Source organism: Peromyscus eremicus, unplaced genomic scaffold, assembly GCF_949786415.1.
Source record: "Peromyscus eremicus unplaced genomic scaffold, PerEre_H2_v1 PerEre#2#unplaced_120, whole genome shotgun sequence".
Lineage (NCBI taxonomy): Eukaryota > Metazoa > Chordata > Mammalia > Rodentia > Cricetidae > Peromyscus > Peromyscus eremicus.
Window position 1 is genome coordinate 26,301 of NW_026734359.1, and position 574,748 is coordinate 601,048.

At 39.5% G+C, this 574,748-nt stretch overlaps 6 protein-coding genes and 4 long non-coding RNA genes across 19 annotated transcripts; 6 read left to right on the forward strand and 4 right to left on the reverse strand.

Annotated features, from left to right (window-relative positions):
• Positions 1-198,223: 198,223 nt before the first annotated feature.
• On the reverse strand, positions 198,224-468,268 carry LOC131901605 (uncharacterized). 9 transcript variants are annotated; one of them, XR_009376800.1, is made up of 6 exons: positions 467,998-468,049; positions 465,940-466,017; positions 465,350-465,620; positions 455,860-456,130; positions 449,057-449,135; positions 448,629-448,736 (listed from the first exon to the last, which is right to left on the reverse strand). XR_009376800.1 is itself a non-coding variant. In XM_059252708.1 (4 exons), the coding sequence occupies exons 1-4, from the start codon at positions 468,032-468,034 to the stop codon at positions 458,504-458,506; spliced, it is 612 nt and encodes a 203-aa protein (XP_059108691.1). In that variant the 5' UTR covers positions 468,035-468,049; the 3' UTR covers positions 457,682-458,503. The 9 variants fall into 9 exon arrangements, 2 of the variants coding, with proteins under 2 accessions (XP_059108691.1, XP_059108693.1); XR_009376803.1 differs by lacking the exons at positions 448,629-448,736; positions 467,998-468,049 and adding exons at positions 452,127-452,393; positions 456,446-456,527 and having other exon boundaries at positions 449,076-449,135; positions 465,936-466,060; XR_009376802.1 differs by lacking the exons at positions 448,629-448,736; positions 449,057-449,135 and adding an exon at positions 198,224-198,310.
• Positions 245,236-245,813, reverse strand: LOC131901606 (nucleoside diphosphate kinase B-like). The gene has a single exon (XM_059252711.1). The coding sequence runs from the start codon at positions 245,777-245,779 to the stop codon at positions 245,321-245,323; it is 459 nt and encodes a 152-aa protein (XP_059108694.1). The 5' UTR covers positions 245,780-245,813; the 3' UTR covers positions 245,236-245,320.
• Positions 274,509-309,170, forward strand: LOC131901608 (KRAB domain-containing protein 5-like). 2 transcript variants are annotated; one of them, XM_059252713.1, is made up of 6 exons: positions 274,509-275,048; positions 275,244-275,304; positions 289,672-290,251; positions 290,775-290,901; positions 297,761-297,856; positions 309,025-309,170. In XM_059252713.1, the coding sequence occupies exons 3-6, from the start codon at positions 290,237-290,239 to the stop codon at positions 309,069-309,071; spliced, it is 285 nt and encodes a 94-aa protein (XP_059108696.1). In that variant the 5' UTR covers positions 274,509-275,048; positions 275,244-275,304; positions 289,672-290,236; the 3' UTR covers positions 309,072-309,170. The 2 variants fall into 2 exon arrangements, with proteins under 2 accessions (XP_059108696.1, XP_059108697.1); XM_059252714.1 differs by having other exon boundaries at positions 274,509-275,304.
• LOC131901607 (non-histone chromosomal protein HMG-14-like) lies at positions 317,606-318,444 on the forward strand. Its single transcript, XM_059252712.1, has one exon. The coding sequence runs from the start codon at positions 317,606-317,608 to the stop codon at positions 317,897-317,899; it is 294 nt and encodes a 97-aa protein (XP_059108695.1). The 3' UTR covers positions 317,900-318,444.
• LOC131901611 (uncharacterized) lies at positions 395,122-395,955 on the forward strand. Its single transcript, XR_009376805.1, has 2 exons — positions 395,122-395,249; positions 395,685-395,955. It is a non-coding gene; the product is annotated as an uncharacterized LOC131901611 (long non-coding RNA).
• Positions 401,987-438,904, reverse strand: LOC131901615 (uncharacterized). Its single transcript, XM_059252717.1, has 6 exons — positions 438,801-438,904; positions 437,599-438,017; positions 425,296-425,490; positions 417,272-417,355; positions 402,546-402,624; positions 401,987-402,225 (listed from the first exon to the last, which is right to left on the reverse strand). Exons 1-5 carry the CDS (start codon positions 438,902-438,904, stop codon positions 402,584-402,586), a joined length of 843 nt encoding a protein of 280 aa, XP_059108700.1. The 3' UTR covers positions 401,987-402,225; positions 402,546-402,583.
• On the forward strand, positions 409,791-410,945 carry LOC131901612 (uncharacterized). The gene is made up of 2 exons (XR_009376806.1): positions 409,791-409,960; positions 410,391-410,945. It is a non-coding gene; the product is annotated as an uncharacterized LOC131901612 (long non-coding RNA).
• LOC131901609 (uncharacterized) lies at positions 413,450-414,862 on the forward strand. The gene is made up of 2 exons (XR_009376804.1): positions 413,450-413,659; positions 414,092-414,862. It is a non-coding gene; the product is annotated as an uncharacterized LOC131901609 (long non-coding RNA).
• Positions 468,269-473,162: 4,894 nt separating the features above from the next.
• LOC131901614 (uncharacterized) lies at positions 473,163-475,680 on the reverse strand. Its single transcript, XR_009376807.1, has 2 exons — positions 475,570-475,680; positions 473,163-473,436 (listed from the first exon to the last, which is right to left on the reverse strand). It is a non-coding gene; the product is annotated as an uncharacterized LOC131901614 (long non-coding RNA).
• A 97,251-nt stretch (positions 475,681-572,931) lies between these two features.
• Positions 572,932-573,333, forward strand: LOC131901613 (small ribosomal subunit protein eS17-like; the record flags this gene model as incomplete). Its single annotated transcript, XM_059252715.1, has 1 exon — positions 572,932-573,333. A coding segment is annotated over exon 1 (402 nt), but the record flags the coding sequence as incomplete, so codon positions are not given.
• Positions 573,334-574,748: the final 1,415 nt, after the last annotated feature.

A 574,748-nucleotide genomic window follows, 5' to 3' on the forward strand; every position in this document is an offset into this window, starting at 1 on the left:
TTTCTTTACCTGATTTCTTGTGTTCTGTATGTATATTTTGGATATGAGACCTTTATCAGAAGAAAATTTTTGTTTTATTTTATTTCTTGTGTTCTTTAATTATATTTTTGATATTTGAGCTTTATCACATGAAAATTTTGTTTTCTTTTTCTGTTCTATATGTATATTTTGGATACTAGAAAATTATCAGATGATAATTTTTGTTTTATTTATCTAATTATATTTGGTATGTATATTTTGGAAATTAGACCCTAATCAGGTGAGAATTTTTGATTTATTTATCTGATTTCTTTGGTTCAATGTGTATATTTAGGATTTTAGGCCTTTATCAGATATGAATTTTTGTTTCATTTATCTGATTTCTTGTGTTCAACATGTATATTTTAGATATGACTTATGTCAGATGAGAATTTTTTATATATAGATGATGTCTTGTGTTCAATATTTATAGTTTAGATATTAAACCTTTATCACATGAGAATTTTTGTTTTATTTAACTAATTATGTTCAATATGTATATTTTGGATATTAGACTATTGTCAGATGAGAGATTTTGTTTTATTTTTCTGATTTCTTGTGTTCTATAAGTATATTTTTGATAGTAGAACTTTACCGGTGAGAATGTTTGTTTTATCTAATTTCTTGTGTTCCATATGTATATTTCTTTTCTTTATTAAGAAATTTTCTCCGGGCGGTGGTGGCGCATGCCTTTAATCCCAGCACTCGGGAGGCAGAGCCAGGTGGATCTCTGTGAGTTCGAGGCCAGCCTGGACTACCAAGTGAGTTCCAGGAAAGGCGCAAAACTACACAGAGAAACCCTGTCTCGAAAAACCAAAAAAAAAAAAAAAAAAAAAAAAGAAATTTTCTACTCACTCTATATGCCACCCACAGTCCCATCGCCTCCCTCCTCCTGTCTCCCAAATCTCCAGCCTAAGCCACTCCATATCTGCACTTCCCTCAAATCAAGGTCTCCCATGGGGAGTCAGCAGAGCCCTGCACACTGAGCCTAGACAGGTCCAAGTCCTTTCCCACTGTACCAAGGCTGCGCAGGGCACCACACTACAGGCACTGGATACCTAAAGCCCTGCCCATGCAGCAGGAATGGATTCTGATCCCCCTGCCTGGATGTTCCCCAAACAGTTTGAGCCAAACAACCGTCTTCCATATCCAGAGGGCCTAGTCCAGTCCCATTGGGGCTCCACAGCCACCAGTCCACACAGTCCACAGTTCATGGGCTTCCACTAGTGTGGCCGGTCATCTCTGCACGTCCTCCCATCATGATCTTGACGGCCCTTGTCTGCAGTATCTCTCCTCTCTCTCATCAATTGGATTCCCAGAGCTCAGCCTGGTGCCTTGCCGTGAATCTGTGTATCTGTCTCTGTCAGTCACTGGACAAAGGCTCTATGATGACAGCTAGGTTATTCACTAGACTGGTCACCAGAGTAGACTGGCCCAGGCACCCTCTGGACCACTGCCAGCAGACCAAGGTGGGATCAACCTTGTGGATTTCTGAAAGCCTCCCCAGCACCCTGCCTTTTCCTATTCCCATGATGTCCTCATCTATCATGGTATCTTCCTCCCTGCCCTCACACTCTGTCCCTGTTCCAGCTTGAGCCTCCCATTTCCCTATGTTCTCATCCCCCACTCCTCACCCTATGCCACCCCCCCCACACCCAGTCCACTCATGTAGATCTCATCCACTTCTCCTTCACAAGATCATCCATGTGTCCCTCCTAGGGTCTTTTCCTGTTAGCTAGCCTCTCTGGAGTTGTGGGTTGCAGTCTGGCCATCCTTTCTCTCACATCTGGTATCTACTTATCAGATAGGAATTTATTTATTTGATTTCATGTGTTTAATATGTATATTTTTGATATTAGACATTTATCAGGTGAGAATTTTTGCTTATTTATCTAGTATCTTGTATTCAAAATGCAGATTTTTGATATGAGACCTTTATCAGATGAGAATTTTCATTTTATTTATCTAATTTCCAGTGTACAATATGTATATTTTGGATATTAGATCTTTAACACATGAAAGTATTTGCTTTATTTATCAGATATCTTGTGTTCAATATGAATGTTTTGGATATTAGACCTTGATCAGATAAGGATTTTTGTTTTATGTATTTGATTTCTTGTATTCAGCATGCATATTTTCAATATTAGTTCTTTATCATGTGAGAATTTTTGTTTTATTTATTTCTTGTGTTCAATATGTATATATTTGATATTGGACCTCTATCAGATGACAATTTTTATTTATCTAATTTCTTGTGTTGGATACACATATTTTTGATATTAGACCTTTATCATGTGAGAATTTTTGTTTTTTTTATCTGGTATGCTGTGTTTACTATGTATGTTTTGGATGTTAGACCTTTGTCAGGTGAGAATTTTTGTTTTATTTATCTAATTATGTTCAATATGTATATTTTGGATATTAGACATTTATCAGGTGAGAATTTTTGTTTTATGTATATATTGATTTCTTGTGTTCAGTATGCATATTTTTTATATTAGTTCGTTATGAGATCAAAATTTTTGTTTTTTTAATTTCTTGTGTTCAGTAAGTATATTTTGAATATTAGACTTTTATCAGATGAGAATTTTTGTTTTATAAATTTGATTTTTTGTGTTCATATGTATATATTCAATATTACTTCTTTATCAGGTGAGAATTTTTTTAATTTCTTGTGTTCAATATGTATATTTTTGATATTAGACCTTTATGAGATGAGAATTTTCTTATTATTTATCAGATATCCTATGTTCTGTATGTATATTTTGGTAATGGGACCTTTAAAAGATGAGAATTTTTCTTTTATTGAGTTATGTTCAATATGTTTCTTTTTGATATTAGACTTGTATCAGAAGAGAATTTTGGTTTTATTTATCTGATTTCTTCTGTTCAATGTTCATATTTTGGATATTAGACCTACCGCTGATAATTTTTTAATTTCATTCAATATGTATATTTTGGATATTATACTTTTATCAGAGGAGAATTTTTTTGTTTATCTGATTTCTTGTGTTCAATATGTATATTTTGATTATTAAACCTTTATCAGATGTGAATTTTTATTTTGTTTATGTGATTTCTAATGTTCAATATGTATATTGTTGATATTAGACCTACTGCCAATATATTTTTTCTTATTTATTGTGTTCAATATGTATATTGTGGATATTATACTTTTTTTTTTTCGATTTTTCGAGACAGGGTTTCTCTGTGTAGCTTTGCGCCTTTCCTGGAACTCACTTGGTAGCCCAGGCTGGCCTCGAACTCATAGAGATCCTCCTGGCTCTGCCTCCTGAGGGATATTATACTCTTATCATATGACAAGTTTTTTTTATTTATTCAATTTCTTGTGTTCAACATGTGTATTTTTGATATTGGATCTTTATCAGATGAGAAATTTTGTTTTATTTATCTAATTTCTTGTGTTTAATGTGCATATTTTTGATATTAGTCCTTTATCAGATGTGAATTATTTCATTTATCTGGTATCCCGTGTTTAATATATACATATATATATATATATATTTGATATTTGAATTTTTTATCAGATTGGAATTTTAGTTTTATTTATCTGATTTCTTGTGTTCAGTATGTATATTTTGTTATTGGACATTTATCAGATGGAATTTCCCTCTTCTATATCTGGTATCTTGAGTTGAATATCTATATTTTGGACATTAGACCTTTATTAAATATGAATTTTTGTTTTTTAAAGCGATTATCTTGTGTTCTTTATGTCTATTTTGGATATTAGACCTTTATCAGATCAGAAATTTTGTTTTCTTTATCTGATTTCTGGTGTACAATATGTATATTTTTGATATTAGATCTTTAGCTGATGACATTTTTTATTATTTGTCTGATTTCTTGTGTTCAGTATGTATACTTTGGATATTTAACTTTTATCAGATGAGAATTTTTGTTTTATTAATCTAATTATGTGCAATATGTATATTTTGAATTTTAGACCTTCATCAGATGAGAATTTTTGTTTCATTTATCCAGTTACATTCAATATGTATATACTTGATATTAGACATTTATCAGATCAGAATTTTTGTATCATTTATCTGATTTCTAGTTTTCAATATGTATATTTTGGATAATGACTTTAATCAGTTGATAATTTTGTTTTATTTAATTTCTAGTGTTCAATATGAATATGTTTGATGTTAGACTTTTATCAGATGAGAATTTTGTTGTATTTATCTGTTATCCTGTGTTCAATATTTATATTTTGAATATTAGATCTTTATCAGATGAGAATTTTTGTTTTATTTATTTAAATCTTGTGTTTGATATGCATATTTTTTATATTAGACCTTTATCAGATGAGAATTTTCATTTTATTTATCTGATTTCTTGTGTTCAATATGTATAATTTGGATATTACACCTTTAACCAGTGAGAACTTTTCTATTCTATTATTTATCTGATTTCTAGTTTTCAATACGTATATTTTGGATAATGACTTTATGAGATGAGAATTTTTGTTTTATTTAATTTCTTGTGTTCGATATGTATATATTGGATATTAGACCATCATATGAGAATTTTTGTTTTATTTAATTTCATTTATCTGATTTTTAGTCTTCAATATGTTTATTTTGGATAATGACATTTATCAGGTTAGAATTTTTGATTTATTTAATTTCTTTTTTTTAATGTTTTTTATTTTTATATTGCAATACAATTAAGTTCTACATATCAGCCACAGATTCCCTTGTTCTCCCCCCTCCAGCCCCCCTCACCTTCCCCCTAGCCCGCCCCCCATTCCAATCTCAAGGGCAAAGCCTTCCCCACAGACTGAGATCAACCTGGTGTACTCAGTCCAGGTAGGTCCAGTCCCCTCCTCCCAGGCCGAGCCAAGGGACCCTGCATAGGCCCCAGGTTTCAAACAGCCGACTCATGCAATGAGCACAGGACCCGGTGCCACTGCCTGGATGCCTCCCAAACAGATCAGGACAATCAACTGTCTCACCCACTCAGAGGGCCTGATCCAGTTGGTGACCCCTCAGCCATTGGTTCATATTTCATGTGTTTCCGTTTGTTTGGCTATTTGTCTCTGTGCTTTATCCGACCATGGTCTCAACAATTCTCTCTCATAAACCCTCCTCATTCTCGCTAATTGGACTCCCAGAGATCCACCTGGGGCCTAATCATGGATCTCTGCATCCAGATCCCTCAGTAGTTGGATGAGGTTTCTAGCACGACAATTAGGGTGTTTGGCCATCCCATCACCAGAGTAGGTCAGTTCGGACTGTCTCTCGACCATTGCCAGCAGTCTGTTGTGGGGGTATCTTTGTGGATTTCTGTGGGCCTCTCTAGCACTTTGTTTCTTCCTATTCTCATGTGGTCTTCATTTACCATGGTCTCCTATTCCTTGTTCTCCCTCTCTGTTGTTGATCCAGCTGGGATCTCCCACTCACCCAAGCTCTCTTTCCCTCGACCCTCGCCCTTCACTACCCCCACTCATGTCCAGGCTGTTCATGTAGATCTCATTCCATTTCTCTGTCACTGGGCTATCCCTGTGTCTTTCTTGGGGTCCTGTTTTCCAGGTAGCCTGTCTGGTGTTGTGAGTAGCAGTCCAGTCATCCTTGTTCCACATCTAGTATCCTGTTATGAGTGAGTACATACCATGTTTGTCTTTCTGAGTCTGGGATACCTCACTCAGGATGATTTTTTCTAGATCCATCCATTTGTCTGCAAACCTCATGATGTCATTGTTTTTCTCTGCTGAGTAGTATTCCATTGTGTATATGTACCACATTTTGTTTATCCATTCTTCAGTTGAAGGGCATCTAGGTTGTTTCCATGTTCTGGCTATTACAAACAATGCTGATATGAACATAGCTGAACAAGTGCTCTTGTGGTGTGGTTGAACATTCCTTGGGTATATGCCCAAGAGTGGTATAGCTGGATCTTGAGGGAGATGGATTCCCAATTTTCTAAGAAATCGCCATATTGATTTCCAAAGTGGTTGTACAAGCTTGCATTCCCACCAGCAGTGGAGGAGAGGTCCCCTAGCTCCACATCCTCTCCAGCATAAGGTGTCTTCAGTGTTTTTGATCTTAGCCATTCTGACAGGCGTAAGGTGGTATCTCAGAGTTGTTTTGATTTGCATTTCCCTGATGATTAGGGTTGTTGAGCAATTCCTTAAGTGACTTTCAGCCATTTGAGTTTCTTCTGTTGAGAATTCTCTGTTTAGTTCTATAGCCCATTTCTTAATTGGACTGTTGGGCATTTTGATGTCTAATTTCTTGAGTTCCTTATATATTCTGGATATCAGTCCTCTGTCAGATGTGGGATTGGTGAAGATCTTTTCCCATTCTGTAGGCTGTCGCTTTGCTTTGTTGACCGTATTCTTTGCCCTACAAAAGCTTCTCAGTTTCAAGAGGTCCCATTGATTGATTGTTTCTCTCAGTATCTGTGCTACTGGTGTTCTATTTAGAAAGTGGTCTCCTATGCCAATGTGTTCAAGACTACTTCCTACTTTCTCTTCTAGCAGGTTCAGAGTAGCTGGATTTATGTTGAGGTCCTTGATCCACTTGGACTTAAGTTTTGTTCACGGTGATAGATATGGATCTATTTGCAGCCTTCTACATGTTGATATCCAGTTTTGCCAGCACCATTTGTTGAAGATGCTTTCTTTTTTCCATTGTGCACTTTTGGCTTCTTTGTCAAAAATTATTTGTTCATAGGTTTGCGGATTAATGTCAGGGTCTTCAATTCGATTCCATTGGTCCACATGTCGGTTTTTATGCCAGTACCAAGCTGTTTTTATTACTGTAGCTCTATAGTACAGCTTGAAGTCAGGGATCGTGATGCCTCCAGAGGTTGTTTTATTGTACAGGATTCTTTTGGCTATCCTGGGTTTTTTGTTTTTCCATATGAAGTTGAGTATTATTCTTTCCAGGTCTGTGAAGAATTGTGTTGGTATTTTGATGGGGATTGCATTGAATCTGTAGATTGCTTTTGGTAAGATTGCCATTTTTACTATGTTAGTTCTGCCTATCCATGAGCATGGGAGATCTTTCCATTTTCTGACATCTTCTTCAATTTCTTTTTTCAGGGACTTAAAGTTCTTGTCATATAGGTCCTTCACTTGCTTGGTTAGTGTTACCCCAAGGTATTTTATGTCATTTGTGGCTATAGTAAAGGGTGATGTATCTCTGATTTCCTTCTCCGCTTTTTTGTCCATTGTATATAGGAGGGCTACTGATTTTTTTGAGTTGATCTTGTATCCTGCTATGTTGCTGAAGGTGTTTATAAGTTGTATCAGTTCCTTGGTGGAATCTTTGGGGTTGCTCAAGTATACTATCATGTCATCTGCAAATAGGGAAAGCTTGACTTCTTCCTTTCCAATTTGTATCCCCTTAATCTCCTTATGTTGTCTTATTGCTCTGGCTAGAACTTCAAGTACTATATTGAATAAGTATGGGGAGAGCGGACAGCCTTGCCTCATTCCTGATTTTAGTGGAATTGCTTTGAGTTTCTCTCCATTTAATTTGATGTTGGCTGTTGGCTTGCTGTAAATTGCCTTTATTATGTTTAGGTATGTTCCCTGTATTCCTGATCGCTCCAAGACCTTTATCATGAAGGGGTGTTGGATTTTGTCAAATGCCTTTTCAGCATCTAGTGAGGTGATCATGTAGTTTTTTTCTTTGAGTTTGTTATATGGTGTATCACATTGACAGACTTTCGTATGTTGAACCATCCTTGCATCCCTGGAATGAATCCTACTTGATCATGGTGGATAATTGTTTTGATGTGTTCTTGGAGTCTGTTTGCCAGTATTTTATTGAGTATTTTTGCATCAATGTTCATGAGGGAGATCGGTCTGTAGTTCTCTTTCTCTGTTGTATCCTTGTTTGGTTTGGGAATCAGGGTAATTGTAGCCTCATAGAAGGAGTTTGGTAATGTTCCTTCTGTTTCTATTGTATGGAACAATTTAGAGAGTATTGGTATTAACTCTTCTTTGAAGATCTGGTAGAATTCTGCACTGAAACCATCTGGTCCTGGGCTTTTTTTGGTTGGGAGACTTTTAATGACTGTTTCTATTTCGTTAGGGGTTATTGGACTATTTAAATAGTTTATCTGGTCTTGATTTAATTTAGGTATGTGGTACCTATCCAGAAAATTATCCATTTCTTTTAGGTTTTCCAGTTTTGTGGAATAGAGGTTTTTGAAGTATGACCTGATGATTCTCTGGATTTCCTCAATGTCTGTTGTTATGTCCTCCTTTTCATTTCTGATTTTGTTGATTTGGATGCTCTCTCTCTCTGTCTTTTGGTTAGTTTGGATAAGGGCTTGTCTATCTTGTTGATTTTCTCAAAGAACCAACTCTTTGTTTCATTAATTTTTTGTATTGTTCTCTTTGTTTCTATTTTATTGATTTCAGCTCTCACTTTGATAATTTCCTGGCATCTATTTTTCCTGGGAGACTTTGCTTCTTCCTGTTCTAGAACTTTCAGGTGTGCTGTTAAGTCACTAGTGTGAGATTTCTCCAGCTTATTTATGTGGGCATTTAGTGCTATGAATTTCCCTCTTAGTACTGCTTTCATAGTGTCCCATAGATTTGGATATGTGGTGTCTTCATTTTCGTTGATCTCTAGGAAGTCTTTAATTTCTTTCTTTATTTCTTCCTTAACCCATTGGTGATTCAGTTGGGTATTGTTCAGTTTCCATGAGATTGTAGGTTTTCTGTAGTTTTTGTTGTTGTTGAAATCCAACTTTAGACCATGGTGGTCTGATAGAACACAGGAGGTTATTCCAATTGTTTTGTATCTGTTTAGATTTGTTTTGTGACCAAGTATGTGGTCGATGTTAGAGAAGGTTCCATGGGGTGCTGAGAAGAAGGTATATTCTTTTTTCTTAGGATGGAATGTTCTGTAGATGTCGATTAAGTCCATTTGAGTCATGACATCAGTTAAGTCCTTTATTTCTCTGTTAAGTTTCGATTTGGGGGATCTGTCCAGTGGTGAAAGTGGGGTGTTGAGGTCTCCCACTATTAATGTGTGGGGTCTTATATGTGATTTAAGCTTTAATAATGTTTCTTTTACATATGTGGGTGCCCTTGTGTTTGGGGCATAAATGTTCAGAATTGAGACTTCATCTTGGTGGATATTTCCTGTGATGAGTATGTAATGCCCTTCTTGATCTCTTTTGATTGATTTTAGTTTGAAGTCTATTTTGCTGGATATCAGCATGGCTACACCCGCATGTTTCTTAAGACCGTTTGATTGGAAAGTCTTTTCCCAGCCTTTTATTTTTAGGTAGTGTCTATCTTTGAATTTGAGATGTGTTTCTTGTATGCAGCAGAAAGATGGGTCCTGCTTTCGTATCCATTCTGTAAGCCTATGTCTTTTTATAGGTGATTTAAGTCCATTGATATTGAGGGATATTAATGTCCAGTGATTGTTCATTCCTGTTATTTTTTGGTGGTGATCTGTGTGTACTTTTCTTCATTGGGGTTTACTGCTGTGGCTTTATCTATTGCCTGTGTTTTCGAGGGTGTATCTGACTTCCTTAGGTTGGAATTTTCCTTCTAGTGCTTTCTGTAGGACTGGGTTTGTGGATAAATATTGTTTAAATCTGGCTTTGTCATGGAATATCTTGTTCACTCCATCTATGATGATTGAAAGTTTTGCTGGGTATATTAGTCTAGGCTGACATCCATGGTCTCTTAGTGTCTGCATTACATCTGTCCAGGACCTTCTGGCTTTCAACGTCTCCATTGAGAAATTGGGTGTTATTCTGATAGGTTTGCCTTTATATGTCACTTGGCCTTTTTCCTTTGCTGCTCTTAATATTCTTTCTTTATTCTGTACGTTTAATTGTTTAATTATTATGTGGCGAGGGGACTTTTTTTGGGGGTCTAGTCTGTTTGGTGTTCTATAGGCTTCCTGTATCTTCATAGGCATTTCCTTCTTTAAGTTGGGAAAGTTTTCTTCTATGATTTTGTTGAATATATTTTCTGTGCCCTTGAGTTAGTATTCTTCTCCTTCTTCTACCCCTATTATTCGTAGGTTTGGTCTTTTCATGGTGTCCCAAATTTCTTGGACATTTTGGTTCATGACTTCGTTGACTTTAGTGTTTTCTTTGACTGATGAATCTATTTCTTCTATTGTATCTTCAACACTAGAGATTCTCTCTTCTATCTCTTGCATTCTGTTGATTATACTTGCATCTGAAGTTCCCAATCGTTTTCTCAGATTTTCTATTTCCAGCATTCCCTCTGTTTGTGTCTTCTTCATTTTTTTCTATTTCCCTTTTCAGGTCTTGGACTGTTTCCTTCATTTGTTTCATTGATTTTTCTTCATTTTCTTTCAGTATTTTATTGTTCTCTTCCAGGACTTTATTGATTTCTTCTAATTTGTTTGCCCTTTCCTCTAGTTGTTTACAGCGTTCTTCACATTTTTTTGTCTTTTCCTCTACACGAGCCTCTAGCTTCTTCATGATGACATTCATAAGGCTATTTTCTTCTGCTTCTTCCAATTTCTGATGTTCAGGTCTAGGTGTTGGAGGAGGGCTAGGGCCTGGTGATGGTGTATTGCTATTCATTTTGTTGTATGTGTTTCTGCCTTGATGTCTGCCCATCTCCTTGTGGTTCGTTCTTGGCCTTATCCGCACACTTGGTTCAGACACAGCTGACAGATTCAGGAAGTCTCTCTCTCTTGTCCAGATGGGAGCTCTCTTGTCCAAATTGGAAGTCCAGGGCAGGATGGGAGCTCTTGTTCAGAAGGGAAGTCCGGGGGAGGATGGGTGCTCTCCTCTCTCTCTCTCTCTCTCTCTCTCTCTCTCTCTCTCTCTCTCTCTTTCCTCCAGATGGGAAATCCGGGGCAAGATGGGAGCTGGGAGCTGGGGGCTGGCCTCTAAGTCTCAGGAAGAGGCTTGGGGCTCAGGTGGATGGGGGTGGGGGCAGGGCGTGGAAACTGCAGGGTCTGCCAGGGGTCTTGGAGAAGGGGATCCTTCCCGGTGGGGCTGTGCTTCAGAAGGGAAGTCCGGGGCAAGATGGGAGCTGGGGGCCGGCCTCTAAGTCTCAGGAAGAGGCTTGGGGCTCAGGCAGATGGGCGTGGGGGCAGGGCGTGGAGACTGCAGGGTCTGCCAGGGGTCTTGGAGAAGGGGATTCTTCCCGGTGGGGCTAGAAGGGAACCTGCCCTGTGACCAGAACCTGGGGCCAAGTTGGGCAGGTCTTCCCCGGAGTGGCTGGTGCACAGGGATGGGGTTAGGGACAAGTTAGGGGACTCACCTGTGCTTCAGAAGGGAAGTCCGGGGCAAGATGGGAGCTGGGAGCTCTTCCACTATGAATTTAAATAACAATGTAGTATTTTTAGATTTTGTACTCCTCTTTAATTAAATGAAATAACTAATACATGTGTCAAACATGATGTATTTTTATTAGTTCCTTTCCTGTTCTTTTTATATAATGTCTATGTTCACTAATAATGAATTTTATTTGGCCCCAGAGGGAGACAGTATCACCGTATTAGTGGCACGGCAACAATTATCAGACATAGCAGCTAAATTGAGAGCTCACATACTTAGCCTGCAACATGAAGCAGTGAGTGAGAACTGAAAATGATGTGTGGATGTAACTGATCAAAGCATACCCCCAGTGGCATATTTCCTCAGCAGAACAGCATTTCCTAAACTTTCACAAATTATACTGCCAACTGAAAAGGATTTCTCTGACTTCAAGCACACATGCTTGCTTTTTGTTATATGAACCAATTCACAAAGAAGAAAATCTCTGTAAGCCTTTAAATGTCTCAATACCTGTATTATAGGAATGCATGCTTACAAATGAAAAAGTTTCATCAGTGAAAAATTGTTTTTTAAAGAGTTGTTTCAGTTTTAATAATGTGATGTCAGTATATGTTTTTGGGATATGTGAATTTGCATGGTAGTTTCTGAAAATGTTAGGCTCTTGAATCTTCTTGTAGCAAGAACTAAAGGAAGTTGTCAAAATCAAGTCTTATTCCTGGGAATGAACTTTCCTTAACTGCCCAACCATGTCTGTAGCCATGAAAATATTTTAAAGCCTATTTATATCATGTTAAAATCAGGAAATAGGGACAAACTCATACACAAGAAAAATTTTATTCATATAAACAATTTGGTACAGATTTAAGACATCACAGTTGTCTTCAGATTAAAGAAAAAGATCTTACTTCATTTTCTTTTCATGATAGAATTGAAGAAAGTAAACTAGTTACTATTTTTAGTCAAGATAGATGGGGGAGATTAATGCATTTTCATTTCTAGTTTGAAACATTTGAGGTAGATACCAAAGTGTGCTATATGTGTGGCAAATTCATTTTAGTTAAATTTACTTTTGTGGTCTTTATATTCCTTCTATGTCTTTTGTTCATCTTCCATTGTGTTTTTACTTAGTGATATATAGATATTTCTGCTATAATACATAAAATGGAAAATCCATCATCTTACTAGTCTAAGGTTTATTTAAGTATCAGGCAGTGTATGGTCATACTTTCTGAGTAAGATGTTCTGTGAAAAGGGTGGTGGGTTGTGGTTTTGGGTTTTGATTACATGCTTTCACAAGTTCCCTTGAGATAGTGTTGTGTATATTAAACCTGGCAAAGATTTCAGTATGATTCAAGGATACATTTGAACTCATGATCCTCATGTGTCTATCTCCAGTGTACAAGTCCAAGAGTAGATAATCTAATCCCAATGTGTGCTGTTTTGTAAACACAACAATGTTAATTTTAAAATGCTTAATAGAAAAGAATATAAGAAACATTAAAAAATTTATGTGTATATTCAAAGAGATATTTTCATGTGTCTGGTAGAAATGTAATAAAGTAGGATAATTAGCAATCAGTAGTTTATCTTATATCATTGTTTCATTGTATATATATGTGTGTATATATATGTATACACACACACACACACACACATATATATATATATATATATATATATATATATATATATATATATATATATATATATAAAATTTGAAGCTCTGTGCATCTTCCTTTCCCCATCAGTTATTCATTTGGCACATCATATTGAAGTATTACCCTGTAAGGGAATTTTCCAATGATGCCAGATAATGTAATGGCACTAAGATTTTTTCTTTTCTTTTCTTTATTATTGAGAGATTTTCTATTCATTTTAGATACCAACCACAGATTTCCCTGTCCTTGGTTCTCCCACCTCCCAGCCTTTATCCCAAACCAACCCCATTCCTACCTCCTCCAAGGCAAGGTATCCCATGGGCAGTCAGCAGAGCCTGGTACATTCAGTTGAAGCAGGTCCAAGCCCCTCCTCCCTGCACCAAGGCTTCTCAAAGTGTGGCACAGTAGGAACTAGGCTCCAAAAAGCTGGCTAATGCACTAGGGACAGGTCCTGATCCCACTGCCTGGGTGCCCCCTAAACAATTCAAGCTAAACAACTGTCTCACCTATCCAGAGTGCCTAGTCCAGTACCATGGGGTCTCCTCAGCTATTGATCCACAGTTCATGCATTTCCACTATTTTGTCTAGTTGTCTCTGTACTTTTTTCCATCATGGTCATAGAATTCCTTGTCTCTCTCATCAATTGGACACCTGGAACTTGGCCTGGCACCTGGCTGTGGATCTGTTCATCTGCTTCCATGAGTCACTGGATGAAAGTACTATGATGATTGTTAGAGTATTGAACCATCCTATCACTGAGTAGGCCAGCTCAGGCACCCTCTTGACTATTGCCAGTACTCTAAGGTGAGGTCATCCTTGTGGGTTCCTGAGAACTTTCCTAGCACCCTGTTTCTCCATATTCCCATGATGTCTTCATTTATCATAGTATCTCTTTCCTTGCTCTCCCACTCTGTCCCTTTCCAGCTTGACCATCACATTCCCCTGTGTTCTCATTCCCCATTCCTTGCCCTCCATTACCCCCATTAATACCAGTTTGCTCATGTAGATCTCATCTATTTCTTCTTTGCAGGACTATCTATGTGTCTCTCTTAGGGTCCTTCTTAGCTAGCTTCTCTGGAGCTGTGGGTTGTACTCTGGTTATCCTTTGCTGTACATCATGACTAGAGACATGAGGTCCTCCGTCTTTACTAAACTAGGTCTTAGAATCCCTTTTGTTGCTGACAAATCTTCTTTATTCATGAGGGCAAGCTGTAAGGTATAAAAAGCAGCTTGTTATATAATGCAAATCTCTGAGAATCTAATTTCAACATTTTGAGCCAACAGTCTTACCTCTTCTCTCAAAAGAATAAATAATTACCCTGAGAAAGGTTGGTATGTCTCTTTTCTCATCACTGGACTATGGCCTGCTATACATTCAGCTACTCTTGAACCTTGTGGTTTTATGTGGCTTTCACCAAAACCCCAATTTTGTTAATATTTTAAACTTGGATAATGCTAACAGTAGATATGGTATCCTATACCTACTACATACAAAAATCACTCTGTGATGTCTTCTGAATCTTTTGAAGTTTGGATTCATCTCTAGAGTATATAGAATGTTTTCTTCTTTGCCAATTCATGGGCTCTCTGAGTTCAAACCAATCTTAGATTATAAGTAGGCTTTATGCTCCTCATTATTGCACTTGCGATCATACAATATATTAAATAGACGGTATCTCTATGTATGGATGTGAGACTTTTTAAATTTTGACCCTGAAAGACCTGTATGGGATTTTTAGCATGTTGGTGTATAATGCCATCAAAGTTAAAAAGAATCAATCATTTCAAGGTGCATCTTTGCTGGTAAGGCACAAAGGCAATGGGAAGTGGACAAAGGAAGCTATTCTTATTTCACTGGTTTGAAACAACATTCCATTATAGCATAGGTGTCTCCTACTAATGTTCACCCAGAGAAAAGACACTGCCTTCTGTTCATTGATACTACAAATCCACTAAAAACCAGATGCCTGCAAGCAAAGCAAGCTACAGGTTTTCCACCATCTTCTATTTATAATGAGTATGAGGTTCACTTGTAATTTTTTCTGTCATGAGATTAGTCTGTGAACTAAATCTTCAGCTCGTGTAAAGAAGGACATTTCATTGAAGAAAAATGAAAGAAAGGAAGAAAAGAGGTTTGGAAAAATGAAAGAATAAAGGAAGGAAGGAGGAAATAAAGTAAAAAGAAAGGAAAATAAATTGAATATGAGTATAGTGAATAATAATAAAAGATAAAGGATGAAAAGTGGATGAGGATAAGTAGGTAGGAAAAATCAAGGAAGGAGAAAGGAAAGGCAGCAAGAACAGATAGCTGACAAGATAATATTTGTGATATTAGAAATGTAAGTGCATATAAATGATTTAGATTTTATAAAAAAACTACTGATAAAAGAAGCCTTGAATGTGTAAATAAAGGAATATATGTGGTATTGTTCACATATAGAAAAAGGATTTTAATATAGTACAATGCAATCTAAAAAAAGAACTATATCAGGTGACATATTGTCCTATTCCATTGGGAAGACAATTTCTCCCATGCCCAACATCCCTTAGTTTCTGCTAAATTGTTACGTAGGATTGCAACCTCCTGGGTTTTTTATCATGCATATTGGCACAGCAATTGTTGGATTATTTAGCTCCTGTTTGGGTATTCATATTATTAAAATTTTATCAAATGGATAGAATATAAAACATAAATGGGATGTTTGTGAGTCCACAAATCAAGGGGAAATAACATAATCATATTATAATCTCAATGGCCAAACAAAAACAAACACTAGGAGAAATATCAGTATTCTTTCAACTTCATGGGAAGAGAGAAGAACAACCTGGATATGTCGGGTTCTCTGGAAATGTGGAATGGTTTATTTTAAAGAACCAAAGAACAGCTAGGGACACTGACTGTGGCTCTGTAGAATTTGTATCTCCATTTTCTATCAAGTGTGAAGAAGGAAAGCCCAGGCGACTTCTCTTCTTACCTAAGCTCCATGTATAGACTCCTGGGGTGATAATTTTTTGTTTTCCTGATAAATACAACAATTATTGTAACTGTAAGACTGTTTTTCTCTTTCTGTTTGGCCAAGAATTCAAGAGCCCTGTATGCTTTGGGAATGTACACTGTCCACCAGGTCCACAGATCTTAAATCACCTTGGATGTCCTGGAGAATGCAGACTTCATTACTTGCAATCTCTCACATGAAACCAAAGGAAAAACTGAGTGTATCACTAAGACAATTCAGTTTCAGCATAGAATTTCTATAGAATAAACATAGGTTTACTCACTTGATGCCAAGACCAGAGTCACTCTCCTAGTGTCAATGGCACCTCCACAATTTACAGGGTCCAGAAGCATCAGAATAAATATTATCAACACTTGGCCAAAAGCCAGAGGCTGAGACTTCTCAATAAGTAACAATAACATCCTAGCTTGAATAATGTGGCAGGAACCTCACCTATCTTCAGACCCCAAGTTCAAAAGTGACACACAATGCCTTCAATTTTCATAGGTGCTACTGTGCTCATTGACTTAGTGTTTTAGAGTACATCAGATATGTTAAGTTGGGCATCTGTCTCAGAGAAAAGCAACTCTTACTACATCCTCAATCTAGTATAAGAAATGGCTTAAAACCTGGCAGAAAGAAGGTAACAATAGAATAACTGTTACCCTGGAAGATAACTCTGAGGCTTTTATTTCTTATTCCATAGCTTACTTCTCAGTTAATAGGACATCCACCCAGAAAAGGCTCTGAATATCTTTTGCTCAGGAAGTATCCAGTGAGATCAGGGACCCTTTATTAAGTAATAGTGCCAGGTGCAAGAGTAATGTCCAAAGATTTTGCCAGGGACTGATTGGAATCACCTCCCACTTTGTGCAAAATAAAGTTTGTATTGTACACTTATTTTGGATAATAAAATGTCCTAAGAAAACACTGCATCTCAGCTGCTCCCCATTTGTTGGTCCCATGATGTGGGTAGAGAGAATTCCACTTGGGTTGCCAGGCAACAACAATGATCTCACAGTCTGTCACAATAGCCCCATGGCAAATCAACCCCACCCATTCACTTTATATCCTCATTTTTCTACTCCTGAAAACACAAGTCTCTCAGTGAGCTGTGATTATTTTTCCTTCTACCTCACAAGTACTTAATATGGCTGTAGTAAACCAAACATTATTGAATGCATCATTTTTTATCCCAGTAGACTGTTGAACATTAAGACATGGTCCGTATAATCTACTTCTAATATCAGGAGAATGGAAACAACCCCACACTTGTGCCCATTATTTACTCAGGCCCTTGTTACTTTACCCCTTATAAATGTTACAGTACTATCAAAAGGCTTTGCAGAATATGGACACAACTATAATTTTACAAGCCTGGATAAGGCAGCTTAAATTTTTTAACACCCTTCTGTTTTGCCTATCATAGCCTACAATGATGACATTTTTCTCCTTGGGTGAAATTGAGTACTGCTATCTTGAAAACTCTATTTATTAAAAAATTTTGTAATGAATAATAGAAAAGAAACCTTTCATTCAGAATGTATTCATCTTTGGTGCATTTAATGTAGCTAAAGGCAAAGATTGCAATGAATCCTGAAATGTATCCTATAAAAACAGACAAAAATAATAAGTTAGAAGAAAACATTCCCAAAACCAAAGCAACAAGAAGAGAACTGGGAATGTTGAGTATAAATGTATGTGAGAGAGTCCAAATACATCATTAGACTAAAAATATTTAAGTAAAAACTATCTTGAAAAATTAAAACATGTAGTAAAGGAGATATAATAAAATGATAGTAATTATTTTATAACTTGAGATAATTCTGACTTTTAAGTGTCTTACATTCCAATCAGAAGAAATAGCCTGACAGAATAGACTACGTAAGTGAAAGAGAGCTGTTTTTGGAGGTTATTGCTCTTTTGATGGACATCCATCAAGCTACTAAGTAAATCATACATCTAGGCTTATTCTTACTTATGAGTGCCCAGCCCTTAATTTGGCTTAATTTCCAGGCAGCTTATCTTAAATTAACCCTTTTATCTTTTGTCTCTGGCTTTTCTTATTCTCTAAATTCTGTAAATCTTACTCTTACTCTGTGGCTTCCTGTGTAGCAGGGTGGCTGGTTCCTGGAGCCCTCCTCATTCTCTGACTCCTTGATTTTAGAGCTTTCTACCCAGTTTTCTCCTTCTTTATATATACTGTAAGCCTGCCAGCCCACCTATCCTTTCTCCTTTTTTGCTGTTAGCCAGTTCTTTATTAAATCATCAGGTGTTTTACACAGGCACAGTAATATAGCTTCACAAAGTGAAACAAATTCAACATAAACAAAAGCAGTACACCTTAAAATAATATTCTATTACATAGAGCTATTTGGTACCAGCAACGAATGAACTTCAGTGACAAAGTAGTAGGTAGAAAATCACATGTGGAAACAAACAAGTCTAACCATACTGATAGTCCACCATGTACACTTTAAAGTTAAATTAGTGAATGAGAAAATGAAGGTCACTATATATTGATAAAGTGAGAAATTCAACAAGAATCCATAAACACATGTTCTTGTGACATTGATGTTCCCAATTTTATAAACCACACACTACTAAATATGAGATAACAGATAGAACTCAACATTATTTTGGGCAAGTTTAATACTGATTATATCAGTTATCAAAACAAAAGGAAAGCAATGAACATCTGATATACAAATAAATGAACTGATTTAACACTTACAGAACTTTCCAAGGAGCAGTAGCAGAATTCATTTTTATCAGCAGCCTGAGCAATTACTTTTCAAAATGGTTTTATGTGAAGCAAATCTTCTCAAAAACAAGGTAATTGAAATAACCTTTATTTTTATAAGATCACAGTATAAAAATACAAAATGAACAAAAATAAACTATAGAAAATATACAGACACATGGAGGCTAGAAAATAAAACACTGAACAATCAGTGAGATGCAAAAGAAACTGGGAGAGGGTTCCAAAGTTCTTAGACACAAATGGTGGTAAGAAGAAAGCATAACATACTTGACATGTACAAAAATAACAAAACATTAGAATCTAACAAAAAAATGGTGTTGCAAGAGGGAAGTTGAAGTCTATTGGTATAAAGGTATACATTTAAAAAATTAGGGACTAGTAGATGGTTCAACAAGTGAAAGTACATGTCAATAAGTCTGAATTCAATTCCTGGGAAATATGGTATAATAAAGGCATTGAACTCTAATAAACTATTCCCATCCACCATTGAAATGTGAGTTACAGTGTGTGCACAACTGAGTGAACGCTGTGTGTGTGAGTTCATTCACAGTAACTATGTGTTAAAAGCATAAAAATGAAATATCATTAGTCAGAAAGAAACAACAAAGATCAGAACTCATGTCAATGAGTTCTGAATCTTAACTCATACAGCACAAGAGAATAATAAAGCCAATAATAATAAAATCAAACCTGAACAAACCATACAAAAGAACCAATGAAACACTCAGTTCTATAAAAGGATCACCATGTATGACACACTCCTCTAGTAAGAATGATACCACTTCAAGTTAAGAGAACACACAAATGGAAGGATGAATGGAACCCCACAATTAGCTGGGACAGGGTCCAGAAGCCTCAGAAACAAAAATCACTGATGTTGAGTCAGGGGGCAGAGCTCAAGACTTCTCAGCATGGCACAGCTACAAACTGACCAGGAGAGTACTACAGTCCCTCCCCTATGATATGGGCATCACATTCAAAATTGACAATATATTAAGTCTTTCCCTAGTGCTATTGATACTATGGTTCCAACATTTTGGAGAGTATCAGATAGGGAATTTTGTCAACTACTATGGGAGAGGACAAAAGAAAAGAGAACAGAACACACAGTAAACACTGGTGCCCACCTCTCACTGAGGTCTCTATAAGTGTGAACCAACAGCTTGTCAAAGTCAAGAGACCACCTTGGCATGCAGAGGATGGGAGGAAGAAGGCCACACGCCACCCAATGAGGTGACAAAGAGAATGACTCACTTGACTTTTACAGGGGCCTCTCCTGCTTGCAAGCTGCTATCCCCACTGTGATCATATGTAAACCATGAAAAGCAAATGAGCAAAAAGTAAATGGTGCTGGACTTTGAACTTACTCCCTCAAGGCTGTTCATAGCACCTCTCTCCCCATAATGGCATGTAGGTGTGTGATGTGTGACTGATCCATCTGCATCACTGGACTGCAGCTTCAGGCAGAGAAGCAGGGATTGATTGCCAAATGATTCTCATAAAAGACTCACTTCCCAGAAATACTGGTGCATGGAGAAAAAAATAAACAATTGACTGTCATGAAAGTGGTGATGGAGTTGAATGTGTGTGGGGAGGTATGTGTGTATGAGTAAACTAATGAATTAAACACAAGTGGGTTGAATGTTAAACAGGCTAATGTTACAAGAGGAAATGGTGCTGGACCTAACCTTGACCCAGCTGCTTGTTCTTTCCTGCTCTTTCTGTGTCTGGGGGGTCTCTGACATTTTCCTCTTGGCCAAAAGTAGAGAAAAAGGACTTCCAGAAAGAATCATACTATTTCTGAAAACACCAACAACAAAAGAAATACAAGAAGATGTAGTAAGCAAACAGATTCCTCATCTGCCCTTCTCTGACCATGTAAATGGGGGAAACATCAGCAAGTAAAGGACAAATCCCATCTGAATGAGGGTAGGAGACACTAGTGGTGTAGCAATCCTATGGCATTAGACTCTTGCCGAAGACCATACATGATCCATCTTGTTTTGCAAACTGGACTTCTAAGTGTCATGACTCATTTGGTGATGGAATGACCCTTTCAAAGGGGAGGCATCTCAGATACCCTGCATAACAGATATTTACATTATGATTGATCACAGTAGTGATTACAGTTATGACATAGCAAGAAAAATAATTTTATGGTGGAATGTACATGAAGGATTGTACTTCAATGGTCATGGCATTAGGAAGGTTAAAAATAGTAGTTCTGGAGGCTATTAAGTATGACAATATGGGGTTGTGAGTAGCTAACAGTCTCTTTCACTATTGGCATTGCTGAGAATGAGAAGCATAAGACAAAGCACTACTTGCTAAGGAAGCTTGCTAAGTGGCAGAAAGGCTGGAGCCAGAGCTTCAGACTCTGCAGTACAGCAACAAGGAAAGCCAGAGATGGCCATTGCACAATGTTGTGATCCCCTGAACAACAGGCACTTAACAATGGAAGACTGACTTCTCGGACAAACCAATTAATTTCTCTGAGGCTTTGGTGTTCTCGTTCTTTAAGCTCTGCATGTGTGACATGACCTGCTCATGCTCCATCTTGAGCTTTTCATAGAAAAGATTTGGCTGGTGGTAGGACCTGGACCTAGAGGTTAAGGAACTCCATGAATATAGGCCTCAAGTATCACAGGCATTCAGAGTGTGTTCTAGACTACTGTATGTCATGGAATACCACATCCTGTCTCGTAAGTACTGGGAACTTCTGGTATCTATTAAACTTGCTATTGTAGAAACAAGGGGCTGGCTAAAGAAATCTACCCTGACCCTTGAGCCCAGAACTAGGGAAGAAAGACCCAGATTGAGGCAGAAAGAAACACACCATTTGGCTCAGTCAGATCAGAGCCATCTCTGCCCCTGGCCAACTGACTTGAGAAACGAACCAATCACAGAGTAGGACAGTAGAATCCTGGGCCCCAAGTCAACCCCTGGTTATCTCCACCCCCAATATATCCTGTTTAAACTGCCTTGCTTGGTCAGTTTAAAAAAAAAGGGCTGTTCCATCGATCTTGGTAGAGGCAGCTACTCTCCTGGACTCCTCCCTCACAAATAAATTTGTTTCTCAAAAGAGTTTTGGGAGTGATAATCTTCATTCACTGGCATAGAGAAGATCCATGTTGAGATGTCCCTCAGTGGACAGAGAAAGAAGAAGCTGAAAGAGCAGAGCAAGGAGGAGCTGAACAGAAGATAGTTGCTGAGACATCTCTGAGTGGACAGAGCCATAAAGAGCTAAAAAGTGACACTTTTCTCCAGTGCCAGAGGATATTGCTACATTTCTCCAGGGGTTTCCCTTTTTGTAGAGTGAAGTAAAAAAAGCCACAGCATAGGCAAGAGAAGCAGAGCTCAGCTCAGAAGCCCCCTTACGAGGGGACTGAGCAAAGCTCAGCTGTAGCAGCTCTCCAGGAGAAGAGCAGGATTTTTGTATCCTGCAGGGAGATCATCCCCAATCAGTTCCAGGCCTGAATTTCTCAAAAATTCAGAAAATTGTCCTTTCCATGGTCGGGCTGCTTCTTTGCAGTTCCAGCCATCAGAGCTGTGCACAACAGCTCCAGGTCTCTGGGACACCTTCAGGGAAGAGCTGTTGTGAGCAGCTTGAGGTGTCCAGGATACCTCACTCTCCAGGGCTGAACGGTCCCTTGCAGTTTCAGCAATCAGAGGTGTGCTAAACAACTTCAGGTGTCCAGGACACCTTCAGGGCAGAGCTGCTGTTCTGAGCAGCTCAAGTTGTGTGGAATACCTCGTCCTCCAGGGCTAAACTGTCTCCTTGAAATTCCAGCCATCAGGGCTGTCCTAAGCATATCAAGGTGTTGCCTGACTTCTCAGGTAGTCAGGACACCTTTCCCCATAGTTGTTGCAACAAATTTACTTATATTGTTAGTACCAAAACCCGGGACCAACCCACAGATTTGAAAACAATTCACTTAGACCTATTCCGGCCCTACACCTGTAGAGGCAGGCTGTTTAGATGATGGGAGGTGGAGTTGCATGAGCTCTCTCAGGAGGCTTGCCAAAATAGCTGTCTAAGAATTTCCCTGGTGTCTACTCCACAGGTGTGTACCCTCCAGAGTATGTGAGGATGTTTCTCCTGTCTTCAAAAACAAATTGTCTATGATGGGACCTGTCACAATGGAGACCAAAATAACACCATGAACAGTTTTGAGGATGGGACACAACATCATGACAGATTTATAAACTCCCCAAGGGAATATCTATGTGTCACTAAAGAAAGTACACTGGCGGAACTATAATACTCAAAGTGGTGCTCCCAATTTTCACCAAGGTATCACCTGAGAACTGTGAGATAGAGAACTGCTCATGCCCAACCACAGATCCCTGATTGCATTGACTAGAGGGAGATACATGCACAAACACATAGAAAAATACACAACATATACACATGTATGTGAGAGACAGAGAGACAGAGAAAGAGATACTTAGAGAGACAGAGAAAGAGAGACTGAGTGAAAGTGGGAGAACTCCATCAATTGGATGCTGAACAAATGTACGCAGGCGTGTCCTCTCAGAGGGGAACAAAAGGAGCAGGGATCAGTCTCAGTTCCTGTATCCACACATTTAGATGTGTGACCAGGCCTCTCCAAGTGCTTCTTGGAGAATCAAATGCACAAGGCCTTTTTAAGCAAGTAACAAAAAATTAACTCAAACTCACAGCAACTAACATCTCACACTAGACAGCACTTGATAGATTCTCTTCAAATGCATACTGGGAACTCACATACTACTGCCTCAGTCCATGAGTACTATGACTCATGCCACAGGCTCTGTTTTTGTTTCTTTTTAGAAGAAGCAAAATAGTCTATGTCCTCATGACTTTCCTGTCCACATTTGAGGTTCTGCCTTTGGGAGCAATTCAGAGATATGATTTTGGCCAAGGCATACCCTGACGATGCAGCCTACCAGAAACACAGACCTTATATAAAATCAATTAATGATGACAGAGTGGACCTGAGATTGAAATTACAGGGTTTGAAAGAATGAATACCTATTCTTCATGCTCTCTTCTGTGATAAAGATCAGGCGATCTCACTGCTAATTTCTTTCAATAGTCATTTGCTGTAGCTGACCCGTTAGTCTCTGGACCTTCTGCTTCACCTGCATCTTGGTGAGGAAGGTTTGGTGGGATGGTGGCTCCCTGGTGCTCCTTGTGAGTAGATGAAGATAAATTAACTTGCAATATGACAAGGCAAAGAGGATGGACAGACCCCCGTGAGTCCTAATCAAATGTTTGAGAAAGTTTGTTTACCAACGACTCGGTGACACCCCAAATTATTTTGTTCCATGCTTCAAATGCCCCCTCTGGGGAACTCAGCTGTCTCCCCTATTTGAAGGGAAGGGGTTATCTCAGCTCTCTGGTTCTCTCTGCCCTCATAACACATGCTCCAAGTAACCAAGTAGATAGCCTCTTCAGGCTTATTCACAGCTGCAGACTCAGAATTTATCTTGGCTGCAGAGTCCGCAATCCTGTGGGTTTACAAGTTAGCAGGAAATTGCAATAGTTCATAATCACCCCAGTAATTTAGAGTTTCCCCAAATATCTTGAGAGGTCACTAACTATATATCTATTGATGGAGAAGACATATAAGGGCAGAACATGGTCACCAGACTCAACAAGTCACCTCACTGACAACTCAGGAACACAGAGAAGCTTGGAAGTACCTAAAGCTAGCCATGTTCTGCCTTGAAATGGGCACACCTCATTAATCTCTCCTTCTTTAATGTTGGTCTCATGTTCACTCACCAATGCCTATCCTCCAAAAGGAATGAAAGCCAAGAGTTCCCAGCATAAAGCTTTGATCTTATCATTTCCTGACTTCTGAGGCAAAACAATTAATATCCTGGAATCCTTGAATTTCAAGAGCCATGACAAGCAGGGAAGTTCTGTTGGTTTCCAGAGACTCCAACTTTCTATTCCCCATTACTGGAAGATTCAGCTCAAGCCCACTTCCTCCAGGAAGCTTCCCTTTTCCTGCACAGAACTCACTGCACCATTCTCTCGACCATTTCTTCCTTGATGTTTTACATGGAGGCTGAAGATCAGCTTTCTTCCGTCACTCTCTGTTCTCTCTACCCTCTCCATTCTCTTTCCAATTTAGACTCTTCAGTATGCCATCATGTTCATCAGTAAATGGTGAAGGCACTGAATATACTTCCCAAGGACAGTGGGTGTTGCCACAACATAGTGACATCACAGAGGATGCCAGGGCTCTCCAGGATACAATAGAATGTCTAGGGAAGAGCTGCAGATGTCATGGGAACTGACATTGCTTCCCTGCTAATGAGCTTTCCTTACACTAGAAGTCAAGTTGACCTTTGCAGGAGCCTCTGCTGGGATACAAGGGAAGCTCTTCAGCATCCCCTTCATCCAAAGCCAGAGATCTCTCCCTCATTGATTGAACATCCTCCAGTTCTTTCCCTGTGTAGAACTGAATCTTTATCTCCTACTGAAATTTTATGTACACAAGATAATAATATCATAGAAATTTATATATGCTAAAGTTCATCATAAGTACCTGCAACTGAGGTGCCTGGCCACACTAGTGGAAGCCCATGAACTGTGGACTGGTGGCTGTGGAGCCCCCATGAGACTGGACTAGGTCCTCTGGATACAGAAGATGGTTGTTTGGCTCGAACTGTTTGAGAGGCACCCAGGCAGGGTATAGGGATGTATCCCTGGTCAATGGGCAGGCTTCTGGAACCCAGTGCCTGTGGTGTGACACCTTGAACAGCCTTGGTTTAGTGTGGAGGGTATTGCACCTGCCTAGGCTCAGTGTGCTGGGCTCTGCTGACTGCCCATGGGAGACCTCAATTTGGGGGATATGAGAATGTGGAGTGGCTTGGGAGAGATGGATGGGGGTGGGTAGAGGGAGGAGGGGGCTCTGTGGACAGTATGTGGGGTGAGGAGAAAATTTCTTAACAATGAAAAATGAAGAAAACAAAACGAAACAAAAAAGATGTAAAATAAAAAAAAAGGACCTACATCTCCTTATGTCCTTAGCCACAAGACATTATAGACTTAATGATGACTGAGAAGGACACTTGTTAAACAACTTCCTGGTAAAGAGTCTACAGGAAACAGCTAGGCAGAGTTATGCTAGAGGAAGAGGCTGGTACAGCCTAGGAACAAGTACCCATAGGAGCGCAATATGGTCATGGAGCCCAATGTGACTAAAATCTGTGTCATTGGCATGTGTGTAGTGGGTTTTGTCCTCTCTGTTCAGTAGCTTAAAGTGGTCTGCTATTACTGGGTAGTAAAGATGGCCAGATAGCTAGAGTCTTCCACACAGAACATGAGTTTCCCTTAGAGCAAAGGACATTCAGGAAAATCCTTTGCAAGCCCCTTCATAGTTAGCAACATAGACACTTGGGTTCCACTGGACACTCTAGATCAATGGTTATTTTTTTCCAATTCTTTGACCCTTTAAATCTTTAAATAGCATGAACAGTAGTTCCTCGTGTTGTGGTGAGCCCTAAACATAACTGTTTCATTGTTTCTCAACTTTACTTTTGCTACTGTTTTTTTAAAAGATTTATTTATTTATTATGTATACAGTATTCTGTCTGCACATATCCCTGCAGGCCAGAAGAGGGCACCGGATATCATTACAGATGGTTGTGAGCCACCATGTAGTTGCTGGGAATAGAACTCAGGATCTTTGGAAGAGCAAGCAGTGCTTTTATCCTCTGAGCCATCTCTCTAGTCCTAATTTTGCTACTGTTATGAATTGTAATTCAAATATTTGATGTGCAGTATATCTGATATGCGACCCCCAATGGGGTGGTGACCCACACAGGTTGAGAACCACAGCTCTGAATGCAGGCAGAAATCTCCTCAAATCCTTTCAGTGATGCTGGGGCTATGTAATTCTTAGTTTTGAGACATGCTTTCTCTGTGTAGCTGTGGAGCCATTCCTGGAATTCACTTTGGAGACCAGGCTGGCCTTGAACTCACAGAGATCCATCTACATCTGCCTCCCAAGTGCTGGGATTAAAGGTGTGCACCACCACCTCCTGGCGATTCTTAGTTTTTATTATCACACTGAATCAAACTAGTAACCAGGGAAGAGGGACCCTCAATGTGGAATTATACAGATCAGATTTACTTTGAGCAGGTCTCTGTGAGATTTTATTGTTAATTGAGATAAGAGTCCCTAAAATGGGCAGAATCATTTCATTGTCTGCAACCTGTACTGTGTACATATGAAAAAGCTAGAGCATAAGCATAAGCAAACAGGCAGCATGGGTACATTTGTTTATCTCTGCTCTTGTCTGTAGATGTGATATGATTAGCTGAGTTCCTATCTTGATTTTCCAAAAATGGATCTATTACCTGGAATTGTGGGCTATGATCAATTCTTCCCATTCTAAGTTGCTGTACCTGATAACTAAGTGTAATAAAGATGTTAAGAAAGTACTCTATGACAGTGGGGTTTTCACAAGTCAGTGAGATGTGTGTTTCATGAAATGCTCAACAGCACCATATCTGTTTCAGAAGAAGAGATCCTAATTCCTCCTGAACCCAACCTGTGTTTCCCTGTCACAGTTTTACAAAGACACAGAGACACCCATAGACTCACAAACCACTTCACCCTGTCAACAAATGTCCCCTGATATTGTCTTCCCATATTAAGTACCATGCTAAATTCTTCTAATGTGTTATATACAAGCTTCACTTCAATGAATGTATTTTTCTTTGAATTTCCTGACCATTAAATTTTTCAGATATGGGAAATTGTGTTTGAATTCACAGCCTTGACTATGAATTTCAATATTATGCTATGTCCTTCCTTAAAGGTCAGAAGAAGCTCCATAAACCTGAGAGCAAAGTAGCACCTTAAATTCCAGGTATGTGGGGGTGTAAGTAGTGACAGGCAATGTGTCCAGTAGTTACCTTCGGTTGGAGATGGATGACACAGCCTAGGCCTGATGTATACACATCCCTGTGAAAACTTCTCAGTATCCCTCTAACTACTGTGCCTCTTCATTAAGGTTTCTGCAAACAGATCTTTGACAAATTTCCTCCTTCAAAGGTAAATAGACCTTATCAGATGTGAAAAGTCACTTTGATTTTGTCCTTCTCCTCCTAGGGCCTGTAACAGGCCCTTTTGAGCTACATCAAAGGCTATCCAACAAGTATAAGGTCTGAAATAACCACAGGTACAGGTTTAGAATGCAGGTCTGAGGAATAGAGTGCAAAACAAGGGCAGGACAGCAGGCACACCCAGGAAATTCTTGGTTATGTCTTTGGCAGTTTAGCCTCTCTGCATGTCAGTTTCTTCTACCTAGAGAAAGATGGGTTGGGATACACCATGGAGATGATTGCTGTCTCAAGGCATGACTTATAAAATCACTTCCTTCATAAGTGGGACTTGGTTTGTTTGTTTGTTTGCATGTTTTTTGGGGGATGGGGGTGATAAGCTAGCATTTATATGAGCTAAGCTGCTTATCTCTTTCTAGTGAACATCTTTTTCTGGGAACAGAATAATCAGATCTTAAACTTACAAAAATGCAGAAAATGATGCTTTAGAGCAGGGACTCACTTGACTTGGCTGAAAAAAATTACCACTTCACTTCATGACTGTTACCAAATATTGTGTGTGGCTCCTGTCCTTTGTCATTTGGAAAGAGTCACAAGCTAGCTATTCTATATTGATTAAGCACTTTTCAGATGCTAAAAGCAAAGAATATGGAGAGCGAAGTTAGAAAGAAACATGTTTGATCCTAAATATAGTGCTGTGTTTGCCTGTTCCAATCTCAGAATTCTAATCCTTATCTGGCTAATCTAACAACAAATAAATGACACCTGTGTCCATTGGTGTATTTTAATAGAAGCACATAAATGATTTTGATGACTTATTAGAACTCTTGTAGTATATATGAAGTCCAGCGATTAATATTTTCTTCTCTCTGCTATTCTTATTTAGAAGGTTTGTTTGTTTGAGTGAAAGTGAACCACCCCAATTTAAATGGGGGGAATTTTTTTAAATAAACTACTGTAACAGAATATGTTTGAGAGTTGTAAAAGTTTCTTCACTGAAAAAAATCAGAATTTAAGAAGATCCTGTTACATGCTGGAGGCAAATGTCAGAGTAAGCAAATCTTGCAAAAACAATTTTTTTTCTTTTAGCACTTTGATGGGAGAAGCACTTCATTTTTTAATATTATAATTAATTTAATTTTACATATCAGCCATGTATTCCCCTGTCCTCCCTCCTCCGGGTCCCCCCCTCGCACTCCCCCCTATCAACTCCCCATTCCCATCTCCTCCAAGGCAAGGACTCCCCTGGGGATTCAGCTCAGCCTGGTAGATTCAATTGAGGCAGGTCCAGTCCCCTCCTCCCTTCATCTAGGCTGAGCAAAGTGTCCCAGCATAGGCCCCAGGTTCCAAAAAACCCAGCTCATGCACTAAGGACAGGTTCCAGTCCCAATGCCTGGGGGCCTCCTAAATAGTTCAAGCTAATCAACTGTCTCACTTATCCAGAGGGCCTGATCCAGTTGGGGGCTCCTCAGCAATTGGTTCATAGCTCATGTGTTTCCATTAGTTTGTCTATTTGTCCCTGTGCTTTTTCCAATCATGGTCTTAATATCTCTCGCTCACATAATCCCTCTTCTCTCTCACTGATTGGACTTTTGGAGCTCCATCTGGGGCCTGGCCAAGGATCTCTGTATCTGCTTCCATCAATGATTGGAGGAGAGTTCTAGCATGACAGTTAGGGTGTTTTGCCATCGTATCACCAGAGCAGGTCAGTTTGGGCTTCTCTTGACCATTGCTAGTAGACTATTGTTGAGGTATCTTTGAGGATTTCTGGGGACCTCTCTACCACTTTGGTTCTTCCTATTCCCATGGGGTCATCATTTATTATGGTCTCTTTTTCCTTGTTCTCCCTCTCTGGTCCTGATCCAGCTGGGACCTCTTGCTTCCTTAGCTCTTTTTTCCCCGACACTTGTCCTTCATTACCCCCCCTCACTGCCAGTTTGCTCATGTAGACCTCATCCATTTCTCTGTTGTTGGATGATCCCTGTGTCTTTCTTAGGGTCCTGTTTTCTAGGTAGCCTCCCTGGAGTTGTTAGTAGCAGTCTAGTCATCCTTCGTTTTACATCTATTATCCTCCTATGAGTGAGTACATAACATGTTTGTCTTTCTGAGTCTGGGTTACCTCACTCAGGATGATTTTTTTCTAGATCCATCCATTTGCGTGCAAACCTCATGATGTCATAGTTTTTCTCTGCTGAGTAGTACTCCACTGTGTATATATACCACATTTTATTTATCCATTCTTCAGTTGAAGGGCATCTAGGTTGTTTCCAGGTTCTGGCTATTATAAACAATACTGTTATGAACATAGCTGAGCATGTGCCCTAGGGGTATGATTGAACATTCCTTGGGTGTATGCCAAAAAGTGGTATAGCTGTGTTTTAGGCGAGGTTGATTCTTAATTTTCTAAGAAACCGTCTTATTGATTTCCAAAGTGGAAAAGTACAATATTGCATTCCCACCAACAGTGGAGGAGAGTTTCCCTTGCTCCACATCCTCTCCAGCATAAGCGGTTTTCAATGATTTTGATCTTAGCCATTCTGACAGGTGTAAGGTGGTATCTCACAGTCCTTTTGATTTGCATTCCCCTGATGATTAGGGATGTGAGCAAATCCTTAAATGTGCTTCAGCCATTTGAGTTTCCTCTGTTGAGAATTCTCTGTTTATCTCTATAGACCATTTCTTAATTAGACTGTTGGGCATTTTGATGTCTAATTATTTGAGTTCCTTATATAATCTGGATATCAGCCCTCTGTCAGATGTGGGGTTGGTGAAGATCTTTTCCCATTCTGTAGGTTGTTGCTTTGTCATGTTGACTGTGTCCTTTGCTCTACAAAAGCTTCTCTGGTTTAAGAGGTCCCATTGATTGATTGTTTCTCTCAGTGACAGTGATACTGGTGTTATATTTAGGAAGTGATCTCTTATGCCAATGTGTTCAAGACTACTTCCTACTTTCTCTTCTATCAGGTTCAGAGTAACTGGATTTATGTTCAGTTACATAGATAGATAGATAGATAGATAGATAGATAGATAGATAGATAGATTGATTGATTGATATAAAATGCATACATTAAAGAAAGTTTAGAGAATCAAAACATAACCAAAATATTATGAGAACTTTGATAATAAAATCATCCCTTAATTTTGGCTTTCTTCTGTCCCATATCAGTTGATTCTTCTGACATGATACAGAGATTTTGCATTTTCTTTTTAACAACATGCTTGGCTTTAAAGAAGGAGAGAGTCATTCTCTAACTCCAAAGCCAGCTTTAATTTTTAATTGAATTAGGCCTACATAAACAGCATTTGTGATAATAGAATGTAGGGAAGAGCAGATACAACATTTAGGAAGACATGAATTTTATGTGTGATGAAATACCAATAGGCCAAGTTAATTTAAATGGGATGGTCATGCTGGTTGAGGAATTATCACCTCTTCTAATTAAGAGGTCTGTCTTGCTCAAATCAAACCTTTATCAATTTTGATGGTATTTATAGCTTATCTTCTCTTATAGAAACAAAAGTAAAACCTCATCCCCAATGTAACACATATCCAGGTTTCCATTCTGAGGTCAGCACATCCTTAAAATTTATAGGCTGATTTAACTCTGTAGTTTTTTTCTATTGTCCAATATATCTCCACAGCTATTGTTCTTTTCTCATTATCCCTGAAAAAATACAAAGTTAATAAAGCATTATGTAATCTATTTCTGGGTGGGTTGTTGCTTCTTTTTGTTTATTTGGCATACCCTTTAGAGTTCAATTTGTTATTCCTATGACTGCTTCTCCTGCAGGATTGTATGGTATACATGTAATATGTTTTATATTGTAATAAGCAAAAAACTATTTCATTTTACCAGAGACATAGGCTAGATCATTGTCAGGTATAACTTCCAGTAATTTCTTGATTGAAGAATCAGCCTTTTTGAAACTCAGAGCAGTTGCCCATGGAAATGCTGAGTAGGTATCAATGGTGTGGTGCACATGTTTCAATTTTCAAAATTCTACAAAATAAAACACATTCAGCTGCCAGATTTCATTCCTCTGAGTACCCTTTTGGTTACATCCTGCAGGTAGTAGATTCTGATTGTAAAATGAACAAGTAGGACATTTCCATATAATTTTGTTGCCTTGTTTCCAGGTTATTTAAAAAATCCTTATTTAAAGCCTTACTATTGAAATGATTTTTTTCCGAAACTCTGAGGCCTCCTGTACATTTCCTATCAATAGTTGATCAATCTCCATGTTTTTTTTGTGCTAAAGGGCCTGACAGACTCATATGGTATTAGATGTGAGTTATGTATAAGGGATACTTCCTGTTTCTGATTCTTTCTTGTAAATGAATAAATAACAAAGTTAATTCTGACTCATCCGGGATAAATTCTGCTGTTCAATATGTAGGACCACTTTTTCTGCATACTGAGAGTCAGTAACTATGTTGAGAGGTTCTGAAGAGAGGAAGTAATAAGGCAGGGTGCAGAGGGGAGCCAACTCTCTCTTTTGGCAGAGGATTTCATAGAGCTAAGATGTAGTAGCTTGCTCTCTACGTCTCTAATCTTTCAGTTTTTACCCCAATATCTGGCTCTAGGTTTTTTATTAATAAGACCTTTTAAGATCTGTGTTGTAGGGAAGTGGCTTAACTGTTCCTTGAACCCAAAGAACCTCCAGATAAAGAAGTCTGTAACAATGTTGTATTCTTTGATGATGCTCCCTTGTCTATTGCTTGGCTGTACATAAGCAATGGGCAGAGTGAATACAACAGTATTCAGTGACAGTCCTCCCAAATCTATCCTATGTCTTTTTCTTTCTTGTATGTCTCTGTTTTTTCTATCTGTCTTTTCTTAATCCACACTCCCCTATTCAGGCATTGTTTGACAGGATGGGTGGCACTGACAAGGATCTGAGAAATGTAAAGGTCTGATGACATAAAGGCTTGCATTATATGGGTCTAAAAGTTCCAAATAAGGTCATAAATTTTAACTTCTGTTCCTAGTTTATATCTGTCCCCACAGGTTTGCACTTTGCTGACAGACACATCCAAGCATCAATTGTTAATGACAACCTGCTCCATATGAGTATGAGCCCTGAACTTCATGAAAGCTGATATAAACTAATCCAACTGATGCAAATGCTGTTTCTTCAGCTGCTCAATGAACCAGAGGGTTCTAAATTGCCTCCTTACCTTTGACTAACATTCTAACTTTCCAAGGCCCTGACAATAATGTGCCAATGTCAGCAGGAAGTAACTATAGAAGCCAATACATCACCCTTGTTCAACCTCTCCCCTTGGAAAGTTACATCTAAAGGTAATTTCTTGTCATATGGAACCTGAGATAAAGTAATTACTGATGGTCACCTTTAATCACTCAGGAGGCAGAGCCAGGCAGATTTCTGTGAGTTCAAGGACAGCTTGATACAGAGCAATATTCAAGACAGGTACAAAAACTAAAAAAGAAAAACCCTGTCTTGAAAAATCAATAATAATAATAATAATAATAATAATAATAATAATAATAACTGATGCTCATTCTTATTTCCAAGTTCCTTCTCGATAAGGAAGTCTGTCAGCCATCAAAGGCTTTTGGCCCTTTTGCTTCTGTTAATTGCTGTTGGCTCTTGCATCACTGATGCCTTAACTCAATAATAATTCCTGTCTGGGTACCACTAAACTGATGATGCTAAAGTCCCAATGTCAGCCCTTGGACCAAACCTATGACAAACTTGCAGATCACCACAACCAAATAAAGGGAGGCTCACTTTGTCACTGGTAATGGGAAAATGGTCTCTGTTTAGAACAATGTCTGCATGGCTATTCCCAACTCTGCAACTTCACTTAGACACCAATGGAATCCAGCTTTCTGATCCCACTAGAAGATACCTGATGAGCTATATTTCTGGCTTAAAACCCCTATGTTAATGTTAAGATTTTAAACCACACAAAAGACTCTTGCATCCTGGTCCAAAGAGTCTCCATGATAGTCTCCTACCCTGATGAATAAGTTTTTTTTAACCAATTAGAAACATCTCCAAGATTTGAGATCATGCACTACTCAAGGGGAGAATCAGAGGAGCAAGAAGATGCTATAACAGGCTGATCAATCTTCTCTCAGAGATCAGACCTCAATTTCAGTTTCCTAAGACCTGGCAGGCAGTTTCTGAGGAGAAGCCATGAACAAAGGACAATTAATTACTAGTGTCTCTGACCACAATGACAAGGGAGATAGGACACACCAGGTCTGGGACACTGAGCTAGCCCCTATGGTCAATGCACTAGGCCAGCCATCTTTGACAGAAGATCATTGAAAAAGCCTAGAACTTGTCCAGGCCTGTACCAAATAGGAAAACTATAGCCTGATCAACAAATAACTAGCCCTGGCAAATTAAAAGTTACTATCATGATTGCCACTAGCATAAGTCAATCATATCTAAGATGAGCTGAATTCCTTGGACACTCACCTTCAGCTGTTATTAAAAGGAGTAGACACATCTCTCTCACATTCTTTGCCATCTTGCCTTTGCATAGGATGGCAGGCCCCTGCATCCTGGAAACATTCTTGAGATAATAAGCATTCTTGTTGATTGCATATGTGGATGGTGGTCTTATATGGGACTTCTCCAGGATGCTAACAGAGCTACATCCTCAGCAGATATTTGTTTACTGTGATGGCAGGGATGGAAGTAGGCCCTTAACATGTCCAGTGAGCACCATACCATTGAGTGATGCCAGCCTGACATTCTTCTTTGTAACCTCTGACATTTATGCAAGCTGCCTGATTTGCTTAACACAGCCATGTCCTCAGGGTGACAGTGTCTTCATGGAGTCCTCACTGTTACACAAAGTCCAAGATGGCTGGACACTCAGAATGTTGGTGTCCCGACTGTTGGAAATAGCAAGAAGATCAGGTATGTGTCTTTAATCAAACCTATTTTTTAGCCAGCATGGTGGCACATATCTGTCATCCAAGCACTTGGGAGGCACTAGAATCTTCTGGCCAGCTCAGGAAACACAGTCAGCCGCTGCATCCATGTCCAGCTGCAGCCATAAATCATGCATGCAGACATCCCAAGCCATGGTAGGAAAGCCATATGGCACACCAGAAACCCAGAGAGACACAGGCTGCTCTGATGGGGCATTTGAGCCTGAAGAGACAGGGCAAGGAAGGCAGCAGAAGGTACTGGTTTGCATTGAGGGGTTGGACCCAGGAGTGTTCAGAGGCATGAAGGGTTAGGGTTTGAAAGACCCAGCAGCAAACCAGTGTGACTCAGCCTGGAGTGACCATTAAAGGAGGAAGTAGCTCTGAGTGCAGGGCACAAAGCTGCCAGTGGCCCCATGATCTATGCTGGTGGTGGCTGCTGGATTCAGGATCAGTGCCATGGTGGGTTCTACTATAATCAGAAAGTTCAACACAGTATCTGAAGCACAGCAAATTACCATAGGAGAACAGGCAATGAGAGCAGAGATCTTACAGTGCTTATATGAAGCACAGCTGGGAAATAGTGTGCAGGTGAAAGGGAGCAGCAAGCAGTGTCTGTGGAGCTGGGGCAGCCCAAGAGTTCCTGGAGCCCAGGGGCCATGCAGGGGTTAAGCATAATGGGGCTGTAGAGTCTCCCTGGGCAGGGAGTCCTGTTTTCAAAGACAGGCTCCATTCTGATGAAGACAAAAGGGCTGATCCTATGAGATTAGGGAAAATAGGAATGAGGGAGGGACTGCAGAGTTGGGGGAAGAATGCAACCATGAATGAAGCAGGGCCATCCAAGGGCCATGGGTGAGGCTGTGCTATTGTTGGGTCTTGCTGGCCTCATGTTGGGCCAGACCAGATGGTGACAGGAAGGGATCTTTTTTTTCTCTCCTGATTTAAAGAATAAGATGTCAGGAAATTCAAGATCTCAGCAGTCAGCCAAGATTTTTTAGGGATACACTAGCTGGTTTTATGTCAAGTTGACAAAAGCTAGAGTCACCACCGAAGAAGCAAGCCAGTACGCAGTACCCCTCTATGGACTCTGGATCAGCTCCTGCTTCCTTACCTCTTTGAGTTCCTGTCCTAACTTCCTTCAAGGATAAACAGTGATATAGATGTATAGGCCAAAAACATTTTGCTCCCAAACTTGCTTTTTTCGCTCATTGTGTTTCATCAATGTGATGTGATGGGGAGATACCATGGAATCATATGTGAAAGTCAGAGTATAGCTCTTGGGAGTTGTTTCTCTCCTTCCACTTGCATCCTAGGAATTGAACTGAAGATGTTAGGTTTGATCACAGGTCCTCTACCCAAGAAGCCATACTAATCAAGCCCTCTACCCACTGAGCCATCCCAGTGGCCCTAGCTTTCACTTTCTAGGATATTTCTATCTTTTACTTGATGTTTGCTCCTTTTCCAAGCACCTGCATACAAGAGGCATTCTATCAATGTCTTGTAAACACTAAGTATCCTTTAAAGGTTACTACATGAAATAGCTGCCCTGTGCATACCTGGGGAGATTGAAGGAGCCAGTCTGCAGGTAACAGAAGGGTTGATGCTTTTCCTGTCATTGAGCATGAAGAGCCAGTGGCCCTAGCTCTCCATTGTGTGGTCCTGGTCATGTTCTGTGTTATCATGGTGCAGTATGCATGTTCTAGGGCAAACACTGTGTTGAGTCCAGATTCCGGCAACACGAGAGGAAAACAAAGAACATAATGGAGTCCTTTACTCCTGATGGAACTGTGAGTGAGTGGGGGTAGAGGGTACATGGACAGACACAGCAACATCCAGAAGGACACCATTTGGACCTTTACCAAGTACCTGTGTCCTCCAGGTTTGGGCATAGTCATGAGTCTCAGCATTAGGCAGTCTCCATTATGTGTGCTGGCATCTCATTGGTGAGCCCTTTGGTTTTGGGGGCCTCTATTCTGTTAAGTCTGTCCTCCAGCACCATCCCTTCTGTAACTCAAGAGGCTCCTTAGTGATGAGCACTGAGAGTGGGCATTTGGTGGAGGTCACAAGCACATCTGGCATGGGAGATTTTGCTATCCCAACCAGAATGGTGTAAAATGTACACCTTTGGTGGTGTTCATTTCTGGAACTTCCTGTATGATATTTTCAGCTGCAATGCTTAGAAAGAATAGGGAACACATATTCAGGTTAGAGAGTGTCCTGGAGAGACCAGTCAGCTGCAAGTGTATTCCTGTGGTGACACCTCACCCCTGGAGCATAGGCTTTCTTGTTGTATGGCAAAGTTAGGGCTCACTGCTGAGCACAGGCAAGATCATCCCCTGCTCAAATCTTGGTTTATGATAATCCAAATGTTATGTTTGCCTCTGCCTAGACTGTGCCTTGGGGAGGGTGGTGTTGTGACTGGATGTCCGCCTTGAGGAAAAACATTTTCACATCACTCAGCAGACAGCTTCCCAAAGGTGATTATCTTTGATTCTATTCATGTTGCTGATGCTGCCTTGAAGGCTTGGCTGGCAGGAGTTTTGGGTCTGGTGCATCAACAAAACCCTGCAGCTGAGTTTCATCCAGGCCCCAGCTGGTGGACCCTAGATCTGACTGGATTCTTGAGTGTCTATGTTGTCATGATAACGCCTGCAGCTTTCTCCTGAGTCTGAATGGATTTCAGATGGTGTGGCCCAGGGAGGTGCCCTCTGACTGGTTGAGGATTCTTGGAGGATCTGATCTATCTCCATATCCTGAGTGAGTAAAGTCACTTCCAGTTGAGCAGCATTTCCGATAATGAGGCACTGAGCACCTGGATCTGAAATTCAGTGTTCTCAAACTCCAGATTTCAGGTTTTGGATTAAGGGTGCTGAGCCTGTAATGTGTTTCCATTTCTCCCAGAAGCTGCCTCATAGGGACCCATGTTTTGCTGCAACCAAACCTACCTAGTGGTTATTCAAACTGTCACACCATTTCCCATTTCCCTCAGGCACACTGGGGCAGTCCTCTTGGTCAGGTGCTCCAGTTTCTCCTCTAATTTCAATTGCCACATCAGTTGATTGTGGCCATTGCCCTCTACTCATTGCTTGTCTTGTGTGTGTGTGTGTGTGTGTGTGTTTGTGTGTGTGTGTGTGTGTGTTTGATACACAGGCGTGACCATGCCAGATTGTATAACTCTATGTGCAAATGTGGATACCAGAGAGAAATAACATGTATCTTCATTTCGTGACAGGGTTTCACTGAACTACATGCTCTCAGCATACTTTTATGTCCTTCATCTCTTCCTGGGGTTAGAGGCTTCCATGACATTCTGCCCCGCCTGCAGGGCTTCACCGGGTTCTTGTCCACCCTAAGGATGGAATGTAGAGACAGAAGATACAAGGAAATACACCAAGTCTAGATTCTGATCAAGGTGCAACTTTATTTTTCTCCAAGAGGGTTTATATAGTTTCTGCAGGGTGGGGGGAGCAAGAAGCTGTCATCTGCATAAGGTGGGGCAAGATAACAGGATGTTTGTATAGGATGTTTACAGGGTGAAAGGGTCAAGGGCTCTGCCTCAATGTTCTGTTGCTAGGAAACCTGACTGTAAGATGATCTAGTTCCCTGTCTTATGGGGGTCTGTATTTTTCTACTAACTAGAGATTCTATCCTTGTCCTTGACATCTCCCCCTTCTTAGTAATAAATCTAAGTGTCAACATAAACCAGGTTCAAATGGTCTAAAAGGAGGGCTCTGAAAGAGGCTTTGCATGGAGGATTACAGAGGCCCTATCCCTCTAAAGGTTGTGAAAAAAGGTCCGAGAGGCAATGTCTTTCCAGACTCAAGCACCACAGGCATCCCCATAGTGCAGGAATCAATGGACCGTGCAGTTTTTTGAGGGAGCGGAAATGGGTAAGTGCAAGGCTGTTACTGCACAACCGCTATGCAACAGGACATATAATCCAGGCTCTCGGGATTTTGGGGTACCATGGTCCCCAGCCTGTGCAGTCTCACCTGCACTCCAATCATGCCTTGAGCAAGCCTTTTTCCCACACACAGGTGCAGCCTCCCCCGAGTGAAGGGGTCTGTGTGGGGCATCTCTCATCAGGGGAAATTTCAACCCTGGAGTCCTGCATATCAAAGCAGTGGTAATGAACCTGGATCTGCCTGGCCAGCAGATCTGTTATTTGGCTTGGGATGAACCGAGTGAGCCAGGAAAGTGCTCATGGCCCAAAGGCAAGGACCAGGAGCAGGCCTACAACAGGTCCTAGGAGGGAGGAAAGAAGGGTTGTTAGCTAAGGGAAGTTGGAAAACCAATTCTGAAACCATCCAAGCTCTTATTCTCCTTTTCTTTTTCTCTTTTTCTAGTCCTTTTCTAACCTACCATACTGACTACCCCGATGTGGTCTGTAAAGAAGCAACATTCCTCTCTGAGCCCAGTACAAAGGCCACCCTGTTGTAGAAAGAGGAGATCCAGGCCTCTCCTGTTCTGTAAAACTACCTCAGCTAGGGAGGAAAGGGATGACTCAAGGGCAGAAATTCCCTCTTCAAATTTGGGCAATATCCTTGTCTATGGACAGTCAAAGCTCAGATTAATGTTGGTTGGACAGGACCAGAGAGGCAATTCCTGTGCCTGTTCCCGTTGCTCCAACCCCCAGAAGGACTGCTAAGGTGATGGCAGTAACAGGCTCCCGTCAAGGCAGTCGTCTCAGCGTGGCTGCTCTTACTAGAGATCTAGGAATTGATCTGAGGAATAATAGGATTGTCTAGGTGGAAGGGACCTAAGTGCCCTGAGTGGCATCTCTGGTGCTACCCTGTTTGCTGTGCTACCTGCCAGCCACAGGCTGTGTCAAGCTGGCCCAACATGGCTATGACCTCCTGTGACACCAAGGCCAGCAAGTCCGACAAGCCTTTCTGACACCTTGGATGAAAATTCAGCACTGCCCTTGGAAACATGACCCCTGCTATCAGACTGGATTTGTGACAAGCAGTGTCCCTACTCAGCCCAGAACGTGATTGACTATGGGACTTGTATACTGTGTGAAAGGTCTCAAACACAGTTTGCTGTAAAGTTCCCACTGTCCCCCCCCCCAGGAACTCTGAGCAGAGTGATAACAGAGCTAAAGGGCTGGTGGGTGTTGCTGTGGGTGAGGACAACAGCCTGGAGGGCTTGCCAGAGGGACAACATTTGAAACAGAATTAGTTTCCTCAGGAGAGGGGCTATCTCTCCTGGGCAGATCAGGTATATTTACAGCTCTAACCAGGCATTCTGATAACCATCTGGGAGCAGAGTGTATCTGGTCAAGAATGCAGGCCGAACCTCATCCCCAAATAAGGACCAGGTCGGGGCCCTTCCAATGCCCCGTGAGGGGATCTTGCCACATGGCTAGTGGCCGGGTGGCATCTGAAGAAGGGTGCCAGTGCCTGTCAGCGGCAGAGTGCCCTGCAGCATCTAAGGTGAGGAAGTTGAGAACAAACAGAGCATGGCTCAATTGATCTCTGGGGGAGGTAAAATGAAGGTTAGAAGACTTGAGGCGAGCCAACCAGGTCTTTAGGGTCTGGTGGGCTCGTTCTATTATGCCCTGTCCCTGGGGATTGTAAGGTATCACTGTGGTATGAATAATTTGTAGACTATCACAAAATTTTTTGAAGCCTGTGCTGGTATAAGCAGGGCCATTGTCTGTCTTTATCTTAGCTGGTTTTCCCAAGACAGAAAAGGCAAGAATCAGGTGAGAAAGAACATCCTTTGTGGCTTCCCCAGCATGAGGAGAGGCAAAGATAAAGCCACTAAAGGTATCTATAGAGACATGAATAAATTTTTGTTCGCCGAATTCAGGGCAATGAGTAACATCTGTCTGCCAGATTTGGTTGGGAAGGAGGCCTCGAGGGTTGACTCCCAAGTGTGGGGCAGGGTGAGAAACAACACAAGAGGGACATTGTTTGACAATTTCTCGGGCCTGTTGTTTATAGATCTTAAAAAGAAGACAGAGGGTCTGAGAATTTAAATGGTGGATCTTATGGGCAGTTTGGGCCTGTAGGACTGAGCCAACCATGACAGGGAAAGTTAGCCTGGTGGCGGCATCTGCCTGTGCATTGCCATCAGTTAACGGTCCAGGAAGATCACTATGGGCTCTAATATGGCCTATAAAAAGTGGGTGTTGGCAAGTCAGGACAAGCTGTTGAATCTGGGAGAAAAGTGGGGTGGCATTAGAGGTAGGCCTTATGACTGGAGAGTTTTCTAACAAGGGGATGGAAAAGGCAATATAGGCACTATCTGTATAGATATTAATAGGTTGATCAGAATAGGTCTGAAAAACCTTTAAAATTGCTGAAAGTTCAACCAACTGCGCTGACCGCAAAGGCGTTAGGAAGGAGGTAGGGTGGCCTTGGGCCACAAAGGCTGCAACACCATTAGCGGAACCATAAAAGGAGTGACAGTCCCTTGGTTTCCTTCCTCGTCCTTCCAGGAAAGTGTCCTCGAACTAATTAAAGGATTATTAGACTGACAGATTCCTTTTAAATCAGTGTGGGATGGAACCAGTGGCCAAGCGGACGGCCAGTGAGACTGAGAAATGACTGGGGTGTCTGCCCCTGTATCCAAGATACTCTGAAACTTCTTTCCCTCTATAGTAAGGGTGAGAGTAGGCTGATCCTGAGTAACAGGATGGACCCAGTAGGCATCCGAGGAGCCCAATCCAGCTGACCCCCGAGGGGTGTTTGTAATTGAGGGATTATCACAGTCAGAGGAGGGTAGAGGAACTAGCTGTGCCAAGCGCGTACCTTGAGGAATCGTGACCATGCCGTTTACAGCAGTGGCCAGAATCTTAATTTCACCTGTGAAATCACTATCTATTATGCCAGGGTAGACCTGGACCCCACGGAGGGCCACAGAAGCACGGCCAAGGACAAGCGCACAAACATTAGGAGGTAAGGGCCCTGTCACCTCTGTAGGGATGACCTGATCTCCTTCAAGGGAGTTTAATACTGTTTCGGTGGCGGCGGCAGCACACAAGTCCAATCTGGCACTGCCTGGAGTTGCTCTCTGGAAGGAGGAGAATGGAACTGAGGCGGGAGAATTTGTTGAGGCTGGGGAAGCAGGAGGTGAGCAGACCTCAAGGCCCCAGGGTGTGCTCTTGGAGGCACTGGGGCCAGGGGCTGGCCCCTTTGGAAGTTTCCTGGCACCTGCAGAGGAAGGGGCTGACCTAGATAATTGACTTTTGACCTGCATTCTGTAGCCCAATGACGGCCCTTGTTGCAGCAGGAGCAGAGAGTGGAAGGCAGGGCCCTCATAGAGGCGGCCTCCTGAGCCAGCTGGGCTAAGGGCGGGAGGCTGTGACCTTTCTGGGGACATTCCCTAGTGAAATGTCCTGGTTGTTTACAGAAATAACAGGTGCGGGCTCCAGGCTGTTGTGAAGCCCTGAGGGCAGCACCTAAAGCTAATCCCATGGCATGGGCGGCGCCAACACCTGAACAGAGTCTCACATATTCAGACAGGTCCGCTCTGTTTTTATGAGGGCAGAGGACTTCCTGGCAGGCAGGGTTTGCAATTTCAAAGGCCAAGTGTTTAACAAAGGTGCTTTCGTGTTTCTTCCACCCAAAAAGTCTCTCAGCTGCATCATTTAAGCAAGAGACAAATTCACTAAAAGGTTCATCAGGGCCCTGAGGAGTCTTTGCTAATGAGGTGGTAGCTGTGCCCTTTTGGGGCAGGTGTTTCCAGGCCAGGACCCCTGCGTTTTGAATCTGGGCCAGGAGGCCAGGAGAAAATTTTGCCTGTGCTGCGTTTGTATCGTAAGGGGGGTTGCTGAGGAGTTTCTTTAACGTCCAAGTTTTTGAGGACGGCTGTTCAATATTTTTTTGAGCAACTTCTTGACAATTTTCTGTGAATTCTATTTTCCAGAGGACAAAGTCACCCCCAGAAAGAGCCACATGGGTAAGAAAATACCAGTCATCAGGGGTCAACCAATGTTCACTCTGGTTTTCCACTAAGGCTAATGTAAAAGGAGCGGTAGGACCATACTGAGCACAGGCGGATATCAGCTTTTCAAAAGGCGGAAATTTAATTTGTGATAAATCTGTCCTGGCGGGGGGGTGTCCTCTGGTGAAGGCTTCTTCTCCTCCTCCTTCCCCTACTCCCCCTCCTCATTTTGATCTTCCAAACCCCGAGGGGCTGCTCTGGGCGGCCGCCTCGGATGAGTCCCCAGATGTCTGGCTTCTGGTAACAGAAAATGCCAGGACAGGCTGAGGCTTACTCTTCTATTTACTAGAATTTTGAGATGGTTTTAGCAGATACAAGGAACTAGGGTAAAGAAAAAAGACCTTAAAGCATTTGTTGATTATTAATGACATTCTCAGTGTCTATAAATATTACCCTGACATACAAAAGCTTATTAATATAGGAGAAAAAATCTCCAAAGAAGCCTTTCGCTCTCCCTCTACCTGCCCTAAGACCACCGAGTGCTTTCTGGCCCGCCATCAGTCTGTCTCTTAGTTCATGACCTGAGCTCTATGGAAGAGGGGATGCTCACAACTTTTATACCTAGAAATCCCCAGGAGTCCGCTCCTGCCCATCCTCATCCCTCTGTTAATTTGACCTCTATCTCCCCTCTAGACCCCACCAAGGAGGCTTCCCTAGAGAAAGGGGTGGCCCGTTACCATAATCCAGACTGGCCCCCCTGCAAAAATCTCCCCTTAACACAGGAGTCCTTGGGCCTTTTTATACCACCTCAAAAATCTCCAGCAGTTCCCCCTTCTGCAATGGCCCCTCCCTATGTTTCTGTGTCTTCCCATTTTTGCGGGCCTATTCTTGATGAGTTGGCTCCCCCTGTCCCAGATCTCGGCTCACTGGGACAGGCCCTCCAGGCTTGTAGGGAACATGTTGAGCTTTTAAGGGAATTGAAAACTCTTGACAAAGAATTTAAAGATCTTGCCCAAGAATATGAGGAGATTGATCAACTATTGATAAGAAATATACAGGAGGCCTCAGAGTTTCATAAAAAAATCATGTCAATAATGAGGTTTTAAAAAAGGATTTTTCCATAACCTGGAAACAAGCTAAGGAAATTATATGGAAATATCCTACTTGTTCATTTTACAGTCAGACTCCACTACCCAAAGGATGCAACCCAAAGGGCACTCAGAGGAATTAAATCTGGCAGATGGATGCATTTCATTTTGTAGAATTTGGAAAATTGAAACATGTACATCACTCCAGTGATACCTACTCAAGATTTCCATGAGCAACTGCTCTGAGTTTCAAAAAGGTTGATTCTGTAATCTAGAAATTGCTAGAAGTTATGGCCATCATGGGTATACCTATATATGTTAAACCTAACAATATCTAGCCTATGTCTCTGGTAAAATGAAACAGTTTTTTGCTTATTACAATATAAAACATATTACAGGAATACCACACAATGCTACAGGAGAAACAGTCATAGAAACATGAAATTGAACTCTAAAGAGTATGCTAAATAAACAAAAAGGAGAAACAAAATCCCATAGAAATAGATTACATAATGTTTTATTTATTTTTTATTTATTTATTTATTTTTATTTTTTGAGACAGGGTTTATCTGTGTAGCTTTGTGCCTTTTCCTGCATCTCGCTCTGTAGACCAGGCTGTCCTTGAACTCACAAATATCCACCTGCCTCTGCCTCCCCAGTGCTGGGATTAAAGGTGTGCGCCACCACCACCCAGCCACATAATGCTTATTAACTTTGTATTTTCTCAATGCTATTGAGAAAGGAACAATAGCTGTGGAGAGACTTTGGATAATAGAAATAAAACTACAGAGTTAAATCAGCCTGTATATTTTAAGGATGTGCTGACCTCAGAATGCAAACCAGGATATGTGTTACATTAGGGAAGAGGTTTTGCTTTTGTTCCTATCAGAGAAGGTAAGCTATAAATACCATCAAAATTGATAAAGGGCTGGGCGGTGGTGGCGGCGCATGCCTTTAATCCCAGCACTCGGGAGGCAGAGCCAGGCAGATCTTTGTGAGTTCAAGGCCAGCCAGGTCTACAGAGCGAGATTCAGGAAAGGCACAAAACTAAACAGAGAAACCTGTCTTGAAAAAAAAAACAACAACAAAAAAAAACTATGGGCTTGGGGATTTAACTCAGTGGTAGAGTGCTTGCCTAGCATGCACAATTCCCTGGCTTTGATCATCAGCTCCAGAAAAAAAAATTGATAAAAGTCTGATTTGAACAAGACAGACCTCTTAATTAGAAGAAGTAATAGTTCCTCAACCAGCATGACCATCCAATTTAAAGTAAATTGGCCTGTTGGTATTACATCACACATTAACTTCATAAGTCTTCCTAAATGTTTGTTTTTGCTCTTCTCTACAAACACTTATCACAAATGGTGTTTATGTAGTCCCAGATCAATTAAAAATTAAAGCTGGCTTTGGAGTTGGATAATGACTCTCTCCTTCTTTAAAGCCAAGGATGTTGTTAAAAAGAAAATGCATAATCTCTGTATCATGTCAGAAGAATCAACTGATATGGGGCAGAAGAAAGCCAAAATTAAGGGATGATTCTATTGCCACTGTTCTCATAATACTTTGATGCTATTTTGATTCTTTAAACTTTCCTTAAAGTGTGAATTTTATATCAAAATTTATATATATATAAATTTGTAACTCAACATAAATCCAGTTACTCTGATCCTGATAGAAGAGAAAGTAGGAGGTAGTCTTGAACGCATTTGCATATGAGATCACATCCTAAATATAACACCAGTATCACAGTCACTGAGAGAAATAATCAATCAATGGGACCTCTTATACCAGAGAAGCTTTTGTAGAGAAAAAGACACAGTCAACAAGACAAAGTGACAGCCTACAGAATGGGAAAAGATCTACCAACCCCACATCTGACAGAGGGCTGATATCCAGAATATATAAGGAACTCAAGAAATTAGACATCAAAATATCCAACAGTCCAATTAAGAAATGGGCTATAGAGCTAAACAGAGAATTCTCAACAGAGGAAGCTCAAATGGCTGAAAGACATTTAAGGAATTGCTCAACCTCCCTAATCACCAGGGAAATGCAAATCAAAAGGACTGTGAGATACCACCTTACACCCATCAGAATGGCTAAGATCAAAAACACTGGAGAGGATGTGGAGCAAGGGAAACACTCCTACATTGTTGGTGGAAATGCAAGCTTGTACTTTTCCACTTTGGAAATGAATATGGCGATTTCTTAGAAAATTGGGAATCAATCTCCCCCAAACACAGCTATATCACTCTTGGGCATATACCCAAGGAATGCTCAATCATACCACAAGGGCACATGCTCAGCTATGTTCATAGCATTATTATTTGTAATAGCCAGAACCTGGAAACAACCTAGATGCCCTTCAACTGAAGAATGGATAAATAAAATGTGGTACATATACACAATGGAGTACTACTCAACAGAGAAAAACAATGACATCATGAGGTTTGCAGGCAAATGGATGGATTTAGAAAAAAAATCACCCTGAGTGAGGTAACCCATACTCAGAAAGACAAACTTGGTATGTATTCACTCATAGAAGGACAATAGATGTAAAACGAAGGATGACTAGAGTGCTACTCACAACTCCAGGGAGGCTAGCTAGAAAACAGGACCCTAAGAAAGACACAAGGATCACCCAACAACAGAGAAATGAATGAGGTCTACATGAGCAAACTGAACATGAGGGGAGTTTATGAAGGGCAAGTGTCATGAGAAAGAAAGCTTAGGGGAGCAGGAGGTCCCAGCTTGATCAGGAACAGAGAGGGAGAACAAGGAAAAAGAGACCAAGATAAATGAAGACCCCATGGGAATAGGAAGAAGAAAAGTGCTAGAGAAGTCCCCAGAAATCAACAAGGATACCTCCACAATAGACTATTGGCAATGGTCAAGAGAAAGCCCAAACTGACCTTCTCTGGTGATCAGATGGGTAAACACCCTAACTGTCATGCTAGAACTCTCCTCCAATGACTGATGGAGGCAGATGCAGAGATCCACGGCCAGACCCCAGGTGGAGCTCCAGGATTCCAATTAGTGAGAGAGAAGAGGGATTGTATGAGCAAGAGATATTGAGAACATCATTGGAAAAAGCACAGGGACAAATAGCCAAACTAGTGGAAACACATGAGCTATGAACCAATAGCTGAGGAGCCCCCAACTGGATTGGGCCCTCTGGATAAGTGAGGCAGTTGATTAGCTTGAACTATTTAGGAGGCCCCCAGGCAGTGGGACCAGAACCTGTCCTTAGTGCATGAAATGGATTTTTGGAGCCCAGAGATTTGCTCAGCATGGGTGAAGGGAGGAGGGGACTGGACCTGCCTCCATTGAATCTACCAGGCTGAGCTGAATCCTCAGGGGAGTCCTTGAACTGGAGCAGATGGGAATTGGGGGTGGATTAGGGCAAGAGCGGGGGGGGGGACCCATAGAAGGGAGGACAGGGGAATACATGGCTGATACATAAAATTAAATTAATTATAAAATTAAAGAAAATGAAGTGCTTCTTCCATCAAAGTGCTAAAAGAAAAAAAATCTGTTTTTGCAAGCTTTGCTGACTCTGATGTCTGCCCCCAGCATGTAACAGGATCCTCTTAAATTCTGATTTTTTTCAGTGGAAAAACTTTTACAACTCCCAAACATATTCTGTTACAGTAGTTTACTTAAAAATTTTTCTCCAATTTAAATTGGGGCGGTTCACTTCCACTCAAACTAACAAATGTTCCAAATAAGAATAGCAAGACAAAGAAGAAATTATTAATAGCTGGACTCAACACATACTACATGAGTTATAGTAAGTCGCCAAAATCATTTATGTACTTTTATTAAAATACAACAATGGGCACAGGTGGCATTTATTTGTTATTAGATTAGCCAGATAAGGATTAGAATTCTGAGATTGGAACAGGCAAACACAACTCCATATTTAGGATCAAACACGTTGATTTCTACCTTCCCTCTCCATCTTTTTTACTTTTAGCATCTGAAAGTGGCTAATCAATAAAGAATAGCTAGCTGGTGAGTCTTTCCAAATGGCAAAGGACAGGAGCCACGCACAATATTTGGTAATGGTCATGAAGAGAAGTGTCAATTTTTTTCAACCAATTGAAGTGATTCTCTGCTCTAAAGCATAATTTTCAGCATTTTTGTAAGTTTAGTATCTGATTCCTTTGTTCCCAGAAAGAGATGTTCTCCAGAAACAGATGTGCAGCTTAGGTTATATAAATGCTAGCTTGTAACCCCACACACAAAAAGAAACAAGAAAAAAAAACAAAGTCTCTCTTATGAAGGAAGTGATTTTGTAAGTCATGCCTTGTGACAGCACTCATCTCCATGGTGTATCCCAACCCATCTTTCTCCAGGTAGAAGAAACTGACATGCAGAGAGGCTAAACTGCCAAAGACATAACCAAGAATTTCCTGGGTGTGCCTGCTGTCCTGTTCTTGTTTTGCACCCTGTTCCTCAGACCTGCATTCTAAGCTTTACCTGTGGCTATTTCAGACCTTATTCTCCTTGGATAACCTTTCATGTAGCTCAAAAGGGCCTGTTTCATGTCCTAGGAGGAGAAGGAAAAAAAAATCAAAGTGACTTTTCACATCTGATCAGGTCTACTTACTTATGAAGGAGGAAATTTTTCAAATATTTGTTTACCAAAACCTTGATGAAGAGGCACAGCAGTTAGAGGGATACCGAGAAGTTTTCACAGGGATCTATGTACAGCCCTAGAGTTAATCTCCAACCTAAGTTATCTAGTGGACACAATCCAAGTCATTACTTATACCCCCTCATACCGGGAATTTAAGGAGATACTTTGCTCTTAGCTTTAAGAAGCTTCTTCTGACTTCCAAAGAAGCACATAGCACAAGATTGAAATTCACAGTCAAGGCAGTGAATTCAGACCCAATTCCCCAAATCTGAAAAGTTTAATGGTCAGGAAATTCAAAGAAAATTACATTCATTGAAGTGAAACTTCTTGTATATAACTCATTAGAAAAATTTAGCATGGTACTTGATATGGCAAGACTATCAAAGGACATTTGTTGACAGGATGAAGTGGTTTGTGAGTCTATGGATGTCTCTGTGTCTTTGTAAAACTGTGACAGGAAAACACAGGTCGGGTTCAGGAGGAAGTAGGATCTCTTCTTCTGAGATAGATATGGTGCTGTTGAGCATTTCATGAAATACAATTCTCACTGACTTGTGTAAACCCCTCTGTTATAGAGTGGTTTCTTAACATCTTTATTACACTGAGTAATCAGGCACAGCAATTTAGAATGGGAAAAACTGATCATAGCCCACAATTCCAGGTAATAGTTCCATTTTTGGGAAATCAAGGTAGGAACTCAGCTAATCATATCATATCCACAGTCAAGAGCAGAGATAAACAAATGTACCCATGCTGCCTGTTTGCTTATACATATGCTCTAGCTTTTTCATACTTACACAGTACAGGTTGCAGACAATAAAATAATTCTGCCCATTTTAAGGAGTCTTATCTCAATTAACAATAAATAAAATTCAACACAGACATCCTCAAAGTAAATCTGATCTATACAATTCCTCATTGAGGGTCCCTCTTCCCAGGTGACTAGTTTGATTCAGTCTGATAATAAAAACTAAGGATAACACTGCCCCAGCATCACTGCCAGGATTTGAGGAGATTTCTGCCTGCATTCAGAACTGTGGTCCTCAACCTGTGGGTCACCACCCCATTAGGGATTGCATATCAGATATCCTGGATTTCAAATACTTGAATTATGATTCATAACAGTAGCAAAATTAAAGTTAAGAAACAATGAAACAATTATGTTTAGGGTTCACCACAACATGAGGAACTACTGTTAGTACTATTTAAAGGGTCAGAGAATTGGAAAAAATTAAGAAACATTGATCTAGAGTGTCCAGTGGAACCCTAGTGTCTATGTGTCTGAATATGAATAAGCTTGCAAAGGATTTTCCTGAATATCCTTTGGTCTACAGAAAACTCATATTCTGTGTGGAAGACTCCAGTTGTCTGGCCACCTTTACTAGCCAGTAACAGCAGACCAGTTTGAGCTACTCAAGTGAGAGTATAACACCCACTACACACATGCTTATGACCAGATTTTAGTCACATGGAGTTCCATGACAATATCACACTCCTAGGGTTACTTATTGCTAGGCTGTGTCAGCCTCCTCCTCTAGCATAAACCTGCCCAGATGTTTCCTGTAGACTCTTTACCAGGAAATTATTTAACAAGTGTCCTTCTCAATCAGCATTAAGTCTGTAATGTCTTGTTGCTTAGGAGATAAGGAGATGCAGGAACTTATGAAGAAGTATAGCATATATAAATTTCTATGATACTATTACCTTCTGTACACAAAATTTCAGTAGGAGATAAACATTCAGTTCCACACATGGAAAGAACTAAAGGATGTCCAAACAATTGGGGAGAGATCTCTGGCTTTGGATGAAGGGGGTGCTGAAGGGCTTCCCTTGTATCCCACCAGAGGCTCCTGCAAAGGTCAGCTTGACTTCTAGTGTATGATGAGGAAAGCTCATTAGCAGGGAAGCAATGTCAGTTCCCATGACATCTGCAGCTCTTCCCTGGACATTCTATTGTATCCTGGAGAGGCCTGGCATCCTCTGTGATGTCACCTATGTTGTGGCAACACCAACTGCCCTTGGGAAGCTTATTCAATGTCTTCACCATTTACTGATGAACATGATGGCATACTGAAGAGTCTAATTCAGAAAGAGAATGGAGAGGGTAGAGAAACCAGAGAGTGACAGAAGAAAGCTGACCTTCAGCCTCAGTGTAAAACATCAAGAAAGAAATGGTCGAGAGAATGGTATAATGAGTTCTGTGCAGGAAAAGGGAAGCTTCCTGGAGGAAGTGGGCTTGAGCTGAATCTTTAGTAATGGGGAACAGAAAGCTGGAGTCTCTGGGAACCAACAGAACTTCCCTGCTTGTCATGCCTCTTGAAATTCAAGGATTACAGGGTATAAATTGTTCTGGCTCAGAAGTCGGGAACTGGTAAGGCCAATGCTTTATGTTGGGAACTCTTGGCTTTCATTCCTTTTGGAGGATAGGCATTGGTGAGTGAACATGGGACCAACATTAAAGAGGGAGGGATTAATGAGATGTGCCCATTTCAAGGCAGGACATCAGTCTAGTTCAACCACACTGGCTAACTTTAGGTACTTCCCAGCTGCTCTGTGTTCCTGAGTTGTCAGTGAGGTGACTTGTTGAGTCTGGTGACCATGTTCTGCCCTTATATGTCTTCCCCATCCATAGTTATATGATTACAGTGACCTGTCAAGATATTTGGGGAACCTCCAAATGACTGGGGTGATTGTGAACTATGGCAATTTTCTCCTGACTTGTAAACCCACAGGCTTGTGGAATCTGCAGCCAAGTTAAATTCTGAGTCTGCAGCTGTGAATGAGCCTGAAGAGGCTATCTCCTTGGTTACTTGGAGCATGTGCTATGAGGGCAGAGAGAACAAGATACCTGAGATAACCACTACACTTCAAATAGAGGAGACAGCTGAGTTCTCCAGAGGGGGAATCTGAAGCAGGGGACAAAATAATTTGGGGTGTCACTGAGTCATTGGTAAACAAGCTTTCTCAAACATTTGATTAGGACTTAGGGTGGTCTGTCCGTCCTCTTTGCCTTGTCATACTGCAAGTTAATTTGGGTTCATCTACCCACAAGGAGCACCAGGGAGCCACCATCCCACCAAACGTTTCTCACCAAGATGCAGGTGAAGCAGAACGTTCAGAGACTGACCAGTCAGCTACTTCAAATGACTATTGAAAAAAATTAGCATTGAGATCGCCTGATCTTTATCATAGAAGAGAGCATGAAGAATATGTGTACATTCTGTCAAACCCTGTGGTTTCAATCCCAGGTCTACTCTGTCATCATTAATTCATTTTATATAAGGTCTGTGTTTCTGGTAGGCTGCATCTTCAGGGTATGCCTTCGCCCCAAATCATGTCTCTTAACTCCTCCCAAAGGCAGAACCTCAAATGTGGAAAGGAATGACATGAGGACAAAGACTATTCTGCTTTCTCTAAAAAGAAACAAAAACAGAGCCTGTGGCATGAATAATAGTACTCATGGACTGAGGCAGTAGTATGTGAGTTCCCAGCATGCATTTGAAGAGATTCTATCAAGTGCTGGCTAGTGTGAGATGTTAGTTGCTGTGAATTTGAGTTGATTGTTTTGTAACTTGCTTGGAAACGCCTTGTGTGTTTTATTCTCCAAGCAGCAGTTGGAGAGGCCTAGTCACACATCTAAATGTGAGGATATGTGGACTGAGACTGATTCCTGCTCCTTTTGTTCCCCTCTGAGAGGACACACCTGCATGCATTTATTCAACATCCAATTGATAGAGTTCTCCTGCTCTCACACAGTCTCTCCTTCTCTGTCTCTCTAAGTATGTCGTTGTCTGTCTCTTGGTCTCTCACACACATATCCATGTGTTATGTATTTTTTGATGTGTTTGTGCATGTATATCTCAATAGTCCCTGCAATCATGGATCTGTAGTTGGGCATGAGCAGTTCCCTATCTCATAGTTCCCAGGTGATACCTTGGTGAAAATTGGGAGCACCACTTTGAGCATTATAGTTCTGCCAGTGTACTTACTTTAATGACATACAGATGTATCCTTGGGGAGTTTATAAATGTCATGATGTTTAGTCCCATCCTCAAAACTGTTCATGATGTTATTTTCATCTCCATTGTGACAGGTACAGAAATGGAGAATTTGTTTTTGTATACAGGAGAAACATCTTTACAGATTCTGGAGGGTACACACCTGTGGAGTAGATGCTAAGTAAATTCTTAGATAGCTATTTCAGCAAACTTGCTGAGAGAGCTCATGTACCTTCACCTCCCATCATTTAAATAGCCTGCCTCTGCTGGCCTAGGGTCAGAATGGCTGTAAGTAAATTGTGTGCAACTCTGTGGGTTTGGTCCCAGGTTTCGGCAACAACAATGTAAGTAAATTTGTTGCAACAATTCTGCGAAAAGGTGTCTTGACTACCTGGGGAGTCAGGTAACACCTTGATCTGCTTAGGACAGCTCTGGTGGCTGGAACTGCAAGGAGACTGTTTAGCCCTGGAGCACAAGGTATCCCACACACCTTGAGCTTCTCAGAACAGCAGCTCTGCCCTGAAGGTGTCCTGGACACCTGGAGCTGTTTAGCACAGCTCTGATGGTTGGAATTGCAAGGGGACAGTTCAGCCCTGGAGGGTGAGGTATCCTGGACACCTCAAGCTGCTCACATCTCTGCCCTGATGATATAAGATAAACAAATGATTGCTGATTATTCTACTTTATTACATTTCTACCAGATACATGAAAATATGGCTTTGAATATACCCATAAAGTATTTAATGTTTCTCATATTCTTTTTTAGTAAGCATTTTAAAATTAACATTGTTGTCTTGACAAAACAGCACACATTGGGAGTAGATTATCTACACTTGGACTACTCTGGAGGTAGAAACATGAGGACCATGAGTTCAAATGTATACATGATTCCTTACTGAAATCAAAGCCAGGCTTAATATAAACTACACAATCTCAATTGGTGCAATTGTAAAGAGGAATCAGTTCTTAAGATTTCATCATTGTTTTTACACCCATGTTTTATTTAAACAGTCCTAGTACTCATAGGGCTTCTCTGTAGTGGGATTTTGTTAATATATTAACAATGAAGATAGAAAATCAATTACTTGTATACTTTAATCAAATTCAACAAGTATACTCAATGTGGAGACTGCTACATATCTTCTGATTTTATAAGAATGAGGTATGTTATGTCTTCCATATTCCTATGCTCATATGGCTTGTTTCCAGAAGGACATGTGATATAGCTGGTAAAGGAAGAATAACAGATATTAGATTTCCCCATTAAATTCTGTTTGACTTTCTGTCCTCATAGACTTGTGGTATAGGGATTAAGGTTTCTCTTCCACAACATCCCTTGACTTTTGACTCTAACTGCCCCACTCACTAAACAGCACAGTCACAACAAATATATGTGTTACACTAGCTTTACTATGGTCTATTTGCTTAATAGAAAGCTTTGACAATATACTCATCACCTCTTCACTGTGTGTAACTTTTGTAATATGAATATTATGAAATAAAAAGATTGACAGTTCTACAGCATAGCTCTCATGGTGTTATGATTTTAATGGTGATATCTTTTGAGGCATTGTTTGTTTGACATTGTTCTTAAAAGTATGCCCTGCTAATGCAATTCACCAACCTGAAATTGAGATTTATGTTTTTGTGAGAATTTAATAATCATCAATGCACTTTAAGTGGTACTTATTTACACTGTTCCTTTTGTTTAAAATTTCCAGGATACAATATAATTTCTTCACAGGCATTTTTATCAGCTTGCACAATAAAATTACCTTACATGTCTTCTAGAATTTTGAAAATGTTCTTCAGTATTATGATTTTCCCAACTGTATCCTAAAATAGAGTACCAGAATATTTATATTATTGAAAACATTGTAAAATTTATGTTACTATGTTCAGTGAATCTTAGAAACATGCCTGATTTATTCACCTCACTCTTCTTTCTCAATCAAATTACACAGGAACATCCAAAACCAAGAAACAGTTGTCCATTTATTTTAAAACATGAAGGAAAATACACTGTGTTACCTAAAATAGTGAGGTTCCTGTAGGTCTCAATCATCACCTCTTTGTAGAGATTCTTCTGGGAAGGATCCAGGAAAATCCACTCTTCCCAAGTGAAGTTGACATGCACATCATCATAGGTCACTGCATTCTAAAACAATCCATACATGTGAACAACAGAAAGCATGATACTGACAACATTGTAAATGTATAATTCTTTGACAGTATATTCATAAAATTCTGGTGCTCACTATCTTATTCCATTACATACTTGTTATAATGTAATCACCAAGTCACTTTAGAAGAAAACTGAAGAGGGTGTTCATGTCTGTCAATTCAGTACCCTTTGAAAGGGGTATCACCTTGCAAGGAAAATGACAATTAACAAACATACACAGACAAGTAAACAAAACAACAGTACAAAGTACACATGAGAGAAATTGTATGAACTAACTACAAATAAGAAAAATAATAGACAAGCTATTGACTAACGACTTTAATCCCAACACTCCAAAGCCCGGTGTAGGTATATCTGCCTCTGAGTTGAATGCCAGAATAGTTTATGTAATCAGGTCCAAGACAGATAGAACCTACATGAGCAATAGTCCTTGTGGTAAGATGGAAGAGTAACATTGGGAATATGCACAAAAGTGATATAGCTGGATCTTTAGGTAGATTGATTCCCAATTATCTGAGGATATCATATTGATTTCCACAGTGCCTGTATAAATTTGAACCTGTGACAGCAATGAATTCCCTTGTTCCATATCCTTTCCAACATTAGCTGTCACTTATATTTTTGAACTTAGCCATTCTTAAAAGTGTAAGATGAAAGCTCAAAGTAGTTTCAATATACATTTGCCTGATGGCTAAGAATGTTGACCATTTTTTCAAGTGTTTCTCAGCCACTTTAGATTCTTCTACTAAGAATTCTATTTAGAGGTATACCCCATTATAATTGCATTATTTGGTTTGTTGTTTAGTTTCTAGAGTTCTTTATTATCTTTTGTGAGAAAACCCAGAAGCACATAGACAAACATGTTGTACTCATTGATACATGAAAATAGCTGTTAAGTAAAGTACAATCTCAATAAAAATAGTTAATCACAGTACAATCCACAGATGCATAGAGGCTAAATAAGAAGAGCAGCTCTAGGGTATATGCATGAATCTCACTGGGAGAAGTATATCGAATAGATTTTGTGGGTGCACTGGAGGCATTTGGAGATGGGAAAAGGATTGGTCAGGTGAGTAAGGAAGGGACAGAGGAGAAGACAGGGAGAAATAACTGGATTAGGGGAGATTTTAGCAGGAGACATGGACACAGTGAAATGAAAACTTCATGGAACCTAAGAGGGTGACCCTAGTGAGGAGTCCTACTTATCAAGAATTCAGAGGCTGGCTGGGTAGTGATAGCACATACCTTTAATCCCAGTACTCAGAAGGCAGAGGCAGGCATATCTCTGTGAGTTTGAGGCCAGCTTTCTCTAAAAAGTGAGTCCTAGGACAGGCTCCAAAAGCTACACAGAGAAAAAATAAACAAACAAACAAAAAGAATACAGAGGCTGAACCAACCATCGTCTCTACCCACACAACACTCCCAGTGGTAGGATTGGGACACCAAGCTAGTCACAAAATACTCAGCTAACACTTGTCCTGCCTGAAAGATATGCTGGAGCAATCATGGCTCAGAGTGTATAACCAATGAATGACTAGTCTAAATTGATGCCCAAGCTATGAAAGGAGGCTCATGCCTTACAAAGCCTAGATGGATAGGAGCTGCAATAGGATGGTCCAGAAAACTAGGAAAGGACCAAGTACAACTGGCCATGGAAAATACAATGAGATGATCTATAACTATATTCTGTTATAATCAAAGATTTGTGCCTAGCCTAATTGTCATCAGAGAGGCTTCTTTCAGTAGATGATGGGAACACATGCAGAGATCCCTACCCAAACATGAGTATGAGCTCTAAGAATCCTGTGGAAGGAGAGAATGAATATTGTAGCATACAGAAGGGTTGTGAAAACAAGGAAATCTTGGCTCATAGAACCAATAAAGCAGGGTGCATAGGGTTTCAGAGAAATTGAAGTGGCAGTCATGAAGCCTGTATGGTTCTGTGCCAGTTCATCTGCATACATACTATGGTTGTTTAGCTTGGTGTGTTTGTGGGACTTATAACTGTAGGAGTCCTGGTAGGATTGGCTCTTTTGCTTGCTCTTGGGACCCCTTTCCTCCTATTGGGTTACTTGTCCAGCCTTGATATGAGGGTTTGTTCCTAGCCTTACTGCACCTTGTTATGTGTTTGGTTGATATCCCTGGGAGGCCTACTATTTCCTGAAGGAAAACAGGGTAGCAGTGGATTTGGAGGAATGAGGATTTCAGGGTGGTGACTAGAAGGAGTGGAGAAAGGGGAAGGAAGCTGCAAGTTAGGATGTATTGTATGAGAGAAGAATAAATACCAAGAGAAAAAGAAAAAGGGAAATGCATTTAATCTTAGTACAATGATCCTCATAGTCTGTAACAGCCACAAACAGCTCAAATGTTCAGTTTCTTTTGACACTCAAAATAATCTCTTGCCTGTCACATCTTGTACAAATCAAGAGACAAGGATTTCCTACAAATAATGGCACAGTATATATTCCCATTCAGAAAAAAGAAATGTGACTCTGTTCCTGGACTCAACACATGAAGATATCCCCAGCTCATGTGCATGTCACACCAGCCAGAAGGTTAGGTAGCCAGGCCACCAGCCCATGAAACTCCCACCATCCCCACATACCTACAGACACAATCCTCCACCAAACATACAACTGCCACTCGCAAGTCCATGTCCCCACCCCAAATTGGATGGATATCCTCTGCTCAAAGGCAAGCCACACCAGCCAGAAGAACAGGTAGACAACCTGAGGTAGAGATTCTCTGCTGGACCAGAGGCAATGCCAGCCACCAGAAATCCATGTAACCTGCTCACTTTTGGACATCCTGCAGTCTTTCAATAATCCCCTAACAATATCCTCAATCCCACTTCTCTCTTCATCTCTGTGTTGTTGTCTCAAAATTGGGTTGAATCCTTTCGCTAACAAAGGACACACAATCTGCCAGATGTCTATGCAGGCCACCTGCCCATAGACCTCCCCTACTTTCTCAATGCCACCTCAACCGTATCCCCAAACTTCCTCTTCTGTTCCCTTTGGTCATCCTGAAACTTGGGCAGATACTCTCTGCTGGAACAAAGGTAACAATGCAAGATTTCAAGGCCACAACTTGGGATGAGAACCCCTGTTCAATAATAGACCACAAAGAAGAGAAGAACAAAGAACAAATAGAAACCAGGGAATAAAAATCCCATCCAAAAAAGACAAACTGAGAAATCAGCACCCAGAGCCACAATCATCTCAAATCCAGACACCTGGACACCAGAATAAGAACATAATCAACAACAGCTGGAGCAATATTTCACTACCAGATTCCTTATAGCCTACTACAGCAAGCCCTGGATATTCCATCACAGGTGAAGGACAATTAAGACAAACTTTATAAGGAGTTTTTAAGGAGGAAATGAATGAATATGTTTAAAGACAGCCGAGAAAGGATAAATTTAATATTGGAAAAAATTAACAAATCCCTTAAAGAAAACCAAAGACAAACAAACAGTTGATGGTAATGAATGACCTCTTCAAAAACTGATAATGGAAATAGAAGCAATTAAAAAATGCAAACTGAAGAAATTCTAGAAAGGAAAATCTAGGTATTCAAACAGGAACTACAGAGGCAAGCTTCACCAAAGGAATACAAGACATAGAATAGAGAATTACAGGCTTTAAAATTATGACAGAAAATATGGCTATATTGATGAACTAAAATGTTAAATTGAAAGATTTCCTGAAACATAAGATCCAGGAAATCTGCAACACTATTAAAAGACCAAACCTAAGAATAATAGAAATAGAAGGAGGAAAATCTCAGCTCAAATCCCAGAAAGGATTAAAAAAAATTCTTAAATAAAAGAACAGAAGAGAACATAGCCCAGATAATCTACTAAGCAGAGCTCACAGGGGCTCACAGGGGCTCACAGGGGCTCACAGAGACTGAAACAGCATTTACTACATGGGTCCACACCAGTTCCTCTACATATGTGTTACTTTTGTAAAGCTTGGTGTTTTTGTGCAACTGCTCACAGTAGAAGTGGGTAGTGTGTCTCTGACATCTTTGCCTGCTCTTGAAATCCTTTAACTCCTACTAGCTTGTTTCATCCAGCTTTGATATGAGGGTTCCTGCCTAGTCTTTTTGTCACTTGTTATGCAGGGTTTGATTGATAACACTGGGATATCTGCTCTATTCTGAAGGGAAAAGGAGGAGGAGTGGATCTGGTGAAAAAGGAAGAAATGGAGAGGATGCAGAGGAGTAGAGGGAGGGAAAACTGCAGTTCGGGTGTATTGAATGACAAAAGAATAAAAAAAAATAAAAAGTAAAGATTGAAATGTGGACACAGTGTGGAAAATCAACAAATCCTGTAGCTCTGTTTCAGACAGGTGTGGCTTCATTCTCAAAGGGCTTAGATAGTTCTGTCCATGAAATGTTTCTTACATGTCTCTGGCTTGCTACTTCTACTCCTTTTGGTATTAAAAAAAGAAGAGACAGAGACAGAGAGGCAGAGAGAAGAGAGAGAAACACAGAAAAAGAGAGGAGCTCCCAAAAAACTCACTGAACTGGAACTCACAATGTCCCCAAAATTGTAACAAGGCTCTGTATTAATTAAGTGTAGCTCTCCCTCACAAAATGACACTTTCCCACAGTCCCTACTTCCTACCAATATCTGTGTTAAATACATATAAAAAGTCTCTTTTTTTTCCAAGTCTGGACACATGAAGCAGAAACTGGTGGATTTCTTCAAGTTCCAGGCCTAGCCTATCTACTACTTAGTGAGTTCAAGGCAAGACAGGGTTAGAATGTCAGACCATGTCTCAAAACACACGCATTCAAAAATTTCTACTCAATAAACTTCAGGGCTGTTAAAAAGGTTTGACAAATAAAGTACTCACCTTGCAACTATTCCTTTACTTCTGTCTTTTAAAAACAGTTGCCACAATGCATGCTTCTAATCCAGTAATTTTAAGGCAAGATAAAAGGCAGACAGAAGAAATCTTGCAAGGTTATTTACATGTGATAGTAAACAAAGGACACTGTCTCAAACATGCTAAAGGGAAAAGACCAACAAGCAAAATGTTCTCTATTATAACTAAACCACAAAACACATGAATACCTATCCCCATATAAATTAGGACACAGATAAAAACAGTCATAAGCAAATAAATAATAAAATTACAATTGGATGATGTGGCACATGGCTTTTATTCCAATACTTGGGCAGCAGAGGTAGGCAGAGTTATGAGAGTTTGGTGCCAATCTCATCTATATTCTGAGTTCACGGACAGCTAGAGATACACGTAGAAACCCTGTCTCAAAATAAAATTTCAATTCTGATTTGTATTGTCTCATCCTGAAATCATTTTCCAAAATGAATTGAAATGTCCCATCTTAACCTCTGCAGAGGTCTCATGGTTCAGGACAATATCTCTTAAAATCCTTTCAGGTGTCAGCCACTGGTCCCTGTCAAATCATTCTCAGAAATAAATATAGCTTAGTATGGTAGCAGAGCCAAGCAGTTCTCCATGAATTCAAGACATTTTGGTCTATGAAGGGAATATGATAGTAAGACATTCCTCAATAAACACAGACACAGACACAGACACACATACACTCAGACACACACACACACACACACACACACACACACACACACACACAAATATAGTTTAATATATTTTGCTTTGCTATTTGAGACAAGGTCTCATTAGAAAGCTTCAACTAGAATAATCCTCACACTGTATAGTTTAATGGATAATATCTATTGAATATTTTTAAACAAATCCCAGAAAACATTTCATTCTATACCATTGGCCCATTATTCAAAGAATGACAGTTTTCTGAACAGGAGGGATCATTCAAACAATGGTCTTTATATTTCCTTAAACTTCAGAAGATCTGTAAGTGGGAGAAAATTTATACTGTTTACATTCCTAGGTTGTTTCCCCTCCATCCAATCATTCTATGAAATTAATAGCCATCTTTCCTTGAACTTCTTCTAATTTAGAAACATTTTAAGTAATTTATTTGTAAATTGAGGTATTTCCAGATTTTGTTTTAATGCTAAGACTCCAACTGTGGAAGCTGAAACAATACCTATAAAAGTAAATATCCAGCTACCAGTAACCCAATGAATTCTTAAGAATATTTTTCTAAAATAGCTGGAAATTTTCCAAGTATTGTATTGAAATTTTTGGAATATCCCTCTATTTTTAATTTTACTAGAATCAAAATACAAGGAGATTATTGATAAACAATTTTACTATTATTTAGTAGGCTATCAACACTTTGAGTTAAATACCTATTGTTATATGCAAGGTGAAATAAAGAATGACTATAGTGGATTACTAGGATTTCAATTAATAAAACATGAAAAGAAATCACATAAGCTTATAGATAATATGATTCTATCAAAAAAGAAAAATTAGCAGTGTTTCTCAAAAGTATTTCCTCCCTAAAGACTAATGAATCAAGTACTGCCTAAGTTAGGGTTTCTATTGTTGTGAAGAGGCACCATGAACATGGCAACTCTTACAAAGGAAAAATATTTAATTGGCATGGCTTACATTTTTAGAGGTTTAATCCATTATCATCATGGTGAACATAGCAGCATGTAGGCAGACATGGTGCTGGAAAAGGAGCTGGGCATTTACACCATGACCTACAGGTAATCTGGGAGACTGGACATAGTTTAAACATATATGAGATCTCAAAGCCCACCTCCACAGTGACACACTTCCTCCAATAAAGCCGCACCTTCTATAGTGCCAACCCCTATGAGCTTATGGAGGAAAATTTCATCCAAACTACCACAGGTACTAAATATTAAAGTTCACAAAGTAATAAATTGTAACCACCAACCAGTAAATTCAAAGGTTACATACCCTCACCCAATTAAAAGAGAACAGAGATAAAAATAAACCAATCCGAGTTGCACCCGTGCAAAACTCCCCCAACACCCCTGAAGGGCTTGTGGATTTTGCCTTTAAAAAGCTAGCCACACAAAGAAAAAGCAAGTTCCTCCTGGCCTTACGACTACAAGTGAGTGCTTTGGATCGAGCTTCCCAGCCTGCGGCTTGTAAACAAACAGAAATAAAGCATGCTATTGCATTCTGTACCTAAGGTCTGTGGTGAAGTCTTTGGGGGTCCCAATCTGGGCACAACATTTGGTGGATTGGCCGGGAAACCCCAGAGACCCCACCAGGACCCTCAAGTGTCCAGAGGTTTTTTGACATCTACCAGTAAGAGCGCTCTCTGTCCTGTCTGTGTCTGTCATGTTACTTTTGTTTTGTACCAGTCCATCGATTTGTACTTTGCAGGCTCGATTTGTACTTTGCAGGCTCTCACTGGGACAGACTTGTCCAGACAGTGATCCTGGGAGGGAAAGACAGACGTCTCATTCCCTGATTTGGGCAAGAGACCTCTTGGTCCCGAGCCATTTGAGGCCACCTCCGAGGTGACCATTTGGTTTAGGAGCATCTTTGGGTATCTTCCCCCACGGTGGTGAGAGGAAGTGCCACTTTGTATTTTGTCCCGGGAATTTGTCAGAGCCATTTTGTGGGTTTTTTTTTTTTTGTATATTTTGTTGTGATCATTGTTACTTACTCTCTCCTTCTCTTCCAAGAAAAAAAGGTGCATGTCTGACAGGGATGTGGAAGCCCCTGATGTCTGTTTGATCAAGGACAGAGATCCTCGAGTCTGGATTGCTTTTGGTGTGATTGAGCCTGGAGGGTTAACCCCCCAGGCCCCCCCATCCCCCGCAGAGCACATGAGGCTGTCATTGTTCTTGGAGCTTTGTTGGTTGTCTCCTTGGGGCAAAGTTTTTTTTCCGTGTGCCCTTGGTCTTATGTATAATATGTTAATTGTTCTCATTGTTGACTTGACTGTGACAGACGCTATGGGACAGTTCCCTTCTTCTCCACTATACCTTTGCCTAGCCCACTGAAAGGATGTGTGAGCTACAATAGAGGGAACTGGGTCCCCCACCCCCACTCTCCAACTGAACTGAGATAAACAGGTAGCTCCTGCCAGGTGGGGCTTGCATACTGTAAGAGGGGCTCACTAGCTGTGAATGAGGCCATAGTCTCAGTGCTGATGTACCAGTACTTGGATTGTCTGTGTAAATGTTATTTGTTTCTGTCTACTAAGCTCCCTTATTTTCCTAGAGGAAGAGGAGGAGAGACAGCCATAGCAAAGGCCACTTCCCTCCCTCCATAGCTCTCTTGCTATCAGGACTGCAGCCAGCTGGCTGCTCTCAGGAGGGTGGGGGTTCATGCTCTCGGTACAGGCGGGCAAAGATGGGAGCTTTGGACAGGGCAATGGGGACTGCCTGCAATTGACAAAAACTGTGTGAACACTAAAGAGAGAATCTGACCCTCCCTTCCTTTACTGTGATAACTTCAAGGTCTCTTCTGCCGGCCAGCAGCTTCTCTTGTTAACCCTTCTCTGTCCTGATATTGCTTAAAAAGAAATGTTAAATTACCAGTTCAAGATACTGGGAAAATTATGCTTTTGTTTCCACAGGAAAAATAAAAATTTACATGGTGTGAAACCTCAATAACCCCCCTTCCTTTATCCCCTACAGACAAAGAGGAGCCTAAACAAGGATTCCTAAGTGTAGATAAGAAATTAGACCCCTTTTTTCTCAGGTGGCTTTATCAGCTACAGAAACTTAGAAAAACACAGAGTCAGAATATAGGACCATCTGGCAGAGGCTAAGTGGTCATAAAACATCCCAAACTTCTCGAACCCCAGAGACAGCTCGTAAAACTCCTAGACACGGTTGTTTAACAAACAAGAAATAAAGATAACATGAAAAATTACTGATGTGAACCAGAAAGAAGGGAGGCAGGCTGTTAGAGATGAATTATGTGGTCTGTGTCTTTAAGAACTAGCCTCACAAAGAAAGGGCATGCTCCTTCCAATCTCCCTGCTGTGCGTGAGAGATTTGGAACGAGCCCCCTGCCGAGGCTTGTAAACTTTGACTTCATCTGAATAAACCTTGCTTTTTGCATTCTGTACCTAAGTCTCCCAATGGCTTCTTTGGGGGCAATCTGGGCATAACAATGGGTTTTGGTCATTTGAGTTCAGTGGGTTACAAATACTTGCCATCATTTAAGAGAATTGGTTTCAAATTATTGTTGGTTAAGATAAAATATACCCTGCTGGGCGGTGGTGGCGCACGCCTTTAATCCCAGCACTCGGGAGGCAGAAGCAGGCAGATCTCTGTGAGTTTGAGGCCAGCCTGGGCTACCAAGTGAGTTCCAGGAAAGGCGCAAAGCTACACAGAGAAACCCTGTCTCGAAAAACAAACAAAAAAAAGATAAAATATAATGTTTTTATAAAAATGTTTCAGATTTCTTTGTCTTGCTATTCTGCTGCTACATTGAGACTCCAAAGGGTCATAGTTGTAAAAATGTCTGTCTACTCTACAGGTATGAATGAAAAATGTGGTCACATGTATGTTTGGTTTTGAATGTCTGAGTTTGCATGTCCTTTGTGTAAAGGAATACAAGTTAATACTAGTCATCTGGCTATTCAGATACTAGTTTAAAGCATAAACTGTTCTATTTAAATAAAAAAAACTAAGCGGTATATTTGACTAATATATTGATAGGAGAACAAATTGGCCTGATTATTGTTACCAAACTTAGAGATATTTTGAAGATTAGGCCTAGATTTGTTTGGCTCAGATACATTTAATAGATAATGGTCCTCAAACCTGTCAAAGATCTGATGACTATGGCATTTACATTATTTGATAAAAAGCTTACTATAGCAAACAGAGACTTCGAGCTCCCCAGCTCCTAGCAATGACTCCCAAGGTCTCTAAAGAAGATATGAAACAATGACAAGAAGATGCCACCTGAATTGTGGACAACATTGACCACTGGGCAAGACGCTGTGACTCAACACCTGCTGCCAGGGATCTGGCCTATGAGACACTGACAAGATAAGGTCAGTCTTTCTCCTCCACAGGGAGAATTTCACATTATGGGCCCAGCAGCCAAGACTGATGCTATCCTGACACCTGTCCTGCCAACACTATGAAGACTATAGGAGCCTGGGATGATGGCAGTCTGAGTAATGGATAGTCTCTGTTGTTTTTAAATAGATTTAAAAGTCTGCACTCAGGTAAAGTTTATCCTTCTCAGATCTTTGATGACATTTATGACTGGACTAGCTACAGCTTTCTCAGCTTAGTAATTGATTGATCAATGGATTAATTATTTAAAGCTAATAAGTCTCTTTAAAAAAGATAAACAGGTTCTAAATATAGACTTACAGATGCTTTTCATTGGGCCAAGGAACTTTCAGTCCAATCTATACTTGGTTCTCTAGATAGAAAAGACACTATGGATTTCAGGGCAAATTGATAATACTACAATTACTAAGACTATGGGTCTAAAAGTTCCAAATAAGTTCATTAGTTTTAACTCCTGTTCCTAGTTTATATCTATCTCAACAGGTCTCCACTTGGCTGACAGATACATCCAAGCATCATTTGCTGGTGACAACCTACTGCAAATGACTATGAGGCCTGAACTTGCTGAAAGCTGATATGGACCAATTCAGCCGATATGTATACCATCTCTTCAGCTGGTCAATAAAACGTTCCCTCTTGTTTTTGACTAACATTCTTGCTTTCCAGAGCCTTGACAACAACGTCCCAATGTCAGCAGGAAGTAATTACAGAAGAGAAAACATCACCCTTGTTTCCCCCCCACCCTGGAATGTTAGATCAAAAGGGAATTTCTTGTCATAGGGAACCTGAGATAAAGTTCCAAGTTCCTTGAGGATAAGGAACTCTGTCAGCCATCATAAGGCTTTTGGTCCTTGTGCTTCTGCTAATTACTGTTGGCTCTTATATCACTGATGTCTTAACTAAATGATGATTCATGTCTGGGTACCACTAAACTGAGGATGCTAGAATTCAAATATCCACCTCTGAACCCATGACACACTTGCAGATGGCAAAAACTAAATAAGGGGAAGCCTGCTTTGCCATTGATAATGGAAAAACTCTTATGTTCTGGTCCAATTAGTCTCCGATATGGAATTCTTTGAGCAGAGAGGCAGATACACTCGAGAACCTGTGTCTATGACTATTGCCCTCTTGTTAGGTATTGGGGGCATCACTGCAGGAATTGGTATAGGAACTACTGCCCTCATGCAGAGCAACCACCTTATGCAGTTACAAATGGCTATGACTACTGACCTAGAGGCCATAGAAAGATCCACTTCTGCTCTGGAGAAATGTTTAACCTCGCTCTCTGAGGTTGTATTACAAAACATAAGAGGTCTGGATTTACTATTTTTAAAGGAGGGGGGATTAAGTGCAGCCTTGAAGGAAAAATGCTCCTTTTATGCCGACCATACTGGTATTGTCAGGGAATTGATGGAAAAATTAAGGGAAAGGCTGGCTCAAAAAAAAAGGGAATTTGAAGATCAGCACAGGTGGTTTGAAAATTGGCTGCAAGGGTCCCCTTGGATCTCCACCTTGCTACCTACCATTTTAGCACACTTAATTGTTTTTCTCCTTCTCATTACCTTTGGTCCCTGGGCCTTTCAGTGGTTGACTCAGTTTATCAAAAATCAGATTGATTTGGTTTTACCAAGACACGTCTCGATTCATTATCACAGAGTAGATTCCGAGGAGGCAGGCCAGGAGCCCCATCAAGGACTCAGATTCAGTGTCCTAAGACCCTAGCGTCCCCACGGTCCTGCTAGAGGGTACTCAATGCCGGGAATAGTACAGGGCCCACGCAGGAGACAACAGTGTACAGAGGTCGTCAAGACTGGTTCAACATGGCACGCTGCCGAGTGTGGGAAGCCCCCTGTATAGCCTAAGACAGGGGCTCTCTCGGACCCTGGCCACCCCAATCACAGTGGACTTGGTCCATTTTTGAGAAAAGAGGGGGAACTGTTGGGGACCGACTCTGGACAGCTGTGTCCCGAACTTTGTCAAGCCTTGACAGGAGGTTCCTGGCTAAACTGCAGGATATACGATTAGATAAACTTTCTGGAGCCTGTCGGCCAGCTGCAGGGGGCCTGGGACCAAAGCAACCTCACCTGCCCTTAGGAATTTTGCATTTTTCTCTCTGTGCTTCCTCTGCTTCCCCTCCCTGCCTGAAGCCCTGAAGCCTCAACACCCAGTCAATAAATGAGACCTCGAAGCAACTCAGACTGACTTTTTCTTCCTTTACGAGCCTGGTCTCCTTTCTCTTTCGCCCCCATTGATCTTACAGGAGGTGCCTCCTCGGGTCTCATCAAATAATCTGGCCCGCAGGACGGGTCGACAGTGTATTGGATTGAAGAGTTATTGTCACTTTCCTAAGAGAGTTGAACTAATAGGGCCCATGTGTGTAGGAAGCACAGTACTTTTGCTCTGAGTAAGCTCACTGTTCTAGCCCTTATAGGAAACACAGTAGAGTAGAAGAGTGCTCTGTTCTCAAATCAGAGAGTCTTTCTTTTAAGGAGAGCTAGTGTTTGTTTCCCATTCATGAACGGACTTGAATCACATGCAGTTTCTGGTCCTATGAGCAAGAGAAGTTTTTTGGTAGAGAAAGTCACTATTGCGCTCCCTTTGACATACACAGTGCAAATAGCCCTTGCGTCTCTTCCCAGCAAGTACAGTGTATTGGACTGAAGAGAAGCTACTGTTCATGTCAGCTTCCTAAGCAGAGTTGAACTAGATATGGCCCGTGTGTGTAGGAAGTACAGTTTTTGTGCTGAGAAAGCTCAATGTTCTGGCCATATTGGAAACACAGAAGAGTGCTCTTTTCTCAAAAGCAGAGTATGTTTCTTGTAAGGCGAGCTAGTGTTTGTTTCCCATTCATAAACGGAGTTGAATCACATGCAGTTTCTGGTCCTATGAGCAAGAGTTGTTTTCTCATAAGGAAAGTCACTATTGCGTTCCCATTACCATACACAGTGCAAACAGCACTTGTGTCTGTTACAAGCAAGTACAGTGTATTGGACTGAAGAGAAGCTACTATTTTTGTCAGTTTCCTAAACAGAGTTGAACTAGATATGGCCCGAGTGTGTAGGAAGCACAGTTCTTTTGTTCTGAGCAAGCTCACTCTTCTGGCCCTATAGGAAACAAAGCAGAGTAGAAGAGTGCTCTTTTCTCAAAAGCAGAGTGTATTTCTTGGAAGGCGAGCTAGTTTTTGCTTCCAATTCAAAAATGGAGTTGAATCAGATGCAGTTTCTGGTCCTACGAGCAAGAGTAGTTTTCTGGTAAGGAAAGTCATTATTGTGCTACCATTGCCATACACAGTGCAAATAGCACTCGCATCTGTTCCCAGCAAGTAGAGTGTATTAAATTGAAGAGAAGCTACTGTTCTGGTCAGATTCCTAAGCAGAGTTGAACTAGATATGGCCCATGTGTGTAGGAAGTACAGTTCTTTTGTTCTGAGCAAGCTCACTCTTCTGGCCCTATATTAAACACAGTAGAGCAGAAGAGTGCTCTTTTCTCAAAAGTAGAGTGTGTTTCTTGTAAGGTGAGCAAGTTTTTGCTTCCCATTCATAAACGGAGTTGAATCACATGCAGTTTCTGGTCCTACGAGTATAAGATGTTTTCTGGTAAGGAAAGTCACTATTGTGCTCCCATTGCCTTACACAGTGCAAATAGCACTTGCTTCTGTTCCAAGAAAGTAGAGTGTATTGGATTGAAGAGAAGCTACTGTCCTGGTCAGATCACTAAGAGGAATTGAACTAGATATGGCCTGTGTGTGTAGGAAACACAGATCTTTTGTTCTGAGCAACATCACTCTTCTGGCCCTATAGGAAACACAGTAGAGTAGAAGAGTGCTCTTTTCTCAAAAGCAGAGTGTGTTTCTTGTAGGGTGAGCTAGTGTTTGTTTCCCAGTCATAAATGGAGTGGAATCACATGCAGTTTCTGGTCCTACGAGCAAGAGTTGTTTTTTGGTAAGGAAAGTCACTATTGCGCTCCCTTTGCCATACACAGTTCAAATAACACTTGTGTCTTTTTCCAGCAACTACATTGTATTGGAGAGAAGAGAAGCTACTGTTCTTGTCAGTTTCCTATGCACAGTTGAACAAAATATGGCCCGTGTGTAGGAAGCACAGTTCTTTTGTTCTGAGCAAGCTCACTGTTCTGGCCCTGTAGGAAACCCAGTAGAGTAGAAGAGTGCTCTTTTCTCAAAAGCAGAGTGTGTTTCTTGTAAGGTGATCTAGTATTTGTATGCCATTAATAAACGGAGTTGAATCACATGCAGTTTATGGTCCTACGAACAAGAGTTATTTTCTTTTAAGAAAAGACACTATTGTGTTCCCATTGCCACACACAGTGCATATAGCACTCGCATCTGTTCGCAGCAAGTACAGTTTATTGGACTGAAGACAAGATACTGCTATTGTCATTTTTTCTAAGAAGAGCTGAACTAATATGGCCTGTGTGTTTAGGAAGCACAATTCTATTGTTCTGAGCAAGCTCACTCTTCTGTCCCTATAGGAAACACAGTAGAGTAGAAGAGTGCTCGTTTCTCAAAAGCAGAGTGTTTTTCTTGTAAGGAGAGCTAGTGTTGTTTTTCCATTCATAAACGGAGTTGAATCACATGCAGTTTCTGGTCCTATGAGCAAGAGAAGTTTTTTGGTAAGGAAAGTCAGTATTGCGCTCCCATTGCATACACAGTGCAAAAAGCCCTCGCGTCTCTTCCAAGCAAGTACAGTGTATTGGGCTGAAGATAAGATGCTGTTCTTGTTAGTTTCCTAAGAAGAGTTTCATTAGATATGGCCCGTGTAAGTAGGAAGCACAGTTCTTTTGTTCTCAGCAAGCTCATTCTTCTGGCCCTATAGGAAACACTGTAGAGTAGAAGGGGGCTTTTTTCTCTAAAGCAGAGTGTGTTTCTTGTAAGGTGAGCTAGTGTTTGTTTCCCTTTCATAAACGGAGTTTAGTCACATGCAGTTTCTGGTCCTACTAGCAAGTGTTGTTTTCTGGTAAGGAAAGTAACTATTACGCTCCCATTGCCATACACAGTACAAATAGCCTTCGCGTCTGTTCCCAGCAAGTACACTGTATTGGACTGAAGAGAAGATACTGTTCTTGTCAGTTTCCTAACCAGAGTTAAGAAGATATGGCCCCTGTGTGTAGGAAGCACAGTTCTTTTGTTCTGAGCTAACTCACTCTTCTGGCCCTATAGGAAACACAACAGAGAGGAAGAGTGCTCTTTTCTCTAAAGCAGAGTATGTTTCTTGTAAGGCGAGCTAGTGTTTGTTTCCCATTCATAAACTGAGTTGAATCACATGCAGTTTCTGGTCCTACGAGGAAGAGTTGTTTTCTGGTAAGGAAAGTCACTATTGTGCTCCCTTTACCATAGACAGTGCAAATAACACTCGCGTCTTTTTCCAGCAAGTACAGTGTATTGGAAAGAAGAGACGCTACTGTTCTTGTCAGTTTCCTATGCAGAGTTGAACTAGATATGGCCCGTGTTTAGGAAGCACAGTTCTTTTGTTCTGAGCAAGCTCACTCTTCTGGCCCTATAGGAAACACAGTAGAGTAGAAGTGTGCTCGTTTCTCAATAGCAGAGTGTGTTTCTTGTAAGGAGAGCTGGTGTTTTTTTCCCAGTCAGAAATGGTGTTGAATCACATGCAGTTTCTGGTCCTATGAGCAAGAGAAGTTTTTTGGTAAAGAAAGTCAGTACTGTGCTCCCATTGCATACACAGTGCAAAAAGCCCTCACGTCTCTTCCAAGCAAGTACAGTGTATTGGGCTGAAGATAAGATACTGTTCTTGTCAGTTTCCTAAGAAGAGTTTTACTAGATATGGCCCGTGTGAGTAGGAAGCACAGTTCTTTTGTTCTGAGCAAGCTCACTCTTCGTGAACTATAGGAAACACATTAGAGAAGAAGAGTGCTCTTTTCTCAAAAGCAGAGTGAGTTTCTTGTAAGGCAGGCTAGTGATTGTTTCCCAGTCTTAAAGGAAGTTGAATCACATGCAGTGTCTTGTCCTACGAGCAAGTGTTGTTTTCTGGTAAGGAAAGTCACTATTGCACTCCCTTTGCCATACACAGTGCAAATAGCCCTCGCGTCTGTTTCCAGCATGTACAGTGTATTGGACTGATGAGAAGCTGCTGTTCTCGTCAGTTTCCTAAGCAGAGTTGAACTAGATATGGCCCATGTGTCTAAGAAGCACAGTACTTTTATACTGAGCATGCTCACTCTTCTGGCCCTATAAGAAACACAGTAGTATAGAATTGTGCTCTTTTCTCAAAAGCAAAGTTTGATTCTTGTAAGGCCACCTACTGTTTGATTCACATTCTTAAACTGAGTTGAATCTCATGCAGTTTCTGGTCCCATGAGCAAGAGTTGTTTTCTGGTTAAAAAAAAAAGTCACCATTGTGCTCCCATTGCCATATACTGTGCAAACAGCACACGCGTCTGTACCTAGCAAGTACAGAGTATTTATCTGAAGAGAAGCTACTGATCTTGCCAATTTTCTAAGCAGAGTTGAAGTAGATATAGTTCGTGTGTGTAGGAAGCACAGTTCTTTTGTTCTGAGCAAGCTCAGTCTTCTGGCTCTATAGGAAAAACAGCAGAGTAGAAGACTGCTCTTTTCTCAAAAGCAGAGTGTGTTTCTTGTAAGGCGAGCTAGTGTTTGTTTCCCATTCATAAACGGAGTTCAGTCACATGCAGTTTCTGGTCGTACTAGCAAGTGTTGTTTTTTGGTAAGGAAAGTAACTGTTACGCTCCCATTGCCATAAACAGTACAAAAAGCCCTCGTGTCTGTTCCCAGCAAGTACACTGTAATGGACTGAAGAGAACCTCCTGTTCTTGTCAGTTTCCTAAGCAGAGTTAACTAGATATGGCCCATGTGTGTGGGAAGCACAGTTCTTTTGTTCTGAGCAAACTCACTCTTCTGGCCCAATAGGAAACACAGTAAAGTAGAAGAGTGCTCTTTTCTCTAAAGCAGAGTGTGTTTCTTTTAAGGCGAGCTAGTGTTTGTTTCCCATTCATGAATAGTTGAATCACATGCAGTTTCTGGTCCTACGAGCAAGAGTTGTTTTCTGGTAAGGAAATTAACTATTATGCTCTTTTTGCCATACCACTTGCGTCTGTTTCCAGCAAGTATAGTATATTGGACTGAAAAGAAGATACTGTTCTTGTCAGTTTCCTAAGAAGAGTGTTACTAGATATGGCCCGTGTGAGTAGGAAGCACAGTTCTGAGCAAGCTCACTCTTTGGGAACTATAGGAAACACAGTAGAGAAGAGGAGTGCTCTTTTCTCAAAAGCAGAGTGTGTTTCTTGTAAGGCGGGCTAGTGATTGTTTCCCATTCATAAAGGAAGTTGAATCACATGCAGTTTCTTGTCCTACGAGCAAGAGTTGTTTTCTGGTAAAGAAAGTCACTATTACACTCTCATTGCCATACACAGTGCAAATAGCCCTCGCGTCTGTTCCCACCAAGTACAGTGTATTAGACTGAAGAGAAGATACTGTTCTTGTCATTTTCCTAAGCAGAGTTGAACTAGATATGGCCCGTGTATGTGGGAAGCAGTTCTTTTGTTCTGACCAAGCTCACTGTTCTGGCCCTATAGGAAACACAGTAGAGTAGAAGAGTGCTCTTTACTCAAAAGCAGAGTGTGTTTCTTATGAGATGATCTAGTGTTTGTTTCCCATTCATAAACAGAGTTGAATCAATGCAGTTACTGGTCCTATGAGCAAGAGTTGTTTTCTGGTAAGGAAAGTAACTATTACGCTCCCATTGCCATACACAGTGCAAATAGCCCTCACGTATGTTCCCAGCAAGTACAGTGTATTGGACTGAATAAAAGCTACTGTTCTTGTCAGTTTCCTAAGCAGAGTCTTACTATATAATGCCCATGTGAGTAGGAATCACAGTTCTTTTGTTCTAAGCAAGCTCATTCTTCTGGCCCTATAGGAAACTCAGTAGATAAGAAGAGTGCTCTTTTCTCAAAAGCAGAGTGTCTTTCTTCTAAGATGAGCTAGTGTTTGTTTCCTATTCATTAAGAGAGTGGAATCAATGCAGTTTCTCGTCGTACGAGCAAGAGTTTTTTTCTGGTAAGGAAAGTCACTATTGCGCTCCCATTGTCATACAGAGAGCAAACAACACACACGTCTGTTATCAGCAAGTACAGAGTATTGGACTGAAGAGAAGCTACTGATCTTTTCAGTTTCCTAAGCAGAGTTGAACTAGATATGATACGAGCGTGTGGGTAGCACAGTTCTTTTGTTCTGAGCAAGCTCATTCTTCTGGCCCTATAGGATACACAGTAGAGAAGAAAAGTGCTCTTTTCTTAAAAGCAGAGTGTGTTTCTTGTAAGGGGAGCTAGTATTTGTTTCCCATTCATAAAGAGAGTTGAATCACATCCAGTTTCTGGTCCTAAGAGCAAGAGTTGTTTTCTGGTAAGGAAACTCACTATTGCGCTCCCATTTCCATACACAGTGCAAACAGCACTTGCGTCTCTTCCCAGCAATTACAGACTATTGGACTGAAGAGAAGATACAGTTCTTGTCAGTTTTCTAAGCAGAGTTGAGCTAGATATGGTCTGTGGGTGCAGGAACACAGTTCTTTTGTTCTGAGCAAGCTCAATCTTCTGGCCCTACAGGTCACAGTAGAGTAGAAGAGTGCGCTTTTCTTCGAAAGCAGAGTGTGTTTCTTGTAAGGCAAGCTAGTATTTGCTTCCCATTTATAAAGAGAGTTGAATCACATCCAGTTTCTGGTCCTACGAACAAGAGGTGTTTTCTGTTAAGTAAAGTCACTATTGTGCTCCCATTGCCATACACAGTGCAAATAGCACTCACATCTGTTCCTAGCAAATATAGTGTATGGACTGAGGAGATGCTACTGTTCTTAACAGTTTCCTAAGTAGAACTGAATTAGATATGGACTGTGTGTGTCGGAAGCACAGTTCATTTGTTCTGAGCAAGCTCACTGTTCTAGCACTATAGGAAACACAGTAGAGTAGAAAAGAGCGCTCTTTTCTCAAAAGCAGAGTGTGCTTCTTGTAAGGCGAGCAAGTGTTTGTTTCCCATTCATAAATTTAGTTGAATCACATGCAGTTTCTGATCTTACGATTAAGAGTTGTTTTCTGGTAAAAAAAAGTCACTATTACACTCCCATTGACATACATAGTGTAAATAGCTCTCACCTCTGTTCCCAGCAAGTACAGTGTATTGGACTGTAGAGAAGATACTGTCTTGTCAGTTTCCTAAGCAGATTTGAACTAAATATGTCTCCTGTGTGGGAAGCACAGCTCTTTTGTTCTGAGCAAGCTCACTGTTCTGGCACTACAGGAGACACAGTAGAGTAGAAGAATGCTCTTTTCTCAAAAGCAGAGTGTGTTTCTTGGAAGGCAAGCTAGTTTTTGCTGCTCATTCATAAATGGAGTTGAATCACGTGCAGTTTCTGGTCCTACGAGGAAGAGTTGTTTTCTGGTAAGGAAAGTCACTATTGCACTCCCATTGCCATACACAGTGCAGATAGCACTCGCGTCTGTTCCCTGCATGAACAGTATATTGGACTAAAGAGATGCTACTGTTCTTGTCAGTGTCCTAAGCAGAGTTGAACTAGATATTGCGTGTGTGTAGGAAGCCCAGTTCTTTGTTCTGAGAAAGCTAACTCTTGTGGCCTATAAAAAACACATTAGAGAAAAGAGTGCTCTTTTCTCAAAAGCAGAGTGTATTTCTTGTAAGGCGAGCTAGTGTTTGTTTCCCCTTCATAAACGGAGTTGAATCAAATGTAGTTTCTGTATCTACGAGCAAGATAATTTTTTTGGTAAGGAAAGTCAGTATTGTGCTCCCATTGCCATACACAGTGCAAATACCAGTCGCATCTGTTCCCAGCAAGTAGAGTGTATTGGACTGAAGAAAAGATACTGTTATTGTCACTTTCCTAAGAAGAGTTGAAGTAATATGGCCTTTGTGTTTAGGAAGCAAACTTATTTTGTTCTGAGCAAGCTCACTCTTCTGGCCTTACAGGAAAAACAGTAGAGTAGAAAAGTGCTCTTTTCTCAAAAGCAGAGTGTGTTTCTTGTAAGGCGATCTGGTGTTTATTTCCCATTCATAAACGGAGTTGAATCACAAGCAGATTGTGGTCCTATGAGCAAGAGTGGTTTTCCGCTAAAGAAAGTCACTATTGTGCTGTCAGTTCCATAGAGAATGCAAATAGCACTTGCGTCTGTTCCCAGTAAGTACAGTGTATTGGACTGAAGAGAAGCTACTGTTCTTGTCAGTTTCCAAAGCAGAGCTGAACTAGATATTGCTCATGTGTGTAGGAAGTACAGTTCTTTTGTTCTGAGCTAGATCACTGTTCTGGCCCAATAGGAAACACAGTAGAGTAGAAGAGGGCTCCTTTCTCAAAAGCAGAGTGTTTTTTTTTTAAATCGAGATAGAGTTAGTTTCCAATACATAAATGAAGTTGAATCACATGCAGTTTCTGGACCTAGGAGCAAGAGTTGTTTTCTGGTAAGAAAAGTCACTATTACTGTCCCATTGCTATACACAGTGCAAATAACACTTGCATCTGTTCCAGCATGGACAGTGTATTGGATTGAAGAGAAGCTACTGTTCTTGTGAGCTTCCTAAGCAGAATCGAACTACCTGTGGCCTGTGTGTGTAGGAAGCACAGTTCTTTTTTTCTGAGCATACTCACTCTTCTGGCCCTATGGAAACACAGTAGAGTAGAAGATGGCTCTTTTCTCAAAAGCAGAGTGTGTTTCTTGTAAGACAAACTAGTGTTTGTTTCCCATTCATAAACGGAGTTGAATCACATGCAGTTTCTGGTCCTACGTGCAAGAGTCATTTTCTGGTAAGGAAAGTCAATATTGGGCTCCCATTGCCATACACATGACAAATAGCACTCGGGTCTGTCCCCAGCAAGTACAGTGTATTGGACTGAAGAGAAGCTACTGCTCTTGTCATTTTCCTAAGCAGAGTTGGACTAGATATGGCCCATGTGTGTATGAAGCACAGTTTTTTTGTTCTGTGCAAGCTTACTGTTCTGGACTATAGGAAACAGAGTAGAGTAGATGAGTGCTTTATTCTCCAAAGGAGAGGGTGTTTCTTCTAAGGCGAGCTAGTGTTTGTTTCCCAGTCATAAACGGAGTTGAAATCACATGCAGTTTCTGGTCCTATGAGCAAGAGTAGTTTTATGGTAAGGAAAGTCACTATTGTGTTCCCCTTGTCGTACACAATACAAATAGCACTCACATCTGGTCGCAGCAAATGCAGTGTATGGAGTGAAGAAAAGCTACTGTTCTTGTCATTTTCCTAAGCAGAGTTGAACTAGATATGGCCCATGTGTGTAGCAATCACAGTTCTTTTGTTCTGAGGAAGCTCACTCTTCTGGCCCTATATGAAACACAGTACAGTAGAAGAGTGCTCTTTTCTCAAAAGCAGAGTGAGTCTTGGAAGGCGAGCTAGTGTTAATTTCCTATTCATAAATGGATTTGAGTCACATGTATTTTCTGGTCTTACGAGCAAGAGTTGTTTTCTGGTAAGGAGAGTCACTATTGTGTTCCCATTGCCATACACATTGCAAGTAGCACTTGCAACTGTTCCCAGCAAATACAGTGTATTGGACTGAAGAAAAACTACTGTTCTTGTCATTTTCATAAGCAGAGTTGAACTAGATATGGCCCGTGTGTGTAGGAAGCACAGTTCTTTCTTTCTGAGATAGCTCACTGTTCTGGCCCTATAAGAAACTCAGTAGAGAAGAAGTGTGTGCTTTTCTCAAAAGTAGAGTGTGTTTCCTGTTAGGCGAGCTAGTGTTTGATTCCCATTCATAAAGGGAGTTGAATCACTTGCAGTTTCTTGTCCTATGATCAAGAGTTGTTTTCTGGTAAGGAAAGTCACCATAGCACTCTCAATTACTTACAGAGTGCAAATAGCACTCATGTCTGTTCCCAGGAAGTACAGTGTATTGGACTGAAGAGAAGCTACTGTTCTTGTCATTTTCCTAACCAGAGTTGAACCAGATATGACCTGTGTGTGTAGGAAGCACAGTTTTTTTTTCTGAGCAAGCTCACTCTTCTGGCACTACAGGAAACACAATAGAGTAGAAGAGTGTTCTTTTCTCAAAAGCAGAGTGTTTCTTGCAAGGCGAGCTAGTGTTTGTTTAACATTCATAAACGGAGTTGAATCACATGCAGATTCTGGTCCTATGAGCAAGAGTTGTTTTCTGGTAAGGAAAGTCACTATTGTGCTCCCTTTGTCATATTCAGTGCAAAGAGCACTTGTCTCTGTTCAAAGCAAGTACCGTGTATTGGACTAAAGAGAAGCTACTGTTCACGTCAGTTTCCTAAGCAAAGTTGAACTAGACATGATCTGTGTGTGTAGGAAGCACAGTTCTTTGTTCGCAGCAAGCTCACTCTTCTGGCCCTATAGGAAACAGAGTAGAAGAGTGCTCTTTTCTAAAAAGCAGAGTGTGTCTTGGAAGGTGAGCTAGTGTTAGTTTCCCACTCATAAACAGAGATGAATCACATGCAATTTCTTGTCCTATGATCAAATTTGTTTTTTGGTAAGGAAAGATTCTATTGTGCTCCCAATAGTCATACACAGTGCAAATAGCACTCGCGTCTGTACCCAGCAAGTACAGTGTATGGACTGAAGTGAAGCTACTGTTCTTATTAGTATCTTAAGCAGAGTTGAGTTAGATATGGCCTGTGAGTGTAGGAAGCACAGTTCTTTTGTTCTGAGCAAGCTTACTCTTCTGGCCAAATAGGAAACACAGTAGAGTAGAAGAGTGCTCTTTTCTCAAAAGCTGAGTGTGTTTCTTGTAAAGTGAGCTAGTGTTTGTTTCCCATTCATAAACGGAGTTGAATCACATGCAGTTTCTGGTCCTATGAGCAAGAGTTGTTTTCTGGTGTGGAAAGTGAGTATTGCGCTCCCAGTTTCATACAGAGTACAAATAGCACTCGCGTCTGTTCCCAGCAAGTACAGTGTATTGGACTGATGAGAAGCTACTGTTCTTGTCACTTTCCTAAGCAGAGTTGAACTAGATATGGCCCGTGTGTGTATGAAGCACAGTTCTATTTTTCTGAGCAAGCTTAATGTTCTGGCCCTATAGGAAACACAGTAAATTAGAAGAGTGCTCTTTTCTCAAAAGCAAAGTGTGTTTCTTGTTAGGCAAGCTAGTGTTTGTTTAACATTCATAAACGGAGTTGAATCAGATGCAGTTTCTGGTCCTACTAGCAAGAGTTGTTTTCTGGTAGGAAAGCCACTATTGTGCTCCACTTGTCATACACAGTGTAAAGAGTACTCGTGTCTGTTCCCAGCACTTAAAGTGTATTGTGCTGAAGAGAAGTTACTGTTCTTGTCAGTTTCCTAAGCAGAGTTGAACTAGATATGGCCGGTGCGTGTACGAAGCCCAGTTCTTTTGTTAGCAGCAAGCTCACTCTTCTGGCCATGTAGGAAACAGAGTAGAGTAGAAGAGTGCTCTTTTCTCAACAGAAGAGTTTGTTTCTTGTAAGGCGAGTTAGTGTTTGTTTCCCATTCATAAAGAGAGTTGAATCACATGCTGTCTCTGGTCCTATGACCAAGAGTTGTTTTCTGTTAAGGAAAGTCACTATTGCGATCCCATTGCCCTACACAGTGCAAATAGCACTCACGTCTATTCCCAGCAAGTACAGTGTATTGGACTGAAGAGGAGCTACTGTTCTTGTCAGTTTTCTAAGCAGAGTTGAAGTAGATATGGCCCGTGTGTGTAGGAAGCACAGTTCTTTTGTTAGCAGCAAGATTACTCTTCTGGCCATGTAGGAAAAACAGTAGATTAGAAGAGTGCTCTTTTCTCAAAAGCAGAGTTTGTTTCTTGTAAGGCGAGCTAGTGTTTGTTTCCCATTCATACAGTTTTTTTTTTTTTTTTGTTTTGAGCTAGCTCACTCTTTTGGCCTATAGGAAACCCAGTAGTGTAGAAGAGTGCTCTTTCACCCAAAGCAGAATATGTTTCTCATAAGGTGAGCTAGTGTTTGTTTCCCATTCATAAACGGAGTTGAATCACATGCAGTTTCTGGTCCTTCTAGCAAGAGTTGTTTTCTGGTAAGGAAAGTCACTATTGTGCTCCAATTGCCATACACAGTGCAAATAGCACTCGCGTCTTTTCCCAGCATGTACAGTGTATTGGACTGAAGAGAATCTACTGTTCTTGTTCCTTTCCTATTCAGAGTGAATTAGATATGGCCTGTGTGTGAAGGAAGCACAATTCCTTTGTTCTGAACAGGCTGACTGTTCTTGACCTATGGAAACACAGTAAAGTAGAAGAGAGCTCTTTACTCAAAAGCAGAGTGTGTTTCTTGTAAGGCGAGCTAGTGTTTGTTTCCCATTCATAAACGGTGTTGAATCACATACAGTTTCTAATCCTATGAGCAAGAATTGTTTTCTGGTGTGGAAAGTCACTATTGTGCTCCCAATTCCATACACAGTGCAAAGAGCACTCACTCTGTTCCCAGCAAGTACAATGTAAGGACTGAAGAGAAGCTACTGTTCTTGTCAGTTTCCTAAGCATTGTTGAACTTGATATGGCCTGTGTGTGTACGAAGTACAGTTCTTTTGTTCTGAGCTAGCTCACTGTTCTGTCACTATAGCAAACACATTAGAGTACAAGAGTGCTCTTTTATCAAAAGGTGACTGTTGTTTTTGTAAGGGGAGCTAGTGTTTGATTCCCATTCATAAACGGTGTTGAATCACATGCAGTTTCTGGTCCTACGAGCCAGAGTTGTTTTCTGGTAAGAAAAGTCACTATTGTGCTCCCAGTTCCAAACAGAATGCAAATAGCCCTCACGTCTGTTCCCAGCAAGCACAGTGTATTGGACTGAAGAGAAGCTACTGTTCGGTCATTTTCCTAAGCACACTTGAACTATATATGACCCATGTGTTTGGGAAGCACAGTTTTTTTGTTCTGAGCTAGGTCACTCTTCTGGCCCTATAGGAAACCAGTAAAGTAGAAGAGTGCTGGTTTCACAAAAGCATAGTGTGTTTCTTGTTAGGCGAGCTAGTGTTTGTTTCCCATTCATAAACAAAGTTGAATCTCATGCAGTTTCTGGTCCTACGAGCAAGAGTTGTTTTCTGGTAATGAAAGTCACTATTGCAGTTCCAGTTTCATACAGAGTGCAAATAGTACTCGTGGCTATTCCCAGCAAGTACAGTGTATGTGACTGAAGAGAAGCTACTGTTCTTGTCAGTTTCCTAAGCAGAGTGGAACTAGATATGGCCCATGTGTGTAGGAAGCACAGTTCTTTTGTTCTGAGCAAGCTGACTCTTCTGGTCCTATTAGAAGCACTGTAGAGTAGAAGAAGGCTCTTTTTTTCAAAAGCAGAGTGTGTTTCTTGAAAGGCGAGCTAGTGTTTGTTTCCCATTAATAAATGGAGTTGAATCACATTCAGTTTGTGGTCCTACGAGCAAGAGTTTTTTTCTGGTTAGGAAAGTCACTATTGCACTCCCATTGCCAAACACAGTGCTAATAGCACTCACGTCTGTTCTGAGCAAGTACAGTGTATTGGACTAAAGAGAAGCTACTGTTCTTGTCAATTTCCTAAGCAGAGTTGAACTAGATATGGCCCGTGTGTGCAGGAAGCACAGTTCTTTTGTTCTGAGCAAGCTCAGTTTTCTGGCCGTATAGAAAACACAGAAGTGTAGAAGAGTGCTCTTTTCTCAAAAGAGGATTGTGTTTCTTTTAAGGCGAGTTTTGTTTGTTTCCCATTCAGAATTGGAGTTGAATCACATGCAGTTTCTGGTCCTACAAGCAAGAGTTGTTTCTGGTAAGGAAAGTCACTTTTGCACTCCCATTGCCATACACAGTGCAAAGAGCACTCGCGTCTCTTCTCAGCAAGTACAGTGTATTGGACTGAAGAGGAGCTACTGTTCTTGTCAGTTTCCTAAGAAGAGTTGGAATAGATATGGCCCATGTGTGTAGGAAGCACAGTTTTTTGTTCTGAGTAAGCTCACTCTTCTGGCCCTATAGAAAACAATATAGAGTAGAAAGTGCCCTTTTCTCAAAAGCACAGTGGGTTTCATGTAAGGCTAGCTAGTGTTACTTTCCCACTCATAAACAGCGATGAATCACATGCAGTTTCTGGTCCTATGAGCAAAAGTTGTTTTCTGGTAAGGAAAGTCACTATCGCACTCCCATTGCCATACACAGTACAAATAGCACTCGCGTCTGTTCCCAGCCATACAGTGTATTGGACTGAAGAGAAGCTAGTGTTCTTTTCAGTATCCTAAGGAGAGTTGACCTAGATATGGCCCGTGTGCAAAAAGCACAGTTCTTTTGTTCTGAGCAAGCTCACTTATCTGGCCCTATAAGAAACACAGAAGAGTAGAAGGGAGCACTTTTCTCAAAAGCAGATTGTGTTTCTTGTAAGGTGAGCTAGTGTTTGTTTCTCATTCATAAACGGAGTTGAATCACATACAGATTCTAGTCTTACAAGCAAGAGTTGTTTTCTGGTAAGGAAAGTCACTACTGCACTCCCATTGCCATACACAGTGCAAATACCACTCGTGTCTGTTCCCAGCAAGTACAGTGTATTGGATTAATAAGTAGGTACTCTTGTTGTCTGTTTCCTAAGCAGAGTTGAACTAGATATAACCCGTGTTTGTAGGAAGCACAGTTCTTTTATTCTGAACAAGCTCATTGTTCTGGCCCTATAGGAAACACAGAAGAGTAGAAGAGTGCACTTTTCTCAAAAGCAGATTGTGCTTTTGTAAGGCAAGCTAGTGTTAGTTTCCCATTCATAAACAGAGTTGAATCACATGCAGTTTCTGGTACTGTAAGCAAGACTTGTTTTCTGGTAAGGAGAGTCACTATTGCACTCCCATTGCCATACTCTTTGCAAATTGCACTCGTGTATATTCCCAGCAAGTACAGGATATTGGACTGAAGAGAAGCTACTGTTCCTGTCAGTTTCGAAGCAGAGTTGACCTAGATATGGCACATGTGTGTAGGAAACAAGTTCTTTTGTTCTGAGCAAGCTTATTCTTCTGGCCCTATAGGAAAACATAGTAGAGTAGAAGAGTGCTCTTTTCTCAAAAGTAGAGTGTGTTTCTTGTAAGGCGAGCTAGTGTTAGTTTCCCATTCATAAACGGAGTTGAATCACATGCAGTTTCTGGTCCTATGAGCAAGAGTTTTTTTCTGGTAAGGAAAGTCAGTATTGTGCTCCCATTGCCATACACAGTGTAAATAGCACTCACGTCTGTTCCCAGCAAGTACAGTGTATTGGACTAAAGAGAAGCTACTGTTCTTGTTAGTTTCCTGAGCAGAGTTGAACAAGATATGGCTCGTGTGTGTATGAAGCACAGTTCTTTTGTTCTGAGCAAGCTCACTGTTCTGGCTCTATGGGAAACACAGTAGAGTAGAAAAGTGCTCTTATCTCAAAAGCCAAGTGTGTTTCTTGTAAAGCGAGCTTGTGTTAGTATCCCATTCATAAACAAAGTTGAATCACAAGAAGTTTCTAGTCCTATGAGCAAGAATTGTTTTCTGGTAAAAAAAAAAAAAAGTCACTATTGCGCTCCCCTTGAAATACACAGTGCAAATAGCACTCGCTTGTGTTCCCAACAAGCACAGTGTATTGGACTGAAGAGAAGCTATTGTTCTCTTCAGTTTCCTAAGCAGAGTTGAACTAGATATGGCCCATGTGTGTAGGAAGCACAGTTCTTTTGTTCTGAGCAAGCTCACTGTTCAGGCCCTATAGGAAACACAGTAGAGTAGAAGAGTGCTCTTTTTTCAAAAGCGGAGTGTGTTTCATGTAAAGAGAGCTAGTGTTTGTTTTTCATTCATAATTGGAGTTGAATAACATGCAGTTTCTGGTCCTACGAGCAAGAGTTGTTTTCTGGTAAGGAAATTCACTATTACACTCTTTTTGCAATACACAGTGCAAATAGCATTTGCGTCTGTTCCTAGCAATACAGTGTATTGGACTGAATACAAGATACTGTTCCTGTCATTTTCCTAAGCAGAGTTGAAATAGATATGGCCTGTGTGTAGGAAGCATAGTTTTTTTCTCTGAACAAGCTCACTGTTCTGGCCCCATAGGAAACACAACAGAGAGGAAGAGTGCTCTTTTCTCAAAAGCAGAGTGTGTTTCTTGTAAGGCTGGCTAGTGTTTGTTTCCCATACATAAACGGAATTGAATCACATGCATTTCCTGGTCCTACAAGCAAGAGTTGTTTTCTGGTAAGGAAAGTCACTATTGTGCTCCCATTGCCATACACAGTGTATGTAGCACTCTCGTCTGGTCGCAGCAAGTACAGTGTATTTGACTGAAGAAAATCTACTGTTCTTGTCAGTTTCCTAAGCAGAGTTGAACTAGATATGGCTTGTGTGTGTATGAAGCACAGTTCTTTTGTTCTGAGCAAGCTCACTGGTCTGGCCCTATGGAAACACAGTAGAGTAGAAGGGTGCTTTTTCTCAGAAGCAGAGTGTGTTTCTTGTAAGGCGAGCTAGTGTTTGTTTCCCATTCATAAACGGAATTGATTCACATGCAGGTTCTGGTCCTACGAGCAAGAGTTGTTTTCTGGTAAGGAAAGTCACTTTTGCGCTCCCTTTGCCATACACAGTGCAAAGAGCACTCGAGTATGTTCCCAGAAAGTACAGTGTATTGGACGGAAGAGAAGCTAGTGTTCCTGTCAGTTTCCTAAGCAGAGTTGAACTAGATATGGCCCGTGTGTGGATGAAGCACAGTTCTTTTGCTCTGAGCAAGCTCACTCTTCTGGCCCTATAGAAAACACAGTAGAGAAGAAGAGTGCTCTTTTCTCAAAAGCAGAGTGTGTTTCTTGTAAGGCGAGCTAGTGTTTGTTTCCCATTCATAAAATGAGTTGAATCACATGCAGGTTCTGGTCTTACGAGCAAGAGTGGTTTTCTGGTAAGGAAAGTCACTAATGCGCTCCCATTGCCATACACAGTGCAAAAACACACACGTCCTTTACCAGCAAGTACTGAGTATTGGACTTAAGAGAAGCTAATGTTCTTATCACTTACCTAAGCAGAGTTGAACTAGATATAGCTTGTGTGTGTAGGAAGCACAGTTCTTTTGTTCTGACCAAGTTCGCTGCTCTGGCCCTATAGGAAACACAGTAGAGTAGAAGAGTGCTCTTTTCTCAAAAGCAGAGTGTGATTCTTGTTTGGTGATCCAGTGATTGTTTCCCATTAATCAACGGATTTGAATCACATGTAGTTTCTTGGTCCTACGAGCAAGTTTTTTTTTTTTTTTTTTCTGGTAAGGAAAGTCATTATTAAGCTCCCTTTGAAATACACAGTGCAAATAGCACTCGCTTCTGTTCCCAGCAATTACAGTGTATTGGACTGAAGAGAAGCTACTGTTCTTGTCAGTTTCCTAAGCAGAGTTGAACTAGACATGGCCCGTGTGTGTAGGAAGCACAGTTTTTTTGTTCTGAGCAAGCTCACTGTTCTGGGCCTATAGGAAACACAGTAGAGTAGAAAAGTGCTCCTTTATTAAAAGCAGAGTGTGTTTCTTGTAAGGCTAGCTAGCGTTTGTTTCCCATTCATAAACAGAGGTGAATCACATGCAGTTTCTGGTCCTATGAGGAAGAGTTGTTTTCTGGTAAGAAAAGTCACTATTGCTCTCTCATTGCCATACACAGTGCAAATAGCACTCGCATGTTTTCAGCAAGTACAGTGTATTGGACGGAAGTGAAGATACTGTTCTTGTCAGTTTCTTAAGCTGACTTTTACTAGATATGGCCTGTGTGAGTAGGATGCACAGTTCTTTTGTTCTGAGCAAGCTTACTCTTCTGGCCCTATAGGAAACAAAGTAGAGAAGAATAGTGCTCTTTTCTCAAAAGCAGAGTGTTTCTTGTAAGGATATCTAGTGTAAGGAAAATAACTATTGTGCTCCCATTGCCATACACAGAGCAAATAGCACTCGAGTCTTCTCCCAGCAAGTACAGTGTATTGGACTGAAGAGAAGCTACTGTTCTTGTCAATTTTCAGACATAGTTCAAATAGATATGGCCCATGTGCGTAGGAAGCACAGTTCTTTTGTTCTGAGCAAGCTCACTGATCTGGCCCTATTGAAAACACTGTAGAGTAGAAGAGTGCTCTTTTCCCAAAAACAGAGTGTGTTTATTGTAAGTCGCTCTAGTGTTTGTTTCCCATTCATAAAGGGTGTTGAATCACACGCAGTTTCTGGTCCTAGGAGCAAGAGTTGTTTTATGGTAAGGAAAGTCACTATAGCGCTCCCTTTGCCATACACAGCGCATATAGCACTCGCGTCTTTTCCCAGAAAGTACAGTGTTTTAGACAGAAGAGAAGCTACTGTTCTTGACATTTAACAAATCCGAGTTGAACTAGATATGGCTCATGTGTGTAGGAAGCACAGTTTTTTTCATCTGAGCAAGCTCACTGTTCTGGCCCTTTAGGAAACACAGTAGAGTAGAAGAGTGCTCTATTCCCCAAAGCAGAGAGTGTTTCTTGTAAGGCGAGCTAGTGTTTGTTTCCCATTCATAAAGGGTGTTGAATCACATGAAGTTTCTGATTTTATGAGCAAGAGTTGATTTCTGGTAAGGATAGTGACTATTGCGCTCCGATTTCCATATACAGTGCAAATCGACCTCGCGTCTGTTCTCTTGCAAGTAGAGTGTTTTGGACTGAAGAGAAGCTACTGTTCTTGTCAGTTTCCTATGCAGAGATGAACTAGATATGGCTCGTGTGTGTAGGAAACACAGTTCTTTTGTTCTGAGCAAGCTCACTCTTCTGGCCTTATAAGAAACACGGTAGAGTAGAAGAGTGCTCTTTTCTCAAAAGCCGAGTGTGTTTCCTGTAAGGCGAGCTAGTGTTTATTTCCCATTCATAAACAGAGTTGAAATACATAAAGTTTCTGGTTCTACGATCAAGAGTGGTTTTCTGATAGGGAAAGACACTATTGAGCTCCCCTTGTCATACACAGTGCAAATTGCACTCGCGTCTGTTCCCAGCAAGTACAGTGTATGGCCTAGAGAAACTAATGTTCTTGTCATTTTCCTAAGCAGAGTTGAACTAGATAGGGCCGGTATGTGGAGGAAGCACAGTTCTTTTGTTCTGAGCAAGCTCATTGTTCTGGCCCTATAAGAAACACAGTTGAGTAGAAGAGTGCTCTTTTCTCAATAGAAGAGTGTGTTTCTTGTAAGGCCAGCTACTCTTTGTTTCCCATTCATGATTGGAGTTGAATCACATGTAGTTTCTGGACCTATGAACAAGAATTGTTTTCTGGTAAAAAAAGTCACTATTGCGCTCCCATTGCCATACACAGTACAAATAGCACTTTCGTCTTTTCCCAGCAATTACAGTGTATTTCACTGAAGAGAAGGATACTGTTCTTGTCAGTTTACTAAGCAGAGTTTTACTAGATATGGCCCGTGTGAGTAGGAAGCACAGTTCTTTTGTTCTGAGCAAGCTCACTCCTCTGGCCTTATAGGAAACAGAGTAGAGAAGAGGAGTGCTCTTTTCTCAAAAGCAGAGTTTGTTTCTTGAAAGGCGAGCTAGTTTTTGTTTCCCATTCATAAAGGGAGTTGAATCACATGCAGTTCCTGGTCCTACGAGGAAAAGTTGTTTTCTGGTAAGGAAAGTCACTACTGTGCTCCCGTTGCCATACACAGTGCAAATAGCACTGGCATCTGTTCCCAACAAGTACAGTGTATTGGACTGAAGAGAAGATATTGTTCCTGTCAGTTTCCGAAGCAGAGTTTTACTAGATATGGCCCGTGTGAGTAGAAAGCACAGTTCTGTTTTTCTGAGCAAGCTCACTGTTCTGGCCCTATAGAAAACACAGTAGAGTAGAAGAGTGCTCATTTCTCCAAAGCTGACTGTGTTTCTTGTAAGGCGAGCAAGTGTTTGTTTCCTGTTCATAAAAGGAGTGGAGTCCCATGCAGTTTCTGGTCCTACAAGCAAGAGTTGTTTTATCGTAAGGAAAGTCACTACTCTGCTACCTTAGACATTCACAGTACAAATAGCCTTCATGTCTGTTTCCAGCAAGTACAGTGTATTAGACTGAAGAGAAGCTACTGTTCTTGTCAGTTTCCTAAGAGAAGTTTTACTAGATATGGCCCGTGTGAGTAGGAAGCACAGTTCTTTTGTTCTGAGCAAGCTCACTGTTCTGGCACTATAGGAAACACAGTAGAGAAGAAGAGTGCTCTTTTCTGAAAAGCAGAGTGTTTTTCTCATAAGGCGAGTTAGTGTTTGTTTCCCATTAATAAACGGAGTTTAATCACATGCAGTTTGTGGTCCTACTAGCAAGAGTTGTTTTCTGGTAAGTAAAGTCATTATAGCGCTCCCATTGCCATACACAGTACAAATAGCATACCTTTTTGATCAGAGCAAGTACAGTGTATTGGACTGAAGATATGCTACTGTTTTTGTCAGTTTCACAAGCAGAGTTAACAGTGTTGCCCCTGTGGTAGGGAGCACAGTTCTTCTGTTCTGAGCTAACTCACTGCTCTGGCCCTATGGAAACACAGTAGAGTAGAAGAGTGCTCTTTTCTCAAAAGAAGAGTGTGGTTATTGATAGGCTAGCAAGTGTTTGTTTCCCATTCATGAATAGTTGAGTCACATGCAGTTTCTGGTCCTACGAGCAAGAGTTGTTTTCTGCTAAGAAGAGTCACTATTGCGCTCCCATTGCCATACACAGTGCAAATAGCACTCGCGTCTGTTCCCAGCAAGTACAGTGTATTGGACTGAAGAGAAGGTAGTGTTCTTGTCAAATTACTAAGCACAGTTGAACAGAATTTGACCTGTGTCTATAGAAAGCACAGTTCATTTTTTCTGAGCAAGCTAAATCTTCTGGCCCTATACGAAATATAGTAGAAGAGTGCCCTTTTCTCAAAAGCAGAGTGTGTTTCTTTTAACGTGAGGTAGCATTTGTTTCGCATTCACAAACAGAGTTAAATCACATGTAGTTTCTGGTCCTACGAGCAAGAAATGGTTTCCTGTAAGGAAAGTCACTATTGTGCTCCCTTTGTAATACACAGTGCAAATAGCACTCGTGTCTGTTCCCAGCAAGTACAGGGTATTGGACTGAAGGGAAGCTACTGTTCTTGTCAGTTTCCTAAGCAAAATTGAATTAGATATAGCCAGTGTGTGTAGGAAGCACAGATCTTTTGTTCTGAGCAAGCTCACTCTTCTGGCTCTATAGGAAACACAGTAGAGTGGAAGAGTGCTCTTTTCTCAAAAGCAGAGTGTGTTTCTTGTCAGGAGAGCTTGTGTTTGTTTCCCAGTCATAAATGGAGTTGAATCACATAGAGTTTCTGGTCCTAAGAGCAAGAGTTGTTTTCTGCTAAGAAGAGTCAGTATTGCACTCCCATTGCCATACACAGTGCAAATAGCACTCACGTCTGTTCCCAGCAAGTACAGTGTTTGGACTGAAGAGATGCTACTGTTCTTGTCAGTTTCCTAAGCAGAGTTGAACTAGATATGGCGCGTGTTCTTTTGTTCTGAGCAAGCTCACTTATCTGGCCCTTTAAAAAAACACAGTAGAGTAGAAGAGTGCTCTTTTCTCAAAAGCAGAGTGTGTTTCTTGTAAGGAGAGCTAGTTTTTGTTTCCCATTCATAAATGGAGTTGAATCACATTCAGTATCTGGTCCTACGAGCAAGAGAATTTTTTTGGTAAGGAAAGTCAGTATTGCGCTCCCATTGCCATACACTGTACAAATGCACTCGTGGCTGTTCCCAGCAAGTGCAGTGTATTGGATTGAAGAGAAGATACTCTTATTGTCACTTTCCTAAGCAGAGTTGAACTAATATGGCCCATGTGTGTAGGAAGCACAGTTCTTTTGCTCTGAGCAAGCTCACTGTTCTGGCCCTATAGTGCTCTTTTCTCAAAAGCAGAGTATGTTTCTTGTAAGGAGAGCAAGTGTTTGTTTCCCATTCATAAACGGAGTTGAAACACAAGCAGTTATTTGTCCTATGAGCTAGAGTTGATATATGGTAAGGAAATTCACTATTGTGCTCCCATTGCCTTACTCTGTGCAAATAGCACTCGCGTCTGTTCCCAGCAAGTACAGTGTATTGGACTGAAGAGAAGCTACTGTTCTTGTCAGTTTCCTAAGCAGAGTTGAACTAGATATGGCCCGTGTGTGTAGGAAGCACAGTTCTTTTGTTCTGAGTAAGCTCACTGTTCTGGCCATATAGGAAACACAGTAGAGTAAATGAGTGCTCTTTTCTCAAAAGCAGAGTGTGTTTCTTGTAAGACGAGCTAATGTTCGTTTCCCAGTTATAAATGCAGTTGAATCACATGCAGTTTCTGGTACTATGAGCAAGAGTTGTTTTCTGGTAAGGAAAGTCACTATTGTGCTCCATTTCCATAAAGAGTGCAAATAACACTCGGGTTTGTTTGCAGCAAGTACAGTATATTGGACAGAAGAGAAGCTACTGTTCTTGTCATATTTCCTAAGCAGATTTGAACTTGATATGGCCCGTGTGTGTAGGAAGCACAGTTCTTTTGTCTGAGCTAGCTCACTGTTCTGGCCCTTTAGCAAACACAGTAGAGTAGAAGAGTGTTCTTTTCACAAAAGCAGAGTGTGTTTCTTATTAGGTGAGGTATTGTTTGTTTCCCATTCATAAACAGAGTTGAATCACATGCAGTATCTGGTCCTTGGACAATAGTTGTTTTCTGGTAAGAAAAGTCACTATTGGGCTCCCAATTCCATACAGAGTGCAAATAGCACTCGCGTCTGTTCCCAGCAAGTACTTTGTATTGGACTGAAGAGAAGCTACTGTTCTTGTCAGTTTCCTAAGCAGAGTTGAACTAGATATGGCTGATGTGTGCCGGAAGCATAGTTCTTTGTCTGAGCTAGCTCACTCTTCTGGCCCTATAAGAAAAACAGTAAAGTAGAAGAGTGCTCTTTATTCAAAGGCAGAGTGTGTTTCTTGTCAGGCGAGCTAGTGTTTGTTTCCCATTCATAAATGGAGTTGAATAACATGCAGTTTCTGGTGCTAGGAGCAAGAGTTGTTTTCAGGTAAGGAAAGTCACTATGGAGCTCCCAGTTCCATACAGAGTGGAAATAGCACTCGCGTCTGTTCCCAGCAATTACAGTGTATTGGACTGAAGAGAAGCTACTGTTCTTGTCAGTTTCCTAAGCAGAGTTGAAATTGATATGGCCCGTGTGTGTTGGAAGCACAGTTCTTTTGTTCTGAGCTAGCTCATTCTTCTGGCCCTATAGGAAAAACAGTAGAGTAGAAGAGTGCTCTTTATTCAAAAGCAGAGTGTGTTTCTTGTCAGATGAGATAGTGTTTGTTTCCTATTCATAAATGGAGTTGAATCACATGCAGTTTCTGGTCCTAGGAGCAAGAGTTTTTTTCAGGTATGGAAAGTCACTATGGAGCTTCCAGTTCCATACAGAGTGCAAATAGCAGTTGCGTCTGTTCCCAGCAATTACATTGTAGTGGACTGAAGAGAAGCTACTGTTCTTGTCATTTTCCTAAGCAGAGTTGAACGAGGAATAACCCGTGTGTGTAGGAAGCACAATTCTTTTGATCTGAGCCGGCTCACTTTTCTGGCCCATTAGGAAACACAGTAAAGTAGAAGAGTGCTCTTTTGTCAAAAGCAGAGTGTGTTTCTTGTAAGGGAGCTAGTGTTTGTTTCCCAAACATAAACAGTCTTGATTCACATTCAGTTTCTGGTTCTATGAACAAGAGTTGTTTAATGGTAAGGAAAGTCACTATTGCGTTCCCATTGATATACACAGTGCAAAGAGCACTAGCATTTGTTCCTAGCAAGTACAGTGTATAAAAGTGAAGAGAAACTACTGTTCTTGTCAGTTTCCTAAGCAGAGTTGAACTAGGTGTGGCCCTTGTGTGTAGGAAACACAGTTCCTTTTTTCTGAGCAAGCTCACTGTTCTTGCCCTATAGGAAACACAGTAGAGTAGAAAAGTGTTCTTTTCTGAAAAGCAGAATGTGTTTCATGTAAGGCAAGCTAGTGTTTGTTATCCATTCATAAACGGAGTTGAATCACATGCAGTTTCTGGTCCTACCAGCGCTCCCATTGACACATACTGTGAAATAGCACTCACGTCTGTTCAGAGCAAGTACAGTGTATCAGAATGAAGTGAAGCTACTGTTCTTGTGAGTTTCCTAAGCTGAGTTGAACAAGATGTGGCCCTTGTGTGTAGGACGCACATTTCTTTTGTTCTGAGTAAGCTCACTCTTCTGGCCCTGTAGGAAACAGAATAGAGTAGAAGAATGCTCTTTTCTCAAAAGCAGAGTGTGTTTATTTAAGGAGAGCTAGTGTTTGTTTCCCATTCATAAACGGAGTTGAATCACATGCAGTTTCTGGTCCTACAAGCAAGAGTTGTTTTCTGGTAAGGAAAGTCACTATTGCATCCCAGTGCAAATAGCACTCACGTCTATTCCCAGCAATTTCAGTGTATTGGACTGACGAGAACCTACTGTTCTTGTCATTTTCCTAAGCAGAGTGGAACTAGATATGGCCCGTGTGTGTAAGGAAGCACAGTTCTTTTGTTCTGGGCAAGCTGACTCTTCTGGCCCTATAGAAAACACAGTAGAGTAGAAGAGTGCTCTTTTCTCAAGAGCAGAGTGTGTTTCATGTAAGGCGAGCTAGTGTTTGTTTCCCATTCATAAACCGAGTTGAATTACATGCAGTTTCTGGTATTAGTAGCAAGAGTTGTTTTCTTAAAGGAAGGTCACTATTGTGCTCCCATTGTAATATACAGTGCAAATAGCACTTGCTTCTGTTCCCAGTAAGTAGGGTGTATTAGACTGAAGAGAAGCTACTGTTCTTGTCAGTTTCTTGAGCAGAGTTGAACTAGATATGACCCGTGTGTGTAGGAAGCACAGTTCTTTTGTTCTGAGCAAGCACACTGTTCTGACCTTTTAGGAAACATAGTACTCTTTTCTCAAAAGCAGAGTGTGTTTCTTGTTAGGCAAGCTAGTGTTTGTTTCCCATTCACAAAGGGAGTTGAATCACATGCAGTTTCTGGTCCTACAAGCATAAGTTGTTTTCTGTAAAGGAAAGTCACGATAGTATCCCATTGCCATAAACAGAGCAAATACCACTCGAGTCTGTTCCCAGCATGTACAGTGTATTGGACTGAAGAGAAGCTACAGTTCTTATCAATTTCAAAAGCAGTGTTGAACTAGATAGATATGGCTGATGTGTGCAGGAAGCATAGTTCTTTGTCTGAGCTAGCTCAATGTTCTGGCCCTATAGGAAACACAGTAGAGAAGAAGAGGGCTCTTTTCTCAAAAGCAGAGTGTGTTTCTTGTTAGGCAAGCTAGTGTTTTTTTTCCATTCATAAATGGAGTTGAATCACATGCATTTCTGGTCCTTTGTGCAATAGTTGTTTTCTGGTAATGAAAGTCACTATTGTGCTTCCATTGCCATACACAGTGCAAATAGCACTCGAGTCTGTTCCCAGCAATTACAGTGTATTGAACTGAAGAGAAGCTACGGTTTTTGTAATTTTCCTAAGTAGAGTTGAACTAGATATAACCAGTGTGTGTAGGAAGCACAGCACTTTTGTTCTGAGTAAGCTCACTCTTCTGGCTTTATAGGAAACAGAGCAGAGTAGAAGAATGCTCATTTCTCAAGAGCAGAGTGTGTTTCTTGTAAAGAGAGCTAGTGTTTGTTTCCCATTCATAAACGGAATTGAATCTCATGCAGTATGTGGTCCTACGAGCAAGAGTTGTTTTCTGGTAAGGAAAGTCACTATTACGCTCCCATTGACAAGTACTGTGCAAATAGCACTTTAGTCTGTTATCAGTAAGTACAGTGTAATAGACTGAAGAGAAGCTACTGTTCTTGTCAGTTTTTTAAGCAGAGTTGAAAGAGATATGGTCCGTGTGTATAGGAAGCACAGTTCTTTTTTTTGCGCAAGCTCACTTTTCTGACCTTATCGAAAACACATTAGAGTAGAAGAGAGGTCTTTTCTCAAAAGCAGAGTGTTTTTCTTGTAAGGAGAGCTAGTGTTTGTTTCCCATTCATAAACGAAATTGAATCACATGCAGTATCTTGTCCTACGTGCAAGAGTTGTTTTCTGGTAAGGAAATTCACTATTATGTTCCCCTTGTCATACACAATGTAAAAAGCACTCGCGTCTGTTCCCAGCAAGTACTTTGTATTGGACTGAAGAGAAGCTACTGTTCCTGTCAGTTTAGAAGCAGAGTTGACCTAGATATTACCCGTGTGTATAGGAAGCACAGTTCTTTTGTTCTGAGCAAGCTCATTGTTCTGGAAATATAGGAAACACAGTAGAGTAGAAGAGTGCTCTTTTCTCAAAAGAAGAGTGTGGTTATTGATAGGCTAGCAAGTGTTTGTTTCCCATTCATGAATAGTTGAGTCACATGCAGTTTCTGGTCCTACGAGCAAGAGTTGTTTTCTGCTAAGAAGAGTCACTATTGCGCTCCCATTGCCATACACAGTGCAAATAGCACTCGCGTCTGTTCCCAGCAAGTACAGTGTATTGGACTGAAGAGAAGGTAGTGTTCTTGTCAAATTACTAAGCACAGTTGAACAGAATTTGACCTGTGTCTATAGAAAGCACAGTTCATTTTTTCTGAGCAAGCTAAATCTTCTGGCCCTATACGAAATATAGTAGAAGAGTGCCCTTTTCTCAAAAGCAGAGTGTGTTTCTTTTAACGTGAGGTAGCATTTGTTTCGCATTCACAAACAGAGTTAAATCACATGTAGTTTCTGGTCCTACGAGCAAGAAATGGTTTCCTGTAAGGAAAGTCACTATTGTGCTCCCTTTGTAATACACAGTGCAAATAGCACTCGTGTCTGTTCCCAGCAAGTACAGGGTATTGGACTGAAGGGAAGCTACTGTTCTTGTCAGTTTCCTAAGCAAAATTGAATTAGATATAGCCAGTGTGTGTAGGAAGCACAGATCTTTTGTTCTGAGCAAGCTCACTCTTCTGGCTCTATAGGAAACACAGTAGAGTGGAAGAGTGCTCTTTTCTCAAAAGCAGAGTGTGTTTCTTGTCAGGAGAGCTTGTGTTTGTTTCCCAGTCATAAATGGAGTTGAATCACATAGAGTTTCTGGTCCTAAGAGCAAGAGTTGTTTTCTGCTAAGAAGAGTCAGTATTGCACTCCCATTGCCATACACAGTGCAAATAGCACTCACGTCTGTTCCCAGCAAGTACAGTGTTTGGACTGAAGAGATGCTACTGTTCTTGTCAGTTTCCTAAGCAGAGTTGAACTAGATATGGCGCGTGTTCTTTTGTTCTGAGCAAGCTCACTTATCTGGCCCTTTAAAAAAACACAGTAGAGTAGAAGAGTGCTCTTTTCTCAAAAGCAGAGTGTGTTTCTTGTAAGGAGAGCTAGTTTTTGTTTCCCATTCATAAATGGAGTTGAATCACATTCAGTATCTGGTCCTACGAGCAAGAGAATTTTTTTGGTAAGGAAAGTCAGTATTGCGCTCCCATTGCCATACACTGTACAAATGCACTCGTGGCTGTTCCCAGCAAGTGCAGTGTATTGGATTGAAGAGAAGATACTCTTATTGTCACTTTCCTAAGCAGAGTTGAACTAATATGGCCCATGTGTGTAGGAAGCACAGTTCTTTTGCTCTGAGCAAGCTCACTGTTCTGGCCCTATAGTGCTCTTTTCTCAAAAGCAGAGTATGTTTCTTGTAAGGAGAGCAAGTGTTTGTTTCCCATTCATAAACGGAGTTGAAACACAAGCAGTTATTTGTCCTATGAGCTAGAGTTGATATATGGTAAGGAAATTCACTATTGTGCTCCCATTGCCTTACTCTGTGCAAATAGCACTCGCGTCTGTTCCCAGCAAGTACAGTGTATTGGACTGAAGAGAAGCTACTGTTCTTGTCAGTTTCCTAAGCAGAGTTGAACTAGATATGGCCCGTGTGTGTAGGAAGCACAGTTCTTTTGTTCTGAGTAAGCTCACTGTTCTGGCCATATAGGAAACACAGTAGAGTAAATGAGTGCTCTTTTCTCAAAAGCAGAGTGTGTTTCTTGTAAGACGAGCTAATGTTCGTTTCCCAGTTATAAATGCAGTTGAATCACATGCAGTTTCTGGTACTATGAGCAAGAGTTGTTTTCTGGTAAGGAAAGTCACTATTGTGCTCCATTTCCATAAAGAGTGCAAATAACACTCGGGTTTGTTTGCAGCAAGTACAGTATATTGGACAGAAGAGAAGCTACTGTTCTTGTCATATTTCCTAAGCAGATTTGAACTTGATATGGCCCGTGTGTGTAGGAAGCACAGTTCTTTTGTCTGAGCTAGCTCACTGTTCTGGCCCTTTAGCAAACACAGTAGAGTAGAAGAGTGTTCTTTTCACAAAAGCAGAGTGTGTTTCTTATTAGGTGAGGTATTGTTTGTTTCCCATTCATAAACAGAGTTGAATCACATGCAGTATCTGGTCCTTGGACAATAGTTGTTTTCTGGTAAGAAAAGTCACTATTGGGCTCCCAATTCCATACAGAGTGCAAATAGCACTCGCGTCTGTTCCCAGCAAGTACTTTGTATTGGACTGAAGAGAAGCTACTGTTCTTGTCAGTTTCCTAAGCAGAGTTGAACTAGATATGGCTGATGTGTGCCGGAAGCATAGTTCTTTGTCTGAGCTAGCTCACTCTTCTGGCCCTATAAGAAAAACAGTAAAGTAGAAGAGTGCTCTTTATTCAAAGGCAGAGTGTGTTTCTTGTCAGGCGAGCTAGTGTTTGTTTCCCATTCATAAATGGAGTTGAATAACATGCAGTTTCTGGTGCTAGGAGCAAGAGTTGTTTTCAGGTAAGGAAAGTCACTATGGAGCTCCCAGTTCCATACAGAGTGGAAATAGCACTCGCGTCTGTTCCCAGCAATTACAGTGTATTGGACTGAAGAGAAGCTACTGTTCTTGTCAGTTTCCTAAGCAGAGTTGAAATTGATATGGCCCGTGTGTGTTGGAAGCACAGTTCTTTTGTTCTGAGCTAGCTCATTCTTCTGGCCCTATAGGAAAAACAGTAGAGTAGAAGAGTGCTCTTTATTCAAAAGCAGAGTGTGTTTCTTGTCAGATGAGATAGTGTTTGTTTCCTATTCATAAATGGAGTTGAATCACATGCAGTTTCTGGTCCTAGGAGCAAGAGTTTTTTTCAGGTATGGAAAGTCACTATGGAGCTTCCAGTTCCATACAGAGTGCAAATAGCAGTTGCGTCTGTTCCCAGCAATTACATTGTAGTGGACTGAAGAGAAGCTACTGTTCTTGTCATTTTCCTAAGCAGAGTTGAACGAGGAATAACCCGTGTGTGTAGGAAGCACAATTCTTTTGATCTGAGCCGGCTCACTTTTCTGGCCCATTAGGAAACACAGTAAAGTAGAAGAGTGCTCTTTTGTCAAAAGCAGAGTGTGTTTCTTGTAAGGGAGCTAGTGTTTGTTTCCCAAACATAAACAGTCTTGATTCACATTCAGTTTCTGGTTCTATGAACAAGAGTTGTTTAATGGTAAGGAAAGTCACTATTGCGTTCCCATTGATATACACAGTGCAAAGAGCACTAGCATTTGTTCCTAGCAAGTACAGTGTATAAAAGTGAAGAGAAACTACTGTTCTTGTCAGTTTCCTAAGCAGAGTTGAACTAGGTGTGGCCCTTGTGTGTAGGAAACACAGTTCCTTTTTTCTGAGCAAGCTCACTGTTCTTGCCCTATAGGAAACACAGTAGAGTAGAAAAGTGTTCTTTTCTGAAAAGCAGAATGTGTTTCATGTAAGGCAAGCTAGTGTTTGTTATCCATTCATAAACGGAGTTGAATCACATGCAGTTTCTGGTCCTACCAGCGCTCCCATTGACACATACTGTGAAATAGCACTCACGTCTGTTCAGAGCAAGTACAGTGTATCAGAATGAAGTGAAGCTACTGTTCTTGTGAGTTTCCTAAGCTGAGTTGAACAAGATGTGGCCCTTGTGTGTAGGACGCACATTTCTTTTGTTCTGAGTAAGCTCACTCTTCTGGCCCTGTAGGAAACAGAATAGAGTAGAAGAATGCTCTTTTCTCAAAAGCAGAGTGTGTTTATTTAAGGAGAGCTAGTGTTTGTTTCCCATTCATAAACGGAGTTGAATCACATGCAGTTTCTGGTCCTACAAGCAAGAGTTGTTTTCTGGTAAGGAAAGTCACTATTGCATCCCAGTGCAAATAGCACTCACGTCTATTCCCAGCAATTTCAGTGTATTGGACTGACGAGAACCTACTGTTCTTGTCATTTTCCTAAGCAGAGTGGAACTAGATATGGCCCGTGTGTGTAAGGAAGCACAGTTCTTTTGTTCTGGGCAAGCTGACTCTTCTGGCCCTATAGAAAACACAGTAGAGTAGAAGAGTGCTCTTTTCTCAAGAGCAGAGTGTGTTTCATGTAAGGCGAGCTAGTGTTTGTTTCCCATTCATAAACCGAGTTGAATTACATGCAGTTTCTGGTATTAGTAGCAAGAGTTGTTTTCTTAAAGGAAGGTCACTATTGTGCTCCCATTGTAATATACAGTGCAAATAGCACTTGCTTCTGTTCCCAGTAAGTAGGGTGTATTAGACTGAAGAGAAGCTACTGTTCTTGTCAGTTTCTTGAGCAGAGTTGAACTAGATATGACCCGTGTGTGTAGGAAGCACAGTTCTTTTGTTCTGAGCAAGCACACTGTTCTGACCTTTTAGGAAACATAGTACTCTTTTCTCAAAAGCAGAGTGTGTTTCTTGTTAGGCAAGCTAGTGTTTGTTTCCCATTCACAAAGGGAGTTGAATCACATGCAGTTTCTGGTCCTACAAGCATAAGTTGTTTTCTGTAAAGGAAAGTCACGATAGTATCCCATTGCCATAAACAGAGCAAATACCACTCGAGTCTGTTCCCAGCATGTACAGTGTATTGGACTGAAGAGAAGCTACAGTTCTTATCAATTTCAAAAGCAGTGTTGAACTAGATAGATATGGCTGATGTGTGCAGGAAGCATAGTTCTTTGTCTGAGCTAGCTCAATGTTCTGGCCCTATAGGAAACACAGTAGAGAAGAAGAGGGCTCTTTTCTCAAAAGCAGAGTGTGTTTCTTGTTAGGCAAGCTAGTGTTTTTTTCCCATTCATAAATGGAGTTGAATCACATGCATTTCTGGTCCTTTGTGCAATAGTTGTTTTCTGGTAATGAAAGTCACTATTGTGCTTCCATTGCCATACACAGTGCAAATAGCACTCGAGTCTGTTCCCAGCAATTACAGTGTATTGAACTGAAGAGAAGCTACGGTTTTTGTAATTTTCCTAAGTAGAGTTGAACTAGATATAACCAGTGTGTGTAGGAAGCACAGCACTTTTGTTCTGAGTAAGCTCACTCTTCTGGCTTTATAGGAAACAGAGCAGAGTAGAAGAATGCTCATTTCTCAAGAGCAGAGTGTGTTTCTTGTAAAGAGAGCTAGTGTTTGTTTCCCATTCATAAACGGAATTGAATCTCATGCAGTATGTGGTCCTACGAGCAAGAGTTGTTTTCTGGTAAGGAAAGTCACTATTACGCTCCCATTGACAAGTACTGTGCAAATAGCACTTTAGTCTGTTATCAGTAAGTACAGTGTAATAGACTGAAGAGAAGCTACTGTTCTTGTCAGTTTTTTAAGCAGAGTTGAAAGAGATATGGTCCGTGTGTATAGGAAGCACAGTTCTTTTTTTTGCGCAAGCTCACTTTTCTGACCTTATCGAAAACACATTAGAGTAGAAGAGAGGTCTTTTCTCAAAAGCAGAGTGTTTTTCTTGTAAGGAGAGCTAGTGTTTGTTTCCCATTCATAAACGAAATTGAATCACATGCAGTATCTTGTCCTACGTGCAAGAGTTGTTTTCTGGTAAGGAAATTCACTATTATGTTCCCCTTGTCATACACAATGTAAAAAGCACTCGCGTCTGTTCCCAGCAAGTACTTTGTATTGGACTGAAGAGAAGCTACTGTTCCTGTCAGTTTAGAAGCAGAGTTGACCTAGATATTACCCGTGTGTATAGGAAGCACAGTTCTTTTGTTCTGAGCAAGCTCATTGTTCTGGAAATACAGGAAACACAGTAGAGTAGAAGAGTGCTCTTTTCTCAAAAGTAGAGTGTGTTTCTTGTAAGGTGAGCTAGTGTTTGTTTCCCATTCATAAACCGAGTTGAATCACATGCAGTTTCTGGTATTAGTAGCAAGAGTTGTTTTCTTAAAGGAAGGTCACTATTGTGCTCCCATTGTAATATACAGTGCGCATAGCACTCGCATCTGTTCTGAGCAAGTAGAGTGTATTAGACTGAAGAGAAGTTACTGTTCTTGTCTGTTCCCTAAGCAGAGTTGAACTAGATATGACCCGTGTGTGTAGGAAGCACAGTTCTTTGTTCTGAGCAAGCTCACTGTTCTGGCCCTCTAGAAAACACAGTAGAATAGAAAGAAGAGTGCTCTTTTCTCCAAAGCAGAGTCTGTTTCTTGAAAGGCGAGCTAGTGTTTGTTTCCCATTCACAAAGAAAGTTGAATCACATGCAGTTTTTGGTCCTACAAGCAAGAGCTGTTTTCTAGTAAGAAAAGTCACTATTGCATCCCATTGCCATAAACAGTGCAAATAGCACTCGCGTCTGTTCCCAGCATGTACAGTGTATTGGACTGAAGAGAAGCTACTGTTCTTGTCAGTTTCCTAAGCAGAGTTGAAATTGATATGGCCCGTGTGTGTAGGAAGCACAGCTCTTTTGTTCTGAGCAAGCTCACTCTTCTGGCCCTATAGGAAAAACAGTAGGGAAGAAGAGTGCTCTTTTCTCAAAAGCATAGTGTGTTTCTTGTAAGACGAGCTAGTGTTTGTTTTCCATTCATAAACGGAGTTGAATCACATGCATTTCTGGTCCTTTGAGCAATAGTTGTTTTCTGGTAATGAAAGTCACTATTGTGCTTCCATTGCCCTACACAGTGCAAATAGCACTCGAGTCTGTTCCCAGTAAGTACAGTGTATTGGACTGAAGAGAAGCTACTCTTCTTGTGAGTTTTCTAAGCAGAGTTGAACAAGATATGACCCGTGTCTGTAGGAAGCACAGCTCTTTTGTTCTGAGTAAGCTCACTCTTCTGGTCCTATAGGAAACAGAACAGAGTAGAAGAATGCTCATTTCTCAAGAGAAGAGTGGCCGGGCAGTGGTGGCGCACGCCTTTAATCCCAGCACTCGGGAGGCAGAGCCAGGCGGATCTCTGTGAGTTCGAGGCCAGCCTGGGCTACCAAGTGAGTCCCAGGAAAAGCGCAAAGCTACACAGAGGAAACCTGTCTCGAAAAACAAAAACAAAAACAACAACAAAAAAAAAAGAGAAGAGTGTGTTTCTTGTAAGGAGAGCTAGTGTTTGTTTCCCATTCACAAACGGAATTGAATCTCATGCAGTATCTGGTCCTACGAGCAAGAGTTGTTTTCTGGTAAGTAAAGTCACTATTATGCTCCCATTGACATGTACTGTGCAAATAGCACTTTCGTCTGTTATCAGTAAGTACAGTGTAATAGACTGAAGAGAAGCTACTGTTCTTGTCAGTTTTTTAAGCAGAGTTGAAAGAGATATGGCCCATGTATGTAGAAAGCACAGATCTTTTGTTTGCGCAAGCTCATTTTTCTGACCCTATAGACAACACATTAGAGTAGAATAGAGCTCTTTTCTCAAAAGTAGAGTGTGTTTCTTGTAAGGAGAGCTAGTGTTTGTTTCCCATTCATAAACAAAATTGAATCACATGCAGTATCTTGTCCTACATGCAAGAGTTGTTTTCTGGTAAGGAAATTCACTATTGTGTTCCCCTTGTCATACACAATGTAAAAAGCACTCGTGTCTGTTCCCAGCAAGTACTTTGTATTGGACTGAATAGAAGCTACTGTTCCTGTCAGTTTAGAAGCAGAGTTGACCTAGATATTACCCGTGTGTGTAGGAAGCACAGTTCTTTTGTTCTGAGCAAGCTCATTGTTCTGGAAATATAGGAAACACAGTAGAGAAGAAGAGTGCTCTTTTCTCAAGAGCAGAGTGTGTTTCTTGTAAGGCGAGCTAGTGTTTGTTTCCCATTCATAAACCGAGTTGAATAACACGCAGTTTCTGGCCCTTCAAGCAAGAGTTTTTTTTCTGGTAAGGAAAGTCACTAATGTGCTCCTATTGCCATACATACTGCAAATAGCACTCATGGCTATTCCAAGCAAGTACAGTGTATTGGACTGAAGAGAAGCTACTGTTCTGTTTCCTAACCTTAGTTGAACAAGATATGGCTCATGTGTGTAGGAAGCACAGTTCTTTTGTTCTGAGCAAGCTCGCTCTAGCAGAGTGTGTATCTTATTAGGTGAGCTATTGTTTGTTTCCCATTCATAAACGGAGTTGAATCACATGCAGTTTCTGGTCCTAGGACAAGAGTTGTTTCCGGTAAAAAAAAAAAAAAAAGTCACTATTGTGCTCCCAATTCCATACAGAGTGCAAATAGCAGTTGCGTCTGTTCCCAGCATGTACAGTGTATTGGACTGAAGAGAAGCTACTTTTCTTGTCATTTTCCTAAGCAGAGTTGAAGGAGATATAACCCGTGTGTGTAGGAAGCACAATTCTTTTGATCTGAGCCGGCTCACTTTTCTGGCCCATTAGGAAACACAGTAAAGTAGAAGAGTGCTCTTTTGTCAGAAGCAGAGTGTGTTTCTTATAAGGGAGTTAGTGTTTGTTTCCCATTTATAAACAGTCTTGATTCACATTCAGTTTCTGGTTCTATGAACAAGAGTTGTTTAATGGTAAGGAAAGTCACTATTGCGCTCCCATTGATATACACAGTGCAAAGAATACGAGCATCTGTTCCCAGCAAGTACAGTGTATTGGACTGAAGAGAAGCTACTGTTCTTGTCAGTTTCCTAAGCAGAGTTGACCTAGATATGGCCCGTGTGTAGGAAACACAGTTCTTTTTTTCTGAGCAATCTCACTGTTCTCGCCCTATAGGAAACACAGTAGAGTAGAAGAGTGTTCTTTTCTAAAAAGCAGAGTGTGATTCATGTAAGGCAAGCTAGTGTTTGTTACCCATTCATAAACGGAGTTGAATCACATGAAGTTTCTGGTCCTACCAGCAAGAGTTCTTTTTTGGTAAGGAAAGTCACTATTGCGCTCCCATTGACAGGTACTGTGCATATAGCACTCATGTCTGTTCAGAGCAAGGACAGTGTATCAGAATGAAGTGAAGCTACTGTTCTTGTGAGTTTCCTAAGCAGAGTTGAACAAGATATGGCCCTTGTGTGTAGGACGCACATTTCTTTTGTTCTGAGAAAGCTCACTCTTCTGGCCCAATAGGAAACAGAATAGAGTAGAAGAATGCTCTTTTCTGAAAAGCAGAGTGTGTTTCTTGTAAGGCCAGCTAGTGTTTCCTTCCCACTCATAAACGGAGTTGAATCATATTCAGCTTCTGGTCCTACAAGCAAGAGTTGTTTTCTAATAAGGAATGTCACTATTGTGCTCCCAAAACCATACACAGTGCAAATAGCACTCGCGTCTGTTCCCAGCAAGTACAGTGTATTGGACTGAAGAGAAGCTACTGTTCTTGTCAGTTTCCTAAGCAGAGTTGAACTAGATATGACCCGTGTGTGTAGGAAGAACAGTTTTTTTGTTCTGAGCAAGCTCACTGTTCTAGTCCTGTAAGAAAAGAGTAGAGTAAAAGAGTGCTCTAATGTCAAAAGCAGAGTGTGTTTCTCGTAAGGCGAGCTAGTGTTAGTTTCCCATTCATAAACGAAGTTGAATCACATGCAGTTTCTGGTCCTGTGAGCAAGAGTTTTTTTTCTGGTAAGTAAAGTCACTATTGTTCTCCCATTGACATACACAGTGCAAATAGCACTCGCGTCTGTTCCCAGCAATACAGTGTATTAGACTGGAGAGAAGCTACTATTCTTGTCAGTTTCATAAGCAGAGCTGAACTAGATATGGCCCGTGTGTGTAGGAAGCACAGTTCTTTTGTTCTGAGGAATCTCACTGTTCTGGCCCTACACAAAACAGATAAGAGTAGAATAGTGCTCTTTTCTGAAAAGTAGAGTGTGCTTCTCATAAGGAGAGCTAGTGTTTGCTTCCCATTCAAAAACGGAGTTGAATCACATGCAGTTTCTGGTCCTAAAAGCAAGAGTAGTTTTCTAGTAAGCAAAGTTATTATTGTGCTCCCATTGACATACAGAGTGCAAATAAGCACTCGTGTCTGTTCCCAGCAAGTACATTGTATTGGATAAAAAAGAAGCTACTGTTCTTGTCAGTTTCCTAAGCAGAGTTGAACTAGATATGGCCCGTGTGTGTAGGAAGCACAGTTCTTTTGTTCTGACCAAGCTCACTGTTCTGGTGCTATAGGAATCACAGTAGAGTAGAACAGTGCTCTTTTCTCAAAAGCAGAGTGTGTTTCTTGTAAGGTGAGCTCTTGTTTGTTTGCCATTCATAAATGGAGTTGAATCACATGCAGTTTCTGGTCCTACAAGCAAGAGTTGTTTTCTGGTAAGAAGAATCACTATTGTGATCCCATTGCCAAACAGTGCAAATAGCACTCACGTATGTTCCCAGTAAGTACAGTGTATTGGACTGTGGAAAAGCTCCTGTTCTTGTCAGTTTCCTAAGCAGATTTAAACTAGGTATGGCTCGTGTGTGTAGGAAGTACAGTTCTTTTGTTCTGTGGAAGCTCACTGTTCTGGCACTACACGAAACACAGAAGAGTAGAAGAGTGCTCTTTTCTGAAAAGTAGAGTGTGTTTCTTGTAAGGCCGGCTAGTGTTTGCTTTCCATTCATAATCAGAGTTGATTCACATTCAGTTTCTGGTCCTACAAGCAAGAGTTGTTTTCTGGTAAGGAAAGTCACTATTGCGCTCCCATTGCCGTACACAGTGCAAATAGCACTCGCGTCTGTTCTCAGCAAGTACAGTGTATTGGACTTAAGAGAAGCTACTGTTCTTGTCAGTTTCCAAAGAAGAGTTAGAATAGATATGGCCCATGTGTGTAGGAAGCACAATTTTTTTGTTCTGAGCAACTGACTGTTCTGGTTCTATAGGAAACACAGAAGTGTAGAAGAGGGTTCTTTTCACAAAAGAAGAGTATGTTTATTGTAATGCAAGCTAGTGTTTGTTTCTCATTCATAATCGGAGTTGAATCACATGCAATTCCTGGTCCTACAAGCAAGAATTGTTTTCTCGTAAGGAAAGTCACTATTGCGCTCCCATTGCCATACACAGTGCAAATAGCACTGGTGTCTGTTTCCAGCAAGCACAGTTTATTGGACTGTAGAGAAGCTACTGTTCTTGTCATTTTACAAAGTAGAGTTGATCTAGTTATGGCCTGGGTGTGTAGGAAGTACAGTTCTTTTGTTCTGTGGAAGCTCACTGTTCTGGCAGTACATGAAACACAGAAGAGTAGAAGAGTGCTCTCTTCTCAAAAGTAGATTGTGTTTCTTGTAAGTCCGGCTAGTGTTTGCTTTCCATTCATATTCGGAGTTGAATCACATGCAGTTTCTGGTCCTACAAGCAAGAGTTGTTTTCTGGTAAGGAAAGTCACTATTGCGCTCCCATTGCCATACACAGTGCAAATAGCACTTACGTCTGGTCCCAGCATGTCCAGTGTATTGGACTGAAGAGAAGCTACTATTCTTGTCAGTTTCCTAAACAGAGTTGAACTAGATGTGGCCCGTGTGTGTAGTAAGCACAGTTTTTTTGTTCTGAGCAATTTCACTCTTCTGGCCCTATCGGAAACACAGGAGTGTAGAACAGTGCTCTTTTCTCAAAAGCAGAGGGTGTTTCTCATAAGGTGAGCTAGTGTTTGTTTCCCATTCATAAACGGATTTGAATCACATGCAGATTCTGGTCCTACAAGCAAGAGTTGTTTTCTGTTAAGAAAAGTCGCAATTGTGCTCAAATTGCCATACAGAGTGCAAATAGCACTCACGTCTCTTCCCAGCAAATACAGTATATTGAACTGAAGAGAAGCTACAGTTCTTTTTCACTTTCCTAAGCAGAGTTGAACTAGATATGGCCCGTGTTTGTAGGAAGCACAGTTTTTCTGTTCTGAGCAAGCTCACTGTTCTGGTCCTATAGAAAAGACAGTAGAGTAGAAGAATGCTCTTTTCTCAAAAGCAGACTGTGGTGGTATTTTACTTGTACTTAAATGTGATTTTAATTGTATGTTAATAAATAAAGTTGCCTGGGGGTTCGAGTTTTAGAGCCATAGCAAGTGCGTGGCCGTGGTGGCGCACGCCTTTAAGGACCTGGAGGGCTGTACATACAGGCAGTGACAAGGCTGTCACATGTTTAGGTTTACAACCAATGAGAAGGCAGAACAGCTAGACTATATAAAGACATACACACAGGAAGTAGGCCCCTTTTGCGAAGAGCTCTCTTGGCTGAAGCAGGATAGCTGAAGCAGGAAGGGTAAGGCTCTTAGTTCTGACCTCTTGGCTTTCTTCTCTGAATCGGCTCTGTGTTTCTTATTTAATTACACTGTTGGTTACATCTACATTTGGCGCCCAACGTGACAAGAATCCATTAAAAACCACTTAACCTGGCTTGGCAGCAGGTCCGGTTTCCCACCAGGGTGGCCGGCAGGTCCTGTTTCCCTCCAGGGCGGCCGGCTCCCTAGCCCGGGTCCAGGTCGGCTTGGCCTCAGGCCGGACCAACCTTGAGCTACTTGCTTAAAGCCAGTGCTACAAACAACTCAGGCCTGCCTGCCAAACAGGGCCACTGCCTGTAAAGCCAACGCACGTGGTTGGAGCTTAAGGTAGCCAGAGCCAAGGCTTGACTAGGCTCAAGCGGGAACACGTGACAGGATTCAAGCTCTTAGGCAGAACTTGCGGCTATGGTTCTTGCGTGCTCTCTCCTCTCTCTCTCTCTCTCTCTCTCTCTCTCTCTCTCTCTCTCTCTCTTTCTCTTTGGTCTCACACCTCAGACACTAGGTGGCTGTTTTGAAATTCCCTCGGATTGGTACTGTTCTATGAGGACTTGGCAAGTCACTTAACATATCAGATATTTTAATGGAAACTATTTAAAAGAAAAATTTTTTTCCACATTAAAAAAAAAATGGGTTTTCTGTGTACATTGGAAGAAAATTGGGCTTTGTTTGCAATTTTAGACAGTCTGACAATGGAACAGCTATATGAGAAGATTAATGTTGATCGAATTATGCATTTTATTACTATGCTTATCCTCATTTTACTATTTAAAAAGTCAATTTAAGTGCCAGGGTGACAGCTTTAGAAAAACCTGTTAAACCTGTAAAAACTCAGACAGAAGAAACTAACAGTGAAGTTGCTTCAAGATTGGATCATAGGGTTACAGAAAGAAAGCCTGTTTTCACACAGTCACCCTTAGTCTGTCCAGTAACCATACAGCAGTCGCCTGATCAAATGACTACACAAAATATTTGGGCTCCAATTGAAATGTTAGATTTACGAAGGTTTAAGGAGGCAATATTATCTTATGGCATGCATTCCCCATATGTAAAGCAAATGTTAAACTCTTGGTCAACATATAATAGGATTGTACCACAGGACTGGCAGGAGCTGGCACAAGCTGTTCTTGAACCCAGTCAAAGGCTTCAGTGGCTAACTTGGTTCAAGGACGAAGCTAAAAACATAGAAAAGCAGTGGAGGGATAAAGGTATACAAGTCTACCAGGATCAGCTTATTGGAGAAGGTCAATATGCTTCAGCACAAACACAATGTTTATATGATGTCCAAACCCCAATTTTTTGTCGAACAGCAGCCTTGAATGCATGGGACAGAGTTGAGGAACCAGGAAAAAAAACTGAGTCATTTACAAAGGTTGTACAAGGCCCAAAAGAATCTTTCACAGATTTTTTACAAAGACTGGCTTCAGCAGTAAAGAGAATGGTCCCGGATTCAGAAGCTAGCAAGATAATAATTGAATCTTTGGCCTTTGAGAATGCGAATGCAGCATGCAAAACAATAATCAGGCCGTTAAAGGCAAGACCTGCACCTTTGGAAGATTGGATTAGAGATACGGTTAATGTTGAAGCTCATGAGCAAGATGATACATGGGTAGGAGAAGCAATTTCAAAAGGTTTGAGGAATGTTAGATGTTTTGGATGTGGAAAGCAAGGACATTTGAAAAGGGACTGTAAACAGGTCATTCCTAGAAACAATGTTTCTTCAAGGAACAATGGCAACAGAATGCCCCTTCTGTATGCAGAAGGTGTGGTAAGGGAAAACACTGGACCAACGAATGTAGATCAACAAGGGACAGACAGGGTAATCCTTTGCCTTAGTCTTTGGGAAACTCCCAGAGGGGCCTCATGCAGGCCCCAGTAGCAAATCCAGTTCAAACCTTTCCTGCAGTCGTAGAGGAAACCCCTACCCAGAGCAATTAAATAACCAAATGCCTATTGGAATAATTCATGCTGGTCAGGATGATGAAACAGAGAGAATAGAAAATTCAGGAGCAAATATAAAGAAAATTTTTTGGCAAACTTTTATTAATGAACAAAGACCAAAATTATCGATAAAAATAAATGGTGTTTTGTTGTCTGGTCTGGTAGACACAGGTGCGGACATTACCATAATTGCACCAGAATTTTGGCATCCAACTTGGCCTCTTCAGGAGGTAAATGTTCAACTGTTAGGAATTGGGACATTATCTCAGGTAAAACAGAGTGCAAGATGGCTCGAGTGTATAGGTCCAGAAGGACAGAGGGGAAAATTGAAACCATATGTAGCTAACATAGCTATGAACTTGTGGGGTCAAGACTTGTTGCAACAATGGAATACTCAGATTCACATCCCTCCAATCTCAGAAACAAATCATAAATTAGCACATGTTTCTGAGAGAAATATTAGAAGGCATTATTCTGAGTGGTCACCAGCCATCCATATTATACAAGAACAGGGCACAACAACTGATGATCTTCCAAAGACACCAACAGCTCTACCTTTAAAATGGTTAACAGACATGCCTGTATGGGTCCAGCAATGGCCTTTAACAACAGAGAAACTCCAGGCTTTAGAAGAGCTGGTAGAAGAACAGTTAAATGCTCAGCATATTGAGGAATCAACCAGCCCTTGGAATTCTCCTGTATTTGTTATTAAAAAGAAATCTGGTAAATGGAGAATGGTAACAGACATTAGAGCAATTAACAAAGTAATTCAGCCAATGGGCTCTCTACAATCTGGAATTCCTCTGCCTACTCTGTTACCAAAAGGATGGCCTCATAGTTATTGATTTAAAAGACTGTTTCTTTTCAATACCATTACAAGAAAAAGACAGAGAAAGATTTGCTTTCACAGTGCCTACTTATAATAATTCTCAACCGGTTAAAAGATTTCAGTGGAGGGTCCTCCCACAGGGAATGTTGAATAGCCAATATTTTATACAACAGCCTTTGGAAGTGATACGTAAAAAATTTCCTAAATCTATAATTTATCATTATATGGATGATATTTTACTAGCTGATTCAAATGCAGATACTTTAGAAAGAATGTTTGAAGAAGTAAAGAAAATTTTGCCTTGCTGGGGATTACAAATTGCTCCTGAAAAGATACAAAGAGGAGATTCTATTAATTATTTAGGATATAAAATAGAGCTACAAAAAATTAGACCCCAAAAGGTGCAAATTAGGAGAGATAGACTACAGACTCTTAATGACTTTCAAAGATTATTTGGAAATATTTCTCATCTATGAACTATTGTTGGGGTAAAAAATGATGAACTGCATAATTTGTTCAAAACCTTAGAAGGTGACAAGGACTTAAATAGTCCAAGAGAATTATCACCTGAAGCTGAAAAAGAATTGGCCTTGGTAGAAAAGAAAGTACATGAAGGGCATGTGGATCGTATTGATCCAAAGCTGGATTGCATTTTGGTTATTTTACCTTCTAGGCATTCTCCTACAGGAATATTAATGCAGAGGGAAGATATTATATTAGAATGGATATTTTTACCAAATAAACAAAACAAAAAATTAAAAACTTATGTGGAAAAAATCTCTGACTTGATTTGGAAAGGAAAATTGAGACTTTGTCAATTAGCAGGAATAGACCCAGCAGAAATTGTCATACCTTTAACTAAGGAGGACATTGAAAAATTAGGGACAGAAAGTGAACCTTGGCAAAGAGCTTGCAGTAATTTTTTGGCAGAAATTAACAGCAAATATCCCAAAATCGATAGAATTGATCTTATAAAGAGAGATGATTGGATCTTGCCTCGAATTGTACGGGAAAAGCCCATATCTGGAGTTCGTACATTTTATACAGATGCCAACAAACAAGGAAAGGCAGGTTACAAATCAGAAAATTTAAGTAAAGTGGTTCAAAGTCCTTATAATTCAGTTCAAAAATCAGAATTATATGCTATTCTGTTGGTATTAATGGATTTTTCAGAACCTCTCAACATAGTAACTGACTCTCAGTATGCTGAAAGAGTAGTATTACATATTGAAACTGCAGAATTTATCCCTGATGCTTCAGAATTAACTTCACTATTTATTCAATTACAAGACACAATCTGGAAAAGGAGTCATCCTTTATATATAACTCACATTCGATCCCATACTGGTCTGCCAGGCCCTCTAGCACAAGGCAATGATGAGATTGATAAGTTATTAATAGGAAATGTGCTGGAGGCCTCAGAATGTCATAAAAAACATCATGTCAATAGTAAAGGTTTAAAAAAGGATTTTTCCATAACCTGGCAACAAGCCAAAGAAATAGTAAAGAAATGTCCTACTTGTTCCTTCTACAATCAAACGCCATTACCAGCAGGATGTAACCCAAAGGGTACTCAAAGGAATGAAATCTGGCAGATGGACGTGTTTCACTTTGCAGAATTTGGAAAACTGAAATATGTACACCACACTATCAATACTTATTCAGGATTTCAGTGGGCAACTGCTTTGTGTTCTGAAAAGGCTTATTCTGTAATCACTCATTTGCTAGAAGTTATGGCCATCATGGGTATACCTGCACAAATCAAAACTGACAATGCTCCATCATATGTCTCTGTTAAAATGAAACAGTTTTTTGCTTATTACAATATAAAGCATATTACAGGCATACCACATAATCCTACAGGTCAAGCAGTTATAGAAAGATCAAACAGAACTCTAAAGGATATTGTAAATAAACAGAAAGGGGTAACAAAAACCCCCAGAAACAGACTGCATAATGCTCTATTAACTTTGAATTTTCTTAATGCCAGTGAGAAAGGAACAACAGCTGCAGAGAGACATTGGATAATAGAAAAAACTACAGAATTAAATCAGCCTATATACTTTAAGGATGTGCTGACCTCAGAATGGAAACCAGGGTATGTGTTACATTGGGGACGAGGTTTTGCTTTTGTTTCTACAGGAGAAGATAAGTTGTGGGTACCATCAAAATTGATAAAGGTTTGATTTGAACAAGAGAAACCTCTTAATTAGAGGAGGTGATAGCTCATCAACCAACGTGAACATCCAATTTAAACTAACTTAAACCAGTAACACATGTCTTTTCATTTAATCAGATAATAACTTGCCAAAAAGGAACATCCCCAAAATTAGTCTTGGGGAAAGGTTTTTGTTTTTGTCTTTTAGGAGAATGAAGGTTAAGGAATATGAAGAACACTGGACAAATAAGACAACTGAAGAAAAGGGACAAATCATCTATTCCAGGAAGCAGAGTGAAATGGCGTATGGGTATATATTATCTAAAATATTTTATGTCTTCCTAAATGTTTGTTTCTGCTTTTCTCTAAAGATTTAACACTATTGGTCTTCTAATAGTCCCAGTCCAATTAAAATTTAAAGCTGACTTTGGAGTTGGAGAATGGCTCTCTCCTTCTTTAAACTCAAGCATGTTGTTAAAAGGAAAATGCAAACTCCCTGTATCATGCCAGAATAAAAGAGCCATCTTCTGCTATGAGACAGGAGAAAAGCCAAATTAATTAAGGGACTATTCTATTACTAATCTCAACTCTTTGACTCTATTCTGATTCTTTAAACTTTTCTTAAAGTATAAATTTTATATCAAAACTTACAAGATTAATATATATAAATATATATATATATATATATATATATATATATATACATTTTAAACTTTGCTAAGATATGAATGGTCATATAGAGTACTAATTAATTCTAGAAAAAAGGCTTCAATTAGCTGCATATATATCTTTGTGTTCGAGTCTCTTATCAGTTTTCTGCAGGAATTCACGGCCAGGCCTAACATCAACTGAAGTCTCCAGGAAGAAGTTGGGGCCCCACAACAACAACAATTCCACGTGGACAATAATAACATCACTAAGCTGACAAACATCATCTACAGATCAGCTTTGAACTACAAGGTGCTCAGAGCAATTTTGAGATGACTAGCTGAGATGATCCAGTCTCAAAGACTACTTGAATAAGGACTTGAGATAAACCCTGAACTTTGGCATTATACACAGACTGGGTAATAAAGGATATAGTTACCTTTCCTAGAACTTGACAATTAACCTAAAATTTTTCTTTCAGGATAAAGATAACTTTGCCCATACCCAGCAGGAAGCAATTTTAAGAATACGACGCCCATATTCCCAAAGAGGTGGTGTGGGGCAGGTGGTTTTTTGGCCTTTTTAATGGGTTTTGGGTCTGGGATAATTTTCATTGTTTAGGGGGGTTGGTTACAAGTTGTTGTCAAGGGTTAGGAAAAAGACCAAGCAGATTAGATTTAAGGTTCTTATTTAAAAAAAAGAGAGAAAGAAAGAAGAAAAAGACAATTACTAGTTTTAAATACTTTACATTGGATTAGATTGTTTTATATTGTATACAAATTATATATATTGAAATTGATATTGTTAGAAAATGCTATATGTATATTTCTAATTGTACTTATATCGTTCATTTAACAATGCAATTTTCTGATCCTTGAATGTTATTATTACCATTAGGATATAAAGAAATGATAGTTAGTAGTTAGACATTACAATAGAACTTGTAGTCATATTAGATATGTTTTAAAAATTGAGCAGATATATTTTAGATAGGCCATCTTCAAACCCTTCAGAGAACTACAGAATATGGCATTTAAAATGTTTTAATAACTTAGAAAATTTTTCTTTTTTGTTATGATTATGAGACATGTCGGCTCCTGGCAGTACCAATCTACTTCAGAGAAAATATGGGCATTGAAGAAACTGCGTATGGAGTTAGCTTTCATTGTGGCAAAAGTTAGGCACTGGACAACAAAGTATCCTCGAATCAACTGCTGACAAAATGGACAGATAGGACATGAAACAAAGGACTTCTGATTCTTGCCTAAACAAGCGTGGTTATGGCTTTATCAAAAGGCATCTTCTGAGGCCAGGACAATATGGCACCATCCCTGACGTGGCCTTCGCAACTCGGAAAAGGTACAGTGCCCTTTTCTTCGAAGGCAGCTGAACAGGAAGTGGGCCAATGGCTTCTGATGTGCAATGGAACAGCAGCTGAAACAGTTATTCTTGAAGAGTAACTAAGCTCACTCCTCTCAATAGTAAACTGGCATTTGATAGAGGGCTGTGGAGAAGAACGGGATGCTGAGATGAAGCCATATGTACACAGCCAAGAAGAATAGACAGCTGAATTAAAAAACCATCAATAATTTCCAGAATTTAAAATCCTGAATCATGACATGACACTAGTGGAATTCAGGTGTTTCTGGTACATGGACTGCTCTCACCCAATGTGAGGTTGAACTGTTGACCTTGTACATCCTACTTCACAAATGAGTCTGTCAGATATGCTAAGCCTATAGACTGAAGATGATGCCCCAGCATTGCGGAGAAACCTCAGGTGACTGTCCAGGCAGCTGGCTGTTTCTGTCAACTCACAAATTTTTTGGAAGTTGCTTGCATGCACTTTCTGTTTTTATTTTTGTTAGCTAATAATATTTCCTTCTTGGGTCTCTGAGGGAGTTGAAGATTAGTTAGTTATAGTTGAAGGTTAGTTAGTTATAGTTGAAGGGTAATTAGGATAGAAAGTGAATTAGATACATTTTGGACTGAACAAAATAGGATAATAGAATTATATCTCTGAATTTGTCAAATACAAATGAACTAGACATTGTTTAGACATTTATTATTTGTATATATTGTATATAGTTATTGTACTTTTGTATATAGTTTTTCTTTTGTTAGTTATAACCTTTTTCTTTTTTTTCCTTTTTATTAAAATAGAAAAGGGGAAATGTGGTGGTATTTTACTTGTACTGAAATGTGATTTTAATTGTATGTTAATAAATAAAGTTGCCTGGGGGTCAGAGTTTTAGAGCCATAGCAAGTGCGTAGCGGTGGTGGCGCACGCCTTTAAGGACCTGGAGGGCGGTACATACAGGCAGTGACAAGGTAGTCACGTGTTTAGGTTTACAACCAATGAGAAGGCAGAACAGCTAGACTATATAAAGACATACACACAGGAAGTAGGCCCCTTTTGCGAAGAGCTCTCTTGGCTGAAGCAGGATCGCTGAAGCAGGAAGGGTAAGGCTCTTAGTTCTGACCTCTTGGCTTTCTTCTCTGAATCAGCTCTGTGTTTCTTATTTAATAAGACGGTTGGTTACATCTACATAACAGTGCTTGTAAACATATTTTCTTAGCTCCATTATGCTTTAAATATTCAACTTTCCTTGAAGCCTGCCCTTTATTATTATTCATTTGCCAAAAGTGTGCTCTGATTTTCAGGAACAAAAATCCTAAAGCAATGAAGCCCTTTCTGATGGGAGAAAGACCTATTATCTTGTTTGTGTTCTACTTCCTGCATTTCGTTCCTGGTTGTATGAAGTCCCTGTGACAACTAGGTAAAAAGTGGGTTCAGTTCACCTGACCTCAACTTGAAGTCACAAAACAAACATCTCCTTTACTGTCTTTAAATCTCTCTTTAGTTGTTAATATTCTGGGCACCCTTCCACCTATGTGATATGGAATCACTCCACCCCACATAGTATAGTGGGCTGTACATGCTAGCCACACTGTGTCCAGGATGAAGAAGGGGAAGTACCTAAGGAGAGCAGAAAGACAGCAGGGTCTGTTATTGGAGCTATTGAAATGCAAATGTTTAGAAAAGCTCTGTGTCTGTGGTGGAAGGCAGGATCAGGAACCATTGTGCTGTGACTTTAAGCACAGTGTAACCCTATGGGAGGTGCTCTGGTCACTCAGGCCTCACTAGCCAATCAGGCCCTCCAGGTGACCTGCCAGTCAGAAGTGGTACAGGGTTCTTTCAGCAGCTAACTTCAAGTTTGACTTTGAAGAGAAACTGGCAGCAGCAGTTTTGTGTTGTGTGCTGTGCTGTGTGTGCTGGTGCAGAGAGCTGAGCAGAGAACCTGGGTTAGCTGGAAAACCACAGCATTGTGAGTGAAGTGCAGGAGCCAGAGTGGTGGGTCCTTCTCAGATCTGGGGGGAAACTTCAGCCAGAATCCCTGTACTGTGAGGTCCCATATGGTCCTTGAAACTTCCTATTCCCAGGGCAGGCCTCTGGAAAACTTTGCTCTGTGGGACAAATCTGTTCACAGAATTGGGAATAGGGAGGTGTGTATAGAAACATCTTTGTAGGGAACTTGAACATGCTTTTGGTGCACTCATTGAAAGCAGGCCTAGTTTGTCCAGTACCTTCTAGAGGTTCAGGACTTTGTATTTAACTTTCATGTGTAAGATCCATTTATAGTTAATTTTGTGGAGGTTGTAAAAGGCATCTCATGTGTTGCATTGCACTCTACAACTAAGGTGTGAGAGAGAAGAGTTGAAATGGTGATATAAAGGATTTATTAATTCTTAGGAGATAGTAAGTCTCACAAAATAGAATTTAACTGAGGGAGTACTGCCTGAAAAAAAACCCTGCCAGGCAGTGGTTGCACACACCTTAAATGCCAGGACTCGGGAGGCAGAGACAGGCAGATCTCTGTGAGTTTTAGACCAGCCTGGTCTGCATAGCAAGATCCAGGAGAGGCTCCAAAACTACATGGAGAAACCCTGTGTTAAAGAAAAGAAAGAAAGAAAAGAAAACCACTGAAAGTTAAGAGTATGGTAGCCAGGCCTGTTAGAGATTAGGATAATAGGATACACATATGTTCACCAGGATTGTCCAGAATTTTGGCTGCAACCAAACGATTACAAAGGAGCCACCCCTGATTTACAACAAGCCACCAGGCCTAACACTGTATTAAAGAATGGGACTCTAACAAACTGCTCATTGAGGAATTACAGGGTCATAACAAACCTTAAGTCCTCGTATGCCAAAAAATTCCACTTTTCTTCTTAAAAAAAACCTAGGTCTGCCATATGAGCAATATGACACCAGGTGACAACTATTTGAAAAGTAAAACACCAGCAGTTCAGTGGTGGTGCATGACTTTGCCTAGCTCTCAATCAAGAGGCAGAGTCAGGTTCATCTCTGTGAGTTTGGGGCCAGTCCAGTCTGAAGAGTTATGTCCAGGACAGGCTCCAAAGCTACACAGTGTAAACCTGTCTCAATGAAAAAAAAAAGTAAGAAAGGAAAGTAGAACACTCTTACATTTCTTTAGGCCTTCAGGCAGGGATTAGGAAAATTCTTGGGAGAGCTAGTAACAGCCTGGGGCCTAGGCCTTGGGAGCTTTCCCTAAAGGCATAACATATTGACAATAAAATAGAGCTCCTTCCCTAAAACCAGGAATATACTTTGAAAAGCAGGCAAAGGTTTTGAATCAGGGCCTTTGTGGTGGGGTTGCTTCAGATCCCAAGAATCCAACTCTTTCACCAAATATGGCTATGGTTATCCATCCACAGATCACTGTGGGCTTAGTAATATGCTTGAGATAACCTTTTTCCTTTTGTGCAGCGTGGTTTGATTAGCCTCCTCTCTGAGTCTATCCTGTTGTATGATACTTTCTGCTGACTTACTAGAAGTTACCCATTTCCTTCCATTTTGCCCCTAGAAGTAGTATAAAGGTGCTATTCTTCTTAAGAAGCATAGTTGACATGAGACATACCTTTTGCGAGACCTCCCCACCCCAGCTTTTATCTTTTCTACCTTATATTTTGCTTTCTTTCTCATCCCTTGTGATCTTCACCTCAGGACCCTGTCACTGAAGAATGTCCTGCTGTTTCACATCACTGGGTACTTAAGTAATAATTTTGGAAATGTCTTTACTGTGTAAGTTTCCCAAGTGTACAAGGGGGTAGACTTGCAGTCTTCTGCCCCTATTTAAGTTGTTCAATGTGCAACTTGTAGCCTGAACCTCTACGTCACAAGGTTGATAGAATATGTGGAATGCAAAATTTAATCACAGCAGGAAAAGAGCAAGTTAGAACAAAAAATGGAACACCAAAGGTGATTTTGTTGGTAGGTAGAACCTGAGAATGTTGTCTTTTGAAAGAATGTGGATGATATCAGGACTTTAGGTGTCAAAAATCATAGAAAGTTCCACAGAAAACTTTACTGACCTGTCTTGATGACCAGGAAGATTCAAATGTTAAGAATAATAGCAGAAAGTAGAGATTGAGAGTGTAGAATTTCAGTAGGAAATAGACTCAATAAAAATTAAGCAGCCAGGCAGTGATGTCCTTTAATCACAGTGCTTGGGAGGCAGAGGCAGGTGGATCTGTGTGAGTCTGAGACCAGCCTGCGCTACAGCGTGAGTTCCAGGATAGGCTCAGAAGCTACACAGAGAAACCCTGTCTAAAAAACAAAAAAAAACCCATAAATTATTAAGCCTGGCTGTGGTGTTGCACACCTTTAATCCCAGCACTTATGAGGCAGAACCAGATGGATCTCTGTGAGTTTGAGGTCAGCCTGGGCTACCTGGTGAGCTCCAAGAAAGGCGCAAAGCTACACAACAAAACCCTGTCCCCAAAAAACCAAAAAAAATGAATGAATAAATAAATAAATAAAATAAAATAAGCTAGAGGCCATTTGTATGATATTTTGACTACAAAATTTTATTTGGCTTTAAGTCATGGAACGATTAAACAAGGTAATTCCTACTCCAAGAAAGAAATTTCATACAAAACCTGCTGTACCTGTGGTCCAAGCATGTCAGTGTCCATCTGAATTAAGAAGTCAAGCTTTGCAGGATCACCCATCATCTGCTGGTCCTGGAAACAAGAAAGAATCAATATTTAACATCATGGATTCTTAGTCTGGGGTTCAGTTCAGCATTGTTGCAGAATTCTATGTTTAAGAGTCAGAAACCTAGTGTGGAGACTGTGAGAGTCCATTGCATGAAGTTGTGAGGATGAAGCCTGGTGTTACTGGTTTTTGTTTTTTAACTCTTCACTCTTTTCGGGAACTGCCACTCAGCTCTCAAATAAATCACACACAGGGAGGCTTATTCTTTTTTATAAGTGCCTGCCTTAGTTTGGCTTGTATCTAGGCAGCTTTTTCTAACTTAAGTTCTCTCATGTACCTTACATGCCTGGGCTGTTATCTTTCTCTATTCTGTATACCTTTCTTTACTTTTACTCCATGGTTTATTGTGTAGCAGGGTGGCTAACCCCTGGTGTCCTCTCTTTTTCTTGCTCCTTCCTTTTTTCAGGCTTCTCTTCCAATTTGTTCTCTCTGCCAGACAACCCTGCCTAACTTTTTCTGCCAAGCTACTGGCTGTTAGACCAGTTGGTATTTTAGACAGGCAAAGTATCACAGACTCACAGAGTTAAACATATGCAACATAAAAGAATGCAAGATACTTTTGTATCTTAAAATAATTGTTCCACAGCATAGACAAATATTACATATCTTAAAATAATATTTCACAACAGCCTGGATGACATTTTGTGACCACATGATTTTGGGATACCTAAGGTCTGGGACATCTCCCATGGAGCACTAGCTGCATATAGGGAGATGAAGTAAAGAGAGAATTATATGAGAAGTTGCATGAATAGGGCCATCTGAGCCTGTTGATAATGAATCCTCATGCATCTGAGATAGAGATAGAGAATTTGATGTCTGTCTTGCTCTATTTCAGTATTGTCTTTGCCTAATCTTCCCTTGATATGTCTCCAATTCTCTATGTTATACTTTAAATGGTTTTCTGTGCCATTGTATTTTGGAAAGTTATAATCCATTTTCTGATTTCACAAATGTCACCATGAGTAGACCATCTTACATGTCAGAAGAGGCTTTGAACATTTAAAATAGTGTAGGGTATGTTGCAAACTATGAGGATCATTGAAGTGACTAAATGCCTTTTCTTCTTATATGATCATGAGCCTATAGGTACCTGGTTTAGAACATCTTTGATTGAATGAAAAACCTCTCAGACATAATGATATATGTGAACATGTGTCTCTCCTTGGTGACTTTCTTTTGCTTGCAACTTTAGTAGAAGGAGATTTGGGAAGAAAATTCTTCACTAATTGTGTAATATGCATCTCTGTAGTCTCAACTTATTTCCTTTTCTTTGTGTGTACTGAATTGTTATTGAAATGAATCAGCCAGCTTCCGTGTATTGTTATGCCTTCACCACCATTGGAGATTTTATCTCTATATCACATAGGGTAGAGCAGAAGCATTTGCTATTTAGTGCTAAGGCAGTTTCTTAACCTGGTCTTTTAATATTGTTGGTATTTTTTGGATAAAAGATTTGTTTGTGTAGCCCTGAGTGTCCTGAAAGGAGTTCTGTACACCAGGCTGGCCTGGAACTTACAAATCCCCCTGATTCTGGTTCCCAAGTCCACACCTTAATGTGGGTGAACATTCCTGGCTTTTTTGTTTTTATATTATTGAATGATGGGCCTAGGATGTAGGTTTTTGTAAGTGTCAAGCATATGCTGTTGTACTGAGCTCCACATATAACTTGAATTTTAAAATTTGACACACGTTATCATTCTATTTCTCTATGTGACATGTATTCATGATATTAACATTCTTGAGCCTTCTGAGTCATTGCATTGCAGATGCATGAACTTTCTCTTGTCTGTTACATTTATTTTGATTTTGAAATGAATATGAGTATTTATCTGAATGCATGGATATGCACCATGTGTGTACCTGATCCTCACAGTGATCAAAAGATGGTCTCAGTAACCCTGAACTTGGAATAATGGATAGATATGTTTCCTCATGTAAGTACTGGCAATTGAGCCCACCTCTATGCAAGACCAGCAAGAGCTCTTTACTAGCTTGGCATCTCTCTTGCATAATCTGTGTTGATTATTTATGGTCAACATTTATATGGCTAATGGTTTCATCTTTCCCTTTATAACTATTTAAACATGCACTACTTTTAGTAAATTTTTACTTATGTTATAGTTTGAATTGTGGCACTTCAGCATTCTTGAGAAATACAGAAGTAAAGTAAATGCATAACTCTTTGTAGGAACTTCAGTAAAAACTTAGTTCTTTCTTTCTTGTTCTGCTGACTTTTGCTTGGGAGACAGGGTCTTAACATGTACTATAGGCTTTTCTAGACCTGATTGCATAGACTAGGCTGGTGTTCAACTCAGACACAGATATACCTGCCTCTGCCTTTTGAGTCCTGCTGTTAAAGGCATGAGCCAATACACCCAGTTTGTCAATCTTATATTTCTTTATATTTAGTAATTGTTGATACAATTTCTCTCGTGTGTACTCTGTACTGTTGATCTGTTTAATTCTCTCTATATATTTGTTAATAAGCATTTCTCTTGCAAGGTGATATCCCATTCAAAGGGTAGAGAAATGACAGAAGTGATCCTCCTATTCAGCTTCCTTCTAAAGGGACTTGTTGATTACATATAATTTGTATGTCATGAAGTAAGTGTGGGGAACATCAGAATTATATGACTATACTCTCAAAGATATATACATTTACAATTGTGTAAGTATTATGGTTTCTCTTGTACACGTGTATGGAATATTTTAGAATGCAGTGACCTATGATGATGTTCATGTCGACTTCACTTGGGAAGGGTGGACTTTACTGGATCCTTCCCAGAAGAATCTCTACAAAGATGTGATGCTGGAAACCTACAGGAAACTCATTATTATAGGTAAGATAGATATTTCTTCACATATTATAAGGAGAGGACAACTGTTATTAGGTTTTGGATGCTTCTGTATAATTTGATTGAGAAAGAATATTAGGTGAATAAATCAGTCATATTCTAAGTTTCATTGAAGATAGTAACACAAATTTGGACAGTTTTAAAGAAAATAACATATTTTCTGGTACTTTATCTTAGGATACAATTGGGAAGACCATAATGCTGAAGAGCATCTTCATAGTTCTAGAAGAGATGAAAGGTAATTTTCTTGTGCAAGCTGATACAAATTTGCCTCTGAAGAAATTAAAATGTGTCCTGGAAGTTTTAACCAAAAGCAACAGTGTAAATAAACACAGATTAAAGTATAGCAATGATTATTAAATTTTCAGAAAACTATATATCGCTACTTTAAGTTATTGAAATAAATTTACAAGGCGTTCTTAAAAAAAAGACAAGGGAACAATGCCTTAGCAGATATCTCAATTTGAATCATAGCACCATGGGAAATATGCTATAGAACTGGTAATTAATTCATTTCATACTACTCATATTATAAAATTATACATAGTGAAGAGGTGATAATTATATTTTTAAAGCTTTTTAATAAGCAAATAGTGAATAGTAATGGTAATCTAGTTTGTATACTTGTTGTGATTGTGCTGCTAAGAGAGGAGGCAGTTAGAGTCAAGAGTCTTCTGTCAGTTATTGTGAAGAAACCTTAATGCCTATACCACAGTATAGGAAAATTTATTAATGCAATGCAGATGTTGAAGCTCAGTCACTTTCCAGTTTTCTTCAAATATATGAATAACCTCATATATAAAAATATTCTGTATATGTGAACCATGTAATAAAGGATCTTACCAACACAAGTATCTTCACAGATGAAATCCAACTCTTAATAAAGTGGAATAAGATGAGTGTGAACAATGATAAAACCTTAATATCTCATTCTTCTTTACAACTGAACCAAATTGTAAAATTAATTCATACAGATATAAAGATTAAACAGTGTATTAGATGTGATAATGTTTTTACATGTCCCATAATTTTTGCAGTCATGAACAAAATCAAACTGGTAAGAAACATACTATATACACTCAATGTGTTAAAGATCTTTCATATCCCAGTACTCTTCAAATGTATGAAAAAGAACATACTGGAGAGAAACCCTATGAATGTAATAAATGTGGTAAAGCTTTTGAATTTCAAAGCCATCTTCAAGAAAATAAAAGAAAGAATACTGGAGAGAAACCCTATGAAGGAAATCATGGTGGTAAAGCCTTTTCATGTCAAAGTAGTCTTCAAATGCATAAAAAAACTCATATTGGAGAGAAACCCTGTGAATGTAATCTGTGTAGTAAAGCCTTTACACAATTCAGTAGTCTTCAAAAGCATAGAAGAACCCATTCTGGAGTGAAACCCTGTGAATGTAATTTGTGTGGTAAAGCCTTTACACAATTCAGTTATCTTCACAGGCATATAAGAACCCATTCTGGAGAGAAACCCTGTCAATGCAATTTATGTGGTAAAGACTTGGCATGATTCAGTTATCTTCAAAGGCATACAAGAACACATACTGGAGAGAAGGCCAATGAATGTAAAGAATGTGGTAAAGCCTTTGCATATCACAATCATCTTCAGAGGCATAAAAGAACACATACTGGAGAAAAACCCTATGAATGTAATCAGTGTGGTAAAGCCTTTACAAGTCATAACCATCTTAATACACATAAAAGAACACATACTGGAGAGAAACCATATGTTTGCAATCAAGTGGTAAGACCTTTGCCCTTCACAGTCATCTTCAGAGGCATAAAAGGCCACCTCCTGGAGATAAACCATATGAATGTAATCAATGTGGTAAAAACCTTTGCATGTCACAAAGTTTTTCAAACACATAAAAGAAAACATACTGGAGAGAACCACTATGAATGTGATCAGTGTGGTAAAGCCTTTGGACTTCAAAGTCATCTTAAAGACCATAAAAGAAAGCATACTGGAGAGAAACCCTATGAATGTAATCACTGTGGTAAAGCCTTTGCATTTCATCGTAATCTTCAAATGCATAAAAGAACACATACTGGAGAGAAGCCCTATGAATGTAAAGAATGTGGTAAAGCCTTTGCATATCACAATCATCTTCAGAGGCATAAAAGAACACATACTGGAGAGAAACCCTATGAATGTAATCAGTGTGGTAAAACCTTTGCACATCAGAGATATCTTCAAAGGCATAAAAGAACACATAATAGAAACAAACCCTATTAATGTAATTAGTGTGGGAAAGCCTTGGCATGTCATTACAATCTGCAAATACATAAAAGAACACATACTGGAGAGAAAACATATGAATGTAATTAGTGTGGTAGAAACTCTGTACAACTCAATTGTCTTCAACATGAAATTTCAATATGCACCTATATGAAAAAGTTACGGAGGCCATGTGCTTATAAAGTATTTGTTAAGACTTTAGGCAAACCACATATAATCAGTTACAGAAGAGTATGTCTTCAATAGAAAAGTATTTGACAGTGTCAAAAAATGTTCAGGCATTATGGTGTCTGCTTTTATATTGTTTACAACAAAACATTCATGGAAAATTTCATGAAATTATGAAGCCTTTTGTATAGGCTAAATGAGGCAGTCACTTAAACAAACACTGACCCTGAAAATAGGGCCAGTGAATGAGACACCTTTTGGCCCTGAAATCAGAGTGAAAAACATCCTGACATTGAAATCAGAGTCAAAGAAAGACACTTTGTTCCTGAATCCAGAACCAGTTATAACAAATTGAGTTGTAGCTGAGAAGAAACTGACATCTCTGTTAGAAATTCTAATAAAGCAGAACAGAAAATAAATTGACAGCTCTGCTGAGAAACTCCCTCAGGTGAGTGCAGAACAGCAGCAATGGACATTTCTCTTGGGAAACTCTCTTAGCAGTGTGGAGCTGAGTTCAACTGTAAGGGCTCCCTGTTGGAGACGAGCAGGATTAATACTTTTGCATGGAGACAATTTTCCACTGAAGCACAGCATCAGGTGTAGTCTGACTTCTCAATATTCAGGTTACCTTCCCTCACAATAGGAAGTATCCAGGATATCTTCCCTTCATAGCTCTAGTTAATGGCTGACTTCTGACAGTTAGGGTATCTTTCCTTTCAGAAGTGTAAAAACTTGCACTATTTTTTATTTTTTTGCTTTTTCGAGACAGCGTTTCTCTCTGTAGTTTTGGAAATTGAACTACAGATTTAAATGATAATGTAACCATTTTAGATATTGTCCTTCTCTTAAATTTCATTAAATAACTAATTCAGATATAAAAATTTATGTATTTGTATTATTTTCCTTTCTGTTGTGATATAATGTCCGGATTAACTTATAAACCAGTATAATTTGGCCATTAGTTTCAACAGGATACAAGATCAGCATGAAAGTGTAAGGCAATAATTGTCAGACATGGCAGCTAAAGCAGGAGGCTATGAACTCACATCCTTAAACTGCAGCCTGAAGCAGAGAGTGGGACCTGGAAATGATGTGTGGATATAATTTCTTAAAGCCTAACCGCACTCACATGTTTACTCCAGCAGGGCAGCATTTTCTAAAAAAATTGAAATGTTACCACCACCTTAGAAGGATTGATTTCTTTGGCTTCAAGCCTACATGCTAGATTTCTGTTACATAGACCGATTCATGATAAAACTTTGAAAGCCGTTAGATGCTTCAACACCTGTTATAGTAATTAATGCTTACAAGAGAAAAAAATCCCTTCATTTAAAGTTGTTTCTTTAAACAGTTGTTGTACCTGTAATTATGTGATGTGTCTGTGTTTGTTTGGGTATGTGATCATGTGAACTGGTTCCTGAAAATGTTAGATCATTGGATCTTGGAGATGAATGACAGGAAGTTGTCAAAAATCAGACCTTGGTCTTGGGAATGAACATTTCTTAACTGTCCAGTCCTATCTCTAGTGCTGTCAATTTTTTAAAGTCTATTTATATCTTTTTGAAGTATGGAAATGAGGACAAACTCATACAAGAGAAAAACACTATTCATGTAAACAATTTGGTAAAGATGTCACAGTTTTCTTCAGCTTCAAGAAAAAAAAGTCATGTTTCATTTATTTTTCATCACACAGTTGAAGGAAATATATTAGTTACCATGTTCACTTAGGACTAATGGTGGAGATCACTGCATTGTGATTTCTATCTTGAAACTTTTGAGGTTGATACTAAAGTGTGCTGCATGTGTGAAAAGTACATTTAGTGATGTTTATTTTGTTGACTTTGTATTTCTCCTATGCCTTTTTTTCATTTTCTATTGTACGTTTCTTAGTGATAGGTATTTTTCTGCTGTAATGTATAGAATGGTATACCCATAATCTAAGTGGTCCACTGTTTACTTAAATATCAAGCAGTGTGTGATCATACTTTTCAAGTAAGGTTGTCTGTAAAATGGTGGTGTTTTTTTGTTGTTGGCTTTGTTTTTCATATGTTCACAAATTCCCTTGAGATGTGTGCTTGTAATTCTGTTTGGTTTGGATGTTAGTAATGATTCAGGGATACATTTGAACTCATTATCCTTATGTGTCCACCTTCTGAGTACAAGTCCAAAGCTAGATGATGTACTGCCATTATGTATGCTTTTTTCAACCCAATTTAACAATGTTAATGTTAAAAAGCTTAATGGAATAGAATATAAGAAACATTAAATACCTCATTTGTGTAATCAAAGCAGTATTTTCATCCATCTGATAAAGATGTAATAAAGTAGGATAATCAGTAATCCACTATGCACCTCATACCATAGCTTGCTATGTTATATATGAATATTTATATAATTTAATGTTTCATGATTGTCCCATCCACATGAGTTAACCATTTGGCATTTCATCTTCAAGTACTTCCTTCATGAGAATTATCCAGAGATGCCAGGTAATGTAATATCACTAAGATTTCTCTTGTATGAAATATTTATTGGCGTGTGAAATGATTATGGGTCGTAGGCTCATGGCAGATATGTGAAGACCAGAAGACAGCTTTGTGGTCCTCTTAATAGGGTGATCATAGTCTAGTTTCCAACACTGTACATCAAAGACTTTACCAATGAGCCATCTCACAGGTGCTCAAATAAGATTTGTAGAAATATTTCAACATTAAATTATTTTCGTATTTTCAGATTGTCAACTTAATTTCATAGAGGGATAGAAGAACAAAGAACAATTTGAATAATAAATCTTTGCATATTAAAATATTTTTGCAACCATATATTTTTCAAAATTTATTATGGGGACTAAGCATTTGTTTATAGCATTATCTCAGAACCACAATTGAATGCCAGAAGATTGTCTCAATTTGTAAAACTGTTTCTGCTAAGCCTGAGGACATGAGTTCTACCTCTGGGTGATCCATACTACTCTTAGAACTTTTTTTTCTTATTTCTATACTTGGGCATTGACATATGCAAACTCCTACATCAGGACATATATAAATTATTTTTAAAACTGAATAAGTGCCATTGAGGTCATTTGCATCTAAATGGCTTCATAAGTTTCATCACTAGATCTCACATAGGGGAAGTAGATAAAAGACAAATGTAAGTTGTCCTCCCAGTGCTACATATATTTCCTTGCACAGGTGTAGACACACAAATGCAGTTCACATATTTTTAAGTGGATGAAAATACCAGTAAAGAAAATAACACAATTATTGAGAACATATAAAATGATTTGCCCATTTAAATTATAGAATTTAAAAAATAATTCTATTCCTCAAAACATTTATTGTTCCTTTTTAAATATATGTTATCCTTTCACTTTCTGATTCCATTGTAGGTCACTTAGAAACCCATATTTCTGGACTTAGAGGTGCATGGATGTAACTCCAGCCCAAGGAGAATATGTTGGGCCAATCTCTGTGAGTTTGAGGCCAGCTTGGTCCCCATGGTAAATTCAAGGACAGCCTATTTGGACACATCCTGTCTCAAAAAATTCCAAAAGGAAAAGCATATCTCAAATTATGGGATTTTTGATAATATAATCTGGCTGGACTATGACAGGTTTCAACAAAAGCTTTTGTTATCTTTACTCACATCAAGAGAAATGTGTTAACAATGAAAGAAACAATATAGAGAGTCCATTCATAGAGGTGTAGAAATCCATTGAATCCTTTGACAACCATCTAGAGGAGACTTCCTTCACCTTCAAGTCACAGGAGACAGAAAGAGCAGTAGGACGTCTTTATCACCACAATTATGACATATTTGTGACCTGAAGATTTGGCTTAGTAGTAGTGGTCCTATTGGGTACCCAAGTTTGATTCCTAGCACCTACATCAGATTTGTCACATCTACCTGTATTTCCATGGACATGAGTGCATTCACCTTGCCTCTTAGAAAACCAGATATGCAAATGGTAAAAAGACAGATATGTATGTGATTCCATATTGTAAGAAAGTCTTTATTTATGTGCCAGTTATCTTAGGAAAGACTGAAATTTAATTTAAATGCATAAGTTTTGCAAGTTAGTATACCATGTTCATAGTAGGTAATAATGATGACCAGAATATGGTGTCTGATCCCCTGTGACTGGAGGTATTGTCAGTTGTCAGCTGTCTTGTGAGTTCAGCGAATGAGAGTCAGGCCCTGTGTATGAACAGGTAGTGTTCTCAGTGCTGAACCTTCTATCCAAGCCAATGAACATGCCATTAATATAGTAAGGTGTGGATGGCTGATCTAAGTTCATCTTTACCTCAGCACAGGTTACCCAGAAGAAATATAAGATTGATAGCACCCAAAACTACTTAAGACTTGGTGCTCCAAGAATTTGTTTTTACTCTTCCCCAAATGAGATTTTATTGGTTGAGGAGCAGATTACACAGACATTTCAATTCTTGAAACATACTCAAACTCTTAAGAGTCATACATTGTGTTCATGTATCCAAAAGAGCCATGTGTTGTTTTTCTTTGAACTTATTCTAGTGATGGTCCATCCTAAACTTGGCAAGTTTTCCCTAAGCCTTCTCATAACAATCAAATGCTTGCAATTATCAATTCCATTGACTCAGTTTTATGCCACATAGAGATCAAATTCAAAATTTCTCATAGCACATTTTCACAAAAGGTAGAAAAATGGACAGCATGAACAGAGACAGTTCTGACGAGGAAAGGACCAAGAAGTGGTTTTTTAGGAAACATTTCTACTAGAAATATGAGAGCAGATATAACTAAGAATATTCTGGATACAAATGCATGACCAAGAGACATCAAATTTCATTAAGAATCCTTTGTGTTGTACAATATAAAACTAGCCCCCTATACTGAATGTTATGGTGACCCCTGAGACAGTCACATCCTCTCCTGATTCACTATCCTGATATTTTCTGATTGTATTAAAAAAACAAAAACTGTCAATTGTTTTAACTTCATAAAAAATCATTTAACTTAAAATATGGAATGAAATGAGATTTCCACCCCACCATTTAAAAATGTTTCTAGAGCAACTAAAAAACACATTTATAAAATAGTTGGTTAAAATATTCCTCTGGATTTTACAAATAGCGAGGCAGGGATGATGACAGACATGATGGATGGTTAGTCAGACTTGGCTTCTTTATCTTCTACTTCAGAGACTGGACTCTGTTTTTCAGTGTCTCCACTTTCTGGTGGCAGATCTGTAGTTGTTGGTCAGCCACTTTAGCCTGTTGCCTTTTGCTTTCCTCTTCCCTTTTTTTGCACTCTGCTGTGTGATCATTTATCCTTTCCCATGGCCCTTTCCAGTGTTGCATCCACCATGGCAGAGTCAGGTTTGGATAAGAGTCTCATGGAGCATCACTTGGGCTCTGATTTCACCACTCCTTCCTCTTGGGCAATAATTGTGATGTCACTGGATAGGAGGAATGTGTGATGTTGAACCTGTCATGGTGCTACACTGCCTTAGCAATATTTGGTAATGATCATGAAAATAAGTGTTTTTTTTTCAACCAAGTGAAGTGATTCTTTGCTCTAAAGCACAATTTTCAGCATTTTTGTAAGTTTAATATTTGATTCCTTTGTTTCCAGAAAGAGATGTTCTCCAGAAATAGATGTGCAAAATAGCTCATATAAATGCTAGCTTGTAACCCCACACACAAAAAAAAACATGAAAAAAAAACAAAGTCCCACTTATGAAGGAAGTGATTTTGTAACTCATGCCTTGTGACAACACCCATCTCCATGGTGTATCCCAACCCATCTTTCTCTAAGTAGAAGAAACTGGCATGCAGAGAGACTAAACTACCAAAGACATAACCAAGAATTTCCTGGGTGTGCCTGCTGTCCTGCCCTTGTTTTGCACTCTGTTCCTCAGACCTGCATTCTAAAGCTTTACCTGTGGCTATTTCAGAACTTATTCTCCTTGGATAACCTTTCATGTAGCTCAAAAGGGCCTGTTTCATGTCCTAGGAGGAGAAGGAAAAAAATCAAAGTGACTTTTCACATCTGATAAGGTCTATTTACTTTCAAAGGAGGAAATTTGTCAAAGATTTGTTCACAGAAACCTTGTTGAAGAGGCACAGAAATTAGAGTGATATAGACAAGTTTTCACAGGGATCTACGTACATCAGCCCTGGTGTTAATCTCCAACGGAAGGTAACTAGTGGACACATTGCCAGTCATTACTTACACAGCCACAAACCTGGAATTTATGGTGCTACATTGCTCTCAGCTTTAAGAAGTCTCTTCTGACCTTCAAGGAAGGACATAGCATGAGATTGAAATTCATTGTCAAGGCAGTGAATTCAGACCCAGTTCCCCATATCTGAAAATTCCAATGGTCAGGAAATTCAAGGAAAAATACATTCATTAAAGTGAAGCTTGTATATAACACATTAGAAGAATTTAGCATGGTACTTGTTATGGCAAGACAATTTCAGGGGACACTTATTGACAGAGTCAAGTGGTTTGTGAGTCTTTGGGTGTGTCTGGGTCTTTGTAAAACTGTGACAGGGAAACACAGGTTGGGTTAAGGAGGAAGTAGAATCTCTTCTTCTGAGACAGATAAGGTGCTGTTGGGCATTTCATGAAACACACAGCTCACTGACTTGTGAAAACCCCTCTGTCATATAGTGCTTTCTTAAATATCTTTATTGCACTGAATTATCATGCACAGCTACTCAGAATGGGAAAAATTGACCATAGCCCACAATTCCAGGTAATAGTTCCATTTTGGGAAAATCAGGATAGGAACTCAGCTAATCATATCACATCCACAGCCAAGAGCAGAGATAAACAAATGTACTCATGCTACCTGTTTTCTTATGCTTATGCTCTAGCTTCTTCATACTTACACAGTACAGGTTGCAGACAATGAAATGATTCTGTCCCTTTAAGGGAGTCTTACCTCAATTAACAATAAATAAAATCCCACAGAGACAAGTTCAAAGAAAAATCTGATGTATATAATTCCTCATTGAGGATCAGTCTTCCCAGGTGACTAGTTTGATTCAGTCTGATAATAAAAACTAAGAATCACACTGCCCCACCATCACTGCCAGGATTTGAGGAGATTTCTGCCTGCATTTAGAGCTGTGGTACTCAACCTGTGTGGGTCAACACCCCATTTGGGGTCACATATCAGATATACTGCACATCAAATATTTGAATTACAATTCATAACAGTAGCAAAATTAGGGCTGGAGAGATGGCTCAGAGGTTAAAAGCACTGCTCACTCTTCCAAAGATCCTGAGTTCAATTCCCAGCAACCACATGGTGGCTCCCAACCATCTGTAATGAGATCTGGTGCCCTCTTCTGGCCTGCAGGGATATGTGTATACAGAATACTGTGTACATAATAAATAAATAAAACTTTAAAAAAAGGTAGCAAAATTAAAGTTAAGAAACAACGAAAGAGTTATGTTTAGGGCTCACCATAATTCGAGGAACTAATGTTCATGCTACTTAAAGATTAAAAGGGTCAGAAAATTGGAAAAAAAATAACCATTGATCTAGAGTGTCCAGTGGAACCCAAGTGTCTATGTTGCTAACTATGAAGGGGCTTGCAAAGGATTTTCCTGAATATCCTTTGCTCGACGGGAAACTCATGTTCTGTGTGGAAGACTCCAGCTATCTGGCAATCTTTAGTACCCAGTAATAGCAGACCACTTTGAGCTACTGAACAGAGGGTACAACACCCACTACACACTTGCTGATAACACAGATTTTAGTTACACTGGGCTCCATGACCAAATCACGCTCCTATGAGTGCTTGTTCCTGGACGGTATCAGCCTCTTCCTCTAGCATAACTCTGCCTAGCTGTTTCCTGTAGACTCTTTACCAGGAAGTTGTTCAACAAGTGTCCTTCTCAGTCAGCATTAAGTCTATAATGTCTTGTGGCTAAGGAGATAAAGAGATGTAGGTACTTTTTTTTGATTTTACATCTTTTTAGTATTGTTTTTTTTTTTTTCATTTTTCATTATTAAGAAATTTTCTCCTCTCCCCACATACTGTCCACAAAGCCCCCTTCCTCCCTCTACCCACCCCCATCCCTCTCTCCCAAGCCACTCCACATTCCCACATCCCCCAAATTGAGGTCTCCCATGGGCAGTCAGCAAAGCCCAGCAAACTGAGCCTAGGCAGGTCCAACCCCCTCCACACTAAACCAAGACTGTTCAAGGTGTCACACCACAGGCACTGGGTTCCAAAAGCCTGCCCATTGACCATGGATAGATCCCTATCTCCTGCCTAGGTGTCTCTCTAACAGTTCGAGCAAAACAACCATCTTCTGTATCCAGAGGACCTAGTCCAGTCTCATGGGGGCTCCACAGCCACCAGTCCACAGTTCATGGGCTTCCACTAGTGCAGCCAGTCACCTCAGTAGCAGGTACTTATGATGAACTTCAGCATATATTAATTTCTGTGATATTATTACCTTGTGTACATAAAATTTCAGTAGGAGATAAATATTCAGTTCTACACAGAGAAAGAACTGGAGGATGTTCAATCAATCAGGGAGGGATCTCTGGCTTTGGATCAAGGGGGTGCTGAAGGGCTTCTCTTGTATCCCAGCAGAGGCTCCTGCAAAGGTCAACTTGACTTTTAGTGTAAGGAAAGATCATTAGCAGGGAAGTAATGTCAGTTCCCATGACATCTGAAGCTCTTCCCTAGACATTCTATTGTATCCTGGAGAGCCCTGGCATCCTCTGTGATGTCACTATGTTGTGACAACACCCACTGTCCTTGGGAAGTTTATTCAGTGCCTTCACCATTTACTGATGAACATGATGGCATACTGAAGAGTTTAAATTGGAAAGAAAATGGAGAGGGTAGAGAGAACGAGAGTGACAGAAGAAAGCTGACCTTCAGCCTCAGTGTAAAACATCAAGGAAGAAATGATCAAGAGAATGGTGCAATGAGTTCTGTACAGGAAAAGGGAAGCTTCCTGGAGGAAGTGGGCTTGAGCTGAATCTTCCAGTAATGGGGAAAAGAAAGTTGGAGTCTCTGGAAACCAACAGAACTTCCCTGCTTGTCATGGCTCTTGAAATTGCAGGATTCCAGGATATAAATTGTTTTGCTTCAGAAGTCAGGAACTGTTAAGATCAGAGCTTTATGCTGGGAACTCTTGGCGTTCATTCCTTTTGGAGGATAGGCATTGGTGAGTAAACATGAGACCAACATTAAAGAGGGAGGGATAATGAGGTGTGCCCATTTCAAGGCAGGACATCACTCTACTTCAACCACACTGGCTAACTTTAAGTACTTCCCAGCTGCTCTGTGTTCCTGAGTTGTCAGTGAGGAGACTTGTTGAGTTTGGTGACCATGTTCTGCCCTTATATGTCTTCTCCATAAATAGTTATATGGTTAGAGTGACCTGTCAAGATATTTGGGGAACCTCTAAATGACTGGGGTGATTATGAACTATGGCAATTTTTTCCTGACTTGTAAACCCACAGGCTTGTGGACTCTGCAGCCAAGTTGAATTCTGAGTCTACAGCTGTGAATGAGCCTGAAGAGGCTATCTCCTAGGTTACTTGGAGCATGTGCTATGAGGGCAGAGAAAACCAGATAGCTGGGGTAACCACTTCCCTTCAAATAGAGGAGACAGCTGAGTTCCTCAGAGGGGTCATCTGAAGCAAAGGACAAAATAATTTGGGGTGTCACCGAGTCACTGGTAAACAAGCTTTCTTAAACATTTGATTAGGACTCAGTGTGGTCTGTCCATTATCTTTGCCTTGTGATACTGCAAGTTCATTTATGTTCATCTACCCACAAGGAGCACCAGAGTGCCACCATCCCACCAAACCTTCCTCACCAAGATACAGGTGAAGCCGAAGGTGCAGACTGACCACTCAACTACAGGAAATGACCATTGAAAGAACGTAACAGTGAGATCGTCTGATCTTTATCACAGAAGAGAGCATGAAGAATAGGTATTCATTCTTTCAAACCGTGTTTTCAATCTCAGGTTCATTCTGTCATCATTACTTAGTTTTATATAAGGTTTGTGTTTCTGGTGGGCTGCATCTTCAGGGTATGCCTTCAGGGTATGCCAAAATCATGTCTCTGAACTTCTCCCAAAGGCAGAACCTCAAATGTGGACAGGAATGACATGAGGACAAAGACTATTCTGCTTCCTCTAAAAAGAAACAAAAACAGAGCCTGTGGCATGAGTCATAGTACTCACGGACTGAGGCAGTAGTATGAATTCCCAGCATGACTTTGAAAAGATTCTATCAAGTGCTGTCTAGTATGAGATGTTAGTTGCTGTGAGTTTGAGTTAATTTTTTTGTTACTTACTTTAAAAGGCCTTGTGCATTTGATTCTCCAAGCAGCAGTTGGAGAGGCCTGGTCACACATCTAAATGTGTCCAAAGAGGGACTCAGGCTGATCCCTGCTCCTTTTGTTCCCCTCTGAGAGGACACACCTGCATTCATTTGTTCACCATCCAATTGATAGAGTTCTCCCACTCTCACTCAGTCTCTCTTTCTCTGCAACCAGAATTAAAGATGACTGTGTGCTTTTATGTGTATGCTGGAAATCAAATTCTTGCCTAGGTCCTCTTTACTAGCTAGCCTCTCTGGAGCTGAGTTGCAATCTGGTTACCCTTTGCTTTACATCTAGTATCCACCTATGAGTGAGGACATACTGTAGATTAACCAACCATCTTATTAAATAAGAAACACAGAGCCAATACAGAGATGAAGCCAAGAGGTCAGAGCAATAGCTAAGAGCTAAAAACCTTACCCTTCACTGTTGCTGTTGTTTTACCTCTCTGAAAAAGAGACCTACTTCCTGTGTCTGTCTTTTTTATAGAGTTTCTGTTCTGCCTTCTCCTTGGTTGTAAACCCAAGAACATGACCACCTAGTCACTGCCTGTCTATGCAGACCTCCAGGTCTTCTATGGTTGGTATTGAGATTAAAGGCATGTGTCTCCAATACTGGCTGTATCTTTGAACACACAGAGATCTTCCTAGCTCTACCTACCACGTGCTGGGATTAAAGGCGTGTACCACCACCGCCCAGCTCTCGCTATGGCTTGCTAATACCTCTGAGCCCCGGGTAACTTTATTAACATACAAATCACATTTCAGCACAAATAAAATATCGTTATAACATACCATGTTTGTCTTTCTGAGTCTGGGTTACCTCACTCAGGATAATATTTTCTAGTTCCATCCATTTGCCTGTAAACTTCATGATGTCATTGTTTTTCTCTGATGAATAGTACTCCATTATGTATATGTACCACATTTTCTTCATCCATTCTTCAGTTGAGGGGCATCTAGACTGTTTCTAGGTTCTGGCTATTACAAATAATGCTGCTCTGTTCAAACATGTGTCCTTGTGGTATGATTGAGCATTCCTTGGGTATATGCCCAAGAGTTGTAGAGCTGGGTCTTTAGGGAGATTGATTTCCAATTTTCTGAGAAAGCACCATACTGATTTCCAAAGCGGCTCTACAAGTTTGCACTCCCACCAACAGTATAGGAGTGTTCCCCTTGTTCCACATCCTCTCCAACATAATCTGTCTTCAGTGTTTTTTTTTTTTTTTTGGAGACAGAGTTTCTCTGTGTAGCTTTGCGCCTTTCCTGGGACTCACTTGGTAGCCCAGGCTGGCCTCGAACTCACAGAGATCCACCTGCCTCTGCCTCCCAAGTGCTGGGATTAAAGGCGTGCACCACCACCGCCCGGCTCAGTGTTTTTGATCTTAGCCATATTTATTTTTGAAAATGATTCTATGGGACCAGTGGCAGACACTTGAAATGACTTTAAGAGGTATTGTATAATTCTAATTCTCCAGTGCTCATTTCTTTTCTTTTTTTTAAATTATTAATTTATTTATTATGTATACAGTGTTCTGTCTACATGGCCAGAAGAGGGCACCAGATCTCATTACAGATGGTTGTGAACCACCATGTGGTTGCTGGGAACTGAACTCAGAATCTCTGGAAGAACAGCCAGTGCTCTTAACCTCTGAGCCACCTCTCCAGCCCCGCTCCTTTTCTTGTATGTAATTCAGTTTTCTTCTTTTTGTGTGTGTATGTGTGAGTATGTGTGTATGTGCGTGTATGTGTGTGTGTGCATGTGTTTGTGCAGACTGTGGCATAGGCTTTAAAATTCGCAGTGATCTTCCTTCCTCTGAGTCCAGTTTGCTGGCATTATAAGAATGCACTGCCACTTCCAGCTCGAAAAATATTTTTTATGATCTAAGTCTCCTTTTCTTATGGTGGACAGGGAGGCAAGGAGATGGTGTCAGGACCCCTGATACTGGCGTTGCAGATATTAGTGACCATCTAAATGTACTGGGAATGGAAGCTGGATGCTCTGAATGAATCTTCAGTGTTCTTAACTGGTCATTCATTTTCCTACCTATGTTTTCTATTCTTGATTATGTTTCCTATCCAAGGTAACCTAGTCAGGGTTAGGTACCAGATGCTGATGAAAGTGTGGAATTCTCCAGAGAGAATTAACCTCAGGCAAAGATGAGATCCCTAATTGTTTATCCAGTACAACATGGTCAGCCCATTCTCTCTCGCTCTCTTTCTCATATATATATATATATATATATATATATATATATATATATGATATATGGATATATATGGTTATATATATATATATATATGTATCCAACAACATGGATGCAGCAGGTTGTATTAATGTATTTCAGCTTACTAATTCACCTAACTTAATGAGTGAGAAGTTGAAAAGGATTTGGGAAGTGATAAATGAAGAGATAAAAGGGGAAAGTGATGTAATTGCTCTTGTGTATCAATTTACAGAAAGAAATTTTAAATTAAAAAGGGGCTAGGTTGACCACTCATCAATTGAGAGAACTGACTGTTTTTATAGAGGACCCAGGTTCCATTCCAGAACCCACTTGGTAGCTAACCATTTATTATAATTTTAGTCCGAGGTAAATCCTTCCTTCTTCTGGTCTTGTTAGACACTACATACAGACACATGCAGGCAAAACATTGTATACATAATTTTTTTAAAAGATAGAAAAAGGAAAGAATATATTTTTTTACAGTGATGTCATAGCCCTTAGCCATAAAATAAGCCAGGGCTCATTCAAATGAACTCCTGCTGTGTACCATGGAAGCAGCTGTGACCCCCTGCTATGTCAGCCTGCTCAGAAGGAAAAACAGTTTTGATCTAAGGTTGATAGAGATCATTATAATCATCTATCAAGGAGCAAAGTAAACAGTGCTCTTAGGTGACATTTCCTTGAAGATATCTGTATTTGTGTTCTCTATCTTTTGTATCTGTGAGAATTGTGGCAATGGTACAGTTACCTTTTAGATCAAACATCAAGATTGACTGGTCACATAGGCCCCAAAGCAATCTACTTTTTACTGGGTCATTTCCTTCATTTTCATCTAAGACCTTGTGGTACAAGATGAACATGCCAGAGACATTTCTTTCCATCATTTATGTATGTTCCTGCACAACTTTGAGGTACGAATATCCATAAATGTCTCTGCTTTTATATTGTGATCATGATCAGAAGAGGATTTGTTAACTTAGCAAGCTTAAGAATATGCAGAGTGCTACAGGAATGTGTCCAGACTTCCTAATCAAAATCCACATGCTTCCTTTGTTAAGGAAAAGCATTGTTTTGGAAATAACTCCCATGCTCTCTTTGCTTCCTGAAGTTAAGAAATCTTTCTCATTTTATCTGTCTTGTCTGGAGTGATCGCTATTCTTAATAGTCAAGCTGACTACCTCTTAAATTAATTAAAACCCAAAATATTTGTGTAAACATGTGAGGAATTTTTCTTAAAGATTTTGAAGTTAAAGACACTTCTTTAATTTGGATCATTTTAGGTGATAGGATCCACTTTTAGCTGCTTGGTGGCAGTGCACACTTTTAACCCCAGGAAGCAGAAGCATTTGGATTTTCTGAGTTTGAGGCCAGCCTGCTCAACAGAATGAGTTTCAGGGATACAATGATAAAGCCTTTCTTGAAATCACCAAAAAACTAATCAACAAAGAATAAGATCCAACTTTAATCTGGGTAGCAACACTTGGTGTCAGCCTACATATATAAAAGATATTGAAGAAGGAAGTTCTCTCTTCACCTGCTTGCCCTAGCTCTGGTTACCAATTTTTTTACTTTACTAGCAGTAGAGCTTACTTCCTTAAAATTGTGGTGTATACTCAAGACCAGCCCAGCTGAGATGTCCAGCCTCATGTACTGAATAACTACTGGACTTTTCAAATTTCCATTGGTAGACAGCCATTGTTAGACTAGCTCTACCACAGCTTGTGAGACATTCTAATAAATCCACTTTGTACACACATGGAGAGATTCATTCTACCAGTCCAGTTTGTTAATATTCTGATCCTGGCCCTTGTCGGCATTCAATGACATAAAAGCTTATTCTTAAGGGAAATTTCCACCCACTATCCTCTCTCTCTCTCTTGCTTTCCTCCCAGGAAGTGTGCAGACCCTTGCACTCCTCCCTCTCTTTCTCCCCTCACCCTTTTTTCCTCTTTCTCTTCCCCTTCTCTCTTCCTCCACTAAATAGACCTCTTCACTCAGTGCTGTCTGAATGTCATCTTTGTCTGTCACCAGCAGCAGGGCACCTTGGCTCTCTACCTGCCATAGCCTTCTTTATACTATTCATAACACTGTTCATGTACAGAAGCTTGAATAATGCAGTGGTTTTTTGTTTTGTTTTTTCACCTGCCCTAGGAATAAGATACGCTGACTATTAACAGTGCTTGCAAGCATATTCTTCCTAGCTCCATTATGCTTTAAATATTCAACTTTCTTTGAAGCCTACCCTTTATTATAATTCATTTGCCAACAGTGTGCTCTGATTTTCAGGAATAAAAATCCTAAAGCAATGAAGCCATTTCTGATGAGAGAAAAACCTGTTATCTTGTTTGTGATCTACTTCCTGCATTTCTCTCCTGGTTGTATGAAGTCCCTGTGACAACTAGGTAAAAAGTGGGTTCAGTTCACCTGACCTCAACTTGAAGTTACAAAACAAACATCTCCTTTTCTGTCTTTTAATCTCTCTTTGGTTGTTAATATTCTGGGCACCCTTCCACCTGTGTGACGTGGAATCACTCCACCCGACATAGTATAGTGGGCTGTACATGCTAGCCACACTGTGTCCAAGATGAAGAAGGGGAAGTGCCTACCAAGAGCAGAAAGATAGGAGGGTCTGCTATTGGAGCCAGGGGCAAGTGCTATTGAAATGAAAATGTTTAGAAAAGGTCTGGGTCTGTGGTGGAAGGCAGGATCAGGAACCATTGTGCTGTGACTTTAAGCACAGTGTAACCCTATGGGAGGTGCTCTTGTCACTCAGGCCTCAGTAGCCAATCAAGCCCTCCTGGTGACCTGCCAATCAGAAGTGGTACAGGGTTCTTCCAGCTGCTAGCTTCAAGCTTGACTTTGAAGAGAAACTGACAGCAGCAGTTTTGTGTTGTGTGCTGTGCTGTGTGTGCTGGTGCATAGAACTGAGCAGAGAACCTGGGTGAGCTGGGAAACCACAGCATTATGAGTAAGGTTCAGGAGCCAGAGTGGTGGGTCCTTCTCAGATCTGGGTGGGAAACTTCAGCCAGAATCCCTGTCTTGTGAGGTCCCATATGGTCCTTAAAACTTCCTATTCCCAGGGCAGACCTCTGGATATCTTTGCCCTGTGGGCTGAATCTGTTCACAGAATTGGGAGTAGTGACGTGTATATAGAAACATCTTTGTAGTCAACTTCAACATGCTTTTGGTGCACTCATTGAAAGCAGGCCTACTTTGTCCAGTACCTTCTAGAGGTTCAGCACTTTGTATTTAACTTTCAAGTGTAAGATCCATTTATAGTTAATTTTGTGGAGGTTGTAAAAGGCATCTCATGTGTTGGGTAGCACTCCACAACTAAGGTGTGAGAGAGAGGAGTTGAAATAATGATATAAAGCATTTACTAATTCTTAAGACATACTAAGTCTCACAAAATAGAATTTAACTGAGGGAGTACTGCCTGGAAAAAAAAACCTGCCAAGCAGTGGTTGCATACACCTTAAATGCCAGGACTCAGGAGGCAGAGCCAGGCAGATCTCTGTGAGTTTTAGACCAACCTGGTCCAGCAAAATCCAAGACAGGCTCCAAAACTACATGGAGAAACCTTTTCTTAACAAAGGAAAGAAAACAACAACATGGAAAGATTTGTATTGTAGTCAGGCCTGTTAGAGATTAGGACAATAGGATACACATTTGTTCACCAGGATTGTCCAGTCATTTGGCTGTAAACCATGACATAGGAGCCACCTCTGATTTTTACAACAAGCCATTAGGCCTAACACTATATCAAAGAATGGGAATCTAACAAGCTGCTCATTGAGGAATTACATGGTCATAACAACCTTAAGTCCTGGCATGTCATAAAGTTCCAGTTTTCTTCTTGAGAAAATCCTAGTTCTGACAGATGGGCAGACACCAGGTGACAACTTTTTGAAAAGTAAAACACTAGCAGTTCAGTGGTGGTGATGTTGGACTTTGCTCAGCACTCACTCAAGAGGTAGAGTCAGGTTCATCTCTGTGAGTTTGGGGCCAGCCTGGTCTACAGAGTTATGTCCAGGAACGGATTCAAAACTACACAGTGAAAACCTCTCTCAATGAAAAAAAAAAGAAATAAAAAAAGAAAAAAGAAAAGTAGAACACTCTCACATTTCTTTAGGCCCCCAGGCAGGGATGAGGAAAATTCTTGGGAGAGTTAGTAACAGCCCAGGGCCTAGGCATTGGGAGCTTTCCCTAAAGGTATAACATAGTGACAATAAAATAGAGCTCCTTCCCTAAAACCAGGAATATGCTTTGAAGAGCAGGCAATGGTCTTGAATCAGGGCCTTTGTGGTGGGGTTGCTTCAGATCCCAAGAATCCAACTCTTTCACCAAATATGGCTATGGTTATCCATCCACAGATCACTGTGGGCTTAGTCAGTAATATGCTTGAGATATCCTTTTTCCCCTTGTGCAGCATGGTTTGATTAGCCTCTTCTCTGAGTCTATCCTATTGTATGGTACTTTCTGCTGACTTCCTAGAAGTTCCCCATTTCCTTCCATTTTGCCCCTAGAAGTAGTATAAAGGTGCTATTCTTCTTAAGAAGCATAGTTGACTTGAGACATACCTAGTGCAAGACCTCCCTACACCAGCTTTTATCTTTTCTACATTATATTTTGCTTTATTCCTCATCCCTGGTGATCTTCACCTCAGGACCCTGTCACTGAAGAGGTCCTGCTGTTTCACATCACTGGGGTACTTAAGTAATAATTTTGGAAATGTCTTTACTGTATAAGTTTCCCGTCTGTCCAAGGGGGTAGACTTGCAGTCTTCTGTCCCTATTTAAGTTGTTCAATGTGCAACCTGGAGCCTGAACCTCTATGTCTCAAGGTTGATAGAATATGTGGAATGCAAAATTTAATCACAGCAGGATAAAAGTAAGTTAGAACAAAAAATGGAACACCAAATGTGATTTTGTTGGTAGGTAGAACCTGAGAATGTTGTCTTTTGAAAGAATGTGGATGATATCAGGACTTTAGGTGGCAAAAATCATAGAAAGTTTCACAGTGAACTTTACTGACCTATCTTGATGACCAGGAAGATACAAATGTTAAGAATAATAGCAGAAAGTGGAGATTGAGAGTATATAATTTCAGTAGGAAATAGACTCAATAAAGTGATGGCCCATGCCTTTAATCACAGTGCTTGGGAGGCAGAGGCACATGGATCTGTGTGAGTCTGAGGCCAGGCTGGGCTACAGAGTGAGTTCCAGGATAGGCTCAGAAGCTACACAGAGAAAAAAAACAAAAAACCCATAAATTATTAAGCCTGTCTGTGGTGTTGCACACCTTTAATCCCAGCACTTATGAGGCAGAGCCAGGTGGACCTCTGTGAGTTTGAGGTCAGCCTGGGCTACCTGGTGAGCTCCAAGAAAGGCACAATGCTATACAATGAAATCCTGTCTCCAAAAAACCAAAAAAAAGAATGAATAAATAAATAAATAATAAATAAAATAAAATAAAATAAGTTAGAGGCCATTTGTATGATATTTTGACTACAAAATTTTATTTGGCTTTAGGTCATGGAAGGATTAAACAAGGTAATTCCTACTCTAGAAAGCAACTTCATACAAAACCTGTTGCACCTGTGGTCCAAGCATGTCAGTGTCCATCTGAATTAAGAAGTCAAGCTTTGCAGGATCACCCATCATCTACTGGTCCTGAAAACAAGAAAGAATCGATATTTAAGGTCATGGATTCTTAGTCTGGAGGTTCAGTTCAGCATTGTTGCAGAATTCTATCTTTAAGAGTCAGAAACCCAGTGAGGAGACTGTGAGAGTCCATCGCATGAAGTTGTGAGGTTGAAGCCTGGTGTTGCTGGTTTTTGTTTTTTAACTCTTTACTCTTTTGGGGGCCTGCCACTCAGCTCTCAAATAAATCCCACACAGGGAAGCTTATTCTTTATCAGTGCCTGGCCTTGGTTTGGCTTGTATGTAGGCAGCTTTTCCTTACTTAAGTTCTCTCATGTACCTTACAACTCTGGGCTTTTATCTTTCTCTATTCTGTATATCTTTCTTTACTTTTTACTCCATGGTTTGCTGTGTAGCAGGGTGGCTACCCCCTGGTGTCCTCTCTTTTTCTTGCTCCTTCTTTTTTTCTTTTCAGTTTTCTCTTCCAATTTGTTCTCTCTGCCAGACAGTCCTGCCTAACTTTTTCTGCCAAGCTACTGGCTGTTAGACCAGTTGGTATTTTAAAAAGGCAAAGTATCACAGGCTCACAGAGTTAAACATATGCAACATAAAAGAATACAAGTTACTTTTGTATCTTAAAATAATTGTTCCACAGCATAGACAAATATAACACATCTTAAAATAATATTTTGCAACAGCCTGGACTACATTTTGTGACCCCATGAAGTTGGGATACCTAAGGTATGTGACATCACCCATGGAGCACTAGCTGCATATATGGAGATGAAGTAAAGAGAGAATTATATGAGAAGTTGGATGAATAGGGCCATGTGAGCCTGTTGATAATGAATCCTCATGCATCTGAGATAAAGATAGAGAATTTGATGTCTGTCCTGCTCTATTTCAGTATTGTCTTTGCCTAATCTTTCCTTGGTATGTCTCCATTTCTCTATGTTATACTTTAAATGATTTTCTGAGCCATTGTATTTTGGAAAGTTATAATACATTTTCTGATTTCACAAATGTCACCATGAGTAGACCATCTTACATGTCAGAAGAGGCTTTGAACATTTGAAATAATGTAGGGGATGTTGCAAACTATGAGGATCATTGAAGTGACTAAATGCATTTTCTTCCTAGATGATCATGAGCCTATAGGTACCTGGTTTAGAACATCTTTGATTGAATGAAAAAGCTCTCAGACACAATGATATATGTGAACATGTGTCTCTCCTTGGTGACTTTCTTTTGATTGCATCTTTAGTAGGAGGAGTCTTTTGGAAGAAAATTCTTCACTAGTTGTGTGATAAGCATATCTATAGCTTCAACTGATTTCCTGTTCTTTGTGTGTACTGAGTTGTGGTTGAAACTATTCAGCCAGCTTTTTATATTGTCATGCCTTCACCACCATTAGAGATTCTATCTCTATATCACATAGGGTAGAGTAGAAGCAATTGCTATTTAGTGCTAAGGCAGTTTGTTAACCTGGTCTTTTAATATTGTTGTTGCTTTTTGAATATAAGATTTGTCTGTGTAGCCCTGAGTGTCCTGAAAGGAATCTGTACACCAGGCTGTCATGGAACTCACAAATCCCCCTGATTCTGGCTCCCAAGTCCACTGATTAATATGGGTAATTAACATTCCTGGCTGTTTTATTTTTGTATTATTGAATGATGGGCTTGGGATGTAGACTTTTATAAATGTCAAGCATATGCTGTTGTACTGAGCTCCACATATATCTTGAATTTTTAAATTTGACACAGGTTATCATTCTATTTCTCTATTTGGCATGTATTCATGATGTAACATTCTTGAGCCTTCTGAGTCATTGCATTGCAGGTGCATGAACTTCCTCCTGCCTGTTACATTTGTTTTGAATTTTGAAGTGCATATGAGTATTTTATCTGAATGCATGGATATGCACCATGTGGGTACTTGATCCTCACAGTGATCAAAAGATGGTCTCAGTAACCCTGAACTTGGAATAAAGGATAGTTGTGTTCCCTTTTAGAAGTATTGGCAATTGAGCCCACCTCTATGCAAAACCAGCAAGAGCTCTTTACTAGCTTGCCTTCTCTCTTGCATAATCTGTGTTGATTATTTATGGTCAACATTTATATGGCTAATGCTTTCATCTTTCCCTTTATAACTATTTAAACATGCACTACTTTTTAGTAAATTTTTACTTATGTTATAGTTTGAATTGTGGCACTTCAGCATTTTTGAGGAATACAGAACTAAAGTAAATGCATAACTCTTTGTAGGAACTTCAGTTAAAAACTTCTTAGTTCTTTCTTTCTTGTTCTGCTGAATTTTGCTTGGGAGACAGGTTCTCAACATGTACTATAGGATTTCCTAGACCTGATTGCATAGACTAGGCTGGGATTCAACTCAGATGCAGATATACATACCTCTGCCTTCTGAGTCCTGCCGTTAAAGGAATGAGCCAATATACCCAGTTTGTCCATCTAATTTTTCCTTATAGTTAGTAATTGTTGATACAATTTCTCTGATGTGTACTCTATACTGTTGATCTGTTTAATTGTCTCTCTATATTTGTTAATAAGCATTTCTCTTGCAAGGTGATATCCCATTCAAAGGGTACAGAAATGACAGAAGTGATCCTCCTATTCAGCTTCCTTCAAAAGGGACTTATTGATTACATATAATTTGTATGTCATGAAGTAAGTGTGGGGAGCATCAGAATTATATGACTATACTCTCAAAGAAGTATACATTTACAATAATGTAAGTATTATGGTTTCTCTTTTACTCATGTATGGGATATTTTAGAATGCAGTGACCTATGATGATGTGCATGTCGACTTCACTTGGGAAGAGTGGACTTTACTGGATCCTTCCCAGAAGAATCTCTACAAAGATGTGATGCTAGAAACCTACAGGAACCTCACTATTATAGGTAAGATAGATTTTTCTTCACACATTAAAATGAGAGGACAGCTGTTCTTAGATTTTGGATGTTTCTGTGTAATTTGATTGAGAAAGAATATTAGGTGAAGAAATCAGTAATATTCTAAGTTTCATTGAAGATAGTAACATAAATTTTGGACAGTTTTAAAGAAAATAACATATTTTCTGGTACTTTATCTTAGGATACAATTGGGAAGATCATAATACTGCAGAGCATCTTCAAAGTTCTAGAGGAGATGAAAGGTAATTTTCTTGTGCAAGTTGATACAAATGTGTCTCTCAAGAAATTAAAATGTGTCCTGGAAGTTTTAACCAAAAACAACAGTGTAAATGAGCACTTATTAAAGTATAGCAATGGTTATTAAATTTTCAGAAAACCATATATCTCTACTTTAAATTATTGAAATAAATTTATAAGGCATTCTTAAAAAAAAAGACAAGAGAACAATGCCTTAGCAGATATCTCAATTTGAATCATAGAACCATGGGAAATATGCTCTAGAACTGGCAATTCATTCATTTCATACTTACCCATATTATAAAATTATACATAGTGAAGAGGTGATAATTATATTTTTAAAGCTTTTTAATAAGCAAATAGTGAATAGTAATGGTAATGTAGTTTGTACACTTGTTGTGATTTTGCTGCTAAGAGAGGGGGCAGTTAGAGTCAAGAGTCTACAGTCAGTTATTGTGAAGAAACCTTAATGCGTATACCACACTATAGGAAAATTTATTAATGCAATGCAGATGTTGAAGCCCTGTCACTTTCCAGTTTTCTTCAAATATATGAATAACTTCATATACAAAAATATTCTGTATATGTGAATCATGTAATAAAGGATCTTACCAACACAAGTATCTTCACAGATGCAAACCAACTCTTAATAAAGTGGAATAAGATGAGTGTGAACAATGATAAAACCTTAATATCTCATTCTTCTTTACAACTGAACCAAATTGTAAAATTAATTCATACAGATATAAAGATTAAACAGTGAATTAGATGTGATAATATTTTTACATGTCCCATAATTTTTGCAGTCATGAACAAAATCAAACTGGTAAGAAACATACTATATACACTCAACATGTTAAAGATCTTTCATATCCCAGTACTCTTCAAATGTATGAAAAAGAACATACTGGAGAGAAACCCTATGAATATAATCAATGTGGTAAAGCTTTTGAATTTCAAAGCCATCTTCAAGAACATAAAAGAAAGCATACTGGAGAGAAACTCTATGAAGGAAATAATGGTGGTAAAGCCTTTTCATGTCAAAGTAGTCTTCAAATGCATAAAAAAACTCATATTGGAGAGAAACCCTGTGAATGTAATCCGTGTAGTAAAGCCTTTACACAATTCAGTAGTCTTCAAAAGCATACAAGAACCCATTCTGGAGAGAAACCCTATGAATGTAATTTGTGTGGTAAAGCCTTTGCACAATTCAGTTATCTTCAAAGGCATACAGGAACCCATTCTGGAGAGAAACCCTATGAATGTAAAGAATGTGGTAAAGCCTTTGCATATCACAATCATCTTCAGAGGCATAAAACAACACATACTGGAGAGAAACCCTATGAATGTAATCAGTGTGGTACAGCCTTTACAAGTCATAACCATCTTAATAGCCATAAAAGAACACATACTGGAGAGAAACCATATGTTTGCAATCAGTGTGGTAAGGCCTTTGCCCTTCACAGTCATCTTCAAAGGCATAAAAGGCCACCTCCTGGAGATAAACCATTTGAATGTAATCAATGTGGTAAAACCTTTGCATGTCACAAAGTTTTTCAAACACATAAAAGAAAACATACTGGAGAGAACCACTATGAATGTGATCAGTGTGGTAAAGCCTTTGGACGTCAAAGTCATCTTAAAGAACATAAAAGAAAGCATACTGGAGAGAAACCCTATGAATGTAAGCACTGTGGTAAAGCCTTTTCATGGCACAGTACTTTTCAAATGCATGAAAGAACGTACACTGTAATCAGTGTGGTAAAGCCTTTGCATTTCATCGTAATCTTCAAATGCATAAAAGAACACATACTGGAGAGAAGCCCTATGAATGCAAAGAATGTGGTAAAGCCTTTGCATATCACAATCATCTTCAAATGCATAAAATAACACATACTGGAGAGAAACCCTATGAATGTAATCAGTGTGGTAAAACCTTTGCACATCACAGATATCTTCAAAGGCATAAAAGAACACATACTAGAGACAAACCCTATTAATGTAATTAGTGTGGTAAAGCCTTGGCATGTCATTACAATCTGCAAATACATAAAAGAACACATACTGGAGAGAAAACATATGAATGTAATTAGTGTGGTAGAACCTCTGCACAACTCAATTGTCTTCAATATGAAATTTCAGTATGCACCTATATGAAAAAGTTACATAGCCCATCTGCTTATAAAGTATTTGTGAAGACTTTAGGCAACACACATATAATCAGTTACAGAAGAGTATGTCTTCAATAGAAAAGTATTTGACAGTGTCAAAAAATGTTCAGGCATTATGGTGTCTGCTTTTATATTGTTTACAGCAAAACATTCATGGAAAATTTTATGAATTTATGAAGCCTTTTGTATAGGGTAAATGAGGCAGCCACTTAAACAAACACTGACCCTGAAAATAGGGCCAGTGAATGGCACACCTTCTGGCCCTGAAATCAGAGTAAAAAAATCCTGACATTGAAATCAGAGTCAAAGAAACACACTTTGTTCCTGAATCCAGAACCAGTTATAACAAATTGAGTTGTAGCTGAGAAGAAACGGACATCTCTGTTAGAAATTCTAATAAAGCAGAACAGAAAATGAATTGACAGCTCTGCTGAGAAACTCTCTCAGGTGAGTGGAGAACAGCAGCAATGGACATCTCTCTTGGGAAACTCTCTTAGCAGTGTGGAGCTGAGTTCAACTGTAAGGGCTCCCTGTTCGAGAGGAGCAGGATTAATACCTTTTGCATGGAGACTATTTTTCACTGAAGCACAGCATCAGGTGTAGTCTGACTTCTCAATATTCAGGTTACCTTTTCCCTCACAATAGGAGGTATCCAGGATATCTTCCCTTCATGGCTCTAGTTTATGGCTGACTTCTGACAGTTAGGGTATCTTTCCTTTCAGAAGTTTAAAAACTTGCACTTTTTTTTTTTGATTTTTCAAGACAGTGTTTCTCTGTGTAGCTTTGGAACTTGAACTACAGATTTAAATGATAATGTAACCATTTTAGATATTGTCCTTCTCTTAAATTGCATTAAATAACTAATTCAGGTATAAAAATTCATGTATTTGTATTATTTCCTTTTCTGTGGTAATATAATATCCGGATTAACTTATAAACCAGTATAATTTGGCCATTAGCTTCAATGGGATACAGTATCAGCATGAAATTGTATGACAATAATTGTCAGACATGGCAGCTAAAGCAGGAGGCTATGAACTCACATCCTTAAACTGCAGCCTGAAACAATGAATGGGACCTGGAAATGATGTGTGGATATAATTTCTTAAAGCCTAACCACACTCACATGTTTACTCCAGCAGGGCAGCATTTTCTAAAAAAATTGAAATGTTACCACCAGCTAAGAAGGATTGATTTCTTTGGCTTCAAGCCTACATGCTAGATTTCTGTTACATAGGCTGATTCATGATAAAGAAAACTTTGAAAGCCCTTAAATGCTTCAACACCTGTTATAGTAATTAATGCTTACAAGAGAAAAAAAACCCTTCATTTAAAATTGTTTCTTTAAACAGTTGTTGTACCTGTAATTATGTGATATGTCTGTGTTTGTTTTGTATGTGATCATGTGAACTGGTTCCTGAAAATGTTAGATCATTGGATCTTGGAGGAATGACAGGAAGTTGTCAAAAATCAGACCTTAGTCCTGGGAATGAACATTTCTTAACTGTCCAGTCCTATCTCTAGTGTTGTCAATTTTTTAAAGTCTATTTATATCTTTTTGAAGTATGGAAATGAGGACAAACTCATACAAGAGAAAAACCCTATTCATGTAAACAATTTGGTAAAGATGTCACAGTTTTCTTCAGCTTCAAGAAAAAAAAGTCATGTTTCATTTATTTTTCATCACACAGTTGAAGGAAATAAATTAGTTACCATGTTCACTTAGGACTAATGGTGAATATCACTGCATTGTGATTTCTATCTTGAAACTTTTGAGGTTGATACTAAAGTGTGCTATATGTGTGAAAAGTACATTTAGTGATGCTTATTTTGTTGCCTTTGTATTTCTCCTATGCCTTTTTTTCCATTTTCTATTGTATGTTTCTTAGTGATAGGTATTTTTCTGCTGTAATGTATAGAATGGTATACCCATAATCTAAGTGGTCCACTGTTTACTTAAATATCAAGCAGTGTGTGATCATACTTTTCAAGTAAGGTTGTCTGTAAAATGGTGGTGGGTTTTTGTTGTTGGCTTTGTTTTTCATATGTTTACAAATTCCCTTGAGATATGTGCTTGTAATTCTGTTTGGCTTGAATGTGAGTAATGATTCAGGGATACATTTGAACTCATGATCCTTATGTGTCTACCTTCTGAGTACAAGTCCAAAGCTAGATGATGTACTCCCATCATGTATGCTTTTCTCATCCCAGTTTAACAATGTTAATGTTAAAATGCTTAATGGAAGAGAATATAAGAAACATTAATACCTCATTTGTGTATTCAAAGCAGTATTTTCATCTACCTGATAAAGATGTAATAAAGTAGGATAATCAGCAATCCACCATGCACCTCATACCATAGCTTGCTATGTTATATATGAATATTTATATAGTTTGGTGTTTCATGATTGTCCCATCCACATGAGTTAACCATTTGGCATTTCATCTTCAAGTACTTCCTTCATGAGAATTATCCAGAGATGTCAGGTAATTTTATATCACTAAGATTTCTCTTGTACGAAACATTTAATGGCGTGTGAAATGATTATGAGTCGTAGGCTCATGGCAGATATGTGAAGACCAGAAGACAGCTTTGTGGTCCTCTTAATAGGGTGATCATAGTCTAGGTTCCAGCACTGCACATCAAAGACTTTACCAATGAGCCATCTCACAGGTGCTCAAATAAGATTTGTAGAAATACTTCAACATTAAATTATTGTCATATTTTCAGATTGTTAACTTAATTTCATAGAGGAATAGAAGAACAAAGAACAATATGAATAATAAATCTTCTTTGCATATTAAAATATTTTTGCGACCATGTATTTTTCAAAATTTATCATGGGGACTAAGCATTTGTTTATAACATTATCTCAGAACCACAATTGAATGCCAGAGGACTGTCTCAATTTGTAAAACTGTTTCTGCTAAGCCTGAGGATGTGAGTTCCACCTCTGGGTGATCCATACTACTCCTAGAACTTTTTTTTCTTATTTATATACTTGGGCATTGACATATGCACACTCCTACATCAGGACATATATAAATTATTTTTAAACCTGAATAAGTGTCATTGAGGTCATTTGCAACTAAATGGCTTCATAAGTTTTATCACTACATCTCACATAGGGGAAGTAGATAAAAGACAATTGTAAGTTGTCCTCTCAGTGCTACATACATTTCCTCGCACAGGTGTAGATACACAAATGCAGTTCAAACATTTTTAATTGGATGAAAATACCAGTAAAGAAAATAACCCAGCTTTTGAGAACATGTAAAATGATTTGCCCATTTAAATTATAGAATTTAAAAAATAATTCTTTTCTTCAAAATATTTATTGTTCCTTTTTAAATATGTGTTATCCTTTCACTGTCTGATTCCATTGTAGATCACTTAGAAACCCATATTTCTGGACTTAGAGGTGAATGGATGTAATTCCAGCCCAGGGAGAATATGTTGGGCCTATCTCTGTGAGTTTGAGGCCAGCTTGGTCCCCATGGTAAATTCAAGGGCAGCCCATTTGGACACATCCTGTCTCAAAAAAATTCCAAAAGGAAAAGCATATCTCAAATTATGGGATTTTTCATAATATAATCAGGCTGGACTTTGACAGGTTTCAACAAAAGTTTTTGTTATCTTTACTAACATCAAAAGAAATGTGTTAACAATGAAAAAACAATATAGAGAGTCCATTCATAGAGGTGTAGAATCCATTGACTTTTTGACAACCATCTAGAGGGGACTTCCTTCACCTTCAAGTCACAGGAGACAGAAAGAGCAATAGGACATCTTCATCACCACAATTATGACATATTTGCGACCTGAAGAGTTGGCTCAGTAGTACTGGTCCTATTGGGTACCCAAGTTGGATTCCCAGCACCTACATCAGATTTGTCACAGCTCTCTGTATTTCCATGTCCTTGAGTACATTTGCCTTGCCTCTAGGAAACCAGATATGCAAATGGTAAAAAGACAGATATGTATGTGATTCCATATTGTAAGAAAGTCTTTATTTATGTGCCTGTTATCTTAGAAAAGAGTGAAATTTAATTTAAGTGCATAAGTTTTGCAAGTTAGTATACCATGTTCATACTAGGTAACAATGATGACCAGAATACAGTGTCTGATCCCCTGTGACTGGAGGTATTGTCAGTTGTCAGCTGTCTTGTGAGTGCAGGGAATGAGAGTCAGGCCCTGTGTATGAACCGGTAATGTTCTCAGTGCTGAGACTTCTATCCAAGCCAATGAACATGTCATTAATATGGTAAGGTGTGGATGGCTGATCTAAGTTCATCTTTACCTCAGCACAGGTTACCCAGAAGAAATATATGTTTGATAGCACCCAAAACTACTCAAGATTTGGTACTCCAAGAATTTGTTTTTACTCTTCCTCAAATGAGATTTTATTGGTTGAGGAGCAGAGTACACAGACATTTCAATTCTTGAAACATACTCAAACTCTTAAGAGTCATACATTGTGTACATGTATCCAAAAGAGCCATGTGTTGTTTTTCTTTGAACTTATTCTAGTGATGGTCCATCCTAAACTTGGCAAGTTTTCCCTAAGACTTCACATAACAATCAAATGCTTGCAATTATCAATTCCATTGACTCAGTTTTATGCCACATAGAGTTCAAATTCAAAATTTCTCATAGCACATTTTCACAAAAGGTAGAAAAATGGACAGCATGAACAGAGACAGTTCTGACGAGGCAAGGACCAAGGAGTGTATTTTTAGGAAACATTTCTACTAGAAATATGAGAGCAAATATAACTAAGAATATTCTGGATACAAATGCATAACCAAGAGACTTCAAATTTCATTAAGAATTCTTTGTGTTGTACGATATAAAACTAGCCCCCTAAACCAAATATTATGGTGATCCCTGAGACTGTCACATCCTCTCCTGATTCACTATCTTGATATTTTCTGATTGTATTAAAAAAACAAAAACTGTCAAGTGTTTTAACTTCATAAAAAATCATTTATACTGAAAATATGGGATGAAATGGGATTCCCCCCCCACGATTTAAAAATGTTTCTAGAGCTACTAAAAACACATTTAAAATAGTTGGTTAAATTATTCCTCTGGATTTTACAGGTAGCGAGGCAGGGATACAGACAGACATGATGGATGGTTAGTCAGACTTGGCTTCTTTCTCTTCTACTTCAGAGACTGGACTCTGTTTTTCAGTGTCTCCACTTTCTGCTGGCAGATCTGTAGTTGTTGGTCAGCTACTTTAGCCTGTTGCCTTTTCCTTTCCTCTTCCCTTTTTTTGCACTCTGCTGTGTGATCATTTATCCTTTCCCATCACCTTTTCCAGTGTTGCATTCACCTTGGCAGAGGCAGGCTTGGATAACAATCTCACCGAGCATCACTTGGGCTCTGACTTCACCACTTCTTCCTCTTGGGCAATGATTGTGGTGTCACTGGGTAGGAGGAACGTGTGATGTTGAACCTGTCATGGTGCTGCACTGCCTTAGCTGCCACCACATGAACTGCAGGTGCAGTGGGAGAACTGATCCAAGAGTTTTCTAAACCCAAATCTCCACAAAATGAGGGGAAAATACAAAGAATACAGAGAGGAGAGGAACTGACACTAAAAGTCTTTAAAAGATGGTTGACCATTTAATTCAAGCCACAAAAGTGAGTTTATCTCCAATGTGGTAAATAGGCAGCAATTGGAGCCCAGAATCTCACATGTCAGGTGTTCCCCTTTTTGAGTTTATACCTTCTATAAGGAGAGAAAAGGAACTTGCAGGTGTAAAGTCTGACTTCTCTGAATGTGATCACTTTCTGCTTCCCTGATGCCTGCAAAACATTCAGTTTGGAGCTCTGAATGGTGGTGACTCTGGAAGACATCCGGGTTATGAGAAGATCCTGAGACTGGAACTGAAGTCTGTTTAAGGCTAAGGCAATCAGGCATCTACAAAGAGCTGTGGAGTTTTGAAGAATTTTTAGGGATGGACCTTTGGGTGTGAAAGCCCAAAGTTCAAATGCCAGAGCAATTTCTGAGGTGTACCTGAGGACAAGCTGGCATGAATTGTACTCAACAATCACTCATCTATGGGAGTGAGCTACCTCTATGTGCTGGAAACCATGGTTGCTTATAACTCCAGTTGCAAGGGCTCTGATTCCATCTTCTGGTCTTTGTAGGTACTACACACAGACACAAGCAGGTAAATACCCATATACTTAAAACAAAGTTTAAAAATGAAATTCTTGCTGGAAGGTGGTGATGCACACCTTTAATCCCAGAAATTGGAAGGCAGAGCACTGTGAGATCAAGGCCAGCATGGTCTACAAAATGAGTTCTAGGACAGCCAAGGCTACACAGAGAAACTTTTAGTTTGAAAAACTAAAAAAAAAAAAAATGTAATTCTTAAAATCCAGTTTCTGGTAGTGAAGGCTCTTAATCCCAGCACCCAAGAGGCAAAGGCAGGTGAATCTCTGAGCTCAAGGCAAGCCTGGTCAACAAAGTGTGTTCCAGGAGGGCCACTGGAGCTACAGAAAAACCAAAAGAAAAATGATATTCTCTACAGTAATGGCACAGCCTTGAGTTGGGCAGCAGTCAGGGCTTAGTTAAAATGAACTTGTTCTGGTCCTTCATAGAAGCATTTGTGGTCTTCTGAGCCAGCTTACTTGTAGGCAAAAGAAGCCTTACTCTCAGGTTAGAATAGCTCAGAATAGCTGTTCATTTGAGACCTCCATTCACAGTATGAATAGGTGACTTTCCCATGCTGGTTTTTGTATTTGTGTTCTATGTCCTTTGTGTGAGAATTGTGGCATTGATACATTCTTTAGATATATTTTTTACGTTATACATTATTTTCTACTTCTCTTTTAAGTCATGCATCATGATATATTTGTATTTAGATCATACTGCATAATCTAAAAGATAGTTTTGCTCTATACATCTCCATCTGCCTAAGTGGCTAAACTTGCATTCTCCTGTCCCTATTTAAATTGTTAAATGGGCTACCTCAGGCCAGACTTAAGAGAGACTTAAAGATGATAGCACAAGTGGCATGCAAAATCTGTGCCAGACTGGCTTCTCTTTTGACATTAACCACCACTTGATGCATGTTGTTATTTAAGATATTTTTGTTCATTAAACTTTTAGGTGTGTGGAAAAATTTATCCCTGGGGAGGCATATTCTCTAAGAGCAGTACATCCAGCCTTGTAGAAATTTTTTTCTGAGACAAACTTTCTTATGCTTGATCAGGTAGCCATGAGCACAGTCAATTTCACTGTCCTTGTGATTGAACCAACTACAATTTTAGATTGAAGAACTCAAATACCACAGAGTTTTAAACTTTAAAATTTGGGTTATGTAGTCAACTGTCCATTTCAGTAACAGGAAAAGGATTTTGTGTGCCTGGAGACAAGAATATTTACTGTGTACACTGCTGGGGGAAACAGGGGAGGCATAATGCTGCTTAAGTCACCTTTATGAAATGGACCTGATTATGGCAGGATCAGTGATTTGGTAACTTCGCAGCACGTATTGATACATGTCATGTGAGTGAAGGCAGGCTAGATTTTGGGTGTACCATTTGAGTAAGTTAGCTTGAGCCCATGAGTATTGAATTTTGAACAAAAATTATCCTATGCAGATATTTTCAATCCTGCTTGTGATGGTTATTTCCATTAGCTTTAGCTGTGTGTGCCAGGTCACAGGTCTCAGCAGCTAATATTGCACGTAGGGGCATGGTGATATGATATCTTATTAATACCATTCCCTCTACCTGTGAACGGTTTTCTTTTTTTCAAAGTCAATAGAGCTATGTGTTTAATTATATTTATTTTTTTAACAAGACAATTATTTGTTTCACTGTTAAAATTTGATTTTTTTAAATGCATCTCTGCTCTAATCTCTTGTTTGTTTCTGTTCCCCATTGTTTTCAGGTCATTAAGAATTTCTTTCCATTTTTCTCAAGTGAGTTGATTATTTCTGTTTAGAGCAGTGTCTCCTGTTGCTTAGGCTTGCTTCATATTATGCAGTTGAGAATTGCTTTGAACATCTAATATTTCTTCTGCTGCCCAGTGTGGGAAAGAAAGTTCTGCAAACTTCTTCAAGACTGGACCTTAACTGGTCATTGTGAAGTAAAAATGGACTGGTAAATGAGTGTCCTCTAACTTCGCTTGATTTTATTGCAAACTTACAAATGAAGAGGGACCTGTGTAAGAATTGAGTTCACTGGCCAACTATAAAGCAGGTGTACTCCCATTACAGAAAGGGATGGGCAAGAAGAAACATGAAAGCTCTCTTCCTTGGACTGTAGCTCACATTAGAAATAAGTAGTGAGGTGATCAATTTTATGTATTTTAGATGATTATTAATTGTTCTGACTGGACACTTGTATCCACAGATCAGGGAATCAAGAATCTGGATAAAGAACTGAACTTATCACAAAACCAAACTACAGTAGTTACACTAGTTTGACCCAAATAGAACTGGATAAAATGGTGTAGCCCTGCCTAAAAGAACTATTATTTTATAGGTTTAAGATGAACAACCTGAGAGAAAATGTGTGACTAATACTTGGTGTGCTCTAACACAAACCCCTAGTCTCTGAAGCACATGGCCATGAAGCCTGTTTAATTGCTTTTTAATTTAATTTTATTTTACAATACAATTCAGTTCTACATATCAGCCACAGATTCTTTTGTTCTCACCCTTCCCGCCCCCTTTTCCTTCCCCCCAGGCTACCCTGCTGTGGGATGGTCTGTATGTCAAATGTGTTGCTGATTGGTCAATAAATAAATCACTGATTGGCCAGTGGCCAGGCAGGAAGTATAGGCGGTACTAGCAGAGAGGAGAATTGAGAGAACAGGAAGCTGGGTGAGGGAGACACTGCCAGCCGCCACCATGACAAGCCGCATGTGAAGATCCCGGTAAGCCATGAGCCATGTGGCAAGGTATAGATTTATAGAAATGGATTAATTTAAGATGTAAGAACAGTTAGCAAGAAGCCTGCCACGTCCATACAGTTTGTAAGCAATATAAGTCTCTGTTTATTTGGTTGGGTCTGAGTGGCTATGGGACTGGCGGGTGAGAGAGATTTGTCCTGACTGTGGGCCAGGCAGGAAAACTCTAGCTACACTACCCCCTATTCCCACCTCCTTCAGGGCAAAACCTCCCCTGAAGACTGAGATCAACCTGGTAGACTCAGTCCAGGCAGGTCCAGTCCCCTCCTCCCAGGCTGAGCCAAGCGACCCTGCATAAGCTCCAGGTTTCAAACAGCCAACTCATGCAATGAGCACAGGACCCGGTCCCACTGCCAGGATGCCTCCCAAAAAGATCAAGCCAATGGACTATCTCACCCATTCAAAGGGCCTGATCCAGCGAGGGGCCCCTCAGCCATTGGTTCATAGTTAATGTGTTTCCACTTGTTTGGCTATTTTTCCCTGTGCTTTATCCAACCTTGATCTCAACAATTCTTGCTCATATAAACCCTCTTCTTTCTCGCTATTTTTTTCAAATAGTTTTGGTAATTATATTACATTTCCATTGTTGCTTTTTTTTTTTTTTTTTTTGGTTTTTCGAGACAGGGTTTCTCTGTGTAGCTTTGCGCCTCTCCTGGAACTCACTTGGTAGTCCAGGCTGGCCTCGAACTCACAGAGATCCGCCTGGCTCTGCCCCATTGTTTCTACTTCTAAGCCTTTCCAAAGACACTTCATTGTTTTCTAATTCATAGTCTCCCTTTCCTTTAACAGCAGTTACTGTTTTATGTGACTTAAGTTTGGCTGCAGGATTTCTGAGCTATGAAGGAAATGGTAGGCTGCACTGGCCGGTGACTGTGTAATGGAATACACACTTCTTGGAAGAGGAACAGAAAGTGCTCTGAGAGCCTGGAATAGTTTCTACTAAAATATATATTTCCCAGACCAAAGCCCCATATGGCTCTAGGGTGGAATCCAGAGCTGTGAAGGCCTGTGCTGCCTTAGTCATTTGATCTCTGCTTACCTAGTAGAGGAGCTGCTACTGTCCTGAGGCCCTGTTGGAGACAAGCTATTGAGAAACTTTGGGCAAGCCTAACAATCAGGAGCACCAGTGGGAGGTAGATTATGAGTTTTTTCAAGGGTTCTCCTCTAATTAAGATATATGGAACCATGAGGTAGACCATCAGCAATGCCATGGGGAGTAGAGGTACTTTGCCTTTCATGCAGGAGGAGCAGAATGGCTGAGCTGTCAGATCTGCTGGGAGTTCAATGGATCATGTGACAGACAGCTTCTGTTGGAGAAGCAAAGAAAGAAAGGAAACTGTCACCATGAGGCAGTCTCAAAAAAATGGAGGGTAGGCTGAATGAGAGCTTTCCTAGCATGTGTGCATCCTATATTCAACTTTATCGTGAAAAAGTCAAAACAAAAATTTGGGCTAGTGAGATGGCTCAGTGTGTGGGTAAAGGTGCTTGGCCAATAATCCTGCATCTGCAGGGCCAGTGTGGTGGAGGGTGAGAACCAATTTCCATAAGTTGTCCTCTGACAGCTCTATGGACATATTGTCTTGAACCCTGACCCTAATAAAATAAAAATGTCATGTGTTAAAATGTCACCACAAAACTCAATATTTGCACAATCAATGCTAATCAAAATGTTTCAGCCAGGTGATGGTGGCCCATGCCTTTAATTCCAGATCAGGAGGCAGAGGCAGACAGATCTCTGAGTTTGCGGCCTGGTCTATAGTCCAAGTACCAGGACAGTCAGGGATACATACAGATACTCTGTCTTTAAAAAAACTAAACCAAACTAAAAATTAAATACATAAAAATAAATGTTTCCAAAGCATATCTTTAATAATTTCAGAGTGAGAATGCCATGTTTTGTAACCAGATAAAACCCCTAAATATCATTCATGAAGCCCTTTAGGAAATTGGAGAATAGCCACATGGTAAGGCAGGACATGGTGTTCAGGGCCTTGATGACCCTCAACATCAGCACACCCTTGACACTGACTCATGATTCCACAAAGTCAAACCATGGGAAGATTCTGAACTCCCACCTGGAATACGAAAAACCTGGGTTACATCTCCACAGGCCTGTGAACACACATGACCAACAAGAGGCTGTATCACCCTCTTCCTCTAGCATAACTCTGCCTAGCTGTTTCCTGTAGACTCTTTACCAGGAAGTTGTTTAACAAGTGTCCTTCTCACTCAGCATTAAGTCTATAATGTCTTGTGGCTAAGGATATAAGGAGATGTAGGTACTTTTTTTTTATTTTACACCTTTTTTGTATTGGTTTTTTTTTCATTTTTTATTATTAAGAAATTTTCTCCTCACCCCACATACTGTCTACAGAGCCCCCCCTCCTCCCTCTACCCACCTCCATCCCTCTCTCCCAAGCCACTCCACATTCCCACATCCCCCAAATTGAGGTCTCCCATGGGCAGTCAGCTGAGCCCAGCACACTGAGCCTAGGCAGGTCCAACACCCTCCACACTAAACCAACAATGTTCAAGGTGTCACACCATGGGCACTAGGTTCCAGAAGCCTGCCCATTGACCAGGGATAGATCCCTTTCCCCTGCCTGGATGCCTCTCAAACAGTTCAAGCCAAACAACCATCTTCTGTATCCAGAGGACCTAGTCCAGTCTCATGGGGGCTCCACAGCCACCAGTCCACAGTTCATGGACTTCCACTAGTGTGGCCAGTCACCTCAGTTGCAGGTACTTATGATGAACTTAAGCATAAATAAATTTCTATGATATTATTACCTTGTGTACATAAAATTTCAGTAGGAGATAAAGATTCAGTTCTACACAGGGAAAGAACTGGAGGATGTTCAATCAATCAGGGAGAGATCTCTGGCTTTGGATGAAGGGGGTGCTGAAGGGCTTCCCTTGTATCCCAGCAGAGGCTCCTTCAAAGGTCAACTTGACTTCTAGTGTAAGGAAAGCTCATTAGGAGGGAAGCAATGTCAGTTCCCATGACATCTGCAGCTCTTCCCTAGACATTCTATTGTATCCTGGAGAGACCTGGCATCCTCTGTGATGTCACTATTTTGTGGCAACACCCACTGTCCTTGGGAAGTATATTCAGTGCCTTCACCATTTACTGATGAACATGATGGCATACTGAAGAGTCTAAATTGGAAAGAGAATGGAGAGGGTAGAGAGAACTGAGAGTGACGGAAGAAAGCTGATCTTCAGTCTCCGTGTAAAACATCAAGGAAGAAATGATCGAAAGAATGGTGCGATGAATTCTGTGCAGGAAAAGGGAAGCTTCCTGGAGGAAGTGGGCTTGAGCTGAATCTTCCAGTAATGGGGAATAGAAAATTGTAGTCTCTGGAAATGAACAGAACTTCCCTGCTTGTCATGGCTCTTGAAATTCAAGGATTCCAGGATATAAATTGTTTTGCCTCAGAAGTCAGGAACTGGTAAGATCAAAGCTTTATGCTGGGAACTCTTGGCTTTCATTCCTTTTGGAGGATAGGCATTGGTGAGTGAACGTGAGACCAACATTAAAGAGGGAGGGAATAATGAGGTGTGCCCATTTCAAGGCAGAACATCACTGTACTTCAACCACGCGGGCTAACTTTAGGTACTTCGCAGCTGCTCTGTGTTCCTGAGTTGTCAGTGAGGTGACTTGTTGAGTCTGGTGACCATGTTCTGCCCTTATATGTCTTCTCCATCAATAGATATGTGGTTAGTGACCTCTCAAGATATTTGGGAAAACTCTAAATTACTGGGGTGATTATGAACTATTGCAATTTTCTGCAGACTTGTAAACCCACAGGTTTGTGGACTCTGTAGCCAAGATAAATTCTGAGTCTGCAGCTGTGAATGCGCCTGAAGAGGCTATCTCCTTGGTTACATAGAGCATGTGTTATGAGGGCAGAGAGAACCAGAGAGCTGAGATAACCACTTCCCTTCAAATAGAGGAGACAGCTGAGTTCCGCAGAGGGAGCATCTGAAGCATGGAACAAAATAATTTGGGGTGTCACCGAGTCATTGGTAAACAAACTTTCTCAAACATTTGATTAGGACTCAGGGTGGTCTGTCTATCCTCTTTGCCTTGTCATACTGCAAGTTAATTTGTGTTCATCTACCCACAAGGAGCACCAGGGAGCCACCATCCGACCAAACCTTCCTCACCAAGATGCAGGTGAAGCAGAAAGTCCAGAGACTAACCGGTCAGCTACAACAAATGACAATTGAAAGAAATTAGCAGTAAGATCGCCTGATCTTTATCACAGAAGACAGCATGAAAAATACGTATTCATTCTTTCAAACCATGAGGTTTCAATCTCAGGTCCACTCTGTCATCATTACTTCATTTTATATAAGGTTGTGTTTCTGGTAGGCTGCATCTTCAGGGTATGCCTTTGCCCAAAATCATGTCTCTGAATTGTTCCCAAAGGCAGAACCTCAAATGTGGACAGGAAAGTCATGAGGACATAGACTATTCTGCTTCCTCTAAAAAGAAACAAAAACAGAGCCTGTGGCATGAGTCAAAGTACTCATGGACTGAGGCAGTAGTATGTGAGTTCCCAGTATGCATTTGAAGAGATTCTATCAAGTGCTGGCTAGTGTGAGATGTTAGTTGTTGTGAGTTTGAGTTAATTTTTTGTTACTTGCTTAAAAAGGCCTTGTGCATTTGATTCTCCAAGCAGCACTTGGAGAGGCCTGGACACACATCTAAATGTGTGGATACAGGAACTGAGACTGATCCCTGCTCCTTTTGTTCCCCTCTGAGAGGACACGCCTGCATGTATTTGTTCAGCATCCAACTGATGGAGTTCTCCCACTTTCACTCAATCTCTCTTTCTCTGTCTCTCTAAGTATCTCTTTCTCTGTCACTCTGTCTCTCACATACATGTGTATATGTTGTGTATTTTTCTATGTATTTGTGCATGTATCTCTCTCTAGTCTTTGCAATCAGGGATCTGAGGTTGGGCATGACCAGTTCCCTATCTCACAGTTCCCAGGTAATACCTTGGTGAAAATTGGGAGCACCACTTTGAGTATTATAGTTCCACCAGTGTACTTTCTTTAGTGACACATAGGTATTCCCTTGGGGAGTCTAGAAATGTGTCATGATGTTGAGTCCCATCGTCAAAACTGTTCATGATGTTATTTTGGTCTCCATTGTGACAGGTCCTGTCACTGAGAATTTCTTTTTGAAGATAGGAGAAACAACTTCACAGACTCCGGAGGGTACACACCTGTGGAGTAGACACCAGGGAAATTCTTAGACAGCTATTTCGGCAAGTCTCCTGAGAGAGCTCATGCAGCTCCACCTCCCATCATCTAAACAGCCTGCCTCTACCGTTGTAGGGTCAGCATAGGTGTAAGTAAATTGTTTTCAAATCTGTGGGTTTGTCCCGGGTTTGGGTACCAACAATATAAGTAAATTTGTTGCAACAACTCTGGGGAAAGGTGTTCTGACTACCTGGGAAGTCAGGCAACACCTTGATCTGCTTAGGACAGCTCTGATGGCTGAAACTGCAAGGAGACAGTTTAGCCCTGGAGGACGAGGTATCCCACACACCTGCTCAGAACAGCAGCTCTGCCCTGAATGTGTCCTGGACACCTAAAGTTGTTTAGCACAGCTCTGATGGCTGAAACTGCAAGGGACCGTTTAGCCCTGGAGGATGAGGTATCCTGGACACCTCAAGCTGCTCACAACAGCTCTGCCCTGAAGGTGTCCCAGAGACCTGGAGCTGTTGTGCACAGCTCTGATGGCTGGAACTGCAAAGAAGCAGCCCGACCATGGAAAGGACAATTTTGTGAATTTTTGGGAAATTCAAGCCTGGAACTGATGGGGGATGATCTCCCTGCAGGATACAACAATCCTGCTTTTCTCCTGGAGAGCTGCTACAGCTGAGCCTTGCTCAGTACCCTCTTAAGGGGGCTTCTTAGCTGAGCTCTGCTTCTCTTGCCTATGCTGTGGCTATTTTTACTTCACTCTGCAAAAGGGGAAACCCCTTGAGAAATGTCGCAATATCCTCTGGCACTGGAGAAAAGTGTCACTTTTTAGCTCTTTATGGCACTGTCCACTCAGAGATATCTCAGCAAAGATCTTCTGTTCAGATCCTCCTTGCTCTGCTCATTCAGCTTCCTCTTTCTCTGTCCACTGGGGGACATCTCAACATGGATCTTCTCTATGCCAGTGAATGAAGATTATCACACCCAAAACTCTTTTGAGAAACAAATTAATTTGTGAAAGAGGAGTCCAGGAGAGTAGCTGCCTCTACCAAGGTGGATGGAACAGCCTTTTTTTAAACTGACCAAGCAAGGCAGTTTACACAGGATACATTGGGGTGGAGATAACCAGGGGTTGACGTGGGGCCCAGGGTTCTACTGTCCTGCTCTGTGATTGGTTTGTTTCTCAAGTCAGTTGGGAAGGGGCAGAGATGGCTCTGATCTGATTGAGCCAAAGGATGTGTTTCTTTCTGCCCCGATCTGGGGCTTTCTTCCCTAGTTCTGGGCTCAAGGGTCAGGGTGGGTTTCTTTAGCCATCCCCTTGTTTCTACAATAGCAAGTTTAATAGATGCCAGAAGTTCCCAGTACTTAGGAGACAGGATGTGGTATCCCATGACATCCAGTAGTCTAGAACACAACCTGAATGCCTGTGATACTTGAGGCCTATGTTCATGGAGTTCCTTAACCTCTAGGTCCAGGTCCTACCACCAGCCAAATCCTTTATATGAAAAGCTCAAGATGGGGTATGAGCAGGTCATGTCACACACGCAGAGACTAAAGAATGAAAACACCAAGGCCTCAGAGAAATTAAATGGTCTGGCCGAGGAGTCAGTCTTCCATTATTAAGTACCTGCATTTCAGGGGACCACAACATTGTGCAATGGCCATCTCTGGCTTTCCTTGTTGCTGTACTGCAGAGTCTGAAGCTCTGACTCCAGCCTTTCTGCCACTTAGCAAGCTTCCTTAGCAAGTAGTGCTTTGTCTTATGCTTCTCATTCTCAGCATTGCCAATAGTGAAAGAGATTGTTAGCTACTCACAACATCAAATTGTCATACTTAATAGCCTCCAGAACTACTATTTTAACCTTCCTAATGCCCTGACCATTGAAGTACAATCCTTCATGTTGTGACATTCCACCATAAAATTATTTTTCTTGCTATGTCATAACTGTAATCACTACTGTGATCAATCATAATATAAATATCTGTTATGTAGGGTATCTGAGATGCTTCCCCTTTGAAAGGGTCATTCCATTAACAAATGAGTCATGACACTTAGAAGTCTAGTTTGAAACACGAGATGGATATCATGTATGGTTGTGTGCAGGAGTCTAATGCCATAGGACTGCTACAGCACTAGTGTCTCCTACCCTCACTCAGAGAGGATTTGTCCTTTACTTGCTGATGTTTCCTCATTTACATGGTCAGAGAAGGGCAGATGAGGAATCTGTTTTCTTACTACAGGTTCTTGGATTTCTTTTGTTGTTGGAGTTTTCAGAAATAGTATGATTCTTTCTGGAATTCCTTTTTCTCTACTTTTGGCCAAGAGGAAAATGTCAGAGACCCCCCAGACACAGAAAGAGCAGGAAAAAACAAGCAGCTGGGTCAAGGTTAGGTCCAGCACCATTTTCTCTTGTAACATTAGCCTGTTTAACCTTCAACCCACTTGTGTTTAATTCATTAGTTTACTCATACACACATACCTCCCCACACACACATTCAACCCATCACCACTTTCATGACAGTCAATTGTTTATTTTTTGTCCATGCACCAGTATTTCTGGGAAGTGAGTCTTTTGTGAGAATCATTTGGCAATCAATCCCTGCTTCTCTGCCTGAAGCTGCAGTCCAATGATGGAGTCCAGTGATGGAGATGGATCAGTCACACATCACACACCTTCATGCCATTATGGGGAGAGAGGTGCTATGAACAGCCTTGAGGGAGTGAGTTCAAAGTCCAGCACCATTTGCTTTTTGCACATTTGCTTTCCAGGGTTTATGTATGATCACAGTGGGGATAGCAGCTTGCAAGTAGAAGAGCCCTCTGCAAAGGTCAAGTGAGTCATTCTCGTTGTCACCTCATTGGGTGGCACATGGCCTTCTTCCTCCCATTCTCTGCATGCCAAGGTGGTCTCTTCACTTTGACAAGCTGTTGGTTCACACTTATAGAGACCTCAGTGGGAGTTAGGCAGCAGTGTTTACTGTGTGTTCTGTTCTCTTTTCTTTTGTCCTCTCCCATCATTGTTGACCAAATTCCCTATCTGATACTCTCCAAAATGTTGGAACCACAGTGTCAATAACACTAGGGAAGACTGAATGTATTGTCACTTTTGAAAGTGATGCCCATATCACCGCTGAGGGACTGTTTTACTCTCCATGTCAGTATGTAGCTCTGCCATGCTGAGAGGTCTTGAGCTCTGCCCCCTGACCCAGCATCAGTGATTTTTGTTTCTGAAGCTCCTGGGCCCTGACCCAGCTAATTGTGGGGTTCCGTTCATCCTTCCATTTGTGTTGTCTTTTAACTTGAAGTGGTGTCATTCTTATTAGAGGAGTGTGTTATATACGGCAATCCTTTTATAGAACTGAGTGTTTTACTGGTTCTTTTGTATGACTTGTCAGGTTTGATTTTATTAGTATTGGCTGAGTATTCTCTTGTGCTCTATGGGTTGAGATTCAGAACTCATTGACTTGAGTTCTGATCCTTCTTGTTTCTTTCTGACTAATGATATTTCATTTTTACACTTTCAACACATAGTTATTTGTGAATGAACTCACACACATAGCATTCACTCACTTGTGCACACACTATAACTCACATGTAGATGGTGGATGGGAATAGGTTACTAGTGTTCAATGCCTTTATTCTACCATGTTTCCCAGGAATTGAATTCAGACTTGTTGGCATGTACCTTTACTTGCTGAACCATCTACTAGTCCCTAACTTTTAAATGTATACCTTTATATCAAATAGACTTCGACTTCCCTCTTGCAACACTTTATTTTTTGTAGATTCCAATGCTCTGTTATTTTCATACATTTCAAGAATGTTATGCTCTATTCCTACCACCATTTGTGTCTAAGAACTTTGGAATCCACTCCCAATTTCTTTAGCATCTCACTGATTGTTCAGTGTTTTGTTTTTCTGGCCTCCATGTGTTTATATATTTTCTATAGTTCATTTTTGTTCTATTTTGTATTTTTTATACTGTGATCTTATAAAAATAAAAATTATTTCAATTACCTTGTTTTTGAGAAGATTTGCTTTGCATAAAACCATTTTGAAAAGTAACTGCTCAGGCTGCTGATAAAAATGAATTCTGCTACTGTTCCGTAGAAAGTTCTGTAAATGTTAAATCATTCCATTTATTTGTATATCAGTTGTTCATTGCTTTCCTTTTGTTTTGATAACTGATATAATCATGTATTAAAATCACCCCAAATAATGATGAATTCTATCTGTTATCTCATATTTTGTAGTGAGTGCTTTATAATTGGGAACATCAATGCCACAAGAACATGTGTTTATGGACTCTTGTTGAATTTCTCACTTTATCAATATGTAGTGACCTTCATTTTCTCATTCACTAATTTAACTTTAAAGGGTAAATTGTGGACTATGAGTATGGTCATACCTGTTTGTTTCCACATGTGATTTTCTGCCTATTACTTTGGCACTGAAGTTCATTTGTTGTAGGTACCAAGTAACTCTATGTGATAGAATATTATTTTAAGGTGTACTGCTTTTGTTCATGTTGAATTTGTTTAACTCTGTGAAGCTATGTTACTGTGCTTGTGTAAAACAACTGATGACTTAATAAAGAACTGGCCAATAGCAAGAAAGGAGAAAGGATAGGTGGGACTTGCAGGCTCAGAGTATATATAGGAGAAAACTGGGTAGAAAGCTCTAAAATCAAGGAGTCAGAGAAGGAGGAGGAGGAGGGCTGCAGGAGCCAGCCAACCAGCTACACAGCAAGCCACAGAGTAAGAGTAAGAATTACAGAATTTAGAGAATAAGAAAAGCCAAAGGCAAAAGATAAAAGGGTTAATTTAAGAAAAGCTGGCTGGAAATTAAGCCAAACTAATGGCTGAGTACTCATAAGTAAGAATAAGCCTAGATGTATGATTTACTTAGGAGCTGGATGGAGGACCATCAAAAGAGCAATAACCTCCAAAACCAGCTCTCTTTCACTTATATAGACTATTCTGTCAGGCTATTTCTTCTAATTGGAATGTAAGACACTTAAAAGTCAGAATTATCTCAAGTTATAAAATAATTACTATCAGTTTATTATATCTCCTTTATGCTGTGGATATCGCTCTATATAAATAAAGCACGGATTGGCCAGTGACCAGGCAGGAAGTATAGATGGGACAAGGAGAAAGGAGAATGGAGGAAGGAGGAAGGAAAGAGAGACCAGCTGGAACCACTGCCAAGACAAGAAAGATGTAAAGTACCGGTAAGCCACGAGCCACGTGGCAAAGTAAAGATTAATAGAAATGGGCTGAACATAAGAGTGAGAGCTAGACAATGATAAGCCTGAGATAATGGCCAAGCAGTTTAAATAATGTAAGAGTCTGTGTGTTTATTTTATAAGTGGGCTCTGGGACTGGCGGGACTTGGTGGTGGGAGCTGGAGAAAAATTCTCCAGCTACAAATGGCGCCCAATGGCTCGAGTTTCCACCTTAAACCTAACAATATTTAATAACTAATTCTAAACAGAGCCAAAACCAGGTTCCTGCTTCATGTCTCATATGGGCAGCTAGACGCTGCAAAACGCGGGTTTGAGCTATTGGCAGGTTCCTGGCATGTGCACTTGACCTGCAGTATAGCGGGAATGAGACGTGTGCCAGTGGCACATTACGCTGTGTGGTAGATTTAGTCTTTACTAGTATTTAAAAAAAAGAGAGAGAGCATTCTGGGCTACACACTGCTTTGATAAAAGCATAGACCCACTATTTCTGAGACTTGATGGCTCCCAGAGCTGGCAGAACCGCCATGTTGGGAAGCTAAAGTGGGTGGAGCCAATAGCCACAGTGCCATAGGCTTCAAAAAGAGATAAAAAGGAATATATACAGTTATATAAACAAATAGTTTTTAAAAGTAAACTCTTTAAAGAAACAATAAAGGTAATAAGCCACGTAAAGATGGCTATCACACAGAGAATCTAGATTATGTTGTCTTTGATATTTGTAACTGAAGAAAAACATTTAATTGTAAAAGCTGTTCAGTTATGCCAAAATGTAAATTTTAAAGGTACCTTGACTTCAAAATTTAGATATAAGGATATGTTACTTTGGAAAAGAGGTTCTGCTTTTGTTTCCACACAAAGCCAAGGAATGCTCAATCATACCACAAGGGCACTTGCTCAGCTATGTTCATATCAGCATTGTTTGTAATAGCCAGAACCTGGAAACAACCTAGATGCCCTTCAACGGAAGAAGGGATAAATAAAACGTGGTATATATACACAATGGAGTACTACTCAGCAGAAGAAAACAATGATGTCGTGAGGTTTGCAGGCAAATGGATGGATCTAGAGAAAATCATCCTGAGTGAAGTAACCCAGACTCAGAAACACAAACATGGTATGTACTCACCCATAGGAGGATACTAGATGTAAAACAAAGGAAGACTAGACTGCTACTCCCAACTCCAGGGAGGCTACCTAGAAAACAGGACCCTAAGAAAGACACAGAGATTGCCCAATGACAGAGAAATAGATGAGATCTATATGAACAACCTGGACGTGAGTGGGGTTATTGAAGGCAAGGGTTGAAGGAAAGAGAGCTTAGGGGAGCAGGAGATCCCAGCTGGATCAAGAACAGAGAGGGAGAACAAGGAATAAAAGACCAAGAAAAATGAAGACCACATGAGAATAGGAAAAAGCAAAATACTAGAGAGGTCCCCAGTAATCTACAAAGATACCTCCACAATAGATTACTGGCAATGGTCAAGAGAAAGCATGAACTGACCTACTCTGGTAGAGCATGGCCAAACACCCTAACTGTTGTGCTAGAAATCTCATCCAATGACTGAGGGAAGTGGATGCAAAGATCTACAGCCAAGCCGCAGGTGGAGCTCCAGGAGTCCAATTGGCGAGAAAGAGGAGGGATTGTATGAGCAAGAATTATTGAGACCAAGATTGGAAAAAGCACAGGGACAAATAGCCAAACTAATGGAAACACATGAACTATGAACCAATAGCTGAGGAGCCCCCAACTGGATCAGGCCCTCTGGATAAGTGAGAGAGTTGATTTGCTTCATCTGTTTGAGAGGCATCTAGGCAGTGGGACCAGAACCTGCCCTTAGTGCATGAGCTTGCGGTATGGAACCTGGGACTTATGCAGAGACACTTCTCTCAGGCTGGGAGATGGGGACTGGACCTGCCTGGACAGAATCTACCAGGTTGGGCTGAATGCCCATGGGAGTCTTTGCCCTGGAGGAGGTGGGAATGGGTGATGGGCTGGGAGGAAGTTGGGGGTGGGAGGGGAGAGGACAGGGAAATTAAATCAAATTATAAAATAAAAAAATATATACATATAGAACATACTTAGGTAAATGAAAAAAAATTCTCCTCTGATATAAGTCTAATAACTATAAAATATATCGAACACAGAGGATTAAATAAAATAGAAATTTTTATCTGATAAATGTCTATTATCCAAAATATACATATTAAACACAAAAATTTCAATAAAACAAAAATTCTCGTCTGATAAAAGTCTAATAACTAAAATAAATATACTTGTTGAACACAAGAAATTAAATTAAATAAAAATTCTCATCTGATATTGGTCAAATATAAAAATATACATTGAACACAAAAATTCAGATAAACAAAACAAAAATTCTCATCTGAAAAAAGTCTAATATCCAAAATGTACATATTGAACACAGGAAATCATAAACAGGACAAAATTCTCATGTGATAAAAGTCAAATATCAAAAATATACTTATCGAACACAAAAATTAAATAAAAGAAAAATTCTCTGCAGGTAAAGTTCTAATATCCAAAATATACACATTGATGACAAGAAAACAGATAAATAAAACAAAAATTCTCAAATGTTAACAGTCTAATAACCGAAAAAACACACTGAACACCAAAAATCAGATAAATAAAATGAAAATTCTCATCTGATAAAGTTCAAATATTAAAAATGTATTTATATTACACAAGAAACTATATAAAACAAAATTTTTTCACTGAGAAAATTCTAATATCCAAAATAAACATATTGAACACAAGAAATTCAATAAAACAAAAATTCTCATCTTGTAGAGGTTGAATATCAAAAATATACACATTGGACACAAGAAATTAGATAAATAAAACAAAAATTCTTATCTGATAAAGGTCTAATATCAACAATATCATTATTGAGCACAAAACTAAAGAAAAGAAGAATTCTAATCTAATAAAAGTTTAATACTAAAATTATACATATTAAACATAAGTAAATAAAGCAAAAATTGTCATCTGATAAAGGTGTAATATCAACAATATACATATTAAACTCAAGAAATCATAAAAAGAAGACAAAATTCTCATATGATAAATGTCAAATATCAGACATATAGTTATTGAACACAAGAAATTAAATAAAACAAAACTTCTCAACTTATAAAAGTCTAATATCAAAGTTATACATATTTGTATATTTCTAACTGTATTTATACCATTCATTTAACAATGTAATACAATTTTCTGATCCTTGAATGTTATTATTACCAACTATTAGGATATAAAGAAATGAAAGTTAGTAGTAAGACATTATAATAAAACTTGTAGTCAAATTTGGTATGTTTTCAAGATTGAGCAGATATATTTTAGATAGACAGGTCCTCTTCAAACCCTTCAGAAATCTACAGAATATGGCATTTAAAATGTTTTAATAACTTAGAAAATTTTTCTTTTTTGTTATGACTATGAGACATGTCAGCTCCTGGCAGTACCAATCTACTTCAGAGAAAATTTGGGCATTGAAAAAACTGCAATTAGGGTTAACTTTCATTGTGGCAAAAGGTAGACACTGGACAACAAAGTATCCCCGAATCAATTGCTGACAAACAGGATAGACAGGACACGAAACAAAGGACTACTGATTCTTGCCAAATCAAGTGTGGTTATGGCTTTATCAAAAGGCATTTTCTGAGGCCAGGATAATATGGCACCATCTCTGAAGTGGCCTTCGCAATCCAGAAAAGGTACAGTGCCCTTTTCTTCGAAGGCAGCTGAACAGGCAGTGGGCCGATGGCTTCTGATGTGCAATGGAACAGCAGCTGAAACAGTTATTCTTGAAGAGTAATTAAGCTTATGCCTCTCAATAGTAGAATGGCATTTAAGAGAGGGATGTGGAGAAGAACAGGATGCTGAGATGAAGCCACATAGACACATAGCCAAGAAGAATGGACAGCTGAATTCAAAAAGCATCAACAATTTCCAGAATTTATAATCCTGAATCATGACATGACACTAGTGGAATTCAGGTGTTTCTGGTACATGGACTGCTCTCATCCAATGTGATGTTGAACTGTTGACCTTGTGTACATCCTACTTCACAAATGAGTCTGTCAGATATGCTAAGCCTATAGGCTGAAGATGATGCCCCAACACTGCGGAGAAACCTCAGATGACTGTCCAAGAAGCTGGCTGTTTCTGTCAACTCACAATTTTTTGGAAGTTGCTTGCATGTACTTCCTGTTTTTATTTTTGTTAGCTAATATTATTTCCTTCTTGGGTCTCTGAGGGAGTTGAAGATTAGTTAATCATAGTTGAAGATTAATTAAGATAGAAAGTGAATTAGATACATTTTGGACTTAACAAAATAGGATAGATAATGGAATTATTTTCTCTGAATTTGTCAAATACAAATGGACTAGACATTTTTTAGGTATTTATTACTTGTATATATTGTATATAGTTATTGTACTTTTGTATATAGTTTTTCTTATGTTAGTTATAAGGTTTTTCCTTTTTTTCTTTTTATTAAAATAGAAAAGGGGAAATATGGTAATATTTTATTTTGTACTAAAATGTTATTTGTATGTTAATAAATAAAGTTGTCTGGGGGGTCAGAGCTATTAGCAAGCCATAGAAAAGGTGGGCAGTGGTGGTGTATGCTTGTAATCCCAGCACTTGGTAGGCAGAACTAGGTAAGTCTCTGTGTGTTCAGGAATACAGCCAGCATTGGATACACATGCCTTTAATCTCAATACCAACCATAGAAGACCTGGAGCTCTATACAGACAGGCAGTGAGGAGGTAGTCATGTGGTTGGGATTACAACCAATGAAAAGCAGAACAGAAAGTCTATATAAAGACTTTAACATAGGAAGTAGCTTTGTTTCGGAGAGGTAAGACCACCGCAAGAAGAAGGGTAAGGTTTTAGCTCTTAGCTCTGACCTCTTGGCTTTCTTCTTTACATTGCTTCTGTGTTTCTTATTTAATAAGATGGTTGGTTACATCTACACCTTATAAAGAACTAATATCAAAAATATTCATACTGAACACATGAAATCAAATATTTAAACAAAAATTCTCATCTGATAAGGTCTAATATCCAAAATATACAAATTGAACATAAATAGATAAATAAAACAAAATTTCTCATCTGTTAAAGGTCTAATATTCCAAAATATACATACTGAACACAAGAAATTAAATAAAAGAAAATTCTCACCTGATAAAGGTCTAATATTCTAAATATGCACATGGCATTCTAAATATGCACATGGCATATAATTAGATAAATAAAACAAAAATTCTGATCTGATGAACATCTAATATCCAAAATACACATATTGAACATAATTAGAAAAGCAACACAAAAGTTTCTTATCTGAAAGTATTCTAATATCCAAAATATACATATTGAACACAAGAAACTAAATGAAACAAATATTCTCACCTGATAATCGTCATTATCCAAAATATACAAAATTGAAAACTAGAAATCACATAAATAATACAAAAATTCTGTTGTGATGTAGGTATAATATCAAAAATATATATATTGAACATAATCAGATAAATAAAACAAAAATTTCCATCTGATATAGGTCTATTATCCAAAAATATACATAAGGAACATAATTGGATAAGTAAAACAAAAATTCTATTCTGATAAATTTCTCATATCCAAAACATACATATTGAAAACCAGAAATTAAATAAAACAAAAATTTTCCTTTGATAAACCTCTAATATAAAAAAAAACATATTGGAAAAAAAAGAAATCAGATAAATAAGTCAAAAACTCTGGTCTGATAAAGGCCTAATATCCAAAATATACATACTAAAAAAGTTAAATAAAAAATTATCAACTGATAAAGGTCTAATTTCCACAATATGCTTACTGAACACAAGAAATTAAATAAAACAAAAATTCTCACCTGAAAAAGAAATTATATCCAAAATATGCATACTGAACACAGGAAATCAGATAAATAAAACAAAAATTCTCATTTGTAAAAGGTCTAATATCCAAAATCAATACACTGAACAGAAGAAATCACATAAATAAAATAAAAATTCTCATCAGATTAAGGTCTATTATCCAAAATATATACATTGAACACAAGATATCATACAAATAAATCAAAACTTCTTATCTGATAAAGGTCTAATTTTTAAAATATATATATTGAACATAAATAAATAAATAAAACAAAAATTCTGATCTGATTAAGGTCTATTATCCAAAATATATATATTGAAAACAAGAAATAGGATAAATAAAAATGAGTCTCATCTGATAAAGACCTAATTTCAAAAAATACATATTGAACATAATTAGATATATAAAACAAAAAATTATATCGGTTAAAAGTCTAATATCAAAAACGTATTTATTGAAAACAAGAAATTAAATAAAACAAAACTTCTCACCTAATAAAGGTCTAATAACCACATTATACATACTGAACACAAGATATCTGATGAAGGAAACAAAAATTCTAACATGATAAAGGTCTAATATCCAAAATATACATATTAAACACAAGAAATTAGAAAAAAACAGCAAAAATTATCAGCAGTAAGTCTAATATACTAAATATAAATATTGAACACAAGAATTCAGATAATTAAAAAAAATTCTCATCTGATAGAGGTCTAACATCAAAAATATAAAGATTGAATACAAGAAATAAAAAAAATTCTCATGTGATAAAGGTCAAATTACAAAAAATTATCTTATTGAACACAAGAAAATAAATAAAAAAAAATTCTCATCTAATTAATGTCTAATATTGAAAATGAACATATTCAACATAATTACATAAATACAATGAAAATTCTCATCTGATAAAGGTCTAAGGTCAAAAATATACATATTGAACACAAGAAATCAAATATATAAATCAAAAATCCTCATCTGATAAAGGTCTAATATCCAAAATATACATACTGAACACAAGAAATTAAAAAAAACCAGAAGCTCTCACTTGATAAAGTTTTATATCCTAAATATACATATTGAAAATAAGACATTAGATAAACAAAACAAAAATTCTCATCTTACACATGCCTTATATCCAAAATATACATATTAAAAACAGGATGTGAAATACACAAAACAAAAATTCTCAACTGATGAAGGTCTAATACAAAAATATACATATTGAACACAAGAAGTCACATCAATAAAACAAAAATCTCACCTGATGAAGGTCTAGTACTCAAAATGTAAATACAAAACACAAGAAATCAGAAAAAAAAATCTCATGTGATAAAGAACTAATATGAAAAATATACATATTGAACACAAGAAATTAAATGAACCAAAAATACTGATCTGATAAAGGTCTAGTATCCTAAATACACATATTGAATACAAGAAAACTGATAAATAAAACAAAAATTCTCTCCTGATAAGGGTCTAATATCCAAAATATACATATTGAACACAAGATATCAGGTAAATAAAACAAAATTCTCATTTCATAAAAGTATAATAATTTAAATATACATTTTGAACACATTAATTGAGAAAAAAACAAAAATTATCAGTGTTAGGTCTAATATTCACAATATACATATTGAACACAGGAAATCAGATAATTAAAAAAATTATGATCTGATAAATCTCTAATACCAGAATATACATATTGAACACAAGAAATTAAATAATCTAAAAATTCTAACCTGACAAAGGTCATCTTCCAAAATATATATATTGAAAATTAGAAATCAGATAAATAAAACAAATATTCTGATTTGATAAAGGTCCTAAATCTAAAACAGACACACTGAACATTACTAGATAAATAAAACAAAAATTTTCATCTCATGAAGGTCTAATATCCAAAATATACACACTGAACATGAGAAATTAAATAAAACAAAAATCCACCTGATAACGAACTAATCTCCAAAATATGCATACTATACACAAGAAATCAAATATATAAAATAAAAATACTCATCTTCTAAAGGTGTAATATCAAAAAATGGACACATTTAACATAATTAGATAAATAAAATGCAAATTCTCATCTGATGAAGGTCTAATATCCAAAATATATGTACTGAACACAAGAAATTAAATAAAACAGAAATTCTCATCTGATAAATGTCTAATACCCAAAATATACACATTGAACACAAGAATTTAGACAAATAAAACAAAAATTCTGATCTGATAAAGGTCTAATACCAAAAATATTCATATCAAACACAAGAGGTCAGATAAATAAAACAAAAATTCTCCTCCAGTAAACATCTAATATCTAAAATCTACATATTGAACACAATAAATTAGAAAAGAAAATTATCAGTGGTAAGTTTAAAATTAAAATATTACACTCAGGAGGCTGAGACAGGCGGATCTCTGAGAGTTCGAGGCCAGCCTGGGCTACCAAGTGAGTTCCATGAGAGGCGCAAAGCTACACAGACAAACCCTGTCTCGAAAAAACAAAACAAACAAAACAAAAAAATATATATAAAAATTGAACATAAGAAATCAGCCGGGCGGTGGTGGCGCACGCCTTTAATCCCAACACTCAGGAGGCAGAGGCAGGCGGATCTCTGTGAGTTCAAGGCCAGCCTGGGCTACCAAGTGAGTTCCAGGAAAGGCACAAAGCTACACAGAGAAACCCTGTCTCAAAAAAAAAAAAAAGAATTCAGATAAATATAACTAAAATTCTGAACTGAGAATGGTCTTATATCAAATATGCACATATTGAGCATAATTAGATAAACAAAACAATAATTCATCTGATAAAAGTAACATCAAAAATATTCACACTGAACAAAAGAAATTAAATGAAACAAAAATTCTCACCTGATAAAGGTCTAACATTCAAAATATACAGATAGAACACAAGAAATCAAAAAAAGCAAAACAAAATTCTAATGCGTTGAAGGACTAATAAGAAAAATATTCATATTGATTGTAATTAGATAAATAAAACAGAAATTATCTGCTGATAAAAATCAAATGTCCAAAATATACATATTAAACACAAGAAATCACAAAAATAAAAAAAAATTCTCATCTAATAAAGATCTAATATCCAAAATATAAATATTGAACACAAGAAATCAGATAAATAAAATAAATTCTCATCCGGTAAATGTATAATATCCAAAATATACATGTTGAACACAATGAATAAAAAAAACCAAAAATTGTCAGCAGTAGGTCTAATATCCAAAATATACATATTGAACACATGAAATCAGATAAATAAAATAAAAATTCTGATCTGATAAAGGTCTAATATTCAAAACAGACATATTGAACATTATTTAAATAAAAGAAAAATTCTTCTCTGATAAATGTCTAATACCCAAAATATACACATTGAACATAATCAAATACATAAAACAAAAATTCGCTCCAGATAAAGATATAAAATACAAAATATACATATCAACACAAAAAATTAGATAAGTAAAACAAAAATTCTCATCTCATAAATGTCTAATATCCAAAATATACATATTAAAAACAGGATACCAGAGAAATAAAATGAAAAATCTCATCTGATGCAGGTCTAATACCCAAAATATGCATGTAGAACACAAGAAATTAGAAAATAAAATAAAAATTTTTATCTGATATAAACCTAATATCAAAAGTATACATATTAAAAATGAGAAATCAGATAAGAAACTGTCATTTGATAAAAGTATAATATCCAAAATATACATACTGAACCCAATAAATAAGAAAAAAACAAAAATTCTCACCTATTGGTCTAACATCCACAATATACATATTGAACACAAGAAATCAGATAAATACAACAAAATTGTGATCTGATAAAGGTCTATTATCTAAAACAGACACATTGAACATAATTCGATAAATAAAACAAAAATTCTCATCTGATAAAGATCTAATATCCAAAATATACATACTGAACACAAGAAATCAGATATATAAACACAGACTCTCATCTGATAAAGGTCTCCTATTCAAAATATACATATAGAACACAAGAATTCAGAAAAACAAAATAAAATTTTCATGTGATAAAGGACTAATATAAAAATATACATATTGAAAACAAGAAATTAAGTAAACAAAAATTCTGATTTGAAATAAATGTCTATTTTCCTAAATATAAATTTTGAACACAAGAAATCAGGTGTATAAAAGGAAAATTCTCATCTGATAAACCTCTAAGATCCAAAATATACATATTGAACACCATTATATAGAAAAAAACAGAATTTATCAGCAGTATATCTAATATCCACAACATACAAATTGAACACAAGAAATCAGATAATTGAAACATAAATTCTCACCATATAGGTCCAATACCAAAACGTATATATTGAACACAAGAAATTAAGTAAATCAAAAATTCTAACCTGAAAAATGTCATTATCCAAAATAAACATATTGAAGACTAAAAATCAGATAAATGAAATTAAATAAAACAAAAATTCTCATATGATGAAGGTCTAATATCCAATATATACATATCGAACACAAGAAATTAAATAAAACAAAAATTCTCATCTCATAAAGTCATTATCCAAAATATACGTATTGAAAACTAGAAATCAGATAAATAATAGAATAGAAAAGTTCTCACTGGTTAAAGGTGTAATATCCAAATTATACATATTGAACACAAGAAATCAGATAAATGAAATGAAAATTCTCATCTGATAAAGGTCTAATATAAAAAATATGCATATCAAACACAAGATTTAAATAAATAAAACAAAAATTCTCATCTGATAAAGATCTAATATTCAAAATATAAATATTGAACACAGGATAACAGATAAATACAACAAAAATTCTCATCTGGTAAAAGTCTAACATCAAACATATTCATATTGAACACTAGAAATTAAATAAAACAAAATTATCAACTGATTAAAGTCATTATCCAAAATATACATATTGAAAACTAGAAATCAGATAAATAATACAAAAATTCTGATCTGATAAATGTCTAATATCAAGTATATACATATTGAATGTAACTGGATAAATGAAACAAAAATTCTCATGTGATGAAGGTCTAAAATCCAAAATATACATATTGCACATAATTAGATTAATAAAACAAAAATTCTCATCTGATAAAAGTTAAATATCCAAAGTATACATACTGAACACAAGAAATCAGACAAATAATAAAAAATGTCATCGGCTAAAGATCTAATATCAAAAATATACATATGGTACACCAGAAATCAGATAAAGAAAACAAAATTTCTGATCTGATAAAGGTCTAATATCCAAAATAGACATAAAGAACACAAGATAATCGCTTTAAAAAACAAAAATTCATATTTAATAAAGGTCTAAAGTCCAAAATATAGATATTCAACTCAAGATACCAGATATAGAAGAGGGAAATTCCATCTGATAAATGTCCAATAACAAAATATACATACTGAACACAAGAAATCAGATAAATAAAACTAAAATTCCAATCTGATAAAAAATTCAAATATCAAATATATATATATATATATATATTTATATATATTAAACACAGAATACCAGATAAATGAAATAATTCACATCTGATAAAGGACTAATATCAAAAATATGCACATTAAACACAAGAAATTAGATAAATAAAACAAAATTTCTCATCTGATAAAGATCTAATATCAAAAATATACATGTTGAACACAAGAAATCAAATAAAAGAAAAATTCTCATGTGATAAAGATCTAATATCAAAAATATACATATTGATCACATGAAATCAGATAAATAAAAAATTTTCATCTGATAAAGGTCTAATATTGAAAATATACATATTGATCACAAGATTTAAAAAAAACAAAAAATTATCATGTGTCAAAGGTCAAATTACAAAAATATTACTATGAAACACCAGAAATTAAATAAAACAAAAATTCTCATCTGATAATGTTCTAAAATAAACAATACACCTATTGAACACAAGAAATTGGACAAATAAAACAAAAATTCCCATCTCATAAAGATCTAATATCCAAAATATACAGGAAATTCTCATCCAATAATGGTCTAATATCAAAAATATGCATACGGAGCACAAGAAACTAGATAAATAAAACAAAAATTCTCATCTGATAAATGTCTAATATCCAAAATATACATATTAAACACAGAATACAATATTAGAAAAAACAAAAATTCTCATCTGATAACAGTCTAATATCAAAAATATATATATATTGAACAAAAGAAATCAGATAAATAGCACAATTCCCATCTGATAAAAATCTAATATCTAAAATATACATATTGAATACAATAATTAAAAAAAACAAAAATTATCAGTGATAGTTCTAATATTCACAACATACATATTGAACTCAAGAAATCAGAAAAATAAAACATAAATTCTGATCTGATAAATGTCAAATATCCAAATCAGACATACTGAAGATAATAAGATAAATAAAACAAAAATTGTCACCTGATAAATATCTAGTATCCAAAATATGCACATTGAACACAAGAAATCAGATAAATAAAACAAAAAATCTCATCTGATGTAGATCTAATATGGAAAATATAAATATTGAATAAAAGAAATCAGATAAAGAAAATGAATATTCACATCAGATAAAGGTGTATTATCCAAAACAGATGTATTGAACATAAGTAGTTAAATTAAAGGAAAATTCTCATCTAATAAAAGTCTAATATCCAAAATAAACATACAGAACACAAGAAATCAGATAAATAAAATGAAATTTCTCATCTGATAAAGGTGTATTGTCAAAAATATACATATTGAACACAGAAATTAAATAAAACAAAAATCCTCACCTGAGAAAAACTGTATCCAAAATACACATATGAACACAAGAAATCAAATATGTAAAACAAAAATTCTCACCTGATCAAGGTAGAATATACAAAATATACATATTGAACACAATAGAATCAGATAAATAAACCAAAGTTCTCACCAGATAAAGGTCTAATATTAAAAATATACATATGGAACACATGAAATTAGAAAAACAAAACAAAATTCTCATCTGATAATGGTTTAATATCCAAAATATAAATATTGAGTACAATTACTAAAAAAAAATTGTTAGTGGTAGATCTAATATCCAAAATATACATATTAAACACAAGAAATCAGATAAATAAAACAAAAATTCTGAGCTGAAAAAGTCAAATATCCAAAACAGACATATTCAATATAATTAAATAAATAAAACAAAAATTCTCACCTGATAAATGTTTAATATCTAATATATATATATATATAAAACACAAGAAATCAGATAAATAAAACAAAGATTCTCATCTGATAAAGGTCTAATATCAAAAATATACATATTGAACCCAGGAAATCAGATAAGTAAAATGAAAATTCTCTAATAAAGATCTGATATCCAAAATATACATATTGAATACACAAATCATAGAAATGAAACAAAAATTCTCATCTGATAAAGATATAATATCCAAAGAATATATGTTGAACACAAGAAATTAGATAAATAAAAAATTTTTATCTGATCAATGCCTAATATACAAAATATACATATTGAAAACAATAAACAAGAAAAAATAATTGTCAGGGTAGGTCTAATATCCAGAATATACATATTGAACACAAGAAATCAAATAAAAGAAAAATTCTCACCTAATAAAGATCTAATATGCAAAACAGACATAATAAACATAATTATATGAATAAAACAAAAATTCTCACCTGATAAATATATCATATCCAAAATATACATATTGAACACAAGAATTAAGACAAATAAAACAAATATTCTTATCTGATAAAGATCTAATATCAAAACTATACATGTTGAACACAAGAAATCGGATAAATATAACTAAATTTCTTACCTTATAAAGGTCTAATATTCAAAATGTGTATATAAAACACAAGAAATCAGATAAACAAAACAAAATTCTCACTGAGTAAGGTCTAATATCCAAAACATACATATTGAACACAATAAATTAGAAAAAAATAAAAAATTATTAGCTGTAGTTCTAATACCCAAAATATGCATATTGACCACAAGAAATCAGATAAATACGAAAACATTCTGATCTGATAATGCTCTGACATTGCAAAAGGACATATTGAACATAATTAGATAAATAAAATGAAAATTCTCATCTGATAAAGGTCTAATATCCAAATATACATATTAAAGACAGGATATGAGATAAATAAAACAAAAATTCTCATCTGATGAAGGTCTGATATCAAATATGTACATATTGAACACAAGAAATTAAATAAAACAAAAATTCTCACCTGAGAAGTCTAACATTCAAAATATACAGATAGAACACAAGAAATCAAAAAAAGCAAAACAAAATTCTAATGCGTTGAAGGACTAATAAGAAAAATATTCATATTGATTGTAATTAGATAAATAAAACAGAAATTATCTGCTGATAAAAATCAAATGTCCAAAATATACATATTAAACACAAGAAATCACAAAAATAAAAAAAAATTCTCATCTAATAAAGATCTAATATCCAAAATATAAATATTGAACACAAGAAATCAGATAAATAAAATAAATTCTCATCCGGTAAATGTATAATATCCAAAATATACATGTTGAACACAATGAATAAAAAAAACCAAAAATTGTCAGCAGTAGGTCTAATATCCAAAATATACATATTGAACACATGAAATCAGATAAATAAAATAAAAATTCTGATCTGATAAAGGTCTAATATTCAAAACAGACATATTGAACATTATTTAAATAAAAGAAAAATTCTTCTCTGATAAATGTCTAATACCCAAAATATACACATTGAACATAATCAAATACATAAAACAAAAATTCGCTCCAGATAAAGATATAAAATACAAAATATACATATCAACACAAAAAATTAGATAAGTAAAACAAAAATTCTCATCTCATAAATGTCTAATATCCAAAATATACATATTAAAAACAGGATACCAGAGAAATAAAATGAAAAATCTCATCTGATGCAGGTCTAATACCCAAAATATGCATGTAGAACACAAGAAATTAGAAAATAAAATAAAAATTTTTATCTGATATAAACCTAATATCAAAAGTATACATATTAAAAATGAGAAATCAGATAAGAAACTGTCATTTGATAAAAGTATAATATCCAAAATATACATACTGAACCCAATAAATAAGAAAAAAACAAAAATTCTCACCTATTGGTCTAACATCCACAATATACATATTGAACACAAGAAATCAGATAAATACAACAAAATTGTGATCTGATAAAGGTCTATTATCTAAAACAGACACATTGAACATAATTCGATAAATAAAACAAAAATTCTCATCTGATAAAGATCTAATATCCAAAATATACATACTGAACACAAGAAATCAGATATATAAACACAGACTCTCATCTGATAAAGGTCTCCTATTCAAAATATACATATAGAACACAAGAATTCAGAAAAACAAAATAAAATTTTCATGTGATAAAGGACTAATATAAAAATATACATATTGAAAACAAGAAATTAAGTAAACAAAAATTCTGATTTGAAATAAATGTCTATTTTCCTAAATATAAATTTTGAACACAAGAAATCAGGTGTATAAAAGGAAAATTCTCATCTGATAAACCTCTAAGATCCAAAATATACATATTGAACACCATTATATAGAAAAAAACAGAATTTATCAGCAGTATATCTAATATCCACAACATACAAATTGAACACAAGAAATCAGATAATTGAAACATAAATTCTCACCATATAGGTCCAATACCAAAACGTATATATTGAACACAAGAAATTAAGTAAATCAAAAATTCTAACCTGAAAAATGTCATTATCCAAAATAAACATATTGAAGACTAAAAATCAGATAAATGAAATTAAATAAAACAAAAATTCTCATATGATGAAGGTCTAATATCCAATATATACATATCGAACACAAGAAATTAAATAAAACAAAAATTCTCATCTCATAAAGTCATTATCCAAAATATACGTATTGAAAACTAGAAATCAGATAAATAATAGAATAGAAAAGTTCTCACTGGTTAAAGGTGTAATATCCAAATTATACATATTGAACACAAGAAATCAGATAAATGAAATGAAAATTCTCATCTGATAAAGGTCTAATATAAAAAATATGCATATCAAACACAAGATTTAAATAAATAAAACAAAAATTCTCATCTGATAAAGATCTAATATTCAAAATATAAATATTGAACACAGGATAACAGATAAATACAACAAAAATTCTCATCTGGTAAAAGTCTAACATCAAACATATTCATATTGAACACTAGAAATTAAATAAAACAAAATTATCAACTGATTAAAGTCATTATCCAAAATATACATATTGAAAACTAGAAATCAGATAAATAATACAAAAATTCTGATCTGATAAATGTCTAATATCAAGTATATACATATTGAATGTAACTGGATAAATGAAACAAAAATTCTCATGTGATGAAGGTCTAAAATCCAAAATATACATATTGCACATAATTAGATTAATAAAACAAAAATTCTCATCTGATAAAAGTTAAATATCCAAAGTATACATACTGAACACAAGAAATCAGACAAATAATAAAAAATGTCATCGGCTAAAGATCTAATATCAAAAATATACATATGGTACACCAGAAATCAGATAAAGAAAACAAAATTTCTGATCTGATAAAGGTCTAATATCCAAAATAGACATAAAGAACACAAGATAATCGCTTTAAAAAACAAAAATTCATATTTAATAAAGGTCTAAAGTCCAAAATATAGATATTCAACTCAAGATACCAGATATAGAAGAGGGAAATTCCATCTGATAAATGTCCAATAACAAAATATACATACTGAACACAAGAAATCAGATAAATAAAACTAAAATTCCAATCTGATAAAAAATTCAAATATCAAATATATATATATATATATATATTTATATATATTAAACACAGAATACCAGATAAATGAAATAATTCACATCTGATAAAGGACTAATATCAAAAATATGCACATTAAACACAAGAAATTAGATAAATAAAACAAAATTTCTCATCTGATAAAGATCTAATATCAAAAATATACATGTTGAACACAAGAAATCAAATAAAAGAAAAATTCTCATGTGATAAAGATCTAATATCAAAAATATACATATTGATCACATGAAATCAGATAAATAAAAAATTTTCATCTGATAAAGGTCTAATATTGAAAATATACATATTGATCACAAGATTTAAAAAAAACAAAAAATTATCATGTGTCAAAGGTCAAATTACAAAAATATTACTATGAAACACCAGAAATTAAATAAAACAAAAATTCTCATCTGATAATGTTCTAAAATAAACAATACACCTATTGAACACAAGAAATTGGACAAATAAAACAAAAATTCCCATCTCATAAAGATCTAATATCCAAAATATACAGGAAATTCTCATCCAATAATGGTCTAATATCAAAAATATGCATACGGAGCACAAGAAACTAGATAAATAAAACAAAAATTCTCATCTGATAAATGTCTAATATCCAAAATATACATATTAAACACAGAATACAATATTAGAAAAAACAAAAATTCTCATCTGATAACAGTCTAATATCAAAAATATATATATATTGAACAAAAGAAATCAGATAAATAGCACAATTCCCATCTGATAAAAATCTAATATCTAAAATATACATATTGAATACAATAATTAAAAAAAACAAAAATTATCAGTGATAGTTCTAATATTCACAACATACATATTGAACTCAAGAAATCAGAAAAATAAAACATAAATTCTGATCTGATAAATGTCAAATATCCAAATCAGACATACTGAAGATAATAAGATAAATAAAACAAAAATTGTCACCTGATAAATATCTAGTATCCAAAATATGCACATTGAACACAAGAAATCAGATAAATAAAACAAAAAATCTCATCTGATGTAGATCTAATATGGAAAATATAAATATTGAATAAAAGAAATCAGATAAAGAAAATGAATATTCACATCAGATAAAGGTGTATTATCCAAAACAGATGTATTGAACATAAGTAGTTAAATTAAAGGAAAATTCTCATCTAATAAAAGTCTAATATCCAAAATAAACATACAGAACACAAGAAATCAGATAAATAAAATGAAATTTCTCATCTGATAAAGGTGTATTGTCAAAAATATACATATTGAACACAGAAATTAAATAAAACAAAAATCCTCACCTGAGAAAAACTGTATCCAAAATACACATATGAACACAAGAAATCAAATATGTAAAACAAAAATTCTCACCTGATCAAGGTAGAATATACAAAATATACATATTGAACACAATAAATCAGATAAATAAACCAAAGTTCTCACCAGATAAAGGTCTAATATTAAAAATATACATATGGAACACATGAAATTAGAAAAACAAAACAAAATTCTCATCTGATAATGGTTTAATATCCAAAATATAAATATTGAGTACAATTACTAAAAAAAAATTGTTAGTGGTAGATCTAATATCCAAAATATACATATTAAACACAAGAAATCAGATAAATAAAACAAAAATTCTGAGCTGAAAAAGTCAAATATCCAAAACAGACATATTCAATATAATTAAATAAATAAAACAAAAATTCTCACCTGATAAATGTTTAATATCTAATATATATATATATATAAAACACAAGAAATCAGATAAATAAAACAAAGATTCTCATCTGATAAAGGTCTAATATCAAAAATATACATATTGAACCCAGGAAATCAGATAAGTAAAATGAAAATTCTCTAATAAAGATCTGATATCCAAAATATACATATTGAATACACAAATCATAGAAATGAAACAAAAATTCTCATCTGATAAAGATATAATATCCAAAGAATATATGTTGAACACAAGAAATTAGATAAATAAAAAATTTTTATCTGATCAATGCCTAATATACAAAATATACATATTGAAAACAATAAACAAGAAAAAATAATTGTCAGCGGTAGGTCTAATATCCAGAATATACATATTGAACACAAGAAATCAAATAAAAGAAAAATTCTCACCTAATAAAGATCTAATATGCAAAACAGACATAATAAACATAATTATATGAATAAAACAAAAATTCTCACCTGATAAATATATCATATCCAAAATATACATATTGAACACAAGAATTAAGACAAATAAAACAAATATTCTTATCTGATAAAGATCTAATATCAAAACTATACATGTTGAACACAAGAAATCGGATAAATATAACTAAATTTCTTACCTTATAAAGGTCTAATATTCAAAATGTGTATATAAAACACAAGAAATCAGATAAACAAAACAAAATTCTCACTGAGTAAGGTCTAATATCCAAAACATACATATTGAACACAATAAATTAGAAAAAAATCAAAAATTATTAGCTGTAGTTCTAATACCCAAAATATGCATATTGACCACAAGAAATCAGATAAATACGAAAACATTCTGATCTGATAATGCTCTGACATTGCAAAAGGACATATTGAACATAATTAGATAAATAAAATGAAAATTCTCATCTGATAAAGGTCTAATATCCAAAATATACATATTAAAGACAGGATATGAGATAAATAAAACAAAAATTCTCATCTGATGAAGGTCTGATATCAAATATGTACATATTGAACACAAGAAATTAAATAAAACAAAAATTCTCACCTGAGAAAGGTCTAACATTCAAAATATACAGATAGAACACAAGAAATCAAAAACAGCAAAACAAAATTCTAATGCGTTGAAGGACTAATAAGAAAAATATTCATATTGATTGTAATTAGATAAATAAAACAGAAATTATCTGCTGATAAAAATCAAATGTCCAAAATATACATATTAAACACAAGAAATCAGAAAAATAAAAAAAAATTCTCATCTAATAAAGATCTAATATCCAAAATATAAATATTGAACACAAGAAATCAGATAAATAAAATAAATTCTCATCCGGTAAATGTATAATATCCAAAATATACACGTTGAACACAATGAATAAAAAAAACCAAAAATTATCAGCAGTAGGTCTAATATCCCAAATATACATATTGAACACATGAAATCAGATAAATAAAATAAAAATTCTGATCTGATAAAGGCCTAATATTCAAAACAGACATATTGAACATTATTTAAATAAAAGAAAAATTCTTCTCTGATAAATGTCTAATACCCAAAATATACACATTGAACATAATTAAATACATAAAACAAAAATTCGCTCCAGATAAAGATATAATATACAAAATATACATATCAACACAAAAAATTAGATAAGTAAAACAAAAATTCTCATCTCATAAATGTCTAATATCCAAAATATACATATTAAAAACAGGATACCAGAGAAATAAAATGAAAAATCTCATCTGATGCAGGTCTAATACCCAAAATATGCTTGTAGAACACAAGAAATTAGAAAATAAAATAAAAATTCTTATCTGATATAAACCTAATATCAAAAGTATACATATTAAAAATGAGAAATCAGATAAGAAACTGTCCTTTGATAAAAGTATAATATCCAAAATATACATACTGAACCCAATAAATAAGAAAAAAACAAAAATTCTCACCTATTGGTCTAACATCCACAATATACATATTGAACACAAGAAATCAGATAAATACAACAAAATTGTGATCTGATAAAGGTCTATTATCTAAAACAGACATATTGAACATAATTCGATAAATAAAACAAAAATTCTCATCTGATAAAGATCTAATATCCAAAATATACATACTGAACACAAGAAATCAGATATATAAACACAGACTCTCATCTGATAAAGGTCTCCTATTCAAAATATACATATAGAACACAAGAATTCAGAAAAACAAAATAAAATTTTCATGTGATAAAGGACTAATATAAAAATATACATATTGAAAACAAGAAATTAAGTAAACAAAAATTCTGATTTGAAATAAATGTCTATTTTCCTAAATATAAATTTTGAACACAAGAAATCAGGTGTATAAAAGGAAAATTCTCATCTGATAAACCTCTAAGATCCAAAATATACATATTGAACACCATTATATAGAAAAAAACAGAATTTATCAGCAGTATATCTAATATCCACAACATACAAATTGAACACAAGAAATCAGATAATTGAAATATAAATTCTCACCATATAGGTCCAATACCAAAACGTATATATTGAACACAAGAAATTAAATAAATCAAAAAATCTAACCTGAAAAATGTCATTATCCAAAATAAACATATTGAAGACTAAAAATCAGATAAATGAAATTAAATAAAACAAAAATTCTCATATGATGAAGGTCTAATATCCAATATATACATATCGAACACAAGAAATTAAATAAAACAAAAATTCACATCTCATAAAGTCATTATCCAAAATATACGTATTGAAAACTAGAAATCAGATAAATAATAGAATAGAAAAGTTCTCACTGGTTAAAGGTGTAATATCCAAATTATACATATTGAACACAAGAAATCAGATAAATGAAATGAAAATTCTCATCTGATAAAGGTCTAATATAAAAAATATGCATATCAAACACAAGATTTAAATAAATAAAACAAAAATTCTCATCTGATAAAGATCTAATATTCAAAATATAAATATTGAACACAGGATAACAGATAAATACAACAAAAATTCTCATCTGATAAAAGTCTAACATCAAACATATTCATATTGAACACTAGAAATTAAATAAAACAAAATTATCAACTGATTAAAGTCATTATCCAAAATATACATATTGAAAACTAGAAATCAGATAAATAATACAAAAATTCTGATCTGATAAATGTCTAATATCAAGTATATACACATTGAATGTAACTGGATAAATGAAACAAAAATTCTCATGTGATGAAGGTCTAAAATCCAAAATATACATATTGCACATAATTAGATTAATAAAACAAAAATTCTCATCTGATAAAAGTTAAATATCCAAAGTATACATACTGAACACAAGAAATCAGACAAATAATAAAAAATGTCATCGGCTAAAGATCTAATATCAAAAATATACATATGGTACACCAGAAATCAGATAAAGAAAACAAAATTTCTGATCTGATAAAGGTCTAATATCCAAAATAGACATAAAGAACACAAGATAATCGCTTTAAAAAACAAAAATTCATATTTAATAAAGGTCTAATGTCCAAAATATAGATATTCAACTCAAGATACCAGATATAGAAGAGGGAAATTCCATCTGATAAATGTCCAATAACAAAATATACATACTGAACACAAGAAATCAGATAAATAAAACTAAAATTCCAATCTGATAAAAAATTCAAATATCAAATATATATATATATACATATATTTATATATATTAAACACAGGATACCAGATAAATGAAATAATTCACATCTGATAAAGGACTAATATCAAAAATATGCACATTAAACACAAGAAATTAGATAAATAAAACAAAATTTCTCATCTGATAAAGATCTAATATCAAAAATATACATGTTGAACACAAGAAATCAAATAAAAGAAAAATTCTCATGTGATAAAGATCTAATATCAAAAATATACATATTGATCACATGAAATCAGATAAATAAAATATTTTCATCTGATAAAGGTCTAATATTGAAAATATACATATTGATCACAGGATTTAAAAAAAACAAAAAATTATCATGTGTCAAAGGTCAAATTACAAAAATATTACTATGAAACACCAGAAATTAAATAAAACAAAAATTCTCATCTGATAATGTTCTAAAATAAACAATACACCTATTGAACACAAGAAATTGGACAAATAAAACAAAAATTCCCATCTCATAAAGATCTAATATCCAAAATATACAGGAAATTCTCATCCAATAATGGTCTAATATCAAAAATATGCATACGGAGCACAAGAAACTAGATAAATAAAACAAAAATTCTCATCTGATAAATGTCTAATATCCAAAATATACATATTAAACACAGAATACAATATTAGAAAAAACAAAAATTCTCATCTGATAACAGTCTAATATCAAAAATATATATATATTGAACAAAAGAAATCAGATAAATAGCACAATTCCCATCTGATAAAAATCTAATATCTAAAATATACATATTGAATACAATAATTAAAAAAAACAAAAATTATCAGTGATAGTTCTAATATTCACAACATACATATTGAACTCAAGAAATCAGAAAAATAAAACATAAATTCTGATCTGATAAATGTCAAATATCCAAATCAGACATACTGAAGATAATAAGATAAATAAAACAAAAATTGTCACCTGATAAATATCTAGTATCCAAAATATGCACATTGAACACAAGAAATCAGATAAATAAAACAAAAAATCTCATCTGATGTAGATCTAATATGGAAAATATAAATATTGAATAAAAGAAATCAGATAAAGAAAATGAATATTCACATCAGATAAAGGTGTATTATCCAAACAGATGTATTGAACATAAGTAGTTAAATTAAAGGAAAATTCTCATCTAATAAAAGTCTAATATCCAAAATAAACATACAGAACACAAGAAATCAGATAAATAAAATGAAATTTCTCATCTGATAAAGGTGTATTGTCAAAAATATACATATTGAACACAGAAATTAAATAAAACAAAAATCCTCACCTGAGAAAAACTGTATCCAAAATACACATATGAACACAAGAAATCAAATATATAAAACAAAAATTCTCACCTGATCAAGGTCGAATATACAAAATATACATATTGAACACAATAAATCAGATAAATAAACCAAAGTTCTCACCAGATAAAGGTCTAATATTAAAAATATACATATGGAACACATGAAATTAGAAAAACAAAACAAAATTCTCATCTGATAATGGTTTAATATCCAAAATATAAATATTGAGTACAATTACTAAAAAAAAATTGTTAGTGGTAGATCTAATATCCAAAATATACATATTAAACACAAGAAATCAGATAAATAAAACAAAAATTCTGAGCTGAAAAAGTCAAATATCCAAAACAGACATATTCAATATAATTAAATAAATAAAACAAAAATTCTCACCTGATAAATGTTTAATATCTAAAATATATATATTTATATATATATATATATAAAACACAAGAAATCAGATAAATAAAACAAAAATTCTCATCTGATAAAGGTCTAATATCAAAAATATACATATTGAACCCAGGAAATCAGATAAGTAAAATGAAAATTCTCTAATAAAGATCTGATATCCAAAATATACATATTGAATACACAAATCATAGAAATGAAACAAAAATTCTCATCTGATAAAGATATAATATCCAAAGAATATATGTTGAACACAAGAAATTAGATAAATAAGAAATTTTTATCTGATCAATGCCTAATATACAAAATATACATATTGAAAACAATAAACAAGAAAAAATAATTGTCAGCGGTAGGTCTAATATCCAGAATATACATATTGAACACAAGAAATCAAATAAAAGAAAAATTCTCACCTAATAAAGATCTAATATGCAAAACAGACATAATAAACATAATTATATGAATAAAACAAAAATTCTCACCTGATAAATATATCATATCCAAAATATACATATTGAACACAAGAATTAAGACAAATAAAACAAATATTCTTATCTGATAAAGATCTAATATCAAAACTATACATGTTGAAAACAAGAAATCGGATAAATATAACTAAATTTCTTACCTTATAAAGGTCTAATATTCAAAATGTATATATAAAACACAAGAAATCAGATAAACAAAACAAAATTCTCACTGAGTAAGGTCTAATATCCAAAATATACATATTGAACACAATAAATGAGAAAAAATAAAAAATTATTAGCTGTAGTTCTAATACCCAAAATATGCATATTGACCACTAGAAATCAGATAAATATGAAAACATTCTGATCTGATAATGCTCTAATATTGCAAAAGGACATATTGAACATAATTAGATAAATAAAATGAAAATTCTCATCTGATAAAGGTCTAATATCCAAAATATACATATTAAAGACAGGATATGAGATAAATAAAACAAAAATTCTCTTCTGATGAAGGTCTGATATCAAATATGTACATATTGAACACAAGAAATTAAATAAAACAAAAATTCTCACCTGAGAAAGGTCTAACATTCAAAATATACAGATAGAACACAAGAAATCAAAAACAGCAAAACAAAATTCTAATGCGTTGAAGGACTAATAAGAAAAATATTCATATTGATTGTAATTAGATAAATAAAACAGAAATTATCTGCTGATAAAAATCAAATGTCCAAAATATACATATTAAACACAAGAAATCAGAAAAATAAAAAAAAATTCTCATCTAATAAAGATCTAATATCCAAAATATAAATATTGAACACAAGAAATCAGATAAATAAAATAAATTCTCATCCGGTAAATGTACAATATCCAAAATATACATGTTGAACACATGAAATCAGATAAATAAAATAAAAATTCTGATCTGATAAAGGCCTAATATTCAAAACAGACATATTGAACATTATTTAAATAAAAGAAAAATTCTTCTCTGATAAATGTCTAATACCCAAAATATACACATTGAACATAATTAAATACATAAAACAAAAATTCACTCCAGATAAAGATATAATATACAAAATATACATATCAACACAAAAAATTAGATAAGTAAAACAAAAATTCTCATCTCATAAATGTCTAATATCCAAAATATACATATTAAAAACAGGATACCAGAGAAATAAAATGAAAAATCTCATCTGATGCAGGTCTAATACCCAAAATATGCATGTAGAACACAAGAAATTAGAAAATAAAATAAAAATTCTTATCCGATATAAACCTAATATCAAAAGTATACATATTAAAAATGAGAAATCAGATAAAAAACTGTCATTTGATAAAAGTATAATATCCAAAATAAACATACTGAACCCAATAAATAAGAAAAAAACAAAAATTCTCACCTATTGGTCTAACATCCACAATATACATATTGAACACAAGAAATCAGATAAATACAACAAAATTGTGATCTGATAAAGGTCTAATATCTAAAACAGACATATTGAACATAATTCAATAAATAAAACAAAAATTCTCATCTGATAAAGATCTAATATCCAAAATATACATACTGAACACAAGAAATCAGATATATAAACACAGACTCTCATCTGATAAAGGTCTCCTATTCAAAATATACATATAGAACACAAGAATTCAGAAAAACAAAATAAAACTTTCAAAGTGATAAAGGACTAATATAAAAATATACATATTGAAAACAAGAAGTTAAATAAACAAAAATTCTGATTTGAAATAAATATCTATTTTCCTAAATATAAATTTTGAACACAAGAAATCAGGTGTATAAAATGAAAATTCTCATCTGATAAACCTCTAAGATCCAAAATATACATATTGAACACCATTATATAGAAAAAAACAGAATTTATCAGCAGTATATCTAATATCCACAATATACAAATTGAACACAAGAAATCAGATAATTGAAACATAAATTCTCACCATATAGGTCCAATACCAAAACGTATATATTGAACACAAGAAATTAAATAAATCAAAAATTCTAACCTGATAAATGTCATTATCCAAAATAAACATATTGAAGACTAAAAATCAGATAAATGAAATTAAATAAAACAAAAATTCTCATATGATGAAGGTCTAATATCCAATATATACATATCGAACACAAGAAATTAAATAAAACAAAAATTCACATCTCATAAAGTCATTATCCAAAATATACGTATTGAAAACTAGAAATCAGATAAATAATAGAATAGAAAAGTTCTCACTGGTTAAAGGTGTAATATCCAAATTATACATATTGAACACAAGAAATCAGATAAATAAAATGAAAATTCTCATCTGATAAAGGTCTAATATAAAAAATATGCATATCAAACACAAGATTTAAATAAATAAAACAAAAATTCTCATCTGATAAAGATCTAATATTCAAAATATAAATATTGAACACAGGATAACAGATAAATACAACAAAAATTCTCATCTGGTAAAAGTCTAACATCAAACATATTCATATTGAACACTAAAAATTAAATAAAACAAAATTATCAACTGATTAAAGTCATTATCCAAAATATACATATTGAAAACTAGAAATCAGAGAAATAATACAAAAATTCTGATCTGATAAATGTCTAATATCAAGTATATACATATTGAATGTAACTGGATAAATGAAACAAAAATTCTCATGTGATGAAGGTCTAAAATCCAAAATATACATATTGCACATAATTAGATTAATAAAACAAAAATTCTCATCTGATAAAAGTTAAATATCCAAAGTATACATACTGAACACAAGAAATCAGACAAATAATAAAAAATGTCACCGGCTAAAGATCTAATATCAAAAATATACATATTGTACACCAGAAATCAGATAAAGAAAACAAAATTTCTGATCTGATAAAGGTCTAATATCCAAAATAGACATAAAGAACACAAGATAATCGCTTTAAAAAACAAAAATTCATATTTAATAAAGGTCTAATGTCCAAAATATAGATATTCAACTCAAGATACCAGATATAGAAGAGGGAAATTCCATCTGATAAATGTCCAATAACAAAATATACATACTGAACACAAGAAATCAGATAAATAAAACTAAAATTCCAATCTGATAAAAAATTCAAATATCAAATATATATATATATATACATATATATATTAAATACAGGATACCAGATAAATGAAATAATTCACATCTAATAAAGGACTAATATCAAAAATATGCACATTAAACACAAGAAATTATATAAATAAAACAAAATTTCTCATCTGATAAAGATCTAATATCAAAAATATACATGTTGAACACAAGAAATCGAATAAATAAAAAAAACTTGTCATATGATAAGAGTATAATATCCCTCGGGAGGCAGAGACAGGAGTATCTCTATGAGTTCGAGACCAGCCTGGGCTACCAAGTGAGTTCCAGGAAAGGCGCAAAGCTACACAAAGAAACCCTGTCTCGAAAAACCGAAAAAAAAAAAAAGTATAATATCCACAATATACATATTGAACACAATAAATAAGAAAAAATATATTGGCAGTAGGTCTAATATCAACAATATACATATTGAAAATTAGAAATCACATAAACAAAATAAAAATTTACATCTGATAAAGGTCTAATAACCAAAATATACATATTGAACACAAGAAATCAGATAAACAAAAAAATTCTCCTCTGATATAAGTATAATATCCAAAATATACATATTGAATGAAATTAAAAAATTATCAGCGGTAGGTCTAATATCCAAAATATGAACATTGAACAGAAGAAATCAGATAAATAAAACCAAAATTCTCTTCTGATACAAGTCTAATATCAAAAAGAAACATATTGAACATAACTCAATAAAAGAAAAATTCTCATCTTTTAAAGGTCCCATTACCAAAATATACATACAGAACATAGGATAAATAATAAGAAAATTCTCATCTCATAAAGGTCTAATATCAAAAATATACATATTGAACACAAGGAATTAAAAAAATTCTCACCTGATAAAGAAGTAATATTGAAAATATACATATGAACACAAGAAATCAAATTTATAAAACAAAAATTCTCATCTGATAAAAGTCTAATATTCAAAATATACTTACTAAACACAAGAAATTAAAAAAACAAAAATTTGGATCTCATAATGAACTAATATAAAAAATATGCATACTGAACACAGGAAATCAATATATACATAAAACAAAAATTCTCATCTGATAAATGTCTAATATCCAAAATATACATATTGAACATAATTAGATAAATAAAACAAAAATTCTCACCTGACAAAGGTCTAACATCCAAAACATACATAGTAAACACAGCATACCAGATAAAAAAACAAAAATTCTCACATGATAAAGGTCTAATATCAAAAATATGTGTATCCAACACAAGAAATTAGATAAATAAAAATTGTCATCTGATAGAGGTCCAATATCAAATATATACATATTGAACACAAAAAATAAATAAAACAAAAATTCTCACATGATAAAGAACTAATATTGAAAATATGCATGCTGAATACAAGAAATCAAATACATAAAACAAAAATTCTCATCTGATCAAGGTCTAATATCCAAAACATTCATATTGAACACAAGATATCTGATAAATAAAGCAAATACTTTCATGTGTTAAAGATCTAATATCCAAAATATACATATTGTACACTGGAAATTAGATAAATAAAATGAAAATTCTCATCTGATAAAGGTCTCATATCAAAAATCTGCATTTGGAACAAAAGATACTAGATAAATAAGCAAAAATTCTCAACTGATAAATGTCTAATATCAAAAATATACATATTAAACACATGAAATCAGATAAATAAAAAATTCCTATCTGATAAAAGTCTAATATCTAAAATATACATATTGAATACTATTTTTAGAAAATAAGAAAAATCAGCGGTAGGCCCCTCAACTGAAGAATGGATAAAGAAAATGTGGCACATATATACAATGGTAAATATAAATGGTAAATAATATATACCCTAGTAAATAATATATACAGCAGTAAAAAACAATGATATCATGAAATTTGCAGGCAAATGGATGGAACTAGAAAATATCATCTTGAGTGAAGTAACCCAGACTCAGAAGGACAAACATAGTATGTACTCACTCATAAGTAGATACCAGATGTTAGGGAAAGGATGGCCAGACTGCAACCCACAACTCCAGAGAGGCTAGCTAACAGGAAAAGACCCTAGGAGGGACACATGGATGATCTTGTGAAGGAGAAGTGGATGAGATCTACATGAGTGGACTGGGTGTGTGTGGGGGGGTGGCAGAGGGTGAGGAGTGGGGGATGAGAACATAGGGAAATGGGAGGGTCAAGCTGGAACAGGGACAGAATGGGAGGGCAGGGAGGAAGATACCATGATAGATGAGGACATCATGGGAATAGGAAAAGGCAGGATGCTGGGGAGGCTTTCAGGAATCCACAAGGTTGATCCCACCTTGGTCTGCTGGCAGTGGTCCAGAGGGTGCCTGGACCAGTCTACTCTGGTGACCAGTCTAGTGAATAACCTAGCTGTCATCATAGAGCCTTTGTCCAGTGACTGATAGAGACAGATACTTAGATTCACGGCCAGGCACCAGGCTGAGCTCTGGGAATCCAATTGATGAGAGAGAGGAGAGATACTGCAGACAAGGGACGTCGAGATCATGATGGGAGGATGTGCAGAGATTACCGGCCACACTAATGGGAGTCCATGAGCTATGGACTGTGTGGACTGGTGGCTGTGGAGCCCCAATGGGACTGGACTAGGCCTTCTGGATATGGAAGATGGTTGTTTGGCTCAAACTGTTTGGGGAACACCCAGGCAGGGGGATCAGAATCCATTCCTGCTACATGGGCAGGGCTTTAGGTATCCGGTGCCTATAGTGTGGTGCCCTGCACAGCCTTGGTACAGTGGGAAAGGGCTTGGACCTGTCTAGGCTCAGTGTGCAGGGCTCTACTGACTCCACATGGAAGACCTTGATTTGAGGGATGTGCAGATATGGAGTGGCTTGGGCTGTAGGTTTGGGAGACGGGAAGAGGGAGGAGATGGGACTCTGGGTGGTATATAGAGTGAGTAGAAAATTTCTTAATAAAGAAAAGAAATATACATATGGAACACAAAAAATTAGATAAAACAAACATTCTCACCAGTAAAGTTCTACTATCTAAAATATACTTATAGAACACAAGAAATCAGAAAAATAAAACAAAATCTCTCATCTGACAATAGTCTAATATCCAAAATATACATATTGAACATAATTAGTTAAATAAAACAAAAATTCTCATGTGATAAAGGTCTAATACCTAAACTATACATATTGAACACAAGACATCATCTATATATAAAAAATTCTCATCTGATATAAGTCTTATATCCAAAATATACATGTTGAACACAAGAAATCAGATAAATCAAACAAAAATTCATATCTGATAAAGGTCTAAAATCCTAAATATACACATTGAACCAAAGAAATCAGATAAATTAATCAAAAATTCTCACTTGATTAGGGTCTAATTTCCAAAATATACATACCAAATATAATTAGATAAATAAAACAAAAATTATCATCTGATAATTTTCTAATATCCAAAATATACATATAGAACAGAAAAAATCAGAAATAGAAAACAAAATTTTCATGTGATAAAGCTCAAATATCAAAAATATAATTAAAGAACACAAGAAATAAAATAAAACTAAATTCTCTTCTGATAAAGGTCTCATATCCAAAATATACATACAGAACACAAGAAATCAGGTAAAGAAAACAAAAACTCTCATCTGATAAAGTACTGATTTCTAAAATATTTATAATCAAATCCAAGAAACCAAGGAAATAAAACAAAAATTCTTAACTAATAAAGATCTAATATCAAAAATATACATACTCAACACAAGAAATCACATAAAAATACAAAAATTCTCATCTGATAAAGGTCTAAAACCAAAAATATACATATTGAACACAATATCTAAAATATACATATTGAACACAAGAAATCAGGTAAATAAAACAGATATTGTCATCAGATAAAGGTTTAATATCCAAAATATACATATAGAACTCAAGAAATCAAATAAATAAAACAAAAAATCTCATCTGATAAAGGTCTAATACCATAACATACAGAATGAAGACAAGAAATCAGACAAATAAAACAAAAAATCTCATCTGATAAAAGTCTAATATCCAAAATATTTTCATTTAACACAATAAATTAAATAAAACAAAAATTCTCATCTTTTAGAGGTCTAATATCAAAAATATACACATTGAACACTGGAAATCAGATAAATAAAAGAAAAATTCTCATCTGATAAAAGTCTAAAATCAAAAATATACACATTGATCCTAAGAAGTCAGATAAATTAAAAAAAAATCATTTGATAATGTTCTAATACCCAAAGTATACACATTGAACATGATAACATAAATAAAACAAAAAATTATCACACGATAAATTTCTAGTATCCAAAATATACATACAGAACACAAGAAATTAATTAAAACAAAATTTCTCAAGTAATAAAGGTCTAATATCCAAAATATACATATTGAACACAATAAATAATATAAATAAAATGAAAATTCTCATCTGATAGAGGTCTACTATCCATAATATACAATTTGAACACAGATATTAAATGAAACAAAAATTCTCATATGATAAAGGTCTACTATCCCAAATATACACATCAAACATAATTAGATAAATAAAAATATTCTCACCTAATAAAGGTCTAATATCAGAAATATACATATTGTATACTAGACGTCAGATAAATAAAACAAAAATTTTCATCTGATAAAGTTCTAATATCCAAAATATACATAGTGAACACAAGAAATCAGATAAATAAAACAAAACTTCTCATCTGATAAAGGACTAAGCCAAAATATAAATACTGAACACTAGAAATCAGATAAATAAAACAGAAATCCTCATCTGATAAATGTAACATAATTAGATAAATTAAACAAAAATCCTAATCTGATAAACTTCTAATGTTGAAAATTACATATTGAACTCAAGAAATTAAATAAAACAATTAATCTGATAAAGATCTAGTATCATATATATATATATATATATATATTAAACACAAGAAATCATATACACAACACAAAAATTCTCATCTGATAAAGGTTTAATAACCAAAATATGCATATTGAATGCAAGAAATTAAATAAAACAAAAATTCTCATCTAATAAATGTCTACATGCAAAAATATACATATGGAAAATGAGAAATCAGATTTCAAATCTTGAGCTGTTTCCCTCAAATATTTAATTGCTTTTTTTTGGCTTTCAAGGGATTTACTGATTGCTTCACATTTTTTGTTTGATTTTTTCCTCTAACTCTTTAAGGGAATTTTTCATTTCCTCTTTAAAGATTTCTACCATCTTCTTAAGGTCATTTTTAAGGTCGATTTCTTCTGTTTTCTCTGTGTTGAGATGTTCAGGTCTTGCTGGTGTAGGTTCTGATGGAACCATGGTGTGTTTTTTGTTGTTGACTGTACTTTTGCATTGGCCTCTATCCATCTCTTTCTCCACTTGGTGCAAGCGGTGTCTGTTTCTGAGGGAGGCTCTCTCAGTCGGATCAATACTCTTGGTGCAGTGGGAGCTCTTGGTCTATTGGGTTCTGATGGACTGTTTGTCTCAGGGAGAAGCTCTTAGTCCAATTGGCCCTTGTGGGCTCTGTCTCAGGGAGTAGTTGTAATCTTGGCACACAGGTGGGTTGGGAGGTGTGGGACTTGTGAGTTACAAGGTCTGGTGGGGGATGGTGGTAGTCTGAACTGCCTGCAGTAGGTCTGCCTGTCAACTGGCCCGAAACTGGGACTGCAATGGGTAGTGGTGTAGTGGTGCAGGGTTGTGCCCCTGGGCCCAAAGCCTAGGGGCTGTGGTGTTCAGGATTGAGGATAAATACTCACCTCTTAGTCCAATCGGGTCTTGGCCATCTCTGTCTCAGGGAACAGTTGCAGTCTCGAAGGATGGGTGGGATGGGGGGAGGTGGGGCTTTGTTACAGGGTCTCATGGGGGATGGTGGTAGTCTGATCTGTCTGCAGGAGGTCTGCTGCCCGACTGAAATGGAGACAAAGAAGACACAAATTGAGGAAATGCTGGAAGTGTAAATCTGAATAAATGAACAGGAACTACAGATGCAAGCATAACCAACAGAGTGCAAGAGATGGAAGAGCAGATCTCTGGTGTTGAAGATACGGTAGAGGAAATAGATTCATCAGTCAAAGAAAACCCTAAAGCCAACAAAGTCATGACCCAAAATGTCAAGAAATTTGGGACACCATAAAAAGACCAAACCTAAGAATAATAGGGATAGAAGAACAAAAAGAATACCAACTCAAAGGCATAGAAAATATATTCAACAAAATCATAGAAGAAAACTTTCACAACCTAAAGAAGGAAATGCCTATAAAGATACCTTTATCAGATGAGAATTCTTCTTTTGTCTGATTTCTTGTGTTCAATAGGTATATTTTTATATTAGACCATTATCAGAACAGAAGTTTTGTTTTGTTTAATTTCTTGTGTTCAATAAATACATTTTTCATGTTAAACCTTTATCACATGAGAATTTTGTTTTGATTTTCTGATTTCTTGTGTTTTTTTGTATATTTTGAATATTAGACCTTTATCAGGTCAGAATTCTTGATTTATTTATCTGATACCATGTGTTCAGCATGCATATTTTGGATATTAGTTCTTTCTATGGTGAGAATTTTTGTTTTATTTAATCTCTTGTGTTTAATACATATATTTTGGATATTAGACTTTTATCAGATGAGAATTTTTGTTTTATTTATCTGATTTCTTGTGTTCAATATATATACTTGTCATTAGATCTTGATCAGATGAGAAATTTTGTTTTATTTATCTGGTATCCTGTTTTCAATATCTATGTTTTGGATATTAGACTTTTTTTATTTTTATTTTTTTTTCGAAACAGGGTTTCCCTGTGTAGCTTTGCGCCTTTCCTGGAACTCACTTTGTAGACCAGGCTGGCCTCGAACTCACAGAGATCCGCCTGGCTCTGCCTCCCGAGTGCTGGGATTAAAGGCGTGCGGCACCACTGCACGGCTTGGATATTAAACTTTTATCCAATGAGAATTTTTGTTTTCATTTATCTAAATATGTTCAATATGTATATTTGAATATTAGACCTACCTCTAATAATTGTTGTTTTTTTCTCATTTATTTTGTTCAATATGTGTATTTTGGATATTAAAATTTTATCACATGAAAATTTTTCTTTTATTTATCTGATTTCCTTTGTTCAAACTGTATATTTGGATATTAGACCTCTATTAAATGAGAATTTTTTTTAATATATTTGATTTCTTGTGTTCAGTATGCATATTTTGGATATTAGTTTTTTCTCAGGTGAGAACTACTGTTTTATTTAATTTATTGTGTTCAGTAAATATATTGTGGATATTAGACTTTTATCAGATAAGAATTTTTGTTTATTTATCTAATTATGTTCAATATGTATATATTGGATATGAGACATCTCTCAAATGAGATTTTTTGTTTTATATATTTGATTCTTGTGTTCAGTATGCATAATTTTGGATATTACACCTTTATCAGACAAGAATTTTCACTTAAATTATCTGATTTCTTGTGTTCCGTATGTATATTTTTGATATTATACCTTAATAAGATGAGAATTTTTCTTTTATTTATCCAATTATGTTCAATATGTCTGTTTTGGATATTAGACCTTTATCAGATCAGAATTTTTGTTTTATTTGTCTGTTTTCTTGTGTTCAATATGTATATTTTGGATATTAGACTTACTGCTGATAATTTTTGTTTTTTTCTTTTTTTTTTTTTTAATTTTTATTTTGCAATACAATTCAGTTCTACATATCAGCCACAGATTCTCTTGTTCTCCCCCCTCCCGCCCCCCTCACCTTCCCCCCAGCCCGCCCCCCATTCCAATCTCCTCCAGGGCAAAGCCTTCCCCACAGACTGAGATCAACCTGGTGGACTCAGTCCAGGTAGGTCCAGTCCCCTCCTCCCATGCCGAGCCAAGGGACCCTGCATAGGCCCCAGGTTTCAAACAGCCAACTCATGCAATGAGCACAGGACCCGGTCCCACTGCCTGGATGCCTCCCAAACAGATCAGGCCAATCAACTGTCTCACCCACTCAGAGGGCCTGATCCAGTTGGTGACCCCTCAGCCATTGGTTCATATTTCATGTGTTTCCGTTTGTTTGGCTATTTGTCTCTGTTTTTTTCTTATTTATTGTGTTCAATTTATATTTTGGATATTATACATTTATCAGATGAGAATTTTTTTATTTATCTGAATTCTTGTGTTCAATATGTATATTTTTGGATATTAGACCTTTATCTGAAGATTTTTTGTTTTATTTATCTAATTATGTTCAGTATGTATATTTTGGATGTTAGACCTTTATCACTTGGGAATTTTTGTTTTATTTAATTTCTTGTGTTCAGTATGTATATTGTGGATATTAGACCTTTATCAAGTAAGAATTTTGATTTTATTTAATTTCTAGTGTTCATCATGGATATTTTGGATATTTGACCTATATCAGATCAGAATTTTTGTTTTATTTATCTGATTTCTTGTGTACAGTATGTATATTTTTTAATTAGATCCTTATCAGATGAAAATATTTGTTTCATTTATCTATTGTCTTCTGTTCAATATGTATATTTTGTATAATAGACTTTTATAAGATGAGAATTTTCATTTTATTTATGTGATTCCTTGTGTTAAATATGTTTATTTTGGATATCAGTCCTCTATCATGTGAGAATATTTGTTTTGTTTAATTTCTTGTGTTCAATAAGTATACTTTTGATATTAGTCTTTTATCAAATGAGAATTTTCTTTTATTTACCTGATTTCTAGTTTTCAATTTTGTATATTTTGGATAATGACAATTATCAGGTGATAATTTTTGTTTTATTTAATTTCTTGTGTTCCGTGTGTATATTTTGGTTATTAGACTTCTTTCAAATGAAAATTTTTGTTTTAATTTTCTAATTATATTCTATAGGTATATTTTGCATATTAGACTTTCATAAAGTGAGATTATTTTGTTTTATATATTTGATATCCTTATTCAGTATATAAATTTGGTTATTAGTTTTCTTCAGGTGAGAATTTTTGTTTTATTTAATTTCTATGTTCAGTATGTATATTTTTGATATTAGACCTTTATCAGAGGATAATTTTCATTTTATTTATCTGATTTCTTGTGTTGAATGTATGTATTTTGGATATTAGACCTCTATCAAATGAGAATTTTCCTTTTATTTATCTGATTTCTTGTGTTCACTATGTATATTTTTGATATTAGACCTTTATGAGATGAGAATTTTTGTTTTATTTATCTAATTATGTTCAATATGTATATTTTGGATATAAGACCAATTTCAGAGGAGAATTTTTGTTTTATTTGTATGATTTCTTTTATTCAATACATATATTTGGGATATTAGGCCTTTATCAGATGAGAATTTTTGTTTTATTTAATTTCTTGTGCTTAGTATGTATATTTTGGACATTATACCATTAACAGATGAGAATTTTTATTTTATTTATCTTATTATGTTCAATATGTATATTTTGGTTATTAGACCTTTTTCAGATGAGAATTTTTTGTTTTATTTAATTTCTTGTGTTCAGTATGTATATTTTGAATATTAGACATTTATCAGATGAGAATTTTTGTTGTATTTATCTAATTTCTTCTGTGCAATATGCATTTTTTGATATTAGACCTTTATCAATTTAGAATTTTCATTTGTTTCGTTGGAATTTTTTGTGTTCAATATGTATATTTTGGATATTAGACCCTTAACAGATGAGGTTTTTGTTTTATTCATGTGATTTCTTGTGTTCACTATGTACATTTTTTATATTAGACCTTTATCAGATCAGAATTTTTGTTTTATTTCATTTCTTGTGTTAAGTATGTATATTTTGGACATTAAATGTTTAAAAGATGATAATTTTTGTTTTATTTATCTTATTAAGTTCAATATGTATATTTTGGATATTAGACCTTTATCAGATGAGAATTTTTGTTTTATATATTTGATTTCTTGTGTCCAGCATGCATATTTTTGGTATTAATACTTTATCAGGTGAGAATTTTTGTTTTATTTATATGGTATACTGCATTCTATATGTATACATTGGATATTAGACATTTGTCTAATTTTTGTTATATTGTCTGATATCTTGTATTCAACATGTATATTTTGGATATTAGACCTGTATCTGATGAAAGTTTTTGTTTTATTGATCGCGTTTCTTCAGTTCAATATGTATATTTTGGATATTAGACCTTTATCAGGTGACAATTATTGTTTCATTTCTTGCATTCAATATGTATATTTTGGATGTAGACCTTTATCAGATGTGATTTTTTTGGTGTTATTTATCTAATTAAATTCAATATGTATATTTTCAATATAAGACATTTATCAGATGAGAATTTTTTTTTATTTAGCTAGCTATGTTCGATATGTATATTTTGGATATTGCACCTTTATCAGGTGAGAATTTTTAATTGATTAATGATATCTTGTGTTCAATATGTATATTTTTTATATTCGACATTTCTATGATGAAAATTGTTATTTTATTTATCTGATTTCTTCTGTTCAACAGGTTTAATTTAGATATTAGACCTTCATCAGATGAGAATATTTGTTTTATTATTTGATTTCTAGTGTTTAATATAATATTTTTGATATTGGACTTTTATCAGATGACAATATTTTTATTTAATTTCTAGTGTTCAGTAAATAATATGGATATTAGACATTTATCAGATGAGAAATTTTGTTTATTTATTTGATTTCTTTATTTGAATATATGTACTTTAGATATAAGTTCTTTATCAGGTGAGAATTATTGTGTCATTTAATTTCTTGAGGTCAATATGTATACTTTGGATATTAGATTTTCATGAGTTGCTAATTTTTTTAATTTAATTTAATTTAATTTTACAGTACAATTCAGTTCTACATATCAGCTATGGATTCCTTTGTTCTCCTTCCTCCCACCTGCCTCCCCTTCCCCCCAGCCTACCCACTATTTCTACCTCCTCCAGGACAAGCCTTCCCCGAGGCAGTCCAGGCAGGTCCAGTCCCCTCCTCCCAGCCCGAGCCAAGCAACCCTGTATAAGCCCCAGGTTTCAAACAGCCAACTCATGCAATGAGCACAGGACCCGGTCCCACTGCCTGGATGCCTCCCAAACACATCAAGCCAATCGACTATCTCACCCATTCAGAGGGCCTGATCCACTTGAGGGCCCCTCAGTCATTGGTTCATAGTTCATGTGTTTCCATTTGTTTGGCTATTTGTCCCTGTGCTTTATCTAACATTGATCTCAACAATTCTTGCTCATATAAACCCTCTGCTTTCTCACTAATTGGACTCCCAGAGCTCCTCCCGGGGCCAAGCCATGGATCTCTGCATCCAGTTCCCTCAGTCTTTGGATGGGGTTTCTAGCATGACAATTAGGGTGTTTGGCCATCCCATCACGAGTAGGTCAGTTTGGGCTGTCTCTCGACCATTGCCAGCAGTCTATTTTGGGGGTATCTTTGTGGATTTCTGTGGGCCTCTCTAGCACTTTGCTTCTTCCTATTCTCATGTGGTCTTCATTTACCATGGTCTCTTATTCCTTGTTCTCCCTCTCTGTTGTTGATCCAGCTGGGATCTCCCACTCCCCCAAACTTTCTTTCCCTCAACCCTCACCCTTCATTACCCCCACTCATGTCCAGATTGTTCATGTAGATCTTATCCATTTCTCTGTCATTGGGTGATCCCTGTGTCTTTCTTGGGGTCCTGTTTTCCAGGTAGCCTCCCTGGTGATGTGAGCAGCAGTCCAGTCATCGTTGTTCCACATCTGGTATCCTCCTATGAGTGAGTACATACCATGTTTGTCTTTCTGAGTCTGGGTTACCTCACTCAGGATGATTTTTTTCTAGATCCATCCATTTTCCTGCAAACCTCATGATGTCATTGTTTTTCTCTGCTGAGTAGTATTCCATTGTGTATATGTACCACATTTTATTTATCCATTCTTCAGTTGAAGGGCATCTAGGTTGTTTCCAGGTTCTGGCTATTGCAAATAGTGCTGATATGAACATAGCTGAGCAAGTGCTCTATGCCCAAGAGTGGTATAGCTGGATCTTGGGGGAGATTGATTCCCAATTTTCTAAGAAAGTACCATATTGATTTCCAAAGTGGTTGTAAAAGTTTGCATTCTCACTAGCAGTGGAAGAGAGTTCCCCTAGCTCCACATCCTCTCCTGCATAAGGTGTCTTCCTTGTTTTTGATCTTAGCCATCCTGACAGGTGTAAGGTGGTATCTCAGAGTCATTGGGAAGGCCTCCCTTCTCCAAGACCCCCGGCAGACCCTTCAATGTCCTCGAGTTGTTAATTTTTATTAGATGAGAATTTCAATATCATTTAACTGATTTCTAGTATTCAATATGTATATTTTGAATTTTAGACTGCTATCAGGTGAGAATTTTTATTTTTTTTGTCTGATTTTTTGTGTTCATTATACATATTTTTGATATTAAACCTCTATCAGGTGAGAATTTTTGTTTTGTTTATATGATTTCTTGTATTCAATATGTATATTTTGGATATGAGACCTTTATCATGCAGGAATTTTTGTTTTAGTCATGTGATTTCTTGTGTTCAATTGGTATATTTTTTATATTAGTCCTTTATCAGAACAGAATTTTTGTTTTAGTTTTTTTCTTATATTCAATAAGTATATTTTTTCATATTAGACCTTTATCTCATGAGGATTTTGTTTCCTTTTTCTGATTTCTTTTTCTCAGTATGTGTATTTTGGATACTAGACTTTTATCAGATGAGAATTTTCCTTTTATTTATCTGATATCTTATATTCAATATGTATATTTTGAATATTACACCTTTATGAGATGAGAATTTTTGTTTTATTTACTCTTGTGTTCAGTATGTATGTTTTGGATATTAGACTTTCATGAGATAATAATTTTCATTTTAATTAATTTAATGTGTTCAGTATGTTTTTTATAAAAGACCTTTACTAGATGAGAATTTTTGTTTTATTTATCTGATTTCTTATGTTCAATATATATATTTTGGATATTAGACTTTTATCAGATGAGAAATTTTGTTTTAAATATACATATTGAACACAATAAATCATATAAATATAACAAAAATTCTCATCTGATAGAGGTTTAATATCAAAAATATGCATAATTAACACAAAAAATCAGACAAATAAAATGAAAATTCTCATCTGAAAAATTTCTAATATCAAAAATATACATACTGAACACAAGAAATTAATTAAAACAAAAATGATCATCTAATAATTTTTTGTGTTTTCTATATGTATATTTTGGATATTAGACATTTGTTAGGTGAGAATTTTTGTTTTATTTACTTTCCTGTGTTTACTATGTATATTTTCAATATTAGACTTTTATCAGATGAGAATTTTTGTTTTATTTATCTAATAATATCAATATGTATATTTTGGATATAAGACCTTTATCAGGTGAGAACTTTTGTTTTATTGATCTGATTTTGTCTGTTCAACATCGATATTTTGGATATTAAAACTTTAACAGATGAGAATTGTCACTTTATTTACCTGATTTCTTGTTTTCAATTGATATATTTTTTATATAAGAACTTTATCAGAACAGAATTTTTGTTTTATTTTATTTCTTGTGTTCAATAAGTATATTTTTCATATTAGACCTTGATCACTCAATAATTTTGTTTTGTTTTTCTGATTTCTTGTGTTCTATATGTATATTTTGTATGTTAAACCTTTATGAGGTGAAAAGTTTTGTTTTATTGATCTGATTTCTTGTTTCAATATGTATATTTGCATAATAGACCTTTAGCAGATGAGACTTTTTGTTTGTTTATATGATTTCTTGCATTCCATAGGTATATTTGTGATATTTGACCTTTATCAGATCAGAATTTTTGTTTTATTTATCTAATTATGTTCCACATGCATTTTTTTAATATTAGACCTTTGTCAGATGAGAATTTTTCTTTTATTTATTTTCTTGTGTACAGTATGTGTATTTTATTTATTAGACCTTTATCAGGTGAGAATTTTTGTTTTATTTATGTGATTTCTAGCGTTTTTTACATATATTTTGGATATTAGACTTTTGTCATGTGAGAGTTTTTTTTGTTTTAATTTCTTGTGTTCAGTATGTATATTTTGGAATATTAGACCATTAACAGTTGAGAAAATTTATTTTTCTAAATATTTTCAATATGTATATTTTGGATATTAGACCTTATGAGATGAGAATTTTTGTTTTCTTTTATGATTTCTTGTGTTCAATATGTATATTTTTGATATTAGAGCTTAATAATATCTGATTTTCTGTTTTATTTAATTTCTTGTGTTAAGTATGTATATTTTAGAAATCACCACATCATCAGGTGAGAACTTTTGTTTTATTTAACTTCTTGTGTTCATTATGTATTATTTTTGATATTAGAACTTTATCAGATGAGACTTTTTGTTTTGTATATTTGATTTCTTACATTCATTTTGCATATTTTGGATATTAGTTATTTATTAAGTGAGAATTTTTGTTTTATTTAATTTCTTTTGTTGAATGTGAATATTTTTGATATTAGACCCTAATCAGGTGAGAATTTTTGTTTTATTTATCTAGTGTCCTGTGTTTAAAATGTATATTTTAAATATTAGACATTTATCAAATGAGAATTTTTTATTTGTCTAATTACTTGTGTTCAATATGCATATTGTGCATATTAGACCTTTATTAGAGGAGAAATTTTGTTTAATTCATTTAATATTTTATGGTCAATATATATATATATAATATTAGACCTTTATCAGGGAAGAATTTTAGTTCTTTGTCAGTTGAGAATTTTTATTTAATTAATTTATTGTGTTCAGGATGCATATTTTGGATATTAGATTTTAATCAGATGAGAATTTTTGTTTTATTTATTTAAATATGTTCAATACGTATATTTTTGATATTAGAAATTTATTAGGTGATAATTTTTGTTATAGTAGTCTGATACCTTATGCTCATCATATATATTTAGATATTAGACATTTATCTGATGAGACTTTTTGTTTTATTTTTCTGATTTCTTGGGATAAAATGTATATTTGGATGTTAGACCTTTATCAGAATAAAATTTTTGATTTATTTTTTTTATTTCTTATGTTCATTATGTATATTTTGGATAGTCGAAATCTATCAGATGAGAGATTTTGTTATATTTATTTGGTTTCTTAGGTTCAATATGTAAATTTTGGATATAGACCTTTTTTAGATGAAAATGTTTCTTTTATTTATTTTGTTCAATATGTGTAGATATAACCAACTGTATTTTTAAATAAGAAACACAGAACCAATGCAAAGAAAGCCAAGAGGTCAGAGCTAAGAGCTAAAACCTTACCCTTCCTCCTGCAGAGGTCCTACCTCTCTGAAACAGAGCTACTTCCTGTGCTAAACCCTTTATATAGACTTTCTGTTCTGCCTTCTCATTGGTTGTAGACCCAACCACATGACCGCCTTGTCACTGCCTGTCTGTATAGACCTCCAGGTCTTCTATGGTTGGTATTGAGATTAAAGGCATGTGTATCTAATGCTGGCTATATTCCTGAACACACAGAGACTTACCTAGTTCTGCCTACCAAGTGCTGGGATTAAAGGCGTGCACCACCACCACCTGGCTTTCCTGTGGCTTGCTAATAGCTCTGACCACTGGGCAACTTTATTTATTAACATACAAATAATATTTTAGTACAAAATAAAATATCACCATATTTCCTCTTTTCTATTTTAATAAAAAGAAAAAAGGAAAAAGCTTATAACTAACATAAGAAAAACTATATACAAAAGTACAATAACTATATACAATACATACAAGTAATAAATACCTAGACAATGTCTAGTCCATTTGTATTTGACAAATTCAGAGAAAATAATTCCATTATCTATCCTATTGTGTCTAATTCACTTTCTATCCTAATTAACCCTTAACTGTAACTAACTAATCTTCAACTCCCTCAGAGACCCAAGAAGGAAATAATATTAGCTAACAAAAATAAAAACAGGAAGTACATGCAAGCAACTTCCAAAAAATTGTGAGTTGACAGTCACCTGAGGTTTCCCCGCAGTGTTGGAGCATCATCTTCAGCCTATAGGCTTAGCATATCTGACAGAATCATTTGTGAAGTAGGATGTACACAAGGTCAACAGTTCAACATCACATTGGGTGAGAGCAGTCTATATACCAGAAACACCTGAATTCCACTAGTGTCATGTCATGATTCAGGATTTTAAATTCTGGAAATTGTTGATGTTTTTTGAATTCAGGTATCCATTCTTCTTGGCTATGTGTGTATTTGGCTTCATCTCAGCATCCCATTCTCCACATCCCTCTACTAAATGCCATTCTACTACTAAGAGGCGTGAGCTTACTCTTCAAGAATAACTGTTTCAGCTGCTATTCCATTGCACATCAGAAGCCATCGGCCCATTGCCTGTTAAGCTGCCTTTGAAGAAAAGGGCACTGTACCTTTTCTGGATTGTGAAGGCCACTACAGGGATGGTGCCATATTATCCTGTCCTCAGAAGATGCCTTTTGATAAAGTCATAACCACACTTGATTTGGCAAAATCAGTACTCCTTTGTTTCGTGTCCTGTCTGTCCTGTTTGTCAGCAATTGATTCGGGGATACTTTGTCGTTCAGTGGCTAACTTTTGCCACAATGAAAGTTATCCTTAATTGTAGTTTTTTTCAATGCCCATATTTTCTCTGAAGTAGATTGGTATTGCCAGGAGCCTACATGTCTCATAGTCATACCAAAAAAGAAAAATTTTCTAAGTTATTAAAATATTTTAAATGCCATATTCTTTAGATCTCTGAAGTATTTGAAGATGACCTGTCTATCTAAAATATATCTGCTCAATCTTGAAAACATACCAAATTTGACTACAAGTTCTATTATAATGTCTAACTACTAACTTTCATGTCTTTATATCCTAATAGTTGATAATAACATTCAAGGATCAGAAAATTGTATTACATTGTTAAATGAACGTTATAAATACAGTAAAAAATATACAAATATGTATATTTTTAATATTAGACTTTTATAAGTTGAATTTTATTTATTTAATTTCTTGTGTTCAATAACTATATGTTTGACATTTGACATTTATCACATGAGAATTTTGTCTTTTATGATTTCTTGTGTTCAATATGTATATTTTTGATATTACACCTTTATCAGATGAGAATTTTTGCTTTATTTACTTATGTTTAATATGTATAATTTTAGTATTAAACATTTATTAGATTAGAATTCTTTTCTTTAGTTTTTTGTGCTCAATAATAATATTGTTGATATTAGACCTTTATCAGATGAGAATTTTTGTTTTATTTATCTAATTTCTTATGTTCAATGTGTATATTTTTGATATTTGACCTCTACAAGATAAGAATTTTTGTTTTATTGAACTTCTTGTGTTCAATATGTTTATTTTGGATATTAGAATTTTCTCAGTAAAAAATTTTTGTTTTATTTATTTTCTCGTGTAATATAAATACATTTGTAATATTTGACCTTTACCAGATGAGAATTTTCATTTTATTTATCTGATTTTTGATGTTCAGTATGTTTTTTTTGTTATTAGACTGTTAATATTTGAGAATTTTTGTTTCATTTTCTTGTCATCAATGTATATATTTTGGATATTAGAACTTTACCTACAGAGATTTTTTTAATTTAATTTTTATGTTTGATAAGTATATTTTTGATATTTGACTTTATTCACATGAGAATTTTTTCCTGTTTATGATTTCCTGTGTTCAATATGTACATTTTGGATATTAGACCTTTTTCAGATGAGAATTTTTGTTTTGTTCATCTGAATTTTTGTGTTCAATGTATATTTTTATATTTGACCTATATCAGATGAGAATTTTTATTTAATTTCTGTGTTCAACAAGAATATTTTAGTTATTAGACATTTATCAGATGAGAATTTTTGTTTTATTGGAATTTTTGTGTTTAATATGTATATTTTGGATAATAGATTTTATTAGATAAAAATTTCTATTTTATTTAATCTCCTATGTTCAATATATGTTATAGTTATTAGACTTTTATCAGAGGAGAATTTTTTTCATTTACCTAATTATGTTCTATACGTATATATATTTTTATTTTATAATTTATTTTAATTTTGCATATCAGCCATGGATTTCCCTGTCCTCCCCTTCCCTCCCCCACCTTCCCTCCAGCCCATCCCCCATTCCCATCTCCTCAAGGGCAAAGCCTCCCCTGAGGACTAAGATCAACCTGGTAGACTCAATCCAGGCAGGTCTAGTCCCCTCCTCCCAGCCCAAGCCAAGCGACCCTGCATAGGCCCCAGGTTTCAAACAGCCAACTCATGCAATGAGCACAGGACCCGGTCCCACTGCCTGGATGCCTCCCAAACAGATCAAGCCAATCAACTATCTCACCCATTCAGAGGGCCTGATCCAGTTGGGGACCACTCAGCCATTGGTTCATAGTTCATGTGTTTCCGTTAGTTTGGCTATTCATCCCTGTGCTTTTTTCAATTTTGGTCTCAATAATTCTTGCTCATACAATCCCTCCTCTTTCTCGCCAATTGGACTCCTGGAGCTCCACCTGCGGCCTGGCTGTAGATCTTTACATCCACTTCCCTCAGTCATTGGATGAGATTTCTAGCACAACAGTTAGGGTGTTTGGCCATTCTATACCAGAGTAGGTCAGTTCAGGCTTTCTCTTGACCATTGCCAGTAATCTATTGTGGAGGTATCTTTGTGGATTTCTGGGGACCTCTCTAGTATTTTGCTTCTTCCTATTCTCATGTGGTCTTCATTTATCTGGGTCCTTTATTCCTTGTTCTCCCTCTCTGTTCTTGATCCAGCTGGGATCTCCTGCTCCCCTAAGCTCTCTTTCCTTCAACCCTTGCCTTCAATAACCCCACTCATGTCCAGGTTGTTCATATAGATCTCATCCATTTCTCTGTCATTGGGCAATCTCTGTGTCTTTCTTAGGGTCCTGTTTTCTAGGTAGCCTCCCTGGAGTTGGGAGTAGCAGTCTAGTCTTCCTTTGTTTTACATCTAGTATCCTCCTATGGGTGAGTACATACCATGTTTGTGTTTCTGAGTCTGGGTTACTTCACTCAGGATGATTTTCTCTAGATCCATCCATTTGCCTGCAAACCTCACGACGTCATTGTTTTCTTCTGCTGAGTAGTACTCCATTGTGTATATATACCACATTTTATTTATCCATTCTTCTGTTGAAGGGTATCTAGGTTGTTTCCAGGTTCTGGCTATTACAAACAATGCTGATATGAACATAGCTGAGCAAGTGCCCTTGTGGTATGATTGAGCATTCCTTGGCTTTCTGTGGAAACAAAAGCAGAACCTCTTTTCCAAAGTAACATATCCTTATATCCAAATTTTGAAGTCAAGGTACCTTTAAAATTTACATTTTGGAATAACTGAACAGCTTTTACAATTAAATGCTTTTCTTCAGTTACAAATATCAGACAACATAATCTAGATTCTCTGTGTGATAGCCATCTTTACGTGGCTTATTACCTTTATTGTTTCTTTAAAGACTTTACTTTAAAAACTATTTGTTTATATAACTGTATATATTCCTTTTTATCTCTTTTTGAAGCCTACGGCACTGTGGCTGTTGGCTCTGCCCACTTTAGCTTCCCAACATGGCGGTTCTGCCAGCTCTGGGAGCCATCAAGTCTCAGAAATAGTGGGTCTACGCATTTATCAAAGCAGTGTGAAGCCCTGAAAGCTCTCTCTCTCTCTTTTTTTTAAATACTAGTAAAGACTAAATCTACCACACAGCGTAATGTGCCGCTGGCACACGTCTCATTCCCGCCATACTGCAGGTCAAGTGCACATGCCAGGAACCTGCCAGTAGCTCAAACCCATGTTTTGCAGCTTCTCGCTGCCCATATGAGACATGAAGCAGGAACCTGGTTTTGGCTCTGTTTAGAATTGGTTATTAAATATTGTTAGGTTTAAGGTGGAAACTCCAGCTGTTGGGCACCATTTGTAGCTGGAGAATTTTTCTCCATCTCCCACCACCAAGTCCCGCCAGTCCCGGAGCCCACTTATAAAATAAACACACAGACTCTTACATTATTTAAACTGCTTGGCCATTAGCTCATTCTTATCGTTGTCTAGCTCTCACTCTTATATTCAGCCCATTTCTATTAATCTTTGTTTTGCCACGTGGCTCGTGGCTTACCGGTACTTTACATCTTCCTTGTCTTGGCAGTGGCTCCAGCTGGTCTCTCTTTTCTTCCTCCTTCCTCCATTCTCCTCTCTCCTTGTCCCACCTATACTTCCTGCCTGGTCACTGGCCAATCAGTGCTTTATTTATATAGAGCGATATCCACAGCATAAAGGAAATATAACAAACTGATAGTAATTATTTTATAACTTGAGATAATTCTGACTTTTAAGTGTCTTACATTCCAATTAGAAGAAATAGCCTGACAGAATAGTCTATATAAGTGAAAGAGAGATGTTTTTGGAGGTTATTGCTCTTTTGATGGTCCTCCATCCAGCTCCTAAGTTAATCATACATCTAGGCTTATTCTTACTTATGAGTACTCAGCCATTAGTTTGGCTTAATTTCCAGCCAGCTTTTCTTAAATTAACCCTTTTATCTTTTGCCTTTGGCTTTTCTTGTTCTCTAAATTCTGTAATTCTTACTCTTACTCTGTGGCTTGCTGTGTAGCTGGGTGGCTGGCTCCTGGAGCCCTCCTCCTCCTCCTCCTCCTCTGACTCCTTGATTTTAGAGCTTTCTACCCAGTTTTCTCCTATATATACTCTGAGCCTGCAAGTCCCACCTATCCTTTCTCCTTTCTTGCTATTGGCCAGTTCTTTATTAAATCATCAGTTGTTTTACACAGGCACAGTAACATAGCTTCACAGAGTTAAACAAATTCAACATGAACAAAAGCAGTACACCTTAAAATAATATTCTATTACATAGAGTTACTTGGTACCTACAACAAATGAACTTTAGTGCCAAAGTAATAGGCAGAAAATCACATGTGGAAACAAACAGGTATAACCATACTGATAGTCCACAATTTACCCTTTAAAGTTAAATTAGTGAATGAGAAAATGAAGGTCACTACATATTGATAAAGTGAGAAATTCAACAAGAGTCCATAAACACATGTTCTTGTGACATTGATGTTCCCAATTTTATAAAGCACTCACTACAAAATACGAGATAACAGATAGAATTCATCATTATTTGGGGTGATTTTAATACATGATTATATCAGTTATCAAAACAAAAGGAAAGCAATGAACAACTGATATACAAATAAATGGACTGATTTAACATTTACAGAACTTTCCATGGAACAGTAGCAGAATTCATTTTTATCAGCAGCCTGAGCAGTTACTTTTCAAGATGGTTTTATGCAAAGCAAATCTTCTCAAAAACAAGGTAATTGAAATAATTTTTATTTTTATAAGATCACAGTATAAAAAGTACAAAAAAGAACAAAAATGAACTATAGGAAAAATATAAACACATGGAGGCTAGAAAATAAAACACTGAACAATCAGTGAGATGCTAAAGAAATTGGGAGTGGATTCCAAAGTTCTTAGACACAAATGGTGGTAGGAATAGAGCATAACATTCTTAAAATGTATGAAAATAACAGAACATTGGAATCTACAAAAAATAAAGTGTTGCAAGAGGGAAGTCAAAATCTATTTGATATAAAGGTATACATTTAAAAATTAGGGACTAGTAGATGGTTCAGCAAGTAAAGGTACATGCCAACAAGTCTGAATTCAAATCCTGAAAAACATGGTAGAATAAAGGCATTGAACACTAGTAAATTATTCCCATCCACCATTTACGTGTGAGTTATAGTGTGTGCACAACTGAGTGAATGCTATGTGTGTGAGTTCATTCACAAATAACTATGTGTTGAAAACGTAAAAATGAAATATCATTAGTCACAAAGAAACAACAAGGATCAGAACTCAAGTTAATGAGTTTTGAATCTCAACCCATACAGCACAAGAGAATACTCAGCCTATACTAATAAAATCAAACCTGACAAATCATACAAAAGAACCAGTAAAACACTCAGTTCTATAAAAGGATCGCTGTATATAACACACTCCTCTAATAAGAATGACACCACTTCAAGTTAAAAGACCACACAAATGGAAGGATGAATGGAACCCCACAATTAGCTGGGTCAGGGCCCAGAAGCTTCAGAAACAAAAATCACTGATGCTGGGTCAGGGGGCAGAGCTCAAGACCTCTCAGCATGGCAGAGCTACATACTGACATGGAGAGTAAAACAGTCCCTTAGCTATGATATGGGCATCACGTTCAAAAGTGACAGTACATTCAGTCTTCCCTAGTGTTATTGACACCATGGTTACAACATTTTGGAGAGTATCAGATAGGGAATTTGGTCAACAACGATGGGAGAGGACCAAAGAAAAGAGAACAGAACATACAGTAAACACTGCTGTCTAACTCCCACTGAGGTCTCTATAAGTGTGAACCAACAGCTTGTCAAAGTGAAGAGACCACCTTGGCATGCAGAGAATGGGAGGAAGAAGGCCACATGCCACCCATCAAGGTGACAAAGAGAGTGACTCACTTGACCTTTGCAGGGGGCTCTCCTACTTGCAAGCTGCTATCCCCACTGTGATCATATATAAACCCTGGAAAGCAAATGTGCAAAAAGCAAATGGTGCTGGACTTTGAACTTACTCCCTCAAGGCTGTTCATAGCACCTCTCTCCTCATAATGACATGAAGGTGTGTGATGTGTGACTGATCCATTTCCATCATTGGATTTCAGCTTCAGGCAGAGAAGCAGGGATTGATTGTCAAATGATTCTCACAAAAGACTCACTTCCCAGAAATAATGGTGCATGGACAAAAAATAAACAATTGACTGTCATGAAAGTGGTGATGGAGTTGAATGTGGGTGGAGAGGTATGTGTGTATGAGTAAACTAATGAATTAAACATAAGTAGGTTGAAGGTTAAACTGGCTAATATTACAAAAGGAAATGGTGCTGGAGTTAACCTTGACCCAGCTGCTTGTTCTTTTCTGCTCTTTCTGTGTTGGGGGGGTGTTCTCTGACATTTTCCTCTTGGCCAAAAGTAGAGAAAAAGGAATTCCAGAAAGAATCATACTATTTCTGAAAACTTCAACAACAAAAGAAATCCAAGAACCTGTAGTAAGAAAACAGATTCCTCATCTGCCTTTCTCTGACCATGTAAATGGGGAAACATCAGCAAGTAAAGGACAAATCCCCTCTGAGTGAGGGTAGGAGACACTAGTGGTGTAGCAGTCCTATGGCAATAGACCCCTGCACAAAACCATACATGATATCCATCTCGTGTTGCAAATTGGACTTCTAAGCATCATGACTCATTTGGTGATGGAATTACTCTTTCAAAGGGGAGGCATCTCAGATACTCTTCATAACAGATATTTACATTATGATTGATAACAGTTGTGATTACAGTTATGACATAGCAAGAAAAATAATTTTATAGTGAAATGTCAAAACATGAGGAATTATACTTCAATGTTCACATGATTAGGAAGGTTAAAAATAGTAGTTCTGGAGGCTATTAAATATGACATTATGGGGTTGTGAGTAGCTAACAGTCTCTTTCACTATTGGCAATGCTGAGAATGAGAAGCATAAGACAAAGCACTACTTGCTAAGGAAGCTTGCTAAGAGGCAGAAAGGCTGGAGCCAGAGCTTCAGACTCTGCAGTACAGCAACAAGGAAAGCCAGAGATGGCCATTGCACAATGTTGTGGTCCCCTGAAATGCAGGTACTTAATATTGGAAGACTGACTCCTCGGAAAGACCATTTAATTTCTCTGAGGACTTGGTGTTCTCATTCTTTAAACTCTGCATGTGTGACATGACCTGCTCATGCCCCATCTTGACCTTTTCATAGAAAGTGTTTGGCAAGTAGTAGGTCCTGGACCTAGAGGTAATGAACTCCATGAACATAGGCCTCAAGTATCACAGGAATTCAGGGTGTGTTCTAGACTACTGGATGTCATGGGCTGCCACATCCTGTCTCCTAAGTAATGGGAACTTCTGGTATTTATTAAACTTGCTGTTGTATGGACAAGGGGCTGGCTAAAGAAATCCACCCTGAACCTGGAGCCCAGAACTTGGGAAGAAATACACAGATCAGGGCAGAAGGAAATACAGTTTGGCTCATTCAGATCAGAGCCATCTCTGCCCCTGGCCAACTGCCTTGTGAAATCAACCAATCACAGAGCAGAACAGTAGAACCTTGGGCCCCAAGTCAACCCGAGGTTGACTCCACCTCCAAAACATCCAGTGTAAACCTCCCTGTCTTGTCAGTATTTAAAAAAAGGCTGTTCTGTCCACCCTGGTAGAGGCAGCTACTCTCCTGGACTCCTCCTTCCCAAATAAATCTCTTTCTCAAAAGAATTTTGGGTGTGATGATCTTCATTCACTGGCATATAGAAGATCCTTGTTGAGATGTCCCCCAGTGGACAGAGCAAGAGGGGACTGAAAGAGCAGAGCAAGGAGGAGCTGAACAGAAGAACTTTGCTTAGTCATCCCTCAGTGGACAGAGCCATAAAGAGCTAAAAAGTAACACTTTTCTCCAGAGCCAGAGCACATTGCTACATTTCTGGAGGGTTTTTTCCCTTTTTGCTAAGTGAAGCAAAAGAAAGCCACAGCATAGGCAAGAGAAGCAGAGCTCAGCAAGGAAGCCCCCTTAAGAGGGGACTGAGCAAAGCTCAGCTGTCGCAGCTCTCCAGGAGAAGAGCAGGATTGTTGTATCTTGCAGGGAGATCATCCTCCATTAGTTCCAGGTGTGAATTTCCAAATGAAAGACCCCCAGCCTCCCTGCCTAACATAGCTTAGCTCGGCTGTTTTGAATAAAGCCTGAGAGGTACTGAGGAGTCCAGTTAACGGACATGGGATAAACAGAACATTTGTGCTTAGCCATCTGGCCCCAGAGCGAGGAACTAAAAGGTCAGAAAAAGGTCAGAAAAACACCCTGTACCCTAGACAAAAGCTAGGCGTGGGCGAGCTCGGGGAGAAACCACGAGCTGACCTGGGTTTGAACCTGGCCTCACTGACCTGGGTTTGAACCTGGCCTCATTTGAATCATCCAATCAGAACTAGCCTCATTTGCATCATCCAATCAAAACCCTGTAGCCAGGCTCCTTGCTTCTGTACCCGTGCCCGACCCTATAAAAACCCTCTGCTCCAGCCCGTGGGCGTGCCAGTCCCTTGAGCTTCTTGAGAGACTGTGTCGCCCCGGGTACCCATGTTCCGGAATAAAGCCTCTTGCTGTTTGCATCTGATTCGTGGTTTCGGTGTGTTCCTTGGGTGAGGGTCTCTCCTGAGGGAAGACTGCCTTCTGGGGGTCTTTCACAAAGAAGTCAGAAAATTGCCCCTTCCAGGGTCGGGCTGCTTCTTTGCAGTTCCAGCTTTCAGAGCTGTGCACAACAGCTCCAGGTCTCTGAGATGTCTTCAGGGAATAGCTGTTGTGAGCAGCTTGAGGTGTCCAGGATACCTCACCCTTCAGGGCTAAACTGTCTCCTAGCAATTTCAGCCATCAGAGCTGTCCTAAGCACATCAAGGTGTTGCCTGACTCCCTAGGTAGTCAGGACACCTTTCCCCAGAGTTGTTGCAAAAAATTTACTTATATTGTTGGTACCAAAACCCAGGACCAAACCCACAGAGTTGCAAACAATTTACTTACACCTATTCTGACCCTATGTCAGTAGAGGCAGGCTGTTTAGATGATGGGAGGTGGAGGTGCATGAGCTCTCTCAGGAGGCTTGCCGAAATAGAAGTCTAAGAATTTCCCTGGTGTCTACACAGGTTTGTACCCTCAGGAGTCTGTAAAGATGTTTCTCCTGTCTTCAAAAACAAATTCTCTATGATGGGACCTGTCACAATGGAGACCAAAATAACATCGTGAACAGTTTTGAGGATGGGACACAACGTCATGACAGATTTATAAACACCTCCAAGGAAATATCTATGTGTCACTAAAGTAAGTACACTGGCAGAACTATAATACTCAAAGTGGTACTCCCAATTTTCACCAAGGTATCACCTGGGAACTGTGAGATAGGGAACTACACATGCCCAACCACAGATCCCTGACTGCAGGCACCAGAGGGAGATACATGCACAAACACATAGAAAAATACACAACATAAACACATGTATGTGAGAGACAGAGAGACAGAGAAAGAGATACTTAGACAGAGAAAGAGAGACTGAGTGATAGAGGGAGAACTCTATCAATTGGATGCTGAACAAATGCATGCAGGTATGTCCTCTCAAAGGGTAACAAAGGAGCATGGATCAGTCTGAGTCCCTGTATGGACACATTTAGATGTGTGACCAGGCCTCTCCAACTGCTGCTTGGAGAATCAAACGTACAAGGCCTTTTAAAGTAAGTAACCAAAAAATTAACTCAAACTCACAGCAACTAACATCTCACACTAGCCAGCACTTGATAGAATCTCTTCAAAGTCATGCTGGGAACTCTAATACTACTGCCTCAGTCCATGAGTACTATGACTTATGCCACAGGCTCTGTTTTTGTTTCTTTTTAGAGGAAGCAGAATAGTCTTTGCCCTCATATCATTTCTGTCCACATTTGAGTTTCTGCCTTTGGGAGGAGTTCAGAGACATGATTTTGGCATACCCTGAAGGCATACCCTGAAGATGCAGCCTACCAGAAACACAGACCTTATATAAAATGAAGTAATGATGACAGAGTGGACCTGAGATTGAAACCACAGGGTTTGAAAGAATGAATACCTATTCTTCATGCTCTCTTCTGTGATAACGATCAGGCGATCTCACTGTTACTTTCTTTCAATGGTCAGCAGCTGGGAAGTAACTAAAGTTAGCCACTGCAGTTGAAGTACAGTGATGTCCTGCCTTGAAATGTGCTCATCTCATTAATCCCTCCCACTTTAATGTCGGTCTCATGTTCACACATCAATGCCTATCTACCAAAAGGAATGAAAAGCCAACAGTTTCCAGCATAAAGCATTGGCCTTACCAGTTCCCGACTTCTGAGCCAGAACAATTAATATCCTGGAATCCTTGAATTTTAAGAGGAATGACAAGCAGGGAAGTTCTGTTGGTTCCCAGAGACTCCAGCTTACTGTTCCCCATTACTGGAAGATTCAGCACAAGCCCACTTCCTCCAGGAAGATTCCCTTTTCTTGCACAGAACTCATTACATGATTCTCTTGACCATTTCTTTCTTGACGTCTTACATTGAGGCTGAAGGTCAGCTTTCTTCTGTCACACTCTGGTTTCTCTACCCTCTCCATTCTCTTTCTGAATTAGACTCTAGTATGCCATCATGTTCATCAGAAAATGGTGAAGGCACTGAATAAACTTCCCAAGGACAGTGGGTGTTGCCACAACATAGTGACATCACAGAGGATGCCAGGGCTCTCCAGGATACATTAGAATGTCTAGGGAAGAGCTGCAGATGTCATGGGAACTGAGATTGCTAAGAGCTTTCCTTACACTAGATGTCAAGTTTTCCTTTGTAGGAGCCTCTCCTGGGATACAAGAGAAGCCCTTCAGCATCCTTTTCATCCCAAGCCAGAGATCTCTCCCTGATTGATTGAACATCCTTCAGTTCTTTCCCTGTGTAGAACTGAATCTTTATCTCCTACTGAAATTTTATGTACACAAGGTAATAATATCATAGAAATTTATATATGCTAAAGTTCATCATAAGTACCTGCAACTGAGGTGACTGGCCACACTAGTGGAAACCCATGAACTGTGGACTGGTGGCTGTGGAGCCCCCATGAGACTGGACTATGTCCTCTGGATACAGAAGATGGCTGTTTGGCTCGAACTGTTTGGGAGGCACCCAGACAGGGGTTAGGGATCTATCCGTGGTCAATGGGCAGGCTTCTGGAACCCAGTGCCTGTGGTGTGACACCTTGAACAGCCTTGGTTTAGTGTGATATGGTCATGGAGCCCAGTGAAACTAAAATCTGTGTCATCAGCATGTGTGTAGTGGGTGTTGTACTCTCTGTTCAGTTGCTCAAAATGGTCTGCTATTACTGGGTATTAAAGATGGCCAGATAGCTGGAGTCTTCCACACAGAACATGAGTTTCCCTTAGAGCAAAGTATATTCAGGAAAATCCTTTGCAAGCCCCTTCATAGTTAGCAACGTCGACACTTGAGTTCCACTGGACACTCTAAATCAATGGTTATTTTTTTTTCCAATTTTCTGACCCTTTAAATCTTTAAATAGCATGAACAGTAGTTCCTCGTGTTGTGGTGAACCCTAAACATAACTGTTTCATTGTTTCTTAACTTTAATTTTGCTACTTTTTTTTTAAAGTTTTATTTATTTATTATATACACAGTATTCTGTATGCACACATCCCTGCAGGCCAGAAGAGGGCACCGGATATCATTACAGATGGTTGTGAGCCACTATGTGGTTGCTGGGAATTGAACTCAGGATCTTTTGAAGAGCAAGTAGTGCTTTTAACCTCTGAGCCATCTCTCCAGTCCTAATTTTGCTACTGTTATGAATTGTAATTCAAATATTTGATGTGCAGTATATCTGATATACCACAGCTCTGAATGCAGGCAGAAATCTCCTCAAATTCTGGCAGTGATGGTGGGACAGTGTGATTCTTAGTTTTGATTATCAGACTGAATCAAACTAGTCACCTGGAAAGAGGGAACTCAATGAGGAATTATATAGATCAGATTTTTCTTTGAACTTGTCTCTGTGGGATTTTATTAATTGTTAATTGAGATAAGACTCCCTAAAATGGGCAGAATCATTTCATTGTCTCCAACCTATACTGTGTACATATGAAGAAGCTAGAGCATAAGCATAAGCAAACAGGTAGCATGAGTACATTTGTTTATCTCTGCTCTTGGCTGTGGATGTGACATGATTAGCTGAGTTCCTATCCTGATTTTCCAAAAATGGAACTATTACCTGGAATTGTGGGCTATGATCAATTTTTCCCATTATAAGGTGCTGTGCCTGATAATTCAGTGCAATAAAGATATTAAGAAAGGACTATATGACAGAGGGGTTTTCACAAGTCAGTGAGATGTGTGTTTCATGAAATGCTCAACAGCACCTTATCTGTCTCAGAAGAAGAGATCCTACTTTCTCCTGAACCCAACCTGTGTTTCCCTGTCACAGTTTTACAAAGACTCAGAGACACCCAAAGACTCACAAACCACTTCACCCTGTCAATAAGTGTTCCCTGAAATTGTCTTGCCATAACAAGTACCATGCTAAATTCTTCTAACGTGTTATATACAAGCTTCACTTCAATGAATGTATTTTTCTTTGAATTTCCTGACCATTGGAATTTTCAGATATGAGGACCTGGATCTGAATTCACTGCCTTGACAATGAATTTCAATCTTATGCTATGTCCTTCCTTGAAGGTCAGAAGAGGCTCCTTAAATCTGAGACAATGTAGCACCATAAATTCCAGGTATGCGGGGGTATAAGTAATGATTGGCAATGTGTCCACTAGTTACCTTATGTTGGAGATTAACTCCAGGGCTGATGTACATAGATCCCTGTGAAAACTTGTCGGTATCACGCTAACTTCTGTGCCTCTTCAACAAGGTTTCTGTAAACGGATCTTTGACAAATTTCCTCCTTTGAAAGTAAATAGACCTTATCAGATGTGAAAAGTCACTTTGATTTTTGTCCTTCTCCTCCTAGGACATGAAACAGGCCCTTTTGAGCTACATGAAAGGTTATCCAAGGAGAATAAGATCTGAAATATTCACAGATACAGGTTTAGAATGCAGGTCTGAGGAACAGAGTGCAAAACAAGGGCAGGACAGCAGGAACACCCAGGAAATTCTTGGTTATGTCTTTGGCAGTTTAGCCTCTCTGCATGCCAGTTTCTTCTACCTAGAGAAAGATGGGTTGGGATACACCATGGAGATGGGGGCTGTCACAAGGCATGACTTACAAAATCACTTCCTTCATAAGTGGGACTTTTTTTTTCATGTTTCTTTTTGTGTGTGGGGTTACATGCTAGCATTTATATGTGTAGCTAGAGTTTTCCTGCCTGGCCCACAGTCAGGACAAATCTTTGTCACCCGCCAGTCCCACAGCCACTCAGACCCAACCAAGTAAACACAGAGACTTATATTGGTTACAAACTGTATGGACGTGGCAGGCTTCTTGCTAACTGTTCTTACAGCTTAAATTAATCCATTTCTATAAATCTATACCTTGCCACATGGCTCATGGCTTACGGGGATCTTCACATGTGGCTTGTCATGGTGGCGGCTGGCAGTGTCTCTCTCTCTCACCCTTCCACTTCCCAGAATTCTTCTCCTTGTCCTGCATATATTTCCTGCCTAGCCAATGGCCAATCAGTGATTTATTTACTGACCAATCAGCAACACACTTGACATACAGACCATCCCACAGCATATATGAGCTAAGTTGCATATCTATTTCTGGAGAACATCTCTTTCTGGGTACAAAAGAATCAGATATTAAACTTAAAAAATGCTGAAAATTATGCTTTAGAGCAGAGAATCACTTCACTTGGTTGAAAAAAATTAACAATTCTCTTCATGACCATTATCAAATATTGTGCGTGGCTCCTGTCCTTTACCATTTGGAAAGAGTCACCAGCTAGCTATTCTTTATTAATTAGCCACTTTCAGATGCTAAAAGTAAAGAAGATGGAGAGGGAAGGTAGAAATCAACATGTTTGATCCTAAATATAGAGTGATGTTTGCCTGTTGTAATCTCAGAATTCTAATCCTTATCTGGCTAATCTAACAACAAATAAGTGCCACCTGTGCCCATTGTTGTATTCTTTTTTTTTTGGGTTTTTTTTTTTTTTTTTTTTTTGGTTTTTTGAGACAGGGTTTCTCTGTGTAGCTTTGCGCCTGTCCTGGAACTCACTTGGTAGCCCAGGCTGGCTCAAACTCACAGAGATCTGCCTGGCTCTACCTCCTGAGTGCTGGGATTAAAGGCGTGTGACACCACCGCCCGGCTCCATTGTTGTATTTTAATAAAAGCACATAAACGATTTTGGTGACTTACTATAACTCATGTAGTATGTATTGAGTCCAGCTATTAATAATTTCTTCTCTGTCTTGCTATTCTTATTTGGAACATTTGTTTGTTTGAGTGGAAGTGAACCGCCCCAATTTAAATTGGAGAAAAATTTTTAAATAAACTACTGTAACAGAATATGTTTGGGAGTTGTAAAAGTTTTTCCACTAAAAAAAATCAGAATTTAAGAGGATCCTGTTACATGCTGGGGGCAGACATCAGAGTCAGCAAAGATTGCAAAAACAGATTTTATTTCTTTTAGCACTTTGATGGAAGAAGCACTTTATTTTCTTTAATTTTATAATTAATTTAATTTTTCGTATCAGCCATGTATTCCCCTGTCCTCCCTTCTATGGGTCCCCCCCCCTCGCTCTCCCCCAATCCACCCCCCATTCCCATCTGCTCCAGTGCAAGGACTCCCCTGGGGATTCAGCTCAGCCTGGTAGATTCAGTGGAGGCAGGTCCAGTCCCCTCCTTTCTTCACCCAGGCTGAGCAAAGCTCTGGGCTCCAAAAATTTAGCTCATGCACTAAGGACATGTTCTGGTCCCACTGCCAGGGGGCCTCCTAAATAGTTCAAGCTAATCAACTGTCTCACTTATCCAGAGGACCTAATCCAGTTGGGGGCTCCTCAGCTATTGGTTCATAGCTCATGTGTTTCCACTAGTTTGGCTATTTGTCCCTGTGCTTTTTCCAATGATGGTCTCAATATCTCTTGCTCATACAATCCCTCTTCTCTCTCGCTGATTGGGATCCTGGAGCTCCACCTGGGGCCTGGCCGTGGATCTCTGCATCTGCTTCCATCAGTCATTGGAGGAGAGTTCTAGCACGACAGTTAGAGTGTTTAGCCATCTGATCACCAGAGAAGGTCAGTTCGGGCTTTCTCTTGACCATTGCCAATAGTCTATTGTGGAGGTTTCCTTGTTGATTTCTGGGCACTTCTCTAGCACTTTTCTTCTTCCTATTCCCATGGGGTCTTCATTTATCTTGGTCTCTTTTTCCTTGTTCTCCCTCTCTGTTCCTGATCCATCTGGGACCTCCTGCTCCCCTAAGCTTTCTTTCTCCCGACACTTGCCGTTCATTAACTCCCCTCATGTTCCGTTTGCTCATGTAGACCTCATTCATTTCTCTGTTGTTGGGTGATCCTTGTGTCTTTCTTAGGCTCCTGTTTTCTAGGTAGTCTCCCTGGAGTTGTGAATAGCACTCTAGTCATCCTTCGTTTTACATCTATTATCCTTCTATGAGTGAATACATACCAAGTTTGTCTTTCTGAGTATGGGTTACCTCACTCAGGGTGATTTTTTTCTAAATCCATCCATTTGCCTGCAAACCTCATGATGTCATTGTTTTACTCTGTTGAGTAGTACTCCATTGTGTATATGTACCACATTTTATTTATTCGTTCTTCAGTTGAAGGGCATCTAGGTTGTTTCCAGGTTCTGGCTATTACAAATAATAATGCTATGAACATAGCTGAGCATGTGCCCTTGTGGTATGATTGAGCATTCCTTGGGTATATGGCCAAGAGTGATATAGCTGTGTTTGGGGGAGATTGATTCCCAATTTTCTAAGAAATCGCCATATTCATTTCCAAAGTGGAAAAGTACAAGCTTGCATTTCCACCAACAATGTAGGAGTGTTTCCCTTGCTCCACATCCTCTCCAGTGTTTTTGATCTTAGCCATTCTGATGAGTGTAAGGTGGTATCTCACAGTCCTTTTGATTTGCATTTCCCTGCTGATTAGGGAGGTTGAGCAATTCCTTAAATGTCTTTTAGCCATTTGAGCTTCCTCTGTTGAGAATTCTCTGTTTAGCTCTATAGCTCATTTCTTAATTGGACTGTTGGATATTTTGATGTCTAATTTCTTGAGTTCTTTATATATTCTGGATATCAGTCCTCTGTCAGATGTGGGGTTGGTGAAGATCTTTTCCCATTCTGTAGGCTGTCACTTTGTCTTGTTGACTGTGTCCTTTTCTCTACAAAAGCTTCTCTGGTATAAGAGGTCCCATTGATTGATTGTTTCTCTCAATGACTGTGATACTGGTGTTATATTTAGGAAGTGATCTCCTATGCAAATGCGTTCAAGACTACTTCCTACTTTCTCTTCTATCAGGATCAGAGTAACTGGATTTATGTTGAGTTACAAATTAATGTATATATAAATTTTGATATAAAATTCACACTTTAAGGAAAGTTTAAAGAATCAAAATATCATCAAAGTATTATGAGAACAGTGGCAATAGAATCGTCCTTTAATTTTGGCTTTCTTCTGCCCCATATCAGTTGATTCTTCTGACATGATACAGAGATTAAGCATTTTCTTTTTAACAACATCCTTGGCTTTAAAGAAGGAGAGAGTCATTATCCAACTCCAAAGCCAGCTTTAATTTTTAATTGGTCTGGGACTACATAAACACCGTTTGTGATAAGTGTTTGTAGAGAAGAGCAAAAACAAACAATTAGGAAGACTTATGAATTTTATGTGTGATGTAATACCAACAGGCCAAGTTACTTTAAATTGGATGGTCATGCTGGTTGAGGAACTATTACCTCTTCTAATTAAGAGGTCTGTCTTGTTCAAATCAAACTTTTATCAATTTTTTTTTTCTAGAGCTGATGATCAAACCCAGGGCCTTGTGCATGCTAGGCAAGCACTCTACCACTGAGTTAAATCCCCAAGCCCATAGTTTTGGTTTTTTTTTTTTTTGGTTTTTTTTTCGAGACAGGGTTTCTCTGTTTAGCTTTGTGCCTTTCCTGGATCTTGCTCTGTAGACCTGGCTGGCCTTGAACTCACAAAGATCTGCCTGGCTCTGCCTCCCGAGTGCTGGGATTAAAGGCATGCACCGCCACCACCACCGCCCGGCCCTTTATCAATTTCGAATGTATTTATAGCTTACCTTCTCTGATAGAAACAAAAGCAAAACCTCATCCCCAATGTAACACATATCCTGGTTTCCATTCTGAGGTCAGCACATCCTTAAAATATACAGGCTGATTTAACTCTGTAGTTTTATTTCTATTATCCAAAGTCTCTCCGCAGCTATTGTTCCTTTCTCATTAGCATTGAGAAAATACAAAGTTAATAAAGCATTATGTGGCTGGGAGGTGGTGGTGCACACCTTTAATCCCAGCACTGGGGAGGCAGAGGCAGGTGGATATTTGTGAGTTCAAGGACAGCCTGGTCTACAGAGCGAGATCCAGGAAAAGGCGCAAAGCTACACAGATAAACCCTGTCTCAAAAAATCAAAATAAATAAATAAATAAATAAATAAATAAATAAATAAACAAATAAATAAATAAAGCATTATGTAACCTATTTCTAGGGAATTTTGTTTCTCCTTTTTGTTTATTTAGCATACCCTTTAGAGTTCAATTTGATGTTTCTATGACTGTTTCTCCTGTAGCATTGTGTGGTATTCCTGTAATATGTTTTATATTGTAATAAGCAAAAAACTGTTTCATTTTAACAGAGACATAGGCTAGATATTGTTAGGTTTAACATATATAGGTATACCCATGATGGCCATAACTTCTAGCAATTTCTGGATTACAGAATCAACCTTTTTGAAACTCAGAGCAGTTGCTCATGGAAATCTTGAGTAGGTATCAATGGAGGGATGTACATGTTTCAATTTTCCAAATTCTACAAAATGAAATGCATCCATCTGCCAGAATTAATTCCTCTGAGTGCCCTTTGGGTTACATCCTGTGGGTAGTGGAGTCTGATTGTAAAATTAACAAGTAGGATATTTCCATATAATTTCCTTAGCTTGTTTCCAGGTTATGGAAAAATCCTTTTTTAAAACCTCACTATTGACATGATTTTTTTATGAAACTCTGAGGCCACCTGTAAATTTCTTATCAATAATTGATCAATCTCATTTTCTTGGGCAAGATCTTTAAATTCTTTGTCAAGAGTTTTCAATTCCCTTAAAAGCTCAACATGTTCCCTACGAGCCTGGAGGGCCCGTCCCAGTGAGCCGAGATCTGGGACAGGGGGAGCCAAGTCATCAAGAATAGGCCCACAAAAATGGGAAGACACAGAAACATAGGGAGGGGCCATTGCAGAAGGGGGAACTGCCGGAGATTTTTGAGGTGGTATAAAAAGGCCCAAGGACTCCTGTGTTAAGGAGAGATTTTTGCAGGGGGCCAGTCTGGATTAAGGTAACGGGCCACCCCTTTCTCTAGGGAAGCCTCCTTGGTGGGGTCTAGAGAGGAGATAGAGGTCAAATTAACAGAGGGATGAGGATGGGCAGGAGCAGACTCCTGGGGATTGTTAGGTTTAAAAGTCGTGAGCATCCCCTCTTCCATAGAGCTCAGGTCATGAACCAAGAGACAGACTGAAGGCGGGCCAGAAAGTGCTCGGGGGTCTTAGGGCAGGTAGAGGGGGAGCGAAAGGCTTCTTTGGAGATTTTTTCTCCTATATTAATAGGCTTTTGTATGTCAGGGGAATATTTATAGACCCTGAGAATGTCATTAATAATCAACAAAGGCTTTAAGATCTTTTTTCTTTACCCTAGTTCCTTGTATCTGCTAAAACCATCTCAAAAATCTAGTAAATAGAAGAGTAAGCCTCAGCCTGTCCTGGCATTTCCAGTTAGCAGAAGCCAGACCTCTGGGGACTCATCCAAGGTGGCCACCCAGAGCGGCCCCTCAGGGGGTTTGGAAGATCAATGGGAGGAGGGGGAGGGGTGGAGGCGGCGGCCGAGGCCGCGGAGGAGGAGCCCTCACCAGAGGACCCCACGCCAGGACAGATTTATCACAAATTAAATTTCTGCCTTTTGAAAAGCTGAAATCCGCCTGTGCTCAGTATGGTCCTCCTGCTCCTTTTACATTAGCCTTAGTGGAAAACCAGAGTGAACATTGGTTGACCCCTAATGACTGGTATTTTCTTACCCATGCGGCTCTTTCTGGGGGTGACTTTGTCCTCTGGAAAATAGAATTCACAGAAAATTGTCAAGAAGTTGCTCAAAAAAATATTGAACAGCCATCCTCAAAAACTTGGACACTAAAGAAACTCCTCGGCAACCCCCCTTACGATACAAAGGCAGCACAGGCAAAATTTTCTCCTGGCCTCCTGGCCCAGATTCAAAACTCAGGGTCCGGGCCCGGAAACGCCTGCCCCAAAAGGGCTCAGCTACCACCTCATTATCAAAGATTCGTCAGGGCCCTGATGAACCTTTTAGTGTATTTGTCTCTTGCTTAAATGATGCAGCTGAGAGACTTTTTGGGTGGAAGAAACAGGAAAGCACCTTTGTTAAACACTTGGCCTTTGAAAATGCAAACCCTGCCTGCCAGGAAGTCCTCCGCCCTCATAAAAACAGAGCGGACCTGTCTGAATATGTGAGACTCTGTTCAGGTGTTGGCGCTGCCCATGCCATGGGATCAGCTATAGGTGCTGCCCTCAGGGCTTCACAACAGCCTGGAGCCCGCACCTGTTACTTTTGTAAACAACCAGGACATTTTGCTAGGGAATGTCCCCAGAAAGGTCACAGCCTCACGCCCTTAGCCCAGCCAGCTCAGGAGGCTGCCTCTATGAGGCCCCTGCCTTCCACTCTCTGTCCCCACTGCAACAAGGGCCGTCATTGGCTACAGAATGCAGGTCAAAAGTCAATTATGTCTGTCAGCCCCTTCCTGTGCTGGGTGCCAGGAAACTTCCAAAGGGGCCAGCCCCTGGCCCCAATGCCTCCAAGAGCGCTCCCTGGGGCCTTGAGGTCCACTCACCTCCTGCCTCCCCAGCCTCAACAAATTCTCCCACCTCAGTTCCATTCTCCTCCTTCTGGAGAGCAACTCCAGACAGTGCCAGATTGGACTTGTGTGCCGCCGCCACCGAAACAGTATTAAACTCCCTGGAAGGGGCTCAGGTCATCCCTACAAAGGTGACAGGGCCCCTACCTCCTAATGTTTGTGCGCTTGTCCTTGGCCATGCTTCTGCGGCCCTCTGAGGGGTCCAGGTCTACCCTGGCATAATAGATAGTGATTTCACAGGTGAAATTAAGATTCTGGCCACTGCTGTAAATGACATGGTCACAATTCCTCAAGGTATGCGCCTGGCACAGCTAGTTCCTCTACCCTCTTCTGTCTGTGATAATCCCTCAATTACAAACACCCCTCGGGGGTCAGCTGGATTGGGCTCCTCGGATGCCTACTGGGTCCAGCCTGTTACACAGGATCGGCCTACTCTCACCCTTACTATAGAGGGAAAGAAGTTTCAGGGTATCTTTGATACAGGGGCAAACACCACAGTCATTTCACAGTCTCACTGGCCGTCTGCTTGGCCACCGGTTCCATCCCTCACTGATTTAAAAGGAATCGGTCAGTCTAATAATCCTTTAATTAGTTCGAGGACACTTTCCTGGAAGGACGAGGAAGGAAACCAAGGGACTGTCACTTCTTTTATGGTTCCACTAATGGTGTTGCAGCCTTTGTGGCCCAAGGCCACCCTACCTCCTTCCTAACGCCTTTCCAGTCAGCGCAGCTGGTTGAACTTTCAGCAATTTTAAAGGTTTTTCAGACCTATTCTGATCAACCTATTAATATCTATACAGATAGTGCCTATATTGCCTTTTCCATCCCCTTGTTAGAAACCTCTCCAGCCATAAGGCCTACCTCCAACATCACCCCACTTTTCTCCCAGATTCAACAGCTTGTCCTGACTCGCCAACACCCATTTTTTATAGGCCATATTAGAGCCCATAGTGATCTTCCTGGACCGTTAACTGATGGCAATGCACAGGCAGATGCCACCACCAGGCTAACTTTCCCTGTCATGGTTGGCTCAGTCCTACAGGCCCAAACTGCCCATAAGATCCACCATTTAAATTCTCAGACCCTCCGTCTTCTTTTTAAGATCTCTAAACAACAGGCCCGAGAAATTGTCAAACAATGTCCCTCTTGTGTTGTTTCTCACCCTGCCCCACACTTGGGAGTCAACCCTCGAGGCCTCCTTCCCAACCAAATCTGGCAGACAGATGTTACTCATTGCCCTGAATTCGGCAGACAAAAATTTATTCATGTCTCTATGGATACCTTTAGTGGCTTTATCTTTGCCTCTCCTCATGCTGGGGAAGCCACAAAGGATGTTCTTTCTCACCTGATTCTTGCCTTTTCTGTCTTGGGAAAACCAGCTAAGATAAAGACAGACAATGGCCCTGCTTATACCAGCACAGGCTTCAAAAAATTTTGTGATAGTCAACAAATTATTCATACCACAGTGATACCTTACAATCCCCAGGGACAGGGCATAATAGAATGAGCCCACCAAACCCTAAAGACCTGGTTGGCTTACCTCAAGTCTTCTAACCTTCATTTTACCTCCCCCAGAGATCAATTGAGCCATGCTCTGTTTGTTCTCAACTTCCTCACCTTTGATGCTGCAGGGCACTCTGCCGCTGACAGGCACTGGCACCCTTCTCCAGATGCTACCCGGCCACTAGCCATGTGGTGAGATCCCCTCACAGGGCATTGGAAGGGCCCCGACCTGGTCCTTATATGGGGACGAGATTCGGGCTGCATTCTTGACCAGATATACTTTGCTCCCAGATGGTTATCAGAACACCTGCTTAGAGCTGTAAATATACCTGATCTGCCCAGGAGAGATAGCCCCTCTCCTGAGGAAACTAATTCTGTTTCAAATGCTGTCCCTCAGGCAAGCCCTCCAGGCTGTTGTCCTCACCCACAGCAACACCCACCAGCCCTTTAGCTCTGTTATCACTCTGCTCAGAGTTCCTGTGGGGGGACAGTGGGAACTTTACAGAAAACTGTGTTTGAGACCTTTCACACAGTATACAAGTCCCACAGTCAATCACGTTCTGGGCTGTGACACTGCTTGTCACAAATCCAGTCTGACAGCAGGGGTCATGTTTCCAAGGGCAGTGCTGAATTTTCATCCAAGGTGTCAGAAAGGCTTGTCAGACCTGCTGGCCTTGGTGTCACAGGCGGTCATAGCCATGTTGGGCCATTGTTGACACAGCCTGTGGCTGGCAGGTAGCACAGCAAACAGGGTAACACCAGAGATGCCACTCAGGGCACTTAGGTCCCTTCCACCTAGACTAACCTATTATTCCTCAGATCAATTCCTAGATCTCTAAGAAGAGAAGCCGCGCTGAGACGACTGCCTTGATGGGAGCCTGTTACTGCCATCACCTTAGCAGTCCTTCTGGGGGTTGGAGCAATGGGAACAGGCACAGAAATTGCCTCTCTGGTCCTGTCCAACCAACATTACTCTGAACTTCGACTGTCCATAGATGAGGATATTGCCCAATTTGAACAGGGAATTTCTGCCCTCAAGTCATCCCTTTCCTCCCTAGCTGAGGTAGTTTTACAGAACAGGAGAGGCCTGGATCTCCTCTTTCTACAACAGGGTGGCCTTTGTACTGCGCTCAAAGAGAAATGTTGCTTTCACACCGGGGTAGTCAGGGACAATATGGTAAAGGTCAGAAAAGGACTAGAAAAAGAGAAAATGAAAAGGAGAACAAGAGCTTGAGTGGTTCCAGAATTGGTTTTCCAACTTCCCTTAGCTAACAACCCTTCTTTCCTCCCTCCTAGGACCTGTTGTAGGCCTGCTCCTGGTCCTTGCCTTTGGGCCATGGGCACTTTCCTGGCTCACCCGGTTCATCTGAAGCCAAATAACAGACCTGCCGGCCAGGCAGATCCAGGTTCATTACCACTGCTTTGATATGCAGGACTCTAGGGTTGAAATTTCGTCTGACGAGAGATGCCCCACACAGACCCCTTCACTCGGGGGAGGCTGCACCTGTGTGTGGGAAAAAGGCTCACTCAAGGCATGATTGGAGTGCAGCTGGGACTGCACAGGCTGGGGACCATGGTACACCAAAATCCCGAGAGCCTGGATTATATGCCCTGTTGCATAGCGGTTGTGCAGTAGCAACCTTGCGCTTACCCATTTCCGCTCCCTCAAAAAACTGCATGGTCCATTGATTCCCGCACTATGGGGACGCCTGTGGTGCTTGAGTCTGGAGAGACATTCCCTCTTGGACCCTTTTTTCTCAACCTTTAGAGGGATAGGGCCTCTGTAATCCTCCATGAAAAGCCTCTTTCAGAGCCCTCCTTTTAGACCATTCCAACCTGGTTTATGTTGGCCCTTAGATTTATTACTAAGAAGGGGGAGATGTCAGGGACAAAGACAGAATCTCTAAGGACAGGCAACTAGATCATCTTATAGTCAGGTTGCCTAGCAACAGGACATTGAGGCAGAGCACTTGACCCTTTCACCCTGAAAACATCCTATACTAACATCCTGTTAGCTTGCCCCACCTTATGCAAATAACAGCTTCTTGCTCCCCCCACCCTGCAGGAACTATATAAACCCTCTTGGAGAAAAATAAAGTTGCACCTTGAACAGAATCTAGACTTGGTGTATTTCCTTTGTATCTCCTGTCCCTATCATTCTGTCCTTAGAATGGTTGAGAACCCGTTGAAGCCCTGCAGGCAGGGCAATGAGAGAAATTGTATGAACTAACTACAAAGAAGAAATAAGATAGACAAGCTATTGGCTAACGACTTTAATCCCAACACTCCAAAGCCAGGTGCAGGTATATCTGCCTCTGAGTAGAATGCCAGAATAGTCTATGTAATCAGGTCCAAGACAGATAGAACCTAGATGAGCAATTGTCCTTGTGGTAAGATGGAAGAGTAACATTGGGTATATGCACAAAGTGGTAAACTGGATCTTGACGTAGATTGACTCCAAATTATCTGAGGATATCATATTGATTTCCACAGTGCCTGTATAAATTTGAACCTGTGACAGCAATGAATTCCCTTGCTCCATATCCTTTCTAACATTTGCTGTCACTTGTGTTATTGAACTTAGCCATTCTTACAAGTGTAAGACGAAAGCTCAAAGTAGTGTCAATATGCATTTGCCTGATGGCTAAGGATGCTGAACATTTTTTTAAGTGTTTCTCAGCCACTTTAGATTCTTCTACTGAGAATTCTATTTAGAGGTATACTCCATTATAATTGCATTATTTGGTTTGTTGTTGAGTTTCTAGAGTTCTTTATTATCTTTTGTGAGAAAACCCAGAAGCACATAGACAAACATGTTGTACTCACTGATACATGAAAATTAGATGTTAAGTAAAGTACGCTCACAATAAACATAGTTAATCACAGTACAATCCACAGATGCATAGAGGCCAAGTAAGAAGAGCAGCTCTAGGGTATATGCATGAATCTCACTGGGAAAAGTATATAGAATAGATTTTGTGGGTGCACTGGAGACAATTGGAGATGGGAACAGGATTGGTCAGGTGAGTAAGGAAGGGACAGAGAAGAAGACAGGGAGAGATAACTGGATTAGGGGAGATTTTAGCAGGAGACATGGACACAGTGCAATGCAAACTTCATGGAACCTAATAGGGTAACCCTAGTGAGGAGTCCTACTTATCAAGAATTCAGAGGCTGGCTGGGTAGTGATAGCATATACCTTTAATTCCAGTGCTCAGAAGGCAGAGGCAGGCAGACCTCTGTGAGTTTGAGGTCAGCTTTCTCTAAAAAGTGAGTTCTAGGACAGGCTCCAAAAGCTACACAGAGAAAAAATAAACAAACAAACAAAAAGAATACAGAGGCTGAACCAACCATCTTCTGTAACCACACAACACTCCCAATGGTAGGATTGGGATACCAAGCTAGACACAAAACACTCAGCTAACACTTGTCCTGCCTGAAAGATATGCTGGAGCAATCATGGCTCAGAGTGTCTAGCCAATGAATGACTAGTCTAAATTGAAGCCCAAGCTATGAAAGGAGGCTCATGCCTTACAAAGCCTAGATGGATAGGAGCTGCAATAGGATAATCCAGAAAACTAGGAAAGGACCAAGTACCACTGACCAAAGAAAATACAATGAGATGATCTAAAACTATATTCTGTTATAATCAAAGATTTGTGCCTAGCCTAATTGTTATCAGAGAGGCTTCTTTCAGTAGATGATGGGAGCACATACAGAGATCCCTACCCAAACATGAGGATGAGCTCTAAGAATCCGGTGGAAGGAGGGAATGAATATTGTAGGATACAGAAGGGTTGTGAAAACAAGAAAATCTTGGCCCATAGAATCAACAAAGCAGGGTGCATAGGGGTTCAGAGAAATTGAAGTGGCAGTCGTGAAGCCTGTATCGTTCTTTGCCAAATCCTAGAAAGGATTTTTTTTTTTTTTGGTTTTTCGAGACAGGGTTTCTCCGTGTAGCTTTGCGCTTTTCCTGGAACTCACTTGGTAGCCCAGGCTGGCCTCGAACTCACAGAGATCCGCCTGGCTCTGCCTCCCGAGTGTTGGGATTAAAGGCGTGCGCCACCACCGCCCGGCCTAGAAAGGATTTTAAAAAAAAATTTCTTAAATAAAAGAAAAGAAGAGAACATAGACCAGATAATCTACTAAGTAGGGCTCACAGAGGCTCACAGGGGCTCACAGAGACTGAAACAGCATTTACTACCTACATGGGTCCACACCAGTTCCTCTACATATGTGTTATTCTTGTATAGCTTGGTGTTTTTGTGCAACTCCTCACAGTAGAAGTGGGTGGTGTGTCTCTGACATCTTTGCCTACTTTTGAAATCCTTTAACTCCTACTATCTTGTTTCATCCAGCTTTGATATGAGGGTTCCTGCCTAGTCTTTTTGTCACTTGTTATACCAATATCTGTGTTAAATCCATTTTAAAAAGTCTCTTTTTTTTCCAAGTCTGGACACATGAAGCAGAAACTGGTAGAACTCTTCAAGTTCCAGGCCTAGCCTATCTACTGCTTAGTGAGTTCAAGGTAAGACAGGGTTAGAATGTCAGACCATGTCTCAAAACACACGCACTCAAAAATTTCTACTCAGTAAACTTCAGGGCTGTTAAAAAGGTTTGACAAATAAAGTACTCACCTTGCAACTATCCCTTTACTTCTATCTTTTAAAAACAGCTGCCACAATGCATGCTTCTAACCCAGTAATTTTAAGGCAAGAAAAAAAAAGGCAGACAGAAGAAATCTTGCAAGGATATTTACATGTGATAGTAAACTAAGGACCTTGTCTCAAACATGCTGAAGGGAAAAGACCAACAAGCAAAATGTTCTCTGACTATTATAACTAAACCACAAAACACATGCATACCTATCCACATATAAATTAGGACACAGATAAAAACAGTCATAAGCAAATAAATAATAAAATTACAATTGGATGATGTGGCTCATGACTTTTATTCCAATACTTGGGCAGCAGAGGTAGGCAGAGTTATGGGAGTTTGGGGCCAACCTCATCTATATTCTGAGTTCACGGACAGCTAGAGATACACAGAGAAACCCTTTCTCAAAATAAAATTTCAATTCTGATTTGTATTGTCTCATTCTGAAATAATTTTCCAAAATGAATTGAAGTGTCTCAGCTTAACCTCTGCAGAGGTCTCATGGTTCAGGACAATATCACTTAAAATCCTTTCAGGGGTCAGCCACTGGTCCCTGTCAAATCATTCTCAGAAATAAATATAGCTTAGTATGGTAGCAGAGCCAAGCAGTTCTCCTTGAATTCAAGACATTTTGGTCTATGAAGGGAATACGATAGTAAGGCATTCCTCAATAAACACAGACACACACACATACACACACACACACACACACAAATATAGTTTAATATATTTTGCTTTGTTGTTTGAGACAAGATCTCATTAGAAAGCTCCAACTAGCCGGGCATTGGTGGTGCACGCCTTTAATCCCAGCACTCGGGAGGCAGAGCCAGGTGGATCTTTGTGAGTTTGAGGCCAGCCTGGGCTACCAAGTGTCTTACAGGTTATCTGGGAGACTGGACATAGTTTAAACATATATGAGATCTCAAAGCCCACCTCCACAGTGACACACTTCCTCCAATAAAGCCACACCTTCTAATAGTGCCAACCCATATGAGCTTATGGGGGAAAATTCCATCCAGACTACCACAGGTACTAAGTATTAAAGTTCACAAAGAAGTATGATACATCCTGTGTGAGAAAACAATGAACCCATTTTATTGAGAAAGACTAAAAGTATAAGTTTGTTTCTATACCATAATTTATTAGACCATGAAAATTTTGGTAGGGCTCACCTAAGGCCCCATGATAGATTAAGTGAAGTATTCAGCACACATTTAACCCAGTGTGGGAATAATGACAAGGTTGCTCCTTGTCCTCGAAGTAAACAGGGAGTGTAGTTGTGCACTTCTTCAGCAAACATACTTAGAACAGGTGAGCAGCCTTGAGGAAGGAGTCTTAGGACCTTAGTTAGAAATTAAGAGTGTGAATTTTGTGTGATGATCATCAGCATCATAAAATATAATTTTTGTCACACTAACTACACATATCTTTCTTGCTCATGACATTACACTTTTGCCCTAGTTCTTCTCCAACACTTGTTGTCAGTTGTTTGGCAGGCCTTTGCCATTCAGAATGTAATTACCACAACTCTTTCCAACAGACCAAAACCACAATCTATAGAAACAGCAATAATTTATAATATCAACAAGCTCCATAATTCTCATGACAGCCAATATAACAAAAGTTTTAAATACAAATAATAAATGCCTCAAACAATAGTAATGAAATTATTTGCCTTATAACATTTCCACTTTTACCAAGGAGCTCACCTATGAGGATCACCCATGCTGTCTCAGGAACATCCAAGACTGTAGCAATGTTTGAAGTTTCAGAGGCAATGGGGGCTCCTGGAAAGCTAAATATGGCAGCTGGGCAACCAAGAAGTATTTGAAAGGCATATGGAATCAAAATGAATCTGGAGATTGGCTTATAGACTAAAGAATCAGAAGACAACCTGGTAGCAGGAAAATCCTTAAAAAAGGTGGGTGGATTTCTGTCTCACTTTTCCTGCATCAGGTTCTCACTTATATGACCATGGCAAGCGCTTCATACATTATTCCCACCACCCAGCTAATTCTAGCAACTACAGCAGCAACACTGTGACCTTCACATCTCTGGGTTTCATCATCAGCCTTTGTTGACTCCTTGTCCAGATAGATCCAGGTATAGGGGTTTCCAGCGACTAGTTGCAGGGCTGCAAATGATCAGGTCAGGTGACACTCCATGAACACCTCCTTCAGTTCCACAGATTTTTGAGATAGGCAAGAGAAGAGCAGTGTTGGTGCGCAAGGCCTGTGAACTTTTGCAGCCCTGTATTTCTACTTCCCTGAGCCAAGCCCACAAATTACCTACTAATCACACCCTCTCCCTAAAGGAAACTCAACAGAAATTCCTCCAGTCCTCTCCTCACAAGCACTGCAATCTCCAGATGCATCCCCCAGGCAATTCCTTCACAAACACACCCACAAAACATGCTCACAGACATTCCTCCTCCCTGGAAATACCCTTCCAGACACTATTTTTTGCCTGACTCAGAGGATATAGAAATCCTGTGGTGACATCAGTTTTTTCATAAGTAGCAGAATCAGGAGGGCTTGGCAGCTAAACTGGAAAGCTGCTCTAAGATCAAGTCCAGAGGAGACAGCAGGGCAGCCCATCCACTACAAACACAGGGTTCTAGAAGAGGAGACCTATTCCATAGCTGCATTCATGCAGGAGCTGGGAACCCAAAGACACAGCTGACAAAGTACACAGACCCTGAGCCCTGCAAGAAGATATCATGTGGAAGAGAAAACATGGCTAGTAGACATAGTAACATAGAAGGTTTGAAGGGATCTAATGAACCCTCTCCCTAGACCAATAACTATGGGAAACTAATGACTATTGAGAGGCAAAATTGATTTTCCCAGACATGAGCCTCCTAGTTGGTTATTCAAAATGAAGTGGACTGCACTGAAATCATATAAATAAAAAAAAATACCAAATGGACTCAGCAGCTCATATTTATTTATGTTCATAGACAAATAAATATATATGCAATAGTAATATCAAAAGAGAAAACTCCTTTGAGACAGAGTGAGTGGGGGCGTGTAGCAGGCTTTCATTTAGGCCACCAACTAGCGCCGAAATCATGACACAAAGACCTCTTATTAGCTATGAATGCTTCCTGGTCCCATAGACTATGGCACAAGATGTGGATTCTGCCCTATCCACCCACACTACACGATGCACATCTGAGAAATTTCTGCAGATCAGAAACTGATTTTGTCCCCTGGAACTAAACTTCACCAAATCATACTATTATAGCTGGTTGTAGTAAATTTAGAAGCATTCTAATGATATATTGCTGAAAGATAATGCATAACACCATATTTCTATCAGTTTCTAAACTATTTGTAATATTTATAAGACAAACCTGAAAGTGGAGTGCAGTGTTCAGAACTTCTAGATACCAGACTTTCAGTTTTCCAATCTGTCTTCTAGCTACACACCAAAAGTTTGGCCATGTGTGCACATTGGACAATGATATTACAAGCATTATATCCTTCCATGCCAGGGCGGCAGAGTCTCCATATACCCAAGAAATCCATACACAGGAAGGCTCAGAGGACAAGGACTACTGCCCAGGTCACCACATGGACCAACAAAACCACAGTCTGGATCATGGTTCATCCAAGTCCCAGCAGAAATGACAGCTCAGCAGACCTGCTCTGAACATGCTACACTCACCATGGCATGGCTTGGACTTCCTTACAGCTCCCTAGAGCAGAACAAGAGGAGAATCCTGGAAAGCACTTGGAAGCTCCCTCATCAGCTACATTAGCAGTTTCCCTAATGGGTGAGCAGAGTTCAAAGGACTCAGAGAGAAATAAACCCTCCCATGTGGGTCCTTCCACACTGTGATTGGATAGGACACTAACCAGATTTGGTAGTTTAGTAAAATTCTCTAATCTCCTAGAGCACTTAATGCATTTTTCCAATGCACAGGGTCCTTTGAGTGCACAGTTCTTTACATACTCAATGTCCACTGCAACCAACCTCTTGTTTCATAGCTGAGGAATCCTGCAACCAAATACAGGTCACATTCAAACAGTAACCGTTCTTAAACAAAAAGAAGCCATGGATTAGAACACAATGAAGGGTCTATGGGAAGGTATGAAAGCAGGAAAGACATAGTGATAATAATGTAAATATAATCCCAAAACATTTTGTTAAAAAGTTGAAACAGACCATGTGCTCCAGAACCAGGGATTTGTATTAGAGGACACCAAGTACTTCTCATACCATTTCTCCTGGGGTATACATCTTAAACCTGGAAAACACAGTCATATTAGGCAGGTAAACACCATTCTATCCAGTTCTATTTCTTAGGTTCAAATGATGTAACTACTCTAATTTGGTTTCACGAAATATCATTTTTTTTATCCAGATTCTTGATTGCCTGGTCTGTGGACCCAAGAAATGGCAAGTCAGAACATTTATTGATCTTGTAACATTGATTACCTCACTACTCATTGCTAAGGTCAACTACTATCACAGCAGGAAAGTTTTCACCCTCTTTCTTGCTCGTCCTCTCTACTGTGACTATATCTGCTTTATAGTTGGTCAGTAAACACAATTCTTACACAAGTTTCACCTCATTTGTAAATTCACAATAAAATCAAGAGAAGTTGGAGGGTACTCATTCTCTGGTCTCTTTTTCTTTCCCACAGACCAGTCAAGGCCCAGCCTGGAAGGAGTTGCAGGATTCTCTTTCCAGCACTGGAAGGCAGAGGCAGGATTAGGTGTTCAAAGCAATTCTCAGTTATATAATGTGAGGCAAGCCTTGGTTACAAGAGATACTGACCTGAACCAATGGTTCACAACCTTCCTAATGCTGTGACTCTTTAATACAGTTTCTCATGATGTGGTGACATCCCAATTATAAAATTATTATCACTGCCAATTCATAACTGTATTTCTGTTTCTGATATGAATTATAACATAAATATCTGCACTTTCTGACAGTCTTAGGCCAGTCCTGTGATAGGGTCATTTGATGCCCCAAAGGGAGCCATGATCTCCAAGGTTGAGAAGCACTACTATAAACTGACATAAATAAATACATAAGCAAACACCAGTTAAGAAAAAGGTGGAGTAAAATTCTTAAACTGGGAAACATACAAAAAAATTATCAGTAGAGCATTAAAAGAAAATGAATATTAAAAAGGAAACTAATAATTGATGTTTTAAAGTGACAAAAATAATTGAAAGCATATGTAGCTATACTGACTTTGAATCAGAGTAGGCACCTCCATGGTAGAGTGAATACCATTAATAAGAGACTGTATGACTTTGTCCCACATAAAATGATAGCCACTGAGTGTTGTAAGCTAACACATGGAATTACAGCCAGTGTCCTATATCTCAAACCTCTCATCTGACTTCACTGTATCAATAAAGATTGCACACATATCCATAGGAGAATTCGCTATTTGGAAACTGAATACTTAGAAGTTCAAGCTATCCTCCATAAACTGTACACCCCCCAATAGTGTTAGTCTTCATTCACATGTGAGAAATTAATACATGCAGGTAAATTATAGAGAAAGTCACTCACCATGCCCCATCAGCCCTTCTTTGTAATGGAGAACCCTCCAGCTCACTGCACTCAACTTCAGTCTGTGATCAAGTTATTGCCTAGTCTAATGCCCCCTGCAGTGTACACAGTGGACTGTGCCCTGTCTGCAGGCCCCAGCCTTGTCTGCATGTCAATTCCACTGTTCAGTCCCTTCTGGTCAGAACGAATAAGCCATTTTCCACACACATTTCCTTTCCCTGTTGTGCAATGGACAGTCCACTATGTGACTCAAAGTGGTAATTTTAGAACTCTGTGGTGGTGCAGACATTTAATACAGAAATTAGGGTGAATACTTGTAGATAATAAAGGCAATGCTTTTTAGGGATACAGACAGGGTTCAAGTCCACCTCAACCAATGTAGGAGACCTGGGCTTAAAACTGCTTTTCAAAAAGACTGGAGACTTCCTGTTCAAGAATTAATAAACCTCCATGGCATACCAGGACTTAATGTTAGTTGTGACCCTGTAACAGTCTCTTGAGCAGCATGTTAGAGGCCAGGATTTTAGTGGAAGGATTGGCCTTTCTACTGGTTGTAAATCAAGGTTGTCTCAATTGTTACGGAATGTAGCTGGTTAATCCTGGGGAACAAACTTTTACATCTTATCATAGTAATTTCTAACCAGAATGGTTAACATACTACTTATCTTTGGGGTATTTGGGATGCAGCCCTCTCTTACCTAAATTCTACTTTGTGAACTAATGTCTTCTAGAACTGGAAAGACCATGTACCATTAATTCTACTACCATCAATTCTACTCTTCTACATCACAGTTTAGCATTGGAGTGCAACTTTACACAGGAAATACTGTTTACAAGCTCCTAAAATTAATTCCAGTTAGATTTTAAATCTTATTGTTAAATGTTCAAAGTGTAGAACTTCTGGAAGATAAGGGAGGGACCAGGCCTCTCTCAGTTTGGAAATCTCTGTTCCATAGAAACAACACACACATGGTGCTGGCATTTCACAGTGATGTCAACAAGGACATTTCAAAGCACAGTCCTGCTCCCAATGTCTGCACAGGTGCAGCCAACAGAGTGAAGTTATTCAGAGGCTGCCAGCAGGCCCCAACAATTGCCGAGATTATGAGGGACCAAATACTGGAGCATACAGGATGAGCAGGACCATGCTGGACAATGCAGGACAAGGAAAGAACAAGCAGAACTCTGCACCTGACCACTTGCTCCCACCCAGCAAGGGGAGAACCCGACACACTGACTCCCATGACTCAACTGAGCACTCCTCCCAGTCTGCGGACAGCAGCCCCTCGCTCACCATATTGTAGTATTCCAGCTCCGCCATGCTCTTTGCTCAGCTCACAGCAACAACAGCAGCAACACTCTAAGCATAGCACACAAAACGACAGGGACAGATTTTCAATTTAGCCAATTCTGAACTAGGAGGCCGGAAAGACCCTGTAGAACTTCTGACTGGCAGGTCACCTGGAGTGCCTGATTGGCTAGTGAGGCCTGAGTGACAGAATCTCTCTTTAGTTGTTAATATTCTGGGTATCCTTCCTCCTGTAAGACAGGAAATCTCCATCCCACGTAGTATAGTGGGTTGTACCAGCTAGTTAGCCACATTGTGTCCAGGAGGAAGAAGGGGAGTGCCTATGGACAGCAGGAAGATCACATTGTCTGCTCCTAGAGCCAGGGGCAAGTGCTATTGAATTGCAAATCTTTGCTGGTTCAGACAAGTTCTGGGTCTATGGTGGAAGACAGGATCAGGAATCATTGTGCTGTGTTTTTCAGCCCAGTGTAACCCTATGGGAGCTGCTCCTGTCACTCAGGCCGCATTAGCCAATCAGGTGCTTCAGGCAACCTGCCAGTCAGAAGTTATGCAGGGTCTTTCCGGCCTCCTGCTTCAGAATTGATTTAGAAGAGAATCTGTCTCCAGTAATTTTGTGTGCTGTGCTATGAGTGTTGCTGCTGCAAGCTGAGCAAAGAGCATGGTGGAGCTGGAAAACCACAATATGGTGAGCGAGGGGCTGCTGTCCCCAGACTGGGAGGAGTGCTCAGTTGAGTCATGGGAGTCAATGTGCTGGGTCCTTCCCTTGCTGGGTGGGAGGAAGTGGTCAGATGCAGAGTTCTGCTTGTTCTTTCCTTGTTCTGCATTGTCCAGCATGTTGCTGCTCTTCCCACGTGATCCAGTGTGGATCTTCGTGGTCATGCAAAGTCTTCACAATTGTTGGGGCCAGCTGGCAGCCTCTGAATAACTTCACTCTGCTGGCTGCATCTGTGCAGAACATTGGGAGCAGGACTGCCCTTTGAAATGTCTTTGTTGACATTACTGTGAAATGCCAGCACCATGTGTGTGTCCTTTCTATGGAACACAGATTTCCAAACTCAAAGAGAACTGGTCCCTGCCTTATCTTCCACAAGTTCTACACTTTCAACATTTAACATTAAGCTTTAAAATCCTCCTGGAATTAATTTTAGGAGCTTGTAAACAGTATTTCCTGTGTAAAGTTGCACTCCAATGCTAAACTGTCATGTAAAAGAGTAGAACTGATAATAAAATTGAAGGTACATGGTCTTCACAGTTCTTAGGAGACCTTAATTCACAAAATAGAATTTAGGTAAGATAGGGCTACATCACAAATATCCCAAAGATAAGTAGTATGGTAACCATGCTGATGAGAAATTACTATGATAAGATGTAAAAGTTTGTTCCCCAGGATTAACCATCTACATTCCATAACATGGGAAACAGCCCTGACTTACAACCAGTAGAAAGGCCCATCCTTCCACTAAAAACTTGGCCTCTAACATGCTGTTCAAGAGACCATTACAGGGTCACAACCAACATTAATTCCTGGTATTTCATGGAGGCATATTAATTCTAGAACAGGGAGTCTCCAGTATTTTTGAAAAACCATTTTGAGTAAAGGTCTCCCACATTGGTTGAGGTGGACTTGAACCCTGTCTGTAGCCCCACAGAGCATTTCCTTTATTATCCCCCAACTAATTACCCTAAATTCTGTATTACATATCTGTACTACCACAAAGTTCTAAAATTACCAGTTTGAGTCACACACAGGACTGTCAATTGCACAACAGGGAAAGGAAAGGTGTGGGAGCCTGTTCTCGTGTTCCTCATGGCTTTATCCAGCAGGTCCACATAGAGGATGATTAGGACCACGGGCCTGAGTGCAGATGTCTGAGATGGTTTGCACTTGGCTGTGCTGGGGGAGGAGGTCTTCTGCTCCACCCCTTGGCATCTCTATAAAAACCCTGGGGCAGAGCCAGTTGGGGCCCGTTGAAAAAGGTTCCAGGCCCTCTCGAGGCTATCCTTTATTTTCTACCTGTTTATCTCCGCAAGATTCTCTGCAATAAATCCTTATATCTAATATTTCCTGCTGCTCACACTCAAGAAAAATCTGGGGAACTGTGGAGGTGGTTGGGTAAATGCCCCACAGAATGGTGCCATGAACAGGGACTAAAGAAAAAAAGGGACTAAAAAAAAGGGGGTCTAAAAAAGGGGGGATTAAAAACAAATTAACAGGGACTAAAGACAAAATAATAGGGACTAAAGATAAAGGAAAATAATAGTTTTATTACAGAGTTTTTGGCAAAAGTGAGAGTCAGCCCTGCCAGTGGAAAGGCATGCTGGTGTTATGGAAAAAAAAAAAAAAATATATATATATATATATATATATATATATATATATATATATATATATATAGTTTAAAGGCAGGGGTTTTATCCTCGAGAGAAAAGGAAAGCAGACTGGAAGGATGTCCGATGCTGCAGCGAAATTCTCTTTTGTCAAAATTCTATCTTCTATCCCTTTCTCAATTTCTATCTGTGAAAAATAAGTATAAGGTATAGTGTAGTAATATAGTTTAGGAAAAACTTAGAAGTGTAAGATTGTGTAGAAAAAAAATAAGTAAGGCAACTAGACAGAAAAACTCTTCAATTTTCTAACTTTGGGGGCTTTGAATGCAAACTGGAGGAAAAAATCTTTCTTTGACCTTTATGAGTAGTAAAAAAGCTCTTCTTCTGAGCTTATGGGGAAGAAAGTTTCCTATGGAAGCTTTTGTCCTGGGGACAGCTGAAATGCAAATTCTAAGTGGCAGGAGAAAGTGATTTCTCCCCGAGGCAAAAATGGGGTTGTAAAAAGCCAAAGTTTAAAGTTCAGAAGTCTTGGGAAAAGTTGGTCTTTCTCTCTTGGGGAAAAAAATCTTTCTCTTAAACTAAAAGCTTTTCTTGGAAAATTTGGGGGAAAAAATCTCTAAAAAGCTTTAATCTTTCTCAAAAGCTCTCTTTTTTTTTTTTGTTTTTGTTTTTTTTTTCCAGTTCCAAAGTCTTTATTGTTTTAGAAAAGATGATCCATTCATTCTGTGGAATGAAGAGCTATGTCCAGGGATCCACCTCTACTCATACACCCAGTCGTGAGCACAAGACTTGTAGTCAACCAGTTCTTCAGACTTAAACCACAGACTGATCTCCTTCTGTGCACTTTGCACTGAATCACTGCCATGAATGATGTTCCTGCCAACTTGAATGCAAAAATCCCCTCGAATGGTGCCTGGCTTTGAATCAGCTGGATTGGTCTCTCCCAGCATCATTCGGCCTGTCTTCACCACATTGAGACCCTCCCAGACCATAGCCACCACAGGCCCGGAGTTCATGTACTTCACCAGCCCGGGGAAGAAAGGACGGTCTTTCAGGTCAATGTAGTGCTGCTTCAAGTGTTCCTCAGAAGCCCAAAGGAACTTCATGGCCACTAGGCGGAACCCCTTCTGCTCGAAGCACTTGATGATCTCGCCCACCAGGCCGCGCTGCACGCCATCTGGCTTGATAGCAATGAAGGTACGCTCGAGGTTGGCCATGGTCCAAAAGTTGGATGGTCAGCTAGTGTCTGCGAAGAGCTCAAAAGCTCTCTTAAACTTAAAAATTAAAGCCTTTCAGAACTCTTTCTCAGAAGGACAAATAAGAATCACCTGAAGATATTAGTATGGGGACCACCTGTGATTAGCTCTAAGGGAAAACAACAAACTTCTTAAGATGGCAAAACCTCTCTAAGTTCTCTTTTAAAAGCTTTAAAAATCCTCCCTGCAATGCAGGAGGCAGGGACAAGTTCCTAAAAACCTCTTCTAAGCTGTCTCTTCAAGCTAGTAAAAGACAGTGGGTCAGAGTACCTTGAGGGAAACGCTTGGGACAATGTGGGTAAAGAGCTATAGAGAGCCCAAAAGGGCAGGAAACTTTACCTGAGAAAAGCAAAAAAGCGAAGACTTCAGTTAGAGCTGAGCTGAGGCATCAAGGGTTTTGTTTCTGAGTGAGCATTTCAGAATGAAAAGGTGCTCCTAATTGTCCTAATGCAAAGATCCCCTGAAGCAATGCAAACTGTTAGCATTGTATCCTCCCTTCTGACCAAAAACCCAGAGGCGACTGGCCAGCATCTCTGAGTTGGAGTGCATTTCGGGGATACTAGGATTCCTGCAGTTTCAAACTTCTGGAGCAGAGCTGAGGCAGGAAAGTGCAGGACTCAGGGGAAGATTGCTAATGAACAACCAAAGCTAAAGCCAGTGGGAACAGCACAGTTGTCTGCTTCATACAAGTCCCAGGTTGATAGGTGGGATTACGCAGTGTCCACAGCTAAAAAAAGAAATCTGAGAAAAGCTTTCCTATCAGAGAAAGGACCTTTCTGGGAAAACAGTAAAGCTGAACTATGTCTGAAGCAGTTGTGCTGCTGAGTCAGAACGCTGTCTGGGGAAAGAGCCCAGCCAGGGCAGAACAGAACTATCCAGGAGCAAAGCTTTCTTTTCTGTCAGAGAAAGCACCTCTTTGAGAAAAGCTTTGTTTCAACTGACTCCCTGAGATGAGGGAGTGTAGCCCTGAGGGGTGATTGCCTCTGGCATAAGCTCTGTCCTTGAGCACCCAGACAAACAAATGCAACCCACTGGGGGACTGGGCCAGGTAAAGGCCTGATGAAACAAAACACCTGTCCTAGTGGGAGTTTAGAAATGGCAAAAAACCTCCCTTGTTAGATTTTCAGTCTGTACACAAACCACACAGACCCCGAAAACAGAAATGGACAAAAAGCCCCTACCTTCAGTAGCAGGGAAAGCTGCCACTGTAGTATCAGAAACTGTTTCTGGGGTAGAGGGGATAAACTGAGACCAAACTGGTACTGTCAGGGAGAAAGACTCTCAAGAAACAGAGAAGGGACACAATCCTCCCCAGAAAATGCATGACCTGTGAAAGCTGCTAAGAGTTTGAGGCAGACTCGGGGGAAGAAAGACCCTACCTCCAAAGGCAGCTAAGAGGAACAGAGCAGCCTAAGATATCTGAAGCTCTGCATCTGGGGGGGGGCAGGCAGGAACAAGCAAAATGAGAATAAAATCAGTAGGAAAAAATCTCTGAAGGAGCTATGGAAAAGCTATTGTAAATGATCTTGTTTTTCACTGACTGGCTAAGGCAAGCGCAAGCCCCAAGGAAAGTTGCTATCAGAAATGCCAGCCTCAATTCCTGCTAACGAGGCAGGTGCAGTTCCGATTTGGGGTCAGTGTCAAATGAAGGAGAGACCAGAAACCTCCCAATGTGTCATAGCTGAAAATGTAAAATGCTTGTCCAAATCTCCCTTTGTGAAAGCAAAAAACTTTGTTCAAACCTCCCGGGCAAGAATTTGGAAGCAAGTGTGGTAAAAGAGAACCAGTTGAATCCTAACCACTAGAACACCAGGGAGCATGGTGGCACACGCCTTTAATCCTAGCACTCGGGAGGCAGAGGCAGGGATCTCTGTGAGTTCGAGGCCAGCTTGGGCTATCAAGTGAGTCCCAGGAAAGACACAAAGCTGCATAGCTGCATAGAGAAACCCTGTCTCGAAAAACAAAACAAAAAAAAAAACAAAAAACAAAAAACAAAAAAAAAAAAGAGAGCGAGAGAGAACCAGTTAACTCTGACGTGAAAAGAACTATGGGAAATGAAGTCCAAAAGCTAGCTTGCAGTAAGGGACTGATATAAGGGAAATGCATTCTGGAAAAGGTAGTTTTTCCGCTAAAGATGGCAACATTGCTCTGAAACAATTTTGTCAGCTCAAAAATACGTTCATGGTAAACTTAAAATACAGCTTTTAAAAGAATAAGGAGGAAAATCGTCTAAGAGTTTAAGTGTCAGTTCCAATGAAAAATTGAAAGGATATGGAACTAGGTGCTTCGCGGTTTGGGGCTCCATTGGTAAAATGCCTTATTTACCCTATTTACGGTAGTTGGATGACAAAAAGCTACCTGTAAGAGCAAACAAGCCATTTTAAAATCCTTAAAACAAGGGAAAGCAGTTTATACACTGAACGTTGTCTTAGATATGAAAAAAACTTCTGTTGAAATTTAAAAAGTTCTTTGCCTTGAATGAACAGCCTGCAATGAGTAATTTATTTGCAAATCTAATAAGGAGACAAGGAAACAGACATTCAAAAAAGAAATGACTGCTTTAGAGATGGGAAACAAACTTCAGACAATCTAGCTGTCTTACAAAAGAGTTGCTTTACCTGAAAGTTCCTTATAAAAAAATCAATGCTATATATCACAGCTGCTAATAACATCAGGAGTTAAAGCTTATGAAATGAAAATACTAAATCGTGAAAATGCTTTTTCTCAAAGTAAGCTAATGAAGGATACGTTTCATAAAAGAACATCTATGTTCTTGACTCCTTTGAATACTAACAGTTTTGGTGCAAATATTGGAACTAACAACAATCAAGTCAAAATGTTTCAGTAAATTCAAGACGCTATTCACAAAAGAAAGCTGCCATGCTTTGTGGGCAATATTAGAGCTCACTCCAATCTTCCTGGTCCTTTAGCAGAGGGTAATGCAATGGCTGATAAGCTAACAGAGATAGTAGCATTATCCCAAGTGGAAATGGCTCAACAGTCACATGCTCTTCATCAAAATAGCAAAAGTTTAAGAAAGCAATTCAATCTTGCCAAAGAAGCAGTTCGTCAAATAGTTAAACGATGTGGGGTATGTCCAAAATATTTTCCTATCCCTCACTTAGGGGTAAACTTCAAGGTCTTCTTCCTAATCATCCTATGGCAAATGGATGTTACACATATTGCAGAATTTGGCCAATTAAGATATGTACATGTGACCATTGACACTTATCAGGATTTTTAATGGCTAGTGCACAATCTGGGGAAGCTACAAAACATGTAATTATGCACTGCTTGAAGTGTTTTTCGTATATGGGTTTACCAGAAATTATTAAAACATAATGGTTCTGAATATAGTAGTAAGGCATTTCAACAATTTTGTACCCAATGGGAAATTGTACATAAAACAGGTATTCCTTATAATCCTCAGGGACAAGGTATTATAGAAGGGGCTCAAAGTTGTCTTAAAATACAACTTCAAAAAATAAAAAGAAGAAATTTACCTTCAATCTCCACATAATGCATTAAATCATGCTCTTTTTGTTCTGAACTTTTTGAACGTGGAGGTCTATGAACAGTCTGCTGCAGATAGATTTTGGCACAGTGGCACCCAAGCGACTTTTGCTCAAGTGAAATGGAAAGATCCCTGCTCGGGATTATGGAAGGGTCCTGATCCTGTGTTAATATGGGGTCAAGAACATGTTTGTGTTTTTTCACAAGAGGAGAATGAAGCTTGGTGGTTACCTGAGCACCTGGTAAGGAGCGTGGAACTAAGGAAGGTCAGCTCCAATGATGTTCCTATAAAGGAACCAGAATGAAAGTGGCTCGATTAGTGTTTCTGAGGTTTTGTCACTGGTTAATGCAAACAGTGAGGAAATAGAGTTAGGGGCTATGCCGCTTTTGGCTTTACTAGCACCTTTAGAAAAATACTTTATATCACCTAATAGTTGTGCAGTATTTGGCGAAGAGCTTTACAGCAGCTAAATATGGTAATTTCACCCTCAGCGTGAAGTGAAGTTTTTCGGTAGAACAAACCAAAAGTACTGCTGTAATAGAAAAGTTGGTCTGAATTGAAGCACTTAGGGGAGCTATTATGAATTTGGGTGAAGGGACAGCCTCTAGTTAAATACTGTTTACTGCTGACAGTGCATCTCTGCTGGTTCAAGAAAGGCTGAGAGAACTCAGCAACTTTGGGGTGTGGCTTCGTCCGGAGAATGTTACAGTGCCCTAGCAACAAGTATCACAACTCTGATGACAACATTCACTAAATCCCAGTGTTGTTATAGCAAAGCTGACTATAAACTCTAAACTTTAGAAATGATGTACATACTTCATGTCTAGTTAAGAGAATCTTTCTAATAGAGATAGTGATAATAATTAAAAGTAAGAAGTAGAAAAAGATGAAAATAAGATATGTGAGTTTGTAGAAATTCTGTCTTGTTAGATCTCTATGTTAAGAAATCTTTAGGTGTTTGCTAAGTTAAATATATGCTAATGGTAGCCCTATATAAGTTTTTAAAATAGGTCTATAGAGTTCCTTTAAGAATATAAGCTTGCAAGATGTATCTAAGGTAGTCCTAAGACATGTAGTCATAAGCTTGTAAGAACTAAAGATGTTAGTTGTAAATGTAAGTTTAAATAAGAAGATAAGAAGTAATTAATACATTTGCTAAAATAATTCTATAGTTTCCTTAAAGAGTATAAATAGATGTTAATATGCTATATGTGAGTTTGTAAAAATGTGTAAATGTTGAATGTGAGTTTATGCTTAAGCATATGTTACATGCAAGTTTGTGAAAAAGTGTAAATGTTAAGTGTGAATCTATGCTTAATGTATATGGTGAAAGAACCTGAGATACAGAAGTTAGTGTCCTAGCAGACTGCAATGTAGGCAGTCTGAGCAGTTTCAAAAGCTCCAGAAGCCGCTAAGAATGGTGGGCCCCAGAACCAGCACAACAAGGCATCTATAGCTGAGATCTGTGGAAAATCAATGCAACACAGAAAAACCTGAGCTAACATCAAAAAACAGTGCAGTTTAGAATACTACTGTACCTATAAAGGTCTCTGTCTGTGAGAACAAAAGTTGCAGAGATGCTTGTTTGAACTGAAATCATTAACTGCAAAAAGTTTTGGTTGTAAAACAGCTCTTCATATTTGGAATTGAAAGCCTGATACCAGGATTTATTTCTTGTTTGAACTTTTTTTTTTTTTTTTTTTTTCGAGACAGGGTTTCTCTGTGTAACTTTGCGCCTTTCCTGGGACTCACTTGGTAGTCCAGGCTGGCCTCGAACTCACAGAGATCCGCCTGGCTCTGCCTCCCGAGTGCTGGGATTAAAGGCGTGAGCCACCACCGCCCGGCCTCTTGTTTGAACTTTTTGAACTTAAAATGAGATAAAACTACAGAAAGTTTTTGGTTATGGATTTCTTCATATTTGGAAGGCTAGTACCAGAATTTATCATTTGAATTCTAGGACTTAATGAACTGAACAATAGATTTCATTGCAATGGGACGATTTTGAGTTTACTTATAGTAATGACCTAGGAACTGGTTTTGTGTTACAAATGGACCCGTTTAAACAGAAAAGTTTGGATTTTTTCTAACTAGCCTTGGACTTTGTTTAAAAAATTATAAAGAAAGGAGGAGTTATGAGGTTGAATTATGTTTGCAGAAACTATGTTTAACCTATTGATGTTAATGCACCCTGGTTTTGTGGAGTTAAGGAAACATTTAAGTTTGATGTGAATACATCAAAGTTTTTCCTATGTTCTGTTAGCAAGAAAATTCAAATGATTAAGAGTTAAAGTTGTAAGATGGAGAAAATTGTTAACTATATATAGCACCATATATGCTAATTCAAATGGTTCTGTTAAGAGTTTGCTTTGTGTTGTAAGATTGGGAGAATTGTGACTATGTATAGCAATATTTATGTTAACCTGTTAATGGTAATGATGAAGCTAAGGGATTCTTTAAGTTTGTAGTTGCCTTAAGAGTTTTTGGTTTAGAAAGGGCTTGAGGCAGCTAAGACTGCTGTAGTCATCTTGGACCTAATTAAAAAGAGAAATGCCATCTTTATCATCCTCTACTCTCATATTGGGAGGTGTAACAGCTATGGAGATTGCTGTAAGCCATTAATAGTTATTTTTTATATATTAAGAAAGGGGGACCTGTGGGAGCCCATTTTCAGGTTCCTTGTGGCTTTACCCAGCATGTCCGCATAGAGGATGATTAGGACCACGGGCCTGAGTGCAGGTGTCTGAGATGGTCTGCACTTGGCTGTGCTGGGAGAGGAGGTCTTTTGCTCCACCCCTTGGTATCTCTCTATAAAAACCCTGGGACAGAGACAGTTGGGCCCATTGGAAAAGGTTTCAGGCCCTCTCAAGACTATCTTTTATTTTCTATCTGTTTATCTCCGCAATATTCTCCATAATAAATCTTTCTATCTAATATTTCCTGCTGCTCACACTCAAGAAAACTCTGGAGAGCTGTGGGGTTGGTGGGTAAACACCCCACAGGAAGGCATTACAGTGCCATTTGAGGAGACTTATGGGCATTTGGACATTTCTGACCTATTCTAGTTCTCATATCTCAAGACTGGAAACCAACAAAACATTTACATCTTTTTATTACTCAACCCCTTCCCACACAGATGAACACAAGTCCTCTTCCTTCTGTTTCCCTGAAGGGAACTGGATTCCATGGGCAAGAGATAAATCAGTGAAGGAAGTAGGTGTATGAATAATGCTTCCAGCCCCCCCCCCCATGCACAAACATACACAATTCCCACACTTACATAGTTTCTCCAGCCCAGATAATCTAGAACACAAAGCTATGTCTGGACTTTTGAAGAACTGCCATTTTTACTTGGGAAATGTGTACACTATCCAACAATAAGCCCTACTCTCTTAATGATTGAGCTTCCAGATCCTTACCTGTTCGCTGTCTGCACCTTTTGTATTGCCCACATGTAGAATCCTGTTCTTCCTGTGACCTGTACATTCAGCATACCTAACAATACCAGTCGATTTAGTTCACTCGATGCTGGCAAATGGGTTTCTTGAGACCCTGGCTTGCTCTGTATTCTTACTATAAGAACAGATTTTACACTTCAATGAACTGACCTACCACAATCTGCTTGATTCTCAGCCAAATATCTAGGCTGCATAGCCATGAGCATTATTCCGATCTCTGATAGGCCAGATGGATCTCCTCAAAGATCCTGGCATTACATGTCACCTATGTCCACCTGGTTTCTTTCTGGGCATAGATTTCTCAATTGCTCTACAATCCCTGAGTACAATGGCTGTGGGATACATTTAGGCTGGTACCTCATTCTGACAAAAGATCATATGTCCTACATTCATTATTTGCAGAATTTAATTATTCAAATACAACAGAAAGGGATACGGAAAAAAAGCATTGAAACCTACTAATTTACATTCCAATTGATGAATAAAATTGTGATATTAGTCTGCACAGTTTGATAATGCCAGTTATAGAGGCAATTATTCACACATTGTATAAGATTCCCAGTGTCAGGTATAGGGTAACTACATGGTTGTTGGTAATCAGGGAGGGCCTAGAGTCTTCCAAAGCTGTAAAGATTTTAGCCATGCCACTTGTTTCCACATCAGATGTAGATGGTAAGATCACACTGTTTAAACCTAACACCAATGTTTCAAGACATATAAAAATAAAGTTAGAATTGATCCAGTAGCTTATTCTATGTCAGCTAGTGTTTACAGTCTTACATGGAACTACACAAACTGATGGGGAGAATATTTATTAGCAAGCAGAACTAGCAGTGAACCTTGAAATCATCAATGCTAGCATGCTGAACAAGGAAGAATCCAGCTGTGAAAGTTATGTGACATACATGTCACCTCCATGTGCAAAGAATGGTTCTTTTATTGGATTTGAGGCCCTCTCTACAAGAGCCAATTCATGATTGCTACTATATGCCTTGTCAAAAATTTCAGACTTTGGATGAGAAAGTTCCAAGAGAAGTGTAGAAGGGGCAGAACACAGAGAAGTAAAAGTAGAGATAGAAGACACAGGGGTCAGAGAATATTTTTTTTATTTTGCAATACAGTTCAGTTCTATATATCAGCCATGGATTCCCTTGTTCTCCCCCCTCCCGCCCCCCTCCCCTTCCCCTCAGCCTATCCCCCATTCCCACCTCCTCCATTGCAAAGCCTCCCCCGTGGACTGAGATCAACCTGGTAGACTCAATCCAGGCAGGTCCAGTCCCCTCCTCCCAGGCTGAGCCAAGCAACCCTGCATGAGCCCCAGGTTTCAAACCGCCAACTCATGCACTGAGCACAGGACCCGGTCCCACTGCTTGGATGCCTCCCAAACAGATAAAGCCAATCAACTGTCTCACCCATTCAGAGGGCCTGACTCAGTTGGTGACCCCTCAGCCATTAGTTCATAGTTCATGTGTTTCCATTCATTTGGCTATTTGTCCCTGTGCTTTATCCAACCTTGGTCTCAACAATTCTTGCTCATATAAACCCTCCTCTTTCTCGCTAATTGGACTCCCAGAGCTCCACCCGGGGCCTAGCCATGGATCTCTGCATCCAGTTCCCTCAGTCATTGGATGAGGTTTCCAGCACGACAAATAGGGTGTTTGACCACCCCATCGTCAGAGTAGGTCAGTTCGGGCTGTCTCTCGACCATTGCCAGCAGTCTGTTGTGGGGGTATCTTTGTGGATTTCTGTGGGCCTCTCTAGCACTTTGCTTCTTCCTATTCTCATGTGGTCTTCATTTATCATGGTCTCCTATTCCTTGTTCTCCCTCTCTGTTCTTGATCCAGCTGGGATCTCCCACTCCCCCAAGCTCTCTTTTCCTTGGAGGTCAGAGAATATTAAACACTAAGTGGGGAACAAACACAACTTTCACCACAAATTGAATGATCTGGCTTAGTTTTGTTTGATTAATGGAGTCTCATACGTGTAACAGTCTTATTCAAAATATCAAGTTCCAATGTAATATCAATTTAATAGAGACTTATAGTAAAAACACAAAGAAAGTAATGAATGAAGACAGATTTCATATGTGTTGATCTAAAAACCTGGTAGGCAGTTTACAGTAAAGCAGAGACCTCTCTGTAATAGGCCTGAGATGCTATATGATGATGATGTTAGGCTGATGGATGGTGGGACTCTGTTCACACTTTACAAAAGGATTAACTTAGTAGTCACCAAGGTATTGGGTCACACAAGAATGAGGGCAATAAATGGCCATTTTGGACCTAAAACAGCCTGTGGTAATTTGGATTTGGATTTGCAACAAGCCAATTATCTACCATCTTTGAAGTTCTAAATGGTTAACTGCCCATGTTAATGTTGCTTTTCTTCTCCATTAACTGCAGTTAAGAGGGACCCTTACTGGTGAAGAAGCATATTTTTGTACATTTCAAAGTAAAACATTTTGCTCTGGCTCTACGAAGTGTTATTTTTAGAATGATTCAGATAACGCTAAGCACACAAAGAACGGTCTGAAGGAGAAACAGATGGTTGTTAAATGTGATCGGGAAGAACTATGTTGGTCATGTTAAATCTTCTAGCCAACATGATACATGTTTGGTTTCATTTGTGATGTGTTTGTATTTGATAGAAAATAATTAGGTGACACATAATTAGAACATCATACACTAAGTTAAATTAATCATGAACAACTTGTGACTTTGGGCAAGATATATAGGCAATGAAGGAGCCATGAATTTTAACCTACCAAACCTCATACTGCAAAACAATGAGATTCTAGCTTGTCCCTCTGTTTACAGTTACCTGCACACTATTACATATTATTTAATATTTGTAGAATTTAAAATAATTTTTACATTCAGGTTTTAGATTTTGGGGGATGACAGCTTGATTTTGTGTAATAAAAGAAACATTATATATCTAAACCCACAGAATGAGCCAAGTATAACATGAATAAGCAACTTCAATATCCCTCACTCACCAAAGACAAGTATTTCTACCATAAAATATGCACACACAGAGAAAAACTGTGGTTTCAATAGATACCACAAATCTAAGGGACCTACAGATATGTATAGAACATTCCACCCAAACACTATAGAATACACATTCTTCTTAACAATCCATAAAAGCTGTAAAAACTAGCTATATATCAGTACACGAGAAAAATATCTACAGATACAGGAAAGGTATTCACATTCCTCATTGTACCTGATCGCAGTGGATACTAACAGGATATATATAACAACACACTAATATATGAAATAATTTATAGATTGTCCTTTCACTCCAATTAAAAAAAACTCTTCCTATATCAGACAAACCATGAATCTAGGGAGAACCATATATAGCTAACAATATATAGATTAATGTATGCACCTTTTAGAACAAATTCATTTCACTTTCTACATTTCATTCTTAAAAAAAAACTTCTTTGGAAAATTGCCCTGGTTGTAAGGTCTTCCAGTGTTTTAATAGCACTGAATTAGTTTCCTGTAAAGTGTATATACACTACAACACATGAACACCACCTTAAAACTAATTTTGCCAATTTTACTTTTGAGTGATAGACATGCTGCCTTTTCTAGATTTTTTTCCTGTGGTAACCTCATGAGTGCTTTATTTCTTGAAGAACCTGTTTTACAAGACAGTCTTTATAACTGTGAATGACCACATTCAAACCCGTATGGAAAGATTTAATCAAGTATTAACAAGAACAGACAAAGGGAGTATTAAATGCTACAGATTTTTCTCTATTACAAAGTTGGAGCTATGCATCTACAGTTTTCATTTAGATTTCTCTCTCTGGATTGTCCACTGCTTCATATAGTTGAGAGTTTCATTACAATATATATTTAGCTTCGTTATTTTTCTAAATTCACCATGGAGTTGAATTTGTTTCCCTCATTAGTCATCAAAACTGGTACACTGACAGATCATACCTTTGAAAGAGAAAGAAAAATTCACCACAGCAATAGTAAAGAATACAAGAAGGTAAAAATTGTTGCAAACATCATACTATCCAATATCATTTCATTTTTAATAATTTTTAACATTAAGTTTAGACAAAATACCTCTTAAAAATATAAGGGGAGTACCAATTAGCTTATTTTCAGCAAGCACACACTTAATAAGACTGTGTTTAGGAAAGATATTGAATATGAATTCACAAGCTTACACAATCTCTTGCCAGAAATGTAGAAGGAATTCATCTTAAATTTGTAAGAAAAAAAAACCCTAAATACCACTATTATAAGTTTGAATTGCATAAATTAAAAATTTATATTCTCTCATGTTCAACAGTATCATAATTTTGTTACCAAAATGTTCATATAAGAGATGATCAGAACAGTGGTGTATGTCTAGTCAATTAGAGAAAAAATCGCCCCAAATATGCTTCTTTGGTATTCTTAAAGGCCATGTGTAAATCTGCCATCGTCACTGTGTATGCTGTAACAGACATTACTTACTAAAATTGTTAATATTTGCTTCTCTAGACAATCTTCTAAATCATTTTTTAAATAACCCCCATGTGCTATTCAGTTCGGTGTTAGGTCCATTTAGCCAAGTAACCACCATACGTTATTGTTTAGGGCTTATGAATTTCTGATGACCCAAAGAACAAAAATTGTCAATTTAAAAGATTAAAATTGAACACAATTTTCCATTACCTAGCAGGGGACGTAAGAGAACAATCTCACTACTGTTCTTCAAAATTATGTAATGTGTTTGCTTATGCAATGTGCCAACAATCCACACCATGGTAACTTTCTGTCAATGAAAACATCAGTGGCAAAATAGAACAATGTCAATCTAAGTCCTGAACTGTCCGCCACACAGGACGCATTGAGAAAAAGCAATAAAGCTTCCAGAGTGAATCACACTTAGTATCGCATTTGATCCAGTTACGGAAATACATGAAATATGTTTTAATTTACATCGTGTCCTACAACTTAACAACTAAAAAATTTCTCAAGAAGGTGGAAAACAAGAAACAGCAAAATGAAGTTTCTGATGTTAGCAGCTGTCTTTACCTTTGTCGGCACTGAAGAGGTGTCTCCTTCTGAAGTAAAAGAGGTTGAGGTATGTATGGTTCTATCGTGTGTTCACATGTAAAGCTCTGACATGTGAGGCAATCTGATAAACATTTTGTTTAGCATGAGCACACAAATTTTGTTCACAGATATTGCTATGAATTTGTGCATGAGTTTTCATGTGGGGATTAATAATGCATCCGCAAAGAGAAATCAACCTCAAATGCTATTTCTCAGTGTATTTTCTTGTTTAGACATGGCATGGTCTCTACCCCTTTTAGGTAGATATCTTCAATTTCTGTAAATTCACGTCAATGAAACTCTCTGTACAAACCCTTTTTCTTTGTGCTGAAATTGTGCTTACCTGCCAACATAACTAGCTTGTTCACATCAATTTTGACAAAGAAACTCAATGTCCTCTACTGTTATTGAATTGCCTATTCTGAACAATCTATTTTACCACATTAATATATAAAATTTTGGAAAATATTTGTTTTATTTGTTTATATTTGTTAAGTTAAAAATTTTCCTGATTTAATGCTGCTTACAGTATTTGAATTAACAGTACAACACATACTTATCAGTCAGTCCATATCTGTAGTTGTTATATCTCAGAAATTCTATTTATCAGAGGAAAATGTTTTAGTCTTTTGATTTTAACTATTCTTGAGATTTTAATATTTAAATACAAATGTATTTCTTGTGTTATTCATACTATTATACATGTAAGAATCATTGATATTATATTGTTTTATTCTTTAAAAATTGGAACTGGTAAATAAGTATAGAGAACTCAAATCAATATAAATTCCATTTATCATCCCACATAAAATGAAGTCTCAGTTGGAATACCAATTTTGTTAGATTAATGTAGGAGAATGCACTGTGTAGCAATTCATTATGTTGAATTCACTGAAAACATAAGCACAAATATTAAAAGCTTGAAAAAGTGTTATAAAAGAAGTGGTTTTTTTTTTTAATGAGAGTAGCTATAGAAGTACTGTGTAGGAAATATATTGTGTATGTAAAAATGCTGTTAATGAAAGTTAATATCTGGGGAAAGTCTGGTAATAAGGAAGGTGATTGTGTTCTTTTGTGCCATTCATTTTTACCATGGTTGTGCAATTTAATTTTTCAGCTATAAATGCACATCAGGAAATGGTGATGCTTATGATGCCATGTTTATATTTATACTGATCAAATTTTTATGTATGCTTATATATTTATTCATACGTCACAAAGGCTTTCATCATGAACACAATATTTTGATAAATATATATTGAGCTTAGAAAAGGAAAATAATTCAGTGCACAAAATTATGTCATGTAAAATTTTATTAATAGGAAAAGGAATTACAGTACAAATTGTTTGAGAATCATTACCTATATCATACATAGTAGTTAATAAAACAGGATGTCCAAGAATTGTGACCTATTGAGACGTACATATAATGCATTCATCAAAAATTTAATTCCTTCTTTCTGTCCCATGAAGTTTGTGATGAATTATATGAATGCTTTTCAAATTCAACAGTGCCACTACCAAAATAGCACCTGTTAAGAAAGTGAGCAGTGACATATTTGAAATCAAAGAGCATTTTCTGTCATCAAGATAAGTATTTTTTCATTTTATTTTAACTGCAATTATAACATTTTCCCCCTTATATATTGTTTTTAATACTTCAAGTCTCTTGTTAGTGTATTTTATCTATGAATTCAAAGTTTTCTGATTACTCTTAATTTGCTTTTGTAAATGTTCTTATGAACATATACAATAACTTTAAATGTAAATGTGTGCAATTACACATTATCAGAATTATTTTAATTTTTTAAAAAATTAAACACTCTAAACAATAAACATATCTACAGAAATGCTGTTTTTCTTTTATTGAAAATAGATAGTTTTCTTGTAAAATAATCATGATTATGATTTCCTCTCCTTCTACTACTCAGTTCTTCTCCCTCACTCCTCCTATCAGGATGAACTCCTCTCTGGCTCTCACTACAAAAGAACAGGCTTCTAACAGAGAACAAATAAACATAACAAAATAAGATAAAATAAAGTAAGATGAAGCAAAAATTATCTTCTCAAAGTAGGGCATGAGAAGCCAACAGAAAGAAAAGAGAACCAAGACTAGGGTATTCCATTTTTTTCTTCAGATGGTATAAATCTTTGAACTCTTAATTTAACTTACAATCAATATGTGTGTTCATTATGTGAAATTTGTAGGTGTATCCTCCACTTCTTCCATCCAGATCCAATGTTTCTCATCTCTAAACATATCAACTTTTTCATTTTACTTTTGCTTAATACAATGAATTCTATTATCTCTGTAATATCTTATAATGTGGGAAAACTACAAATGCCAACCTGAGAAAGACATAAAGTCCCACTACAGCTGCAGCCATCTTTTATAAATATCTCTTCATCTAGTGATTGGTGTTACATTTTTTTTTTACTATTTGTAATCTGGAATTACAAATTGTCCATTCATGTAAAAGTGTTTTGAAGGTAACTGGGGTTTCTGTGCATTTACACATGCATTACTGAAGTCATGTCCCAGAAAATCATTTCAAATTACTCACTCTCTATTCTCTGACAATTACATTCTTCACATAATGTCTTCCTAGATATTTCCTCATAATTGTGTTGTGAAATGTTATTATAATGTAGCACAATGGCTTATTCTTAGCATATTGTTCAGCGAGGATCCTCTGCATTTACCGCTACTCATTTTGAAAAAAAAAAAAAACAGATTTCTCTGATGACTATAGAGATCATCAGTAAACTCTGGATATAAATATCAATATTTACAAGGCAGTTTAAAACAAGGCAATTTAGAAAAGTGCCAGTGGTTCCTCTACAGCCCATGACTTCCATCAGCGTGGGTTCTGACCAAATTCACAATTAGAGACATGAAGTAAGTCTTTTTTTTTTTTTTTTTTTTGGTTTTTTGAGACAGGGTTTCTCTGTGTAGCTTTGCTCCTTTCCTGGAACTCACTTTGGAGACCAGGCTGGCCTTGAACTCACAGAGATCCACCTGGCTCTGCCTCCCGAGTGCTGGGATTAAAGGCGTGCACCACCACCGCCCGGCAAGAATTAACTCTTATGAACCAGACCACCTCAAGATTGAGTAAGGCCATTGATGTCCTTTTTTATTTCCTGTCATTTTCTTGCAGTTTTCTAAATAATTATAAAAACTAGCCATGATATAGAATCATCTCCCCCCCCTATTTCATTTCAAGATTGATTTCTCTATGCCCCCTTCAAATTTTCTGGTTTCTTCATAAATAGACTTATTATCCAGTTACACTCACTAACCAGCGTTTAAGGGAAAAAACATTCATTATACCAGGTCCACTATGAATTCTCTGACCAAATACAGTGAACTAACTTATACGTGGCCCCAAGGTTTTCATTTAATACTCACTATCTTATGGAAGCTGATCTGTCCTTACCTATGTAGTGTATATCTTCTGAAAATCACTTTTATTTGTATATGAAAATTTCTTACAAATAACTGTGTTTTCGTAAGACTTCTTTGTAAGGTTTTCATGAGATTTCTTGTTATTTATTTTTATTGGATCAGACCCCCTCACTTATATGCATGCACTCTGATCTTCTCCGTATTTAAAATTTTAACATCCACTACGTCTTTATTACTAACTTTTCTGTTCTCATGGTGAAATGCTATGATGAGAAGTGCTTAAGGTAGAAAGTTTACTTTTTATTGGATTATAGAAAAAGTGTCCATGTTGGTGGTGTGCCATGGGAGAAAGTAGCTGGAATAGGAATCTGAAAGTTGATATGCCAAACCATACACAGGAAGCAGACAGAGACAATGAACTGGAGGCAGGGAATAGGACTATAAACACTCAGATCCCAACCTCATTGATGTACTTCCTCTACCAAGGCTCCACTTAGAAAGTGTTTCCTGGTTGCCCCAACATCCACAGGTCTTACTGGAGATACAGGACCAAGTGTTCATGAGCATTTGGGGATATTCTTCATTCAAACCATTAGAAGTTCATACCATGAACTTAATTGTATTGAAATAAGTTATGCTCTATGTATCTCCTTTAAATATACCTCCTTTTCGTTAACCTTCTTTCTATCCTCATTTTTCTTTCTTTCTTTTTTTTTTTTTTTTTTGGTTTTTTGAGACAAGGTTTCTCTGTGTATCTTTGCGCCTTTTCCTGGAACTCACTTGGTAGCCCAGGCTGGCCTCGAACTCACAGAGATCCACCTAGCTCTGCCTCCCGAGTGCTGGGATTAAAGGTGTGCGCCACCACCACCCGGCCTCTATCCTCATTTTTCATTTTCAACTTCATATCAAAATGTGCACAAAATTTTGTGTCCCTGTTGTATTTGCTTTCTACTACATACTCATTTGTATTTTACTATACTACTTCTTGAATGTACCTTTCCCCTCACATCCAGTTCCAAGATTCCTGGGTTCTAAATATATTCTAGGTAAAACATTAAAAAAATTAATGTGAACGTAGTGGTTATACATGATAAAGAAAATGTGTGCTTTCTTTCTGGCTCAAGGTAACTTCATGCAGTATAATTTTCCACATTTCAAACATTTACCTGCAAATTGTATAATTTTATTAATTACATAGCTCTCTTTTGAATCCTCATGCTACTTTAATTATACATTCTGTTTTTGATGAGCATAAGGGTTGATTTTAAATTTTTGCTACTATGAAATGAGTAATACTAAACATGAATATAATATATCATTTACCAAGTCTTTTGATATATTCCTAGGTGTGGTAAATAAGCGTCCTTTGGACTCGGCATCCTAAGATTTTGCATCAGTTTTATTCATGAAAAAAGGCATTCATACTAGAATAATACAACATCTTAAAATTTTAATCTTCATTTCTCTGGTTATGGATATTAAGCTCTCTTCTCTGGAGGATCTTCTGTTATATTTCATAGCAAATTTTAATGTTTACTTCATTTTTAGCATTTAATACATTTATATATTTCAATATGATAATATTTACTTCAAATTTTCCTCTCTCTGGTCCCCAAATTGAGGCATTATTTAATCATATTTTTCATCTTTTTTAATTCACAAACTTTTTAGTTTTTTGTAATAAAAGAACCTAATGTCTTAGATCAGTGTTGTAGAAAAATGATTTCTGACAAAATCAGTGTGTCTTTTAACTGTACTGAGAGTTTTCTTCAGTGTAAAAGATATTTTTGTTTGGGAGACCCCATTTTCAGTCATTCAGCGTTCTTCAATTATTTTGGTGCTCTATTCAGAACATTTTTAACTGCACATAGAAGATCCAGAGTAGTATAAGACATTCTTTCATTCTTTCACTACTTAAAGAAGAATCTGTTATGGTGAGGTACAAAGGACTTCATTTTTGTCTTTTTTGCTAAGCAGCATAGATCCTCAATACTATTTGTAACATGAATTTCTTCACACTATACATAATATTGTTTATGCCTAGAAGCTCAACATTGTTATATATTTGAGGATTTAACATTTAGGAATTGGAAATATTATCATTTAAAAATGCTTACAAAGCTACCCCTGGTAATTATATCATATAATAAGATCTGCTAAAAATATTCTGATTGGCATTGAGAAGAAAAAACAATACTTGACCTAATTTTAAAATTGAGTATTCCTGGTCAGTTTTCAGGGGAATTTCGTACCCTCTACTTAGCAGCTGATGAATTAAAGTTAGTAGGAGAGAATGGGCCTCTAAGAATATATGTTCATCATATTCTCTATTATAATAAATACCAGGAAATGTGCATCACCTTTTATATCAGGTAAGCTAAATGTATTCAGATATAATTTCCTTGACATTGTATTAAAATAAGTCAGTTAAGGAAGATGGTTAATCATCGTATCTTAGATCATTTCTTGGTTATTATTTAACATCAATGTTCAATGTTCTGTAAGAAGAACTCAGTCTCGGTAGGTAGAACACTGATCCTCATACCTCCATCTGACAAATTGGAATTACAGCCCCACATCACCACATCTACACCTTCTTACAATTTTAATGTATGTCTTCTCTATTAAAAATACATAGACTTATCAAACAAGGTATGTTAGGTTGTTTTTATACTCACAGCAGACAGATGCCAAACCTCTAATATTTAGGCATTTCACTTGAAACTGCATGTGCATTAGAACAGACATGATGAGTGATATTGTTAGTTTCTCCTGAAATTCTACTAAAGTGGAATATAATTTAAAAAGTAACTGCTTTAGTTAATATTTCCTCTGAAATTGTGATGTTGGAATATATGTATATATATATATATATATATATATATATATATATATATATATATATATATATATACACACACACACACACATATATATAAACACATTATGTTACAAACAGTTTACATGCATACATGAATAAAACCTTATAATTTGGGCACAGGAGGACTATAGGATGGCTTTATGTGAACACATTAGTAGAATTATCCATTTATTATTGTGTACATAATGCAATGTAAATTATCTCTGTGTTTTAGCTGAAGGATGTATGTGTAATATTGACTGATGAAAATGGAATGATTGTTACTTTGTGTTTAGGCAAAAGTATGGATGCCAACTCTATGCACTTCTGGTTCAAAAAAATAGTTACTCTCACTTTCACCACACTCAGTGAGTATTTTATCTGTTCATGGGAATACCAAAACAGTGTACAAACTTTGTTAAATTCACACCCATGTTAATTACTTTAGTCAGAGCTTTAACAAGTTATTTCGAGAAAGTAAACTAATTCCAAAGTTTATTTTTGTATCATTGCTTCAGGTGATCCCACAGCATCATGGGCCAGAAGCCAGGGTGGAGAGCCTTATATTACAGGATTGTGGATGTTTAGAAATACATTATCTACTCTCCCAGAAAACTGGCTTCAGACAGAAAAAGATGGAACTAAAGGTATATAAAATATCTAATCTATTCTGCTAGTGATCCCTCTATATTATTTTGCCTCCTCATCTAAAACTCTCACAAACACAGCAAGCCATGAACCAAGTGGGAATGTTTACACATTCTCTCCATCTTAAATGGATAATATGTTTCTAGAACTCTTTTCTTAACTGTTTGAAAATGAAATACCAAAAAAAAGATATGAAGTTTACAGTTATAACTGTTGGTCAATTATATGGACATTTTTTTGCAACTTGAGAGTTTTCTAATGTAGGATAAGATTATCATTCTTGTAATAATAAAATTAAAAAAATGTTTTCCCTGATGATAGTGTAAGAAAGTTTGTGTTTGGGGTTTATGGAAGTCTGAAAATTTACAGTGGTTTAAGAAAACTAGAGAAACTGTAATTGGGTTAAATCACCTGAATTTTATAGAAAGTAGGAAAAATCCTTCAGTATTTATTTGGACTGTTATAAAATTTCAGTATTACAATTTGTTAAATATCCATTTAAAAAGTCTCATATTTAAAGTTAACACATATTGGATATCAACTTTTTAGAGGAAATGTAAACAATTTATAAACTTTTATTTAACAATTAAGTATTTAATCAGATCATTTACTGTCATTTTTGCTTGTCAATTTTCATTTATGTAAAATGTATATTTAACATAGAATTGTGTGGTATACACATATATGCACTTGTTATTTCTCACACACAAATATATGTATATATATATTATTTCACATACTATAATTTCAGTTACATTTTTTATAATTTAATTTAATTTTACATATCAGCCATGGATTCCCTTGCTCTCCCGCCTCCTGACCTCCCCCCCCACCTTTCTCCAAGCCCATCCCCCATTCCCATCTCCTCCAGGTCAAAGACTCTCCTAAGGATTGAGTTCAACCTGGTAGATTCAGTCCAGGCAGGTCCAGTCCCCTCCTCCCAGGCTGAGCCAAGCGATCCTGCATAAGCCCCAGGTTCCAAACAGCCAGCTCATGCACTGAGTACAGGACCCGGTCCCACTGCCTGGATGCCTCCCAAACAGATCAGGCCAATCAACTGTCTCACACACTCAGAGGGCCTGATCCAGTTGGTGACCCCTCAGCCATTGGTTCATATTTCTGTGTTTCCATTCGTTTGGCTATTTGTCTCTGTGCTTTATCCAACCTTGGTCTCAGCAATTCTCGCTCATATAAACCCTCCTCTTTCTCGCTAATTGGACTCCCAGAGATCCACCTGGGGCCTAGTCATGGATCTCTGCATCCAGATCCCTCAGTAGTTGGATGAGGTTTCTAGCACAACAATTAGGGTGTTTGGCCATCTCATCACCAGAGTAGGTCAGTTCGGGCTGTCTCTGGACCATTGCCAGCAGTCTATTGTGGGGGTATCTTTGTGGATTTCTGTGGGCCTCTCTAGCACTTTGCTTCTTCCTATTCTCATGTGGTCTTTATTTACCATGGTCTCTTATTCCTTGTTCTCCCTCTCTTTTCTTGATCCAGCTGGGATCTCCCGCTCCCCCAAGCTCTCTTTCCCTCGACCCTCGACCTTCATTTCCCCCACTCATGTCCAGATTGTTCGTGTAGATCTCATCCATTTCGCCATCATTGGGTGATCCCTGTGTCTTTCTTGGGGTCCTGTTTGCCAGGTAGCCTTCCAGTCTAGTCATCCTTGTTCCACATCTGGTATCCTCCTGTGAGTGAGTACATACCATGTTTGTCTTTCTGAGTCTGGGTTACCTCACTCAGGATGATTTTTTCTAGATCCATCCATTTGCCTGCAAACCTCATGATGTCATTGTTTTTCTCTGCTGAGTAGTATTCCATTGTGTATACGTACCACATTTTGTTTATCCATTCTTCAGTTGAAGGGCATCTAGGTTGTTTCCAGGTTCTGGCTATTACAAACAATGCTGATATGAACATAGCTGAGCAAGTGCTCTTGTGGTATGATTGGGCATTCCTTGGGTATATGCCCAAGAGTGGTATAGCTGGATCTTGGGGGAGATTGATTCCCAAATTTCTAAGAAAGCACCATATTGATTTCCAAAGTGGTTGTACAAGTTTGCATTCCCACTAGCAGTGTTGGAGAGGTCCCCTAGCTCCACATCCTCTCCTTCATAAGGTGTCTTCCTTGTTTTTGATCTTAGCCATCCTGACAGGAGTAAGGTGGTATCTCAGAGTCATTGGGAAGGCCTCCCTTCTCCAAGACCCCGGCAGACCTTTCAATGTCCTCGAGTTGTTAATTTTTATCAGATGAGAATTTTTATATCATTTAACTGATTTCTAGTGTTCAATATGTACATTTTGAATTTTAGACTGCTATCAGGTGAGAATTTTCATTTTATTTGTCTGATTTTTTTGTGTTCATTATACATATTTTTGGTGTTATACCTCTATCAGGTGAGAATTTTTGTTTTGTTTATATGATTTCTTGTGTTCACTATGTATATTTTGGATATGAGACCTTTATCATGCAGGAATTTTTGTTTTAGTTATGTGATTTCTTGTGCTCAATTGGTATATTTTTATATTAGTCCTTTATCAGAACAGAATTTTTGTTTTAGTTTATTTCTTATATTCAATAAGTATATTTTTTCATATTAGACCTTTATCTCATGAGGATTTTGTTTCCTTTTTCTGATTTCTTTTACTCAATATGTGTATTTTGGATACTAGACTTTTATCAGATGAGAATTTTCCTTTTATTTATCTGATATCTTGTATTCAATATGTATATTTTGAATATTACACCTTTATGAGATGAGAATTTTTGTTTTATATACTCTTGTGTTCTTGTGTTCAGTATGTATGTTTTGGATATTAGACTTTCATGAGATAATAATTTTTGTTTTAATTAATTTACTCTTAGTATGTTTTTTATAAAAGACCTTTACTAGATGAGAATTTTTGTTTTATTTATCTGATTTCTTATGTTCAATATATATATTTTGGATATTAGACTTTTATCAGATGAGAAATTTTGTTTTAAATATACATATTGAACACAAGAAATCATATAAATATAACAAAAATTCTCATCTGACAGAGGTTTAATATTGAAAATATGCATAATTAACAAAAAAATCAGACAAATAAAATGAAAATTCTCATCTGAATAATTTCTAATATCAAAATATACATACTGAACAAAAGAAATTAATTAGAACAAAAATTATCATCTAATAATTTTTTGTGTTTTCAATATGTATATTTTGGATATTAGACATTTGTTAGGTGAGAATTTTTGTTTTATTTACTTTCCTGTGTTTACTATGTATATTTTCAATATTAGACTTTTATCAGATGAGAATTTTTGTTTTATTTATCTAATAATATCAATATGTATATTTTGGATATAAGACCTTTATCAGGTGAGAATTTTTGTTTTATTGATCTGATTTTGTCTGTTCAACATCGATATTTTGGATATTAAAACTTTAACAGATGAGAATTGTCACTTTATTTACCTGATTTCTTGTTTTCAATTGATATATTTTTTATATAAGAACTTTATCAGAATAGAATTTTTGTTTTATTTTATTTCTTGTGTTCAATAAATATATTTTTCATATTAGACCTTAATCACTCAATAATTTTGTTTTGTTTTTCTGATTTCTTGTGTTCTATATGTATATTTTGTATGTTAAACCTTTATGAGGTGAAAAGCTTTGTTTTATTGATCTGATTTCTTGTTTCAATATGTATATTTGCATAATAGACCTTTAGCAGATGAGAATTTTTGTTTGTTTATATGATTTCTTGCATTCCATAGGTATATTTGTGATATTTGACCTTTATCAGATCAGAATTTTTGTTTTATTCATCTAATTATGTTCCCCATGCATATTTTTAATATTAGACCTTTATCAGATGAGAATTTTTCTTTTATTTATTTTCTTGTGTACAGTATGTGTATTTTATTTTTTAGACCTTTATCAGGTGAGAATTTTTGTTTTATTTATGTGATTTCTCGAGGTTTTTATATATATTTTGGATATTACACTTTTGTCATGTGAGAATTTTTTTGTTTTAATTTCTTGTGTTCAGTATGTACATTTTGGAATATTAGACCATTAACAGATGAGAAAATTTATTTTTCTAAATATTTTCAATATGCGTATTTTGATATTAGACCTTATGAGATGAGAATTTTTGTTCTCTTTTATGATTTCTTGTGTTCAATATGTATATTTTTGATATTAGAGCTTAATAATATCTGATTTTGTCTTTTATTTAATTTCTTGTGTTAAGTATGTATATTTTAGAAATCACCACATCATCAGGTGAGAATTTTTGTTTTATTTAATTTCTTGTATTCATTATGTATATTTTTGATATTAGACCTTTATCAGATAAGACTTTTTGTTTTGTATATTTGATTTCTTACATTCATTTTGCATATTTTGGATATTAGTTCTTTATTAAGTGAGAATTTTTGTTTTATTTAATTTCTTTTGTTGAATGTGAATATTTTTGATATTAGATCCTAATCAGGTGAGAATTTTGTTTTATTTATCTAGTGTCCTGTGTTTAAAATGTATATTTTAAATATTAGACATTTATCAGATGAGAATTTTTTATTTGTCTAATTTCTTGTGTTCAATATGCATATTGTGCATATTAGACATTTATTAGAGGAGAAATTTTGTTTAATTCATCTAATTTTTTATGGTACCTATATATATACATATATATATATATATATATATGTATATATATATAATATTAGACCTTTATCAGGGGAGAATTTTAGTTCTTTGTCAGTTGAGAATTTTTATTTAATTAATATAATCTGTTCAGTATGCATATTTTGGATATTAGATTTTAATCAGATGAGAATTTATTTATTTATTTAAATATATTTAATATGTATATTTTTGATATTAGACATTTATTAGGTGATAATTTTTGTTATAGTAGTCTGATACCTTATGCTCAGCATATATATTTGGATATTAGACATTTATCTGATGAGACTTTTTGTTTTATTTTTCTGATTTCTTGGGATAAAACATATATTTGGATGTTAGACCTTTATCAGAATAAAATTTTTGATTTTTTTTATTTCTTAGTTTCATTATGTATATTTTGGATATTCGAATTCTATCAGATGAGAGGTTTTGTTATATTTATTTGATTTCTTAGGTTCAATATGTAAATTTTGGATATAGACATTTTTTAGGTAAAAATGTTTCTTTTATTTATTTTGTTCAATATGTGTAGATGTAACCAACTGTCTTTTTAAATAAGAAACACAGAACCAATGCAAAGAAGAAAGCCAAGAAGTCAGAGCTAAGAGCTAAAACCTTACCCTTCCTCCTGCAGAGGTCCTACCTCTCCGAAACAAAGCTACTTCCTGTGTTAAAGTCTTTATATAGACTTTTTGTTCTGCCTTCTCATTGGTTGAAAACCCAACCACATGACCGGCTCATCACTGCCTGTCTGTATAGACCTCCAGGTCTTCTATGGTTGGTATTGTGATTAAAGGCATGTGTATCCAATGCTGGCTGTATTCCTGAACACACAGAGACTTACCTAGCTCTGCCTACCAAGTGCTGGGATTAAAGGCATGCACCACCACCACCTGGCTTTCGTATGGCTTGCTATTAAGCTCTGACCACTGGGCAACTTTATTTATTAACATACAAATAATATTTTAGTACAAAATAAAATATCACCATATTTCCCCTTTTCTATTTTAATAAAAAGAAAAAAGGAAAAAGCTTATAACTAACATAAGAAAAACTATATACAAAAGTACAATAACTATATACAATACATACAAGTAATAAATATCTAAACAATGTCTAGTCCATTTGTATTTGACAAATTCAGAGAAAATAATTCCATTATGTATCCTATTGTGTCTAATTCACTTTCTATCCTAATTAATCTTCAACTGTAACTAACTAATCTTCATCTCCCTCAGAGACCCAAAAAGGAAATAATATTAGCTAACAAAAATAAAAACAGGAAGTACATGCAAGCAACTTCCAAAAAATTGTGAGTTGACAGAAACAGCCAGCTGCCTGGACAGTCACCTGAGGTTTCTCCGCAGTGCTGGGGCATCATCATCAGCCTATAGGCTTAGCATATCTGAGAGACTCATTTGTGAAGTAGGCTTAGCATATCTGACAGACTCATTTGTGAAGTAGGATGGACACAAGGTCAACAGTTCAACATCACATTGGGTGCGAGCAGTCTATATACCAGAAACACCTGAATTCCACTAGTGTCATGTCATGATTCAGGATTTTAAATTTTGGAAATTGTTGATTTTTTTTAATTCTGCTGTCCATTCTTCTTGGCTATGTGTGTATGTGGCTTCATCTCAGCATCCTGTTCTTCTCCACATCCCTCTACTAAATGCCATTCTACTATTAAGAGGCATGAGCTTACTCTTCAAGAATAACTGTTTCAGCTGCTGTTCCATTGCACATCAGAAGCCATCGGCCCACTGCCTGTTCAGCTGCCTTCGAAGAAAAGAGCACAGTACCTTTTCTGGATTGTGAAGGCCACTTCAGGGATGGTGCCATATTATCCTGTCCTCAGAAGATGCCTTTTGGTAAAGCCATAACCACACTTGATTTAGAAAAATCAGTACTCCTTTGTTTCGTGTCCTGTCTGTCCTGTTTGTCAGCAGTTGATTCGGGGATACTTTGTTGTCCAGTGGCTATTTTTTGCCACAATGAAAGTTATCCCTAATTGTATTTTTTTTCAGTGCCCATATTTTCTCTGAAGTAGATTGGTACTGCCAGGAGCTGACATGTCTCATAGTCATAACAAAAAAGAAAAATTTTCTATGTTATTAAAATATTTTAAATGCCATATTCTGTAGATCTCTGAAGTATTTGAAGATGACCTGTCTATCTAAAATATATCTGCTCAATCTTGAAAACATATCTAATTTGACTACAAGTTTTATTATAATGTCTAACTACTAACTTTCACGTCTTTATATCCTAATAGTTGATAATAATAACATTCAAGGATCAGAAAATTGTATTGCATTGTTAAATGAATGTTATAAATACAGTAAGAAATATACAAATATGTATACATTTGATATTAGACTTTTATAAGTTGAATTTTATTTATTTAATTTCTTATGTTCAATAACTGTATGTTTGATATTTGATATTTATCACATAAAAATTTTGTTTTCTTTTATGATTTCTTGTGTTCAATATGTATATTTTTGATATTACACCTTTTAGCAGATGAGAACTTTTGCTTTATTTACCTATGTTTAATATGTATAATTTTAGTATTAAACTTTTATTAGATTAGAATTCTTCTTTTCTTTAGTTTTTTTGTGCTCAATAATGATATTGTTGATATTAGACCTTTATCAGATGAGAATTTTTGTATTATTTATCTAATTTCTTGTGTTCAATAAGTATATTTTTGATATTTGACCTCTACAAGATAAGAATTTTTGTTTTATTGAACTTTTTGTGTTCAATATGTTTATTTTGGATATTAGAATTTTCTCAGTGAAAATTTTTTGTTTTATTTATTTTCTTGTGTAATATAAATACACTTTTAATATTTGACCTTTATCAGATGACAATTTTCATTTTATTTATCTGATTTTTGATGTTCAGTGTGTTTTTTTGGTTATTAGACTGTTAGCATTTGAGAATTTTTGTTTCATTTTCTTGTCATCAATGTGTATATTTTGGATATTAGAACTTTACCGGCAGAGAATTTTTCTTTTATTTAATTTTTGTGTTTGATAAGTATATTTTTGATATTTGACTTTTATCACATGAGAATTTTGTCCTGTTTATGATTTCCTGTGTTCAGTATGTACATTTTGGATATTAGACCTTTTTCAGATGAGAATTTTTGTTTTGTTCATCTGAATTCTTGTGTTCAATGTATATTTTTATATTTGACCTATATCAGATGAGAATTTTTATTTTATTTAATTTCTTGTGTTCAACAAGAATATTTTAGTTATTAGACTTTTATCAGACAAGAATTTTTGTTTTATTGGAATTTTTGTGTTTAATATGTATATTTTGGATAATAGACTTTTATCAGATAAAAATTTCTATTTTATTTAATCTCCTATGTTCAATATATGTTATAGTTATTAGATTTTTTTCAGAGGAGAATTTTTTTCATTTACCTAATTATGTTCTATACATATATATTTTTTTATTTTATAATTTGATTTAATTTTACATATCAGCCATGGATTTCCCTGTCCTTCCCTCTCCCTCCCCCACCTTCCTCCTATCCCATCCCCCATTCCCATCTCCTCCAGGGCAAAGCCTCCCCTGAGGACTGAGATCAACCTGGTAGACTCAGTCCAGGCAGGTCCAGTCCCCTCCTCCCACCCCGAGCCAAGCGACCCTGCATAGGCCCCAGGTTTCAAACAGCCAACTCATGTAATGAGCACAGGACCCAGTCCCACTGCCTGGATGCCTCCCAAACAGACCAAGCCAATCAACTGTCTCACCCATTCAGAGGCCCTGATCCAGTTGGGGACCACTCAGCCATGGGTTCATAATTCATGTGCTGTGGGATGTTCTGTATGGCAAATGTGTTGCTAATTAGTCAATAAATAAAACACTGATTGGCCATTGGCTAGGCAGGAAGTGTAGGCGGGACAAGGAGGAGAATAAAGCTGGGAAGTAGAAGGCTGAGTCAGAGAGACACTGCCAGCCGCCATGATGAAAAACAGCATGTGAAGACGCCGGTAAGCCATGAGCCATGTGGCAAGGTATAGATTAATGGAAATGGATTAATTTAAGCTGTAAGAACAGTTAGCAAGAAGCCTGCCACGGCCATACAGTTTGTAAGCAATATAAGTCTCTGTGTTTACTTGGTCAGGTCTGAGTGGCTGTGGGACTGGCAGGTGATAGAGATTTGTCCTGACTGTGGGCCAGGCAGGAAAACTCTGGCTACAAGTTCTGTACACCAGGCTGGCCTGGAACTCACAAATCCTCCTGATTCTGGCTCCCAAGTCCACAGATTAATGTGGGTGAACATTCCTGGCTTTTTTGTTTTTATATTATTGAATGATGGGCCTGGGATGTAGGTTTTTGTAAATGTCAAGCATATGCTGTTGTACTGAGCTCCACATATAACTTGAATTTTAAAATTTGACACAGGTTATCATTCTATTTCTCTATTTGGAATGTATTCATGATATTAACATTCTTGCGCCTTCTGAGTCACTGCATTGCAGGTGCATGAACTTCCTCCTGCCTGTTACATTTGTTTTGATTTTGAAATGAATATGAATATTTTATCTGAATGCATGGATATGCACCATGTGGGTACCTGATCCTCACAGTGATCAAAAGATGGTCTCAGTAACCCTGAACTTGGAATAATGGATACATGTGTTTCTTCATGTAAGTACTGGCAATTGAGCTCACTTCTATGCAAGACCAGCAAGAGCTCTTTACTAGCTTGCCATCTCTATTGCCCTGTGTTGATTATTTATGATCAACATTTATGTGGCTAATGGTTTCATCTTTCCCTTTATAATTATTTAAACATGCACTACGTTTTAGTAAATTTTTACTTATGTTATAGTTTGAATTGTGGCACTTCAGGATTTTTGAGGAATACAGAACTAAAGTAAATGCATAACTCTTTGTAGGAACTTCAGTAAAAACTTCTTAGTTCTTTCTTTCTTGTTCTGCTTATTTTTTGCTTGGGAGACAGGGTCTTAACATGTACTATAGGCTTTCCTAGGCCTGATTGCATAGACTAGGCTGGGATTCAACTCAGACACAGATATACCCGCCTCTGCCTTCTGAGTCCTGCTGTTAAAGGCATGAGCCAATACACCCAGTTTGCCCATCTTATTTTTCCTTATAGTTAGTAATTGTTGATACAATTTCTCTCGTGTGTACTCTGTACTGTTGATTTGTTTCCTTGTCTCTCTCTATTTGTTAATAAGCATTTCTCTTGCAAGGTGATATCCCATTCAAAGGGTACAGAAATGACAGAAGTGATCCTCTTATTCAGTTTTCTTGTAAAGGGACTTGTTGATTACATATAATTTGTATGTCATGAAGTAAGTGTGGGGAGCTTCAGAATTATATGACTATACTCTCAAAGAACTATACATTTACAATGATGTAAGTATTATGGTTTCTCTTGTACACATGTATGGGATATTTTAGAATGCAGTGACCTATGATGATGTTCATGTCGACTTCCCTTGGGAAGAGTGGACTTTACTGGATCCTTCCCAGAAGAATCTCTACAAAGATGTGATGCTGGAAACCTACAGGAACCTCACTATTATAGGTAAGATAGAGTTTTCTTCACATATTAAAATGAGAGGACAACTGTTTTTAGTTTTTGGATGCTCCTCTGTAATTTGATTGAGAAAGAATATTAGGTGAATAAATCAGTCATATTCTAAGTTTCACTGAAGGTAGAAACATAAATTTTGGACAGTTTTAAAGAAAATAACATATATTTTCTGGTACGTTATTTTAGGATACAATTGGGAAGACCATAATACTGAAGAACATCTTCAAAGTTCTAGAGGAGATGAAAGGTTATTTTCTTGTGCAAGTTGATACAAATGTGCCTCTGAAGAAATTAAATTGTGTCCTGGAAGTTTTAACCAAAAGCAACAGTGTAAATAACACAGATTAAAGTACATTAATGATTATTAAATTTTCAGAAAACCATATATCTCTACTTTAAGTTGTTGAAATAGATTCACAAAGCATTCTTAAAAAAAAAGACAAGGGAACAATGTGTTAAAGATCTTTCATATCCCAGTACTCTTCAAATGTATGAAAAAGAACATACTGGAGAGAAACCCTATGAATATAATCAATGTGGTAAAGCTTTTGAATTTCAAAGCCATCTTCAAGAACATAAAAGAAAGCATACTGGAGAGAAACCCTATGAAACCCTATGAAGGAGACAGTTCTGAAGAGGCAAGGACCAAGGAGTGTTTTTTTAGGAAACATTTCTACTAGAAATATGAGAGCAGATATACCTAAGGATATTCTGGGTACAAATGCATGACCAAGAAACTTCAAATTTCATTTAGAATCCTTTGTGTTGTAGGATATAAAACTAGCCCCCTATACTGAATGTTATGGTGACCCCTGAGACAGTCACATCCTCTCCTGATACACTATCCTGATTTTTTCTGATTGTATTAAAAAAACAAAAACTCTCAAGTGATTTAACCTCTTAAAAAATCATTTACACTTAAAATATGGAATGAAATAGGATTTTTACCCACCATTTAAAAATGTTTATAGAGCTACTAAAAAGCTCACATTTACAAATAGTTGGTTAAAATATTTCTCTGGATTGTACAAGTAGCGAGGTGGGGATACTGACAGACATAATGGATGGTTTGTCAGACTTGGCTTCTTTCTCTTCTACTTCAGAGACTGGACTCTGTTTTTCAGTGTCTCCATTTTCTGCTGGCAGATCTGGAGTTGTTGGTCAGCCACTTTAGCCTGTTGCCTTTTCCTTTCCTCTTCCCTTTTGTTTGCACTCTTCTGTGTGATCCTTTATCCTTTCCCATGGCCTTTTCCAGTGTTGCATCCACCTTGGCAGGGGCAGGCTTGGAAAACAATCTCATGGAGCATCACTTGGACTCTGACTTCAGCATTCCTTCTCTTGGGCAATGATTGTGGTGTCACTGGGTAGGAGGAATGTGTGATGTTGAACCTGTCATGGTGCTGCACTGCCTTAGCTGCCACCACATGAACTGCAGGGCCAGTGGGAGAACTGATCCAAGAGTTTTCTAAACCCAAATCTCCACAAAATGAGTGGAAAATACAAAGAATACAAATAGGAGAGGAACTGACACTAAAAGTCTTTAAAAGATGGTTGACCATTTAATCCAAGCCACAAGAGTGAGTTTATCTCCAATGTGGTAAATAGGCAGCAATTGGAGCACAATAAATCACATGTCAGGTGTTCCCCTTCTTGAGTTTATTCCTCCTGTAAGGAGAGAAAAGGAACTTGCAGGCATAAAGTCTGACTTGTGTGAATGGAATTATTTTCTGCTTCCCTGATGCCTGCAAAACATTCAGTTTGGAGCTCTGAATGGTGGTGACTTTAGAAGATATCCAGGTTATGAGAAGATCCTATGACTTGAACTGAAGTCTGTCTAAGGCTAAGGCAATCAGGCATCTACAAAGAGCTGTGGCATTTTGAAGAATTTTTAAGGATGGACCTTTGGGTGTGAAAGCCCAAGGTTCAAATGCCAGAGCAATGCTTGAGGTGTACCTGAGGACAAGCTGGCATGGACTGTACTCAATAGTCACTCAGCTGTGGGAGTGAGATACCTCCACATGCTGGAAACCATGGTGGTTGCTTATAACTCCAGTTGCAAGGGCTCTGATTCCATCTTCTGGTCTCTGCAGGTACTGCACACAGACACAAGCAGGTAAATACTCCTATACATAAAACACAGCTTAAAAAATGAAATTCTTGCTGGAAAGTGGTGACGCACACCTTTAATCCCAGTACTTGGGAGGCAGAGGAAGGCAGATCTCTGTGAGTTCAAGGCCAGCATGGTCTACAGAGTGAGTTCTAGGACAGACAGGGCTACACAGAGAAACATTATTTAAAAACTAAAAAAAAAAAAGAAATTAAAAGCCAGGTTCTGGTAGTGCAGGCCTTTAATCACAGCACCCAAGAGGCAAAGGCAGGTGAATCTCTAAGTACAAGGCAAGCCTGGTATACAGAGTGAGTTACAGGAGGGCCACTGGAGCTATAGAAAAAACAAAAAAAATGAAATTCTGCATAGAAATGTCTTAGCCTTGAGATAGTCAGCAGTCATGGCTTAGTTAAAATGAACTTGTTCTGGTCCTTCATAGAAGCATTTGTGGTTTTCTGAGCCAGCTTAATTGTAGGCAAAAGAATCCTTATTCTCAGGTTAGAATAGCTCAGAATAACTGTTCATTTGAGACCACCATTCATAGTATGAATAGGTGACTTTCCCATGCCTGTTTTTGTATTTCTATTCTATGTCCTTTCTCTGAGAATTGTGGCATTGATACATTCTTTAAATGTATCTTTTAGGTTATATATTATGATCTATTTCTCTTTTAAATCATGCACCAAGATATATTTATGTTTAGATAATACTGTATGATCTAAAAGATAATTATACTCTATAAATCTTCATCTGCCTAAGTGGCTAAACTTGCATTCTCCTGTCCCTATTTAAATTGTTCAATGTGCTACTTCACACAAGACTTAAGAGAAACTTAAGGATGACAGCCCATGTAGCATGCAAAATCTGTGCCAGACTAGCTTCTCTTTTGACATTAACCACCACTTGATGCCTGTTGTTATTTAAGGTATTTTTGTTCATTAAACTTTTAGGTGTGTGGAATAATTTATCCCTGGGGAAGCATATTCTCTAAGAGCAGTACCTCCATCCTTGTAAATAAAATTTCTGAGACAAACTTTCTTATGTTGGATCAGATAGCCATGAGCAAAATCTATTTCATTGTGTTGTCCTTGTGATTAAACCACCTACAATTTTAGACTGAAGAACTCATCTACCAATGAGATTTTAAATTAAAAATTTGGGTTATGTAGTCAACTGTCCATTTGAGTAACAGGAAAGAGACTTTTGTTTGCCTGGATACTAGAATAGTAAGAATAATTTATTGTGTACACTGCTGGGGAAAACAGGGTAGGCAAACAGCTGCAGAAGTCACCACTATGAAATAGGACCTGATTGTGGCAGGATCAGTGATTTTGTAATTCCCCAGCATGTATTTATCCATGTCATGTGAGTGAAGGCAGGCTAGATTTTGGGTGTACAATTTTGGAAGGTTAGCTTGAGCCCATGAATATTGAATTTTGAACAAAGAACTCTCCTTTGCATATGCAGATATTTTCTATCCTGCTTGTCATGGTTATTTCCATTAGCTGTAGCTGTGTGTGCCAGGTCACAGGTCTTAGCAGCTAACTTTGCACATAGGGGCGTGGTGATATGATATCTTATTAATACCATTCCCTCTACCAGAGAATGATGTTCTCTTTTTGAAAGTCAGTAGAGCCATGTGTTTTTTCAATTCTGTTTATTTTTTTAAAAAGACAATTATTTGTTTCACTGTTAAAATTTGATTTTGTTTAAATTCATCTCTGCTCTAATCTCTTATTTTCTTCTATTCCTCATTTTTCACGTCATTAAGAATTTGTTTCCACTTTTTCCAAGTGCAGTTGATTATTTATTTCTGTTTAGAGCAATGTCTCCTGTTCCTTTGGCTTGCCTCATACTATGCAGTTGAGAATTGCTTTGAACATCTAATTCTACTTTGCTGCCCAGTGTGGGAAAGAAAGTTCTGCAAACTGCTTCAAAACTGGACCTAAACTGGTCATTGTGAAGTAAAAATAAACCAGTAAATGAGTGTCCTCCAACTTCTCTTGATTGCATTCCAAACTTCCATATGAAGAGGGACCTGTGTAAGAATTGAGTTCACTGACCAACTTTAAAGCAGGAGTACTCTCATTACAGAAAGGGATGGGCAAGAAGGAACATGAAAGCTCTGTTCCTTTGACTGTAGCTCACATTAGAAATAAGTAGTGAGGTGATCAATTTTATGTATTTTAGATGATTATTAATTGTTCTGACTGGCCATTTGCATTCACAGAACAGGAAATCAAGAATGTGGATAAAGAACTGAACTTATCACAAATCCAAACAACAGTAGTTACACTAGTTTGACCAAAATAGAACTGGAGAAAATGGTGTAGCTCTGCCTAAAAGAACTATTATTTTATAGGTTTAACATGAACAACCTGAGAGAAAACGTGTGACTAAACATGTGGTGTGCTCTAACACAAATCCCTAGTCTCTGAAGGATAAGGCCATGTAGCCTGTTTCAATTTTTTAAAATAATTTTTGGGGATTATATTACCTCATTTGCATTGTTGCTTTTCTACCTCTAAGCCTTTCCATAGACACTTCATTGTTTTTTTAATTCATGGTCTCCTTTAACAGCAGTTACTGTTTTATGTGACTTAAGTTTGGCTGCAGGATTTCTGAGCTATGAAGGAAATGGTAGGCTGCACTGGCCAGTGACTGTGTAATAAAACACATACCTCTTGGAAGAGGAACAGAAAGTGCTCTGAGATACTGGAATAGTTTCTACTAAAATACATATTTCCCAGAGTAGAGTACTGTCTGCCCCTAGGGTGGAATCCAGAGCAGTGAAGCCCTGTGCTGCCTTAGTCATTTGATCTCTGCTTACCTAGTAGAGAAGCTACTACTGTCCTGAGGCCCTGTTAGAGACAAGCTATTGAGCAACTTTGGGCAAGCTTAGCAATCAGGAGCACCAGTGGGAGGTAGAGTATGAGTTTTTTTAAGGGTTCTCCTCTATTTCAGACACAGGGAACCATGAGGTAGACGTTAAGCAATGACATGGTTAGTGGGGATTCATTGCCTTCCATGGAGGAGGAGCAGGATGGCTGAGCTGTCAGATCTGCTGGGAGTTGAATGGATCATATGACAGACTGCTTCTGTCAGAGAAGCAAAAAAGGAAAGGAAACTCTCACCATGAGGCAGTCTCAAAATAATGGAGAGTTGGCTGAATGAGAGTTTTCCTAGCATGTGTTCGTCCTATATTCAACTTTATCAGGAAAAGGTCAAAACAAAAATTTAGGCCAGTGAGATCCCTCAGTGTGTGGGTAAAGGTGCTTGCCACCAAGCCTCACAGCCAAGGGTGAGAACTAATTCCATAAGTTGTCCTGTGACAGCTTTATGGATATGTTGGCTTGAACTCTGCCCCAAATGAAATAAAAATGTCATGTCTAAAAATGTCACCAAAAAACTCAGTATTTGCATAATCAATGCTAATAAAAATGTTTTAGTCAGGTGATGGTGGCACATGACTTTAATCCCAGCTCAGGAGGCAGAGGCAGACAGATCTCTGAGTTCAAGGCCTGATATACATCGCAATTTGCAGGACAGTCAGAGCTACATAGATCTACTTTGTCTTGAAAAAAACCACACTGAACCAAAAAAAGAACAAATAAATAAACAAAAATACACATTTCAAAAGTACATTCTTAACAATTTCAGAGTGAAAATGCCATCTTTTGAAATCAGATATTGCATGGAATTTACACACCAACCCCACAGTTCCCCAGAGCTTTCTACAGTGTGAGCAGCAGGAAATATTAGATAGAAGGATTTCAAAGGTGGAGATGAACAGATAGAAAATAAAGGATAGACTTGAGAGGGCCTGGAACCTATTCTAACAAGCCCTGACTGTCTCTGCCCCAGGGTATGTATAGAGATGCCAAGGGGTGGAGCAAAATACCTCCCCCCAGCTCAGCCAAGTGCAGACCATCTCAGAAGCCTGTGCTCAGTCCATGGTCCTATTAATCCTCTCTATGTGGACCTACTGGGTAAAGCCATGAGGAACCTGAAAACAGGCTCCCACAGGTCCCTCTTTCATATATATATATATATATATATATATATATATATATATATATATATATACTTGTTATTAAGAGTTCACAGCACTCTCCATAGCTGTTACACCTCCCAGTGTGGGAATAGAGGATGATAAAGATGGCATTTTCATTTTTGGATTAGGTCCAATTGACTCCAGCATTCTTAGCTGCATCAAACCCTTTCTAAACTAAAAACTCTTAATGCAATTGCAAACATAAAGAATCCCTTACCTTCATCATTACCCTTAATATTAATATTAATATAAATAAATATTGCTATCCACTGTTACATTTCTCTCAATCTTACAACTCAAAGCAAACTCTTAACAGAATCACTTGAATTAACACATATGGTGCTATATATAGTTAACAATTTTTTCAGTCTTAGAACTTTAACTCTTAATAGAATCATTTAAATTTTCTTTCTAACAGAACATAGGAAAAACTTCTGATGTTTTTATGTCAAATTTAAATATTTCCTTAACTTCACAAAACCAGCGTACATTAATGTCAATAGGTTAACATAATTTCTGCAAACATACATTCAACCTTAATTCACTCATAACTCTTCCTTTTCTTTATAATTTTTAAACACAATCTCAAACCTAGTTAGAAATCCCAAACTGTGAAAATCCTTTCAAACTCATATTTAAAAGCAATGTTCACAATCTAACCATTAACACTTGGAAAACTTTTAGCAAAACATCCAAAAGTAGTTTCTTAATAAAACTCTGTACACTTTAAAGTAATCTCAATTGCATTTCTTACTAACAAAACATGACATTAATCCATCTAAATAATACATTTTTAAAATTGAATAGACTAAGGAATATTACTTCTTTGGTTCTTGATAATTTGTAAGCAAAATCTCAAGCCTATTTGGAAAACCCAAACTTTTCCATTTAAACAGTTCCATTTGTTACACAAAACCAGTTCCATAAGTGATTCCATTTTTACATGTGTTCCATAAAACAATTTAATTTTTAACACAGAACAATTCACGGATCTCCTGCATATATGCATACACAAAACTGCATCTTGAGTCTAGGTAGAAACAATAAATTTCTTCATTTAAACAGTTTCATTTTTAACACAAATAATTCCAGAAGTTTGTAGGTAATCACTATAAGTAAATTAAAAATCATCCCATTGCAATCAAATCACTATTGTTCATTTCATTAAGTCCCCAAATTCAAATAAATTCTGGTACTAGCCTTCCAAATATGAAGAAATCCATAACAAAACCCTTTTTGTAGTTTTCTCATTTTTTTTTAAGTTCAAAAAGCTAAAAAAAAAAAAAGTAAATTCTGGTATCAGACTTTCATTTCCAAATATGAAGAGACACTTAATGACCAAACCTATTAGCAGTTAACAATTTTAGTTGCAATAAGCATCTCTGCAACTTTCATTCTCAAGCCAGAGACCTTTTTGGTTATAGTAACATTTTAAACTGCACTGTTTTGGATGTTAGCTCAGGTTTTTCTGTGTTGAATTGATTTTCCATAGATCTCAGCTGTGGATGCCTTGTGCTGGTTCTGGTGTCCACCATTCTCAGCTTTTTAGTGGTTTCTGGAGCTTTTGAAACCACTTAGACTGCCTGCTTTGCAGTCTGCCAGGACACTAACTTCTGTATCTCAGGGTTTTTTAAACCATATGCATTAAGCACAGACTCACACTTAACATATATACTTTTTTTACAAATTCACATATAACATACCTTGCAAGCATTTAGACTCACATTCAATATTTACACTTTTTTACAAACTCACATACAGCATTAGAATCTACTTATTTGTACCTAAGGAAACTATAAGACTACTTTAGCAAATATACTTCTTATTTACTTCTTATAGTCATCTTTTACAACTAGCATCTTTACTTATTTACTTCTTATATTCTTAAATAAACTTACATTTACAACTAGCATCTTTACTTCTTGCAAGCTTATTACTACATGACTTATGACTACCTTAGATACTTCTTGCAAGCTTGTGTTCTTAAAGAAACTCTATAGATCTATTTTCCAAACATATTCATAAGAATTATTAAGCAAACTCTACAGGGCTTCCACGAGCATATATCTAACTTAGCAAACACCTAAAAATTTCTGAACACTTTGAAGAGATTTAACATTTTCTAACAAGACAGAATAATTTTCTATTTCTTACTCTTTTTTTTTTTTTTGTTTTTCGAGACAAGGTTTTTCTGTGTAGCTTTGCGCCTTTCCTGGAACTCACTTGGTAGCCCAGGCTGGCCTCGAACTCACAGAGATCTGCCTGGCTCTGCCTCCCAAGTGCTGGGATTAAAGGCGTGCACCACCACTGCCCGGCTATTTCTTACTCTTAATTATTATCACTATCTCTATTAGAAAGACACTCTTAACTAGACAGGAAGTACACAAATCATTTCTAAAGTTCAGAGCTTATAGACAGCTTTGATATTCTGAAAGTTTTTGATAGATTGAATTGGGTGTAATTTTTTTTTGTTTTGTTTTTCGAGACAGGGTTTCTCTGTGTAGCTTTGTGCCTTTCCTTGAACTCACTTGGTAGCCCAGGCTGGCCTCGAACTCATAGAGATCCTCCTGGCTCTGCCTCCCAAGTGCTGGGATCAAAGGCGTGCGCCACCACCGCCTGACTTGGGTGTAATTTTTTAATAGCTCTCTTAACTCTGGTATTTAGTGAGTGTTGCTAAATTGTACTTTGTGCATTTCAGATCTTTTACAAAAACTCTAATAAGAGCTATCACCATTTACAGCAAACCCAAAAAGAAAGAAAAGAGAAACTTTGTAAGGATCATCCAGTTTCAATAGACAATTTTCCAATGGAGAAGATAATTGTCTAAATTGGAGTCGGGTTCCAGACCTGCAGCTTTCAGCAGGTCTGAAAACATTGCTGAAACTTAGTTACAATTGTCTCAAATTCCTCAGCAGTCTGGAGGCCTCTTTATACTCTTAATAATCCCAGACTGCAAAATGGAACCTTAATATCATGAAATTGATTTAGTTGCTTTTCATACTTAAAGTCTAATACAGTTTTCCTCCTTAATTTTTAAGCTGTATTTGCCTTGAGTTCTTTAACAATGCTGATGTTTCTGATAGATTTTTATTAGTCCAGTATTTTCACCAAAACTGCTACTATTCAAAAGAGTCAAGAACATAGGTGTTCTTCCATGAAACATCCTTCATTAGCTTACTCAGAGAAAAAGCATTTTCAGAAATTAGTATTTTCACTTCATTAGCTTTAACCCCTGATGTTGTGATATTTAGCATTGATTTCTTATGAGGAACTTTCAGGTGTGAAGCAACTCCATTTTTTTTTAATTTTTATTTTGCAATACAATTCAGTTCTACATATCACCAACAGATTCCCTTGTTCTCCCCCCTCCCGCCCCCCCCTCACCTTCCCCCCAGCCCGCCCCCCATTCCAATCTCCTCCAGGGCAAAGTCTTCCCCACAGACTGAGATCAACCTGGTGGACTCAGTCCAGGTAGGTCCAGTCCCCTCCTCCCAGGCTGAGCCAAGGGACCCTGCATAGGCCCCAGGTTTCAAACAGCTGACTCATGCAATGAGCACAGGACCCGGTGCCACTGCCTGGATGCCTCCCAAACAGATCAGGCCAATCAACTGTCTCACCCACTCGGAGGGCCTGATCCAGTTGGTGACCCCTCAGCCATTGGTTCATATTTCATGTGTTTCCGTTTGTTTGGCTATTTGTCTCTGTGCTTTATCCGACCTTGGTCTCAACAATTCTCGCTCATATAAACCCTCCTCATTCTCGCTAATTGGACTCCCAGAGATCCACCTGGGGCCTAGTCATGGATCTCTGCATCCAGATCCCTCAGTAGTTGGATGAGTTGAGGTTTCTAGCACGACAATTAGGGTGTTTGGCCATCCCATCACCAGAGTAGGTCAAATGGCTGAAAGACATTTAAGGAATTGCTCAACATCCCTAATCATCAGGGAAATGCAAATCAAAACAACTCTGAGATACCACCTTATGCCTGTCAGAATGGCTAAGATCAAAAACACTGAAGACATCTTATGCTGGAGAGGATGTGGAGCTAGGGGAACTCTCCTCCACTGCTGGTGTGAATGCAAGCTTGTACAACCACTTTGGAAATCAATATGGCGATTTCTTAGAAAATTGGGAATCCATCTCCCCCAAGATCCAGCTATAGCACTCTTGGGCATATACCCAAGGAATGCTCAACCACACCACAAGAGCACTTGTTCAGCTATGTTCCTATCAGCATTGTTTGTAATAGCCAGAACATGGAAACAACCTAGATGCCCTTCAACTGAAGAATGGATAAACAAAATGTGGTACATATACACAATGGAATACTACTCAGCAGAGAAATACAATGACATCATGAGGTTTGCAGACAAATGGATGGATCTAGAAAAAACCATCCTGAGTGAGGTATCCCAGACTCAGAAAGACAAACATGGTATGTACTTACTCATAACAGGATACTAGATGTGGAACAAGGATGACCGGACTGCTACTCACATCACCAGGGAGGCTACCTGGAAAACAGGACCCCAAGAAAGACACAGAGATCGCCCAATGACAGAGAAATGGAATGAGATCTACATGAACAGCCTGGACATGAGTGGGGGTAGTGAAGGGCGAGGGTCGAGGGAAAGAGAGCTTGGGTGAGTGGGAGATTCCAGCTGGATCAACAACAGAGAGGGAGAACAAGGAATAGGGGACCATGGTAAATGAAGACCACATGAGAATAGGAAGAAACAAAGTGCTAGAGAGGCCCACAGAAATCCACAAAGATACCCCCACAACAGACTGCTGGCAATGGTCGAGAGGCAACTCCATTTTTTAAGACAGATTTCCTGAAGTTTTTTTTCCATCTCTTAAGCAGTCATTTCTTTTTGAATGCCTGTTTCCTTGTCTCCCTATTAGATTTGCAAAGAAATCACTCATTTTGTTTGTTCAAAAGGGAAAGAATTGTTTAATTTCCCATAAGTTTCTTCATACATAAAACAAAGTTTGGTGTATAAACTACTTTCTCTTGCTTTAAGGATTTGAAAGTGGCTTGTTTGCTCTTGTAGGTAGCTTTTTGCAATCTTCTACATGTCGGCTTTTTGTCATCCAACTACTGTAAAAACTTTGCACAGCTATTAGGGTAAATAAGGCATTTTCTCAAGGAGCCGGTAAAGCCAAAAAGCAGCATAGCTCCAAGTTTTGTATTCTTACAGTCTTTCCTTGGACCTACATTCAAGAAACTCTAGACAATTTTCATCCTTCTTATTCTTTTTGTTTGTTTGTTTGTTTGTTTTTTCGGTTTTTCTGTGTAGCTTTGCGCCTTTCCTGAATCTCGATCTGTTGACCAGGCTGACCTCGAACTCATAAAGATCCGCCTGCCTCTGCCTCCCTAGTGCTGGGATTAAAGGCGTTGGCCACCACTGCCCAGCCTTTCTTATTCTTTTAAAAGCTGTATTTTAAGTTTACTATGAATCTCTTTTCAAGCTGAAAAGTTTTTCCAATGTTGCATCTTTAGCGGAAAAACTACCTTTCCTAAAATGCATTCCTCATTCGATTACTGTTATGAACTAGCTTATGGACTCCACTTCCCACACTTCTTTTCAGGTCTAAAAGTCAACTTTTGGTTCTCTTTTACCACACTTGCTCTCAAAGTTTTTGCCCATGAGATTTCAACCAAGCTTTTTGCATTTTTAATTATGGGATATTTGAAGATTTCCATTCTCTCCTCAGCTTGCTTTAACAGGTGCCTCTCCATCAGACATGAGCCCCGCATTAGAACCACATCTGCATCCTTAGCTTGCACTGAGGCAGGCATTTCTTTTCCCAACTTCCCTCAGAGCTTGTGTTTGCCTTAGCCAGTCAGTGAAAAACAGAAGCGTTAACAACAGAGCTTTTCCACAGCTCCTTCAGAGAGATTTTCTTCCATGGATCGATCTTTATCTCATTTTGCTTTTTCTTTCCCCCACAGATGCAGAGCTTCAGATATCTCAGGCTGTGGCTCTGTTCCTCTGCTAGCTGCCTCTGGAGGTAGGGGCTTTTTTTCTCCCCCTGAATCTGCCTCAAACTCAAACAGCTTTGTGGGGAGGAATCTGTCCCTTTTCCATTTTGTCAGAGAGACATTCTCCCTGACAGTTCCCAGTTTGGTCTCAGTTTATCCCCTCTGACATGGATCCTCTCCTTACCTTGTGCCATGTTATAGTCCCCATCAGGATGGTTGGAAGGAAAATAAGCATTGATGGTCACTGGATCAGTGGTGGGAGCTCCTATGGGACCTGGAACCAATTTCAGGGTAGTCTCCAGGATTCTATTCCTCGCCTCAGTGGTGAACAGAATGTTTAGAAGCTGACCACAATCATCATAAGTGGCCTGGTTGGGAAAAAAACAGTTTCTAAAAGATTAATTAAATCCTGGGGTTTTTGGAAAATGGGGCATTCTGTGTGGTGGCTACTGGTTGCAAATGGCCAATAATGATAGGGTTAGTTCCTGTCAGCATCCACAGGTCTGGTACATCTAAGTGGTAGGGCCACCGTTGTGTCTGGCTGCAGGGTGGCCCCTTTTTGGCTTTGGGTTGCTTAAGCTGGCCCCTGTAAAGGTGGTTCTGGTTGGGGATATGGATTACGTGGGGGATGGATGGGGTGAGATGGATTGAGCAGAGAAAGTAGGATGGAGGGAAAAGTTAGATTCCTCCCTTCTTCTTTAAATGACTTGGAGCTTTGGGTCACCTTCCTTGGGTCTCATGGGAAGCTGTTGTTATGAGAAATCAACTTTACATCCTTCCAATGAGCTAGGGTCAGGTCAAGTAGGGATGAAGGAGTATTTCCCATGGCTCAACCTGGTACATGTACAGATGAAGATGAACAGAAATGTGACACACAGCAGTTATCAACAAGACAGACAAAACAGAACAACTAGGGCCCACAGCAGAGTTCCACAGCAGCTGACAGATGGTCCAAGCAGACAGGCATCTGGAGATCATGCCTTGATTATGCCAAAGACTGTACAGATGGGGTGGAGACAAGTCAACAGAGTCTCCTGATCCCCAGAATTCTTGGATATACAGATGCGACCCTTGTGGGTCCCTGGCAAAGTATCCTCAGACTTGAGAACCCTTCCCAGACAAGGACAGGGGACATCTCTCAACTCATCCAGGTTTGCTGATACTGTGCAAACACTAAAGTGGAACTTCTCAGAAATGGACAGCTGCTGGCAGCAATCAGAAATCAAAAAGAGAAACAGAAAACAGAAACAACAAACAGGCAAGACGCACAGACAAACGCATCTGACCAGCTGGTATAAAGGTTCGGGATTCAGGGCCTCTGGAGAGTCTCTGGGGTTCCTCCCAAAATCCAGATGAGTCCCCAAATGTTGGGCCCTGGGCACAAGACCCCCGAAAAGACCATCAGAGACACAAACTCACCAAAATGCAAAAGCAAAATTTATTGGAGCAGTTCAAGCAGCGCATCAGGGACCTCATCAAGCGCCCTGATGCAGTAGAGGCTAGAGTAGGTGCCCACCCCTCTGCAAGCTCAGTTTTTAAAGGCAAAAATCACAAGTTTACATCAGTTAGGAGTGCTAGTATGGGTACAATATTGATTGTCTCAAGTTTTAGGGGCTTTTCAAAATATCTATGTTACCTTACTTTGCAGTTTTGATGGGATTTTTGTCAAACTTTGTAGACTATCTCTGGCATTGGGGCATTCTGTGGTTAATTGTTAACTGATAGTCCTACAAACATTTAACATTTTTAACAGTGAGGAAGGACCCATGTTCCATGATGCTTTCTAATGGGGATCAATTGCCCATTACATAAAATCAAAGAAAGGGGCACAAAGAAACAGGGTGGAATTTCTGCCCTGCCAAAAGTAATGTTTAAAGTAGAATTTCTATGAAAGACATACTGTGAGATATACTAAGATGAAGTATTTAAATGTGATACAACCTTCCAAATGGTATTTGTTAGTCATAGGTGGTGTGAAATTATCCTAACAGGAGTGTTTTGTTCCTTTTATTCTTCCATTTTATGACTAGATTCAGAGAGTCTATTCCATCATTTCTCTTTGCTAGCTACTGACTTTACAGTGAACCTGCAATGCCCTTCTGTTATGCTCACACCAGCTAAAGATCACTTCTCTCGGAGCTGATGCAATATTACCTCCTATGGTTATATAGTACATTTTTTGAACAAATGAACTAATAGAGAACTGACTGGCAAAGAATACTTATATTTAGGCAAATTTCAAAACAATCGAAAAGTTTCTACAAGGAAAATTTATGTGGTTGCAGTTGAAGTGTCTTCATTAATGATCAAAAGTATTAAACTAGGTGCTGGGATGCCACATTTAGGTGTTAGTAGATATAGCATTTGCAAGTGAATCCAAATGAAGCATTTTAACTGTTTAAAATAAACTTAAATGAGAATCTAATGATTCGTCTCACTGAAAATCTGTGAAATGTTGGGATTTTAGAATGAAACCTGGAAGCTAAAGGGAATACCTCATTGGAGACATTGGTGGTGCATCACTGGGCCTTGGCTATAGGCAAGTATATTACTTACCCAGGGTGAGAAATACTTTCACCTGGGACTACCCCTCAGAGTCCATCCACTATTTCAAATACATGTGTCAGTTATGTTTTATTTAACAATCTCAGGGAAATGGAATGTGAGGAAGGGTCAGTACAACTTTTTACAGCTGTGTTTAGACTAATTAAAATGTCTATGCACATTATAAAGCAAAGCACTGAAGCCACATACCCAGGCTGTACAGATTTCTATGATCTGCTGGAATAATGGACCCTCTCAATGCAGGGAAGGAGAAGCTAAGTTTTAATCTGTTGTAAACATTTATGTTTTTTGCATCCCTGCTGTGTCACAAGTCACTGATTTGGGACTTTTTTTAAAATTTCTTTTGGTTCTCTGAGTATGGAATCATGGAATGCAGGTACTGCTGCCTTTGCACATGGAAGAGTATCAGAAAGGTGAAACTTTAAGATAAATTTTATAACAAGATCCATAAAAAAGGGGAAGGACAGATGGCATGTTCTCAGGTAAATGTAGGCACAAGGATGGGACAGGTTGATGACATTACAAACATAAGTGCTTCATTTGCAGAGTTCTCAAACTTCACTATAGTTCCTTACTGTGGAAAACCATATTTTTGTGTTTTATTATATTTTAATATAAATTCTTTATTATAACTGTCATTTCTGTTCTACATCCTGCTTTCCACTCTTTTCCACCTTTTATTTTCCAATATGACTTACCTACATCAGCTTATGACCTAAAATATTTACAAATTTTCTGATATTAGAGGTGAATGTTGAAACTCAATTCCTATTGAGGACAACTTCAGACATTATACATCACTGGGAAAAGGTGCATATTTCATGAAGTGTTTAGATGTTGCAACTTTGATCTCATGAAAAGCTACAACATCCTTCCTCTTAATATATAACATTTAAAAAATGCAGATTGATTACTGAAAAAAAGTTCTTTAGTTAAATACTCTTTTCTGGGGAAAAAAAGGACTCAAACCATTGTAACAAAGAAAATTTTCATTTTTCACTCCAGAGTCTGTTGACATACAAGGACGTGGCCATCAATTTCTCTGAGGAAGAATGGGAATGCCTGGGCACATGTCAGAGGGATTTGTACAGAGAGGTCATGTTGGAGAACTACAGCAACCTGGTTTCTGTAGGTGAGAATAAATTCTTTCATGATGGCCCCGGACTTCCCTTCTGAAGCACAGCCCCACCGGGAAGGATCCCCTTCTCCAAGACCCCTGGCAGACCCTGCAGTCTCCACGCCCTGCCCCCACCCCCATCCACCTGAGCCCCAAGCCTCTTCCTGAGACTTAGAGGCCGGCTCCCAGCTTCCATCTGGCCCCGGACTTCCCTTCTGAAGCACAGACCCCTGGCAGACCCTGCAGTCTCCACGCCCTGCCCCCACGCCCATCTGCCTGAGCCCCAAGCCTCTTCCTGAGACTTAGAGGCCGGCTCCCAGCTTCCATCTGGCCCCGGACTTCCCTTCTGAAGCACAGCACAGCACAGCACAGAGAGCTCCCATCTGGACAAGACAGAAAGACTTCCTGAATCTGTCAGCTCTGTCTGAACCAAGTGTGCGGATAAGGCCAAGAACGAACCACAAGGAGATGGGCAGACGTCAAGGCAGAAACACATACAACAAAATGAATAGCAATACACCATCACCAGGCCCTAGCCCTCCTCCAACACCTAGACCTGAACATCAGAAATTGGAAGAAGCAGAAGAAAATAGCCTTATGAATGTCATCATGAAGAAGCTAGAGGCTCGTGTAGAGGAAAAGACAAAAAAATGTGAAGAACGCTGTAAACAACTAGAGGAAAGGGCAAACAAATTAGAAGAAATCAAAAAAGTCCTGGAAGAGAACAATAAAATACTGAAAGAAAATCAAGAAAAATCAATGAATCAAATGAAGGAAACAGTCCAAGACCTGAAAAGGGAAATAGAAAAAATGAAGAAGACACAAACAGAGGGAATGCTGGAAATAGAAAATCTGAGAAAACGATTGGGAACTTCAGATGCAAGTATAATCAACAGAATGCAAGAGATGGAAGAGAGAATCTCTAGCGTTGAAGATACAATAGAAGAAATAGATTCATCAGTCAAAGAAAACACTAAAGTCAACAAAGTCATGAACCAAAATGTCCAAGAAATTTGGGACACCATGAAAAGACCAAACCTACGAATAATAGGGGTAGAAGAAGGAGAAGAATACCAACTCAAGGGCACAGAAAATATATTCAACAAGATCATAGAAGAAAACTTTCCCAACTTAAAGAAGGAAATGCCTATGAAGATACAGGAAGCCTATAGAACACCAAACAGACTAGACCCCCAAAAAAAGTCCCCTCGCCACATAATAATTAGACAATTAAACGTACAGAATAAAGAAAGAATATTAAGAGCAGCAAAGGAAAAAGGCCAAGTGACATATAAAGGCAAACCTATCAGAATAACACCCAATTTCTCAATGGAGACTTTGAAAGCCAGAAGGTCCAGGACAGATGTAATGCAGACACTAAGAGACCATGGATGTCAGCCTAGACTAATATACCCAGCAAAACTTTCAATCAACATAGATGGAGTGAACAAGACATTCCATGACAAAGCCAGATTTAAACAATATTTATCCACAAACCCAGCCCTACAGAAAGCACTAGAAGAAAAATTCCAACCTAAGGAAGTCAGATACACCCTCGAAAATGCAGGCAATAGATAAAGCCACAGCAGTAAACCCCAACGAAGAAAAGTACACACACATCACCACCAAAAAATAACAGGAATGAACAATCACTGGACATTAATATCCCTCAATATCAATGGACTTAACTCACCTATAAAAAGACATAGGCTTACAGAATGGATACGAAAGCAGGACCCATCTTTCTGCTGCATACAAGAAACACATCTCAAATTCAAAGATAGACACTACCTAAAAATAAAAGGCTGGGAAAAGACTTTCCAATCAAACGGTCTTAAGAAACAAGCAGGTGTAGCCATCCTGATATCCAGCAAAATAGACTTCAAACTAAAATCAATCAAAAGAGATCAAGAAGGGCATTACATACTCATCACAGGAAAGATCCACCAAGATGAAGTCTCAATTCTGAACATTTATGCCCCAAACACAAGGGCACCCACATATGTAAAAGAAACATTATTAAAGCTTAAATCACATATAAAACCCCACACATTAATAGTGGGAGACCTCAACACCCCACTTTCACCACTGGACAGATCCCCCAAATCAAAACTTAACAGAGAAATAAAGGACTTAATTGATGTCATGACTCAAATGGACTTAATCAACATCTACAGAACATTCCATCCTAACAAAAAAGAATATACCTTCTTCTCAGCACCCCATGGAACCTTCTCTAAAATCGACCACATACTTGGTCACAAAACAAATCTAAACAGATACAAAACAATTGGAATAACCTTCTGTGTTCTATCAGACCACCATGGTCTAAAGTTGGATTTCAACAACAACAAAAACTACAGAAAACCTACAATCTCATGGAAACTGAACAATACCCACCTGAATCACCAATGGGTTAAGGAAGAAATAAAGAAAGAAATTAAAGGCTTCCTAGAGATCAACGAAAATGAAGACACCACATATCCAAACCTATGGGACACTATGAAAGCAGTACTAAGAGGGAAATTCATAGCACTAAAGGCCCACATAAATAAACTGGAGAAATCTCACACTAGTAACTTAACAGCACACCTGAAAGTTCTAGAACAGGAAGAAGCAAAGTCTCCCAGGAAAAATAGATGCCAGGAAATTATCAAAGTGAGAGCTGAAATCAATAAAATAGAAACAAAGAGAACAATACAAAAAATTAATGAAACAAAGAGTTGGTTCTTTGAGAAAATCAACAAGATAGACAAGCCCTTATCCAAACTAACCAAAAGACAGAGAGAGAGCATCCAAATCAACAAAATCAGAAATGAAAAGGGGGACATAACAACAGACATTGAGGAAATCCAGAGAATCATCAAATCATCAAAAACCTCTATTCCACAAAACTGGAAAACCTAAAAGAAATGGATAATTTTCTGGATAGGTACCACATACCTAAATTAAATCAAGACCAGATAAACTATTTAAATAGTCCAATAACCCCTAACGAAATAGAAACAGTCATTAAAAGTCTCCCAACCAAAAAAAGCCCAGGACCAGATGGTTTCAGTGCAGAATTCTACCAGATCTTCAAAGAAGAGTTAATACCAATACTCTCTAAATTGTTCCATACAATAGAAACAGAAGGAACATTACCAAACTCCTTCTATGAGGCTACAATTACCCTGATTCCCAAACCAAACAAGGATACAACAAAGAAAGAGAACTACAGACCGATCTCCCTCATGAACATTGATGCAAAAATACTCAATAAAATACTGGCAAACAGACTCCAAGAACACATCAAAACAATTATCCACCATGATCAAGTAGGATTCATTCCAGGGATGCAAGGATGGTTCAACATACGAAAGTCTGTCAATGCGATACACCATATAAACAAACTCAAAGAAAAAAAACACATGATCATCTCACTAGATGCTGAAAAGGCATTTGACAAAATCCAACACCCCTTCATGATAAAGGTCTTGGAGCGATCAGGAATACAGGGAACATACCTAAACATAATAAAGGCAATTTACAGCAAGCCAACAGCCAACATCAAATTAAATGGAGAGAAACTCAAAGCAATTCCACTAAAATCAGGAACGAGGCAAGGCTGTCCGCTCTCCCCATACTTATTCAATATAGTACTTGAAGTTCTAGCCAGAGCAATAAGACAACATAAGGAGATTAAGGGGATACAAATTGGAAAGAAAGAAGTCAAGCTTTCCCTATTTGCAGATGACATGATAGTATACTTGAGCAACCCCAAAGATTCCACCAAGGAACTGATACAACTTATAAACACCTTCAGCAACATAGCGGGATACAAGAGCAACTCAAAAAAATCAGTAGCCCTCCTATATACAATGGACAAAAAAGCGGAGAAGGAAATCAGAGATACATCACCCTTTACTATAGCCACAAATGACATAAAATACCTTGGGGTAACACTAACCAAGCAAGTGAAGGACCTATATGACAAGAACTTTAAGTCCCTGAAAAAAGAAATTGAAGAAGATGTCAGAAAATGGAAAGATCTCCCATGCTCATGGATAGGCAGAACTAACATAGTAAAAATGGCAATCTTACCAAAAGCAATCTACAGATTCAATGCAATCCCCATCAAAATACCAACACAATTCTTCACAGACCTGGAAAGAATAATACTCAACTTCATATGGAAAAACAAAAAACCCAGGATAGCCAAAAGAATCCTGTACAATAAAACAACCTCTGGAGGCATCACGATCCCTGACTTCAAGCTGTACTATAGAGCTACAGTAATAAAAACAGCTTGGTACTGGCATAAAAACCGACATGTGGACCAATGGAATCGAATTGAAGACCCTGACATTAATCCGCAAACCTATGAACAAATAATTTTTGACAAAGAAGCCAAAAGTGCACAATGGAAAAAAGAAAGCATCTTCAACAAATGGTGCTGGCAAAACTGGATATCAACATGTAGAAGGCTGCAAATAGATCCATATCTATCACCGTGCACAAAACTTAAGTCCAAGTGGATCAAGGACCTCAACATAAACCCAGCTACTCTGAACCTGCTAGAAGAGAAAGTAGGAAGTAGTCTTGAACGCATTGGCATAGGAGAACACTTTCTAAATAGAACACCAGTAGCACAGACACTGAGAGAAACAATCAATCAATGGGACCTCTTGAAACTGAGAAGCTTTTGTAGGGCAAAGGATACGGTCAACAAGGCAAAGCGACAGCCTACAGAATGGGAAAAGATATTCACCAATCCCACATCTGACAGAGGACTGATATCCAGAATATATAAGGAACTCAAGAAATTAGACATCAAAATGTCCAACAGTCCAATTAAGAAATGGGCTATAGAACTAAACAGAGAATTCTCAACAGAGGAAACTCAAATGGCTGAAAGACATTTAAGGAATTGCTCAACATCCCTAATCATCAGGGAAATGCAAATCAAAACAACTCTGAGATACCACCTTACGCCTGTCAGAATGGCTAAGATCAAAAACACTGAAGACACCTTATGCTGGAGAGGATGTGGAGCTAGGGGAACTCTCCTCCACTACTGGTGGGAATGCAAGCTTGTACAACCACTTTGGAAATCAATATGGCGCTTTCTTAGAAAATTGGGAATCCATCTCCCCCAAGATCCAGCTATACCACTCTTGGGCATATACCCAAGGAATGCTCAACCACACCACAAGAGCACTTGTTCAGCTATGTTCATATCAGCATTGTTTGTAATAGCCAGAACATGGAAACAACCTAGATGCCCTTCAACTGAAGAATGGATAAACAAAATGAGGTACATATATACAATGGAATACTACTCAGCAGAGAAAAACAATGACATCATGAGGTTTGCAGACAAATGGATGGACCTAGAAAAAATCATTCTGAGTGAGGTATCCCAGACTCAGAAAGAAAAACATGGTATGTACTCACTCATAACAGGATACTAGATGTGGAACAAGGATGACTGGACTGCTACTCACATCACCAGGGAGGCTACCTGGAAATCAGGACCCCAAGAAAGACACAGGGATCGCCCAATGACAGAGAAATGGAATGAGATCTACATGAACAGCCTGGACAGGAGTGGGGGTAGTGAAGGGCGAGGGTCGAGGGAAAGAGAGCTTGGGTGAGTGGGAGATTCCAGCTGGATCAACAACAGAGAGGGAGAACAAGGAATAGGAGACCATGGTAAATGAAGACCACATGAGAATAGGAAGAAACAAAGTGCTAGAGAGGCCCACAGAAATCCACAAAGATACCCCCACAACAGACTGCTGGCAATGGTCGAGAGACAGTCCGAATTGACCTACTCTGGTGATGGGATGGCCAAACACCCTAATTGTCGTGCTAGAAACCTCATCCAACTACTGAGGGATCTGGATGCAGAGATCATGACTAGGCCCCAGGTGGATCTCTGGGAGTCCAATTAGCGAGAATGAGGAGGGTTTATATGAGAGAGAATTGTTGAGACCAAGGTCGGATAAAGCACAGAGACAAATAGCCAAACAAACGGAAACACATGAAATATGAACCAATGGCTGAGGGGTCACCAACTGGATCAGGCCCTCTGAGTGGGTGAGACAGTTGATTGGCCTGATCTGTTTGGGAGGCATCCAGGCACTGGCACTGGGTCCTGTGCTCATTGCATGAGTCGGCTGTTTGAAACCTGGGGCCTATGCAGGGTCGCTTGGCTCGGCCTGGGAGGAGGGGACTGGACCTACCTGGACTGAGTCCACCAGGTTGATCTCAGTCTGTGGGGAAGGCTTTGCCCTGGAGGAGATTGGAATGGGAGGCAGGCTGGGGGGAAGGTGAGGGGGGCGGGAGGGGGGAGAACAAGGGAATCTGTGCCTGTATGTAGAACTTAATTGTATTGCAAAATAAAAATTAAAAAAAAATTCTTTCATGATTGCTGCTTAGTTCTAGGAATGTCTAGCAACTTGTATTAGTATTTTGAATTGTTTCCTATCAGAGAATCTTAGCTCCCAATTATTTGTAGATATTGGTGAGTGTGATATTTACTGCAATTTTTCTTATTCTAAATAAGAAAATTTTAATTTGACAGAATACTTCCTTCGATACCTTATGTCATTTTTTTTGCAGTCACTCAGTAGCAATAAAGTGTGAATACAGTTTGATTCCAACAGTTTTATTTTTGTAATGGTTAATTTAAGGAAAGTTGAATGTATAAAAATTTAAAATTGTGTATTTCTTAAAAGCCTACAACACCTGTTAAGTATGGACTAATAAGACTTCACTTATGAGTCTTTCCTTATGTTACTTCATATCCACTGAGTAGATGCCTGTGTTAGAACGCCATTCTTTTCCACATCATGTAAATAAATTTTCATATGTCTCTTCTAATTCACAGGTCTTTCTGTATCAAAACCAGAGCTATTCACCTGTCTCGAACAGAACAAAGAACCCTGGATTATGAACATAGAGGGAGCAGAAGGTATAGAACCAGGTAAGATGAAAGGAAACAATGGATTGTGTATAGAGTACAAAACAAGAAACAAACCATAAATGCAGTGGGATTAGCCCAACTCCTCACTAGAAGCAATGCCTAAGAATTTCATTTTGAATTGTACACTAGAATCTAACACAAAGAGAATTTTACATGGTTTTCCCTCTTTTCATCAAAAGAGTGATTAGATGAAACTTAGTAGGTCAGTAGCAATTTGACAATGTATGTGGGGCTTTATTTTGTGTTCCAATAAATGTCTGAATCTTTCTCCTGTATGTCAGTGATTCTATTGTTTTTTCTGTATTTTTACAATATATCTGGATCAATTTATTTTTATTTCTTTTACCTCCTTGCATACTATCACTTTACCATACTTACCCAATGTCATGATTCCCACACCCCATCTTATTCTCTCAAGGAAAGAGCAGAAAATAAATAAAAAAATCAAGGAATGTTTGTGCTGGCTAACTGCTTCTGAACATAAAACTTTGAATATGATTGACATACATTGGTGTTACTCAATTGAAAAACAGATTTTCTTACTCCTGAAAGCCAGGGACTGCACATATATTCTTGTCAAAAAGTTGTGACTTTGGGCCTACTTTCCACATTAGAATGTGAGAATTTGTCTGTATCGGGCTTGTGTGTGTTTGGGTCTTGCTGTCACAGACTTGGTGATTGTATGGCCGTTATTCCTATAATATGAGTAAACTTCTTTTTCCATAGAGTCATTTCCCATTGCTTGTCTTTATGTTCTCTCTGTGTCCATATGTTCATAGGTGTCTGACCCCTGATGCAAGGGTTAAAATAAAGGTATCCAAGATAGGGCTCAGTTCTGCAAAATCTCCATATTATGCTTCTCTAGTGAAGGATGAGTGATGCACAAATCAATGGGTGTAAAAATTTAACATTCATTTAATGCCATGTTCATTAAGCAGAATAATGATAGTTTTTTTCCTAGGGCCCATGTCCAATTTGGTCTCAGTTCCTTGGCAGCAATAACAATGTCAGGTATGAGTTCCAACAATGCAGTTGAAGTTAAGAAAATCAAATACTGGTTATCTATTGCCAACACAAATTGTTAATTTTGCACATTGCTTTCAGACCAGCGAGAATATTCAGTTACATGGTTCATAATGGTGAAAGACTGATGAGTACTTTTCTCCTCATGTAGCATATATAGCGTCTTCTAACACCATGCATGTATTTCAGTTGGTTTAAAGTGTCAGTTGCACACAAGTTTGATATCTTCCCATTCAATGTTTTAAGTATGTGAGCCTTATCATTGGGTTGTTGATGGTAACTAATTAGAAAGTCAATACCCAAAATGTTTTGGTATAACACCAGAAAACAATGCAACCCATTACGTGTACAGGAGGCTTTATTTGTTGGCACATGATTTCAAGATTGGGTATTGACTACACTATTGTACAGTAATGACATTTAAATAGTTTTTAGACATGTATGCATTTTAACAAACTTCTACAGAATTATGGTTTCCTATGTTTCTTCAAAAGATTTCTCATGTCCAGAAAGGTAAAGATGCTTCCCTTCAAGTCTGATGACCAGAGTTCAATCACTAGGACACAGACAGTGGAAAGAGGTTTCTGAAAACTACCATCTAATCACACATATGCCCACATACATATAGTCAGTAAATATATAAATATATTTCTAAGATTATCAAGGAAAGGACTGTAATTTTAATTATTCCTCTTTGTATTTGCTCTTCTAAATTACTCTATAATCACTTTCATGATTTAATACTGTTTTAATTTCTCCTCCTTTTTTACAATACTGTTTTTAATTTTCCCTTTTTTGGAAAAAAAAACCCTACATCCCCAGTGGCCCCATACTAGCTACCTAAACTATTGAAAACATAGAAACCAAAATCTTAAAAGCTAGCATCCACCAATCTGAGAAAATATGCAGTATTTGTCTTTCTGGGTTAAGTTAGGATACTTCTTTTCAGTTACATCCATTTGCCTACAATATATGAAATATCAAAAACAAATGAATGAATTTCTTAGCATATAAACTAATAGAGATAAATCAAATGACATAAATAATTTATCATGTCATGTATTCTGAAGTTGAATAGAAGGAAAAATTAAAAAAAAAAACTCAACTTAAGAAATCCAGATGGATTCAGGACATAATCCCACCAGAACATTAAAGAAAAACTAACACTAATCCATTTCCAATTATATGACAAAATTACCATTTCGAGAAAACCTCAAAATCATTATCTACTAGGATCAAGGTGACTTCATCCAAGAGATGCTAATAGGATCAACATAAGCAAATAAATACCCATAATATATTAGGAGGGCAGACTATAACAAAGAGACCAAATGATCTCTTCATTAAATGCAGAAAATATTTTCATCAAAATAAAACATCCCTACATTATAAAACTTCAACAGTAGGAGGAACATATCCACATATAATAGAATATGTTTACTGTAAGTAATTACCAGCATAATCACCATAAATGGAGAAAACTCAAAATATTTCTTATATAATTGGGAAAATAAAGGATACTCACTCTCAAAATACATGTTAGATGTTCTGCTTGAAGTCTTAAGTGTCCATCTAAGATAACATGAACTTCAAGGGGATACAGACAAGGAAGAAAAGCATCATAGTTTCCTCATTACACATAATATTTATTTTATACCAGAAAATTTAAATCAAGATTCTTATGCATGGAGCTAAGTTTATTGTTAGTCTCTCCTTCAACTTTAGTACTGACTTTCATTCCATCATAACTGAAGAAATCTCCTAAATTAATGTTTCCCAATTCATAGTGTCCCTCTATCTCTAATCTCTAATGAAAGAATTATGGACACCTAATGATTACTGTGAGAAAGAGAATTATCATCTGCCATGGGTTACCCTCATTATTGCTTGTCTAGTGCAAAGTGGTGAGACCTGAAATGATATAATCATTTACAATAAAGCTGGACTGACATTCTGAAGTTAAATATATATTTAACTTTCATATATATTTAAATATATTTCATGTACATATATATTTATGTATATATATATTTGAAAAAATATACACATAAATTCCTAAGAGTAACAATTATCAAATGAAGATTACGTTATTGACTTGTGGATGTGGGAAGAGTTGGAGGGAAAGTGGCTGGGATAAGCTTGAAATGAAATGATATAATTATATTTAAATTAAAATTACATTTAAAAAAGAATTTTTGAATTTCACATGTAAACTCTGAGTAATGATATTTTACTTTGAAAGAGAATTCTACATTTCAGTCTACTTTGAAAATATAAATTTTATTCAGTAGGCCTTTTATCAATTTGATGTTGTTGTTGTTGGAGACAAGTTTTCCCTGTGTAACTCCCTTGGCTGTCCAGTAACTTGCTTTGTAGTCCAGGCTGGCCTTGAACTCACAGACATTTACATGCCTCTGCCTCCTGAGTTCTGGGATTAAAGTCTCCGCCTGTTGAGTCCTAGTGGCATCTGCTACCACCACCCAGCATCCTTTTTTGTGTTTTTGAATCCAAACATATTAGAGATCTAAGACTCTTCAGAAAAAAACAGATTGTAATGCACTCTGGTCACCATTCATATTCTGCATTGAAGTCAGTGAAGAACACTAAGAAAAAGCCAGACTGTGATTCACATGGATGGATCATCTTTTCTTTCCTGGACATATATTTAATTTTTCTCATTTTTCCCTTTTTTTGTGTCAGGGTCTCTAACCACGTAGACCTGATTGGTCAGGAACTAAATATGTAGATCAGTCTGCCCTCACACCCAATGAGATCCATCTGCCTCTGCCTTCCGAATGCTGAGATTAAAGGCCCATCTTTTACTAATTTAAGATATTTTTGGGCATCTGAAGAAATGAAAGTCCTAAAGAATTATCAGTGTGATTGTGGGGATTTTGAAACACTCTCTCCTTAGGGGCATAAAGCTCTGTGGACCTGATAGGCAAATTTGTTTTTCATGATCATTTTATTGGTTTTTTAATAATGACTCACCTTTAATAACTACACATTAACATGTATTAATAATCATTAATCTTAGAAATCTATATATGATATTTTTCATTTTATCATTAATATATTTGGAAAGAATATTTTTACCTAGATTGATAATTCAATTTCCAAGTGAATGGAATATTTTTAATCATGGCTAATAGTTTCATTTAATATTTTTACAGTTGTTGGTAACATGACATGTTTAAAGATGACCTTTTCAAATTTTACATATTATAAAATAAAAGTCCATGAAATTGCTTTCTTTATGTTTATCATGTTTTGACATTAATTCGTTATGGAAGAAGTGCTGAAATTTTTTGTTTCATCTTTTTGCTATTTTTCCACATATTAGTGTCATTTTAAGTAAAAATTTCTATGTTATTTTTGTATATTTATACACAGTTAGATTAGAATTGCCTTTCATTTCTTCCAGCTCTGTTTTGTTATCCCGTTCAGGAGTTGTCCCCTAAAGAGTGCACACAGGATACTTTCCAGGCAGAACTGTCTGGACAGTTTAAAAGTAATAGCCTTGGTGAATTACACATAAGGAAGTTCTGCAGATATAGGTCTGTGAACGAAGAGCCTGAATCATGTGCTGATGGAATTGATCTTTATGCAGCATCCATCACTGATATTCCTGACAGAATAGATGAAGAAGTTTCAGTTTCTCCTCAAAAGGCTCACTCTGTATCATTTCCATTCAGATCACACAATTTCCTTTCAAATATTCAAAATGACTCAAGCCACACTGAAGGGAAAAAAACCAAAACCCAAAGCAAGTAGACAGTTTTTAACCTACCTTTCAGATTTCAGGAAGAATTCCTGCGTTGAACAAATATATAAGAAATTGGGAGAAGTTACAGGAGATGCTCAGACCTCTTTAGAACTAACACAGTTCACGTTGGAGAAAAAATGTGCAAACGTAAAAAGTGTGGAAAGTCATTTTCTCTGTTGTCAGCACTTAAGGAGCAGTATAAAATCCATATGATAGCCGGGCGGTGGTGGTGCACACCTTTAATCCCAGCACTCGGGAGGCAGAGCCAGGTGGATCTCTGTGAGTTCGAGGCCGGCCTGGGCTACCAAGTGAGTTCCAGGAAAGGCGCAAAGCTACATAGAGAAACCCTGTCTCAAAAAACCAAAAAAAAAAAAAATCCATATGATAAAAGAATCGTACAAGAGCTTGGGTGAGTGGGAGATCCCAGCTGGATCAACAACAGAGAGGGAGAACAAGGAATAGGAGACCATGGTAAATGAAGACCACATGAGAATAGGAAGAAACAAAGTGCTAGAGAGGCCCACAGAAATCCACAAAGATACCCCCACAACAGACTGCTGACAATGGTCGAGAAACAGTCCGAACTGACCTACTCTGGTGATGGGATGGCCAAACACCCTAATTGTCATGCTAGAAACCTCATCCAACTACTGAGGGATCTGGATGCAGAGATCCATGACTAGGCCCCAGGTGGATCTCTGGGAGTCCAATTAGCGAGAATGAGGAGGGTTTATATGAGCGAGAATTGTTGAGACCAAGGTTGGATAAAGCACAGAGACAAATAGCCAAACGAACGGAAACATATGAAATATGAACCAATGGATGAGGGGTCACCAACTGGATCAGGCCCTCTGAGTGGGTGAGACAGTTGATTGGCCTAATCTGTTTGGGAGGCATCCAGGCAGTGGGACCGGGTCCTGTGCTTATTGCATGAGTTTGAAACCTGTTTGAAACCTGGGGCCTATGCAGGGTCCCTTGGCTCGGCCTGGGAGGAGGGGACTGGACCTACCTGGACTGAGTCCACCAGGTTGATCTCAGTCTGTGGGGAAGGCTTTGCCCTGGAGGAGATTGGAATGGGGGGCGGGCTGGGGGGAAGGTGAGGGGGGCGGGAGGGGGGAGAACAAGGGAATCTGTGGCTGATACGTAGAACTGAATTGTATTGCAAAATAAAAATTTAAAAAAAAAAAGAATCATACAAAAGTCCAGAGCATGACATGTTCTTGTCACATGCATCAAAATATAGAGGTCACTGCAAAATTCACACTGAAGAGAAAGCTTTCAAATGTAGAGTATGGCAGGTCCTTTACCCATGGGTTTTCTCTTCATCTTCCTCAGAGAACCAATCCTGGCCAAAAACCTTTCATATGTGAAGCAAGGGGCAAGTCTTTTACTCAGAGTTCAACATTTCATATACATCAGAGGATCCATACTGGAGAAAAATTATACAAATGTAAAGAATGTGGCAAGTCATTAAACAAGGCCTCAAATTTTCAAGTTCATCAGAGGGTCCACACTGCAGATAAACCTTGCAAATGTAAAATATGTGACATGTTATTTACTCAGAGTTCACCACTTCAAGTTTATAAGAGAATACATACTGGAGTGAAGCCTTACAAATGTAAAGAATGTGGAACGTCCTTTACCAGAGTTTCAACACTTAAAGTTCATCAAAGAATACACATTGGAGAAAAACCTTATAAATGTAATGTATGTTGAAAGTCCTTTATTGTTGGCTCAAAAATTAATGTTCATAAAAAATACACACTGGAAAAAAAAACCTTACAAATGTAATGAATGTGGAAAGTCCTTTAATGTAGGCTCAAATCTTTTTGTTTTGTTTTGTTTTTGATTTTTTGAGACAGAGTTTCTCTGTGTAGCTTTGGAGCCTGTCCTAGAACTCACTCTGTTGCCCAGGCTGGCCTTGAACTCACAGAGATCCACCTGCCTCTGCCTCCCGAGTACTGGGATTAAAGGCATGCACCACCATCGCCCAGCCGTAGGCTCAAATCTTAAAGTTCATCAAAGAATATACAATGGAGAAAAGCCTTACAAATGTTCTGATTGTGGAAACACCTTTACTGATAGCTCAACACTTCAAGTTCATAAGAAAATACATCCTGGAGTGAAACCTTACAAATGTAATACATGTGACAAGTCACTTACTCAGACTCAACACTTCAATATATATAAGAATACACACTGGAGTGAAGCCTTACAAATGTAAAGGATGTGGAAAGTCTTTTACCAGAGGCGCAACACTTAAAATTCATCAAAGTTTACACACTGCAGAGAAACCTTACAAATATAATGTATGTGGAAAGTCCTTTACCTCAGGCTCAACACTTGAAGGCCATCAAGGAGTACACACTGCAGAGAAAACATACAAATGTTCAGATTGTGGCAAGTCCTTTACAGAGCTCAACATTTTATGTTCATCAAAGAATACATACAGGAGTGAAACCTTAGAGATGTAAAGAATGTGGAAAGTCCTTTCAGCAGATCTCACATCTACAAAGACATCACAAAGTACACACAGGAGGGAAACTTTACAGATGAAAAGAATGTGGCAAATCCTTTATCAGGTCCTCAACAATTTAAGTTCATCAAAGAATCCATAATGGAGAAGAAAGTTAAAAATATACAGATTGTGGCAAGTCCTTTACCCATGATTCATGTGTTCAAGGCTACTAAAGACCCATTTAATGCAGAACCCTTAAAATTGTAATGAATGTGTTTTTGTTATGTCTTTTTCTCATGGATAATCTCTACTAAAACCATACATTAGAGAAAGCATACAAATACAAAGCATGTGGGAAAACCTTATCTGGGTTCTTAAATCTTGAAGATCATAACATAATCTATACTAGAGAGAACCCTTACAATATTCAGAATGTGAGAAATATTATGGAGTACTCAGATATTCAAGCCTAGCAGAGTTTCACTAATGAGAAGAAACTTAACAAACGTACAGAAATTTAAAAATTCTTTACAAAGGGCTCAAAATTTAGAGCATGTCAGAAAATTCGTGAAAGAATCTAACTCAATTGGTAATTACTGCCCCAGTAATCATACAATAAAAGGGTTCTCTATAATGTGAGTAGTGGAAGGAAACCTTCAGCAATTGTTCAAACCTTGCTCAATGTCAGATGAGTGACATCAGGAATCCCTATGCTTGGAATGATTTAGAAACATTTTGCCAAGAAATAAAATTTATGTTCACAAAAGTTCCTTGGAAAACTATATATACAGCAATATAACAAAAAGAATTATACAATAATCATGTATTAAAATGATATAGAATTAATTTGACAAGATATGAAAGCAGTAATAATTTAAAATGTGAAGACATGTCAGGATAATTTTATGGATAACTATATTATTTCAAAATTACTGCATAATTTTCTGTATATTTTATGAAACAGAATATTGACCTGAGACTGCTATAGCTTTATATAAATATTATTGTGTTGCTAGTATTTAAGATTTTATAGAATTTAGATTGTTTTGAACCTCCAGTTAGTCCCAAATTTTTCTCAATTATCAATAAATATAATAAAACTTGTATTCAATTTCTGCTTCTTTGGAATGTTGGATATTCATTTAAATTGATATTGTATAGTGAATTACTGCATTACAGAAAATGTTCAAAAAAACATGTCATGAAAATATAAATCAAATGTTTTTGGGAAAACTGTAACAGATTTAATCATTAGAAGTATATATGGGGAACAAAATAAGGCCGGAGTAGATCTGTAAGTTACCTACTGTTTACAGATGTAGATGAACCATGGACATAGACACACACAAAAGACAAACAAACTTCCCTTCATCATGTGAGGCTTGGAACATTACAAATCCTCCTGTGATCCTCATGAGGATGTTAGTAGGAAACAACTCTCCACCATAATTTGCTCTTTTCAGATGTTTAGGCCTCAACAATTCAAGGCTAAAGAGACTGAAAGTACTGAGATGAGCCAAGATTGAGTATGTGTATAGCTTTAGATAGTTACTCTGCTTTCTATGATTACCATTCAGTAAATCTTCAACTCTATTTGAATGTAGGTATTGCAGACACAAAGCTTCTGAGGTATTGTAGTCTCTCCTCAGAGAGCAAAGAACACCTGATCTCAGCTTTTCTGTGGGTCTCAGTGTTACATACATCTGTAGTTTCTTCATTATCACATGACACCACTTATATCTATCACTGGAGACATACTGGACAGGAAAGCAATAGAGAAATAGTCTCTATTTAAACAGGGGAGATGTTATTTGAGAGTTTGAAATGAATTGTAATCATTTCTCACTAAGGAAGAAAATTGCCTACTTATTAAGTACTAATGAGCCTGAGATTAGGATTTCCACAATAAAATTTCATAGATAGAAATGAACATAACAACCATCAGCAAATCGTACCTAGTCTTAGAATACATGAAAATAAATACTAAACTAGTCCCCATATAAGCACATAAATTGGAACTAGTTTTCCAAACTAGAAAGATGACTCATTTAACTTAGAAACTGTTGTTTCTTCAATGCCTTATCTCATCAGTTTTTTCATGTACATGTGAATTTTTCAACTTGAAAGTTTATTTTAATGAACATAATGTGTTACATTCATTGATGTAATAAAAAATAAAATGTACATCAAAGATAGAAAATTATCCACATCCTTTAAATCTTCCTCAATACTTGTACACCTAAGAAAAATTAATTTGTATCCCCTATAATTGAGTCATAATGGATGCTTACTCTAGAAATAATTCCTGAAGAAATTGTTACTCACTTAATGTGCACAATACTGATCCAGCCATATCTTATGGGAAGAGCAAAAGTCAGAAAGCCATGTCAACTGTTTGAAGAAGATCCAGAAAACCTGAGCAGCATAATGTCTGCCATGCCATTTTTCATTTAGATCTTGATATATTTCAGACTTTGGGACTTTTAATATTTGTACACTATGGGGATATTGGATTGCTAGAAATTTTCTTATGAATGATTTATGCCTTTACCCAGGATTCTGCTTCTAAGCTTCTCCAGTAAAGGCCTGAGCATACTACCCCTTCCTCTTTTAGAGAGATAGCTTTATATATTTCACTCTCTTCCTTAGCCTTTGAGGTTGTGACACACATATAGAAGAGTTCTCTTCATGAGGACATGAGTTATTCTTAAAATATCTGTCCCTGTACTTACTCAGGAACAAGATAATCGAACCAAAGTAAACTTACAAAGGTCAAGAAGATCCAGTGGGCTAGAAGAGTTAGCCTCAGATAAGATTGCCAGCCCCTTCTGACTATACACTCTGGCAATTACATCGCACATACAGCATTAAAGTGAAATTAACAAAAATTACCTCTGCCCCACACAGAAATATATATTGATAGGAAAAGAATGATGTGAAATGATGATAAAGGAATGAGAATATAAGAACCTCTCTTTCTGAAAAAAAGTTAGCATATGAAGAGCCATTGTGCTGCTTTGACCAAGGAACACAAGAATTCCAAAATTAGACAGATAAATAAATTCTATAAAGATATAAAATATAAACATTGTGTTATGCCAGAAATTGAATAATAACTGCAACAACTTTTACCTGAGGATTTTTTGTTCTCATGTATGTTAATAATATATTGCTTGGGACATGGCAAACTGCCAAGGCTGGCAAGGAAATTTCATTTTGGTCTAGAGTCCTTGAAGCCACAAAAGTTACAAACTTGAAAACAGGCTATCATATGCCTCTAGTTTCTTTAAAAGTTGGATTATGGGGTTGAATTATAAAATTTATTGTAAAGGATAACTGTTTATCAATGGTGACTAAACTTGAGGAAAATAATTATAAAAGATAACTGTATTCTGTCACAATTCATCAATGATGACAAAACTTATAACCCCAGATATACAAGAGAAAACACATGCCCAAAAATAAAATTCATATTATCTATGTTTTAGAAAATTGTGAATCTATCCCTGATTAATGAATTCTGTACAAATAAGTAAACACTCTGGCTGCTAGTTAGTAAGGCTACAAGATTGTCTGGACAATCATCCCTGGCTCATCCTATCCTAACCTCTTCCTTACCTCCTCTCTTGGACCACAGCACCTTGGGGCAAGCCTCAGTTACAATACTATTCTAAATGGATGTTGTAATATTACAAGGGCATTGAATTGGATAAAAAATAATTTGGCATATTATATGTATGAATGAATCATTTGTAGGCCCTTAATCAATATTGTAATACTACAGATAGTATTTCCCATATCTATGCTTCTAATCTCCCACTCTTCAGTATGTGGTTTTACATATAAATTCAAGTATATTGAACTAAAAATATGTTTTAAAGTCAACCTTAGATTAATGTTTTTGCTTTTGTGTGTTTATAGGTCTAATGAAGATGTGTGGTCTCATGCCTGCTGACATATTCCTATAATGTAAGGTATTGTTCAGCCAAGTAAGATAAATTCACTTGGTCTCCTGAACTCCATTGCTCTTAGAAAATTGAAGAGGAAATATCAGTAGATGGATGAAAGGCTGATTTTTCTTATGTTTCTCTTATTTCAGTCACTAATGGTGAGAATATGTAAACAAAATGCTATTCATGACATGGAAACTGTATGAACAAAGACACTTGCTACAACTCTGATTAGATCACAAAGGTATCATCAACTGGTTAGGGCCTTCCTGTGCTTATAGCCTCCCAAAAGTAGAGCTTCTGAACACAGTTCACAAATGTTCTAGATGCCAAACAAACAATTGGTCATGTTAACCAAATGAAGACATCTGGAATGAACCAGAAAACCTGTTTCACAACTGTGCATGGAAATTCTTTTTTCTGTACTTTTAATTTATGCATTAGTTAACCAATTGCTGTGCTCTTCCTTTGGGAAGACTATTTTTTCCATTCTGAGCAATCCTTGGTTGCCTATAGTATTTTGTGTAAAGTTGAGGACTCATGGGCTTTTCCTTGCCCTTCGTGGCATTGCAGTCATTGCTGTGCTTAGTCAGATCATGTTTAGAAAGCTATGTTGCTGATAATAAATGACTGTAACTTCTGACATTGCAGGAGACACAATTTCTGAGCAAAGTCACTTAGCCTCTGGCTCTTAAATCTTTTTGTTACCACTTCCACAATATTCTGTAAGACTTAGGTGCAGTCATTATTTTGTATATCCATTGTGCCTAAGATCCACCTCTATATTTAATTGACTGTGGTTTTCTATAGAGGACTTCATCTACTGGAAATAGAAATTTATTTGATGAGTTGTGTAGACTACACTGACAAGTAAGTATAAGCCCAAATGTTTATTGATTATTAGCATTTGTAATTAGGATTCAGAAAATTAGTATTTGTAGGTACTCCTCTAATAACCATGACTTTATTTGGCATTGAATAGATAGATAGGCTTCCAGAAGCAAGAGTGATTTTATTCTTTTTAAGCAGATATTAAGTCCAAGTAAAATGTAGCTATCTTGGGGATGTCATTCTGTATGCTGTGAATATATGTTGTTCTCATTGGTTAATATATAAGCTGCTTTGGCCTATGTCAAGGCAGCTTAGAGGCAGGCAGAAAATCCAAGGAAAGAAAAAGGAAAGAGACAGACAGAATCTGAACAGACACCAACCTGCTGCCCAAAGAAAAACATGCCAACAGACTGGTAAGTCATGGAACACATAGCAAAACAAAGATTAATAGAAATGGATTAATTTAAGATATAAGAGCTAGCTAGCAAGTGGACTGTCATAGACCTCACAGTTTGTAAATAAAAATAAACCTCTCTGTGTTTACTTGAGTCCAAGCAGCTCTGGGATCATTGGTGAGAGAGATTTGATGGGACTGTGGGGGGGCTAGGCAAGACTGCAGAAATCTTCTGCCTACCTTTGGCACCCAGATATTGTAGCAAGAATTTAAAAAAAAAAGATTCTAAAATGGATCTAAAAACAGCTTCCTAGTTCTATCTCTCAGGCAAGTTGTAGCATACAGGCTTGAGCTACAGTACGTTGAGTTTACAGCATGTGGGCTAGAGCACAGCATGGTGGATTCCTGTCATGGTACACTGTCACATCTTCAAGCTACACAGCATCCTGTGTGGTAGACTTAGCATTTGCTAGTATAGACAAAAATGTTTCTGGGCTATATGTTCCTTGATAGAGACATCAACCTACTGACTTCTAGAGTCAGCAGAGAGCATGGATCACAGAGCTGGCAGTAAATTATCACCACTATGTTAAAAAGCTGAGGTGGGTGGTGTCAGCAGCCAAGGCTGTTGCTTTTCATCCGAGCCGTTCAGTTTAACAGTTTAAAATCTCTCTTGGTCACAGAAGGATTATAGATTCACAATAAGACAGATTTAGATGGTATAAAATTCTAAAATGTTTACAATGTGTGTAAAAACGTATGTAGGCTTGGGGGAGGAAAAGGAATATATGAAGTTATATAAAAATACATAGTTTTGAAAAATAAAGTCTTTAAAGAGAGTGTAAAAATAGTATAAAGATAAGCCATGTAAAGACAGAAATCATACACAGAGTCTGGATTCTATAGTCTTTGGGATTTTTAAATGCAAACGGACATTTGATTATAAAGGCTGATGAAATAAGCCAGTATAATATATATATATTTCAAAATTTGTGTCTAAGGATACATTACTTTGGAAAAGAGGTTCTGCTTTTGTTTCCACAGAAGATGAGAACCTCTGGATTGCTACCAAGCTATTATGGTTTGAACAAGGAAGACCCCCTGAGAGGTAGCCAGATGTTCCAACATCCAAAATCAGCTTCAAAAAACTGGTTGAGACAATACATTCTCATAGACTACAGCCAAAATTTAACTATAATTCTTAATTTTCTCAGGATACCCACTAGATTATCAGTGCCCCAAACCAGCAGGGAGTAGTATGAGAGGCTATGCCCAAATTCCCACTATATTATTTATAAATGATTATTTTTATTTAAAGGATATTGATTACAAATGCAATCTCTTTCTAAAAAAGAAAAGGGCATATAGATATGATAGGATGAAAGGGTAGATTATTGAATCTACATTTAAAGAGCAATAACTTGTTTAAAATATTTTACATTGCTATAGATTTTAGTTTATTGATACAAATTTAAAGTTAATTTTGTTATACTGTATATATCTCTACTCTTGTTTAAGGTATTATGTTTATGCAACTCATTTAAAATTGTAATATACAATTAAGAAGTACAGATTAATAGTAGCCTAGGATAATCAAACTTATAGTTATGTTAATTAAGTTTTTAGGTATATAAAGGTATATTTCAATTAGGTAGATAATCTTCAAACACTTCAAAGACTTACAGAATATGCAGCCTAGATAATTCCTGGATCTCTGCCAAACTAATCATCAGAAATCCTTGACTCTATATATGCTCTGTAGGAACTCAAAGAATCAGGATAGTCTCATTGCTTCCCAGAGACTGCCACCTCCCATGCCCTACTTCTTGAAGGCCCAGTTCAAGCCTACCTCCTGCAGGAAGCACTCCATCCCCTGCCAAGACTCAATATGGCATCCTTGGAAGATTTGTCTCTTGCTGTGTTACAATGGTACCAAAGGCCAACTTTCTTCTGCTTCTGTCTGGTCTCTCTATGCTCTCCATTCTCTTTTCCAAGTAGCTTGCTTCATCTTGCCACCATGTCTATAGGTTAACCATAAAGGCACTGAATAAATGCCCCATAGCCTGCTGGTATCACAGCAACACTGGTGACGTCACAGGAGATGACAGTGCTCTCCAGGATACCATAGAGTACTCAAGTATGGGACTGCTGATGTCACAGCTTTTGCCTACCTGCTAACTACCTCACTTCAAGTTGCCCTTCCCAGGAGCCTTTCCTCACTTACAGGGAAACTTCAGCACCTCTTCCTTCTAAAGCCAGACGTCTAGCAATGCTTCACTACAAACTGTTGTTTGTGGGGTGTTTAGGGCCAACTTTTCAAACAGTGCTTAAGATTGGCTCTTTCCCACCTTAAGATTCATACTCAATGAGATAAAAAGGCTGCTGGTAAATTAAAACAGGATGGTGGGGAGGAAAGATGAATTCCCTGAAATAAACAAAGACCTGGAGAAAATCCTTGGAATGTTACAATGGGCGAGGGGCTCAAAACAACACAAAGCATCAAGTCTCACCTTGGGTCCATTCCATGTGGCCCACTTGACATGATACAACCTGTCATCACCTTTGGTCACCACCCTTGTGATGATACAAGCCAGAGACACTACAATATCAGAGGATGGAAAAGGTAGACCATGGAGCGAAGGAACACTCCACACCAGATGTCATAAGCAAAGGCTATTGTAGAGGGTAGGAGTTCAAGGACTTGTCATTTTGCTCTCTTGGTATTCTGGGGATGCCAGTAGCTTGCATGCACTAAGTGCTCGAACATGAGCCTAGTCTCCCAGCCAAGCTTCCTGGTTCTGGAAAGCCTAGGGATTCTTGTCTGAAGCCAGCCCCTGCCTGAATCCATTTTGGGAATTAAGAACAAGGATCTTCTCCTGGAGACTGACTGAAAAGACAGCTGAGACAAACAAAGGCAGGGACCACAGCAAATGTCCCAAAGACCAGAGTGATGGGGTCTCTACTCTTGTCTGTGGTGGTACTGTGTTCCCCAAAATATTGTGCACCCTAATAAACTTATTTGGGGTCAGAGACAGAACAACCACAATATTAAACATAGAGGATAGACAGTGGTAGCACACGCCTTTAATCTTAGTATTCCAGAGGCAGAAATCCCTCTGGATCTCTGTGAGTTCAAGGCCACATTAGACACAGCCAGGCATGGTGACACACACCTTTAATCCCAAGAAGTGAGCCTTTAATCCCAGGGAGTGATGGCAGATAGCAGAAAGGTATATAAGGTGTGAAGACCAGGAACTAGAAGCATTTGGCTGATTAAGATTTCAGGCTTTTGAGCAGCAGTTCAGCTGAGATTCATTCTGGATGAGGACTCAGAGGCATCCAGTCTGAGTCAGAGGATCAGCTGAGGAATTGGCAAGGTGATGTAGCTGTGGCTTGTTCTGCTTCTATGATCTTCCCGCATTCACCCCAATAACTGACCTCAGGTTTGATTTTGTTATTAAGACCTTATAAGATTCCTGCTAAACTTGTCCTCATGGATTTATCACTAACATGGCTTTCCATTTTTGCTGGGGGCCAGGCACCTATTCTGAGAAAACATAATGGACTCTCCTCATCCCAAGCCTCATTCTTCATGTCCCCAATTCTGCCTGTGTGATAACCCAAGCCACCTATCACTGTGAGGGCCTGCCTGTGGGAAATTTCAATCATTCCATGTAAAGGGACAGTAGCTGTCTTTGTGATGCACACAGAGATCTAAGCATCCAAACACTTGGCCCAAAAAGTTCTTTCTTGCTGAGATGTTGGACCCATCCAGCACATGTCACTCCAGAGAGCTGAAGGAAGGGAAGTCACAAGTTCATGTTCTTTTGTCAGGAAGGGAGTCAAACCAGTAGTTCTGAGTCCCCACCTGACCTATCTTGTCACCGGCTAGACTTGAGAGATAGTTTTGCCCAATAAAGAGGTCAAAACTAGAGATTTGTGGTTTGTGCAAGAAGCATACTTGATTCCTGAATAGGGATGTGGCTCCATGGTGGAATACTTATCCTGCATGCATGGATAAGGCTCGTTTCATGCTCAGGATGGCAGGGCAGGAGACAGAAAAGTTAGAGTTCCATAACACCAAAGGGTATATACCAGAGACATGAAATTTAATAAGTGGGGTGGGCTCTTCAAAAGGACTAACACAAGCCAATCCAGTCACTTTGTAAAGGAGGAAAAACAGGCTGGGAGTTTTGCAGGGAACATAAGGCACTTCTTCCAGGAGACTCCCACATGACCATAGAATAGCAAGATTCAGGTTCTCTTGCCTTGCTCCCATGGGTGTCAGTACACCCCAGGTTGCATCCTGCCTTTGAGACCTGAGGACCCCAGTACAAACCCCATATGCATCCTGGGCTCCTGTTTCTCCTGAGGGCCTCTATGAGAAATCAAATGGACCTTGGCCAACTTGCATTGCTGGTCCAGGATTCTGGAAACATGGACACCTGCCAACCTACAAGAAGTTCTCTAAGCTGCCCTGCCTGCCATTTCAAGCAAGCCCATACTCCCAAGTTCTTGAGGGACTGAGTACAAGCATGTCAAAGAGGTGGGGAATTTTAAGGCCCCACCCCATCTGAGGGCTTGCTGGTGATGTTCACCTTGTTTGGCAGATTCCTTTCTTCCAGTTCTGAAGAGCAGGGAGAACCCTCCCAGCTAGCTTCTCAAGAATGCAACAAGGGGGGCAAGAAGCCAGTACATTGCTGGGATATCCTGCAGCCATGCTACTCACACTGTCCCTTGTCTGGCCAAGTGCGAGTGTCTTCCTTTTGTGATGGGGTATCACTGAACTACCAGCTCTCAGGATATTTTATTGTCCCTTATCCCTTGCCTGGGTATGAGGATCCCATGCCTTTCCAAGATTCATTTTTATGTAGGTGCTGGGGGTTCAAACAGGTCCTCAGGCTTGTGGACCAACAACTCAGACCCTCCACACAGCCCTGCTTGTTAGTCATTAAATTATCACATCAATGCTGACATGTCCATTCAAATAATTTCTAAATGGAATATTTTTTCACTACTAAGTGAGATGGTTTTCTGTAGTCAGCCTTTGTGGCAAGTTGTCAGCAGCCACAGCCAGCAGTTATCATGTCTCAATGAACAGAAGTTCCAGATTAATTTTCTTTATGTTATTTTATTTTTTTTCATTTTACATACCAACCAAACTTCCCCTCTCTCCCCTCCTCCTGCTCATCCTCCACTTTCCCGCACCACACCTGCCATTCACTCAACAAAGTCTGGCGTATCACCAAGCACCTCCCCTCGGCTTTACAGCTGAGCAAGTCATCCCCCTATATGGAATGGACTCCAAAAATCCCATTCATTTACTAGGGATAAATCCTAGTCCCACTGCCAGGGGCCCCACAAACTGACCAAGTCACACAATTATCACCCACATTCAGAGGGCCTAGTTTGGTCCAATGTAGGCTCCTGAGTTGTCATTCTGAGTCTGTGAGCTCTCATTAGCTAGGGTCAGCTGTGTCTGTTCTTTTCCCCATCATGACCTTTACCCACTTGCTCATCTAATCCATCCCCTTCTTTGACTGGACTCCAGGAGCTTGACCCAGTGTTTTGATGTAGATCTCTGCATCGGCTTCATCAGTTACTGGATGAAGGTTCTATGATGACAATTAGGGTAGTTGCTGCAGGCCACAAGAATCTGAAATAGAGACTCAGCTATATATGATAAAGCTATATCTAGAAGGATCCAAAAATCCTTCTAAAGGAGAAATCAAATATCAAAGAATAGTTGATGTTATTCAGCTTTTAATATATCAGCTGCTTCCTGATATCAATTTCTTGTGTGCTCATACTCCTAGGCCATAAGTCAAACAGTATAAGCTTCTCAGACCTACTGCTGATCTGAACTAGGTAACACCCTTACAGAAACAATGCCTGTCTCCTAGGATGTGTAGATGCATTGCTTTGTTTCTTGTGCAAATGAAGGACAGACCGTCCTACCCCTCACAGGCCAAATGGCATTCCAGAACAATTGACTTACAACAAAAAGGGTTTTTTTGCATACCAGGTGAGGGAGGATTGAGGCAGAATTACTAGCTCAGACCAGAGTCCGGTAGCCAAAGAAAGAACAAGTCAGTTTTTTAGATGGTAGGGATTGAGTCAGGTCAGAAGAGTAGGAAAGGAAAGCATGAGCATGGATGGAGAAACTGAGGATGAAGATGAGATTGATAGCAGAAGAGCTTAGTTAAGGCTATGAGAGGACAGGAAGAAAAAGGGACAGGGCGAAGCTGAGTGTGAGAACAGAACTAAGCCATGTAGAAAGAGAACTCATTAAGAGAAGGGACAGAGAGGAGCTAAATAGAAGAATAGAATTGAAGCAGCATAGATAGAATCTTGACTCAGAAAAACAAAATATATGGACCAAAGAGTTTAATGTAATTAGATTCATTTATTATTATCAAAGATTAGGTTTTCAGCTGGTGGTACATCCTTCATGGACTCTAGGAGAGGGCTATCAAGAGGCTACACCCCACATAGTCTGCTATAGGTAGTCATCAATCTGATTACAGGGGAAGGCCAGTCTTATCTTGGGTCAATCTTGTGGAGTCCTGGTTATTTCCCTAGTACCAGGTTTCTCCCTAACCACATAATGACTCCTTCTATCAAGATACCTATTTTCTTGCTCTCCCTCCCTGTTCCCCCCAACTCAACAATCCTGTTCCCTTATGTTTTTATCCCCCATTCCTCCCCACCACACTCCTAGTTTAAGCAGGAGATCTCATCTATGTTCCCTTGCAAGGGCTATCCATGCATGCCCCATTAGGGTTGTTCTTGTTACCTAGCTTCTCTGGGATTGTCAATTGTAGCCAGGTTATCTTTCATTTTAACTCTGATATCCACTTATGAGTGAGGACACACTATGTTTGTCTCTTTTGATCAGGGTTACCTCACTCAGGATGACTTTTTCTAGTACCATCGATTTGCTTAAAATTTTATGCTGTAATTGATTTTTACCACTGAGTAATATAATACTCCATTTTGTAATACATCCAAATCACAACAGAAATGACAGCTCAACAGACATGTTCTGAACACCCTACACTCCCCATAGTATAGTTTGTGGTCCCTCTTCAATTGTAAGTTTTCAGAAATGCCAGAGTTTGGAGGACACTCATTCATTGGTCTATTTTTCTTTCTCACTGACCAGTTAAGACCCAGACTAGAAGAAATGGCAGAACTATCTTCACAACCCTCAACAGCACAATCAGCATTAAAAGATCAAAGCAAGAGTTTGTGCGGTGGCGGCCGAGGCGGCGTAGCTCTGTGACAGGTTCGGCCTTGCACGCGCCTCCCACCCAGCGCCGCCACGATGCCCAAGAGAAAGGTTAGCGCAGATGGAGCGGCGAAGGCGGAGCCCAAGCGGCGCTCCGCGAGGCTGTCGGCCAAGCCCGCCCCTGCCAAGGTGGACGCGAAGCCGAAGAAGGCCGCGGGAAAGGATAAACCGTCAGACAAAAAAGTGCAAACCAAAAGGAAGAGGGGAGCAAAGGGCAAACAGGCTGAGGTGGCTGACCAGCAGACCACAGACGTGCCTGCAGAAAATGGAGAGGCTGAGAACCAGAGTCCAGCCTCTGAAGTCGAAGAGAAAGAAGCCAAGTCCGACTAACCATCCATCGTGTCTGTCAGTGTCCCGCCTCCCTTCTTGTACAATCCAGAGGAATATTTTTATCAACTATTTTGTAAATGCGAGTTTTTTAGTAGCTCTAGAAACATTTTTAAAAGGTGGGAGGAAGTCCCGCCTCATCCCATTTTTTAAGTGTAAATGATTTTTTTAAGAGGTTAAATCACTTGCTGGTTGTTTATTTTTTGGTACAACCAGAAAAGAGCAGGATACTGAATCAGGAGAGGCTGTGAGTGTCTCGGGGATCACCATAACATTCCGTAGAGGGGGCTAGTTTTATATCCTACAACACAAAGCATACTTGGAGTCTTGGCCGTGCATTTGTGTCTGGAATATTTTCAGTTATTTCTGGTCTCGTGTTTCTAGTAGAACTGTATCCTAAAAACCATTCCTCGGTCCTTGCCCTGTCAGAACTGTCTCTGGTCACGGCAGTCCATTTTCCTAACAATTGTGATAATGTGCTGTGAAAGATTGAAATTTTGAATATGTACTGTATGTGGCATAAAATTGTGAGTCAGTGGAATTAAGAATTGCAAGCATTTGATTGTTATGTGAGGTCTTAGGGAATACTTGCCAAGTTTAGGCTGGAACATCACTGGAATAAGTTCAAAGAGAAAAAACACATGGCTCTTTTGGGTACGTGAACACAATGTCTGACTCTTAGAGTTTGGGTCCATGTTTTAAGAATTGAAATGTCTGTGTACTCAACCAATAAAGTCTCAGTTGTGAAAGAGTGAAAAAAAAAAAGATCAAAGCAATTCTCAATTACATTGTGTGAGGAAACCCTGAGCTAAAAAGAAAGTGCACTAAATAGAAAAAATAATTAATACCTGAGAAAAATGCAAAGAAAAATTTAATGACAAGGAAATACAAGGTTTCTTTCTTAGCATACACATATGAGGTATTTTATTTTTTTATATTCTCTATTAATTATTTTAACATTACCATTGTTAAAATGCTTTTACAAAACAGAAAATGTTGGGCGTGCATCATCTACACATAGAATTGTACTTAGGAGACCAAAACATGAGTATTATGAGTTCCAACATATCCTTGAATAATTACTGATGTCCAAGCCAGGCTGGATAACAAACAGCATTTCAAGGTAATTTATGAAAAATATGAAAAATAAAACAAGGAACAAATACCCACCACCCTTTTACAGATACACTTACTTGAAAATTAGGGTCACATACTGCCTGATATTTAAATATAAATAGATCACTTACATGATGGCCATTATTCTATACATTGCAGCAGATAAATACATCTCACTAAGTGAAAGCACCATAGAACATGAAACAAAGCCACAGAAGGAATATAAGGACCAAAAAATAAACTTCGCTAAATGGTTTGCATTACATATAGCTACTTTAATATATACCTCAAATGTTGCAAAATAGAAGCTATAATGTGATCTTCACATCAGTCTTTAGTGAACATGTTGATTAATTTACTTAATTCAAGGAAATGAAAACAGGATGTTCTAAGTTTTTTGTATCAAAAATGAAGACAACTGTGGTGTCTAACACTTTTACCAAATGTTTACACAAATGCAGTTTTTCTCTTGTATGAGTTTTTTCCTATGTCCTGATATCAATATGACATAAAAGAAAGCTCTAAAATATTTACAGGGCTAGAGACATGGCCAATCTCTTAATACAAGCTCATCCCCAGGACCAAAATCAGGGTTTTGACAACTTACAGTAATTACCACTGCAAGAAGTTCCAGGGGTCTAACCTTCTGGAGAAGCAGAATGCACATGCACAAGTAGAGACAGACATCACATAATTAAAATTAAAAGAAATCTTCAAACTAATTTTTACTTAAAAATGTTTTTCTCTTGTAATTCTAGTCATAAAGGTATTGAGGCATCTGAAGGCTTACAGAGTTACTCCCAATCATGTATTGATTCATTTAACTGAAAGCAAGCATGTAGACTTGACTTCAGAAAAATCAATCATTCTCAGTCTGTGGTATTATTTGGGAAAATTTAGGAAATGCTGCCCTGCTGGGGGTAGGCCTGAAAGTATAACATTTCCCATTTATACTTTAAGCTTTACGTTGCAGATTAAGAATGTGAATTTTCAGTTTCCTATTTTAGCTGCAATGTCTGATACTAGTTTCCATGCCACTTTCATGCTGATCTTGTATTGCTTTGGAACCAAGGGCCAATTAAATACTTTCATAGGTTCACATTAACATGATGTTACATCACAGCAACAAAAATGAATTAGTACACATTCATGAAGTTTTACACCTGGATTCATTATCTCATGTAATTGAAGTATAAAATCTAAATGAATTACCATATTGCTTAAACCCATAGTCCTTTTGAGCATGTGAATTTGCAGGTATAAACCAAATACAGAGGGACATCACAATTCTTGAAGAGAATTTTGACACCTGTGAGATATTTCTCTCCATAATAATCATGTGTAACTGAATATAAGTGTGTTTGCTAAAGATCTTATCAAATCCCTTATAGTCACATTTCTTTGGTATGAGTTTTTTTTATAGATGCTCAAGATGTAAAGTTATATTCACAGGCTTTTATACACCAATTACACACTAATAGTAATACTTTTCTAGGGATTCTCTTCAGTATGTGATCTTGCATGCCTTTGAAGATGACCATGCTGTACAAATGCTTTACCACACTGATTACATTCATAGGGTTTCTCTCTAGTATGTGTACTTTTATGCATATGAAGAACACTGTTTTGAGCAAAGGCTTTACCACACTGATTACATTCATATGGTTTCTCTCCAGAATGTGTTCTTGTGTGCCTTCCAAGATGACTGTAATAAACAAATGCTTTACCACACTGATTACATTCATAGGGTTTCTCTCCAGTATGTGTTCTTGTATGCCTTTGAAGAACACTGTGGCGAGCAAAGGCTTTACCACACTGATTACATTTATAGGGTTTCTCTCCAGTATGTGTTCTTGTATGCATTTCAAGATTACTGTGAAGTACAAAGGATTTACCACATTGATTACACTCCAATATCTGTTTTCTGATACCTTTTAAGATTACCATGTTGTGCAAAGGCTTTACCACATTGATTGCATTCATATTGTTTCTCTCCCCTTTGACTTCTTTCATACCTACATGGATAATTTAAAAATGTAAAACTTAACCACAATTATTAAACTGTTACATCTTTATTTCTCTAAGAATTAATTTTTCAGTTTGTTGTACACATAAAAAGGAATCAAATCTTAAGGTTTTATCACTTAATTTAGACTCATGTTGTTCCCCTTTAATAAAGATTATTTTCCACATTTGGAGATGCTTGTTATGGTAAGAACCTTTATTACAGGACTCACATTTATAGCATATTTTTTCTCAAGGAGATTTTTTATATATATATAAAAAGAACCAGAAGAATTCAGACTTTCACCCCACTTATTTCATCAATATATTTTCCTATACTGTGAATCCTACTATATTTGCAAAGTGAACCAGGGAAGACAGAAGTATTACATCTTCCCACTATTCATAGGGCTTCTCTTCAGTTTGTTTGCAGATGTATTCTCTTTTAAGCTGGGAAACCAATTACATGTAAACTTGAATCACATTTAGCAAGTCTACTCAACATGGGACTACTACACAACTTATAATTGTTCTGAGATGGACAAAGATACATTTCTTCTTTCCATATCCCTATGTTCATATGGCTTGTATCCAGAGTGACATATGATATTCCTAGTAAATGAAGAATAACAAATACAAAGTTTCTACAATGCCTCCACAGTTTGACATTTTGTTCCTCATGGACATGTCCTATAGGTTTTAAGGATTCTCCACTACAATCCTCCATTAACTCTTGAATCTAACAACCCATTTCATTAAACTTAGCAGAGTCAGAACAACTAGAGATTAACACTAGCTTTACTATGGACTACTTGCTTATTAGAATGTTTTGGACATAGACATCATATATTCAATGTGTATACCTTTGGTAGTATGAGTGATATGAATCTAAATGAACTGGCAATTCTACAACACAGCTCTGATAGATCTACGATTCCAATGCTGATTTCTGTTAAGGTATTGATTGCTTGTCTTTCTTCTAAAAAGAATGACCTGCCAACACAATTCACTTACCTGCCTTTCAGGTATATGGATTATGAACATCATGAATGTTCTTTAAGCTGTGATTATTTACACTGCTGCATTTCTTTAAAACTTAGAGACATTAAAATATATCCGGGGGCACATTTGTATCAGCTTTCACATGAAAATTACCTTTCATGTCATTCAGAACTTTGACAATGTTCTTCAACTTCAAGATCTTCCCAATTGTATCCTAAAATATAGGACGAGAAAATGTATGAAATATTACAGAAATTTGTGCAAAATTTAAGTTACTATCTTCAGTGATCCTTAGAACCATGCCTGATTTAGTCACCTCATTCTTCCTCACTCTCAATCAGAATTACCACAGAGCATCAATAACCAAGAAACAGTTGTTGCCTTAATTTAAAGTGTGAAGGAAAATTTACCTATAGCAGTGAGGTTCATATATGTCTCTAGCATCACATCTTTATAGACATTCTTCTGGGAAGGATCCAGCAATACCCAGTCCTCTTGAGTGAAGTTGACATGCATATCATCATAGGTCACGGCATCCTAAAATATGCCATACATAAGTATGCCATACATATGTATAAAACAAAAGCATGATACTGACAACATTGTAAATGCATGCTTCTTTGACAATATAGTCATATAATTCTGGTGCTTCTCACACTTATTCTACAACCCAGACATTACAATACAGTCATCAATTTATTTTAGAATGAAACAGAATAGGAGGTTTGCTTCTATTGTTTCTGAATGCTTTGAATGGGATATCGCCTTGCAAGAGAAATGTCTATTAACAGACAGAGAGACAAGCAAACACATCAGCAGTACTGAGTACACATCAGAGAAACTGTATGAATAATAACTATCTACAAAAAAGTTGAGTAAGCTTAGTGTATTGGCTCATGCCTTGAATCCCAGAACTCAGAAAGCAGAGGCAGGTATATGTGTTTCTGAGATGAAAGTCAGTCTAGTCTATGCAATCAGTTCCAGGACAGCAAGGAGTAAATATTAAGAACCTGTCTGCACTGCAAACATCAATCAAATATACAAAAAAGATAGGATAAACTCAGAGACTTTTTTTAATGAAGTTGCTACAAAGAGTTAGGCATTCACTCCAGTTCTGTATTCATCTTCCAGAAACCTGAATTGCTCTAGTTTAAACTGTAGTTTAAAAAATCTTACTAAAAAGAACTGTTTATTGAAACAGTTACAAATAGACAGATGATAACATTAGCGATATCACCATTGGTTATAAATAATCAACACAAGGCAGGACAGATGACTCAGAAGTTAAGAGCTTTTGCTGTTCCTTCATATAGATGGGTTCAGTTGCCAGGACTTAAATGGGGAAATCACACAACTGTTCATTATTTCAAGCTCATGGATTCTAAGACTCTCTTTTGACTGCTGCTAGGGCCACACATATGTGTGGTGCATATCCATGTATACAGGCAAAAGAATCATAATTATTACAAAAAATCAAAACAAACAAAATGAGCAAAAGTAATGTCACACACATGTAATTTAAAGACTTAGAAGACCCAGGCACTATTACTGTCATGAATATTGCCATCCTGGGAAAGAGAATGATATCCTCTGCCAAATTTAATAATTCAAGCTGGGGATAAAGCTCAGAAAAACAGCATAAGTTTGACATGTACAAAATTGTATACTCTAGGCCAATCACCCAATAATATCTATAAAAAAAACCCTGAAATGTTGTGTAGTGGGTAGCCATTCCAGCTTTGTTCTGGAGGTTCCAACCCCCATTGAGACTTCGGCAACTGTCACGCCTACAAGGCGGGGCCAAGGGAGGCGCCTGGGGACCCGAGATCTGGATTGGGGAACACTCTCTTGGTTCCAGGAGCCTGGATGGTGGAGGTGGACAAAGCAGAGCTCCAGAGAACACCGCTGGACTGTGATACACCTTCCCCAGACCCCGCGACCTACCTATCCCTTAATTTGTAAGTTACGCCATTAAATAAATCTCCTTTTAACTACGTGGAGTGGCCTAAATAATTTCACCAATATCTGGCGCTCACATGGGGCAAATTGCAAAAGCCTGGGTGGCTCCTGCCCTCAGCCCCCTCCCTGGCTAGCGGGCACCTAAAACCGCCTGCAAAGTTCCATATAACCAGGGAACACCTACATGGTTCCATTCTCGAAAAAGGGAGCAGCTAGTCCGGTCTCAGCTCCCTAGCTTAGCCCCGAGACCAGCGAAAGAGGCCCTCCCCAGCTTCCTGAGTGCACGCACGCCAGCTGCGGCTCCCGCCATCTTGACTCCAGCGAGCTGCAGTCAGCCAAGATCACCAGCAGGCCCTGCTTTGGAGCTGTACCATCGCCACCTGCTGGCTGAAAAGTGCTACTACACCCCCCAAAACCACAAAAGGTAAGTAAAAGTACCTGATAATTTTACACCTTAAAATTGACTAACAAATTTTGAGTAATTCTTGTAATATGGCTGACAACATTACTTCACAAGAATTTGAAAACTTTTTTGCCTGTATGATGAATGACATCTTCCTGGAAATATACGACCTTCCTAAGGCATATCTGGCCTGTACCATTTTGGCATTCATCGTAATAATTCACACAGTGTTCAAACACTGGTTTAAAAACAAGAACAAAGATGAGTCATTATTGGGACTGATACAGGCTTTAAGCGAGAGCAATGAAGGCTTACAGAAAATGATTCTATCTCTGGAATCTGCTTTAATGGATAGCAATGAGACCTTAGAGAAAAAGATTCTTTCTCTGGAATCTGCTAATCAGGATTTACAAAACAGGCTTGTACCAAAAATTGATCTTATTGATAATAAATGTTAATATTTAATGGACAGAACCCCAACTCTCCAGACACTATATAAGGAAGAAAGATTATCATTAATTGATAAGATAAGGTCCATGGAATCATGTGTTTCTGAGGAACATAAAAACTTATATGATTCCATGAGAAATCTGGAGTCCCTTGCCAGACAGGAGGTTCACTCCCTAGAACAGACCCTAGGTGCTCGTTTGCAGGCCTAAGAAGAAACTCTCAGTAAACATGACAAGGGACCTAATAAGCAGAAGGGCAAGACCATAGAGGTTGTAACATCTCCAAATGGCTCTCACACAATGGCTTATCCTGTTATCATCCATGAGAAGCCAGCGAATGACACACACCCCGAGCCATATAATACATATACATTACAACCAATTTCAACAAGGGACTTTAAAAATATAAAGGAAGCAGTAGTTACGTATGGGATACACTCCACATACGTAAAACAATTGTTAAATTCGTGGTCTACCTCACATAGAATCACCCCATATGACTGGCATCAGTTAATTTCAGCTGTTCTAGAATATAGTCAGCAGCTACAGTGGAAAAGCTGGTTGAGAGAAGAGGCAAAAAATTTAGAACAACAAGGTAAACTCAGAGATCAAACAAGGTAAACTCCCAAGATCAAATACTTGGTGAGGGATGTTTTGCTGACAGGAATGTACAAGCCATTTATGATGAACATACAATATCCCTATGCCGTACAACAGCTCTAAATGCTTGGGAAAAAATTCCAGAACCTGGAAAACCAACTGAGGTATACACAAAGATATTTCAGGGACCGCACGAACCCTTCACTGATTTTTTACAAAGACTGAACACAGCTATAACAAGAGCTGTATCAGATAAAGAATTAAGAAAAGTATTAACTGAGTCCTTGGCGTTCGACAATGCTAATGCAGAATGCAGAAGAATACTTACACCATTAAAAATCAGATCAGCTCCTTTGGAAGAATGGATTCAGTATACTAATGGTGTTGAGTCTCGTAACTACAGTAATGAAGCTTGGATAGGAGAGACAAATCCCAGAGGTGAAAGAAGGCCCCGTGTTACCAAATGTTTTAAATGTGGTACACCAGGTCATATAAGTAAAAACTGTACATGGGGTACTCCTAGGAGTAATTCTCCTTTTAGGAATAGCCTAAACAGGAGACCCCAACCACCTCCCGGATTATGTAGAAGGTGTGGCAAAGGCCGACATTGGACCAGTGAGTGCAGATCAAAAATAGATATACGAGGTAACCCTTTACTGGCGGGAAACGCCTCAGGGGGCCTCTTGCAGGCCCCCAAATCAAATGTAGTACGAATATTCCCAGCCACTGTGGAAGAAATTCCTCTCCAGGACAACTGAATAAACCACTGCCTAATGTAAAACCCGATACTGCAATGGATGATAAAACAGCTCTGATGGATGGATCACAGTTTAAAAAGAACACTATAAAACAAATATTTTGGCAGACTTCCATAAATGATCAAAGACCAAAGCTTAGAATTCGAATTAATGGCCTGGTTATGGAGGGACTGGTAGACACAGGTGCAGAAGTTACTATAATTACACCAAAATCATGGCATCCGAATTGGCCTCTTCAAGAGGTAGATGTCCAACTTTTAGGGATTGGCACCCTATCTCACATAAAACAGAGTTCGAGATGGGTTGAATGCATAGGGCCAGAAGGACAGAGAGGAAGACTGAAGCCATATGTAGCAAATGTAGCAGTAAATCTTTGGGACCGAGATCTGTTACAACAGCGGAATACCCAGATTAAAATTCCTACACTTTCAGAAAAAGAATACAGACCAATGCATGTTTCTAGGAATAATATCATCGCATGCTATAAAAATCAGGCACCAACCATTCAGGCTGTTCACAAACAGAGCACAACTGCTGTTGAACTCTCAGAAGTACCAACTGCCTTACCTTTAAAATGGCTAACTAATAAACCTGTCTGGGTTGGACAATGGCCTTTGACAAAAGAGAAGCTACAAGCTTTAGAACAGCTGGTTCAAGAGCAGTTAAATGCTCAACACATTGAAGAATCTACCAGACCTTGGAATTCTCCTGTATTTGTTATTAAAAAAAGTCTGGTAATTGGAGAATGCTGACAGATCTGAGAGCTATTAATAAAGTAATTCAGCCAATGGGCTCCCTACAGACTGGGATGCCCTTGCCCTCTCTGCTACCTAAAGAATGGCCTATAATAGTTATTGACTTAAAAGACTGTTTCTTTACCATACCCTTACAAGAAAATGATAGAGAAAAATTTGCCTTCACAGTACCTAATTATAACAATTCTCAGCCAGTCAAGAGATATCAATGGAAGGTCCTCCCACAGGGAATGTTAAACAGCCCTACTTTGTGCCAATACTTTGTGCAGAAACCATTGGAGATAATTTGTGTAAAGTTTCCACAATCCATAATTTATCACTATATGGATGATATCCTATTAGCTGATCCAAAGTTAGATACATTAGAAAGCATGTTTGAAGAAGTAAAAAAAGTTTTGCCTCACTGGGGACTGCAAATTGCTCCTGAAAAAATACAAAGAGGAGATTCTATTAACTACTTAGGATATAAGATAGAGCTACAAAAAATTAGACCCCAAAAGGTACAGCTAAGGAGAGATCGATTGAAGACTCTTAATGATTTTCAAAAGTTATTAGGAAGCATTTCCAACTTACTGGGTATCATGGGAATACCCAAAGATGGACTACAAAATTTGGCTAATACTCTAGAAGGGGACAAAGAATTAAATAGTCCAAGAGAATTATCAGCCGAAGCTGAGAAGGAATTGGCTCTAGTAGAAAAGACAATTCGAGAAGCACATATGGATCGTGTAGATCCAGAACTTAAATGCATTCTCGTCATATTCCCCTCCAGACATTCCCCAACAGGTATTTTGATGCAGAGGGAAGATATTATATTGGAATGGATATTCCTACCACATAAACCAAATAAGAAATTAAAGACTTATATAGAAAAGATCTCTGATTTGATTCAAAAAGGTAAACTAAGACTTCGCCAGTTGACAGGAATGGACCCAGCAGAAATTGTAGTACCTTTAACTAATGAAGAAATTTCATCACGATGGAAAGATAATGAATACTGGCAGAGAGCCTGCAGTAACTTTTTGGGAGAGATTAACAACCACTATCCCAAAAGCAAGAGAATAGAATTTATAAAGAAAACCGAATGGGTCCTTCCTCACATTGTACGACAAAAGCCAATTTCTGGAGTCCTCACATTCTATACTGATGCAAATAAATCAGGGAAAGCAGGATATAAATCAGGAGACTTAAGTAAAGTAGTACAAAGTCCATACAGCTCTGTACAAAAGGCAGAACTGTATGCCATTCTTATGGTACTGATGGACTTCACAGAACCCCTCAATATAGTCACTGACTCTCAATATGCAGAGAGTGTTGTTTTACATATTGAAACTGCTGAATTTATTCCTGATAATACAGAATTAACTTCATTATTCATACAATTGCAGGAAATCATCAGAAAAAGGGAACATCCTATATATATAACACATATCAGATCCCATACAGGTCTGCCAGGACCTCTAGCACAAGGTAATGATGAGATTGATCAGTTACTAATAGGTAATGTGCTAGAAGCTTCAGAATTTCATAAGAAATACCATGCAAATAGCAAAGGTTTGAAGAAGGATTTCTCCATCACTTGGCAACAGGCTAAGGATATTGTGAAAAAATGTCCTACTTGTTCCATCTATAACCAACTTCCATTACCTGCAGGGAGCAATCCAAAAGGTATACAAAGAAATGAAATTTGGCAGATGGATGTGTTTCATTTTGCAGAATTTGGAAGATTAAAGTATGTACATCATACCATTGACACCTATTCAGGATTTCAATGGGCAACTCCTATGAGTTCTGAAAAGGCTGATTCTGTGATTACACACCTATTAGAAGTTATGGCCATCATGGGGATACCTGTACAAATTAAGACAGACAATGCTCCAGCATATGTCTCCAATAAAATGAGACAATTCTTTGCTTATTACAGTATAAAGCATGTTACAGGTATACCACACAATCCCACAGGCCAAGCAGTCATAGAAAGATCCAATCGAACTTTAAAGGATATGCTAAATAAACAGCAACAGGTAACAATGACTCCCAGAAATAGATTGCATAGTGCTTTATTAACCTTGAATTTTCTCAATGCTGATGAGAAAGGAACAACAGCTGCAGAGAGACATTGGACGACAGACAAAACTCCCGAGCTAAACCAACTGGTTTATTTCAAGGATGTGCTGACCTCAGAATGGAAACCTGGATATGTTCTACGTTGGGGAAGGGGTTTTGCCTTTGTTTCTGCAGGAGAAGAAAAGCTATGGATACCAACAAAATTAATAAAAATTCGATTTGAACAGGAAAAACCCCTTGATGAGGTGAAGTAAAAGATCATCCACCAATGTGACATCTCTACAAGTTGTAAGAAAAATTTAACAATCAAGGTTGGGGTAGGGTTCTGTTTTTGTCTTTCCAGGATAATGGAAATACCCATCTTCCAAAAATCATAAGGCCTTGGATATCCGGATGTTTACAGCAGAAAGAAAGCATCTATTGGTACCAATCTACACACGGTAAAATCTCACTGTCTAACATCTATCTCTCTATCAATATAGAAAAGTTGTGGTTCCAATTCAATTATAAGCCAAGCTGGCTTTGGAGATGGAATTGGCTCACTCCTTCTCTAAATCCAAGCACATTGCTAAAAGAAAAGTTTGAGAGATTCTTCAATACCATATCAGAAGAGCCCTCTGGTGTGGGACAGAAGGAAACCAATAAAAAGGGACCATTGTCTTCTAGATTCTAATTCTCTCCATGCTTACTCTTGATTTCTCAGAATCTTTTCTTACATGCTATGTCCTCTTTAAATCCAAATCTTCCATTTTGATAACAAATAAGTTTTTCTAATAGCAATCTCAGAAGTCTCCAGAAGGAAGATGGGGCCCCAACAACAACTCTACCCAATCCAGAATGATGCCATGGTAATCATCATCATACTACACTTCTTACCAGAATTTCAGACAATCTTACCCATTACTCTAAGACTTGCTGCAGAACCTACAGTTAGTCTAACTGAAATTTAACTATCTGCGCTTTCTCACAGTACCCAACAGAGATAACATCACCCCCTAAACAACAAAATTTAACTATCTGCACTTTCTCACAGTACCCAACAGAGATAACATCACCCCCTAAACAGCAGGAAGCAATTCTAAGAAAACGACGCCCCTTCTCCCTTAGGTTTCATAATTCTCAGGGTTATGGATGATGGTTATAGGGTTGGGGGTGGAAGGAAATATTAAACTCAGTACTCTTAAAAAAAAAAGGAAAAGAAGAAATGGAATGGATAGGTATAAGACATTATGGTAGATTATTGTGTATACTAGTAAACAAATTTAGTAAAATAGCAGCCTTAAATAATTTGCACTGTAATTTGCACTGTTATGGATTCTTATATGTTGACACAAATGTAAACTATTTTTATATTCCTGTTTAAGATAATTTGTATATTGATACAAATACAGAACTATACTTGGTATAATGTACATATATTTCTACTCTTATTTGAAATATTTGTATATTGATACAAATGTAAATTTATATCCGTCATACTTTATGTATGTTCTACTTCTGTTTAGGATATTCGGTATATTGATATATATTTAAGATTATTGTCATATTGCATATCCCACAACATACTCCTACCTCTGTTATAAATATTGATATATATTTAAGATTATTGTCATATTGTATATCACACTATACACTCCTACCTCTGTTATAACATCTTGTGTATTGTCACAATTTTGAAGTCATCGTTCTTTACCATACACTTGCCTATACACTGTCTACCTTGTTTACGTGATGCCTTAGTCCTTAGGTTATTTCGGTAGATAAGACTTATAGATTTATAGTCACCTATGCTTGTCATCTCTATAGTTATGTTAGTTAGGTTATACAGATTTACAGATACATAGGTCAGATGGACAGGTAATCTTCAAACACTTCATAGACCTAGAGAATATGGCATTTAAATAACTTAGAATTCTGTCGATGTGAGACACAATTGTTCCTGGCTGTACCAATTTGATCCCGAGAGAATGTTGGGCTTCTAGACATTTCCATTTGGAAGTTTGTCTTCTTGGCACAAAATGGCCTACTGGGCAAAGAATTGCCCTTGCCACGACGGCTGACAGTACAAATGCAATGCTATCCTTTCTGGACAAGCGGGACACAAGGAAAGCGACCACTGTACTCTGCCAAGACAGGGTAAGATGGTCTTTCAGAATTCCTGCTTCTGAAAATGGTCTGTCAGATACTTTAGGCCTGTAGCCAATTTGAATGCACCAACAATGCTGAGAAACATTAGGTGACTGTCCAGGCTGCCAGCTGTCTCGGTCTACTCTCGCAAGATTCCCGAAAGTTGCTTGCATCCATCTACCATTTCTCAGGTACCATTATATTCCTTCTCAGGTCTTTGATGGGATTTAAGACTAGCAGTTATAGTTACAACTTAGTAGATAGAACATATTAAGTATTAGATTCAGGTTCTTTAGGATAGGACACCTTTTGGAATGATCTTTGTAACATGCCATTTACCTATGCTCTATACGTCTCTGGATTTTAATATGTGTTTCTTGCTTGATATTGTTTGCATTGGTTGTAGTTCCATCTTATCTGGGTCATTATCCCTCATTATTCCTGGACAATATTTGATAACCATTCCTTTGTATATAGTCTTGTATTAGGTTAGAACTTTCTTATTTAGACAAAAAGGGGGAGATGTAGTGGGTAGCCATTCCAGCTTTGTTCTGGAAGTTCCAACCCCCATTGAGACTTCGGCAACTGTCACGCCTACAAGGCGGGGACAAGGGAGGCGCCTGGGGACCCGAGATCTGGATCAGGGAACACTTTCTTGGTTCCAGGAGCCTGGATGGTGGAGGTGCAGAGCTCCAGAGAACACTGCTGGACTGTGATACACCTTCCCCAGACCCCGCGACCTACCTATCCCTTAATTTGTAAGTTACGCCATTAAATAAATCTCCTTTTAACTACGTGGAGTGGCCTAAATAATTTCACCAATAATGTTGGCCAACTTTTTAATGTAAGCATGTAGAAGAAAGAGTCAGGTGAATCTCAGGATTTAAGGCCAGGCTGGTGTATAGAACTATGTTTAAGACAGTCAGGGTGACTCAGACAAAGTGTATCATCAGAAACAAATATAAAAACAGCAAAATTTAAAAAACCATGCTAGAAAATGGCTTAGCACTGAATACTACTTTGTTTAATTGTATCTTATGTGATTTAGTAATACCATCTATAATGGTGGTGAAGTCATGACAGTACAAGTAGGAATATGGTTGATTCATTTCAACCACAACATAACAGAAACCTAGAAAAGAAAATGAGTTGAGGCTATAGAGATACATATCATACCCCCCCAATGAGATATTTCATGCAGAGAGTTTCTTCCTACTTAAGGTTCTAAAAGCACCCCGAAGGAAGCTGTCAAGGAGAGACATATGTTCAAATACCTCATCCTATCTGGGATCTTTTCATAGAGTCGACTAGATTCTGACCCACGTCACTATAGGCTCAGGATTATCCATGATCATTTAGCCACCTCAATAATCCTCAGAGTCTGCACCACCTCTACATTGTTCAAATGTCCAAAGTCTCTTTTGACACTCAAGACAATTCTTGACTGTGTCATCTTATAAATTCAGAAAACAATTTAAATCGTTCCAACAAATAAATGACAGAGAAAACCCATTCCCATTCCAAAAGAGAGGAACTGAGACATAATGAGGAAAGATTGGATAAAGAGAAGACGGAAACTCAGCAGGGCAACCATCAAATCTAGTAGTTCTGTGTCAGACACATGGAGTTTCACTTTCAAAGGGCTTAGAGTGGCTCTCAACCCACAACTTCCCATACATCTCTCTCTTTGGTTACTTTATCTCCATATATGCAGCTCTCCATGGAAGATATCTCATAGCTTAAGTATCTCAACATCTTATGGTCTCCAAATGCAACCCAGGCTGCATCCTCATAGTATCATGCAATGAACTTAGACAGTGTCCTCACTGGAGCTCTTACCATACCAAACACTCATGTCTACAACAGTGTTGACCTGAAAACCCAGACTAACAATGTCTGAACTTAAATTTTGTATCATTCTGGTTTCTAGAACCAATTCACAATCAATGATTCTCCCCAATTTGGCTTCTAAGTTATGATGGCCCCTGCCATGCTTGGATCAGAGTTGCAGCAGGGTTTTTATGAAGTTCATTCCTGGGACTGGGAATCACTTTGCCTAATCCCTCCATTAACTGATCGCATAGAAGGATGGATTCTTACCCTTAGGACACCTCACTAGACTTCCAATGTAGAGCAAAGACCTTCTTTATAATGGTTATAATCTTCCTGAAATTTTTGTCTCTGTTCAGCATTTGACTGTCATCTGAAAATACATAGTCTTGTTTTTCTCTACAACCCATAGACTTTTCACATATTTATATCTACTTCTTGAATTTTTTCACTGTAATCCTGAATGAATCATAAATAATAGGCATCCAAGAGAGTCATTACTCCATCTAAGAAATCAGCCCCATTATTTTTTTAATGCTTCCTTACTCATTTTCTTGGGAACATGGCAAAATAAGAAAGGTTAGGTGTCAAAATATCATACTAATGACTTCTATCTTAATTCCCACTGTAATCCTATGTCCTCTACCCCAACAGTTTACAGTACCTTCAACAGTACTTTTTTCTAAACACTACAAGAATGACCAGTTAAGCTCTGTGTACAGCTTTCTATGTCCTTTGCATTCTAAATTTTGTTATCTTTAACATTCCTCCAAAAGCCATCATTCTCAGAACCTTTGAATAACAAAATCACTTTTGGTTTATCACATTCTGTTATAACTTAAATTTTTCTTGCTCTGATTCAATTGTCTAAACAAAAGTACCTCAGGTAAAGGATGTGCCTATTTGGCTCATTCTGCCAGATCACAATCCATCATTGTGGGAGCTTAGGTTAGAAATTTAATCTAGCAACTGAAGGCAAAAACCATGAGGAATCTTCATTTCCTGGCTTTCTCTCTTACTTGGTCATTGTCTAATGCTTAGTTTACTGTCTTATCCAGTGCAGGCAAACTTTCTTAGGGATATTGCACACTCAGTGGAAGGGCCATCACCCATCAATCATCAATCAACAAAATCTCTCAAAGACTTAGCAACCAGCCATTCTGATTGGAACATCCTCAACTGATGTTCCCAAAGGTGATTGTAGAATCTGAACTATTGACATTAATTAAAACAATAATATGTGAGAAGATTTTTTTTAAAAAAAACAATATATCAACACAAATAACTTATGTAGGTAAAATGCAAATATTAATGATAATAACAACTAGAAACACAGATATGATAAAAAATTAGGAAATACAAGTTTCTAGGAGCAAGAAAAGGAAGCTTAATTTTTTGTACACAGAAAGTCGCCAAACCAATAAACCCAAGAAACTCCTGACATAATGTATCAGTTTTCCAGAAAATAAAAATAGGTGAAGGTTCATCATTTTCCAGAGAAACAAATACAACTAGATTATAGGCAGTGGGACTGAGTCATATACTCAGTGCATGAGTTGGCTGTTTGAAACCTGGGATTTATACAGGGACACTTGTCTCAGCCTTGGTGGAGGGGACTGGACCTGCCTGGACTGAATCTACCAGGTTGAACTCAATCCTCAGGGGAGTCTTTGCCCTGGAAGAGATGAGAATGTGGGGTGGGCTGGGGAGAAGGCGGGCAGGGGGGCCGTGGAAGGGGGGAGAACAAGGGAATCCGTGGCTGATATGTAAAATTAAATTAAATTATAAAATAAAATAAAAAAATAATCACACAACATAGATGGTACCATTGACAAAAGAAGACAGAGAGGCAGACATACAAATATAACATTGTCACTTGAACAAGAAATATTACATTCTCTTGAAAATTCAAATCAAAGGAAACACTGACTAACACTCACCTTGTTCACTCCAGTTCTCGCCTTCACCAATAATAGAAAATGGGGTCAGTGGTGGAAGACACCTTTAATTTCAGCACTCGAGAGGCAGAGCCAGGAAGATCTCTATGAGTTTGAGGCCAGACTGGTCTACAGAGTGAGATCCAGGACAGACACCAAAACTACATAGAAAAACCTTGTCTCAAAAGACGAAAAAAAAATGGGTTGGGTGAGAAGGACCCTTCTACCAAAATTGGATAGACTTTCTTGAATTCTGATATTTCTACATTGGAGAAAATAGTTTTGGTTCTTAAAGTTATATCATTCTCTGTTGGTAATGAAAAGGATGTCTGTTAGATCATTTAGAAACGATTTCCTTTCCTATGATTGAAGATTGGATGTAAGTCTGCATCAGAGTGGGAAAATGGAAAATTTTCAAACCAAATGAAAGATAAAAGCTTTTTAAATAAATATTGTGTGATTTCTATTCTATACCTAAAGCAAGCTGATTTCCTCTAATTGTTTTATAAGTCATAAGGGTTTTTGAAAACAAATCTAGCCGTATTTTATGTGTATATTTATATGCGTGAAAGAACATATTTTGCATGTATACAGATGACACAACAAAGAGCATATCAGATCCCCTGGATCTGGAAATATCAAATAGTTATAAGCCTAAAAACTTGGGTGCTGGTATCTGAACTCCCCCAAGAAGAATACTTGCAGAGTGACATGCACAGCCTACATAGTACTTTTTATCCAATAAACTGAAAGTCTTTCACAGATTAACCACAACAGAAACCTCAATAAGGAAATCAATGATCTCTGGGAACCTAATGAATCGGTAATAAGATGTTGGGTATGGGATCAGGTAGGCTACCTACAGACTTTCCCCATTCTCTGTTACCCAAGACCCAATACTCAGGGTCACCCCAAGGGCTGAAACAGAACTGCAGCTTCTCCTTTCCCTTTCCATGTCCTCTCTGGATTCCAAAAACCATCCTCATCTACCCTTTCCTACTCACTTCATATGTGAGTCACATCACTCAAATGGTCAGACACTCCTGGCTCAATTATTTGTTACATCTTCCAGAATGCCAGTTAAAATGCCTGCAGATCTATCACATTGTCACTTACCCTAGAACTTGTTCTAAAAGTTGCCCTTACCACTGGAGTACAACACCAGAGGCATCTTCCCCTCTCTCCTCTCCATGTCTTCTGTGGATCCCTAATATCAGCTCCCCTGCATTTATTTTCCCCCAGCTTCCAACACCACCAAGCCTTCTCCCTTGAACACAACAGCCAAGAAGGCCAGGACAATACTCACTCAACACATACTCTGAAACTCCAAAGAACAAAGAGAAACCCAGAAACAAAACTCCAATCAAACCAATATGATGTTAGAAACCAGCACTTAGACTTATAATCACCCCAAACCCAGATGCTGAGCGTAAGACAATAGTAATAGTCAGGGCAACATGGAACCAACAGAGCTCAGCTATACTATCACAGCAGGCCCTCAATTTTCTTTTTTTTTTTAAAGATTTATTTATTTTATATATACAGCATATATGACTGCATACCAGAAGAGGACACCAGATCTCATTATAGATGGTTGTGAGCCACCATGTGGTTGTTGGGAATTGAACTCAGGACCTCTGGAAGAGCAGTCAATGCTCTTAACCTCTGAGCCATCTATCCAGCCCCCTAAATTTTCTAACATAGCAGAAATACAAGAAAAAGACCTTAAAACAAACTATATGGAAATGATAGAGGTCCTTAAAAAGAAAATAAATAAATACCTTAAATAAATTCATGAAAGCACAAACAAACAGACAATTGGAAGAGATCAATAAATTCCTCCAAGAAAGCTAGAATAACACAAACAATTGCAGTAAACCAGTAAACAACTTAAATAAAGCCAAGATAAACCAACAAATAGTTGAAGGAAACAAAACTGTTTAAGACCTGAAAATGGAAATAGAAACAATAAAGAAAACAGAAACTGAAGGAATTCCAGAAATGAAAATTTAGGACTACAAACAATACAAAAACTACAGAGGCAAGATTCACCCATAGAATAGAGAGATGGAAGAGAGAATCTCAGGCACTGGGGACACAGTAGAATAAATGGATACATCAGTCAAAAAATGTTAAATATAAAAATTACTTGATGCAAAACAACCAAAAAATCTGGGACATTATGCAGAGATGAAACTTATGAATGACAGGAATAGAAGACAGAGAAAGAACTCACCTCAAATGTCCAGAAATATTTTCAATAAAATCATATAATAAATGTTTCCTAAGTTAAAGGAGGTGCTGATAAAGGTACAAAGAAGCATGCAAAACACCAGATAAATTGGATCAGAAAAGAAAGATCCCTTGTCACATAATAAGCAAATCAATAAACATACAGAACAAAAGAGAATATTAAATGCTGCAAATGAAAAAAACCTAGTAACATATAAAGACAGACTTATGAAAATTACACCTGACTTATCAGTGGAGATTCTGAAATCCATAATGGCTTGGACACATTGATGCAGGCTCTAAGTAACCACAGATGCCATGCCAAATTACTATATACAGAAAATTTTCAATTGCCATAAGGGAAGAAAATAAGATATTACATGATAAAGTCAAAGTTAAGCAATATCTATGTATAAATCAAGCATTACAGAAGGTACTAGAAGAAAAAATCCAACTCAAAGAAGCTAGCTACACACATGGAAACATAGTAAATAAGTAATATCACATCAGCAAAAACAAAAGAAGGGAAATGGAAACACACACACACACACACACACACACACACACACAAACATACTCTCATTCACATGCTATCATCACCACCAATAACAAGAACAAAAAAATATTAATAATCATAATTCCTGATATCTCTCAATATCAATAGCCTCAATTCCCCAATGAAGATGCAAATTAACAGTATGGATTCAAAAACAAAATCCATCCTTCCACTGCATACAAGAAACACACTTCAATATCAAGCATAGATATTTGTGAAAGGTGAAGGCTGGATAAAAAATTTCAATCAATTGGAATAAAGAAGCAGGCTTGTGTAGCCATTTCAGTATCTACCAAAATAGATGTCAACGAAAAATTAATCAAAAGAGTTGGGGAAAAATACTCCATATTCATCAAAGGTCAATTGCACAAATCTGACATTTCAATTGTTAAAATCTATGCCCCAAACACAAGGTCACCCACTTTTGTAAAAGAAACACTTATACAGATCAAATGACACATTGATTCTCACAGTGTTTGATAGTGGTAGACTTCAATACACCACTCTCACCAATGCACATGTCATCCAGATGAAAACCAGAGAAATATTGGATCTCATGGATTTTATAAACCATATGAATCTAATAGATACTAGAGAATATTCTACCCAAAGAAAAAGAATACACCTTATTCTCAGCACAACATGGAATTCTCTCCAAAGTTGATGACACACTTGGACACAATTCAAGTCTCAACATATACAAGAAGATTGTAACAACTACCTGCATCCTATCAAACCACTATGAATTACAGCTACATATTAAAACCAAGCGAGCAAAATACAGAAAGCTTCCAAACTCATGGAAAATGAACCAATCTCCACTGAAGAAAATATGTCAAGACAAAAATAAAGAAGGAAATTAAAGACTTTCTAGAATTCAAGGAAATAATACACAACGTATGCAAACTCAGGGGACACAACAAAAGTGCTAATATGAGGAAACTTCATAGCACTAAGAGCCTATATAAAAAAGTTAAAAGAATGAAGCGATCTCATATTAGTAACTTAACAGCACATATGAAAACTCTAAAACAAAAATAAGTAAGCATACCTAAGAGGAGTAGACTGGAAGAAACTATCAAATTGAGCAAAAAAAAAAAAATTAACAGAATAGAAACAAAGAAAAATACAAGGAGTCAATGAAGCACAGATTTGGTTCTGTGAGAAAATCAACAAGACTTACAAATCCTCATTCAAACTAAGAGACACAGAGAGAATATTCTAATTTACAAAATCAAAAACAAAACTGGCCCTTAAAAATCTGGAGATTGAAACAATCTGGAGGTAGACAGACTCTGGGGTTACAATTTCAGCTATTCAATGAATCATAACTCCACTGCTTGATATCCTTGAGATCATTAAACTAATTAAGCACAGATTTCTAGTGTTGTTGTAAATATAAAGTGAATTAAAGAGCAATTGCAATCATGAACATAGAGAAACAATACCCAATAAAAGATTTGCAAACTGATTCCAAGAATACATCCAAAAGATCATCCAAACTGATGGAGTACGCTTCATCATAGAGAGGCAGTGATGACTCAATATATAAAAATTAGTAAACGCAATCCACTACAAAAATATACTGGAAAAAAAACCATATCATCCCATTAGACACTGAAAAAGTCTTTGACAAAATCATGCATCATAAAAGTCTTAGAGAGATATGGGATACAAGGTAAATACCTAAGTGTAATAAAGGAAATTTACAGCAAGCCTATACCTAACAACAAATTAAATGGAAAGAAATTCAAAGTAATTGCACTAAAATATGGAACAAGATAATGCTGTGAAATCTCTGGAGCTACTCAATATAGTACTTGAAGTTCTAGATAGACAAAAAAAAAAACAACTGAAGGACATAAAAGAGATATAATTTAGAAAGGAAAAAGTCAAAGTATTATTATTTGTAGATAATATGATAGTATACGTAAGTGACAATAAAATTCCAACAAGGGGACTACAGCTGATTAACACTTTCAGCAAAGTGGCTAGATACAAGGGAAACTAAAAAAAAAAAAATCAGTATCCCTCCTCTAAAAAGTGACAAACTGACTGAGAAAGAAATAAGGGAAACACCCTTCACAATAGCCTCAAATATTATAAAACATGTTCAGGTAACTCTAACCAAGCAAGTGAAATACATGTGTGATCAAAACTTCAAAGTATTTGAAGAAAGAAATTGGAGAGGATATCAGGAGATGGATAGATTCCCCCATGCTCATGGATCAGTAGGATTAACACAGTAAAAAGGCCACCCTACCAACAGCAATGTAAAGATTCAGCACGATCTCCATCAAAATTCAAACACATTTGTTTGAACACCTTGAAAAGACAGTTTGCAGATTCATATGAATAACCAAAAGAACGGAATAGCTAAAACAATCTTGAACAATAAAAGAACAACTTGGTATTGTCAGTAAAAAAGACAAGTTGAAAAATGGAATCAAGTTTTTAAGAACCAGACATAAATCTATAAACATGTGGACATCTGCTTTCTGAAAATGAAAATAAGAAATATGAAAAGGAAAAAAAAGACAGCACTTTCATCAAATGGTGCCTGATAATCTGAATTTCTGCATGTAGAAAAATTCAAAAAGATCCACTTTCATCATGCTGAACAAAACTCAAGTCCAAGTGGGTCAAAAACCCCAACATAAAACCAGACACACTGAAAATGATACAAGACAAAGTGGGGGGAAAGCCTTGAATGCCCTGGCTCAGGAGATAGCTTTCTGAACAGAACACCAAGAATGCAGGCACTAAGGTCTATAATTAATAAATGGGACCTCATGAAGCTGTAAACCTTCTATAAGGCAAAGGACATAGTCAATTAAAGAGGCAGCTTAAGGAATGGGAAAAGATTTTTAACAATTCCATAACCAATAGAGGCCAAATCTCCAATATATGCAAAGAACACACACACAAAAAAACCAAGATATTGAATGCTACGAAATAATCCTTCTGTACATTGTGAATATGTAGTACTCTAATAGGTTAATTACAAATTGACTGGCCTATAGCTGGGCAGGAAGAGGTTGGAAGGGAGAGTCAGACTAGGAGAAATCTGGGAAAAAGAAGTTCAGAGACAGAGGAGTCACCAATCAGACAGAAAGGAATTAAGACAAGCCAGAAAGGTAAATGCCACAAGCCTCTGGGCTGCACATTGATGAATGAATAGAAGTGGTTTAATTTCTGTTATCAGAGCTATTTAGTCACAAGTTTGAGCTGTAGGCTGAGCACTTGGAAATATAAGCTTCAGTGTATTTATTTGTGAGCTGCAACCAGGAAAAATATATGTACCTACCCTTGAAAATTTAACTAATTAAAAAATGGAGTATGGATCTAAGCAGAGAATTCTCAACAGAGGAATGTCAAATACCCAAGAAACACTTGAAGAAATGTTTAACATCATTGGCTACCAGGGAAATTTGAATTAAAATTACTTTTAGATTCCATCTTAGACCTGTCAGAATGGCAAATATGAAAAACCCAAGTGACATGTCATGCTAATGAGGAAGTGAAGCAAGGACAACACAACCCCACTGTGTGTAGGAGTGAAAACTAATACAGGCACCATGGAAATCAATACCATGGTTCTTCAGAAAACTGGGCATCTATTGACCTCAAGACTCAGCTATACCACTCTTGGGCATACACTCAAAGGATGTTCCATCCTACCCTAGGAACTCTTGCTCAACTATGTTCATTTATGAGGATTTATTCATAATAGCCAGGAACTAAAATAGTGAAGGTATCCATGAACTGAAGAATATATAAAGAGGATGTGGTACATTTATATAATGTAATATTACTCAACTATTAAAACAATGACATCATGAAAAAATTAATACCTCACTTCTCATTGTTAATATCAACTACTGTCAGAGTAGAAAAGGTGAAACTCCTTGTTGGTCCTCCCTTGCTGTGCTGTGAATACACCTGGCTTTACTGTTCATAAGGGAAGATATGGAGAAATCTGGAGAAATTGAGTAGACAATTGTGAACTCAATTCTTGCACAGAACCTCTTCATTTTAAGTTCCCAATAAAAGTCAGAGAGATTGGAGGAAACTCATTCACCCTTTTATTCTTTGTTTTCACATACCAGTCTAGGCCCTGCCTGGAGGCAGTTGCAAGACTGTCTTCCAAGACTAGGCAGCAGAGTCAGCATTAAATTTTTAAACAAGTTTCAATTACGTATTGTGAGAGAAATCTGAGCTACAGAAGACATTAATTTGACCAGTGTTTCTCAATCTCCCTAATTCTGTGACCCTTTAATACAGTTCTTCACATTGTAGTGACCCCCACAACTATAAAATTCGTTTAACTACTATCCCATAACTATAATTTTGTTACTGTTATGAATCATAATGTAAACAACTGTGTTTTCTGATGGTCTTAAGCAACATTGTGATAGGGTTTTTTGACACCCCCAAAGGGAGTCGGAATTCCCAGATGGAGGACTACTATTTTAAGCTGATATTAATTAGTTAACTTAACTAATTAATTAACTTATACTTAATAAAAAATAGAATGAAATTTTTAGTGACTTAAAAACACATTAGGAAGCTGGGTGGTAGTGGCGCACGCCTTTAATCCCAGCACTCGGGAGGCAGAGCCAGGTGGATCTCTGTGAGTTCGAGGCCAGTCTGGGCTACCAAGTGAGTTCCAGGAATGGCGCAAAGCTACACAGAGAAACCCTGTCTCGAAAAACAAACAAACAAACAAACAAAATATTTTAAAAAACACATTAGGAAATAGAAACAAATGTTCATTAGAGCAGTAATTCATTTAAAGGAAATAAAATTTTAAAATGATACCAATAATTGACTTTAAAACGATAAAAAGAATTGAAGGAATACTAGGCTATGCTGATGTTGAAAAAGAGCAGTCACTTTCCTGTTAAAGAAAATGCCTTTAGTAAGACTTTGTATGACTTTTTCTCATGTAAATTATTAGCTGCTGAGTGCTGTAAGCTGACACAGATTTACAACCAATGGCCTGTGCCTCAAAACTCTAAGCCAACTTAACTGTGTCAACCAGGATTGAACATGTCTTCATGGGAGAGTTTGCTGTTGGAAACTAAATACTTAGAAACTATCCTCCCAAAACTATACACCCATCAATTCTGTCTGTCTTCATTCACCTGGAAAAAAACTAATGCATGCAGGGAAATTACAGAGAAAGTCACTCACCATGCCACATCAATCCTTCAGTGTAATGGAGACCCCTGCAGCTCACTGCCTTCAACTTCAGTCTATGACCTAGCTATTGTCTACTCTGTTCCCCCTACAGTGAACACAGTATAGTGTTCCTCCTCTTCTGGCCTGAAGGGAGGAGCCATGCTCCACACACAAATCCTTTCCCTGTTCTGCAATGGACAGTCCACTATGTGACTCAGACTGGTAATTTTAGAACTCTGTAGTGCTGCAGATGTATAAACCAAGATTTAGGATTAGTTAGTCAGGAAGATAGCAAAGGAAATGCCCTGTGGTGCTACAGACAGGGTTCAAGTCCACCTCAATCAACACAGGTCTTGGCTCAAAACTGACTTTCAAAAAGACTAGAGATGCCCCTGTTCTAAAATTAACATAGTTTTGTGGCACACAAGACTTAATGTTGGCTGTAACCTTGTAATTGTCACTGGAGAAGCATTTAGAGGCCAGGTTTTTAATGGAGGGAATGGGCCTTTCTGCTGGTTATAAATCAAGGTTGTCCCCTTTATTATAAGAATGTAGCTGGTTAATCCTGGGAAACAAACACTATCATCTTATTTTACTAATCTCTAACAGGTATGGTTAGCATACTACTTATCTTTGGGATACTGAGATGCAGCCCTCCCTTACCTAAATTCTACTTTGTGACTCGATGTCTCTTAAGTACTGGGAAGCCCTTATACCATCAATTCTATTACCATCAATTCTACTCTTCTACATCACAGGTTAGCAGTGGAGTGCTACTTGACACAGGAGATACTGTTTACAAGCTCCACAAAATTAACTCTGTTATGCCCAGATCACAGGGAACCTTAAAGACCATCACAGAGACCAAATCCCATGTGTAAAATCAAAGAGCCTTTATTCAAGCTCTGGGGCTCAGTCCCTCTGTCTGTCAAAAGCAGGGGTGAGAGCAGAGAGCCCTGAGCCCAGGCAGGGTGGGATTTTGTTTTAATCAAAGTAGAGGTAGGGGTGAGGGGATTTCCTGGGTTTAGGATGCTGATTGGCTGACAAATGTCTAGGGGTATCTGTAAAACAAAAATAGGTGTGTGCTACACTCAAGGACATCTGGCCACCTTATGGTAGGAATGTTAGGAATTTCCTCATCCCTGGGTGGATCCCTGGGTGGTATCTGCTAGAGGCTTTTCCTGCATCAGGATGTTGCCTGCCAGTAAGCCTGTCTCAGAAGCCATGTCTAGGCCCCTACACCTGTCGTGGCTGCTGTGTGGTCAAGCTATTTTGGGGCCCCTTCACAAACACATGTTGTTTTCTAAACCTTAATGTTAAATTTCAAAGTGCAGAACTTTTGGAAGATGTGAGATGAACCAGGGGGTTCTGAGTTTGTCAAATCTGTGTTCTATAGCAGCAACATAAGCACTAAGGACACCAGCATTTCACAGTGATGTCAACAAGGATATTTCAAAGCACAGTCCCACTCCTAATGCTCTACACAGATACTGCTGGTGGAGTAAAGTTATGCAACGGGTAATAGCTGGCCACAGAAATTGCAAAGACCACACAGGACCACGCTGAACCACACTGGAGCATGAAGGACAAGCAGGATCATGCTGGACCAGGCAGGACCAGGCAAGAACATGACAAACTCTGCATCTGGCCACATGCACCCAGCAGGCCAGGAGAGGACCCAACATACTGGTTCCCATGACTCACCTGACTGCTAGTCCCAGTCTGGGGATGGCAGCCCCTCACTCACCATGTTGTGGTTTTCCAGCTCACCCACGCTCCTTCCTCAGCTCCCTGCAGCAGCATTCATAACACAGCACACAAAAACCACTGGTGCCAGGTTCTCTTCAAAGCCAAGCCTAAAGCCTGAGGCAGGAAGGACCCGGCACAACTTCTGATGGACAGTTTCCTGGAGTGCCTGATTGGCTGGTGAGGCCTGAGTGACAAGAGCACCTCCCTAAGGGTTACACTGTGCTTAAAGACACAGCACAATGGTTTCTGACCCTGCCTTCCACCCCAGACAAAGACATTTTCTAGATCAGCAGAGATATGCCTTTCAATACCACTTGCTCCTGGCTCCAAGAGCAGACCTTGCTGTCTTCCTGCTTTTCATAGATACTTCCTTGCATACCCCACTACCCTAAGTGTAGTGGACTGACTTCCTGTCACACAGGTGGAAAGGTGCCCAGAATATTAACAACTAAAGAGAGATTTAAGGACACAAAAATGAGATATTTGTTGGGTGGCTCCACACTGAGGTCAGGTGAACTGAAAGTACTTTTTACCTGATTGTCACAGAAACTTCAGACAAACAGGGATTTAAAGCCAGACTAGACCATGAACAAGATAAAGGACTTTCTCCCATCAGAAAGCTGGCTGATGGCTTCATTGCTTTAGGAGTTTTATTCCTGAAATTCAGAGCAAACTGTTGGCAAATAATAATAATAATAAAGAGTAGTCTTCATGGAAAGTTGAATACTTACAGAATAATGGAGCAAAGAAGAAATTGTTTATGAATTGTATTGTTAGTAAGCACATCTTCCTCAGTGGGCAGGTAAAAACAAAACACAGCTGCATTAGTTAAGATTCTCCACATGATTAGGACTGGTAGAATGAATCTCTCCATGTATGTGAAAAGTGGATTTAATACAATGTCTCACAAGCTGTGCTCCAGGTAGTCCAACAATGGTTGCTATGAATGGAAATTTCATTGAAGAGTCCAGTAGTTGTTCAGTTCATAAGGTTAGATATCTCAGCTGGTCTTCAGTATACACCAAAATTCTAAGGAAATAGACACTAACACTGCTAAAGGAATAAATTAGTAGACAGAGCTATGGCAAGAAGGTGAAGAGAGCTCTTGTTTCAATAGACTTTATTTATGTTAGCTGCTATGAGAGGTGGGATCCAGATTGATGGTGGATCCTATTCTTTGCTTGATAGGGTTTTTTTTTTTGGTGTTTTCAAGACAGGGATTATCTGTATACCCTGGAACTTATTCTGTAGAGCAGGCTGGCCTCAAACTGAGAAAATCCAATTGCCTCTGTCTCTTAATTGCTGGATTTAATAGTGTGCAAAGCCAACAAGCAGCTGAAGGTGGATCTTATCACCTCAAATTATCCAGATTAAAGATGAGTCTTTACCCAACTCTGGATTTTAGTTAATTCTAGAGTTAGTCAGGTGGACTACCAAGAATAACCATCACATCAGACAAAACAGATGAAATAAGAAAGTTTTCTTACCTGCAGGAGGCAAGGAGAGCATGGGAGTTATTTTCAAAACAATGCTTTTTCTAAACAAAGGAAGCATGTGGATTTTAATTAGGAAATCTAGATATGTTCTTGTAGAGTTCTTGCAGTTTTTAAGCATGCTTAGTGAACAAATCCATTTCTAAACATGATCACAAAAGCAGAGGCATTAAGGGACATTCTTGCCTGAAAGTCATGCAGAAACACACACACACACACACACACACACACACACACACACACACACACATTATATATATATATAACAAAAATGATGGAGAGAAATGCCTCTGGTGTGTTCATCTTGGAACACAATGTGTTACCTGAAAATCAAGGAAATTATAATATGAAAATTACATTGGTTTGGAGCCAATGTGACCTGTCAATCTTGGTGTTTGACATAAAATATAACTGTGCCAATGCCACAATTCTCAGGTACAAAAAATAGAGAAAACCAACACAGGAAATATCAATAAAAAGTCACCAAACAGCATTGTTGACTCTGATCCTAGATGAACAGTTGTGAGGAGCTCTATTAACCTCAGAACAAAGCTGCTTTTGCCTCTCAGCAGACTGGCTCAGCAGAAGGCCACAACTGCTTCTGTGCAAGACCAGAAGATTTCATTTGAACTATCCCTGGCTACTGTCAGTCTCAGCACTGTGACAATACTGTAGAAAATTCCATTCTTTTCTTTTTCTAACTTGTTAAAAAAAGTTTTAGCTATACAATGTTTTGCCTGTATGTGTCTGTGCACAGTTCCTGCAGAGGCCAGAAGGTGGGAGATAACTGGGACCAGAGTGACAGAAATGTTAGCTACCATGTGGGGTCTGGAATTGGACCTGGGTCCTCTGTAAAATAAGCTCTTAATTACTGAGCCATCAATCTAAGCACCTTTTATTTAAAATTTATTACCATAAATTGATAATTAAAAGATATTACATCACTTTCCCCTTATATACCTTCATTCCATCCCTTCCCAAATCCCTTCCAACTTCTCCCTTGTTTGATATGGGGGAATAAATATGCTGAAATACATGAATACAACCTGATGCATCCATTTTTTGCTGGTTGTATATATATTGATAATTGGCTGACCACATTGTACTGGAGAAACAATTAGAGAGCTCATCCCTGCCTGATGCTAATTCTCTCAAATGGAGAATTCCACTTTTTAATCAGCATCAGGTGTCTGACCCTGACTGGGCTGCCTTGGACAAGAAACATAATCACTAATAGAAAACTTACAGTAGATAACCACCTTAGCAGTTCAGAGCACTGAAGATTCTTTCAGAGCATTGAGGTTCAATTCCCAGTTTATATAGCTATAAGCTCAATATTACCTGTAACTCCAGCATCAGGGGTTCTGACACCATCTCTTGGCCACCCAGGCCATGATAAGAAGAGGAGACTTAGACCATAAAAATTTGTTTTCAAGCTGTGTGGTACTGCATTCTTTTAGCATTCCTGACACAGAGGCAGGAACATCACTATGGGTTTTAAATTCTCTGCTACATAGTCAATACACACACACACACACACACACACACACACACACACACACACACACACACAGAGTATTGGAAAATTGGGACAATACAATACCTATCAAAGTCATTTCATGTCTCTGCCACTGGTGACCATAGAATCATTTTCAAAAATAAATATTGCTAAGCATGTGAGCACATGCCATTAATCCCAGCCATTGGAAAACCTGAACATTTAACAGTGGGCCACCATCTTACCATGCAACCTCAACTGAGAATCATGACCTGGGTGTCCCAAAACCAACAACTCATAAAGTAGGACATGAACAGCAGCAATCTTTCATCAAATTGAAGTGGTATACTGTTGATTGGGCCCAAGAAGGTCCTGAAGGCACAAGCAACCTCCATGAAGAAGTTGTCCAAATGCCTATGCTTTCTACTGCTATTACAATATCTTCTGCTGCCAAGCATGCACCTACAGCCTGAAGTGGGGATGGGATTCTTTAGGATTGGTTGAATGAGGAAGAGAAGACTAGAGCTTGGTTTACTGATTGTTCTGTACATCATGCAGGTACCACCCAGAAGTGGACAAGTACAGCATTTCAACCCCATTCTGGGAAAACCCTGAAAGATACTTGAAGCTAGAATTTTCCTGCCTGGCCCACAGTCAGGACAAATCTCTCTCACCTGCCAGTCCCACAGCCACTAAGACCCAACCAATTAAACACAGAGACTTATATTGCTTACAAACTGTATGGTCCTGGCAGGCTTCTTGCTAAGTGTTCTTAATCCATTTCTATAAATCTATACCTTGCAACGTGGCTTGTGGCTCACCAGCTTCTTCACATGCTGTATGTCATCGTGCCGGCTGGCAGTGTCTCTCTGACTCAGCCTTCCACTTCCCAGCCTTATTCTCCTCCTTGTCCCACCTATACATCCTGCCTGACCACTGGCCAATCAGTGATTTATTTATTGACCAATCAGCAGCACACTTGACATACAGACCATCCCACAGCAGATACTAGTGAAGAGAAATCTTCACAGTGGGCAGAAGTTCATGCAGTACACAGGGTCATACCATTTGTTTGGAAGGAGAAAAGGCCAAATGTGCAACTATTCACTTATTGATGGGCTGTAGCCAATGGAATAACTGGATGGTCAGGAACATGGAAAGAGCATAATTGGAAAATTGGTGAAAAAGACATCTGGGGAAGAAGTATGTGGATAGATCTCTCCAAATGGGCAAAGGGTGTGAAGATACTTGTATCCCATGTGAATGCTCACTAAAAGTTGACTTCAGATGAGGAGTTCAAAAATCAAATAGATATGATGACTCTGCAGATAGTAAGCCTCTCCTAAGCCATTTCTGACATTGCCCAATAAGACCATGAACAGTGTGTCCTTGTCGGCAGAGATGGGATCTATGTATGGTTTCAACAACATGCATTTCCATCCACTGCAGTTGACCTGTCTAGTGCTCCTGCTGAGTGTCAGATCATCTAATAGCAGAGACCAACACTGAGCTCAAGATATGGCACCATTCCCTGGGGTGACCAGCCAGCAACCTAGTGGCAGGTTGACTAAACTTGACCACTTCCTCTGTGGGATGGACAATTCTGTCCTTACTGGAGTAGATACATATTCTGGTCATGAATTTGCCTTTCCTACATGTAATGCTTCTGCCCAAACCACCATCAGTGGATTTACAGAATGTCTTATCCACCAACATGGTATTCCACACACTATTGCTTCTATGAGGGAACTCATTTCCCGGCCAGAGGAGCACAACAGTGGGCCCACCCATACTTGAAATGTATGATGACACACTCGCTGATATTTAAATAAATAATGGACCACTAAATGATGGGCATCTCATTCTCTACAATACAGCAGAAAAAATAGCTATCATTAAGTGAAAGCATAATAGAAGATGAACAAAGGCCACAGAAGAAATAAAAGACCAGGAAATTATCATCACTACATGGATTTGCCAAACAGACAGCACACATTAGTGTCTACCTCAAATGTCACAAAATAGAAACTTTAGTGCAGTGATCTCCACCATCAGTCTTGAGGGAACATAGTAATTTACTTACTACTTACTGGCATCTTCACATGCTGCTTGTCCTCGTGGCGGCTGGCAGGTCTCTCTGATTCAGCCTTCCACTTCCCAGCTTTATTCTCCTCCTTGTCCCGCCCATACTTCCTGCCTAGCCAATGGCCAATCAGTGTTTTATTTATTGACTAATTAGCAACACATTTGCCATACAGAACATCTCACAGCACTTCCCTTTTTTTTTTTCAAAAAGGAAGGTTTTAACCTTAACAAAGTAAAATTACATATAATTTGGGAATTTGGGCGTAGCTTCTCTTACTACTTCCTGCTGGAGGGGGGTGCGGTATCTTATGGGGATACAAAGAAAATTTTAGAATTATGGAATAGTCCATGAGGCTGTATCGTCTGAGCCAGATGCCTTCAAACCATTCTGGATGTTGGATCATCTGGGCCATGGTGTCATCGGAGACCTTCAGGGGGTCTTGGCTGGTCAAATCTGATGTATCTTAATCTGGAACAAATCCATAGCCTCTGGCTTTCTGTGAAAACAAAAGAGACTCTTTTCCAAAGCAACATATCTTTATATACAAATTTTAAAGTCAAGGTATCTTTAAAATATACATTTTGGCATAACTCAACAGCTTTTACAATCAAATGTTTTTCTGCAGTTAAAAATCCCAAAGACAACACAATCCAGATTCTCTGTGTAATACTCATCTTCATGTGGCTTATTTTTTATATTAATTTTACTGTCTCTTTAAAGGCTTTATTTTTTAAAACTATGTATTTGTTTCTATAACTCTATATATCACCTTTTTTGTCCTTTCAAACCTACGTATCTTTTACACACATTGTAAACTATTACATCTGAATCTGTCTTATTGTGAATCTCTTGCCTTAAACTGCAGCAGCTGTGGCTGCTGGCTCCGCCCACCTCAGCTTCCCAACATGGCTACGTTTACCACCAGCTCTGGGAGCTATCGTGGGGTGGGTCTATGCTTTTATCCAAGCAGCATGTAGCCCAAAAACCTCTTTTTATTTTGTTTTGTACCTGCAAAGTCTAAATCTACCACGCAGCTTAATGTGCCACTTGCAGAGGCCTGATTCCCGCCATACTGCAGGTCGAGCATGCACGCCAGGAACCCACCAGTAGCTCAAACCAGCAGCTGCCGCTCATTTGAAAGAGACAATTAGGAAGCTGTTTTTAGCTCCGTTTTAGAACCTTTTTTCTCAGTTTTTAGGTGGAAATTCTTGCCACCACGTTGGACGCCATTTGTAGCTTGAATTTTTCTTGCCTGGCCCACAGTCAGGACAAATCTCTTTCACCTGCCAGTCCCCCAGCCACTCAGACCTGACCAAGTAAACACAGAGACTTATATTGGTTACAAACTGTATGGCCGTGGCAGGCTTCTTGCTAACTGTTCTTATAGCTTAAATTAATCCATTTCCTTTAATCTATACCTTGCCACACGGCTCGTGGCTTACCGGCATCTTCACAAGCTGTTTCTCACGGCTGGCAGTGTCTCTCTGACTCAGCCTTCCACTTCCCAGCTTTATTCTCCTCCTTGCCCCGCCTATACTTCCTGCCTAGCCAACGGCCAATCAGTGTTTTATTGATTAATCAGTAACACATTTGCCATACATCCCACAGCAGGTGACCATTAACTCCACTCCAGTGGACATCAGCATGGCTGAGGGCTTGACTTCCTGGATTCAGCTTGCAGCAAATCATTTGAAGGAGTGGGCGGGACTAGGTGCCTTATTGGTTCTTGTGATACTTGCCTTCCTTGTTTGTCTGTGGTGTTTCCATAAGATGAGGTTTGCACAGCACCCTCAGGCAGCCATGATTGTCCAAGCATTTACCGCCATCGAGGCTGGTCAGTCCCCTCAGGCTTGGCTAGTAAAGCTGTAGCCTTGAAGCACAGGCTGCAAGGCATGGCACTGCACTTGAGGTCAAAATAACATTGACCTCAAGAAGAGCATGTTTGATTGCATGCGGGTTGGCATCTATCTCCCGCCTCTGAAAAAAGGATGCTGAACTGGTTTGGTACTCTCTAGGTGGATGACACCTGGATAGCATTAGTACAGGTTCTTGTTTTCTCAGAGATCAAACCTCTACTCTTGCCTGTTGTCAAAAACAAAAAGGGGGAACTGTAGAGAGCTGCGGGAAGCTGCACTCTTAAGATGGAGCTGGCTCCCGCCCCCCCCCCGCCCTCCCGGTGGTGAGCGCTCTTTGTTTTAAGCAATACTTGTCTTGGTTTCAGATTTTGGCTTGCTAAGGCATACGTGTACCTATCCAGGAATCCCATGTGGCGCATGGGGGCTGGTGGACTGAGACCTATGTAAGGCTGGGGCAGGCTCTCCCCAGGGGTAGAAGAACAAAGAAAAACAGATTAAAGGACCTGAATAAAGCAGCTTGGAGAAGAGCTCTGTGTTGTGTCTTTCTTGCTGGTCAAGTTAGGCGCAACATATATAGGCTGATTTAATTCTGTAGTTTTTCTGTTATCCAATGTCTCTCTGCAGCTGTTGTTTCTTTTTCATTAGGACTGAGAAAATTCAAAGTTAATAGCGCACTATGCAGTCCATTTCTGGGGTTTTTGTTACTCCTTTCTGTTTATTTAGCATATCCTTTAGAGTTCTGTTTGATCTTTCTATAACTGCTTGGCCTGTAGGATTATGTGGTATACCTGTAATATGCTTTATATTGTAATAAGCAAAGAACTGTTTCATTTTAACAGAGACGTAGGCTGGAGCATTGTCAGTTTTAATTTGTACGTTTATACCCATGATGGCCATAACTTCTAGTAAATGAGTGATTACAGAATCAGCTTTTTCAGAACTCAAAGCAGTTGCCCATTGAAATCCTGAAAAAGTATCAATGGTATGGTGTACATATTTCAATTTTCCAAATTCTGAAAAGTGAAACACATCCATCTGCCAGATTTCATTCCTCTGAGTACCCTTTGGGTTACATCGTGCTGGAAATGGTGTCTGTTTGTAAAAGGAAAAAGTAGGACATTTCCTTATAATTTCCTTGGCTTGTTGCCAGGTAATAGAAAAATCCTTTTTTAAACCTTTACTATTGACATGATGTTTTTTTATGAAATTCTGTGGCCTCCAGCACATTTCCTATCAATAATTTATCAATCTCATCATTGCCTTGTGCTAGAGGGCCTGGCAGACCAGTATGGGATCAGATGTGAGATGTATATATATAAAGGATGACTCCTTTTCCTGATTGTATCTTGTAATTGAATAAATAGTGAAGTTAGTTCTGAAGCATCAGAGATAAATTCTGCAGTCTCAATATGTAATACCACTCTTTCAGCATACTAAGAGTCAGTAACAATGTTGTGAGGTTCTGAAAAATCCATTAATACCAACAGAATAGCATGCAATTCTGATTTTTGAACTGAATTATAAGGACTTTGAACCACTTTACTTAAATTTTCTAATTTGTAACCTGCCTTTCCTTGTTTGTTGGCAACTGTATAAAATGTATGAGCTCCATATATGGGTAGGGGTTTCTTCTTTGAGTATAACCTTTGGAAATGACTCAGTTTTCTTTCCTGGTTCCTCAACTCTGTCCCATACATTCAAGGCTGCCAATTGACATAGAATTAAGGTTTGGATATTATATAAACATTGTGTTTGTATTGCAGCATATTGGCCTTCTCCAGCAAGTTGATCCTGGAATATTTGTAAACCTTTAGCCCTCCATTGATTTTCTATGTTTTTAGCTTCCTCTTTGAACCACATTTGCTAGTGCAGCTGTGCCCCAGGTTCCAGAACAGCATTTACCATCTCTTTCCAGTCCTGTGGTATAATCTTATTACAAGTTGACCAGGAGTTAACATTTGCTTTACAAATGAGGAATGTATGCCTTAAGATACTATTGCCTCCTTAAACCTTCGTAAATTTAACATTTCCACTTGGAGTCCAAATAGTTTGTGCATTCACTTGACCAGGTAGCTGCTGTATGGTTACCAGATAAATTAAGGGTGATTATGTGAAAACAGGCTTTCTTTCTGTAACCTTAAAATCCAATACTGAAACAATTTCACTGTTAATTTCTTCTGTCTGAATCTGAATTTTTCTATAATTCATTTTAACAGGTTTAACAGGTTTTTCTAAAGCTTTTATCCTGGCACTCAAATTGACTATCTTTTTAAATAGTAAAATAAGGATGAGGAAAGTAATAATGTGCATAATCTCATCAACATTAATCTTCTCATATAGTTGTTCCATTTGCAGACTGCCTAAAATTTTATCAAACAAAGCCCAATTTTCTACCAATGTACACATAAAACCCACTTTTTTTAATGTGGAAAAAATTTTCTCTTTTAAATAGTTTTTTTCCTTTAAAATATCTGATATCTTAATTGACTTACCAAGTCTGCATAGAACAGTAGAAATCCGAGGGAATTTCAAAACAACTACCTAGTATCCAAGGTGTGAATCCAAAGACAGAAAGAGAAAGAGAAAGAGAGAGAGACAGAGAGAGAGAGAGAGAGAGAGAGAGAGAGAGAGAGAGAGAGAGCACAAGAAAGCACAGCCACAAGTTCTGGCTAAATGCTTAAATCTAGCCACGTGTTCCTGCTTGAGTCTCTTAAGCTCCAACCAGGTGCGTTGACATTTCAGCCAAAAGCAGCTCTATCTGCAGTTGCATGTAGCTACTGCAATTAGCGGTAGTTCTGGCAGGCCTTAGTTTTTCATAGCACCGGTGTAGCTACAGTCAGTCGGTCGGCCCTGGGGCCTAGGCTGAGCTGGCCCGAGCTGGGGAGTCGGGGAGCTGGCAGGCCGCCAAGCTACTACAACTGGCTATGTTTAGCTCAGGTGTGAGCAGGGACCCGAAAGGCCACAGGCAAGCCGCTTTTTCATGAATTTGTACCACGAACACTGGGCACCAGATGTAGATGAACAGTTTTAATAAATAAGAAACATAGAGTCAAATGCAGAGTTAAAAGCTTAAGAGGTCAGAGCAGTAGCTGAGAGCTGAGACTTAAATCCACCTTCTTACCCTTCCTGCTGCTGCTGTCCTTCCCCTCAGAAAGAGACCTACTTCCTGTGTATCTATCTTTTTATTGACTTTCTGTTCTGCCTTCTCATTGGTTGTAAACCCAAACACATGACCTCCTCATCACTGCCTGTCTATACAGACCTCCAGGTCTTCTATGGTTGGTATTGAGATTAAACACATGTGTCTCCATGCTGGCTGTGTCCTTGAACACACAGAGATCTATCTGTCATGTGATCTGGATTAAAGGTGTGCACAACCACTGCCAGGCTTCTGCTATGGCTTGCTATTAGCTCTGACCCCCAGGCAACTTTATTTATTATCAAACAAATAAAATCACATTTCAGTACAAATAAAATATCACCACAGTTGTACCTATGGAATATTAAATGCATCGTTTTAGCTGATGAGAGAAGAGTATATCAGCCCAGAGTGAGAGGGAATGGCCCCCAGCCAAGGAAAACACAGAAAATTTGTATGTGGGAAAAATAATCTGTGGTCATGTTATAATTCTTCCAGTCCTTCTTGGCTTGTGAGTGCTGGTGAGTTTTGATCTCCTGAAGTTTATGATAACCTTCTTAAAAAGTCAAAATCTTTAGACATATTAGCAATATGATAACAGTGGTGAATATTGTCAAAGCAAAATTATGAATCCTTGGAGTCTCAACAAAACAGCAGGATAGCCAGAGAATGGAATCTGAAATGTGTCATTTACATATATCAAATTTTGTTTACTTTTTGATCAAAATTAATAAAATATATTTAGGTCAGAACTATTATTTCTAATCATATTTCTATAAGTTTTGATATCAGTGATGAACAGTTCATCAGAAGGATCTGGAATTGTATCACTTTATTCCTAAAGTCAAAGCCCAATATTTAAGAATCTAGAGGTAAGTAACAGCCTGTATTCAGACTAACAGCTTTAGAGCACCTTTGTGCTGCAGCAGCCTGCTCATATGGTGTGACCAGGCAATCCAGGATCCATAAGGCAAGTCATTGTCCTGTGGAAATATGTAAGCATATCTTCTTCCTGATATTATGAAAAAATCAGGACCTTTCCAATTACTAGGGAGAAAGTCCTAGAGACTTTGCTGTACCTTTGTGGAGAAATGACTGAGGAAAGAACTCATATAGTCTTCAGAATGTATTGATTACAAACAGAGCATGAGAAGTAATACACAGATAGCTTGAACATAAAAAAAGGTTATAATTCAAAAGTCTAGAGTTATTTTAAACAGTAAAATATTTTCTCTGTAGAAAATAGTAAAAATGATAACATTTACCAATAAGGCCATTTAAGCCAAGTAATAGCTGAATTTTACATATAAATATTGATTTGATTCTGGGATACAGAAGAAACCTATCTTCATCTGTTCAGAGAGAGCTATGTTTTATTTAAGTTGTGTAAGTGAGATTCCTATTCATCTTCCCCTACACTATTTGATTTATGGCAGACATTTTTCTATAGGCTAATCCATAATCTGAAAAGATTTTAGCCTCCCCTCCTGAAAGTATGGCCAGAATTTTCTTTCATCAGCATGATACAGTACAAATTCTCATCCTAATAGTGAAATGTTTCACTAAACCTTGCCCAGTCATTGGGCAAAACCAAAATTTAGTATAAGCCAGAGTCATCCTAGGGTTCCCCCTGATAGGCAGCCTCCCTGGATCTGTGGGTTGCAGATGATTTAAGATATGGGCCAATGAATATTTAAGATCTCCGTTTTGGAATAAGGATATTTTGCTTTTTAAAGTATGATGAGATCCTCCCATCATATCTTGACCTGGCAGGTAATAAGGAATGCCTGTAGTGGGAGATATGAAAAGTTGAACACCAGTTCTTAAGAGCTTTTGAAGTGTATGTAAGGCCGTTGTCCATTTATGAGCACTAAGCATTCATAAATTGAAAAGCAGTGATAAAAATGTTGTATTACTTCTCATTTCATAGCCATTAAATCATAAGGACATCGGCCTCCTGGGTAAGCTCCCATAGGGAGAGAATTTGTAGTTCTTGGACAGACATATGAAAAAGTGCCAGTATATCCTGTAGAGTTATCTTCCAATCTATGGGCTCATGAATTTCATAGTTAAATATAATATAATATCACCTGTGCAATAAATGTATTGTAATATATGTACATATATATACATATATATGTATACACACATGTATATATATATATTATTGGGTGGGTGACTTTGAGGAAACTATAATTGACAGTTAGATGATTGTTAATCTGTACACACAATGAGGAACTCTGCCTAATAAAATGAATTCTGGATAAATAGAACTTGTATCTCCTGCTCTGTATGTCAGCTTTGGCCTCCATTGTGGCAGGGAGAGATGGCAAGTGAAAAGTAAAATGCTGACAATCTTTAGGGTGAGGAGATATGGTAAAGGAGCAATCTTGTAAGTCTATAACAATTATTATTTTGCTTTCTAGAGATGGCCGTGGGAGATGGCAAGTCAGGCTGTGAGATTACCCTTGGCTTCAATAAATTGTATTTAATTTTTTAAGGACTTTTTTTCTTTCTTTTTTTTTTTTTGGTTTTTCAAGACAGGGTTTCTCTGTGTAGCTTTGCACCTTTCCTGGAACTCACTTTGGAGACCAGGCTGGCCTCAAACTCACAGAGATCCACGTGCCTCTGCCTCCCGAGTGCTGGGATTAAAAATGTGCGCCACCACCGCCTGGCTTCTTAAGGTCTTATAACAGTCTATAAGCCTGATTTTTTTAAAAAATAACAAATATTTGGGTGATTTAAGGGCATTGTTATTTAAATGAGGGCAGCTGTAACCATGCAGTTTAGATGGTTTCCAGCTTAAGTTAGCCCTTAGATTCCAGGGAGTTGTAGCAAAAAGAAAAAAAAAAGCTGTTTGTAGGACAGGATGGGGAAATCCAGTAGGATGAAAAGGGTCCCATGAGCAGGCAAAAGAGTCAGAGACACTCTCCCTCACACTCACACTGTTAGGAGTACAACAAAAACCCCAAGCTAAACACCCACAGCATGTGTGCAGAGAACCTAGCACAGACCCATGCAGGCTCTGTGATTGATGCTTCCATCTCTGAAAACTCCTGTGAGCCCTGCTCATTTGATCCAGTGGGCCTTGCTCTCCTGGTGTTCTTGACACCATTGGTACCTACAGTCCTTTCTCCCCTCTTCTGTGGGGTTCACTGAGCTCTCCCTAATGTTAGTCATTGGACCTCTTTATCTGTTCCTATCAGCTGCTGGAAAATGCCTCTCTCATGATGACTGGGCAAGGTATCGATCTATGAGTATAACAGAATATCACTAGAAATCATTCCATTGACTTTATTTTAGACCAATAGTGTTTGGTTCTATGCTAGGTCTCTGAACCATCCAGCTTAGAGATCCTGGCCATCTAGGAATTGTCTGGCATGGCCTCCCTCCTGTGTCTTGGGCCTCCAGTTAGACACTCCCACAAGCTCTGAGCTCGGGTGATAAATATGGATCTCTTTTCATTCTTCTGCAAGCAGACATCCAGTATGACCAGCACCACTTATTGAAGATGTTTTCTTTTTCCAGTGTATATTTCTGGCTTATTTATTGAAAAGCAGGTGTCCACAGGTGTATGGATTTATGTTTGGGTTTTCAATTCAATTCCATAGATCAACATGTCTGATTTTATGCTTATACCATGTGGTTTTTATTACTATGTCTCTGTAGTACAGCTTAAAATCAGGGATGGTGATAGCCCTGGAAGTTCTTTTATTGTGTCAGGATTTTTAGCTAGTCTGGCTTTTCTGTTCTCATATGAAATTGATTATTGTCCTTTCAAGGTCGTAAATTATGGTGTTGGAAGTTTTTTGTTTTTTTTGTTTTCTGAGGCATGGTTTCTCTGTGTAGTTTTGGTGCCTGTTCTGGATCTCAATCTGTAGACCAGGCTGACCTCAAACTCACAGAGATATGCCTGGCTCTGCCTTCCAAATGCTGGGATTAAAGTCATGTGCCACCACCACCTGGCTTGGTGTTGGAATTTTCATGGGGATTGCATTGAACCTATAGATTGCTTTTGGTGAGATGGCCATTTTTACTATCTTAATTCTACCAATTCATGACCATGGGAGATCTTCCCATCTTCTGATACCTTGTTCAATTTCTTTCTTTAAACGCTTGATGTTTTTGTCGTACTAGTCTTTCACTTGCTTGGTTAGCATCACTCCAATATGTTTTACATTGTTTGTGGCTATTGTGAAGCCTGTTTCCTTGATTTCTTTCTCAATCTTTCAGTTGTAAATAGGAGGGCTACTGATTATTTTTTCATTAATCGTGTATCATACACATTGCTGAAGGAGATTATCAGCTGTGGGAGTTCCCTTGTAGAATTTTTTGGGTTGCTTGAGTATACTATCATATCATCTGGAAATAATACTTTGACTTCTGCATTTTCTATTTGTATCCCCTTCATCTCATTTAGCTGTTTTATTGCTATAACAAGAACTTCAAGTACTATATTGAATAGATATAGAGTGGACGACCTTGTTTGTTCCTGGTTTTATTGGGGTTGCTTTGAGTTTCTCTCCATTTGACTTGATGTTGGCTAGACTTTTTTTGTGAATGGTCTAGATTATGTTTAGACATGTTGCTTGTATCCCTGACCTCTCCAAGTCTTTTATCATTAAGGGGTGTTGAATTTTCTCAAAGGGTATTTTCAGCCTCTAATGAGATGATGGTTTTTTTTCTTTCCATTTGTTTTTATGATGGAATTCAGTGATTTTCAAATGTTAAATCATCCCTGCATCTCTGGAATGAAGCCTATTTAGCCATGGTAGATGATCTCTTTGGCATGTTCTTAGATTCAGTTTCTGAGTATTGAATAGTATTTTTGCATCAATGTTCATGAGGGAGATTGGTCTGTAATTCTTTCTTTGTTACATCTATGTTTGGCTTGGGAATAAGTAACTGTAGCCTCATAAAAGGAGTTTGGTAATGATCCTTCTGTTTCTATTGTATGGAATTATATGCAGAGTATTGGTATTAACTCTTCTTTGAAAATGTGGCAGAATTCTGCATTGAAACCATCTTGTCATGGGCTTTTCTTTGGTTGGGAGACTTTTAATGACTGTTTCTATTTCCTTAGGGGTTATTGGTCTATTTAAATAGGTTATCTGATCTTGATTTAACTTTGGTATGTGGTACCTATACAGAAACTCGTTCATTTCTTTTAGATTTTCCAATTTTTTGGAGTACAGGTATTTGCAGTATGACCTGATGATTCTCTGGATTTCCTCGTCTGTTTTTATGTTTCCCTTTTCATTTCTCATTTTGATAATTTGGATGCTCTCTCTCTCTACCTTTTGGTTAGTTTGGATAAGGGCTTGTCTATCTTGTTGATTTTTCTCAAACAACCAACTCTTTGTTTCATTTGTTCACTTTGTTTCTATTTTATTTATTTCAGCTCTCAATTTGATTATTTCCTGGCATCTATTCCTCCTGGGTGACGTTGCTTCTTTTTTTCTAGAGCTTATAGGTGTGCTGTTAAGTCACTAGTGGGAGATTTCTCCAATTTTTTTTATGTGGACATTTAGTGCTATGAATTTCCTCTTAGCATCCTTTCGTATTGTCCCATAAGTTTGGGTATGCAATACCTTAATTTTCACTGAGTTCTGGGAAGTCTTTAATTTCTTTCGTTATTTCTTTGTTTCATTGGTGATTCAGTTGAGCATTATTTAGTTTCCATGAGATTGTAGGCTTTCTATTATTTTTGTTGTTGTTGAAATCTAACTTTAAACCATGGTGGTCTGATAGACTACAGGAGGTTATTCTAACTTTTTTGTGTCTGTAGAGATTTGATTTGTGACTGAGTATGTGGATGATTTTAGAGACATTTCCAAGGGATGCTGAAGAAAAGTTATATTCTTTAGTGTTACGGTGGAATGTTCTGTCGATATCTATTAAGTCCATTTGAGTCATAACATCTGTTAGATCCCTTATTTCTTTGTTAAGTTTCAATCTGGCTGATCTTTCAGTATTGAGAGTGGGATGGTGAAGTCTCCCACTACTAATGTGTGGGGTTTGATGGGCGATTTAAGCTTTAGTAATGTTTCTTTTACATATGTGGGTGCCCTTGTATTTGGGGCATAAATGTTCAGAATTGGGACTTCATCTTGGTGGATCTTTCCTGTGAGTATGTAAAGTCCTTCCCAATCTCTTTTGATTAATTTCAGTTTGAAGTCTATGTTTATAGAATTTAGGATAGCCACACCAGCTTGCTTCTTAAGTCCATTTGATTGGAAAGTCTTTTCCCAGCCTTTTACTCTGAGGTAGTGTCTTGTGTTTGCAGTTGAGGTGTGTTTCTTGTATGCAGCAGGAGGATGGATCCTGTTTTCGTACCCATTCTGTTAGCCTGTGTCTTTTTATGGGCAAATTGAGTCCATTGATAGTCAGAGATATTAATGACCAGTGATTGTTAATTCCTATTATTTTTTTTTGTTGGTGATGTTTGTGTGTATGTATTTTCCTTCTTTGAGATTTGCTGCTGTCTATTGCCTGTGTTTTTGTGGGAGCAGCTAACTTCCTTGGGTTGGAGTTTTCCTTCTAGTACTTTCTGTAGTGCTGGATTTATGGATAGGTATTGTTTAAATCAGGTTTTATCTTGGAATATCTTGTTTTCTCTGTCTGTAGTCATTGAAAACTTTACTGCAAAATGTCTGTCTAGGACCTTCTTCCTTTCAGATTCTCCTTTGAGAACTTGGGTGTAATACTGACAGGTCTTCTTTATATGTTTCTTGACCGTTTTCCTTTGCAGCTCTTAATATTCTGTCTCTATTCTGTATATTTAGCATTTTAATTATTATGTGGTGAAGGGGATTTTTATTTTCTTCCAGTCTATTTGGTATTCTGTAAGATTCTTATACCTTCTTAGGCACATCCTCCTTTAGGTTGGGAAAATTTTCTTCTATGATTTTGTTGAATATATTTTCTGTGGCTTTGAGATAGAATTCTTCTTCTATCCACATTACACTTTGTTGCCTGGATTCAAACGGCTTCCTAGGGGGCAGGGGGCAGAAGGTGTGGCATCAATGACACAGCCACCAGAACTCTGTGAAAGCAAATAAGGAACTCATTTATTACATAACCAGAAAGTCCTTATATAGCCTCCTCCCAGCACCCAGTCTGTGTGGTCATCCCTCATTGGCTGTGCATGATCAGGAACTCGGACAGAGACTGTTGTTAGGTCCTTAGGCAGAATTGGCATGATCAGGAACTCTGACATTGACTAGGAACTCTGAGCTTCTATTGCTAGGGCCTCAGGCAGACTCTAGGTTGGCTCTTAAGGAGTACACTATGAGCATGCCTTGGCTATAGGGCTGAGCCTATTTCTTCGACCCTATGGGCCTGTCCTACTACATATCCACCTTTTTATTTTATTACCTGGTTACTCAGCAGAAATCGGAGTTCTTTGCTCCAGCCTTGTTGACCCTGCCTCAGGGTGACTCAGCAATTGGATTGTGCCTGTCTTAGGATGGGTTGCCAAACAAGATCTTACCCATGTTTGACTACAGGCTCTCAAAGAATATCCATCCCTGTGGAGTCACCCCGGGTGGCGAATGTCAGGCAGTATTTCGAACTTCAGAAAGCCAGACATGCATAATCTCCTGTGGAGGGCTATGGGTTCGATGTCTAAGAGCCATCAACACCTATAGTCACCTTAGTGGCTGCCTGTTGTTGTTGGATGTGCCAGATATATGTTAAAGAAAATATACACAGCTGGGGGCAGTTATCCAATTACCCCAAATGTATAGGGAAAGTTGAGCCCAAGATTGAGATGCAATCATGAGATTACATGTACACATAACATGGAAATGCACCATAAATGGAGAGAATCACAGCTGTTATTGCACAAGAAGTTTACAACAAGTGACAGCCAATTCATTCAAAAGGCAGGAATTTCATAATGCATTGAGTGATGGTTTCCTCTAACAGAACCCTTAGTTCTGATAGGCAGACCTTCTCAACTCTAGTTGTCACTGCTGCATGCTCTCACGGACTTTTGCTACCAGCGGCTCTCAAAAAGAAATGGCTCTTGTCTCAGTGGTTAATAGCATTTTTACTCTTGCAGAGGACCAAGCTTCAATTCCCATAACCTACTTAGAGGCTCACAACATTCTTTAACTCCAGTTCCAGAAGAACTGACACCTCTTCTGATCTCCGTGGGTATAACACACATGTAGTGTGAACACACATGCAGGCAAACACATACCTTATAAACAAGCTATGTAGTTCTTTGGCATGTGTCCTAAGTTCTTGACATCCTACCCCAGATTCTTGCTCAGTCTTGTTCATTACCACTCTATTCACATAGACTAGGAAAAGGAAATGACTTAGATAGTTTTCAACTAATGAATGGCTAATGAGAATGCAGTACATATACACTGTGGAATACTATTCATTTGTAAAGAAAATGAAATCTAGAGGCAAAGGGATGGAACTAGAAAATATTGTATTAAGTGAATTAACCCAGACACAGAAAGTCAAATGGCACATGTTCTCATTCTTCTGTGATTCCTACCTCCAAATCTTCAGATGTGAATATGAAACCTGGAGTAAATGCAGAAACTATGAAAGTCAAGTGGTAGCACAGAGGGGAGAGCATGAGAAGGAGCCCTAGAATGAAGAATAACAATACACAAATGATGTGAGGGGAAATAATGAAAACAGGGAGGTTTTCATTGGAATGGAGAGAAGGTGGTCAATACAAATGGGGACGGAGGGGAAGAGGTGGAAATAACAGTAAGGTTGCTTGAAAAAAGCAACAGCGATTGTGCTGGCTAGTTTTGTGTCAACTTTACACAAACTAGCATCATCTGAGTGGAGGGAGCCTCAACTGAGAAAATGCCTCCAAAAGATTGGGCTGTAGGCAAGCCTGTAGGGCATTTTCTTAGTTAGTGATTGGTGGGTATAGCCCAGCAAACTGTGGGTGGTTCAATGCCTGGGCTGGTGGTCCTGGGTTGTATAAGAAAGCAGGCTAATTAAGCCATGGGGAGCAAGCTAGTAAGAAGTATTCCTTCATGGCCTTTGCATCAGCTCCTGCCTCCAGATTCCTGTCCTGACTTCCTTCGATGATGAACAGTGATATGGAAGTGTAAGCCAAATAACCACTTTCCTCCTCAACTTGTTTTTGGGTCATGGTGCTTCATCAGAGCAACAGAAACCCTAAATAAGACAATGATTATTTATCTAAAATTACTTGTATGTGTTGATGAGTATGTGTGTGTTTGTGTGTGTGTGTGTGTGTGTGTGTATACATTTGTACTTTAAATGAAATTTCCCCAGCTGAGCTGTTAATGTTTCTGCAAAAAGCCATAGACTGTCTAGCAAAATCCCCAGTACCAGGGATGAAACACTCCCTTTTGATTTGTTGGTAAGGGGAGTTTGAGAGTCCCAAAGCAATATGGGGTATTGACATTGCCCTTGACCATCTCACAGAAGTTGGAGGTAAGTCTCTCTTGCTGAAAATACCATGTGCTTCAGACACTGGACTGGAAGGATCCAAGCTGGAACTGACCTGAAAGTCTGCACCCTGAGGACTAGTTTTCATAGTACTGGGTGCTGTTCAATCAGCCAAGGGAAGGAAACAACAAATACACCTACCCAGCTGTGACAACAAAGTACCACAATGAAGAGCTTGGCAAAATATTGCTAAGTACATATGGTGGTATTTTATTTGTACTGAAATGCGATTTTAATTGTATGTTAATAAATAAAGTTACCCGGTGGTCAGAGCTATTAGAGCCATAGCAAGAGCGTGGCGGTTGTGGCACACGCCTTTAATCCCAGCACTTGGTAGACAGAGCTAGGTAGATCTCTGTGTGTAAAAGGATACAGCCAGCTTTGGAGACACATGCCTTTAATCTCAATACCAACCATAGAAGACGTGGAAGTCTCTACAGACAGGCAGTGATGAGGCAGTCATGTGTTTGGGTTTACAACCAATGAGAAGGCAGAACCGAAAGACTATATAAAGACATACATACAGGAAGTAGGTCCCTTTCGGAGAGCTCTCTTGGCTGAAGCAGGAAGGGTAAGGCTCTTAGTTCTGACCTCTTGGCTTTCTTCTCTGAATCGGCTCTGTGTTTCTTATTTAATAAGACGGTTGGTAACATCTACAAGTATATATTGTGGAATAATTGTTTTGTACACTGTGAAGATGTGTCTTTGCCAAGGTGCCTTCTGATTGCTTTAATAAAGTGCCGAATGGCCAATAGCTAGGCATAAAGAGGTTAGACAGGACTTTTGGGCAGAAAGTGAGGAAGAGAGATGCATCTAGGTGTGTCACAGACACCAGGGGACATGGAGAGGAAAAAGGAGGTGCAAGAAGGAAGAGAGGTAAAAAGCCATGAGGGAAAACATAGATTGATATAAATGGGTTAATTTAAGTTATAGGAGCTAGTGGGACAAGCATAAGCTATAGGCTGAGTTTTTCATAATTAATAGTGTGTCTCTATGTCATTTTTTAAATTGTGAGGTGGAGGCCCAAAGGAAAAAACACTGCCTACAAGTATGCATCATCAACTGTTACATCTTGGCCATAACAAACATAATACTGAGGATGGCAGCACATGTGTTTAATCCCAGCATGCAGGAGGCAGAGGCAGGGCAATTTCTGTGATTTTGAGGCCAGCCTGGTCTACACAATGGTTTTCAGTCTAGCTAAGTCTAGACTATAAAACCTTGACTCAAAAAAAGGAGGCAATGAAATTGGGAAGTAATTAAAACCGTGATTTTATTGTCACAAATTGTATATTGTGGTTCAGTGCTATGCTGGGAAGGATCAAGAAGTGAATGGAATGTCCTAATTATGTCTTCGCTGATTCACTGACTCACTTACAAGGTGAGGGGAGCTCTGGTGGCCTTGCTGTCTTCTGCCATGTTTCTTTTTATTTTAATTTTTTTATATACTATTTTTTTCATTTTACTTACCAACCCCAGTTCTCCCTTCCTCCCCTTCTCCCGCTTTCCCCCAAGTTCTCCTCATCCCATCCCCTGGCAATGGGACCAGTTCTTATCCTGGGTACATGAAATGGCTTTATTTTTTAATTTTTTAATTCAATTTACATACCAACCATAGATCACCCTTTTATCTCTCCTCCATCTCCTCCCTCCTTCCCCCCCAACCCCCCATCCCCTCCTCCAAAAGGGTTCATCCTTCCATGGGGGAACAGGAAAGCCTGGTACATTCAGTTGAGTCAGGACCAAGCTCCTCTACCATGCGTCAAGGGTGAGCAAGGTGTCCCACCACAGGTAATGGGATCCAGAAAGCCAGGTCATGCACCAGGGATAGATCCTGATCCCACTGCCAGGGGACCATCAAAGAGACCATGTTTCTCCCGCATGCAGAGGGTAGTATAGTCCCATGAGGGCTCCACAGCTGTTGGTCTAAAGTTCATGAGTTTCCACGAACATGGTCCAGTTGTCTCTGTAGATTTCCCCATCATGATCCTGACCCCGTCTTCCTCATTCTTATTCCCTCTCTTCAACTGGCTCCTGGAGCTCGGCCTGTTTCTTGGTTGTGGATCTCTGTACCTGCTTCCATCAGTTACTGGATGAAGGCTCTATGATGAAAGGATATTCACCGATCTGATTACCAGGGTAGGCCAGTTCAACCACCTCCTCCACTATTGCTAGTAGTCTAATCTGGGGTCATTCTTGTGGATTCCTGGGAATTCCCCTAGCATCAGGTTTCTCCCTAGCCCCATAATGACACCCTCTATCCAGATATCTCTTTCATCGCTCTCCCACTCCAACTCCCCTAGGTTAGCCATGTTCTCAATCCCCATCCCCTTCCCCCACTGCCCCCCTCACCCCCAGTTTACTCATGTAAATATCCTCTGTTTCTCCTTCCCAAGGTGATCCATGTGTCCCTCTAAGGGTCCTCCTAAATGTTTCATCTCTGCTGGCTACTTTTCATGTGCAGGAAGGTGCTATGCAGGCTACCAAAGGAGAGCAGTAATTATCAGTCACACCTATCTATGAAACCTTTGAGCCACAACAATGATCAGCCTAACACATGGCCATTGGTGTAATAGTAGCTCAAACAGTATTGGTGTAACCAACCATTTTTTATTGGATTTGAGTTCCTCTCCACAAGATGAAACCCATACTAGCACCATTATCAGACCAAGAACATACAGCTAGCATTCATAGGCCCTAGGGGAGAACTTACCACTATCATGCTGCTAAATGGACATAGTATTAAAGTGACTCATCATTACAGCCATAGATCAATGTATCTCTTATCCCTCATCTAAGGAGCTTTGATTTGCAGTAAATGGTGGTTAACATAGTGGCCCACAACTGGCCAAGGTGCAGAGAATAAGAGACAGAAGAATGCACAGCCCTAAAGGGAACCTATGTTCCTCATCCTACCCTCACAAGGTTCAGAGATCATTGAGGAAGAGGACAAAGAAAGAGTATAATAATCTGAGGTGGTGGAGGAACACAAGGAATATCTGGACACAGGAGAGCAGATGCACATATGAACTCACACAAACTACAACACCACGAAAACATGCACAAAGGGAAAATAATTTAGCCTTACATAAGGCTGTCTGAAGGAAATTACATTTTATTTTATTCTACAAAGAACAGAGGATAGCCAGCCAAGGCAAAGCAAGAGTAGTTGAAAACATTCCAGGAAAAGGTAGTAGTGAAATTTAAGGACCATAGCAGGAGAGGCCATATCATGACTAATGAACAACAGCTTGTTCTGTGTGATAGAAAGATGAGGGGAGATAAAGACAGATAGGAGGGTAGAATATGAGATTGAACAGACATGAAGAGACTGAGAAAAAGGAGTGGGTTAGAAGCATATATAAACAAAACAGTGAAACCCTACAGAGAGGCCACATCAATTTCAGTCTATACAACAAAATTGAACATTACTGTAATAGCAATAATAACACATTAAAGATTTAAACCAGGAATTTACAGAATAAGAAATCACTGTAGAAAACATACTCGGGCAGAAGTTATTATCCTTAAAGTTTTCTACTAATTTCTGGTACCTTAACCATTGTGATCTATTCTGATTGCTGACTCATTAATCTGTAGTATCTAAGGAGAGCTGCTGACAATCTAAATCACTTAGGAATTCAGACACAAGAGTCAGTTCCCCCAAATGGAACAGCGATTCATGAGAGTCATGTAAATTCCTGATATCAGTTGTGTCAGTTGAGTGCATAACAGGTCACAAAGAATCTTCAACTTGTTATTTCTGTAATAAAATCACGTCCTTGTTGATACTTTATTTTTAAAACATCTTGAAGTTTGTAGTTCTCCAATTAGAGTGGGGGTTTCTTTATTCAACTTTATTCAATTTGTCTTAATTCATCACTGTCCTAGAATTAGTTATTTACCAAGAAATTGAAGAATTTCTCCTCTTACTGTAAGGCATATGTGAAAGAATCTCATCATTACATTAGAAGATCCACAAGCAACTACAATGTAACAACTCTAGTGACACTCATGGCAAATCCACCAGGATATTATTTACTGTATGAGGAATTATGGCAGTGAAAGCACCCTATAATACTAGAGCCCCGTTCCAGGTAATTTCCCTGGGACATACATTCATTCAATGCCCTAGAGTGATTTTTTTTGTGCTACAAATTGTCACACAGTCTATATAGAATTATAACTAGTAATTATAATGGGGAAAATGCAAACAGTTCCATTTGCATATATATATGCACACTGGCAGACACAGTATGCATTACCTCATAAGTGTACAAATTCCTTACAAAATTCTATTAGCAGACTGGAAATTTCCTCCAGGCTATCTAGCTTCCATAGTGTTACAAGGTGGTATGCAGGCTGCTGGAGGAGAAAAGGCATTATGAACTACAATAAAACATGCTAGACAAGATATGCCCACTTGTACTACAGTAACATCAAAGTTATGGGGGTAAACAACTATTCTCTGGTAGAGTTTCAGGTCTGCTTTACAGGAGGGAATCCATACATGGTACTGTAAAACCAGGAAACAATACATTTGAAGAAGTCTTAGGCCCAAATAGTAACTTACAACTCTTTCTGTAGCTAAATTGACATGGCACTAACCTGCTTTCTAAATACCTATGTTCATATTCATACACTAATGCTGCTCTCAGCCTTCATCAAGGAGCTTCTGTTTGCATTGGAAACAGTTAAGACATAGACTCAAAGCTCATACAACTGATAATTGAATTCTTAGCTCTAAACAGAAGATTCATATCACCCCTCGAAGGTTCAGGGAATACCCCAAAGGAGAGGATAGAAAGAACGCAAGAGATGTAAAATGGGGAGAAAAGCTGAAAAATACACTTTTCTGGGCATGATATAGGCATTGCAATCACGAACTCGGAGCAGTTAGGACTGCTTGTACTAGTTTTATACAAGACTAGAGCTGCCAGAAGTAAATCATGGATATGGAAGGAGCTCACACCGCACTAACATGTCCTACTGACCTTTGGGCTACTGATAAGTTCTGGGGGAGGGGCAAACATTATCTTCAGTTGTACACCTACTGGTGAGGTCACTGAGCTCCAAAGGGTAGTACCAAATCCATGGTCACACAGACAGGCTGATGAAACTCAGTGGATCATGAAAAAAGATGTGAATGTGGAAAAAGGACTTCAGGTGAGGGTTAATGGGGTAGGACTGATCAAAGAAGTCAAGAGCTGAAAGTAATCAGAACACATTATCTACAAATACGAAATTGTCAAAGAAAAAATTTAATATGTTATTTTAAATGGGAGGGAAAGGGAAGAGTACAATGACAGAGGGAGTACGGGAAGGTACAGCTAAAATTAAGGGGCTATTTGAAGTTCGTATGGAACTCTGATACAGTAGAGACTTCCACAAATAGATACATATATGAAGGAGATCAAAATAAAACTCCCAAAACAATGGAGGAGACAGAGCCTCAACTGAGCACTTCTCATCACCAAAATGAAGCCTCCAGTTCTGGAAAGGGTTACATCTAATTGAGTTGTTGGCCAAAGGGGCCTTATGGCAACATTCACACAACCTAGGCTTCTGCCAAGGTCATTGATTGCTCTCTGCAAACTGATGGTGAGGCTCTATTGTGAAGACAACACCCATACAACTCACAGAGTTATAACATGGAGAAATTGAACTGGGGCCTAGCTAGGGCCTTCACCACTGCTGACTAGTGCTCATGGTAGTGGCAGGTACTCTGTACACTACAGGTAAACACTAACCCAGCTGCAAAACCTTTCATACACAATGATGACCTGTGCTGACGCAATAGTGGTACAAAACCTGTAAGAGTAACCAACCAATTACTGATTAGATTTAAGGCCCCACTCCATGAGATGGGACCTATCCCCAACACTGTTCAGACCACCAAGATCCTGAGACCAGAATGCACAGGAACCTATCAGAAGACCAAAGGCTACTGTTCCGATAAAGAAAAAATAACTCCTAAAAACATTCTTATACCCATAGATCATTGTCTTGATGAGTCTCCATCACAGAAGCTTCCTCCTGCAGCAAATGCAAATAAATACAGAAACTCAGATCTGTACAATGTGTAGAAAGTGAGAGACCATGGGACATTCAATCCTCAATGAGATGTGTCTATCAAATCACTCCCCTCAGGGCTCAGGAAATCCTGTGCAAGAGGTGTTGGAAAGACTGTAGGAGCCAGAGGGAAAGGGAAGACACTACCATTGCCCGGGGGATGGGCCTCCAACAGGGCAGGGCTCAAAGGGAATCCAGAGTCAGTGGGTACTACACAGTAAGGCTTTATCTGAGGGGGTTAGGGAAAACGACACTCACATACTCCCTTGATGGCTTCCTTCAGACCTTTTCTTTATTCTTCTTTTGCAGTCTCTATTCTTTATTTACCTGATGATTTCCTACTCTCATTCTGAGGTTTTCCTTCTAATGCATTTTAACTCTACCTTTATTCTTTCCCTTAAGCTTATATACCCCAGCAAAATCTTTCAGGCAGTATAAAAATTACAGTGGGGTTACATTCTGCTAGTGTGACAATGCACAGAGGTCTAGTATTAGTTTATAAGGGGTGCAATGGGGATACAGACTCACTAATACAGAACCAGGAAGACACCATGGCTGATCCTGCTGGTTCAACTGGTCATGTCCTGTCCTCCTGCCCCGAGGGGGATGGGGACCAACTGCGAGCTTCTCCACACCACTTGACCTGGTCCTTGCCACCAAGAGAAGAGTGACTCCTCTCTCTCAGCTCTGAAGGGGTCACTTACACAGACAAAGCCATGCCCTAGGGCTTGTACCCTGAAGCCATTGGTTAAATGGAACAAATTCCCACAACATTCTGTTTTTCAAGTGAATGATTACAACCAATACAAGTAAAAAACAGCATGTTTTCTATATCCTTTACATGATTAAACTTTTTACACATTACAGGTGAAAAACCAATTACCCCAAGAACCCATTTACACTCATACCCAAGCAATCTGTTATAGATTAAGAGTGTGTAAGCAAGCAAGATATTCTTTTACTGGCAGGCTGCGTTTGCAGTTACAAGGAAGGACCAATCACTTTATGCCTTATCTTGAAAGCTAATCTTATAACGAATCTTAAAGATATCATAAATCTGACCTTTTATATATGAAAAAGAATCAGTCAGCTCTACTTTAAATCTTTAGGATATATACCCACGCGTCAATAGTTCCTTATATCAGGAGATTGAGGGCAGAAATGGGTATACAGGATTAATCATCACCTTTGGTCATCATCCAATCCTACCACGAAAGGCACATCAACTAATGATAATTGGGCTGCTTTCTTCTTGTTCCCTGACCTTAACGAGTTTCTCATTCAACTATGTGCTGTTCTAAAACTTCAGATTGTCTTCTTGGGTTTTTCACCTCAAAACTATTTAACAAAAACATCTTAGTCTAACTTCAAATTATTTTGAAATCTTTGTTTCAGCTATGCTGTACCCCAAAACCTGTGAACACATGTCCCAACATTAAGATTAAAAGAATTCTAGTCAGCCTGGCTCCTGGGACTCAATTGTTTTCCTTAATCATTAACTTGATTCGCAGTCCATATGGCTACTCAACAGAAACTCATGTGTTCTAGCTGTGTGACATTTCCTTGTTTTATTTTTCATTCATCAAAACTCTGTATAGGGCAGGAGGGGGGAGAACAAGGGAATCCGTGGCTGATATGTAAAATTAAATTAAATAATAAAATAAAAAATCTCTGTATAAACTAACATTATTATTATCAGTTAGACAGTACAGCTTAGGAAGTATCATCTTCATAATAATCCACAGGTAAAAATGCCCAGTAGGACAGGATGTATCCATGAGTTAAACATACTACATTATAGGCAGTGGAAATCTCCCCACACCCATTCACATCATACCAGATACCAGAGAAAGATGGCAGCAGCCAACATGTAAAGGCACAGCAGAAGCAAAAGACATTCTGGATTCTGTGGTGTCTGGGACTTGCCTGTCCAATATTCACCCATCAGGGATTTGCCTCCTGGTGGCCTGACATCCTGAACTTCAATTGCCATCTGCTGCTCCTTGGACATGGCTAGTGGCAGGACAGGAAGGAAACAAGGCTTCTAAACTCAAAAGGACTGAGTCACATATGAACTCACAGATACTGAGGCAGCATGCACCTGGCCTGTACCAGTTTGTGCCTGATAGGGTCCCAATGCAGAGAGGGGACATGGAGACAAGCTCTCATCCTATCCCTAACTCAGCAGTTATCTTCAATTGGTAAAGCTTGGAAATGAAAAATTACTATTCTTTAACAGAGTCTCACTGGGGATACAAAACCAATCTTAAGGTCAGGCCCATGCCCAACCGTAGATGGCCAACACAAAACAAACTGAATAGCATTTTAGAAGGTTCTTTGTCCCATTATCAAGGAAATTTTTTAAGGGTTACAGGTCATATGTGCATATATTATGGTTTCTGGTTTGGGGTTTTTCTGGGATTCCTGTGTGTGAGAACATGTATGTCTCTGCATCTTTATGAGTTTCTTGTGGTTTTACTTTGGTTCTTTTTTCTTTTGTTGTTCATTTTCTTCTATTCTGGAATGATTTTTTTAACTTATTTTATTTTGTTATTAATTTTCAGATGTCTGTTTTCTAAGGAGAGGCAGAATGTGTAAGGGGAAACCACCATCAAAATATGTAGAATGAAAAAAAAAATTGAAAAACTAAAAATAAAAATCAATGAACAAGACCTTCACATGATGAAGGCAATCAAAATTCCAACATAATCCGGGGATGTGCTTTGCAGACCCCCCACCCCTTACTGAGGAGCTACTGGTAGTTGATGGCTGTATGATAAGGAGGACTCATTCTTGTTTGAGCATGTTCAACTTGTAGGTTTCCTGTGTTCCAATGGATGGTCCCACACTTATATACATATATCAGCATTAACTGGACTTAGTGGATTAGCAACAAAAAGAAGGCATGAGGTTGGGAAGAGGCATACTAGAGGTATATAGGGGTATACATATATATGTATGTATTTCTTAGAAATTAAGAAAAGTAGTAACGTTTTAAAAAGAACCTGCATTGTATCCTTAACATGGCGGTAGATACATTCAGACACTGGCAAAAAAAAAAAAAAAAAAAAAAAAAAAAAAAAAAAATCTTAGGAAATCAGAACTCATATCAGGTATTTCAACAGAGTCAAATGCAAGAAATTGCTTTGGCCATCAATGGAAAAGCAAAATGAGAAAAACAAACTACCACAGAGCTGGGCCTCAGACCTCCGAGGGGGACACGCTACCCAAAATGTTTCTGGTGCAAGTAAGGAGCACAGCAAGGCGGCCACTGGAGGACTAAAGGCAGGCGAAGGCCAAGAAACTCTACCAGGCTTTTTCTTTTGGACCAACAACCAGCTCCCACCTCAAGACACTTGATTAGTTTTGAATGCTCGGCATAGCTTAAGCAGGTTTCTGGCTAGCCCTTTTAACATAAATTCACCTGTTTCTCTTTATCTACCTTTTGCCTCGGGGCTTAGAACCTTTCTTCTGTATCTCTTACTTTCACTGCTTCTCTGTGTCTGTCTGGTGTCTGCCTGACTTCCTGCCCCAGGCATGTCCCTCATTCTCTCCTCCTTTTTTTCTCATTCTTCCTTCACGTGAGCTTAGAGTTCTCCTCCTCCTATTTATTCTCTCTGCCTGCCAGCCCCGCCTATCCTTTCCCCTGCCTAGCTACTGGCCATTCAGCTCTTTATTAGACCAATCAGGTGCTTGGGCAGGCAAGGTGAAACAGATGCAAGACAATTTTACATAATTAAATACACATCCTTACATCATTATAGAAATGCAGCATAAACAAAAGTAACACACCGTTACACAGTTAAAGTAAAATTCTACAGCATGTTTGCCTAGTGAAACTATTATTCCACAACACTCAACTGCCATTGCTTCTGTAATGTTGACAGGAGCAGCAGACAAAAGGGGAAGGAATAAGCACCTTGCCACCTGTCACTAGTTCCATTTTGGGGGCACTACCTACTAGAGAGCAAAAATGATAAGTGGTTCATATCTCTTAGGCCCACCATCACAAGAAGTTTGGACATGTAGCTCACACAGCTTAACAACTGACCTACATTTCATCCAAGGAGAATGGCGAGAGCTAGGTAAAAGTTAGATTTATTCTTTATCTAGATTTGTAGCTGGAACCCAGGGAGGAAGCAGGAAAGGTAAAGGGAAGAAGCTGGAAAGATAGGTCAGCAGTATAGTACACTGGCTGGTCTTCCAGAGGACCTGGGTTCAATTTCCTATACCCATATAGCAGCTCACAAGCGACCATCTGTAACTCCAGTCCAAGGAGATCCAATGCATTTTTCTGGCCTCCAGGGGTATGAGGTATGTATGTCTTACACAGACATGCATGCAGAGCAAAGACCCATATCCAGACAATAAATAAAAAATTTAAAGGTGGCTGTAGAGTGATGGCATGCATAATCTTAAAATCGATTATTTTATCTTTTGATTTCTTGTTGTTATTCAATCCCAAAGGTCATCTGGCTCTAGGAAATTTTCCACAAGAAATGAACCTTAACTGAGCATGATGATTTCCAAAACAACACTTCAAAAATTTTTTACCATGGAGACCAGTGTAGATTCACTTAGATTCTCTGGAATGTAAAGAAGCCAAACAGGAAGGAAACTCAGTATCCTTGTATTTGTCTAGAAAATTCTAAAAGTGGGGTAACACTGAGAGGAGCGCTCAGGAGTGACATGAGGATGCCTTAATTCAGAAATCCCAGCCAAATGTAGGGATAGGTAGACTCAGAGAGCAACATACAAAATATGGACATTGACAATGGCACTTAATGTGTCATCACTACACTCATGGGAATAAAATTGCAAAAGGCCAACGATCAACAGCTTTAAGGTTATTAATCTTACCTCTCACAGCCAACCATTTGCTGATGGTTTTTGTTTGTCATAAGATCTTGTCATATGTATTAAATGTCAGAAGTAAAATGTAAAAATGCATTTGCTTTTCTCATTGCCTCCTTTGAACCCCATTTTTTACAAGCAGATAAAATGAGAGTTAAGGGACAGGGCCCTATCCTGTCAAAAGTTTTAATTTGTTAGTAAAAGCTAGATCTGTCACCTCTTTTCTCTCCACATCCATCCACATGACAAGAAGTCATAGGATCTTGGTCCCTGAATTACTTCTGGTCAATGACTTTCAATTCTCCTCTTATCTTTTAGATAAGCATTTGGAACAAGGCCTCAGATAGTTGTGTTTATGCCATCACTCAGGCCGTGGATGTACATCCTTTACACACCACCCTGAGCAGCAGTACAAGGAGTGGGTTTGAACTATTAAAGGGAGTGATTAGACTTTGGAAAGGATGGATTAAAGAGTCTGTGGGACATCTGAGTGGAGAAATACGTCTGAGATTGAAGTCAGAGCTCTATGTTGATGTCATAGCGATGGGAATTATCACAAACCTGGAGAGAATTAGTGAAATTATGCAAGAGGAGGATAAATGGAAGGGACGTGAGGAGAGGGAGAGAAGGATGTGTTCGGCACATAGCAGTGGGATCTAACTACGTGCTAACAGCTGAGGCCAGGGGAAAAGGACTTGTTAAGGAAATGAGCAGAAGACAAATTATCTATTTGTTTACCCCTGATACTCTAAATAGTTGTCAGGGTAGGCCTTGAGGAAACAGGAAGATCAATTCCACTACAAATGATGTTTTGTGTTAGCTCTGCTGGCGATGGAAGCTAGGTTTTTGTACATATTAGGCAAGTGCTCTACCACTGGGGTTCTCATTTACTGGCTGTCATCTTCTTTCTCAGTATTTTTTTGTCCTTGAGGACTCTGAATAGATAAGGTATTCCTCACTGACAATCAGTTGGTATCACAGATGTTTGGTTAAGCTGATAGTAAGCAAAGCTAAGCCCCCATGTACCAAAGACATGGTGACATTGTTTCAGAATTAGTGTTAATTTGTTTTTTAGATGAAAGCCCTTTGCTGTCTCTAAAATATTGTATTGTGAGATAAATATAACTATGGTCTAAAAAACTGGTTCTTAAGTCAATTAAAACTGAAAAATGCTGGATGCTATGTGAGAGTCAAAACACAGTATAACAAAGGCTGTGCCAACTCCTCTGTCAAAAAGTTTTGAATTCATTGAACATAGAATTAGTGAATTTTTAATTTTTTTTTTTTTGGTTTTTCGAGACAGGGTTTCTCTGTGTAGCTTTGCACCTTTCCTGGGACTCACTTGGTAGCCTAGGCTGGCCTCGAACTCACAGAGATCCATTTGGCTCTGCCTCCCAAGTGCTGGGATTAAAGGCGTGTGCCACCACCGCCCAGCGAATTTTTAAATTTTAAGTTAAACTATTTGATATCAGATTCCTCTTCCCTGGAACAGTACAATCTAGAGGAACAGAGTTGCACAGAACCCATGTATATCTATTAACTCAGACTCTTTCCTAATACTGTCAGTAAAATTCAGGATGATTTAGAATCACCTGAGAGATTCGAGAAACACACCTCTCAGTATATCTGTGAAGGCACTTGCACATAGGACTGTCTAAGGTGGGGAGGAGCCTGAGAGAAAATATTTAGAAACACAGTAATTGAAAAAAGTCATCCTGTGTAAAATTATAAGCAGTAACCCCCAACAGTAAGAAAACCATCTCCCAACTAGCTGGGCGGTAGTGGTGCACGCCTTTACTCCCAGTACTTGGGAGGCAGAGGCAGGGGCATCTCTGTGAGTGAGTTGTCTACAGAGTGAGTTCCAGGACAGGGTCCAAAGCTACACAGAGAAACCCTGTCTCAAAAAACCAAAAAAACGAATAAATAAATAAATACATAAACACATAAATAAATAAATATAGGAAAGAAAAAAAAGAAAACTAACAATTTGAGAAATACACCCAACATATATCTCTGGCCTGAACACACATACAGGTACATGTTCAACACTCTGCCACACACATAAACATGAATATGAACTAACACACACACACACACACACACACACACACACAAATAAATGTGCATATGACATGCTGACAACTGCAATGAGGTAATGGTATCATCCATCCTGTGTCAGGAGATGCAAAAAGGCAGCACTCCTTTGCAAAAAACATTGTCACTGCTCACTTATGGAGCTGCCATAGCATTGTGTGAAGCTAATAGTTGGAGACATAGGATCCTGGACACAGCCTTACGGTTTTGATGACTTTGTGATTAACATGAGTAATCTTATACATTTTCTAGGTGTGTTATGAGAAACAATTATAGATATATTTATACACATTCTGTGAAATGCATAGAACCTAGCAACAGCATCATCACTGTTACACAGGATTCTCTTGACCACAATCAACACAACCCAAGGTTCTTTATGGGATTTTAAATCTCTATGCAGAAAATAATCACCTTCTGGTCCGGCAAGATTATTAAGCAGGTAACAGCACTTGCTGCCAAGCCTCATGACCTCAGTTCAATCCCTGGGACCCACATGGCGAAAAACCAATTCCCACAGACTGCCTCAGATGCAAAGTAGTATAAACAATGGAATAGGAATCCAGAGTTCAGAGTTGAGTTCAGATACTTTCATTGATTAGAATTCAGACTGTTTTTTCCAACATTGACCTTACTTTTTGTTTTGTTTTGTGTTTGGGTTTTTTATAGGGGGTTTTTGTTTTGTTTTGTTTTGTTTTACCTAGAAAAGACAGGGATTAATTTGGAACACAGTAACCAGATGTTGGGCCCTGACCCTCGGTCCTTGGGGAGCTGTTGCCTTGCTTGCTGACCTTGATCAGATGTCCTCCCTATGCTAATTCCCTGCCAGTTTCATTCCTCCTAAACAGCTTACTGAAGGTTCCTTGTTTGTGTATCCTGCATATTGGTGGAATGCTAGAATGTAAAACACCTGTAGCCTACTTTTGCCTTCCCAGGTTCTTCCACTGTGCTATAAGTCTGTATTTAAGGCTTCCTCCCTCCTTCAATAGGGGGCATTCTACTGAGAGGAATGACCCTCTGTCTTGTCTCTCTTTTTAATCCTCAGCCTCTCGCTCGGACATGGTGAATGGGTAGTAACGCGGGCGTCGCTACAACCAGAAAGCTTCTGAAATCTGATATTTGTCTTCTCATGAGTCTATAAAAAACTTTGCTAATATGAGTTTATGATACTCCTGTTTGCTGAATAACAATGTCAGGTAATTTGATATTTAGCCAATAAATCAAAACTTATTAATGTACTTGTGTCTATTGAATTACTCTTGTCAGAGAACAGGATGAGTTAAATCAATCTCCCTTTAATGAGATCTTTCTTGATGAAAATATTAAGGGTGGATATTTCAGAGTGAGACTTCAAACAAGGTGAATCTTATGGTGATGCAGTCTAAAACCAACAGTGTCCTGATGGATTAAAAAAGAACAATGGTTTTGATAGAGAATTAGATGACCTGGATAAACCTTCAAATGCAAAACATAAAAATACTAAAAAATAACCTTAAGTCTCCACAGATACCTGCTTACTGACAAAACAAAAGAATATTTAGGCTAAGCAATGAATGATGGTAAAATCTCTGAGAACTTCAACTGACTTGCTTCCAAGAGAATTGGGTGAGATTGAGTTAACTCTCAGAATCATGAGGAAATTCAAGGGCTTCAAAGCCCAACAGAAGATCCCCCATAAGACTAGGACAGGAAAATTTTCTCCAGCATAAGGCAAACTAAGAATTAAACCCTCATGGACAATCCAACCCCAAGAGAGAAGCCTGGAGAACTACAGGTAAATTTGCTAGTATCAACCTTGTTAGTGAGTACAAAAATAAAGACTCAGAATTCATAACCACAAACAGGTACATATGAGTAAGTCTAATTCACACTAACTTAATTGTGCCACAAAACCTCAAACCAAGAATGTAATTCATATAGATTCCAGACTCACAGAGGAAAACTCAAATCTTTTAGAGGAATGTCCTTTCTCTCAGCCCTCAAACATTCCATTCAATTTTTTCTGAGAAATGATCATGTTATATATACAAAAATTCTTACCTAATTTAGGAAACAAGACTGAAAAAGACAATAGAAAATTTAGGCTAGTGGATCATTATACATTAGAATTAATAGATATAAAACATAAAACGTAGTTAAATATAGCTTATTGAAAACAAAACGTTTAAACATAAGAATAAATACCAGGCAAATAGGGAAAAGTATATACTTTCTGGAAAATTAAGATGATTTAAATAACCTCAACATTTTAAAGATAGTAGAACACATAGTGAGTACTTATGATATTTTGTTGAATGAATACATGATTATAAAAAATGTATTACCCTAAGCACAAAAACACTTGAAATGATATGAGAATGTTGTGTTTTGCTAAATGGGTCTATTACCAATGAAAATTCGAGGATCAGATATTGGGTAAAACCTTAGGGATCAAAGAAGCACAGGAGGAGTGAACAGCTGACCTTCCCTTTCTTATCAGAGACCCACCCAGCACACCTTCTATCCACATGTCCCAGGTCAAAGAGAGCTCTTTAACTCCAAGTCCCTCCCTCCTCCTTCCTGTCCAACTTCCCTATCTGTACTCCTGGCTTTTCTATGGCTAATTCCAGTCAGTTAGCCACTGGTTCCACCCCCTCATTCAACATTAACACTATTAACATAGTCTAAGAGTGTCACAGTGTGATCAAATATCCTGCAACAAGAGAAGATATATAGATATCTCTGGCTCCAGAGAACAAGCATAGACAAAAGGACAAATAGATTGCCATCTACACCTTGTCCATAACAAGTCTAGAGTATGCAACACATCCAGTGAAGACTTTCTAAGTTTAATAAATATCAGAGAGTAGCTGAGATTATGAAATAGTGAAGAGAGAATTTCTAAAGAGAAGGAAAGCTTAAAGCAGATGACAGTATTCCTGAAGAGAGTGAGTGAGAGAGGGAGAGAGTTGTTTCAAATGACTGATTCACTGAAGTAGAATAGTTAGGTGAGAATTTGAATGTTGCCTCTCTAAAAGCTAAACATTTAAGTCAATACTAAGAAAAATTAAATACTTCTGCTTTCTGTTTACTTTGTATGTCTCCTGTCTTATTAACAAAATGTCGAGATTGGAAATGCTTTTTCTTGAATATTACTAAGGACCAGCCTTAATAATCGTCTTCCCAGGGGCCCATAAGAGAAGCTACAAATGGCGAGAATTATTTTGGGGCAAAGAATCTAAGTACACCGAGCTCTTTTGTCTGTCTACCTTATTCCTCTGGGATAAAATTCTGTCTACACAGCTTCAGTTCTGCGCTCGTGCCTAGCTCCTTTCTTGCCTGATTTCTCTCTACATTTACCTGCTGACCTCTAAGCTCTCTCTTAATTCTCTCATCTTAGTTCCGCCCCATCTAGGCCCTCATCCATCTAGTTCTTCCCCATTTCAGCTCCTCTCCCATCTCCTCCTTTCTCATCTTGTTCCTCCTCATCTTGTTCTTCCCCATCTGGCTCTTCCTCATCTTCCATCTTGTTCCTCTATTACTCTCTTCTAGCCCTTCAATCTAGTTCTTTCCCATCTCAATCCATCCCTCTCCAGTTCTTACCCATCTAGTTCTTCCATTCTCTTTTCTCTTTTTTTTTGGGGGGGGGGGTTTCGAGACAGGGTTTCTCTGGGTAGCTTTGCGTTTTTTCCTGGAACTCACTTGGTAGCCCAGGCTGGCCTCGAACTCACAGAGATCCGGCTGGCTCTGCCTCCCGAGTGCTGGGATTAAAGGCATGCACCACCACCGCCCGGCTCTCTTTTCTCTTTTAAACCTAGTCCTTCTCTGAAAATAAAACTGCCCTTTTATCCCTTTGACTCTTATCTCTCCAAATATCTCTGCTCCCACAGTTTCTGGCAAGTATGCTCGGTCAATAGGCAACTTGACTAGGCAACTTTCATCACAGCTAGATGTACATGTAAGTTGGAACCCTTTAGTTCTGAGTTAATTGTTAAGGGTGGATCTAAAACTAGAGGTAAGATTTTGGAAAGGAGAAGGTTAAACTTAATTAGCACATCTGCGACGCCTTCTCAAACAGATAGTCTAGATGCTTAATTCTGTTCTTAAAGAGTACAGAGGTATGTCTGATAAGACTTTCATCCATCTGGGGATGGTCCTGGCCAGATGCTGCTTATGACAATAAGTACAGAAAGGCCTGAAATTAGGAATCCTGGCTGTTACTGCCCAGAAGGTTATCTAAATATCCCTTTAGTAGAGGGGAAATTGTGCTAAAAGAATGATGGAAAAGCTACAGTAGCACATGAGAAATTCATAGTAGGAAACAGCAAATAATCAAAAGCCAATATCACCAAGACTCTTGAGCCTCAGCTTGACCTCTGGAAGGCCCTTGGCTTCTTCCAGGTATTAGCTTGTCATAATCAGCTGAAATCCTACTTCATGTATTTTTGCGGTTTGCAGCAGCTCTTCCAACCTTCCAGTCTCTTCAATATAGAGAGACAAGAAATAGACAAGAAAGAGGAGAAAGATGCTATGTACTAGAAGGCAGTTAAGCACACACCCTGACACAAAAGGCTGGTACTCTATAGGTCTTCACTCTGAGTCCAGAGAATTCTGCTGGCTTAGAGCTCTATCCTGGCCTCTGTACCCTGTGTATTCACACAGATAACTGGTCTAGGAAGAGCTATTCTCAAGAATTTAAAAGGAACCAATGCATATGCACATATGCTACAAGTGGAAACAAAGGCAAGAAAGGGGGAAATAAATAGCATGATGGATAGGACCTACTCAAAGAAACAAATTGCACTGCAATGAAGTCAAATAATGAGTGAACACAGTGCTAATAATTTTTAAAAGTTCATGGGGAAAATCCATTTCCATAAATTGTGCACACACGCGCACATACTCACACACTCACACACACACACACACACACACACACACACACTCAGAACAAAATTAAATTGCTCAAGAAATGTTAAAACAATAGAAAATTTTGAAATGATTTCAGAGAGCTCAGGAAAAAATGAAAAGGAGAAAAACAGAAACAGATATTAATGAAGATAGCATAAAGGAGAAAAGACATAACTAAGATCATGAGAGGTAGATTGGATTATAGAAGGAGAGAAGGAGAAAGGGGAAGATTGGTTGGAGAAAAGCAATATAAAAATTAAAGAAAAATATAAAAGACATAGGAACTTAATTTTGTAAGATAGACATTGGAGATCCAATACATATTGATTTTCCAGAAAAAGGGACAAGGACAAAATGGAACAAAAATTACTCAAATCTGTGTTAGACAGTTTCCTTAGATTCAACATGTTTGATTATTTGAACCGAATATCAAATTGGATCAAAGGATATATGAATTATTTGATGTTTTAAAACACTTGATCAAAAAACACATGGCATGCTATGAAAAATGATATTGAACAATAAATTTATTGATTTACAAGGCACAAAAAGATATATATTGAAACCGACCAAAATCATACATGTAGGAGATCATATTGACTTCAAATCTTCATCTAGAAGCACTAATCATCAATGAACAAGGCAATCTTTAAAAGACAATATGTTGCAAGTGTTGCTTACATAGAAAGCCAAATATTTTTAGATATAGATGAATCCAAAGAATATCCTTCTTTTTCCCCATAAATATATGTATATATTTCCCATTTATTGACAATGGATCTTTTTCTCACATAATATATCCTGATTAAGGTTTCTCTTCCCTCTAATCCTGTAGTGATATTTTATTTGTGCTGAAATGTGGTGATATTTTATTTGCATGTTAATAAAGTTTGCCTGGAGATCACAGGAAATAGCATGAAGTTTTAAGTAGACACAAAAGTCAGGCAGAGGTAGCACACTCCCTTAATCTGATCACTTGGCAGGCAGGGTCTCTATTTGTTCAAGGTCACGCTAGGGAACAGAGCCAAGCATGGTGACACACACCTTTAATCCCAGTACCAACCATAGAGATCCTGGAGGTCTGTACAGATAGGCAGTAACAAGCAAGTGAGCTAGCTGGGCTAATCGTCAATGAAAGGGCAGAAGAGCAGGGCAATAAAAGCCTGGGTAGACAGGAAGTCATGGCATTTTGGAAGCTACAGAGCTGGTGAGGTAAGGTGGTTGGTGGCTCTCACTATTTCCCTGATCTCTAAGGCTTTCACCCTTATATTTGGCTCCATGTTCTTTATTTAATAAGACCACTTAGAAATTCATCTACATAATCCTCCCAGTTTCTTTCCACCTCCTTCTCATCCGATCCACCCCCTTTTTGTCTCTCATTAGAAAACAAACAGACATCTAGGGGATAATAATAAAATGAAATATAAAAAAACAACTAACACATCAGAATAAGACCAACAAACAAAGAGGAAAGCATCCCCAAAAGAACAAACAGACACACAGAAAACTACTTGAGCAGAAGATTATTTGACACATAGACTTGGAGGATAGGAGACTTGACCTCCCAATCTGGTGCTGCTGTAGGGTTGCCTTGCTGCTCTGTAACATTCTGGGATACATCATGAGGACAGAAAGGCCAGGTGAGGGGGCAAGAGCAGGAAGGGAGGAGTGAGGGAAGTTTCCCTATCTGAAGTTCCACATGTCAGCGCCATCACAGTAGCAATCACTTTGAACTCAAGCTTCCTAAGGGACCTTCAGTTTCAGACAAGTACCTCTGTTTTCTTCTCTGAAGTAGTTAAATGTTGAAGGATCCACTGGGAAAGGCCAACTTACAACTACAATCCATTTTTAAGAATCCATACAGTACTGGAGACAGACGTTAAAGTGATTAGGATTCATTTTAGGAACATCGCCTCTTTAGTGTTTCAGCCCATCTGTGGGTATTGTGTTTTTTTTTTCTTTTTTCGTTCCTTTATTTTATTGAAAATATTTTTCTCATATATTATATCCTGATTAAGATTTTCCCTCCCCTACTTCTCCCATTTTTCTCCCAACCTCCCTCCCATCCTGATCCACTCACTTTCTGTCTCTCATTAAAAAGCAATTCCTTCTTAAAGTACGTGAAGAGGATTCATTTAACAAATTAAAGGGATTTATAAATAAGAACAAATTTCTGGTAAGCTTTAGCTCTACTGAAACAAAAGTTTAAAAATAAGATACTTGTGAAAATAATGATGATAAAATACAGCATAAATGTTAGAAAAAGTGGCAAACTAAAATTAATGTCTTCTCAAAACAAAGCCATAAAATTGAAACCAAGTATAACTACATACTTTCTAAGAATTGGTTTTGTTTATTTATTTGTTTGTTTGTGTGTTTTGAGAAAGAACTTAAAGTTGGATGAGTAGGGAAGGGTAGAGGATTTGGAAGGACTTGTGGGATGGGAAAATCATGATCAAAGTATAAATTTAAATATTGTCTTAAATAATAAAATGTATAACAAGAAAACGAAATGCCAATCCAGAGCCTGGAGAACAGTGGCAAAATGGTTCCCTGGTGTGGTAGCTTCTTTCTCTACTGCTGTGACAAAGCACAGACCAAAACAATTCTGGGAAAGGGTTTATTTGGCTTACAGGTGACAGTCCACTGTGGAAGGAAGTCAAGGCAGGAACTTGAGCACAGAAATCTGGAGGCCGAATCTGAAGCAGAAATCATGAATGGATGTTGCTTGCTGGCTTCTGCTCTGCCTTACTATGCTACCTTTCTTATATAACCTATGGCCACCTACCTAGGCAAGGGACCACTCACAGTGGGCTAGACCTTTCCTCTATCAATCAGCAGTCAAGAAGATGTCCCACACACATGCCCAAAGGCTAGCTAATAAAGGCAGTTCTTAAACAAATGTTCCTTCTTCCCAACTTGACAAACAAAACCAAAAATCAGACAGTATATCTTGCATATACAAGTGTCTGGTCTTGAATTCCAGTACTAGGACACAAAAATGAAAAGAAATGGTCATCTTTTTTAAAAAATTGTATCAGTTGCTTGTTAAGACACAGAGCAACAGGGACACACAAACATTTCTAATAGAAATGCAAAATAAGAATGCCACTTTAGAAATGGTGTGACAACCCCTTACCATGCCAAACATTGACATACCTTTCTCCAAAGTATTGACCCCCCAACACACACACCTACAAGGATGGAGGTATGCCAAAGGAAGAAAAAAAGTCTCTATCAAATTGCAGCAATATACACAATAAAATGAATATAGACATATTGAATGATAACACAAAGTATAGAATAAACATGTATGCATCCACACTGATATAAATAAATGTGAATGCTGTGACTTGGATTTAAGTTGCTTCTGACAGGCTCATATGTTTAAGAACTTGGTTCCTATATAGTACTGCTGTGGAGTATTTGGAAGACGGGTCTCCTAGCTGGTGGATATGGATCACTAGGGGTGGGTTTTGAAGGACAGAGCCTGCGCAGATTCTGGTCCTCTTTCTGCTTTCTGATACGTTAAGACCTTAACACGTCTGTCACATCTTCTCCCACCATACCATTCTACCTAGTCTTTTCTGTCATGGTCTGAGTGCTGACTCTGAAACCAGGAGCCCCAGAGTGAAATTCAATCAGATGCTTTCTAAGGCAGGGACGGTCTTTGAGGTTTTCTCCTAACATCAAGAGGGGTTTTCTCAGCTGCTTGATGCTCTTGTTTGTAAAGAGGAACTATCCATTGTTTTCACTTGCTACCAGCACTATTGTGGCTAATCTTCTCTTGATTGTTTGCCAGCAAGATCTACATTTTAATAGGTCCTTGCATTTGAGTCTTCTCATTCTTGCTTCAGAATAGTTAGTCCCCTTAGAAAGCATTACAGAACTCTCTGTTCTAACAGCCTAACTCCCAGCATTGGCAGGCATTGTTTATTACTGCTCTGTGGATGGAGGCAGAAGTCTATTATTCTCCCACCTGTACCTTTTAGTGTCAGGACAAAGTCATCCCTAGACTCCCTGGCTCCTCTTTACCTCTCAGTATGAAGTCTTTTCCTTATAAACCAGCTTAGGTAAGGTTTAGGAGGAACATCGTTCTTGGCCAGTTTATGGAGAAAGTTGCCCAGTTGCAATGGGCCAAGCATCCCAACCATCAGCTCCCTTGGACCTCACATTCATTCTCTTCCTGCTCTCTGCAGTTCTCAGAGCCCCCTAACCTCATAGGCCCTCAAGTCCCACCACCAGCCCTAAGCACCGCCTTGTTTTTACACAGAAACTCTTCCCCAAACTTCCCGTCACCCTTACATGGATCCTAGAAACAATCTAATGATCAACTTACAGTTAAAATGTGAACTTTTTATTGTTAACGATCTTGATCTTTGTATAAATATTTTCTGTATAAACAAAAATGAAAAGAATTTATACTGACCTATGGTGCCTTCTATCACCAGTAACTATTATACTAAATAATGGTATTTGGGTTTACAAATCAGGTTTAGCAGTTTTTCTCCTTTAAGAAATGATCAGCCACAATGAAAGTCACAATTATGGTACCCCTCCTCTCCATTAAATGACCTCAGCAACTATCATTCTATAACAATTAGATATCAGTACTTTAATACTGAGTATGTACATGAATCCCTGAAGGATGATGTTCAAATGTAAACTGCTGGGTAGGTCTGCAGTAGAGAATTCTAACTTGTTCCCAAGGGAAACTTTACTTAGAATAACACTGCATAAAAATTAATCTAAAGGAGACTTGATCCTTGACTGAAAATTGGAGTCTTTAGTTCCATTCATCTACTACACCAAGGATGCTAAGTTATTTACATTTGGGATGGACTTTTAAAATATTACTAAATTCAAAAATGATCCCTGACCTGTATGTCCCCTCTTGAAAACCCCTGACCCACACAAACCATAACACTGACAAAAATGAAGATACAGAAGGCAACAGAAAGCTTAGCAAGTAAAGGAGTTTGCTGTGCTAGCCCAACAACCATAGTGTAAGCGCCAAGTCCCAGGGTGGAAGGAAAGAACTGAATCTTGAAAGTTATCCTTGAACCTCTACATGAGGTCCTTCACACGTGTGCGTGCACACACACAGATACACACACACACATACAGACACAGACACAGATACACACACACACACACACACACACACACACACACACACACACACACACATACGCACACAAATAGCACGTTGCAGAAATCCAGCAGCAGTCTACAAGACTCCACCTACCAGGGTGAGCAGTACAGCTGCTAGGATGGCCTTAGGTCTGCTGACCCAAGCTTCCAGGTCAAGGCGGCGAGCAAAGAAGGGCCTCCCAGGTTGACCCCGGACCTGCTAGAGCAGTGGGATGGTGGTGTCCCAGAACCAAGAGCACACGGGAAGTTGTGACACCAAGGGAGACTATCGCCCAACTCAATGGGACCCTAGTCCCAGCACCGGGTTCCCACCTGGCAGAAGACTGCTCACAGATGGACACAGGGAAAGGGACAGGCAGCTGTGTACACTGATCAGGACTCCAGGGTGGGGGGCCAGAGCTTCCTGTCCCATGCTCCGATGGTCTAATATTGAGATGGGAGTGGAGAAGGGCTTCCTTCCAAAACCTTGGCCTCCTTGGTGAAGTGCATTCAAGTGGATGCTGCCCCACATCATCCAAAGCAGGGAACACTGAGGCCAGGGACATCCGTCTCAACAGGCAGGCCGTCCAGGTCCCTGAGGTGGAGACAAGGACACATCAAAAGAAGAAACATTGCATCCACCTGCCCTCTTGCCTACCAAAACTTGGGACCGGTCCCCACCTTAACCGTCTCCTAGGCAGCACCAGGCAACCATTCTGACCTACGTCCACCTCTGTCACAATCTCTCTCCTCTGCACAGCCCTCCACCTCCCACCCCTATGATCCCACCTCCTGACCCTACCCTACACCAACTACCAGGCACCACTCAGGAAACTTCTCTTCCTGTTCTGTAACTTCCCCAAGACCCTGTCAGGCAAGGAACTCTCTGTATCCTCTGTGGACAACCACCTACCTGTGGCAGGGCCTAGGCACACACAGGACTCCGCTCTCTCAAGAGATTCAAGTGGACCGAGGACAGGCAACATAGAAGCTGAGGGACAAGAAGCAATTCTCACTCTTAACACCAGGATGCCTGCAGCACACACCTATCCTGTCTGTACTTATGGATTTCCCTAAACATTCCAGGTGTCCTCACACAAAATTCCCTCCAGGGGCCCAGACCCATGGAAAAGAAAAAATTGTCCATAGACAGAGTGGGTCTGCCCACCAGCCTGCATGAAAATAACACCAACAATCACGAAAACACCCAACACCCCACAAGCAGATTCTCATTTGCTCTCCCACCCTCTCTCTTGCTGTCACCCCCTCTCTCATTTATCTAACCTCATCCACCTCCACCTCCATATCTGTCTCCCTATATCCCTCGCTCCTATGTACAGTCCCATCCCTGGTATCCACGGTAGCTAGGCCATGTTCAGGTGGTGGAGTGGAGGCCCTGAGTTCCTAGACCTGCCTGGCAGGCCACTCCAAACGACAGTCCTGCCACCTTTCCGATGGTTCCTACACAGTGCACTCATCCACCATGCCCCGGCATGCCCCTGAGCCCCAAGCCACACATGATGAACCACTCCAAACCTAGTGCTCACCTGAACTGGAGCTGAAGGATGGAGCCCTAAAAGGCTCCCCTACATGTAAACCTGTCATTTCCCCACATGCCAGAGCTGACCACCATAACTCTTACATACTGTGACTCTCAGGGACTGCTATGTCTTCTCTCAGGACTAGGCCAATATAATCCCAGGTACACACACACACACACACACACACACACACACACACACACACACACACAAGCGCTCCTGCATGCTTAGCAGTTCTAGGACTCCAGATAGTGCCCTCTGTTAATTTCAGAGCCTTCTCTAAGTATTCTTCCTGCTGAGATGATATCTGGACATGTGAGTTCAGGACAAGAGGTTTTCGACTTTCACTCTCGGGGTTCTCCCCGGGTATAAGTTAAGTCCAGCTAGGCAGGAGAAGACAGGACTATGTGTGTCCTGAATGACACAGAGGAGGCTTGTCAGGGGAAGCATGGGCTGTGAAACCTGGCCACTATGGTACCTAAGTCCTGCCTGGCCTCTTTGTGAGCACCCCTGAGTCCAAACCCTGTTCTGGATGCTTCTACTGGAATTCACCTTGAGCCACCACACTGCCATACTGGGTACGAACAATCAGGTTGGATAGGATGATGATTGGGGAGTTGAGGGTTCCAGATCCCTTACAGGGATCTGGGGATGTGGCTCTGGAGCTGGAACCTTTTCTAACAGGTCCCAGTGCCTAAATTCAACCTGTAGCACAACTCAAGAGAAAATCCAGTTGTAAAAGAAACAAAAGGCAAGCCAGAGAGAAGTCCAGGCAGCCAGAGAGGAGAGGGGATGGCAGGAGGAGATAAATGGATGACAGACATTTGGCCAAGGTGGCTAGCAACCAGGCCTGAGACCCTGAGCACCTCCCAGAGATGCAGGGCAGAGTTTGTGTGGTCTCCGGAAGTGAGCTGTGGATACTGCTAGGGAGGCTCAGACAAAAGCTAGGGGGTCCCGGGGTGGCCTTGTGCACCACCTTAAGGGCAGGCGGGCTGGCACGGAGGCAGGAAAAGTTCCACACAACCACCCCCATGCAGCCCAGGCTGCACAATCCCCTGCGCAGAGGTCCTCTCCTGCTCCCAGACATGGCGGCCACAGGACCCGGGAGGCTGTGCTTCCGTGAACCCCAAGCCAGCCACGTGTCGCCCGCCCGGAGCCGGTCATCTGGACCCTGCTTCCTCCTCCAGCTCTCCTGGGTCATGGAGCGGGCCAGAGAACCGCTTTGGTCCTGGGGGACCCAGGCAGGAGCCCTTCCCTAGGCGACACGCCTCCATTTCCAGGGTAGCACAGGGACCTGCTGGTGGAATTGGCAAACTGAATCCGCGGGATGGCAGCAGGGAACAGAGAATGCCAACGGCCAAGGGCCAAGGGTACTCTCTCTCTGCCCTTCACAAAGCAAAAAAAAAAAAAAAAAAAAAAAAGCCAAAGCTCCAAGATGGAGGACAACCATCTAGGCTAGGACTGGACAGACATGCCACTCTAGGGCTGCTGCTAGGGATTCAGTGGTGTGCAGGTGAGGGTGTGGTGTGTAGATGGGGGTAACAGACTTTAACTGGTTCCTCCATTGTAACCTCCATGCACTGCACTTCCCTGACACACTCGGCTGTGTGCCAGCCCCTTAAGGGCCTGCCTGAGGGTATGGTGGGGTGCAGGGAGAGAGGGCAGGTGGTGGAGGGTTTCATGGAGGGGGCCAAGTGGGGAGTGTGTGGATGTGGGGGCAGGCTCACTTGAGAGTCTGAGCCACACCCTAAGGAAGTCCTCCACAAACGACATCTGGACTATAGGGGAGGAGCCAAACAAACATAATAATGGGGTTGGGGTTCAGGGGCAGAGCATCGCCCCCTAGCTGCAAAACCAGGGTATTCTAACAGCTGCATCCCTGCCCTAGCCCAGCCTTCACCCCAGACACACAGACACACACAGACACACACAAACACACACACACACACACACACACAGACACACACAGACACACAGCAGCTTTCAGAGATCCAGTGGCTGTCTACATGACTCCACCCACCAGGGTGACCAGTACAGCTTCCAGCATGGCCTTGGGTCTGCTGACCCAAGCTTCCAGGTCAAGGTAGCCCGGCAAGAGGGGCCTCCAAGGCTGTACCCGGTTCTTCTAAGGCAGTGGGATGGAAGGTGTTACACCAAGAGAAACGACCATCCAACTCAATGGGACCCTAGACCCAGCTCGGGCATCCCACCTTGCAGTAGGCCGCTCCAGGATGGACACAAGGCAAAAGGGCAGGCAGCTGTGTATGCTGGTAAGGGATGCAGAGTCAGGGGCCTTAGTCCCGTGTCCCAAATCCGATGGTCTAATACTAAGATGGGAGAAGAAGGACTTCCTTCCAACACCTTGGCCTTGGTAGTGATGAGCGTTCAGATGGATGCTGCCCCACATCATGCGAAGCAGGGACCATAAGGCCCGGGACATCCACAACCTTGCCTCAACAGGCAGGGCGTCCAGGTCCCTGAGGTGAAGACAAGAACACATCAAAAGAAGAAACATTGCACCCACCTGCCCTCTTGCCCTACCAAACCCTGGGCCCAGGCCCCCACCTTAACTGTCTCCTAGGCAGCACCAGGCAACCATTCTGACCTACGTCCACCTCTGTCACAATCTCTCTCCTCTGCACAGCCCTCCACCTCCCACCCCTAACCTCCCGCCTCCCGACCCTACACTACACCAAATACCAGGCACCACTCAGGAAACTTTTCTTTCCCTTCTCTAAATTCCCCAAGACCCTGTCAGGCATGGAACTCTCTGTATCCTCTGTGGACACCCACCTACCTGTGGCAGGGCCTAGAAACACACAAGACTCGGCTCTCTCAAGAGATTCCAAGTGGACCGAGGACAGGTAACATAGAATCTGAGGGACAAGAAGCAATTCTCACTCTTAACACCAGGATGCCTACAGCACACACCCACCCTGTGTGTCCTTATTGATTTCCCTAAACATTCCAGGTGTCCTCACATAAATTTCTCTCCACGGGCCCAGACCCATGGAACAGAAAAAAGTGTCCACAGACAGAGTGGGTCTGCCCACCAGCCTGCATGAAAAAAAAAAAAAACACCAACAAACTAGAGAACACCCAACACCCCACAGGCAGATTCTCATTTGCTCTCGCCTTACTTTCTCTCTCTCTCATTTATCTATCCTCCTCTACCTCCACCTCCACCTCTATCTCTGTCTTTCTCTGTCCCTCGCTCCTATGTACAGTCCCATCCCTGGTATCCAGGGTAGCTAGGCCATGTTCAGTAGGGAAATGCTTTTCACTCCTCAACAGGAAGCCTTCCTTCAGTGAGCACTGAAAGTCTCCAGAGGCTCTCCTCCACACTGCTGACATCTTCCATGATGAAGCCTAGAAGAAAATCACTCTCCCTGCCACCTGGAGACAAGCCTGTCTATGCTCTTCCAAATCTCCCTCTCTACAAAGCTTCCTGGAGGCTTTTGCTGTGACTGAAAAGGGAGCTTCCTGGTGATGGGGGTGGGTGTGGAGGACCTGACATCATGGACCTGCCTGTCAGGCCACTTTAAAGGACGGTACTGCCACCTTCCCAATGGTTCCTACACAATGCTCTTACCAACCACGCTCTGGCATGCCCCTGAGCCCTAATCCACACACACGAAGCACCACTCCAAACCTTGTACTCACTTGAGCTGGATCTGAAGGATGGAGCCCTAAAAGGCTTCCCTACATGCAAACCTGTCCTTCCTCTACATCCCAGAGCTGACGACCATAACTCGTACATACTGTGCCTCTCAGGCACTGCTATGACTTCTCACAGTACTGGGCCACAATAATCCCAGGTATATACACACACACACACACACACACATACACAAAAGCGCTCCTGCATGCTTAGCAGTTGTAGGACTCCAGATAGTGCCCTCTGTTAATTTCAGAGCCTTCTCTAAGTATTCTTCCTGCTGAGATGATGTCTGGACATGAGAATGCAGGACAAGGGGCTTTTGGCCCTTTGATGGTGGGAGTTCTTCCTGGGTTTAATGCAAATGAAGCTAGGCAGGAGAAGACAGGACTATGTGTGTCCTGAATGACACAGAGGAGGCTTGTCAGGGGAAGCACGGGCTGTGAAACCTGGCCACTATGGTACCTAAGTCCTGCGTGGCCTCTTTGTGAGCACCCCTGAGTCCAAACCCTGTTCTGGATGCTTCTACTGGAATTCACCTTGAGCCACCACACTGCCATACTGGGTACGAACAATCAGGTTGGATAGGATGATGATTGGGGGGTTGAGGGTTCCAGATCCCTTACAGGGATCCGGGGATGTGGCTCTGGAGCTGGAACATTTTCTAACCGGTCCCAGTGCCTAAATTCAACCTGTAGCACAACTCAAGAGAAAATCCAGTTGTAAAAGAAGCAAAAGGCAAGCCAGAGAGAAGTCCAGGCAGCCAGAGAGGAGAGGGGATGGCAGGAGGAGATAAATGGATGACAGACATTTGGCCAAGGTGGCTAGCAACCAGGCCTGAGACCCTGAGCACCTCCCAGAGATGCAGGGCAGAGTTTGTGTGGTCTCCGGAAGTGAGCTGTGGATACTGCTAGGGAGGCTCAGACAAAAGCTAAGGGGTCCCGGGGTGGTCTTGTGCACCACCGAGTCAGGGCAGGCGGGCTGGCACGGAGGCAGGAAAAGTTCCACACAACCACCCCCATGCAGCCCAGGCTGCACAATTCCCTGCGGAGAGGTCCTCTCCTTCTCCCAGACATGGCGGCCACAGGACCCGGGAGGCTGTGCTTCCGTGAACCCCAAGCCAGCCTCGTGTCCCCATGCCCGGAGCCGGTCATCTGGACCCTGCTTCCTCCTCCCGCTCTCCTGGGTCATGGAGCGGGCCAGAGAACCGCTTTGGTCCTGGGGGACCCAGGCGGGAGCCCTTCCCTAGGCGGCACGCCTCCATTTCCAGGGAAGCACAGGGACCTGCTGGCGGAATTGGCAAACTGAATCTGCGCGATGGAAGCAGGGAACCGAGAATGCCAAGGGCGAAGGGCAAAGGGTGCTCTCTCTCTGCCCTTCACAAAGCAAAAAAAAAAAAAAAAAAAAAAGCCAAAGCTCCAAGATGGAGGACAACCATCTAGGCTAGGACTGGACAGACATGCCACTCTAGGGCTGCTGCTAGGGATGCAGTGGTGTGCAGAAGGTGAGGGTGTGGTGTGTAGATGGGGGTAACAGACTTTAACTGGTTCCTCCATTGTAACCTCCATGCACTGCACTTCCCTGACACACTCGGCTTTATGCCAGTCCCTGAAGGCCCTGCCTGAGGGTATGGTGGGGTGCAGGGAGAGAGGGCAGGTGGTGGAGGGTGTCATGGAGGGGCCCAAGTGGGGAGTGTGTGGATGTGGGGGCAGGCTCACTTGAGAGTCTGAGCCACACCCTAAGGAAGTCCTCCACAAACGACATCTGGACTATAGGGGAGGAGCCAAACAAACATAATAATGGGGTTGGGGTTCAGGGGCAGAGCATCGCCCCCTAGCTGCAAAACCAGGGTATTCTAACAGCTGCATCCCTGCCCTAGCCAAGCCTTCACCCCAGACACACAGACACACACAGACACACACAAACACACACACACACACACACACACAGACACACACAGACACACAGCAGCTTTCAGAGATCCAGTGGCTGTCTACATGACTCCACCCACCAGGGTGACCAGTACAGCTTCCAGCATGGCCTTGGGTCTGCTGACCCAAGCTTCCAGGTCAAGGTAGCCCGGCAAGAGGGGCCTCCAAGGCTGTACCCGGTTCTTCTAAGGCAGTGGGATGGAAGGTGTTACACCAAGAGAAACGACCATCCAACTCAATGGGACCCTAGACCCAGCTCGGGCATCCCACCTTGCAGTAGGCCGCTCCAGGATGGACACAAGGCAAAAGGGCAGGCAGCTGTGTATGCTGGTAAGGGATGCAGAGTCAGGGGCCTTAGTCCCGTGTCCCAAATCCGATGGTCTAATACTAAGATGGGAGAAGAAGGACTTCCTTCCAACACCTTGGCCTTGGTAGTGATGAGCGTTCAGATGGATGCTGCCCCACATCATGCGAAGCAGGGACCATAAGGCCCGGGACATCCACAACCTTGCCTCAACAGGCAGGGCGTCCAGGTCCCTGAGGTGAAGACAAGAACACATCAAAAGAAGAAACATTGCACCCACCTGCCCTCTTGCCCTACCAAACCCTGGGCCCAGGCCCCCACCTTAACTGTCTCCTAGGCAGCACCAGGCAACCATTCTGACCTACGTCCACCTCTGTCACAATCTCTCTCCTCTGCACAGCCCTCCACCTCCCACCCCTAACCTCCCGCCTCCCGACCCTACACTACACCAAATACCAGGCACCACTCAGGAAACTTTTCTTTCCCTTCTCTAAATTCCCCAAGACCCTGTCAGGCATGGAACTCTCTGTATCCTCTGTGGACACCCACCTACCTGTGGCAGGGCCTAGGAACACACAGGACTCGGCTCTCTCAAGAGATTCCAAGTGGACCGAGGACAGGTAACATAGAATCTGAGGGACAAGAAGCAATTCTCAACCTTAACACCAGGATGCCTACAGCACACACCCAGCCTGTGTGTCCTTATGGATTTCCCTAAACATTCCAGGTGTCCTCACACAAATTTCTCTGCACGGGCCCAGACCCATGGAACAGAAAAAAAGTGTCCACAGACAGAGTGGGTTTGCCCACCAGCCTGCATGAAAAAAAAAAAAAAAAAACACCAACAACCTAGAGAACACCCAACACCCCCCAGGCAAATTCTCATTTGCTCTCGCCTTACTTTCTCTCTCTCTCATTTATCTATCCTCCTCTACCTCCACCTCCACCTCTATCTCTGTCTTTCTCTGTCCCTCGCTCCTATGTACAGTCCCATCCCTGGTATCTAGGTTAGCTAGGCCATGTTCAGTAGGGAAATGCTTTTCACTCCTCAACAGGAAGCCTTCCTTCAATGAGCACTGAAAGTCTCCAGAGGCTCTCCTCCACACTGCTGACATCTTCCATGATGAAGCCTAGAAGAAAATCACTCTCCCTGCCACCTGGAGACAAGCCTGTCTATGCTCTTCCAAATCTCCCTCTCTACAAAGCTTCCTGGAGACTTTTGCTCTGGCTAAAAAGGGAGCTTCCTGGTGATGGGGGTGGGTGTGGAGGACCTGACTTCATGGACCTGCCTGTCAGGCCACTTTAAAGGACGGTACTGCCACCTTCCCAATGGTTCCTACACAATGCTCTTACCAACCACGCTCTAGCATGCCCCTGAGCCCTAATCCACATACACGAAGCACCACTCCAAACCTTGTACTCACCTGAGCTGGATCTGAAGGATGGAGCCCTAAAAGGCTTCCCTACATGCAAACCTGTCCTTCCTCTACATCCCAGAGCTGATGACCATAACTCGTACATACTGTGCCTCTCAGGCACTGCTATGACTTCTCACAGTCCTGGGCCACAATAATCCCAGGTATACACACACACACACACACACACACACACACACACACACACACACACACACACAAAAGCGCTCCTGCATGCTTAGCAGTTGTAGGACTCCAGATAGTGCCCTCTGTTAATTTCAGAGCCTTCTCTAAGTATTCTTCCTGCTGAGAAGATGTCTGGACATGAGAATGCAGGACAAGGGGCTTTTGGACCTTTGATGGTGGGAATTCTTCCTGGGTTTAGTGCAAATGAAGCTAGGCAGGAGAAGATGGGACTATGTGTGTCCTGAATGACACAGAGGAGGCTTGTCAGGGGAAGCACGGGCTGTGAAACCTGGCCACTATGGTACCTAAGTCCTGCCTGGCCTCTATGTGAGCACTCCTGAGTCCAAACCCTGTTCTGGATGCTTCTACTGGAATTCACCTTGAGCCACCACACTACCATACTGGGTACGAACAATCAGGTTGGATAGGACGATGATTGGGGGGTTGAGGGTTCCAGATCCCTTACAGGGATCTGGGGATGTGGCTCTGGAGCTGAAACCTTTTCTAACAGGTCCCAGTGCCTAAATTCAACCTGTAGCACAACTCAAGAGAAAATCCAGTTGTAAAAGAAACAAAAGGCAAGCCAGAGAGAAGTCCAGGCAGCCAGACAAGAGAGGGCATGGCAAAGGAGATATATGGATGACAGACATTTGGCCAAGGTGGCTAGCAACCAGGCCTGAGACCCTGAGCACCTCCCAGAGATGCAGGGCAGAGTTTGTGTGGTCTCCGGAAGTGAGCTGTGGACACTACTAGGGAGGCTCAGACAAAAGCTAGGGGGTCCCGGGGTGGCCTTGTGCACCACCGTAAGGGCAGGCGGGCTGGCACGGAGGCAGGAAAAGTTCCACACAACCACCCCCATGCAGCCCAGGCTGCACAATCCTCTGCGCAGAGGTCCTCTCCTGCTCCCAGACATGGCGGCCCCAGACCCCGGAGGCTGTGCTTCCGTGAACCCCAAGCCAGCCACGTGTCGCCCGCCCGGAGCCGGTCACCTGGACCCTGCTTCCTCCTCCAGCTCTCCTGGGTCATGGAGCAGGCCAGAGAACCACTTTGGGTCCTGGGGGACCCAGGCGGGAGCCCTTCCCTAGGCGGCACGCCTCCATTTCCAGGGTAGCACAGGTAGCAATTCCTGCTGGCGGAATTGGCAAACTGAATCCGCGGAATGGCAGCAGGGCACCGAGAATGCCAAGGGCCTAGGGCGAAGGGTGCTCTCTCTCCGCCCTTCACAAAGCAAAAAAAAAAAAAAAAAAAGCCAAAGCTCCAAGATGGAGGACAACCATCTAGGCTAGGACTAGACAGACATGCCACTCTAGGGCTGCAGCTAGGGATTCAGTGGTGTGCAGAAGGTGAGGGTGTGGTGTGTAGATGGGGGTAACAGACTTTAACTGGTTCCTCCATTGTAACCTCCATGCACTGCACTTCCCTGACACACTCGGCTTTGTGCCAGCCCCTGAAGGCCCTGCCTGAGGGTATGGTGGGGTGCAGGGAGAGAGGGCAGGTGGTGGAGGGTGTCATGGAGGGGGCCAAGTGGGGAGTGTGTGGATGTGGGGGCAGGCTCACTTGAGAGTCTGAGCCACACCCTAAGGAAGTCCTCCACAAACCACATCTGGACTATAGTGGAGGAGCCAAACAAACATAATAATGGGGTTGGGGTTCAGGGGCAGAGCATCGCCCCCTAGCTGCCAAACCAGGGTATTCTAACAGCTGCATCCCTGCCCTAGCCCAGCCTTCACCCCAGACACACACAGACACAGACACAGACACACACACACACACACACACACACACACACACACACACACACACAGCAGCTTTCAGAGATCCAGTGGCTGTCTACATGACTCCACCCACCAGGGTGACCAGTACAGCTTCCAGCATGGCCTTGGGTCTGCTGACCCAAGCTTCCAGGTCAAGGTGGCCCGGCAAGAGGGGCCTCTAAGGCTGTACCCGGTTCTTCTAAGGCAGTGGGATGGAAGGAGTTACACCAAGGGAGACGACCACCCAACTCAATGGGACCCTAGACCCAGCTCGGGCTTCCCACCTTGCAGAAGGCCACTCCAGGATGGACACAAGGCAAAAGGGCAGGCAGCTGTGTATGCTTGGAAGGGATGCAGAGTCAGCGGCCTTAGTCCCGTGTCCCAAATCCGATGGTCTAATACTAAGATGGGAGAAGAAGGACTTCCTTCCAAAACCTTGGCCTTGGTAGTGATGAGCGTTCAGATGGATGCTGCCCCACATCATGCGAAGCAGGGACCATAAGGCCCGGGACATCCACAACCTTGCCTCAACAGGCAGGGCGTCCAGGTCCCTGAGGTGAAGACAAGAACACATCAAAAGAAGAAACATTGCACCCTCCTGCCCTCTTGCCCTACCAAACCCTGGGCCCAGGCCCCCACCTTAACCGTCTCCTAGGCAGCACCAGGCAACCATTCTGATCTATGTCCACCTCTGTCATAATCTCTCTCCTCTGCACAGCCCTCCACCTCCCACCCCTAACCTCCCACCTCCCGACCCTACCCTACACCAAATACCAGGCACCACTCAGGAAACTTCTCTTTCCGTTCTCTAACTTCCCCAAGACCCTGTCAGGCATGGAACTCTCTGTATCCTCTGTGGACACCCACCTACCTGTGGCAGGGCCTAGGAACACACAGGACTCGGCTCTCTCAAGAGATTCCAAGTGGAGCGAGGACAGGTAACATAGAATCTGAGGGACAAGAAGCAATTCTCACTCTTAACACCAGGATGCTTACAGCACACACCCACCCTATATATCCTTATGGATTTCCCTAAACATTCCAGGTGTCCTCACACAAATTTCTCTCCACGGGCCCAGACCCATGGAACAGAAAATAGTGTCCACAGACAGAGTGGGTCTGCCCACCAGCCAGCATGAAAAAAAAAAAAAAAACACCAACAAACTAGAGAACACCCAACACCCCACAGGCAGATTCTCATTTGCTCTCGCCTTACTTTCTCTCTCTCTCATTTATCTATCCTCCTCTACCTCCACCTCCAACTCTATCTCTGTCTTTCTCTGTCCCTCGCTCCTATGTACAGTCCCATCCCTGGTATCCAGGTTAGCTAGGCCATGTTCAGTAGGGAAATGCTTTTCACTCTTCAAAAGGAAGCCTTCCTTCAATGAGCACTGAAAGTTTCCAGAGGCTCTCCTCCACACTGCTGACATCTTCCATGATGAAGCCTAGAAGAAAATCACTCTCCCTGCCACCTGGAGACTAGCCTTTCTATGCTCTTCCAAATCTCCCTCTCTACAAAGCTTCCTGGAGACTTTTGCTGTGGCTAAAAAGGGAGCTTCCTGGTGATGGGGGTGGGTGTGGAGGACCTGACTTCATGGACCTGCCTGTCAGGCCACTTTAAAGGACTGTACTGCCACCTTCCCAATGGTTCCTACACAATGCTCTTACCAACCATGCTCTGGTATGCCCCTGAGCCCTAATCCACACACACGAAGCATCACTCCAAACCTTGTACTCACCTGAGCTGGATCTGAAGGATGGAGCCCTAAAAGGCTTTCCCTACAGGCAAACCTGTCCTTCCTCTATATCCCAGAGTTGACGACCATAACTCGTACATACTGTGCCTCTCGGGCACTGCTATGACTTCTCACAGTACTGGGCCACAATAATCCCAGGTATACACACACACACACACACACACACACACACACACACACACACACAAACATACACATACACAAAAGCGCTCCTGCATGCTTAGCAGTTGTAGGACTCCAGATAGTGCCCTCTGTTAATTTCAGAGCCTTCTCTAAGTATTCTTCCTGCTGAGATGATGTCTGGACATGAGAATGCAGGACAAGGGGCTTTTGGAACTTTGATGGTGGGAGTTCTTCCTGGGTTTAATGCAAATGAAGCTAGGCAGGAGAAGACAGGACTATGTGTGTCCTGAATGACACAGAGGAGGCTTTTCAGGGGAAGCACGGGCTGTGAAACCTGGCCACTATGGTACCTAAGTCCTGCCTGGCCTCTTTGTGAGCACCCCTGAGTCCAAACACTGTTCTGGATGCTTCTACTGGAATTCACCTTGAGCCACCACACTGCCATACTGGGTACGAACAATCAGGTTGGATAGGATGATGATTGGGGAGTTGAGGGTTCCAGATCCCTTACAGGGATCTGGGGATGTGGCTCTGGAGCTGGAACCTTTTCTATCAGGTCCCAGAGCCTAAATTCAACCTGTAGCACAACTCAAGAGAAAATCCAGTTGTAAAAGAAACAAAAGGCAAGCCAGAGAGAAGTCCAGGCAGCCAGAGAGGAGAGGGGATGGCAGGAGGAGATAAATGGATGACAGACATTTGGCCAAGGTGGCTAGCAACCAGGCCTGAGACCATGAGCACCTCCCAGAGATGCAGGGCAGAGTTTGTGTGGTCTCCAGAAGTGAGCTGTGGATACTGCTAGGGAGGCTCAGACAAAAGCTAGGGGGTCCCGGGGTGGCCTTGTGCACCACCGTAAGAGCAGGCGGGCTGGCACGGAGGCAGGAAAAGTTCCACACAACCACCCCCATGCAACCCAGGCTGCACAATGCCCTGCGGAGAGGTCCTCTCCTGCTCCCAGACATGGGGGCCACAGGACCCGGGAGGCTGTGCTTCCGTGAACCCCAAGCCAGCCATGTGTCGCCCGCCCAGGGCCGGTCACCTGGACCCTGCTTCCTCCTCCAGCTCTCCTGGGTCATGGAGCAGGCCAGAGAACCGCTTTGGTCCTGGGGGACCCAGGCTGGAGCTCTTCCCTAGGTGGCACGCCTCCATTTCCAGGGTAGCACAGGGACCTGCTGGCGGAATTGGCAAACTGAATCCGCGGGATGGCAGCAGGGCACCGAGAATGCCAAGGGCCAAGGGCGAAGGGTGCTCTCTCTCTCCGTCCTTCACAAAGCAAAAAAAAAAAAAAAAAAAAAAAAAGCCAAAGCTCCAAGATGGAGGACAACCATCTAGGCTAGGACTGGACAGACATGCCACTCTAGGGCTGCTGCTAGGGATTCAGTGGTGTGCAGAAGAAGGTGAGGGTGTGGTGTATAGATGGGGGTAACAGACTTTAACTGGTTCCTCTATTGTAACCTCCATGCACTGCACTTCCCTGACACACTCGGCTTTGTGCCAGCCCCTGAAGGCCCTGCCTGAGGGTATGGTGGGGTGCAGGGAGAGAGGGCAGGTGGTGGAGGGTGTCATGGAGGGGGCCAAGTGGGGAGTGTGTGGATGTGGGGGCAGGCTCACTTGAGAGTCTGAGCCACACCCTAAGGAAGTCCTCCACAAACCACATCTGGACTATAGTGGAGGAGCCAAAGAAACATAATAATGGGGTTGGGGTTCAGGGGCAGAGCATTGCCCCCTAGCTGCCAAACCAGGGTATTCTAACAGCTGCATCCCTGCCCTAGCCCACCTTCACCCCAGACACACTGACACACAGACACACAGACACAGACACAGACACACACACACACAAACACACACACACACACACACACAGCAGCTTTCAGAGATCCAGTGGCTGTCTACATGACTCCACCCACCAGGGTGACCAGTACAGCTTCCAGCATGGCCTTGGGTCTCCTGACCCAAGCTTCCAGGTCAAGTTGGCCCGGCAAGAGGAGCCTCCAAGGCTGTACCCGGTTCTTCTAAGGCAGTGGGATGGAAGGTGTTACAACAAGGGAGACGAACACCCAACTCAATGGGACCCTAGACCCAGCTCGAGCTTCCCACCTTGCAGAAGGCCACTCCAGGATGGACACAAGGCAAAAGGGCAGGCTGCTGTGTATGCTTGGAAGGGATGCAGAGTCAGCGGCCTTAGTCCCGTGTCCCAAATCCGATGGTCTAATACTAAGATGGGAGAAGAAGGACTTCCTTCCAAAACCTTGGCCTTGGTAGTGATGAGCGTTCAGATGGATGCTGCCCCACATCATGCGAAGCAGGGACCATAAGGCCCGGGACATCCACAACCTTGCCTCAACAGGCAGGGCGTCCAGGTCCCTGAGGTGAAGACAAGAACACATCAAAAGAAGAAACATTGCACCCACCTGCCCTCTTGCCCTACCAAACCCTGGGCCCAGGCCCCCACCTTAACTGTCTCCTAGGCAGCACCAGGCAACCATTCTGACCTACGTCCACCTCTGTCACAATCTCTCTCCTCTGCACAGCCCTCCACCTCCCACCCCTAACCTCCCGCCTCCCGACCCTACACTACACCAAATACCAGGCACCACTCAGGAAACTTTTCTTTCCCTTCTCTAACTTCCCCAAGACCCTGTCAGGCATGGAACTCTCTGTATCCTCTGTGGACACCCACCTACCTGTGGCAGGGCCTAGGAACACACAGGACTCGGCTCTCTCAAGAGATTCCAAGTGGACCGAGGACAGGTAACATAGAATCTGAGGGACAAGAAGCAATTCTCAACCTTAACACCAGGATGCCTACAGCACACACCCAGCCTGTGTGTCCTTATGGATTTCCCTAAACATTCCAGGTGTCCTCACACAAATTTCTCTGCACGGGCCCAGACCCATGGAACAGAAAAAAAGTGTCCACAGACAGAGTGGGTTTGCCCACCAGCCTGCATGAAAAAAAAAAAAAAAAAAACACCAACAACCTAGAGAACACCCAACACCCCCCAGGCAAATTCTCATTTGCTCTCGCCTTACTTTCTCTCTCTCTCATTTATCTATCCTCCTCTACCTCCACCTCCACCTCTATCTCTGTCTTTCTCTGTCCCTCGCTCCTATGTACAGTCCCATCCCTGGTATCTAGGTTAGCTAGGCCATGTTCAGTAGGGAAATGCTTTTCACTCCTCAACAGGAAGCCTTCCTTCAATGAGCACTGAAAGTCTCCAGAGGCTCTCCTCCACACTGCTGACATCTTCCATGATGAAGCCTAGAAGAAAATCACTCTCCCTGCCACCTGGAGACAAGCCTGTCTATGCTCTTCCAAATCTCCCTCTCTACAAAGCTTCCTGGAGACTTTTGCTCTGGCTAAAAAGGGAGCTTCCTGGTGATGGGGGTGGGTGTGGAGGACCTGACTTCATGGACCTGCCTGTCAGGCCACTTTAAAGGACGGTACTGCCACCTTCCCAATGGTTCCTACACAATGCTCTTACCAACCACGCTCTAGCATGCCCCTGAGCCCTAATCCACATACACGAAGCACCACTCCAAACCTTGTACTCACCTGAGCTGGATCTGAAGGATGGAGCCCTAAAAGGCTTCCCTACATGCAAACCTGTCCTTCCTCTACATCCCAGAGCTGACGACCATAACTCGTACATACTGTGCCTCTCAGGCACTGCTATGACTTCTCACAGTCCTGGGCCACAATAATCCCAGGTATACACACACACACACACACACACACACACACACACACACACACACACAAAAGCGCTCCTGCATGCTTAGCAGTTGTAGGACTCCAGATAGTGCCCTCTGTTAATTTCAGAGCCTTCTCTAAGTATTCTTCCTGCTGAGAAGATGTCTGGACATGAGAATGCAGGACAAGGGGCTTTTGGACCTTTGATGGTGGGAATTCTTCCTGGGTTTAGTGCAAATGAAGCTAGGCAGGAGAAGATGGGACTATGTGTGTCCTGAATGACACAGAGGAGGCTTGTCAGGGGAAGCACGGGCTGTGAAACCTGGCCACTATGGTACCTAAGTCCTGCCTGGCCTCTATGTGAGCACTCCTGAGTCCAAACCCTGTTCTGGATGCTTCTACTGGAATTCACCTTGAGCCACCACACTACCATACTGGGTACGAACAATCAGGTTGGATAGGACGATGATTGGGGGGTTGAGGGTTCCAGATCCCTTACAGGGATCTGGGGATGTGGCTCTGGAGCTGAAACCTTTTCTAACAGGTCCCAGTGCCTAAATTCAACCTGTAGCACAACTCAAGAGAAAATCCAGTTGTAAAAGAAACAAAAGGCAAGCCAGAGAGAAGTCCAGGCAGCCAGACAAGAGAGGGCATGGCAAAGGAGATATATGGATGACAGACATTTGGCCAAGGTGGCTAGCAACCAGGCCTGAGACCCTGAGCACCTCCCAGAGATGCAGGGCAGAGTTTGTGTGGTCTCCGGAAGTGAGCTGTGGACACTACTAGGGAGGCTCAGACAAAAGCTAGGGGGTCCCGGGGTGGCCTTGTGCACCACCGTAAGGGCAGGCGGGCTGGCACGGAGGCAGGAAAAGTTCCACACAACCACCCCCATGCAGCCCAGGCTGCACAATCCCCTGCGCAGAGGTCCTCTCCTGCTCCCAGACATGGCGGCCCCAGACCCCGGAGGCTGTGCTTCCGTGAACCCCAAGCCAGCCACGTGTCGCCCGCCCGGAGCCGGTCACCTGGACCCTGCTTCCTCCTCCAGCTCTCCTGGGTCATGGAGCAGGCCAGAGAACCACTTTGGGTCCTGGGGGACCCAGGCGGGAGCCCTTCCCTAGGCGGCACGCCTCCATTTCCAGGGTAGCACAGGTAGCAATTCCTGCTGGCGGAATTGGCAAACTGAATCCGCGGAATGGCAGCAGGGCACCGAGAATGCCAAGGGCCTAGGGCGAAGGGTGCTCTCTCTCCGCCCTTCACAAAGCAAAAAAAAAAAAAAAAAAAAGCCAAAGCTCCAAGATGGAGGACAACCATCTAGGCTAGGACTAGACAGACATGCCACTCTAGGGCTGCAGCTAGGGATTCAGTGGTGTGCAGAAGGTGAGGGTGTGGTGTGTAGATGGGGGTAACAGACTTTAACTGGTTCCTCCATTGTAACCTCCATGCACTGCACTTCCCTGACACACTCGGCTTTGTGCCAGCCCCTGAAGGCCCTGCCTGAGGGTATGGTGGGGTGCAGGGAGAGAGGGCAGGTGGTGGAGGGTGTCATGGAGGGGGCCAAGTGGGGAGTGTGTGGATGTGGGGGCAGGCTCACTTGAGAGTCTGAGCCACACCCTAAGGAAGTCCTCCACAAACCACATCTGGACTATAGGGGAGGAGCCAAACAAACATAATAATGGGGTTGGGGTTCAGGGGCAGAGCATCGCCCCCTAGCTGCCAAACCAGGGTATTCTAACAGCTGCATCCCTGCCCTAGCCCAGCCTTCACCCCAGACACACACAGACACAGACACAGACACACACACACACACACACACACACACACACACACACACACACAGCAGCTTTCAGAGATCCAGTGGCTGTCTACATGACTCCACCCACCAGGGTGACCAGTACAGCTTCCAGCATGGCCTTGGGTCTGCTGACCCAAGCTTCCAGGTCAAGGTGGCCCGGCAAGAGGGGCCTCTAAGGCTGTACCCGGTTCTTCTAAGGCAGTGGGATGGAAGGAGTTACACCAAGGGAGACGACCACCCAACTCAATGGGACCCTAGACCCAGCTCGGGCTTCCCACCTTGCAGAAGGCCACTCCAGGATGGACACAAGGCAAAAGGGCAGGCAGCTGTGTATGCTTGGAAGGGATGCAGAGTCAGCGGCCTTAGTCCCGTGTCCCAAATCCGATGGTCTAATACTAAGATGGGAGAAGAAGGACTTCCTTCCAAAACCTTGGCCTTGGTAGTGATGAGCGTTCAGATGGATGCTGCCCCACATCATGCGAAGCAGGGACCATAAGGCCCGGGACATCCACAACCTTGCCTCAACAGGCAGGGCGTCCAGGTCCCTGAGGTGAAGACAAGAACACATCAAAAGAAGAAACATTGCACCCTCCTGCCCTCTTGCCCTACCAAACCCTGGGCCCAGGCCCCCACCTTAACCGTCTCCTAGGCAGCACCAGGCAACCATTCTGATCTATGTCCACCTCTGTCATAATCTCTCTCCTCTGCACAGCCCTCCACCTCCCACCCCTAACCTCCCACCTCCCGACCCTACCCTACACCAAATACCAGGCACCACTCAGGAAACTTCTCTTTCCGTTCTCTAACTTCCCCAAGACCCTGTCAGGCATGGAACTCTCTGTATCCTCTGTGGACACCCACCTACCTGTGGCAGGGCCTAGGAACACACAGGACTCGGCTCTCTCAAGAGATTCCAAGTGGAGCGAGGACAGGTAACATAGAATCTGAGGGACAAGAAGCAATTCTCACTCTTAACACCAGGATGCTTACAGCACACACCCACCCTATATATCCTTATGGATTTCCCTAAACATTCCAGGTGTCCTCACACAAATTTCTCTCCACGGGCCCAGACCCATGGAACAGAAAATAGTGTCCACAGACAGAGTGGGTCTGCCCACCAGCCAGCATGAAAAAAAAAAAAAAAACACCAACAAACTAGAGAACACCCAACACCCCACAGGCAGATTCTCATTTGCTCTCGCCTTACTTTCTCTCTCTCTCATTTATCTATCCTCCTCTACCTCCACCTCCAACTCTATCTCTGTCTTTCTCTGTCCCTCGCTCCTATGTACAGTCCCATCCCTGGTATCCAGGTTAGCTAGGCCATGTTCAGTAGGGAAATGCTTTTCACTCTTCAAAAGGAAGCCTTCCTTCAATGAGCACTGAAAGTTTCCAGAGGCTCTCCTCCACACTGCTGACATCTTCCATGATGAAGCCTAGAAGAAAATCACTCTCCCTGCCACCTGGAGACTAGCCTTTCTATGCTCTTCCAAATCTCCCTCTCTACAAAGCTTCCTGGAGACTTTTGCTGTGGCTAAAAAGGGAGCTTCCTGGTGATGGGGGTGGGTGTGGAGGACCTGACTTCATGGACCTGCCTGTCAGGCCACTTTAAAGGACTGTACTGCCACCTTCCCAATGGTTCCTACACAATGCTCTTACCAACCATGCTCTGGTATGCCCCTGAGCCCTAATCCACACACACGAAGCATCACTCCAAACCTTGTACTCACCTGAGCTGGATCTGAAGGATGGAGCCCTAAAAGGCTTTCCCTACAGGCAAACCTGTCCTTCCTCTATATCCCAGAGTTGACGACCATAACTCGTACATACTGTGCCTCTCGGGCACTGCTATGACTTCTCACAGTACTGGGCCACAATAATCCCAGGTATACACACACACACACACACACACACACACACACACACACACAAACATACACATACACAAAAGCGCTCCTGCATGCTTAGCAGTTGTAGGACTCCAGATAGTGCCCTCTGTTAATTTCAGAGCCTTCTCTAAGTATTCTTCCTGCTGAGATGATGTCTGGACATGAGAATGCAGGACAAGGGGCTTTTGGAACTTTGATGGTGGGAGTTCTTCCTGGGTTTAATGCAAATGAAGCTAGGCAGGAGAAGACAGGACTATGTGTGTCCTGAATGACACAGAGGAGGCTTTTCAGGGGAAGCACGGGCTGTGAAACCTGGCCACTATGGTACCTAAGTCCTGCCTGGCCTCTTTGTGAGCACCCCTGAGTCCAAACACTGTTCTGGATGCTTCTACTGGAATTCACCTTGAGCCACCACACTGCCATACTGGGTACGAACAATCAGGTTGGATAGGATGATGATTGGGGAGTTGAGGGTTCCAGATCCCTTACAGGGATCTGGGGATGTGGCTCTGGAGCTGGAACCTTTTCTATCAGGTCCCAGAGCCTAAATTCAACCTGTAGCACAACTCAAGAGAAAATCCAGTTGTAAAAGAAACAAAAGGCAAGCCAGAGAGAAGTCCAGGCAGCCAGAGAGGAGAGGGGATGGCAGGAGGAGATAAATGGATGACAGACATTTGGCCAAGGTGGCTAGCAACCAGGCCTGAGACCATGAGCACCTCCCAGAGATGCAGGGCAGAGTTTGTGTGGTCTCCAGAAGTGAGCTGTGGATACTGCTAGGGAGGCTCAGACAAAAGCTAGGGGGTCCCGGGGTGGCCTTGTGCACCACCGTAAGAGCAGGCGGGCTGGCACGGAGGCAGGAAAAGTTCCACACAACCACCCCCATGCAACCCAGGCTGCACAATGCCCTGCGGAGAGGTCCTCTCCTGCTCCCAGACATGGGGGCCACAGGACCCGGGAGGCTGTGCTTCCGTGAACCCCAAGCCAGCCATGTGTCGCCCGCCCAGGGCCGGTCACCTGGACCCTGCTTCCTCCTCCAGCTCTCCTGGGTCATGGAGCAGGCCAGAGAACCGCTTTGGTCCTGGGGGACCCAGGCTGGAGCTCTTCCCTAGGTGGCACGCCTCCATTTCCAGGGTAGCACAGGGACCTGCTGGCGGAATTGGCAAACTGAATCCGCGGGATGGCAGCAGGGCACCGAGAATGCCAAGGGCCAAGGGCGAAGGGTGCTCTCTCTCTCCGTCCTTCACAAAGCAAAAAAAAAAAAAAAAAAAAAAAAGCCAAAGCTCCAAGATGGAGGACAACCATCTAGGCTAGGACTGGACAGACATGCCACTCTAGGGCTGCTGCTAGGGATTCAGTGGTGTGCAGAAGAAGGTGAGGGTGTGGTGTATAGATGGGGGTAACAGACTTTAACTGGTTCCTCTATTGTAACCTCCATGCACTGCACTTCCCTGACACACTCGGCTTTGTGCCAGCCCCTGAAGGCCCTGCCTGAGGGTATGGTGGGGTGCAGGGAGAGAGGGCAGGTGGTGGAGGGTGTCATGGAGGGGGCCAAGTGGGGAGTGTGTGGATGTGGGGGCAGGCTCACTTGAGAGTCTGAGCCACACCCTAAGGAAGTCCTCCACAAACCACATCTGGACTATAGTGGAGGAGCCAAAGAAACATAATAATGGGGTTGGGGTTCAGGGGCAGAGCATTGCCCCCTAGCTGCCAAACCAGGGTATTCTAACAGCTGCATCCCTGCCCTAGCCCACCTTCACCCCAGACACACTGACACACAGACACACAGACACAGACACAGACACACACACACACAAACACACACACACACACACACACAGCAGCTTTCAGAGATCCAGTGGCTGTCTACATGACTCCACCCACCAGGGTGACCAGTACAGCTTCCAGCATGGCCTTGGGTCTCCTGACCCAAGCTTCCAGGTCAAGTTGGCCCGGCAAGAGGAGCCTCCAAGGCTGTACCCGGTTCTTCTAAGGCAGTGGGATGGAAGGTGTTACAACAAGGGAGACGAACACCCAACTCAATGGGACCCTAGACCCAGCTCGAGCTTCCCACCTTGCAGAAGGCCACTCCAGGATGGACACAAGGCAAAAGGGCAGGCTGCTGTGTATGCTTGGAAGGGATGCAGAGTCAGCGGCCTTAGTCCCGTGTCCCAAATCCGATGGTCTAATACTAAGATGGGAGAAGAAGGACTTCCTTCCAAAACCTTGGCCTTGGTAGTGATGAGCGTTCAGATGGATGCTGCCCCACATCATGCGAAGCAGGGACCATAAGGCCCGGGACATCCACAACCTTGCCTCAACAGGCAGGGCGTCCAGGTCCTTGAGGTGAAGACAAGAACACATCAAAAGAAGAAACATTGCACCCACCTGCCCTCTTGCCCTACCAAACCCTGGGCCCAGGCCCCCACCTTAACCGTCTCCTAGGCAGCACCAGGCAACCATTCTGACCTACGTCCACCTCTGTCACAATCTCCTCTGCACAGCCCTCCACCTCCCACCCCTAACCTCCCACCTCCCGACCCTACCTTACACCAACTACCAGGCACCACTCAGGAAACTTCTCTTTCCGTTCTCTAACTTCCCCAAGACCCTGTCAGGCATGGAACTCTCTGTATCCTCTGTGGACACCCACCTACCTGTGGCAGAGCCTAGGAACACACAGGACTCGGCTCTCTCAAGAGATTCCAAGTGGACCGAGGACAGGTAACACAGAATCTGAGGGACAAGAAGCAATTCTCACTCTTAACACCAGGATGCCTACAGCACACACCCACCCTGTGTGTCCTTATGGATTTCCCTAAACATTCCACGTGTCCTCACACAAATTTCTCTCCACGGGCCCAGACCCGTGGAACAGGAAAAAGTGTCCACAGACAGAGTGGGTCTGCCCACCAGCCTGCATGAAAAAAAAAAAAAAAACCAACAAACTAGAGAACACCCAACACCCCACAGGCAGATTCTCATTTGCTCTCGCCTTACTTTTTCTCTCTCTCATTTATCTATCCTCCTCTACCTCCACCTCCACCTAAATCTCTGTCTTTCTCTGTCCCTCGCTCCTATGTACAGTCCCATCCCTGGTATCCAGGGTAGCTAGGCCATGTTCCGTAGGGAAATGCTTTACACTCCTCAACAGGAAGCCTTCCTTCAATGAGCACTGAAAGTCTCCAGAGGCTCTCCTCCACACTGCTGACATCTTCCATGATGAAGCCTAGAAGAAAATCACTCTCCCTGCCTCCTGGAGACACGCCTATCTATGCTCTTCCAAATCTCCCTCTCTACAAAGCTTCCTGGAGACTTTTGCTATGGCTAAAATGAGAGCTTCCTGGTGATGGGGGTGGGTGTGGAGGACCTGACTTCATGGACCTGCTTGTCAGGCCACTTTAAAGGACGGTACTGCCACCTTCCCAATGGTTCTTACACAATGCTCTTACCAACCACGCTCTGGCATGCCCCTGAGCCCTAATCCACACACACGAAGCACCACTCCAAACCTTGTACTCACCTGAGCTGGATCTGAAGGATGGAGCCCTAAAAGGCTTCCCTATATGCAAACCTGTCCTTCCTCTACATCCCAGAGCTGACGACCATAACTCGTACATACTGTGCCTCTCAGGCACTGCTATGACTTCTCACAGTACTGGGCCACAATAATCCCAGGTACACACACACACACACACACACACACACACACACACACACACGCACACACACACACGCACACATACACAAAAGCGCTCCTGCATGCTTAGCAGTTGTAGGACTCCAGATAGTGCCCTCTGTTAATTTCAGAGCCTTCTCTAAGTATTCTTCCTGCTGAGATGATGTCTGGACATGAGAATGCAGGACAAGGGGCTTTTGGAACTTTGATGGTGGGAGTTCTTCCTGGGTTTAATGCAAATGAAGCTAGGCAGGAGAAGACAGGACTATGTGTGTCCTGAATGACACAGAGGAGGCTTGTCAGGGGAAGCACGGGCTGTGAAACCTGGCCACTATGGTACCTAAGTCCTGCGTGGCCTCTTTGTGAGCACCCCTGAGTCCAAACCCTGTTCTGGATGCTTCTACTGGAATTCACCTTGAGCCACCACACTGCCATACTAGGTACAAACAATCAGGTTGGATAGGATGATGATTGGGGAGTTGAGGGTTCCAGATCCCTTACAAGGATCTGGGGATGTGGCTCTGGAGCTGGAACCTTTTCTAACAGGTCCCAGTGCCTAAATTCAACCTGTAGCACAACTCAAGAGAAAATCCAGTTGTAAATAAACAAAAGGCAAGCCAGAGAGAAGTCCAGGCAGCCAGAGAGCAGAGGGGATGGCAGGAGGAGATAAATGGATGACAGACATTTGGCCAAGGTGGCTAGCAACCAGGCCTGAGACCCTGAGCACCTCCCAGAGATGCAGGGCAGAGTTTGTGTGGTCTCCGGAAGTGAGCTGTGGATACTGCTAGGGAGGCTCAGACAAAAGCTAGGGGGTCCCGGGGTGGCCTTGTGCACCACCGTAAGGGCAGGTGGGCTGGCATGGAGGCAGGAAAAGTTCCACACAACCACCCCCATGAAGCCCAGGCTGCACAATGCCCTGCAAAGAGGTCCTCTCCTGCTCCCAGACATGGCAGCCACAGGACCCGGGAGGCTGTGCTTCCCTCAACCCCAAGCCAGCCACATGTCGCCCGCGCGGAGCTGGTCACCTGAACCGTGCTTCCTCCTCCAGCTCTCCTGGGTCATGGAGCCGGCCAGAGAACAGCTTTGGTCCTGGGGGACCCAGGCGGGAGCCCTTCCCTAGGCGGCACGCCTCCATTTCCAGGGTAGCACAGGGAACTGCTGGCAGAATTGGCAAACTGAATCCGCGGGATGGCATCAGGGCACCGAGAATGCCAAGGGCCAAGGGCCAAGGGTGCTCTCTCTCCGCTCTTCACAAAGCAAAAAAAAAAAAAAAAAAAAAAAGCCAAAGCTCCAAGATGGAGGACAAGCATCTAGGCTAGGACTGGACAGACATGCCACTCTAGGGCTGCTGCAAGGGATTCAGTGGTGTGCAGAAGGTGAGGGTGTGGTGTGTAGATGGGGGTAACAGACTTTAACTGGTTCCTCCGTGTAACCTCCATGCACTGCACTTCCCTGACATACTCGGCTATGTGCCAGCCCCTGAAGGCCCTGCCTGAGGGTATGGTGGGGTGCAGGGAGAGAGGGCAGGTGGTGGAGAGTGTCATGGAGGGGGCCAAGTGGGGAGTGTGTGGATGTGGGGGCAGGCTCACTTGAGAGTCTGAGCCACACCCTAAGGAAGTCCTCCACAAACCACATCTGGACTATAGTGGAGGAGCCAAAGAAACATAATAATGGGGTTGGGGTTCAGGGGCAGAGCATTGCCCCCTAGCTGCCAAACCAGGGTATTCTAACAGCTGCATCCCTGCCCTAGCCCAGCCTTCACCCCAGACACACAGACACACACAGACACACACACAGACACACAAACACAGACACACACACACACACACACACACACACACACACACACACACACAGCAGCTTTCAGAGATCCAGTGGCTGTCTACATGACTCCACCCACCAGGGTGACCAGTACAGCTTCCAGCATGGCCTTGGGTCTGCTGACCCAAGCTTCCAGGTCAAGGTGGCCCGGCAAGATGGGCCTCCAAGGCTGTGCCCGGTTCTTCTAAGGCAGTGGGATGGAAGGTGTTACACCAAGGGAGACGACCACCCAACTCAATGGGACCCTAGACCCAGCTCGGGCTTCCCACCTTGCAGAAGGCCGCTCCAGGATGGACACAAGGCAAAAGGGCAGGCAGCTGTGTATGCTTTTAAGGGATAAAAAGAGAGCGGCCTTATTCCCGTGTCCCAAATCCGATGGTCTAATACTAAGATGGGAGAAGAAGGACTTCCTTCCAAAACCTTGGCCTTGGTAGTGATGAGCGTTCAGATGGATGCTGCCCAACATCATGCGAAGCAGGGACCATAAGGCCCGGGACATCCTCAACCTTGCCTCAACAGGCAGGGCGTCCAGGTCCCTGAGGTGAAGACAAGAACACATCAAAAGAAGAAACATTGCACCCACCTGCCCTCTTGCCCTACCAAACCCTGGGCCCAGGCCCCCACCTTAACCGTCTCCTAGGCAGCACCAGGCAACCATTCTGACCTACGTCCACCTCTGTCACAATCTCTCTCCTCTGCACAGCCCTCCAGCTCCCACCCCTAACCTCCCACCTCCCGACCCTACCCTACACCAAATACCAGGCACCACTCAGGAAACTTCTCTTTCCGTTCTCTAACTTCCCCAAGACCCTGTCAGGCATGGAACTCTCTGTATCCTCTGTGGACACCCACCTACCTGTGGCAGGGCCTAGGAACACACAGGACTCGGCTCTCTCAAGAGATTCCAAGTGGACCGAGGACAGGTAACACCGAATCTGAGGGACAAGAAGCAATTCTCACAATTAACACCAAGATGCCTACAGCACACACCCACCCTGTGTGTCCTTATGGATTTCCCTAAACATTCCATGTGTCCTCACACAAATTTCTCTCCACGGGCCCAGACCCGTGGAACAGAAAAAAGTGTCCACAGACAGAGTGGGTCTGCCCACCAGCCTGCATGAAAAAAAAAAAAAAACCACCAACAAACTAAAGAACACCCAACACCCCACAGGCAGATTCTCATTTGCTCTCGCCTTACTTTCTCTCTCTCTCATTTATCTATCCTCCTCTACCTCCACCTCCACCTCTATCTCTGTCTTTCTCTGTCCCTCGCTCCTATGTACAGTCCCATCCCTGGTATCCAGGTTAGCTAGGCCATGTTCAGTAGGGAAATGCTTTTCACTCCTCAACAGGAAGCCTTCCTCAATGAGCACTGAAAGTCTCCAGAGGCTCTCCTCCACACTGCTGACATCTTCCATGATGAAGCCTAGAAGAAAATCACTCTCCCTGCCATCTGGAGACAAGCCTGTCTATGCTCCTCCAAATCTCCATCTCTACAAAGCTTCCTGGAGACTTTTGCTGTGGTTAAAAAGAGAGCTTCCTGGTGATGGGGGTGGGTGTGGAGGACCTGACTTCATGGACCTGCCTGTCAGGCCACTTTAAAGGACTGTACTGCCACCTTCCCAATGGTTCCTACACAATGCTCTTACCAACCACGCTCTGGCATGCCCCTGAGCCCTAATCCACACAGAGGAAGCACCACTCCAAACCTTGTACTCACCTGAGATGGATCTGAAGGATGGAGCCCTAAAAGGCTTCCCTATATGCAAACCTGTCCTTCCTCTACATCCCAGAGCTGACGACCATAACTCGTACATACTGTGCCTCTCAGGCACTGCTATGACTTCTCACAGTACTGGGCCACAATAATCCCAGGTATACACACACACACACACACACACACACAAAAAAAAAAAAAAGCACATATTTGCAGTATGGTTAGGAGGACATTATTAAGACAATTCCCAACAATACTACCATCTTCATGGAAATGGACAATAAATGACACAACTGTATGTATTTGTCACAACAGGAAACTAGTTTCCTCACCATCAGAACATATTCTTCCCTCCAAATCAGTTAAAAATCATCTCCAGCTAAAAAATTCATTGATTTACTACCTATACCAACAGAAGAAATATCAAAAATTTTTATTAAGTAACAAAATATTTCGCAGAAATGACTATATATCTATACCAATTTTGCTTATTTGTCCACCTTTGTTGCCTTACTATTGCTAAAAAATTAACAACAACAAAAAAAAAGAAAAAAAAACTGTAGTCATATGAGTAAGTTTCTGCTTGGTAGTAGATCTTCCAAACAGCTATGCCATACTGTATTATCTGTATAAATAAACTTTAGTTAAATGTGTTGCCAAATTCCTGTACCCCTGGCAACCAGAAGGTAGAGGCAGGAAGATCAGGAGTTTGAGACCATCCTGGGCTATATGACTCTATATCAAAGAAAAAAAATTAAGGAAACAAGGCTAGAAGAGTCTTATATTATCAGGACTAAACTATGGTCCATCCATTAAATGGTATACTATGCAACTAAAAGAGGAAGAGGAAACAGCATGAGGCTGTGAAGTAAAATCTGCAACAGCCAAGGCTAGGCATTAGTGGCTCATACCTGTCAATCCAGCACTTACAAGTCTGAGACAGCAAGAAGATGGCTATGAGTTCAACACCAACCAAGGCTACAGTGCCAGACTGCTGTGTCTCAAGAAACAATAAAACAAAGTAGCAGCCAAAAAAGTATGCATTTTTGTGTAAGACAGGGAAAAACACATGAAAGGTTACACCCATTTGTTTATATTTTCAAAGACAAATAATGAAAAGATAAACCTAACACATGTGGGTTGTGGATGCAGCTCTGTGGTAGGACATTAGCTAGCATGCACGAGGCCCTGGGCTTGATCCCAAGCGCTACTACCAAAAAAAAAAAAAAAAAAAAAAAAAAGCCTTCTCTCAGGAAGAAGAAAGGAGAATGGAAGAAAGGAAAAAGCAGTGGGGAGAGAGGGAAGGAAGAGGAGTGGGGAGAGAGAGAGACGGAGGAAGGCTAGCTTTCTCTGAACTATGGGTTTAGTCTTTTGTTTTTATATCTGAGACAGGGGTCTCATATATATATCCCAGGTTGGCTTGAACTCACTGTGCAGCTAAGGGTGATCTTATAATCCTTAGTGTGGTTTGAATATGTCCCCCATAGGCTCATGTATTTGAATACTTGGTCCCAGCTGGAGGCACTGTTTGGGATGGTTATGGAACCTTTAAATGGTGGAACCTTGCTGGAGGATATAATTCACTAGAGGTAGGGTTTGAGGTGTTCTAGGCTGGCCCTATTTCCTATTCTCATTCTACTACAGTACTTCCAAAATAACATGACTGGTTGGCCTTGAGGCCATTTCGTCCCCATAATAAACCCTTTCTCTCCTAAGCTGCTTCTGTCAGTGTATTTAACGAGAGCAACAGAAATGAAACTAATACACTTTGACCCTTTGTCTCAAGTGCTGGAACTGCAGGTTTATCCTTCCGCACAGTTTACATGGGGTTAAGAGGATCAAACTCAGAATGGCATGCACAATAGATAAGCACTCTATCGCCGAGCTACACTCCCAACTGTGTTTCATGATTTGACTTTAGAACTTTATGAACATAGTTATGTATAAAACTACTATAATTTTTAATTAAATAAAAAAGGAAAGGACAAGATACGCACTCATGAGCACTGCAGGAACAGACAGTGAACACTAAGCAAAGGTTCATGAAGCAAGGCAGAAATGAGTTTTCATCCTTCAGACAGGTCACATTCAGGTGAACAAGTAACTTTTCCCCTCAACCACATGTTTTCCTGAGGTGCTGTGAAGTGTGTGATTCCTCTGTCCACCTTTAACTTTGTTAACTGCCAATAAACTAATTTTGTTGTATTTTTCAAATTATGCTCTTTATAAGAAATGGGAAGAAATGGTACTTTTTAAATTTTGTGTTTAACACAAAACTTGAACACTTAATGACCATTCTTTCACCTTAAAAATGCTTGTACATAGTTTGGGATGAAATCACTATTTTGCTCCTATTCCTATTTTTACTGGCAAGTGAAATAGCAGCCATGATACCCTGTGAATATTTCCTTAAGCAAGCACTTGGGGGGATTCAGGAGATGAGGAGTTCAAGGTCATTCTCAGCTTCAAAGGGAGACTGAAACCAGCATTTCTCTATACAATGTATTTTGTCTCGGTAAGGAAGGGAGAGTATGTTTTTCATTTTTATAAAAAGAAGATGCAATTCAAACTAGACTATTCCAGAGCAATGTATGGATTTAAGAAATAGATAATAGATGATGAACAAGTAAAAGTTTAAAGAGTACCACAAGACCACTTTCACATCAGAAAAATCAGGGACACATTAACTGGTACAAATATGAAAAAGTACTAGAAAAGGGGACAGCAGGATAAGGATAAGGAGTAACATGAGAACAATCTGGATAAGGAGTAACATGAGAACAATCTGGAAAAAGAGACCCATCACAAGAAATACCTGTATATAACGAGGATTCTTTCAATTCCATGAAAGTGTCTTTCCAATTACTGTACCAAGGAACACTAGCTTTAATTGACCGATCTGATGAAGAAAATACGGCACCGTTAAGCCAAGCTATGAGGTAAATATCTAACATTTACTGCTTAAACAGAATGAGTGAAAAGTATGCCAACTCCCTCTAACAGCAAAACCTCAATGCAAACTTCTGGACATTTAACTAATGCTGCATTAGAATGGATAAATAAGCTTTTAAAATAACCCCCAAAGTACCAATCTGTCATGATGGTACCTTATTCAAATTAATTCTGTACTTTATTGTATCTCATTCCAAGTTTCCAGAGACAAAATGTAGCTCAGTGGTAAGGTAAAGTGCTTATACTTAGCATGTGTAGGGCCTGAGGCTCAATCCCCAGCAGCCAGATAAATAAACTGAAAGGAGTTGTTTTGAAGTAATAAGGGAGAAGCGAGAAGCTGAAGAACTCCTTTTCTTTTCATTTATCCTAATAGTTGGGTTTTTTCTAAAAATTTGTCTAAACAGTTCAGCTTCAGTAGTATCTCTGCCTGCTTTTAAAAGCAGAGAGTACACAAACTCTCTTAAGTAGAAATGCTGGAAGACCTCTGAGAATACAAGTAATGTAATTAAATAAGTTTTCACAATCAAATAACTATACTATTCCTATAAACCATCTAGAGAAAACCATTTTAACAAAATTCTTAAAATTAAATCTGTTCCATAGTTAACAAACAGCAATTTAAAAAAATTCACCTCTAGAGAAACTATATGGCCCCAAAGAAAACAATTACAAATAATTGTAATAAAACTGAAAACCAGACACTTCCAACTCTACACAGCCTCACCACAAAATGAAGAACTGACTGATGAGTTTTCCCTGTACCCAGTAAACATCTGAACACCTCAATGTGAAATAGAAAGTTTTCAACAAATGTGAAGAACTTTTCAACATGAAAAAGACCTAACAGAAAAAGAATATGAACGAGATAAAAGGTGCAGAATAAAAGAAAACTGAAAAATAAAAGGTCACTAACAATGAATTAAAATTAATTTATCAATATCCTGAGTTAACATTCTTAAAAAAGAAAGAAAGAGAGAGAGAGAGAGAGAAAGAAAGAAAGAAAGAAAGAAAGAAAGAAAGAAAGAAAGAAAGAAAGAAAACAGAAATCAAATACATATCTTGGGGGTTGGGGTGGAGACCAGGTCTCACTATGTAGCCCTGGCTGTCCTGGAACTCACTATGTAAACCAGGCTGTCCTCGAACTCAGAGATCCTCCTGCCCCTGCTGGGATTAATAGCATGTGCCACCACACCTGGTCTCAAAGAAATATCTTTTTAAAAAAGACAACATTAAAATTTCAACAGAAGAGCCTTATAAAGTAAACAGACAAAACTCTGCAATATTCATAAAAATGATCAGAACACTGAATATCAATTCAAATTCTACAGCCAACTAAGAATAGCTCCAGGAAAGAAAAATGAAGAAATAAAGAATTCAAGAACATTCCCAGGATGGTTACAATTGCTCACTCCCGGGAACTCAGAAGCCCTAAGTGGCTCAATGTGCATCTCAAACAGCAGAGCAAAGAGCCTCTTCTGAGTTATTTAAAGCTGAAAATAAGTAGGGTTCTTAAGAACAACACTAAAAGCTCAGAGGAAAAGTATCAAATCTGAAGCATTTCTAACCGGTACCGGTAAACCATCAGTCAATCATAAACTACATTTTCATTAACTTCTCAAAAATTTTATCCTAAGTGGTTGGAGAGATGGCTTCATGATTTTTTTTTAAAAATACATTATACACACACACACACACACACACACACAGACTTTTTTTTTTCAGTTTCTCAAGACAGGGTTTCTCTGTGTACCCACCATGGCTGTCCTGGAACTCACTTTGTAGACCAGGATGGCCTCGAACTCACAGAGATCCGCCTGCATCTGCCTCCCGAGAGCTGGGATTATAAGCATGCACCACCACCACCCAGTAAGATGACTCCTTGTTTAAGAGAATTAGCTGCTTTTCCAGAGGACCCAAGTTCTGTTCTCAGAACCTGGTGAGCCATGTGGTGGTTCACAACTATCTATAACTCTAGTCCTGGAGGATCCAATGATCTCTTCTGGTCTCCATAGGCACTGCGTACATGTGGTGCACAGAAATACATACAGTTAAAACACCCATACAAAAAATAAAAGGAAAGCATTCTAAGAAATTTTTAATTTCTTAAAAAAATATATTTAAAAAGCATTATCTTCTATACACCTTTCCCAGAAAGCTACTAAGGAAGACCCCTCCATCAAATCAAAGATATACACCACAAAAGATAAAAATGAGTCAAGCCCGGTTACTCTTGCCTATCATCCTAAACTTCAGGAGCTGAAGCAAAAGAATCCAGCACTGAGTTGGAAATGAGCCAGAGCCAGTGAGTTCTAGTGCAACATGTATCACAGAGCAAGATCAGACAGAGAGAGAGGTTTGAATGAAAGAGAGAGTATAAAGAAAGAAAAATTGACTAGCTGGTTCAGCAGGTAAGGCCCTTGCTACTTGATGTAAGCCTGAAAATGAGTATGATCCACAGAACCTACAAAGACCTCACAATGTCCTCTGACCACACATGCATCATGGTACACACTTCATACACACATACACCCACAATAATAATGAGGATGATGACACTAATATTTGTAAAATAAAGTGAGAGAAGGAAAGGAAATCTCTAGGATAACTGTGGAAAGTGCCTTGGAGTCAATAGTCCAGGATGGAGTAGATGAACATTTTCCAACTTTTTTTTAATCTTTCACCAGTGAGTATTTTTGTTTTGAGACAGAGTCCCATTGTGTATTCCAGGTTGGCCTGGAACTATGTAGCCCAGGCTGGCCTTGAACTGGGAGCAACCCTCCTGCCCAATTAGATTACATGCATGAGCCACCATTCCCTGCTGTCTCTAGACTTTCTTTTTTCCTCATTACTCCCTCCCTTCCAGCTTTCCCCAGCTTGAGGTCATGCATATGCTATGCATATGCTCATTCACTACACTATATCCCTGGCCCAAAAATGTTTGAAATTATACATGAACATGCAGGGACATGACCCTTTGGAGAAATAAGAACCTGTGTAATAACTAAAATATTTTGTCCCCAAAGCAATTTTCAACTCCCTGGGGGATGATATCGTCCTTACTGATGACATCAGTGATACAGAAAAGACTCTGGAAGAAGATCGTGATAAAGAATTACTTGAAAACTGATCTAACCAATTCAAAGTCCTACTCAGGAACTTTAAGAGACTACAAAGACTGAACAAAATGATTTTAAGGATTACTATAGTGGTTCGAATAGGTATGGCCCCCACAGACTCATGTCCGAATGCTTGGCCCATAGGGAGTGGCACTATTAGGAGGTATGACCTTGTTGGAGGAAGTATGTCACTGTACGGGTGGGCTTTGAGGTTTCAGATATGCTCAAGCTATGGCCGGTACAGTCTCTCCTTCTGCTACCTGCAAATCTAGATTTATAACTCTCAGCTCCTTCTCCAGTACCATGTCTGCCTGCATGCCACCATGTTCCACCATGACAATAACGGACTAAACCTCTGAAACTGTAAGCCAGCCCCAATTGAATGTTTTCCTTTATAAGAGTTGCTGTTGTCATGGTGTCTCTTCCCATCAATAGAAACCCTAAGACAGAAGTTGGTACCAGGGACTGGGGTATTGCTGTGATAGGCCTGACCATGCTTTTATTTGGAGGAATGTGAACTTTGGTACTTTGGGTTAGGAAAGCAGTGGAATGCTTTAAGCACTGCTTATTGGATCATACTAGTAGGAGCAGAGAAGACAGTAGTGCTGGGGGTGACTAGATCTGTGAGGGCTACCTCAAGAGATTTCAGAAAAGAATTTTAATACGTGGCCTAGAGATTGTTCTTATGATGTTTTGGCTAAGAATGTGGCTGCTTCTAAAGTGAAGAAATTTGGATTAATTGCGCTGGCAAAGGAAATCTCAAAACAGTCTAGTATAGGCTATATTGTGTGGTTATTAGTGTTCACTCTTATAAGCAAGCTGAACAAGGAAAAACACAAAATATACAATTTGAGGAGAAAAGGAGTATCAGGAAGCAGAATGGAAATAAATCCTGTATTCAAGGAGATAAACAGATTAAAGATATTAAATGGAATAAAAGGAGTGGTAACTTTTATTCAGAGCAAGAGCCTACCCAATTAAGCTTCCAACTTGTGAAAAGGAATTAACAGCTTAGGCCCAGGCATGATGGAACAAACTGAAACTTCAGTACTTTAATCCTAGTATTCAGAAGGCAAAGGCAGGCAGATCACTAAGTTTGAGGCCTGCCTGGTCTACAGATAGAGTTTCAGGACAATCAAACTTAGGGAGCGAAGGAAACCATGGAAAACAGAAAGCTGGTGAAGATATAATTAAATAAGGGGGCCATGTTCCTGCCTCAGTAAGCAGCAGAACTTGGCAACTTCGGTCAAGTGGTTCTGGCTTTAGTATTAAGGACAGAAGAAAGGGGTTACGGAATCTCCCTCTGCGACTAAGGAAAGCTGTTGAGGCCAGGCATGTGTCAGAGGTATCCCTGAAGGGAGGCCGAGAGAGGCCACTGTGTGAAACTATGAAAGTGAAGCCTAGATTGCCTCGGAGACCCCAAGATGCTGGAGATGCTGGACTCATGAAATACCTACCAAGGAAAACTGCCAAGTGGGAGTGGAAACAGCCCAAGAGAAAGAAGTGTGTTATAGTCAACAAAGTTCAAAGGAGTTGGAGATCTGAAGAGCACTTTGACATCAGACATGGAGATACAGAGTTTGGAGTTTGCACAGATGGTTTTCAGTCTTGCTTTGGTCCAGTATTTCCTTATTATGTTCCATTTCCTCCATTTTGGAATGGTAATTATATCCTATGCCATTATGTTAGAAGTATGTGATCTGCTTTTTGATTTTATAAGGGATTACAATTAAGAGACTACATGAATCTCAGAAGAGACTTTGACCTTTCAACTTTTAAACACTGTTGAGATTGTGAGAGACTATGGGGACTTTTGAAGTTGGACTAAATGCATTTTGCATTATGATATGGCTACAAGCCTATGAGGGCCAGGGAGTAGAATGTGGTGGTATGAATAGGTATGGCCCCCATAGACTCATGTTTCTTCAAAGCCAACAGAAACCCTAACTAAGACAATGCCTATCAACCCCAGAAAGCCGGGGAACAGAAGTAGGAAGCACAAGAGTTGGAGGCTTGCCGGTCAGTCTGTCAGTCTATCAGCCTAGGAAACCTAGTGTGGTGGTTTGAATGAGAATGACACCCACAGGCTCACATGTTTGAATGCTTAGTCCCTAGTTGGTAGAACTGTTTGAGAAGGATTAGGAGGTGTGGCCTTGTTGGAGGAAGTGTCTCACTGGGGAGAGGGGAGGATTTAAGGATTCAAAAGCCCATGTTAATCCAGTCATCTCTCTACCTCACGGCTGTTGCCTCAAGATACAAGCTCTCTGATTACTGATGCTCCCCAACATGATGGTCAGGAATTCACCCTCTGAAACTGTAAGCAAGCTCCCAACTAAATGTTTTCTTTCTTTTATAAGTTGCCTTGGTCACGGTGTTTTGTCATTATAATAGAAAAGCAACTAAGATACTTAGCAAGACCCTATCTCCAAAAAAGGGAAAAAACAAAAAAACAAACCCCCATAAAACTATTTTCATACATGATAGGCAACTCCTGTCTGTATCCTCTTAGCACTTTGGCATGACAGATAGGTCATCTCTACTACAATCATTATTTCTATAACATATTATAAATCAGAATGTATTATGATTATTGATTAATAATGATCTCTTTACTTGACTGTAAGCTTATAGCGCATGTCTTATACATTTCTAGGTATCAGTGCAAAGTGCATAGCAGAAAATCAATACATCTGAAAACCAAAAATGTTAAGAGCCTAGCTAAGTTTAGCAGTGCAGGCCTGTTGAGAGGTTGAGGTAAGAGGATTGTCACAAGTTCCAAGCCAGCCAGGACCCTATCTCCAAGAAAAGAAAAGAAAAGAAAAAAAAAAAAAAGAGAGAGAGAGAAAGGAAGGGAGGAAGGAAGAAAGGAAGGAAAAAAAGAAAAGAGGAAGACTTTATAAAATAGCTTCACAGAATCTGGAAGAGGCTGTACTCACCGAAAATCCCAGCATTTGAGAGGTAGAGGAGGAGAATGAAGGAGTTAGGGGCAGCCTCAGCTACACAGAAAGCTTGAAGCCTTCCCCTGTGAAAGAAAGAACTGGGCATGATGGTGCACACCTTTAATCCCAGCACTTAGGAAGAAAAGGTAGGTAGATTACTGTGAGTTTCAGGCCATCTAGGCTACACAGTGAGACTGTCTCACAGAGCAAGAGCATGAGAAAGGGTGGGAGAAGAGGAGACAGAGGGGAGACAGGGGAAGGATAGAGAAGAAGAAGAAGGAAGGAGTCTAGTCAAGTTTATGTTTTCAGAGAGGAGACAAAGTTTCAAACTGTCAGCAGCCTACCTCAGTTACCCCATTAACTCAGGGCTTGTCATATGTAAGATTAAGATATTAACATCTGACTCCTTGCCTCTCATACCTCAACACTGATGACAGGAAAACAAATCTCAAATTCTACCATTTCTCAGGTAAATATGTAAAATTTTCCATCACATTAAAATACATTATACCAGAAACTGACTAATCCTGTATCTAAAAATTCAAATTCTTTTGACTGGTATAGCACAGTGGTAAGCTGACTGACTAGCATGTTTTAAGGTCCTGGGACAAATCCTAGCATTATAAAATAAAAAGAGATAAAATGAAATTATCAGATTGATCTATGTTGCTGAAATTAAAATTAATGGCAAAGAAAGGTATGGAAGACTAAAACAGTAATTCTACACATATTTGTAAGTATACATACTTATAGACTAATTATCATGTTGACCTACAACCTGCCATTAAGTTCTCTGTACATAGAGGCAAGATTTGGTTTACTACTACTATTACCATTATTATCATTATCATCATCATCATCATCATCATCATCATCATTATATTAATGTATGGGGATGCATTGTACCACATCATCATCATCATCATTATTATATCATCATCATCATTATTATATTAATGTATGGGGGTGCATTGTGCCACATCATCATCATCATCATCATTATTATATTAATGTATGGGGGTGCATTGTGCCACAGTGCCTATGTGGAGGTCAGAAGACAACTTTGTAAAGTCAATTCTCTCCTACCACACTCCCACGAGTTCTAGGCCTCAAACTCCAGTCATCAGGCTTGCATGTCAAACACTATACCAGCTGAGCCATCTCACTGGCCCAGGAAGGTCTTTAGCTATACAATTAGGAAGTATAAAAGTGTCAGACTAAATTAAACCAACCTAAAAAAAGTAAGCTGCTGTTTTTAAGCAGTTGAGAGATTGTAATTAGATTAATTACATTAATTGATATTAATATTTCTAATATTTCCCTTTTAAGAATTCACTATGTATTTTTCATAAGACTTTGGATACTAGAAAAGAATCACATCAAATATTAACTCACTCTACATATTAACGTGTTATTTTCCTTATCAGTCTTATTATAAAAACATTTACTACCTAAACCAGTGTAAGAAGCACTTATAAAACTATGTACTTACATCTGTTTTATAAACATTTCCACTTAACACGAAGCAAGATTAAAAGTATAATAACATGCCTTTCATTTAATAACAATATCAAATCATACAAAAAAAAACCATGTTATCTATTATTAGTTTTATCGCGAAACACTGATTACCCTAGGTTACTTACTACAGGTGCTAGAAACAAAGAAGTTCCTTCCTGGCTGTGAAAGTGTCTTTCAGCACTGCTCTATAGGCCCAGCTCTAGCACCTTGTAAGCCATAAAGTACTTGAATGAAAGGTCTCCAAGACAAAGAATTATTTTCCTAACAAAAGAAATTTCCATTTAAAAAAAATATCAACAGTTGTTACATACCACTGATGTTAAGGTCATAATCCCCCGCTGTAATCACATTAGCCACTGATCCTTCTGCAGGCTGGCTGCAAGAAACGACATCATTCAAAAGCTTCCCAATGGCTCCCGGCTGAGGTGGCTGGGTGACAATGTTGCTTACTGCTATCTTCAAATTTTTAATTATATGCAGTTGATTATTAGGATCTCTCATGTGAACTTTTAAAAGAGAGAAAGAAATTTTAAATTAACTTAGTATAATGTATCATAAACCAAAATTGGGTTAATGGTTTTCAAACACAGAAGAATCTCAAATCAGAAACTAAGAATTAAAAGAATATTCTTCCAGGATACAACTGGTTTACATTTTTTCCCTTACAAACCAAAAGAAATGCCTAACCTATTAACCATAAACTCGTTCCTCTTAGACAGCCATAGTGGCACATGCCTATAATCCCAGCACCTGGAAAATAGAAGCAGAAGGATCAAGAGTTCAAGGCCAGTCTAGGCTATGTGAGACTCTGTCTCAAAGAGGAAAAAAATATTCCTTCCTCTCACACAATGCTACACAATTTCCCTATAGGCCCTGTTTCCCCTACATTCAGAGCTGTCCAAAACCACCACCCATAAAGTACCCAGACACTTTTCTGGCTTTTGGAGGCAGGATCTTTGTATGAAGCATGGGTGGCCTTGAACATACAGTGATCCTACTGTCTCAGCCTTCCAAATGCTGGGATCATAGATATATGTCACTATGCCCAGCTCCCCACAAGCATTTCTACATCTAGGCTTATTTATAATTTAATCAGTTACAAACTAAATTTCCATAATTTCTTGTGCTTCCTCAGACACTTCTAAAATTTTAAATTTAAAAACATAAAGCTCATCCAGGTGTGGAACACATACCTATAATCCCAGCATTCTGGAGGCATAAACACAGGGATTATTTTGAGTTCCAAAGCAGCTTGGTGTACAAACCATGTTCCAAGCAAGCCTTGGAACATGAGGGATACATTTCAGAGGTAGAAAAAAAAAAAGGGGGGGACAATAAAATATTAAAATATTACTCAGGTGTTGTGGCTCATAACTATAATTCAATCACTCATGCAACTCAGGCCAAAGAAATGCCTTGCTCTAAGTTCAAAGCCAGTCCAGACTACAAAATGGGACACTGTCTCAACCAAAAATAAATAATAGTAATAAAATAAAATATCAAATAGCATGTGTTTTGAATATTTGCACGTGTATTTTAAATAACATACGTGAGATAGTGGACAACTCAATCTCCAGAGTCCAAGATGGAAAGAGAGACCCAAGTACTGCAAGTTGTCCTCTGCTCTCTACATGCACAACATGGCATGCACATACTCATACACATCATACACACATACACAATGATTTAAAAAAATAATTTTAAGTTATGTGCAAAGTGTATTCACAGTAGCTGACCTGACTATTTAAAGATGAAAGAAAACCAAGAGAAAGAAGGAGGATTACAACCTAACTTACAGTAATTTTAAAGAAAACGAAAAAAAGCAGACACAAGGCTGAGGAACACAGTTTGGATCTCCAGAACCCACATAAAACCAGACACAGGAGTCCATATGTCTATAATCCTAGCACTCCCACAGAGACATGGGTGTCGGAAACAAGAGGATCCTGGGATACTCACAGGTCAGCTAGCATAGCACATGCAGGAGTGAACAAAGAGACCCTTGTTCAAACAAAGTGGAAGGAAAAGACAGCCACCGAAGGTTTTCCTCTGCTCTGCGCGCGCACACACGCACACGCGCGCGCGCGCGCGCACACACACACACACACACACACACACCATGGGCACACATATGCACATGTACACACACAAAGGTTTAAAATGATGACAAGTTTTGCATTTTGTAGCTGAACAGTGGAGATGAAGTTATTGTATGCTCTGCATTCATCTATGATGATTGTTTTCTTATTTAAGTACACACAGACCTCCCTCAATAATTGAAACTTCCCAACTGTATAATTATGACACAGAAAAGGAAAAGGGAAAAGGAAAGGAAAAGAAAGAGAACCGCCAGAGTACTATGGTATACTTCTGAAATCATCAGGAACATACTCTGCAAGTATTTTCCTTAAGGTTGCTCTATAAGTAACAAATACTATAAGCAGCAAAAACTGTAGCAAACCTTCCTTTGAGGGCTGGGAACAATGCTATAATATACTTTCCTAGCATACTCTAGGTCTTATATTCAAACTAGAAACCTCTCTCTCCTCTCTCTCTCTCTCTCTCTCTCTCTCTCTCTCTCTCTCTCTCTCTCTCTCTCACTCACCTTAGAGATTAATTACCTAGTTACATCAACATAGGAGTAGTTGTGGTGGTTAATATTGTCGTCTTGACAGGATCCAGAGTCACCAGAAGACAAACCCGAGTATGCCTGATTCTAGACTGGATTCAGGAAGTGAGAAGACCCACCCTGAATATGGGCTGCATCACATCATGGGCTCAGGTCCCAAGCTGAATAAAGGAGGAAGAGAAAGTGAGCTAAGCACCCCCACTCATTTCTCTCTCTGGGGACTGGATGGGAGGTGACCAAACAGCCTCCTGTTCCCGCTGTCATCTTCCCATGATGGACTACAGGCTCCAAAGTCAGCCAAAATAAACTTTCCCTCCTTTATGATACGTCTATCAGGTATGTTGTCATAGCGATGAAAAAAGAACTAATATAGAACTGACAGCAGAAGTGGGACAGTTGTGGTGATACACCTGACTATGTGATTGTTAGGCCTCTGAGACTCAGTCATAGAAGAATGTCAAAGAACTTAGAACTCTGGGACTTAAAAAGCATATGAATGTTGTAAGAAGAGTTTAACATGCCACTCTGGTAGGAATTTGGAAATCAGATTGCCAAGAAAAACATCAGCAATGGCGGTCTTGCTTATGGGGTTTCAAAGGGGAACAAGGCTCCACTGGGAACTAGGCTAAAAGCCATTCATGTTATATTCTGACAAAGAATCTGGCTGCCACTGCCTATGTTCTAACAACTTCAGTGAGGCTGAATTCAATGGCTGGCTGATATCAAGCCAGACAGCATCTGGGCTGTGTCTTGATTACTGCACACTACTTTTACCCAGGTCTACAGTGAGAACAAATGGAGCAAAATAGAAAAAAAAAAACAAAACAAAAACAAAAACAAAAAACCAAAAAAAAACCATGCCATTTGTTGAGAAAAAGGAATTTAAAGCTGATCAGCAAGGGATCAGCAAGATGATTCAATAGGTAAAAACATTTGCTGCCAAGCCAGAGACTGGAGTTTGATCCCTGTAGCCTACATGTTAGAAGAGGAGAACCAACTTCTTCGTAAGTTCCTCTGACCTCCACACGAGCGCCTATACACATACACACAGACACATACAATAAATATATAAGTGTAAAAAAATAAAGCTGTAGACAAGCCATGTTGGTGAGAAAGGAGATGTAATTATTAGAGATTGGCAAAATTCTAGAGAAACCTGTTTTGAACTGAACCAATAGGAAAAGTGCCCAGAGAGCAAGACTCCGTCCTTTTAGTACTACATCTTGTGAAAATCCAAACTCCCTTAAAGGGGTCTGAACAGAATGCTACTGAAAGGGTGCCCTGCTCAAGAACAACTACAGGGAAAACTGTCTCCCTGGAGTCATCCTGGAAGGCACAGGCAACAATTAACTGTGGTCCAGGGGCCTATCTCTAGCTGGCAATGCTTAGCATCATATACATGGTACTAGTTTTACAGGCATGGAAGCTGCAAGAATGAAGGGACATAGAAGGCCAAGGTTCTAAAACACCACTGAGGCACAGCAATGTGTGGTGGGGTTGGATTCCCTGCTAAGAGAGCCTAAAAGACCACTAGGTGAAGCTGAGAAGGTGAAGCCTACGCAACACTGGGAGACCTTGGGATGCCACAAAAAGACCAGGGCAATGGGATATCTGCTGAGGAAAGCTACAGGAATGGAGTGAAACTGGTTTGAGAGACTGTATGTGCTGCAGGTGGCAGACCAGGAAGGGTGGAGCTACCCAAGCTACCAGGAGCACAGTCCCAGATACCCAACAAAGAGCTGTAGGATTTGATGTTTGCCCCGCTGGGTTTCAGTCTTGCCTTGGTCCAAATAGTCCTTGCTATACCCTCATTCATTACTTTAAAGATGGGAGTGTTTATTTTGTGTCATCCCACATTGAAGTATGTCATCTGGTTGTTGTTTTTGTAATTTATTTTTTAGGGGCTCACTGTGAAGACATCAGTGTCTCAGAAGAAACTGTACTTAACTTCAAAATAGTATGGTACTGTTAAAAACTGTAAGAACCTTTGAATTTAGACCGAATGCATTTTACATTATAAAGTACTTTTATGTGCCTATAGGGACAAAGGATAGAAGGTTATGGCTTTAAAGTGATTTTTTGGAGGTGTGGGGGGAATAGATAGGAGCACAAGCTGTTCTTCCAGAGGACCCAAGTTCAATTCCCAGCATCCACATGGAGACCTACAAACCATCTGTAACTTCAGTCCCAGAGAATCAGACAGCCTCTTCTGACCTCTGAATCAGCAGTCATAAACATAGAAAAAAAGATTAAAATGTTTAAAGTGATATTATGTGGGTATCAAGTTGACAAGGGAAAGATGTGTGGTGGTCAATATTGAGTCAACTTGACAGGATCTAGAATCATCTAGGAGACTAAATATCTGGGTCTGACTATAAGGGTGTCCACAGACAGGGTTAACTAAGGAGGAAACCCACTCTGAATACGGGTGGCACCATCCCATGGGCTAGGGTCTCAGAAATCAATGGAAAAGAGGAAGAGAGCTGCCTTCCTAAGTACAGAGTGGCACGAGCACCTCCTTGTACTCCTGCTGCCTTCCTCACTGTGGTAGACTATATCCTAGAGTCAGAATACACCCTTCTTCCCAAGTTGTTTTTGTCAGGTATTTCATACAAGAATAGAAAAGTAACGAAAACAGTGCTAGGATGAAATGCTTTAGGTTTGGGGTAGAGGTAACTCATAAAGGTCCTGACCCCTGAATATCAAAAGAAAAAACAACAACAACAAAAAAGCAAAGTTTATAACTAAAAGAAATTTAACTTAAAAAATGATTATGATGGTTATAACAACAAAGAAAAGTGTGGTGGTGCATACCTGTAGTACCACTTGGTAGGTGGAGGCAAGAGAATCAGGAGTTCAAGGCCAGCCAGACCTAAAACTATAGAGAAGGAGGGTCGGGGGAGCTAAGGATGGAGATGAGGAAGAAGAGGAACAGGTGGGAAACGGAAAGAAAATAAATTAGAGAAGCTGCCTTTCAAAGACATTTCCTAAACTTATCTGCCAAACTTCTCTAGTCTGTGCAGAAAAACTATTCAAATTTATAGAGGAATTACAATCTATTATTTTTAATCACTTAAATAAATTTAATCAATTTCAACACATTAGCGTACATTCTTCCGAAACTGTAATTTAAAGTTAATGTTTAAAGTGAAATTTTCTGAAAACACATCTAAAATGATACAATGAAATACTATTTAGAATTATTAGAGAACTACCATCAAACAAACAGTAAGGCATGATTAACTCTTTGAAGCCTACAGCCAATACAAATCTCTGAAAATACTAGAGGACTGAGGACACAGCTCAGCAGTACATAAATTTTGTGTTTTTCTTTTATGGTGGTGAGGGATGAATACAGGGCGTATGCACTCTAGATAAGCACTCTAACTGAGGTACATCCCTAGCTCTGTTTGTTGTTGTTGTTGTTTTTCTTTAATCCTTTTTTTAATTGAAAATACATTTTTTTCATACAATATGTTCTGATTATGGTTTCCCTTCCCCATACTCCTCCCAGTTCTTCCCCACCTCTCCTCCCATCCAGATCTATACACCCTTTCTGTCTCTAGTTAGAAAACAAATAGGCAGTTAAGGAATAATATTAAAAACAAAAAGATAATAAAAAAAATCTTAAAATGACAAGACAACCAAACAAGAAAAAGAGCCACAGAAAAAGCATAAAAATGCATATAGATACAGAAACACACGTTCTCACACACAGGAATCCCATAAATAAATAAATAAACAAACAAACAAACAGACAAACTGGAAGCCATAATATACATGCAAAGGACCTGTAAGGTTTAAAAAAAAAAAGGCCTGACGTCAGTAGGAGACACAGACCCTCCAAAGACGCTACTGGGTTTGTTTTATGTTGGTAGCTACAGTACTATTTACAAGCGTAAACAGGCATCCCGTAGTGTCATAAGGTCCCAGTTCAATCTCCAGCATCATAGAAAAGAAGTCGTAGGATCACAAAATGTGTGAACAGTGAATACAAGTTAAATCTGGAGCACACATCAAGAACATACAAAACCATTGAACTGTGCTTCATTGGTAGATTCAGTGTATTTAATTCTTCATAGGTTTTAAAAACATGCAAGAAACCTTAACTGGCTCGCTATCATCTAACTTACATGTACTTGAAGCCTAATAGCTATTTTTAAGGTCCTACACAAAAATGGTACTCAAATTTCTTCTAGTAACTGTCTTTTCAGTATAATATTTAAACTATGTGTTTTTCTACTGAAGCCTAAAGATAAATCTTCTGGAAATACTTGACTGTACTAAGCCAAGTTTTGTGGTGGTATTGTGTTCCTCAAAATACTGTGCACCCTAATAAACTTATCTGGGGTCAGAGAAAGAACAGCCACTAGATACAAAGGCTAGAAAATGGTGGCACTCACACCTTTAATCCTAGCACTCCAGAGGCAGAAATCCATGTGTTCAAGGATACAGCCAAGCATGGTGACTCACGCCTTTAATCCCAGAAAGCAAGCTTTTAATCCCAGGGAGTGGTGGTAGAAAGCAGAAAGGTATATAAGGCGTGAGGACCAGAAACTAGAAGCATTTGGCTGGTTAAGCATTTGGCTGGTTAAGCTTTTAGGTTTTGAGCAGCACAGTTCAGCTGAGAGCCGTTCGGATATGAGGACACAGAGGCTTCCAGGCTGAGGAAACAAGATCAGCTGAGAAGTTGGCCAGGTGAGGTTAGCTGTGGCTTGTTCTGTCTCTCTGATCTTCCAGCTTCACCCCAATACCTGGCTCAGGTTTGATTTTATTAATAAGAACTTTTTAAGATTCCTGCTACAAAGTTTGATCTCAGAAGTCAGGGCAAATCAAACAAACCTGCTGGCCACAAATAAAATCTAGTCTTGTTTGTTTGTTTACATTCCTTTCTCTGAGTAAAGAAATTTTAACTTGGCTCTACAGAGATAGCTCAGTAAGAGCTGTTCTTCCAGGGGACCAGGGTTCAACTCCCAGCACTCACAGGATGGCTAGCAACCCTCTGTACCTCCTCCAGCTCCAGGGGATCCAAAGCCCTCTTCTGACCTCTGCTGTCAATGAATGCATGTGGTGCACAGACACACATGCAAGCAAAAACACCCATACTTGTAAAATAAAAGAAAATCTTTTAAAAAAGAAAATGTAACTTGTTTTACTTGGATCCTGAAATTGTACTACCTAAATGATATTCTTATGACTTACTTCCTAAGGAAAAAACAATCTTTGAAGAATCTCTATATGACACACATTCCATAAAGGGAAAAAAAAGCCCCAAAATTTATTTACCAGCAACAAAAAGGCGGTGGGATGTTACACGAAATTTCTGAATATATTTTTTTCCATTAAGTTGGAGAATTTCACAAATGCATACATCCATATTCTTATTATATACCCATTCCACCTCCCCTATATGAACTCCCAGCCCCCCTCCAAAATTAATGTTCTACCAAATTTTTTTATGCTGACACTGTAGTCTATATCTTAATTACCTTTGAACTTTTTCTTCTTTTCTGAATGTTTCCTTATGTAATTCAAGCTGGAATCAAGCAAGCAATCCTCCTGCCTCAGCCTCCAAAGCAATATGATTACAGACATTGTACCATGGCAGCTTAAACTTTTTAAAAATTTATAACAACTCATATGACCCTTATAAACTACAAACTCAATGGCCTTGCTCAAGAACTCGAGACTGCCTCACAGTTACCACTAGAAATGAAATCTAGAAGCCCCTTCCTGAAACTCAGCTTCTCCTCTCCCCAGCATCTCCTCTGAATTCTGTACCCCACAAGATTGCTTTCCCACTACTCTCCCCTAAACACTGACTACAATTTATACCTTCTGACCTAACCATTTGACAGCAGTCTTAACTGCAAACATCATAGAATCTGCAATCACCTGGAAGACTGGGCATGCCACTGGAGGGTTAGCTTGATTACGATGGTTATCCATCTTGATTGTAGAGGGAACTATCTCCTTAAAAGGGACCCTGGACTGTATAAAATGGGAAACTAGAGTTTGCGATCACTACTGGCTCCTAACTGTGGATGCAATGTGACCAGATGCTTCAGGCTCCTTCTGTCTTCACTTCTCTGCCATGATGGACTGTATCTTCAGCTGTGAGCCAAAATATCTCAAGTATCTCAAGCTGCTTCCGTCAGAATATTTTATCACAGGAACAAGAGGAACTAAGACACCATTCTACCTCACTCCTTCTTGAATACATGGTGAATGCTTTTGTCTTTCCACCACCTCTCTGTCTATCAACCACCTCACTGTACTCCTTCCTAATCTTTCCCATGCTTCAAGGAGAAATACAAGTGGACACAAGTTCACTTCTATCCCCGCACCATCACAGAAGGCCTACGGAGTCCTTAAAAATGCACCTACTCACAAAAGAGGATATTTAAGCAAAAAGCACACCATTTTTAAAACACTTTAGCAACAAAAAAAGAATGCAAAACCTCCCACTTATATCTTTTATATTGGATACCTATTGAAATAAATCTGCCAAAACTTTGGAAATACATGGATCAAATAAGTTACATTATTGGAACTAATCCCACCAGGGCTGGGAATATACCTATGTGCAAAAGAAAAAAGGTTAGTGCAAGAGGCCCAAGTTCAACCTTCAGCATCAAAAGAAAACATATGCTATTTTTTTCTTTATGTATTATCATGGTTACCAAAAATTTTAACTATATATATGAGGCCTGACGTGGTAACACACCCTTGTAATCCTAATCCTTAGAACACAGAGGCAGGAAGATCAAGAGTTCCAGGCCAGCCTAGATTACATGAGACCTTGCTCTCCAGTATAAAAAAGTAATTTTAAGCACACCCAAGAAATTAGATGATTTTGATTATTCAGATCACAATATCCTGAGTCACACTACCTGTTTTTAAATCTTTCCTAGATACAAAACTGCAGATAAGCTATTATTTCTATATCTCAATGTCCTCAAATTTAAAAAGGCAACAATGGCCAGGTGGTGGTGTACACTTGTAATGCTGGCATGTAGGAAGTTGAGGTAGGAGAATCATTGTGTGCTGGAAGCCAGCCTGGGCTACATAGTGAGGTAAGGCCAGCCTGAACTACATAACTAACCCTGTCCCAAAATAGCAACAATAATGACAATTAGTAAGTGGAAATAACAAAAGACTCGGTGACTAAAAAAAAAGCTATATGAAACAGGTCTCAGGTATTAGCATTGTTTATTTTTCTTAACACATCAGGAAAAAACACACACAAAGTCAAATTGACTTCCGGGGTTCATTTTTTATGAATTCAAGACTGAAGAGGGACTAGAAACATAGCTTAGTGAGATAACCCTTGCTTAGCACGTGTAGGAGCCTGGATTTGAACCTCGATACGGGAGACGGGAAAGTTTAATATAAACTGAAACAAGGAGTGGTGGCGCACACCTGTAGCCCCAGCACTCAGGAGGCTGAGGCAAGAGGCTCTCAACGGTGAAGCTAGATTGGGGTACAGTGAAAAACAGAGGTCAATCTGAGCTAATACTCAGACCTATCAACCCCACCCCCATTTGAATTACAAATGCAGAGGTTTGCTGCTCTTAGTAACGCTAGAGCAATGGTTCTCAACCTGTGTGTTTCAACCCCTTTGGGTCACATATCAGATATTTACATTACAATTCAAAACAGTAGCAAAATTACAGTTATGAAGTAATACACGAGGAACTGTATTAAAGGGTTGCAGCATTAGGAAGGTTGAGAACTACTGCTGTAAAGCATGGGAATAGCTGCAATGTTGAATAAACTATAGGCTGAAGAGCTGAAGAGAATCCAGGAACTATCAAAGTTCGGGTTAGCTAGGCATGGTGGTATACAACTTTCATGCACCAGTGGTGGAGGGTGGGAGGCAGAAGCAGGCAGATCTGAGCTCAAGGCCAGCCTGGTCTACTTAGTGAGCTCCAGGACAGCCACGACTACAAAGAGAAACCCTGTCTCAAACAACAACAAAATTTTTAACTTAGTTTTATGTGTACATGTATGTAAGCGCATCACCTGTGAACAGTGCTATGCCAGGTGACAGCGCTGGATCCCCTGGGGCTGCAGCTACAGTTATAAGCTGCCAAGGGGTGCTGGGAATGGAACCATGGTCCTCTGCAGAGTATCAAGTGCTTTTAACCACTACACCATCTCTCTGCCCCTCAAAGTTGGATTTTTTTGGATACTTCCTTCCTCCCTAACTACAAAAAGAAACCTGCAAAGCAGCAAGTCTCCTAAAGATTGCCTGAAGCATGTAAACACAGGAACCAACAGTATAGCACTATATGTGTGTGCATGCGTGCGTGTATTTGGATAAACACCATAACCAAATAAAGACCACAGTTATTTGATAAAAGTTTATAAGAGAACCCTTCATCCTAAACAACTCTCAAATTTCCAAGGAACTTTACCTGTTTTTTTTTTTTTTTTTGCTATGTTCTGTTTTAAAGACAGCAGTTAAACCACACTTAAGAGTATACTTAAATTAAAATGTTTAACTTTTAAAAATTCTCTCTCTCTCTCTCTCTCTCTCTCCCTCCCTCCCTCCCTCCCTCCCTCTCTCGGGTGTGTGTGTGTGTGTGTGTGTGTGTGTGTGTGTGTGTGTGTGTCGACTTGCGAGTCTCCGTGTGTGTGTGTGTGTGTGTGTGTGTGTGTGTGTGTGTGTGTGTCTCGACTTGCGAGTCTCCCCAGAGCTAGAGATACAGAAAGTTCTGAACCACCACACACTGAGTGCTGGGAATCAAACTTTGGTTGTCTGTGAGAGCTACATGGGCTCTTAACCACTGGGCCATCTCTCTTGTCCACTTGAATAAAATTTTAAATATGATTTTTTTTTCCTTAATAACAAAAAAAAAAATCAAAACTTGGAGAAAGAGCCAGTTATGGTGGCTCAAGCCTGTAATCTCAGCACTCAAGAGGTTGAGACAGGGGGACTGCCTGGAGTTTGGACTTGCCAAGCTAAATATATATATATATATATATAGTGAGTTCCAGACCAGCCTGGACTAGAGTGAAACTCATCTTAAAAATTAGCAAGAATAAACAATAAAGCTGGAGAAAGAAAATAATTATTAAATATGAATATATTTCTTATGATTAACCACCAATATGAAAAGGACAAAACGCTTGAACTGTTCTAACCCCATAAATCTAGATAACTTGAAACATCTATATTATTACTACAATTTATCCTTTGTCATTTTTTTTCTTTAAACTTTTTAATTGTTACATTTTTCTCTTTAGGTAGAGTCTCATGTATCCCTGCTGGCCTCAAACATGCCACATACATAGCCCAGGAAAGACTTAACCTTCTTATCTTCCTGCCTCCGAGCACTGGGATCACAGGTGTGCTGTGTGGTGCTGAGAAGCCAATGGACAGCGGCTTCCAGCATGCTAGGCAGAAACTCTACCAACTGAGCTACAGGGCAGCCCCCATCCTTTATTATCATTCATGTAATACTTTTGCTTGCTTTTCTTGAGATTGGGCCAACTGCTGTATAGCTAGAACCTGTTTGAATGGTCGAAAGGAGGAAAGTAAACAGCCAAACAGAAGTCCAGACAGAGATGAACCCCAAGACTAGACGAGCCACGAACAAGGTAACTTTAAAAGTCCAATTTAACACTCGACGAAGGGACATGGCAGATATTTACTCTTAAACTCCGTTTTGGAGGCTGCATCTTTCTACCTTAGCTGTCTAATAAGTACCAAATCCTGTTCGGTGACTGTTAACAACAGTCTCGACTCCCTTGTGCAGGGGCTCAGGTTTATCTTCACGACTTAATGACCCGGCTCGTCCGAGGAAGACTGCGCTTAGAAAACCGGGGTGGCCAGGAGCGCGCGGTCTTGACAGACGCTGGCCGCCCCTCGTCAGCCGCAGCCCCGGGCCGCCGCCCCTCTGTCCTCTACTTGCTCCCAACTTCCTTTTCTCGGCCACGGCTCGGCTGCAGCTGATGGACGAGGAAGAACACCACGTACCTTCGGAAGTGAGGCGGGAGAAGGGCTTGAGCAGTTCGGCGAAGCTGAGGTGGTTGAGGCGGGTGAGCCGCTCGGCTTCGTCGCTGCACAGCGCGGCGACGCAGGGAACGAAGGAGTCGGGGATGAGCTCCTGCACCGACTGCACGCACTGGGCCATGGCCGCGGCCCGGCGCCCGGCCTCCGCCCCACCTCGGAGCCGAGCTTGCCGCAGCCGCCGCCGCCGCCGCCGCCTGCCCGGCCGGGTGCCGCCCCACTCCGGAGCCTGCAGCCGACTGCGCGTAGCCGCCGCTGCTTCGGCTTCCGGGGCCTGGGCCCGTCCCCGCCTCCTCTCAGCGCTCCCGGAAGCTTTGCATCCCACCCTGGCCGGTGGGGACGCCGACCACCGCCACTCGGTCCTCCCGACGGCAAAGCCTTGGTCACTGTCCGACAGGAACCGCCATGTTGGGCCGAACCCTGACCCGCCGGCAGCACTACTCCCGGCAGGCCCCGTGCGCACCCCTCACGTGACTGTGTCAAAGACGCGGTAGGGGCGGGGCCGGAGCCGATGCCTGGAAAACAGGGAGCTACGGAAGCCCGTAGGAAGATTGGAACCGGAAATACTGTGACGAGTGGCTTCCCCTATTGGCTGGGGGCGGGGCTATGAGGCGGGTGGGCGTGGCCGAGCGGGCCGGGCGCGCAGGCTTTGGACAGGTTCTCCCGCGGGTGCCGGGCAAGTCTGTAATGGTGATGGCTGTTCACGCGGGCCTGACCTTCTTGGTGTCCCCAAAGATCTCATCTGGCTGCAGTAAGCAACTGATGTAACTTCGCGCTACTTTCTGACAGGTCGCCCCGCCTTTCCCTTGGTGGGCGGCAACTGCTTGAGGGTGAAGGGGTGCTGATTGCCAGCCAGGTGCCTAGGAGTTCCCTCTGGAGGTGCTAAAGGCGGACTGTGTATCCTTTGAGCACCGGTGTGCTTTTAGAAGCGGTCTGCCACACGTGTGCTCAACCACCGAGCGGGAAAATGTGCTGTTGAGGGTGCTTTAGTTAGCACGGGGTGTAAGGGGAAACTCCATTTTTCTGGATCTCTGGGAAAGGCTGTCTTCGTTGTCAGTCTTTTTTTAAGACGCAGGCTAGGACGTAGTGCACTTGTCTCTCATACATGAAGTTCTGGCTGTCTGGATGTCTTGGAACTCCTACTTCAGCCTCCCAAGTACTGGGGTTACCGGCTTTCACCACCACGCCTGGCTCCGCCTCTCCTTTTCCTTTTTGGAGTGTTTACTTCGTGGCAATGGAGAAACCAGTACTTATATACTGTGTGGCTGGCCATTCTTGCATACTTGAGACTTGTCAGCCCCCATAATCACATGACCCACGCCTTAAAGGGACTAGCTAAAAGAGAATTACCAGAGGCTTGCCACAAGACAGAATGGGGAACGGAGTTTTACTAGACTAGGCACTAGAGCTGGCTATTAGCAAAGGCATGTAGATCTCTGTGAGTATGAGAACACCCTGGTCTATGTAGCAAGTTACGAGCTAGTTAGAGCTGTGTACAGTGAGACACTGTCTCAAGAGAAGGGGAGGGGGAGTATTGCCTTAAAAGAGATAACATTACAGTGGGCACCTTAACAGACTTTTTTTTTTTTTTCATTTTTTTGAGACAGGGTTTCTCTGTGTAACCACTCTGGCTGTCCTGGAACTCAATCTGTAGACCAGGCTGGCCTCGAACTCACAGAGATCTGCCTGCCTCTGCCTCTGGAGTGCTGGTATTAAAAGAGTATGCTACCACCACTTGGCTTTCTGGCCTGGAACTTGCTATGTAGACCCAGCTGGCCTCATACTCAGAGATCTGCCTGCCTCCTCAGTACAGGGATTAAAGGTGTGTGCCACCATGTCCAGTGGTAGCAGACTTTTTAATCAAGACTTTTGCAACATCAAAACAGAAGTTAGTGGGGATAGAGATGGCCCAGTGGTTAAGAGCAATTACTGCTTTTGCAGAGGACCTGAGTTCAGTTCCCAGCATCCACATCAGGTGGCCCACAACTGCCAGTAACTCCAGTTCCAGGGGACTAGACACCCTTGTCTGACCTTTAAGGGCACCTATACTTATGTGCACATAACCATACAGAGACATATACACATGTACTATAAATAAATCTGAAAAAAAAATCTGAAGTTAAAATTGGATGTGGTGATACATACCAGTAATTCCAAGCTGGAATTGCCAGGTAGTGGTGGCACATGCCTTCAGTCCTAGCACTCAGGAGGCAGAAGCAGGTGGATCTATGTGAGTTCGAGGCCAGCCTGGTCCACAAAGTTAGATCCAGGACAACTAGGGCTATTCTGGGAAAGCTTGTCTTGGAACACTCCCCCAGCCAAAAAAAAAAAAAAAAAAAAAAAAAAAATCAAGGCTGAAACAAGATTGTCAGCCTGAAATACACAGTAAGACTGAATCTGGGGGAAAATGTAAGCTGAGCATACTGGAACATGCCTGTCATCTTGGCACTGGAAAAGTGGAGGCAGATAGACAGATGTTCAATGTCATCCTCAGCTACATAGCAAGTTCCAGGTTAGTCTGGAATACATGAGACTCTGTATTTAACAACAACATCAAAAAGTGTATCTAGAGCCAGGCGGTCATGGCACATGCCTTTAATTTCAGCACTTGGGGGGAGGGGGCAGAGGCAGGCAGATCTCTGTGAGTTCAAGGCCAGCCTGGTCTACAGAGTGAGTTCTAGGACAACCAAGGCTGTTACACAGAGAAACTCTGTCTCAAAAAACAAACAAACAAAAATGTTATCTAGGCAGTGGTAACTACACCCATAATCCCAACAGTTGGAAGACAAGCAGGAGCACCAGCACAATTTCAAGGCCAGCCTGCTCTACAGTATGAAAGTGGTGTGTGTGTGTGTGTGTGTGTGTGTGTGTGTGTGTGTGTGTGTGTTGGCTAACACCTGTAATCCCAGCTTTTGAGATGTTGAGGCAAGATGATTTCCACAAGGTCTAGGCTACATAAGACCCTGTCTTTAAAAGTAAGAATAAATAAATGTAAAACATGCTGGAAAATAAATAAATGCGAAAACATTCTGGAGATATAGCTCAGCGTTAGGGCACTTGTCTCTGATACATGAAATTCTGGGTTTAATCCCCTGTGATTTAAAAAAAAAAAAAAAAACGTAGCCGGGAGGTGGTAGTGAAAGCCTATAATCCCAGCACTCGGGAGGCAGCAGCATGCCCATCTCTGTGAGTTGGAGGCCAGCCTGGTCTACAAAGTGAATTCCAGGACAGCCAGGCTCTTACACAGAGAAACCCTGTTCAAAAAAAAAAAAAAAAAAAAAAATTTAAATCGGAAGTTCAAATTATACTAGCTTAAACCAAGTGTAGGTAAAAGAGACTCATAGCTCACAGGAAAGGGCCCTTGGGACAAGAATAACCCCAGGCTTCATCAGCAGGAGTCTTCCCCTTACATCTCTGCTTCCATCTTCATTCCTCGGGGACCTTTCTCCCCAGTGGAGGGCCTGCCCATGTGCCCAGGTCCCACATTCTCATTTTAACAAATTAAACAGAAATGGAACTTCACATTCCCAGCATCAGTCTGTCCACCCCACTGCCATATGCCTTTTCCTGAGCCAATCAAGTTCCAGGAAGGTTAGCTATTATTAGCTATGGCTAGTCATTGTAATCAGATGTTTTCGGTCCCAACCATTTGTTTCCAAATACCCAGCAGTCACTTCCCAAATTATCACACAGAGCCTTATATTAATAATAAATGCTCGGCCGATAGCTTAAACTTGTTACTAGCTAACTCTTACATTTCTTATCTATGTTTAGCCATGTGGCTTGGTATCTTTTCTCAGTATGGCATTCTCACCTTGCTTTTCCGCATTTTCTGGCAACTCTCTGACTCTGCCCTTCCTCTTCCCAGAATTCTCTTGCGCTCAATCTCTTCCTGCCCAGCTATCAGCCAATCAGCTTTTTATTAGCCAATGAGAGTAATACATATTCATAGTGTACAAAAAGATTATTCCACAGCAAGTCATGGTCATATCTCTATTCTTCTAGGTAGGAAGATATGATTTATGACTATCAAACTAAAGATGGGAATGTTTACCAGCCAAATATAAAAATCATATATCTCACCACAACTAATCATTGGCTTCTCTATAACCACACATTGCCTTCTTCCATAGCTATGATTTTAAGACTGCTCCTACCTAATAATTATCCCTTTTACTACTGAAAACAGACTCATCTTCTACGTGGAGGCAGCCATACAGAAATCATCATAGCCAATTCCAACCCAGGGATCTCTGGATGTGTTTCTTCATAGTCTGTGACCAATAGCTTTTTATTCATTTCTTTATTTATTTCTGAGACAGGCCCAGGCTGGCCACCAACTCACTCTGTAGTCAAGGATGATCTTGAACTAATCTTCCTGCCTCCACTTCCCCAGGGCTGGGATCGCTCATTTTTATGTGGTTGCTGGAGATTTAAAGCAGGACTTCATGCATTCTAGGCATGAATTCTGCCAACTGAACTACATCCCAGACACTAATATTTTTTTTCAAATTTCATTACAGAAGTTTATTTATTTGTATTTGTTCATGTACCCATGACCTAAGTGGAGGTCAGAGGACAACCTTTGTCTCCTACCATGTGGGTCTGGGAATGGAACTCAGGATATCAGGCTTGGCAGCCAGCATCTTCCTAAGTATACATACATACATATAGAGAGAAAGTGGGTGAATTTAATGTGGTCTTCAAAGTCACTAGGTCATAGGTAGACCTTGAACTCCTGATCCTCCTGTCTCAACCTGCTGGGATTACAGGTATGTGAAACTATGCCTGGCCTCTAGCTGTTAAAAGTGAAGACATGAGGTGTGGATATAGTTCAGTGGTAGAGTGCTTGCTTAGTATGTGCAAGGCCGTGGGTTTAGTCTCCAGTACTACAAAAACGAAGGGAGGGTAGCAAATCAAGCTGTTGGTTCTTCTGGTAGTGCCATGCCCACTTGCTTTTTCAATATAATAAAGAAATCTGTTTTCTTTGTTAGAAACAAAATCAAATCATAAAATTGTCATTCAATAATTTCACATCCCACTAGTCATTAGACAAGTCCGTCACCATTGGACATCACAGAGTGTACTTACACAAATTCAGGTGATATCTTCCTGGGGAGATGTGAATAAATGTCCACTCATTGCTGATAACTGACTGTCTTAGTTAGGGTTTCTATTGCTGTGAAGAGACACTATGACCATGGCAACTCTTATAAAGGAAACATTTAATTGGAAGCTTGCTTATAGTTTAGAGGTTTAGTCCATTGTCATCATGGCAGGAAGCATGGAAGTATGCTGGCAGACATGATCATGGGAAAGTACCTGAGAGTTCTACATTCAGATCTGAAGGCAGCAGGAAGAGAGAGTGACACTGGGCTTGGCTTGAGCATCTGAAACTTCAAAGCCTGCCCCCAATGACACACCTCCTCCAACAATGCCACACCTACTCCTCCAAGGCCATACCTCCTAATAGTGCTAATCCCTATGAGCCTCTAGGGGTCATTTTCAGTCAAACCACCACACTGACCAAAGAAAGCATTTCACCAGGCATGGTGAACCAGGTTACTGACAGATGCATAGATCACTCTAAGGTAGCTGTATCATCAAAATACCTGCCCTAGTGTGGGTGATGATTCAGCAAAGCTGCGTCCTTGAACTCCCTATAACCACCTTCAGTCACCAATTTTCTGATGTAGGAAGTGAACCATGTGGGCAATTAACTTTCCTGGATAGTCAACATGAAGCTAGAAACAGAATTAGCTTCCCTTCATCCCAGAGGCTTCACTGTGAGGAAGTTGCCTTCCCACCAAGCTTCCTTGTTCCAAACACACCTACAGACATTTTGGCTTGCACCAGGCAGACATGAACACACAAGCAGGCAAAGTGTCTATATACATTTTGTTTGAAGAGAGCACTACCACTCTTCCAGAGAAGCTAAGTTTGGTTCCCATCATCCATGTCTGAGAGCTCATAACTACATATAACTCCAGCTCCAGTGGATCTAACACCCTCTTCTGGCCCCTGTGGGGTAACATTAAAAATAAACCCTAAAAATATTTTTAAAGATTTTGTAATTTTGTTTTATGTGTATGAGTGTCTGGTCCTCTGCAAGAGCAAGTTCTCTTAGCTCCTGAGCCATCTCATCAGCTCCTAAAAAATATTTTTAAAAAACAAAGTTGGGGCTAGAGGCCAGTGAAATGGCCAGGATGCTTGTTGCCAAGACTGATGACCTGAGTTTGACCCCCAAGACCCACATAGTGGAAGGAAGGAAGCACTCCACTGAGTTATCCTCTTGTATCTACATATGCACTGTGGCACTGCACTTAATACTCACACATCATATACACATAATAAATACTTTATGTTGAGGCTAGATTTGCTGGATTCATTTAAAGCTGAACACCTAAGTCTACTCTTCCGACCTCTGTATTTACTTCCAATTATTTTAAATGTAAAGATCAAATTTAGTGTATAACAAAACTAGCTGCTTTCACCTTTTCCAACAGCAGATGGTGCTGTTGAACATTGTAATTTGTAATTATAAAAATTTTTAATTCTAAAATACATAGATATCACTAGAGACCCAGGTTCAGTTCCTAGCACACACATAGTAACTCACAACCATCTGTAACTCCAGGCCCAGGGGATCGAATGCCTTCTGTGGGCACTACACACACGTGGTGCTCAGACGTACATGCAGAGAAACCAACAATACACATAATATAAAAGGGAGCTTTTAAGTTAATTACACTCAAATATTTCATGATATACTAACTGAAAGCATTGAAATAGAAGGAGGATTTAAATATATAATTTATGGGATGTGAATGTAGCTCAGTGGTAAAGCATTTGCCTAAGATACAAAGGCCCTGGGTTTAATCCCTAACAGGACAGAGAGAAAGGGTAGGGGGAGGGAGGGAGAGAGAGAGATCAGGGAAGGCAATATGTAGCTCAATGGTTGTGTCTGCAATAGCATGTACAAGGTTCTGGGTTCAATCTAGTGCCCAACACATACATATACACACACAATATACACATATGGAGTATGCTCACATATAATAAACCTGTATTCTACATGTTGGTTCATATTCTTTAGAGTTCTAGAGATCAGACAGCTTTATTATCACTAGACCAAGTCCTATACTACTGTGCTAACCTCAACTTTGGCCCACATTTTATTTTATTTTAGACAGATCTTCATGTGGCCAAGGCTGTCCTTGAAGTCCTGATCCTCCTGCCTCCACTTCCCAAGTGTTAACATGTCATAGTTAGGAGCTTGAGATATGGCTCAGCAGCTAAGTTAAGAGTGCTTGCTACTCTTCCAGAAGACCCAGAGTTTGGTTCCCAGAACCTGGCTCAGACAGCAGCTTTAAGGGTGCCAAAGCCCTCTTCTAGCATGTGCTGGGCTTTCTCTAGAGGCGGTGGAACTTGGAAGAGTGGAGCCAATATATGAGGCTGACTGGTCTTATGCAATAGTCAACTTTATTCAGAGCATCAGACAATTTATACTCTGAGGGTTAAGAAAGGTCACATGAGTAAAGTTTTCATGAGTTTAACCTGTGTACAATCACAAGGACAAGCTGCACAATACAAAAAACATATTTTCCATTGAGGCATATAAACAAATACAAGAGCCAGTTACTCACTCCTGTTTGCTATACCTGGGAGGAGGTAACACATTCCAAGAACAAGTCTGTGTTTTGAAGAAACTGACTTACAAGACTCTTACCTTGGAGTTTTCTCATAAGCATTCAGAATAATCACACAACTCAATTCTTGGACTGTTCTGACATGAAGACATCTGCACACACATGGTGTAACACAGACACACACAACATAACACACACACATGGCATAACTCAGACACACACACATGGTGTAATGCACACACACACACACACACACACACATTTTTTTTAAATTATTTAGGCTAATGAGATGGTTGAGTAAGGAAAGGCATTGCCATTCAACCAAAACCAAGAAGTGAGGCACAGACAGATAGTTCCAGAAACTTTGCATACATCAGACACTGCTCCAGACCTTTGTTCAGAACAAAGCCAGGGCTGGTTCAGTGGTTAAGAATGCTTACTGCTCTTGCAAGGGGGCTACAGTTCAGTTCCCAGCGCCCACATTGGTAGCTCACAACCGCCTATAATTCCAGTTCCAGGGAACCCAGCGCCCTCATCTGGTCTCTATGAGGACAGGAACAGAAGTGGCACACACACACACACACACACACACACACACACACACATTCAATTTAAAAACCTTGGAACAAAGCCAACCATGGCCTTCACAAATCATACCTCTCACATTTGGACCGCTTTGGCTGCTCTCCATGGTTCTGAACCAGGCTTACTCATCAAGACTCAAGCCTACTTCTCTAATGTTTCCTGCATAAATCATTCTGTGCTGACAAGCAAAGTAAAGGCAGAAATGTCAATAAAAGAAAAATGGAGAAAATAGAAGAGGAGAGATCAGTACAATGGATAATTGCTTACAGGTTCAGGTATAAAAAAAGGGAAATTCACTTTCAGATTTTCAAATACTTTGAAATACTATCCAGAGGTACAGTTCTTTATTCCCAGCACTTAGGAGGCAGAGGTTGGTCCAAACCTTGTACTCACCTGAGCTGGATCTGAAGGATGGAGCCCTAAAAGGCTTCCCTACATGCAAACCTGTCCTTCCTCTACATCCCAGAGCTGACGACCATAACTCGTACATACTGTGCCTCTCAGGCACTGCTATGACTTCTCACAGTACTGGGCCACAATAATCCCAGGTATACACACACACACACACACACACACACACACACACACACATACACAAAAGCGCTCCTGCATGCTTAGGAGTTGTAGGACTCCAGATAGTGCCCTCTGTTCATTTCAGAGCCTTCTCTAAGTATTCTTCCGGCTGAGATGATGTCTGGACATGAGAATGCAGGACAAGGGGCATTTGGACCTTTGATGGTGGGAGTTCTTTCTGAGTTTAATGCAAATGAAGCTAGGCAGGAGAAGACAGGACTATGTGTGTCCTGAATGACACAGAGGAGGCTTGTCAGGGGAAGCACGGGCTGTGAAACCTGGCCACTATGGTACCTAAGTCCTGCGTGGCCTCTTTGTGAGCACCCCTGAGTCCAAACCCTGTTCTGGATGCTTCTACTGGAATTCATCTTGAGCCACCACACTGCCATAGTGGGTACGAACAATCAGGTTGGATAGGATGATGATTGGGGAGTTGAGGGTTCCAGATCCCTTACAGGGATCTGGGGATGTGGCTCTGGAGCTGGAACCTTTTCTAACAGGTCCCAGTGCCTAAATTCAACCTGTAGCACAACTCAAGAGAAAATCCAGTTGTAAAAGAAACAAAAGGCAAGCCAGAGAGAAGTCCAGGCAGCCAGAGAGGAGAGGGGATGGCAGGAGGAGATAAATGGATGACAGACATTTGGCCAAGGTGGCTAGCACCCAGGCCTGAGACCCTGAGCACCTCCCAGAGATGCAGGGCAGAGTTTGTGTGGTCTCCGGAAGTGAGCTGTGGATACTGCTAGGGAGTCTCAGACAAAAGCTAGGGTGTCCCGGGGTGGCGTTGTGCACCACCTTAAGGGCAGGCAGGCTGGCACGGAGGCAGGAAAAGTTCCAAACAACCACCCCCATGCAGCCCAGCCTGCACAATCCCCTGCGGAGAGGTCCTCTCCTGCTCCCAGACATGGCAGCCACAGGACCCGGGAGGCTGTGCTTCCGTGAACCCCAAGCCAGCCACGTGTCGCCCGCCCGGAGCCGGTCATCTGGACCCTGCTTCCTCCTCAGGCTCTCCTGGGTCATGGAGCGGGCCAGAGAACCGCTTTGGTCCTGGGGGACCCAGGCTGGAGCCCTTCCCTAGCCGGCACGCCTCCATTTCCAGGGTAGCACAGGGACCTGCTGGCGGAATCGGCAAACTGAATCCGCGGGATGGCAGCAGGGCACCGAGAATGCCAAGGGCCAAGGGCAAAGGGTGCTCTCTCTCAGTCCTTCACAAAGAAAAAAAAAAAAAAAAGCCAAAGCTCCAAGATGGAGGACAACCATCTAGGCTAGGACTGGACAGACATGCCACTCTAGGGCTGCTGCTAGGGATTCAGTGGTGTGCAGAAGGTGAGGGTGTGGTGTGTAGATGGGGGTAACAGACTTTAACTGGTTCCTCCATTGTAACCTCCATGCACTGCACTTCCATGACACACTCAGCTTTGTGCCAGCCCCTGAAGGCCCTGCCTGAGGGTATGGTGGGGTGCAGGGAGAGAGGGCAGGTGGTGGAGGGTGTCATGGAGGGGGCCAAGTAGGGAGTGTGTGTGAATGTGGGGGCAGGCTCACTTGAGAGTCTAAGCCACACCTTAAGAAGTCCTCCACAAACCACATCTGGACTATAGGGGAGGAGCCAAAGAAACATAATAATGGGGTTGGGCTTCAGGGGCAGAGCATCGTCCCCTAACTGCCAAACCAGGGTATTCTAACAGCTGCATCCCTGCCCTAGCCCAGCCTTCACCCCAGACACACAGACACACACAGACACACACACCGACACAGACACACACACACACACACACACACACACACACACACACACACACAGCAGCTTTCAGAGATCCAGTGGCTGTCTACATGACTCCACCCACCAGGGTGACCAGTACAGCTTCCAGCATGGCCTTGGGTCTGCTGACCCAAGCTTCCAGGTCAAGGTGGCCCGGCAAGAGGGGCCTCCAAGGCTGTACCCGGTTCTTCTAAGGCAGTGGGATGGAAGGTGTTACACCAAGGGAGACGACCACCCAACTCAATGGGACCCTAGACCCAGCTCGGGCTTCCCACCTTGCAGAAGGCCGCTCCAGGATGGACACAAGGCAAAAGGGCAGGCAGCTGTGTATGCTTGGAAGGGATGCAGAGTCAGCGGCCTTAGTCCCGTGTCCCAAATCCGATGGTCTAATACTAAGATGGGAGAAGAAGGACTTCCTTTCAAAACCTTGGCCTTGCTAGTGATGAGCGTTCAGATGGATGCTGCCCCACATCATGCGAAGCAGGGACCATAAGGCCCGGGACATCCACAACCTTGCCTCAACAGGCAGGGCGTCCAGGTCCCTGAGGTGAAGAAAAGAACACATCAAAAGAAGAAACACTGCACCCACCTGTCCTCTTGCCCTACCAAACCTTGGGCACAGGCCCCCACCTTAACTGTCTCCTAGGCAGCACCAGGCAACCATTCTGACCTACGTCCACCTCTGTCACAATCTCTCTCCTCTGCACAGCCCTCCACCTCCCACCCCTAACCTCCCACCTCCCGACCCTACCCTACACCAAATACCAGGCACCACTCAGGAAACTTCTCTTTCTGTTCTCTAACTTCCCCAAGACCCTGTCAGGCATGGAACTCTCTGTATCCTCTGTGGACACCCACCTACCTGTGGCAGGGCCTAGGAACACACAGGACTCGGCTCTCTCAAGAGATTCCAAGTGGACCGAGGACAGGTAACATAGAATCTGAGAGACAAGAAGCAATTCTCACTCTTAACACCAGGATGCCTACAGCACACACCCACCCTGTGTGTCCTTATGGATTTCCCTAAACATTCCACGTGTCCTCACACAAATTTCTCTCCACGGGCCCAGACCCATGGAACAGAAAAAAGTGTCCACAGACAGAGTGGGTCTGCCCACCAGCCTGCGTGAAAAAAAAAAAAAAACACAAACAAACTAGAGAACACCCAACACCCCAGAGGCAGATTCTCATTTGCTCTCGCCTTACTTTCTCTCTCTCTCATGTATCTATCCTCCTCTACCTCCACCTCCACCTCTATCTCTGTCTTTCTCTGTCCCTCGCTCCTATGTACAGTCCCATCCCTGGTATCCAGGTTAGCTAGGCCATGTTCAGTAGGGAAATGCTTTTCACTCCTCAACAGGAAGCCTTCCTTCAATGAGCACTGAAAGTCTCCAGAGGCTCTCCTCCACACTGCTGACATCTTCCATGATGAAGCCTAGAAGAAAATCACTCTCCCTGCCACCGGGAGACAAGCCTGTCTATGCTCTTCCAAATCTCCCTCTCTACAAAGCTTCCTGGAGACTTTTGCTGTGGCTAAAAAGGGAGCTTCCTGGTGATGGGGGTGGGTGTGGAGGACCTGACTTCATGGACCTGCCTGTCAGGCCACTTGAAAGGACGGTACTGCCACCTTCCCAATGGTTCCTACACAATGCTCTTACCAACCACGCTCTGGCATGCCCCTCAGCCCTAATCCACACACACGAAGCACCACTCCAAACCTTGTACTCACCTGAGCTGGATCTGAAGGATGGAGCCCTAAAAGGCTTCCCTACATGCAAACCTGTCCTTCCTCTACATCCCAGAGCTGACGACCATAACTCGTACATACTGTGCCTCTCAGGCACTGCTATGACTTCTCACAGTACTGGGCCACAATAATCCCAGGTATACACAGACACACACAAACACACAAACACAGACACACACACACACACACACATACACAAAAGCGCTCCTGCATGCTTAGCAGTTGTAGGACTCCAGATAGTGCCCTCTGTTAATTTCAGAGCCTTCTCTAAGTATTCTTCCTGCTGAGATGATGTCTGGACAAGAGAATGCAGGACAAGGGGCTTTTGGACCTTTGATGGTGGGAGTTCTTCCTGGGTTTAATGCAAATGAAGCTAGGCAGGAGAAGACAGGACTATGTGTGTCCTGAACGACACAGAGGAGTCTTGTCAGGGGAAGCACGGGCTGTGAAACCTGGCCACTATGGTACCTCAGTCCTGCCTGGCCTCTTTGTGAGCACCCCTGAGTCCAAACCCTGTTCTGGATGCTTCTACTGGAATTCACCTTGAGCCACCACACTGCCATAGTGGGTACGAACAATCAGGTTGGATAGGATGATGATTGGGGAGTTGAGGGTTCCAGATCCCTTACAGGGATCTGGGGATGTGGCTCTGGAGCTGGAACCTTTTCTAACAGGTCCCAGTGCCTAAATTCAACCTGTAGCACAACTCAAGAGAAAATCCAGTTGTAAAAGAAACAAAAGGCAAGCCAGAGAGAAGTCCAGGCAGCCAGAGAGGAGAGGGGATGGCAGGAGGAGATAAATGGATGACAGACATTTGGCCAAGGTGGCTAGCAACCAGGCCTGAGACCCTGAGCACCTCCCAGAGATGCAGGGCAGAGTTTGTGTGGTCTCCGGAAGTGAGCTGTGGATACTGCTAGGGAGGCTCAGACAAAAGCTAGGGGGTCCCGGGGTGGCCTTGTGCACCACCATAAGGGCAGGCGGGCTGGCACGGAGGCAGGAAAAGTTCCACACAACCACCCCCATGCAGCCCAGGCTGCACAATCCCCTGCGGAGAGGTCATCTCCTGCTCCCAGATATGGCGACCACAGGACCCGGGAGGCTGTGCTTCCGTGAACCCCAAGCCAGCCACGTGTCGCCCGCCTGGAGCCAGTCATCTGGACCCTGCTTCCTCCTCCAGCTCTCCTGGGTCATGGAGCGGGCCAGAGAACCGCTTTGGTCCTGGCGGACCCAGGTGGGAGCCCTTCCCTAGGCGGCACGCCTCCATTTCCAGGGTAGCACAGGGACCTGCTGGCGGAATTGGCAAACTGAATCCGCGGGATGGCAGCAGGGCACCAAGAATGCCAAGGGCCAAGGGCGAAGGGTGCTCTCTCTCAGTCCTTCACAAAGAAAAAAAAAAAAAAAGCCAAAGCTCCAAGATGGAGGACAACCATCTAGGCTAGGACTGGACAGACATGCCACTCTAGGGCTGCTGCTAGGGATTCAGTGGTGTGCAGAAGGTGAGGGTGTGGTGTGTAGATGGGGCTAACAGACTTTAACTGGTTCCTCTATTGTAACCTCCATGCACTGCACTTCCCTGACACACTCGGCTTTGTGCCAGCCCCTGAAGGCCCTGCCTGAGGGTATGGTGGGGTGCAGGGAGAGAGGGCAGGTGGTGGAGGGTGTCATGGAGGGGGCCAAGTGGAGAGTGTGGATGTGGGGGCAGGCTCACTTGAGAGTCTGAGCCACACCCTAAGGAAGTCCTCCACAAACCACATCTGGACTATAGGGGAGGAGCCAAAGAAACATAATAATGGGGTTGGGGTTCAGGGGCAGAGCATCGCCCCCTAGCTGCCAAACCAGGGTATTCTAACAGCTGCATCCCTGCCCTAGCCCAGCCTTCACCCCAGACACACAGACACACACAGACACACACACACACACACATACACACACACACACACACACACACACAGCAGCTTTCAGAGATCCAGTGGCTGTCTACATGACTCCACCCACCAGGGTGACCAGTACAGCTTCCAGCATGGCCTTGGGTCTGCTGACCCAAGCTTCCAGGTCAAGGTGGCCCGGCAAGAGGGGCCTCCAAGGCTGTACCCGGTTCTTCTAAGGCAGTGGGATGGAAGGTGTTACACCAAGGGAGACGACCACCCAACTCAATGGGACCCTAGACCCAGCTCGGGCTTCCCACCTTGCAGAAGGCCGCTCCAGGATGGACACAAGGCAAAAGGGCAGGCAGCTGTGTATGCTTGGAAGGGATGCAGAGTCAGCGGCCTTAGTCCCGTGTCCCAAATCCGATGGTCTAATACTAAGATGGGAGAAGAAGGACTTCCTTTCAAAACCTTGGCCTTGCTAGTGATGAGCGTTCAGATGGATGCTGCCCCACATCATGCAAAGCAGGGACCATAAGGCCCGGGACATCCACAACCTTGCCTCAACAGGCAGGGCGTCCAGGTCCCTGAGGTGAAGACAAGAACACATCAAAAGAAGAAACATTGCACCCACCTGCCCTCTTGCCCTACCAAACCCTGGGCCCAGGCCCCCACCTTAACCGTCTCCTAGGCAACACCAGGCAACCATTCTGACCTACGTCCACCTCTGTCACAATCTCTCTCCTCTGCACAGCCCTCCAGCTCCCACCCCTAACCTCCCACCTCCCGACCCTACCCTACACCAAATACCAGGCACCACTCAGGAAACTTCTCTTTCCGTTCTCTAACTTCCCCAAGACCCTGTCAGGCATGGAACTCTCTGTATCCTCTGTGGACACCCACCTACCTGTGGCAGGGCCTAGGAACACACAGGACTCGGCTCTCTCAAGAGATTCCAAGTGGACCGAGGACAGGTAACATAAAATCTGAGGGACAAGAAGCAATTCTCACTCTTAACACCAGGATGCCTACAGCACACACCCACCCTGTGTGTCCTTATGGATTTCCCTAAACATTCCAGGTGTCCTCACACAAATTTCTCTCCATGGGCCCAGACCCATGGAACAGAAAAAAGTGTCCACAGACAGAGTGGGTCTGCCCAACAGCCTGCATGAAAAAAAAAAAAAAAAAACACCAACAAACTAGAGAACACCCAACACCCCAGAGGCAGATTCTCATTTGCTCTCGCCTTACTTTCAATCTCTCTCATTTATCTATCCTCCTCTACCTCCACCTCCACCTCTATCTCTGTCTTTCTCTGTCCCTCGCTCCTATGTACAGTCCCATCCCTGGTATCCAGGTTAGCTAGGCCATGTTCAGTAGGGAAATGCTTTTCACTCCTCAACAGGAAGCCTTCCTTCAATGAGCACTGAAAGTCTCCAGAGGCTCTCCTCCACACTGCTGACATCTTCCATGATGAAGCCTAGAAGAAAATCACTCTCCCTGCCACCTGGAGACAAGCCTGTCTATGCTCTTCCAAATCTCCCTCTCTACAAAGCTTCCTGGAGACTTTTGCTGTGGCTAAAAAGGGAGCTTCCTGGTGATAGGGGTGGGTGTGGAGGACCTGACTTCATGGACCTGCCTGTCAGGCCACTTTAAAGGACGGTACTGCCACCTTCCCAACGGTTCCTACACAATGCTCTTACCAACCACGCTCTGGCATGCCCCTGAGCCCTAATCCACACACAGGAAGCACCACTCCAAACCTTGTACTCACCTGAGCTGGATCTGAAGGATGGAGCCCTAAAAGGCTTCCCTACATGCAAACCTGTCCTTCCTCTACATCCCAGAGTTGAAGACCATAACTCGTACATACTGTGCCACTCAGGCACTGCTATGACTTCTCACAGTATTGGGCCAAAATAATCCCAGGTATACACACACACACACACACACACACACACAGACACACACACACACACACACACACACACACACACACACACACACACACACACAAAAGCTCTCCTGCATGCTTAGCAGTTGTAGGACTCCAGATAGTGCCCTCTGTTAATTTCAGAGCCTTCTCTAAGTATTCTTCCGGCTGAGATGATGTCTGGACATGAGAATGCAGGACAAGGGGCTTTTGGACCTTTGATGGTGGGAGTTCTTCCTGGGTTTAATGCAAATGAAGCTAGGCAGGAGAAGACAGGACTATGTGTGTCCTGAATGACACAGAGGAGGCTTGTCAGGGGGAGCTCAGGCTGTGAAACCTGGCCACTATGGTACCTAAGTCCTGCCTGGCCTCTTTGTGAGCACCCCTGAGTCCAAACCCTGTTCTGGATGCTTCTACTGGAATTCACCTTGAGCCACCACACTGCCATAGTGGGTACGAACAATCAGGTTGGATAGGATGATGATTGGGGAGTTGAGGGTTCCAGATCCCTTACAGGGATCTGGGGATGTGGCTCTGGAGCTGGAACCTTTTCTAACAGGTCCCAGTGCCTAAATTCAACCTGTAGCACAACTCAGGAGAAAATCCAGTTGTAAAAGAAACAAAAGGCAAGCCAGAGAGAAGTCCAGGCAGCCAGAGAGGAGAGGGGATGGCAGGAGGAGATAAATGGATGACAGACATTTGGCCAAGGTGGCTAGCAACCAGGCCTGAGACCCTGAGCACCTCCCAGAGATGCAGGGCAGAGTTTGTGTGGTCTCCGGAAGTGAGCTGTGGATACTGCTAGGGAGGCTCAGACAAAAGGTAGGGGGTCCCGGGGTGGCCTTGTGCACCACCATAAGGGCAGGCTGGCTGGCATGGAGGCAGGAAAAGCACCACACAACCACCCCCATGCAGCCCAGGCTGCACAATCACCTGCGTAGAGGTCCTCTCCTGTTCCCAGACATGGCAGCCACAGGACCAGGAAGGCTGTGCTTCCTTGAACCCCAAGCCAGCCACGTGTCACACCCCCGGAGCCGGTCATCTGGACCCTGCTTCCTCCTCCAGCTCTCCTGGGTCATGGAGCGGGCCAGAGAACCGCTTTGGTCCTGGGGGACCCAGGCGGGAGCCCTTCCCTAGCCAGCCCGACTCCATTTCCTGGGAAGCACAGGGACCTGCTGGCGGAATAGGCAAACTTAATCCGCGTGATGGCAGCAGTGCACCGAGAATGCCAAAGGCCAAGGGCGAAGGGCGCTCTCCCTCTGCCCTTCGCAAAGCAAACAAAAATTAAAAAATTAAAAAAAAAAAGTCAGCATTCTCCTGCCAAGCTCCAAGATGGAGGCCAACCATGTAGATCAGGACTGGACAGACATGAGGCTCTAGGGCTGCTGCAAGGGATCCCAGGGTGTTCAGTGAGTGGGGGTGTGGTGGGCAATGGAGGTTACCGACCATAACAGGTTCCTCCATGCCCTGCACTGCCCTGAGACACTGGGCTTTGGGCACATGGCAGCCCATGAAGGCCCCCCCTGAGGGTATCACGTGGTACCTGGAGAGGGGCCAGGTGGTGGAGGGTGTGATAGAGGGGGGCAAGTGGGGAGTGTGTGGATGTGGGCATAGAAGCTCTTTAGAGCCCGCACCAGACTCTAAGGGAATCCTCCACAAACCACATGCCAATCTGGACTATAGGGGAAGAGCCTCAGAAACATACTCATGGATTTGGGGACCAAGGGCTGAACGTCACCCCCTAGCTGCCAAACCAGGGTATTCTAACAGCTGCATCCCTGCCCTTCGCCCAGCCTTCACCCCAGACACATAGACACACACACACACAGACACAGACACAGACACACACACACACACACACACACACACACACACACACACACAGAGCAGCTTTCAGAGATCCAGTGGCTATGTACATGACTCCACCCACCAGGGTGACCAGTACAGCTGCCAGGATGGCCTTGGGTCTGCTGACCCAAGCTTCCAGGTCAAGGTGGCCCGGCAAGAGGGGCCTCCAAGGCTGTACCCGGTTCTTCTAGGGCAGTGGGATGGAAGGTGTTACACCAAGGGAGACGACCACCCAACTCACTGGGGCCCTAGACCCAGCTCGGGCTTCCCACCTGGCAGAAGGCTGCTCCAGGATGGACACAAGGCAAAAGGGCAGGCAGCTCTGTGCACTTGTGAGGGATGCAGAGTCAGCGGCCTGAGTCCCGTGTCCCAAGTTCCGATGGTCTAATACTGAGATGGGAGAGGAGAAGGGCTTCCTTCCAAAACCTTGGACTTGGTAGTGATATGCGTTCAGATGGATGCTGCCCCACATCATCCGAAGCAGGGACCACAAGGCTCGGGGACATCCACAGTGTCTTCTCAACAGGCAGGGCGTCCAGGGCCCTGAGGTAGAGACAAGGACACATCAAAAGAAGAAACATTGCACCCACCTCCCCCCTTGCCTACCAAACCCTGGGCTCAGGCCCCCACCTTAACCGTCTCCTAGGCAGCACCAGGCAACCATTCTGACCTACCTCCACCTCTGTCACAATCTCTCTCCTCTGCACAGCCCTCCACCTCCCACCCCTAACCTCCCACCTCCCGACCCTACCCTACACCAACTACCAGACACTACTCAGGAAACTTCTCTTTCTGTTCTCTAACTTCCTCAAGACCCTGTCAGGCATGGAACTCTCTGTATCCTCTGTGGACACCTACCTACCTGTGGCAGGGCCTAGGCACACACAGGACTCAACTCTCTCAAGAGATTCAAGTGGACCGAGGACAGGCAACATAGAAGCTGAGGGACAAGAAGCAATTCTCACTCTTAACACCAGGATACCTGCAGCACACACCCACCCTGTGTGTCCTTATGGATTTCCCACAACATTCCAGGTGTCATCACACAAAATTTCCTCCAGGGGCACAGATCCATGGAACAGAAAAAAAGTGTCCATAGACAGTGGGTCCTCCCAACAGCCTGAATGAAAAAAACACCAACAAACTAGAGAACACCCAACACCCCACAGGCAGATTCTCATTTGCTCTCGCCTCACTTTCTCTCTCTCTCATTTATCTATCCTCCTCTACCTCCACCTCCACCTCTATCTCTGTGTCCCTCTATCCCTCGCTCCTATGTACAGTCCCATCCCTGGTATCCAGGGTAGCTAGGCCATGATGAGTTGGGAAATGCTTTGCACTCCCCAACAGGAAGCCTTCCTTCCATGAGCACTGAAAGTCTCCAGAGGACCTCCTGTTCATGGCTGACATCTTCCATCATTGAGCCTAGAAGAAAATCACTCTCCCTAGTACCTGGAGACAAGCCTTTCTATGCTATTCAAACTCTCCCTCTCTACAAAGCTTCCTGAAGACATGTCCTGAGGCTAAAAGGGGAGCTTCCTGTTGCTGGGGGTTTGGGAGGAGGCCCTGACTTCCCATACATGCTTGCCAAGCCACTCCAAAGGACTGTCCTGCCACCTTCCCGATGATTCCTATACAATGCTCTCATCCACCATGCCACGACACGCCCCTGAGACCCAAACCACACACAGGATGCACCACTCCAAACCTTGTGCTCACGGGAGCTGGAGATGAAGGATGGAGACCTAAAAGGCTTCCCCTACATGCCCACCTGTCCTTCCCCTTCAACACGGACCTGACCACCATCATTCTTATATACTGTGCCTCTCAGCCACCTCTTATGGACCCAAACAGGACTACACCACACTAAACCCAGGCACTCACAAACACCCAATACACACACACACATACACACACACACACACACACACACACACACACACACACACACACAGCAGGTCTAGGACTCCACATACTGCCCTCTGTTAATTTCAGAGCCTTCTCCAAGTATTCTTCCTGTTGAGATGGTGTCTGGACAGGGCAGTGCAGGACAAGGGGCTTTCCGACCTTTGACCCTGGGGGTTCTACCTGGTTTAAGGCAAAGGTGAGCTAAGCAGGAGAACACAGGAAGGAGTATTCGGCCTGCATGTGTGTCCTGCATGACAGAGAAGAAGCTTCTCAGGGGAGGCAAGGGCCGTGAAACCTGGCCTCCATGGTACCTAAGTCCTGCCTGGCCTGTTTGTGAGCACCCCTGAGACCAAACCCTGCTCTGGATGCTTCTACTGGGATTCACCTTGAGCCACCACACTGCCTTGAGCTCTGGGATCACTGGGTACACACAACCAGCTTGCATAGGATGATGATTGGGGGTGGGGGGTCCCCGGACCAATTGTTGGATTCTGGGGATGTGGCTCTGGAGCAGGAACCTTTTCTGACAGGTCCCAGTCCCTGAATTCCACCTGTAGCACACCTCAAGTGGAAGGGCATTTGTAAAAGGAACAAAAGGCAAGCCAGAGAGAAGGCCTGGCAGCCAGAGAGGAGAGGGGATGGCAGGAGGAATTAAATGGATGACAGACATTTGGCCACAGTGGCTACCAGCAACCAGGCCTGAGACCCTGAAAACCTCCCAAAGAGGCAGGGCAGAGTTTGTGTGGTCTCCGGAAGTGAGCTGTGGATACTGCTAGGGAGGCTCAAAAAAAGTTAGGGGCTCCCTGGGTGGCCTTGTGCACCAAGGTAAGGGCAGGCGGGTTGGCACTCTGGGGCGAAATTTCCCCACAAGGACACCCATGCAGCCCAGGCTGCACAATCCCCTGCGGAGAGGTCCTCTGCTGCTGCCAGACATGGCGGCGGTAGGATCCGGGAGGCTGTGCTTCAGTGACCCGCAAGCCAAGCCTCGTGTCGCCTGCCTGGAGCCGGTCACCTGGACCCTGCTTCCTCCTCCAGCTCTCCTGGGTCATGGAGCAGGCCAGAGAACCGCTTTGGTCCTGGGGGACCCAGGCGGGAGCCCTTCCCTAGCCAGCCCGACTCCATTTCCTGGGACGCACAGGGACCTGCTGGCGGAATAGGCAAACTTAATCCGCGTGATGGCAGCAGTGCACCGAGAATGCCAAAGGCCAAGGGCGAAGGGCGCTCTCCCTCTGCCCTTCGCAAAGCAAACAAAAATTAAAAAATTAAAAAAAAAAAGTCAGCATTCTCCTGCCAAGCTCCAAGATGGAGGCCATCTATGTAGATCAGGACTGGACAGACATGAGGCTCTAGGGCTGCTGCTAGGGATCCCAGGGTGTTCAGTGAGTGGGGGTGTGGTGGGCAATGGAGGTTACCTACCACAACAGGTTCCTCCATGCCCTGCACTGCCCTGAGACACTGGGCTTTGGGCACATGGCAGCCCATGAAGGCCCCCCCTGAGGGTATCACGTGGTACCTGGAGAGGGGCCAGGTGGTGGAGGGTGTGATGGAGGGGGCCAAGTGGGGTGCCCGGTCCCGCCGGCCAGTTTATTTGATGAGACCCGAGGAGGCACCTCCTGAAAGATCAATGGGGGCGAGAGAGAAAGGAGACCAGGCACGTAAAGGAAGAGAGAGACATTCTGAGTTGCGTCGAGGTCTCCGTTTATTGACTGGGTATTGAGGCTTATAAACAGGGCTTCAGGCAGGGAGGGGGAACAGGGGAAGCACTAAGAGAATGGAAAATTCCTAAGGGAGGGTGAGGTCGCTTTGGTCCCAGGCCCCTGCAGCTGGTTGATTAGCAGGTATTCCAGGAAGTTGTACAGCCCGCGGTTAGGCCAGGAACTTCCTGCCTTTGTAAGGTTTGATAAAGTAAGGACACCACTGTCCGGAATATGTCCCCAACAGTTCCCCCTCTTTTCTCAAAAATGGACCAAGTCCATGTGATGGGGTGGTCCGAGAGAGTCCCTGTCTTAGGCTACACAGGGGGCTTCCCACGCTCGGCAGCATGCCGTGTTGAGCCGGTCTCGGGTGACCTCTGTATGCTGTTGTCTCCGGCGTGGGCCCTGTACTATTCCCGTCATTGAGTACCCTCTAGCAGGACCGTGGGGACTTAGGACACTGAATTTGAGTCCTTGATGGGGCTCCTGGCCGGCCTCCTCGGAATCTAATCTGTGATAATGAATCGAGACATGTCGTGGTAAGGCCGAATCAATCTGATTTTTGATAAACCGAGTCAACTGCTGAAAGGCCCAGGGACCAAAGGTCAAACCACCCATGCTGATTTTCAAACTCCCTTTTTCTTTGAGCCAGCCTTTCCCTTAATTTTTCCATCGATTCCCTGACAATACCAGTATGGTCGGCATAAAAGCAGCATTATCCCTTCAAGGCTGCACATAATCCCCCCTCCTTTAAAAATAGTAAATCCAGACCTCTTTTGTTTTGTAACACAACCTCAGAGAGCGAGGTTAAAGATTTCTCCAGAGCAGAAATGGATCTTTCTATGGCCTCTAGGTCAGTAGTCATAGCCATTTGTAACTGCATAAGGTGGTTGCTCTGCACAAGGGCAGTAGTTCCTGTACCAATTCCTGCAGTGATGCCCCAATACCTAACAAGAGGGCAATAGTCATAGACACAGGTTCTCGAGTGTATCTGCCTTTCTGCTCAAAGAATTCCATATTGGAGACTAATTGGACCAGAGCATAAGAGTTTTCCCATTATCAATGGCAAAGCGAGCTTCCCCTTATTTAGTTTTTGCCATCTGCAAGTGTGTCATGGGTTCAGAGGTGGATATTGGAATTCTAGCATCCTCAGTTTAGTGGTACCCAGACATGAATCATCATTTAGTTAAGACATCAGTGATATAAGAGCCAACAGTAATTAGCAGAAGCACAAGGCCAAAAGCCTTATGATGGCTGACAGAGTTCCTTATCCTCAAGCAACTTGGAACTTTATCTCAGGTTCCCTATGACAAGAAATTCCCTTTTGAGCTAACATTCCGGGGTGGGGGGGAAACAGGGGCGATGTTTTCTCTCTTCTATAATTACTTCCTGCTGACATTGGGACGTTGTTGTCAAGGCCCTGGAAAGCCAGAATGTTAGTCAAAGACAAGAGGGAATGTTTTATTGACCAGCTGAAGAGATGGTATGCATATCGGCTGAACTCGTCCATATCAGCTTTCAGCAAGTTCAGGGCTCATAGTCATTTGCAGTAGGTTGTCACCAGCAAATGATGCTTGGATGTATCTGTCAGCCAAGTGGAAACCTGTTGAGATAGATATAAACTAGGAACAGGAGTTAAAACTTACGAACTTAATTGGAACTTTTAGACCCATAGTCTTAGTAATTGTAGTATTATCAATTTGCCCTGAAATCCATAGTGTCTTTTCTATCTAGAGAACCAAAAATAGATTGGACTGAAATTTCCTTGGCCCAATGAAAAACATCTGTAAGTCTATATTTAGAACCTTTTTTAAAGAGACTTATTAGCTTTAATTAATTAATTCATTGATCAATCAATTACTAAGCTGAGAAAGCTATAGCTAGTCCAGTCATCAATGTCATCAAAGATCTGAGAAGGATAAACTTAACCTGAGTGCAGACTTTTAAGTCTATTTAAAAAACAACATAGACTATCCATTACCCAGACTGTCATCATCCCAGGCTCCTATAGTCTTCATAGTGTTGGCAGGACAGGTGTCAGGACAGCATTGTCCACAATTCAGGTGGCATCTTCTTGTCATTGTTCCATTTCTTCTTTGGAGACCTTGGGAGTCATTGCTAGGAGCTGGGGAGCTCAGAGTCTCTGTTTGCTATAGTAAGCTTTTTATCAAATAATGTAAATGCCATATTCATCAGATCTTTCACAGGTTTGAGGACCATTATCTATTAAATGTATCTGAGCCAAACAAATCTAGGCGTAATCTTGAAAATATCTCTAAGTTTGGTAACAATAACCAGGGCAATTTGTTCTCCTATAGATATATTAGTCAAATATACCTCTCAGTTTTTTTTATATTAAAATAAAACAGTTTATGCTTTAAACTAGTATCTGAATAGCCAGATGACTAGTATTAACTTGCATTTCTTAACACAAAGGACATGCAAACTCAGACATTCAAAACCAAACATACATGTGGCCACATTTTTCATTCATACCTGTAGACAGACATTTTTACAACTATGACCCTTTGGAGTCTCAATGTAACAGCAGAATAGCAAGACAAAGAAATCTGAAACATGTTTCATTTTTATATATATATATATATATCAAGCCATTTTTTATAAAAACATTATATTTTATCTTAACCAACAATAATTTGAAACCAATTCTCTTAAATGATGGCAAGTATTTGTAACCCACTGAACTCAAATGACCAAAACCCATGTAAATTTTTATTTTTCCTGTGGAAACAAAAGCATAATTTTCCCAGTATCTTGAACTGGTAATTTAACATTTCTTTTTAAGCAATATCAGGACAGAGAAGGGTTAACAAGAGAAGTGGCTGGCCGGCAGAAGAGACCTTGAAGTTATCACAGTAAAGGAAGGGAGGGTCAGATTCTCTCTTTAGTGTTCACACAGTTTTTGTCAATTGCAGGCAGTCCCCATTGCCCTGTCCAGAGCTCCTGTCTTTGCCTGCCTGTACAGAGAGCATGCATCCCCACCCTCGTGAGAGCAGCCAGCTGGCTGCAGTCCTCATAGCAAGAGAGCTAGGGAGGGACGGAGGTGGCCTTTGCTATGCCTCTCTCTCCTCCTCTTCCTCTAGGAAAATAAGGGAGGTTAGTAGACAGAAACAAGTAACATTTACATAGACAATCCAAGAACTGGAACATCAGCACTGAGATGATGGCCTCATTCACAGCCAGCAAGCCCCTCCTGCAGTATGCAAGCCCCACCTGGCAGGAGCTACCTGTTTATCTCAGTTCAATCAGGGAGTGGGGGTGGGGAACTCAGTTCCCTCTATTGTGGCTCACACATCCTTCCAGTGGGCTAGGCAAAGGTCTAGTAGAGAAGAAGGGAACTGTCCCATAGCGTCCGTCACAGTCAAGTCAACAATGAGAACAATTAATACATTACACACAAGACCAAGGGCACACGAAAAAACTTTGCCCCAACAAAACAACCAACAAAGCTCCAAGAACAATGTCAGCCTGATGTGCTCTGGGGGGGGGGTAACCCTCCAGGCTCAATCACATCAAAAACAATCCAGACTGGAGGATCTCTGTCCTTGATCAAACAGACATCAGGGGCTTCCACATCCCTGTCAGTCAGACATGCACCTTTTTTTTTTTTTTTTTTTGGTTCATACACTTTTATTCTGTGACAGTTCTCTCTCTACACAGCTTCTATTCTGCTCTCATGTCTAGCTCCTTTCTTGACTGATTTCTCTATATTTATCTACCTCTAGGTTCTATCTTAATTCCTTCATATAGTTCTGACCCTTCTAGGTTCTCATCTATCTAGTTCTTTCCCCTATCAGCTCCTCTCCTGTCTCCTTCTCTCTCATCTGGGTCTTCCTCATCTTGTTCTTCCCCATCTGGCTCTTTCTCATCTTCCTACTCATTCCTCTAGTCCTCTCTTCTAGCCCTTCAATCTAGTTCTTCCCCATCTCAGTTTGTTCCTCTCAAGTTCTTACCCATCTAGTTCTTCCATTCTCTTTTTTCTTTTTCTTTCTGTGCCCTGGAAGTCCCGGTATATAAAAGGGAGGGTCCAAGCTAAACTGTGTAAAGCTATTACTTAACATCCACCTCTCCTAGGCGGTGTCTCCTTGTGGAATTTACCTTAAGTCAGGAGACTTGTATGTGGGTGGTTATCACTGTTAGTCCTCGGAAGTTGAGCGACCACCTGGGTGGTGTCTCCTTGTGTCCTTGAAAATGGCTAGGGGAGATATCTGATTCCAGAGAAAGCCTTTCCTGGGGCTGTTCTCCAAATGCCTGGAATGTGTATGTCTAGAGAGTGATCAGTGCACATTGTTAGCCCTTCTTAGGGAAAAATCAATTGGGAAAACTATGAAGGCACACACGATTTTTATAACAGAATACAGCTGATATATAACAAGCCAAGTAACACCAAAAACTCCTTAGGATTTGGCTTCCTCTGGAGGAATTCCCTGATTCCTCCAGGTAGTGACTTTGCCATAACCAGCTGAATTTTTATGATATATTCCTGTGGCCTGCAGCAGTTCCCCTTTTTTCGTTTAGTTAAAAAAATTTTTTTTCTTTGAAGAGAAGGAGAGAGTAAAGTAACAATGATCACAACAAAACATATAAAAAAAACCGCACAAAATGGCTCTGACAAATTCCCGGGACAAAATACAAAGTGGCACTTCCTCCCATTGTGGGGGAAGATACCCAAAGATGCTCCTAAACCAAATCGTCACCTCTGAGGTGGCCTTAGGGCTCCGGGACGTCTCCCTTCGCCGCCAGGTTCACTGTCCGGACACGTCTGTCCCAGTGAGAGCCTGCAAAGTACAAATCGATCTACCGGTACAAAACAAAAGTCCATAAAAACTAAAAAAGGCGTCGGGGACATTTTCCCCATCTCTGATTATTTTGTTAATATCTTTTCCAACCTTGTTCCAAGTCAGAGGGTGAATTCCTGGTCCATTAATCACTAACCAGGGACATTTCTCCTCCGCGTATTAGAAGAATTTTATCAAATCCTTTTTCTTAACTCTTATTCCTCTCTCCCTAAGATTACCTTTTCATCTCCTTTAGAAAAACAGCCTCTTTAGATAAATTTTTGCCCATGATCGATGGGACGACATACTTACCTCAAGACTCTCCCGCGTTGCACGAGTGATGCAGTCCGGGCGTCTCTACCCTGATCCTCTCCGGGGCCCCTTCCGTTGTCCGTCGTCCGGCAGGTCACCGTGCCTCGAGCCCCACGTTCGGGCGCCACTTGCCCGGTCCCGCGGGCCAGGTTATTTGATGAGACCCGAGGAGGCACCTCCTGAAAGATCAATGGGGGCGAGAGAGAAAGGAGACCAGGCACATAAAGGAAGAGAGAGACATTCTGAGTTGCATCGAGGTCTCCGTTTATTGACTGGGTATTGAGGCTTATAAACAGGGCTTCAGGCAGGGAGGGGGAACAGGGGAAGCACTAAGAGAATGGAAAATTCCTAAGGGAGGGTGAGGTCGCTTTGGTCCCAGGCCCCTGCAGCTGGTTGATTAGCAGGTATTCCAGGAAGTTGTACAGCCCGCGGTTAGGCCAGGAACTTCCTGCCTTTGTAAGGTTTGATAAAGTAAGGACACCACTGTCCGGAATCGGTCCCCAACAGTGGGGAGTGTGTGGATGTGGGCATAGAAGCTCTTTAGAGCCCATACCAGACCCTAAGGGAATCCTCCACAAACCACATGCCAATCTGGACTATAGGGGAAGAGCCTCAGAAACATACTCATGGATTTGGGGACCAAGGGCTGAACGTCGCCCCCTAGCTGCCAAACCAGGGTATTCTAACAGCTGCATCCCTGCCCTTCGCCCAGCCTTCACCCCAGACACATAGACACACACAGACACAGACACAGACACAGACACAGACACAGACACAGACACACACACACACACACACACACACACACACACAGAGCAGCTTTCAGAGATCCAGTGGCTATGTACATGACTCCACCCACCAGGGTGACCAGTACAGCTGCCAGGATGGCCTTGGGTCTGCTGACCCAAGCTTCCAGGTCAAGGTGGCCCGGCAAGAGGGGCCTCCAAGGCTGTACCCGGTTCTTCTAGGGCAGTGGGATGGAAGGTGTTACACCAAGGGAGACGACCACCCAACTCACTGGGGCCCTAGACCCAGCTCGGGCTTCCCACCTGGCAGAAGGCTGCTCCAGGATGGACACAAGGCAAAAGGGCAGGCAGCTCTGTGCACTTGTGAGGGATGCAGAGTCAGCGGCCTGAGTCCCGTGTCCCAAGGTCCGATGGTCTAATACTGAGATGGGAGAGGAGAAGGGCTTCCTTCCAAAACCTTGGACTTGGTAGTGATATGCGTTCAGATGGATGCTGCCCCACATCATCCGAAGCAGGGACCACAAGGCTCGGGGACATCCACAGTCTCTTCTCAACAGGCAGGGCGTCCAGGGCCCTGAGGTAGAGACAAGGACACATCAAAAGAAGAAACATTGCACCCACCTCCCCCCTTGCCTACCAAACCCTGGGCTCAGGCCCCCACCTTAACCGTCTCCTAGGCAGCACCAGGCAACCATTCTGACCTACCTCCACCTCTGTCACAATCTCTCTCCTCTGCACAGCCCTCCACCTCCCACCCCTAACCTCCCACCTCCCGACCCTACCCTACACCAACTACCAGACACTACTCAGGAAACTTCTCTTTCTGTTCTCTAACTTCCTCAAGACCCTGTCAGGCATGGAACTCTCTGTATCCTCTGTGGACACCTACCTACCTGTGGCAGGGCCTAGGCACACACAGGACTCAACTCTCTCAAGAGATTCAAGTGGACCGAGGACAGGCAACATAGAAGCTGAGGGACAAGAAGCAATTCTCACTCTTAACACCAGGATACCTGCAGCACACACCCACCCTGTGTGTCCTTATGGATTTCCCACAACATTCCAGGTGTCATCACACAAAATTTCCTCCAGGGGCACAGATCCATGGAACAGAAAAAAAGTGTCCATAGACAGTGGGTCCTCCCAACAGCCTGAATGAAAAAAACACCAACAAACTAGAGAACACCCAACACCCCACAGGCAGATTCTCATTTGCTCTCGCCTCACTTTCTCTCTCTCTCATTTATCTATCCTCCTCTACCTCCACCTCCACCTCTATCTCTGTGTCCCTCTATCCCTCGCTCCTATGTACAGTCCCATCCCTGGTATCCAGGGTAGCTAGGCCATGATGAGTTGGGAAATGCTTTGCACTCCCCAACAGGAAGCCTTCCTTCCATGAGCACTGAAAGTCTCCAGAGGACCTCCTGTTCATGGCTGACATCTTCCATCATTGAGCCTAGAAGAAAATCACTCTCCCTAGTACCTGGAGACAAGCCTTTCTATGCTATTCAAACTCTCCCTCTCTACAAAGCTTCCTGAAGACATGTCCTGAGGCTAAAAGGGGAGCTTCCTGTTGCTGGGGGTTTGGGAGGAGGCCCTGACTTCCCATACATGCTTGCCAAGCCACTCCAAAGGACTGTCCTGCCACCTTCCCGATGATTCCTATACAATGCTCTCATCCACCATGCCACGACACGCCCCTGAGACCCAAACCACACACAGGATGCACCACTCCAAACCTTGTGCTCACGGGAGCTGGAGATGAAGGATGGAGACCTAAAAGGCTTCCCCTACATGCCCACCTGTCCTTCCCCTTCAACACGGACCTGACCACCATCATTCTTATATACTGTGCCTCTCAGCCACCTCTTATGGACCCAAACAGGACTACACCACACTAAACCCAGGCACTCACAAACACCCAATACACACACACACATACACACACACACACACACACACACACACACACACACACACACACAGCAGGTCTAGGACTCCACATACTGCCCTCTGTTAATTTCAGAGCCTTCTCCAAGTATTCTTCCTGTTGAGATGGTGTCTGGACAGGGCAGTGCAGGACAAGGGGCTTTCCGACCTTTGACCCTGGGGGTTCTACCTGGTTTAAGGCAAAGGTGAGCTAAGCAGGAGAACACAGGAAGGAGTATTCGGCCTGCATGTGTGTCCTGCATGACAGAGAAGAAGCTTCTCAGGGGAGGCAAGGGCCGTGAAACCTGGCCTCCATGGTACCTAAGTCCTGCCTGGCCTGTTTGTGAGCACCCCTGAGACCAAACCCTGCTCTGGATGCTTCTACTGGGATTCACCTTGAGCCACCACACTGCCTTGAGCTCTGGGATCACTGGGTACACACAACCAGCTTGCATAGGATGATGATTGGGGGTGGGGGGTCCCCGGACCAATTGTTGGATTCTGGGGATGTGGCTCTGGAGCAGGAACCTTTTCTGACAGGTCCCAGTCCCTGAATTCCACCTGTAGCACACCTCAAGTGGAAGGGCATTTGTAAAAGGAACAAAAGGCAAGCCAGAGAGAAGGCCTGGCAGCCAGAGAGGAGAGGGGATGGCAGGAGGAATTAAATGGATGACAGACATTTGGCCACAGTGGCTACCAGCAACCAGGCCTGAGACCCTGAAAACCTCCCAAAGAGGCAGGGCAGAGTTTGTGTGGTCTCCGGAAGTGAGCTGTGGATACTGCTAGGGAGGCTCAAAAAAAGTTAGGGGCTCCCTGGGTGGCCTTGTGCACCAAGGTAAGGGCAGGCGGGTTGGCACTCTGGGGCGAAATTTCCCCACAAGGACACCCATGCAGCCCAGGCTGCACAATCCCCTGCGGAGAGGTCCTCTGCTGCTGCCAGACATGGCGGCGGTAGGATCCGGGAGGCTGTGCTTCAGTGACCCGCAAGCCAAGCCTCGTGTCGCCTGCCTGGAGCCGGTCACCTGGACCCTGCTTCCTCCTCCAGCTCTCCTGGGTCATGGAGCAGGCCAGAGAACCGCTTTGGTCCTGGGGGACCCAGGCGGGAGCCCTTCCCTAGCCAGCCCGACTCCATTTCCTGGGATGCACAGGGACCTGCTGGCGGAATAGGCAAACTTAATCCGCGTGATGGCAGCAGTGCACCGAGAATGCCAAAGGCCAAGGGCGAAGGGCGCTCTCCCTCTGCCCTTCGCAAAGCAAACAAAAATTAAAAAATTAAAAAAAAAAAAGTCAGCATTCTCCTGCCAAGCTCCAAGATGGAGGCCATCTATGTAGATCAGGACTGGACAGACATGAGGCTCTAGGGCTGCTGCTAGGGATCCCAGGGTGTTCAGTGAGTGGGGGTGTGGTGGGCAATGGAGGTTACCGACCACAACAGGTTCCTCCATGCCCTGCACTGCCCTGAGACACTGGGCTTTGGGCACATGGCAGCCCATGAAGGCCCCCCCTGAGGGTATCACGTGGTACCTGGAGAGGGGCCAGGTGGTGGAGGGTGTGATGGAGGGGGCCAAGTGGGGAGTGTGTGGATGTGGGCATAGAAGCTCTTTAGAGCCCATACCAGACCCTAAGGGAATCCTCCACAAACCACATGCCAATCTGGACTATAGGGGAAGAGCCTCAGAAACATACTCATGGATTTGGGGACCAAGGGCTGAACGTCGCCCCCTAGCTGCCAAACCAGGGTATTCTAACAGCTGCATCCCTGCCCTTCGCCCAGCCTTCACCCCAGACACATAGACACACACAGACACAGACACAGACACAGACACAGACACAGACACAGACACAGACACACACACACACACACACACACACACACACACACACACACAGAGCAGCTTTCAGAGATCCAGTGGCTATGTACATGACTCCACCCACCAGGGTGACCAGTACAGCTGCCAGGATGGCCTTGGGTCTTCTGGACCACCCTTCCAGGTCAAGCCGGCCACCCAAAAAGGGGCCTCCCAGGCTGACTCTGGTCCTGCTAGGGCAGTGCCTTGCTGGTGACCCAGAACCCTGAGCACACGGGAAGATTTCAAACCAAGTGAGACGACCACCCAACTCCATGAGACGCTAGGTCCAGCACGGAAGTCCCACCTGGCAGAAGGCCGCTCCCGGATGGACACAAGGCAATAGGGCAGGCAGCTGTGTGCACTGGTCAAGACTCCAGGGTCGGGGGCCTGAGTCCCGTGTACCATGCTCTGATATTGAGATACGAGAGGAAAAGGACTTCCTTCCAAAACCTTGGCCTCCTTGGTGAAGTGAATTCAGGTGGATGCTGCCCCATATAACCAGAAGCAGGGACCATTGGGGCCCGGGACTTCCACAACCTCGCCTCAACAGGCAGGCCAGCCAGGGCCCTGAGGTGGAGACAAGGACAAATCAAAAGAAGAAATATTGCACCCACCTGCCCTCTTGCCTACCAAACCCTGGGCTCAGGCCCCCACCTTAACCGTCTCCTAGGCAGCACCAGGCAACCATTCTGACCTACTTCCAGCTCTGTCACAATCCCTCTCCTCTGCACAGTCCTCCACCTCCCACCACTAACCTCCCACCTCCCGACCCTACCGTAAACCAACTAACAGGCACCACTCAGGAATCTTCTCTTTCCATTCTCTAACTTCCCCAAGACCCTGTCAGGCATGGAACTCTCTGTATCCTCTGTGGACACCCACCTACCTGTGGCAGGGCCTAGGCACACACAGGACTCAGCTCTCTCAACAGATTCAAGTGGACCAAGAACAGGTAACATAAAAGCTGAGGTACAAGAAGCAATTCTCGCTCTTAACTCCAGGATGCCTGCAGCACCCACCCACCCTGTCTGTCCTTATGGATTTCCCCAACATTCCAGGTGTCCTACACAAAATTCCCTCCAGGGGCACAGATCCATGGAACAGAAAAAAGTGTCCATAGACAGAGTGGGTCTGCCCACCAGCCTGCATGAAAAACAGCCACAAACTATAGAACACCCAACACCCCACAGGTAGATTCTCATTTGCTCTCCCACACTCTTTCATACTGTCCCTCCCCCCTCTCTTTCCCTGTCGCCCCCCCCTCTCATTTATCTTTCCAACTCTACCTCCACCTCCACCTCTATCACTGTCTCCCTCTGTCCGTCTCCCATGTACAGTCCCATCCCTGGTATCCAAGGTAGCTAGGCCATGTTCATTTGGGAAATGCTTTGTATTCCCAACGGGAAGCCTTCCTTCCATGAGCACTGAAAGTCTCCAGAAGCCATCCTCCACACTGCTGACATCTTCTTGATGGAGCCTAGAAGGAAATCACTCTCCCTGGCACCTGGAGACAAGCTTGTCTATGGTCTTCCAACTCTCCATCTCTACAAAGCCTCCTGGAGACATTTGGTGAGGCTAAAAGGGGAGCTCCTGGTGCAGGGGGTGAGGTTGGAGGCCCTGACTTCCTAGACCTGCCTGGTAGGCCACTCCAAAGGACAGTCCTGCCACCTACCCGATGGTTCTGACACAATGCTCTCAGCCACCATGCCCCGGCACACCCCTGAGCCCCAAACCACACACAGGATGCACCACTGAAAACCTTGTGCTCACCAGAACTGGAGCTGAACGATGGAGCCTTAGAAGGCTCCACTACATGCCAACCTGTCCTTCCCTCAACCCTGGCCTGACCACCATAGCTCTTACATACTGTGCCTCTCAGGCACTGCTTATGGACACTCACAGGATTAGGCCACAACAAAACCAGGAACACACAAACACCCAATATACACACACACACACACACACACACACACACACACACACACACAGAGCAGTTCTAGGTCTACAGATAGTGTCCTCTGTTAATATCAGAGCCTTCTTTAAGTGTTCCTCCTGCTGAAATGATGTCTGGTAGGGCAGTGCAGGACAACGGGCTTTTTGAACTTTACCCTGGGAGTTCTCCCTGGATTTAAGGCAAAGGGAGCTAGGCAGGAGAACACAAGAAGGAGTATGCAGCCTGCATGTATCCTGGCTGACACAGAGGAGGCTTGTCAGGGGAGGCAGGGACCATGAAACCTGGCCACCATGGTACCTAAGTTCTTCCTGGCCTCTTTGTGAGCACCCCTGAGTCCAAACCCTAGTCTGGATGCTTCTACTGGGATTCCCATTGAGCCACCACACTGCCTTGAGCTCCTGGATCACTGGGTACACACAACCAGCTTGCATAGGATGATGATGGGGGCGGGGGAGGGACCTCACAGACCACTTATAAGATTCTGGGGTTTTGCTTTGGAGCAGGAACCTTTTCTGACAGGTTCCAGTCCCTGAATTCCACCTGTAGCACAGCTCAAGGGCAAACCCTGTCAAAGGAACCAAAGGCAATCCAGAGAGAAGGCCTGGCAGCCAGAAAGGAGAGGGGCTTTCAGGAGAAGTTAAATGGATGACAGACATTTGGCCACAGTGGCTAGCACCAGACCTGAGACCCTGAGCACCTCCCAGAGATGCTGGGCAGAGTTTGTGTGGTTTCTCAAAGTGAGCTGTGGATACTGCTAGGGAGGCTCAGACAAAAGATGGGCGGTCCTGCGTGGCCTGGTGCACCAGGGTAAGGGCAGGCAGGCAGGCACACAGGATGTTTCCCCAAAACGACCATGATGCAGCCCAGGCTGCACAATCCCCTGCGGAGAGGTCCTCTGCTGCTGCCAGACATGGCGGCCCCAGGACCTGGGAGGCTGTGCTCTTGCCACCTTCAAGCCAAGTCTCGTGGCCCCCGCCCGGAGCTTGTCACCTGGACCCTGCTTCCTCCTCCAGCTCTCCTGGGTCAAGGAGCAGGCAAGAGAACCTCTTTGGTGCTGGGAGACCCAGGCGGGAGTCCTTCCCTAGCCAGCCCGCCCCCAATTCCAGGGAAGCACAGGGACTTGTTGGCGGAATCCGCGTGATGGCAGCAGTGCACCAAGAATGCCAAGGGTCAAGGTTGACAGGTGTTTTCCCTCTGCCCTTCGCACAGCAAAAAGAAAATTAAAAATTAAAAAAAGCCAGAGATCTCCTCCCAAGCTCCAAGATGGAGGCCCACCATGTAGGCCAGGACTGGACAGACATGAGGCTCTAGTGCTGCTGCTAGGGACCCCAGGTTGATCAGCAAGTGGGGATGCGTGGGGCAGATTGCTGTTACAAACCTAACAGGTTCCTCCATGCCTTGCACTGCCCTGACACACTCGGCTTTGGGCTCTTACCAGCCCAGAAGGCCCCGCCTGAGAGTATCATGTGGTACCTGGAGAGGGGCCAGGTGGTGGAGGGTGTGATGGAGGGAGCCAATGAGGAGTGTGTGGATGTGGGCATAGAAGCTCTTGAGAGCCCGCCCCAGACCCTAAGGGAATCCTCCACAAACCACATGCCAATCTGGACTATAGGGGAGGAGCCTCAGAAACATACTCATGGATTTGGGGACCAAGGGCTGAGCGTCTCCCCCTAGCTGCCAAACCAGGGTATTCTCACAGCTGCATCCATACACACACACACACACACACACACACACACACACACACACACACACACACAGGGTAGCTTTCAGAGATCCAGCCGCTGTCTACATGATTCCACCCACCAGGGTGACCAGTACAGCTGCCAGGATGGCCTTGGGTCTGCTGACCCAAGCTTCCAGGTCAAGGCTCCAGCCAAGAGGGGCCTCCCAGGCTGACTCTGTTCCTTCTGGGGGCAGTGGGGTGGTGATGTCCCAGAACCCAGAGCACAGGAGAAGGTGTCACACCAAGGGAGACGTTCAACCAACTGAATGGGGCCCTAGGCCCACCCCCGGGCTTCCCACCTGGCAAAAGGCTGCTCCCTGATGGACACAGGGCAAAAGGACATGCAGCTGTGGGCACTAGTCGGGGCTCCAGGATAGGGGGACTTGTAGCTAGAGTTTTCCTGCCTGACCCACGGTCAGGGCAAATCTCTCTCACCCGCCAGTCCCAGAGCCACTCAGACCCGGCGGCTGGCAGTGTCTCTCTCTCTCCGCCTTCTACTTCCCAGAATTCTTCTCCTTGTCCCGCCTATACTTCCTGCCTAGCCAATGGCCAATCAGTGATTTATTTACTGACCAATCAGCAACACACTTGACATACAGACCATCCCACAGCACTTCCCCTTTTCTTTTCTTAAAAAGGAAGGTTTTAACCTTTACATATCTCCAAAGTCAGCTTGGTATATTTGGGAATTTGGGTGTAGTTTCTCTTATTACTTCCTGCTGGAGGGGGGCGCTGTATCTTATAGGGATACAAAGAAAATTTTAGAATTATGGAATAGTCCATGAGGGTATGTCGTCTGAGCCAGTTGCCTTGAAACCATTCTGGATGTTGGATCATCACGGCCATGTTGTCATCCGAGACCTTTCAGGGGGTCTTGGCTGGTCAAACCTGATGTATCTTAATCTTGAACAAATCCATAGCCTCTGGCTTTCTGTGGAAACAAAATCAGAGCCTCCTTTGCAAAGCAATATATCCTTACATCCGAATTTTTAAGTCAAGGTACCTTTAAAATATACATTTTGGCATAACTCGACAGCTTTTGTAATCAAATGTTTTTCTTTAGTTACAAATATTAAAGAGAACATAATCCAGATTCTCTGTGTGGTAGCCATCTTTACGTGGCTTATTTTTTTTTATATTAGCTTGAGCCTATTGCTTTAAACTGCAGCCTTCTAAGCCTGAAACGGCTCTGGCGCTATGGCTGCTGGCTCCGACCATTTCAGCTTCCCAACATGGAGGTGGTTTTCCACCAGCTCTGGGAGCCATCAACTCTCAGAAATAGTGGGTGTATGCTTCTATCAAAGCAGCGTGTAGCCCAGAAACCTCTTTTTTTTTTTTTGTACTAGCAAAGGCTAAATCCATCATACAGCTTAATGTGCTACTTGCAGAGGGCTAATTCCCGCCATATTGCAGGTCGAGCATACATGCCAGGAACCCGCCATAGTAGCTCAAACATGCAGGCTGCCATTAACTTGAAAGAGACAACTAGGAACTGTTTTCAGCTCCGTTTTAGAATCTTTTTACTCAGGTTTTAGGTGGAAACTCTTGCCCCACGTTGGGCGCCATTTGTAGCTAGAGTTTTCCTGCCTGGCCCACGGTCAGGGCAAATCTCTCTCACCCGCCAGTCCCACAGCCACTCAGACCCGATCAAGTAAACATAGAGACTTATATTAGTTACAAACTGTATGGCATTGACAGGCTTCTTGCTAACTGTTCTTACAGCTTAAATTAATCCATTTCTATAAATCTATACCTTGCCACGTGGCTCGTGGCTTACCGGCATCTTCACATGCTGTTTGTCATTGTGGCAGCTGACAGTGTCTCTCTGACTCAGCCTTCCACTTCCCAGCTTTATTCTCCTCCTTGTCCCGCCTACACTTTTTGCCTAGCCAATGGCCAATCAGTGTTTTATTTATTGAATAATCAGCAACACATTTGCCATACAGAACATCCCACAGCAGAAACATTAAATACTTTATGTGTGTATTCAAAGAGATATTTTCATGTGTCTGGTAGAAATGTAATAAAGTAGGATAATCAGCAATCAGTTGTTTATCTTATATCATAGCTTCATTTTATATATATATATATATATATATATATATATATATATATATATATATATGTATTTGAAGTTCTGAGCATCTTCCTTTCCCCATCAGTTATTCACTTGGCACATCATATTGAAGTATTGCCGTGTAAGGGAATTTTCCAGAGATGCCAGATAATGTAATGAGACTAAGATTTTTTTAGTTTTCTTTTTTATATTATAGAGAGATTTTTCTATTCATTTTACATACCAACCACAGATTTCCCTGTCCTCCCTTCTCCCACCTCCCAGCCTTCAAACCAACCCAACCCCATTCCTTCCTCCTCCAAGGCAAGGTCTCCCATGGGGAGTCAGCAGAGCCTAGTATATTCAGTTGAAGCAAGTCCAAGCCCCTCCTCCCTGCACCATGGCTTCTCAAAGTGTGTCACCATAGGAACTAGGCTCTAAAAAGCTGGCTAATGCACTAGGGACAGGTCCTGATCCCACTGCCTGGGTGGCCCCTAAACAATTCGTGCTAAACAACCATCTCACCTATCAAGAGGGCCTAGTCCAGTACCATGGCGTCTCCTCAGCTTTTGGACCACCATTCATACATTTACACTACTTTGGCTAGTTGTCTCTGTACTTTTTTCCATCATAGTCATAGAATTCCTTGTCTCTCTCATCAATAGGACACCTGGAAATTGGCCTGGCACCTGGCTCTGGATCTGTTGATCTGCTTCCATGAGTCACTGGATGAAGGTTCTATGATGATTGTTAGGGTATTTAACCATCCAGTCCCTAAGTAGGCCAGCTCAGGCACTTTCTCGACTATTGCCAGTACTCTAAGGTGAGATCATCCTTGTGGGTTCCTGAGAACTTTCCTAACACCCTGTTTTTCCATATTCCCATGATGTCTTCATTTATCATAGTATCTTTTTCCTTGCTCTCCCACTCTGTCCCTTTCCAGCTTGACCATCCCATTCCCCTGTGTTCTCATTCCCCATTCCTTGCCCTCCATTACCCCATTAATACCAGTTTGCTCATGTAGATCTCATCTATTTCTTCTTTGCAGGACTATCTATGTGTCTCTCTTAGGGTCCTTCTTCTTAGATAGCTTCTCTGGAGTTGTGGGTTGTAGTCCGGTTATCCTTTGCTTTACATCATGACTGGAGACATGAGATCCTCACTCTTGACTAAACTAGGTCTAGGAATCACTTTTGTTGCTGACAAATCTTCTTTATTCATGAGGGCAAGCTGTAAGGTATGAAAAGCAGCTTGTTATATAATTTATATCTCTGAGAATCTAATTTTAAGCTTTTGAGCCAACAGTCTTACCTGTTCTCTCACAAGAATAAATATTTCTATGTGCAAACATGGATACCAGAGAGAAATAACATGTATCTTCATTTTGTGATAGGGTTTCACTGAACTACATGCTCTCAGGATACATTTATGTCATTCATCCATGCTGGGCTTAGAGGCTTCCCTGACATTCAAGGATTTGTTTTTATGTAGGTGCTGAGGATTCAGACTCAGGTCCTCTGGATTGCAGAGTGACTGCTCAAACCCTCCGAGTGTCTCCACAGCCCCACTTATTGGTCATTATATTCTCATGTCATTGCTGACTTTTCTGTTCAAATATTTTCTAAGTTGAATATTTTCTCACTACACTCTGAGGGTTTACTTACAGCCATTTGCCAGCATCTGCAACCAGCAGTTTTTTTCTTGATGAGCAGAATTTATTGATTTGCTTTCAAAAAGACCAATATTCCATTATGCAGTTTTCTTTTTCTTTTCCAGACAGGGTCTCTCAACATAGTCCTTACAGGCCTAGAACTCAGATATCCACCTGCTTCTTTCTGCCTGAAGGCTGGGATTAAGGTCTTGGGCTACCATATCCAACCCTGCTTGTTGGTCATGTGTGTTCACAGGCTTGTGGAGATGTAACCCAGGCCATCCATATTCCAGGTGAGAGTACAGAACCTTCCCATGGTTTGACATTATGGAATCATGAGTCAGTGTCAAGGGTGTGCTGATGTTGAGGGTCATCAAGGCCCTGAACACTATGTCCTGCCTTACCATGTGACTATTCTCCAGTTTCCTAAAGGGCTTCATGCATGATATTTAGGATTGGTACCTGGTTACAAAACATGGAATTTTCACTCTGAAATTATTAATGATATGCTTTTGAAACATTTATTTTTATGTATTTAATTTTTGTTTTGGTTTAGTTTTTTTTTTTTTAAGACAAAATAGTTGTATGTATCCCTGACTGTCCTGGAACTTGGACTGTAGACCAGTCCGCAAACTCAGAGATCTATCTGCCTATGCCTCCTGAGCTGGAATTAAAGGCATGTGCCACCATCACCTCACGGGAACATTTTAATTAGCAATGATTGTGCAAATACTGAGTTTTGTGGTGACATTGTAACACATGACATTTTTATTTTATTAGGGACAGGGTTCAAGTCAACATGTCCATAGAGCTGTCACAGGACAACTTACGGAAATTGGTTCTCACCCTCCACCACACTGGCCCTGCAGATGCAGGATTGGGGGCCAAGCACCTTTACCCACACACTGAGCCATCTCACTAGCCCCAATTTTTTTTTTTACCTTTTCATGATAAAGTTGAATATATGACTCACACATGCTAGGAAAACTCTCATTCAGCCAACCCTCCATTTTTTTGAGAATGCCTCATGGTGACAGTTTCCTTTCTTTCTTTGCTTCTCCAACAGAAGCTGTCTGTCACAAGATCCATTCAACTCTCTGCAGATCTGACCACTCAGGCATCCTGTTCCTCCTACATGGAAGGCAATGCACCCACACTCACCATGGCATGGCTTATGGTCTACCTCACAGTTTCCTATATCTGAATTAGAAGAGAACCCTTGAAAAAACTCATAATCTACCTCCCAGTGGTGCTCCTGATTGCTAGGCTTGCTCAAATTTGCTCAATAGCTTGTCTCCAACAGGGCCTCAGGACAGTAGCAGCTCCTCTACTAGATAAGGGAAGATCAAATGACTAAGGCAGCACAGGGCTTCACAGCTCTGGATTCTACCCTAGGGGCAGATGGGGTTCTAGTCTGGGAAATGTGTATTTTAGTAGAAACTATTCCAGTCTCTCAGAGCACTTTCTGTTCCTCTTCCAAGAGGTGTGTGTTATATTACACAGTCACTGTCCAGTGCAGGCTACCATTTCCTTCATAGCTCAGAAATTCTGTAGCCAAACTTAAGCCATACAAAACAGTAACTGCTGTTAAAAGAAAAAGAGATCATGAATTAAAAAACAATGAAGTGTCTATGGAAAAACTTAGAAGTAGAAAAGCAACAATGCAAATGATGTAATATAATCCCCAAAAATTATTTTAAAAAATTGAAACAAGCTACATGGCCATGTGCTTCAGAGACTAGGGATTTGTGTTAGAGCACAACATGTATTAGTCACATATTTTCTCTCAGGTTGTTCATCTTAAACCTGTAAAACAATAGTTCTTTAGGCAGGGTACACCATATTATCCAGTTCTATTTTGGTCAAACTAGTGTAACTACAGTAGTTTGGTTTTGTGATAAGTTCAGTTCTTTATCCAGATTCTTGATTTCCTGTTCTGTGAATGCAAATGGCCAGTCAGAACAATTAATAATCATCTAAAATACATAAAATTGATCACCTCACTACTTACTCAGTCAAAGGAAGAGAGCTTTGATGCTTCTTCTTGCCCATCCCATTCGATAAGTAGAGTACACCTGCTCTAAATTTGGTCAGTGAACTCAATTCTTATACAGGTCCCTCTTCATATGGAAGTTTGCAATACAATCAAGGGAAGTTGGAGGACACTCATTTACTGGTCTATTTTTACTTCACAATGACCAGTTTAGGTCCAGTCTTGAAACAGTTTGCAGAACTTTCTTTCCCACACTGGGCAGCAGAAGCAGAATTAGATGTTCAAAGCAATTCTCAACTGCATAGTATGAGGCAAGCCTAAGGAACAAGAGACATTGCTCTAAACAGAAATCAACTCACTTGAGAAAAATGGAAAGAAATTATTAATGACCTGAAAAAATGGAGACTAGAAGAAAATAAGAGATTAGAGCAGATGTATTTAAACAAAATTTTAACAGTGAAACAAATTATTGTCTTTTTAAAAAAATAAACAGAATTGAAAAAACACATGGCTCTATTGACTTTCAAAAAGAGTACACAATTCTCTGGTAGAGGGAATGATATTAATAAGATATCATATTCCCATGCCCCTATGTGCAAAGTTAGCTGCTGAGACCTGTGACCTGGCACACACATCTATAGCTAAAGGAAAAAATCATGGCAAGCAGGATTGAAAATATCTGCATACGCAAAGAAAAGTTCTTTATTCAAAATTCAATATTCATCGACTCAAGCTAAACTTCCCCAATTGTACACCCCAAATCTAGCCTGCCTTCACTCACATGACTTGGATCAATACATCCTGGAGAATTAAAAAATCACTGATCCTGCTACAATCAGGTCCTATTTCAGAATGGTGACTTCTGCAACTGTTTGCCTACTATGTAAACCCAGCAGTGTACAAAATAAATTAGTCTTTCTATTCTAGTATCCGGGCACACACAAATCTCTTTCCTGTTACTCAAATGGACAGTTGACTGCTGTGGGATGGTCTGTATGTCAAATTGCTTTGATTGGTCAATAAATAAAACACTGATTGGCCAGTGGCTAGGCAGGAAGTATAGGCGGGACTAACAGAGAGGAGAAAAGAAAGAACAGGAAGGCAGAGTCACTGCCAGGACAAGCAGCATGTGAAGATGCCGGTAATCTATGAGCCACGTGGCATGGCATAGATTTATGCAAATGGATTAATTTAAGCAATAAGAACAGTTAGCAAGAAGCCTGCCACGGCCATACAGTTTGTAAGCAATATAAGCCTCTGTGTTTCCTTGGTTGAGTCTGAGCGGCTGTGGGACTGGTGAGTGACAAAGATTTGTCCTGACTGTGGGCCAGGCAGAAAAACTCTAGCTACAGTTGACTACATAACCCAAACTTTTAATTTAAAATCTCATGGTAATTGAGTTCTTCAATCTAAAATTGTAGGTGGTTTAATCATAAGGACAACACAATGAAATATATTGTGCTCATGGCTACCTGATCCAACACAAGAATGTTTGTCTCAGAAATTTTTTTTACAAGGTTGGAGGTACTGCTCTTAGAGAATATGCCTCCCCAGGGATAAATTATTCCACACACCTAAAAGTTTAATGAACAAGAATATCTTAAATAACAACAGGCATCAAGTGGTGGTTAATGTCAAAAGAGAAGCCAGTCTGGCACAGACTTTGCATGCTATGTGTGCTGTCATCCTTAAGTTTCTCTTAAGTCTTGCCTGAGGTAGCACATTGAACAATTTAAATAGGGCCAGGAGAATGCAAGTTTAGCTACTTAGGCAGATGGAGATTTATAGAGCAAAATTATCTTTTAGATCACACAGTATCATGATGCATGATTTAAAAGAGAAATAGATCATAATGTATAACCTAAAAGATACATTTAAAGAGTGTATCATTGCCACAATTCTCACACAAAGGACAGAACACGAAGACAAAAACAGGCATGGGAAAGTCACCTATTCATACTGTGAATGGTGGTCTTAAATGAAAAGCTATTTTAAGGTATTCTAACCTGAGAATAACGCTTCTTTTGCTTACAAGTAAGCTGGTTCAGAAGACCACAAATGCTTCTGTGAAGGACCAGAACAAGTTCATTTTAACTAAGCCCTGACTGCTGTCTATCTCAAGGCTGTGATATTACCATACAGAATTTTATTTTTCTTTTGTTTTTTCTGTAGCTCTAGTGGCCCTCCTGGAACTCATTCTGTATATCAGGCTTGCCTTGAACTTAAAGATTCACCTGCCTTTGCCTCTTGGGTGCTGGGATTAAAGGCCTGCACTACCAGAACCTGGCTTTTAATTTCATTTTTTTTTTTAGTTTTTCATAACATGTTTCTCTGTGTAGCCCTTGCTGTACTAGAACTCACTTTGTAGACCATGCTGACCTAGAACTCACAGAGTTCTTACCAAGTTCTAGGATTAAAGGTGTGCATCACCAACTTCCAGCAAGAATTTCACTTTTTAAGCTTTGTGTTATGTATATGAGTATTTACCTGCTTGTGTCTGTGTGCAGTACCTGCAGAGACCAGAAGATGGAATCAGAGCCCTTGGAACTGGCGTTATAAGCAACCATGGTTTCCAGCATATGGACGTAGCTCACTCCCACAGCTGAGTGATTATTGAGTACAGTCAGTGCCAGCTTGTCCTCAGGTACAGCCCAAGCATTGCTTTGGCATTTGAACCTTGGGCTTTCACACCCAAAAGCTCATCCCTAAAAATTCTTCAAAACTCCACAACTCTTTGTAGACGCCTGATTGCCTTAGCCTTAGACAGCTTCAGTTCAAGTCTCAGGATCTCCCCATAACAGGGGTGTCTTCTAGAGTCACCACCATTCAGAACTCCAAACTGAATGTTTTGCAGGCATCAGGGAAGCAGACAATGATTCCATTCAGAAAAGTGAGACTTTATGCCTGCAAGTTCCTTTTCTCTCCTTACAGGAGGAATAAACTCAAGGAGGGAAACACCTGACATGTGAGTTTCTGTGCTCCAATTGCTGCCTATTTACCACATTGGAGATAATCTCACTTTGTGGCTTGGATTAAATGGTCAACCATCTTTTAAAGACTTTTAGTGTCAGTTCCTCTCCTCTTTGTATTCTTTGTATTCTCCCCTCATATTGTGGAGAATTGTGTAGAGAGCTGGGGGAAGCTGCACCCTTAAGATGGAGCTGGCTTCCGCCCCCCCCCCCCTTGGTGGCGAGCACTCTTGGTGCTAAGCAATACCTTATTTGGCTTGGTTTCAGATTTTGGCTTGCTAAGGCATATGTGTACCTATCTAAAAATCCCATGTGGCGCATGGTGGCTAGTGGACTGAGACCTATATAAGGCTCGAGGGGGCTCTCCCCAGGGGTAGAAGAACATAGAAGAATAAAGAAAACAGATTAAAAGGCCTGAATAAAACAGCTTGAAGAAGAGCTCAGTGTCATGTCTTCATTGCTGGTCGAGGTGGGCACAACAATTGGCGGCCCCCTACGGGGAAAACTCTTTGAAAAGAGGGAGCTCAGAACTTCTTGCTGTCAGGGTAGGTATACCTGGTAAGTCCCCGGGTTAATTGGGGAGTGGATATTCGCAGAGCTGCCGACAAGAGGCAGACGGAGATAAATTGAAATGAAACTAGTTTGGCTGTTACTTCTCCGCGGACTCGTGGAGCAAAAGTTAAAGTGATAAAACTGGGGCTGTTTGGCAAAGACTCCGAGAAACCTCTTAGGTTAAAAAGACAGGGTTGTACAAGGATGGGAACTTCCTCCTCACACCCAATTTTTTTGGCTCTCAACGAGCTGCTTCTAACAAAAGACTTAAAGATAAAGAAGGGAACTTTACAAAGATTCTTAGAGGAATGCGATGTTGTGGCCCCATGGTTCGCTGTTTCTGGGAGTCTCACAGTGTCCTCCTGGGAATAATTGGGAAGAGACTTGGACTTTACAGCAGAACAGGGGACCCTGAAACTGGAAGTGAGACCAGTTTGGAAATTAGTACGTAGCTGTTTAGAGAATCAGCGATGTAGCAATGCTTTGGAAAACGGACAAGCTGCTTTAGAACAATTGCAAAGGGAGAGATCTGAGAAGGCAGAGTCTGTATAATGCAAGGGCAGTAAAAAGACAATAGGAAAGGAGACACGACTCTATCCCTCTCTATCGGACCTTGAAGACCCTGAGTCTACTGACTCTTCTCTCGGTTCGGAGGAGGTAGAGTCTCTAGTTAGATCATTACAAAAGGTAAGGATTAAAAGCAAGGTGAGAAAGAAAAACAAAAGAAAACAGGATTATGGGCCCATAATCCCCCCACTCCTCCCCTTTACCCTGAGGCTACGGCAGCTCCTGGAGCATTGCCGGTCAGCAGCAGCCTTCACCCACAACTGTGGAGGGAAGTTAGGAGAGAAATGCAGGTAGCTTGTCCTGTTTTTGTAGATAATCAGAATCAAAGATATCATGAACCTTTGGATTTTAAACTTGTCAAGTCTATAGCGGAGTCTGTAAAAAGTTATGGAGTTACCGCTGCATTTACACTTACTCAGATTGAGACTCTGCAAAGGCAATGCATGACTGCCTCAGATTGGATGAATCTTGCCCGTGCCTGCCTTAGTCCAGGCCAGTATTTAGACTGGAAGGCTTTCTTTATTGAATTTGCTAATGAGCAGGCGGCAGCCAACCACAACACAGGCCTGCAATGGGATACTGATATGTTGCTTGGTCTGGGCAGATATGTCAATCAACAAACTACTTACCCTCCTAATGTATATACTCAAATTAATCAAATAGCCATCAGAGCCTGGAAATCTTTGCCTAACAAAGGTGAAGTGAGCAATTTGACCAAGATACTCCAAGGTCCCATGGAGCCCTTTTCAGATTTTGTGGCTCACTTGATAGAGGCTTCTGGTAGAATTTTTGGGGACACAGATGCTGAAATGCCCCTAATAAAGCAGCTAATACATGAGCAGTGTACAAAGGAGTGCAGGGCCGCCATCACCCCATATAAGACCAGGGGGTTGGAAGCTTGGATGAAGGCTTGCCAGGAATTAGGAGGACCTCTGACCAATGCAGGTCTGGCAGCTGCAGTCCTTCAGCTTACCCAGAGAAAAGAAGGTAATACTCAAGATGCTTGTTTTAAGTGTGGGAAAAGAGGACATAAAAGATGCAACTGCCCACTGGGGGGGGTAGTAGACAGGAACAAGGAAGTAGCTAGTGCCACATTCAGACAGGGCTCTGCCCAAAATGCAGAAAGGGGAGTCACTGGGCTAATGAATGCCGGTCCGTTAAAGATATAAATGGGCAACTCATTGCAGTAGACAGCTTTCCAAAAAATGGCCAGCAGGGCCCACGCTCCCAGGGCCCTCAAATATATGGGGAAATGGAGACCCCAAGACAGGACTCCCCTCCGGAGCAGTGGCCCTCCCTTCGCCATCCCAAGCACCGCGGAGAGCTACTGTGGGCTCAGCAGGATTGGACCTCTGTGCCACCGCCAGACTGGTACTAACTCCGCAAATGGGGGTACAAGTAATAGAGTCTGATTTTCAAGGCCCCCTTGACCCAGGAACAGTAGGGCTGTTAATAGGGAGATCATCTACCTTATTGAAAGGATTGTGTATTCATCCAGGGGTGATTGACTCTGACTACACAGGAGTAGTGAATATGGTAGAGTCACCAAAAGGAATTACTGCCATATCTCCAGGGGATAGAATTGCACAACTTATTTTACTCCCCAGTCTGCATGGTGCCCACCCGGCTTATGACAAAGAAAGAGGAGACAAAAGGTTTGGGTCATAAAGGACAGATCTCACACTCTTATCACTGGATTTAGATCAGAGACCTACATTACAACTAACTGTTAATGGTATTAAACTTATGGGAATTTTGGATACTGGAGCGGACCGCAGTATTATTGTAGCAAAGATTGGCCTTGGGATTGGCCAATGCAAGTTTTTTCCCAGACATTAAAAGGACTGGGCTTTGCTAGCACTTTTAATATTAGTGCAAGTTTGCTAAATTGGCATGATGAAGAAGGACATTCGGGCGTTGTACAACCCTATGTCCTTGAGCTTCCAGTTTCCCTTTTGTGGAGGGACCTCATGAAGTCTATGGGTTTCAAATTAAGCAATGAGTATTCCAAAGAATCTCAAAATATTATGAAAAAGATGGGATGCCATCCCAGTTTTGGATTAGGAAAGTTTTTACAAGGAAGAAAGGAGCCAATACAGGCAACACTTAGAAAGCCCAGGCAAGGGCTGTGTTTTTCTTAGGGACCATTGAGGAAGGAATTCCCATATCCTGGAAAACGGAGGAACCAGTGTGGGTTCCTCAATAGCTACTTTCCTTTGAGAAACTGCTAGCAGCAAGGTAGCTAGTGGAAGAGCAGTTGAGAGAGGGGCATATCAAACCTTCCCTTTCTCCTTGGAATACACCCATTTTTGTTATAAAGAAAAAAATCAGGGAAATGGAGATTGTTGCATGACCTTAGAACAATAAATGACCAGATGAATATTATGGGGCCTGTACAGAGAGGTCTTCCATTATTATCAGCCTTACCAGAGAACTGGCCCATTATTGTGATTGATATTAAAGACTGTTTTTTTTCCATCCCCTGGCATGACAAGGATAGTGAAAGATTTGCATTTACAGTGCCATCTACTAATCATGAAGAGCCAGATAAGAGATATCAGTGGATTGTCCTACTACAAGGAATGGCTAACAGCCCTACTATGTGTCAGTTGTTTGTATCACAAGCTCTAGAGCCATTAAGGGCCCGCTTCCCTACTGTTAGATGTGTCCATTATATGGACGACATCCTCCTCAAAGCAAAAGAAAAGGATGTTTTACAAGCTGCATATCACTTTTTAGGGACAGTGTTAAAAACTAAGGGTTGTACATTGCTTCTGAGAAGGTACAACAAGATCAGGTGGTTACTTATTTAGGCTCTAAGATTACCAGTCAACAGATTAGGCCTCAAAAGGTAGAATTGAGAAAAGATCATTTATATACATTAAATGATTTTCAAAAATTATTAGGGGACATAAATTGGATAAGAGGCAGTTTAAAAATGGCAAATTATGAGCTAAAGCCGCTTTATGATACATTAGCAGGTGACACAGCTTTGGATTCCCCTAGACAGTTAACCACGAAAGCACATGAAGCACTATGCAAAGTTGAGGATAGATTACAGGAAGCCTTTCTTCAGAGAGTTCGAGATTCCCAACACAATTGTATTATACATTCTGCCCACCTTTTTGCAGCCCACTGGTATTTTATGGCAGGATGGACCTTTATTGTGGGTTTACACTAGAATTTCTCCTGCAAAATCCATTGAATATCATTCCACAACTGTGGCACTACTTGCCCAGCAAGGTATTCAGCAGTGCTTGCAATATTTTGGAACTTCCCCGCAAATGCTGATTGTACCTTATGATGTCAATCAGGTGAAATTTTATGTGCTACTGTTGATGATTGGGCCATATTGCGCTGTAGCTATGCAGGGCATATAGATTGCCATTATCCAAAACATCCATTATTAAATTTTTTTTAAGGAACATCCTGTAGACTTTCCTAAAATAACTGCTTCCTGGCCAATTCCCGGAGCCACCGTTGTTTTTACTGATGGATCTAAAACAGGTTGCGGGGCCTATATGGTGGGCTCAGGGGAGCCTGTGAAGCACCAATATTTACCGGGTACACCTCAGCAGGTAGAACTTTTAATTGCTCTAGAAGTTTTTAAGGTTTGTCCATTTCCATTTAATTTGGTATCAGATTCCTGCTATGTTGTTAATGCCTTAAAAATTCTTGAATGTGCAGGTACTCTTAAATCCTCTTGTCCCGTACAGTCAGTTTTTTTCCAATTGCAACAACTGATTTGGCAGCAGAAAAATCCATTCTTTGCACAACATATTCGTGCTCATACTGGCCTACCAGGCCCATTAGCTGAGGGCAACAGTGTTGTAGACCTCTGTACCAGGCAAGAATGGATGTTTGTGGCCTCAGCAGTGCAACGAGCACAAGAATTCCACAAGGAATATTATGTTAATGCTAAAACATTACAACAAAGGTTTTCTCTCTCATGTGCTGATGCACATAAGGTAGTTCTAGATTGTCCTCAATGTGCCATTTTTCAGCACCCTCCTGCATTAGGAGTCAACCCTCGTGGTTTGCTCCTTCTGAAAATATGGAAAATGGATGTTACACATATCTCTGAATTTGGACGGGTCAAATATGTCCATGTTTCTGTTGACACTTGTTCTGGAGTCATCCACGCCACCCCAATGGCAGGTGAGAAGGCATTTCACGTGATCACCCATTGCCTAGAGGCATGGGCAGCGTGGGGCAAACCACAACAAATAAAAACAGACAACGGTCCTGCTTACACGGGCCACAAGTTTGCCTCCTTCTGCCGTCAAATGGGTGTTCAACTTGTACATGGCCTACCCTATAATCCCCAGGGTCAAGGCATTGTGGAGCACCCACATCGCTCCTTGAAGGAACTGCTTCAAAAACAAAAAGGGGGAATAGGCCATAGCCGTACCCCTAAGGATAGACTCTCTCTTGCATTATTTACCTTGAATTTTTAAAATTTGGATGGATCAAACTGTTCAGCTGCATATAGACATCAATATCAGCACAGTCCCTCTAAAGGGATGGTAAAATGGAAAGATGCCTTGACGGGTATCTGGCATGGACCTGATCCCGTGCTTGCATGGGCACGAGGTTCTGTTTGTGTTTTCCCACAGGGTCAACAAGATCAGATCTGGATTCCAGAGCGACTTGTGAGGAAGATACAACTGGACCGGGAAAGGGAAGAAAATGACCATGAAATGGTTACTGGTAATTATGACTATGGTGATGCTGATGTTCCCAGGAACAATACAGAGGGAAACTAAATTATGGGCCATCCTAAAAACATGGCCCTATTCTCTTCCTTTGACATCTGATTCAGGGATATTGCCTTTCATATTTACTACTAATGATACCTTAGAATGGCCCTCTTTGTCATTTGATGATGTAAAAGCCATAGATAATTTTACTTGGGTTTCTTTGTATAATACCTTATGTTTTTCTATGTCACAAAAAAATATTAGTCAAAATCCATGCTTGGTGTTGCATCATCATGTTTTAGGTGTTTTTCATCATTTAGTCAATAGGTCCACCACCTCTATTGGTTGTGGGACTGCAATACTTCTGCAAGGAGTTACACCCAGAGCCATAACTAAAGGAGGTGCTGGTCCTCCTCAACAAACATCCCTATTACTTAGATGTATGAGCTCTGTCACCTGGCCTCCGGCATTGACAGGATGCCAAAGCACCCTACAACCCAATTTTGTTAATCTTAATAGGACCTTTTCTTTATCATTGAAAGTAAGTCTGTATAATAATTCCTTTAGTAGGTTTAATTTTTTTATAATAATCCTTTGCAGGCAGCATTTTCTAATCCCTTTGATTCATGGGTATTGTGTAATTCCCGCAGTGCCTGTACCCAGCTTAATGCTTTGGGGTTTGTAAAAGGGGGTGCTTTTAAGAATTGTAGTTATTCAGTACATATGGGGATGACGTTTGAATCAGATGTCACCCTGAATTGTACCCATTCCAAGTCAGTTTATTTTAGTCCTACCCCGGTTTGTGTGTGGCCCCCTTTCTTGTTCCTGCTGTTTAATTATTCGGGTGGAATGTTGTATTGTTCATCTCAAAATTGTTTTCTTGCACAATGCTGGAATGCCTCTGAGCATGATTCTGCTATTGTGATGCGTGTACCCACCTATATTCCTGTGCCCGTTCGTGTCGATGATGCACAATTACCAGTGGTCTTAAGTAGGCAGAAAAGAGACTTTGGCATTACAGCAGCAATAGTAACAGCCGTTGCATTATCAGCTACTGCTGCAGGGTTGGCTGCTGCATCCATGGCCACATCTGTCACAACAGCACAAGCACTAAATGAACTGTCGGGTAATACTGCCAAAGCCCTGCAAAGTCAAAATGCTATTAATGTGCATCTACATCATGGGATCACATTACTTAATCAGAGGGTAGATCTATTACAAGAACAAATTGATATAATGGAGGGAGTACTTACTTCTGCTTGCATAGCACCCATGAACGGGTTGTGCATTACCTCTATTACCTATGAGAATTGGACTCGAGCAGCTAATCTTTCTAAACAATTGAGTGCTATGATTTCAGGAGCCTGGACTGCTGAGTTTGATAATTTAACAGCGACCTTGAGGAACGAGATTGTTGCGGTCAACAGCATGCAGGTCCATGTGGCCACAGCGGAGGAACTTCTGACCTGGATTCATCAGTCCTTTAATTTTTTGAAGGAGTGGGCGGGACTAGGTGCCTTATTGGTTCTTGTGATACTTGCCTTCCTTGTTTGCCTGTGGTGTTTCCATAAGATGAGGTTTGCACAGCGTCGTCAGGCAGCCATGATTGTCCAAGCATTTACCGCCATCGAGGCTGGTCAGTCCCCTCAGGCTTGGCTAGTAAAGCTGTAGCCTTGAAGCACAGGCTGCGAAGCATGGCACTACACTTGAGGTTGAAATAACACTGACCTCAAGAAGAGCATGTTTGATTGCATGTGGGTTGGCATCTATCTCCCGCCTCTGAAAAAAGGATGCTGAACTGGTCTGGTACTCTCTAGGTGGATGACACCTGGATAGCATTAGTACAGGTTTTTGTTTTCTCAGAGATCAAACCTCTACTCTTGCCTGTTGTCAAAAACAAAAAGGGGGAACTGTAGAGAGCTGCGGGAAGCTGCACCCTTAAGATGGAGCTGGCTTCCACCCCCTGCCCTCCTGGTGGCGAGCGCTCTTTGTGCTAAGCAATACCTTATTTGGCTTGGTTTCAGATTTTGGCTTGCTAAGGCATATGTGTACCTATCTAGGAATCCCATGTGGCGCATGGTGGCTGGTGGACTGAGACCTATATAAGGCTGGGGCGGGCTCTCCCCAGGGGTAGAAGAACATAGAAGAATAAAGAAAACAGATTAAAAGGCCTGAATAAAACAGCTTGAAGAAGAGCTTGGTGTCGTGTCTTCTTGCTGGTCGAAGCGGACGCAACAGATTTGGGTTTAGAAAACTCTTGGACCAGTTTTCCCACTGCCCCTGCAGTTCATATGGTGGCAATTAAGGCAGTGCAGCACCATGACAGGTTCAACATCACACATTCCTTCTACCCAGTGACACCACAATCACTGCTCAAGAGGAAGGAGTGGTGAAGTCAGAGACCAAGTGATGCTCCATGAGACTCTTATCCAAACCTACCTCTGCCAAGGTGTATGCAACACTGGAAAAGGCCATGGGAAAGGATAAATGATCACACAGAAGAGTGCAAACAAAAGGGAAGAGGAAAGCAAAAGGCAAAAGGCTAAAGTGGCTGACCAACAACTACAGATCTGCCAGCAGAAAGTGGAGACACTGAAAAACAGAGTCCAGTCTCTGAAGTAGAAGAGAAAAAAGCCAAGTCTGACTAACCATCCATCATGTCTGTCAGTATCCCTGCCTTGCTACTTGTAAAATCCAGAGGAATATGTTAACCAACTATTTTGTATATGTGTTTTTTAGTAGCTCTAGAAACATTTTTAAATGGTGGGGGGAAATCCCATTTCATCCCATATTTTAAGTATAAATGATTTTTTTTATGAAGTTAAAACACTTGACAGTTTTTGTTTTTTTATACAATCAGAAAATACCAGGATAGTGAATCAGGAGAGGGTGTGACTGTCTTAGGGGTCACAATAACATTCGCTATAGGGGGCTAGTTTTATATCGTACAACAAAAAGGATTCTTAATGAAATTTGAAGTCTCTTGGTCAGGCATTTGTATCCAGAACATTCTTAGTTATATCTGTTCTCATATTTCTAGTAGAAATGTTTCCTAAAAAACCACTCCTTGGTCCTTGCCTCATCAGAACTGTCTCTGTTCATGCTGTCCATTTTTCTACCATTTGTGAAAATGTGCTATGAGAAATTTTGAATTTGAACTCTATGTGGCATAAAACTGAGTCAATGGAATTGATAATTGCAAGCATTTGATTGTTATGTGAAGTCTTAGGGAAAACTTGCCAAGTTTAGGATGGACCATCACTAGAATAAGTTCAAAGAAAAACAACACATGGCTCTTTTGGATACATGAACACAATGTATGACTCTTAAGAGTTTGAGTATGTTTCAAGAATTGAAATGTCTGTGTACTCTGCTCCTCAACCAATAAAATCTCATTTGGGGAAGAGTAAAAACAAATTCTTGGCGCACCAAGTCTTAAGGAGTTTTGGGTGCTATCAATCTTATATTTCTTCTGGGTAACCTGTGCTGAGGTAAAGATGAACTTAGATCAGCCATCCACACCTTACTATATTAATGGCATGTTCATTGCCTTGGATAGAAGGCTCAGCACTGAGAACACTACCTGTTCATACACAGGGCCTGACTCTCATTTGCTGCACTCACAAGACAGCTGACAACTGAAAATCCCTCCAGTCACAGGGGATCAGACACCGTATTCTGGTCATCATTGTTACCTAGTATGAACATGGTATACTAACTTGCAAAACTTATGCACTTAAATTAAATTTCACTCTTTTCTAAGATAACAGGCACATAAATTAAGACTTTCTTACAATATGGAATCACATACATATCTGTCTTTTTACCATTTGCATATATGGTTTTCTAAGTGGCAAGGTGAATGCACTCAAGTCCATGGAAATACAGGTAGATGTGCCAAATCTGATGTAGGTGCTCGGAATCAAACTTGGGTACCCAATAGGACCAGTACTACTGAGCCAACTCTTTAGGTCACAAATATGTCATAATTGTGGTGATGAAGATGTCCTAATGCTCTTTTTGTCTCCTGTGACTTGAAGGTGAAGGAAGTCTCCTCTAGATGGTTGTCAAAGGATTCAATGGATTTCTACACCTCTATGAATGGACTCTCTACATTGTTTTTTTCATTGTTAACACATTTCTCTTGATGTGAGTAAAGGTAACAAAAGCTTTTGTTGAAACCTGTCACAATCCAGCCTGATTATATTATGAAAAATCCCATAATTTGAGATATGATTTTTCTTTTGGAATTTTTTTTTTGTGACAGGATGTATCCAAATAGGCTGCCCTTGAATTTACCATGGGGACCAAGCTGGCCTCAAACTCACAGAGATTGGCCCAACATATTCTCCCTGGGCTGGAATTATATCCATGCACCTCTAAGTCCAGAAATATGGGTTTCTAAGTGACCTACAATAGAATCAGAAAGTGAAAGGATAACACATATTTAAAAAGGAACAATAAATGTTTTGAAGAACAGAATTATTTTTTATATTCTATAATTTAAATGGGCAAATCATTTTATATGTTCTCAATAATTGGGTTATTTTCTTTACTGGTATTTTCATCCACTTAAAAATGTTTGAACTGGGTGCCCCGGACTTCCCTTCTGGAGCACAGGTGAGTGCCCTAGCTGGGCCCAGTACCCATCCCTGGGCACCAGCCACTCCTGGGAAGACCTGCTGAACTTGGCCCAAGGTTCTGGCCACCAGGCAGGTTCCCTTCTAGCCCCACCAGGAAGGATCTCCTTCTCCAAGACCCCTGGCAGACCCTGCAGTCTCCACGCCCTGCCCCCATGCCCATCTGCCCGAGCCCCCAGCCTCTTCCTAAGACTTAGAGGCCAGTCCCCAGCTCTCATCTTGCCCCAGACTTTTTTCTGGAGCACAGGTGAGTGCCCTAGCTGGGCCCGGACCATATCCTTGGGCACCAGCCACTCTGGGGAAGACCTGCCAAACTTGGCCCCAGGTTCTGGCCACTGGGCAGGTTCCCTTCTAGCCCCACCGGGAAGGATCCCCTTCTCCAAGACCCCTGGCAGACTTTGCAGTCTCCACACCCTGCCCCCACACCCATCTGCCCGAGCCCCAAGCCTATTCCTGAGAATTAGAGGCAGGCCCCCAGCTCCCATCCTGCCCCGGACTTCCCTTCTGGAGCACAGAGAGAAGGGGGAGAGAGAGAGAGAGAGAGAGAGAGAGAGAGAGAGAGAGAGAGAAGAGAGCTTCCATCCTGCCCTGGACTTTCCTTCTGCACAATAGCTCCCATCCTGCCCTGGACTTCCCTTCTGGACAAGAGCTCCCATCCTGCCCTGGACTTCCAATTTGGACAAGAGAGCTCCCATCTGGACAAGAGAGAGAGACTTCCTGAATCTGTCAGCTCTGTCTGAACCAAGTGTGCGGATAAGGCCAAGAACGAACCACAAGGAGATGGGCAGACGTCAAGGCAGAAACACATACAACAAAATGAATAGCAATACAGCATCACCAAGCCCTAGCCCTCCTCCAACACCTAAACCTGAACATCAGAAATTGGAAGAAGCAGAAGAAAACAGCCTTATGAATGTCATCATGAAGAAGCTAGAGGCTCGTGTAGAGGAAAAGACAAAAAAATGTGAAGAACGCTGTAAACAACTAGAGGAAAGGGCAAACAAATTAGAAGAAATCAAAAAAGTCCTGGAAGAAAATAATAACGTACTGAAAGAAAATCAAGAAAAATCAATGAAACAAATGAAGGAAACAGTCCAAGACCTGAAAAGGGAAATAGAAAAAATTAAGAAGACACAAACAGAGGGAATGCTGGAAATTGAAAATCTGATTAAAAGATTGGGAACTTCAGATGCAAGTATAATCAACAGAATGCAAGAGATAGAAGAGAGGATCTCTAGCGTTGAAGATACAGTAGAAGAAATAGATTCATCAGTCAAAGAAAACACTAAAGCCAACAAAGTCATGAACTAAAATGTCCAAGAAATTTGAGACATCATGAAAAGACCAAACCTACGAACAATAGGGGTAGAAGAAGGAGAAGAATACCAACTCAAGGGCACAGAAAATATATTCAACAAGATCATAGAAGAAAACTTTCCCAACTTAAAGAAGGAAATGCCTATGAAGATACAAGAAGCCTATAGAACACCAAACAGACTAGACCCCCCAAAAAAGTCCCCTTGCCACATAATAATTAAACAACTAAATGTACAGAACAAAGAAAGAATATTAAGAGCAGCAAAGGAAAAAGGCCAAGTGACGTATAAAGGCAAATGCATCAGAATAACACCCGATTTCTCAATGGAGACTTTGAAAGCCAGAAGGACCTGGACAGATGTAATGCAGACACTAAGAGACCATGGATGTCAGCCTAGACTAATAAACACAACAAAACTTTCAATCGTCATAGATGGAGTGAACAAGACTTTCCACGACAAAGCCAGATTTAAACAATACTTATCCACAAACCCAGCCCTACAGAAAGCACTAGAAGGAAAATTCCAACCTAAGGAAGTCAGATACACCCTCAAAAACACAGGCAATAGATAAAGCCACAGCAGTAAACCCCAACAAAGAAAAGTACACACACATCACCACCAAAAAATAACAGGAATGAACAATCACTGGTCATTAATATCCCTCAATATCAATGGACTTAATTCACCTATAAAAAGACATAGGCTTACAGAATGGATATGAAAGCAGGACCCATCTTTCTGCTGCATACAAGAAACACATCTCAAATTCAAAGATAGACACTACCTAAAAATAAAAGGCTGGGAAAAGGCTTTCCAATCAAGCGGTCTTAAGAAACAAGCGGGTGTAGCCATCCTGATATCCAGCAAAATAGATTTCAAAGTAAAAACAATCAATAGAGATCAAGAAGGGCATTACATACTCATCACAGGAAAGATCTACCAAGATGAAGTCTCAATTCTGAACATTTATGCCCCAAACACAAGGGCACTCACATATGTAAAAGAAACATTACTAAAGCTTAAATCACATATAAAACCCCACACATTAATAATGGGAGACCTCAACACCCCACTTTCACCACTGGACAGATCCCCCAAATTGAAACTTAACAGAGAAATAAAGGACTTAATTGATGTCATGACTCAAATGAACTTAATCGATATCTACAGAACATTCCATCCTAACAAAAAAGAATATACCTTCTTCTCAGCACCCTATGGAACCTTCTCTAAAATCGACCATATACTTGGCCACAAAACAAATCTAAACAGATACAAAACAATTGGAATAAACTCCTGTGTTCTATCAGACCACCATGGTCTAAAGTTGGATTTCAACAACAACAAAAACTACAGAAAACCTACAATCTCATGGAAACTGAATAATACCCAACTGAATCACCAATGGGTTAAGGAAGAAATAAAGAAAGAAATTAAAGACTTCCTAGAGATCAACGAAAATGAAGACACCACATATCCAAACCTATGGGACACTATGAAAACAGTTCTAAGAAGGAAATTCATAGCACTAAATGCCCACATAAATAAGCTGGAGAAATCTCACACTAGTGACTTAACAGCACACCTGAAAGTTCTAGAACAGGAAGAAGCAAAGTCTCCCAGGAAAAATAGATGCCAGGAAATTATCAAAGTGAGAGCTGAAATCAATAAAATAGAAACAAAGAGAACAATAGAAAAAATTAATGAAACAAAGAGTTGATTCTTTGAGAAAATCAACAAGATAGACAAGTCCTTATCCAAACTAACCAAAAGACAAAGAGAGAGCATCCAAATCAACAAAATCAGAAATGAAAAGGGGGACATAACAACAGACATTGAGGAAATCCAGAGAATCATCAGGTCATACTTCAAAAACCTCTATTCCACAAAACGGAAAACCTAAAAGAAATGGATAACTTTCTGGATAGGTGCCACATACCTAAGATAAATCAAGACCAGATAAACTATTTAAATAGTCCAATAACCCCTAACGAAATAGAAACAGTCATTAAAAGTCTCCCAAGCATAAAAAGCCCAGGACCAGATGGTTTAAGCGCAGAATTCTACCAGATCTTCAAAGAAGAGTTAATACCAATACTATCTAAAGTGTTCCACACAATAGAAACAGAAGGAACATTACCAAACTCCTTCTATGAGGCTACAATTACCTTGATTCCTAAACCAAACAAGGATACAACAAAGAAAGAGAACTACAGACCGATCTCCATCATGAACATTGATGCAAAAATACTCAATAAAATACTGGCAAACAGACTCCAAGAACACATCAAAACAATTATCCACCATGATCAAGTAGGATTCATTCCAGGGATATAAAGGTGGTTCAACATACAAAAGTCTGTCAATGTAATGCACAACATAAACAAACTCAATGAAAAAAAAACCCACATGATCATCTCACTAGATGCAGAAAAGGCATTTGACAAAATCCAACACCCCTTCATGATAAAGGTTTTGGAATGATCAGGAATACAGGGAACATACCTAAACATAATAAAGGCAATTTACAGCAAGCCAACAGCCAACATCAAATTAAATGGAGAGAAACTCAAAGCAATTCCACTAAAATCAGGAACGAGGCAAAGCTGTCCGCTCTCCCCATACTTATTCAATATGGTACTTGAAGTTCTAGCCAGAGCAATAAGACAACATAAGGAGATTAAGGGGATACAAATTGGAAAGGAAGAAGTCAAGCTTTCCCTATTTGCAGATGACATGATAGTATACTTGAGCAACCCCAAAGATTCCACCAAAGAACTGATACAGCTTATAAACACCTTCAGCAACATAGCAGGATACAAGATCAACTCAAAAAAATCAGTAGCCCTCCTATATACAATGGACAAAAAAGCAGAGAAGGAAATCAGAGATACATCACCCTTTACTATAGCCACAAATGACATAAAATACCTTGGAGTAATACTAACCAAGCAAGTGAAGGACCTATATGACAAGAACTTTAAGTCCCTGAAAAAAGAAATTGAAGAAGATGTCAGAAAATAGAAAGATCTCCCATGCTCATGGATAGGCAGAACTAACATAGTAAAAATGGCAATCTTACCAAAAGCAATCTACAGATTCAATGCAATCCCCATCAAAATACCAACACAATTCTTCACAGACCTGGAAAGAATAATACTCAACTTCATATGGAAAAACAAAAAACCCAGGATAGCCAAAAGAATCCTGTACAATAAAACAACCTCTGGAGGCATCACGATCCCTGACTTCAAGCTGTACTATAGAGCTACAGTAATAAAAACAGCTTGGTACTGGCATAAAAACCGACATGTGGACCAATGGAATCTAATTGAAGACCCTGACATTAATCCGCACACCTATGAACAAATAATTTTTGACAAAGAAGCCAAAAGTGCACAATGGAAAAAAGAAAGCATCTTCAACAAATGGTGCTGGCAAAACTGGATATCAACATGTAGAAGGCTGCAAATAGATCCATATCTATCACCGTGCACAAAACTTAAGTCCAAGTGGATCAAGGACCTCAACATAAATCCAGCTACTCTGAACCTGCTAGAAGAGAAAGTAGGAAGTAGTCTTGAACGCATTGGCATAGGAGACCACTTTCTAAATAGAACACCAGTAGCACAGACACTGAGAGAAGCAATCAATCAATGGGACCTCTTGAAACTGAGAAGCTTTTGTAGGGCAAAGGATACGGTCAACAAAGCAAAGCGACAGCCTACAGAATGGGAAAAGATCTTCACCAATCCCACATCTGACAGAGGACTGATATCCAGAATATATAAGGAACTCAAGAAATTAGACATCAAAATGCCTAACAGTTCAATTAAGAAATGGGCTATAGAACTAAACAGAGATTTCTCAACAGAGGAAACTCAAATGGCTGAAAGACATTTAAGGAATTGCTCAACATCCCTAATCATCAGGGAAATGCAAATCAAAACAACTCTGAGATACCACCTTATGCCTGTCAGAATGGCTAAGATCAAAAACACTAAAGACACCTTATGCTGGAGAGGATGTGGAGCTAGGGGAACTCTCCTCCACTGCTGGTGGGAATGCAAGCTTGTACAACCACTTTGAAAATCAATATGGTGCTTTCTTAGAAAATTGGGAATCCATCTCCCCCAAGATCCAGCTATACCACTCTTGGGCATATACCCAAGGAATGCTCAACCACACCACAAGAGCACTTGTTCAGCTATGTTCATATCAGCATTGTTTGTAATAGCCAGAACATGGAAACAACCTAGATGCCCTTCAACTGAAGAATGGATAAACAAAATGTGGTACATATACACAATGGAATACTACTCAGAAGAGAAAAACAATGACATCATGAGGTTTGCAGACAAATTGATGGATCTAGAAAAAATCATCCTGAGTGAGGTATCCCAGACTCAGAAAGACAAACATGGTATGTACTCACTCATAGGAGGATACTAGATGTGGAACAAGGATGACTGGACTGCTACTCACATCACCAGGGAGGCTACCTGGAAAACAGGACCACAAGAAAGACACAGGGATCGCCCAATGACAGAGAAATGGAATGAGATCTACATGAACAGCCTGGACATGAGTGGGGGTAGTGAAGGGCGAGGGTCGAGGGAAAGAGAGCTTGGGTGAGCGGGAGATCCCAGCTGGATCAACAACAGAGAGGGAGAACAAGGAATAGGAGACCATGGTAAATGAAGACCACATGAGAATAGGAAGAAGCAATGTGCTAGAGAGGCCCACAGAAATCCACAAAGATACCCCCACAACAGACTGCTGGCAATGGTCGAGAGACAGTCCGAACTGACCTACTCTGGTGATGGGATGGCCAAACACCCTAATTGTCATGCTAAAAACCTCATCCAACTACTGAGGGATCTGGATGCAGAGATCCATGACTAGGCCCCAGGTGGATCACTGGGAGTCCAATTAACGAGAATGAGGAGGGTTTATATGTGCGAGAATTGTTGAGACCAAGGTCGGATAAAGCACAGAGACAAATAGCCAAACAAACGGAAACACATGAACTATGAACCAATGGCTGAGGGGTCACCAACTGGATCAGGCCCTCTGAGTGGGTGAGACAGTTGATTGGCCTGATCTGTTTGGGAGGCATCCAGGCAGTAGCACTGGGTCCTGTGCTCACTGCATGAGTCGGCTGTTTGAAACCTGGGGCCTATGCAGGGTCCCTTGGCTCGGCCTGGGAGGAGGGGACTGGACCTACCTGGACTGAGTCCACCAGGTTGATCTCAGTCTGTGGGGAAGGCTTTGCCCTGGAGGAGATTGGAATGGGGGGCAGGCTGGGGGGAAGGTGAGGGGGGGGAGGGGGGAGAACAAGGGAATCTGTGGCTGATATTTAGAACTGAATTGTATTGCAAAATAAAAATTAAAAAAAAGAGAAAAAAGTGAAGATAATATGATTTATAGAATATACAAAAATGCATGATTGAATTCTGAAGCAGAAATCTCCTCATCTGGACTCCATCTAAAAATGAGAAAGTAGATTTTAGATTTGCAAAAATCTAAGGATTTTAGTTATTGGGAAATTTATATTTCTGAGTGCTTGAGGCTGCATTTTTCACATAAACAGTAATATGAAACAGAAAAATATATCTAAAACATTTATAAAGTCAATTACCTTTTAGATTATGAATGATAATCTCAATTCAATGTAAAACATTTAAGACATAATCTGAGATTTTGGTCATATTTAATGATTCACTGCCATGCTAAATTTACTCACTTTGTCTGGAAATGATATGATTATTTATCCGAAGTCAATTTCATTTTTTTTATTTGAAATACATACATAAAAACAGAAAATATTAGTAAACCATAAAAGTAGGGATAATTTAAAAAATAATATCAAGCATAGTTTATGGCTTTGGCATTTTTGAAAGATGTTACTTTTTTGTATTATTTTAAAAGTTTTTACAAAATACTTTTGGTCATATAACTCCCAACATGATATTTTTGGTTTAATAATTAATTTTATCAAAAACTTCTTAAAACTCCTTGACTATAAAAATTCAAGAACTTTCATCTCACCAAATCAATATCTTCATTGAGGACAGGTGTCTGTGAAATATACAATATACAAATTAAAATACAATTTATTTACTCAATAATTTTAATTTCAGTTTTTAAAAACTAAAAATGGAAATTGGTAGTTTCCATGATTTACTCTTACTTTAAATAAATTTTTTTTCTGACAGCAAAGAACAGTGATTTACCATTTTTGAGGATATCTTGTATATTTTCAATTGGAATTCCACATTGAAATGTCAAGTTCACATAGAAATCCCATAATGGTTTTCTTAGACTGGGTTCTTTTGCTCCATTTCATGTAAGAAGTTAAAGGATATGACCATTAGAAATCACACAATATCTGAAATATGGATTACTCAAATTTTTTGTCCAAAGACATATATATACATTTAGTTTCTTGAGAATTTTCTTTCGTGAATTTGGATGACATTCACATTCCTGATAACTTCCCTGAAATCTACCACCTCTGGTCTACTCAATTAAGAAACACACATACACCACACACAGACAGACACATACACACTTACACACACACACACACACACACACACACACACACACTTCCTTCATTTCATCCATCAAGTCTGATTTGTGCTGCCTATAAAGTGGATGCTTGGCCTTCCACTTCAGGATGTCAACATATCAGGGAGCTCACTAATCATATACTATTAGAGTATTATTGCAAAATACTCTAGTCAATTCTTAGTTCAATATTTAATATATGTAACATGTCTTTTCTCAGATTCTTAGAACAATGATGATTTTTTTCTTCATATAATCATGTATCTAATCTAGGTAAACCTCCTGGGTAATTCCTACATACTTCAAAATTGATAAACTTATATTTGATAGGGAGCTTATATTCCTTATGAGAGATTAAATGTAGTTACTTTTCCAATAAACATGAAGACACAGTAAAATCCTTGGTTTAGGGACTGGGTGAGTAGATATTTCTTCATTTATCCCTAGTAATGCTGATACACACAATACTTAGGTGATTAAACTCAATGAAAGAGATGTGATGGTTGCTAATGATCTCATGGACCTTTTTGTTTAAAAATTATATGAAGATTTATTTAAGAGTTCTATGTACCTCAAAGTGTGTTTCTGTACATATCTGAAGAGTGATTTATTTGCCAAGTATTGCTAATGCTTGGAAACATGTGAAATATTTTTATGTTTTAAAAAAGGGTGAAGAAATACATTTGTAACCACTTAAATTTAGATAATATACTTACAGAAAACTGCAGTCAAATTTGTAATGTTTCCATTCTTTTCAACAAATTTCCAGTGTGTGATGAAGGTGATACTTGATACAAAATATAAGAAAAATGAAAGAACACCTGAGACTGGAAGAAATATTTGTTGTGGATTAGATAACATAAAAATTAAATAAGTAAAAAAATTAAATTTTATTGTACATTCTGAATTGTCAGTGACATTCATTACTGTCTTGCAAATAAAAACACACTTGTCATAATAAAATTAAAGAAATTCAGCCTATCTTTGAAGTTCTTTGGAAATTTGGCAATAAAAAAGTAAATGAAGTTACTCTTCTCCACTGCTGGTGGGAATGAAAGCTTGTACAACCACTTTGGAAATCAATATGGTGCTTCTTAGAAAATTGAGAATCAATCTTCTCCAAGATCCAGCTATACCACTCTTGGGCATATACCCAAGGAATGCTTAATCATATCACAAGGGCACATGCTCAGCTATGTTCATAGCAGCATTGTTTGTAATAGCCAGAACCTGGAAACAGCCTAAATGCCCTTCAACTGAAGAATGGATAAACAAAATGTGGTACATATACACAATGGAATACTACTCAGCAGAGAAAAACAATGACATCATGAGGTTTGCAGGCAAATGGATGGATCTAGAAAAAATCATCCTGAGTGAGGTAACCCAGACTCAGAAAGAAAAATATGGTATGTACTCACTCATAGGAGGATACTAGATGTAAAAAAAAAAAAAAAAAAAAAAAAAAAAAAAAGAATGACTAGATTGCTACTCACAACTCCAGGGAAGCTACCTAGAAAAGAAGAGCCCAAGAAAGACACAGGGATCACCCAATGATGGAGAAATGGATGAGATCTACATGAACAATCTGGACATGAGTGGGGGTAATGAAGGGCAAGGGTCGAGGGAAAGAGAGCTTGGGGGAGTGGGAGATCCCAGCTGGATCAACAACAGAGAGGGAGAACAAGGAATAGGAGACCATGGTAAATGAAGACCACATGAGAATAGGAAGAAGCAAAGTGCTAGAGAGGCCCACAGAAATCCACAAAGATACCTCCACAACAGACTGCTGGCAATGGTCGAGATACAGCCCGAACTGACCTACTCTGGTGATGGGATGGCCAAACACCCTAATTGTCATGCTAGAAACCCCATCCAATGACTGAGGGATCTGGATGCAGAGATCCATGGGTAGGCCCCAGGTGGATCTCTGGGAGTCCAATTAGCGAGAATGAGGAGAGTTTATATGAGCGAGAATTGTTGAGACCAAGGTTGGATAAAGCACAGGGACAAATAGCCAAATGAATGGAAACACATGAACTATAAACCAATGGCTGAGGGGACCCCAACTGGATCAGGCCCCCTGGATAAGTGAGATAGTCGATTGGCTTGATCTGTTTCAGAGGCATCCAGGCAGTGGGACCGGATCCTGTACTCAGTGCATGAGCTGGCTGTTTGGAACCTGGGGCTTATGCAGGATCAGCCTGGGAGGAGGGGACTGGACCTGCCTGGACTGAATCTACCATGTTGAACTCAATCCTCAGTGGAGTCTTTGCCCTGGAGGAGATGGGAATGGGAGATGGGCTTGGAGGAAGGCGGGGGGCGGGGGGGAGGCGGGAGAGCAAGGGAATCCATAGCTGATATGTAAAATTAAATTAAATTATAAAAAATGTAACTGAAATTATAGTATGTGAAATAATATATATGTATATATATATATACATATATTTGTGTGTGAGAAATAACAAGTGCATATATGTGTATACCACACAATTCTATGTTAAATGTACATTTTACATAAATGAAAATTGACAAGCACAAATGACAGTAAATGATCTGATTAAATACATAATTGTTAAATAAAAGTTTATAAATTGTTTACATTTCCTCTAAAAAGTTGATATCCAATATGTGTTAACTTTAAATATGAGACTTTTTAAATGGATTTTAACAAATTGTAATACTGAAATTTTATAACAGTCCAAATAAATACCGAAGGATTTTTCCTACTTTCATTAAATTTCAGATGATTTAAACCAATTACAGTTTCTGTAGTTTTCATAAACCACTGTAAATTTTCAGACTTCCATAAACCCCAAACACGAACTTTGTTACACTATCATCAGGGAAAACATTTTTTCAATTTTATTATTACAAGAATGATAATCTTATCCTACATTAGAAAACTCTCAAGTTGCAAAAAAATGTCCACATAATTAATCAACAGTTATAACTGTAAACTTCATATCTTTTTTTGGTATTTCATTTTTAAACAGTTAAGAAAAGAGTTCTAGAAACATATTATCCATTTAAGATGGAGAGAATGTGTAAACATTCCCACTTGGTTCATGGCTTGCTGTGTTTGTGGGAGTTTTAGATGAGGAGGCAAAATAATATAGAGGGATCACTAGCAGAATAGATTAGATATTTTATATACCTTTAGTTCCATCTTTTTCTGTCTGAAGCCAGTTTTCTGGGAGAGTAGATAATGTATTTCTAAACATCCACAATCCTGTAATATAAGGCTCTCCACCCTGGCTTCTGGCCCATGATGCTGTGGGATCACCTGAAGCAATGATACAAAAATAAACTTTGGAATTAGTTTACTTTCTCAAAATAACTTGTTAAAGCTCTGACTAAAGTAATTAACATGGGTGTGAATTTAACAAAGTTTGTACATTGTTTTGGTATTCCCATGAACAGATAAAATACTGAGTGTGGTGAAAGTGAGAGTAACTATTTTTTGAGCCAGAAGTGCATAGAGTTGGCATCCATACTTTTGCCTAAACACAAAGTAACAATCATTCCATTTTCATCAGTCAATATTACACATACATGCTTCAGCTAAAACACAGAGATAATTTACATTGCATTATGTACACAATAATAAATGGATAATTCTACTAATGTGTTCACATAAAGCCATCTTATAGTCCTCCTGTGCCCAAATCATAAGATTTTATTCATATATGCATGTAAACTGTTTGTAACATAATGTGTGTATATATATATGCACACATATATTCCAACATCACAATTTCAGAGGAAATATTAACTAAAGCAGTTACTTTTTAAATTATATTCCACTTTAGTAGAATTTCAGGAGAAACTAACAATATCACTCACCATGTCTGTTCTAATGCACATGCAGTTTCAAGTGAAATGCCTAAATATTAGATGTTTGGCATCTGTCTGCTGTGAGTATAAAAACAACCCAACATACCTTGTTTGATATGTCAATGTATTTTTAATAGAGAAGACAGATATTAAAATTGTAAGAAGGTGTAGATGTGGTGATGTGGGGCTGTAATTCCAATTTGTCAGATGTACGTATGAGGATCAGTGTTCTACCTACCGAGACTGAGTTCTTCTTACAGAACATTGAACATTGATGTTAAATAATAACCAAGAAATGATCTAAGATATGATGATTAACCATCTTCTTTAACTGAATTATTTTAATACAATGTAAAGGAAATTATATCTGAATACATTTAGCTTACCTGATATAAAAGGTGATGCAAATTTCCTGGTATTTATTATAATAGAGAATATGACGAACATGTATTCTTAGAGGCCCATTCTCTCCTACTAACTTTAATTCATCAGCTGCTAAGTAGAGGGTGCGAAATTCCCCTGAAAACTGACCAGGAATACTCAATTTTAGAATTAGGTCAAGTATTGTTTTTTCTTCTCAATGCAAATCAGAATATTTTTAGCAGATCTTATTATATGATATAATTACCAGGGGTAGCTTTGTAAGCATTTTTAAATGATAACATTTCCAATTCCTAAATGTTAAATCCTCAAATATATAACAATGTTGAGCTTCTAGGCATAAACAGTATTATGTATTGTGTGAAGAAATTCACGTTACAAATAGTATTGAGGATCTATGCTGCTTAGCAAAAAAGACAGAAATGAAGTCCTTTGTACCTCACCATAACAGATTCTTCTGGAAGTAGGGAAGAATGAAAGAATGCCTTATACTACTCTGGATCTTCTATGTGCAGTTAAAAATGTTCTGAATAGAGGACCAAAATAATTGAAGAACGCTGAATGACTGAAAATGGGGTCTCCCAAACAAAAATATCTTTTACACTGAAGAAAACTCTCAGTACAGTTAAAAGACACACTGATTTTGTCAGAAATCATTTTTCTACAACACTGATCTAAGACATTAGGTTCTTTTATTACAAAAAACTAAAAAGTTTGTGCATTAAAAAAGATGAAAAATATGATTAAATAATGCCTCAATTTGGGGACCAGAGAGAGGAAAATTTGAAGTAAATATTATCATATTGAAATATATAAATGTATTAAATGCTAAAAATGAAGTAAACATTAAAATTTGCTATGAAATATAACAGAAGATCCTCCAGAGAAGAGAGCTTAATATCCATAACCAGAGAAATGAAGATTAAAATTTTAAGATGTTGTATTATTCTAGTATGAATGCCTTTTTTCATGAATAAAACTGATGCAAAATCTTAGGATGCCGAGTCCAAAGGACGCTTATTTACCACACCTAGGAATATATCAAAAGACTTGGTAAATGATATATTATATTCATGTTTAGTATTACTCATTTCATAGTAGCAAAAATTTAAAATCAACCCTTATGCTCATCAAAAACAGAATGTATAATTAAAGTAGCATGAGGATTCAAAAGAGAGCTATGTAATTAATAAAATCATACAATTTGCAGGTAAATGTTTGAAATGTGGAAAATTATACTGCATGAAGTTACCTTGAGCCAGAAAGAAAGCACACATTTTCTTTATCATGTATAACCACTACGTTCACATTAATTTTTTTAATGTTTTACCTAGAATATATTTAGAACCCAGGAATCTTGGAACTGGATGTGAGGGGAAAGGTACATTCAAGAAGTAGTATAGTAAAATACAAATGAGTATGTAGTAGAAAGCAAATACAACAGGGACACAAAATTTTGTGCACATTTTGATATGAAGTTGAAAATGAAAAATGAGGATAGAGGCCGGGTGGTGGTGGTGCACACCTTTAATCCCAGCACTCGGGAGGCAGAGCTAGGTGGATCTCTGTGAGTTCGAGGCCAGCCTGGGCTACCAAGTGAGTTACAGGAAAAGGCGCAAAGATACACAGAGAAACCTTGTCTCAAAAAACCAAAAAAAGAAAAAAGAAAGAAAGAAAAATGAGGATAGAAAGAAGGTTAACGAAAAGGAGGTATATTTAAAGGAGATACATAGAGCATAACTTATTTCAATACAATTAAGTTCATGGTATGAACTTCTAATGGTTTGAATGAAGAATATCCCCAAATGCTCATGAACACTTGGTCCTGTATCTCCAGTAAGACCTGTGGATGTTGGGGCAACCAGGAAACACTTTCCAAGTGGAGCCTTGGTAGAGGAAGTACATCAATGAGGTTGGGATCTGAGTGTTTATAGTCCTATTCCCTGCCTCCAGTTCATTGTCTCTGTCTGCTTCCTGTGTATGGTTTGGCATATCAACTTTCAGATTCCTATTCCAGCTACTTTCTCCCATGGCACACCACCAACATGGACACTTTTTCTATAATCCAATAAAAAGTAAACTTTCTACCTTAAGCACTTCTCATCATAGCATTTCACCATGAGAACAGAAAAGTTAGTAATAAAGACGTAGTGGATGTTAAAATTTTAAATACGGAGAAGATCAGAGTGCATGCATATAAGTGAGGGGGTCTGATCCAATAAAAATAAATAACAAGAAATCTCATGAAAACCTTACAAAGAAGTCTTACGAAAACACAGTTATTTGTAAGAAATTTTCATATACAAATAAAAGTGATTTTCAGAAGATATACACTACATAGGTAAGGACAGATCAGCTTCCATAAGATAGTGAGTATTAAATGAAAACCTTGGGGCCACGCATAAGTTAGTTCACTGTATTTGGTCAGAGAATTCATAGTGGACCTGGTATAATGAATGTTTTTTCCCTTAAACGCTGGTTAGTGAGTGTAACTGGATAATAAGTCTATTTATGAAGAAACCAGAAAATTTGAAGGGGGCATAGAGAAATCAATCTTGAAATGAAATAGGGGGGGGAGATGATTCTATATCATGGCTAGTTTTCATAATTGTTTAGAAAACTGCAAGAAAATGACAGGAAATAAAAAAGGACATCAATGGCCTTACTCAATCTTGAGGTGGTCTGGTTCATAAGAGTTAATTCATGCCGGGCGGTGGTGGTGCACGCCTTTAATCCCAGCACTCGGGAGGCAGAGCCAGGCGGATCTCTGTGAGTTCAAGGCCAGCCTGGTCTCCAAAGTGAGTTCCAGGAAAGGAGCAAAGCTACACAGAGAAACCCTGTCTCGAAAAAACAAAAAAAAAAAAAAGACTTACTTCATGTCTCTAATTGTGAATTTGGTCAGAACCCACGCTGATGGAAGTCATGGGCTGTAGAGGAACCACTGGCACTTTTCTAAATTGCCTTGTTTTAAACTGCCTTGTAAATATTGATATTTATATCCAGAGTTTACTGATGATCTCTATAGTCATCAGAGAAACCTGTTTTTTTTTTTTTTTCAAAATGAGTAGCGGTAAATGCAGAGGATCCTCGCTGAACAATATGCTAAGAATAAGCCATTGTGCTACATTATAATAACATTTCACAACACAATTATGAGGAAATATCTAGGAAGACATTATGTGAAGAATGTAATTGTCAGAGAATAGAGAGTGAGTAATTTGAAATGATTTTCTGGGACATGACTTCAGTAATGCATGTGTAAATGCACAGAAACCCCAGTTACCTTCAAAACACTTTTACATGAATGGACAATTTGTAATTCCAGATTACAAATAGTAAAAAAAAAATGTAACACCAATCACTAGATGAAGAGATATTTATAAAAGATGGCTGCAGCTGTAGTGGGACTTTATGTCTTTCTCAGGTTGGCATTTGTAGTTTTCCCACATTATAAGATATTACAGAGATAATAGAATTCATTGTATTAAGCAAAAGTAAAATGAAGAAGTTGATATGTTTAGAGATGAGAAACATTGGATCTGGATGGAAGAAGTGGAGGATACACCTACAAATTTCACATAATGAACACACATATTGATTGTAAGTTAAATTAAGAGTTCAAAGATTTATACCATCTGAAGAAAAAAATGGAATAGCCTAGTCTTGGTTCTCTTTTCTTTCTGTTGGCTTCTCATGCCCTACTTTGAGAAGATAATTTTTGCTTCATCTTACTTTATTTTATCTTATTTTGTTATGTTTATTTGTTCTCTGTTAGAAGCCTGTTCTTTTGTAGTGAGAGCCAGAGAGGAGTTCATCCTGATAGGAGGAGTGAGGGAGAAGAACTGAGTAGTAGAAGGAGAGGAAATCATAATCATGATTATTTTACAAGAAAACTATCTATTTTCAATAAATGAAAAACAGCATTTCTGTAGATATGTTTATTGTTTAAAGATAGAGTGTTTAATTTTTTAAAAAATTAAAATAATTCTGATAATGTGTAATTGCACACATTCACATTTAAAGTTATTGTATATTTTCATAAGAACATTTACAAAAGCAAATTAAGAGTAATCAGAAAACTTTGAATTCATAGATAAAATACACTAACAAGAGACTTGAAGTATTAAAAACAATATATAAGGGGGAAAGTGTTATAATTGCAGTTAAAATAAAATGAAAAAATACTTATCTTGATGACAGAAAATGCTCTTTGATTTCAAATATGTCACTGCTCACTTTCTTAACAGGTGCTATTTTGGTAGTGGCACTGTTGAATTTGAAAAGCATTCATATAATTCATCACAAACTTCATGGGACAGAAAGAAGGAATTAAATTTTTGATGAATGCATTATATGTACGTCTCAATAGGTCACAATTCTTGGACATCCTGTTTTATTAACTACTATGTATGATATAGGTAATGATTCTCAAACAATTTGTACTGTAATTCCTTTTCCTATTAATAAAATTTTACATGACATAATTTTGTGCACTGAATTATTTTCCTTTTCTAAGCTCAATATATATTTATCAAAATATTGTGTTCATGATGAAAGCCTTTGTGATGTATGAATAAATATATAAGCATACATAAAAATTTGATCAGTATAAATATAAACATGGCATCATAAGCATCACCATTTCCTGATGTGCATTTGTAGCTGAAAAATTAAATTGCACAACCATGGTAAAAATGAATGACACAAAAGAACACAATCACCTTCCTTATTACCAGACTTTCCCCAGATATTAACTTTCATTAACAGCATTTTTACATACACAATATATTTCCTACACAGTACTTCTATAGCTACTCTCATTAAAAAAAAACCACTTCTTTTATAACACTTTTTCAAGCTTTTAATATTTGTGCTTATGTTTTCAGTGAATTCAACATAATGAATTGCTACACAGTGCATTCTCCTACATTAATCTAACAAAATTGGTATTCCAACTGAGACTTCATTTTATGTGGGGTGATAAATGGAATTTATATTGATTTGAGTTCTCTATACTTATTTACCAGTTCCAATTTTTAAAGAATAAAACAATATAATATCAATGATTCTTACATGTATAATAGTATGAATAACACAAGAAATACATTTGTATTTAAATATTAAAATCTCAAGAATAGTTAAAATCAAAAGACTAAAACATTTTCCTCTGATAAATAGAATTTCTGAGATATAACAACTACAGACATGGACTGACTGATAAGTATGTGTTGTACTGTTAATTCAAATACTGTAAGCAGCATTAAATCAGGAAAATTTTTAACTTAACAAATATAAACAAATAAAACAAATATTTTCCAAAATTTTATATATTAATGTGGTAAAATAAATTGTTCAGAATAGGCAATTCAATAACAGTAGAGGACATTGAGTTTCTTTGTCAAAATTGATGTGAACAAGCTAGTTATGTTGGCAGGTAAGCACAATTTCAGCACAAAGAAAAAGGGTTTGTACAGAGAGTTTCATTGACGTGAATTTACAGAAATTGAAGATATCTACCTAAAAGGGGTAGAGACCATGCCATGTCTAAACAAGAAAATACACTGAGAAATAGCATTTGAGGTTGATTTCTCTTTGCGGATGCATTATTAATCCCCACATGAAAACTCATGCACAAATTCATAGCAATATCTGTGAACAAAATTTGTGTGCTCATGCTAAACAAAATGTTTATCAGATTGCCTCACATGTCAGAGCTTTACATGTGAACACATGATAGAACCATACATACCTCAACCTCTTTTACTTCAGAAGGAGACACCTCTTCAGTGCCGACAAAGGTAAAGACAGCTGTTAACATCAGAAACTTCATTTTGCTGTTTCTTGTTTTCCACCTTCTTGAGAAATTTTTTAGTTGTTAAGTTGTAGGACACGATGTAAATTAAAACATATTTCATGTATTTCCGTAACTGGATCAAATGCGATACTAAGTGTAATTCACTCTGGAAGCTTTATTGCTTTTTCTCAATGCGTCCTGTGTGGCGGACAGTTCAGGACTTAGATTGACATTGTTCTATTTTGCCACTGATGTTTTCATTGACAGAAAGTTACCATGGTGTGGATTGTTGGCACATTGCATAAGCAAACACATTACATAATTTTGAAGAACAGTAGTGAGATTGTTCTCTTACGTCCCCTGCTAGGTAATGGAAAATTGTGTTCAATTTTAATCTTTTAAATTGACAATTTTTGTTCTTTGGGTCATCAGAAATTCATAAGCCCTAAACAATAACGTATGGTGGTTACTTGGCTAAATGGACCTAACACCGAACTGAATAGCACATGGGGGTTATTTAAAAAATGATTTAGAAGATTGTCTAGAGAAGCAAATATTAACAATTTTAGTAAGTAATGTCTGTTACAGCATACACAGTGACGATGGCAGATTTACACATGGCCTTTAAGAATACCAAAGAAGCATATTTGGGGGGATTTTTTCTCTAATTGACTAGACATACACCACTGTTCTGATCATCTCTTATATGAACATTTTGGTAACAAAATTATGATACTGTTGAACATGAGAGAATATAAATTTTTAATTTATGCAATTCAAACTTATAATAGTGGTATTTAGTTTTTTTTTTCTTACAAATTTAAGATGAATTCCTTCTACATTTCTGGCAAGAGATTGTGTAAGCTTGTGAATTCATATTCAATATCTTTCCTAAACACAGTCTTATTAAGTGTGTGCTTGCTGAAAATAAGCTAATTGGTACTCCCCTTATATTTTTAAGAGGTATTTTGTCTAAACTTAATGTTAAAAATTATTAAAAATGAAATGATATTGGATAGTATGATGTTTGCAACAATTTTTACCTTCTTGTATTCTTTACTATTGCTGTGGTGAATTTTTCTTTCTCTTTCAAAGGTATGATCTGTCAGTGTACCAGTTTTGATGACTAATGAGGGAAACAAATTCAACTCCATGGTGAATTTAGAAAAATAACGAAGCTAAATATATATTGTAATGAAACTCTCAACTATATGAAGCAGTGGACAATCCAGAGAGAGAAATCTAAATGAAAACTGTAGATGCATAGCTCCAACTTTGTAATAGAGAAAAATCTGTAGCATTTAATACTCCCTTTGTCTGTTCTTGTTCATACTTGATTAAATCTTTCCATACGGGTTTGAATGTGGTCATTCACAGTTATAAAGACTGTCTTGTAAAACAGGTTCTTCAAGAAATAAAGCACTCATGAGGTTACCACAGGAAAAAAATCTAGAAAAGGCAGCATGTCTATCACTCAAAAGTAAAATTGGCAAAATTAGTTTTAAGGTGGTGTTCATGTGTTGTAGTGTATATACACTTTACAGGAAACTAATTCAGTGCTATTAAAACACTGGAAGACCTTACAACCAGGGCAATTTTCCAAAGAAGTTTTTTTTTTTTTTAAGAATGAAATGTAGAAAGTGAAATGAATTTGTTCTAAAAGGTGCATACATTAATCTATATATTGTTAGCTATATATGGTTCTCCCTAGATTCATGGTTTGTCTGATATAGGAAGAGTTTTTTTTTAATTGGAGTGAAAGGACAATCTATAAATTATTTCATATATTAGTGTGTTGTTATATATATCCTGTTAGTATCCACTGCGATCAGGTACAATGAGGAATGTGAATACCTTTCCTGTATCTGTAGATATTTTTCTCGTGTACTGATATATAGCTAGTTTTTACAGCTTTTATGGATTGTTAAGAAGAATGTGTATTCTATAGTGTTTGGGTGGAATGTTCTATACATATCTGTAGGTCCCTTAGATTTGTGGTATCTATTGAAACCACAGTTTTTCTCTGTGTGTGCATATTTTATGGTAGAAATACTTGTCTGTTGGTGAGTGAGGGATATTGAAGTTGCTTATTCATGTTATACTTGGCTCATTCTGTGGGTTTAGATATATAATGTTTCTTTTATTACACAAAATCAAGCTGCCATCCCCCAAAATCTAAAACCTGAATGTAAAAATTATTTTAAATTCTACAAATATTAAATAATATGTAATAGTGTGCAGGTAACTGTAAACAGAGGGACAAGCTACAATCTCATTGTTTTGCAGTATGAGGTTTGGTAGGTTAAAATTCATGGCTCCTTCATTGCCTATATATCTTGCCCAAAGTCACAAGTTGTTCATGATTAATTTAACTTAGTGTATGATGTTCTAATTATGTCACCTAATTATTTTCTATCAAATACAAACACATCACAAATGAAACCAAACATGTATCATGTTGGCTAGAAGATTTAACATGACCAACATAGTTCTTCCCGATCACATTTAACAACCATCTGTTTCTCCTTCAGACCGTTCTTTGTGTGCTTAGCGTTATCTGAATCATTCTAAAAATAACACTTCGTAGAGCCAGAGCAAAATGTTTTACTTTGAAATGTACAAAAATATGCTTCTTCACCAGTAAGGGTCCCTCTTAACTGCAGTTAATGGAGAAGAAAAGCAACATTAACATGGGCAGTTAACCATTTAGAACTTCAAAGATGGTAGATAATTGGCTTGTTGCAAATCCAAATCCAAATTACCACAGGCTGTTTTAGGTCCAAAATGGCCATTTATTGCCCTCATTCTTGTGTGACCCAATACCTTGGTGACTACTAAGTTAATCCTTTTGTAAAGTGTGAACAGAGTCCCACCATCCATCAGCCTAACATCATCATCATATAGCATCTCAGGCCTATTACAGAGAGGTCTCTGCTTTACTGTAAACTGCCTACCAGGTTTTTAGATCAACACATATGAAATCTGTCTTCATTCATTACTTTCTTTGTGTTTTTACTATAAGTCTCTATTAAATTGATATTACATTGGAACTTGATATTTTGAATAAGACTGTTACACGTATGAGACTCCATTAATCAAACAAAACTAAGCCAGATCATTCAATTTGTGGTGAAAGTTGTGTTTGTTCCCCACTTAGTGTTTAATATTCTCTGACCTCCAAGGAAAAGAGAGCTTGGGGGAGTGGGAGATCCCAGCTGGATCAAGAACAGAGAGGGAGAACAAGGAATAGGAGACCATGGTAAATGAAGACCACATGAGAATAGGAAGAAGCAAAGTGCTAGAGAGGCCCACAGAAATCCACAAAGATACCCCCACAACAGACTGCTGGCAATGGTCGAGAGACAGCCCGAACTGACCTACTCTGATGATGGGGTGGTCAAACACCCTATTTGTCGTGCTGGAAACCTCATCCAATGACTGAGGGAACTGGATGCAGAGATCCATGGCTAGGCCCCAGGTGAAGCTCTGGGAGTCCAATTAGCGAGAAAGAGGAGGGTTTATATAAGCAAGAATTGTTGTGACCAAGGTTGGATAAAGCACAGGGACAAATAGCCAAATGAATGGAAACACATGAACTATGAACCAATGCCTGAGGGGTCACCAACTGAGTCAGGCCCTCTGAATGGGTGAGACAGTTGATTGGCTTTATCTGTTTGGGAGGCATCCAGGCAGTGGGACCGGGTCCTGTGCTCAGTGCATGAGTTGGCTGTTTGAAACCTGGGGCTCATGCAGGGTTGCTTGGCTCAGCCTGGGAGGAGGGGACTGGACCTGCCTGAATTGAGTCTACCAGGTTGATCTCAGTCCACGGGGGAGGCTTTGCAATGGAGGAGGTGGGAATGGGGGATAGGCTGAGGGGAAGGGTAGGGGGCCGGGAGGGGGGAGAACAAGGGAATCCATGGCTGATATATGGAACTAAACTGTATTGCAAAATAAAAAAAAAATTCTCTGACCCCTGTGTCTTCTATCTCTACTTTTACTTCTCTGTGTTCTGCCCCTTCTACACTTCTCTTGGAACTTTCCCATCCAAAGTCTGAAATTTTTGACAAGGCATATAGTAGCAATCATGAATTGGCTCTTGTAGAGAGGGCCTCAAATCCAATAAAAGAACCATTCTTTGCACATGGAGGTGACATGTATGTCACATAACTTTCACAGCTGGATTCTTCCTTGTTCAGCATGCTAGCATTGATGATTTCAAGGTTCACTGCTAGTTCTGCTTGCTAATAAATATTCTCCCCATCAGTTTGTGTAGTTCCATGTAAGACTGTAAACACTAGCTGACATAGAATAAGCTACTGGATCAATTCTAACTTTATTTTTATATGTCTTGAAACATTGGTGTTAGGTTTAAACAGTGTGATCTTACCATCTACATCTGATGTGGAAACAAGTGGCATGGCTAAAATCTTTACAGCTTTGGAAGACTCTAGGCCCTCCCTGATTACCAACAACCATGTAGTTACCCTATACCTGACACTGGGAATCTTATACAATGTGTGAATAATTGCCTCTATAACTGGCATTATCAAACTGTGCAGACTAATATCACAATTTTATTCATCAATTGGAATGTAAATTAGTAGGTTTCAATGCTTTTTTTCCGTATCCCTTTCTGTTGTATTTGAATAATTAAATTCTGCAAATAATGAATGTAGGACATGTGATCTTTTGTCAGAATGAGGTACCAGCCTAAATGTATCCCACAGCCATTGTACTCAGGGATTGTAGAGCAATTGAGAAATCTATGCCCAGAAAGAAACCAGATGGACATAGGTGACATGTAATGCCAGGATCCTTGAGGAGATCCATCTGGCCTATCAGAGATCGGAATAATGCTCATGGCTATGCAGCCTAGATATTTGGCTGAGAATCAAGCAGATTGTGGTAGGTCAGTTCATTGAAGTGTAAAATCTGTTCTTATAGTAAGAATACAGAGCAAGCCAGGGTCTCAAGAAACCCATTTGCCAGCATCGAGTGAACTAAATCGACTGGTATTGTTAGGTATGCTGAATGTACAGGTCACAAGAAGAACAGGATTCTACATGTGGGCAATACAAAAGGTGCAGACAGCGAACAGGTAAGGATCTGGAAGCTCAATCATTAAGAGAGTAGGGCTTATTGTTGGATAGTGTACACATTTCCCAAGTAAAAATGGCAGTTCTTCAAAAGTCCAGACATAACTTTGTGTTCTAGATTATCTGGGCTGGAGAAACTATGTAAGTGTGGGAATTGTGTATGTTTGTGCATGGGGGGGGCTGGAAGCATTATTCATACACCTACTTCCTTCACTGATTTATCTCTTGCCCATGGAATCCAGTTCCCTTCAGGGAAACAGAAGGAAGAGGACTTGTGTTCATCTGTGTGGGAAGGGGTTGAGTAATAAAAAGATGTAAATGTTTTGTTGGTTTCCAGTCTTGAGATATGAGAACTAGAATAGGTCAGAAATGTCCAAATGCCCATAAGTCTCCTCAAATGGCACTGTAATGCCTTCCTGTGGGGTGTTTACCCACCAACCCCACAGCTCTCCAGAGTTTTCTTGAGTGTGAGCAGCAGGAAATATTAGATAGAAAGATTTATTATGGAGAATATTGCGGAGATAAACAGATAGAAAATAAAAAATAGTCTTGAGAGGGCCTGAAACCTTTTCCAATGGGCCCAACTGTCTCTGTCCCAGGGTTTTTATAGAGAGATGCCAAGGGGTGGAGCAAAAGACCTCCTCTCCCAGCACAGCCAAGTGCAGACCATCTCAGACACCTGCACTCAGGCCCGTGGTCCTAATCATCCTCTATGTGGACATGCTGGGTAAAGCCACAAGGAACCTGAAAATGGGCTCCCACAGGTCCCCCTTTCTTAATATATAAAAAATAACTATTAATGGCTTACAGCAATCTCCATAGCTGTTACACCTCCCAATATGAGAGTAGAGGATGATAAAGATGGCATTTCTCTTTTTAATTAGGTCCAAGATGACTACAGCAGTCTTAGCTGCCTCAAGCCCTTTCTAAACCAAAAACTCTTAAGGCAACTACAAACTTAAAGAATCCCTTAGCTTCATCATTACCATTAACAGGTTAACATAAATATTGCTATACATAGTCACAATTCTCCCAATCTTACAACACAAAGCAAACTCTTAACAGAACCATTTGAATTAGCATATATGGTGCTATATGTAGTTAACAATTTTCTCCATCTTACAGCTTTAACTCTTAGTCATTTGAATTTTCTTGCTAACAGAACATAGGAAAAACTTTGATGTATTCACATCAAACTTAAATGTTTCCTTAACTCCACAAAACCAGGGTGCATTAATATCAATAGGTTAAACATAGTTTCTGCAAACATAATTCAACCTCATAACTCCTCCTTTCTTTATAATTTTTTAAACAAAGTCCAAGGCTAGTTAGAAAAAAACCAAACTTTTCTGTTTAAACGGGTCCATTTGTAACACAAAACCAGTTCCTAGGTCATTACTATAAGTAAACTCAAAATCGTCCCATTGCAATGAAATCTATTGTTCAGTTCATTAAGTCCTAGAATTCAAATGATAAATTCTGGTACTAGCCTTCCAAATATGAAGAAATCCATAACCAAAAACTTTCTGTAGTTTTATCTCATTTTAAGTTCAAAAAGTTCAAACAAGAAATAAATCCTGGTATCAGGCTTTCAATTCCAAATATGAAGAGCTGTTTTACAACCAAAACTTTTTGCAGTTAATGATTTCAGTTCAAACAAGCATCTCTGCAACTTTTGTTCTCACAGACAGAGACCTTTATAGGTACAGTAGTATTCTAAACCGCACTGTTTTTTGATGTTAGCTCAGGTTTTTCTGTGTTGCATTGATTTTCCACAGATCTCAGCTGTAGATGCCTTGTTGTGCTGGTTCTGGGGCCCACCATTCTTAGCGGCTTCTGGAGCTTTTGAAACTGCTCAGACTGCCTACATTGCAGTCTGCTAGGACACTAACTTCTGTATCTCAGGTTCTTTCACCATATACATTAAGCATAGATTCACACTTAACATTTACACTTTTTCACAAACTTGCATGTAACATATGCTTAAGCATAAACTCACATTCAACATTTACACATTTTTACAAACTCACATATAGCATATTAACATCTATTTATACTCTTTAAGGAAACTATAGAACTACTTTAGCAAATGTATTTATTACTTCTTATCTTCTTCTTATTTAAACTTACATTTACAACTAACATCTTTAGTTCTTACAAGCTTATGACTACATGTCTTAGGACTACCTTAGATACATCTTCCAAGCTTATATTCTTAAAGGAACTCTATAGACCTATTTTAAAAACTTATATAGGGCTACCATTAGCATATATTTAACTTAGCAAACACCTAAAGATTTCTTAACATAGAGATCTAACAAGACAGAATTTCTACAAACTCACACATCTTATTTTCATCTTTTTCTACTTCTTACTCTTAATTATTATCACTATCTCTACTAGAAAGATTCTCTTAACTAGACATGAAGTATGTACATCATTTCTAAAGTTTAGAGTTTATAGTCAGCTTTGCTATAACAACACTGGGATTTAGTGAATGTTGTCGTTAGAGTTGTGATACTTGTTGCTAGGGCACTGTAACATTCTCCAGACGAAGCCACACCCCAAAGTTGCTGAGTTCTCTCAGCCTTTCTTGAATCAGCAGAGATGCACTGTCAGCAGTAAACAGTATTTAACTAGAGGCTGTCCCTTCACCCAAATTCATAATAGCTCCCCTAAGTGCTTCAATTCAGACCAACTTTTCTATTACAGCAGTACTTTTGGTTTGTTCTACTGAAAAACTTCACTTCACGCTGAGGGTGAAATTACCATATTTAGCTGCTGTAAAGCTCTTCGCCAAATACTGCACAACTATTAGGTGATATAAAGTATTTTTCTAAAGGTGCTAGTAAAGCCAAAAGCGGCACAGCCCCTAACTCTATTTCCTCACTGTTTGCATTAACCAGTGACAAAACCTCAGAAACACTAATCGAGCCACTTTCATTCTGGTTCCTTTATAGGAACATCATTGGAGCTGACCTTCCTTAGTTCCACGCTCCTTACCAGGTGCTCAGGTAACCACCAAGCTTCCGTCTCCTCTTGTGAAAAAACACAAACATGTTCTTGACCCCATATTAACACAGGATCAGGACCCTTCCATAATCCCGAGCAGGGATCTTTCCATTTCACTTGAGCAAAAGTCGCTTGGGTGCCACTGACCAAAATCTATCTGCGGCAGACTGTTCATAGACACCCACGTTCAAAAAGTTCAGAACAAAAAGAGCATGATTTAATGCATTATGTGGAGATTGAAGGTAAATTTCTTCTTTTTATTTTTTGAAGTTGTATTTTAAGACAACTTTGAGCCCCTTCTATAATACCTTGTCCCTGAGGATTATAAGGAATACCTGTTTTATGTACAATTTCCCATTGGGTACAAAATTGTTGAAATGCCTTACTACTATATTCAGAACCATTATGTTTTAATAATTTCTGGTAAACCCATATACGAAAAACACTTCAAGCAGTGCATAATTACATGTTTTGTAGCTTCCCCAGATTGTGCACTAGCCATTAAAAATCCTGATAAGTGTCAATGGTCACATGTACATATCTTAATTGGCCAAATTCTGCAATATGTGTAACATCCATTTGCCATAGGATGATTAGGAAGAAGACCTTGAAGTTTACCCCTAAGTGAGGGATAGGAAAATATTTTGGACATACCCCACATCGTTTAACTATTTGACGAACTGCTTCTTTGGCAAGATTGAATTGCTTTCTTAAACTTTTGCTATTTTGATGAAGAGCATGTGACTGTTGAGCCATCTCCACTTGGGATAACGCTACTATCTCTGTTAGCTTATCAGCCATTGCATTACCCTCTGCTAAAGGACCAGGAAGATTGGAGTGAGCTCTAATATTGCCCACAAAGCATGGCAGCTTTCTTTTGTGAATAGCGTCTTGAATTTACTGAAACATTTTGACTTGATTGCTGTTAGTTCCAATATTTGCACCAAAACTGTTAATATTCAAAGGAGTCAAGAACATAGATGTTCTTTCATGAAACGTATCCTTCATTAGCTTACTTTGAGAAAAAGCATTTTCAGGATTTAGTATTTTCATTTCATTAGCTTTAACTCCTGATGTTATTAGCAGCTGTGATATTTAGCATTGATTTTTTTTTATAAGGAACTTTCAGATAAAGCAACTCTTTTGTAAGACAGCTAGATTGTCTGAAGTTTGTTTCCCATCTATAAAGCAGTCATTTCTTTTTTGAATGTCTGTTTCCTTGTCTCCTTATTAGATTTGCAAAGGAATTACTCATTACAGGCTGTTCATTCAAGGCAAAGAACTTTTTAAATTTCAACAGAAGTTTTTTTTCATATCTAAGACAACGTTCAGTGTATAAACTTCTTTCCCTTGTTTTAAGGATTTTAAAGTGGCTTGTTTGCTCTTATAGGTAGCTTTTTGTCATCCAACTACCCTAAAATTTTTGCACAGCTATTAGGTTAAATAAGGCATTTTACCAATGGAGCCCCAAACCGCGAAACACCTAGTTCCATATCCTTTCAATTTTTCATTGGAACTGACACTTAAACTCTTAGACGATTTTTCTTCTTATTCTTTTAAAAGCTGTATTTTAAGTTTACCATGAATGTATTTTCGAGCTGACAAAAGTGTTTCAGGGCAATGTTGCCATCTTTAGCAGAAAAACTACCTTTCCCAGAATGCATTTCCCTTATATCAGTCCCTTACTGCAAGCTAGCTTTTGGACTTCATTTCCCATAGTTCTTTTCAGGTCAGAGTCAACTGGTTCTTTCTCTCTCTCTCTTTTTGTTTTGTTTTGTTTTGTTTTGTTTTGTTTTTCGAGACAGGGTTTCTCTGTGTAGCTTTGCGCCTTTCCTGGGACTCACTTGGTAGCCCAGGCTGGCCTCGAACTCACAGAGATCCGCCTGCCCCTGCCTCTCGAGTGCTAGGATTAAAGGTGTGCCCCACCACGCTCCCTGGTGGTCTAGTGGTTAGGATTCAACTGGTTCTCTTTTACCAGACTTGCTTACAAATTCTTGCCCGGGAGGTTTGAACAAAGTTTTTTGCTTTCACAAAGGGAGATTTGGACAAGCATTTTACATTTTCAGCTATGGCACATTGGGAGATTTCTATTTTCTCCTCAGCTGGCTTTAACAGGTGTCTCTCCTTCATTTGACACTGGCCCCAAATCAGAACTGCACCTGCCTCATTAGCGTGCATTGAGGTGGGCAATTTCTGATAGCAACTTTTTTAGGGGCTTGTGCTTGCCTTAGCCAGTCAGTGAAAAAAAAAATTACAACAGAGCTTTTCCATAGCTCCTTCAGAGATTTTTTTTTCCTGCTGATTTTATTCTCATTTTGCTTGTTCCTGCCCGACCCGCCCCTCCCCAGATGCAGAGCTTCAGATATCTCACTCAGGCTGTTCTGTTCCTCTGCTAGCTGCCTTTGGAGGTAGGGGCTTTCTTCCCCCCAGTCTGCCTCAAATTCTTAGCAGCTTTCACAGGTCATGCATTTTCTGGGGAGGAATCTGTCCCTTCTGTTTCTTGAGAGTCTTTCTCCCAGACAGTTCCCAGTTTGGTCTCAGTTTATTCGCTCTATCCCAGAAACAGTTTCCCACACTACAGTGGCGGCTTTCCCTGCTACTGAAGGTAGGGGCTTTTTGTCCGTTTGTTTTCTGGGTCTGTATGGTTTGCGTACAGACTGAAAATCTAACGAGGGAGGTTTTTGTCATTTCTAAATTCCCATTAGGACAGGTGTTTTGTCTCATCAGGCCTTCACCTGGCCCAGTCCCCCAGTGGTTTGCATTTGCTTGTCTGGGTGCTCAAGGACAGAGCTTATGCCTCATGGGGAGTCAGTTGAAACAAAGCTTTTCTCAAAGAGGTGCTTTCTCTGACAGAAAAGAAAGCTTTACTCCTGGATAGTTCTGTCCTGCCCTGGCTGGGCTCTTTCCCCAGACAGCGTTCTGACTCAGCAGCACAACTGCTTCAGACACAGTTCAGCTTTACTGTTTTCTCAGAAAGGTCTTTTCTCTGATAGGAAAGCTTTTCTCAGATTTCTTTTTTTAGCTGTGGACACTGCGTAATCCCACCTATCAACCCGGGACTTGTAGAAAAGTGGACAACTGTGCTGGCTTTAGCTTTGGTTGTTCATTAGCAATCTTCCCCTGGGTCCTGCACCTTCCTGCCTCAGCTCTGCTCCAGAAGTTTGCAACTGCAGGAACCCTAGTATCCCCGAAATGCACTCCAACACAGAGATGCCGGCCAGTCACCCCTGGGATTTTGGTCAGAAGGGAGGATACAATGCTAGCAGTTTGCATTGCTTCAGGGGATCTTTGCATTAGGACGATTAGGAGCACCTTTTCATTCTGAAACGCTCACTCAGAAACAAAACCCTTGATGCCTCAGCTGGGCTGTAAGTAAAAAGCTTGGCTTTTTTGCTTTTCTCAGGTAAAGTTTCCTGCCCTTTTGGGCTCTCTGTAGCTCTTTACCCACACTCTCCCAAGCGTTTCCCTCAGGTTACCCTGGCCCCCTGTCTTTTACTAGCTTGAAGAAACAGCTTAGAAGAGGTTTTTAGGAACTTGTCCCTGCCTCCTGCATTGCAGGGAGGATTTTTAAAGCTTTTGAAAGAGAACTTAGAGAGGTTTAGCCATCTTAAGAAGTTTGTTGTTTTCCCTTGGAGCTAATCACAGGTGGTCCCCATACTAATATCTTCAGGTGATTCTTATTTGTCCTTCTGAGAAAGAGTTCTGAAAGGTTTTAATTTTTAAGTTTAAGAGAGCTTTTGAGAAAGATTAAAGCTTTTTAGAGATTATTTTCCCCCAAATTTTTCAAGAAAAGCTTTTAGTTTGAGAAAGATTTTTTTTTCCCCAAGAGAGAAAGACCAACTTTTCCCAAAACTTCGCAACTTTAAACTTTGACTTCTTACACCCCCATTTTTGCCTCAGGGAGAAGTTACTTTCTCCTGCCGCTTAGGCTTAGTATTTCAGCTGTCCCCAGGACAAAAGCTTCCATAGGAAACCTTTTCTTCCCCATAAGCTCAAAGAGCTTTATTACTACCCGTAAAGACCAAAGAAAGATTTTTTTCTTCTCCAGTTTGCATTCGTAGCCCCCAAAGTTAGAAAATTGAAGAGTTTTTCTGTCTAGTTGCCTTACTTATTTTTTTCTACACAATCTTACACTTCTAAGTTTTTCCTAAACTATATTACTACCCTATGCCGTATTTTTAATTCTCCTGTCTGCTTTTGTCGCAGCTCCACTTAATTTTCCCGTCTGCTTTTGTCACAGCTCTACTTAATTTTCCGTCTGCTTTTGTCGCAGCTCTACTTAATTTTCCCGTCTGCTTTTATCGCGGATCCTCGCCTTACCTGGGGAATTACCAGTGCACTGCCCTGACTGCGAAGAGTTCTGAGCCTTAAAAGGGTTCCCCGTACAGGCCACATCCACCTCAACCAGCAAGGAAGATGCAACCCCAGGCTCTTCTCCAAGCAGTTTATTCAGGAACCTTGAACAATCTTCTGACCCCAGGGAAAGTCATTTTCTTCTTCTCTCTCACTCATACTCTCTCTCTCTCACTCTCTTTCTCACTCTCTTTCACTCATACTCACTCTCTCATTCTCTCTCTCATTCTCACTCACAGTCACCCCCACAGTCACTCCCATAGTCACTCCCCTGGAAAGTCAGCCTACGCCCTTTATAGCCACTGGGCAATCAACCCCGTGGTGCCATGTGGACAATGCCACTAGGGTCAGACATACGCAAGCAAGCCAGAGTAGGTCCAGGTGTGCAGAAGCAAGCCAGATCCTAGCCTTAGACAAATAAGGAGCATCTGCCATCGGGAAGGCAGAAGCCAGACGCCGCACCATCTTTGAGGCACGGCCATGCACGGCTCTCTACACACCTCCAAGGAAATATCTATGTGTCACTAAAGTAAGTACACTGGCAGAACTATAATACTCAAAGTGGTACTCCCAATTTTCACCAAGGTATCACCTGGGAACTGTGAGATAGGGAACTGCACATGCCCAACAACAGATCCCTGACTGCAGGCACTAGAGGGAGATACATGCACAAACACATAGAAAAATACACAACATAAACACATGTATGTGAGAGACAGAGAGACAGAGAAAGAGATACTTAGACAGAGAAAGAGAGACTGAGTGACAGAGGGAGAACTCTATCAATTGGATGCTGAACAAATGAATGCAGGTATGTCCTCTCAGAGGGTAACAAAAGGAGCAGGGATCAGTCTGAGTCCCTGTATGGACACATTTAGATGTGTGACCAGGCCTCTCCAACTGCTGCTTGGAGAATCAAATGTACAAGGCCTTTTAAAGCAAGTAACAAAAAATTAACTCAAACTCACAGCAACTAACATCTCACACTAGACAGCACTTGATAGAATCTCTTCAAAGTCATGCTGGGAATTCATACTACTGCCTCAGTCCATGAGTACTATGACTCATGCCACAGGCTCTGTTTTTGTTTCTTTTTAGAGGAAGCAGAATAGTCTTTGTCCTCATATCATTCCTGTCCACATTTGAGGTTCTGCCTTTGGGAGGAGTTCAGAGACATGATTTTGGCATACCCTGAAGGCATACCCTAAAGATGCAGCCTACCAGAATCACAGACCTTATATAAAATGAAGTAATGATGACAGAGTGGACCTGAGATTGAAACCACAGGGTTTGAAAGAATGAATACCTATTCTTCATGCTCTCTTCTGTGATAAAGATCAGGCGATCTCACTGTTACTTTCTTTCAATGGTCATTTCCTGTAGCTGAGTGGTCAGTCTGCACCTTCTGCTTCACCTGCATCTTGGTGAGGAAGGTTTGGTGGGATGGTGTCTCTCTGGTGCTCCTTGTGGGTAGATGAACATAAATAAACTTGCAGTATCACTAAGCAAAGATAATGGACAGACCACACTGAGTCCTAATCAAATGTTTGAGAAAGCTTGTTTACCAGTGACTCGGTGACACCGCAAATTATTTTGTCCTGTGCTTCAGATGCCCCCTCTGGGGAACTCAGCTGTCTCCTCTATTTAAAGGGAAGTGGTTATCACCGCTATCTGGTTTTCTCTGCCCTCATAGCACATGCTCCAAGTAACTAAGGAGATAGCCTCTTCAGGCTCATTCGTAGCTGCAGACTCAGAATTTAACTTGGCTGCAGATTCCACAAGCCTGTGGGTTTACAAGTCAGGAGAAAATTGCCATAGTTCACAATCATCCCAGTCATTTGGAGGTTCCCCAAGTATCTTGACAGGTCACCGTAATCATATAACTATTGATGGGAAAGACATATAAGGGCAGAACATGGTCACCAGACTCAACAAGTCACCTCACTGACAACTCAGGACACACAGAGCAGCTGGGAAGTACCTAAAGTTAGCCAGTGTGGTTCAAGTACAGAGATGTCCTGCCTTGAAATGGGCACACCTCCTTAATCTCTCCCTCTTTAATGTTGGTCCCATGTTCACTCACCAATGCCTATCCTCCAAAAGGAATGAAAGCCAAGAGTTCCCAGCATAAAGCATTGGCCTTACCAGTTTCTGACCTCTGAGGCAAAACAGTTAATATCCTGTAATCCTTGAATTTCAAGAGGCATGACAAGCAGGGAAGTTCTGTTGGTTCCCAGAGACTCCAGCTTTCTGTTCCCCACTACTGGAAGATTCAGCTCAAGCCCACTTCCTCCAGGAAGCTTCCCTTTTCCTGCACAAAACTCATTACACCATTCTCTTGACCATTTCTTTCTTGATGTTTTACACTGAGGCTGAAAGTCAGCTTTCATCACTCACTCTCTGGTTTCTCTACCCTCTCCATTTTCTTTCTGAATTAGACTCTTCAGTGAGCCATCATGTTCATCAGTAAATGGTGAAGACATTGAATAAACTTTCCAAAGGCAGTTGGTGTTGCCACAACATAGGTGACATCACAGAGGATGCCAGGGCTCTCCAGGATACAATAGAATGTCCAAGGAAGAGCTGCAGATGTCATGGGAACTGACATTGCTTCCCTGCTAATGAGCTTTCCTCATCATACACTAGAAGTCAAGCTGACCTTTGCAGGAGCCTCTGCTGGAATACAAGGGAAGCCCTTCAGCACCCCCTTCATCCAAAGCCAGAGATCCCTCCCTGATTGATTGGACATCCTTTAGTTCTTTCCATGTGTGGAACTGAATGTTTATCTCCTACTGAAATTTTATATACACAAGGTAATAATATCATAAATTTATATATGCTATACTTCTTCATAAGTTCCTGTATCTCCTTATCTCCTTAGCCACAAGACATTACAGACTTAATGCTGATTGTGAAGGACACTTGTTAAATAATTTCCTGGTAAAGAGTCTACAGGAAACATCTGGGCAGAGTTATGCTAGAGGAAGAGGCTGACACAGCCTAGGAACAAGTACCACTAGGAGTGTGATATTGTCATGGAACTCAGTGTGACTAAAATCTGTGTCATAAGCATGTGTGTAGTGGGTGTTATACTCTCAGTTGAGTAGCTCAAACTGGTCTGCTGTTACTGGCTAGTAAAGGTGGCCAGACAGCTGGAGTCTTTCACACAGAATATGAGTTTTCTAAAGACCAAAGGATATTCAGGAAAATCCTTTGCAAGCTTATTCATATTCAGACACATAGACACTAGGGTTCCACTGGACACTCTAGATCAATGTTTCTTAATTTTTCCAATTCTCTGACCCTTTAAATAGCACTAACAGTAGTTCCTCATGTTGTGGTGAACCCTAAACATAATTGTTTCATTTTTTAACTTTAATTTTGCTACTGTTATGAATCATAATTCAAATATTTGAAATCCAGAATATCTGATATGCAGCCCCCAATGGGGTGATGACTCACAGATTGAGAATCACAGCTCTGAATGCAGACAGAAATCTCCTCAAATCCTGGCAGTGATGCTGGGGTGGTGTGGTTCTTAGTTTTTATTATCAGACTGAATCAAACTAGTCACCTGGGAAGAGGGACACTCAATGAGGAATTATATGGATCAGATTTACTTTGAACATGTCTCTGTGGGATTTTATTAATTGTTAATTGAGATAAGTGTCCCTAAAATGGGCAGAATCATTTCATTTTCTGCAATCTGTACTGTGTAAGTATGAAGAACCTCGAGCATAAGTATAAGCAAACAGGTAGCATGGGTACACTTGTTTTTCCCTGCTCTTGACTGTGAATGTGATATGATTAGCTGAGTTCCTATCCTGATTTTCCCAAAATGGAACTATTACCTGGAATTGTGGGCTATGATCAATTTTTCCCATTCTAAGTTGCTCTGCCTGATAACTCAGTGTAATAAAGATGTTAAGAAAGCACTCTATGACAGAGGGGTTTTCACAAGTCAATGAGATGTGTCTTTCCTGAAATGCTCAACAACACCATATCTGTCTCAGAAGAAGAGATCCTACTTCCTCCTGAACCCAACCTGTGATTCACTGTCACAGTTTTACAAAGACACAGAGACACCCATAGACTCACAAACCACTTCACCCTGTCAACAATTGTCCCCTGATATTGCCTTGCCATATCAAGTACTATGCTAAATTCTTCTAATGTGTTATATACAATGAGTTTCACTTCAATGAATGTATTTTTCTTTGAATTTCCTGACCATTAAACTTTTCAGATATGGGGAATTGGATCTGATTTCACTGCCTTGACTATGAATTTCAATCTTATGCTATGTTCTTCCTTGATGGTCAAACGAGGCTCCTTAAAGCTAAGAGCAAAGTAGCACCTTAACTTCCAGGTATGCAGGGGTATAAGTAATGACTGGCAATGTGTCCACTAGTTACTTAGGTAGGAGATTAACTCCAAACATCCCTGTGAGGACCTCTTGGTTTCCCTCTAACTGGAATTAATTTTAGGAGCTTGTAAACAGTGTTTCCTGTGTAAAGTTGCACTCCAATGCTAAACTGTGATTTAGAAGAGTAGAATTGATGGTAATAGAATTATTGGTACATGGTCTTTCCAGTTCTAGGAGACATTAGTTCACAAAGCAGAATTTAGGTAAGAGAGGGTTGCATCCCAAATACCCCAAAGATAAGCAGAATGCTAACCATTCTGGTTAGTAATTACTATAAAATGTAAAAGTTTGTGACCCAGGATTAACCAGCTACATTCCGTAACAATTGAGACAACCTTGATTTACAACCAGTAGAAAGGCCTATCCTTCCACTAAAATCCTGGCCTCTAACATGCTGCTCAAGACACCGTTACAGGATCACAACTAACATTAAGTCCTGGTATGCCATGGAGGTGTATTAATTCTAGAACAGAGAATCTTCAGTCTTTTTGAAAAGCAGTTTTAAGTCAAGGTCTCCTATATTGGTTGAGGTGGACTTGAACCCTGTCTGTAGCCCCACAGAGCGTTGCCTTTATTATCCCCCAACTAATCATGCTAAAATCTGTATTACATGTCTGCACCACCACAGAGTTCTAAAATTACCAGTTTGAGTCACATAGTGGACTGTCCATTGCACAACAGGGAAAGAAAATGAGTGTAGAAAATGGCTTCTTCTTTCAGACCAGAAGGGACTGAAGAGTGGAACTGACATGCAGATAGGGCTGGGGCCTGCAGACAGGGGATGGGCCACTGTGTACACTGTAGGGGGCATTAGACTAGTCAATAGCATGATCACAGACTGAAGTTGAAGGCAGTGAGCTGCAGGGGTGTCCATTACGAAGAAGGACTGATGAAGCAGGGTGAGTGACTTTTTCTGTAATTTCCCTGCATTAATTTCTCCTATGTGAATGAAGACTGACACTTTTGGGTGGTGTAAAGTTTATGGAGGATAGCTTGAACTACTAAGTATTCAGTTTAAAAATAGCGAACTCTCCTATGAAGATATTTGCAATCTTTATTGATACAGTGAAGTCAGCTGAGAGGTTTGAGATATAGTCCATTGGCTATAACTCCATATGTTAGATTACAACACTCAGTTGCTATCTTTTTACATTGGATAAAGTCATACAGTCTCTTATTAATGGTATTCACTCTACCATGGAGGTGCCTACTATAATTCAAAGTCAGTATAGCTACATATGCTTTCAATTATTATTGTCACATTAAAACATCAATTATTTGTTTCCTTTTTAATATTCATTTTCTTTTAATGCACTACTGATAATTTTTTCTACGTTTCCTAGTTTAAGAATTTTATTCCATTTTTTCTTAACTGGTATTTGTTTATGTATTTATTTGTCAGTTTATAGCAGGGCTTCTCAACTTTGGAGGTTATGGCTTCCTTTGGGGGATCAAATGACCTTATCACAAGACAGGCCTAAGACTGTCAGAAAGTGCAGATATTTATATTATAAGTCATAGCAGGAACAAAAATAAAGTTATAATGTAGCAGTGATAATAATTTTATAGTTGGGGTATCACTACATCATGAGAAACTGTATTAAAGAGTCACAGCATTAGGAAGGTTGTGAATCATTGGTTCAAGTTAATACATCTTGTAGCTCAGGCTTGCCTCAGATTATATAATTTAGAAGTGCTTTGAACACCTAATCCTGCCTCTGCCTCCCAGTGCAGGAAAGAGAATCCTGCAACTCCTTTCAGGCTGGGCCTTGACTTATCTGTGGGAAGGAAAAATAGACCAGTGAAAGAGTATCCTCCAACTTCTCTAGATTTTATTGTGAATTTAAAAATGAAGTGGAACTTGTGTAAGAATTGAGTTCACTGACCAACTACAAAGCAGGAATAGTCACAGCAGAAAAAGGGATGAGGAGGAAAGAGGGTGAAAACTTTCCTGCTGTGATAGTAGTTGACCTTAGCAATGAGTAGTGAGATAATCAATGTTACAAGATCAATAAATGTTCTGACTGGCCATTTCTTGGGTCCACAAACCAGGCAATCAAGAATCTGGATAAAGAACTGAAATTTTGTGAAACCAAAATAGAGTAGTTACACCATTTGAACCTAAGAAGTAGAAATGGATAGAATGGTGTGTCCCTGCCTAACATGACTGTGTTTTCCAGGTTTAAGATGTATACCCCAGGAGAAATGGTGCGAGCAGTACTTGGTGTGCTCTAATACAAATCCCTGGTCTCTGGAGCACATGGCCATAAAGCCTGTTTCAACTTTTTAACAATATTATTTGGAATAATATTTACATTATGGGCTGGAGAGATGGCCCAGAGGTTAAGAGCACTGATTGCTCTTCTAGAGGTCCTGAGTTCAATCCCCAGCAACCACATGGTGGCTCACAACCATCTGTAATGAGATCTGGTGCCCTCTTCTGGCCTGCAGACATACATGCAGGCAGAACACTGTATATATAATAAATAAATAAAAATATTTACATTATTATCACTATGTCTTCCCTGTCTTCAAACCCTCCCATAGACCCTTCATTGTGTTCTTTTTTTTTTTCTTTTTTCTTTTTTTGGTTTTTTTGAGACAGGGTTTCTCTGTGTAGCTTTGCGCCTTTCCTGGAACTCACTTTGGAGACCAGGCTGGCCTCGAACTCACAGAGATCCACCTGGCTCTGCCTCCCGAGTGCTGGGATTAAAGGCGTGCGCCACCACAGCCCGGCTCATTGTGTTCTAATCCATGGCTTTTTTTGTTGTTTAACAACAGTCACTGTTTGAATGTGACCTGAGTTTGGTTGCAAGATTTCCCAGCTATGAAGCAAGAGGTTGGTTGCACTCGACATTGAGTATGTGATGAACTGTGCACCCATAGGACCATGTGCCTTGGAAGAAAAACAGGAAGTGCTCTAGGAGATTAGAGAATTTTACTAAAGTACCCAATTCTCTGGTTAGAGTCCTATCCAACCATAGTGTGGAAGTACTCACTAGAATCCTTTGAATTCTGCTCATCCAGTAGGGAAACTGCTAATGTCCTGAAGCCCAGCTGGGTGGTCCTAGCTGATGAGAGACTCTGGGGAGGGTTAGCAATCAGGAGCACCAGCAGAAGGTAACTTCCGGGTTCTTTCCAGGATTCTCCTCTTGATCTGCTTTAGGGAGCTGTAAGGAAGTCCACAAGCCATGCCATGGTGAGTGTAGCATGTTCAGAGCAGGTCTGCTGAACTGTCATTTCTGCAGGGACTTGGATGAACCATGATCCAGACTGTGGTTTTGTTGGTCCATGGGTGACATGGGCAGTAGTCCTTGTCCTCTGAGCCTTTGTGTGTATGGATTTCATGGGTATATAGAGATTATGCAGCCCTATATGGGAAGATATGCTTGTAACATCACTGTCCAGTGTGCACACATGGCCACGTTTTTAGTGTGTAGTGGGAAGACAAATTGGAAAATTGAAGGTCTGGTGTCTAGAAGTTCTGAACATTGCACTCCACTTTCAGGTTGGTCTTAAAAATACTACAAATGGTTTAGAAACTGGTTAAAATTGGTGATATGGATTGTCTTTCAGCAATACATGATTAGAATGCTTCTAACTTTGCTAGTACCAGCTAAAATTGGTATGATTTGTGAAGTTTAGTTCTGGGGAAAAAGGCACTTTCTGATCTGCAGAAATTTCTCTGGTGTGCATGTTGTTGGGTGGGTGGATAGGGCACAATTCACATCTTGTGCCATAATTCATGTGACAGGAAGCATTCATAACTAATAAGAAGTCTTTGTGTCATGATTTGGGAGCTGGTTGTTGGCCAAAATTAAAGCCTGCTACATGCCCCCACTCACTCTGTCTCAAACTGGTTTTCTCTTTAGATATTACTATTTCATATGTATTTATATGTCTATACACATAAATAAATATGAGCTGCTGAGTCCATTTTTCATTTTTTCTATTTATATGATTTCAGTACAACCACTTTGTTTTCGATAACCAACTAGGAGGCTCATCCATGAGAAACACAATTCTTCCTCTCAATAGTAATTAGTTTCCTCTAGTACTTGGTCTAGGGAGAGGGTTCATTAGATCCCTTTAAACCTTCTACGTTAGTATGTCTACTGGCCATGTTTTCTCTTCCACATGAGATCTTGCAGGGCTCAGGGTCTGTGTACTTTGTCAGCTGTGTCTTTGGGTTCCCAGCTCCTGTATGAGTGCAGGTCTAGAGTAGGTCTCCTTTTCCAGAGCCCTGTGGTTGTAGTGGATGGGCTGCCCTGCTGTCTCCTCTGGCCTGGATCTTAGAGAAGCTCTCCATTTTAGCTGCCAAGCACTCCCCATTCTGCTACTTACCAAAAAACTGATGTCACTACAGGATTCCCATATTCTCTGAGTCAGGCAAAAATAGCATCTGGAAGGGTATTTTCAGGGAGGAGGAATGTCTGTGAGCATGTTTTGTGGGTGTGTCTGTGAGGGACTGGCTCTGGGGATGCATTTGGAGATTGCAGTGCTTGTGAGGAGAGGACTGGAGGAATTTCTGTTGAATTTGCCTTAGAGAGAGGGTGTGTTTAGTAGGTGATTTGTGGGCTTGGCCCAGGGAAGTAGGAATGCAGGGCTGCAAAAGCTCTTCTTTTGCCTATCTCAAATATCTCTGGAGCTGAAGGAGGTATTCATGGAGTGTCACCTGGCCTGATTATTTGCAGCCCTGAAACTAGTCCCTTGAAACCCCTGTACCTGGATCTAGGTGGACAAAGAGTCAACAAAGGCTGATGATGAAACCCAGAGATATGAAGTTCACAATGTTGCTGCTGTAGTTGCTAGGAGGAGCTGGGTGGTGGGAATAATGCATGAAGAGCTTGCCATGGTCATAGACGTGAGAACCTGATGCAGGAAAAGTGAGACAGAAATCCATCTACCTTTTTAAAGGATTTTCCTGCCACCAGGTTCCCTTATGATTCTTTAGTCTATAAGCCAATCTTTAGACCCTTGTTTGAGTCCATATGCCTTCCAAATACTTCTTGGTTGACCAGCTGCCCTACTTAGCTTTCCAGGAGCCCCCATTGCCTCTAAGACTTCAGATATTGCTACAGTCTTGGATGTTCCTGAAACAGCTTGGGTGATCCTCATAGGTGAGCTCCTTGGTAAAACTGGAAATGTTATAAGGCAAATAATCTCATTTCTGTTTTGAGGCATTTGCAATTTTGTATTTAAAACTCTTGCTATATTGGCTATTATGAGAATTATGGAGCTTGTTGATATTATAAATTATTGTTGTTTTTACAGATTGTGGTTTTGGTCTGTTGTAAAGAGTTGTGGTAATAACATTCAGAATGGCAAAACCTGCCAAACAACTGACAACAAATGCTGGGAAAAACTGGGGAAAAGAGTAATGTCATGAGCAAGAAAGATATGTGTAGTTAGGGTGACAAAAATTATATTTTATGATGCTGATGGTCATCACACAAAGTTCACACTCCTAATTTCTAACTAATGTCCTAAGACTCCTTCCTCAAGGCTGCTCACCTGTTCTAAGTATGTTTGCTGAAGGTCAGATCTAGTCTCTAACAGACATCTGTTTTGAGGTTTGGCATTCTGGGGGAGACTTTTCACATGTAGGGTATAATACGGTGATGTCTCTCCAGATGTATAGACCAGAGCATTACTCTTGTTTTCTGCTTATATACTGTCAAGTGTGTGTAATGGAGTTCTGGGCATGTGTCTGTTTGTCATTAGTGAGTGATGTCACTGGGTTCTACTTATCAGGTACAGCTTTGGGTGGAGTGAAGTTATTGACTAAGCTATTTTTACTTGTCTAAAAGACCTTTCTCTTACAATGCTCATTCCAATTAGGCTTCTGATTCACATATACATTTGACCCTGAATAACAAATAATATACCAGGATTCCTTGGAATTAATGATGGTGTAGCTTTTTATTATGTACCTAAAATTGGCAAAAAATAAAGGTTTGACTTGTAAAAGTCATTGGCAGCAAAGTTATTAAAACAGTCATCTCAAAAACCTAATTGATATTGAAGGAGTGCACAACTAGACTCCCTGTTCACTTTGAGGACAAGGAGCAAACTTCTCATTGTTTTCTCATTAGATTAAATGTAAGCTAAATATTTCACTGAATCTATCATAAGGCATTAGGTGGGCCCTACTAAAAATTTCAAGGTCTAATAAATTATGGTATAGAAACAAACTTATACTTTTAGTCTTTCTCAATAGAAGGGGTCCATTGTTTTCTCACACAGGACATATCATACTTCTTTGTGAACATTAATACTTAGTATCTGTAGTAGTCTAGATGGAATTTCCCCCCATAAACTCATAGGGATTGGCACTATTAGAGGGTGTGGCTTTGTTGGAGGGAGTGTGTCATTATGGAGGTGGGATTTTTGGTTTCATGTATGTTTAAACCATGTCCAGTGTCTCAGACTACCTGAAGATCATGGTGTAAATGCCCAACTCCTTCTCCAGCACCATGTCTGTCTATATGTTCTATGTTCACCATGATGATAATGGACTAAACCTCTGAAAATGTAAGCCACTCAAATTAAATATTTTTCCTTTGTAAGAGTTACCATGTTCATGGTGTCTCTTCACCACAATAGAAACCCTAACTTAGGCAGTACATGATTCATTACTCTTTAGAGAGGAAATACTATGAGAAACACTGCTAATTTTACTTTTGATAGAATCACATTTTCTATAGGCTTATTTAGTTTCTCTTCACATTTTATTAATATAAATCCTAGTACTCCACTATAGTCATTCTTTATTACATGTAACAAAGAACCACAGGTATTTAACTCAAAAGTGTTGGTAGCAAATAAATAACAGTAAAATTGTTTATCAACAATCTCCTTTTATTTTGATGCAGTAAAATTAAAAATAGAGTGATATTCCAAAAATTTCAATACAATATTTGGAAAATTTTCAACTATTTTAGAAAAATATTCTTAAAAAATCATTGGGTTATCTTTGTGGATTTCTGTGGGCCTCTCTAGCACTTTGCTTCTTCCTATTCTCATGTGGTCTTCATTTACCATGGTCTCCTATTCCTTGTTCTCCCTCTCTGTTGTTGATCCAGCTGGGATCTCCCACTCCCCCAAGCTCTCTTTCCCTCGACCCTCGCCCTTCACTACCCCCACTCATGTCCAGGCTGTTCATGTAGATCTCCCCACAACAGACTGCTGGCAATGGTCGAGAGACAGCCTGAACTGACCTACTCTGGTGATGGGATGGCCAAACACCCTAATTGTCGTGCTAGAAACCTCATCCAACTACTGAGGGATCTGGATGCAGAGATCCATGACTAGGCCCCGGGTGGATCTCTGGGAGTTCAATTAGCGAGAATGAGGAGGGTTTATATGAGTGAGAATTGTTGAGACCAAGGTTGGATAGAGCACAGAGACAAATAGCCAAATGAACGGAAACACGTGAAATATGAACCAATGGCTGAGGGGTCACCAACTGGATCAGGCCCTCTGAGTGGTTGAGACAGTTGATTGGCCTGATCTGTTTGGGAGGCATCCAGGCAGTGGGACCGGGTCCTGTGCTCATTGCATGAGTCAGCTGTTTGAAACCTGGGGCCTATGCAGGGTTGCTTGGCTCTGCCTGGGAGGAGGGGTCTGGACCTACCTGGACTGAGTCTACCAGGTTGATCTCAGTCTGCAGGGAAGGCTTTGCCCTGGAGGAGAGGGGAATGGGTGGCTGGCTGGGAGGAAGGTGAGGGCGGTGGGAGGGGGGAGAACAAGGGAATCTGTGGCTGATATGTAGAACTGAATTGTATTGCAAAATAAAAATTAAAAAAAATTTAAAAAAATTCATTGGGTTACTGGTAGCTGGAATGTTTACTTTTATAGGTATTGTTTGAGCTTGCACAGTTGGAGTCTTAGCATTAAAACAAAATCTGTAAATAGCTCAATTTACAAATAAATTACTTAAAATGTTTCTAAATTAGAAGAAGTTCAAGAAAAGACGGATATTAATTTTGTAGAATGATTGGAAGGAGGAAAACAACCTAGGAATGTAAACAGTATAAATTTTCTCCCACTTCTAGATCTACTGAAGTTGAAGGAAATATAAAGACCATTGTTTGAAAGGTCCCTCTTGTTCAGAAAACTGTCATGCTTTGAATAATGTGCCAATTGTATAGAATGAAATGTTTTTGGGGATATATTTTAAAATATTCAATATATATTATCCATTAAACTACACAGTATGAGGATTATGCTAGTTGGATCTTTCTAATGAGATCTTGTCTCAAACAACAAAGCAAAGTATATTCAACTATGAGTGTGTGTGTGTGTGTGTGTGTGTGTGTGTGTGTGTGTATGTGTCTGTTTCTGTGTGTTATTGAGGAATATCTTACTATCATATTCCCTTTATAGACCAAAATGGTTTGAATTCAAGAAGAACTGCTTGTCTCTGCTAACATACTAAGCTATATTTTTTTTTCTGAGAATGATGTGACAGGGACCAGTCGCTGACACCTGAAATGACTTTAAGAGATATTGTCCTGAACCATGACACCTCTGCTGAGGTTAAGCTGGGACACTTTAGTGCATTTTGGAAAAGGATTTCAGAATGAGACAATACAAATCAGAGTTGGAATTTTATTTTGATACAGGATTTCTCCATGTATCTCTAGCTGTTCTTGAACTCAGAATATAGGTAAGTTTGGTCCCAAACTCCCACATTTTTTCCTGCCTCTACTGCCCAAGTATTGGAATAAAAGTTTTGTGCCACATCATCTAATTGTAACTCTATTATTTATTGACTTATAACTGTTTGTATCTATGTCCTCATTTATATGTGGAAAGGCATGCATGTGTGTTCTGGTTTAGGTATACTAGTCAGAGAACATTTTGGGTGTTGGGCCTTTGCCTTCAGCATGTTTGAGACAGGGTCCCTAGTTTACTATCACATGTAAATTAACTTGCAAGATTTCTTTTGTCTGCCTTTTATGTTGCCTTAAAATTAATGGATTAAAAGCATGCAAGTGGCCACTGTTTTTATAAGACAGAAGTAAAGGGATAGGTTCAAGGTGAGTACTTTGTTAAACCTTTTTCACAGCCTTGAAATTTATTAAGTAGAGATTTTTGAGTACATGTGTTTTTAAACACAGTCTCACATTCTAACCCTGTCTCGCCTTGAACTCACTAAGTAGTAGATTGGGTAGAACTGGAACTTTAAGAGAGCCACCAGTTTCTGCCTTAAGTGATGAAACATGAATACAAAGAGATTTTGATTATAGATTTAGCACAGATATTGTTAGGAAGAGAGACTTTTGGAAAGTGTCATCTTGTGATAAGAGCCATTCTGAAGAATTAATACAGAGCCTTGTTACAGTTTTGGTGACTTTGTATGTTCCACTTCAGTGAGTTCTTAAGGAGCTCCTCTCTCTTTGTTTGTGTGTCTCTCTTCTCTCTGTCTCTTTGTCTCTTTGTCTTTCTGTCTCTCTTTCTCTCTCCTTTTCTTTGATACCACAAGGAGTAGAAGTAGCAAGTCAGAGACATGACAGAAACATTTCATGGATAGAGGTATGTAAGCCCTTTGAGAATAAAGCTCACCTGTCTGAAACAGAGCTACAGGATTTGTTGTCTTCCCTCACTGTGTCCACATTTCAATCTTTCTTTTTTTATTTTTATTTTTTCTTCTGTCAAACAATACATACCAACTACAGTTTCCCCGCCTTCTACTCCTCCAAGTTCTCTCCATTGCTCCTCTCTTCACCAGATCCACTCCTCCTCCATTTCCCTTCAGAATAGAGCAGCTATCCCAGGATTATCAACCAAACCCTGCATAACAAGAAACAGTGAGACTAGGCAGGAACCCTCCTATCAATGCTGGACAAAGCAAGCTAATAGAAGATAAAGGATTTCAAGAGCAGGCAAAAGGGTCAGAGATGCAACACCCACTTCCACTGTTAGGAGTTGCACAAAAACACCAAGCTATACAATGGTAACACATATGCAGAGGAACTGGTGTGGACACATGCAGGCTGTGATTGCTGTTTCCATCTCTGTGAGCCGCTATGAGCCCTGCTCAGTAGATTCTCTGGGCTGTGTTCTCCTCTGTCCTTTTAGTTAGAAAATTTTTTCAACATTCATTCTGGCATTTTAAGCTGAGATTTTCCTCCTTCTATTGCTATTAGTCTTAGGTTTGGTCTTTTAATAGTGTTCCAGATTTTCTGGATCTTATGTTGAAGGAAATCTTTAGATATAACATTTTCTTTCATTGATATAGCCATCTTTTCTATCATATCTTTAAAGCTTGAAATTCTCTGTTCTATGTCTTGTATTCTTTTGATGAAGCTTGCCTCTGTTGTTCTTGTTTGAATATCTAGATTTTCATTTCTAGAATTCCTTCAGTTTGCATTTTTAATTGCTTTTATTTCCATTATCAAGTCTTGAAATGCTTCATTTGGTTCCATTAGTTGTTTGTTTGCCTTTGGCTTTCTTAAAAGGATTTGTTAATTTTTTTCCAATATTACTATTATCCTTTCTCTGATTTCTTTAAAGGGATTCATTCATTTACTCTTTAAGAACTCCTATCATCTTTATAAAGTTTGTTTTAATTGTCTTTCAACCATGATGAAATGTCCAGGACTTGCTTGAATCTGGTTGTAACATATTACTCCAACTGTTGTTGATTATGTTCTTATGCTGGTGTCCATATATCTGAATTTGAGGTGATTGTGGATCTAGGTGCTGATTTCTCAGGTTTTTTTTTTTTTTGGATAGTGTTTTATTCCTTGGTTTATATTTACTCTCTGGTCTTCTATTCTGTGTGGCCTATGGTTGAACAGGGGTTTGCATCCCAAGTTGCAGGCTTGAAATCTTGCAGTAGGTGTGGGCTTTGTTCCAGCAAAGAGTATCTGCTCAAGTTTGTGGATGACAAAATAGAAGAGAGGAGAAAGTTTGGGGATAGGGTTGAGAGGACACTGAGAATATTGGGAGGCCATTGGGCAGGTGGCCTACATGATATCAGGCACATTGTGTGTCCTTTGGTTAGAGAAAAAATTCAGCAGAAGTTGGAGGCTACAACACAGAGATGAAGAGAGAAGTGGGATTGAGGATAGTGTTGGGGGTTATTGAAAGAAGGCAGGAGGTTCAAAAGTGAGCATGGTACATGGATTTCTGGTGGTTGGCATGGCCTCTGGTCCAGCAGAGGGTCTTTATCTCAAGTTGTCTACCTGTTTTTTTCTGGATTGTGTGCCTACATTTGAGCAGAAGATATCCATTCCATTGGGAGTTTAGAACATGGCCTTGGGAGTACAGCTGTTGGGTTGATGGGTGACTGTGTCTTTGGAGATGTGGGGATTGTGGAAGTTTCATGGGCTGGTGGCCTGGTTACCTAGTCTTCTGGCTGGTGTGACATGCACATGAGCAGGGTTTTTCTGTTTGTGTTGGTGGCTAGAACACAGCCTTATCCCTCTTCTTCTAAATGGGAGTATATCCTGTGCCATTGTATGTTGGAAATCCTTTATTTGTTTTTTGATTTTTACAAGATGTGACAGTCAAGAGATTGTCTTCAGTGTCAGAAGAGACTTTGGATATTTGAGCTGTTTGAGGCTGTTACAGATTATGAGAATCATTGAACTTAGAGTAAATATGTTTTCATTTTTAATTTCTCTTGGTATTTATTCTTCTCTCATACAATTTATCCTAACTGCAGCTTCCACTTCCTCCACTCCTACTCAACCCCCCGAAATCCTCATTCTTCCAAAACCACTGCTACAATGTTTTCCTTCAGAAAATAGTAGGCCTCCAAGGGATATCAACCAAACACATGATAACAAGGTGCAATAAGGCTAGGCACAAACCCTCATAACAAGGCTGGACAATGAAACCCAACAGGAGGAAAGGAGTCCCCGGAGAAAATGAAAGAGCCAGATACCAAGACTCCTACAGTTAATAGTGCCACAAACACCCCAAGGTAAACAACCATCACATGTATGCAGAAGACCTGGCACAGAGCCATGCAGGCTTCATGATTGCCACTTCAGTTTCTCTGAACCCCTATGTACTCTGCTTTGTTGATTCTGTGGGCCAGGTTCTCCTTGTTTTGTCAATCTCCCTGTATCTTACAATATTTATTCCCTTCTTTCACAGGACTTCTAAAGCTCAACATCATGTTTGGGTAAGGATCTCTGCATGCGCTCCAATCACCTACTGAAAGAAACCTCTCTGAAGACAATTATGCTAGGCACCAATCTTTAATTATAACAGTTTGTAGTTATAAACCATCTCATTGTTCTTTCCTTAGTCAGTTGTATTTGGTTCTTTCCTAGTTCACTGAGCCATCCAATTCCAGTTCCTATCCATCTAGGCAGTGTCAGGCATGGAATTCACTCATAGCTTGGGCATCAATTTTGACTAGTCATTGGTTAGACAGTACAGAACCATTGGCCCAGCATATCTTTCAGGCAGGACATGTGTCAAGTGTCAGCTGACACATGTTTTTGTGTCTGGCTTGGTGTCCAAATTCCACCACTGGGAGCCTTGTGTAGTTACAGAAGATCATTGGTTCAGCCTCTGTATTCTTTTGGTTTCTTCCTTTTTTTCTTTTTCAATACATGGTTGTTCTGTGTAGGTTTTGGAGCCTGTCCTGGAACTCATTTTGTAGAGAAAGCTGGCTTCAAATTCACAATGATCTGCCTGCTTCTGCCTCCTGAGTGCGGAGATTAAAGGTCTATGCCACCACTGCCAGCCAGCCTCTATATTTTTGAGTACTAGGGGTACTCACTAGGGCCACCCTTATAGGTTCCATAAAGTTTGCACTGCACTGTTTCCCTGTCCCCTGATAAAATCTTCCATATTCCAGTTATTTCTCCCTGTCTTTTCCCCATCTGTCCCTTCCTTACTCACCTGACCATTCCTGTTCCCATCCACAACTGCCTTCAGTGCACCCACAAAATCTATTCTATTTCCTTCTCCCAATAAGATTAATGCATATACCCTAGAGCTGCTCTTGTTACTTAGCCACTATGCATCTATGGGTTGTACTGTGATTAACTATTTTTACTGTGACTGTACTTTACTTAACAGCTAATTTCCACATATAAGTGAGGACAACATGTTTGTCTATGTGCTTCTGAGTCTTCTCACACAAGATAATAAAGAACCCAAGAAACTAGACAACAACAAAACAAGCAATGCAATTATAATGAGGTACACCTCTAAACTGAATTCTCAGTAGAGGTATCTAAAGTGGCTGAAAAAGACTTAAGAAATGTTCAGCATCCTTTAGCCATCAGGGAAACACATACGGAAAATACTTTGGAATTTTATCTTACACTTATAAGAATGGTTAAGATCAATAACACAAGTGATAGCTAGTGCTAGCAAGGACATAGAGCAAGGCGATTCATTGCTATCACAAGTTGAAATTTGTACAGGCACTGTGCAAATCACTATGCAATTCTTAGAAAATTGGGAGTCAATCTACCTCAACATCCAGCTATACTTCTCTTGTGCATATACCCAATGATACTCCTCCATCCTACCACAAGGACAATTGCTCACCTAGGTTCTATCTGTCCTGGACCAGATTGCATTGACTATTCTGGCATTCAAGTCATAGGAAGATATACCTGCATCTGACTTTGGAGTGTTGGGGTTAAAGTCATAAGACAATACACCCAGCTTGTCCATGTTATTTTCATCTCTGTAGTTAGTTATTGTTCATAAATTTTCTCTCATGTGTACTCTGTACTGTTCATCAGTTTCCTTGTCTCTATGTTTCTTAATAGGCGTTTCTCTTGTAAGGTGGTATCGTATTCAAAGGGAACAGAAATGACAGAATTTACCCTCCTATTCAGTTTCTTTTGCCAAATACAAATTGACTAGTTATTATAACTATAATTCTTGCTTCATAACTGTTTTGTTACATGTAATTTTACTATATTAAAATAAAAAACTTCCTTTTTGATTAGACAGAAAAGGGGAAGTGCTCTTGGATAGTCTTCTGTTTGCTGTGTATATGTGTCGTGAACATTGGTTAATATAGAAGGTGCTTTGTCCTATGGCAAGACAGGGTGGATCCAGGTAGGAAATCCAAAAAAATATACAGAGAGAAGAAAGGCAGAGTGCAGGAAGATGTTGCAGTCTGCTGGGGTAGCCAGATGTATTGGAACACCCGTAAGGACATGAGACAGCTGGTGATACTTAGATTAATAGAAATGAGTTAATTTAAGATCAAAGGGCTCATCAATGATAAGCCTGAGCCATAGACCCAACAGTCTGTAATTAATATGAGTCTCTGTGTGTTTATTTGTGACTGACAAGCTACAGGACACAGGAAAACTACAAACTGCAGGGCTCTTTTTGCCTTGGCAGCCCAAGATGCTTTAAAGTGTTTTGTCCATTGTGGATAGTGCACTATCCTGAGATATGAAGTGCTGCACAGTTTTTGGCCAAAACTGTACAATGGAAAAGAAAAGGCATCTTCAACAAATGGTGCTGGCATAACTGGATGTCAACATGTTGAAGACTGTAAATAAATCCATATCTGTTGCCATGCACAAAACTCAAGTCCAAGTGGCTCAAAGACTTCAACATAAAACCAGTTATACTGAACCTGATAGAAGAGAAAGTAGAAAGTAGTCTTGAAGTCATTGGCACAGGAGATCACTTCCTAAATATAATTCCAGTAGCATAGACACAGAGAGTAACAATACATGGGACCTCCTGAAACTGAGAAACTTCTGAAAGGCAAAAAACACAGTCAATAAGACAAAACAACAACCTACAGAATGGGAAAAGATCTTTAGGAAACCCGTATCAGACAGAGGGCTGATATCCAGAATATATAAAGAATTCAGGAATTTAGATATCAAAATACCCAATAGTCCAATTCAAAAATGGGCTATAGAGCTAAACAGAGAATTCTCAACAGAAGATTCTCAAATTGCTGAAAGACATTTAAGGAATTACTCAACATCCTTAGTCATCAGGGAAATGCAAATCAAAATGATTCTGAGATACCACCTTAAACCTGTCAAAATGGCTAAGATCAAAGATCACTGAAGACACCTTATGTTGGAGAGGATGTGGAGCAAGGGAAACTCTCCTCTACTGCTGGTGGTAATGCAAACTTGTACAGCCACTTTGGAAATCAATATGGCATTTTCTTAGAAAATTGGCAATCAATATCCCCCAAGACCCAGCTCTACCACTCTTGGGCATATACCCAAGGAATGCTCAATCATACCACAAGGGGACATGCTCAGCTATGTTCATATCAGCATTTTTTGTTATAGCCAGAACCTGGAAACAACCTAGATGCCCTTCAATGGAAGAAGGGATAAATAAAATGTGGTACATATACACAATGGAGTACTACTCAACAGAGAAAAACAACGACGTCATAAAGTTTGCAGGCAAATGGATGGATCTAGAAAAAAATCATCCTGAGTGAGGTAACCCAGACTCAGAAACACAAACATGGTATGTACTCATAGGAGAATACTAGATGTAAAATGAAGGAAGACTAGACTGCTACTCACAACTCCAGGGAGGCTACCTAAAAAACAAGACCCTAAGAAAGACACAGGGATCGCTCAATGACACAGAAATGGATGAGATCTGTATGAACAACCTGGATGTGAGCGGGGGTAATGAACGCCAAGGGTCGAGGGAAAGAGAGCTTAGGGGAGCAGGAGATCCCAACTGGATCAAGAACAGAGAGGGAGAACAAGGAATAAAAGACCAAGATAAATGAAGACCACATGAGAATAGGAAAAAGCAAAATACTAGAGAGGTCCCCAGAAATCCACAAAGATACCTCCACAAAAGATTACTGGCAATGGTCGAGAGAAAGCCTGAACTGATCTACTCTGGTGATAGGATGGCCAAACACCCTAACTGTTGTGCTAGAAATCTCATCCAATGGCTGAGGGAAGCGGATGCAAAGATCCATGGCCAGGCCCCAGGTAGAGCTCCAGGACTCCAACTGGTGAGAAAGAGGAGGGATTGTGAGTGAGAATTATTGAGACCAAGATTGGAAAAAGCACAGGGATGAATAGCCAAATGAATGGAAACACATGAACTATGAACCAATGGCTGAGTGGTCCCCAACTGGATCAAGCCCTCTGAATGGGTGAGACAGTTGATTGGCTTGATCTGTTTGGGAGGCATCCAGGCAGTGGGACTGGGTCCTGTGCTCATTGCATGAGTTGCCTGTTTGAAACTTGAGGCCTATGCAGGGTCGCTTGGCTCGGGCTGGGAGGAGGGGACTGGACCTGCCTTGACTGAGTCTACCAGGTTGATCTCAGTCCTCGGGGGAGGCTTTGCCCTGGAGAAGATGGGAATGGAGGATGAGCTAGGTGGAAGTCGGGGGAGGGAGGTGGGACGACAGGGAAATCCATGGCTGATATGTAAAATTAAAATAAATTATAAAATAAAAAAATATATACGTATAGAACATAAATAGGTAAATGAAAAAAATTCTCCTCTGATAAATGTCTAATAACTGTAACATATATTGAACATAGGAGATTAAATAAAATGGAAAATTTTATCTGATAAAAGTCTATTATCCAAAATATACATATTAAACACAAAAATTCCAATAAAACAAAAATTCTCATCTGATAAAAGTCTAATAACTATAATATTCTTGTTGAACACAGAAATTAAATAAAATAAAAATTCTCATCTGATATAGGTCAAATATAAAAATATACATTGAACACAAGAATTCAGATGAACAAAACAAAAATTCTCATCTGAAAAAGGTCTAATATCCAAAATGTACATATTGAACACAAGAAATCATAAACAGGACAAAATTCTCATGTGATAAAAGTTAAATATCAAAAATATACTTCTCAAACACAAAAATTAAATAAAAGTAAAATTCTCTGCTGGTAAAGTTCTAATATCCAAAATATACACATTGATGACAAGAAAATGAAACAAAAATTCTCAAATGTTAACAGTCTAATAACCAAAAAAATACACTGAACATCAAAAATCAGATAAATAAAATGAAAATTCTCATCTGATAAAGGTCAAATATTAAAAATGTATTTATATTACACGAGATAATAAATAAATCAAAAATTTTCACTGAGAAAATTCTAATATCCAAAATAAATATATTGAACACAAGAAGTTCAATAAAACAAAAATTTTTACCTTGTAGAGGTCAAATATCAAAAATATACATGTTGAACACAAGAAATTAGATAAATAAAACAAAAATTCTCATCTGATAAAGGTCTAATATCAACAATATCATTATTGAGCACAAAAAAACTAAAGAAAAGAAGAATTCTAATCTAATAAAAGTTTAATACTAAAATTATACATATTAAACATCAGTAAATAAAGCAAAAATTGTCATCTGATAAAGGTGTAATATCAACAATATACATATTGAACACAAGAAATCATAAAAGAAGACAAAATTCTCATGTGATAAATGTCAAATATCAAACATATAGTTATTGAACACAAGAAATTAAATAAATAAAATTCAACTTATAAAAGTCTAATATCAAAAATATACATATTTGTATATTTCTTACTGTATTTATAACATTCATTTAACAATGTAATACAATTTTCTGATCCTTGAATGTTATTATTATCACCTATTAGGATATAAAGACATGAAAGTTAGTAGTTAGACATTATAATAGAACTTGTAGTCAAATTAGGTATGTTTTCAAGATTGAGCAGATATATTTTAGATAGACAGGTCATCTTCAAACACTTCAGAGATCTAAAGAATATGGCATTTAAAATATTTTAATAACTTAGAAAATTTTTCTTTTTTGGTATGACTATGAGACATGTAGGCTCCTAGCAGTACCAATCTACTTCAAAGAAAATATGGACATTGAAAAAAACTACAATTAGGGATAACTTACATTGTGGCAAAAGTTAGCCACTGGACAACAAAGTATCCCCGAATCAATTGCTGACAAACAGGACAGACAGGACACTAAACAAAGGAGTACTGATTTTGCCAAATCAAGTGTGGTTATGGCTTTATCAAAAGGCATCTTCTGAAGACAGGATAATATGGCACTATCCCTGAAGTGGCCTTCGCAATCCAGAAAAGGTACAGTGCCCTTTTCTTCGAAGGCAGCTGAACAGGCAGTGGGCCGATGGCTTCTGATGTGCAATGGAACAGCAGCTGAAACAGTTATTCTTGAAGAGTAAGCTCACACCTCTTAATAGTAGAATGGCATTTAGTAGAGGGATGTGGAGAAGAACAGGATGCTGAAATGAAGCCACATACACACAGAGCCAAGAAGAATAGACAGCTGAATTAAAAAAAAATCAACAATTTTCAAAATTTAAAATCCTGAATCATGACATGACACTAGTGGAATTAAGGTGTTTCTGGTATATAGACTGCTCTCACCCAATGTGAGGTTGAACTGTTGACCTTGTGTACATCCTACTTCACAAATGAGTCTGTCAGATATGCTAAGCCTATTGGCTGAAGATGAGGCCCCAACACTGCAGGGAAACCTCAGGTGACTGTCCAGGCAGCTGGCTGTTTCTGTCAACTCACAATTTTTTGGAAGTTCCTTGCATGTACTTCCTGTTTTTATTTTTGTTAGCTAATATTATTTCTTTCTTGAGTCTCTGAGGGAGTTGAAGATTAGTTAGTTACAGTTGAAGGTTAATTAGGATAGAAAGTAAATTAGACACAATAGAATAGATAATGGAATTATTTTCTCTGAATTTGTCAAATACAAATGGACTAGACATTGTTTAGGTATTTATTACTTGTATGTATTGTATATAGTTGTTGTACTTTTGCATATAGTTTTTCTTATGTTAATTATAAGCTTTTTTCTTTTTATTAAAATAGAAAAGGGGAAATATGGTGATATTTTATTTTGTACTAAAATAATATTTGTATGTTAATAAATAAAGTTGCCCAGCGGTCAGAGCTATTAGCAAGCCATAGGAAAGTCAGGTGGTGGTGGCGTATGCCTTTAATCCCAGCACTTGGTAGGTAGAGCTAGGTAAGTCTCTGTGTGCTCAGGAATACAGCCAGCATTGGATACACATGCCTTTAATCACAATACCAACCATAGAAGACCTGGAGGTCTATACAGACAGGCAGTGATGAGGCGGTCATGTGGTTGGGTCTACAACCAATGAGAAGGCAGAACAGAAAGTCTATATAAAGACTTTAACACAGGAAGTAGCTCTGTTTCAGAGAGGTAGGACCACCCCAGGAGGAAGGGTAAAGTTTTAGCTCTTAGCTCTGACCTCTTGCCTTTCATCTTTGCATTGGTTCTGTGTTTCTTATTTAAAAAGACAGTTGGTTACATCTACACATATTGAACAAAATAAATAAAAGAAACATTTTCACCTAAAAAAGGTCTATATCCAAAATTTACATATTGAACCTAAGAAATCAAATAAATATAACAAAACCTCTCATCTGATAGAACTCGAATAACCAAAATATACATAATGAACCTAAGAAATAAAAAAAATCAAAAATTTTATTCTGATAAAGGTCTAACATCCAAATATACGTTTTATCCCAAGAAATCAGAAAAATAAAACAAAAAGTCTCATCAGATAAATGTCTAATATCCAAATATATATGCTGAGCATAAGGTACCAGACTTCTATAACAAAAAATATCACCTGATAAATTTCTAATATCAAAAATATACATATTGAACATATTTAAATAAATAAAACAAAAATTCTCATCTGATTAAAATCTAATATCCAAAATATGCATACTGAACACAATAAATTAATTAAATAAAAATTCTCAACTGACAAAGAACTAAAATTATCCCCTGATAAAGGTCTAATATTCAATATATATACCATAAAAAATTAGATGAATTAAACAAAATTTCTCCTCTAATAAAGGTCTAATACGCACAATGTGCATATTGAACACAAGAAATTAGACAAATAAAAAATTCTTATCTGATAAATGTCTAATATTTAAAATATACATTTTAAACACAGGACACTAGATAAATAAAACAAAAATTAGGGTCTAATATCAAAAATATTCACATTCAACAAAAGAAATTAAATAAAACAAAAATTCTCACTTAATAAAGAATTAATATCCAAAATATGCAAAATGAATATAAGAAATCAAATATACAAAACAAAAAGTCTCATCTGATAAAGGTCTAATATCAAAAATATACATAATGAACACAAGAAGTTAAATAAAACAAAAATTCTCACCTGATGATGTGATTTCTAAAATATACATACTTAACACAAGAAATTAAATAAAACACAAAATCAGATATTATTAAGCTCTAATATCAAAAATATACATATTGAACACAAGAAATCATAAAAGAAAACAAAAATTCTCATCTCATAAGGTCTAATATCCAAAATACACATATTGAAAATATTTAGAAAAATAAATTTTCTCACCTGTTAATGGTCTAATATTCCAAAATATACATACTGAATACAAGAAATTAAAACAAAAAAATTCTCACATGACAAAAATCTAATATCCAAAATATATATAAAAACCTTGAGAAATCACATAAATAAAACAAAAATTCTCACCTAATAAAGGTCTAATAAATAAAATACACATACTGTACACAGGAAAATAAATAAAAGAAAAATTCTCATCTGATAAAGCTCTAATATTAAAAATATGCATGTTGAACATAATAAGATGAATAAAACAAAAATTCTGATCTGATAAAGGTCAAATGTCACAAATATACCTATGGAATGCAAGAAATCATATAAACAAACAAAAATTCTCATCTGCTAAAGGTCTATTATGCAAATATACATATTGAAACAAGAAATCAGATCAACAAAACAAAACTTTTCACCTCATAAAGGTTTAACATACAAAATATACATATAGAATACAAGAAATCAGGAAAACAAAACAAAATAATCGAGTGATTAAGATCGAATATGAAAAATATACTTATTGAACACAAGAAATAAAACAAAACAAAAATTCTGTTCTGATAAAGTTCTTATATAAAAAATATATCAATTTAAAACAAGAAATCAGATAAAGTGACAATTCTCATCTGTTAAAGTTTTAATATCCAAAATATCGATGTTGAACAGACAAAATCAGATCAATAAAACAAAAGTTCTCACCTGATAAAGGTCTTATATTCAAAATATACATATTGATATTATTAGATAAATAAAACAAAAATTCTCATCTGATAAAAGTCTAATATTGAAAATATACATAGTAAACACAGGAAAGTAAATAAATCAAAAATTTTCACCTAACAAATGTCTAATATCCAAAATATACATATTGAAAACACAAAAAATTATTAGATGATAATTTTTGTTTTAATTAATTTCTTGTGTTCAGTATGTATATTTTTGATATTAGAAATTATTCAGATGAGAATTTTCATTTTATTTGTCTGATTTTTTGTGTTAATTATGCATATTTTCGATATTAAATCTCTATCAGATGAGAATTTTTGTTATGTTTATATGATTTCTTGTGTTCAATATCTATATTTAAAACAAAATTTCTCATCTGATAAAAGTCTAATATCCAAAATATATATTTTGGATAATATATATAATATATACAATGTATAATATATATATATATATATAATATAATATATATAATATATAAGAAATCAGATAAATAAAACAAAAATTCTCATCTAGTAAAGGTCTTTTATAAAAAACATACTGAACACAGTAAATTAATTAAAACAAAAATTATTATCTCATGAAAGTCTAATATCCAAAACATACATACTGAACACAAGAGTAAATAAAACAAAAATTCTCATCTCATAAAGGTGTAATATTCAAAATATACATATTGAATACAAGATATCAGATAAATAAAAGGAAAATTCTTGTCTGATAAAAGTCTAGTATCCAAAATACACATATTAAGCAAAAGAAATCAGAAAAAGGAAATAAAATACTCATGAGAAAAAAGTCTAATATGAAAAAATATACTTATTGAATATAAGAAATAAACTAAAACAAAAATTCTGTTCTGATAAAGGACTAATACAAAAAAATATACCAATTGAACACAAGAAATCACATAACTAAAACAAAAATTCCTGCATGATAAAGGCCTCATATCCAAAATATACATATTGAACACAAGAAATCATATAAACAAAACAAAAATTCTCACCTGACAGAGGTTTAATACCAAAAATATGTATATTGAACACAAAAAAATCAGACAAATAAATTGAAAATTCTCACCTAATAGCAGTCTAAAATTCAAAATATACATATTGAACACTAGAAATCAGTTAAATAATAAAAAATTTCTCATCTAATAAAAATTAACAACTCGAGGACATTGAAGGGTCTGCCGGGGGTCTTGGAGAAGGGAGGCCTTCCCAATGACTCTGAGATACCACCTTACACCTGTCAGGATGGCTAAGACCAAAAACAAGGAAGACACCTTATGCAAGAGAGAATGTGGAGCTAGGGAAACTCTCCTCTACTGCTAGTGAGAATGCAAACTTGTACAACCACTTTGGAAATCAGTATGGCGCTTTCTTAGAAAATTGGGAATCAATCTCCCCCAAGATCCAGCTATACCACTCTTGGGCATATACCCAAGGAATGCCCAATCATACCACAAGAGCACTTGCTCAGCTATGTTCATTTCAGCATTGTTTGCAATAGCTAGAACCTGGAAACAACCTAGATGATCTTCAATGGAAGAAGGGATAAATAAAATGTGGTACATATACACAATGGAATACTACTCAGAAGAGAAAAACAATGACATCGTGAGGTTTGCAGGCAAATGGATGGATCTAGAAAAAAATCATCCTGAGTGAGGTAACCCATACTCAGAAAGACAAACATGGTATGTACTCACTCATAGGAGGATACCAGATGTGGAACAAGGATGACTGGACTGCTGCTCACATCACCAGGGAGGCTACCTGAAAAACAGGACCCCAAGAAAGACACAGGGATCACCTAATGATGAAGAAATGGATGAGATCTACATGAACAATCTGGACATGAGTGGGGGAACGAAGGGCGAGGGTTGAGGGAAAGAGAGCTTGAGGGATCCGGAGATCCCAGCTGGATCAAGAACAGAGAGGGAGAACAAGGAATAAAAGACCATGGTAAATGAAGACCACATGAGAATAGGAAGAAGCAAAGTGCTAGAGAGGCCCACAGAAATCCACAAAAATACCCCCACAATAGACTGCTGGCAATGGTCAAGAGACAGCCCGAACTGACCTACTCTGGTGATGGGATGGCTAAACACCCTAATTGTCATGCTAGAAACCCCATCCAATCACTGAGGGAACTGGATGCAGAGATCCATGGTTTGGCCCCGGGTGGTGCTCTGGGAGTCCAATTAGCGAGAAAGCAGAGGGTTGATATGAGCAAGAATTGTTGAGATTAATGTTGGATAAAGCACAGGGACAAATAGCCAAACAAATGGAAAAACATGAACTATGAACCAATGACTGAGGGGTCCCCAACTGGATGAGGCCCTCTGAATGGGTGAGGTAGTCGATTGGCTTGATCTGTTTGGGAAGCATCCAGGCAGTGGGACCAGGTCCTGTGCTCATTGCATGAGTTGGCTGTTTGAAACCTGGGGCTTAAACAGGGTCGCTTGGCTCAGCCTGGGAGCAGGGGACTGGACCTGCCTGGACTGAGTCTACCAGGTTGATCTCAGTCCTCAGCAGAGGCTTTGTCCTGGAGGAGGTGGAAATAGGGGGTATGCTGGGGGGAAGGGGAGGCGGGTGGGAGGGAAGAGAACAAAGGAATCCATGGCTGATATGTAGAACTGAATTGTATTGTAAAATAAAATTAAATTAAATTAAAAAAATTAACAACTCATGAAAATCTAATATCAAAAATATACATATTGAACTCAAGAAATTAAATGACACAATAATTCTCTCCTGATAAAGAACTTATATCTAAAGTATACATATTCAAATAAAGAAATCAAATAAATAAACAAAATTTCTCATCTGATAAATGTCTAATATCCAAATATTATTTACTGAACACTAGAAATTAAATAAAAAATATTGTCATCTGATAAAAGTCCAATATCAAAAATATTATATCGAACACTAGAAATCAAATAATAAAACAAATATTCTCATCTTATGAAGGTCTAATATCTAAATTAAACCTGTTGAACAGAAGAAATCAGATAAATAAAATAACAATTTTCATCATAGAAATGGCAAATATAAAAAATATACATATTGAACACAAGATATCATTAATCAATTAAAAATTCTCACCTGATAAAGGTGCAAGATCCAAAATATACATATCGAACATAACTAGCTAAATAAAAAATTCTCATCTGATAAATGTCTTATATTGAAAATATACATATTGAACTTAATTAGATAAATAACACCAAAAAATCACATCTGATAAAGATCTACATCCAAAATATACATATTGAATGCAAGAAATAAAACAATAATTGTCACCTGATAAAGGTCTAATATCGAAAATATACATATTGAACTGAAGAAACCCGATCAATAAAACAAAAACATTCATCAGATAAAGGTCTAATATCCAAAATATACATGTTGAATACAAGATATCAGACTAATATGAAAAAAATTAGCATCTGACAAATGTCTAATATCCAATGTATACATATAGAATGCAGTATACCATATAAATAAAACACATTTTCACGTGATAAAGTATTAATATCAAAAATATGCATGCTGGACACAAGAAATCAAATATATAAAACAAAAATTATCATCTGATAAAGGTCTAATGTCCAAAATATACATATTGAACTTAATAAGATAAATAAAACAAAAATTATCATCTGTTAAACATTTAATGTCCAAAATATACATACTTAACACAAGAAATGAAATAAAACAAAAATTCTGATCTGATAAAGGTCTAATATAAAAAATGTACATAGTGAACACAAGAAATCAGATGAATAAAACAAAAACTTCATCTGTTAAAGGTCTAATATCCAAAATATACATATTGAACACAAAAAAAAATCCAACAAAACAAATGAAAATTCTAAATTGATAAAGGTCTAATATCAAAAAATGCACATTGCACACAAGAAATTAGATAAATAAAACAAAAATTCTCATCTGATAAATGTCTAATATCCAAAATATACATACTGAACACAAGAAATTAAATAAAACAAAAAATTCTCATCTGAAAAATATCTAATAACCAAAATATACATATTGAACATAATAAGATAAATAAAATAAAAATTCTCATCTGTTAATAGTATAATGTCTAAAATATACATACTAAGCACAAGAAATTAAATAAAACAAAATTTCTCATCTGATAAAGGCCTAATATCCAAAATATACATATTGAATAAAAGAAATCATACACATAAAACAAAAATTCTCCTCTGAATTCGGTCTTATATCCAAAATATACATATTGAAGATAATTAGATAAATAAAATAAAAATTCTCATCTGATAAAGGTCTAATATTAAAAATATACATAGTGAACACAAGAAATCAGATAAATAAAAGGAAAATTCTCATTTGGTAGAGGTCTAACATCCAAAATACAAATGTTGAACACAAGAAATCAGATAAATAAAATGAAAATTATCCTCTGATAAAGGTCTAATATCAAAAATATACATACTGAACATAGAAATTAAATAAAACAAAAATTCTCATAAGAAAAAGGTCTAATATCCAAAATATGCATATTGAACATAATTAGAAAAATAAAACAAAAACTCTTTTCTGATGAAGTTCTAATATCCAAACTATAAATATTTTTTAAAAAATTTTTTTAATTGAACACAATTAAAAAAAACAAAAAACAAAAATTCTCATGTGTTAAAGGTCTAATATGTAAACTATACATATTGACCACAAGACATTAGCTATATAAAACAAAAATTCAGCCGGGCGGTGGTGGCGCATGCCTTTAATCCCAGCACTCGGGAGGCAGAGCCAGGTGGATCTCTGTGAGTTCGAGGCCAGCCTGGGCTACCAAGTGAGTTCCAGGACTGGCGCAAAGCTAAACAGAGAAACCCTGTCTCGAAAAAACAACAACAACAGAAAAACATAACAAAAACAAAAATTCTCATCTGATACAGGTCTTGTATTCAAAATATACATGTTGAACACAAGAAATCAGATAAATAAAACAAAAATTCTCATCTGATAAAGGTGTAATATCCATAATATACATACTAAACTAGAAATCAGATAAATAATACAAAAATTCTCAGCTGATAAAGGTCCAATTTCAAAAATATACATATTGAACATAATCAGATTAATAAAATGAAAATTAATATCTGATAAATGTCTAATATCAAAAGTATACTTATTGAACACAAGAAATCATATAAGGAAAACAAAAATTCTCTTCTCATAAAGGTCTAATATCCAAAATATACATATTTAACATAATTATATGTATAAAACAAAAATTCTCATCTGATATATATCTAATATCCAAAATACTCATATTTAATAAAAATAGATAAATAAAACAAAAATTATCATCAGATAAATGTCTAGTATCAAAAATGGATCTATTGAACACAAGAAATTAAGAAAACAAAAATTCTCTTTTGATAAATGTCTAATATTCAAATATACATATTGAAAACAAGAAATCAGATGAATAAAACAAATATTCTCTTCTGATAAAGGTCTAATATCCAAAATATACACATTGAACAAAAGAAATTAAACAAATAAACAAAAATTCTCTGCTGATAAAGGTCTAATATCCAAAATATACACATTGAACAAAAGAAATCTAACAAACAAAAATTCTCAGCTGATAAAGGTCTAATATCCAAAATATACATATTGGACACAGAAATCTGAAAAATAAAAAAATTCTTATCTGATAAAAGTCTAACATCCAAAATACCCACACTGAGCACAAAAATCAGATAAATAAAACAAAATTCCTTATCTGATAAAGGTCTAATATCCCAAATATAAAAAGTGAGCATAAGAAATTAGAAAAAGAAAATAAAATTCTCATGTTATAAAGTTGAAATATCAAAAATGTACTTATTGAACACAAGAAATTAAATAAAACCAAATTCTCACGTGATGAAGGTCTAATATCCAAAATACACATATTGAACACAAGAAATAAGAAAAAAATTTCCCATGTAATAAAGTTCAAATATCAAAAATATACTTATTGCACACAAGAAATTACTACATAAATCAAAAATTATGTCATAAATATCAAATATCAAAAATATACATATTGAAATCAAGTAATCAGATAAATAAAACAAAAATTCTTATCTGATACAGGTCTAATATCCAAAATATACAAAAAGAACCCTAGAAATCAGATAAATAAATAAAAATACTTATCTGAAAAGTGCTAATATCTGAAAAATAATATTGGACACAAGAAATTAAATAAAACAAAACTTCTCACCAGATAAAGAACTTGTATCAAAATTATACATATTCAACACAAAAAAAAACAGATAAATAAAACAAAAATTCACATCAGATAAAGGTCTAAAATCAAAAATATACATATTGAACACAAGAAATCACATAAATGAAACAAAAAATTATCATCTAAAAAGGTCTACTATCCAAAATATATATTGAACATAATTAGATAAATTAAACAAACATTTGCATCTGATAAAGTTTTAATATCCTAAATAGACACATTGAATATATTGAGATAAATAAAACAAAAATTCTCTGTAGCATGAATCTTTTTTTTTTTTTTTTTTTTGGTTTTTTCGAGACAGGGTTTCTCTGTGTAGCTTTGCGCCTTTCCTGGAACTCGCTTTGGAGATCAGGCTGGCCTCGAACTCACAGAGATCCGCCTGCCTCTGCCTCCCGAGTGCTGGGATTAAAGGCGTGCGCCACCACCGCCCGGCTTGTAGCATGAATCTTAAAAGTTTTTTTTTAATAAAATCAAGCCTGTACCAGGTATTGGGGTGAACACTGGAAGATCAGAGAGACAGAACAGGCCACAGGCACCTCACCTCGCCATTTCATCAGCTAATCCTGTTTCCTCAGACTGGAAGCCTCTGAGTCCTCGTCTAGAATGAATCTCAGCTGAACTGCTGCTCCAAAGCCTGAAACCTTAACCAGCCAAAAGCTTCTAGTTCCTGGTCTTCATGCCTTATATACCTTTGTGCTATCTGCCATCACTCCCTGGGATTAAAGGCTTGCTTTCTGGGATTAAAGGCGTCAGTCACCATGCTTGGCTGTATCCTTGAACACATGGATTTCTGCCTCTGGAATGCTAGGATTAAAGGCGTGTGCTACCACTGCCTAACCATTAGGTTTAATATTGTGGCTGTTCTGTCTCTGACCCCAGATAAGTTTATTACGGTGCACAATATTTTGGGGAACACAATACCACCACAATTCTCATCTGATAAATGTCTATTATCCAAAATATACATAGTTAAGGAAAGAAATCACATAAATAAAACAATTCTCATCTGATAAAGGTCTAATATCCAAAATACACATATTGAACACAAGAAATCAGAAAAAGAAAACAAAATTTCTCATGTGATAACGGTCCAATATCAAAAACATACTTAAAAACATAATAAATTAAAAAAACACCAATTCTCATTTGATAAAGATCTAATATGCAAAAAATACACATTGAACACAAGAAATCATATAAATAAAGCAAAACTTCAAATCTTATAAAGATCTAATACCAGAAATGTACATATTGAACATAATTAAATCAATAAAACAAAAATTTTCTCATGATAAAAGTCTAATATTCAAAATATACATATTTAATACAAAAAATTAAATTAACAAAACAAAAATTCTCATCTCATAAAGGTCGAATACCCTAAATATACATATGGAATACAAGAAATTAGAAAAGCAAAACATAATTTTCATGTGATAAAGGTAAAATATCAAAAATATTCTTATTGAACACAAGATATTAAATAAAACAAAACTTCTCACCTAATAAAGGTCTAATATCAAAAATACACATATTGAACATAATTAGATAAATAAAACAAAAATTATCATCTCATAAATATCTAATATTCCAAAATATATGTTGAACACAAGACATCAGATAAATAAAACAAAAATTGTCATCTGATAAATGTCTTATATACATAATATACATATTTAACCCAAGAAATCAAATAAATAAAACAAAAGTTGTCATCTGATGTTCATCTAACATCAAAAACGTACTTATTGTTCTCAAGAAATTAAATAAAAGCAAAATTCTCATCTGATAATGTCTAATATCCCAAACATACCTGTTGAATACAAAAATGTCTAATACCAATAATACACATATTGAACACAAGAAATTAGATAATTAAAACTGAAATTCTCATCTGAAAATGGTCTAATATCAAAAATATACATATTGAACACAAGAATTCAGATAAATAAAAAAAATTCTCATCTGATAAATGTATAATATCCAAAATATAAATTGAACACAATAAATAAGAAAAAACAAAAATTATCAGCGGTAAGTCTAATATCCAAAATATACACATTGAACACAAGAAAACAGATAAATAAAACAAAAATTCTGATCTGATAAAGGTCTAATATCCAAAACAGACATATTGAACATAATTGGATAAATAAAAGAAAAATTCTCATCTTATTAAGGTATAATATCAAAAATATACATATGGAACACAAGAAATCAGATAATTTAAATGAAAATTCTAGACTGATAAAGATGTAATATCCAAAATTATGCATACTGAACACAAGAATCAAATGTATAAAACAAAAAATCTCATTTGAGAGATGTCTCATATCCAATATATACATATTGAACATAATTAGATAAGTAAAACAAAAATTCTGATCTGATAAAAGTCTAATATCCACAATATATTTACTGAACACAATAAATTAAATAAAACAGTAGTTCTCACCTGAGAAAAAGACTAATATCCAAAATATGCACACTGAACACAAGAAATCAAATATATTAAAGAAAAATTCTCATTTGATAGAGGTCTAATATCCAAATATACAGTTTGAACAAAGAAAATCAGATAAATAAAAGAAAAATTTTCATGTGATAAAATTTTAATATCGAAAATACACATATTGAACAAAATAAATGAGAAAAAACAATTATTAGAGGTAGGTCTCAAATTCAAATATACATATTGAACATATTTAGATAAATGAAAACAAAAATTCTCATTGGATAAAAGTCTAATATCAGGCTGGAGAGATGGCTCAGAGGTTAAGAGCATTGACTACTCTTCCAGAGGTCCTGAGTTCAATTCCCAGCAACCACATGGTGGCTCACAACCATCTGTAATGAGATCTGGTGCCCTCTTCTGGCCTGCAGTCATACATGCTGTATACATAATAAATAAATAAATCTTTAAAAAAAAAAAGTCTACTATCCAAACCATGCGGTGGTGGCGCACGCCTTTAATCCCAGCACTCGGGAGGCAGAGCCAGGCGGACCTCTGTGAGTTCGAGGCCAGCCTGGTCTATAAAGTGAGTTCCAGGAAAGGCACAAAGCTACACAGGGAAACCCTGTTTCCAAAAAAAAAAGTCTAATATCCAAAACATAGATATTGAAAACAGGATACCAGATAAGTAAAACAAAATTTCTCATCTGATCAAGATCTAATGACAAGTATATATATTGAACACAAGAAATCAGATAAAAAAAACAAAAGTTCTCATCTGATAAAGATCTAATATCAAAAATATATGTATTAAACACAAGAGATTAAATAAAACAAAAATTCTCACCTGAGAAAGAACTAATATCCAAAATATGCATACTGAACACATGGTATCAGATAAATAAATCAAGAATTCTAATCTGATAAAGGTCTAATATTCAAAATATACAAAAAACACAAGAAATCAGAAAAACAAAACAAAATTCTCATGTGATAAAGGTTTTACATGAAAATGTATTTATTGAACACAAGAAAATAAACAAAACAAAACTTCTGTTCCGATAATGGTCTAATATAAAAATATACCTATTGAACACAAGAAATCAAACAAAAGAAGAATTCTCATCTGATAAAGGTATCTTTATAGGCATTTCCTTCTTTAGGTTGTGAAAGTTTTCTTCTATGATTTTGTTGAATATATTTTTTGTGCCTTTGAGTTGGTATTCTTTTTGTTCTTCTATCCCTATTATTCGTAGGTTTGGTCTTTTCATGGTGTCCCAAATTTCTTGGACATTTTGGGTCATGACTTTGTTGGCCTTAGTGTTTTCTTTGACTGATGAATCTATTTCCTCTACTGTATCTTCAACACCAGAGATCTGCTCTTCCATCTCTTGCACTCTGTTGGTTATGCTTGCATCTACAGTTCCTGTTCATTTATTCAGATTTACACTTCCAGCATTTCCTCAGTTTGTGTCTTCTTTGTCTCCATTTCAGTCAGGCAGCAGACCTCCTGCAGACAGGTCAGACTACCACCATCCCCCATGAGACCCTGTAATCAAGCCCCACCTCCCCCAAATCCCACCCATCCTTCGAGACTGCAACTGTTCCCTGAGACAGTGATGGCCAGGACCTGATTGGACTAAGAGGTGAGTCATCCTCAATCCTGAACACCCAAGCCCCTAGGCTTTGGGCCCAGGGGCACAACCCTGCACCTCTACACCACTACCTATTGCAGTCCTAGTTTCAGGCCAGTTGGCAGGCAGACCTACTGCAGGCAATTCAGACTACCACCATCCCCCACCAGACCTTGTAACTCACAAGTCCCACCCCTTCCAACCCACCTGTGTGCCAAGATTACAACTACTCCCTGAGACAGAGCCCACAAGGGCCAATTGGACTAAGTGCTTCTCCCTGAGACAAACAGTCCATCAGAACCCAATAGACCAAGAGCTCCCACTGGACCAAGATTATTGATCCGACTGAGAGAGCCTCCCTCAGACACAGACACCGCTTGCACCAAGTGGAGAAAGAGATGGATAGAGGCCAGTGCAAAACTACAGTCAACAACAAAAAACACACCATGGTTCCATCAGAACCTACACCAGCAAGACCTGAACATCCCAACACAGAAGAAACAGAAGAAATCGACCTTAAAAATGACCTTAAGAAGATGATAGAGATCTTTAAAGAGGAAATGAAAAATTCCCTTAAAGAATTAGAGGAAAAGTCAAACAAAAAATGGGAAGCAATCAGTAAATCCCTTGAAAGCCAAGAGAAAGCAATTAAATATTTGAGGGAAACAGCTCAAGATTTGACATCTGATTTCTCATTTTCAATATGTATATTTTGCATATAGACATTTATTAGGTGAGAATTTTTGTTTTATTTAATTTCTTGCATTCAATATGTATATTTTGGTTATTAAATCTTTATCAGATGAGAATTTTTGTGTTGTGTATATGATTTCTTGTGTTTATTATATATATATATATATATATATATATATATATATATGATACTAGATCTTTATCAGATTAAAATCTTTGTTTTATTTTATTTCTTGAGTTCAATATGTAATTTTCAACTTTAGAAGTTTATCAGATTAGGATTTTTGTTTAATTTATCTAATTATGTTCAATATATGTACTTTGGATATGAGACATTTATCAGATGAGGATTTCTGTTTTATTTATCTGATTTCTAGTGTTCAGTATTTATATTTTGGCTTAGTCCTTTATCAGATGAGAAGTTTTGTTTTATTTATCTGATTTCTTGTGTTCATTATGTATATTTTGGATATTAGAACTTTATCAGATGCAAATTTTTGTTTTACTTATCTGACGTCTTGTGTACAATATGTATATTTCTGGTATTAGACCTTTATTAGGTGAGAATTTTTTATTTATCTAATTATGTTTGATGTGTATATTTGGAATAGTAGACCTTTATCATATGAGAATTTTTTTTCATTTAATATCTGTGTTCAAAATGTATATTATGGATAGTAGACCTTTATCAGATGAGAATTTTCATTTTATTTATATTATTTATTGTGTTCAATATGTGTATTTTGGATATAAGACCTTTATGACAATGACAATTTTTGTTTGATTTAATTTCTTGTGTTCAATATGTATATTTTTCATATTAGACCTTTATCAGATGAAAATTTTTGTTTTATTTTTCTGATTTTGTGTTCAATATGTATATTTTTGATATTAGACATTTATCAGATGAGAATTTTTGTTTTAATTAATTTCTTGTGTTCTGTATGTATATTTTGGATACTAGAAATTTATCATGTGATAATTTTTTGTTTTATTTATCTTATCATGTTCAATGTGTATACTTTGGATATTAGAACATTATCAAATGAATATTTTTTTATTTATCTGACTTCTTAGGATCAATGTGTACATTTTTGATATTAGAATTTTATCAGATGAGAATTTTTGTTTTATTTATCTGATTTCCAGTGTTCAATGTGTATATTTTTGATATTAGACCTCTAAAAGATGAGAATTTTTGTTTTATTTAATTTATTGTGTTAAATGAAAATATTTTGGATATTAGACTTTTATCAGATGAGAATTTTTGTTTTATTTGTCTGATTTCTTATCTTCACTCTGTATATTATGGTATTAGACCTTTATCAGATGAGATTTTTTGTTTTATTTATTTGATTTCTTGAGTTCCACATGTATATTTTGGATATTAGACCTTTATCTGATGACAATATTTGTTTTGTTTACCTGATTTCTTATGTTCAATATGTATATTTTAGATATTAGACCTTTATCTGATGATAATTTTTGTTTTATTTATCTAATTATATTTGATATGTATATTTTGGAAATGAGACCATAATCAGGTGAGAATTTTTCATTTATTTATCTGATTTCTTTGGTTCAATGTGTATATTTCGGATTTTAGACCTTTATCAGATATAAATTTTTGTTTTATTTACCTGATTTCTTGTATTTTGGTTATAAGATCTATGTCAGATATAATTTTTATATATATATATATATATGATGTCTTGTGTTCAATATGTATAGTTTAGTTTTTAGACCTTTACCACTTGAGAGTTTTTGTTTTATTTAACTAATTATGTTCAATATGTATATTTTGGATATTAGACCACTATTGAATGAGAGTTTTTGTTTTATTTTTCTGATTTCTTGTGTTCAATAAGTATATTTTTGATAGCAGAACTTTACTGGTGAGAATTTTGTTTTATCTAATTTCTTATGTTCCATATATATATTTCTTTTCTTTATTAAGAAAATTTCTACTCACTCTATATACCACCCACAGTCCTATCTCCTCCCTCCTCTCATCTCCCAGACCTCCATCCCAAGCCACTCCATATTCCCACATCCCCCAAATCAAGGTCTCCCATGGGGAGTTAGCAGAGCCCCACACACTGAGCCTAGGCAGGTCCAAGCCCCTTTCCACTCTACCAAGGCTGCGAACGGCACCACACTACCGGTACCAGATTCCTAAAGGCAGCATGAATGGATTGCAATTCCCCCTGCCTGGGTGTTCTCCGAAGAGTTCAGCCAAAAGAGTTCAACCGTCTTCCATGTCCAGAGGGCCTAGTCCAGTCCCATTGGGGCTCCACAGCCACCAGTCCACACAGTTCACAGTTCAGGGGCTTGCACTAGGTTGGCCGGTCATCTCTGCACATCCTACCATCATGATCTCGACGTCCCTCACCTGCAGTATCTCTCCTCTCTCTCCTCAATTAGATTCCCAGAGCTCAGCCTGGTGCCTGGCCGTGGATCTCTGCCTCTGCCTCTATCAGTCTCTGGACAAAGGCTCTATGGTGACAGCTGGGTTATTTGCTAGGCTGGTCACCAGAGTAGACTGGTCCAGGCACTCTCTGGACCATTGCCAGGAGACCAAGGTGGGGTCAAACTTGTGGATTTCTGAGAGGCTCCCCAGCACCCTGCCTCTTCCTATTCCCACGATGTATCTATCATGGTATCTTCCTTTCTATCCTCACACTCTGTCCCTGTTCCAGGTTGACCCTCCCATTTCCCTATGTTCTCATCCCCCACTCCTTGCCCTCTGCCACCCCCCCCAAACCTAGTCCACTCATGTAGATCTCATCCACTTCTTCACAGGATCGTCCATGTGTCCCTCCTAGGGACTTTCTGTTAGCTAGCCTCTCTGGAGTTGTGGGTTGCAGTATGGCCACCCCTTCCCTCACATTTAGTATCCACTTATGAGTGAGTACATACTATGTTTGTCCTTCTGAGTCTGGGTTACCTCATTCAGGATGATATTTTCTAGTTCCATCCATTTTCCTGTGAATTTCATGATATCTTTGTTTTTTACTGCTGAACAGTACTCCATTGTGTATATGTGCCATATTTTCTTTATTCATTCTTCAGTTAAGGGGCATTTAGGTTGTTTCTATGTTCTTGCTATTATGAATAATGCTGATATGAACATAGTTGAGCATGTGTCCTTGTGGTAACATTGAGTATTCCTTGGGTATATGCCCAAGAGTGGTATAACAGGTCTTGAGGAAGACTTATTCCCAATTTTCTGAGAAACAGCCATACTGATTTCTAGAGTGGCTGTACAAGTTTGCATTCCCACCAACAGTGGAGGAGTATTCCCCTTTCTCCACATCCTCTCCAACATAAGCTGTCTTCAATGTTTTTGATCTTAGCCATTGTGACAAGTATAAGCTGTCAGAGTTGTTTTGATTTGCATTTCCCTGGTGACTAAGGATGTTGAGGAATTCCTTGAATGCCTTTCAGCCATTTGAGATTCTTCTATTGAGAATTCTCTGTTAAGCTCTGTAGCCCATTTTTTAATTGGATTGTTCAGTATTTTGATGTCTAGCTTTTTGAGTTCTTTATATATTTTAGAGATCATCCCTCTGTAAGATGTGGGGTTGGTGAAGATCTTTTCCCATTCTGTAGGCTGTCGTTTGGTCTTATTCACCGTGTCCTTTGCTCTACAAAAGCTTCTCAGTTTAAGGAGGTCCTATTTATTAATTGTTGCTCTCAGTGTCTGTGCTACTAGTGTTATATTTAGGAAGTGGTCTCCTCTGCCAATTCGTTCCTCACTACTTCCTACTTTCTCTTCTATCAAGTTCAGTGTAACTAGAATTATGTTGAGGCCTTTGATCCACTTGGACTTGAGTTTTGTGCTTGGTGACAGATATGGATCTATTTGCAATCTTCTGCATGTTGACATCCAGTTATGCCAGCATCATTTGTTGAAGATGCTTTCTTTTTTCCATGGTACAGTTTTGGCTTCTTTGTTGAAAATCATAAGTTCATAGGTGTGTGGATTAATGTCAGGGTCTTCAATTTGATTCCATTGGTCCACATGTCAGTTTTTCTTCCAGTACCAACCTGGTTTTATTACTATAGCTCTATAGTAGAGCTTGAAGTCAGGGATCGTGATATCTCCTGACGTTGTTTTATTGTACAGGATTCTTTTGGCTATCCTGGGTTTTTTTGTTTTTCCATATGAAGTTGAGTATTGTTCTTTCCAGGTCTGTGAAGAATTGTGTTGGTATTTTGATGGTGATTGCATTGAATCTGTAGATTGCTTTTGGTAGGATTGCCAATTTTACTTTGTTAATCCTGCCTATCCATGGGCATGGGAGATCTTTCCATTTTCTGATATCTTCTTCAATTTCTTTTTTCAGGAACTTAAAGTTCTTGTCTTATAGGTCCTTCACTTGCTTAGATAGAGTTACCCCAAGGTATTTTATATCATTTGTGGCTATTGTAAAGGGTGATGTATCTCTGATTTCCATCTCAGCCTGTTTATCAATTGTATATAGTAGAGCTACTGATTTTTTTGAGTTGATCTTGTATCATGTTATGTTGCTGCAGGTGTTTATAAGCTGCATCAGTTCCTTGGTCAAATTTTTGGGGTCACTCATATATACTATCATATCATCTGCAAATAGGGAAAGCTTGACTTCTTCCTTTCCAATTTGTATTCCCTTAATCTCCTTATGTTGTCTTATTTCTCTGGCTAGAACTTCAAGTACTATATTAAATAAGTATGGGGAGAGTGGACAGCCTTGCCTTGTTCCTGATTTTTGTGGAATCGCTTTGAGTTTCTCTCCATTTAATTTAATGTTGGCTGTTGGCTTGCTGTAAATTGCCTTTGTGATGTTTAGGTATGTTCCCTGTATTCCTGATCGCTCCAAGACCTTTATCATGAAGGGGTGTTGGATTTTGTCAAACGCCTTTTCAGCATCCAGTGAGATGATCATGTTTTTTTTTCTTTCAGTTTGTTTATATGATATATTACATTGACAGACTTTCATATGTTGAACCACCCAAGCATCCCTGGGATAAAGCCTACTTGATCATGGTGGATAATTGTTTTGATGTGTTCCTGGAGTCTGTTTTCCAATATTTTATTGAGTATTTTTCATCAATGTTCATGAGGGAGATTGGTGTGTAGTTCTCTGTCTTTGTTGCATCTTTGTTTGGTTTAGGAATCAGGGTAACTGTAGCCTCATAGAAGGAGTTTGGTAATGTTCTTTCTGTTTCTATTATGTGGAACAATTTAAAGAGTATTGGTATTAACTCTTCTTTGAAGATCTGATAGAATTCTGTGCTGAAACCATCTGCTCCTGGGCTTTTTTTGGTTGGAAGACTTTTACAATTCTATTGTAAAATACAATTCTATTTCCTTAGGGGTTATTGGACTATTTAAATAGTTTATCTGGTCTTGATTTAACTTAGGTATGTTGTACCTATCTAGAAAATTATCCATTTCTTTTAGATTTTCCAATTTTGTGGAGTAGAGTTTTTTGAAGTATGACCTTATGATTTTCTGTTAGTTGTTTATGATTCCCTTGTCATTTCTGATTTTGTTAATTTGGATGCTCTCTCTCTGTCTTTTGGTTAGGGGCTTGTCTATCTTGCTGATTTTCTCAAAGAACCAACTCTTTGTTTCATTAATTTTTTTATTGTTCTCTTTGTTTCTATTTTATTGATTTTAGCTCTCAATTTGATTATTTCCTGGTGTCTATTCTTCCTGGGTGACTTTGCTTCTTCTTGTTCTAGAGCTTTCATGTGTGCTATTAAGTCACTAGTGTGAGATTTCTCCAACTTCTTTATGTGGGCATTTAGTGCTATGACTTTCCCTCTTAGCACTGCTTTCATAGTGTCCCATAAGTTTGGGTATGTGGTATATTAATTTTCATTGATCTCTAGGAAGTCTTTAATTTCTTTCTTTATTTCTTCCTTAACCCATTGGTGATTCAGTTGGGCATTATTCAGTGTCCATGAGATTGTAGGCTTTCCTTAGTTCTTGTTGTTGTTGAAATCTAACTTTAAACCATGGTGGACTGATAGAATGCAGGAGGTTATTCTAATTCTACTGTTTTGTACCTGTTGAGATTTGCTTTGTGGTCAAGTATATAGTGGATTTTAGAGAAGGTTCCATGGGGTTCTGAGAAGAAGATATATTCTTTTTTGTTAGGATGGAATGTTCTGTAGATATCGATTAAGTCCATTTGGGTCATAACATCAATTAAGTCCTTTATTTCTCTGTTAAGTTTCGATTTGGGAGATCTGTCTATTGGTGAAAGTGGGGTGTTGAAGTCTCCCACTATTAATGTGTGGGGTTTTTTATATGTTTTAAGCTTTAGTAATGTTTCTTTTACATATGTGGGTGACCTTGTGTTTGGGGAGTAAATGTTCAAAATTGAAACTTCATCTTGGTAGATCTTTGCTGTGATGAGTATGTAATGCCCTTCTTGATCTCTTTTGGTTGATTTTAGTTTGAAGTCTATTTTGCTGGATATTAGGATGGCTACATCTGCTTGCTTCTTAAGATTGTTTAATTGGAAAGTCTTTTCCCAGCTTTTTATTCGTAGGTAGTGTCTATCTTTGAATTTGAGGTGTGTTTCTTGTATGCAGCAGAAAGATGGGTCCTGCTTTCATATCCACTCTGTTAGCCTATGTCTTTTTATGGGTGAATTAAGTCCATTGATATTAAGGGATATTAAAGACCAGTGATTGTTCATTCCTGTTATTTTTTGGTGGCAGTGTGTGTGCACTTCTCTTCTTTGGGGTTTACTGCTGTGGTGTTATCCTGTGTTTTTGAGGGTGTATCTGACTTCCTTAGGTTGGAATTTTCCTTCTAGTGCTTTCTGTAGGGCTGGGTTTGTGGATAAGTATTGTTTAAATCTGGCTTTGTCTTAGAATGTCTTGTTCACTCCATCTATGTTGATTGACAGTTTTGCTGGGTATATTAATCTAGGCTGGCATCCATGGTCTCTTAGTGTCTGCATTACATCTGTCTAGTCTTTCAAAGTCTCCATTGGGAAATCGGGTGTTATTCTGATGGATTTGCCTTTGTAAGTCACTTGGCCTTTTTCCTTTGCTGCTCTTATTATTCTTTCTTTATTCTGTAGGTTTAGTTGTTAATTATTATGTGGCAAGGGACTTTTTTTGGGGGGTCTAGTCTGTTTGGTGTTCTATAGGCTTCTTGTATCTTCATAGGCATTTCCTTCTTTAAGTTGGGAAAGTTTTCTTCTATGATCTTGTTGAATATATTTTCTGTGCCTTTGAGTTGGTATTCTTCTCCTTCCTCTATCCCTATTATTCGTAGGTTTGGTCTTTTCATTGTGTCCCAGATTTCTTGGACATTTTGTGTTATAATTTTTTTGCATTGGTATTTTCTTTGACTGATGACTCCATTTCCTCTTCTGTATCCTCTAAACCACAGATCCTCTCTTCCATCTCTTGTATTCTGTTGGTTATGCTTGCATCTGTATTTCCTGTTCATTTACTCAGATTTTCTATTTCCAGCATTCCTTCTGTTTGTGTCTTCTTCATTTTTTTCTATTTCCCTTTTCAGGTCTTGGACTGTTTCCCTTATCTGTTTCATTGCTTTTTCATGGTTTTCTTTCAGGGATTTATTGTTTTCTTCTGCTTTATTTGTCTTTTCCTCTAGTTTTCTATAGCATTCTTCCCAGTTTTTGTTTGACTTTTTGTGTTCTTTATCAATTTCCTCCGCTTTTTCGTTTGTCTCTTCCTCAACTTCATTTTTCATTTCTTCTTTAAAAGTCTCTAGCATCTTCAGGATGTTATTCTTCAGGTTGCTTTCTTCTGCTTCTTCCATTTTGTGATGCTCATGTCTTGCTGTTGGAGGAGGGCTAGGTTCTGGTGATGCTGTATTGCTCTTTATTTTGTTGTATGTACTTCTGCCTTGACGTCTGCCCGTCTCCTCATGCTTTTGTTCTTGGTCTTATCAGTGCTCCTGGTCCAGTCAAAGCTGACAGATTCGGCACTTCAGGAAGCCTCTCTTGTTCCAATGAGAGGTGGCAGATTCTGTTTCTCAGAAAGCCACTCTTGGTCTAATCAGGGCTGGAAGATTCCCTGTCTCCTGAGTTTATTTTTGGTCCAATGATGGCTCTTTGTCCAATGAGAGCTCTCTCTCTCTCTGGGCTAGATGGGAGGTCTCTGGGCCTGATGAGAGGTCTCTGGGCCAGATGGCAGCTGGGGGCTGGTCACTAATTCTCAGGAAGTGGCAGGGGTGGGGTGAGGATTGGTCTCAGGTGGATGGGTGTGGGAGTAGGGTGCATAGATTACAGGGTTTCCAGGGGGTCTTGGAGAAGGGGAACCTTCCCACGGGGACCTGCCTAAGGGCCAGGACCTGGGGCCAAGTTGGGCGGGTCTTCCCCAGGAATGGCTGGTGCCCAGAGATGGAACCTAGGGGCAGGCCTCACAAGGTTTGACCCCAGGAACTCACCTCTGGTCCAGATGGGAGTCCCGGGCTGGATGGGAGCTGGTGGCTGGTCTCCAATTCTCAGGAAGTGGGGGGGTGTCTCCGGTGGATGAGTGTGGGGGCAGGATGTGTAGATTGCAGGACCTGCCAGAGGGTTTTGGAGAAGGGGAGACTCCCCTTGTGCCAGAAACTGGGGCCAAGTTGGGAAGGTCTTCCCTAGAAATGGTTGTTACCCAGGGATGTGACCTAGGGGCAGGCATCCCTGGGTATGATCCCAGGCACTTACCTCTGGTCTGGATGGGAGGTCTGGGCTGGATGGGAGCTCGGGACTGGTCTCTAAGTCTCAGGAAGTGGCAAGGGACTCAGGCTGGTGGATGTGGTGGCAGAGAGTGTAGATATCATTGTCTACCAGGGGTCTTGGAAAAGGGGGACCTTCCCGCCGCGGCCCACCTCATGGCCAGAACCTGGGGCCAAGTTGGGCGGGTCTGAAGATTACCATTTTCATATGGGCATTTTAAGGCTAGCAAAGACGCATATCAGAGAACTTAACATGCATTAATGAAGCACACATCACTGATTTCATCATCTGCTATATGACACTTCTGTGTTCACAAAATTATCATGGAGTTTAACAGAAAAGAATATAAATTTTACATTTATACAACAGAAATATACTGTAGCATTCTTAGGGTTTCTATTGAATGGAAATACACTGTAGCAGTCTTAGGATTTCTATTGTTGTGAAGAGATACCACAACCATGGCAACTCTTATGAAGAACACATTTGATTGGAATGACTTACTTACATTTTCCATCATGGTGGGGAGCATGCCAGTCTGCAGACAGATATGGTGCTTGAGTGGAAGCTGAGAGTACTATGTCTTGGAGGCAACAGGAACTCAACTGTCTACCACACTGAGTGAGCTGCATCAAAAGAGACCTCAAAGCCTACCCCCACAGTGACACACTTCCTCCAGCAAGTCTCAAAATCTTGCAGAAGGAAGGAAACAATGGAAAACTCTACCTATGGTGGGTACCTCTGCGGCAGTAATTTTGTAATCCATGCTTTGTTTGTTAGGTAACAGGACATCCACTAGGAAATGTCTTTGAACATCATTTGCTCAGACTGTATTCCCTGAGATTAGGTACCCATGACTAAATATTAGTTCCAGGTGCAAGGCTAATGTCAAGGCCTTGGCCATGGACAGTTTGAGAGAATCACCTCCCACCTTTGTGGACATTAAATTTCTACAGGACACTTATTTTATATAGCAAAAAACTCCGAAGAAAACACTGTATCAAAGCTACTCTCTACTTGTTTCTCCTAAGAATCCCAGACTGGAGTTGCCAGGAAACCATAATGTTCGCACTGTCTGTCAAAATTGCCCCATGGTAAATCAACCACACCCAATCACAACCTTACTTTATATCCTCATTTTCCTTCTCTTAAGGACATAAGTATCTGAGTGTTTTAATGATTTTTCTTCTTCAGCGTTACAGGGAACCAATATGATTGCAGTAAGTCAAATCTGTATTGGAGACATCATTATGCCATCCCTGTAAATCAATGACTATTAAGACATGTTCTGTATACTACAGATCTCATAAAACAAGAATGGAAGCCGGGCGGTGGTGGCACACGCCTTTAATCCCAGCACTCGGGAGGCAGAGCCAGGCAGATCTCTGTGAGTTCAAGGCCAGCCTGGGCTACCAAGTGAGTTCCAGGAAAGGCGCAAAGCTACACAGAGAAACTCTGTCTCGAAAAACCAAAAAAAAAAAAAAAAAAAATGGAGACAACCCCACAATTGTGTTCCTGACTTACTCAGGCCCTTGTCACTATACACCTTATAAACTATATTCTTCCATCTGTAGCCAAATGCTCAATATGAATGAATTAACTATTCAAATCTTTGATAATTTCAGGGATTTGTTTGTCATATAAGGTTTTTGGTGATTTAATAAGAATATGTAGGGTAATATTGACTATTATATCAGTGATCAGAATATGATCAATAGCTCATAGTGTCATTACTCCTCCAATAAATTATACAGTAATATCATAAGCCTGGATATGGACAAAACTAGAATTTTACAAGCCTATTGGTGTTGCCTATCATAGCCAAAAATAATGTCACTTTCTCCTTGGGTGAAAGTAAGTAATTCTATCTTTAAAACTAAAGGAAACGGTTCAAAATTTGAAAATTGAAATAAAGGCAATAAAGAAGAAATAAACTGAGGGAATATTGGAAATGGAAATTCTGAGTAAATGAACAGGAGCTACAGAAGCAAACATCACCAACAGAATGCAAGAGATGGAAGAGAGAATCTCTGTCTTTGAAGATATAATAGAGAATTTTTTTTCAGTCAAAGAAAACATTCAAGTCAACAAAGCCATAACAAAAAACATCCAGGAAATGTGGGACACAATGAAAAGACAAAACTTAAGAATAATAGGGATACAAGAAGAAGAATATCAGCTCAAAGGCACAGAAAATATATTCAAAAGCATGGCTTAATGTTAGAATTCAACAACAACACAAACCACAGAAATCATACACAATAATGGAAACTAAATAAAGCTCAACTGAATTACCAATGAGTGAAGGAAGAAATTGAGAAAAAAAATTGAAGACTTCCTAAAGTTCAATTAAAAGGATTGTACAATGAACCCAAACTTATATTACACTATGAAAGCACTAGTAAGAGGAAAGTTTGTAAAACTAAATGCCTACATAGAGAAATTAGAAAAATCTCACACTAGTGACATAACAGCACATCTGAAAACTCTCCAACAAAAAGAAGAAAATTCAGCCTTGAAGAATAGATGTCAGAAAATAATCAAATTGAGGTCTAAAAGCAATAAAGGAGAACCAATAAGAACAATACAAAAATGATTCAAAGAAAGAGTTAGTTATTTGAGAAAAATTAAGAAAATAGACAAACCCCTGTGCAAGCTAACCAAAAGGCAGAGAGAGAGAAAATGTCCAGATTAACAAAATCAAAAATGAAAAGAGTTCATAACAACAGAAAATAAGAAAATATGGAGCATCATAAGATCATACTGCAAAGGGCCACATGGTTTCAGCACAGAATTCTACCAGATTTTCAAAGAAGAGCTAATGCCAATACTCATCAAATTGTTCCACACAATAAAAACAGAAGGAACATTACCAGACTTTTTATGAGGCTACAGTGACTCTGATACCCAAATCACACAAAGATGCAAAAAAGAAAGAGAATTACGGAATAATCTCCCTCATGAACATTGATGCAAAAATATCCAATAAAATACTGGCAATCTGAATACAATAACAAATCAAAAAAATTATCCACAATGATCAAGTAGGCTTTATCCCAGGGATGCAAGGATGGCTCAACATATGAAAACCTGTCAATTTAATACACCATGTAAACAAACTGAAAGAAAAAAATCACATGATCATCTCACTAAATGCTGAAAATGCCTTTGACAAAATCCAACACCCCTTCATGATAAAGGTCTTGGAGAGATCAGGAATACAAGGAACATACCTAAACATAATAAAGTCAATTTACAGCAAGCTGACAGCCAATATAAAATTAAATGGAGGGAAACTCTAAGTGATTTCACTAAAATCAGTAATAAGACAAGGCTGTTGACTCTTGTCATACTTATTCAACATAGTACTTGAAGTTCTAGCTAGAGCAATAAGACAACAAGAGGAGATCAAGGGGATATAAATTGGAAAGGAAGAAGTCAAGCTTTCCCTATTTGCAGGCCCTGACATTAATCCACACACCTATCAACACCTGGTTTTTGAAAAAGAGGCCAGAACTATACAATGGAAGAGAGAAGGCATCTTCAACAAATGGTGCTGGCATAACTGGATGTCAATATGTAGAAGATTGCAAATAGATCCACATCTGTCATCATGCACAAAACTCAAGTCCAAGTGCCTCAAAGACCTCAACATAAATCCAGTTACACAGAACCTGATAGAAGAGAAAGTAGGAAGTAGTCTTGAATTCATTGGAACAGGATTCCGGTTCCTAAATATAACACCAGTAGCACAGACACTGAGAGTGATAACTAATAAATGGAACCTCCTGAAACTGAGAAACTTCTGAAAGGCAAAGGACACAGTCAATAAGATAAAAATGGCAGCCTACAGAATGAGAAAAGATCTTCACCAGCCCCACATATGACAGAGGGCTAATATCCAGAATATATAAAGAACTCAAGAAATTGGACATCAAAATGCCCAACAGTGCAATTAAAAAAATGGGTTATAGAGATAAACAGAGAATTCTCAACAGAAGAAACTCAAATGGCTGAAAAACATTTAAGGAATTGGTCAACATCCTTAATCATCAGGGAAATGCAAATAAAAATGACTCTGAGATACTCTGAGCAGGAGTAATGGAGGGCAAGATTCGGGGGAAAGAGAGCTTAGGGAAGTGGGAGGTCCCAGTTGAATCAGGAGCAGATTGGGAGAATGGGAAGGGAGATACCATGATAAATGAAGACACCACGGGAATAAGAATAAGAAGAGTGCTAGAAAGGTCCCCAGAAATCCACAAAGATATCTCCACAATAGACTACTGACAATGGTCGAGAGAAAGCCTAAACTGACCTATTCTGGTGATTGGATGGCCGACTACCCTAACTGTCATGATAGAACTTTCATCCAGTGACTGATGGAAGCAGATGCAGAGATCCATGGCCAAACTCAGGTGGAGCTCCAGAAGTCCAATCAGTGAGAGAGAAGTGGGATTCTATGAGCAAGAGATATGGAGACCATGATTGGAAAAAGCACAGGGACAAATAGCTGAACCTGTGGAAGCATATAAACTATGAACCAATAGCTGAGGAACCCCCTTGGAACTGGACTAGGCCCTCTGGATAAGTGAGACAGTTGATTAGCTTGAAATATTTAGGAGGCCCCCAGACTGTGGGACCGGGACCTGTCCTTAGTGCATGAGCTGGCTTTTTGGAACCTAGGGTCTATGCTGGGAATTTGCTCAGCCTGGGTGAAGGGAGGAGGTGACTGGACCTGCCTCAAGTGTGAATCTAAAAGGCTGAGTTGAATCCCCAGGGCAGACCTTGTCTTGGATTAGGTGGGAATGGGGCATGGATTGGGAGGGGTAAGGAGTGGGAGGAGGGAGTACAGAGGAATCCATGGCTGATATGTAAAATTAAATTAATTATTAAAAAATTTAAAAAAATTACCACTCCTCCCCAAAAATCAGATAAACAAAACAGAAATTCTCAACTGATAAAGGTCTAATATCCAAAATATACATATTGAACACAAGAAATTGTAAAGCAAAACAAATATTCTCATGTGATGAAAGTCTAATATCAAAAATTTACTTAGTGAAGACAAGAAATTAAATAAAACAAAAATTCTCATCAGATAAATGTCGAATATCCAAAATATACATACTGATCCAAAGAGATCACATAAATAAAACAAATTTTCTCTTCTAATAAAGGTGTAATATCCAAAATATACATATTGAACATAATTAGATAAACAAAACAAAAACATTCATCTGATAAAAGTCTATTATGCAAAATATACATATGAAGCATATAAGAAATTAAACAAAACTCATCTGATTAAGGTCTAATATCCAAAATACATATTGAACCCAAGAAATCAGATAAATAAAACAAAAATTTTCATCTGAAAAAGGTCTAATATCCAAAATATACATATTGAACATAGATAAATAAAATAAAAATTTTCATCTTATAAAGTTCTAATATTGAATAATATACTTATTGAACACAAGAAATCAGATAAATAACCAAAAATTCTCATTTGAAAAGGACTAATATCCAAAATATACATGTTGAACCCAAGAAATAAGATAAATAAATCAGCTCTTTTACCGGGACCCATCAACATGGGCCGCGTTCGCACCAAGACTGTGAAGAAGACGGCCCAGGTCATCATCGAGAAGTACTACACGTGCCTGGTTAATGACTTCCACACCAACAAGCACGTGTGCAAGGAGATCGCCATTATCCCCAGCAAGAAACTCAGCAACAAGATAGCCGGCTATGTCATGCATCTGATGAAGAGGATTCAGAGAGGCCCTGTGAGAGGTATCTCTATCAAGTTGCAGGAAGAAGAGAGAGAAAGGAGAGATAATTATGTTCCTGAGGTCTCAGGCCTGGATCAGGAGATCATTGAGGTAGATCCTGACACCAAGGAAATGCTGAAGCTTCTGGACTTTGGCAGCCTCTCTAACCTGCAGGTTACTCAGCCTACAGTTGGGATGAATTTTAAAACACCGCGTGGAGCCGTTAGAATCTGTTTTGTCATGTTTTCAATAAACCTGAAAACAACAACAACAAAAAAGATAAATAAATCAAAAATTTTCATCTAATAAAGGTCTAAGATAAAAATATACACATAGAACATAAATAGGAAAATGAAAAAATTCTCTTCTGACAAAAGTCTAATAACTATAACATATATTGAACATAGGAGATTAAATAAAACAGAAAAATTTATCTGATAAAAGTCTAATATCCAAAATATATATATTGAACACAAGAATTCAAATAAAACAAAAATTCTCATCTGATAAAAGTCTAATAACTAAAATATAATTATTGAACACAAGAAATTAAATAAAATAAAAATTCTCATTTGATATAGGTCAAATATAAAACAATACATTGAACACAAGAATTCAGATAAACCAAACAAAAATTCTAATCTGAAAATCGTCTAATATCCAAAATGTACATATTGAACAGAGGAAATCATAAACAGGACAAAGTTCTCATGAGATAAAAGTCAAATATCAAAAATATACTTATTGAACACAAAAAATTAAATAAAAGAAAAATTCTCTGCAGTTCTAATATCCAAAATATACACATTGATGACAAAAAAACAGATAAATAAAACTAAAATTCTCACCTGTTAATGGTTTAATAACCAAAAAAATACATTGCAACCAAAAATCAGATAATAAAACAAAAATTCTCATCTGATAAAGGTCAAAAATCAAAAATGTATTTATTGTACACAAGAACTTAAATAAAACAATTTTTTCCCTCTGAGAACATTCTAATATCCAAAATATACATATTGAACACAAGAAGTTCAATAAAACAAAAATTCTCCTCTAATAGAGGTCTAATATCAAAAATATACATATTGAACACAAGAAATTAGATAAATAAAACAGAAATTCTCACCTGATAAAGGTCTAATGTCAACAATATCATTATTGAACACAAGAAATTAAATAAAACAAGAATTCTAATCTAATAAAAGTTTAATACCAAGAATACATATATTAAACATAATCAGAAAAATAAAACTAAAATTCTCATCTGAGAAAGGAGTAATATCAACAATATACATATTCAACACAAGAAATCATAAAAAGAAGATGAAATTCTCATGTGATAAATGTCAAATATCAAACATATAGTTATTGAACACAAGAAATAAAATAAAACAAAAATTCTCAGCTAACAAAAGTCTAATATCAAAAATATACATATTGAACAAAGAAATTAAATAAAAAATTCTCACCGAAAAAAGGTCTATCTCCAAAATTTACATGTTGAATCTAAGAAATAAAATAAATATAACAAAAATTCTCATCTCATATAAGTCGAATATTCAAAATATACCCATTGAACCAAAGAAATCAAATAAATCAAAAATTTTATTCTGATAAAGTTTTAATATCCAAAT

What these genes read in the sequence shown, in the direction of transcription:
- LOC131901606 (XM_059252711.1), bottom strand. Translation starts at nt 245,779, where the DNA reads ATGGCCAACCTCGAGCGTACCTTCATTGCTATCAAGCCAGATGGCGTG.
- LOC131901608 (XM_059252714.1), top strand. An exon ending in CAGCAACCTGGTTTCTGTAG is followed by an intron (nt 290,902 to 297,760) that starts GTGAGAATAAAT and finishes TCTAATTCACAG; the next exon opens with GTCTTTCTGTATCAAAACCA. An exon ending in AGCAGAAGGTATAGAACCAG is followed by an intron (nt 297,857 to 309,024) that starts GTAAGATGAAAG and finishes GTGTGTTTATAG; the next exon opens with GTCTAATGAAGATGTGTGGT.
- LOC131901607 (XM_059252712.1), top strand. Translation starts at nt 317,606, where the DNA reads ATGCCCAAGAGAAAGGTTAGCGCAGATGGAGCGGCGAAGGCGGAGCCC.
- LOC131901615 (XM_059252717.1), bottom strand. Translation starts at nt 438,904, where the DNA reads ATGGCCAGCCACACAGTATATAAGTACTGGTTTCTCCATTGCCACGAA. An exon ending in CTCCCGCCTCACTTCCGAAG is followed by an intron (nt 425,491 to 437,598) that starts GTACGTGGTGTT and finishes CTCTTTTAAAAG; the next exon opens with TTCACATGAGAGATCCTAAT. An exon ending in AGAATCCTCGTTATATACAG is followed by an intron (nt 402,625 to 417,271) that starts GTATTTCTTGTG and finishes CTTGTCCCTCAG; the next exon opens with ATTCTATGTTACCTGTCCTC.
- LOC131901605 (XM_059252708.1), bottom strand. Translation starts at nt 468,034, where the DNA reads ATGACCCAGGAGAGCTGGAGGAGGAAGCAGGGTCCAG. An exon ending in GAGGAGGAAGCAGGGTCCAG is followed by an intron (nt 466,018 to 467,997) that starts GTGACCGGCTCC and finishes CTTGTCCCTCAG; the next exon opens with CTTCTATGTTGCCTGTCCTC. An exon ending in CTGGAGCAGCCTTCTGCCAG is followed by an intron (nt 458,730 to 465,349) that starts GTGGGAAGCCCG and finishes TGCTTTGCGAAG; the next exon opens with GGCAGAGGGAGAGCGCCCTT.